A 576,716-nucleotide genomic window follows, 5' to 3' on the forward strand; every position below is an offset into this window, starting at 1 on the left:
CAAGGACCTTCAAGCTCTCGACCCGCTTCACTACAGCCTTTGTCAATGTGAATGGGGATGTGCTCTCCCTTCTTTTTCCTGTAGTCCACTATCAGCTCCTTGGTCTTACTGATGTTGAGGAAGAGGCTGTTGTCCTGGCACAACACTGCCAAATCACTGACCTCTCTGTAGGCTGTCTCATCTCCTACGGTGATCAGGCCTACCACCGTCGTGTCATCAGCAAACGTGATGGTGTTGGAGTCGTGCACGGCCAGGCAGTCGTGGGTGAACAGCGAGTACAAGAGGGTACTAAGCACACACCCCTGAGAGGCCACCATGTTGAGGGTAAGTGTGGCGGAGGTGTGTTGCCTATTCTCACCACCTGGGGCCCGGCCCATCAGGAAGTCCAGGATCCAGTTGCAGAGGGAGGTGTTCAGTCCCAGGACCCCGAGCTTGGTGATGAGCTTGGAGGGGACTATGGTGTTGAACGCTGAGCTGTAGTCTATGAACAGCATTCTCACAAAGTTATTTCCTGTCTTTTCCAGGTGGGAGGGGTCAGTGTGAAGTGCAATTGAGATTGCGTCATCTGTGGATCTGTTGGGATGGTATACGAATTGGTGCGGTTCTAGGGTGTCCGGGATGATGGTGTTGATGTGTGTCATGTCCAGCCTTTCAAAGCACTTTAATTGTGGTTGAACTTACATATACTGAATGCACACAATTCAAAGCAGTATTGTGATGGGCCTTTTAGAATTTTTTACCCATCTCGATATTTGTCAGCTGGATATCTAATTTTCCTTTATGTTTAGTCATAGATCCATCTTTAAACTGTTATGTAGGGTTTGTTATTGTGACAGCGGTAAGTGTATCTCCAATGCAATTGCTGTAAACCATATCCTAAGATGTGTTCATGCTGCTAATGAAATGTAGCTTGAATAATGAACACTGTTCCTTTTCTGTGAAATGTTGTGCAATGTTTGTCTTGCCATTAAAACATGTATAACTTTTTAAATTGTTTAATAGGACATGTGTACAGGAGACTGGAAAGAATGAATCTGCACCATAACATGATCTCCTGCAGATGGAGTTATAGAACCACAGTCATTTCAGTACATATTGTTTTGTTGAATGTACAGGTATAGTGAGCAGAATTAACACTTGGTTATATTAAATACATATTAAGAGGTTTCTTCTCATAAAGCATGCTTACCACCAAATGTGCTCCATTTTCTCATAGGGCCCTCATCAGGGACATTGATCCTGGTAAAGAAAACAACTGTACATAAACTGATGCCATTTTTACATAAGATACATATTTTTTTGTTACACAGATCCGTAGGTTCTAGTGTGGTACCATAGACATAATGAAAATGCCACACAGCACAGTGAGGATAGATGGATAACTTCCAATATAAAGAATTAAAACTAAAATATTGTGTTGAATATATTGATTCTTTCTTACAGTCATTTTTAAGTGTAGAAACCCCCAAGGCTATTTAACCAATGGAAACATTGTAACACTGGTAGCAGTTACTTTGTATAATCATTCCAATGTCACTGATGCAACTTTAATACAATTTTACAGCCGTGTTTATAATATCAACACTGCCTTGGGGCGTATGTGGATCATACCCTGTACATGGCTGGGGAAAATCCAGCTGGAATTTCACTGAAATTAGCCCGAAAACATAATTGGCACTACTGGTTAGATACAAATCATGTCAATCCATCTCTTGTTTCCGCTATGCCTCTTCGATCCCTCCCATTTCCACACGGAGTCTGTGGCAGCTGTGCTGCAGTCTGTTTTGTCTGGGAAAACGGAGCAAATGGGAAGTGTGGGACCGGGGAAACTAGAGAGCACCAAAAGAACGATATATATAAGACACGTGACGTACAGTTGCCGTGTACTACCTTGGTGCCGCGTGCAATAAAACCGCGCGCCTCTCACCACATTGAAGATTTCTATTTATCGGATTATTAAAGGTTATGCAGTTGCATCGACGCGACATCTCCGCTCTGTCTGGCATTGCCAGCAGTTATCAGTGATTTCATTGATTGATATCAGGATTTCGTGTTGGCCTCCTTTTCTAGGACTACTCGTGTATAAGGAGAACAATGGACTAAACCTTTTCTTGAATAGCTACTTTACAAGGGAATAAATCTAATTTGAAAGTTGGCGCCGAGTTTTCGTGGCTACAAATTGTTGTTTGGTAGGGGAAAACTACTCCATCCGTGTGATGCTTCGAGTGTTATAGGCGTGCAGCAAGACGAGCCTTTTAATAGTTGAATTTCCTAACTACTCTGAATCGACCCGAAAATGTCTAATACAAAGTTCAAAAAGGATAAAGAAATCATTGCTGATTACGAGAGTCAAGTTAAAGGTAAATTCGTTTTACATTTCGCCTACTTTGATTTTAGCCCCATTATGGGGTTAATTTAGTGAGCTGTGTCTAAACTCAAGAGTATGAGATATATAGCCTAGCTGACCCTGTGCTCCGTAAAGCTTTTGCCAGACTCACTGATGAGAGATCAACAATATGATTGGGCTACTAAAGAAGTAGTTGTTATATTCTGTGTTTGTGTCCAATACTATAGACCAGTTTGAGAGACCTATTTACCAGTAGATAGAAAGATATATTTTGTTTGAAAGATTAACATTTCAAGCGTTTGGGACTATCTGCATTTGTCATTTGTCATTGAGTTATTGACAGAATATTGAACAGAATAGTACTATATAGTACTCTAAATACCCCAAATTATGTTACATTCATAATAAAATATAACAATTGCTGACACCATTCAAACCAATGAGGTTCGGTACTTTAAAGCCAATTATTTCAGAATTATCTTTTCAGATAGAACCTCAAGCTCTCGATTTGTCAGGCTTTCATTCCCACTGTTGTCAAATGCTCTATCCTTTAATTTGGGTTCACTTCATTTGCCTTCCTTGTGTTTTGTATGACTTGTTTCAAATATACCTTCATCAGGCATTGTCTGCAGCCCCGGTCTGTAAAGATAGCCACATCTTATTTTAGGCGTGTCCTAATCCTTTTCCAGAACGTTCTGATTTAAATGGCTCTGCTTTGGAGTGTTCTTGTCACCTCAAACTAGCCTGGGTCTCAAAATAACAAACGCAAACAATAAAACCTGGTGCTTATACATGATTTATACAGGTGCTTCTTTTGATACTTGGCTTGGGGCCATTAACATTAATTTCCCAACTTTGTCACTCTCCAAGCCCCCTGCAAACATACAAGAGGCTTTTTTCCCAGACAAATGTACACAGAAAAGGGGCAGTTACTGCTGCTCTGTGGTAACCATGGGGACTTGGCCCTGGCCAAGGAACTGCGTTCTCCAGAGCTGTTGGGAGCTCTGACATACCACCTATTCACGTCTCCATAGCAAACCTTAAATCCAGAGAGAGGGCTGGGGGGGACGAGAGAGGGAGCAATGCTGCTTGAGGAATTACCAGATTGTGTACACTTGAGCAGAAGTTCTCATTTGCGAGGAATGTGTGTAGCCCCTTCGCTTGTGATGACTAAGGCCTTTCAGCTGTATTAGAAGGGTGATGCACAGTCATAAGGGACACTGGGGGTGCGGAACCTCCCGTTTGTCATGCAAAGTGAGCCAAATGGGGTAATAATAACACAGCTGATACAACTGGAGCATTCCTCTTGGGGAACAGAGGTCTGAATATAGCACACAGAGACAACCTGTTACTCTATGGTGGATCAGCCTTGATCTCACTGTTGGTTTTGAAGTTGAGTTATTTGGCCTCAATAGATAGTCATAGTTTTCCCCATATGACTTTTTTTGAAAGATTGATTTACCCCATGAGTAGTTCCATGATATTTTATCTGCATACCTTGCTGTCCTCTTTGCATTGCAGATCTTTAACTTTTGTATACTCTGTGTAAGAACTGTATGTTCCAGACCATTTACCTTAGATTTGTTGTATATTCATCCTATATAGCCATTCTGTTTTTCATGAATAGTGGTAGGCAGCATGAACTAAAAGTATATGTGATTGTCAGTGTCATTTGGAAATAAGGGGAAGCATGTGATATCTCCCTTATCCTTTGTCCATAGGCTAGTCTGTGTGAAGAGGTGAAAGTGGCTATACTTGGATAAAAAAAAATATATCTTATGTTCATGGAAGATTACCATCAGTCACTACTCCCAGCCTCTTGATTTGTACAAATTCCTTGGCTCTTTTATTCAACATAATCTTGACCCTTGAGATTAATGCTGTTGTGAACTTCCAAACTCTGCTAAAGCTGTCACTATCTAATTTTACACACATACCTTTGATGTTGCATACATAAGTAATGAGTTGTATTTGTAAAATACTTACTAAAAACACAACATTATCCATTCATTGTAAACCCAAGGTTCTGAAATATTTTTGGCACCTCAGTTTTGTAGCATCTTTTAACGGGTATCTCTATTTGCCAAAGCATATATCTGAAGCCGGAGGCAAGTTTTGTACAGACATTGATTACTCAAGGAGCAGAACCTCAAGCAACCCCAGAGGAAAGGAAAGGAATATGTTTGATGTGCTAGTTCCCAGCCTTGCAGCCTCTCTTTTGGAAAATTATGACTGGTATTCTTTATTTGGACAAATAGTTGTCTGAGAGGACCCTCTCAACCTCCACTATCCTATCAACTGTCAGTGCAACCACCATCATTGTCAATCTGACAGTTATGCCTGATACCAACTCCAGTGATTCTACTTAAAAATAAATATAAAGCATTTCCTACTCTTTCTACTGACAACTTCTGAGAGCTGTATGGAGAAAAGCTAAGAGTGATTATTATTCAAGTCAATAGTTTATCCTCGTATTTCATCCTCTCTAGTTTTTTGCTGTCTGGCTTTGGCAGTCTCTCTTGGCTGGCTGGCAGTGTTTTCAATCAGAGCCTAATCTGTCATTCAACTGACATTCATTTCTTAAGCATCTTCCAGGAGAAGCTTTTTTATCCTTCCCCACCAAATGGAATTAAAGTTGAAGTTATTTTGCATTCAAGGTTAGAGGAAATTATTCATAGGTGATATTACAGGAATCTACAACTCTAAACTGAACATCATGTTTTTTTTATTTTATTTTTATTTGACCTTTATTTAACTAGGCAATTCAGTCAATAACAAATTCTTATTTACAACAATGGCCTACCCCGGCCAAACCCTAACCCGGATGACGCTGGACCAATTGTGTGCCGCCCTATGGGACTCCCAATCACGGCCGGTTATGATACAGCCTGTAATCAAACCAGGGTCTGTAGTGATGCCTCTAGCACTGATATGCAGTGCCTTAGACCGCTTTAGGCCTATATATTATGTATTATCATTAAATTATGGATAGTTCATTAGTATTTAAGCCAGTTGAGGGGTGTGGGTGAAATGAGACTTCATCTGTCATTCTGTCCCTGTGACCAGCTGAACAGAGAACAACAACTTTCCCCTGTCTGTTCTCTCTTGGCCCCAGAGGCCCCTCTTGTTGGTTTGATGTCTAGCGATGGCATGCTCTCCGTGGCCTGGTTGGGCCTGTCGGCCCTCCCCCCCCACAAGTTGCTGACCGGGGTCCTGTCCCAAACCATCATAAAGGGTGCCCCTGTGGTCTTCCCCACTGCCTTTGAAATAAGAGGCTCACCCCTCGGCATTGAAGATGATAATGGCTGGGACTGTTGTCCATATGTATGCAAGGCAATGGGTGGGGGCAGATGAGAAAAAAGAAACCCGCACACTGCTCTTGCTAGTATCACTGGTCTTCATTAAGCTTCAATGGGTGGGGGCACACATCATTGTCCATGTTGATCTAGTTCTGTTTTAATATAATTTGTTTTGTGGCAAAATACATTTATATTGTGTTTACGCTACTTGTCTACTTGGATTCATGTTTTGTTTACTTGTGGTACTAGATTCATGTTTTGTTTAGGTGGCTTGAGCAGAATCTGGCATACGAGTATATTGGAAGAAAATAAATGGTGTAAGTTCATGATTAATAGCTCAATGTTTTTACAATTTTACTTCTACTACTTTGAGCAATCAGAACATAGGCCTAATGCTGCCAGTACTCTGAATGGCTGGTGAGACAGTAGTGTCTGTTGGGCGATTTCCCAATGTAAGATGGGGATCCAGAAAGCCATGTACACTAAAGCTGCCTGCTCTTTATTTAGACCTGATTCCCAGCCGTAATTGTGGCTCGTTGTGCTGACACCACCATTTTGCGTTACCAAAACCAACATTGAGACTTTCTCTTTACAGTACATTATCCAAATAGTCTTGTAGAGCAGGGGTTCTCAAACTTTTTGGGGCCAGGGACCCCTTTTGTGATGGCAAATTCATCAGGGACCAGAACATAATCAGAACACAACTCGAGTGAGATGATGATGATGATGATAATAGCATACAAGGAGTTTTACTATGACTTCGGCAGTGCATGGCTGGACAAATCTAATTAAACTTTATATAGATAGATAGTGTGGCAGATATTTGTTGTGGATTTAAAGCTAATATATTGCATTTTTCCTATAGGCAGAAAGGACTTTGCAGTTTATAGCTAAAATTACAGTGCATTTATGTATTAAAAATGTATAATTGGTGGAGTACTGTTGATACCAATATCTCTGTGAGGCTCCCAGGCCCATGTTGCCCATGGTTAAGAACATCAATTGTAGAGTAATAAAATTACATCGTATTACCTCTCAACTTATTTCACGGATCCCTTGGCCAAAATTTGTTTAATCTGCTAGTAATGTTAATAAAAATTATATATTTTTTTAGTTCTTGCTGAGGACTCCACTTTGAGAACCCCTGACGTTGAGAGAAGACACCACGAAGGGCAGCTCATGGAATGCTTTCTCAGAATGTTGAAAACATGGGAAGCTGTCTATTTTCTGTCTGCTCTGCCTACCAGTTTCCTAAAGTCTTGACTCGTCTAGGATATCCTGTTTTTCATTCCTTTTTTTTACTGTCCATCCCAATGGGGGAAAAAAATACTAACCAAGGTCATGACCTTTTTTTCTCCAAATGGGCAACCTGGAAGTACTTTTTAGTTGCCAGCTGTTTCCTACATTATGTAATAGACCCAATGCCCTCAACAGAGATTTTAATGATACTTGTAAGATCACAATACAAATCATGTATCAGCCTTCCTTTGATCAGTTGATTTTATGGCGATGCCTCGGAGCATGTAATAGCAGTGGTTTTATGAACAATATAATCAATCTAACTGTGCCCAGGAGGCTGCTGGGTGATACTAGAGAGCCATTTATGGGCAGGCAGCTGTTCTTCCTCAGCATCTTCATTCAGGAACACACTAAAAGGTGTCATCATGTAGAAGGTTATGAGACATTCAAACTCTGTGGTCTGTGTGATTGCATTCTGGTTGAAGTGGCAGACAATGGTGCAAAATTGAACAGCTAGAGAGTAGCAGATTTATTGTAGTCTTTTGTGCCCTACTATAGTGCCCAAGGCTTGTGCTCTGTTGACACTATGAAAGAAGTTGGTTATGACCTAATGATTTTTGCAGATAATCTGTTTTGTGAGGCTGTAAAACAGTGTTTCCTTGAAGGAAAGGTTGAAGGGTATGATTGTGTTGTACCAGATATATAATCCTGTGCGCATGCCGGCAAGTTGACGAGAGGGAGTAGGGGTGGGCCGATGTGAGTGCATTTTAAAATCCATTTAAAATGCACCATCACAAAAGTCCATTACTAATTTTAGGCAGGTCCTAAGAAACACTAAAATGAATTTTCAAAAGAATAGCATATTTTGAGTTTGACTGTTATAGGCTGCACATTATTGGATGCTAAATGTTTCTGATCAGTGACAGATGAGCTACACCTCCACTTATTTTCCCAGCCAGAGACGATGAACAAAATGGCCTATACAGACGGCGATTCAGTGAAACAAAATCCCATTGATTATCAGACAAGTCACAGGCTTTTGTCTGGAGTAGGCTACTAAACCGGTGAAGAGCAACATAATCCACTACACTAATCATGAGCAGCTCTCACATCAATTTAGCTAACATTTCCCCAGCCTAATTGTAGCCTAACCAATATCCAAACTGATATTCAGTGAAAACAAAAATCTGACTGATTTATCAAGACTAGTCCCCATGCTTGATTCAAAGCAGCGTGATTGTGCTGTCCCTGTCAAAACGGTGATTAAATGATCATAGTTGACCACACGCAGGTATTGCTTCAAATTTAATATAATGCTTGGATGATTTTGGGACAGGGCCGGCGCTAGAACTAATCAGTTGGAAGGGCCTTTGATCATAGGCTGGCACGTTATTATTTTTTCACAGGACCTCCTATATGTGCTCGGGTGTCCACAACTTTTTTTTACAGGTGTTCTAGTAAAGACCATAGGCAGCTTGTGAGTTTCAAGTTTGGGGAAGCTTACAACTTATCCTACTGTTTCGACCAATCAATGTGACAGTTCTGATTTATTTTTATATGCTAATTTTCCTGGAACAGTTTCATTTCAATAATAATGTTTTAGTTTCTCAATCTTTGTCACGTAGTTACACCTGTATTTTGGGAGTTTCTCCAATTCTTCTCTGCAGATTCTCTCAAGCTCTGTCAGGTTGGATGGGGAGCGTCGCTGCACAGCTATTTTCATGTTTCTCCATAGATGTTGGATTGGGTTTAAGTCCGGGCTCTGGCTGGGCCACTCAAGGACATTGACTCCTGTGTTGTCTCTGCTGTGTGCTTAGGGTTGTTGTCCTGTTGGAAAGTGAACCTTCTACCCAGTCTGAGGTCCTGAGCTCTCTGATGCAGGTTTTCATGAAGGATCTCTCTGTACTTTGCTCGGTTCAGCTTTCCCTTGTTCCTGACTGGTCTCCCAGTCTCTGTCACTGAAAACATCCCCACAGCATGATGCTGCCACCCATGCTTTACCGTAGAGATGGTTCCAGGTTTCCTCCAGATGTGACATTTGGCATTCAGACCAGAGAATCTTGTTTCTCATGGTCTGAGAGTCCTTTAGGTGCCTTTTGGCAACATCCAAGCAGGCTGTTGTGCCTTTTACTGAGGAGTTACTTCTGTCTGGCCACTCCACCATAAAGGCCTGATTGGTGGAGTACTGCAGAGATGGTTGTCCTTCTGGAAGGTTCTCCCATCTCCACAGAGGAATTCTGGTGCTCTTTCAGAGTAACCATTGAATTCTTTGTCACTTCCCTGGGGTTCAAGGCCCTTCTCCCCCAATTGCTCAGGCTGGCCTGCTCTAGGAAGAGTCTTGGTAGTTCCAAACTTCTTCCATTTCAGAATGATGGAGGCCACTATGTTATTGGGGACCTTCAATGCTGCAGAAATGTTTTGGTACCTTTCCCCAGATCTGTGTGTCAACACAATCTTTTTTTCTGAGCTCTACAGACCAAAGGGTCTGAATACTTACACTACCGTTCAAAAGTTTGGAGTCACTTAGTCACCTTGTTTTTGAAAGAAAAGCACTTTTTTTGTCCATTTAAAATAATGACACAAATATTAATTTCCACAAAGTTTGCTGATTCAGTGTCTTTTAGATATTTTTGTCAGATGTTACTATGGAATACTGAAGTATAATTACAAGCATTTCATAAGTGTCAAAGGCTTTTATTGACAATTACATGAAGTTGATGCAAAGAGTCAATATTTGCAGTGTTGACCCTTCTTTTTCAAGACCTCTGCAATCCGCCCTGGCATACTGTCAATTAACTTCTGGGACACATCCTGTCTGATGGCAGCCCATTCTTGCATAATCAATGCTTGGAGTTTGTGGGTTTTTGTTTGTCCACCCGCCTCTTGAGGATTGACCACAAGTTCTCAATGGGATTAAGGTCTGGGGAGTTTCCTGGCCATGGACCCAAAATATCTATATTTTGTTCCCCGAGCCCCTTAGTTATCACTTTTGCCTTATGGCAAGGTGCTCCATCATGCTGGAAAAGGCATTGTTCGTCACCAAACTGTTCCTGGATCCTCAAAGTCTTTGCCTCACTGTGCATGCAGATGAATTCACACCTGCCTCTGCCATTCCTGAGCAAGCTCTGTACTGGTGGTGCCCCGATCCCACAGCTGAATCAACTTTAGGAGACGGTCCTGGCGCTTGCTGTACAGAAACCCAGCCTAAAACCCCAAACAGCAAGCAATGCAGGTGTAGAAGCACGGTGGCTAGGAACTTAGAAAGGAACCAGGCTATGTGGGGTGGCCAGTCAGCTTCTGGCTGTGCCGGGTTGAGATTATAACAGAACATGGCCAAGATGTTCATAAATGACCAGCATGGTCAAATAATAATAATCACAGGCAGAACAGTTGAAACTAGAGCAGCAGCACGGCCAGGTGAACTGGGGACAGCAAGGAGTCATCATGCCAGGTAGTCCTGAGGCATGGTCCTAGGGCTCAGGTCCTCCGAGAGAGAGAATTAGAGAGAGCATACTTAAATTCACACAGGACACCGGATAGGACAGGAGAAGTACTCCAGATATAACAAACTGACCCTAGCCCCCCGACACAAACTACTGCAGCATAAATACTGGAGGCTGAGACAGGAGGGGTCAGGTATTGTGTGTAATTCGATGAGGGAAAAACATTTTATTTAATCAATTTTAGAATAAGGCTGTAATGTAACTGTGGAAAAAGTCAAGGGCTCTGAATACTTTCTGAACGCCCTGCAGTTTTTACAGATATCAAAAAAATCTTTCATTTACGAAGACTATTATATTACCGATCAATTATCTCAAATCTCCCAGCAGCACTATTTGCAGTGTTGGCCCACTGTCTTACTATACAGTGGGGCAAAAAAGTATTTAGTCAGCCACCAATTGTGCAAGTTCTCCCACTTAAAAGGATGACAGGCCTGTAATTTTCATCATAGGTACACTTCAACTATGACAGACAAAATGAGGGAAAAAATTCAAGAAAATCACATTGTAGGATTTTTAATGAATTTATTTGCAAATTATGGTGGAAAATAAGTATTTGGTCACCTACAAACAAGCAAGATTTCTGGCTCTCACAGACCTGTAACTTCTTCTTTAAGAGGCTCCTCTGTCCTCCACTCGTTACCTGTATTAATGGCACCTGTTTGAACTTGTTATCAGTATAAAAGACACCTGTCCACAACCTCAAACAGTCACACTCCAAACTCCACTATGGCCAAGACCAAATAGCTGTCAAAGGACACCAGAAACAAAATTGTAGACCTGCACCAGGCTGGGAAGACTGAATCTGCAATAGGTAAGCATCTTGGTTTGAAGAAATCAACTGTGGGAGCAATTATTATGAAATGGAAGACATACAAGACCACTGATAATCTCCCTCGATCTGGGGCTCCACGCAAGATCTCACCCTGTGGGGTCAAAATTATCACAAGAACGGTGAGCAAAAATCCCAGAACCACACGGGGGGACCTAGTGAATGACCTGCAGAGAGCTGGGACCAAAGTAACAAAGCCTACCATCAGTAACACACTACGCCGCCAGGGACTCAAATCCTGCAGTGCCAGACGTGTCCCCCTGCTTATGCCAGTACATGTCCAGGCCCGTCTGAAGTTTGTTAGAGAGCATTTGTATGATCCAGAAGAAGATTGGGAGAATGTCATATGGTCAGATGAAACCAAAATATAACTTTTTGGTAAAAACTCAACTTGTTGTGTTTGGAGGACAAAGAATGCTGAGTTGCATCCAAAGAACACCATACCTACTGTGAAGCATGGGGGTGGAAACATCATGCTTTGGGGCTGTTTTTCTGCAAAGGGACCAGGACGACTGATCCGTGTAAAGGAAAGAATGAATGGGGCCATGTATCGTGAGATTTTGAGTGAAAACCTCCTTCCATCAGCAAGGGCATTGAAGATGAAACATGGCTGGGTCTTTCAGCATGATCCTGGGCAATGAAGGAGTGGCTTTGTAAGAAACATTTCAAGGTCCTGGAGTGGCCTAGCCAGTCTCCAGATCTCAACCGCATAGAAAATCTTTGGAGGGAGTTGAAAGTCTGTGTTGCCCAGCAACAACCCCAAAACATCACTGCTCTAGAGGATATCTGCATGGAGGAATGGGCCAAAATACCAGCAACAGTGTGTGAAAACCTTGTGAAGACTTACAGAAAACGTTTGACCTCTGTCATTGCCAACAAAGGGTATATAACAAAGTATTGAGAATTTTGTTATTGACTAAATACTTATTTTCCACCATAATTTGCAAATAAATTCATAAAAAATCCTATAATGTGATTTTCTGAATTTTTTTCCCCCTCATAGTTGAAGTGTACCTATGATGAAAATGACAGGCCTCTCTCATCTTTTTAAGTGGGAGAACTTGCACAATTGGTGGCTGACTAAATACTTTTTTGCCCCACTGTATGTAGCCCATGTATCTGATGCTGTCTGGACAGAAATAGAATGACGTGCCATACTCGTTTGGTCCAGACTGTCTCAGTATTTGTAGACAATGGATCTGATGCTGAGGGGTGCTTTTTCGCTCGCTCAGATGCTTTCTTTGAGATTGGTCCGCATCTCGGGTCAAATAAAATGTCAATATTTCTATTTTTTATCTGGATGGGCAATGAGGTGCGTTAGGGCGGGCCAGGCCCCCTAAGGCCCGCCCATAATGCCAGATCTGCTGTGGGAGTTTCGGTAAGCAACAATTTGCTACATGACTTCAATTGCATTAGCCCATTTCAATTGCATTAGCCCATATTTTCGTCATTCAGGGATATTCATTCACACGGTTATTCTTTATGGATCCATCCAGTTCTGGTTAAGAAAACAGGTCATGCATCGTGGTGGGCTATGTGACATGATGGGTGAAGTGACATGCCTTTCAAAGTTTAGAACTGCCACAAGGATGGTAACAGCCTAGTAACGGGAGCTGTCTAGCAACCATCAAGAGCGTAGTGCGTGCCAATGCCGCTTCAGCATTACGGCTACATTTTATCACAGACAGAACTTTACCACATTCATGACTACCTCGCTTGGCAGACAAAAGTACAGGTTTGTTACCGGCAATATAAAGAAAAGGTGGCAAAAAAAGTGTGTTTTAAAGTTGGCTGCTTTTCGTGTTGATTTGAAACAGATATTATTAACAGTAACAGGGAACCTGTTAACAGTGCCTCTACCCCTGTTTTAAGCTCAGGTCATCACCAGTGTGCTCACTAATGAGCACATATTAAGGTATTAATAAAGATTGGGATTAATGGAATTCTCACTTCCTACAGGACGTTGTCTTACAATTACCACATTCATACACCTACCATCTGTCTCACCAGCCCCCTCTGCTTTGTGCTGAGGTGTGCTGCCTTGCTTGTGTGCTTTGCTGTCTTCACCCCTGGTGGTATGGAGATGGGTGTGGGCGGTAGGTTATTGACAGCACCATCTGTGGTCACTCGCTCTTTCTGCCGTTAGAATAAACCTCCCCCTGCTGTGCTTTTCACTCAGTCCACAAAAGCCATCAGGACAACAGTGCAGCCTCCTCCCATGCTCAACCCTGAGCTCGACCCCATCCCAAAACAATACAACTGTAACTCAAGTGGCACTGATGGGGGCAACCGATGAAAGAGAAGGAGCCCTTTTGTCTTTGGCTGTAACGGACACTGGTTATTTGAATTCCATTCTACTCCATAACCCAGTAAATGCAAGCCACACATTATATATTCACTACATTTCTCTACCAAAGAGTGGATGAAATAAATCATGGAAGGGATATATGAATAAAGAGACCATTCCTCTTGCAGAGTTTGAGGCTGGCACTGTTTCTCTCCCCCCTCTCTCTCTCTCTCTCTCTCTCTGCTTGTGGTGTTAGCCATGGAGTGGGATGTCTGGTTTAGACCAGACCTCACCGGAGAGCCCGGTCATTTGCTGGATGGGAATCATGATTTGGCTGCGTGGAGCTGCTCTGCATCAGTGCTGATATGAGATATGCGGCGTTAATGAAATTGGACCACGCTGTTGAGCAAGGCTGGTGGGATTTCACCCACCCTGCCTGGCAGCCACTCCATTCCTTTGAACCTCCTGAGAGAACCGACAGATGGAAAGACAGACAGATCCCTAGCCTGTCTGTTGGGCAAGGCTGCTGCCTGCAGCTGAGTTGGGTGTAACTATTTGGGACGCATGGGCAAATGGACATACAAACAGACCAACAGCCTGTCTGTTGGGCGAGTTGGGTGTAAATCTTCTGGGTGAATGGGCAGACAGACGGATGAGGTCAGACTAGGAATTAGACGGTTCAGGTCATCGCCTCTCTCACAGTTAACTAGTCTTTTTAATCTGTGTTCGTGTTTAGCAAACTAATTTCTTGTGTGGAGGTAAGCTGTTTATGTGTTTTGCGGTGGAGGCTCTCTTTAAGACAAGTGTAAACATCCTACAAGGCAGGCTGAGGCAGCCGGTCCCAGTCCCCTCTATTTCCTCCATTTGCTTAAACAATGTGACATCTGCCACTTTGGCTTCCTCCTTTCTATTTTTAAAGCCAGAGTGACCACAGCAATGGGTCCACAAGCTGTTGTTGCTCGGCTCAGGTACCCGGCTTGTCCTGTAACAGCCCTCTGGGAAGAAATCAGGCTACAGCTACATGTCCTCAACAAATCTCCCCAAGTCTCCCCACCTCTTCCCTGTTTTAAAAGACACAACAATTTCAGCACTTGGGTTTACTCTAGGGGCCGGTTAACCAGACACAGATTAAGGCTAGTCCTGGGCTAAGATAAGAGGCTATTTCAATGTGGAATATCTCTTAGTCCAGGATTAGTCTTAATCTTTGTCTGGGAAACTGGCCCTAGATGCATTATAAACATGAGCTACATTGTTGGTACTGTAAGTGCATAAAAAATGTAACATATTGACACTGTACTGAAACCACTTCATTACCAAGGCATGTACACTATTGAGTCATGAAGTCATCCCATGCATTATAGATGCGTTCAGAGAGGAGACTGTTTAGTTTGTCACAGTGATGACATGATGATGCCTTCTCGTTGACAAATGGGGTTCGTTCATCTCCAAATCAGGTAAACTAATATCACTCTTCAGTGTCTAACCAAACACTGTGGCCTCTTTTTTTTAATGATGAGTCTGATTATTTCAATACTCAATATTTCCTGACATTTGGTCTTCGATATCATGGCTGTTTGGCCAAACCTCCTTGTGTCCTTACTGTCTAATGTTACTGATGTACACAGTGTTATCCATCAGTGTCACCCATTATGTAAGGCTCTATATGTAAGACTCAATCGTGTCCTCCACTGTAAAGATGCAGCCAAAAACTAAGCTTACTTGCTCTGGTTTTGTGTGTTCCCTATGGTTTCCCTGTCTGCATTCCAAATAGCACCCTGTTCCCATATTATACACCGAGTGTACAAAACATTCGGAACACCTCCTCTTTCCATGACAGACTGACCAGGTGAATTCGGACAAAATATTTTTGGTTTATTTTTTTTTAAGTTAGAATGAAAGTGGAGCACAGTGAGTCCCTGTAGGCTCATGTTTCTAATGATTGAGACTGGCAGGGCACAAGCAGCAGGCACACAGCAATCCCTGTTAGTCTTTCAACTCACGTTGGTCTGGAAATAGACTGTGCCTGCCTGATGCTGTTTTGTTCAGTTCTGTTACTGTTAAGTCATTGACCCAAGTAGAGCAAAGAGAGTTTTAGCCAAAGTGGACACTCAAGAAGAATGTAAAAGGGGCATTCACAGTTTTTCGACAAACTGCTTCTTTTAATTTTATCATAGGCACATTTCTGAGGCTGGTAACTAATGAACTTATCCTCTGCAGCAGAGTTAACTCTGGGTCTTTCTTTGTGGTGGTCCTCATGAGAGCCAGTTTCATCATAGTTCTTAATTGTTTTTGTGACTGCACTTGAAGAAACGTTCAAAGTTCTTGAAATGTTCCATATCAACTGACCTTCATGTCTTAAAGTAATGATGGACTGTCAGTTCTCTTTGCTTATTTGAGCTGTTCTTGCCATAATATGGACTTGGTCTGTTACAAAATAGGGCTATCTTCTGTGTACCACCCCTACCTTGTCAACACAACTGATTGGCTCAAATGCATTAAGAAGGATAGAAGTTCCACATTCACTTGGAACAAGGCACACCTGTTAATTGAAATGCATTCCAGGTGACTACCGCATGAAGCTGGTTTGGCATTCTCTAAGAGTGTGCAAAGCTGAAGAATCTCAAATTTAATTCATACATGATTCCATATGTGTTATTTCATTGTTTTGATGTCTTCACTATTATTCTACAATGTAGAAAATATTAAAATACAAATAAATAAAAAACTAATGAGTAGGTGTGTCCAAACATTTGACTGGTACTGTATGTTGACTGATCCTTTGACTCTGGGAATTTCCATGGTAACAGAGTGATGCTGAGATTTTTTGCTTTAAAATGTGTTCCAAACAAAAACCAATGATAGCAAAGTTAAACAAACCATACAACTCTATGCACACGGATGACTTTTAACAATTTCCACTGATTGCTTTACAAGAAACATGCAGATGCAAAGTTTGGTAACAGAATGACTGCACCAACAGCACAAACTGTCATTCTGTTACCAAACTTTGCATATGCACTGTTCTTCAGTGTTTTTAGAGTTGTATGTTTTCTTAGCGATAATTGTTTTTTGATTGACATTTTAAAGTGAAAAAGCTGATTTCTCAGCATCATTCTTATACTGTGGAATTGCCCCTCTTGTCCCCCACATCCCCCTTCTACCTTGACCTCTTAACCTGCGGGAAAGGAGGCTTAGAGTTGACTATCACCGTAATCAATAGCTAAAGGCCACCACTTCAGCGAAGGCAGCCTCAAACTGACGTCCGGGACCATCGTGAGGAGACGAGAGGGGGAAGCTGCTCTTTAAAAAGCAGCAGTCAATGAAATGTCAGCCAGAGGCCTCGTCTCCTTTGTATCCTCTAAACCTGATTTTATTATAGCCTGGAGCCAAAAGGAGCAACCCTCTGTCTTTTAGTTATGGAAAAATACAATGCTGTTTCATAACTGTGGAGACACAAAATGGTTCAACTGGCTTGTGGCCACTGCCACCTCGTTCTTGCCCAAGCTGGGAACATTTTGGAGTAGTATCGGAAATAGTGAAGAGTTTCCCCATGGTCTCCCATGGCTTATCACCCACACATGAAAGGGCTGTTGTAGGAAGCAGGAGACTGAGGAGAGGGCTTGGGCCTGTGTGCAGGTCTGAAGAAGGGCTGGCTGTCTGAGTCAGGAGCACCAGGCTGGTCTTGTGAACTCCTGTACTGGAGACATGGGTACATTTCCTGCCACGGCTGTGATGGGCGCTCTGTTCTAAGGCCCATTTAGGAAATTGAGAGCTGTGCGCCATATTCCTTATTGTGTGCCTGCTGCCAGCGGTCATGCATGGACAAGTGGTTCTTCAAGGGCGTGGCCTTCCTTTGGTCTTCACTGTGTTTAATGCAACGCCTCTGCTCTCTCCTTCCCTCCGCCTGCAGTCTATTTCAGGGCTTCTTGGACAGAATTTGTCCTCTGTCTGCAATTATGTCACAATGATAACGGCTGAAGAAATGGGACATTCATTTTGTGGAAAACCAAAGGGGTCATAATGTTGAGATCATGGGCGTAAATGTGCTTAGGTCTCAATGAAATGACCCGTCTGGCTTTCCATACATGGTATATTTGTCACGAGTCTGCACTATTCCATCGGTTTACAGAATGGATGCACCAAGTTAACAAACAGATCACCGACCATTTTGAATCCCACCGTACCTTCTCCGCTATGCAATCTGGTTTCCGAGCTGGCTATGGGTGCAGCTCAGCCACGCTTAAGGTCCTAAACGACCAAGGCTATCGACTCTGTCAATCACAACATTCTTATCGGCAAACTCAACAGCCTTGGTTTCTCAAATGACTGCCTCGCCTGGCTCAGCAACTACTTCTCGGAGTTCAGTGTGTCAAATCGGAGGGCCTGTTGTCTGGACCTCTGGCAGTCTCTATGGGGGTGCCACAGGGTTCAATTCTCGGGCCGACTCTCTTCTCTGTATACATCAATGATGTCGCTTCTTTGATGCACCTCTACGCAGACGACACCATTCTGTATACTTCTGGCCTTTCTTTGGACACTGTTAGCAAACCTCCAGACGAGATTCAATGCTATACAACACTCCTTCCGTGGCCTCCAACTGCTCTTGAATGTAAGTAAAACTAAATGCGTGCTCTTCAACCGATTGCTACCCGCCCGCCCATCTAGCATCACTACTCTGGATGGTTCTGACTTGTGGACTTCTGAATATGTGGATTACTACAAATACTTAGGTGTCTGGGTAGACTAAACTCTCTTTCCAGACTCACAGTAAGCATCTCCAATCCAAAATTAAATCTTCACTCATGCTGCCAAACATACTAGTAAAACTGACTATCCTACCGATCCTTGACTTCGGCGACCGTCATTTACAAAATAGCCTCCAACACTCAGACTGCATCCAATTTGCTGAGTAATCGCAGTGCCATCTATTTTGTCGCCAAAGCCCCATAAACCACCCACCACTGCGACCTGTATGCAATAGTTGACTGGCCCTCGCTTCATATTCGTCGCCAAACCCACTGGCTCCAGGTTATCGATAAGTCTTTGCTAGGTAAAGCCCCGCCTTATCTCAGGTCACCGGTCACCATAGCAGCACCCATCCGTAACACTTGCTCCAGCAGGTATATTTCACTGGTCATCCCCAAAGACAACTCCTACTTTGGCTGCTTTTCCTTCCAGTTCTCTGCTGCCAGTGACTAGAACGAATTGCAAAAATCACTGAAGCTGGAGACTTATCTCCCTCACTAACTCCCTCACTTATATCTCCCTCTGACAGCATTAGCTGTCAGAGCAGGTTACTGATCATTGCACCTGTACACAGCCCATCTGTAAATAGCCCACCCAACTACCTCATTTGTTCTTTTTTTTCTCCTTTGCACCCCAGTATCTCTACTTGCACATTCATCTTCTGCACATCTATTACTCCAGTGTTTAATTGCTAAATTGTAATTATTTTGCCACTATGGCCTATTTATTGCCTTACCTCCCTAATCTTACTACATTTGCACACACTGTATATAGACTTTTCTATTGTCATTGACTGTACAATTGTTTATCCCATGTGTAATTATGTGTTTGTGTCGCACTGCTTTGCTCTATCTTGGCCAGGTCGCAGTTGTGAATGAGAACTTGTTCTCAACTAGCCTACCTGGTTAAAAAATAAAAGTGAAAAAATAATAACAATGTCGCAATGTGATTCCCAACCTGAAAGCCTTGTTTCTACTAGGCGTGTGAATTGCTAGGAACCTCACGATATTATCACGATACTTAGGTGTCGATACGTATTGTGATTCTCATAATTCTCAGTATTCTACTGCGATTTGATCCTTCAATTTTCTTGCGATTTAATGTTCCAATTATATCGCTCACTATATGTCTGCTACCGTGAGACAAGAGCATCCACACTTGTTTTGATCAGTCATGGAAATAAGTGTTGGCTCACTATTTTAAAAAGATGGAATGAAAATATTGGAGTTTGGCACAGGTACAGCCGACTAGTTATAGATATAATATTGTCCAAAAATATTACGATATGCATCTGTATCCATTATTTTGTTCTTTTTCCCCATCACTAGTTTCTACCAAGGGTTGGAACTGGTTAAGGGAACAAAACTGGAAAATAATGACATTTAAAAGCATGAGAATTGGTTAATGTTTTGTGTTCCGGAGAACCAAGAGCCTATGCAAAGCCCTCATTCTGTCACAAATTTATGCAGTGTTCACGTGCTAGTCAGAACTGGAAACAAAAATGTTTGGCTTGCTAATTGGTTGCAACAGTGTATATACACGCAGCATGTGTATAACTAGTTAGCAAGTCAGAAATGTCAGAGTTCCGACTAGCACGTGAACACGGAACTATTCCAGCGTCTGCTGTATGCCAGCTGGAAATCTTTGCCAGGGGTGTGCGTAGGCTACCTACCTCGCCCCTCTGAAGCATAGATTACTGTAGCCTACTGATGACATTACAAACGTAATTCAGAAATTAGTGAGATGTTTAATTAGAGAAGAAGGGATTCACTTTTTCAATGCTAGTTAACTATAGTATCCTTATCACAAATCAAATTAAATTTATAAACTACAAAAAGCTAAGGGTTTATAATTTTTGGAGCTGCTCTGTACTCACAAGCTTGTTAGTTAACATTTGCTCTGGTCCAACGTTAAACCAACTTGGAAGTTCAGACATTCAAAGTTCCTCCATAGAAGCTGCTCCTCAGGTATAATTCGGTGGGCCTAATGCAGATAATTCATGTCATAACCAGATGCCCAGCTCTTCAAGGCAAGCGTCCTCCATCCTCTCTCTCTCTCCTCACCCTCAATTTAAGTTGCATCTCGCACCCTATACTGTGACTTTTTTTTCCCATTATGATTAAACCATGCTGTTACAGCAAAATACAAGTAGCTCTTTCCTATACAGATTAAATGGCTTACCCGCCCCACAGCAAGCTGCTCTATCCCCGCTGATTGGTGAAGTAATTAAATGTTGTAAAAAATAAAATAATTGTATATTTCAGGTTTAAAAAGGATGATATAAACTGGTACTTTTTGTGGGGTTAAAACTGGTTCAGAACTTTATTTTGCTGGTTGGAAAGGGTGGAACAGAACAAAAAATGAAATGGTTCAGAACGGAAAAGTTCTGGTTTCAACTGTATCATCCTGGGGCATACGGACAGAAAAAATATCTGTAGAAGATCCCCACTGAATCACCACCTATGCTGAAGTTAGACACACCCACACATTCTCTTTCAGACACTGAAAACTCTCTCTCTCTCTCACACGCATATGTGCGCACACATGCCTGCGTGCGCACACACAATCAGTGCTGGTGTCATCTTGAAAGCATAGAGGCCTGACAGGTCAAGTAAAGGGTCTTGAATAAAGATCAGGTTTAGCAGAGCGCAACAAGACTCCAGGTCCCCTGTTCTATCCCCCTCTGTCCACCCCCCTGAGCCCCTGGTGTTTCCCCTCTGTCCAGTGCACTCTGGCCCTGACAGCTGTGGCTGCAAGATGGCCCCGTGGCTATGCAACTGAAATATTCACCCTCTTCTTTCCTTTTACATTTGGTTAGGTGATTACCCCACTGTGACAAATGAGAAAGTGCTCTACTTCTCTCTCATGTCCAGTTAGTATTTTTATAGCCCACCAAGTTTACCGGTTCATGGGGTAATAGACACACCAGATGCCTGAGCTATCAGGTATTTCCATCCAGCTTTTTTATGATGTCATTGTTACAGCAAGTCAGGCCACCATTGCACAAGGATTGGAGCAGGTGATGCACTGCAGTTTAATGCCCATTTTTGTCATGCATTCTTTTTGAGTTTTTTGAAGTTAGAATGAAAGTGGAGCACAGTGAGTCCCTGTAGGCTCATGTTTCTAATGATTGAGACTGGCAGGGCACTAGCAGCAGGCACACAGCAATCCCTGTTAGTCTTTCAACTCACGTTGGTCTGGAAATAGACTGTGCCTGCCTGATGCTGTTTTGTTCAGTTCTGTTACTGTTAAGTCATTGACCCAAGTAGAGCAAAGATAGTTTTAGCCAAAGTGGACACTCAAGAAGAATGGAAAAGGGGCATTGAGTTTTTTGATAAACTGCTTCTTTTATTTCTTTTTTATCATAGAGGGATGGATATTTTTGACAATATTGCTTATTATAATGCTACCTTTAAGCCTGATTTTATAATTACATTATTAGTTGCTTAATCAAAAGGATTGCTAGGGGAGTGATCTAATTTAGATCAAATATATGCAATACAGAAGGATGTGGAGGACGTCTAAAAGTAAAACACTTTATCCTTAAATACTAAGGGTAACTCATTTCCTGGCAATATGGGCATACTGAATGAATACTGTGAAGTAGCATTCACCTGCAAACACTAGTGCTCTGTCCATTGTGTGTGTGTGTCACCCGACTCGTCTGTCTTACTTTTTAATCAGGCCGTGTGCTTGGAGGAAGAGTCAGTCTTACTTTTTAATCAGGCTGTGTGCTTGGAGGAAGAGTCAGTCTTCCTCAGGGTGCTGTGATTTCTTCTGTTAAACGTGGGGTCAGAGGAGGGGTGATGTATGGTCACCTGGGCATGTGGCACATGCGTGAGCGGAGAGCAGAGGTCTGAGGCCACACACACACTTTTTGGCATGCATGCATACACATATACACACACTCGCCCGCAGCGTAGAGGAGGGAGTGGCCCACGTCATTGAGTAATGGCTCTGAGGGAGACTGACTCACAGAGAAAGGCCCAGACAGACCTGCTCTCTATAGTGCGGAGAAACAAAGGGCTGGGTCTGTAAGCTGATATCCTCCCTCCTTCTCTCACTCTCTCTTTCTCATACACACACTCTGGGCAGATGCCTTGTGGTTCTCTAGTGATGTGGCCCAATATAAAAAAAAATATGGCTTCCTGTCTTTATCAAATCCTGCATGACTTATGATCCAGTTTACTGTTAAGAGCTTTGGGGAAACTGATGATATCATTTAATTGATTCATCTCAAAGGCCTGGATATGTCAACACAAAGTGAAAAGCCAAACTAGCTATCAGTGTCACTTAGAGACCTACTCATTTAAGGGATCAAAGGAAACGGGACGAGAAACTGAACAGATTGTATTGAAACACAGGATTGTTGGCCCAGACAGAGAGACCTTTGCCATGGGAAAGCGGGTGGGACCTGGCTATTGAACAGCCCCTGAGGGGCTAGTCATAGGAGGAGACAACAGTATGTGACCCTCTGTCACTTCCTCCACATTGCCTTCCAATGTAATTACCTGGGAAAGGGGGCTGTATATGGCATTTTCCTCTACTCAGATCTAGCCCCAGATTTAAGGCTCTGGGAGAGGAGGGGAAGATTACATTAGCCTCCCCGGCCTCTGGTCCCCTGTGGGGACAGGTTCTTTCGTCTTTTGTACACTTTCTAATTTTTCACTGCTAAGCTTTCGGTTCAGTTGCCTGCTGAAAAATCAATATAGTTTTGGCTGACTGGGACACTGAGGGGGAGTGAGACTGAGCTGGCCGCAGACTGTGTGGTAGGGCAGGGGTTCGGGCCATCCTAAAATAGTTGAAACGTGAGTGGACAGGAAAATAAATATCACATGGACCAAACCTATGAAGACTTAAGTGAAAAATCCAACACTTGAGGAACGCTACACAGATGAAATGCATTTTGTTTACAGGAGTTAGGGCCCAGACAAGATCCTTGTTACCGCATTATAACAAGTATAGCAAGGAATTTGTTTTTCCTCATGTTAAGCATGATTACATTATAATTTTTCCTATAGGGAGTGACTCCTACACACTACTCCGCACCCAGTCAAATGTCAGGTGTAAACCCAAATTAACCAACCTCTTCCCTAAACCAACACCTCCTCCATTATCAAGTAGGGGATCCAACCACAGTTTCATCTCCAAGCCCAAGGTCATTCTGCCATCTCTCTATGGATTTGGGTGTGAGGAAATGTTTGCCCATCATGCCCCAGGGTAAAACCACCAGAATGGCCACAACTACCATCAGCTTTCTTCATCAGGGGATACTCCTCTTTGTGCCCACATAGCAAAGTCCTCTTGATTTATAGTGCTACAATCTTTTCTGTTATTTTTTTTTTCTTTTGAGTTGTCATTTTAGTTTGGTGAGGTGGAATTGAGTTTTCCTACTTAGTATTTTGTCTGCATAGGCTTGTGTTGCACCAGTCAGGGTGGGTGGGTGTCTCTCCCTCCCTCCCTCCCTGCAGTGTGAGGCTGCTGGGATTCGTCAGCATTCTGAGTCATTAGCAGATAGGCCTTTTAAAACAGCCATTCAAAATCCATGCACATCTTTGGTCGTAAAACTCCAAAATCTGTGTTTATCTGTTATTTATGGCTTTCAATTGAGGTTAGGCTGGTGCTTTGAAGATGGGCTCTTGGCAAAATGTCAGCGAGCATAGCTCTCCTGTGGCCATCAGAGAATGTTCCACAAGTGTCTGAAGTGATGATAATACGCGTGATTGTGGAAGTATTGTGTGAGCCTTCAATAGTTGATTTTCAAGGGGAAAGAGTTTTCAGCAAGAAGGGAAGTGATGCAATTGAATTGGACAGTGCCTGACAGTGCCTGACACGTTCTAACATTCTAAATTACCTCATTCTCCAGCTTCATAGCATGTTTTCGTCAACACTTACGATCACCATCAAACTAATCTTGAATCAGTGAGGTTTAACCCCAATGTGAAGAGTCATACCTTCATACAGGAATCTCCTCTCTGGATCCCTGTGAGAGCATGCTGCTATGTACGGAGTCAGCCTGGCCCGTCAGCCCCATCCAGAGCCAGGCTCCATTCTACTGATCCACTGTGTCTCAGGGCCTTGGCTTGGTGACCAGATGTCTGACCAGATGTCCAGATGCACCTCAGGTGTTTGCGCTGCTGCCTCCACTATCATCCCTCTGTCCCCGGGAGTTGAGGGCATTGTCAGTGCTTAGAAGGGAGCTGGTTTGATGGTGAAAATAGCCATTTCAATGCATGCTAGAAGCAGAGAAGCTTAAGAACCAAGACTCAACACGTGATTACTTCCTGTGAAATGAGAACATACCACTCTCATTGACTAAATCTAAATCTTCCCTGCAGGAGTTACAGGAAGTAATGGAATCTTTTGAGTCTCGCGATCTTGAGACTTCTCTGGTGCTAGCACACATTGGTTTGCACAGATATCGCATGATAATGGAGAAGGAATAGCTGAGGAAATCAGCAAACATGAGATCGATGTGAGGCTCGTTGTGTATGTGTAAGGGAGATATCCCGAGGTGTTTCTGTGGTGAAACGGGTCCTGGCTGCCGACACTCTCTTCTAAGCCTCTGATTAGAGATCCTGCTGCTTTACATTCTTCCTAGTCAAGATATTTACACAGAGCTGAAGCAGCTCTATACAAATGGATTATCTCAGCTGACACAACTCCAGGCATGAGGCAGGGTGAATATGGCTGCTCTTCCTCAGAAGAGCTCGCTGCGTTAAGACTGACAACAGAACAGTCTTTAAACGGTTCAAACGTTGGCGGGCTGTCTGGCTGCAGTGAAGATGATCTCGACTGTTTAAGTTGATGCCTTTGTCCACAGGCCTGTGGCTGGTGTTTTTACAGGGGATGAGTGGGGGGTAAATGAACTGAGCAGGGTGAAGTTTACTTTGAGCTTTCTGCCTCCTCTCAGAGTAGTAAATGTGATTGTTATCTGTAGGGGCTGCAGACCATTAACTGTCTGGAGGCTCATATGCTGTTGTCCTGCATTGTGCATCCCTATACAGTTGTATGTTATGATGTGTAGTAATTACATTTTATAGGGCACTCCAATGATGCATATCACCTATAAGACTTTATACATATGAAATACGTTTACGTTTTATCAGAGATTTATTTGATACATGATTGATTTTACTGGAGCTTGATCATAGAGGTACTGTTTCCATGGGAACATGCAGAGGAGTTCAGTAGTAACTGACAGTGCTGAGAATGAGATGACTGGTCCAGTTGTACTACAACTTCTCCAGAGTCACTCCAGGACATGGGAATCCAAGTAATCCTATTGTCTGCGGGCGCTGTTTTTAAATGGATTATTGTGGTAATTGTTCAATGAAAATGAGTTGCTATTCTTCACACACGGAGACAAAGAGGAATACATCAGCAAACAAACATTTTAATAGATCATATATACGCTCAACATGCTAGGGCACAAGGGCACAGTTTGTTACCTAGTGTGGCTAATGTGAAAATCATTTCCTCAGGAATCGATACTGCCAATGTTTAGACACCGGGATTTTTAGACAACCCAATACATGTGCATGTGTAATTGTGTGTAATTGAAAAGGGGGAAGAGAGAGACTGTGTGTGTGCATGTGAGCAATCAACTTCCAGCTGTGCTGTGCTTTGCCTCTGTCCACCAGCCAGCTGCTTCTTGAAGATACATTTTCCCCCAATCTGACCTGTTCTTCAAAAGCCCCTTTCCTTTAAAAATGCAACATTTTTGAAAAACCGGATACTTTGGTCTTCTTTTTTTTTTTTTGCAAAGACCTTGATTTGAAATAGAAGACTGAATCAAGAGGAGGAAAGGAAAGAATCTGCAGATTTCTGGCCAGGATAAGTGAACACAAGGTATATATGCTTTTGTGTACAGTACAGAAAAGACACCATTGTTGTCATGGACTTGCCGTCATCAATATGCTCAAGCTTGTAGCTTTCCATTCCATACCATTTGCTTATACAAATATTAAATGATGAATGGTATTATGATGTGACGCAAACTAGCTACAGGTAATTTCCATTGCTCTTGTGGGATGAATCGTATGTTTTCTGGGTAAAAAAAACTTGTTCAAAAACCCAGATACTGTAGCATGCAACCCCTAGGGGTATACTCTTATACGATCACCTCACCTCACTGTCTCTCCAACTATTCTCTCACATACTTCCTTCATAGCTCCAGGTCAAAAGTATTAGTCCATAAGAGATTAAATAAGAGGCCTGGCCCCCATCACTGCTGTAGCTTAGCTTCTCATCTGGACTCTCAACCATCCAGTGTCTTGGTCTAGGGTTTCATGGTGGTTACCCTGTTATTACTCTCAACCATCCAGTGTCTTGGTCTAGGGTTTCATGGTGGTCACCCTGTTATTACTCTCAACCAATCAGTGTCTTGGTCTAGGGTTTTATGGTGGTTACCCTGTTATTACTCTCAACCATCCAGTGTCTTGGTCTAGGGTTTCATGGTGGTTACCCTGTTATTACTCTCAACCATCCAGTGTCTTGGTCTAGGGTTTCATGGTGGTTACCCTGTTATTACTCTCAACCATCCAGTGTCTTGGTCTAGGGTTTCATGGTGGTTACCCTGTTATTACTCTCAACCAGCCCCTTGAATGGAAGCGCTGGTCTTGAATGGAAGCGCTGGTCTTGAATGGAAGCGCTGGTCTTGAATGGAAGCGCTGGTCTTGAATGGAAGCGCTGTTGCTCTCTTGTACCCTCCCTCTAACCGGCTCAACTCTATCAAAAGCGGGCTAAACCACACATGCTCCACAGTGCTGTGTTTTGTGGTCGAACGGTGAGGAGGACGGGAGGAGAAGGGTGGTTAAGAATGGAGAAAGAAAACGAGTGGAATAAGACAATGGGGGGGGACTGTTTAGAGGATAGGTCATACAAATCACAACGGAACTGTTAATGTTCCACATGTGGCTTTTTCGGGGTTAATGCACTCGGCTCTTCATAGTTTTAGGTCTGTAGTCTCTTGGGTCAGTCTCTCTGGCAGCAGACGTGGCATCCGGCTGTGTGTTCCCTTTCCTGAGGCGATGTCGTCCATCACTTGTCTGCATGGCAGAGCGACTACAGGATAATTAGAGGGGATCATCTGGGGGGAATCTCTGCCTGCTGTCCACAATAACAGCAGAAGAAACATGGTCTTCTGGGTTTGACATGGTGGAATGTGCTTTACTTGAGGGTCCGTACACACTTCTTGCGGCAAGAAAGTATGCGTCTACATGCCTCCACAAGCCAACACCACTGGCACTCCTTGCTCCAGTCTGTAATCCCAACATGTTTCAAGCTGACCTGCATTGTCCCTGTTCCCAAGAGCTCCAAGATAACCTCCCTAAATGACTATCGCTCTGTAGTACTCACATCTGTAATTATGAAGTCCTTTGAAAGGCTGGTCATGACACACATCAACACCATGATCCCAGACACCCTAGACTAGAGGTTGACCGATTAATCGGAATGGCCGATTTAATTAGGGCCGATTTCAAGTTTTCATAACAATCGGAAATCGTTTTTAAAAAACATTTTTGTAATTTTTTTTATACCTTTTATTTAACAGGCAAGTCAGTTAAGAACACATTCTTATTTTCAATGACGGCCTAGGAATGGTGGGTTAACTGCCTTGTTCAGGGGCAGAACGACAGATTTTCACCTTGTCAGCTCGGGGAATCCAATCTTGCAACCTTACAGTTAACTAGTCCAACGCAATAACGACCTGCCTCTCTCTCGTTGCACTCCACAAGGAGACTGCCTGTTACGCGAATGCAGTAAGCCAAGGTAAGTTGCTAGCTAGCATTAAACTTATCTTATAAAAAACAATCAATCATAATCACTAGTTAACTACACATGGTTGATGATATTACTAGATATTGTCTAGCGTGTTCTGCGTTGCATATAATCTGACTGAACATACTTAGATACTTGTATGCTTGTATCTGACTGAGCGGTGGTAGGCAGAAGCAGGCGCGTAAACATTAATTGAAACAGCACTTGTGTGCGTTTTGCCAGCAGCTCTTCGTTGTGCGTCAAGCACTGCGCTGTTTATGACTTCAAGCCTATCAACTCCCGAGATGAGGCTGGTGTAACCGAAGTGAAATGGCTGGCTAGGTAGCGCGCGCTAATAGCGTTTCAAACGTCACTTTCTCTGAGCCTTGGGGTGGTTGTTCTCCTTGCTCTGCATGGATAAAGCTGCTTCGATGATGGCTGTTGTCGTTGTGTTGCTGGTTCGAGCCCAGGTAGGAGCGAGGAGAGGTACGGAAGATCTACTGTTACACTGGCAATACTAAAGTGCCTGTAAGAACATCTAATAGTCAAAGGTTAATGAAATACAAATTGTATAGAGGGAAATAGTCCTATAATTCCTATAATAACTACAACCTAAAACTTCTTACTTGGGAATATGGAAGACTCATGTTAAAAGGAACCACCAGCTTTCATATGTTCTCATGTTCTGAGCAAGGAACTGAAACGTTAGCTTTCTTACATGGCACATATTGCACTTTTACTTTCTTCTCCAACACTTTGTTTTTGCATTATTTAAACCAAATTGAACATGTTTCATTATTTACTTGAGGCTAAATTTGATTTTATTGATGTATTATATTAAGTTAAAATAAGCGTTCATTCAGTATTGTTGTAATTGTCATTTTATAAATAAAAAATTGGCTGATTTAATTGGTATCGGCTTTTTTGGTCCTCCAATAATCGGAATTGGCTTTGAAAAATCATAATCGGTCGACCTCTACCCTAGACCCACTCCAATTCGCATACTGCCCCCAATAGATCCACAGATGACGCAATCTCAATTACACTTAAAACTTCTTGCGTCGAGCAATCCCGTATCCGGGAGCGTAATCACAGCCTCAAGCTCATTACCATAACGCAACGTTAACTATTCATGAAAATCGCAAATGGAATGAAAGAAATATATTCACTCACAAGCTTAGCCTTTTGTTAACAACACTGTCATCTCAGATTTTCAAAATATGCTTTTCAACCATAGCTACACAAGCATTTGTGTAAGAGTATTGATAGCTAGCATAGCATTAAGCCTAGCATTCAGCAGGCAACATTTTCACAAAAAACAAGAAAAGCATTCAAATAAAATAATTTACCTTTGAAGAACTTCGGATGTTTTCAATGAGGAGACTCTCAGTTAGATAGCAAATGTTCAGTTTTTCCCAAAATATTATTTGTGTAGGAGAAATCGCTCCGTTTTGTTCATCACGTTTGGCGAAGAAAAAACCCCGAAAATTCAGTCATTACAACGCCAAACTTTTTTCCAAATGAACTCCATAATATCGACAGAAACATGGCAAACGTTGTTTAGAATCAATCCTCGAGGTGTTTTTCACATATCTATTCGATGATAAATAATTCGTGGCAGTTGGGTTTCTCCTCTGAAGCAAATGGGAAAAATACACGCAGCTGGAGATTACGCAATAATTGCGACGGAGGACACCAAGCGAGCACCTGGTAGATGTAGTGTAAAATGGTCAATCTTCCAATGATATGCCTACAAATACGTCACAATGCTGCAGACACCTTGGGGAATTGACAGAAAGTGTAAGCTCATTCCTGGCGCATTCACAGCCATATAAGGAGACATTGGAACACAGCGCCTTCAAAATCTGGGGCATTTCCTGTTTGAAATTTCATCTTGGTTTCGCCTGTAGCATCAGTTCTGTGGCACTCACAGATAATATATTTGCAGTTTTGGAAACGTCAGAGTTTTCTTTCCAAAGCTGTCAATTATATGCATAGTCGAGCATCTTTTCGTGACAATATATCTTGTTTAAAACGGGAACGTTTTTTTATCTAAAAATTAAAAGAGCGCCCCCTATATTGAAGAAGTTAATACTACCCTCTCTCACCTGGACAAGAGGGGAAATAACGATGTGAGAATGTTGTTCATAGGCTACAGCTCAGTGTTCAACACCGTAGTTTCCTCCAAGCTAATCACAAAGCGAGGGACTCTGGGACTGAACCCCTGCACGTGTCTATCCACATCAACAGGGCTGTTGCGGAGTAGGTTGAGAGCTTTAAGTTCCTGGGACTTAACATGGTCCACACACACCCAAACAGTTGTGAAAAGAGCCCGGCAGCGCCTCTTCCCCCTCAGGAGACTGAAAAGATTTGACATGGGCCCTTGGCTCCTCAAAAAGTACTATAGCTGCACCAACGAGAGCATCTTGACTGCCTGCATCATCACTTGGTACGGCAAATGCACCTCTCTTGACTGCAAAGCGATTCAAAGGGTGGTGCGGACAGCCCAGTACATAACTGGGGCTGAGGTCCCTGCCATCCAGGATCTCTATATCAGGCGGTGTCAGAGAGGCCCGAAAAATTGCAGAAGACTTCAGCCAACTAAGCTATAGACTTTTCACACTGCTACCTTCCCAGCAAACGCTACCGGTGCATCGGGCCTCAGCCCAACAGGCTCTGAGACAACTTCTATCCCCAAGCCGTAAGACTGCTAAATAGCCAGACTGCTAAATAGTTCAGGTACCATTAATTCACTATCTGCACTGACCCTACGTACCCTCAGTAGACTATACTGTGTATAAACACACCATATACTCACTCACACATTACATTGATGCTCTCACACAAAACCCACACGCATTCACACACGCGCACACAGAGTGCTCGCATACCGACACAACACAAACACACACGCAGTGCATTCGGAAAGTATTCAGACCCCTTTTCCCACATTTTGTTCCGCCACAGCCTTATTCTACAATGGATTAAATTAAATGTTTTTCTCATCAATCTGCACACAATACCCCATAATGACAAAGCAAACACAGGTTTTTTAAATACTTTTGGCAAAAGTATTACATTGAACACATGCCCTATTTGCATAAGTATTCAGAACCTTTTGCTATGAGACTCGAAATTGAGCTCTGGTGCATCCTGTTTCCATTGATTATCCTTGATGTTTCTACAACTTGATTGGACTCCACCTGTGGTAAATTCAAATGATTGGACATGATTTGGAAAGGCATACACCTGTCTATATAAGGTCCCACAGTTGGTCTTTGCTCTGACATGCACAGTCAAGCCGTGAGGTCGAAGGAATTGTCCGCAGAGCTCAGAGTTCAGAAAGCATTGAAGAACCCAGAGGCCTCTATTCTTAAATGGAAGAAGCTTGGAACCACCAAAACTCTTCCTAGTGCTGGCCGTCCGGACAAACTGAGCAATCGGGGAGAAAGGTCTTGGTCAGGGAGGTGACCAACAACGCGATGGTCACTCTGACAGAGCTCCAGAGTTCCTCTGTGGAGATGGGAGAACCAGAAGGACAACCATCTCTGCAGTACTCCACCAGGCCTTTATGGTAGAGTGGCCAGACGGAAGCCACTACTCAGTAGAAGGCACATGACAGCCCACTTGGAGTTTGCCAAAGGGCACCTAAAGGACTCTCCGACCTTGAGAAACAAGATTCTCTGGTCCTGATGAAACCAAGATTGAACTCTTTGGCCTGAATGCCAAGCATCACATCTTGAGGAAACCCTGCTCCATCCCTACGGTGAAGCATCATATTATTATCTATCCTGATGCTTAGTCACTTTACCCTGCCATCTACATATCTAACTCAAATACCTCATACCTCTGCACATTGATCTGGTACTGGTACTTGCTGTGAATATACAGTGAGCTCCAAAAATATTGGGATCGTGACAGATTTTGTGATGTTTAGGTTCTGTACTCCAGCACTTTGGATTTGAAATGGTATAATGACTGAGGTTAAAGTGCAGACTGTCAGCTTTAATTTGAAGGTATTTTCGTCCATTTCAAATTCACTGATGTGTATTAAAGTAGTGAAAAGTTTAGTGTTCGGTCTCATATTCCTAGCACGCAATGATTACATAAAGCTTGTGGCTGTAAACTAAACTTGTTGGATGCATTTGCTGTTTGTTTTGGTTGGGTTTCAGATTATTTTGTGCGTAATGATATTTGTGTGTCTAACCTTCTGACTTATCACTATTCATAGTCCTGAATGGATCAATCTGTAATTATTTGTGAATAATGATGATTGAGAAAGTTAGACGCACAAATATCATACCCCCCAAGACATACTAACCTCTCGCCATTTCAATAACGGGCAAGTTAGCATTTTTTGGGAGGGTATGATATTTGTGCATCTAACTTTCTCAGTCATTATTCAGGACTATCCATTATAATGGAATCATCCATATTAATTGTGAAGTGTTTAGAAACATTATTTAACATTATTTTTGGATGAAAATACCTTCAAATTAAAGCTGACAGTCTGCACTTTAACATTATTAGTTTACTCCATTGATTTGTATTTCTCTTTAAATTCCTACATTAAAGTGCTTTGAAGTGCTCTTTCATATTTTGATCGTTTCTTGAAATTATAATAAAAGGATTGAAAAATGGCCAAACTCGCAGTTATTCTTTTTATATGAAATTGTATTTTATTCTCCCAATCTAAGCCCTCCCAGGCATCCTCAACCCCTATTGACCTCCAATCTGATGAATGAATAAGGTCACTGATTAGTAAGGAACTCCCCTCACCTGGTTGTTATGTCTTAATTGAAAGGAAGAAAAAATACCATGGAGTGATTTTGACACCCCTGATGTAGACCTACAGAATGGAAATGGCTAGGGCCTGTGTTATCTGTATCAGACTGAGGTTGCTAATGGGAAGGTTTAGCCCACCAATAGCCATTTTATAAGCAGCAATAGTGCTAGCTGCGCTGTTCATAGTTTCTGTACTGAGGAAGTTTCGCTTGGTGCATTGGAATTCAATCAGGCAAGTGGTAATGTATGACCTTTCACAGGGCAATGGATCTAACTTTGAAAATGACACCTCAGCTGTGGTTGTGTGCACTCACACACCAGTCCTCTCCTCTGGCTCCCTGGTGCCACAGTGTCCTGGCTGTAGGGATGTGTTGTCAGCCCGGGCTGGCAGACAGTGACACCCTGGCAGTAGAGAGACTGGATGAGCATTAAGAAACAGGGGTGAGGAGGAGTGTCAAAATTACTTTCCCCTGTGACACATCAGAAGAATGGTCTGCATTGCTAGGTTTAACTCCATACACAGGTGCATGGTCTTGTATCTCTTCCCCAACGCATGGGTGTTGGACTAGGCACCTCATTGTGTGGCCCCTCTACTCTCAAGGCTGCATGCTTTGTCCCAGGGGCTCCTCAGGTTTCATGCTTTATCCTAGGGGACCCTTCAGGCTGAGGGCTCAGCATTAATACAACCTCGGCATTACAACTACTCTGCCATTCATGTGGTTCACTTATACATTTTTCTGAATCCATATTCCATTTGAACCTTGACATGCCTTTACTTTCAAACTGTATTGAGTGTTTACCTCAGTGGAAGCATGAACATTCATATGGAATTTTCATATGTGCTGTACTTGAAGTTGTTTTGGGGGATTTTCTAAACCACAGGATTTAGATTTTTTTCGCCCAAACAAATCATCCTAACTGTAAGAGCTGGGGCCTGCACTGACAGTTCATTGTGTGAAGGAGCAGGGAGGTGTGTGATGTCTGACATACGATCCTTAGCCCCCTCTATCTCTCTCCCATCACTGGTATTACCAAACCAAAGTACAAAGCCACTACAGATGCTAGCCTCCTTGTCATTTTTCAGCACTGTGGGGGAAAAGATACGGTCGATCTGAAACGCAGAGTTGATGTAATTTTCCAAGTGGGAGTGTATGGGATGGAATGGCCCTGTTCAACACAACCGTAGCCTGGATGCATGTATTGAGTTTCCAAAGCCAAGGAGTTCACTCTCCGCTGCTGTCCCCTCAGGGCAGACAGCCACAGCTGGACTGGGACTGGAGATAAATGATGAGGGAGGTTAAAGAGGTGAGGCAAGAGGGTTAAGGCTGTAGGAGGCTAGGGAACTGGAGGAGGCTGAGTGGCTAGGGAACTGGAGGAGGCTGAGTGGCTAGGGCCAAGGGGGTGTTGAGTTGGTAAAAGCAGGGGGTGGAGGTAGGGTGGGTAAGGAAATGCATAGAGGATGAAGAAGACTGAGAATGGACATTCTCTCTCTCTCTCTGTCTTTCTCTCCTCTATCTAACGTCACAGCTCCTGTTGAGGCTCTAGGGAGGGTGTACATGCTGGATTTGTAGCCCCACACTTACTCAACCCCACCAGCCACGGAGTCAAAGTGCAGAACCAAAGGCGTCCAGAGCAAGCAGGACAGCTGCTGAATAAATACAATTTCCTTCTAAAGTGTGCTTACTTCTCCCACCATTCAGCTCCTTGAACTCTGCTCCTCTATTTGGGTTGGAGCTGAATGATGGTCCTCACATTCCACCATAATGATGCCCGGTAGTGATTGATGCCCCCCACTACGCTCTGCCGGTGTTCACTCTGGTTGAAATGTCACCTTAGCAGCCACTGCTGTTGGCTATTGTGCCTGCTTGGCAGATATGATCTAATGCTGATTTGAGGATTATGACAGTTATTGCCTGTGTGATTGTACACTTGAATAATTACCCTGTTGAATGAGACATTCAAATATATTTGTTAATGTCAATATATAATGAGTCGCTTTGGCCTGGCCTGTTTGTGAAGGATTTTGCCTCGCCAATCAAAAATAAATAGAAAACTAAAGGAAAAACCTGGCCAGTAGAGCAGCATTTCCTGTGTGTGTGGCCGTGACCCAGTGTGTGTTACTTAGAGGGTGTGCGAGCCAGGAAATAGTGACAGGCTAATAGTAGATCACAGGCCTCTGCACCCCAGCGGTATTGATGTGGCTGTAGTACCAAACAAAAAAGCTGTTTCTGCTGTTCTTGACAAAACAACCCTGAGACTCTCTGGCTGAAAACAAAATCAAATGACATTTTATTGGTTGCATATGCATATTTAGCAGATGTTATTGCAGGTGTAGCAAAATGCTTGTGGCGTAGTGAAATACTGGAACAAGAGAGAACGAAGTGGGAACTAGCCCAACATCACTGCATACTGTATTGACTTCACAATGTTGGTTTAAACAATGTGTGAAGATATACTTTTGATGGCTCCCATGGACTGAATGCTTGAAATCTCAGGATATTGTGTTCTGTCAGCCTCAGCCTCTCAGCCAACAGCCTCTCTCCTTTTTTGGTGTGTGCTACTAGTATTTATCGATCAGGATCTCTGACTCAGAGAAAGAAGCATGTCTCTGACTCATTGCCTCACACAGGCGTCCCCAAGGATGCATGCTCAACACACACACACACACACACACACTCTTAGCTACCCTTGAGAAATTAAGCCTATTTTTTTTCTGTCACTTTGCAGGTGGGTAAATTAGACTATTCACTATGCACCTTTTTATGGCAGTAGGCCACAAGCCCTAGTCTGGAGGTTCCAAATAGGAGTTGTCAAAACAGCACCACAGATCTGGGACCACCACGCTACACTAGCAACTTTGTTTAGCTTCTCTCATCTCTATATGTTGTCATCTTGGATGTGGCAGCTCCACAGACAGTTAGACACTAGGTTCTTCAGTGACCGCTCTGTGACATAACACTAAGGTGGTGATACATTCTTGCCTCTATCTGCTCAGCGCTGTTACTGACAAGAGACTCCACTGTTGGAGAGTAGCTCGGTCTCTCACATAACCAATAAATGATTAATCGCTTAGTATATTATTCCAACTGATGTCATTCAATGGCTCTTTGTAATAACACGCGTCGTGACATGGGTACTGCTTCACCGCAACACATTTGAGTCACTCCATAATGATTTTTATCTCTCAACAAAAGTTGTGACTCTGAATCGGTACAGTATGTGACAAAAGTACTTATTTGTACTGAGGCTCTCATGATGTTCAAAATAAATCTGAAATACTTTTTAAGCTCAGTCTCTCCATTGCATGAGGTCATCTTAACTACACTGAACAAAAATATAAATGCAACATGTATTGTGTTGGTCCCATGTTTCATGAGCTGAAGGAAATGTTCCAGAAATGTTCCATACTCACAAAAAGCTTATTTCTCAAAAATGTTGTTAACAAAATAATTTGTTTACATCCCTGCTAGTGAGCATTTCTCCTTTGCCAAGATAATCCATCCACCTGACCGGTGTGGCATATCAAGAAGCTGATTAAACAGCATGATCATTACACAGGTGCACCTTGTGCTGGGGACAATTAAAGGCCACTCTAAAATGTGCAGTTTTGCCACAACACAATGCCACAGATGTTTTGAGGGAGTGTGCAATTGGCATGCTGACTGCAGGAATGTCCACTAGAGCTGTTGCAAAATAATTTAAGGTTAATTTCTCTACCATAACCTCAGAAGACATTAATTTACTCAATAAATATTCCTTTTCTTCGATAGTCTCTTAATATCCAAAACTCCCGTTTGGTTCGCGTTTTCTTCAGTAATCCACAGGCTCAAACGCAAAACAGGCAGACAAAAAAATCCAAATTGTATCTGTAAAGTTCATAGAAACATGTCAAATTATGTTTATATTCAATCATCAGGTTGTTTTTTGCCTAAATGATCTATAATATTTCAACCGGACAATAACGTTGTCAATATAAAAAGTAAACAAGAAATGCACTCTCGGGATTGCGCATGAAAAAGGTTGGTGACACGTCAGGGTCCACTCATTCAGACTGGTCTTACTCCCTCATTTATAAGAATACAAGCCTGTTGACATCTAGTGGAAGGCATAGGAACTGCAAATTGAGTCATAAGTCAATGGATACTGTAATGGCATTGAATAGAAAAATTACAATACCACAACTTCCTGAATTGATTTTTCTCAGGTTTTCGCCTGCCAAATCAGTTCTGTTATACTCAGACACTATTTTAACAGTTTTGGAAACTTTAGAGTGTTTTCTACCAGTTATATGCATATCATATCTTCTGGGCCCGAGTAGCAGGCTGTTTAATTTTGGCATGCTTTTCATCCAGAATTCCGAATGCTGCCCCCTACCCTAGAGAAGATAAGCCACCTCAATGTTGTTTTAGAGAATTTGGCAGTACATCCAACCGGCCTCACAACCGCAGACCACGTGTATGGCATTTTGTGGGCGAGCTGTTTATTGATGTCAACATTGTGAACGGAGTACCCCATGGTAGTGTTATGGTATGGGCAGGCAAAAGCTACGGACAATGAACAAAATTGCATTTTATCGATGGCAATTTGAATGCACAGAGATACTGTGACGAGATCCAGAGGCCCATTGTTGTGCCATTCATACGCCGAATATCACCTCACGTTTCATCATGATAATGTATGGCCCCATGAATCAACAGCCTGATCAACTCTATGCGAAGGAGATGTCACGCTACATGAGGCAAATAGTGGTCAAACCAGAAACTGACAAACAACCTTTTTTTATGACGGCTGGGGCCAGACGGCTGGGGCGGATGGGGGCAGACGGCTGGGGCGGATGGGGGCTGGGGCGGATGGGAGGTGCAGTATAACATTTAACAACTGGGCAGAACTGCACCAGCAGTAGTGCCACAAACGTCTGCTGTTTGGATGCTGTTTGACGAGAGAGCAACTGAGGATGCAGCACGAAGGAATCCCTCAGCCATAAAGGAGGTCCGATCCTATTTGGAGGCGCCCCTGTTCTCAAACGGGACAAATAATTATTGAGAGAAGAAACCGCATCAGCCCCTGAAGTGAGGCAGCTTGCATTTCTGAATGCAAATATCTCTCAAAAGCAAAATATGGTCAGCATTGCTGTGTGCTGCTGGTTATAACATGGCAATAAAGAAGAGAGAGAAAAGAGGGACCAGTTTAATGTTTTAAGTGGGATGCTGGCAGTTTTGCACATTTGTTATTTATTTTTTCTATGATATGGATACATATTCTATTATTTTGTTCAGATTGTATTTGTTTTGAATTGTTACATTTATATGCACTTTGTTTATATACATTCAAAAGTTATACTTTAAATGCAAATGTTTAATAGCATTCTTTTTTATAACAAACCAATGCATTTTTTTATATACATTGTGGTTAAGGTAGAGTGATTTCATTTAATTATTGGAAAGAGCCGGAATGCCCATCACTATTGGCAACACTGTATCCAAGGTGTCAGACTCAACAACAGTTGCTATCCATTGGAGCGCTGTGATTGGTTACCCAAAATTCTGGGACTGGGTTTAGCGAAGGCTCATTTGAATACTCTCCCCAAAGGTCAGAACACAAGAGACCCAGCTCTCTGGCATGTGATCCAGCTCTCAGCAGTAACTGAAAGTGTGTTATCGGGTAAAGAATCACGATCCTAGTCCATAATTACCTTTTGATGCTATTTATCCAGTCGATCTTCCTCCGTTTGAAGCCATGATTTTGATTTGATTTGATGGACAGCCCTCCTAACCCCACGTACAGTGCATTTGGAAAGTTTTCAGACCCCTTCACTTATTCCACATTTTGTCACAATACAGCTTTATTATAAAATGGATTTAAAAAAAAACATTTTTGTCATCAATCTACAACAAGATACCCCATAACATCAAAGTGGAAACAGGTTTTTAGAATTTTTGCAAATAAATAAAAAACAAAAGTATTCAGACTCTTTGCTATGAGACTCAAAATTGAGCTCTGGTGCATCCTGTTTCCATTCATCATCCTTGATGTTTCTACAACTTGATTGGAGTCCACCTGTGTTATTTTCAATTGATTGGACATGACTTCTTAAATGAAAGAAGTTTGGAACCACCAAGACTCTTCCTAGAGCTGGCAGCCTGGCCAAACTGAGAAATCGGGGGAGAAGGTCCTTGGTCAGGGAGGTGACCAAGAACCCAATGGTCACTCTGACAGAGCTCCAGAATTCTTCTGTGGAGATGGTTGTCCTTCTGGAAGGTTCTCCCATCTCTGCAGCTCTTCACCAATCATTCCTTTTATGGTAGAGTGGCCAGACAAAAGCCACTCTTCAGTAAAAGGCATATGACAGCCTGCTTGGAGTTTTCCAAAAGGAACCTAGAGGACTCTGACCATGAGAAACAAGATTCTCTGGTCTGATGAAACCAAGTTTGAACTCTTTGGCTTGAATGCCAAGCGTCACATCTAGAGGAAACCTGGCACCATCCCTACGGTGAAGCATGGTGGTGGCAGCATCATGCTTTGGGGATGTTTTTCAGCAGCAGGGACTGGGAGACTAGTCAGGAACAAAGGAAAGATGAACAATGCAAAGTACAGTGAGACCCTTGTTTAAAAACCTGCTTCAGTGCACTCAGGACCTCAGACCTTTGGGAAGGTTCACCTTTCAACAGGACAACTACCCTAAGCATACAGCCAAGACGACGCAAGAGTGGCTTCGGGGCAAGTCTCTGAATGTCCGAGTGGCCCGGCCAGAGCCCGGACTTGAACCCGAACAAACTCCCTGGAGAGACCTGAAAATAGCTGTGCCGTGACGCTCGCCATCCAACCTGACAGAGCTTTAGAGAATCTGCAGAGAAGAATGAGAGAAACTCTCCTCCCGGGTGGCGCAGTGGTTAAGGGCGCTGTACTGCAGCGCCAGCTGTGCCATCAGAGACTCTGGGTTCGCGCCCAGGCTCTGTCGTAACCGGCCGCGACCGGGAGGTCCATGGGGCGACGCACAATTGGCCTAGCGTCGTCCGGGTTAGGGAGGGCTTGTCCTTGTCTCATCGCGCACCAGCGACTCCTGTGGCGGGCCGGGCGCAGTGCGTGCTAACCAAGGTTGCCATGTGCACGGTGTTTCCTCCGACACATTGGTGCGGCTGGCTTCCGGGTTGGATGCGCGCTGTGTTAAAGAAGCAGTGCGGCTAGGTTGGGTTGTGTATCAGAGGACGCATGACTTTCAACCTTCGTCTCTCCCGAGCCCGTACGGGAGTTGTAGTGATGAGACAAGATAGTAGCTACCACAACAATTGGACACCACGAAATTGGGGAGAAAAAGGGGTAAAAATTCAATTTATTTTTAAAAAAGAATGAGAGAAACTCTCCAAATACAGGTGTGCCAATCTTGTAGAGTCATACCCAAGAAGACTTGATGCTGTAATCGCTGCCAAAGGTGCTTCAACAAAGTACTGAGCAAAGGGTCTGAATAGTTATGTAAATGTGATATTTCAGTTCTTTATTTTTTCATACATTTGCAAAAAAAAATCTTAAAACCAGGGTTAGCTTTTTAATCAATTTTAGAATAAGATTGTAACGTAACAATGTGAAAAAGTCAAGGGGTCCAAATACTTTCTGAATGCACAGTATCTACCAGATGGTGAGGCAGGGATGGTGTATCTACCATCATCCCTCCAGACCCCATGCTGAGCTATTTCAGGTGCTACTGATGAGCATGTGGAGACCCTTGAAGGACTAATTATACAACTAAATGTAAAAGATAACCGGGGAAGAAGAGCAGTGAATGAGCCAGGGGAGCTTTTTAGTGGATTTGATTCATAGCAAAGTGAATTGGTGGGAGAATGGAGAGCCTTTTCGCATGGCAGAGGAAGGGAAAATTTGTCTCTGCTTCTCTGACGGTGGGCAAGTTGTTTTCACCGATGCTCATTTCTTTCAGGAGATCAACAGTGTTTCATTCTGTCGCCCTGCCTACATGGAACTTTCTCTCACAACAAATGGGCCTGCAATTAAAGCAATGAGTTGCAACTTTGGACATATTTGCCACCGTGATTGGGGTAATGGGAAGTAGCCTATGTTGTCGTGCGCTCTTTGAAAGGGCTGGTTGGAGGACATCCCGTACAGAACAAAAGGCCCTTGGTTCCATCTGATCACCACAAAGACCAAACGGCTCTTTCTCTCATTGTCTATGTCCACCCACTGTGCATTCTGGGACACCTTTCATTTGGATTGGATGGTTGGTTTTGTGCTTTCAGCCCTGGACATGCCCTGGTCGCAAAGGCCCACAGAGTCAGTATGCATCCTTGTATGCTCCTTTTCCAAACCAGGCTGAACTGTGATATTACTGTTTACAACTTCTAGAATCCCTCAAAGCCCATCTGTAGACTCCCTCCTTGGCCCTGTCCTCTTTTACAGCCACATAGGTGCTTGTAAACTGTCCCCCCCCCCCAAATACTATTGAAAATCACATCAAACACTTACTAGCAGAAGACTTGATACCCAATCATTTTGATCAGAGCAAGGTGTTCAGTTGCCCTGAGGTGCCAGACAAAATAGGGAGATATCCCCTTAGTTGTCTCAGGTAATTTACATGTAAAAGGACTAGAGGTCGACCGATTATACCGATTATTGGAAGACAAAAAAAAACGATACCGATTTAATCGTCCGCTTTTTAAAATGTATTTGTAATAATGACAATTATAACAATACTGAATGAACACTTATTTTAACTTAATATAATACATCAATAAAATCATTTTAGCCTCAAATAAATGATGAAACATGTTCAATTTGGTTTAAATAATGCAAAAATAAAGTGTTGCAGAAGAAAGTAAATGTGCAATATGTGCCATGTAAGAAAGCGAATGTTTAAGTTCCTTGCGCAGAACATGAGAACATATGAAAGCTGGTGGTTCCTTTTAACATGAGTCTTCAATATTCCAAGGTAAGAGGTTTTAGGTTGTAATTATTATAGGAATTATAGTACTATTTCTCTCAAAACCATTTGTAATTCATTAACCTTTGACTATTGGATGTTCTTACAGGCACTTTAGTATTGCCAGTGTAACAGTATAGTTTCCGTACCTCTCCTCGCTCCTACCTGGGCTCGAACCAGGAACACAACGACAACAGCCACCCTCGAAGCAGCATTACCCATGCAGAGCAAGGGGAACAACTACTCCAAGTCTCAGAGCGAGTGACGTTTGAAATGCTATTAGCGTGCACCCCGCTAACAAGCTAGCCATTTCACATCACATCGTTACACCAGCCTAATCTCGGTAGTTGATAGGCTTGAAACTATCATCTCAAACAAGACGTTTATTCTTTCAGTGAAATACGGAACCATTCCATATTTTATCTAACGGGTGGCATCCATCAGTCTAAATTTTCCTGTTACATTGCACAACCTTCAATATTATGTCATAATTACGTAGAATTCTGGCAAATTAGTTCGCAATGAGCCAGGCGGCCCAAACTGTTGCATATACCCTGACTCTGCGTGCAATGAACACAAGAGAAAGGACACAATTTCACCTGGTTAATTGTGCCTGCTAACCTGGATTTCTTTTAGCTAAATATGCAGGTTTAAAAATATATACTTCTGTGTATTGATTTTAAGAAAGGCATTGGTGTTTATGGTTAGGTACAGTCGTCCAACGATTGTGCTTTTTTTCACAAATGCGCTTTTGTTAAATCATCCCCCAGCGTTGCATCGATTATATGCAACGCAGGACTATATGCAACGCAGGACACGCTAGATAAACGAGTAATATCATCAACCATGTGTAACTAGTGATTATGATTGATTGTTTTTTATAAGATAAGTTTAATGCTAGCTAGCAACTTACCTTGGCTTCTACTGCATTTGCGTAACAGGCAGGCAGGCTCCTTGTGGAGTGCAATGAGAGGCAGGTGGTTAGAGCGTTGCACTAGTTAACGTGTTAGGTTGCAAGATTGAGTCCCCCAAGCTGACAAGATGAAAATCTGTCGTTCTGCCCCTTTTATTTTATTTTATTTATTTTACCTTTATTTAACCAGGTAGGCAAGTTGAGAACAAGTTCTCATTTACAATTGCGACCTGGCCAAGATAAAGCAAAGCAGTTCGACAGATACAACGACACAGAGTTACACATGGAGTAAAACAAACATACAGTCAATAATACAGTATAAACAAGTCTATATACAATGTGAGCAAATGAGGTGAGAAGGGAGGTAAAGGCAATGGCCATGGTGGCAAGGTAAATACAATATAGCAAGTAAAACATTGGAATGGTAGTTTTGCAATGGAAGAATGTGCAAAGTAGAAATAAAAATAATGGGGTGCAAAGGAGCAAAATAAATAAATAAATTAAATACAGTTGGGAAAGAGGTAGTTGTTTGGGCTAAATTATAGGTGGGCTATGTACAGGTGCATAGCTGCTCTGACAGTTGGTGCTTAAAGCTAGTGAGGGAGATAAGTGTTTCCAGTTTCAGAGATTTTTGTAGTTCGTTCCAGTCATTGGCAGCAGAGAACTGGAAAGAGAGGCGGCCAAAGAAAGAATTGGTTTTCGGGGTGACTAGAGAGATATACCTGCTGGAGCGTGTGCTACAGAGATCTTGGTTGAAGACAGCAGAGGTGTATTTAGAGGGGCAGTTAATCCACCGTTCCTAGGCCGTCATTGAAAAATTGGCGCACAAAAATACCCATTTCCGATTGTTATGAGAACTTGAAATCGGCCCAAATTAATCGGCCATTACGATTAAATGGTCGACCTCTAAAAAGGACCCATGAGCTTTAACATGAAGTTCATAGGAGCATGTCGAATTGGGTGTCAAATGAAATATGAGTCTATATTTTCGAGACATTAAGGCATATACATTTTGTCATCCACTTTCCATCCTAAACATTTGATTTCTGGTCAAACAGATGGAAAAGGATTCTTAGGAAACATCTACATGAGATATCTTTAAGGGTATTAGAAATACATCACCTAGTTTGGCTCAGTTGATACAGAATGGTACTTGCAAAGCTAGGGTTGTGTGTTCGATTCCCACGGGGGACCAGTACGAAAATGTATGCACTTGCTACTTCCTGTAAGTCACTCTGGATAAGAGCTTCTGCAAAATGTAAATGTAAAGACCCCTGCCAACTAATAAACACATTTTTATATTTAGTTTTGGATACATTTGTCTGCCTTCTGTAAGTTTTAATAAGAAACATTGCCTTGTGCCTTGAAATTCCGTTACCAAAAACCCACATCTTATTTTCTTAAAAAAAAAAAAAAAAGTTTTACACCTTTTTCATGGTATCCAATTGGTAATTGGATCACTGCAACTCCCGGATTTGGGAGAGGCGAAGGTCAAGAGCTGTGTTTCCTCCGAAACACGACCCTGCCAAAATAAGATGTGGGTTTTGCACTGTTTCTTGATACAATACCTGCTTAACCCAGAAGCCAGCCGCACCAATGTGTCGGAGGAAACACTGTACACCTGGCGACCGTGTCAGCATGCATGTGACCGGCCCAACACAGGAGTCGCTAGAGTGCGATGGGACAAGGACATCCCTGGAGGCCCAACCCTCCCCTAACCCAGACGATGCTAATTGTACTCCACCTCATGGGTCTCCCGGTAGCAGCCGGCTGCGATACTGCCTGGAATTGAACCAGGATCTGTAGTGACACAGCTAGCACTGCCTTAGGGCCTCCCGAGTGGCGCAGCAGTCTAAAAACACACATCCTTCAAGATAATTTCTAATCTCCCCCTCATGCGGGAGGATAATGAAAGTTTACAGAATTAACAAGGTAGACTTATCAATTAGTTAGTGTTTTTACTGATATCAGTTTTGTTTATGAATTATTAAGTGATTTAAAACTCATTATGTTATCAAATTGGTAACAGGATTTCTGCAATTGATTTGGCTACAATGAGAAATCATTCTAGTCCCAAACAACAGTTGGATTCACAAGTTCAGTAGAGAACAGAGTACAGTAAAGAAAAATAGACTATAGTACTGTACAGTAGAGTTCAATGAAGCACAGAGTACACTAGATTTGAGTACACAAATGTGCTGTACTGAACTCTACTGTGCTGTACTTTGATATCCAAATTTGTGAAACATAGACATCTATGTGTAGTGGTTGTCATAGGTGGAAGAAGGTGAAGAGGACCAAGGTGCAGCATGGTACGTGTTCATGGAAGATTTAATAAAGAAACTGAACACTAGAACAAAAAAACAAAGAAGAACAAACAAAACAGTTCTGTCTGGTGCAGACACACAAAGACAAAACAACTACCCACACCCATAGTGGGAAAACAGGCTGCCTAAGTATGGTTCCCAATCAGAGGCAGCTGGAAATCGTTGTCTCTGATTGAGAACCATACTTAGGCAGCCTGTGGGAAAAATGTCCTTTCTATTTTATTAAGCGAAGTTCAATCATATAATGGCACAGGACTTTATACGCATATATTGTCTGCTAAATGAAGAAGCCTACAGCTAATGCCATGGCATAACCGGATAGCATATATTAGGCCAACTCCTATTCTGTTCTTCATATCATAATGTTTCTTTAGAAAAAAAAAGAAGAAATATATAAGGGATTTATTGTGATTTTTTAATTTTTTTATTTTACTAGGCAAGTCAGTTAAGAACAAATTCTTATTTTCAATGACGGCCTGGGAACAGTGGGTTAACTGCCTGTTCAGGGGCAGAACGACAGATTTGTACCTTGTCAGCTCGGGGATTCGAACTTGCAACCTTTCGGTTACTAGTCCAACGCTCTAACCACTAGGCTACCCTGCCGCCATCATTTATTGTGATTGTGTATATTCAATCGATTTTAGACGTTCCAAAGTTGCGCCTCAGCCAGCAACTGGAGGCCTGCGATGCTAAATGTGTTAATGTTAATGTCAGTTACTGTGAAACCGGCAGTATTTTTTGCATGACAATAACCAGCAGACAAAATTTCATGACCGCCACAGTCCTGCTAGGGGTTTAAGCATCTCTGTCAAATGTATTTCCTTTTCAGCCTCCTAGTCATTCAAGATAAATAATTACAATTTGACAACAATATTATATCTTTAGTTGAATACAATAAGTTATGTATAGGGAGAGTGTCGCGTGTGGCTCAGTTGGTAGGACTTGGCCAAACCAGGCTGAAACGTAATATTCCTTATTCCATGAACCAACCATGAACTTCTAGAATCCCTCTAGAAGAGCTTCGCACATGCAACGCCAGTGTTGTGGGTTTAATTCTCACGAGTGGCCATTATGAAAAATTATATAAAATATATGCACTCACTACTGTAAATCGCTCTGGATACGAGCCTATGCTTAGTGACAAAAAAATAAAAAGAGAGAGTCCTAGTTTTATACCGTGTAGTCCCCTGTTTTACATGTGCCTACATTATCATGAGCGATAATTCATCAAATGTTGACAGGTGATTTATATGCAATGTCATTCATAATGCTTCAACACGGCATAGTGCCACTAGTCAATGTTTGACATGCACTATGGATGATTTAAGGAGATGCCATGTTCAGTCATGAATAGAATTGTGTTAAATGATCCACTCAGCTCTTTTGCGTTCATTTCATGCTTGCCTTGCTTTAATTCCAAATCCTCATCCATTGTTTAAAGTTAGGAATTATACACACTTGAAATTCTGGGTTTCTCATTCATATAAAAACCCCAAAGCTATGGTAGCCTCTAGAAATATCCTTTCTCCTTCAGCTCTCTATGTTGCTGAAGAACCTGGTTGATCTTGTGACTTACAAACATTGACCACCAGCCCTTGGAAGCCCACCATGATGGCACAAATCCCAGCTTCCTTATAGGCCTACCTTACCTGCACTGGACCTACAATCTAAAAAGTTCAATTTAAAGTTGAAGTTTAGAATAAAGAGGCTATGGCTTGGTTACCCATACAGTGGTGAAGGGTGTCTTTGCTGCCCTGTAGCCATAGGGTTCTTCCGGCTTATGGTTGGTTTCTCTCTGGCCACTCAGATACTGAATGCTTATCGCTGCTGTTTCTTCCCTTAACAAATCAGACTAAGCAAAAGCCCCCTCCTTATCCCCCTCCTTTCCTGTCCCGCCTGCCCCCATTTGAATGTGCCAGGATGAAAGAGCCTCTCCTGAAACCTTGGGAATGAAAATACCTAATCAAGGATTTCTAATAGACCCCACTTAAATCATTAATTTATCAAGATTGGGAAGGCATTTACGCTGATGAATGAAGCCAAGCTCTTGGCTAATTCCACCATTGCATTTTGGAACACACAACGAGCAGCTCTGAGCCCAGTTTAATTGAGACAGCAGTTAATCAATGATTTGACTCAATCACTGGTATTGGCCAGTTATTGATGGATGCCAAATGGAGGAGTACTCTTTGGGGGATCCTTGGGACAATTTGGAAAATGCCTATTTTATCCTCTTAAACAAATTTAATCCCAGTCTGTTTTCGTAGCCTGTACTTTATGGTCATTGATGGCTGAGTGGTCATTAATTTGAGGTGAAATTAGGAATAGTTCTCAACTTTTGCCATAACTGGCCATTGAGGTGTGTTTTGTGGTATTAGATCATTTACTGTATGTCAGTGTATCAGTTTTATGTTGGCTGACTACTAAAACCAGAATCTCTGGAGACATTAACCAGATTTCCATCTAACCTTTTTATTTGATTGAAGTACGTTTTAAAATTTTTTATATCACAACAGGCCGGATGGAAACAGCAAATTTGTTGGTAAACCTTCCAAATGCTGACAACACAAAATATGCTAGACTAGGTAGGATAATTTTTTCGGTAAAATTAATTATTCGAGAAATGGTGGTGGAAACATCTTTTATGTGCAAATATTGATATACTAACCATGGTGTTTGAGCCCCACTAAGATTTGGGAAAGCATGCTGTTTATTGGGCTACAGATAAAATAAGTTATGATGAAATTCACAGGGTGGTGAAAGTGCACGGTGATGAGCTTGATCAAATCAAATTGATTTATATAGCCCTTCTTACATCAGCTGATATCTCAAAGTGCTGTACAGAAACCCAGCCTAAAACCCCAAACAGCAAACAATGCAGGTGTAGAAGCACGGTGGCTAGGAAAAACTCCCTAGAAAGGCCAAAACCTAGGAAGAAACCTAGAGAGGAACCAGGCTATGAATGGTGGCCAGTCCTCTTCTGGCATGATAATCGATATTTGGATGTGGTTGAATGTTTTTGTTTTATCTCACTCTTTTGTCCATAATGATCTCATTTTGTAGGCTATACCCACACCGTACCTGCCAGCTATTGGCTAGAGCGCATGTTCCAAGACCAGAGTGGGCAGAATCAATATATAACGACATGTTTTGTTGTTGTGCAGTGTTGTGACAATACCATCAGAGGAGTTAAATGGGATGGAAACACATTTGACTTGTATTTTTTATTCGGAACATGGGAATTTAACCGCAATTTTTTTTATGTGCACTATGTCATCGCACAGCCTTTTATCCGCAACAGATTATCTATTGCATCTGGCCTATGCCGTTCGGTCCTTGCTCATCCATATACAGTGCCTTGCGAAAGTATTCGGCCCCCTTGAACTTTGCGACCTTTTGCCACATTTCAGGCTTCAAACATAAAGATATAAAACTGTATTTTTTTGTGAAGAATCAACAACAAGTGGGACACAATCATGAAGTGGAACGACATTTATTGGATATTTCAAACTTTTTTAACAAATCAAAAACTGAAAAATTGGGCGTGCAAAATTATTCAGCCCCTTTACTTTCAGTGCAGCAAACTCTCTCCAGAAGTTCAGTGAGGATCTCTGAATGATCCAATGTTGACTTAAATGACTAATGATGATAAATACAATCCACCTGTGTGTAATCAAGTCTCCGTATGAATGCACCTGCACTGTGATAGTCTCAGAGGTCCGTCAAAAGCGCAGAGAGCATAATGAAGAACAAGGAACACACCAGGCAGGTCAGATGGTCAGATGAAACCAAAATTGAACTTTTTGGCAACAATGCAAAACGTTATGTTTGGCGTAAAAGCAACACAGCTGAACACACCATCCCCACTGTCAAACATGGTGGTGGCAGCATCATGGTTTGGGCCTGCTTTTCTTCAGCAGGGACAGGGAAGATGGTTAAAATTGATGGGAAGATGGATGGAGCCAAATACAGGACCATTCTGGAAGAAAACCTGATGGAGTCTGCAAAAGACCTGAGACTGGGACGGAGATTTGTCTTCCAACAAGACAATGATCCAAAACAGAAAGCAAAATCTACAATGGAATGGTTCAAAAATAAACATATCCAGGTGTTAGAATGGCCAAGTCACAGTCCAGACCTGAATCCAATCGAGAATCTGTGGAAAGAACTGAAAACTGCTGTTCACAAATGCTCTCCATCCAACCTCACTGAGCTCGAGCTGTTTTGTAAGGAGGAATGGGAAAAAATGTCAGTCTCTCGATGTGCAAAACTGATAAAGACATACCCCAAGCGACTTACAGCTGTAATCGCAGCAAAAGGTGGCGCTACAAAGTATTAACTTAAGGGGGCTGAATAATTTTGCACGCCGAATTTTTCAGTTTTTGATTTGTTAAAAAAGTTTGAAATATCCAATAAATGTCGTTCCACTTCATGATTGTGTCCCACTTGTTGTTGATTCTTCACAAAAAATACAGTTTTATATCTTTATGTTTGAAGCCTGAAATGTGGCAAAAGTTCGCAAAGTTCAAGGGGGCCGAATACTTTCGCAAGGCACTGTATGTACATATTCTTATCCCATCCCTTTAGATTTTGTGTGTATTAGGTAGTTGTTGTGGAATTGTTAGATTACTTGCTGCACTGTTGGAACAAGAAGCACAAGCATTTCTCTACACTCGCAATATCATCTGCTAACCATGTGTATGTGGCCAATGAAATTTGATTTGACATGTCAGTTATTTTTTTTTTTAATTTTTTTTTAAATTCTACCCCTTTTTCTCCCCAATTTCGTGGTATCCAATTGTTGTAGTAGCTACTATCTTGTCTCATTGCTACAACTCCCGTACGGGCTCGGGAGAGACGAAGGCTGAATGTCATGCGTCCTCCGATACACAACCCAACCAGCCGCACTGCTTCTTAACACAGCGCGCCTCCAACCCGGAAGCCAGCTGCACCAATGGCAACCTACACCGTGCACCTGGCAACCTTGGCTAGCGCGCACTGCGCCCGGCCCGCCACAGGAGTTGCTGGTGCGCGATGAGACAAGGAGATCCCTACCGACCAATCCCTCCCTAACCCGGACGACGCTAGGCCAATTGTGCGTCGCCCCACGGACCTCCCGGTCGCGGCCGGTTACGACAGAGCCTGGGCGCGAACCCAGGGACTCTGATGGCACAGCTGGCGCTGCAGTACAGCGCCCTTAACCACTGCGCCACCCGGGAGGCCCTTTGACATGTCAGTTTGATGGCAGCGCATCTCTAGCGCATTTCCTAGTAGTGTGGTCAGCTGTTTGTTCACCCGCAATTGCTAATAACCCATCCGCAACTGTCCAACTATATGCGAAAATTAGGCCCGCACCTGACCCTAACCCAGAAATATAGAAAATGCGCTGTAAGCCTAATTTAGATTGGCCTATGTTTCTGCTTATGATTTCCAACATTTTGGTAGGCTATTTGTTATTCAACTTATCTATAACTGGGTGCATGCAGCTTGTCATTCATTACTTGTTGCCCTAGAAGACTAAATAAACCTCACAGATTTTCTTGTCATACATTGATCAGATGAATGCTTCAATCTAGCTGACATCGTTAATTTGTTTAGTCTTTCATCTTAGCCTTTCTTGCACAGCAGAGACTTAGGGACCTGGGAGAAAATGCAAAATTACATCAGTTTGACCTGTTTCACGGGAATGAAAAGCTGTGAAAATGACCCAACATTTCTTGACACAAATGTGGTTGAATTCTATCCGCTTTTATTATGCTGATAAAGATGGCACCTTTACAGACAGTCCCAAACCGCTATTCATTATCTACTACTGTTCCCGAGTGAAAATGTACATTTGGTGTATCTTTTTACTGCAAGAACTGCTTAATTCTGCAGGAGATAATATTATATTCGGCTATGTGAGAGGTTATAGACCTACAGTCAGTTTCCAGATTTCTGTTACTGTTCCATTCAACCCATTTGAACAGTAGACTTCAGTTCCCTTGATGTGCCATATTTGAAGTCCCTGTCTTGTTACTGTCCAATTTGTATCGCGCCTCACAAACATCATTCTATAACACTGCTATCGTCCTCTTTTACCACCTCACCAAATTTTCTCCAAACATTACTGTTCTGGCCCTACCTTTTTCTTTATTTTCAACTCTCCCATTTCGCAGCTTTTCTCTTATTTAATTTAACTCCAACACTGTCCTTTTTGCCTCAGCGGATCGACGTTAACTTTTTCTGGCCAAGTTCCCAAAATCATTTGGCAATTGGCGCATATTTGGCACGCTTACAGTTGGGCCCTAAAGCTTAGGCTTACGAAAGAAAAACATCAATGTAGCCTGTAGATATGAATTGCACTATAATTATACATTTATGGATTTTTAATGCATTGTTTTCTCTTTATTCAACCCACCCGCCTTCCACACGCCCTTCATTCACACAATATTTTGTCGCCCTAAACCCGCCCGCCCCGCAGATATAACCGCAGGGCCTGTGGGTTATGAGTTTAGCCTCACTAGTGTGCAGTCACAGGTACCATTTGTGAAGACTCTAGCATGTCCCCTGTTTCCCTGCTGGTGAATGTGGTGCGCAGTCACAGATAGCAAGTTGTGAAAGACCCTGGATTGGCCTGGCAGTGTGTCAAGGCAGCATCTCCATGCTCCATCTCTGGGTTATTGATTAGTAACAGGGCTCATTCATCCTAGAGTGGCGTTCAGCAGCTGTAATGAACCACCATAGACCAGCACTTCCAACCCTCACTTCCAAAGCACCTGGAGATCCTATTTGTGCTTCAACGTGATCATTCACCTTTTCCTCCTTCAGAAAGTATTCACACCCCTTGACTTTTTCCACAGTCGTTGTTACAGCCTGAATTTAAAATCGCTTGAATTGAGATTTTCTGGTCACCCACCAACACACAATACCCCATAATTCCACTTTGACATTATGTTTAGAAATCAATGAAAAGCTGAAATGTCTTGAGTCAATAAGTATTTAACCCCTTTGTTAAGGCAAACTAAAATACAGTTGAAGTTGGACGTTTACGTAGTGGGGAGAACAAGTATTTGATACACTGTCGATTTTGCAGGTTTTCCTACTTACAAAGCATGTAGAGGTCTGTACTTTTTATCATGGGTACACTTCAACTGTGAGAGACGGAATCTAAAACAAAAATCCAGAAAATCACATTGTATAATTTTGAAGTAATTAATTTGCATTTTAGCAACCAAGCTTCTTGACTGATGTCTTGAGATGTTGCTTCAATATATCCACATAGCTTCATGAGGATGGAAAATTATCTATTTTGTGAAGTGCACCAGTCCCCCCTGCAGCAAAGCACCCCCACAACATGATGCTGCCACCCCCATGCTTCACGGTTGGGATGGTGTTCTTCGGCTTGCAAGCCTCCCCCTTTTTCCTCAGTTTCATCAGACCAGAGGACATTTCCCCAAAAAGTATGATCTTTGTCCTCATGTGCAGTTGCAAACCGTAGTCTGGCTTTTTTATGGTGGTTTTGGAGTAGTGGCTGCTTCCTTGCTGAGCGACCTTTCAGGTTATGTCGATATAGGACTCGTTTTACTGTGGATATAGATACTTTTGTACCTGTTTCCTCCAGCATCTTCACAAGATCCTTTGCTGTTGTTCTGGGATTGATTTGCACTTTTCGCACCAAAGTATGTTCATCTCTAGGAGACAGAACGCATCTCCTTCCTGAGCGGTATGATGGCTGCTTGGTCCTATGGTGTTTATACTTGCGTACTATTGTTTGTACAAATGAACATGGTACCTTCAGGCATTTGGAAATTGCTCCCAAGGATGAACCAGACTTGTGAAGGTCTACAATTTGTTTTTGAGGTCTTGGCTCATTTCTTTTGATTTTCCCATGATGTCAAGCAAAGAGGCACTGAGTTTGAAGGTAGGCCTTGAAATATATCCACAGGTACACCTCCAATTGACTCAAATGATGTCAATTAGCCTATTAGAAGCTTCTAAAGCATGACATAATTTTCAGGAGTTTTCCCAGCAGTATAAAGACAGTCAACTTAGTGTATGTAAACTTCTGACCCACTGGAATTGTGATACAGTGAATTATAAGTGAAATAATCTGTCTGTAAACAATTGTTGGAAACATTATTTGTCATGCACGAAGTAGATGTCCTAACCGACTTGCCAAAACTATACATTGTTCACAAGAATTTTGGTGGAGTGGTTGAAAAACAAGTTTTAATGACTCCAACCTAAGTGTATGTAAACTTCCAACTTCAACTGTAAGTTCAGGGGTAAAAATGTGCTTTACAAGTCACATAAGTTGCATGGACTCACTGTGTTCAATACAAGTGTTTTCCATGATTTTTGTAATGGCTACCTTATCCCTGTATCCTACACACACACAATTATCTGTAATGTCCCTCAGTCGAGCAGTACATTTCAAACACAGATTCAACAAGGGAGGTGTTCCAATGCCTCCAAAAAAGGGCACCTATTGGCAGATGGGTAAAAATACAAAAGCAGACATTGAATATCCCTTTGAGCATAATTTAAGTTAATTACACCCAGTCAGTACAAAGATACAGGCGCCCTTCCTAACTCCGTTGCCTGAGAGGAAGGAAACCGCTCAGGGATTTCACCATGAGGCCAATGGTGACTTTAAAACAATTACAGAGTTTAATGGCTGTGATATGAGAACTGAGGATGGATCAACAACATTTTAGTTACTCCACAATACTAACTTAATTGACAGTGTGAAAAGAACGAAGCCTGTACAAAATAAAAACATATTCCAAAACATGCATCCTGTTTGCAACAGGTATTAAAGTAATACTGCAAAAAAATGGGGCAAAGCAATTCACTTTTTGTCTTGATTACAGTGTGTTATGTTTGGGGCAAATCCAATACAATACATTACTGAGTATCACTCTCCATATTTTCAAGCATAGTAGTGGCTGCATCATGTTATAGAAATGCTTGTAATTGTTAAAGGACTGGGGAGTTTTTCAGGATAAAACAGGAATGGAGCTAAGCACAAGCAAAATCCTAGAGAGAAACCTGGTCCAGTCTGCTTTTCACTAGACACTGGGAGATGTATACACTTTAAAGCAGAACAATAACCTGAAACACAAGACCAAATCTACACTTGAGTTGCTTACCAAGAAGACAATGAATGTTCCTGAGTGGCCGAGTTACAATTTTGACTTAAATCTACTTGAAAATCTATGACAAGACATGAAAATTGTCTAGCAATAACCAACAGCCAATTTGACAGAGCTTGAATAATTTTGAAAATAACTATGGGCTAATGTTGAACAATCCAGGTGTGGAAAGCTCTTAGAGATTTAGCCAGAAAGATTCACAGCTATAATCGCTGCCAAAGGTGCCTCTACAAAGTCCTGACTCGAGGGTGTAAATACTTACGTAAAATGAGATATTTCTGTATTTTATATTTTATACACTTTTTAAAAACATGGCACTTTGTCATTATGGGGTATTGTGTGTAGATGGGTGAGATGGAAAACATATACTTAGGCTGTAACACAACAACGTGGAATAAGTCAAGGGTTATGGATACTTTCTGAAGGCATTGTTTTCCATTGGAATATTGGCTGGTGTTGACTAATAAGATTGACAGATTTCTCACCTGTCTGCTCTGTGTGGTTCTAAGAGATCTACAAACGTCTGACTTTTGTGTGTGTGGTTCTTGACATCCATCTGACTTGGTTGTGTCTGTCTGTGTCCTCAGAGATCCGTGCCCAGCTGGTGGAGCAGCAGAAATGCCTGGACCAGCAGACAGAGATGAGGGTGCAGCTCCTCCAGGACCTGCAGGACTTCTTCAGGAAGAAGTCCGAGATTGAGATGGAGTACTCCAGGAACCTGGAGAAACTAGCAGAGAGGTTCATGGCTAAGACTCGGAGCACCAAGGACCACCAGCAGTACAAGTGGGTGCAAGTGTATATACAGTGCCTTGCGAAAGTATTCGGCCCCCTTGAACTTTGCGACCTTTTGCCACATTTCAGGCTTCAAACATAAAGATATAAAACTGTATTTTTTTTGTGAAGAATGAACAACAAGTGGGACACAATCATAAAGTGGAACGACATTTATTGGATATTTCAAACTTTTTTATCAAATCAAAAACGGAAAAATTGGGCGTGCAAAATAATTCAGCCCCCTTAAGTTAATACTTTGTAGCGCCACCTTTTGCTGCGATTACAGCTGTAAGTCGCTTGGGGTATGTCTCTATCAGTTTTGCACATCGAGATACTGACATTTTTTCCCATTCCTCCTTGCAAAACAGCTCGAGCTCAGTGAGGTTGGATGGAGAGCATTTGTGAACAGCAGTTTTCAGTTCTTTCCACAGATTCTCGATTGGATTCAGGTCTGGACTTTGACTTGGCCATTCTAACACCTGGATATGTTTATTTTTGAACCATTCCATTGTAGATTTTGCTTTATGTTTTGGATCATTGTCTTGTTGGAAGACAAATCTCCGTCCCAGTCTCAGGGCTTTTGCAGACTCCATCAGGTTTTCTTCCAGAATGGTCCTGTATTTGGCTCCATCCATCTTCCCATCAATTTTAACCATCTTCCCTGTCCCTGCTGAAGAAAAGCAGGCCCAAACCATGATGCTGCCACCACCATGTTTGACAGTGGGGATGGTGTGTTCAGCTGTGTTGCTTTTACGCCAAACATAACGTTTTGCATTGTTGCCAAAAAGTTCAATTTTGGTTTCATCTGACCAGAGCACCTTCTTCCACATGTTTGGTGTGTCTCCCAGGTGGCTTGTGGCAAACTTTAAACAACACTTTTTATGGATATCTTTAAGAAATGGCTTTCTTCTTGCCACTCTTCCATAAAGGCCAGATTTGTGCAATATACGACTGATTGTTGTCCTATGGACAGAGTCTCCCACCTCAGCTGTAGATCTCTGCAGTTCATCCAGAGTGATCATGGGCCTCTTGGCTGCATCTCTGATCAGTCTTCTCCTTGTGTGAGCTGAAAGTTTAGAGGGACGGCCAGGTCTTGGTAGATTTGCAGTGGTCTGATACTCCTTCCATTTCAATATTATCGCTTGCACAGTGCTCCTTGGGATGTTTAAAGCTTGGGAAATCTTTTTGTATCCAAATCCGGCTTTAAACTTCTTCACAACAGTATCTCGGACCTGCCTGGTGTGTTCCTTGTTCTTCATGATGCTCTCTGCGCTTTTAACGGACCTCTGAGACTATCACAGTGCAGGTGCATTTATACGGAGACTTGATTACACACAGGTGGATTGTATTTATCATCATTAGTCATTTAGGTCAACATTGGATCATTCAGAGATCCTCACTGAACTTTTGGAGAGAGTTTGCTGCACTGAAAGTAAAGGGGCTGAATAATTTTGCACACCCAATTTTTCAGTTTTTGATTTGTTTGAAATATATAATATTTGAAAAGTTTGAAATATCCAATAAATGTCGTTCCACTTCATGATTGTGTCCCACTTGTTGTTGATTCTTCACAAAAAAATACAGTTTTATATCTTTATGTTTGAAGCCTGAAATGTGGCAAAAGGCCGCAAAGTTCAAGTGGGCCGAATACTTTCGCAAGGCACTGTATGTCTTGTATGTGTTTTTCTCTTTTCCTGGGTCTGTGTCGATCTCTATCCCTGACTTGGGGGCTGTCTGCCTGGGTCTAGGTCTGAGACTTATGTCTTTATGTCTCGGTTTATGTCTTTCTTCTGTACAAGTTAAGTCACTGGATGGTACTGTCGCTGTCTGAAATATGCCTCTCTCAGGTTCAGTGCTCATGAATACCTGTTGCATTAGGCAACCAGAATCAGTGTCATATTTGATTATATGTTCATGGCTATCAATCTGGAAAATACATTCAACTTTGATTACAATGTTGACCCGGCAAATCAATAAATGTTTTTTTATTATAATCAGTCTGGTCACACCCACCCCCCCACCCACCAGCAGCGCTCAATGATTCCTTTTCCTATTCATTTCTCATTATCAAACTGCATAAGACATTTAATTGTCATGTCATTCTACTAATTTCCTCTCCTCCATTAGACGACTGAAATCGATTTAGACGGGCGGGTTTTATTTCCCATTTTTTTCATAAATGTTCAAATGTATGTGTTCCCAATATGAATAAATGAACAATAATTGTTGAAAAGCAATATCCTATGAAGGCAGGCTGTTAGGCAGGAGCTCCAGCAATAAATATCCATATCCTCTATTTTCCCCTTTAGCCCATTCTGCATAATGTCCCTTTTGTTCATGGGTACTTCTGATGGTTAGCATGGGTAGCCCTATATTTCAAATACTTTCCCCCATCTTACATGTGTAGATGGTATTTCCAGCACCATGTGAATTATGTAAGTGGAGAAACTCCAATGAACGAACTGATACCTCCCAGAATGGGTATAGATTTTCTGAGTTAAAAAATGGATATCAGATGATCATATCATGACTGCTCACGCTCTCCAATGGTGACCAGATCCATAATACAGAATACATGGAATGGTGAGAGGAACCCTAGTTCTATAATCATTCTTGTGGAGAATAACCTAACTATGTCTATAGTGAGTTGGTCTCGGTCTGATGTAGTCTAACCACAAATGAGACAAGACCTGAAATGACAAAAGATGAAAATGTGTTAATCTCGCCCCAAATCAATTGAAGTATGATCACACTGTAAGAGAAGACCTATCCCTCAATCTCTTTCCCATGTCTTGTTTCTTTACCCCCTGTCTGTGTGGTAAAGCACCGTTTGACTCTGGCCTGATGCCATTGATGAGCCGTATTGGAATGTTGACACAGTCGAGCAATGCTGTACTTGGGGTCTCATTATGCTGGAGGATACTGCTTATGGAAAAGGAAACATTAGCATATTGTTTGAACTTGCGGCGGGGACCAAAAAATAAAACGTCTGTTTGCCCTACTCGGTGTCCTACCCTACTCTGTGTCCTCAAATAGGCCTCTACTGAGTCTACTGAGCCTGAAAACCACAATGGCTCTACCAGCTGTGTGTGCAGGACTGGGAGACTGAGGAGAATCTGATGGCATGGATCGCTAGCTGTGGATTTCACCGTGTGATATAGAGTCCAGTCTGTTCATTTGTAGGGTAAACATTTGTTGAGCGGCATATTTCGGTGCTCTGTAAATGCCAGACGTTTGACTAACAGTGAATGCCCTGCTGCCGGGTTTTAAGACGTGGCCTATTTATTTTTTGTGATTGTATAAACAAGGTTAATACAGAACAGCTTATGTATTTTCCACATTCTCTAGGATGTTTCCTTTGGAACGACTTGTGTGAGGTTGAAAAAGTGTACTTACGTCTGACTCTGAGCTTCATGGCCTAACGTTAGTGCAGTGCCTCAGCCTAGCTTGGGCTGGCTGTGTGTGTGTGTAATAAAATGGATTAGCTTTAAAATGTGCTCTTTAAATCACTGGCTAATTAGCTGGCATTTCCACACTGGAGAGCAGTGAATACTGACAAGCTGCGTGCAGTTAGGCTGCTAACTGCTGCTAACTGAGTTGAGCATTGTCACAGATTTCTTATGAAGTTGTTCCACATTTGACAGGAAGCCAAGTTATGTTCATTCAGTTTAAGTTGGTCAAATAATAAAAATCACCAGAGAAGTTGGAGAAGTCAAGTCTTTGTCAGGTAAAGTAGGATGCTTTGTACTAGCCCTGATGTCTGGCCTCGGTTTCCTCCATTTGGAGAAAGAGAGTCAGAGGGGCTATGGTACATTTCAGTGTCCAGGACAAGGAATGTCTCGTCAGCCATGTTTTTCTACTCTATCGGGTCGCTTTCAGGAGTGAGATAAAGTGACTGTTTGTAAGGAAGTACACAATTTGTGCTACCTATGGGATTATTGCTACAGCACCTCAGTTGTCCCAGAAGCGATCTTGCTAGGGTACAGCTCTGCAGCAGCGGTAGGCTGTAGGGATGTTATTTTAGCTTGATAGCGTTAGCTAGCGCTAGTTGGCTGTACCTGCGCGAAAACACCAGTATTTTTCATCCTATAGTTTGTTTTCCATCTTCCTTTTAAATAGTGAGCCAACATGTTTTCAGCACTTTTAATATCCCTGACTGATCAAAACTCATTTTCTCATGCACTCTCGTCTCTCTGCAGCAGCCGTGCACTGATTGTACAAAACATTGTACACTCAGTGCATGACCTAGACTGACCAGGTAAATCCAGGTGAAAGCTATGATCCCTTATTGATGTCACTTGTTAAATCCACTTCAATCAGTGTAGATGAAGGGGAGGAGACCCGTTAAAGATTTTTGAGCCTTGAGACAATTAAGACATGGATTGTGTATGTGTGCCATTCAGAGCGTGAATGGGCAAGACAAAATATTTAAGTGCCTTTGAACTGGGTATGGTAGTAGGTGCCAGGCGCATCGGTTTGTATCAAGAACTGCAGCACTGCTGGGTTAACTATGAATGCTGAGATAGCTATGGACTGGTGGCAAATGTAGTTAATATATTGTATGATATACAGTACCAGTCAAAGGTTTGGACACCTACTCATTCAAGGGTTTTTCTTTATTTTAACTATTTTCTACATTATAGAATAATAGTGAAGACCTTCAACAATGAAATGACACATGAAATCATGTAGTAACCAAAAAAAGTGTTAAACAAATAAAAATATTTGAGATTCTTCAAAGTAGCCACCCTTTGCCTTGATAACTTTGCACACTCTTGGTCTTCTCTCAACCAGCTTCATGAGGAATGCTTTTCCAACAGTCTTGAAGGAGTTCCCACAAATGCTGAGCACAGATTTCCACCGGTCTAATGTCTATTGCTCGTGTTTCTTGGCCCAAGCAAGTCTCTTCTTATTGGTGTACTTTAGTAGGGGTTTCTTTGCAGCAATGCCACCATGAAGGCCTGATTCACACAGTCTCCTCTGAACAGTTGATGTTGAGATGTCTGTTACTTGAACTCTGAAGCACTTATTTGGTAACTCTAATGTATTTATCCTCTTCAGCAGAGGTAACTCTGGGTCTTCCTTTCATGTGGCAGTCCTCATAAGAGGCAGTTTTATCATAGTGCTTGATGGTTTTTGCGACTTTATTTTCATTTTTTTTAAATTTCACCTTTATTTAACCAGGTAGGCCAGTTGAGAACAAGTTCTCATTTGCAACTGCGACCTGGCCAAGATAAAGCATAGCAGTTCGACACATACAACAACAGAGTTACACATGGAATGAACAAAACATACAGTCAATAATACAGTAGTAAAAAAATAAAACAAAGTCTATATACAGTGAGTGCAAATTAGGTCAAATAAGGGAGTTAAGGCAATAACTAGGCCATGGTGGCGAAGTAATTACAATATGGCAATTAAACACTGGAATGGTAGACGTGCAAGTAGAGATACTGTGGTGCGAAAGGAGCAAAATAAATAAATACAGTATGGGGATGAGGTAGATAGATGGGCTGTCTACAGATAAGATAAGGGAGGTAAGGCAATAAATAGGCCGTAGTGACGAAATAATCACAATTTAACACTTAAACACGGGTGATGGATGTGCAGAAGATGAATGTGCAAGTAGAGATACTGGGGTGCAAAGGAGCAAAAAAAGTAAAAATAAATAACAGTATGGGGATGAGGTATTTACAGATGGGCTATGTACAGGTGCAGTGATCTGTGAGCTGCTCTGACAGCTGATGCTTGAAGTTAGTGAGGGAGATATGAGTCTCCAGCTTCAGTGATTTTTGCAATTCGTTCCAGTCATTGGCAGCAGAGAACTGGAAGGAAAGGCGGCCGAAGGAGGAATTGGCTTTGGGGGTGACCAGTGAAATATATACCTGCTGGAGCGTGTGCTATGGGTGCTATGGTGACCAGTGAAATATATACCTGCTGGAGCGCGTGCTACGGGTGGGTGCTGCTAAGGTGACCAGTGAGCTGAGATAAGACGGTGCTTTACCTAGCAAAGAGTTTTATAGATGACCTGGAGCCAGTGGGTTTGGCGACGAATATGAAGCGAGGGCCAGCCAACGAGAGCATACATGTCCCAGTGGTGGGTAGTATATGGGGCTTTGGTGACAAAACGGATGGCACTGTGATAGACTGCATCCAATTTGCTGGGTAGAGTGTTGGAAGCTATTTTGTAAATGACATTGCCGAAGTCAAGGATCGGTAGGATAGTCAGTTTTACTAGGGTATGTTTGGCAGCATTAGTGAAGGATGCTTTGTTGCGAAATAGGAAGCCGATTCTAGATTTAATTTTGGATTGGAGATGCTTCATGTGAGTCCGGAAGGAGAGTTTACAGTATAACCAGACACCTAGGTATTGTGTTGTCCCAATAAGTCAGAACCGTCCAGAGTAGTGATGCTGGACGGGTGGGCAGGTGGGGGCAGTGATCGCTTGAAGAGCATGCATTTGGTTTTATTTGCATTTAACAGCAGTTGGAGGCCACGGAAGGAGAATTGTATGGCATTGAAGCTCTTGAAGAAACTTTCAAAGTTCTTTAAATTTTCTGCCGGATTGACTGACCGTCATGTCTTAAAGTAATGATAGACTGTCATTTCTCCTGGTTTATTTATTTATCTGAGCTGCTAACATAATTGCAAAAGGGTTTTCTAATCATCAATTAGCCTTTTAAAATGAGAAACTTGGATTAGCTAACACAATGTGCCACTGGAACACAGGAGTGATGGTTGCTGATAATGGGCCTCTGTATGCCTATGTAGATATTCCATACAAAATCAGCTGTTTCCAGCTACAATAGTCATTTACAACAATAACAATCTCAACACTGTATTTCTGATAAATTGTATTTTATTTTAATGGCCAAAAGTTGTGCTTATCTTTCAAAAACAAGGACATTTCTAAGTGACCCCAAATTTTCCCTCATGAATCTACACACTACCCCATAATGACAAAGCGAAAACATTTTTTGTTGTTGTTGAGATTTTAGCTAATGCATTAAAAATAAAAATATGTTATTATTTACATAAGTATTCAAGAAATTGTAATTGAGCTCAGGTGCATCCTGTTTCCATTGATCATCCTTGATGTTTCTACAACTTGATTGGAGTCCACCTGTGGTACATTAAATTGATTGGACATGATTTGGAAAGGCACACACCTGTCTATACAGTGCATGTCAGAGCAATAACCAAGCCCTGATGTCGAAGGAATTGTCCGTAGAGCTCAGAAACAGGATTGTGTCAAGGCACAGATCTGGGGAAGGGAACAAAAACACAAACAGCTGCAGCATTGAAGGTCCCCAAGAACACAGTTGCCTCCATCATTCTTAAATGGAAGACGTTTGGAACCAGCAAGACTCTTCCTAGAGCTGGCCACCCAGCCAAACTGAGCAATCGTGGGATAAAGGCCTTGGTCAGGGAGGTGACCAAGAACATGATGGTCACTCTGCCAGAGCTCCAGAGTTCCTCTGTGGAGATGGGTGAACCTTCCAGAAGGACAACCATCTCTGCAGCACTCAATCAATCAGGTCTTTATGGTAGAGTGGCACCTAAAAGGCCTCAGACCGTGAGAAGCAAGATTTTTTAAACTATTTACCTTAATACCAAGCGTCACATTTGGTTAATACCAAGCGTCACGTTTGGAGGAAACCAGGCACCGCTCATCACCTGGCCAATACCATCCCTACTGTGAGGCATGGTGGTGGCAGCATCATGCTGTGGGGATGTTTTTCAGCGGCAGTGACTGGGAGACTAGTCAGGATCGAGGGAAAGATGGCCCTTCCAGAGCTCAGACTTGAACCCGATCAAAAATCTCTGGAGAGACCTGAAAATAGCTGTACAGCGATGCTCCCCAACCAGCCTGACAGAGCTTGAGAGGATCTGCAGAGAAGAATGGGAGAAACTCCCCAAATACAGGTGTGCCAAGCTTGTAGCGTGATACCCAATAAGTCTCGAGGCTGTAATTGCTGCCAACAAAGTACTGAGTAAAGGGTCTGAATACTTATGTAAATGTGATATTTTGTTTTTTTGTTTTTGAATTAATTTGCACACAAAAAATATGTTTTTGCTTTGTCATTATGGGGTATTGTGTGTAGATTGGGGGGGCAGTTTAATCCATTTTAGAATAAGGCTGTGACGTATATTTTTGGGGATAAATTCAAGGGGTCTGATTACTTTCCGAAGGCACTATATATTCTTTAGGGGGTAGATCAGCTTTAATATTGCAGATAGATTGTAGCTTCTATCAATATATTTGTCTGTGTCACTTCCAATCTCCCATATATTATTTATATTTAGTTTATTTGTTATATACTGTCCTTTATTATTTTCCCCTAACCCTACCACCCCTCCCCTAATTGGTGTAAACTAATGGACAACCACTATTAGGCTTCTACTTCCAGCTTATACATACTATAAACGTGATATATTTGCCAAAGTGTGTGTGTGTGTGTGTGTGTGTGTGTGTGTGTGTGTGTGTGTGTGTGTGTGTGTGTGTGTGTGTGTGTGTGTGTGTGTGTGTGTGTGTGTGTGTGTGTGTGTGTGTGTGTGTGTGTGTGTGTGTGTGTGGATTGATGAGGGGGAAAAAACCAAACTGACTGTTTTCCTGTGTGGACAGTACTCTCTCATCATTGCTCCCCTCCAGAGCAGACAGTCACCATGACACCCTATAAGCCCCAGCTGGGTCAGCAGCTCTTTTACCCACTTCTCTCTTTACCTCCCAGAATGCAGTGGGAGAGAGCAACAGCAGAGTGGCCAGAGCCCTGTCCTAGGGAGTGACAGTCAGTCAGTCAATGACAGTACCATTGCTGTTTGCAAAATGAACACATTAAACACACACACATTATGCAGTACTGTTTGTTTAGGGAATGTCAGAGGGATGGAATGGAGAGGGGTATAATTGAATTATTTATATAGCCAAGGCCAACACTGAGAGGGAGCGACTTGAATAGACAATATTTATTTCCCCCATCAAACAAAGCGAATCGGTCAAAGAGACCTTCCTTTTTGTGTCTCATAGGATTTAAATGACCTTTCATTCGCGGTGAAATGATCCAAATATACACTAAACACTCCCAATTTCAGATAGTAGCTGTCATTCCATTCCTTTGTAAATATAATATGTATAACATTATGTAATATCATAATATAATAAACCATTTAGCAAACATTTCTTTCCAAATCGACTTACATTCACGCGTGCATACTTATTTCTTATGGGTGGCCTCAGCATGAATCTGAGCTGAATCAAACCCACAATACTTGTGTTGGAAACACCATGCTCAACCCACTAAGCGACAGAGGACCAACTGTTTACTGTATCAGCTGACATTATAGCCTCACTCACCAGGCAATTAATTAGCCTACTAACTATAACAGTTTGCAATCCACCCAGAGCGAAACTTCCATTAAAGCTAGTGAGGCGGCTTATTAATGAAAAAGTCTTATCGTAAAGGACTTTGCTATTTCAGATAAGGCCTATGCTGCTGTGTAAAGACACTGCATAGTGGGATTAATTATCCTTACTTGTCGCTACTGTAAGAAGTGACAGCTTTATATGGTTATAATGGCTTTTCAATGGAGTTGGAGCTGTCAGGACAGTTACTTTAACCTGCACACACATGCACATGTAGTCATGCATGCACCTACGCACGCCCACACGCGTAAGCACAAACAGTTAATGAGATTCCTCTCTCGCGCAGACTTTCTCCCTCGTTCTCCTTCTTATCTCTTCCGAGGACAGTTGTTTACTCTCCCCCCTTTCTATCTGTGTCGCCCTCTGTGGTTTAACCAAATTTCTGCATTGTGTAGAAATAATGACATTGAGAGAGTTACCTGCCATTATGTAGGGTAGTTGGCAGAGTCCCAGAGGTCACTGTGCTGCCATGGCCCTCGTCACCACCACACACACACTGGCAGCCCTCACACTTAAGCACACTAGCACTGATCGCATTTAGTCGACTGGCCGATTGTTTGGTTGATAGGCTGTTGGTCAACCAAGATTTCTTTAGTCGACCAGACACCTGTCTGATTCGCGCCTGTCTCAGTGAACTAATCCATTCTGTATGGTTATATTATGTGACGGTATTTTAATACCGGTCTATACCGCCCAGCCCTACAATAGCCTAACTGTTAAATGTGCCTGGCTTTAGAAATCATCCATATACAGTGCCTTCGTAAAGTATTCAGACCCCTTGACTTGTTCCATATGTTATATTACAGCCTTATTCTAAAATGGATTAAATAACAAATCCTCAGCAATCTACCCATAATGACAAAGCGTAAACATGTTTTTTTAAATACTAGCAAATTGCTTGAAAATAAAGATACCTTATTTACAGAAGTATTCTAACCCTTTGCTATGAGATTTGAAATTGAGCTCCGTTGCATCCTGTTTCCATTGATCATCCTTAATGTTTCTACAACTTGATTGGAGTCCATCTGTGGTAAATTCAATTGATTGCACATGATTTGGAAAGGCACACACCTGTCTATATAAGGTCCGCAGGTTGACAGTGCGTATCCGAGCAAAATCCAATCCATGAGGTTGAAGGAATTGTTCGTGGAGCGCTGAGACAGCATTGTGACGAGGCACAGATCTGAGGAAGTGTACCAAAAAATGTCTGCAGCATTGAAGGTCCCCAAGAACACAGAAATAAGATAGATCTTGCTTCTGTTGCCTGTTTGAGTGTCTGTTTAATAGCCAACTGATTCCGTGAGCACCAAGCCTCATGCAATGTAAAAATGTCGGGTAAAGCAATTTCACAGATTCAACTGTTTTGAATTTTATTATTATGATAATCAATATAGTATTAAGTAATGTCGTTATCATTAGTAGTCTTTGTATAGTAGCCTTGTATAACCACCATCGAGCTGTACGCCTGAGAGCGCATCCTGTTTAGTATTAATACAGTAACTTACTTAGGACTATATTTCAATAGGCTACCAGTATCAGTCAATCAATCATTAATTTGTTAATTCCATCACACAGCATATGCTGTGTGATTTGAAATGCTTTGATTGATTGCTTTGAAATGCAATCAAGCATTTTAGTTTTCAATTAAATAACAAAGGGAGCTTTGAATAATTATCCTAAACAATAAATAAACTGCAATTCAAGAATGCTTGCAACTGTTTTAGTATGCTTTAATAAAGGCTTTATGTATCTTTTTTTTTGTTAGAACAGACTCTCTGGTACAGTTATTTAGTGTCATTTACACTGTTCCAAAATATCCCCATAAATATACATCTAACAGCAACTGTTTGGCACACACAATATTCACTCAATGCTTGCTCCTATGCCCTTTTTTTCTGGATCTCCAGTAGTTTCCACAACTAAGTCAAATGTCTTCCACAGATCTGACTTCTCCTTTCCCTCCTGAGCAACCAGTAAACATTCACCCATTTTGAGCTTCTTTTTCATGTCCTCCGCATCCATTTCGCTGTCACGTGTCATGGTGTTCATACTTTGTTATAACCAATGTATTGATGTGATTATGATAGGCTATAGGTCAGGCCCTATTTGTCACATGCATGCGATGTTTCACGTAAAGAGAGTAAGGGTTGAGAGAAAAGGGAATGTTTTTTTCAAAAACAAATTAGGGATTTCGGTAACAGAACTTTTCAGTCAGAAGCGAACAAGAAACTAAATGACTGTAATGATGTTGCAGCTTCCTCATGGACATCCCAATAAACACTTGTGCTGTGGTGCCTTTTCACTGCCGTAGGGAGGAGAGCGAGACCACGTTCGCCAGTCACACACTGTGACCATCTTGATTCATGTGTGTGTCTTTGTTATCTAATCAAAGTGTGCGTAAAGCATCAGACAAGCTCAGTGCATATGTAGTTAAACTGTATTTGTTTGAATAACGTTATCTGTCTATATACGGAAACATTTAGAAAAATTGATTGGTCGAAAGAACAGAACAAGACTCGGTCGACCCAAGATATTTTGTGTTTCCTGCCTTTCCTCCATTCATTCTGACGTTTCGGGGACTGTAATTGTAAGTTCCTGTCAGTTGTTCATTCCAGCCATTATGTGCAACAAAGCGTGTGATGAAAGAAGGCTGTGTGGTGACTCATCAGCTGTCTCTTTTAGGCTGCATCCCAAATTGCACCCTATTCCCAATCCCTACATAGTGCACTACTGTTGACTAGGGGCCCATATGACTCTGGTCAAAAGTAGACGGCCGTACGGACACACGCTGTAGTGCACCCCTCTCTCAGCAGAGCCCCTCCACTAGCGGATGGGTATATTAAAAGGCCCAGTTATCTAATTATCTAACCCGTGGTCACAGTTGATGTCCCATGACCAAGCTCATTACAGTAGAGACCGGCCAATCACATACTCAAGTGTACACACACACACACAATAGACCCACATGTGCATGCACAAACACACACTTCACACAAACACTCACTTTCTGGTAGCCCTCGCCCTCTCATACATACCAGGCTAAAAAAACACACACTTGCACACACACAGGCAGGAACAGAGAATAAATGAAAGCACGCCACTCCACTGAAGCATAAGGCAGGAAAGATTTACGGTAACTTCAGTCTTGTGTGATGCTGTCCAGCAACTCTGCCATAAGGCTTCTATTGCCATAACTGCTTCCTGGTAACTTCCCTGCCAATGCCATGTTCTGTACATGTTTCCCCATGCGTCACTTATGCTTTTAGCTAAATTTGATTATTCCTTTTATGAAAAATGGCCTTGCGTTTGGCAGTCACCAGGATGTTTTTCATTTCCTGTCCTGTCTTTTGTCACATGCACTATAGTTCCTGTTTTCCAAACTTCCCAGAGAGTTCTGAGAGGGCGAGTGAGAGAGATGGAATGTTACAGCTCTGTGGCCCGGGATGTTTTGTCCGCTTCCAGCAGCTATCATCAAAGAGTTATGTAGTTCAGGGATGCAGCATTGGCCATGTGCCAGGGCGAGGGTACAGAGTTTCACCTGTTGCGTTGACAAGTGTGGGTGTACTGCCTGTCTTTGCTGACTGACCTTCGGGGTGGAGCTCTTCCAGTGTTCCATATGATTCCTGCCAGCTGGCCCTAAGGCCTCAGGACCTGGCCTTTCTTCTGTCCTCCTTCCTCTCCTCGGCTAACTGCTCTGCACCACAGCAGGAGCAATGTTTTAGATTACATTTAGGAATTCAGCCTGCTGCAGGCCGCTGCTTAAGCACAGCCATGTCTCACTCTGTCTGTCGCTTTCTCTCTTTCTCCCTCTTAGCCTCTTTTCTTTTCCTCTTTCTGTATTGTTTCTTGTAATGCTCTATTCTAAAACTTTACTACATGTAAAGTAACTTCTCTAACAAATTATCTAACAAGGAAGTCTTTAGTTTCCTAAGTTTATGTAAGCTTGTGGCAGGCTCTCTCCCCTGTTGCGAGAAGTCAGATCAGCTTAAAACATTGCTCCAGCTATGCCCCAGAAATGTTGTTGATACACAGCTCCAACCCAACTCCCCCACAGGTGCAGTGTGCACTCAGTGCTGATATATAGTGCATGCTATTATATAGGGCACTCATCACCTGGGAAGGGCTGTGGAAGCTAATACTTACTAGCTAATACTTTGTGATTTTATTTTATTTCAGCTTTATTTAACCAGGTAGGCTAGTTGAGAACAAGTTCTCATTTACAACTGCGACCGGGCCAAGATAAAGCAAAGCAGTGTGACACAAACAACAACACAGAGTTAGACATGGAATAAACAAGCGTACAGTCAATAACACAATAGAAAAAAAAGAACGTCTAAATACAGTGTGTGCAAATGGCGTGAGGAGGTAAGGCAATAAATAGGCCATAGTAGCAAAGTAATTACAATTTAGCAGATTAACACTGGAGTGATAGATGAGCAGATGATGATGTGATAGTGGTGTGCAAAAGAGCAGAAAAGTAAATTAAAACAATATGGGGATGAGGTAGGTAGGTTGGGTGGGCTATTTACAGATGGACTATGTACAGCTGCAGCGATCGGTTAGCTGCTCATATAGCTGATGTTTAAAGTTAGTGAGGGAAACATAAGTCTCCAACTTCAGCGATTTTTGCAATTCGTTCCAGTCACTGGCAGCAGAGAACTGGAAGGAAAGGCGGCCAAAGGAGGTGTTGGCTTTGGGGATGACCAGTGAGATATACCTGCTGGAGCACGTGCTACTGGTGGGTGTTGTTATCGTGACCAGTGAGCTGAGATAAGGCGGAGCTTTACCTAGCATAGACTTATAGATGACCTGGAGGTAGTGGGTCTGGCGCCGAATATGTAGCAATAATATGATGTAAATATATCACTAGCCACTTTAAACAATGCTACCTTATATAAATGTTACTTACCCTACATTATTCATCTCATACGCATACGTATATACTGTACTCTATATCATCGACGGTATCCTTATGTAATACATGTATCACTAGCCACTTTATACTATACTATGCCACTTTGTTTACATACTCATCTCATTTGTACATACTGTACCCGATACCATCTACTGTATCTTGCCTATGCTGCTCTGTACCATCACTCATTCATATATCCTTATGTACATATTCTTTATCCCCTTACACTGTGTACAAGACAGTAGTTTTGGAATTGTTAGTTAGATTACTTGTTATTACTGCATTGTCGGAACTAGAAGCACAAGCATTTCGCTACACTCGCATTAACATCTGCTAACCATGTGTATGTGACAAATAAAATTTGATTTGATTTGAAGGGCCAGCCAACTAGAGCATACAGGTCACAGTGGTGGGTGGTATATGGGGCTTTGGTAACAAAACGGATGGCACTGTGATAGACTGCATCCAGTTTGCTGAGTATTGGAAGCTATTTTGTAGAGGACATCGCCGAAGTCGAGGATCGGTAGAATAGTTAGTTTTACTAGGGTAAGTTTGGTGGCGTGAGTGAAGGAGGCTTTGTTGCGAAGTAGAAAGCCGATACTAGATTTGATTTTGGATTGGCGATGTTTATTATGAGTCTGGAAGGAGAGTTTACAGTCTAGCCAGACACCTAGGTATTTTTAGTTGTCCACATATTCTAGTTCAGAACCGTCCAGAGTAGTGATGCTGGATGGGCGGGCGGGTGCGGGCAGCGAACGGTTGAAAAGCATGCATTTGATTTTACTAGCATTTAAGAGCAGTTTGAGGCCACGGAAGGAGTGTTGTATGGCATTGAAGCTCATTTGGAGGTTAGTTAGCACAGTGTCCAAGGAAGGGCCAGAAGTATACAGAAGGTGTCGTCTGCGTAGAGGTGGATCAGGGAATCGCCCGCAGCAAGAGCAATATCGTTGATATATACAAAGAAAAGAGTCGGCCTGAGAATTGTGGTACCCCCATAGAGACCGCTAGAGGTCCAGACAACAGGCCCTCTGATTTGACACACTGAACTCTGTCTGTGAACTAGTTGGTGAACCATGCGAGGAAGTCATTTGAGAAACCAAGGCTATTGAGTCTGCAGATAAGAATACGGTGATTGACAGAGTCGAAGGCCTTGGCCATTCTTGGGCCTGATCCACATTAAGAAGTCTTGAAACATCTCGCTAGGTGAGTGTTGAGCAGACAGGACAGAGCTGTCAGGTAACTGAGACCTTGATCTCCAAGCACACATTTGCTTTTCACGTCACTTCCTGTTGAACGCGGAACAAGGTAGAGCTCGGTTAGTTATTTTGGAAAGTTTGTTGCTGTGAACGTCTATAGAAAAAGTTTGGTTACTAGATAGCTACCTTTTGAGTTTTGATCCTATGACTCGGGACCGCTACTATCTGTCCAGTGATCCTGCCGAATAAGGCCGGGTCTGAGAGCTGCTTGGCCTAGGTGCTAGCTAGCTGCCTAATCAAGCCAGCAGTGTTTTCTTGAGGGCTTGAACGCAGCACTCGACAGTTAGCCATTGTGGCTGGGACCGCGGATTGTCCCGGGCTTGTGGCTGTCTAGATCCCTGCTGTTTGTTGTTGTTTCAAATAAAATGTGATTTGTCACATGTGCCTAATACAACAGATGTAGTAGACCTTACAGTGAAATTCTTACTTACAAGCCCTTAACCAACAATGGCAGTAAAAAAAAAAGTAAGCGAATACCACCCCCCAAAAAGTGAAATTAAAAGTAACACAATAAAATAACAAGGCTATATACATGGGGTAATGAGGCAATGTGTGGGGGTACAGGTTGGTCGAGGTAATATGTACATGTAGGTAGGGGTGAAGTGACTATGCATAGATGATAAACAGTGAGTAGTGGCAGCGTAAAAAAAGGTGGTCGATGCAAATAGTCCAGGTAGCCATTTGATGTTTAGCAGTCTAATGGCTTGGGGGGTAGAAGCTGTTAAGGAGCCTTTTGGACCTAGACTTGGTGCTGCGGTACTGCTTCCCATGCGGTAGCAGAGAGAACAGTTTATGTTTAGGGTGGCTGGAGTCTTTGACAGTTTTTAGGGCCCTCCTCTGACACCACCTAGTATATAGGTCCTGGATGGCAAGAAGCTTGAACTCAGGGATGAACTAGGCTGTACACACTATCCTCTGTAGCGCCTTGCAGTCAGATGATGAGCAGTTGCTATACCAAGCAGTGATGGAACCAGGCCGAATGCTCTCAATGGTTAAGCTGTAGAACTTTTTGAGGATATGAGGACCCATGCTAAATCTTTGTGAGATGCAGAGTAGATTAATAGATCTCCGCATGTGTGGTTCCCACCATGAAGCATGGAGGAGGAGGAGGTGTGATGGTGTTGGGGTGCTTTGCTGGTGACACTGTTTGTGATTTATTTAGAATTCAAGACACACTTAACCAGCATGGCTACCACAGCATTTTGCAGCAATACGCCATACCATCTGGTTTCCGCTTAGTGGGACTATGGTTTGTTTTTCAACAGGACAATGACCCAACACACCGCCAGGCTGTGTAAGAGCTATTTGACCAAGAATGAGAGTGATGGAGTGCTGCATCAGATGACTTGGCCTCCACAATCGCCTGACCTCAACCCAATTGAGATGGTTTGGGATGAGTTGGACCGCAGAGTGAAGGAAAAGCAACCAACAAATGCTAAGCATATGTGGTAACTCCTTCAAGACTGTTGGAAAAGCATTAAGCTGGCTGAGAGAACGCTAAAAGTGTGCCAAGCTGTCATCAAGGCAAAGGGTGGCTACTTGGAATAATCTCAAATATTTTGATTTGTTTAACACTTTTTTTGGTTACTACATGATTCCATATGGGTTATTTCATAGTTTTGATGTCTTCACTATTATTCTACAATGTAGAAAATAGTAAAAACTAAAGAAAAACCCTTGAATGAGTAGGTGTGTCCAAACCTTTGACTGATACTGTATGTAAATTGTAAAGCCTTTTGTCTGTAATGTCTTTTTCGTTATGTTTCGGACCCCAGTAAGACTAGCAATCGCCATTGGCGTCGACTCATGGGGATCCTAATAATCAAATCAGATGACAAAGCCCGCCTTCAGAGAGCCAGGCAAGAGGGCACACAGGCACACGCGCACACACACCTCTGTTTCTTAGGGTGACTGAACACATCCCTACATTTCCCTGTCTCTACTTGTCAGTGTCTCTATCTCGTTTGTCTATGCAGTGATCAGTGTATGATAATGAAGTTGTGCACAGTCACTGTTCTGTTTGAATGAACATGAGTCAAGTGAAAATATTTCTGTAAAGAGGGTCATCTTGTATCTTATAAATCCTTTTTAGGAAGGACCAGAACCTGCTGTCCCCGGTTAACTGCTGGTACCTGTTGCTGAACCAGGTGAGGAGGGAGAGCAAGGACCACGCCACCCTCAGTGACATCTACCTGAACAACGTCATCATGCGCTTCATGCAGATCAGCGAGGACTCCACACGCCTGCTCAAGAAGGTGAGATCTGTAATGTAGTTTGTACTCTGACCTTTGGCCTGGCTAGATGCGGTCACAGAGAGGTAGAGGTCAGACGAGGTGAGATCCCAGTGATCTCACGTAAGGAAGTGCAACTGATTAGGGACAGGAGTTGTTCCTTACCACTTGTCTTTAATTGATCATGGAGCTCTCTGGTACCTCATTATGTTGGATAAATCCTGGGCTCATTCACATAGTCAGGACAAAACTGGTCCCTGCTGCTAATTATACATTTGTCAATCTACAGCCTTAGATACATCAAATCTCTGAGAGCAGTCCAGTGTATGGTTGGGTGTATCAGTGGATTATTATGTTTCAAGTTGTGTCTGATGACATCTTGATGGCAGCTCAGTTGCTGGGTTGTGTACAGAGGACGCTCCTCATCCCACACTGCCCTGATCATAAGCATAAACGGCCTACCTAACCCTCCCATCTGAGGTCTGACCTCATGACAGAAACCCTACTACTAATGTTGCTGCCGCCTGTTTCACTCCTGCCACAAAGAGGACAACTCCCTACCAGATTATGAGCTCTCCTATGCACCAGGAGTCACATGAACCAACCACAGCCCTGAAAATGACAAACCAGGGCCTGTTTCAATGGGGTGCTTTGTATCAAATGTTTCCTATTTCTTTCTCTTTCGCTGAGGGGTCTTTAAATCTGTCTGCTAGATCACGACTAAAAGAGAGGGGTCTTTAAATCTGTCTGCTAGATCACGACTAAAAGAGAGGGATCTTTAAATCTGTCTGCTAGAGCACGACTAAAAGAGAGGGATCTTTAAATCTGTCTGCTAGAGCACGACTAAAAGAGAGGGGTCTTTAAATCTGTCTGCTAGAGCACGACTAAAAGAGAGGGGTCTTTAAATCTGTCTGCTAGAGCACGACTAAACAAAAGGGGTATTTTATTTATGGTAGAAGTCATTATCGTCTCAGTGATTTAAACTGGTTGGTACAGAGGACTGGTCAACACACTAACAACACACAGACAGACAGACAGTGTTTTGTCAGATGTTTCTTTCTCCCCCCACTCAACCCACATTACTGATGTTTAAAATGATAGTCCACTAAACTCATCAATGTGTTCCCCTCATGCATTGCAATCAAAGCAATTATACTGTATGTATACATTTTGGATATTTAAATCAAGACTATACTGTACTTCATTCTGTTAGTTGGTACCTGAGAAGCATTGATAAGAGTGAAAATATAATGTATGAGGTTTAGTTCATAGCATCCCTCATATGAAGATGTTTGCATTCAGACATTACACACAGTGCATGAGGGGAGAAATGATTATCCCTCCTTATTGCTCCACCAATTATAATTGTTGGTTGGCCTTGAACACAACAGGCAACGACTGCTTGAACACACAGGCAATGAATGACCTGCAGTCACCAGACACCGTTAGGTCTTCAGTGTTTGTGACTGTGTGGATGCGTTTCGTGCATGTGTGTGTTTGTGTCTCCCCTCTGGCTCGTATAGTGATGTTTGGCAGCCAGGGGCCAAACCAATCGGCATCCTCCTGGTGGGGGGGGGGGGGGGAAGAGTCTGTAACAGGGGAGCAGAGACACCCCTGCCCTCTAATCAGTGAGTCTGTGTCTTTGATCTCTCCATTAACGAGAGACAAACACCGGGGGAGGCCCCCCAGTTACAACACAGTTACTACAGCTCCTCTTCTTTTAACACGAGAGGACTGCTGTTTTGTCATCCTGGCATCAAAGACTAGTGTTTTTATATTTTCAAATTCCAAAGTTTTCTACCTTTTTATGTTATGAGGTGTAGGTGTATAGAACCTTAAATGAAATATCCTAACAGTTGACCATTGGCTTGTGTTCATGCTATGTTTATTTATGAATAGTACTGTGCACAAGAAAGTCGCAGCTTACCTCTATTTGTCTTTGTTCGAAGGAGAAACCTCTAAATACAAGTTTTGTCACTCAGTCCATTCATGGTCGGGCAGGTCTTATCACATGTATTCTCTTTTCATTATTCATACAACTCGCTTTTTGTTTTACTTAGTCAGTCCTCTTTTATTTATGGAAGTCCCATTCTGGTGGAACTACAAGGTGAATTTCTCCCAAGGCTTGAAAGCCTCATCTGTATGGAGGGAGGAGAAAGGAAGGTATTAGTTTGTCAAGTTACTCCATTGCACACTCCTCCATTCATTCACTACAGAGGTAGGGACGAAGGGTGAGGGAAACACAAAACTGCACCAGGTACCACTAAATTGCTCTTGGCATTTGATCAAGCGCAGTGTAAAGTGTTTTAACACTTCATTAGGATTAGAGCTGGACAATTTACTGATTTACTACCCGGCTTGGTCCATTACTAGACTAACTCCAATGACTGTTTCTGTATAGTATATGAGCCAATATGATTTGTGTAGCCTCTCACTAGAGTCCCAGTGTGTTTCTTTTGCCATATGGAGCAGCCACCAGAAATTGACTCCAGGGTTATGTACAGTCCCTCTCTGGGGCCTAATTAATGTTGGATGCAACATGAAACCCATCACCCCTGGGGGGTGCTCAGTGGATTCTTGTCTCTTCCTGTCTCACTCAGATGTGGTTAGCATCACTCATAAACAGTGCACTTAAAAGGGGAAGCCCATTTGTGTTAGTCCTTTAATAAATGATCCATGTTGTAAAAACCCCAGTTGACATTCCCCTTTAAATAATAGAAGACCTTTAAAGGTAATCATAACATTGTGTATATATATATACAGTACCAGTCAAAAGTTCAGACACACCTACTCATTCAAGGGTTTTTCTTAATTTATGCTATTTTCTACATTGTAGAATAATAGTGAAGACATCAACTATGAAATAACACATATAGAATCATATAGTAACCAAAAAAAGTGTGTAAAACATCAATATATATTTTATATTTGAGATTCTTCAAAGTAGCCACCATTTGCCTTGATGACAGCTTTGCACACTCTTGGCATTCTCTCAACCAGCTTTGAGGTAGTCATCTGGAATGCATTTCAATTAACAGGTGTGCCTTGTTCAAAGTGAATTTGTGGAATATCTTTCCTTAATGCGTTCAAATTTTAGATTTTTGTTTCTAGCCATTAGGTGTAGGTGAATGGATGATCTCAGCATGTGTGGTTCCCACCGTAAAGCATGGAGGAGGAGGAGGAGGTGTGATGGTGTGGGGGTGCTTTGCTGGTGACACTGTCAGTGTTTTATTTAGAATTCAAGGCATGCTTAACCAGCATGGCTACCGCAGCATTCTGCAGCGATACGCCATCCCATCTGGTTTGCGCTTAGTGGGACTATCATAGTTTTTCAACAGAACAATGACCCAACACACCTCCAGGCTGTGTAAGGGCTATTTGACCAAGAAGGAGAGTGATGGAGTGCTGCATCAGAGTTGGACCGCAGAGTGAAGGAAAAGCAGCCAACAAGTGCTCAGCATATGTGGGAACTCAGACTGTTGGAAAAGCATTCCAGGCGAAGCTGGTTGAGACAATGCCAAGAGGGTGCAAAGCTGTCATCAAAGGGTGGCTACTTTGAAGAATCAAAAATATATTTTGCTTTGTTTAAAACTTGTTTGGTTCCATATGTGTTATTTCAATGTTTTGATGTCTACAATATTATTCTACAATGTTGAAAATAAAGGAAAAACCCTTGATCGAGTAGGTGTGTCCAAACTTTTGACTGGTACTGTATATACAATACCGTTCAAAAGTTTGGGGTCACTTAGAAATGGCCTTGTTTTTGAAAGAAAATCAATTTTTTGTCCATTAAAATAGCATCAAATTGATCAGAAACACAGTGTAGACATTGTTAATGTTGTAAATGACTATTGTATCTGGAAACGGCTGATTTTAAAGATTAAATAAGCAATAAAACTGGCCTTCTTTAGACTAGTTGAGTATCTGGTGCATCAGCATTTGTGGGTTCGATTACAGGCTCAAAATGGCCAGAAACAAAGACCTTTCTTCTGAAACTCGTCAGTCCATTCTTGTTCTAAGAAATTAAGGCTTTTCCATGTGAGAAGAATGTTCTTTGTTTCTGGCCATTTTGAGCCTGTAATAGAACCCACAAATCTCCAGATACTCAACTAGTCTAAAGAAGGCCAGTTTTATTGCTTCTTTAATCAGAACAACAGTTTTCAGCTGTGCTAACATAATTGCAAAAGGGTTTTCCATTGGAACACAGGAGTGATTGTTGCTCATAATGGGCCTCTGTACACCTATCTAGATATTCCATAAAAAATCAGCCGTTTCCAGCTTCAATAGTCATTTACAACATTAACAATGTCTACACTGTATTTCTGATCAATTTGATGTTATTTGAATGGACAAAAAATGTGCTTTTCTTCCAAAAACAAGAATTTAAGTGACCCCAAACTTTTGAACTGTTGTGTGTGTATTTTTTTTGTTGCAGCCTGCTTCACACATTTTGAGCAGCAGGAATGATCTCACCAATCCATAATTTACCTGGCCCAAAACTCAGTGCCACAACCAGCTTATAGATTCTGTTCTTCATTCTCTGTGTGTGAGAGCGCCTTAACTTCCGCTTAGGTGACTTAGCTCTATTTATACATGGCTAAGTCTATTTGTCCGGTGGCTGTCTGTGTGGTAATATGTAGTAATATGTAGTAAGTAAAAGAGAGAACTGGCTGAGGAGGTGTAGGCCAGTGCCAGGACAGGTGTAGGCTGGACTGGGTCAGCCAGAGGAGACTGATTGATTGATTTACTTAATTACGCATGCACAAACACACACACAATGGGGGCTAATCCTCTATAATTTACGTCCACATGTCTGGACTGGACACCACCTCTTCCACCAGTCAGTCAGCAGGATTTACAGTAGAGCAGAGCTCTCTTTGTGATGGACCTGTGTTTGTTTGTGCCCTGTCTTCCTCCTTCAAACAATCATAGATGCTCTAACTAAGAGTTTCACTGTTGGTGCTCTAGCCAACTCCCCTGGTATGCTGTGTTTGTCATCCCAAACATGTATGGCATGACAACAAGAGCGTAGAGGTGTTGGATAAAGCATATTATTCAGATATGGCGGCTAGGCTAGAGAGTCCCAACTCCAACCCATGACGTTCCATTGGAGTGTTGTTGACTGTGTGCAGTGGCTCACTCTAACATGGGTGTTTGTGGCAACTAGGATGTGTGCAGATCCACCTGGATCAGGGAGGTTGGTGACCTCAGCAGAGAGACTTCCTCATCGGTTACGGCGTCATGCCCATACAGGAAACCACAGTTGTGGTGGGATAGATCATGTTTCACAGCCCTCTGGGAAAGGCCTCCACAATGAGTTAGGGGCCAGATAATAGGGGTTGTGTGAGACTGTGTGGAAAACTGTGTGCTAATGCCCAGGTAATACATAGGTTGAATGGGATAACCATGTGCCTTATCACATATTATACAACATGTTACGGATACAGTTATCCTGTGTGTATCCTGTGTGTGTGTGTGTGTGTTTCTTTTCTCTCCTTCTCCCCTCACAGGTGAAAATCATCACTCCCCAATCAGTCAACAATCAACCCATCAATCAGAAGACACACCTCCTCCTGTTTCCTACCCTATCACAGTTCCTTCCCCATGGTTTAAAAACCCCATCATTTGTTTGCTCTAGAGCTCAATCTCTTTGTAAATGCCATGTTGGTAGATCTCTGTTCTTCATAGATTTCAGTAGCTCAATCTCTTTGTAAATGCCATGTATGTAGATCTCTCTCTTTGCGTCTTAACCTCTTCTTTTGTTTGAGCACCTCCAAATCACTTTCATCTCCTGTGAGTATTGTTTTGGTTATGGTGTTTGTTTGTTGCTGGTGGGAAAAGGGGGAAACCAAGACAAGTCGCCCATGGGCATACACTACCCGTAGGTGAACTTTGTTAAATACACTAGTTAGAACTGGGCGGACCACCCACTGTATTTTTGGTTAGTTAGTTAGCTGTTGTTAAAGTAGGCTAGTCTAGTTTAGGGGTGTTTTTGCATATTTGTTTCTTTCCTTGGGTCCAGCTCAGCCCCTTTTCCTGCTCCCCCCCCCCCCCATTACCGTGTGTTTACTAATAAACCCTGAGTTTGACGGTAGATTTCAGTTGTCCTGGTTATTACGTTCACACTTTTACTTTGTCACAATTATAATTTGCATGAGTTATGTTACGCGTCTCACTACCATCCCCCCTAGACTGTCGGGCCAAAAGGGATTCGTAACACAACAGGTGGGTCTAATCCTGAATGCTGGTTGGTTAGAACCGCATTCCAGCCGGTGTCTATTCCGCATCTGGTCCGCACGCTGCCAGTTTGAGACCCCTGCTTTAACTCTGCATCAATCAAATAACTGTTATTTCCCCGTAGGGAGAATCTCAGAAATATTCATTGTGGGCGCATGTCTGATGGCAGATTTAATTAATTAATTTGAGATCTCTCTCACGCCATGCAGACAGACGGCTCTATGGGCAACTCTATTTTTGATGACCTCATTACCAGGTCTCAGTGCTCTACTCTATTCCCAACTCTGTATACTTGTTTGTTCCATGTGACAATGTATAAATATGTGACTGTACTGCAAAGATGATAGATGTCTCGCATTGAACACGTTCTTTCTCTCTTTTTCAGAGTAAGGAGATAACGTTTCAGCTTCAGGAAGACTTGATGAAGGTCCTCAACGAGCTTTACACTGTAAGTTTGAATGTGTCATTTAATTGACTGTTTCCTGACTTACTATATCACCACAGTTCGATCAAGGAGCCAGATCTCTGACAGGATGTATAAATCTGAAGCATCCGTGTAGAACTTCTTCTCACCACCAATTATGTCCAGTGGCGGGAAGTGGGAGAAGATGGAGCTAGATGAAACATGGCTGACATTCTGCAACGTTTTCTGTTCCCAAATCTAGAATCTGTTACGAACAGAGTGGACTAAGTTTTGTTGACTTGACCATTTCTTGTTTCTCAAAACTGCATTGTTTAAAAGGAATGAAAGGGCGAATTGAGTTATTGCACAAGTGCACTTCACAGATTTGGCGTTCCCTATCGGAAATAAAGTGCATTCGGAAAGTATTTAGACCCCTTCCCTTTTTCCACATTTTGTTACGTTACAGCCTTATTCTAAAATATATCAAGTAATTTTATATCAACACAATAACCCATAATGACAAAGCAAAAACTGTTTTTTCGATTTTTTTTTTGCTAATGTATTAAAAATTAAAAAAACATCCCTTATTTACGTAAGTATTCAGACACCTTGCTATGAGACCTGAAATTGAGCTTTGGGGAAGTGTACCAAAAAATGTCTGCAGCATTGAAGGTCCCCAAGAACACAGTGGCCTCCATCAATCATAAATGGAAGATATTTGGAACCACCGAGACTCTTCCTAGAGTTGAACGCACCGGCCAAACTGCACAATTGAGGGAAAAGGGCCTTGGTCAGGGAGGTGACCAAGAACCCGATGGTCACTTTGACAGAGCTCCAGAGTTCCTCTGTGGAAATGGGAAGGACAACTATCTCTGCAGCTCTCCACCAATCAGGCCTTTATGGTAGAGTAGCCAGATGGAAGCCACTCTTCAGTAAAAGCACCTCAGACTGGGGTGAAGGTTCACCTTCCAACAGGACAACGACCCTAAGCACACAGCCATTCAATGCAGGAGTGTCTGCGGAACAAGTTTCTGAATGTCCTTGAGAGGCACGGCCTTGAACCCGATCGAACACCCCTGGAGAGGCCTGAAAATAGCTGTGCAGCGATGCTCCCCATCCAACTTGACATTAGCTTGAGAGGATCTGAAGAGAAGAATGAGAGAAACTCCCCAAATACAGGTGTGCCAAGCTTGTAGTACCCAAGAAAACTCGAGGCTGTAATCGTTGTCAAAGGTGCTTCAACAAAGTACTGAGTAAAAGGGTCTGAATACTTTATTTTTTAATTTTTTATTTAAAATACATTTTACCCCCTTTTCTCCCCAAAGCCAGTTTTCTATATATATATATTATATATTTATATGTATTCAATTAATAGTAATTACTATCTTGTCTCATCGCTACAACTCCCATACGGGCTCGGGAGAGACGAAGGTCAAAAGCCATGCGTCCTCCGAAACACAACTCAACCAAGCCGCACTGCTTCTTAACACAGCGCGCATCCAACCCGGAAGCCAGCCGCACCAATGTGTCGGAGGAAACAGCGTGCACCTGGCTACCTTAGCTAGCGCGCACTGCGCCCGGCCCGTCACAGGAGTCGCTGGTGCGCGATGAGACAAGGATATCCCTACTGGCCTAACCCGGACGACGCTAGGCCAATTGTGCATCGCCCCACGGACCTCCCGGTCGCGGCCGGCTGCGACAGAGCCTGGGCGCGAACCCCCCTGTTAAAAGTCTCGCTATTGTTACTTTACTGTTGCTCTTTAATTACTTGTTACTTTTATTCATTTTTCTTAACGTATTTTTTTTAACTGCATTGTTGGTTAGGGGCTCGTAAGTAAGCATTTCACTGTAAGGTACATGTTGTATTCGGCACATGTGACTAATAACATTTGATTTGATGCTTAATTTGCTCCCATTTGTTAACAACACCGGTGGTGTATCTTGGGTATCACTGTAATCAGGTCACATGTTAGGAACAACTCTCAGCCTTAAATCTTGAGTAGGGCACTAAGAAAGGGCTCCCAGACCAGTGTCTACCTGGTCATGCCTTAAAGTAGCTGCAGGCTTCTATGTTGATCTGCTTTCCCTGCCATCTGTGGAGGATAGGCTGGTTCCAGAACAGTTTGTGCGGTCTTGCCTACGCCTATGGTCATTGTCACAAACGTTTCTGACCTTGGGGGAAGGCAGGGCGCTTAAACGACTGATCAATATTTAATTCAGCAGCATTATTGCTGCTTTCAGGCCTGTTATAGGGGCAGCAGAGATTCAAGTCCCCCAAGTGGCCATTGTTACCCTAATGACATGCTAATACGTCCGGGTAGAAGGGTATGGCTTGTGTAGTCTACATGGCCTTGGCATCTTCCCTCTCGTATAACCTAATCACATATATTGTATGACGTGTAGTTTATGTACTTTCCCATTCATCTGGTGGCAATACAATCTGCTTCATTAGATTTTCTAACCTTCTGATGTTGATTCTGTTAGAAGGATAGTTTGATCAATGGCTAGAGAGCAGTTGGGATCTTTCATTGACCATAAACTAAGCCAAACACTGACCAGAAACTAAGCCAAACACTGGAACACATAATATTCCAGTGTTATTTTAACCCAGGGTTTATTTTTTGGAGTGCATTAATATCCCCATTCCCATTCCACAGGGGATAGAGGCCCCTAATGTTGTGAATTAAAAGTGCTGCTGTAAACTAAACTAGTTGAGGGCATGATAAATAGAGTTGATCTATGGCACTTTGAGGGGCTATGAAATGTTAGTCCTTGTGCATTATGCACCACCATATTAGATGAGTTCCCTGTTAACAAGGACACAACTACCTTCTTTACAAACCTCTCACCCATCCTCAATCATGAGGTAGTGAATGTGTGGCTCATTCTCAACCAGCCGACCACAGCCCTCCACGTCAGGTCAATAACATCAAATTAACTTAATCACTCTGCACTGGTGACTGTAAGTGGTCAGGGACAATTCCAATAATCAATTCCGATGTGTAACCACGAAACAGATATCATGCTATGATTACAGCATTGATTGTTATGGTAGAACACAAAGAAAAGATGGGGAACAGTTACTCTGTTGTCCCAGGGGACATTCAGCAGGGGTACAACTTCCTTGTAGCGGAATGAAGATTATGTTGTGTTCTACTTACAATCATCCATGACACGTGTAACGGCCACAGCTCAAAGTGTGTTAGTCCCTCTTGCTGCGGCTCAATTTGACCTGATTTACCCCTTGGTGCAGAAAAACACACACCCACACTCAGTAGGCGATTGCATCACACAGCCACAGGGGCCTGTGTGGCCAGGGCCTGTGAAATAACAGGTCTGGTCCCAGTCCTTCTAAATCTGTCCCTCTAAAAGAAGCAGGGGAGAGTCTAAGTAAACACACCAGTGGTGCTCCAGACCAGTAAGTGAGGAGTACGGCTGCGGTTGGTCGCCCCTCTCCGGCGCTCTCCACTGATCCCTACTACGTGGCTCTGGCCACCAGCACTAAATGTACAGGGCGAAGTCTGTTGTTCCACCCATTACCAAAATATATTTTTTGGGGTGGAAAGGAGATGTTTAGGTTTTAAACACAGTCTGTATTTTAATTCCGATTTGAGGTTATAATGTATACCGGCCGGTGGGACTGTAATTTACTCTACGCAGAGTCTGTTCATTCTGTGTTATGCCGCATGATCTCTTTTTATTTTTTCCATCTGCTTTGGAGTGACTATCTTCAGTGGCTTGGCAGGGGATGGCAATAGTTCTGTTTGTGCCATCTTGCCAACTCCATTGCTACTGTATCATTGTCTGTTGGCAAGACAGCACAAATAAATCTGGGACTCGGCTCTAGGGCTGGCCTGCCACCGCAGGGGAAAGGGTGCTGGTTCTCTCCGACCCAGCGGGCCACAGTGACAGCCAGGCTAAGGCCTCTCCCCAGCTAAGGCCTCTCCCACTGTCCACACTGTTCATGACCTCTAAAGATCCTGAAAGAGAGAAATGTGTGTTTGTCAAAGTTCAGAGATCTTATAGCTTTTGGGTGGTTTAACAAGCTAGCTGATTGAGACAGGAGGAAAGCAATTTTTACAAAAACTTTACTAGAGTGAGTAGGTTAGTTGTGACCAGGACTCGAAAACAATATATGACAATCCATTAGTATCACTGGTGCTCCCAACTTTAAAAAAGTTAGGGGCACCACGGAATTTAGGAGCCCCAGAAAAGATTGTTTTAATTGATAGAGATGCAGTCTATATTGGCCCTATATTAATTCTAGCTAATCACATATTATGCCCTAGAACCTAATATGTAACACTGTAAAAACATTAAATTATTATAATAGCTAAAATGTTGATCAGAATACATAGTCATTTTTGGAATATCAGGTTTCTACCTTGTGTAAAAGCACTATTTTCCTACTGAGAAAATGGTACATTATCTCTTAAAAAATGTCAGGATCATGATGATAACATGCAAGATATCTGTCATTCATTCATTGCTATGATCATCGATCTCCTGAAGAAACTTTTCATCACTTTCTTTCTGTACCCCCAAATATTTGGATATACTGGTGAAGTTACCAGGTTGTCAGCTAGCTAGCCAATGAGGTAACAACAAAGTGTAAACAACGTCGACACGCGAGTCGTTTTTGAACGGCTCATGGCATGGTTTATGAATGTAAAATGCAGTCCTGGCTATCAGCTATAGGAAGATAACATTGTGGCGCCAGTAGTATGGGTCAGATATTTTGACCTGGTTGGGCTAGAAGCCATCTCTTTTCACTGTAGTAATAATGGTGCAACCATGACGCTAACACATTTTCACTTGCTCGTTTCTCTAGGGTACTCAGAAACAACAGTGCAGAGAAGCCTTATCAAAAATTATAATATGGCTGATTATTCTTTTGTTTGTTGAATGTATAGTCAGTCGCACAGTGCTCTCAAAATACAACTTTTGGTTGCACAGATTCATATTTGGTCGCACTTTAGAGCCCTGGTCGTGATTCCCGTTGGTGGTAATTGTTAGTCTCATTGAGTCCCTGCCTTAATTTCTGTCAGCCTTCCATTCCAAACAAAGAGCAATTATAATGTGTTAAAAATAGTCTCTTGAACTCATGTCATGGCCCTTGAAGAAATCGGGATTTACTTGAGCAGCAGTTGTACCTGGCTATTCATGAGTCACTCCCTAATGTTTTCTACAGTCATTTGAGTGTGAGTAATAGTAATAGCTCCCTCCTGTTTGGATAACAATGAGTCAAACAAAAGGAAGTAGCTTTAATCAGCGGGTTACTGTGGAGGTAATGCTTCCCACTATGCCTGCGTCACTCCTCCTTGATTATGGTTCTGACGTATTGACATGGGGGGCATAACCACTTAAAATGTAGTGTATCACCAGATCTGAGTAAATACTATTTGAAATCTTTCAAATACTTTGAGCTTTTGCTTTAGCCTGCCTGGAGTGCCAGGTGGGCGGGGCCAGGTGGGCTTAGACTTTACAGACTGTTCTATTGATTCTCTTGGCGTGCTCAATCATGCACAGCTATAGTATTTGAACCCAGGTCTGCATATCACTTCATGCCAAGCCATATTTGGTGTCTTTTGAAACTCCTGGCCTGAGGTTTCATTGCTTTCCACTTCAAAGGGGAGAGAACAGGGCTGTGTAAGTGGTTTAGTCTGTCAGTCTGTCACCATCTGATCTGATGTGGGCCCTGCCTGCTGGCACCCATCTGACGGCACTCTGCTTTGCGCTACAGCAGCCAGGGATGATTGGATGTCTGTGGGTGGATTGAAGTCCCTCGGTGCCCCATTACAGAGCTATAGCATTTCCTACACAAATCGGATGGAATTGTCATCCCAAATAAAACGGTGGTGGTAATTCCAGCAAACTGCTAAGTGTAGATGTAATTCTCGGTAGCTGGAATGTCAAACTCAGAGCAATATTGTAAATGGGAACAGCAGTGAATGGTGTTTGTTGAGGTTGTAAGAGCATCATGTAAAAAGAGAGGTAATCTGCCTATGATTTGTGGTGGTGTAGGAGAGTCCTATTGTGAAGTAGAGCTGGAGTGATCTGTGAAGAGTGGGTGGGTAGTAGATGAAAGCTTTGTTTGGTTCAAAGCAGCCTCTGACTCTTACTGTGAGGTTGAATGACTCTGACCTCTTCATCCAACCCCCAGGTGATGAAGACTTACCACATGTACCACACGGAGAGCATTAGTGCAGAGAGCAAGCTGAAGGAGGCGGAAAAGCAGGAGGAGAAGCAGATCGGCCGGGCCGAGCCCGTCTTCAGCTATCGCCTGGAAGACAAGCACCAGAGACGCAGCTCCGTCAAGAAGATTGAGAAGATGAAGGAAAAGGTACAGCACACTTATGCCTAATTCACACTATAGGGCCAAACCAAGCCAAGCAAAGCTGTACTGGGATGGCCTGCTTATGCCTCCATCATAGTTGGTGGAACTGTGCTAGAAAAGACTACGTGAAAAGGATCAGAGCCAGCACAGTATGGTTTGGGATGGCACGATGGTGTGAGAGAACGGTATTGTGAAGGTCTTTACACTGGTAATGATGATAATGGTTGCTGAAGGGAAGGTTGGAATGTCTTCTCATTAAACACAGTTAGGGGTGAATCTCAGCCAACTGCGATTAGTCAAGCTCACACTATTATAGCTTCTATTTCTATGGTGATGCTCTCCTCAACATGAATATATTTTCAATTTCTATGGCCCAAACCTTGAACTCAGGTTGACATCCAGGTGTCCCTGAAAGTATTTATCATTTGTAACAGAAACAGACTTCTATTGGCCAGCCAGACATCTACTGGCCACCCCTCGTGTGTGTGTGTGTGTGTGTGTGTGATGGAAACCACACTATCACTTGCAGCCAGATTGCTTTGTGTTATTTTCAGAAGGAACAGGCCTGTTTTATGTTAGAACTCTGTGACCAATTGTTTAATGGCCACAGGAACAGCATTTTCTCACAGGCTCTTCCTGGAATGCGTTGGGATTGGGGGAAGCGTTAAAATATGGAAGACCGTGTCAGTGGGTGAGTCAGTGTCTATTGGCTAGTGACTAACAGTCTGTGTCTGGCAGGCAGCTAGGGAGGAAGGAGGATGTCTGAATGAGTAGGGCTACCAGCTCCTGTTTGCCAATCATCCTGAGTTGTGTTGTGAGCGAGCCACCAGACTGTGTACATGCAGACATGAAAGCATTCTCAGTTGTTCATAAAGGCATTTTTGCTCATTAATTTCTCTTTCTGTTTCTCTCTCTCTTTTTGTCTCGCTCTTTCTCTTCCTCTTTATTTGTCTCGCTCCCTCTCTCTCTCATTCATACCTATCTATCTCAGCGCCAGGCCAAGTACTCGGAGAACAAGCTGAAGTCAATCAAAGCACGGAACGAGTACCTGCTGACACTGGAGGCGACAAATTCCTCCGTCTTCAAGTACTACATCCACGACTTGTCTGACTTAATTGACGTAAGTAAACCGTTGGAAGAAACGTCCAGCTAAAGAATAGACTCCTTCATCTGTACTCTAAAACTGGGAATGTTTGGTTGACAGTGTGTTACCGAACAGTGTCTACTCCCTCTTCTCTCGTTAATAACCCCTAGGGTGCATCCACATTGGCACCCTATACCCTACATAGTGCACTTCTTTTGACCTGAGCCCTAAGGGCCCTTATCACAAGTAGTGAACTATAAAGGGTATAGGGTGCCATTTCGGACACAACCCCAAAGATCTGAAGGAAATTATACACTGAGTGTACAAAATAGACTACAAGGTGTCGAAAGCACTCCACATGGATGCTGGCCCATGTTGACTCTAATGCTTCCCACATTTGTGCCAAGTTGGCTGGATGTCCTTTGGGTGGTGGACCATTCTTGATACACACAAGAAACTGTTGAGCATGAAAAACCCAGCAGCGTCTTTTATCTTGCCCATTCACGCTCTGAATGGCACACAAACAATGTCTCAATTGTCTCGAGGCTTAAAAATCCTCATTTAACCCTTCTCCCCTTCATCTACACTGATTTGAAGTGGATTTAACAAGTGACATCAATAAGGGATCATAGCTTTCACCTGGATTCACCTGGTCAGTCTGTCATGGAAAGAGCATAATGTTTTGTACACTCAGTGTATGTCTGCTGCAGAGACAAGCTGCCGGAGAGATTCTGCCACAAACGGAGAGCTGCTTCTCAGTCTAAGCCTCTCCTCACTCCAGACTTCAAATGAAGTTGTCTGCCACCCAATCAGTATTTTTTCAAAAATTCCATCTCACTGCTACAGAAAATTGTATTACTCTTTTTTTCTATCCTCATAATGCTGAAGAAACCCTGCCTTTCAGCAGTATTTTCTGAGTCCCTTTTTGAGGTCTGAACTGTGGAAAGAAACTGAGTTTAGCAGCAGAGCAGAAATCTGAGCGATGGTGAGAGAGGACACACACCAGACAGACTGTGGGATGGAAATTACTGAAGGAAGAGAATTAAAAAGCCCAGGAGATTATTAGCTTTTGTGATCCGAAATACTCTACTATTTTAGTCTCAGTCCTCATATTATACACCATACTGCATGACTGACAGTACAGACAGAGAGCACAGACATACAGATAATATAGGGGCTTGCGAAAGTATTCACCCCCTTGGCATTTTTCCTATTTTGTTGCCTTACAAATAGATTTTTGGGGGGTTTGTATAATTTGATTTACACAACATGCCTACCACTTTGAAGATGCAAAATATTTTTTATTGTGAAACAAACAATAAGACAAAAGGCGTGCATAACTTTTCACCCCCCCCAAAGTCAGTACTTTGTTGAGCCACCTTTTGCAGCAATTACAGCTGCAAGTCTCTTGGGGTTTGTCTCTATAAGCTTGACACATGTAGCCACTGGGATTTTTGCCCATTCTTCAACGCAAAACTGCTCCTTCAAGTTGGATGGGTTCCGCTGGTGTACAGCAATCTTTAAGTCATACCACAGATTCTCAATTGGATTGAGGTCTGGGATTTAACTAGGCCATTCCAAGACATTTAAATGTTTCCCCTTAAACCACTCAAGTGTTGCTTTAGCATTATGCTTAGGTCATTGTCCTGCTGGAAGGAGAACCTCTGTCCCAGTCTCAAATCTCTGGAAGACTGAAACAGGTTTCCCTCAAGAATTTCCCTTTATTTAGCGCCATCCATCATTCCCTCAATTCTGACCAGTTTTCCTGTCGATGGAAAAATATCCCCACAGCATGATGCTGCCACCACCATGCTTCACTGTGGGGATGGTATTCTCGGGGTGATGAGGGGTATTGGATTTGCGTCAGACATAGCGTTTTCCTTGATGGTCAAAAAGCTAAATTTTAGTCTCATCTGACCAGAGTACCTTCTTCCATATGTTTGGGGAGTCTCCCACATGCCTTTTGGTGAACACTAAACGTGTTTGCTTATTTCTTTCTTTAGGCAATGGCCTTTTTCTGGACACTCTTCCGTAAAGCCCAGCTCTGTGGTCCTATGGACAGATACTCTAATCTCCGCTGTGGAGCTTTGCAGTGCCTTCAGGTTTATCTTTGGTCTCTTTGTTGCCTCTCTGATTAATTCCCTCCTTGCCTGGTCTGTGAGTTTTGGTGGGCGGCCCTCTCTTGGCAGGTTTGTTGTGGTGCCATATTCTGTCCAGTTTTTAATAATGGATTTAATGGTGCTCTGTGGGATGTTCAAAGTTTTGGATATTTTTTTATAACCCAACCATGATCTGTACTTCTCCACTTCTCTTCTGTTTGGAGAGCTCCTTGGTCTTCATGGTGCTGATTGATTGGTGGTGCCCCTTGCTTAGTGGTCTTTCAGACTCTGGGGCCTTTCAGAACAGGTGTATATATACTGAGATCATGTGACTGATCATGTGACACTTAGATTGCACACAGGTGGACATTATTTAACTAATTATGTGTTTTCTGAAGGTAATTGGTTGCACCAGATCTTCAAATTAGTTGATTCGGCTATTTCAGACACACCCGTTGCTGACAGGTGTATGAAATCGATCACACAGCCATGCAATCTCCTTAGACAAACATTGGCCGTACAATGTCCTTACTGAAGAGCTCAGTGACTTTCAACATGGCATCGTCATAGAATGCCACCTTTCCAACAAGTCAGTTGGTCAAATGTATGCCTGCTAGAGCTGCCCCAGTCAACAGGGTGTGTGCTCGATTATATACACCTGTCAGCAACGGGTGTGGCTGAAATAGCCAAATGTACTCATCTGGAAATGTATTAAATATTTAAAAAACAATACCTTATTTACATAATTATTCAAACCCTTTGCTATGAGACTCCTGTTTCCATTGATCATCCTTGATGTTTCTGTAACTTCATTGGAGTCCACCTGTGGTAAATTCAATTGGTTGACATGATTTGGAAAGGTTTTGGAAAGGCCCACATTTGGAAAGGCCCACATCTGTCTATATAAGGTCCCACAGTTGATAGTGCATGTCAGCGCAAAAACCAAGCCATGAGGTCAAAGGAATTTTCCATAGAGCGCAGAGACACAATTGTGTTGAGGCACAGATCTGGGAAAGGGTACCAAAAAATGTCTGCAGCATTGAAGGTCCCCAATCATTTTTATTTCTTTATTTTTTTATTTATTTCACCTTTATTTAACCAGGTAGGCAAGTTGAGAACAAGTTCTCATTTACAATTGCAACCTGGCCAAGATAAAGCAAAGCAATTCGACACATACAACGACACAGAGTTACACATGGAGTAAAACAAACATACAGTCAATAATACAGTATAAACAAGTCTATATACGATGTCAGCAAATGAGGTGAGATAAGGGAGGTAAAGGCAAAAAAAGGCCATGGTGGCAAAGTAAATACAATATAGCAAGTAAAACACTGGAATGGTAAATTTGCAATGGAAGAATGTGCAAAGTAGAAATAAAATAATGGGGTGCAAAGGAGCAAAATAAATAAATGAATACAGTAGGGAAAGAGGTAGTTGTTTGGGCTAAATTATAGGTGGGCTATGTACAGGTGCAGTAATCTGTGAGCTGCTCTGACAGCTGTTGCTTAAAGCTAGTGAGGGAGATTTCCAGTTCCAGAGATTTTTGTAGTTCGTTCCAGTCATTGGCAGCAGAGAACTGGAAGGAGAGGCGGCCAGAGAAATAATTGGTTTTGGGGGTGACCAGAGAGATATACCTGCTGGAGCGCGTGCTACAGGTGGGTGATGCTATGGTGACCAGCGAGCTGAGATAAGGGGGGACTTTACCTAACAGGGTCTTGTAGATGACATGGAGCCAGTGGCCTCCTTCATTCTTAAATGGAAGCAACTTGGAACCACCAAGACACTTCCTAGAGCTGGCTGCCCAACCAAACAGTAATTGGGGGAGAAGGGCCTTGGTCAGGGAGGTGACCAAGAACCCAATGGTCACTCTGACAGACCTCCATAGTTCCTCTGTGGAGTTGGGAGAACCTTCCAGAGGGACAAACATCTCTGCAGCACTCCACCAATCAAGCCTTTTGGTAGAGTGGCCAGACGGAAGCCACTCCTCAGTAAAAGGCAGGGCAGCCCCTTGGAGTTTGCCGAAAGGCACCTACTCTTACCATGAGAAACTAAATTCTCTAGTCTGATGAAACCAAGATTGAAGTCTTTGGCCTGAACGCCAAGCATCACAACTTGAGGAAACCTGGCACCATCCCAACGGTGAAGCACGGTGGTGGCAGCATCATGCTGTGGGGATCTTTTTCAGCAGCAGGGACTGGGAGACTAGTTTAGACAGGATCGAGGGTAATCAGAGCAATGTACAGAGAGATCCTTGACAAACCTGCTCCAGAGCGATCAGGTCCTCAGACTAGTGCGAAGGTTCACCGTCCAGCAGGACAACGACCCTAAGCACACAGCCAAGACAATGCAAGAGTAGCTTCGGGAGAAGTCTCAATGGCCTCAAGTGGCCAAGCCAGAGCCCAATCTAATATATTTGGAGAGCCCTGAAAATAGCTGTGCAGTGACGTTCCCCATCCAACCTGACAGAGTTTGAGAGGATCTGCAAAAAATAATGTTTAAAAACTCCCCAAATACAGGTGTGTCAAGCTTGTAGCATCATACCCAGGAAGACTCGAGCATGTAATCACTGCCAAAGGTGCTTCAGCAAAGTACTGAGTAAAGGGTCTGAATACTTATGTAAATGCAATATTCCAGTTTTTTTGTTTTTTTTTCATTTGCAAAATTTTCGAACCAGTTTTTGCTTTGTCATTATGGGGTATTGTGTGTAGATTGATGATTTTTATTTGTTTTACACACTCTTTTTGGTTACTACATTATTCAATTTGTGTTATTTCATAGTTTTGATGTCTTCACTATTATTCTACAATGTAGAAAATTGTAAAAATCAAGGAAAACCCTTGAATGAGTAGGTGTGTCCAAACTTTTGACTGGTACTGTATGTAAATATTTCAGTTTTTTAAATTTTCAAAGCAAATTGTTTTTGCTTTGTCATTATGGGGTATTTTTGTGTAGATTGACAAGGGGGAATAAACAATTTATCAATTTTAGAGTAAGGCTGCAAGGTAACAAAATGTGGAAAAAGTCGAGGGATCTGAATACTTTCCGAATGCACTGTACATACACACACACACACACACATTATCACATCTTTAGCTTGAATGGGGTGTGGGAAAGACCCTGCCCCTAACCAATATTTGGGAATTGCTGATGTGTGTTGCAGGTCAGCCTTCCCGTCTCTCATATCACCACTCTGTACTATGTCTTCTGTTTTCTACTCTACCTACCAAGCAGATGGCTTTGTTTTCTCCTCCAGAACCCAGACCTATAAACGGGACATATTTATACACTAGCTACCTGGGATATTCTTTTTCACCCTTAAAAATAATGTACTGCACCATTTCTCCAGTGTTGCCAGGCCAACACGGGTGAACGCTCGGTACTTTTAGCAATTGTGTATTCCAGACAGACGGTGAGGAAGGGCCATTCTGGGTGCTAAAATGTGAACCTCTTCCCTCCCTCCTGCTCTCTAGCCTATGTAAATCACGAGGGTGTGTGTGTTCGTACCTGTGTATGAGCTCCTGCGTGTTTTGCATGTGTGTTTGTGCGTACCAGTGTCCGTGGGTGTGTGTGTACACTTGTTTTAGTATGTTGTGCAATCTGTCATAAGAGTTGACAGTCAATTGTTAAAGAAATTATAGTTGATGAATTGGACAGATAACATACATCCAATGTAATGTGGACAAGCAAGGCGTTAGGTAGCCTGGCAGACAATGCTCCTGTGTCTGGGTGTCTTCATCACCTCCAAGGCTGTCTGTGTGAACTCTCAGGCCCTGGCTTACCAAGGTCCTAGTTAATGAGATCCAGCATCAGATGTTGGGAACATTATTCAGGTTCTATAACTCCGGGCCAAGCCAGCAGTCAGAGAATGTATCAGACTACTCAGTTAATGGCCAATAATGTTCATGACTGCAGTGTGTCGAGAGACTAAGAGAGCAGACATTGTTGATCGTGTTGAAACCATTACAAAGTTGTTGGTTTTTCCATGAACGTATGTGTTTTTGCTGGAAAATAAATGTCATGTTTTAGGACAATCTGCAGAATGTATTCGGTGTACCGTTGTGGGCACTAAAAGAAGCTTCTCATCAGGTTGTCAGAAGTTGCAGTAAACGGGGCATCCTGATCCAATACAGTCTCATCTTCCCCTCTACCAGTGCTGTGATCTGGGCTACCACGCCAGCCTGAACCGTGCCCTGAGGACCTACCTATCGGCTGAGTACAACCTGGAGACAAGTCGCCACGAGGGCCTAGACATCATCGAGAACGCCGTGGACAGTCTGGACCCCCGCAGCGACCGCCAGCGCTTCATGGAGTTGTACCCCACAGCCTTCTGCCCGCCCATCAAGTTCCAGTTCCAGCCCCACATGGGCGATGAGGTGAGACATTGAGACCCACAGGCTTGTTGTTCTTTGTGTCCATTTCTCCATCCATCTATCCACTCAGCCATTCATTCATTCATTCATTCATCCATCCATTACTGTAATGAACGCTAGTGCTGTTTGTCCTAATGGTTGAGGAGACCTCAGTTTTTTTAACAGAACCAATATGTTCAGTCCTATATGCTGTATAGGGTGGAAGGGTGGATTTTTTTCTTGTACTAAATGAGCCCTGGTTTTGGCAGCTTAATTGCACAGTTTTACTGTGTCTGTGCCGTCAGAGGAGATGTTTATAGACTGAAGCCAATGGCAAGCACGTCTCATTTCTCAGCCTCAAGTGAAATGGAGCAGCGCAACACGCTGAATTAATTTGAGTCGTTGGCTCTGGGGTCCCTTATATCATGTCTGTTTACAAGCTATTGATCTGCGGCTGTCTGGATTCACATCTGGGTCAGTGACGTTTGTGGTGTAGTTTAAAACACATTTCTGATGTATTTTAGGATAAGATTAAGTAACCCCCTGTCAGATGGTGGTGACTTTCTGTTTAGTGATGATGTGTTTCCTCTTCCTGCCCAGGTGTGCCAGATCGCGATGCAGCCGCCGGTGAGCGGAGAGCTGATGTTGAGGTTCCAGCAACTACAGTCCCGCCTGGCCACTCTGAACATCGAGAACGAGGAGGTAAGAGGGAGCCTAACACTGCCATACAGTGGTCTTATTCAGTAGGGTATGCAACAGAAAAGTATTGCAATGAAAAATGCAAATGGGTGTTTTTTTATTGGACCTGCTAGTCCTTAAATCCAGGTGGTCCCTCTCTGTTTCAGTCAGTTTTTTTCATTTGGATCCTAATGAACCCAACCCTGACTCGCTTGGGTAGCCAACCACACCAACCAACATCATCTGCTTGCATTATGGTCCATTGTGGTCGCATGTTGGGAAGGAATTGAAATGCTGTATGAAAAGTTCACTTCAGTCAGAAGGTAGCCAAGGGGGGTTGATATCTTAACTCTTTCAGAAATCGAAGTTGGAATAGTTTCCATACAACAAAACTCTCCTACACTGCAGGCAGCCTTCAGAACCACTCAGAGAAGTCTTCTCCCTTGCTCCCAATGGTGGAAAAAATCACTCTCTTTCTCTCTCTCTCTCACACACACACACACACACACACACACACACAATCTCTTTTATTTGTACACTGTCCCACTTCTCCCGGTTTCGACATTGGAGGTGCATCCCTGGCTGTAACATTTTAATCGGACTGGCTGGCATGCCTGAGTGCTTACTAAATAAAAAGCCAATGGAAAGGAAATCACACTGTCTGCTGCTGTGGTGTTAGGGAGTGCAGTCACGTCCATCAGTCTGGCTTCTTGTGTCTCTTGTTGTCTCACGTCTGACCTGCTTCTCCTTTCTCCGCTGCATCTCATCTTGCCTCACACCAGAGCACACAGCCTTCTGCCTTTTATCTCGCGAAGAAATAATGACTTGGGAAAGAATGCTTGTAAATGTGAAGAGCGATTTCAGACCGGCTTGATTATACAACTAAAGAAAATGTATAGATCTGCTTTTTTGTCAGATGCATAATGTCTGCAAGATGTCTATCTTTTTGACCTCTTCACTGTATGTTTGTGGTGTGAGTGGTGTGTTTCAGAGAGTAGAGTACAAGGCTCAGACTATCCCCCACTGGGGGTATGATGTATTTCTGGATGGGAGTTGTTGTTGACACCTAAGCCCAGCTGGTGCTTTCACAGTGCCTGTGTGTAGTCAGTGCAGGCAGAACCAATCGGTGTGGAGGGTCAGGAAGAGCCATGGTGCTGCATGCCCTTGTCTGCCTGGGTGAAACGGAGCTCCACATATGGATCAGGATGGGGAACCACTGCTCTGTGTCAAGTCCACAAGATGGCCTCTTCATGGTGTCTCATTGAAAAGGCCTTTCCAGCGGCTGTCATTTGAAGACACTGAAGCAGAACTGTACACACACATTACTAGCTGTCAAATCCTTGCTTCCTCCTTCCCTGTTTCCTCAATTCCTCCCCAAGCTCATTGGAGGAGGTTTGACGGAGGGAATTTTATCCTCTCCTCCAATGCGCTTTGAGAAGAATTGAGGAAATGAGGAAGGAGGAGGCAAAGATTTGACGGACCAAGATCTACTACAGCCAGGAAAAGTGAAAAGCTGGGATTTGTTGTGTTTTTCTCTGGTATCATGATCTGCAGCTGTTTCCTTGACAGCACGAGAGGATGAAGGAAAACATGGACGAATCATTTATTAGCATGAGAGTAGGAATTCTCTCATCTCCATTGGGCCCACTGTGGCCCCCTGGTCTGGTTCGCGTGCCCTCCAAAGATGATTGGATCTACAGTGTATATATGCAGATATATCTGCAGAAATGGAGTATGTTCTGCTATGTTGGTTATCAACTCCCCTTGTTGGTTAAACCTCTACTTCTGAGGACAGTGTTGTGTTCATTACAATTCCTTTGCCATTCAATGTGGGTATTTCTCAGAGCTAGCTAATAATCTGGTGATTTTACATTTAAATTCACTTCTCTTTAGACAGATACAGACAGCGTCTCTATCTCTCGCTAGACTTAATAAATATTCTCAAGGCGTTTTGTACTAAACCCCGGCAATCCAATACGGTCTCCTTTGTAGGGAGCCTGTGTTTTGTTTTTCTACAGATAAACCTCAGGGTGTCGCATCAACGTGGGAGATGTGTGCTCGGTGTTAGTTCAGTGTTGGCAGCCCTGATTCACTGATTGTGAGATTAGCTTGCTGCTCACCACAGGCCCTGGAGGAATAGAAATCATGCTATTCCCCAGACAGGTTTATACTGGAGGTGACATGCTAGTTGTAAAGTCCCATGCTAGTTGTGAAGTCCCAAGTCCCAGGCCTCCTGATCTGATCCTGCTGGGCACCAGTGGGTAGATCTCAGTGAGCCTCTCCATCTGAAAGCCCTGCTGTAATTGAGCCTAGCAGTCAACACTGGTAACTAGTAGTCTGCTGAATGATGGAGGGACTTTCATGCATGGGTCGTCTCTATACTGTAATTCAAAAGGCACTTGCACATCTGCCCTATCTTTTGGCAGGTGCATGGTAATAGTTGAATAAGATGAGAAAAAGGAGAAACCCGCACACTGCTCTTTAATACGCTTTAGGTGTCGGCCTCACTGCCTTTGTCAGAGCGCCTCTTCATGCTGTGATAGCTGGGCCCCTTGGCCTCCACTGTCCCACCCGGGAGAGGCAGGGAGAGTGGGGGCTCGCCTCTTATTCAGGGCCTTGTTAGGAAAGGTACTCCTATGTCCATGGCACAGAGATGATTGAACCCATGGGCTGGTCCTAAATAGTGCAGCTCTGGACCCGTATTCAGTACCCGTATTCACAAAGCCTCTAGGAAGACCCAGGTCTTTTGGTCCTATCAAAGCAGAATGTTGGAAAAGGAAGGGAAGTATTTTGAGCACCCTCATTCCACTCAGTATTATCACTCATCTGAAACTACTAAAACTGTCAAATAACCCAGTTCCCTTAGTAATTGAAGGTAAAACTATAATAGTGATATCATCAGATGTCGTAAATCACCACACCATAGATCAAACAGACAGGTGGACTTTTAAAATTTGAAATGTCTCTTATTAGAAGTTGAATTGCCTGCCAATCCTACATTTTGTCTCGCAGACTGTCATTATCCCTGTCCAGACCTGTAGTGTTGTTTCTGGTTTATGCTCCACATAGAGACGCATGACAGTGTAATACAACCGTGTGTGTGTGTGTGCGCGCGTGCAGAATCAGTTATGAACCTAACCGTTACCATTACCACATGTAGATGAAAGGGGAGTTGAATGAAAGAGAGCCTTGGCTTTATTCATTCATAGCACCCTGTTTTTCTAAGGTGCCTCAAACATTGAATGAGTCATGGGTCTTAACCTCCCTGTCAAAGTTCTGTCTTGTATGCAGAGTGGCTCTCTCTCGCGCTCTGGGGTTTTATTGGCATGGGAAACGTATGTCTACATTGCCAAAGCAAGTAAATAACAGTAAACATTACATTTGTTTTTAAGAATGGTGCGTATGACCACAAATGTTTCAGTAAACATTACACTTGCAAAAGTTCCAAAATTATAAAGACATTTCAAATATCATATCATGTGCAAATAGATAAAGTACAAAAAGGAAAATAAATAAACATAAATATGGGTTGTATTTCACTGGTTGCCCTTTTTCTTGTGGCAACAGGACACAAATCTTGCTGCTGTGATGGCACACTGTGGTATTTCACCCAGTAGATATGGGAGTTTATCAAAATTGGGTTTGTTTTCAAATTCTTTGTGGGTCTGTGTAATCTGAGGGAAATATGTGTCTCTATGGTCGTACATTTGGCAGGAGGTTAGGAAGTGCAGTTCAGCTTCCACCTCATTTTGTGGGGAGTGTGCACATAGCCTGTATTCTCTTGAGAGCCAGGTCCACTCACTCACTCACTCACTCACTCACTCACTCACTCACTCTCTCCTTCCTCTCTCTGTCTATCTCTCCTTCCTCTCTCCTTCCTCTCTCCTTCCTCTCTCCTTCCTCTCTCACTGTCTCCTTCCTGTCTCTCTCCTTCCTCTCTCCTTGTCACTCGATCTCTATTTCCTTTCTCTCCCCTTTCTCTTTTTCCATCCTCTCTCCACATCTTTCACTCGCTCTTGCTCTCTCCCTCTTTCTCTCTCTGCTTCCTCTCTCGCATGCTCTTGTTCTCTCTCTCTAAACCACTACATCAGGTGAACACATGCGCTCTGCCATTGCATGAGCCATAGGCATACAAAAACATTTCCCTCCTGTCTATCTCCTAACTCTCTCCCTGTCATTTCGCTCCTTCTCACCCAAATATACACTGCTCAAAAAAATAAAGGGAACACTAAAATAACACATCCTAGATCTGAATGAATGAATGAAATATTCTGATTAAATACTTTTGTCTTTACATAGTTGAATGTGCTGACAACAAAATCACACAAAAATGATCAATGGAAATCAAATTTATCAACCCATGGAGGTCTGGATTTGGAGTGACACTCAAAATTAAAGTGGAAAACCACACTACAAGCTGATCCAACTTTGATTTAATGTCCTTAAAACAAGTCAAACTGAGGCTCAGTAGTGTGTGTGGCCTTCACGTGCCTGTATGACCTCCCTACAACGCCTGGGCATGCTCCTGATGAGGTGGCGGATGGTCTCCTGAGGGATCTCCTCCCAGACCTGGACTAAAGCATCCGCCAACTCCTGGACAGTCTGTGGTGCAACGTGGCGTTGGTGGATGGAGCAAGACATGATGTCCCAGATGTGCTCAATTGGATTCAGGTCTGGGGAACGGGCGGGCCAGTCCATAGCATCAATGCCTTCCTCTTGCAGGAACTGCTGACACAATCCAGCCATATGAGGTCTAGCATTGTCTTGCATTAGGAGGAACCCAGGGCCAACCGCACCAGCATATGGTCTCACAAGGGGTCTGAGGATCTCATCTCGGTACCTAATGGCAGTCAGGCTACCTCACATGGAGAAATGCCACCCCACACCATGACTGACCAACTGCCAAACCGGTCATGCTGGAGGATGTTGCAGGCAGCAGAACGTTCTCCACGGCGTCTGTCACATGCTCAGTGTGAACCTGCTTTCATCTGTGAAGAGCACAGGGCGCCAGTGGCGAATTTGCCAATCTTGGTGTTCTCTGGCAAATGCCAAACGTCCTGAACGGTGTTGGGCTGTAAGCACAACCCCCACCTGTGGACGTCGGGCCCTCATACCACCCTCATGGAGTCTGTTTCTGACCGTTTGAGCAGACACATGTACATTTGTGGCCTGCTGGAGGTCATTTTGCAGGGCTCTGGCAGTGCTCCTCCTGCTCCTCCTTGCACAAAGGCGGAGGTAGCGGTCCTGCTGCTGGGTTGTTGCCCTCTTACGGCCTCCTCCACGTCTCCTGATGTACTGGCCTGTCTCCTGGTAGCGCCTCCATGCTCTGGACACTACGCTGACAGACACAGCAAACCTTCTTGCCACAGCTCGCATTGATGTACCATCCTGGATGAGCTGTACTAACTGAGCCACTTGTGTGGGTTGTAGACTCCGTGCTTTCACTCTGTAGAGTGAAAGCACCGCCAGCATTCAAAAGGGACCAAAACATCAGCCAGGAAGCATAGGAACTGAGAAGTGGTCTGTGGTTACCACCTGGAGAACCACTCCTTTATTGGGGGTGTCTTGCTAATTGCCACCTGTTGTCTATTCCATTTGCACAACAGCATGTGAAATTTGTCAATCAGTGTTGCTTCCTAAGTGGACAGTTTTATTTCACAGAAGTGTGATTGACTTGGAGTTACATTGTGTTGTTTAAGTGTTCCCTTTATTTTTTTGAGCAGTGTATATTACATCAGGGCGTCAGTTTAGGCCTCCTCACAGAATGGAAGTTTTATAAGTGGCCAAAACTTCTCTCAAATTGAGAAGGGACGTTTCTGAGGCGGGAAATGTTTGTTTGCAAATAAGATGGAAATCATTAAAGCTTTAACACAATTATTATATCATATCCACTGGAAAGAAGTATATGTTTATTGTCTGTGTCTAGTGGAATCTTGCATTGTTGTAAGTGATGGGATATGCTTGTCCAAGCCTTGACATTTATAAGCTCTTGGAAAAGCACTTGAGCTGAAGGCAAAGTGGCCACTATGGAAATGAGTTTTAAAAGCCTGAGACTGAGTACCTTTCATCCCTACCATCCTTCCACCCCTTCTTTCATCCCTACCATCCTTCCATCTTTATTATTTCATCCCTACCTTCCCTCCATCTCTATTCTTTCATCCCTACCTCCTTATACTTCCGGCGCCGACAGAGATGGCCGCCTCGCTTCGCGTTCCTAGGAAACTATGCAGTTTTTAGTTTTTTTTACGTGTTATGTCTTACATTGGTACCCCAGGTAATCTTAGGTTTCATTACATACAGTCGGGAAGAACTACTGAATATAAGAGCAACGTCAACTCACCATCAGTACGACCAGGAATATGACTTTCCCGAAGCGGATCCTGTGTTCTGCCTTTCACCCAGGACAACGGAATGGATCCCAGCCTGCAATCCAAAACAAAGACGTCGTAAAAGAGGGAAACGAAGCGGTCTCCTGGTCAGGCTCCGGAGACGGGCACATCACGCACCACTCCCTAGCATACTTCTCGCCAATGTCCAGTCTCTTGACAACAAGGTTGATGAAATCCGAGCAAGGGTAGCATTCCAGAGGGACATCAGAGACTGTAACGTTCTTTGCTTCACGGAAACATGGCTCACTCGAGAGACTCTAACGGAATCGGTGCAGCCAGCTGGTTTCTTCACGCATCGCGCCGACAGAAACAAACATCTTATGGTTAACGAGACGTGGTGTGGTCACAACATCATACAGGAACTCAAGTCCTTCTGTTCACCTGATTTAGAATTCCTCACAATCAAATGTCGACTGCATTATCTACCAAGGGAATTCTCTTTGATTATAATCACAGCCGTGTATATTCCCCCCAAGCAGACACATCGACGGCTCTGAACGAACTTTATTTGACTCTTTGCAAACTGGAAACCACATATCCTGAGGCTGCATTCATTGTAGCTGGAGATTTTAACAAGGCTAATCTGAAAACAAGACTCCCTAAATTGTATCAGCATATCGATTGCGCAACCAGGGCTGATAAAACCTTGGATCATTGCTATTCTAACTTCCGCGACGCATATAAGACCCTCCCCCGCCCTCCTTTCGGAAAAGCTGACCACGACTCCATTTTGTTGCTCCCTCCCTACAGACAGAAGCTAAAACAAGAAGCTCCCGCGCTCAGGTCTGTTCAACGCTGGTCCGACCAATCTGATTCCACGCTCCAAGACTGCTTCCATCACGTGGACTGGGATATGTTCCGCACTGCGTCCATCAACCACATTGACGAATACGCTGATTCGGTGAGCGAGTTCATTAGAACGTGCATTGATGATGTGGTTTCCATAGCAAAGATTAAAGCATTCCCAAACCAGAAACCGTGGATTGATGGCGGCAATCGTGTGAAACTGAAAGCGCGAACCACTGCTTTTAACCAGGGCAAGGTGACCGGAAACATGACCGAATACAAACAGTGTAGCTATTCCCTCCGCAAGCTAAGCGTCAGTATAGAGACAAAGTAGAGTCACAATTCAACGGCTCAGACACAAGAGGTATGTGGCAGGGTCTACAGTCAATCACGGATTACAGCAAGAAAACCAGCCCCGTCACGGACCAGGATGTCTTGCTCCCAGGCAGACTAAATAAACTTTTTTGCCCGCTTTGAGGACAATACAGTGCCACTGACACTGCCCGCAACCAAAACATGCAGACTCTCCTTCACTGCAGCCGACGTGAGTAAAACATTTAAACGTGTTAACCCTCTCAAGGCTGCAGGCCCAGACAGCATGCCCAGCCGCACCCTCAGAGCATGCGCAGACCAGCTGGCTGGTGTGTTTACGGACATATTCAATCAATTCTTATCCCAGTCTGCTGTTCCCACATGCTTCAAGAGGCCCACCATTGTTCCTGTTCCCAAGAAAGCTAAGGTAACTGAGCTAAACGACTATCGCCCCGTAGCACTCACTTCCGTCATCATGAAGTGCTTTGAGAGACTAGTCAAGGACCATATCACCTCCACCCTACCTGACACCCTAGACCCACTCCAATTTGCTTACCGCCCAAATAGGTCCACAGACGATGCAATCTCAACCACACTGCACACTGCCCTAACCCATCTGGACAAGAGGAATACCTATGTGAGAATGCTGTTCATCGACTAGAGCTCAGCATCAACATCTCCATCCCGCTGATCCTCAACACTGGGGCCCTACAAGTGTGCGTTCTGAGCCCTCTCCTGTACTCCCTGTTCACCCACGACTGCGTGGCCATGCACGCCTCCAACTCAATCATCAAGTTTGCGGACGACACTACAGTGGTAGGCTTGATTACCAACAACGACGAGACGGCCTACAGGGAGGAGGTGAGGGCCCTCGAAGTGTGGTGTCAGGAAAATAACCTCACACTCAACGTCAACAAAACTAAGGAGATGATTGTGGACTTCTTGAAACAGCAGAGGGAGCACCCCCCTATCCACATCGATGGGACAGTAGTGGAGAGGGTAGTAAGTTTTAAGTTCCTCGGCGTACACATCACAGACAAACTGAATTGGTCCACCCACACAGAGAGCATCGTGAAGAAGGCGCAGCAGCGCCTCTTCAACCTCAGGAGGCTGAAGAAATTCGGCTTGTCACCAAAAGCACTCACAAACTTCTACAGATGCACAATCGAGAGCATTCTGTTGGGCTGTATCACCGCCTGGTACGGCAACTGCTCCACCCACAACCGTAAGGCTCTCCAGAGGGTAGTGAGGTCTGCACAACGCATCACTGTGGGCAAACTACCTGCCCGCCAGGACACCTACACCACCCGATGTCACAGGAAGGCCATAAAGATCATCAAGGACAACAACCACCCGAGCCACTGCCTGTTCACCCCGCTATCATCCAGAAAGCGAGGTCAGTACAGGTGCATCAAAGCAGGGACCGAGAGACTGAAAAACAGCTTCTATCTCAAGGCCATCGGACTGTTAAACAGCCACCACTAACCTTAACTGTGGCTGCTGCCAACACAGTGACTCTAATAATGGGAATTGATGGAATTTGATGTAAAATATATCACTAGCCACTTTAAGCAATGCTACTTAATATAATGTTTACATACCCTACATTATTCATCGTATATGCATATACTGTACTCTATCATCTACTGCATCTTTATGTAATACACTTTAAACTATGCCACTTTGTTTACATACCCTACATTACTCATCTCATATGTATATACTGTACTCGATACCATCTACTGCATCTTGCCTATGCCGCTCTGTACCATCACTCATTCATATCTTTATGTACATATTCTTTATCCCTTTACACTTGTGTGTATAAGGTAGTAGTTTTGGAATTGTTAGGTTAGATTACTCGTTGGTTATTACTGCATTGTTGGAACTAGAAGCACAAGCGTTAACATCTGCTAACCATGTGTATGTGACAAATACATTTGATTTGGTTTCTTTCATCCCTTTTTTATTATTTTTAATTTTTTACCTTTATTTAACTAGGCAAGTCAGTTAAGAACAAATTCTTATTTTCAATGACGGCCTAGGAACAGTGGGTTTAACTGCCTGTTCAGGGGCAGAACGACAGATTTGTACCTTGTCAGCTCAGGGATTTGAACTTGCAACCTTTCGGTTACTAGTCCAACGCTCTAACCACTAGGCTACCCTGCCGCCTCTACCATCCTTCCACCTCTATTCTTTCATCCCTACCTTTCTTCCACCTCTATTCTTTCATCCCTATCTTCCTTCCACCTCTATTGTTTCTGAGTGCATGCAAATTGATTGCTCTGGTCTGGAGTCATGCTCAAGGACGGATGCATTTGTCATGCTGAGTGTGAAACGAAAGGCCATGCAGAAAGAAATGAAAAGCCATGCATTTATCACATTACTGCCTAGGAGTTCAGAGGTCATTTGGTCAGTGGTCGTCACTGAGCACTGGTCCTTCGAGCCGGATTGGGAAACTTGAGTGAGCTTATGAGTACTTGAGGGAAAACAAATGACAGTGTAATGTGTTTGAATGTGTTTACACCTGTGACACTGTAAACCTGTCCTAAAGCGCTGATCCTCTTTGGGTGCCCTCCAGATCAAGAAGACGTCAGAGGCCACCCTGACGACCATCCAGGACATGGTGACCATTGAGGACTACGACGTCTCCGAGTGTTTCCACCACAGCCGCTCCACCGAGTCGGTGAAGTCCACCGTGTCGGAGACCTACCTCAGCAAGCCCAGCATCGCCAAACGGAGGGCCAACCAGCAGGAGACAGAGCAATTCTACTTCATGGTGAGTGGAGCGCCCCCTATTGGTAACCTCCAGGTTATGACTGTAGAGAACTGGGCAGGGTCATATTCATGTGCATACTGTAGTAGCAGAACATAGCAAAATGTTTTGCAATGGAAAGCAAAAACTATAGTTTCTTATTGGACACGTTCAGTAAGTCCTGCTGACTTTAAATTCAGACTGTCAGTCACTATGGAAACTGCTGTTCATAGATGGCTAGGAAATTAATACATTGGATTTTGACTAGTTTGGATGGTTGGGATCCATGGTCTTGTAGTTGTGGTAGTAGTTGTAATCTATCTGAGGAATGTGAACAGAAGCTGTGCTTGTATTTCTAGGGATTTGTTAGAGCTCTAAAATGTGTGCATATCATATGTATTCCCTCTCTTGGCATTTTAACTCTCAGAAACAAAGCTCTCCAAAAATATAGTGGTTAGGCTATTTCCTCTTCTTCTGTCCTCCTGGCTGTCTAAAGATGGACATGGTGCGATAAAGCTTTAAAAAGACTCCCGTTGTTGTTCTGTCCTTTGCCCTTGGCTGCCTTATCAGAGATTGGTGTCGTAAGGGCAGGCAACGCTTACTTGGCTCATCAGCCCTAGTAATCACTCTGAATTCTCCACAGAAATTCCGGGAGTTTCTGGAGGGCAGCAATCTCATCTCCAAACTGCAGGCCAAGCACGACCTACTGAAAAGGACTCTGGGAGAAGGTAAGGGATCAGAGACCCACATTGTGCTGGCCTACTTCCTGTCTGGCGGTCCCGTCTGTTGGTTAGTTATGTCTGTATGTCCCTTCTGTCTGTTTGGCTGAGTTGTGATCTAAGCAGGTTTCCATATGTATGAAATGGTATACTGAACGTCTCCGCTATTGTCTGTGTGGGTTTGTAAAGGAACTCCTGAATAAATGAAAGGGAAAGATTGCATGCACATTCCAAACCAAGTGCAGTACTTTAGAACTTTAGAGCTAATTAGAAACCGTTAAAAACATTCGGTTGATTCTAAAATTGTCCACTTCAATCTAACCTCTGTGGTAAAATTTCCATTTTGCTACTTTCTCCATCAGGCCTCACAACCGAGATGCTAACCTCAGCATTAGCGCGCCAAGTCAGAGCTAAAGGGATTGTGCTGATGTACTATCCCTCTTCGTGATTGATTAGTGGTTAGCTTAATGGCCTGGCAGCATTAGCGCGGTATGACTATTATGGCTGGGTTCACTGTGTTCTACATTTGTGGGATCTCCTCAAGGCCTTTGACTAAGCTACTGTCAACACTGAGCTGCTGCTGAATGCTAGCTAACGAGCTAACAATGCAGGAAGCAAGCTCTCGTGTGGTCTAAATCCGTCAGTCTCAGTCAATCTGTTGGCTGTAGAGAATGGGGACTTTGATAATAATTAGCCATGGACTCCTGCCTGCTACAGTGAATGTTGGTGAGTGTGTTCAAGTAGGTATAGGTAAAGCTAGCCCCACCCTGGTGTTACCCTGACAGGTCGGATCCTGTCCATGTGCATAGTGGATGGGCACAGGTTTAAAGTTGAAACCGTTCCTCTTGTTAGGAGCAATTTGTTGGATTTGGAGTTTCTTGACTTGTGAAAACATGCGTTTTTGCGTGTGAAGGTAAAATTGTGTGTGTGTTTGTGTGTGTGTTTGGACAGGCATTTTTTTTTTTTACTGCAGTTAAAGTATAAGTGTGTGTTACTGTGTGTGAGTCATTGTGTGCGTCACCATGAAGCCAGTGGTTGTGGGCAGATGGCAGGGCTGCATATGCTTTACTGAGCGTGTGCACAATGCTCTGCAGGCTCCTCTGGGAAAGGTCCCATGTCTCATCTCACATCCTCTCTCTCCCTTCCCCTTTCTCCCCTCGGTCTCCACAGGTCACCAAGGGGACTATATGACCACAAGGTAAGACACTACCACGCTCTCTCTCTCCCTCACACACTAACCTCTTAGGTTTTAATAAGACCCTTTCTGTCTATATTTAGCTGTCCCTATTCAGTTCTTTGAAAACGTATCCCCATAAGTAAAAGTCAGTGTACTCTTCGTTGCGAATGCCATTTCTCTTTATCCTCCTACAGTAAAATGACCAACGATATCTAGACAAATATATATTTCCACTGGTTTGTAAAGAAAATAAAAGTTTGCCACTTAAAGTTCTCACTTATCACTGTGTGAAGAGTAGAACAATCCCTACTGTACTTGAGCTATTATCAAACTGCTGACCCTGGAGAAGAGAGACCAGATGTTACTGCTCTAGACTCCCCAGGGTTTGAATTTGCCATATGCCCAGCATGGTATGGCCTGGTAATATTGTCCCCTTCCAAGAGCCTCAACCCTCTTGCTCTCTCGCTTTCTCTCTCGCTTTCTCTCTCGCTTTCTCTCTAGCGCTGTCTCTCTAGTGCTCTCGCTCTCGCTCTCTCTCTCGCTCTCTCTCTTGCTCTCTCTCTCGCTGTCTTTTTTTCTCTCTTTCTTTCTCTCTCTCTCTCTTTCAATTCAATTAAATTTGCTTTATTGGCATGACGTAACAATGTACATATTGCCAAAGATTACTTTGGATATTTACAATATTAAAATAATAAGAATCAAAATTGTCAACGGGACAACAGTAACAACAATAACCAAGGGTCAAAATAACCATACATTGAACAATAACAATACGCATACAGTAGAGGACATGTGCAGGTTGATTGGTCTGCCAGACACTGTCCCTCATCTTATGGCAGGCAGCAATGTAGTGCGCTGCCAACTCACAGCTCTCTGCGTCCTCCCCCAACAGAACAGGTAGCCTATTCTCATCAGAGAGGTCTTTGAAACCTTGAATAAGGGTTTCAAATTTGGGGAAATGAAACTCTCTAATTGTTTTATATTTTTTACATTTTGTCAGGAAATGTAGTTAGCCACGGTGTACTGTTGATTTAGAGCCAGATAGCACTGGATTTTGCTTTGTGCTTGTGTTTCCCAATAAGCAATGTAGTTTTGTTTTGACTGTGTTGTAATTTTTTATTCTGATTTATTGGATGTTCTGGTCCCGAGGCTTCAGTGTATTAGTAGGACAGGTTTGTGAACTCAGCCCCAGGACCAGCTGGATGAGGGGACTTTTTTCTTTGCTCAGCTCTTGGTATTGCAGGGCTTGGTAATGATATGAGAGGGGGTCAAAGTATTTTGGATGTTTCCAAAACTTAATTGCTCTTTTTCAAGTTTTTATTATTAGTGGATATTGGCCTAATTCTACCCTGCATGCATTGTTTGTAGTTTTCCTCTGGACATGTAGGAGAATCTTACAGAACTCTGCATGTAGGGTTTCAATGGGGTGTTTGTAACATTTGATGAAATCTTGATTTGCAAGTGAACCCCATACCTCGCTGCCATAAGGTGCAATTGGTTCAATGACACATTCAGTTAGTTTTAGCCTAATTTTAATAGGTATTTCAATTTGAATTTGTTTTTAATGGCGTAGAATGCCCTGCTTGCTTTCTCTCTCAGTTCATTCACTGCATCATTAAGGTGTCCAGTTGTGCTTATTTTTAAACCTAAGTAATTAGGTGTGTGCAGTACTCTATTTATTGTGTACCAATTGAGGACTTTGGTCTAATTCCCTGAGATCTGGATCTTCTCTGGAAAATCATTATTTTAGTATTTTTGGGGTTTACTGGGCGACAGCAGGCATAGGTCATTTGCGAAGAGTAGGCATTTAACCTCTGAATTGTGGAGACTAACCACTTTTTTGCCATATGCCTGAACATATACAGTAGTTGATGTTTTTTACTGCTAGATTAATACCTTCTTTACTGTAAGTGAATGTGGTATCCAGAAAGTTATCTAAGTGTGTTTGGATATTTTGGCTACAGGTTGCTTTCTGGTATTCTTCTGTGCTGTTTTGGGCCCATCTGTATGAATTTCTGATGTTGTACAGCTTACTGGGCTGTGGATGTGTGGTTGTTTCCATGTCTGTTCTTTTGAGGAACAATGTAATTTGGCTGTGATCAGACAGAGGTGTTCGTGGCTTGACAGTGAATGAGCTGGGAGAGAAAGGGTCAATGTCTGTAATCATATAGTCTACTGTGCTGTGGCCAAGAGGTGAGCAGTAGGTGAATCTTCCCAAAGAGTACCCCTGTAACCTACCATTGACAAAGTACAGACCCAGGCTTCTACAGAGCTGCAACAGATCCCTTCTGTTTTTGTTGATGGTGCTGTCACTGTTGTTTCTATGGGGAGATTAAGACCGTTTGAAACAGTATGGCCTGTAATAAAGCTGTCCCCTCGTGTGCTCGTTAGATCAGGTAGTGTTCCTGTGCTCGTATTTGTGTCCCCACAGATGAGCACATTTCCCTGGGCCTGGAAATGGCACGTGTCTTCCTCAAGGGTGGGGAAGATCTCCTCTGAGTAATATGGGGATTCTGAGGGGGGGGATATATACTGCACAAAGGAACACATCTTTTTCTGTCAATACAAGTTTTTTTCAGTTTTAACCATGTGATAAATGTGATAAACTCAGCAAAAGAACAAACATCCCTTTTTCAGGATCCTGTCTTTCAAAGATAATTAGTAAAAATCCAAATAACTTCACAGATCCTTATAGTAAAGGGTTTAAACACGGTTTCCCATGCTTGTTCAATGAACCATAAACAATTAATGATCATGCACCTGTGGAACGGTCATTAAGACTCTAACAGCTTACAGGCGGTAGGCAATTTATGAAAACCTAGGACACTAAAGAGGCCTTTCTACTGACTCTGAAAAACATCCAAAGAAAGATGCCCAGGGTCCCTGCTCATCTGCTTGAACGAGCCTTAGGCATGCTGCAAGGAGGCATGAGAACTGCAGATGTGGCCAGGGCAATAAATTGCAATGTCTGTACTGTGAGACGTCTAAGACGGCGCTACAGGGAGACAGGACGGACAGCTCATGGTCCTTGCAGTGGCAGACCACGTTTTTAGATTAACTGTCTTCAAAGTAATGACTCGGGACGTCGGGTTTGATATGAAAGCTTCTTTTAGTAATAATACTTGTTCACGTTAAATTTAACAACTTTAAATTCTGCAGAGCAAGGCAGGTAACATGCTAGCGGAAAATCAGCTTAATCACTTTGCACCTGCACATAACTGGCGCGTTACCTCTCTCATTCCTGTCGCAAGGCATTCTGGAACTTGCAGTCGAAAGCGTAATTCAATACTAACCAATACAATTACATATGTAAATAACTGTAAAGAAATATCTTTAGATACAGCTCAATGAATTAACTTAAACATTAACTCTGTAACACATTAAAGTTACAACATCCCCCCCCCCCCCCCCCGATGAACAACTGTGTTCAACTAGATCTCTAGGCAGTATATCAACTGAATAGGTCTCCTCAACAAAGTCCCTGAAGTAGTACGAACTGAACATGATCTAACTAGGCCATCTCGGCCTGGAAACAGTTCCTCAATCTTTCCTAGTTTTCAGGTTTGTCTGGGTGTGTTATCTTCTCCAATGAGTACAACGTCACCCGCTTTCAGTGGGGTGGGCTGTCGTGTTTCACAGCGGTGTGCTGACTTTAGATCCAGCAAGTCATCTCTTCGCCAACTGTTCCAGAAACTGGTCACAAGTCTCTGCCTGTACTTCCATCTGCGTGTCATTTCCCCCTTGTTTAATGTTGGGTGCTGAGTGTCACTTGCTCCAGAATGCATCACCTTCTCATGGTGGTACTGTATCAGCATTTCTGCGTATCTGTACTTATTGGGCAGAACCCATGGGTGCTGCTCTCTAAATGTGAAGTTGGACTGTTGCAGTCTTCCTCCTACAATGAGTAGTTTGTGTTCGTCCAGGAAAGATTTCAGTTCTCTGATTTTACAGTCATTGTTTAGGCTTTTTCCTGCCTTCAATAGTTTGATCTCCTGTCCAAAACTCTGTTGTTGAGTTACCTTAATCCAGTACTTTTCTGCATCGAACAGTTCGTCAGCAGTCAGTTCACCTTGCATCTTTATGGTTGTGCGAGCATTGGCTATGAATCTCTTTATCCAGGCGGTGACTCTGAACACTCTTTTCAGTTTGCTGTACCTTTCAAGCTCCAACACAGGTTCAGTAATGTCTGTGCAGTTTGCTCTGAGTTGTACAGTAACCTGGCAACTGGACTTGAGTTCTTTTTTCACCTCTTCCGGAACCTTGTTATCATCAGTCTCTTCGGACTGATTGGGTGATGTCAGAATTCTGGTTCCATTCCACCATAGCTCGCTCTGTGTCAAGTTTCGAACAGTTTGTCCTCTTGTAGGGAGGTCAGCTGGATTAGTTTTCCCTTCAATATGTGACCATGACTCTGGATTGGTCAAGGACGGGACCTCCGTCACTCTGTTCGCAACAAACTGTTTCCATTTCTGAGCTGAGCTGCAAATCCAATGCAGCACGATCATCGAGTCTGTCCACATTTTGATCTGTTTTTCTTCCATTTTCAGTGTGATCATCAAGTTGTTTGCTAGTCTCGCTTCAATCTCAGCTCCCATGAGCTCCAGGCGTGGCAGCGTCATTTTCTTAAGTGGGGCTACCCTGGACTTGGATGCGACTAGACTTGTTGTTTCCCTGTCTTGTGACTCACCTTGCAAGTAAGCTACTGCACTGTAAGCCCTTTCACTTGCATCACAGAACACGTGTAGTTTCAGGGTGTGGTTATTCTGTGGCCGCATGTCTGTTCTGTACCACCTTGGTATAGTGAGCTGGTGTAACTGGGGTAGTTCTGAACACCACTGTTACCATTCTCGTGTCAGATCAGGTGGTAATTCTTCGTCCCAGCTGAGTCCCCTCTCCCACATTTCCTGGAACATGCACTTGATCCTGATGGTGAAGGGAGTTAAGAAACCAAGAGGGTCGAAGATTCGTGCAGACGACTGCAGAACACTTCTCTTTGTGTTTTCCTTTTGCTTTAGAATGCTCAGTAGCGGCCTGAGGTCAAGCACAAAGTAATCTGTTTCCGGCCTCCATACTAAACCGAAAACCTTCAGCACTAATCCTTGTGTTTCTAGCGTCAACGGGTGGTCAGTTGTCGTACTCTCCTCCCATTTTGTTTTCAATTCAGGAGAATTGGTCATCCATTTGCAAAGGCCCATGCCTGCAATCGACAGCATTCGCTTTGCAGTTGTTGTCACAAGGTAAGCCTCTTCAACATTGCGTGAACTTACAATGAAGTCATCTACATAGAGTGACTCTCTCAGTATCTCTACAACTTCTGGTTGTTCTGTTTCATATTGTTTCAGGTGCTTCCTGATTGTAGCTGCCAGCAAAAATGGACTTGGGGAAGCTCCAAATTACCACTCTTTTCATCCTCAGCACACACAGCTCCTCTTCATTTTCTCCCCTTGGTGGGCCTGCGAGCCATAGAAATCTCACGGCATCTCTGTCTCTCTCTGCTAGGGCTATTTGCAGGAAAGCTTTCTTGATGTCTGCCATGAATGCGATCTCATGTAATCTGAACTTTATCAGAACGCTGAGCAGATCCGGATTCAGGTTCGGTCCTGTGAGTAGACAGTCATTGAGGGATGGACAGCCATCTTCATGGGACGAGGCATCAAACACCACTCTCAGTTTTGTGGTCACCTTATCTTCTCGGAGTACTGCATGGTAGTATTTTACGTTGTCTGCGCTTGATGCGTTGTCCTTGGGCACGTCCTCTGCCATATCTTGTTGTAAGTAGTCCTCTACTACTTCATTGTATCTGCTGTACAACGCCACATCCTTCTTCAGTCTTTTCTTCAGACCTTCAAACCGTTTATTGGCGATTCTATAGTTGTCTTGGAGTTCTGGCATTTCTCGTTTCCATGGCAACTCCACATGGTATTGCCCATTTTTGAAGGTGGTTGTTTCCTCAAACCTTTTGTAGAGCCTCATTTTCCTTTGCGTTCTGTGTTTTCTCGCTTAGAATACCCAGAGACTCAAGCTCACAGAATGCATGCAGTTGCTTGGAGACTAGTGTGTCTTCATCAAGTGGGATGAACATGCAGGTTGCCTCGGCGACACTTGACATGGACACGGGTCCCTGCACCGACCATCCAAAGGTGCTCTCTAAAGCAACTAGCGTCTCCGTCTGTCCCTCCACTCTGCCTGATACTATCTGAACTATAGTTCAGGATCATTGTCATCTCCTGGAAAGTCTGTGAGCTGCAGTCCCTTTCTATTGAGCTCATGTTGAATCTGTTCACCAGGAACCTTCATCACAGCTGTGCATACTTGTGGGGTTTCAATTGCCTCTATCTCTATTCTCTGCTGTTTGTCCCAGACATTCTCCAAGATGACTTTCACTGTGTTGCGTTGGGACGTTGCTGGGGCGGAGGAGCCAAACGTGTGAAGAATGAGTGCCTCTTGTCTGATTACTGGTAGCTTCAAGCCCTTCACAAGGTTTTCATGTATGAAGCTTCTCTGACTGCCTCCATATAGTAAGCAACGAGCTATCTTCCTGCCCGATGGGCCTTCTACCCATGCCTTTGCCGTTTGTAGCAACACAGTGTTCTGTCCATCTGGTTTCATCCTCACTGAATGGGGAATAACTGAGGAAACAACAGCATCTACAGAAATAGTAGGGGGTTGCACCTCACTCCTCTTACTGGTACACACAGCAACGTGATGTCTGCTTCCACATGTTGCACATGACACATCTTTGACCTTACAGAATTTTGCTATGTGTCTCTGTCCTAAACATACAAAGCATCTTCCCATTTTCTTTAGTTTCTCTTTGCGTGTAGCAATATTGTGGTCAGGGCAGTTTTCTGATTTGTGGTCTGCACTGTCACAGAATAGACAATTTTGTTCCTCCTGACTGGCTGTATGCAGTGCTGCAGCAGAGGGCATGTTGGGCCTTTTTGTTTTCATTTCATTGGAGAAGCATGACTTGTTCCATGGTTTGCTCTCTTTCTGTTGGTTGCATAATCTTGTCATTTGTAGCGCTCTCTCCCTGCTCTGAACCTCTTTCTGTAGGAAACTGATAATCTCAGACACTTTCCATTCATCATCTACTCCCCTCTGACGACTATAGTCAACACCTATGTCCTCTGGAATCATCTGCAGTAAGATTGGGCATAGTAGGCTTCCATAGGTTTCTGACACTACACCCAGTGATTCCAGGCTCCTAATCTAAATTTCACATTCATCATATAGCTGCCTCAATGCATTTAGATCAGAGGATTTCTTTACAGATGTGAGATTCAGCAGCTTTAACATATGAGCACTAATCACAAGATCTTTCCTTCCAAATCTGCTCTTGAGTAGAGTGATTGCATCATCATAATTACTGTCTGTTAACATCAGTCCTGCTACTGCCTTTGCAACTGGTCCAGTGAGATATGTTTTCAGATAGATACACTTCTCTTTATTACACAGTGAATCATTGTGAATAGCAGTCTCATACTGGCTCCAAAACTCCTGCCACATACTGACATCTCCATAGAATTTCTCAATAATCAACTTTGGTAGCCTTACTGATTGTCTCTGTGATCTGTTTGAGTTAGCGTCACTCACCCGGGCTGGTAGTGGATTGACGTCCTGTTTCTCCTTTATCACTCTTTGTGCACGGCTCTTCAGCATGATAATGCGCTCTTTGTAATCCTCCGTGCATGCAATCTCTGCCTCCAATCCGTCCAATGGCGTTAACTGTTCAATTCCACTATCAAGTTCAAACAAACTGTCCTCCTTAGCTGATAGCAATTTCAACAATGTACTCAAGTGATCGGTATCCGGATTTGACTGGGCTATTTCCACGTCAATCTGATTCAAAATCCGCGTTGTGGCGCCTCGAATGGTACCCCGCTTTCATCTCATTCTTTCTGCTTCATGCCGACGTTCCTCCTCAGCCATTTCAGCCGCTTCTTCGTCGCAGCTCATATCCCGGGTTTCGGCACCACATTTTAGATTAACTGTCGTCAAAGTAAGGACTCGGGACGTTGGGTTTGATATGAAAGCTTCTTTTAGTAATAATACTTGTTCACGTTACATTTAAACAACTTTAAATTCTACAGAGCAATGCAGGTAAGATGCTAGCGGAAAGTCAGCTTAATCACCTTGCACCTGCACAACACTGGCGCGTTACCTCTCTCATTCCTGTCGCAAGGCATTCTGGAACTTGCAGTCAAAAGCGTAATTCAATACTAACCAATACAATTACATATGTAAATACCTGTAAAGAAATATCTTTGGATACAGCTCAATGAATTAACTTAAACATTAACTCTGTAACACATTAAAGTTACAACACACGTGTAACAACACCTGCACAGGATCGGTACATCCGAACATCACACCTGTGGGACAGGTACAGGATGGCAACAACAACTGCCCGAGTTAGACCAGGAACGCACAATCCCATCAGTGCTCAGACTGTCAACAATAGGCTGAGAGAGGCTGGACTGAGTGCTTGTAGGCCTGTTGTAAGGCAGGTCCTCACCAGACATCACCGGCAACAACTTGCCTATGGCCGCAAACCCACCATCGCTGTCTCACCAGGGATGATGTTCAGATTCACGTTTATCGTTGAAAGAATGAGCGTTACACCGAGGCCTGTACTCTGGAGCGGGATCGATTTGGAGGTGGAGGGTCCGTCATGGTCTCGGGCGGTATGTCACAGCATCGTCGGACTGAGCTTGTTGTCAGTTTAGGCAATCTCAACACTGTGCGTTACAGGGAAGACATCCTCCTCCCTCATGTGGTACCCTTCCTGCAGGCTCATCCTGACATGACCCTCCAGCATGACAATGCCACCAGCCACACTGCTCGTTCTGTGCGTGTTTTCCTGCAAGTAGGAAATCACGCGCTGGTTTCTCTGTGCCAGGAGTAATGAAGGGTCCCATGATAGCACTGTCTACGTATGCAGATGACGTGACAGTTTTTATTACAGGGGGTGAGGATGTTAAGGTTCTCTCAAACACTTTAAATGTGTATGAGGGGGCCTCCTTAACTAGAGTTAATTGTGAAATGAGTGAATCACGGTGGGCAGGTCAGCATCAGACGGGGTCTGCTCCACGGTTACCAGGTGGGCTTCAGTGGGGCAGAGATGGGATGAAGACATTGGTTTTTTTTCTAGGCTCTGATGTATTTCAGAAAAAGAACTGGGAGGGTGTAGTGGAGTAAGTGTGTGCCAGACTGTCAAGGTGGAAATGGGTGCTACCTCAGCTGTCTTATAGAGGAAGGGTCTTGGTAGCTAATAATCTTGCCGCCTCTACCCTGTGGCACAGACTATGATTTTACAGCCACGTCTGATACAAGCGCTTCAGAGGACCCTTGTCAATTTCTTCTGGTCTGGACAACACTGGATTAAAGCCCTGTACCTGCCACTGCACGAGGGTGGGCAAGGCCTGGTGGACATTTCTTCCATGATCATGGCTTTCCGGCTTCAAGCAGCCCAGAGACTGTTGTACAGTGACGGTTCTAGCTGGGTCGACACAGCCTACACATTGATGAGGAGAGCGGGCTGTTTGGGCTTAGACAAGCACCTTTTCTTCTTCAAGCTGGAAGGGGTAATTTGTCTGGCCTGAATCCATTTTATGAGTCTGTTATTCAGGCTTGGAGAGTTCTTGTCAAGTCCCGTCAGGCAGGCATGTCACCAGGGATGTGGCTTTTTGAAGAGCCTGCCATCCAGTCGCGTGCTCTGGGTTCAGCAAGCCTACGTTCATGCCTGTTAAGTGTGGGGTGTACTAAGCTAGGTCATCTGATGCGGAGCAGGAGCAGATCGTTGGAGGAGCTGGGAGAAAGAGCGGCGATACGATTCTCGCCTACTGAGGAAGGTCGTAGCTGAGGTCTGTGACTGACACTGCAGTATGTGACTGACACTTCCAATTCTGAACGTTGGAAGGAGGGTCTGGATTATGAGGTCCCTGTACTGATTGTTAGTGCTGCGGCGGGGTCATTTGAGGAGGACGTGGGGATGCTGCTTTCATTCGATGCCCCGGGGCTGGGGGAGTTCAAGGAGGTGGGAAAGAAGGCCCTGTACAAAATTTGTGTCAAACTGTCCCATGCCTCTTCCCTGGAAGGGGTAAAAATCTGCGAGGTGGGTGGGTGTGTTTGGTCCAGGTGCATCCCCAAAAGGCTGTTGGCGGTCTTTATACAAACTGCCTATTGAAAAGAGGACAGCTGACCTCCAATTGAGGATAATACATGGAGCCATAGCCACCAACATGCATCTGGTACACCTGGGGAGGGGTGTACATTCTGTGCTGAGTCTGAAACTCTGGCACAGAGAATCTGTTTTTACAGTGTCCCAGGTTGGTCAGGATGATTGACCTGATCACTTCTTGGTTCTCAGCTTTGGGAGAGATTTTCTCTTCCCAACAGTTTATATTTTAGCTAAAGTACAGGTTTAGTCGAAGGGGTGTAGTTGTTTTGCTTAATTTTGTGTTAGGGGCAGCTAAATTAGCACTATGGAAGACCTGAAAAAACAGTATTCGGGGACAGGGGTCTGTGGATGTGGTGGGATTGCTGGAGGGGATGTTGGCAGCGAGACTGAGGGTTGAGTTTGCCTATTACAAACTGGTTAACAATATTGATCTGTTTATGAGTATATGGGGTATTCAGAGTCTGTTGTGTTTAGTTAGTGTGGAGAAGGATTTGTGTGTGTGTGTGTGTGTGTGTGTGTGTATGTATGTATGTATGTATGTATGTATGTATGTGTATATATATATATATATATATATATATATATATATATATATATATATATATATTTATTTTTATTTACTGCTGCTCTTTAAATAATAAATAAACAAATTGACAACAGAATTTCAGCATGCTTAGCATAGGAAAGGACACTCAACAAGCACAGCGCTTACACAAATGACTGATGATAAAATGATTGTGGGCGCTGTCTTGTTAGGCTTCAGTGCAGCTTTTAACATTATTGATCATAGTCCGCTACTGGAAAAACGTGTGTTATGGCTTTACACCCCCTGCTATAATGTGGATAAAGAGTTACTTGTCTAACAGAACACAGAGGGTGTTCGTTAACCTGTTGCGACGAGCAATCCCGTATCCGGGAGCGTAATTATAGCCTCAAGCTCATTAGCATAACGCAACGTTAACTATTCATGCAAATGAAATGAAATAAATATATTGGCTCACAAGCTTAGCCTTTTGTTAACAACACTGTCATCTCAGATTTTCAAAAAATGCTTTTCAACCATAGCTAAACAAGCATTTGTGTAAGAGTATTGATAGCTAGCATAGCATTAAGCCTAGCATTCAGCAGGCAACATTTTCACAAAAACAAGAAAAGCATTCAAATAAAATCATTTACCTTTGAAGAACTTCGGATGTTTTCAATGAGGAGACTCTCAGTTAGATAGCAAATGTTCAGTTTTTCCAAAAATATTATTTGTGTAGGAGAAATCGCTCCGTTTTGTTCATCACGTTTGGCTAAGAAAAAAAAAGAAAATTCAGTCATTACAACGGCAAACTTTTTTCCAAATTAACTCCATAATATCGACAGAAACATGGCAAACGTTGTTTAGAATCAATCATCAAGGTGTTTTTCACATATTCTATTCAATGATAAATCATTCCTGGCAGTTTGGTTTCTCCTCTGAACAAAATGGAAAAATGCACGCACCTGGAGATTACGCAATAGTTTCGACGGAGGACACCGAGCGGACACCTGGTAAATGTAGTCTCTTATGGTCAATTTTCCAATGATATGCCTACAAATACGTCACAATGCTGCAGACACCTTGGGGAAACGACAGAAAGTGTAGGCTCATTCCTTGCGCATTCACAGCCATATAAGGAGACATTGGAACACAGCGCATTCAAAATCTGGCTTACTTCCTGTATGAAATTTCATCTTGGTTTCGCCTGTAGCATTAGTTCTGTGGCACTCACAGACTATCTTTGCAGTTTTGGAAACGTCAGTGTTTTCTTTCCAAAGCTGTCAATTATATGCATAGTCGAGCATCTTTTCGTGACAAAATATCTTGTTTAAAACGGGAATGTTTTTCATCCAAAAATGAAATACTGCCCCCAGAGGTTCAAGAGGTTAATGGAAGCCTATCAAATATAATCCAGTTACAATCAGGAATTCCCCAGAGTAGCTATGTACGCCCCTTGCTGTTTTCAGCTTTCAAAGACATGCCACTGACTTTGAGTAAAGCCATAGTTTCTATGACTCAACACTTTACACGTCAGCTACTACAGTGACTGAAATGACTGCAACACTCAACAAAGAGCTGCAGTTAGTTTCAGAGTGGGTGGCAAGGAATAAGTTAGCCCTAAATATTTCTAAAACTGAAAGCATTGTATTTGGAACAAAACACTCACTAAACCCTAAACCTCAACTAAATCTTGTAATAAATAATGTGGAAATTGAGCAATTTGGGGTGACTAAACTGCTTGGAGTAACACTAGATTGGAAACTGTCATGGTCAAAACATATTGATGCAGTAGTAGCTAAGATGGGGAGAAGTCTGTCTATAATAAAGCGATGCTCTGCCTTCTGAACAACACTATCAACAAGGCAGGTCTTACAGGCCCTAGTTTTGTCACACCTTGACTACTGTTCAGTTGTGTGGTCAGGTGCCACAAAAAAGGACTTAGGAAAATTGCAATTGGCTCAGAACAGGGCAGCACGGCTGGCCCTTGAATGTACACAGAGAGCTAATAATAATAATATGCATGCCACTCTCTCCTGGTTGAAAGTGGAGGAGAGATTGACTTCATCACTACTTTTATTTATGAGAGGTATTGCCATGTTGAATTCACCGAGCTGTCTGTCTTAACTACTGGCACACAGCTCGGACACCCATGCATACCCCCACAAGACATGCCACAATAGGTCTCTTCACAGTCCCCAAGTCCAGAACAAACTATGGGAGGCACACAGTACTACATAGAGCCATGACTACATGGAACTCTATTCCACATCGAGTAACTAACGCAAGCAGTAAAATTAGATTTAAAAAACAGATAAAAAAACTCCTTATGGAACAGCAGGGACTGTGAAGCAACACAAACATTGGCACAGACACATGCATGCATAGACACATGCATACACACACATACACATGGATTTAGTACTGTAGATATGTGGTAGTGATGGAGTAGGGGCCTGAGGGCACACATTGTGTTGTGAAATCTGTGAATGTATTGTAATGTTTTAAAATTGTATAAACTGCCTTACTCTTCCTGGGGTCCAGAAAAATTATCTGCTGTTTTGGCAGCAGCTAATGGGGATCCATAATAAATACAAATACACACACCCTCTCCCACCGGGACATGTCGTCAGGTGAATGCTGCCGCACGGCGCCCACACACACTCATCCCAGCAGGCCTGGTATTTTCATGTCCTTTTGAAGTTGGGTGGTAATTCTCTCTCTAGGAGATGGTGACAGACTAGTGGGGATATCAAACCCTCCATCTAATAATCTCTCTCTAGGAGACGGTGACAGACTAGTGGGGATATCAAACCCTCCATCTAATAATCTCTCTAGGAGATGGTGACAGACTAGTGGGATACCAGGATCCGGGCCCAGCGTCATCTCACGACTAACACTCAAACTCACAGGGCAGGCTGGGTGACACCATACACGACTTCACAACACAAGAAGTCACTTTTGTGTGTTAGTTTAGGATTGTTCACATTTGCGTGCGTAGTTTGTCTGAAATCTCAGATGTCAGATTTTTGAACTTCGGACATTGGTGAGTTCAGACAGACGGTGTATGTTCATGGTGGGAGATTTCTCTAACACACTCTCCATTTTCCAGGCCTCCCAATGTGCCGCCCAAACCTCACAGTGGCACAAATAGGAGGGCTAGGCCCCGCTCGGTCTTTAACGTTAAGTTGTTTAATGGCAATCTGGAGTCCTTTGTCAAGGTACTGGTCAAGTCTGGCCTTGGACTGCTACCGACCGTCTCTCCGACCGTTTCCATAATAATGACCGTAACTCAACAACTCACACTTGTCTTTTTCCTGGGGTCTGATCATTAGGCTGACCACACCAGTTCTCGTTTCTCTCTGTAGTCTCAAACGTTGGGGAAGCACAGGGGTGGCATTGCTACTGACAGAGTGCATCCAGGGAAGGAGGTATGATGACAGAGCAGAGGGCACACTAGCACAGTGGAGGGGGGTGAAGGGGGAGGGTGGGGGGAAGGAGGACGGGATGTAGGGAAGATGTTTGTCTCCATCTTTCCCCCCGAGTCTCTGCTGTCAGCTAGGGCATTGGTATTCCTCCCTATTTCTCTCTCTTCCTTCTCTCTCTTCTCTGGCTGGTTTGAAAGCAGCCATTGTCAGCAGGATATATGTGACAGCCAGGGGATGGTGGCCAGAGCGATAAGGAATCCACCACCTCCCCACAATGCCCTGCTGCTTCCCCTGCGTTTGACGCCAGCTCTATTCTTAGTGTGTGGGGGAGGGCTGGGCTGTGGTACTGTAGCTGGCTGCTGTGGTGATTTAATCTGGGTTTCACCTCTTTCTCGCTCTCTCTGCTTTCTTCTCTGCTTCTTCATAGCCGCGGACGACGGAACTCGCACACCAGACACCAGGTAGAGTGGAGACACTGGAGTGGAGAGGGACCCGTCCCTACTGCTACCTGTCTGTCTGTCAGGGCCGGGGTGATAACAGTATTGCCATACTCGTTAGTATTGTGGCAAGGAAACAAAACACGAAGCGGGTTTAACTTCTTTAGGAATAGCTCCCTAATGTTGGAAACAAACATCATTATGTTGTCATCCAGAGTCACATTTATTTACACTGCTCAAAAAAATAAAGGGAACACTAAAATAACATCCTAGATCTGAATGAAATATTCTTATTAAATAATTTTTTCTTTACATAGTTAAATGTGCTAACAACTAAATCACACAAGAATTATCAATGGAAATCAAATTTATTAACCCATGGAGGTCTGGATTTGGAGTTAAAGTGGAAAACCACACTACAGGCTGATCCAACTTTGATGTAATGTCCTTAAAACAAGTCAAAATGAGGCTCAGTAGTGTGTGTGGCCTCCACGTGCCTGTATGACCTCCCTTCAACGCCTGGGCATGCTCCTGATGAGGTGGCGGATGGTCTCCTGAGGGATCTCCTCCCAGACCTGGACTAAAGCATCCGCCAACTCCTGGACAGTCTGTGGTGCAACGTGGCGTTGGTGGATGGAGCGAGACATGATGTCCCAGATGTGCTCAATTGGATTCAGGTCTGGGGAACGGGCGGGCCAGTCCATAGCATCAATGCCTTCCTCTTGCAGGCACTGCTGACACACTCCAGCCACATGAGGTCTAGCATTGTCTTGCATTAGGAGGAACCCAGGGCCAACCGCACCAGCATATGGTCTCACAAGGGGTCTGAGGATCTCATCACGGTACCTAATGGCAGTCAGGCTACCTCTGGCGAGCACATGGAGGGCTGTACGGCCCCCCAAAGAAATACCACCCCACACCATGACTGACCCACCGCCAAACCGGTCATGCTGGAGGATGTTGCAGGCAGCAGAATGTTCTCCATGGCATCTCCAGACTCTGTCACGTCTGTCACATGTACTCAGTGTGAACCTACTTTCATCTGTGAAGAGCACAGGGCGCCAGTGGCGAATTTGCCAATCTTGGTGTTCTCTGGCAAATGAAAAACGTCCTGCACGTTGTTGGGCTGTAGCACAACCCCCACCTGTGGACGTCGGGCCCTCATACCACCCTCATGGAGTCTGTTTCTGACCGTTTGAGCAGACACATGCACATTTGTGGCCTGCTGGAGGTCATTTTGCAGGGCTCTGGCAGTGCTCCTCCTGCTCCTCCTTGCACAAAGGCGGAGGTAGCGGTCCTGCTGCTGGGTTGTTGCCCTCCTACGGCCTCCTCCACGTCTCCTGATGTACTGGCCTGTCTCCTGGTAGAGCCTCCATGCTCTGGACACTACGCTGACAGACACAGCAAACCTTCTTGCCACAGCTCGCATTGATGTGCCATCCTGGATGAGCTGCACTACCTGAGCCACTTGTGTGGGTTGTAGACTCCGTCTCATGCTACCACTAGAGTGAAAGCACCGCCAGCATTCAAAAGTGACCAAAACATCAGCCAGGAAGCATAGGAACTGAGAAGTGGTCTGTGGTCCACACCTGCAGAACCACTCCTTTATTGGGGGTGTCTTGCTAATTGCCTATCATTTCCACCTGTTGTCTATTCCATTTGCACAACAGCATGTGACATTTATTGTCAATCAGTGTTGCTTCCTAAGTGGACAGTTTGATTTCACAGAAGTGTTATTGACTTGGAGTTACATTGTGTTGTTTAAGTGTTCCCTTTATTTTTTTGAGCAGTGTATTTTGCAAGCTATAGCACACAATATTTTACATACAGCAGATTTTTAAAGGACCAAATAGTTTGGTCTGCTTTGTGTTTTCATTTTTGCCATTGAAAAAATATTGCGATACTGTTATTGTCACAGTCTTACTGTCTATGCTGACTTCCTATCTCTGTCTCTCTCTTTTTCTGCCCCTAACATCCCCTCGACTTCCTGTCTGTGATAATCTTTCACCCGTTTGTGCTGATGTGCAATACTAACTCCCTGGAGGTTTGCCCTGACAGACTGAACTGCTCACATCTATAGATGTCAATTTATTCATATATTCCTGTGCCAGGGCTACAACTGGATTATGAAGTACAATTTGATCTGTACCCTATTAATTGAAAATGTACCCTATACTTACAATTTGGCTTAGATTACATTGTACAATTCATAGGATGCCCAACACTTATTCCAGACCTTGCAACATCTACATTGACAGATATTGAATTCCTCCAAACATAGTCTGTCTTGCTCAGTCCTCAGCTACAGAACATTGATACCCGGTGGTTCCTGGAATCCCGGCATGGTTGATGTATTTAGGGCCGTGTGTCTACGCCCCCTGGGTGAAAACCCATCCACAACATTATTAGAAGCATGTAAGAGGTCTCTGCCTCAGCAGGGAGCTATCAGCTGGTACTTTGGTACTACTCTGGAGTGCAGCTCTTGTACCCTTCTACTGAAGGAGGGAGGAATGTGTTCTCTGTAAAGGGACAGCTCCTCTCTCTCTCTCCTCTTTTCTCACTCCTCCTCCTCTCTCTCCACTCCATATGGAGTGTGTGGTAGTGGCTCTGTTACATAACCTCACATCCCTTATCAGTGTCCCAAGTGTGCGCTCAAGTGTTGACGTAACACAATAAAACAAGATAAAGAGGCCATGTTTCGTACCACTGAAGCCCCATTGAGTTGTATTGGCTAAGAGAAACTGGGCATGAATGGTTCTGTAGCTGCAAAACTTTAGTCTGTCTCTGTAAACCTTCAGTAGCATCATTGGTAACACTTTACTGTAGTCCCTTATATGCCAATGGCAGATGTTATATTATCATAAGTAGTTATTATAAAGGCTTTATGAATGCATACATAAGGCTGGCTACAGTAAAATGTCACCGGTCATTTCTCCCTTCACCCATTAAGTATAATAATGGAGGCATGCATTTCGGGAAAAATAAGCATGTAAAGACTGAATGATATAATGTATTTCAGAATGAGCCATCTGTTAATATGACATGTCCTTCCTCTCATTGTGAAGGACTCTGGACAAGCTATTCCCCGTGTGGTGGAGAGCTGTGTTCGATTCATCAATCTCTATGGTGAGCTGGTCATCCATATATTACTTGTATTTGTTTTGCGACAGCTATGATTTTCTCTCCTTTTCTCACCTCTTGCAGGCCAATCAAGCGTAACAGTCCAAAATGACTGTGTGGTGCTAAAACTTCTCCCCTGGTCAAGGGTAACATTGCGGCAATTTCAGTGTTAATTGTCTGGGTGTTTCCATTCTTCCCGTGTCTGTGTTAAAATCTGTTCCATTTTAGTCACAGTCATGGGAAAGACTATGCAGATGCCATCTTGTTTACAGCATCTGTCCATGCAGCCAATGGGATGCAACACACACATTCCACACACACACACACCCTTCACACACACTGTCAAATAGGTTAGTTAGACTATCACTGTGAGACGCATTAATACAACTCCAACAAAACACGTCGGCTTAAACTTTTGAAGGCGTGACGCTAATGACCTCTCTGTGTTTTGCGGACACCGGCGATGTCTTACTGGGGCGGCCGTCTCTAGTGGGGAAGACCCTGACTAATTAAGTTCCGAACTGACCTCTCTCCTTATTAAATGCTAATCCTGGCTGGAGGGCACTTTAGTAAGACTTGGTTGCGGTCTCTCTCCCTCATTAATTATCTTTAATTGGAAAACTTAAGGGCAAGAGGAATGGGATGTGGCCTTTAGTTGGGACTTAAACTGGCTTTTCTTTTTGCACTGGTGGTCTTTTATAATGGCTGCCTGTCACAATGGACTAAACGTGTGTCTACCTTTCTGTCTCACCTCTCTCTTCCTCTCTCTCTCGGTTCTGTACTTCTCTCTCCCCTCTGCCATTCTTTGTTCCCTGCAGGCCTTCAGCATCAAGGGATATTCCGTGTGTCCGGGTCTCAGATGGAAATCAATGACATCAAGAACTCATTCGAGAGAGGTACTGTAGGATGTTCTGTTACTGTAAGGTACTGTAGGATGTTCTGTTACTGTAAGGTACTGTAGGATGTTCTGTTACTGTAAGGTACTGTAGGATGTTCTGTTACTGTAAGGTACTGTAGGATGTTCTGTTACTGTAAGGTACTGTAAGATGTTATGTTACTGTAAGGTACTGTAGGATGTTCTGTTACTGTAAGGTACAGTAGGATGTTATGTTACTGTAAGGTACTGTTGGATATTATGTTACTGTAAGGTACTGTAGGATGTTATGTTACTGTAAGGTACTGTGGGATGTTCTGTTACTGTAAGGTACTGTAGGATGTTCTGTTACTGTAAGGTACTTTAGGATGTTCTGTTACTGTAAGGTACTGTAGGATGTTATGTTACTGTAAGGTACTGTAGGATGTTCTGTTACTGTAAGGTACAGTAGGATGTTATGTTACTGTAAGGTACTGTTGGATATTATGTTACTGTAAGGTACTGTAGGATGTTATGTTACTGTAAGGTACTGTAGGATGTTCTGTTACTGTAAGGTACTGTAGGATGTTTTGTTACTGTAAGGTACTGTAGGATGTTATGTTACTTTAGGATGTTCTGTTACTGTAAGGTACTTTAGGATGTTCTGTTACTGTAAGGTACTGTAGGATGTTCTGTTACTATAAGGTACTGTAGGATGTTCTGTTACTGTAAGGTACTGTGGGATGTTCTGTTACTGTAAGGTACTGTGGGATGTTCTGTTACTGTAAGGTACTGTGGGATGTTCTGTTACTGTAAGGTACTGTAGGATGTTATGTTACTGTAAGGTACTGTAGGATGTTATGTTACTATATGGTACTGTAGGATGTTATGTTACTCTAGGATGTTATTTTACTGTAAGGTACTGTAGGATGTTCTGTTACTATAAGGTACTGTAGGATGTTCTGTTACTATAAGGTACTGTAGGATGTTCTGTTACTGTAAGGTACTGTAGGATGTTATGTTACTATATGGTACTGTAGGATGTTATGTTACTGTAAGGTACTTTAGGATGTTCTGTTACTGTAAGGTACTGTAGGATGTTATGTTACTATATGGTACTGTAGGATGTTATGTTACTGTAAGGTACTGTAGGATGTTCTGTTACTGTAAGGTACTTTAGGATGTTCTGTTACTGTAAGGTACTGTAGGATGTTATGTTACTGTAAGGTACTGTAGGATGTTCTGTTACTGTAAGGTACTGTAGGATGTTCTGTTACTGTAAGGTACTGTAGGATGTTCTGTTACTGTAAGGTACTGTAGGATGTTCTGTTACTATAAGGTACTGTAGGATGTTCTGTTACTATATGGTACTGTAGGATGTTCTGTTACTATAAGGTACTGTAGGATGTTCTGTTACTGTAAGGTACTGTAGGATGTTATGTTACTATATGGTACTTTAGGATGTTCTGTTACTGTAAGGTACTGTAGGATGTTATGTTACTATATGGTACTGTAGGATGTTATGTTACTGTAAGGTACTGTAGGATGTTCTGTTACTGTAAGGTACTGTAGGATGTTCTGTTACTGTAAGGTACTGTAGGATGTTATGTTACTCTAGGATGTTATTTTACTGTAAGGTACTGTAGGATGTTCTGTTACTGTAAGGTACTGTAGGATGTTAACATATTATTGTACAGTCAGCCCAATACTTTTATACTGTCCAGGATTGATAGGTCAGTCAGTCAAATTACACTTCACACATTTGATACCATCAGTGGATTGCAGCACATAGGGACAGAAGGAAAAGCAAACATAGGAAATAAATTATGTACTTCAGCTTGAGCTGCAGAATATGACTTTGCTTAATTGCTAGTTAATTTTCTGTTTTGAGATAATTAGTTAACACTGGAAAGAACTTATTAAGCTGATGAAAGAAGCAGAAACATTGACATGTTTACAATGTACCCTAGTCTAATGGGCACTGCTTGTTTGTAAGTTTCAAACTTCCTTCTAGTCAGGGGAAATGTAATGATTGCCTGCATACAACACCCTCACATACACTTATCGATCTCCCAGGTAAGGACCCATTGACAGATGAAGAGAACAACCACGACATCAACTCGGTTGCCGGGGTTCTTAAACTCTACTTCCGGGGCCTGGAGAAATCCCTCTTGCCCAAGGAAAGATTTAATGACCTCCTCTCCTGCGTCAGTAAGTACCTCTGCTTGAGGTTGTCTCTGGACCAGCACAGCTGGCTGTGCTACATTATAATAAACACACGCAAGCATGTACAAACAAACACACAGACGCGTGCACACCCACACATATTATGGGCATATCTGCAAAGTTGAACTTAATGTGTTCATATTGAATGGAAGTGTATACATTGTGACATTCAGATGGAGCAGATACCCTCTAGGAGCCATGTAAGTCATTAGTTGGTGTTCACATGCCCTTCACAGGTCAACTCTTAATGTCCCACTATGGGGAAATCATCACAAACATCATAGCTACTACTTACTCTTCTGTGGTGTGTTCATCAGTAGCATTGTGTTATACCGTCTTTGTGCCTGGAGGTGAATAGTACCACTTTGTGTTGTTGACTATCTTCTCCACTGACTAGAGCATTCATGTGGTGAGCTAGGACACAAAGCTCACCATACAGCCTGGTGTTGGGTAATGAAAAGTATAAACGCACAACTACCGTAGTGTTTACATCAAACCATACAGTGGCGAGATCACTACTCTGTCACAGACGGCCATATTGTTCTCTTGCTGTAACGGCAGTGTGACACGGTCTTGCATAGTTCAGTCCGCTCTTTGTGGGACACGCTCTGACCTTTTATAAGATGTCATGTGGGGGCTTTGGGGGGGGGACTAGTGGAGTAGGCACTGTTGTTCAAGAACAATGGACTGGCTAGCTAGTGTGGGTCACGTACTGTACACAACGTTTGCCGTAATGCCTTTGGTGTGTGTGAGAATGGGGGGGGGGGGGGATTCTGTGTGTGCACTCGCCGCCTTCTGTGTGTATGTGAGCGAGAGATATGGCATTGGTTTACATTGTGCAGTCAGTGTGTGAGTGATGGGGATTCCCTGTTGTCTACATTCTCAGGCTTCACATACCAGCAATTGGAGAGTGGGCCTCTTGCCCAGCCACCAGTCTCCATATTAATAAAACCCTCCACTCCTTTCAGAATGAGCCAGATATTACCACAGTATCACCTTTTTACTTTAAATGGTTGGCTCACTGGGCACTGGGTAAACACATTTATCTAGGTACAGAATGATGTCCATGTTTTTCACAGTGCTGCATTTGAACTTTAACTTGGTCTTTGTTGTACAGCTGCAAATGCCTGTGTAGTCTGTCTATGGTCTCTTCATTTGGGATTCACAACGAGTGGGCTGGGGCGATTGTGAGGAAGGGGGGTGACTGTTCTTTAAATAGCATCCATCTGAAGTGTTCAGGAACCATGCAGAAAGAAACCGAGTTAAGTACTCATGTAAGATGCATAACATCACAAGTATTCCCAAAAGCCAACTCCCAGATGGCCCAAACTCGTTTCACGGTGACAGCACTACTTCAGGCAGCCATCGTTGTCGTCAATGAAAAAATGAAATGGGCTGCTTTGGAACGGAGGAGATGGGCGGATTCGAGTGAAACAGATCAGTGAAACAGATCAGTGAAACAGATCAGTGCTCCACCATTCGTGATCATTCTGAGATGAGACTAAAGGGATGTTTTGTGAGATGCTTTGTCCTTGATAATTATAGCAGTAGTGACAAAAATAGTTTAAAACGCCAAAGATCATTTTCTCTGGCTGACTAGAAAGAGACCGAGATAGAGAAACAGTATGAGGTCTCGACATGTTTTAGTGCTTCAGCAGACACTCTTGTCCAGAGACTTCTAATCAGAACGTTGTGCTCTGAGACATCTCAAGAAGACACCCTCTCCCATCTGATAGAAGAGTGTAACATTCTTACGATATTTAGTGCAGCAACAGAACTGGAAACAGCAGAACTTATACCGGTGTGATTTATAACTGTGCAATTGTCTTCTATGATAGTGCTAGCATCTATAGTGCTATTGGGAGCAGTTTTGTGCTCTGAGACAACTTCATCAGTGGTTAACTTGGTGAGGGCTCCAGATACAGCTCTCGCCATTGAGCGCAGCATTGAGTCTGATTCAACCAGGCTATAGAATTTGTGACCTATCCTAATGGCCTCAGCCCGAATATGCTGCTTTGCTATTTATCGCTGCAGCCTGCAGTCACACTGGGTATCAATGAGTGAATGGTCACATTCAGATGGATAACTCTCATTAAATATGCAGCCTTGCAAAGTGGTGGGTCAGACCCATTTTAGAGAAGAGCATGGACGACAAAGTGACAGAAATCACAGTGATACGTTCTCTGGATGTGTTGGTTTCTCGGCGGAACTGTTCACACACACAACCACATATACACACATACACACATATACATACACGCACACATACACACACACGCACACACACACACACACACACACACACACATACACACACACACACACACACGTATACACATACACACACACACATACACACACACATACACACACATACACACACACACATATACACACACACACACACACACACACACACATACATACATATACACACACACATACATACATATACACACACACACACACACACACACCTCGGATACATGTATTTTAAATTGAAATGTGCATACTAATAAGAAATGTAGATCAAGCTAAAAACAGTTCAACCGCATTGTGTAAATAGCTTCGGTCTGTACTACTAAGATTTATATGATGAGTAATATCTAATGATTTAATACAACCCCATAGTACTAACATTTCTCTCTCTCTCCTTCCCCCCTCTCTCCCTCTCCTTCGCCCCCTCCTTCCCATCCCCCCAGGAATAGAGAACCTGTATGAGCGGTCCCTTTACATCCGTAAGATTCTCCTGACCGCCGTGCCCAGATCCATCCTCATCGTGATGCGCTACCTTTTTGCCTTTCTCAATCAGTAAGTCCTCAACAACCATATTCCAGGGTCATATTCATTAGGCATCAAACTGAAAAAAATATACTGAAAGGGAGAGGTACTACCTGGCAAATGTTGGTTTCCTGTTGTGAATGGTTTTCCATTGCGTGCCCTAATGAATAATATGACCCAGGCTTGTTCACGGACTCTTCATTGTCTGATATACGGTTTGAAAGCACAAAACACACATTGACTGGCCTACTGTATGGGGACATGTTACTCAGTCACCAAATAGCCCTAATAACCTGCACCTTTAAGATCATTGTACAGTACATTTCTCCTGTTTGTTACTGTATGTAGAGAGAGAAAATGAGCTAGTGTTAAAGTAAACATGTCTGGGGTTAATGGATGACTGGAGAGATTTACTCCTTAGTAATTTACTCCACCTGAAAGGCGCTCGTTGTTTTACTGCTTAGCTGATAAAGAGAGGAGCATAATCTCGTTGTGTGATCTGTTAGGTTATTAAAAAGCTTTGAGAAATGATCACTACCCAGACAGTGAGAGGATAGGCAGTCAATTTGGTGCCTCGGCTGAATGCAGTTGTACAACACAGAACTCATTCCTGTTTGTACACAATCAAATCAAAATTCTGTGTTTGAGAAGGGCAACGTTTATCCGCTTTATCTTGTTAAAGAGATTATGCTAATGTAACGTAAAGTCGATTGTTGTATGTAAACCCTTTATCTCTCACATATCTCTCGCTCTGTCTATCTCCCTCTACCACTCTCACTCACCCTCTCTTTGCTCCGTCTCCCCCGTCCCCCCTCTGCCCCCCAGCCTGTCCCAGTACAGCGACGAGAACATGATGGACCCCTATAACCTGGCCATCTGCTTCGGGCCCACCCTCATGCCCACACCCAACATCGAGGACCAGGTGTTGTGCCAGGCACACGTCAACGAGATCATCAAGACCATCATCATCCACCACGAAACCATCTTCCCCGACACCAAGGAGCTGGACGGGCCCGTCTATGAGAAATGCATGGCCGGGGAAGACTACTGGTGAGCTGAACATAGAAATAGAATTACTAGAAAGGCAACTGGTGAGCTGAACGATTGAGCTGCATGATTTGAGCAGGGTGTGTGAGAAGGGCATGGCTGGCGGAGACTACTGGTCAGGGTTCTTGCTTGTAGACACTTTATAAATTCCATTACTTTTTCATGACTTCCCATGTCTACAAATTAGAATGTGTATGACAGTGGCTAAACATGTGCCGGGCAACACCTTGTGACAAATGTACAGAAGAATACATTTGAATCTACGTTTCATTTCCAAACAGCAATTCATCTGACATTTCATGATTTTTCTTCATTGTGTCAATAGATGTGTTCAATTCTCTGGCTTTCCATGTCTGGAATGGTATTTTGTCTGATATTCCAGAAGGTCCCTGACCTGTGAGAACCCTGTGAGATGATTGACTGAGCAGGGTCGCCCTTCGATGAAGTCAGAGGTTATTCATTAGTGAAACTATGCGGGCGACTTGCAATGATGTTATTTTGACCAGCTTCACTGAGGTGTTGGCTGGGGAGCCAGTAGGGGTGTTTTTCTCATTCCCGTCCTGTGAATGTATCGTAGCTCTTCACTGAGGTGTTGGCTGGGGAGCCAGTAGGGGTGTTTTTCTCATTCCCGTCCTGTGAATGTATCATAGCTCAGGCTCGCAGCCAAATATCCCTTCATATGGGACATAATACTCCATGCTGCCAGTATGTGTGTGTCTGCACTGCAGTGGGAGCTGCAGCTGTCTCAATACGTCGTTAGAGTTAACGCAGGTAATTTTGCTAAATGATTAAAGTGTCCGTGGTGAGACAATATGACAGGGTACAGCTCTCTTTTCTGTATCAGACCTTTAGATATCTGCCTTGACGAAATGACACTGACTAAATCGATCACCATAATGTCCCCAGACGCAGAAGAAAAGAGACCAAGTCACTTGGCAAGGAAACAGTCATTTTAACATCATGTAATGCAGCTTGTATTTGTACGTTAAAACAGAGCAGAGTAACGTCCCTGGGCCAGCTAGCTCCACAGCTATGAGGAGCTGACTAGGGAGACGTTATCGTTCTCTTCCCCTGAAGAGCACTAGCCTGGTCCCAGATCTGTTTGTGCTGTCTTGCCAACTCCTATGCTTTAGATATTGGCCATGATGAGGTGAGATGGACCGAAGCGATCACAATTGGGAAGGGAACACTAATTATAACCTAAAGTGCATCACATAGAATTACATTAACAGACCAAAGTAAAGTTTGGCAGGATGGATCCACAGCTGTGAGGAGAGCCTGTCTCCTCCTCTGAAGAGCACGTCTCTCTCTCTGTTCCTTGGCAGAGCGTAAGTCTTTGCTCTGCCAGAGATAATCACCTGTCACAGCCATCAGGACACCATCCCTGACCGAGCCACATCAAACCTAGAAGATTTGTTGTCGTCTCTCCATCTCCCCCCCCCCCCCCCCCCTCTCATCGCTGTACTGAGGCGGGTGGCTGTGGTGTGTTACCCTGGGAAGCGGCGCTAAGTGCCAGTCGGAGGAAATCTGTGGAAGATATAAGGGGCATTAATGCCAGAGACGTCTGAAAACCGATAAACAGCACCTAGCCTGTGTCATGGGAATACTGATGATGCCCTCTATTTGGTAGTCGGTGGCTGCCAATAGTCGATGGATGCCTCTCAATGTGGCTGTAGGTGCATCTCAAAATATCTAAAGTCAAGTCAGTGAGACAGTGGAGCTCGGACTCAGACATGTTTACTTAAGACAATTTTTTTTTAACCTTTATTTAACTAGGCAAGTCAGTTAAGAACAAATTCTTATTTTCAATGACAGCCTAGGAACAGTGGGTTAACTGCCTGTTCAGGGGCAGAACGACAGATTTGTACCTTGTCAGCTCAGGGGTTTGAACTTGCAACCTTCAGGTTACTAGTCCAACGCTCTAACCACTAGGCTACCCTACGTGGGCAATGTTATTTGGTCCCTAAGCCCTTTATGCAGGGGCCACTTCCTGTGTTTGATAGGGATCACTCCAGTCTGCAACTCGTTTGGTCAAAATGACAACTGACATGATGTACACTTGAATCCCAACTGGCACTTGTCAATATTCCAAAATTATAAACCCATTCGCAAGCATCTTTTGTCCTGCCACAACCTGTTTTGTAACATGATTTGCTATGAAACACTGCCAGACAGGTGCACACTCTGGTAACAGATAGTGAGAAAGTTGTAAAAACAAAACGGCACCGAAGAAGATACGTTGCCAACCAACAGTGACTTGATAAGCTGATTTAGCTAATGTGGCCTGCCTGCTAGCTACTACTAGCTAGCTTAATTAACAAACACAAAGATGGAACTTAGCCAGCTAGCTAGTAGTGATTTTAGTTTAACAGCTTGCTGATGATGAACTTGTTCTCAGAAATCAGTCCTGACTGCAGCCAGCAGCAGCTGACTTTATTCTGTCTGCAGTTCACTGACTTTTGTAGTGTAAATACCTGATGTACAATTGCACAACTAAGACCTGCTCTGCAATGAAGTCAAAATGAATTCGATTTATTGATTTATATTTTGAGGAAGTGGTAGTGGCTAGGTTGTTGCTACCGTGACTCAGGAGGGACAAAAGACAGTAACTGCCAGGGTAAGATATGCAAACATAGCACACCCACATCGAACCACACCCCCCAAGACCCAAATCTTGTTTTTCTTAATGAGCAATAGAAAAACGCATGCGGAATCGTTGCGTTCAGCCCCCTTTAACAGCGTCCCTCCAGACCTCGGTGAAGACTGAATGCAGGCTGTGGGGATAAATGAGTTTGACACCCCTGATCTACACTAAAAGTCTTTGATAGATGATATCTATGTGAGTGCATACTACTACCAGGTATTTGCTTTCACCAGTCCAGTAGTGTCACATCATTGCCAAAGAAGGAAAGGAGGCAAATAGGGGAATCCACTTTAAACAAGATACACGCTGAGGATGGATGAAATTGAGTAGCGGGTACAATTGTATCCATGGTAGCCTGACCTCAACCTATAATCTCAGACCCCTAACCCTGACCTCTGACCTTCTCTCCCCCCACAGTGAGAGTCCATACAGTGAGCATGGGGCCATAGAGGAGGTGGACAATGAGGGAGGCACTGAGACACATACCAGTGAGGATGGTGAGTACCCTTCAACCAGGCACCCTTGTATAACCCTATGATGTAATGACATACCAGATGTGAACGTCATGGGAAAAGCATACTTTCTTTCCCCAGTGTCTGTGCTGTGGTCTAGTGAGGGTTAAATCCAGACTTTCTCTAGTGTCTGAGGGTTAAATCCAGACTTTCCCCAGTGTCTGTGCTGTGGTCTAGCGAGGGTTAAATCCAGACTTTCCCCAGTGTCTGTGCTGTGGTCTAGTGAGGGTTAAATCCAGACTTTCTCCAGTGTCTGTACTGTGGTCTAGTGAGGGTTAAATCCAGACTTTCCCCGGTGTCTGTGCTGTGGTCTAGCGAGGGTTAAATCCAGACTTTCTCCAGTGTCTGTGCTGTGGTCTAGTGAGGGTTAAATCAAGACTTTCTCCAGTGTCTGTGCTGTGGTCTAGTGAGGGTTAAACCAAGAGCCCACTGGCCTGTGTGGATAATCCTGCCTTGCTAAATGGAATGACCTTGGAGGGGCAGGGAACTGGGCTCCAGAGATGTGGGCATCTATTCATATTCTAATTCCTGCTGTATCGCCAACACCCCATGGGACCTTGGCCACACAGTGATGGCAGCACCTCCCCCCCAGATCCCTGGTGGGCTCTTCTGCATCCCTCCGGACCCCCTCGGGTAATGTGATGAGGGATCTTTAAGTTTTGGGGTTAGCCGATAGTATTTGAATGAGCCCTAATCCTATGGGTTGATCACTCAAATATACCCAGCATATAAATACTTTTGGGGAATTATTTTGAACTCCAAATATGAATGGGGAGTGATGATGATGAATGATTGTCTATAATACCATCTGTATTGTCTATGCTTTTAAACGACTTCAGCGTGTGTTAATGTGATAGGCCTCACTCACACCAGCCTCAGAGACACTGCACTGCAGGCCAGGGAACTATATACTTCTAAAACTAAGTAAAAAGTGTTGAGTTGAGACGTCTGCTCTTCCATCTGGTCTGTTGGACCCGGTCTCAGACGAGGGGGGTGCGATGGAGTTGGTCTGTTCCAAATCAAATACACTGACTCACCTCCTCCGTGGGCTACAGAGGGGTCAGGTTGGCTGAATAGGACAGAAACTGGTTGTTTCTCAGGGAAACATTACAAAAACGCTGTACAGCTAAAGTGCCTTTAGACATTTTGTAGAGAATAAATATATTCCTAAACATGTATCTTGTTTTCAATAATGCATTAAAGTAAAACTGCAAAGAATGTGGCAAAGAAATGTACTTTATGTCCTGAATACAAAGCCTTAGGTTTGGGGCAAATCCAACACAGTACTATTCTTCATATTTTCAAGCATGGTGGTGGTTGCATCATGTTACGGGCATGCTTGTCATCGGCATGGACTAGGGAGTTGTTTTTAGGATGAAAATAAATGGAATAGAGCTAAGCACAGGCAAAATTGTAGAGGAAAACCTGGTTCAGTCTGCTTTCCAACAGACACTGAGAGACAAATTGACCTTTCAGCAGGACAATTTTTATTTTACCTTTATTTAACTAGGCAAGTCAGTTAAGAACTTAAGAACAAATGCTTATTTTCAATGACGGCCTAAGAACAGTGTGTTAACTGCCTTGTTCAGGGGCATAACGACACATTTTTCCCTTGTCAGCTCGGGAATTCGATCTTGCAACCTTTCGGTTACTAGTCCAACGCTCTAACCACTAGGTTACCTGCCGCCCCAATAACCTAAAACACAAGGCCAAATATACACTGAACCAGTGTAGACACTGCGTTGTTTACCAGGACGACATTGAATGTTCCTGAGTGGCTTAGTCACAGTTTTGACTTAAAGCGACTTGAAAATCTATGGCAAGACTTGAAAATGGCTGTCTAGCAATGATCAACAACCAACTTGACAGAGCCTGAATAATTTTTAAAAGAATGTGCAAATATTGTACGATCCAAGTGTGCAAAGCACTTAGAGACTTACCCAGAAGGACTTTATCATTGTGGAGTATTATGTGTATATAGGTGAGAGAAAAAAAATCATTACATGTTATACAACAAAATGTGAAATAAGTCAAGGGGTATGAATTCTTTCTGAAGGCACTGTACGTAACAAACATTTTACAAAAATGCTGTACAACTACGTAACAAAAAACTTTACAAAAACTTTCAAAGTTGTGTTGTAGCCGTCCACATTGTCTAGTCTACAACGGAGCCCAACCCGGTTCCATAGTAATAATGAAAACACACATTAGTAGCCTAATCATAATAACAGGCACAATCCCATCTCCTTTCCCTTTAGGTCTGAAAGTGTTTTTAGATTGTCCTTTTCATCATTCACCATCAGTCTTTAAACATCATTTATACATGAGCTCCAGGATGGAAATGTAAACCATCACGTCTCATTACATAGCTTTGCTAGCACACCCTCTTACAGAGTCAGACACATGTATGTCCATTCTAACTAATGAAGACACCGGAGGCGTGATTATTCGGCACCAAATGGAAGAAAAATCAATGAAACGGGGGAGAGACTGACTGCTTGGACATGTCCAATAAGAAAAAATATTTTTCCTAATGAATGGCACCTGATGGTACAGACTAGAGCATGTAGTTATCCATTGCAAAGCAATTAATTATGGACAAGTAGGCCTAATCAACCATATGAACCTAACTCGGGCTACCATGGTATTGGTCCAAATATTATCACGCTGTTAGGGTTGAGCGGAAAGTCTTTCTGACCCTGATGTTATTGCCATTCCCTGTGGGCTCTTGAAGCACATTCAGACCTATTGTCCTCAGTTAGTGGTTGAAAATACTTAGGATCTTACTCAGATTTACAATTTTGCTGTATGACGTCAATGTTCGATCCTAGTTGTCTTCAGGGCTTCAATGTCTTTGTTAGCATCATCCACCTTTTGTAACCAGCCAATAAGGCCAAGCCCTCTACTCAGCCCTCCTGGTGTGTTAAAGCCCATTTACTCCCATTATGGATGAACTGGAGAAGCCACATTTACAGAACTTGTGTGTGCGGGCGTGCGTGCGTGCGTGCGCGCGTGCGTGTGTGCGTGCGTGTGTGCGTGCGTGCGTGCGTGCGTGCGTGCGTGCGTGTGTGTGTGTGTGTGAGATAGGAAACACATGCATCACATGGGGGAAAATGGTTGGAACTTCCGAGTGTGCCTTAATTCTTTCACATGCTACAGACAGTACTCAATTTTAACGACCTGCATTCCGTCAACTCCTGTAACAACTGGCAATGACATGCGTAACATCGTAGCGTGACATCGTAGCGTGACATCGTAGCGTGACATCGTAGCGTGACATCGTAGCGTGACATTGTAGCGTAACCGTGTCCTTTTTTTAGATGCCCATTTCTCTCCCTCTGTCAATACATTGATGTTCCTTCCCTCTGCTGGTTAAACACTATAGGGTGTTGGAGTAGTGCATTCTCTTTACCCAGTTCAGTAAACACTGAACATGTCATTTATCTTCCCCTATGACCCCCCCCCCCCCCCCCAATCTGTCTCTGCTCACCATGTCCTGTAGCAGATAAGCAGGATCTTAGATTTATTTTCAGAGCGAGCGAGAGCGAATTCATTGGGGCCTGCCTAGCTGCTGCTTTTCTGCCTCTCACTTTATCGATTGTTGCCGTATCTCACTCCAAGGTGGTGATCCCTATTCACATGCATGAGCAGAGCGAGCCATGGGACTAGTCCACTTGGGTGTAACGGCATCCTACATTGCACTGCTGTTATATCAGAACCTCTTACTTTTTCTGTCCAGCTATTTTTGTGTGCACGCACTTCTGAGTGTCCTTGTCTATGAGCTTGCGCACTATAAAATTAAAATGAAATCAGAGATCAAATTCCTGTCTGTCATGTCTCATTGACTCCACAACACCCCTGTCATTCCCCACGGCAGAGAGGGGGGAGAGGGAGAAAAAACAAGAGAACCAGGATACATGTTATCTTGGAATCACTGTCCTCTCCACTGCTCCTCTCACCAGGATACTCATCAGGGAATCTCGCTGAGTTGTTTCTGTGAAAAGAATGTCATGGTGGCTTTTTACACATCCTGCTCTGGTTTCCTGCTATCTGAGCTCTGTGGTGCTTCTCCACTGATACCTCTTATCGAGGAAGCCTTGCTGTGGGGAGGAGCAGCAGGGAAAGGCAGGGACCCCCTGTCTGACTTGAGGAATTCTAGTGGTTGGATGTTCTTGGGGGTGGATGGGGTTGGGGGTGGGAGGAAACTAACCATTGACGATTGCTGTATCGCCATTGGTCGGGAGTCATGGCTGGCACCACCTAAGAGGAACGGGCCCATATGACTGTTCCTTGATGTTTTTAGCTCACCTGCCAGCAGTTACAGGTATGTCTTAGCCCCTTGTAACACAGTCAGTATGTGATAAAGGTTTCTAACAACATTTTAAATAATATGTGGTGTGGTAATGTACTCCCAACACAGACACTCGCAACAAAAAGCAGATGACAGTGTTTGTATTGGGTTTACCTTATAAACACTGTCCTCACTCAGACATCCCATGCAGAATCTCCATAGGTCTTTGTGACAGCTTGTCGTAGTCTAACCTCAGCAGAAGTCCATACTCTGGCTAATGTACTGTGTACTGAGCAGTATAGATCTCCTTTCACTAAGAGCTATAATCATCCCTGTTCAGGGCCTTCAGGGCCTGTTGTCCAGGGTGTTCTATTGTATGTGTGTAGCTCGGTTGTTATTGACACTAACTAAACTAGACTGACTGCTGCTGCTTTCAATCTCAGATCAATAATACCAGACCCATTTGTGACATCATTCAGACATACATAATCGTGACATACAGTGCCTTGCGAAAGTATTCGGCCCCCTTGAACTTTGCGACCTTTTGCCACATTTCAGGCTTCAAACATAAAGATATAAAACTGTATTTTTTTGTGAAGAATCAACAACAAGTGGGACACAATCATGAAGTGGAACGACATTTATTGGATATTTCAAAAAAATTTAACAAATCAAAAACTGAACAATTGGGCGTGCAAAATTATTCAGCCCCTTAAGTTAATACTTTTAGCGCCACCTTTTGCTGCGATTACAGCTGTAAGTCGCTTGGGGTATGTCTCTATCAGTTTTGCACATCGAGAGACTGAATTTTTTTCCCATTCCTCCTTGCAAAACAGCTCGAGCTCAGTGAGGTTTGATGGAGAGCATTTGTGAACAGCAGTTTTCAGTTCTTTCCACAGATTCTCGATTGGATTCAGGTCTGGACTTTGACTTGGCCATTCTAACACCTGGATATGTTTATTTTTGAACCATTCCATTGTAGATTTTGCTTTATGTTTTGGATCATTGTCTTGTTGGAAGACAAATCTCCGTCCCAGTCTCAGGTCTTTTGCAGACTCCATCAGGTTTTCTTCCAGAATGGTCCTGTATTTGGCTCCATCCATCTTCCCATCAATTTTAACCATCTTCCCTGTCCCTTCTGAAGAAAAGCAGGCCCAAACCATGATGCTGCCACCACCATGTTTGACAGTGGAGATAGTGTGTTCAGGGTGATGAGCTGTGTTGCTTTTACGCCAAACATAACGTTTTGCATTGTTGCCAAAAAGTTCAATTTTGGTTTAATCTGACCAGAGCACCTTCTTCCACATGTTTGGTGTGTCTCCCAGGTGGCTTGTGGCAAACTTTAAACGACACTTTAAGAAATGGCTGTCTTCTTGCCACTCTTCCATAAAGGCCAGATTTGTGCGATATACGACTGATTGTTGTCCTATGGACAGAGTCTCCCACCTCAGCTGTAGATCTCTGCAGTTCATCCAGAGTGATCATGGGCCTCTTGGCTGCATCTCTGATCAGTCTTCTCCTTGTATGAGCTGAAAGTTTAGAGGGACGGCCAGGTCTTGGTAGATTTGCAGTGGTCTGATACTCCTTCCATTTCAATATTATTGCTTGCACAGTGCTCCTTGGGATGTTTAAAGCTTGGGAAATCTTTTTGTATCCAAATCCGGCTTTAAACTTCTTCACAACAGTATCTCGGACCTGCCTGGTGTGTTCCTTGTTCTTCATGATGCTCTCTGCGCTTTTAACGGACCTCTGAGACTATCACAGTGCAGGTGCATTTATACGGAGATTTGATTACACACAGGTGGATTGTATTTATCATCATTAGTCATTTAGGTCAACATTGGATCATTCAGAGATCCTCACTGAACTTCTGGAGAGAGTTTGCTGCACTGAAAGTAAAGGGGCTGAATAATTTTGCACGCCCAATTTTTCAGTTTTTGATTTGTTAAAAAAGTTTGAAATATCCAATAAATGTCGTTCCACTTCATGATTGTGTCCCACTTGTTGTTGATTCTTCTCAAAAAAATACAGTTTTATATCTTTATGTTTGAAGCCTGAAATGTGGCAAAAGGTCGCAAAGTTCAAGGGGGCCGAATACTTTCGCAAGGCACTGTATAATTGCCAGAAATGTTTATACTCTGACACCACTCTGCTAAAAGAAAAATGGATTCCTTCATGTACTTTATCAGCCTTTAGTTTGACATACCTGACTGTGTGTTCCTCGTTTTCTTCTGCAGAGAGCGAGCCCATCGAAGCAATTGCCAAGTTTGACTACGTGGGGCGTTCTGCCCGAGAGCTGTGCTTCAAGAAGGGCGCCTCCCTGCTGCTGTACCAGCGGGCATCGGACGACTGGTGGGAGGGACGGCACAACGGCATTGACGGCCTGGTACCTCACCAGTACATCGTGGTGCAGGACATGTGAGTATGCAGCCCATAGACACACACACAGCTTCTAGAGGAGACACTGGCACATTTATTATCTACATATATAACAATATGTTGAATTAATATGTTGAATTAAATCAATGATTTTTAAAGAATCTATAGGTGGTTTTGCACAGGATTCATTAGTGGGGCAGGATTTGTAGTTGCTCTCCAATAATGGTACTTGCACAATATGTCCTCATCCTTGAAGTCTAGACCACAACTCCCTTAACAATACATAAGACTGCTGTTTAGAGAGGACTCTTGTATGCAGTAAATTTGTTCCACTTCCTTGAAGAGGATTCCTCATTACAACTTGCGTCCTGTTCAAGCTATTGCTCACTCACGTAACTGACCAATCAGCCACTCAATCACACTGTATCTAGCATTTTATTTTCCCTCTTAACAGAGAAGATCCACCCTCCCTTCATCCCATTTGGGGTTCCTTTTCAAAGTGAAAGTGACGACATCCGTCCATCTTTAATGTTCTTCCTCTGAATTAATCACAGCTTTTTCTGACTAACAATGACTCTGAGGAGCCAAGGCTCTGGGGCTGTGTGAAGCAGGGTCCTGGGCTGCAGGCTGGGGGCCTCTGTCTGTCCTACCCACTCTATGATGAACAAAATGTTCTCTAGGGGTCCTTAATTACCCCTTCTGCCCTCTATCAACCCCCCCCCCCCCCCGACAAACCCCAAGCGCCCCTTCACACTGGCAACCGTCTCCCTGCCCAGGCAATGATCCATGCCTAATGGGGTGGAGCTACACCCTCATTAAGAGGGTGAGAGAGACATTGTTTAGTAGCTAGCCAGAGAAATGCATGTTTAAAGCTCTCCGCCTCCGTTAGTGTTGTAGGTCCTTTACCAGCTGTCCCTACATGTGCCTGTATCAATAATTCACTGGGGGAGGTGCCGGGCTGATGGCTGTTTTCTTAGTTAAAGGAATGACCCTGAGAATTTACAGCCAGGTGTCCTGAAGCATGGCCAAGCATACTGTACTTGTGTGTGGAGGGGATATAAACTCAGCAAAAAAAGAAACGTCCTCACTGTCAACTGCGTTTATTTTCAGCAAACTTAACATGTGTAAATATTTGTGTGAACATAAGATTCAACAGAGACGTAAACTGAACAAGTTCCACAGACATGTGATTAACCAAAATTGAATAATGTGTCCCTGAACAAAGGGGGGGTCAAAATCAAAAGTAACAGTCAGTATCTGTTGTGGCCACCAGCTGCATTAAGTACTGCAGTGCATCTCCTCCTCATGTACTGCACAAGATTTGCCAGTACTTGCTGTTAGATGTTACCCCACTCTTCCACCAAGGCACCTGCAAGTTCCCGGACATTTCTGGGGGGAATGGCCCTAGCCCTCACCCTTCGATCCAACAGGTCCCAGATGTGCTCAATGGGATTGAGATCCGGGCTCTTCGCTGGCCATGGCAGAACACTGACATTTCCGTCTTGAAGGAAATCATGCACAGAACGAGCAGTATGGCTGGTGGCATTGTCATACTGGAGGGTCATGTCAGGATGAGCCTGCAGGAAGGGTACCCTATGAGGGAGGAGGATGTCTTCCCTGTAACGCACAACGTTGAGATTGCCTGCATTGACAACAAGCTCAGTCCGATGATGCTGTGACACACCGCCTCAGACCATGACGGACCCTCCACCTCCAAATTCATCCCGCTCCATGTTACAGGCCTCAGTGTAACGCTCATTCCTTCGACGATAAACACAAATCCGACCATCACCCCTGGTGAGAGCTAACCGCGACTCGTCAGTGAAGAGCACTTTTTGCCAGTCCTGTCTGGTCCAGCGATGGTGGGTTTGTGCCCATAGGCAACGTTGTTGCCGGTGATGTCTGGTGAGGACCTGCCTTACAACAGGCCTACAAGCCCTCGGTCCAGCCTCTCTCAGCCTATTGCGGACAGTCTGATCACTGATGGAGGGATTGTGCATTCCTGGTCTAACTCGGGCACTAATGGGCGGATATCATTACTAAAAAAATTCAGTGTGACATACTCTGACTTTACCAAACATTAGGAACACCTTCCTAATATTGAATACCCCCCCTCGGTACAGCCTCAACTCGTCGGGCCATGGACTCTACAAGGTGTCAAAAGCGTTCCACAGGGCCCATGTTGACTCCAATGCCCAAAGTCAAGTTGGCTGGATGTTAATACACACAGGAAACTGTTGATATTGAAAAACCCAGCAGCGTTGCAGTTCTTGACACAAACCGGTGTGCCTGGCACCTACTACCATACCGCGTTCAAAGGAACCTCAATATTTTGTCTTGCCCATTCACCCTCTGAATGGCACACATTCACAATCCAGTGGATTTAACAACTGACATCAATAAGGGATCCTAGCTTTCACCTGGATTCACTTGGTCAGTCTGTGTCATGGAAAGAGCAGGTGTTCTTCATGTTGTGTATACTCCGTGTATAGAAGCACTTGGGTGAAATACAGTAAAATGAGCATTGTGTATCAGATTGCTGGGCCTCAGTCATCCTTCTTGTGTGGACGTAGCATACGTGCACATTTTATTTTATTTATTTCACCTTTATTTAACCAAGTAGGCTAGTTGAGAACAAGATCTCATTTGCAACTGCGACCTGGCCAAGATAAAGCAAAGCACTTCGACACATACAACAACAGAGTTACACATGGAATAACCAAACATACAGTCAATAATACAGTTGAAAAAGTCCATATGCAGCATGTGCAAATGAGGTGAGATAAGGGAGGTAAAGGCAATAAATAGGCCATGGTGGCAAAGTAATTACAATATAGCAATTAAAACACTGGAATTGTAGATGTGCAGAAGATGAATGTGCAAGTAGAGATACTGGGGTGCAAAGGAGCAAGATAAATAAATACAGTATGGGGATGAGGTAGTTGGATGGGCTATTTACAGATGGGCAATGTACAGTGATCTGTGAGCTGCTCTGACAGCTGGTGCTTAAAGCTAGTGAGGGAGAGATGAGTCTCCAGCTTCAGTGATTTTTGCAGTTCGTTCCAGTCATTGGCAGCAGAGAACTGGAAGGAAAGGCGGCCAAAGGAAGAATTGGCTTTGGGGGTGACCAGTGAGATATGCCTGCTGGAGCGCGTGCTACGGTTGGATGCTGCTATGGTGACCAGTGAGCTGAGATAAGGTGGGGTTTAACCTAGCAAAGACTTATAGATGACCTGGAGCCAGTGGGTTTGGTGACAAATATGAAGCAAGGGCCAGCCAACGAGAGCGTACAGGTCGCAGTGGTGGGTAGTATATGGGGCTTTGGTGACAAAACAGATGACACTGTGATAGACTGCATCCAATTTGTTGAGTAGGGTGTTGGAGGCTATTTTGTAAATGCCATCGCCGAAGAAGTCGGTCAGTTTTACGAGGGTATGTTTGGCAGCATGAGTGAAGGATGCTTTGTAGCGAAATCAGAAGCCAATTCTAGATTTAGTTTTGGTTTGGAGATTCTTAATGTGAGTCTGGAAGGAGAGTTTACAGTCTAACCAGACACCTAGCTATTTGTAGTCGTCCACAAATTCTAAGTCAGAACCGTCCAGAGTAGTGATGCTGGACGGGCAGGCAGGTGCGGGCAGCGATCGGTTGAAGAGCATGCATTTAGTTTTACTTGCATTTAAGAGCCGTTGGAGGCCATGGAAGGAGAGTTGTTTGGCATTGAAGCTCGTCTGGAGGTTAGTTAACACAGTGTCCAAAGAAGGGCCAGAGGTATACAGAATGGTGTTGTCCGCGTAGAGGTGGATCAGAGAATCACCAGCAGCAAGAGCGACATCATTGATGTATACAGAGAAGAGAGTCGGCCCAAGAACCATAGAGACTGCCAGAGGTCCGGACAACAGGCCCTCCGATTTGAAACACTGAACTCTATCAGAGAAGTAGTTGGTGAACCAGGCGAGGCAATAATTTGAGAAACCAAGGCTGTTGAGTCTGCCGATAAGAATACGGTGGTTGACAGAGTTGAAAGCCTTGGCCAGGTCGATGAAGACGGCTGCACAGTAATGTCTCTTATCGATGGCGGTCATGACATCGCTTAGGACCTTGAGCGTGGCTGACGTGCACCCATGACCAGCTCTGAAACCAGATTGCATAGCGGAGAAGGTACGGTGGGATTTGAAATGGTCAGTAATCTGTGGTGTGTGTAGGATTGCAAACCCCCGGTAATTTACCAAAGTTACTGGAATTTTCTGAAAAATTCCAGTAGTTCACTAGTAACATTAGGATATGACCGGTAATATTCCTGCGCTTTGCAACCCTAGGTGTGTGTGGTTTATTGTCCAGCCCATTATTCCCCACTCCACCAGGCTCTGTGGCTACTAAGCAGCTCTGATTGCTACCACCTGACAAGATCAGTCACCATCTATAGTGTATGCAGCTAGCGCTCAGCTCAGTCACGCACGCAGCCCACTGAGATAACCCATACAGCTGGCTTTGGTCATGCTGCCTGGCAGCCCTGGACACACCACTTCTAATGGAAGGACAATAGATCCAGGCCTATAAGTCAACATGAGCCTGGAGGAGAGGCTAGTTAGGAATGCTTGACGGAACTCAATGCACTGAACTGTTCACTGTGGTATCAGATGACTTCATCTTCTAAACTATTCACTGTGGTATCAGATGACTTCATCTTATAAACTATTCACTGTGGTATCAGATGACTTCATCTTATAAACTATTCACTGTGGTATCAGATGACTTCATCTTATAAACTATTCACTGTGGTATCAGATGACTTCATCTTATAAACTATTCACTATGGTATCAGATGACTTCATCTTATAAACTATTCACTGTGGTATCAGATGACTTCATCTTCTAAACTATTCACTGTGGTATCAGATGACTTCATCTTCTAAACTATTCACTGTGGTATCAGATGACTTCATCTTATAAACCATTCACTGTGGTATCAGATGACTTCATCTTATAAACTATTCACTGTGGTATCAGATGACTTCATCTTATAAACTATTCACTGTGGCATCAGATGACTTCATCTTCTAAACTATTCACTGTGGTATCAGATGACTTCATCTTATAAACTATTCACTGTAGTATCAGATGACTTCATCTTATAAACTATTCACTGTGGTATCAGATGACTTCATCTTATAAACTATTCACTGTGGTATCAGTGACTTCATCTTCTAAACTATTCACTGTGGTATCAGATGACTTCATCTTATAAACTATTCACTGTGGTATCAGTGACTTCATCTTATAAACTATTCACTGTAGTATCAGATGACTTCATCTTATAAACTATTCACTGTGGTATCAGATGACTTCATCTTATAAACTATTCACTGTGGTATCAGATGACTTCAGCTTATAAACTATTCACTGTGGCATCAGATGACTTCATCTTATAAACTATTCACTGTGGTATCAGATGACTTCATCTTATAAACTATTCACTGTGGTATCAGATGACTTCATCTTATAAACTATTCACTGTGGTATCAGATGACTTCATCTTATAAACTATTCACTGTGGCATCAGATGACTTCATCTTATAAACTATTCACTGTGGTATCAGATGACTTCTTCTAAATTATTGTTGCATAAAAACTGCTTGGACTTTTGCCGGATTGTCTTTTTGTCTTCTTGTGCATGCCTGTGTGCGTGCCTGTGTGCATGCCTGTGTGCGTGTCTGTGTGCGTGTCTGTGTGCGTGTCTGTGTGCGTGCCTGTGTGTGTGCCTGTGTGCGTGCCTGTGTGCGTGCCTGTGTGCGTGCCTGTGTGCGTGCCTGTGTGCGTGTCTGTGTGCTTGTGCGTGCCTGTGTGCTTGTGCGTGCCTGTGTGCGTGTATGTGTGCTTGTGCGTGCATGTGTGCGTGTCTGTGTGCGTGTCACAGGGATGATAATTTCTCAGACACGCTTAGTCAGAAGGCTGACAGTGAGGCCAGCAGCGGCCATGGAGCTGAGGACAAGTGTTCAGGAAAAGACATGAGCTCTCCTACCGACACCAGGATCACTGACGCCTACATTGGCAGGTGAGCTCAACCACATCTCACCTCTACCTTACCTAGTGAGGCAGTATTTATTAAGCACCAAACAGAAGAATATGGACTGAAACATGGGGGGGACAACTTGGACGTGTCCAACAAGACACAAGCATTTCTGTTTTACATTGCATGACACACACACCCTAGCCTACTGGAACAGCACACCTTGACGTCTCACTGTGGAATCTTCTCAGGTATCTTGCTAATGAAACACAGCCAAACCAATAACTGCCTGTTTTCTGGGTCTGGCTGCCAGGGGGTGGTTCTGGCTGCCAGGGGATGGTTCTGGCTGCCAGGGGATGGTTCTGGCTGCCAGGGGGTGGTTCTGGCTGCCAGGGGGTGGTTCTGGCTGCCAGGGGGTGGTTCTGGCTGCCAGGGGGTGGTTCTGGCTGCCAGGGGGTGGTTCTGGCTGCCAGGGGGTGGTTCTGGCTGCCAGGGGGTGGTTCTGGCTGCCAGGGGGTGGGTCTGGCTGCCAGGGGGTGGGTCTGGCTGCCAGGGGGTGGGTCTGGGTGCTCGGGGGTGGGTCTGGATGCTCGGGGGTGGGTCTGGATGCTCGGGGGTGGGTCTGGGTGCTCGGGGGTGGGTCTGGGTGCTCGGGGGTGGGTCTGGATGCCCTACCACCACCCAGTCCACTGTGCTCTTTAAACTACAGTTTAAAAGATCAAAAGGGCTACATGACATTAGGTAGATGCGTGTAAAAAAATACATTTTTAAACATTGTGGAATGGAGATCAATCTAGAATGAATTCCAAGAGAGGAAAAACAGTTGTGTGTACCTGTACCTTATGACTAACACTGAGGGACAGTACTGGAGTTAGTCAGTCTACCTGAGAAGGACCAGATGTCATCTTACATGCAGGGGTCATGCACAATGTCAGCTAAACCTGTCAGCTAAACCTGGGCCCGTATTCACAAAGACACTGGGAGAGCTGATATAGTATCAGCTTTTTTAGAAAAAAATTATATGGACAGAGCAGACCTGATTCTAGGTCAGCGCTCCTACTCTCAGCCTAATGGCCAATAGAATCATCGTTGATGATGAGTTGTCCCAGTCAGTGGATAATCTAAGTCCATTTTCAGATGGTTTGCTTCAGTCAACATCAGGGTGTAAATACATTAGAGTGGTTATTGCATAGGTGTCATTCTCAGAGCAATCTAGGGCAGACACACACACACACACACACACACACACACACACTCCTGGCGTATCTTTTTGGCAGGGACTATAAAGGCTTCTGGGAGAGCTACAGTATTTTCTCACTCGTTCTTCTGTTCATTGCTGCATTCTAATTTGTGTGACGGAATAGGCAACCTTGAGAAATCTGTCACTGGCATCAGCCCTGTAAGTTTAGCTAGTGTTTTATTGAAAGGCTTGCTCACTTCACCTCTCTCTCTGCTGGAGAAATGTTAATGAATCATACTTTTGACTAGCTATGCGTTCCATTCCTTGTTTTCCCCTCCCTTGCTACCACTGGCACCCCTCTACCCCTTGAGCCAGGACTACTTTCTCTACCCCCTGCTCCCTCCCTATCTACCCCCTGCTCCCTCCCTCCCTTTCTCTCTACCCCCTGCTCCCTTTCTCTCTACCCCCTGCTCCCTTTCTCTCTACCCCCTTGCTCCCTTTCTCTCTACCCCTTGCTCCCTTTCTCTCTACCCCTTGCTCCCTTTCTCTCTACCCCTTGCTCCCTTTCTCTCTACCCCTTGCTCCCTTTCTCTCTACCCCTTGCTCCCTTTCTCTTTACCCCCTGCTCCCTTTCTCTCTACCCCCTGCTCCCTTTCTCTCTACCACCTGCTCCCTTTCTCTCTACCCCCTTGCTCCCTTTCTCTCTACCCCCTGCTCCCTTTCTCTCTACCCCTTGCTCCCTTTCTCTCTACCCCTTGCTCCCTTTCTCTCTACCCCTTGCTCCCTTTCTCTCTACCCCCTGCTCCCTTTCTCTCTACCACCTGCTCCCTTTCTCTCTACCCCTGCTCCCTTTCTCTCTACCCCCTGCTCCCTTTCTCTCTACCTCCTGCTCCCTTTGTCTCTACCCCCTGCTCCCTTTCTCTCTACCCCTGCTCCCTTTGTCTCTACCCCTGCTCCCTTTGTCTCTACCCCTGCTTCCTTTCTCTCTACCCCCTGCTCCCTTTCTCTCTACCCCTGCTCCCTTTCTCTCTACTCCCTGCTCCCTTTCTCTCTACCCCCTGCTCCCTCCCTCTCTACCCCCTGCTCCCTCCCTCTCTACCCCCTGCTCCCTCCCTCTCTACCCCTTGCTCCCTTTCTCTCTACCCCTGCTCCCTTTCTCTCTACCCCTGCTCCCTTTCTCTCTACCCCCTTCTCCCTTTATCTCTACCCCCTGCTCCCTTTCTCTCTACCCCTGCTCCCTTTGTCTCTACCCCTGCTTCCTTTCTCTCTACCCCCTGCTCCCTTTCTCTCTACCCCTGCTCCCTTTCTCTCTACTCCCTGCTCCCTTTCTCTCTACCCCCTGCTCCCTCCCTCTCTACCCCCTGCTCCCTCCCTCTCTACCCCCTGCTCCCTCCCTCTCTACCCCCTGCTCCCTCCCTCTCTACCCCCTGCTCCCTTTCTCTCTACCCCCTGGTTCCCTTTCTCTCTACCCCCTTGCTCCCTTTCTCTCTACCCCTTGCTCCCTTTCTCTCTACCCCTTGCTCCCTTTCTCTCTACCCCCTGCTCCCTTTCTCTCTACCCCCTGCTCCCTTTCTCTCTACCCCCTGCTCCCTTTCTCTCTACCCCCTGCTCCCTTTCTCTCTACCCCCTGCTCCCTCCCTCTCTACCCCCTTGCTCCCTTTCTCTCTACCCCCTTGCTCCCTTTCTCTCTACCCCTTGCTCCCTTTCTCTCTACCCCTGCTCCCTTTCTCTCTACCCCTGCTCCCTTTCTCTCTACCTCCCTCTCTTCCCACCCTCTCTTCCCTCCCTCCATCCCTCCCTCCCTCTCTTCCCACCCTCCCTCCCTCTCTTTCCACCCTCCCACCATCTCTCTCTCTATTTCCCTCTCTACTGTTCTATGCAGACATGGCTCAGCACTGTTGAATCATTCATATCTTTGGCTTTATTTAGATATCTCTCCTTCTACTGCAATTTACAGCATTTCTATTATACAACAGCAGTAATTACAGCCTAGAATTGTAGTCAACCAGAGAACATTATTGTATTATCTGGTTTGCTTTTGTATGACATTATCAATAGTATGGAAAACATGGCAGTCATGATTCATATTATAATATGGTTTGTAAGTGCCCAATGACTGTCTGTAGATTGTACTGTAGCCGTTGTTTTCCTTTCTGTAAGCCTGTCCATAGATTGAGTTGTGTGATCTTACTCCCCCTACTGTTTATGAAGAGTCCATGCATGTGTTTACCCCTCCACGTGTTTACCCCTCCACGTGTTTACCCCTCCACGTGTTTACCCCGCCACGTGTTTACCCCGCCACGTGTTTACTCCTCCACGTGTTTACTTCTCCACGTGTTTACCCCTCCACGTGTTTACCCCTCCACGTGTTTACCCCTCCACGTGTTTACCCCTCCACGTGTTTACCCCTCCACGTGTTTACTCCTCCACGTGTTTACTCCTCCACGTGTTTACCCCTCCACGTGTTTACCCCTCCACGTGTTTACCCCTCCACGTGTTTACCCCTCCACGTGTTTACCCCTCCACGTGTTTACCCCTCCACGTGTTTACCCCTCCACGTGTTTACCCCTCCACGTGTTTACCCCTCCACGTGTTTACCCCTCCACGTGTTTACCCCTCCACGTGTTTACCCCTCCACGTGTTTACCCCTCCACGTGTTTACCCCTCCACGTGTTTACCCCTCCACGTGTTTACTCCTCCACGTGTTTACTCATCCACGTGTTTACCCCTCCACGTGTTTACCCCTCCACGTGTTTACCCCTCCACGTGTTTACCCCTCCACGTGTTTACCCCTCCACGTGTTTACCCCTCCACGTGTTTACCCCTCCACGTGTTTACTCCTCCACGTGTTTACCCCTCCACGTGTTTACCCCTCCACGTGTTTACCCCTCCACGTGTTTACCCCTCCACGTGTTTACCCCTCCACGTGTTTACCCCTCCACGTGTTTACCCCTCCACGTGTTTACCCCTCCACGTGTTTACTCCTCCACGTGTTTACTCCTCCACGTGTTTACCCCACAAATCCCCAGTCAGTCCTCCATCTGTATCAAAACACATTATGTCCCATATTTAGCTCCATGATGAATCGCCACTCTTAATAATGGTGGCTGAGACAGACCATGTTAATTAGGCAGGAATTAGATTGAGACTTGAAACACGCTTAGGAAGGATGATTAAGGGATGAATAGCTGCTAGACTCAAGACTTTTATTGTTTATTTAACTAGGCAAGTCAGTTAAGAACCAATTGTTATTTACAATGACTGCCTACCCCGGTCAAACCCGGACGACGCTGGCCCAATTGTGCGCCACCCTATGGAACTCCCAATCACGGCCGGTTGGGATTCAACCCAGGGTCTGTAGTTGATGCCTCTAGCACTGAGATGCAGTGCCTTAGACCGCTGCGCCACTCGGGAGCCCTGAATGACTCATGAATGACACTTGATGGAGATAAAGGTTTTGGGATATGAGACAGGAAGTACTGTGCAGCTAGCTTGGTCCCAGATCGGTTTGTGCTGTCTTGCCGACTACTATGGTCTTGTGGCATGTTAATGACTGAAGGAGTTGGCTATACAGCACAAACATATCTGGGACCAGGCTACAGCGCAACAATAGCCATTTGGACAAATGTTAAACCACTTTAGTAGATGTTATTTGTCAGTTTCTGTGTCGTTGCATAACAAGTCATTTATTTAGGGTTTCTGCCTGGTGTTGTGTAGGGAATATTAGTTTGATATTATGTTAGTGATGAGGCAAAAATTGTCATCTCTCAATTGTTTATTGAAGAATTAAAAAAGACCGAACAAAAACAGTTAGTGAATGGAAAAAGTCCCCCATCACCCTTTATCAAATCTTCAAAATACTTTTATCCCCTTACAATCTCCTCTCATAACCATCTTTTACTGAACTTTTTCCTCAGAGTATATCCACTGGAACAATCGTAAATTGTAATCCCTCTATGGTTAAATATCTTTATATATTTCTCTTATCATATCATCCTCCGACACTGCTGCCAGACAGGCAGCCTATCACATTTGGTGCTGATTAGGTAGGGGGATGCAACATTATGTCTCCTGGGCTGTGTCCCAAATGCCCCCCTATAGTGAACTACTTTTGAACAGAGCCTAATGGGCCCTGGTCAGAAAAAGTGCTAGGCTGGGTTTCATAAATATGCAGAGCAGAGCAGGGTCTTATCAGAGCCCCAGTAGTGATTGTTGTGTCTTTGGCATCATTAAAACTGAAGACTTATTTATCAAATCACTCTCTGTAATTATTATTACGCGATTAAACTGATTAATCATGTAACTGTAATTAACTAGGAAGTCTGGGCACCAAGGAAAATATTCAGATTACAAAGTTATAACTTTCAGATATTTTAATATCTGATCACTTAGTCTTCAAATGAATGAATTATTATTTACCTCACGTTAGTCTCATTCCAAACGTCGTAAATTGTTGGTTATCTGCACCAGCCCAGTCTTCACTATGAGTCATACATACATCAATTGTCTTAAAATCATTTATTTACTAACTATGTACTCACAGAAATGCATCATACAAACAAACAAAGTAGATATGGTTCCAAAGAAATGATAGGGGGGTGTGGGCTAAACTCTGCTTGTTAGACAGAGTGATAATTCTAACAATTGAAATGCTAATCTTTTGCACATGAACGCACACTCATTCTGGAACAATTGCAGTATATATATATTTATGCTCAGTGTGTCGTCGGGATCTCTGTTGAAAAGTTTGTTTCTGTTGGAGAGTCTGTCCGCCCTCTCTCTCACTCTGTCGTGGTTAGGATGGGTAGTTCAGAGTGACATTCATTCATGTCGTTATAGAATACATGTTTCGGCAGTTGTCGGTCTTCGCGTTCAATGATACCGAATTCCTAGCTGCAGACTAGTAATTAATATCAAAGACTTGTTCTTATTCTGTTGGTATCAATAATCTAAGAGTTTAACCACGTGGTATGTGTGCCTGCGTGCGTGAGTGTGCCTGTGTGCTACTAGGTCTCTGTGTGCGTGCCATGCGTAAGGGATGCACACCTGTGTGTGGCAGGTCAGGTGTATATCTATGTTCAGTCAGGAAGGTGTGTTGAGACAGCAGGTTCAGATGGAGGACAGATTTAATGCTGAGCCAGCTGAACCTTATCCCAGGCAGGCAGGGGGGCAGGCAAGGGGGCACTGTGTGGCTAAAGGTTCAGATAAAGACCCCAGCCTGCAAGCCTCACAGTGCTGCAGCTGGAGCCCTGCCTCAGAACAAGCAACTAGGAGCACTTTGGGACTGACATATAGGTTTATGTCTGAACACTACATTCAGACAGAAGGCTTCAACAACTCTGTCTAGTCTATATCCCCATACTGTCTAAGAATCTGTGTGACTGTACATTACCCCATACTGACTAAGAATCTGTGTGACTGTACATTACCCCATACTGTCTAAGAATCTGTGTGACTGTACATTACCCCATACTGACTAAGAATCTGTGTGACTGTACATTACCCCATACTGACTAAGAATCTGTGTGACTGTACATTACCCCATACTGAATAAGAATCTGTGTGACTGTACACTACCCCATACTGTCTAAGAATCTGTGTGACTACATTACCCCATACTGACTAAGAATCTGTGTGACTGTACATTACCCCCCGTACTGAATAAGAATCTGTGTGACTGTACACTACCCCATACTGTCTAAGAATCTGTGTGACTACATTACCCCATACTGACTAAGAATATGTGTGACTGTACATTACCCCATACTGACTAAGAATATGTGTGACTGTACATTACCCCATACTGACTAAGAATCTGTGTGACTTTACATTACCCCATACTGACTAAGTGTGTGACTATATATGTGTGACTGTCTTCCCGCCCTCTCCCATATCCCAGCAGGCATAAGAAGAGGACGGAGCCCCCCTCCCGTCGCCCCCCGGCGCGCCCCAATGATGTCAACTGTATGGTGCACCCCTCCCAGCAGACCCACGGTGGCCAGGCTCACACGCCTGAGATGGGCTCCCCAGTTCTGGGTCACTCCTTCAGCCCCCGGGACCTGCTGCGGGGCCGTAACCACGGCCAGCTTCCCATGGACAGCCCCGAGCACCGGCGCCGAACAGGCCACGGTAGCCTGACCAACATCAGCCGCCACGAGTCACTGAAGAAGATGGAGAGCCCGCCCATTCGACGCTCCACAAGCTCGGGCCAGTACACAGCCGTGTTCCAGGACCCCCACCCTCATGGTGGTGGCAAGCCCCTGGATCCGGAGACCATTGCACAGGTCAGCGCCAGCACCGCGGGACGAGCGCACCTCCCTCCACCAGCAGCCCTGTCAACCTAGTTAGTCTGCTTACTCTGAGTTCTGCTACTACTGAACACCTCTGTCACAATACTCCCAAACACATTCACAATCTAGTTTTCCTTTATAGTTATCAAGACGCTCTTATTTAGAGTGACTTACAATAAATTCAGTCAGCTAAAGTAGGGGAGAGCAGACGACCACATATCACGATCATTGCTACAAAACTTTCTTTAAAAAAACTACTATCGGCAACGTCAGTACTAGTAGAATATCAAAAATACAATGTTTGTTTCTGTTACAGCATCAAATAGCTTCAGTGACAGATTCTGGGACATTGATGTTGAGTAAAATAGCTTTTGAGACTACCTATTTTTATAATGTTCCGCACAGTCACGTACAGTTAAAAAAGCTGTTAATTTGGTCCGGGTGCTACGTGTCAGAACAGAAAATAGAAAGTCATTATTACAAAGCAGCGTCAGTGTTTGCATGGTAATACTTTGTCGGCACAGGCCCCAATGACCTTATCAGAGCTCTGATAACAATGTAGCACATCTTGGCTGTAGCAGTGTGCATTGTGCGAAAGCATGAGAAGCAGCGTGGAGAGACTTCTAATTAGGAAGCTTAGGGTCAGAGAGAGGACGATGTCTCTCTCCGTTGGGTTGTCGGTCTCTGGGAGATGCTCGGATGACTGTCCTGTCATCGCTGCATCCTGTCTTATTCTGAGTCAGGAACATACCCAGGGATTTCAGTCTTCAGCAGCACTTTTATCCTGACGGTGCTCACATACATGTATTGTATGTATGATGCGTGCTGGTGGTGTGATGTCACTGTATTCCCTTGTCTATTGTTCTTTTCTCTTTCTCTCCTCCCTTGATTTGCCTCTCTCTCCCTCCCTGCAGGACATAGAGGAGACGATGAACACGGCGCTGAACGAGCTGCGTGAGCTTGAGAGGCAGAGTTCGGCCAAGCACGCTCCCGATGTTGTGCTGGACACCCTGGAGCAGAGGCAGTCGACCGGGGGTCCCACCCCAGCCAGCTCCAGCGAGTCCCTCAGCCCCCTCCACAACATCCTTCTGAGGACTCAGACCGGCGAGGCCGGGGGGCCACCGATGCGCCGCAGCACCAGCTCTTCCAGCGACACCATGAGCACCTTCAAGCCGGTAGTGGTACCCCGTATGGGGGTGCAGCTTAAGCCGCCTGCCCTGAGGCCCAAGCCCCTGGTGCTGCCCAAGACGGGCCCGGCTCACCCTCCCCCTGTACACCCTCCCCAAGACCCCCTAGACAAGTCGTGCACCATGTGAACTTTGAACTCTGGGATGGGAACATGGACCAACAGGAAACTGGGAGAGGGTCTCTGACTACATATAGTAGCAATATGTTATCATTGTCTATAAATGATAATAATAGTAACAATATTGTATAAGACAGTATAAGAACAGTCCATTGCCTGGACATTGAGGATGCTGTTGTAATTTGCTTTGTGAGAAAGACGTGTTTTCTTGTGTCGAAGTTAACCAGTGTCCAGTAAGTTAACCACATGTATTAACAATGAAAACAGGAACATGCATAGGTCTGCTAGACAGACTGAACTACCACAAGGAAAGGAGCATGTTTCAGTGTGACTAACTATCCATATGGAAAATACTGTAGAATCTGCTGAAATGCCTAGCATTGCTAGATAAGTCAACTTTTTCTTCTTGATCATTACTGTATACAGAACAACAATTCACAAGGCTTCCTTTGAGGTTAGAGAAACTTGTCTGGTAGTTTACAAAAACTAGAGAACTACAAAAGAATGAACGCTAAAGAAACAAAATAGTGCACGTTGCAATTCTGTTTTGCTTACTACTCAGCCAGGGGAACTATGGGAAATGTAGTCCGTGTCAGTTGAACCTGACTAAGGTTTGCTTCTCACTTAGATGGACAATGCTTAGATTTAGAGTACCAATCATAAGGCTTTACTGCCACTCAGAAATATAAGCTGTCAATAGTGAAATTTCAAACCACCATTTGAAAGCTGTTGGAAGTTTGGATGTAGCTAATGTTTATAGCTGAGACTGAAGCAGGGAGGGCAAGAGTCCAGATATGTGTGTGATCATAAGGATGCACTCTCACATACAGTTTTGGCCAAATATATTAGCACCCTTGCACTTTTCTTAAATAATTCCCTATTTCTTCTCAAATAAATTGCAATTGGAAAAAACCTTTGTTATTGAATTTTCAACATTGCCGAACATATTTTATTTTTCTAAACTTTATTTTCTAAATTAAATGTGTAAACTTAAGACAAATGGCCTGGGAAAAATGATTGGCACCCAGGAGCTAGTACTTGTGCAGTAGGGTTGCTTTGCTGCCTCTGGTACTGGGGCCTTGAATGTGTGCAAGACATCATGAATCATGAAATCAGCAGATTATCAAGGTATTTTGGAGTTCAATGTTCAACCCAGTGTCCAAAAATGGTGTCTTTCTTTAAGGTTGTGGGTCTTCCAGCAGGACAACATTTCAAAACACACGTCAAAAGCACCCTGAAATGGTTCAAGAAGAATCGCTGACCTGTTCTGGAGTGGCCAGCGAAGAGTTCACATCAGAATCACATCCATAACCTATGGAGGAATCTGAAAGCAGCAGTTGGTGGAGGGCTCCCTCAAACGTTGAACAATTATAGCAGTTTGCTGCAGAAGAGTGGGCCAAATTGCAAGTTGAAAGGTACAGCAAGCTCACTGATGGCTCCAAGAAGCATTTATCTGAAGTTATCTTGGCCAAAGGCCATGTAACCAACTTCAAGCTCCAACTTCAAGCTCTGGGGTGCTAATCATTTTGTCCATGACATTTTCTTTATTTTCTCAAATTGTAAACTTAAGTTCACAAACATAAAATTGGTTCTGCCATGTTGAAAAACCAATAGGGAGTGGAGACCGGTTTATTTATTTTTTTAAGTTTCTACTTATTTGAGAAGAAACAGGGAATTATTTAAGAAAGGTGCCAATGTATTTTGCTGCAACTGTATATACTGTAGATATAATTGGACAGTAGATGATGAGATGTTTATTTGGTGCACAACAGAAGAGTACAAATGAACTGGATACACTTTTGTCAAGGACTAGGCTGCACCTCCCAAAAGTTCTGAGAATGATGTTACGAGATGTTACAAGATTGCCTACATGTTGATTTTATATCGCTTTAATTTTATCGCAGCATCATAGTTCTAATCGAGGTCTGGAAGGAGACAAGAGGATACAACCACTGTGAAATATTACCCGTTATGGAAATCCTGTGAAAATGTTTATATACTCTTGAAGACCTGTGTCGAACCTTCGTTGGCTTTTTGTCTTATATATTCAAGGGGAGCGGTTGAGAATGCTTTTTAGAAAACACACCAGAGCTTGGTTTACAACAACACACAATGCCTGGCTTTCTCTGTCCAAAGACGACATACTTTTACAGCATGGATGTTTGTTTCTCTCTCTCACTCCTTCTGCAATGTAAGCATTCTTTTAGACTCCCTAAACTCATGGCAGTAAACTCCCAAAGACAGAATGCTGGACTGACTGTTACTGTAAAAGACCCATTTTGTTCATACTGCTTCTTGTCAGTGTTTTAGGAGCTTTATATCCCATCCCCATAGCCCCTTCTGACCTGTAGGCTAATCCTTGTGTTGTGGATGGGGAGATGGGCTGGTCCATTACGCTGTGGGGGAGATGTGACTGATGTTTAGATTCTCCATCAGGACTTTGTTAGTACATTTAGGTTATACCCCCTTTTGAATGATTGTTGTGTGCCAGATCCCAGCTGTATAGAGGAGCAGACGCAGCACATATGGACGTGGGGAATGCATACTCACATGTTCACTGAAGACCATGTCACAGGATGTGGGTGTCATTGTGGAGGCTGCTGAGGGAACGATGGCTCATAATGTATGGAATGGAGTATAATCTAGTGAATTCCCTTCACTCCATTCTGGCCATTATTATGTGCCATCCTCCCCTCAGCAGCCTCCACTGGTGGGTGCATGTGACAACTAACCATCACAAGGGAAATGACCTCCTCATACTGTAACTATGTTCTCCTGTGACAGTGCCCTCTATGGGTCTCTTTTTAAGGTGCTGTGTAGCTGAAGACAAGAGACTGATGGGTGCATGCGTGGGAAGCTTGCATCTGGTTAAAGAACAAGGACTCCAAAAAGCATTGTCTCAAGTTTGCAATAAGCAATGCTTTCCTTGGCATACAAACTGCAACAGGTTTATTTTTGTCTGTTGCCAAAATGTCATGTATATTAAAAGTGAATATGATTTGAATTCTGGATTACTAACCCTTTCTGGATTTTGTAATAATTTTTGTTTAAGATTTTGTTTGTTAGAATTGAATGGGATTTTTAGAACAAGGGTTGTAGAAATTCAAAGGTCCAAAGAACAGAGCCACGGAATTTGCAGGTGTCCCACCCAAACTTCGGTCGTATTCATCAGACACCAAAGGGAAGAAAACAAACAGGAAGGGACTACCCCAATAAGAAACACTCATTTTGTTTTCCGTTTTGCAACAGTGTCCTAATGAACATGAGCCTGTTGTAATCTGTGTTGTCTTTCTATATGCCATTATACACAGTTAGCAGTGGAGTCCTGCCTGTTGACTGTTGCTTTGTGTCCATGTACATCTGTAGTATGTACACATGAGTGCCTTAGTTCATAGTTTCTCTAAAACATTTTCAATGTTCTGTACGGTTACATTCTTATTTCAGACCCTGTGTTATGAGCAAGTGGAGTAGGAAGCGAGACAAATTAATTAATGAGCGAAGTCTTGCATCTCAATATCTGCGGTGCTGCTCGTGGCAACGTCATTTTGCGGAGTCAATCTTTAATAATAAAGATACTGCTTATCCATTGTGACATTGCATAGAACTGTATATTTGGCATGTAACATCTTAACAACTTTTAGAGCTCTGAGGGCTGTTCCTCAAGGGTTTTTCTGTCTAATAAAGGAAATACACTGAGCAACAATATAAACGCAACATGTAAAGTGTTGGTCCCATGTTTTATGAGCTGAAATAAAAGATCCCAGAAATTCTCAATTCGCACACATTTTCTCTCAAATGTGCACAAATTTCTTTACATCCCTGTTAGTGAGCATTTCCATCCACCTTGCAGATCAAGTATCAAGGAGTGGATTAAACAGCATGATCATTACACAGGTGTACCTTGTGCTGGGGACAAAAGTCCACTAAAATGTGCAGTTTTGTCACAACACAATGCCACAGATGTCTCAAGTTTTGAGGGAGTGTGCAATTGGCATGCTGACTGCAGGAATATCCACCAGAGCTCTTGAGAGAGAATTCTAAAATTGTAGAAATTGTTGCATGTTGTGTTTATATTTTTGTTCAGTGTAGTTTGTTCATTCTGAAGTGGCCTTGTACTCTTGTGATAACATGAGCACTGTGCACACTGTCAGCAGAATTACAAGCCTCTGTTGAATCATTGGTCATTGTGTTACATGACATACTTCACTATTTAATGGTGCAGAAACTATGTTATTTCTTAAATATAGAATATAGTTTTTAGCGTTTCATGTTAGCTTAGGTCATGTACCCATTTTCTTCAAAGTAAGGTAGAATAATGAACATTAGCTTGCAAATGAGTATACATTGTACAACTCATTCACAAGCTGATGTTCATTATAGAGTTAGTGCTTCTCCATTTTCAAATGAACCCGTTTCAATGGGGACAGGGACTGAGCCCCTACAGCAGTAACTGGCTGTGTCATGTTGATGGCAGAGGACCTTTGCATTGTCACAAATACAGTTCAAAATAGCACATTACTACCCACTAGCACCCAGTACAAGATCTTAGCATTAAAAATTAGGCAGGAGAGAGAATTCTCTCTGCAGCGTTCTCTGGTTTCATTGACATGCTAGTCTGATGCTGGGGCATTCGGAGGCAAAGCTGGCATGTGTCGGAGGCTACTATAGGAGAGAGCGGTGTAAGTTGAGACACTTGTTTCTAGGAAACCAAACACAAAATGCATAATTTGACCAAATATTTAGGAAGAGGTCATGATTTCATGGAGTCTGTGAAGGAAGAAACTACATGGGAAAAGTGGTGTATGGTTTCCTAGCATCCTTGTAGCTGTGTGGGCTAATATAGTCCAAATGTTTACCTTAGATTAAGTTGAGCCAAGGGCAGGTTGAGCAAATTGAAGCGCTTTCTTCCCAGGCGTAATGCAAAGCATTACTGCTGAGATAGGCCAGGCCCTGTTATGTCATATGTTAAAAGTGTAAAAATAAGCATTTGTTAGGTTTTATTTATCCATTATTTTACCAGGTAAGTGGACTGAGAACACATTCTCATTTGCAGCAACGACCTGGGGAATAGTTACAGGGGAGAGGAGGGGGATGAATGAGCCAATTGTAAACTGGGGATTATTAGGTGACCGTGATGGTTTGATGGCCAGATTGGGAATTTAGCCAGGACACCGGGGTTAACACCCCTACTCTTACGATAAGTGCCATGGGATCTTTAATGGCCGCAGAGAGTCGGGACACCCGTTTAACGTCCCATCCGAAAGACAGCACCCTACACAGGGCAGTGTCCCCAATAAATAATAGGTGTTAACACAGGTTTAAGATTACATGATTGTGTTGAATTATGTTTGGGAAATAAATATAGACAGTTTTAAAAAGGTAGCGGTAATATTTAATTTACTACAGAAATGTGTAGGTGGCTTAATTTACCCAATACATGGGGTAAGTTGTGCCAAGAGACCACTTTTTTGGACACTATGTTTACATGAATTCTGATTATTTCCAGGGATACACAACATGCTGAAATATATGTAGATATATTTGTTAGAAAGAATAGTATATTTCCCTTGACTGAGTGATGTTGAATGTAAAAAGTGGCTCAACTTAACCCACTCTCCCCTACAGCAGGTGTCTCCTAAAATGTCTTCCTGCCTGAAGGAGAAATTGTGCAAGTTCTCCCACTTAAAAAGATGAGGCCTGTAATTTTCATCATAGGTACACTTCAACTATGACAGACAAAATGAGAAAAAAAATCCAGAAAATCACATTGTAGGATTTTTAATGAATTTATTTGCAAATGATGTTGATGTATTTGAAATTATTTCTTGAAATACAAATTGTAAATGGGAGAAATGTAGGGAAGGGAACTCCAAATGAAAGTCAATGTAGGCATGAAAGGTTCCCACAAAGAATCCTGTGTTATAACAGTTATACCAACATGATATACAGTATATTGTAACACAAGTTATAGCGTGTTCTTTGCAATACTGTAGTGCCATCGTGTGACCATTAGTATTATTACATCAATTTACTTATTTAATGTTTAACATACAACACAGTTGAATAAAAAGCAGAGGGGTCCATGTAAGATAACAATAAAAAGCAGAGGGGTCCATGTAAGACAACAATAAAAAGCAGAGGGGTCCATGTAAGACAACAATAAAAAGCAGAGGGGTCCATGTAAGACAACAATAAAAAGCAGAGGGGTCCATGTAAGGCAACAATAAAAAGCAGAGGGGTCCATGTAAGACAACAATAAAAAGCAGAGGGGTCCATGTAAGGCAACAATAAAAAGCAGAGGGGTCCATGTAAGACAACAATAAAAAGCAGAGGGGTCCATGTAAGATAACAATAAAAAGCAGAGGGGTCCATGTAAGGCAACAATAAAAAGCAGAGGGGTCCATGTAAGGCAACAATAAAAAGCAGAGGGGTCCATGTAAGACAACAATAAAAAGCAGAGGGGTCCATGTAAGACAACAATAAAAAGCAGAGGGGTCCATGTAAGACAACAATAAAAAGCAGAGGGGTCCATGTAAGACAACAATAAAAAGCAGAGGGGTCCATGTAAGGCAACAATAAAAAGCAGAGGGGTCCATGTAAGACAACAATAAAAAGCAGAGGGGTCCATGTAAGATAACAATAAAAAGCAGAGGGGTCCATGTAAGACAACAATAAAAAGCAGAGGGGTCTATGTAAGACAACAATAAAAAGCAGAGGGGTCCATGTAAGACAACAATAAAAAGCAGAGGGGTCCATGTAAGATAACAATAAAAAGCAGAGGGGTCCATGTAAGGCAACAATAAAAAGCAGAGGGGTCTATGTAAGACAACAATAAAAAGCAGAGGGGTCCATGTAAGACAACAATAAAAAGCAGAGGGGTCCATGTAAGACAACAATAAAAAGCAGAGGGGTCCATGTAAGATAACAATAAAAAGCAGAGGGGTCCATGTAAGACAACAATAAAAAGCAGAGGGGTCTATGTAAGACAACAATAAAAAGCAGAGGGGTCCATGTAAGACAACAATAAAAAGCAGAGGGGTCCATGTAAGACAACAATAAAAAGCAGAGGGGTCCATGTAAGATAACAATAAAAAGCAGAGGGGTCCATGTAAGGCAACAATAAAAAGCAGAGGGGTCCATGTAAGGCAACAATAAAAAGCAGAGGGGTCCATGTAAGACAACAATAAAAAGCAGAGGGGTCCATGTAAGACAACAATAAAAAGCAGAGGGGTCCATGTAAGGCAACAATAAAAAGCAGAGGGGTCCATGTAAGGCAACAATAAAAAGCAGAGGGGTCCATGTAAGGCAACAATAAAAAGCAGAGGGGTCCATGTAAGACAACAATAAAAAGCAGAGGGGTCCATGTAAGACAACAATAAAAAGCAGAGGGGTCCATGTAAGACAACAATAAAAAGCAGAGGGGTCCATGTAAGGCAACAATAAAAAGCAGAGGGGTCCATGTAAGGCAACAATAAAAAGCAGAGGGGTCCATGTAAGACAACAATAAAAAGCAGAGGGGTCCATGTAAGATAACAATAAAAAGCAGAGGGGTCCATGTAAGACAACAATAAAAAGCAGAGGGGTCCATGTAAGGCAACAATAAAAAGCAGAGGGGTCCATGTAAGACAACAATAAAAAGCAGAGGGGTCCATGTAAGGCAACAATAAAAAGCAGAGGGGTCCATGTAAGACAACAATAAAAAGCAGAGGGGTCCATGTAAGACAACAATAAAAAGCAGAGGGGTCCATGTAAGGCAACAATAAAAAGCAGAGGGGTCCATGTAAGACAACAATAAAAAGCAGAGGGGTCCATGTAAGACAACAATAAAAAGCAGAGGGGTCCATGTAAGATAACAATAAAAAGCAGAGGGGTCCATGTAAGGCAACAATAAAAAGCAGAGGGGTCCATGTAAGGCAACAATAAAAAGCAGAGGGGTCCATGTAAGGCAACAATAAAAAGCAGAGGGGTCCATGTAAGGCAACAATAAAAAGCAGAGGGGTCCATGTAAGGCAACAATAAAAAGCAGAGGGGTCCATGTAAGACAACAATAAAAAGCAGAGGGGTCCATGTAAGACAACAATAAAAAGCAGAGGGGTCCATGTAAGACAACAATAAAAAGCAGAGGGGTCCATGTAAGACAACAATAAAAAGCAGAGGGGTCCATGTAAGATAACAATAAAAAGCAGAGGGTCCATGTAAGGCAACAATAAAAAGCAGAGGGGTCCATGTAAGACAACAATAAAAAGCAGAGGGGTCCATGTAAGACAACAATAAAAAGCAGAGGGGTCCATGTAAGACAACAATAAAAAGCAGAGGGGTCCATGTAAGACAACAATAAAAAGCAGAGGGGTCCATGTAAGGCAACAATAAAAAGCAGAGGGGTCCATGTAAGGCAACAATAAAAAGCAGAGGGGTCCATGTAAGACAACAATAAAAAGCAGAGGGGTCCATGTAAGACAACAATAAAAAGCAGAGGGGTCCATGTAAGGCAACAATAAAAAGCAGAGGGGTCTATGTAAGGCAACATCTTATGTTAATCATATCAACAGAAGAGAGGAGTGAATTTTCAATAAATGCCAGATTGTTCAAGTCGAAAGCAGAGGTAATTTTAAGGCCAGCCACCTTAGATCCTTCCTTGGGACGTTCCTACCCAAAACTTTAACCTCCACCCACCCTTACCCTAACCTTAACCATAACCTTTACCTAACCCTACCCTTAACCATTTTTAAATGGGATAGGGACGTCCCAAGGATCCCAGATATGGCATGAGCTTTGACTTTCAGCTTCATTTCACCAGAAGTGGGACAGACAACCGAAGAATTTAGGGTGAGGTTATGAGCATTTATACAAGTGGTGTGTCTAATCCTGAATGCTGATTGCTTAAAACCGCATTCCAGCCGGTGTCCATTCCACAAGTTGCCACAGGCTACATCTATGACGTCAACATGCCCATTTACTCTGTTCCCTCTGACTGCGCAATCCACTGTCTCATTAGCCCAGCCAGGGAATTTATAAACTTGCGCTTTAGATAAAGAACAAATATACTGAATGACTGGGTCGTGTCCATAGATACAAAACAAAAAGACAATGACTGGGTCGCGCTTTAGATAAAGAACAAATAGACTGAATGACTGGGTCGTGTCCATAGATACAGAACAAAAAGACAATGACTGGGTCGCGCTTTAGATAAAGAACAAATAGACAATGACTGGGTCGTGTCCATAGATACAGAACAAAAAGACTGAACGACTGGGTTGCGTCCATAGATACAGAACAAAAATACTGAATGACTGGGTCGCGTCCATAGATACAGAACAAAAAGATTAATGACTGGGTCGCGTCCATAGATTCAGAACAAAAAGATTAATGACTGGGTCGCGTCCATAGATACAGAACAAAAAGATGAATGACTGGGTCGCGTCCATAGATACAGAACAAAAATACTGAATGACTGGGTCGCGTCCATAGATACAGAACAAAAAGATGAATGACTGGGTCGCGTCCATAGATACAGAACAAAAAGATGAATGACTGGGTCGCGTCCATAGATACAGAACAAAAAGATGAATGACTGGGTCGCGTCCATAGATACAGAACAAAAATACTGAATGACTGGGTCGCGTCCATAGATACAGAACAAAAATACTGAATGACTGGGTCGCGTCCATAGATACAGAACAAAAAGATGAATGACTGGGTCGCGTCCATAGATACAGAACAAAAAGATGAATGACTGGGTCGCGTCCATAGATACAGAACAAAAAGATGAATGACTGGGTCGCGTCCATAGATACAGAACAAAAAGATGAATGACTGGGTCGGGTCCATAGATACAGAACAAAAAGATGAATGAAATAGTATGAATCAATTCATCAAAATAAAGTTTGAATGAAAATATGTCAATCATTATTTGAATATGTTTGTAACCTGTTGCATAAAAGTGATAATGCCCTCGAAGCTGGTGTTTGGAGGATATATTGACTTCGTCTCGGGCCTAACGACACCCGAGCCAATATATCCTCCAAACACCAGCTTCTCAGGCATTATCACTTAAAAGATACCAGGTGCCTGCAGTAACAAGAAGGTGTGGGTCTATAGTGTCTCAATATGTTGTAAAAAATGATCTGTGGATATCAATGATGTTTGGACAAGCAGCTTGACCAGATTGTTGGTCAAAAGTTCACTGTACAGATGTGGTCCTACTTGGAATACTTTGTGACAGTGGAAGATATGCTATCAGTGAAGGCAAAGAGAAGGCTTCTGGTCGTGTTATGAGCCAGGACAGTGTTATTCTTGCTAATACTTCACCAAGAGTCTGTCAATCCTTTCCTAAAGAGTGTCTTCAGTGCGACAATTTACACCTGAGCAGATACTTTGTATGCGGAACAGTGACGACCTGTCATTCAGGGCGGGTGGGGCAGAGCCTCACCTGTTTTTTAGTCTCACCTTTTTGTTGCCTGTTTTCTTCTTATTTTTTTGCATTAATACGTGTCACATATCAGTTTGCAAACAATGTTAAAAATATATCATTGAGATAATAAAGCCATATACAAACATGGTTTCTTTTTTGCTTTCTTGAGTAAGGCAGCTCCAAAATTCAGGTGTTTCAGCCTAGCTCAGAGCTTTATGTGGTGGTAGGGCAGCCAGCAGAAAATACAGAGCGTAGGGGTTGGTAATGTTCTCTAGTTGTGCCGTGATTGGCTCAGTGTTCTGTCACTCATGGACACTACGTCACCGCAAAACCTACAGGGAGAGCTCGGGAATTTAAGCTATGCTGCCATAGATTTACATTACAAGTGCCCATCCATGAAGGCTCAAGGTCATTGGCCACTGATAAAATGACGTCAAATCACATTATATCTACCATAGCTTTGATTGGACTGATCATGTCAACATCATACTCTCAAAATCTCAGCTAGCAAGCTAGACAAGCAGAACTCAGCTTGGAAGGTGTGGGCTTACTTGACAAATACATAAGACAAATTTCACGGAACCAACTAATGCCAAGAGGAAATGTTTTTTGGAATATTATTCCTGACATTGTCTGTAAATAAGCTTGCTTGAGGCCGTACAAATATGGTATACCAAACACATTTAAGGAAGTGCACTTGAAGATTCTACAAAATATATATCCATGTAATTCTATGTTGTCCACATTTGTTGATATTCATGATATCTGTGTTTTCTGCAAAAAAGTTGAAAATCTCACACACTTGTTCTATGAATGTAAATCTGTGATATATTTTGGGGAAAACCTTACAGAATACTTATTTACCTTTTTGAACACTACCTGTCTTTCTTTACATGAAGGATACAATATGTTACTAATGCAATGATAAGACCATTGAAAATATTGTATTTTTGTCTTTCTTGTTGCCAAATACTTTATACACAAACAAAAAATCCAGAACTCTTTGCCAAAATGAAAAAATATTTTTGATAGAATTTATCTTGTTAATACATTATCCATAGTGAATAACCTGAATCATTATAATTAGATTTCTATCTGAGTGAATACAATGAAACTGAAATGTTTTCATATACTTTTTTTGTATGTATTTAGTATTTTCTTGTTTATACCTGTTTAGTTAGACATATATGATAGGGATATTAGTAGTTTATTGCTGATAATATTGTATAATGAATAAAAAAAGTATATATATATATATATATACATACATATATATACATATACACACAGTGCCTATGGAAAGTATTTAGACCCTTTGACTTTTTCTAAAAGAAAAGACATTACAGCCTTATTCTAAAATGGATTAAAAAAAAATTCTTCACATCTTCAGCAATAAACAAACAATACCCCATAATGACGAATTGAAAACAGGTTTGCATATATATTAAAAATAAACTGAAATACCTTATTTACGTAAGTATTCAGACTCTTTGCTATGAGACTCGAAATTGAGCTCAGGTGCATCCTGTTTCCAATGATCATCCTTGAGAAGTTTCTAAAACTTGATTGGAGGCCACTTGTGGTAAATTCAATTGATTGGACATGATTTGGAAAGGCACACACCTGTCTGTATAAGGTCCCACGGTTGACAGCGCATGTCAGAACAAAAACCAAGCCACGAGGTCGAAGAGCTCCGAGACTGGATTCTGTTGAGGCACAGATCTGGAGAAGGTCCCCAAGAACACAGTGGCCTCCATCATTCATAAATGGAAGAAGTTTGGAACCACCAAGACTCTTCCTAGATCTGGCCGCCCGGCCAAACTGAGAAATTGGGGGAGAAGGGCCATAGTCAGGGAGTTGACCAAGAACCCGATGGTCACTCTGACAGAGTTCTAGAGTTCCTCTGTGGAGATGGGAAAACCTTCCAGAAGGACAACCATCTCAGCAGCACTCCACCAATTAGGCTTTTATGGTAGTGGCCAGACGGAAGCCATTCTTCAGCTTGGAGTTTGCCAAAAGGCACCTAAAGACTCTCAGACCATGAGAAACAAGATCCTCTGGTCTGATGAAACCAAGATTGAACTCTTTGGCCTGAATGCCAAGCGTCACGTCTGGAGGAAACCTGACACCATCCCTACGATGAAGCATGGTGGTGGCAGCATCATGTTCTGGAGATGTTTTTCAGCGTCAGCGACTGGGAGATTGAAAGATGGCGCCGGAGAGGATGGCTGCTGTTTTGTTGGCTCTTAACCAACCATGCTATTTTGATTGTTTTTTCGCATTGTTTGTAACTTATTTTGTACATAATGTTGCTGCTACTGTCTCTGTTGTGGGATTATTCAGTCAATAATATTGCTCAAATACCGGAGCCAGTGAGTTCAATAAGACTTTATTACAAAGTAATATAAGCCGAGCTGGTTCATGAATCAACTACCTTCCAGTCTTGGCACATACTTCTTATACATTCTTCACACCCATAGTAACTCCTCTTAATGACTCATCCCCTCTGGAATTTAGTCAACGTTATCTTATTGTCTTGCACTAATTTTAGTTTGGATTCATATTAGGGCATGGAAACTGTAGAGCCACACCAATAGTTAAAAAATACAGACATGTACTCGCCTTAAGACAGTAGGACCACAGCAACAGTCCTTGGCATTTTACAGAAATAACCTTCATACTGCTAACTCCTCTGAAAGGGACAGCCATGCTCTGGAGAAGAGGTGTAACCATAGCAACAGTACATATTAGGCCATAACACAGTTACAGGAATAACCAGTCGTTTCCACTCCCCAGACAGTTGTATGTCTAATGGTGTCTAATGACCCAGAGCACATATAGAGAGCACTAGTTTTGCTGACTATCCTGAAATGTATAATGGCCACACATGTTTTGGAAAATTCTCAATATCTCTCATGACTGAAAAGAACTTCTGGACATCAGAACAGCGATTACTCCGCTCAAATTGGACAAATCATTTTTATTTAATGAGTCGGACGGGAAGCATATACTCCAAACAGGCCCTCATCCCCGTCATTCGCTGGAGAAAGAAACAGAGATTTCGCGGAAAGAGGTCAGGGTGCTTTGTGAGGATCAGGTGATGAATGTCTAATCTGCCTTTGCCATCCATACTGTTAGCCAACGTTCAATCACTGGAAAATAAATACCAACGGGACATTAAAAACTGTAGTATCTTATGTTTCACTGAGTTGTGGCTGAATGAAGACATTAATAACATACAGCTGGCGGGTTATACACTCTATCGGCAGGATAGATCAGCAGCCTCTGGTAAGACACGGGGCGGGAGCCTTTTTATATTTGTAAACAACAGCTGGTACACGATATCTAAGGAAGTCTTGAGGTTTTGCTCGCCTGAGGTAGAATATCTCATGATAAGCTGTAGACCACACTATCTACCTAGAGAGTTTTCATCTGTATTTTTTTGTAGCTGTCCACATACCACCACAGACCGATGCTGGCACTAAAACCACACTCAATGAGCTGTAGACCGCCATAAGCAAACAGGAAAACGCTCATCCAGAAGCGTCACTCCTGGTGGCCGGGGACTTTAATGCTGGGACACTTAAATCAGTTTTCCCTCATTTCTATCAGCATGTTAAATGTGCAACCAGAGGGGAAAAAAACTCTAGACCACCTTTACTCCACACACAGAGACGCCTACAACAGTCTCCCTCGCCCTCCATTTGGCAAATCTGACCATAATTCTATCCTCCTTACAAGCAGAAATTAAAGCAGGAAGCACCAGTGACTCGGTCTATAAAAAAGTGGTCAGATGAAGCAGATGCTTAACTACAGGACTGTTTTGCTAGCACAGACTGGAACATGTTCCTGGATTCTTCCAATGATATTGAGGAGTACACCACATCAGTCACTGGCTTCATCAATAAGTGCATCGATGACATCATCCCCACAGTGACTCTACTTACATACTAGAGGTCGACCGATTAATCGGAATGGCCAATTAATTAGGGCCGATTTCAAGTTTTCATAACAATCGGAAATCGGTATTTTTGGGCGCCGATTTCCGATTATTATTGTTATTATTATTTTTCTATACCTTTTATTTAACTAGGCAAGTCAATTAAGAACACATTCTTATTTTCAATGACGGCCTAGGAACGGTGGGATAACTGCCTTGTTCAGGGGTAGAACGACAGATTTTCACCTTGTCAACTCAGGGGTTTCAATCTTGCAACCGCACAGTTAACTAGTCCAACGCTCTAACCATTGCACTCCACGAGTAGCCTGCCTGTTACGCGAATGCAGTAGAAGCCAAGGTAAATTGCTAGCTAGCATTAAACTTAACTTATCAAAAACAATCAATCATAATCATTAGTTATAACTACTAATCAAGTTTAGCAGGCAATATTAACCAGGTGAAATTGGGTATATGCAACAGTTTGGGCTGCCTGGCTCATTGCGAACTAATTTGCCAGAATTTTACGTAATTATGACATACATTGAAGGTTGTGCAATGTAACAGGAATATTTAGACTTAGGGATGCCACCCGTTAGATAAAATACAGAACGGTTCCAAATTTCACTGAAATAATAAACGTTTTGTTTTTGAAATGATAGTTTCCGGATTCGATCATATTAATGACCAAAGGCTCGTATTTCTGTGTGCGCTAATACTGTTTCAAACGTCACTTGCTTTTAGATTTGGAGTAGTTATTCCCCTTGCTCTGCAAGGGCCGCGGCTTTTGTGGACGATGGGTAACGATGCTTCGAGTGTGGCTGTTGTCGATGTGTTCCTGGTTCGAGCCCAGGTAGGGGCGAGGAGGGGGACGGAAGCTATACTGTTACACTGGCAATACTATAGTGCCTATAAGAACATCCAATAGTCAAAGATATATGAAATACAAATGGCATAGAGAGCAATAGTCCTATAAATACTATATTAACTACAACCTAAAACCTCTTACCTTGGAATATTGAAGCCTCATGATAAAAGCAACCACCAACTTTCATATGTTCTCATGTTCTGAGCAAGGAACTTGCTAAACGTTAGCTTTTTTACATGGCACATATTTTACATGGCACATATTACTTTCTTATCCAACACTTTGTTTTTGCATTATTTAAACCAAATTGAACATGTTTCATTATTTATTTGAGGCTAAATTGATTTTATTGATGTTTTATATTGAGTTAAAATAAGTGTTAATTCAGTATTGTTGTAATTGTCATTATTACAAGTAAATTAATCGGCCGATTAATCGGTATCGCCTTTTTTGGTCCTCCAATAATTGGTATCGGCGTTGAAAAATCATAGTCGGTCGACCTCTAGTACATACCCCAACCAGAAGCCATGGATTACAGGCAACATTTGCACTGAGCTAAAGGGTAGAGCTGACGCTTTCAAGGAGCGGGACTCTAACCCGGAAGCTTATAAGAAATCCCGCTATGCCCTCCGACAAACCATCAAACAAGTAAAGAGTCAATACAGGACTAAGATTTAAACGTATTTGTCAAGACCCGGTTACGAATTCGGGTCTCCGGTGTGAGAAACAGTCACTTCGTAAACTGAGCCACTAATAGTCGGCAGAACCCAGAAGATGAGACAGACACAGCAGTACTTGAGACAGTGTTTTATTAAAGTAAAAAGGAAAGTTCTTCAGGCAAAAATATAAATCCACAACGTCAAAAGTAATTCCACGAGAAAAAGGTAATCCTCCAAGTCAAAAGGTAAATCCACAAGGTGGTAGGTACAGCAGAAAAACGCCTCAAAAGATAATCAAAAATAAATAAATGATAACAAAAACAGAGTACCACAAGCGAGTCCAACTGGAGCATCGCTGGGGCTGGGTGCTAACACAGAGCAAAGAACTGAGGAAAACTAAGGGTTTAAATACATTCAAGGGAAACGAGGCACAGGTGAAAATAATAACTGGAAACAAGGGAAAACAAAAGGGTCAAAAAGCACAATGGGGGCATCTAGTGGCCAAAACCGGAACAATCCTGGCCAAATCCTGACAGTACTATACCGGCTCCGACGCTCGTCTTATTTGGTAGGGCTTGCAAACTATTACAGAATACAAAGGGAAGTACAGCCGAGAGCTGCTCAGTGACACAAGCCTACCAAACTAGCGGAATAACTTCTATGCTCGCGTCGAGGCAAGTACTATCCACAGACAGCACTAACTCTGGCTCCTCTACCAACGGTGAGAGTTTTTTCTACAACAGAGGGCAGGGACACCGGGAACAACGTCGAGGCCAACACCCCCAGCACGTAAGAGGGTTCGACACATACGTCGGGGGAAGAAGAAATCCACTACCACCCCACGACACCTATCAATTGAGACCCAGAACGAGCCCACACTCCACAGGAGCTAAATGTCTTCAAATGATCAAGTAAGATCCTGACATCCACTCACCCCAGTGTTCTCAATAAGGGGTTAACATTTGTACCCACTGCATACATGAATGACTTTAATGTCCAGATAGATCTATTCAAGTTTTTCTGTCATCTGAGATTGCATGAGTTATTTGATAAGAGTGAAACTTACATGACTCCACTTGAAATGTCATCCTCAGTGAGATATACATAGGTCTAGGTATACATAGGTCTACCACGCAATCCATAAACTTACCTGTCCTACCTTGAGTCAAGGAGGAGATGGAGCCATTAACCCAGCTGAGGTACCTGAGAACTCTGAGAACTACATTTAGAGCAAAAAGTTCATTTGTACCTCCCACCAAACGCAGTAGGATTGTTGAAAATGATGTAGGTGACTTACTGAAAGACAAACAGAAACACAAATCCTATGATAACCTGAGTAGAGACGAGAGAATGGCTCTTAAGGACTTAAAGTCAGATCCTTCGATTAACATTAAAAAAATGTGACAAAGGAGGAGGAATTTGTATACAAAACAAATATGACTATGTGAATGAATGTCGCCGACAACTATCTAAAGGTGACTTCTATCACAAACTGAATTGTGACCCTACCCTGGAATTCCAGCATAATATCTCATCCACAGTGGAAAGCTGTTGGGAATCAGGACAAATCACTAAATAAGAAGTTGAATTTCTATGTGTGAAATTTCCCAAGATACAAACTTTCTATACAGTCACTAAATTACACAAACAAGTATCTCCTTCTCCAGGTAGACCCATTGTAGCAGCAATCGACTCTGTGACATCAACATTTCTAAATTTGTGGATTACCACATTAAACCGAATTTTGAGAATCTGCCATCATATGTCAAAGACACTAGTCACATGATATCATTAATAGAAGGCTTAGGAAGGATACCAGAGGGCACCCTGCTGGCCACTTTTGATGTGGAGAGCTTGTACACTAACATCCCACACACTGCAGGCACTACAACACTTCCTTCAGTAGAGAGACTCTACCCTTGCTCCATCCAGTGATTACATCTTACAACTTACTGAACTGGTATTATCCCATAACTACTTCGTCTTTGAGTCAGACTTTTTCCTTCAAATTTGGGGTGTAGTCATGGGCTCCACTTTTCCCCCCAACTATGGAAACCTGTATGTGGGACAACTTGAAGAAGCATTCCTCTTTCAAACAGACACACACCCCTTACTTTCTAAAATACTTCTATGGAAGAGATACAGTGGGGCAAAAAAGTATTTAGTCAGCCACCAATTGTGCAAGTTCTCCCACTTAAAAAGATGAGAGAGGCCTGTAATTTTCATCATAGGTACACTTCAACTATGACAGACAAAAGGAGAAAAAAAATCGAGAAAATCACATTTTAGGATTTTTAATTAATTAATTTGCAAATTATGGTGGAAAATAAGTATTTGGTCACCTACAAACAAGCAAGATTTCTGGCTCTCACAGACCTGTAACTTCTTCTTTAAGAGGCTCCTCTGTCCTCCACTCGTTACCTGTATTAATGGCACCTGTTTGAACTTGTTATCAGTATAAAATACACCTGTCCACAACCTCAAACAGTCACACTCCAAACTCCACTATGGCCAAGACCAAAGAGCTGTCAAAGGACACCAGAAACAAAATTGTAGACCTGCACCAGGCTGGGAAGACTGAATCTGCAAAAGGTAAGCAGCTTGGTTTGAAGAAATCAACTGTGGGAGCAATTATTAGGAAATGGAAGACATACAAGACCACTGATAATCTCCCTCAATCTGGGGCTCCATGCAAGATCTCACCCCGTGGGGTCAAAATGATCACAAGAACGGTGAGCAAAAATCCCAGAACCACACGGGGGGACCTAGTGAATGACCTGCAGAGAGCTGGGACCAAAGTAACAAAGCCTACCATCAGTAACACACTACGCCGCCAGGGACTCAAATCCTGCAGTGCCAGATGTGTCCCCCTGCTTAAGCCAGTACATGTCCAGGCCCGTAATATAAGCCGAGCTGGTTCATGAATCAACTACCTTCCAGTCTTGGCACATACTTCTTATACATTCTTCACACCCATAGTAACTCCTCTTAATGACTCATCCCCTCTGGAATTTAGTCAACGTTATCTTATTGTCTTGCACTAATTTTAGTTTGGATTCATATTAGGATATGGAAACTGTAGAGCCACACCAATAGTTAAAAAATACAGACATGTACTCGCCTTAAGACAGTAGGACCACAGCAACAGTCCTTGGCATTTTACAGAAATAACCTTCATACTGCTAACTCCTCTGAAAGGGACAGCCATGCTCTGGAGAAGAGGTGTAACCATAGCAACAGTACATATTAGGCCATAACACAGTTACAGGAATAACCAGTCGTTTCCACTCCCCAGACAGTTGTATGTCTAATGGTGTCTAATGACCCAGAGCACATATAGAGAGCACTAGTTTTGCTGACTATCCTGAAATGTATAATGGCCACACATGTTCTGGAAAATTCTCAATATCTCTCATGACTGAAAATAACTTCTGGACATCAGAACAGAGATTACTCCGCTCAAATTGGACAAATCATTTTTATTTAATGAGTCGGACGGGAAGCATATACTCCAAACAGGCCCTCATCCCCGTCATTCGCTGGAGAAAGAAACAGAGATTTCGCGGAAAGAGATCAGGGTGCTTTGTGAGGATCAGGTGATGAATGTCTAATCTGCCTTTGCCATCCATACTGTTAGCCAACGTTCAATCACTGGAAAATAAATACCAACGGGACATTAAAAACTGTAGTATCTTATGTTTCACTGAGTTGTGGCTGAACGAAGACATTAATAACATACAGCTGGCGGGTTATACACTCTATCGGCAGGATAGATCAGCAGCCTCTGGTAAGACACGGGGCGGGAGCCTTTTTATATTTGTAAACAACAGCTGGTACACGATATCTAAGGAAGTCTTGAGGTTTTGCTCGCCTGAGGTAGAATATCTCATGATAAGCTGTAGACCACACTATCTACCTAGAGAGTTTTCATCTGTATTTTTTTGTAACTGTCCACATACCACCACAGACCGATGCTGGCACTAAAACCACACTCAATGAGCTGTAGACCGCCATAAGCAAACAGGAAAACGCTCATCCAGAAGCGTCACTCCTGGTGGCCGGGGACTTTAATGCTGGGACACTTAAATCAGTTTTCCCTCATTTCTATCAGCATGTTAAATGTGCAACCAGAGGGGAAAAAAACTCTAGACCACCTTTACTCCACACACAGAGACGCCTACAACAGTCTCCCTCGCCCTCCATTTGGCAAATCTGACCATAATTCTATCCTCCTTACAAGCAGAAATTAAAGCAGGAAGCACCAGTGACTCGGTCTATAAAAAAGTGGTCAGATGAAGCAGATGCTTAACTACAGGACTGTTTTGCTAGCACAGACTGGAACATGTTCCTGGATTCTTCCAATGATATTGAGGAGTACACCACATCAGTCACTGGCTTCATCAATAAGTGCATCGATGACATCATCCCCACAGTGACTCTACGTACATACTAGAGGTCGACCGATTAATCGGAATGGCCAATTAATTAGGGCCGATTTCAAGTTTTCATAACAATCGGAAATCGGTATTTTTGGGCGCCGATTTCCGATTATTATTGTTATTATTATTTTTCTATACCTTTTATTTAACTAGGCAAGTCAATTAAGAAAACATTCTTATTTTCAATGACGGCCTAGGAACGGTGGGATAACTGCCTTGTTCAGGGGTAGAACGACGGATTTTCACCTTGTCAACTCAGGGGTTTCAATCTTGCAACCGCACAGTTAACTAGTCCAACGCTCTAACCATTGCACTCCACGAGTAGCCTGCCTGTTACGCGAATGCAGTAGAAGCCAAGGTAAATTGCTAGCTAGCATTAAACTTAACTTATCAAAAACAATCAATCATAATCATTAGTTATAACTACTAATCAAGTTTAGCAGGCAATATTAACCAGGTGAAATTGGGTATATGCAACAGTTTGGGCTGCCTGGCTCATTGCGAACTAATTTGCCAGAATTTTACGTAATTATGACATACATTGAAGGTTGTGCAATGTAACAAGAATATTTAGACTTAGGGATGCCACCCGTTAGATAAAATACAGAACGGTTCCATATTTCACTGAAATAATAAACGTTTTGTTTTTGAAATGATAGTTTCTGGATTCGATCATATTAATGACCAAAGGCTCGTATTTCTGTGTGCACTAATACTGTTTCAAACGTCACTTGCTTTTAGATTTGGAGTAGTTATTCCCCTTGCTCTGCAAGGGCCGCGGCTTTTGTGGACGATGGGTAACGATGCTTCGAGTGTGGCTGTTGTCGATGTGTTCCTGGTTCGAGCCCAGGAAGGGGCGAGGAGGGGGACAGAAGCTATACTGTTACACTGGCAATACTATAGTGCCTATAAGAACATCCAATAGTCAAAGATATATGAAATACAAATGGTATAGAGAGAAATAGTCCTATAAATACTATATTAACTACAACCTAAAACCTCTTACCTTGGAATATTGAAGCCTCATGATAAAAGCAACCACCAACTTTCATATGTTCTCATGTTCTGAGCAAGGAACTTGCTAAACGTTAACTTTCTTATCCAACAATTTGTTTTTGCATTATTTAAACCAAATTGAACATGTTTCATTATTTATTTGAGGCTAAATTGATTTTATTGATGTTTTATATTAAGTTAAAATAAGTGTTAATTCAGTATTGTTGTAATTGTCATTATTACAAATAAATAAATCGGCCGATTAATCGGTATCGCCTTTTTTGGTCCTCCAATAATTGGTATCGGCGTTGAAAAATCATAGTCGGTCGACCTCTAGTACATACCCCAACCAGAAGCCATGGATTACAGGCAACATTTGCACTGAGCTAAAGGGTAGAGCTGACGCTTTCAAGGAGCGGGACTCTAACCCGGAAGCTTATAAGAAATCCCGCTATGCCCTCCGACAAACCAACAAACAGGTAAAGAGTCAATACAGGACTAAGATTTAAACGTATTTGTCAAGACCCGGTTACGAACTCGGGTCTCCGGTGTGAGAAACAGTCACTTCGTAAACTGAGCCACTAATAGTCGGCAGAACCCAGAAGATGAGACAGACACAGCAGTACTTGAGACAGTGTTTTATTAAAGTAAAAAGGAAAGTTCTTTAGGCAAAAATATAAATCCACAACGTCAAAAGTAATTCCACGAGAAAAAGGTAATCCTCCAAGTCAAAAGGTAAATCCACAAGGTGGTAGGTACAGCAGAAAAACGCCTCAAAAGATAATCAAAAATAAATAAATGATAACAAAAACAGAGTACCACAAGCGAGTCCAACTGGAGCATCGCTGGGGCTGGGTGCTAACACAGAGCAAAGAACTGAGGAAAACTAAGGGTTTAAATACATTCAAGGGAAACGAGGCACAGGTGAAAATAATAACTGGAAACAAGGGAAAACAAAAGGGTCAAAAAGCACAATGGGGTCATCTAGTGGCCAAAACCGGAACAATTCTGGCCAAATCCTGACAGTACTATACCGGCTCCGACGCTCGTCTTATTTGGTAGGGCTTGCAAACTATTACAGAATACAAAGGGAAGTACAGCCGAGAGCTGCTCAGTGACACAAGCCTACCAAACTAGCGGAATAACTTCTATGCTCGCGTCGAGGCAAGTACTATCCACAGACAGCACTAACTCTGGCTCCTCTACCAACGGTGAGAGTTTTTTCTACAACAGAGGGCAGGGACACCGGGAACAACGTCGAGGCCAACACCCCCAGCACGTAAGAGGGTTCGACACATACGTCGGGGGAAGAAGAAATCCACTACCACCCCACGACACCTATCAATTGAGACCCAGAACGAGCCCACACTCCAACAGGAGCTAAATGTCTTCAAATAATCAAGTAAGATCCTGACATCCACTCACCCCAGTGTTCTCAATAAGGGGTTAACATTTGTACCCACTGCATACATGAATGACTTTAATGTCCAGATAGATCTATTCAAGTTTTTCTGTCATCTGAGATTGCATGAGTTATTTGATAAGAGTGAAACTTACATGACTCCACTTGAAATGTCATCCTCAGTGAGATATACATAGGTCTAGGTATACATAGGTCTACCACGCAATCCATAGACTTACCTGTCCTACCTTGAGTCAAGGAGGAGATGGAGCCATTAACCCAGCTGAGGTACCTGAGAACTCTGAGAACTACATTTAGAGCAAAAAGTTCATTTGTACCTCCCACCAAACGCAGTAGGATTGTTGAAAATGATGTAGGTGACTTACTGAAAGACAAACAGAAACACAAATCCTATGATAACCTGAGTAGAGACGAGAGAATGGCTCTTAAGGACTTAAAGTCAGATCCTTCGATTAACATTAAAAAAATGTGACAAAGGAGGAGGAATTTGTATACAAAACAAATATGACTATGTGAATGAATGTCGCCGACAACTATCTAAAGGTGACTTCTATCACAAACTGAATTGTGACCCTACCCTGGAATTCCAGCATAATATCTCATCCACAGTGGAAAGCTGTTGGGAATCAGGACAAATCACTAAATAAGAAGTTGAATTTCTATGTGTGAAATTTCCCAAGATACAAACTTTCTATACAGTCACTAAATTACACAAACAAGTATCTCCTTCTCCAGGTAGACCCATTGTAGCAGCAATCGACTCTGTGACATCAACATTTCTAAATTTGTGGATTACCACATTAAACCGAATTTTGAGAATCTGCCATCATATGTCAAAGACACTAGTCACATGATATCATTAATAGAAGGCTTAGGAAGGATACCAGAGGGCACCCTGCTGGCCACTTTTGATGTGGAGAGCTTGTACACTAACATCCCACACACTGCAGGCACTACAACACTTCCTTCAGTAGAGAGACTCTACCCTTGCTCCATCCAGTGATTACATCTTACAACTTACTGAACTGGTATTATCCCATAACTACTTCGTCTTTGAGTCAGACTTTTTCCTTCAAATTTGGGGTGTAGTCATGGGCTCCACTTTTCCCCCCAACTATGGAAACCTGTATGTGGGACAACTTGAAGAAGCATTCCTCTTTCAAACAGACACACACCCCTTACTTTCTAAAATACTTCTATGGAAGAGATACAGTGGGGCAAAAAAGTATTTAGTCAGCCACCAATTGTGCAAGTTCTCCCACTTAAAAAGATGAGAGAGGCCTGTAATTTTCATCATAGGTACACTTCAACTATGACAGACAAAAGGAGAAAAAAAATCGAGAAAATCACATTTTAGGATTTTTAATTAATTAATTTGCAAATTATGGTGGAAAATAAGTATTTGGTCACCTACAAACAAGCAAGATTTCTGGCTCTCACAGACCTGTAACTTCTTCTTTAAGAGGCTCCTCTGTCCTCCACTCGTTACCTGTATTAATGGCACCTGTTTGAACTTGTTATCAGTATAAAATACACCTGTCCACAACCTCAAACAGTCACACTCCAAACTCCACTATGGCCAAGACCAAAGAGCTGTCAAAGGACACCAGAAACAAAATTGTAGACCTGCACCAGGCTGGGAAGACTGAATCTGCAAAAGGTAAGCAGCTTGGTTTGAAGAAATCAACTGTGGGAGCAATTATTAGGAAATGGAAGACATACAAGACCACTGATAATCTCCCTCAATCTGGGGCTCCATGCAAGATCTCACCCCGTGGGGTCAAAATGATCACAAGAACGGTGAGCAAAAATCCCAGAACCACACGGGGGGACCTAGTGAATGACCTGCAGAGAGCTGGGACCAAAGTAACAAAGCCTACCATCAGTAACACACTACGCCGCCAGGGACTCAAATCCTGCAGTGCCAGATGTGTCCCCCTGCTTAAGCCAGTACATGTCCAGGCCCGTAATATAAGCCGAGCTGGTTCATGAATCAACTACCTTCCAGTCTTGGCACATACTTCTTATACATTCTTCACACCCATAGTAACTCCTCTTAATGACTCATCCCCTCTGGAATTTAGTCAACGTTATCTTATTGTCTTGCACTAATTTTAGTTTGGATTCATATTAGGATATGGAAACTGTAGAGCCACACCAATAGTTAAAAAATACAGACATGTACTCGCCTTAAGACAGTAGGACCACAGCAACAGTCCTTGGCATTTTACAGAAATAACCTTCATACTGCTAACTCCTCTGAAAGGGACAGCCATGCTCTGGAGAAGAGGTGTAACCATAGCAACAGTACATATTAGGCCATAACACAGTTACAGGAATAACCAGTCGTTTCCACTCCCCAGACAGTTGTATGTCTAATGGTGTCTAATGACCCAGAGCACATATAGAGAGCACTAGTTTTGCTGACTATCCTGAAATGTATAATGGCCACACATGTTCTGGAAAATTCTCAATATCTCTCATGACTGAAAATAACTTCTGGACATCAGAACAGAGATTACTCCGCTCAAATTGGACAAATCATTTTTATTTAATGAGTCGGACGGGAAGCATATACTCCAAACAGGCCCTCATCCCCGTCATTCGCTGGAGAAAGAAACAGAGATTTCGCGGAAAGAGATCAGGGTGCTTTGTGAGGATCAGGTGATGAATGTCTAATCTGCCTTTGCCATCCATACTGTTAGCCAACGTTCAATCACTGGAAAATAAATACCAACGGGACATTAAAAACTGTAGTATCTTATGTTTCACTGAGTTGTGGCTGAACGAAGACATTAATAACATACAGCTGGCGGGTTATACACTCTATCGGCAGGATAGATCAGCAGCCTCTGGTAAGACACGGGGCGGGAGCCTTTTTATATTTGTAAACAACAGCTGGTACACGATATCTAAGGAAGTCTTGAGGTTTTGCTCGCCTGAGGTAGAATATCTCATGATAAGCTGTAGACCACACTATCTACCTAGAGAGTTTTCATCTGTATTTTTTTGTAACTGTCCACATACCACCACAGACCGATGCTGGCACTAAAACCACACTCAATGAGCTGTAGACCGCCATAAGCAAACAGGAAAACGCTCATCCAGAAGCGTCACTCCTGGTGGCCGGGGACTTTAATGCTGGGACACTTAAATCAGTTTTCCCTCATTTCTATCAGCATGTTAAATGTGCAACCAGAGGGGAAAAAAACTCTAGACCACCTTTACTCCACACACAGAGACGCCTACAACAGTCTCCCTCGCCCTCCATTTGGCAAATCTGACCATAATTCTATCCTCCTTACAAGCAGAAATTAAAGCAGGAAGCACCAGTGACTCGGTCTATAAAAAAGTGGTCAGATGAAGCAGATGCTTAACTACAGGACTGTTTTGCTAGCACAGACTGGAACATGTTCCTGGATTCTTCCAATGATATTGAGGAGTACACCACATCAGTCACTGGCTTCATCAATAAGTGCATCGATGACATCATCCCCACAGTGACTCTACGTACATACTAGAGGTCGACCGATTAATCGGAATGGCCAATTAATTAGGGCCGATTTCAAGTTTTCATAACAATCGGAAATCGGTATTTTTGGGCGCCGATTTCCGATTATTATTGTTATTATTATTTTTCTATACCTTTTATTTAACTAGGCAAGTCAATTAAGAACACATTCTTATTTTCAATGACGGCCTAGGAACGGTGGGATAACTGCCTTGTTCAGGGGTAGAACGACGGATTTTCACCTTGTCAACTCAGGGGTTTCAATCTTGCAACCGCACAGTTAACTAGTCCAACGCTCTAACCATTGCACTCCACGAGTAGCCTGCCTGTTACGCGAATGCAGTAGAAGCCAAGGTAAATTGCTAGCTAGCATTAAACTTAACTTATCAAAAACAATCAATCATAATCATTAGTTATAACTACTAATCAAGTTTAGCAGGCAATATTAACCAGGTGAAATTGGGTATATGCAACAGTTTGGGCTGCCTGGCTCATTGCGAACTAATTTGCCAGAATTTTACGTAATTATGACATACATTGAAGGTTGTGCAATGTAACAAGAATATTTAGACTTAGGGATGCCACCCGTTAGATAAAATACACAACGGTTCCATATTTCACTGAAATAATAAACGTTTTGTTTTTGAAATGATAGTTTCCGGATTCGATCATATTAATGACCAAAGGCTCGTATTTCTGTGTGCGCTAATACTGTTTCAAACGTCACTTGCTTTTAGATTTGGAGTAGTTATTCCCCTTGCTCTGCAAGGGCCGCGGCTTTTGTGGACGATGGGTAACGATGCTTCGAGTGTGGCTGTTGTCGATGTGTTCCTGGTTCGAGCCCAGGTAGGGGCGAGGAGGGGGACGGAAGCTATACTGTTACACTGGCAATACTATAGTGCCTATAATAACATCCAATAGTCAAAGATATATGAAATACAAATGGCATAGAGAGCAATAGTCCTATAAATACTATATTAACTACAACCTAAAACCTCTTACCTTGGAATATTGAAGCCTCATGATAAAAGCAACCACCAACTTTCATATGTTCTCATGTTCTGAGCAAGGAACTTGCTAAACGTTAGCTTTTTTACATGGCACATATTTTACATGGCACATATTACTTTCTTATCCAACACTTTGTTTTTGCATTATTTAAACCAAATTGAACATGTTTCATTATTTATTTGAGGCTAAATTGATTTTATTGATGTTTTATATTGAGTTAAAATAAGTGTTAATTCAGTATTGTTGTAATTGTCATTATTACAAGTAAATAAATCGGCCGATTAATCGGTATCGCCTTTTTTGGTCCTCCAATAATTGGTATCGGCGTTGAAAAATCATAGTCGGTCGACCTCTAGTACATACCCCAACCAGAAGCCATGGATTACAGGCAACATTTGCACTGAGCTAAAGGGTAGAGCTGACGCTTTCAAGGAGCGGGACTCTAACCCGGAAGCTTATAAGAAATCCCGCTATGCCCTCCGACAAACCATCAAACAAGTAAAGAGTCAATACAGGACTAAGATTTAAACGTATTTGTCAAGACCCGGTTACGAACTCGGGTCTCCGGTGTGAGAAACAGTCACTTCGTAAACTGAGCCACTAATAGTCGGCAGAACCCAGAAGATGAGACAGACACAGCAGTACTTGAGACAGTGTTTTATTAAAGTAAAAAGGAAAGTTCTTCAGGCAAAAATATAAATCCACAACGCCAAAAGTAATTCCACGAGAAAAAGGTAATCCTCCAAGTCAAAAGGTAAATCCACAAGGTGGTAGGTACAGCAGAAAAACGCCTCAAAAGATAATCAAAAATAAATAAATGATAACAAAAACAGAGTACCACAAGCGAGTCCAACTGGAGCATCGCTGGGGCTGGGTGCTAACACAGAGCAAAGAACTGAGGAAAACTAAGGGTTTAAATACATTCAAGGGAAACGAGGCACAGGTGAAAATAATAACTGGAAACAAGGGAAAACAAAAGGGTCAAAAAGCACAATGGGGTCATCTAGTGGCCAAAACCGGAACAATTCTGGCCAAATCCTGACAGTACTATACCGGCTCCGACGCTCGTCTTATTTGGTAGGGCTTGCAAACTATTACAGAATACAAAGGGAAGTACAGCCGAGAGCTGCTCAGTGACACAAGCCTACCAAACTAGCGGAATAACTTCTATGCTCGCGTCGAGGCAAGTACTATCCACAGACAGCACTAACTCTGGCTCCTCTACCAACGGTGAGAGTTTTTTCTACAACAGAGGGCAGGGACACCGGGAACAACGTCGAGGCCAACACCCCCAGCACGTAAGAGGGTTCGACACATACGTCGGGGGAAGAAGAAATCCACTACCACCCCACGACACCTATCAATTGAGACCCAGAACGAGCCCACACTCCAACAGGAGCTAAATGTCTTCAAATGATCAAGTAAGATCCTGACATCCACTCACCCCAGTGTTCTCAATAAGGGGTTAACATTTGTACCCACTGCATACATGAATGACTTTAATGTCCAGATAGATCTATTCAAGTTTTTCTGTCATCTGAGATTGCATGAGTTATTTGATAAGAGTGAAACTTACATGACTCCACTTGAAATGTCATCCTCAGTGAGATATACATAGGTCTAGGTATACATAGGTCTACCACGCAATCCATAGACTTACCTGTCCTACCTTGAGTCAAGGAGGAGATGGAGCCATTAACCCAGCTGAGGTACCTGAGAACTCTGAGAACTACATTTAGAGCAAAAAGTTCATTTGTACCTCCCACCAAACGCAGTAGGATTGTTGAAAATGATGTAGGTGACTTACTGAAAGACAAACAGAAACACAAATCCTATGATAACCTGAGTAGAGACGAGAGAATGGCTCTTAAGGACTTTAAGTCAGATCCTTCGATTAACATTAAAAAAATGTGACAAAGGAGGAGGAATTTGTATACAAAACAAATATGACTATGTGAATGAATGTCGCCGACAACTATCTAAAGGTGACTTCTATCACAAACTGAATTGTGACCCTACCCTGGAATTCCAGCATAATATCTCATCCACAGTGGAAAGCTGTTGGGAATCAGGACAAATCACTAAATAAGAAGTTGAATTTCTATGTGTGAAATTTCCCAAGATACAAACTTTCTATACAGTCACTAAATTACACAAACAAGTATCTCCTTCTCCAGGTAGACCCATTGTAGCAGCAATCGACTCTGTGACATCAACATTTCTAAATTTGTGGATTACCACATTAAACCGAATTTTGAGAATCTGCCATCATATGTCAAAGACACTAGTCACATGATATCATTAATAGAAGGCTTAGGAAGGATACCAGAGGGCACCCTGCTGGCCACTTTTGATGTGGAGAGCTTGTACACTAACATCCCACACACTGCAGGCACTACAACAGTTCCTTCAGTAGAGAGACTCTACCCTTGCTCCATCCAGTGATTGCATCTTACAACTTACTGAACTGGTATTATCCCATAACTACTTCGTCTTTGAGTCAGACTTTTTCCTTCAGATTTGGGGTGTAGTCATGGGCTCCACTTTTCCCCCCAACTATGGAAACCTGTATGTGGGACAACTTGAAGAAGCATTCCTCTTTCAAACAGACACACACCCCTTACTTTCTAAAATACTTCTATGGAAGAGATACAGTGGGGCAAAAAAGTATTTAGTCAGCCACCAATTGTGCAAGTTCTCCCACTTAAAAAGATGAGAGAGGCCTGTAATTTTCATCATAGGTACACTTCAACTATGACAGACAAAAGGAGAAAGAAAATCGAGAAAATCACATTTTAGGATTTTTAATTAATTAATTTGCAAATTATGGTGGAACTAAATGAATTCCAAACTCTACTTTTTATTTATTTTTATTTCACCTTTATCTAACCAGGTAGGCAAGTTGAGAACAAGTTCTCATTTACAATTGCGACCTGGCCAAGATAAAGCAAAGCAGTTCGACAGATACAACAACACAGAGTTACACATGGAGTAAAACAAACATACAGTCAATAATACAGTATAAACAAGTCTATATACGATGTGAGCAAATGAGGTGAGAAGGGAGGTAAAGGCAAAAAAAGGCCATGGTGGCAAAGTAAATACAATATAGCAAGTAAAACACTGGAATGGTAGATTTGCAATGGAAGAATGTGAAAAGTAGAAATAAAAATAATGGGGTGCAAAGGAGCAAAATAAATAAATAAATTAAATACAGTAGGGAAAGAGGTAGTTGTTTGGGCTAAATTATAGGTGGGCTATGTACAGGTGCAGTAATCTGTGAGCTGCTCTGACAGTTGGTGCTTAAAGCTAGTGAGGGAGATAAGTGTTTCCAGTTTCAGAGATTTTTATAGTTCGTTCCAGTCATTGGCAGCAGAGAACTGGAAAGAGAGGCGGCCAAAGAAATAATTGGTTTTGGGGGTGACTCGAGAGATATACCTGCTGGAGCGTGTGCTACAGGTGGGAGATGCTATGGTGACCAGCGAGCTGAGATAAGGGGGGACTTTACCTAGCAGGGTCTTGTAGATGACATGGAGCCAGTGGGTTTGGCGACGAGTATGAAGCGAGGGCCAGCCAACGAGAGCGTACAGGTCGCAATGGTGGGTAGTATATGGGGCTTTGGTGACAAAACGGATTGCACTGTGATAGACTGCATCCAATTTGTTGAGTAGGGTATTGGAGGCTATTTTGTAAATGACATCGCCAAAGTCGAGGATTGGTAGGATGGTCAGTTTTACAAGGGTATGTTTGGCAGCATGAGTGAATGATGCTTTGTTGCGAAATAGGAAGCCAATTCTAGATTTAACTTTGGATTGGAGATGTTTGATATGGGTCTGGACGGAGAGTTTACAGTCTAACCAGACACCTAAGTATTTGTAGTTGTCCACGTATTCTAAGTCAGAGCCGTCCAGAGTAGTGATGTTGGACAGGCGGGTAGGTACAGGTAGAGATCGGTTGAAGAGCATGCATTTAGTTTTACTTGTATTTAAGAGCAATTGGAGGCCACGGAAGGAGAGTTGTATGGCATTGAAGCTTGCCTAGAGGGTTGTTAACACAGTGTCCAAAGAAGGGCCAGAGGTATTCAGAATGGTGTCGTCTGCGTAGAGGTGGATCAGAGACTCACCAGCAGCAAGAGCGACCTCATTGATGTATACAGAGAAGAGAGTCGGTCCAAGAATTGAACCCTGTGGCACCCCCATAGAGACTGCCAGAGGTCCGGACAGCAGACCCTCCGATTTGACACACTGAACTCTATCAGAGAAGTAGTTGGTGAACCAGGCGAGGCAATCATTTGAGAAACCAAGGCTGTCGAGTCTGCCGATGAGGATGTGGTGATTGACAGAGTCGAAAGCCTTGGCCAGATCAATGAATACGGCTGCACAGTAATGTTTCTTATCGATGGCGGGCGGTTAAGATATCGTTTAGGACCTTGAGCGTGGCTGAGGTGCACCCATGACCAGCTCTGAAACCAGATTGCATAGCAGAGAAGGTATGGTGAGATTCGAAATGGTCGGTAATCTGTTTGTTAACTTGGCTTTCGAAGACCTTATGTAACAGGGTTATATTGGTGATTCCCCTTGCCACTTTATTGTTAAACCAATGGGTTTTTGGTTTAAATTTGTTTTGCCTTCACCTACTCAACATGGCATCTTATTGGCTGGTTTGCGTAGCTTGTTTACGAGGGGGGATGTTCCAGTTAGAATCGTCCCAGTGAACAAGCACCAAACCAGCGGTAAGTTGTTGGTTGCAAAGCACTGTACATCAAAAGTGATTTGTATACTCTCAAGTGATGATTTAAACGTACAATTTATATCAAATTGTTTGTAAATGTTATTCGAACATCACACATAAGATGCAGCGGTTTTTGGAAAATATTTGTTGTAGATAATTCCCGCCAGTATTAGCTAGCAACTTACTGTGTCTGGTGGGGGGGTTCATATATTTTGTACAGTGCGTGAGTGCAGAGTTGGATGGTGAGACGTGCATTGCATGACGTGCAATTTTGTGTCGTTCTTATCAGGTACATTGTTAAATATATTATATTGTATATTGTAATTGTATTATTTTGGTAACTACCCCAGTGAACAAGCACCAAACCAGCGTGCGTGAGTGCAGAGTTGGATGGTGAGACGTGCATTGCATGACGTGCAATTTTGTGTCGTTCTTATCAGAATAAAGCTACATGACTGGTGCTACATGTTGGAGTTCCGTGTCGATGACTGATTGTACACAACGCAAGAGGAGTACTGTTACACTTAGAAAGGCAGGGTAGGATAGATATAGGTCTGTAGCAGTTTGGGTCTAGAGTGTCTCCCCCTTTGAAGAGGGGGATGACCACGGCAGATTTCCAATCTATGGGAATCTCAGACAATAAGAAAGAGGTTGAACAGGCTAGTAATAGGGGTTACAACAATTTCGGCAGATAATTTTAGAAAGAGAGGGTCCAGATTGTCTAGCCCAGCTGATTTGTAGGGGTCCAGATTTTGCAGCTCTTTCAGAACATCAGCTATCTGGATTTGGGTGAAGGAGAAATGGGGAGGCTTGGGCGAGTTGCTGCGAGGGGTGGAGGGCTGTTGATCTGGGTAGGGGTAGCCAGGTGGAAAGCATGGCCAGCTGTAGAAAAATGCTTATTGAAATTCTCAATTATAGTGGATTTATCGGTGGTGACAGTGTTTCCTAGTCTCAGTGCAGTGGGCAGCTGGGAGGAGGTGCTCTTATTCTCCATGGACTTTAGTGTCCCATAACTTTTTTGAGTTTCTGTTTGAAAAAGCTAGCCTTAGCTTTCCTAATTGTCTGTGTTACAACAGAATGGATTTAACTTTAAAGGGCAGGTGCTTTGATTGTCAGTTTCGTTTCTCCAGAAGTGGAACTGACGACATACAAATTTAGGGTGAGGTGATGAGCATAAAGATACTAGGTGCCTACCATAACGATACTAGGTGCCTACCATAACGATACCAGGTGCCTACTATAACACGATGTCGTCTGTGGTGTCTCAATATGTTACAAAAATTATCTGTGGAAATCAAGGATGTTTGGACTTCAAGCAGCTTGACCAGATCGTTGGTCAAAAGTTCACTTGTGCAAATGAGGTCCTACTTGGAATACTTCGTGACAGCAGAAAATATGCCATCAGTGAAGGCAAAGAAAAGGCTTCGGGTTGTGTTATGAGCCAGGACAGTGTTATTGTTGCTAAGACTTCACTACGAGTCTGTCAAACCTCTCATAAAGAGTGTCATCAGTGCGATAATTTACACATATGCAGCCACTTTGTATGCGGTAACTGCAAGTACGGGTAAGTGCCATGCTCTTTTAGACTATTATATGTAGGCTATCAAGTTTCTTGTCGCATAGGCTATACACAGTGGGTCTGCAGATATTTCATAGCATATGTAAATACAACTTAGTTATGAGTCCAGTATGTTGCTAATTTGGGTGTAGCAACAGGCACCGTAATTTAGCTACATTTGTAGTGCCTTTTTAAATTACTCTGGCTATCTACTCAGAATTCAGAGCACTCTCGTCTGAGTGTACCAGGGCGCAGATTAACTGATGGATTTACGAAGGCGCAACACTGGTTGAATATGAGCAAAAAAGTGTTGTTAAATTGTTGCCATTAGAAGTTTGTCACCAAAGCTCTAGGGCCACCAGGTTTGCCAGGGGCCCTAGAGGGGGGAGAAAATGGTCAGTGAGGTGTGCTCTCATTTGTGTCTGGATGTACAGTAGCTAGCAAGTTAGCCAATTTAAGCAGGTCACCCAGCGTGGGTGCCTTGACGATGAAACGCCTTTTGGGTCTTTGGGTGTCAAAAAATACAAGTTACACGTCAAATGACACTATTTGGCGCGTTAGATGATGTAATTAAACAGCAGGGAGCAGGTCTCGAACCCTCGACCTTCTAGCCTGAAGTCCAGCGCGCTATCGACTGTGCCGCAAAAGCATGGTCGAGTGGCGGAGTCGATATCCGCGCTGATAAACCCAGGCTCGTTACACTAAGTTTTTAATTTGACACGTCAAATAACACAATTCTATTATAGAATCTTGTGTGTGTGTGCTGAATTTGTGCGTGCAATCCAAGCGCTACCACTACGATCAGTAGCACCTTAAAAGCTGTACAAAAAAAGTCTGCAAATATGCATACACTGGCCACGAATGATGCGTTTACAATACCACTTTGGTAATAAGGCAGCTGAGTCCTTCTACCGACAAGGCATACATTGAATGCCTGAAATACATTGAATGCCTAGATTGGGACGATTTCTCACCCGTCTGTATTAGGTGAGTAACGTTCTTTCTAGTGACCGTGTGGACACTAGGCTACATACATCTATGGCCATCTATCGGTCCATTTCTCGTGAAACAATCATATGCTAAAGCTTGCTCCCTACAGTAGGTATGTTTGAAGCAGCACTTAACTCGTTTATGTTGTTGACAATTAGATACTATACTTTCTCGCTGCTCTTTAAACTTCCATTTGATATTGTTTTAGTTTATTTTATCAAAGACGATCGCTGGTAAAAGCGCAGCATTTTGATTTTTTTTCTTCATTTTACTAAGGCTTTGAACTTGCTGCTCCATTAATGGCAATCTATAGCCTACATTGCAGATTGGCAGCCTTTAGGTAATTTTGGATGCCAATGTTACTAGCTAATTAGACACCGATCCTGTCCACCAATATTTGTGTGTGTATATACATTTTTCACTGGTCTGCTTGATGTATACAATTTTGAAGAAAAAACATACTCTTTATTTTTATGGACACTGAACTACGGTGGTTTACGTTGGCCATGATTGTTGAGGTTGGTCAATGACGGTCCTCAGTTACATTCACTTTATCTTGGACTTTATCTTGCACTGCGACATTGGAGTCTAATACTATCAATCCTCTCTTCCAATAGTACTCTTGTTTAATTGTTGCACTAGCTGAAGTTTAGACCCACGGTTCGTTTGCATAATTTTACATATCCAAAATGCTAATTGTCTGTTTGTATACTCTTATGGAATTGTTCCCTCCTAACGACGTTCAACAATTTAACGATACATGGGCTGACCCTTTTTATAGCCTACTGGTTCATTTTAAACATCTATTTACTCAGCCCTGTGGCGACACCTAGTGGAGTACACATTTTATGGCCATTGAAATGCCACCAATCACTGTTAACATTTTTCAATAACTGAAGCTGAAGGTTATTATCGTTGTTTAAAGTGTGACCGAAACACAAAATGTACACTTGCCTATTGACATATTACATATTTTTTTCAAGGGCGTTATGTAACTTCTTTCCTAGATTGGTTTGACCTCACTGCACATGTAGGGTAATCAACTGAGTAGGAGAATTCCTGCTGCTCGTCTTGTGCATAATGACGATTTTAGGATTTGTATTTTATCTTTTGAACGGTGTTGTGCTATTTTTGTGTATGTTGGCATTATCCAAAGATTCTTGTGTTCTGCTTTTTTATTTTATTTTCTTATTCAGATGTTTTGCTCATGCTGCTCCTCTCTCAATTTGACTTCTCTTATAAGGATTAATGTCTAGTTCAACAAGTCAGGATGGTACTTTAGGACTTTCAGTCAGACTGGTGCAGGGAACATTTGCGGTTGTGGGGAGAAAATGAAGCGCTCCAGATTATTATCATATCTGAAAAGGTTGAATACTGATATCGCATTTCTTCAAGAAACGCACCTACTGTACGACCATTACTAGATTGTGTAAAGCATGGGTTGGACAGGTTTTTCATTCAAATTGTTAACGGCAAAGCCAGGGGAACAGCAATAGTGATTCACAAACGAGTGCAGTTTTCACCCTCACAGATCATTTCAGATCCTGGAGGACGTTATACAATAGTTAGTGGCACCCTCTTCCAAACCCCTGTAGTCTTGTGACTGTTTACGCCCCTAACTGGGATGACACTAGATTTATGACGTCTCTTTTAGCCTCTCGCCCTAATCTTGACACCCACCGCCTCATCTTTGGCGGGGACCTTAACTGTGTTATTGAACCAAGACTTGACCAATCTGATCTCAGAACACTTACTCCTTCCGGGATGGCAAAAGCTCGTTCTACACTCGTGACCCAAATGGGTTGTGTTGGTCCATGGCGCTTCCTCCACCCGGTCACAAAATACTTCTCCTACTTTTCTCATGTTCATTAAGCCTACCCATGCATATACAACTTTTTTTTTTTTAAATGTTAAAATTATTTTTAGATAGAGCCCTTCTCCCCTCAGTTAAAACTAGTGATGCACCGCTATGACATTTTTGGTTGATACCGATATCCAATATTTTCCTTGGCAAAAAAAAACAGATAACGGATATTTAACATTTTAGCGGCCTTTTAAGCATTCGAGAACAGTTAAGTAGTTAACACACACACGGGCGCAGCGGTCTAAGGCACTGCATCTCAGTGCAAGAATCGTCACTACAGTCCCTGGTTTGAATCCAGGCTGTATCACATCTGTATCACATCTGGCCATGATTGGGAGTCCCATAGAGCGGCGCACAATTGGCCCAGCGTCGTCCGGGATGTCATTTGTAAATAAGAATTTGTTCTTAACTGACTTGCCTAGTGAAATAAAGGTTACACACACACACTGACCAAAAAGTTATTTTGTTGGCATTTACGCATGTCCCCATTACCAGTAAAACATAATCAAAACCAATTTTTTTCACTTATTTGCTGTGTTCTGTCGTTTCATTCTCAACCAGGATTTCTATGGAACACTGTTTGGGTCTTTGTGTGTATAAAAATATGCACGTCAAATAACACTATTCCACTATTGTGCCTAATCCTTATTGTGGCTATTTTCACAACACAACCCGTTCCGGTCGAGCCTCACTAGCCAGATGAAGCTAGCTGGCTGCTTATAACGTTAGCTTTGGGCAACAGGGTTAAGTAACATAATGAAAATGCCTGCACTTTCTACTGGTCATTGTTTTCAGGCTGGTTGTATTGGTGCTAGCTAGGTACCAAGCTAAAGCTAGCTACCCCAGAAGTTGCAGTCAAACAAATGTTTCATTACCAACGCGGTATTGTGGCCGGTGTTTGCAGACGTTTTTTGTACAGCTTTAACAGTGCTACTGTATCTTTATTGACACGCAAAGACCCAAACGGCCTTCCACAGTATGTATGTATGTATGTATGTCGGGAAGCTAATAGCAGTGATGTTGTTACTGTCTAACTGGTAGGGCAACATCTGAAAAATGGCACACTTGGTAGTGTGTACCGGTGCTCGACCAGTAGGCGAAAGCAACCGTCACTCACGACAGAGGACGGTTGATTGCCAAGGGCAATGAATTCCATTATCTTGGCTTTAATGGATTTCGCCTTTGAGTTGTCTCGCTGAAAATGTCTTACTCTTTCAAATGACTGCTCAACTTGTTGACTGCTCGATCCACACAGCAGACATTGTGTGGGCTAGGTTAGGAATGCTGTGTTGCACAACATTTTACATAGTGTCATTACGTCATGTACCTACGTTATATAGGTAGGTATGCATGGTAGTTTTAACATCAGCGTTAAACTAGACACCGATATATCGTGCAGTTAAAACTACAGAATATTCAGCGATAGTGATTTCGGATCATTCCCCCCCACATTCTGGACTTGGCACTTACTCCGAATGGAGATTTAACACGGCCCTATTCTCTAACAACAAATTCTGTGACTTTATTTCGACCAACATAGATGTATTCATTCAAACAAATAATGATGACACCTTCTTCTTTTGGGAGACTTTTAAAGCAGTATTACGGGGAAAGATCATTTCTTACAACGATCATTATGTCAAACAAAAATAACTGAAACATCAGGAACTGGTGGACTCAAGCCTGGCAATAGACCGGCAATATTCAACTTCACATCCCCTGAATTATATGCAGAAGCTGAAACTTCAAACTCAATTTAATCTGCTTTCCACTGATAAAGCAGAGTTTCTGTTGCAACGAACAAAGGGAACGTACTATGACTATGGTGACAAGTCCAGCCACCTTTTGGCACACCAACTTAAACGCCAGTCAGCATCATCTTATCTTTCAGGTATTTACATGTTATATTGATTTTACCATTAGTTATACCGGTTTTTCTCATTGAGAACATCTATTTTCCACGAGAGACCTGGTCCAATAGGAGACTCCTCCCTTAATCTTACAAGTCATCCCTCTAATATTAATTCAACTTTCGTGTCATTTTATTCTAACCTCTACAAATCCGAACCCCCATCAGATAATACAGCTATGGGCAACTTTTCAGATATGGACATGAGTAAAGTTCTGGACAACCCTCTGCATCTTGATGGAATAACAAAGGGTCTAAAGTTAATGCACAGTGGCAAGGCCCCAGGCCCTGATGGCAACCCCGTCGACTTAAAAAATAAAATAAAAATTCTCAGATCAACTTGCCCCATTACTATTAGATATGTTCACCAACTCGTTAACACTGGGCTCTCTTCCCCCGACGCTAACCCAAGCCTCCATCTCACTTATGCTTAAGAAAGATAACGATCCGGCGGAATGTGGTGGCCCATTTCACTTTTGAACGCTGATGTTAGCTAATAATTTAAGGTTCTAGCATGCCGGTTGGAACCCTGCCTTCAGGATGTCCTATCTGATGATCAAACGGGTTTCGTCAAAGGGCGACAACTGTTTTCCAATGTAGGGCGGCTTTTGAACATTATACTATCTCCCCAGACCCCGAAATTCTTTCTCTCAGAGAATTCTTTCGATCGGGTGGAGTGGGATTATTTATTTAAGATTTGGTTTTGGGTTCAATTTCATCTCATGGATATTTCTGCTCCTACGGCTAGCGTACACACCAACTCTCAACATTCAAAATATTTACCCCGCTCCAGAGGGACCCGTCAAGTGTGTCCTATGTCCCTGCTCCTTTTTGCTCTTGTGATAGAGCCGCTTTCCTTGGCTTTAAAATGATCACCATCATTCAGTGGAATCCACCGAGCTGGTGAAGAGCATAGTGTCACTGTATGCAGATTATCTAATATTATATATCACTAACCCTGTGAACTCTGTCGATAATATAATGCATATTTTAAACACGTTTGGATCATTTTCAGGTTACAAATTGAACATTGTTGTCCTATCAAACCTGCTGCCAAGCAAATTCCCCTTGGAGCTCTGCCTTTCCATCTGTCGCCCTCTGGTTTTTCCTATTTGGCTGTGAATATAACACACACTCTGGCTAACCTCCATAAAACTCACTTTGCAAGCCTAGTCACATGCGTTAAAGCAGACTTACACTGCTGGGATAGTCTGCCTCTCATTAGCTGGCAGTATTCAATCTGTTAAAATTAACATTTTACCTAGGTTTCTATACCTTTTTTCAATGTCTTCTGATCTTTCTGCCAAAATTATTTTTTTTACAAAGTTGTATAGGCTCGTCAGTCATTTTATCTGAGCAGGCAAATCACCTTTTTTATTTATTTATATTTTATTTCACCTTTATTTAACCAGGTAGGCTAGTTGAGAACAAGTTCTCATTTATAACTGCGATCTGGCCAAGATAAAGCAAAGCAGTGTGAACAGACAACACAGAGTTACACATGGAATAAACAATTAACAAGTCAATAACACAGTAGAAAAAAAGAGAGTCTATATACATTGTGTGCAAAAGGCATGAGGAGGTAGGCGAATAGTTACAATTTTGCAGATTAACACTGGAGTGATAAATGATCAGATGGTCATGTACAGGCAGAGATATTGGTGTACAAAAGAGCAGAAAAGTAAATAAATAAAAACAGTATGGGGATGAGGTAGGTAAAATTGGGTGGGCTATTTACCGATAGACTATGTACAGCTGCAGCGATCGGTTAGCTGCTCAGATAGCAGATGTTTGAAGTTGGTGAGGGAGATAAAAGTCTCCAACTTCAACTTTTTGCAATTCGTTCCAGTCACAGGCAGCAGAGAACTGGAACGAAAGGCGGCCAAATGAGGTGTTGGCTTTAGGGATGATAAGTGAGATACACCTGCTGGAGCGCGTGCTACGGGTGGGTGTTGCCATCGTGACCAGTGAACTGAGATAAGGCGGAGCTTTACCTAGCATGGACTTGTAGATGACCTGGAGCCAGTGGGTCAGGCGACGAATATGTAGCGAGGGCCAGCCGACTAGAGCATACAGGTCGCAATGGTGGGTGGTATAATGTGCTTTAGTAACAAAACGGATGGCACTGTGATAAACTGCATCCAGTTTGCTGAGTAGAGTGTTTTAGACTTTCTGCCCCTTCTCTTCTAAGCCCTATCTGTATCAACCACCTATTTGTACCCTCCAAACTCGCCCAGGCTTTTGTTTTTGTGGCGTGAGAGAGGTTTTGTTTGTTTCAAAGATTTATTTTTAGATGGGAAGTTTGTTATTTTTAATGATCTTGTGGCTAAATCTAATCTGTCTCATTCTAATCTTTTCTGCTATTTTCAAACCCGTAACTTTGTTTGCTCTCATGTTCGCTCTCATTCGCTCTCATTTTCCCACCTTTCCTCAACTAACTCCCAAGACGTTGCTAGAGGAATTTGTCGACCTGTCCCCAAATGAATGTAATTGGTTCAGAGTGTGTTTTGATATTTTAACCTGCGTGTCGTGATCGTGTTTGGTGTGGGGGGACAAAATACATTTATGCACGATGGCGCACGCGCACACCCGGTTTGGGTTCCGTGAGGCATGGTCCTAGGGCTCAGGCCCTCAGAAAGAGAGGGAGAGAACTTACATTCACACAGGATACTGGATAAGACCGGATAAATACTCCAGATATAACAGACTGACCATAGCCCCCCGATACAAACTATTGCAGCATAAATATGAGGGGGTCACGAACCCATGGTTTTAAGTGCACTATCAATTTCAAGTCAACAGCTTTAGCAGTGTGTGCCACCTAGAAGTTATGATGATAGTTTACATGAATACTATTTGACAAATCCATAAGGCTCTACGTCTTTTTCTTTTTTTACAATGTACGATATTTTGTTCCTTAAGCATATGGATGTGTGTGAAACGAATAAACAAAAACGTGTGGTATTGTCACATTCGAAAACGTTAGTAGTAGCTAGTATCCTAGTCAAGGATGCGTCAATTAAATAGACACAAAGTAAACCTTGAATTTGTAGGTTTATAATATCCCTTTAGTGGCAAGGCTGACCTAATTTTTTTGAAATGCCAGTGGTTGGTGGATATAAAGTCTATGATATTTGATAAGCTGATGAAGAATTTGTTCTAGGATATATTCACTGCCACCTAGTGAGTTAGCATAGGGCTAATGTGTGCCATGTTCTCTGATGGGACCAGCTAAAATGTTGCGTTCTGTCAAGTGTAATAAAATGAAGATTTTTAGCTGACGCTCTTTTCTAGAGCGACTTACAGGCACAAATATAGTTAACCCACACTGGTTGAATCAACATTGTTTCCACATCATTTCAATGAAATTACATTAAACCAACGTGGAATAGACAATGAATTGACTTCTGTGCCCAGTGGGAAGCTGTTCGTTCCCAGGTAAGTGTCATCGAATACTTAACCCGATCACGCTGGGTATACAAACCCGTTCATGTCGTCTGAATACTGTGTTAATTTCCCAACGTCACACATACACGCAGGGTGTGAAGCATTGTACAAGATGGTATTGATAACTTCCGAGAATTGTTTGTTTGCTGGAAACTTATCTGGAATTTTCAACCCAGAAATGTGTCTTTTTGTGTACACTTTGACCACAAACACAGGCCAGCTACCTGGGGTGTATTCATTATGCCGATTCTGTTGTAAAACATTCTGCAACAAATCTTTACTCCAAACAGAGAACGTTTTGCAATAAAAACGAGAGTTTCTATCTTTCAAATTCAGGTAGGTGCCTCCTTTTTTGGTTCTTAAGCGGTAAACGGTTTCTATTGCAAGATGTAATGAATACACACCTGATGTAACTGGCCCTGTAACTCATTAATTATATATCTCGCGCAAAATGAGTATCAGACAAGCTTTGATTGGACTTGTCAGTGAATAATCCTGAGGTGCTGACCTGTTGCACCCTCTACAACCACTGTGATTATTATTTGACCCTGCTAGTCGTCTATGAACGTTTGAACATCTTGGCCATGTACTCTTATAATCTCTACCCGGCACAGCCAGAAGAGGACTGGCCTCCCCTCACAGCCTGGTTCCTCTCTAGGTTTCTTCCTAGGTTCCTGCTTTTCTAGGGAGTTTTTCCTAGCCACTGTGCTTCTACATCTGCATTGCTTGCTGTTTGGGGTTTTAGGCTGGGTTTCTGTATAGCACTTTGTGACATCGGCTGATGTAAAAAGGGCTTTATAAATACATTTGATTAAATAGATAAAGTAGCTAACATATATTTTTGCTGAGCAGCCTTCAGCATTTGTTGACCTGATAAACTTGTCTTCTGTTGTCTTCGTTTAATTTGCACATCTTATGTCTGTGTACTCAAACATTGTTTGCATGTCTCTTTAAACTCTAGGAACAAGTGCAAAAAGGCCCACAGTCTAGATTGCCCACACAACGCAGCTATTATAAGTGAGGTGGGTCACCATGACCTGGGGGAGGCAGAGCTGTTCCAACTTCTGCTGCAGAACGACCCCTACCTGATGCCTGAGGTGGGTGGCACCCAAAATTACCCTTAAAGTAATAGTTGATCTAAAAAGATTGGATAGGTTAGCACTGGGGTAATACTGTAGCTCTGGCACCAACTGATATGGAAAAAGAGTAAGCCAAATTGCATGTAGTATGCGCTCTGGATGTTTGACCATCTCCTTTCAACTCCTTCCAGATCTGCTCCCATTACAACAAGCGCGTTGGTGAGCATGGCATCTGCAAGTTTAAAAGCAGCTGCACAAAACTCCACCTCTGCCTGCACTTCCTCCAGGGTGACTGTAGGTTTGGTGCTGGTTGTAAGAGGGCCCACACGTTCGATGCCCCTGCAATGAAGATTCTAAACAGCAGAGGATTCAGCCAAGAGAACATCAAGATCCTCCACACTATCTACAAGAATAAATTCATCATCACTCACCAAGAAAATCCAGCTGGTAAGGAAATGACAAGGTAGAATCCAGGAATACAGAGAATCCATGCAAACAGCACTTTAGTAACCGTGTCTGTCCTGTGTCTAGCTGTAGCACCCTCCCTTGCTCCAGTCATGATGCCAGTTGAGAAACATCAGCCCTCCTCCAGCTCCACCAGTGAGACTGACAGTAATGAAATCTGCCTCTTCTCCATCCGCAGTCGCTGCAGCTTCAAAGGTAACTTCAACCTAAACATACTTTATTATCAACATTTCTGTTTATAGTAGTGTGTTTACATGTTTCTGTGGTTGTGTTGTCAGACACATGTGTCCGTGTCCACTACCATCTGCCTTACAAATGGCAGATCTTAGATGGAGTGACTTGGAGAGACCTGGACAATGTAGAGGAGATTGAGAAGGCCTACTGTAACCCACAAAATGACACAAGGTACTGTTGTCATCATATTAGGTTTGGTGTGGATTTTTGTTACCGGTCATACCAGATCTAAGATATGTTAGCGTTTTATTAGATAGAGTATATTACCTTTTTTAAACAACTGGTCTTATTTTGTTGTTCATCTGTGTTGCCCTCAGTGGAGGAAGTAAGCCTGTGAACTTCCTCACCATGACATGTGGAAGCCCTCCAGTTCGTCGTCTGTCCACTGTTTCATCCGTCACCAAACCCCCTTACTTCATCCTCACAACAGAGTGGCTGTGGTACTGGAGACATGACTGTGGCCAGTGGATAGAGTATGGCCATGAGGTCAGTCTGAATACTGAATATGCATGGATGTGGTTTTTATTGTGACTTTACTCCATCCTCTTTAAGTTGACCTAAACTGTGGTCTTATTCTGTGCAGGACGGTGAGGGGAATGTGACCTCTGTCATTTCCCAGACCCTTGAGAATGCTTACCAAACTGACTCTGACAGCGAGATTACATTTGAATGTGGAGATCAGAAGTACATTCTCAGTCTCAAAGGTGTTACAGATATATAGTAATTCAGCAGTTCATCAGCTCTTTATTGGCTAACAACCTGTTAAAATGTTATCATAAATATTGTTTCTGTTTCAGAGATGCATCAGCAGAATATTAGATTTAAAACCAAAAGAGCAATTTGTAGAAGGCCCTGTTTTCTCTCTAAGGAAGATGTGAATGCCAAGCTGAAGAGGTATTGTCCTTCATGGTTGTACTGTATGTCTGTAATGAATGTAATGTGAAGTGTGCCACTCGTCAAATTTCACATCTCCCAGTCCTACCCCAGAGCCAAATGAAGTAGTTGGACAAATAATACTGAGCATTCAGGAAGGCCTATTGGATATCTGTGTCTGAATCATTCAAACTAGAAGCCAACCCTTATCTATTGGAACTTCCCTGCTGAATTTCCTGTTTCTTCTTTTGTCTCTGTGTTAGTGAGTCTAAGGAGAGCTCCAGCTCCTCTGTGACTGTCCCTCCACACTGGGACAAAGGAGTCTTGTCTGATGCCACAGACTACAAGGTACTATGTAGTGATACTGTACTGTTTAATTTAGTTGAGTTTAAATGAAACACACGTGAGCACACAAGCATTTCACTGTAGTCTAAAACTGTGGTTTTCGACACCTGACATATACCATTTGATTTGCTTTGACACTATTATAATGGTAGGCACCAATATCGATAATGCAATATGATATCGAATTGAGCAAGGGATATCGGTTTATCCTTTATGTTATCCTACACCATTAAGTAAAATAGCATACATGACTGTTCCTGCAGGCACAGAAACCTCTCTCTGCCTCTCAATTTAGCATACTTAATTGCCAACTGATGGGCCATCAATGGGCCTATCATTTTATTCAAACTGGTTGGGTAGGTTAAGCCCCCAGAACATTTGCACCTGGCCTAATGGGCAATTAGCAAGCCGTTGTCTGGACTTCACAAAACTGTGGAAGTGAAAAGAAAATGTAACATTCACACAGTTGCAATGCTATATATCGAAATCGGATTGAAAAACTGCAACTGATATCGATATAGATTTTCCATATTAGTGATATTAATATACGTGTGGAATATTTCCCATAGAGACATCTCACTTAATAAAGTAATCTGTGGTTTCCTTCAGCTGGTTCCACTCTCAAGCCAGATAGAAGAGTACCAAAAGTTGGAGAAGCTATTCAAAAATACCATGGCCAGCAGCACCATCCACAGCATCAAACGGATCCAGAACCCCTCACTCTGGAGGGTCTTCCAGTGGTATGTTTTGTAGACTGCTGTATTCAGTTGAAAAACTGGTGTCTAGTAGATCTTCTGAGACTCACTCCTCAGCCTTGTGCCGTTGAAGGCCATTTTCATTAGCGTGATGAGTTGGAAAGCTTCAGAGGGGCAGTTGCGTGTTTTTGTGAAGCAGAGGTCCTGAGTTCTGTGCAATACATAGAATAAGATACGAACATTTTGACATCTGTGCTGCTTTCAACAGGTTTTCTTCTGAGTGGGTTGTGGATAGCAGCTAGTCATACTGTAGCTAGTTTAGTATCCTTGAGACATCCTGCCTTCTTGAGACCACAAATGGGTTTCTGTAGTATAACAGTAACTACGGTGACCTTGGCTTGCAGAGTTCTGTATTGTAAGTTGGCATCGAATCTCGCAGTGGTTTGGTACATGAAACATTAGCATATTTACATAATGATATTTGTTTCCTTATATTTGTTTCCTAATGATATTTGTTTCCTTACATTCCAATACCTCTTTTGCCAATTGACCGGGACCATTTATTGCCGACACGGAGCCCCGTTGATCCATCACGACTGGTCTGCCGATGTAATTATCTGATGTGGTTTCAACAGGCTTTTCCGATGCAATGACACCGAAGACCCATCTGCTAGCCCCGGCCCGGTAGTGATGTCTAAAAATTACTTGTCATCCACAAAGTAGATGTCCTAACCGACTTGCCAAAACTATAGTTTGTTAACAAGAAATTTGTGGAGTGGTTGAAAAACGAGTTTTAATGACTCCAACTGTATATCCATCCTGCCCTGCCTTTCTAAAGTCTTCGATAGCCAAGTTAACAAACAGATCACCGACCATTTCGAATCCCACCGTACCTTCTCCGCTATGCAATCTGGTTTCCGAGCTGGTCATGGGTGCACATCAACCATGCTCAAGGTCCTAAGCGATATCATATCCGCCATAGATAAAAGACAGTACTATGCAGCCGTTTTCATCGACCTGGCCAAGGCTTTCTACTCTGTCCCCTCTTGTACTCCCTGTTCACCCATGACTGCGTGGCCACGCACTCCTCCAACTCAATCATGAAATTTGCAGACGACACAACAGTGGTAGGCCTGATTACCAACAACAACGAAACAGCCTACAGGGAGGAGGTGAGGGACCTAGCGGAGTGGTGCCAGGAAAATAACCTCTCCCTCAACAAAACAAAGGAGCTGATCGTGGACTTCAGGAAACAGCAGAGGGAGCACGTCCCTATCATCGACGGGACCGCAGTAAAGGTGGAAAGCTTCAAGTTCCTCTGCATACACATCACTGATGATCTGAAATGGTCCACCCACAACAGACAGTGTGGTGAAGAAAGCACAACAGCGCCTCTTCAACCTCAGGAGGCTGAAGAAATTCGGCTAGGAGCCTAAGACCCTCAAACTTTTACAGATGCACAAATGAGAGCATCCTATTGGGCCGTATCACCACCTGGTATGGCAACTGCACCGCCCTCAACCGCAAGGCTCTCCTGAGGATGGTGCGGTCTGCCTAACGCATCAGCGGTTGCCTGCCCTCCAGGACTCCTATAGCATCCGACGTCATCAAAGCTGGGACCGAGAAACTGAAAAATAGCTTCTCTCTCAAGGCCACCAGACTGTTAAATAGCCATCACTAGCCACTACCACCCAGCTACTCAATCCTGTACCTTAGAGGCTGCTGCCCTATATACATAGACATTGAATCACTGGCCACTTTAATAATGGAACTCTAATCACTTTAATAATGGTTACATACTGCTTTACTCATCTCATATGTACAGTCGTGGCCAAAAGTTTTGAGATTGACACAAATATTAATTTTCAGTCTGCTGCCTTAGTTTGTATGAGGGCAATTTGCATATACTCCAGAATGTTATGAAGAGTGATCAGATGAATTGCAATTAATTGCAAAGTCCCACTTTGCCAAGCAAATGACTGAATCCCCCAAAAACATTTCCACTGCATTTCAGACCTGCCACAAAAGGACCAGCTGACATCATGTCAGTGATTCTCTCATTAACACGGGTGTGAGTGTTGTTCGAGGACAAAGCTGGAGATTACTCTGTCATGCTGATTGAGTTCAAATAACAGGCTGGAAGCTTCAAAAGGAGGGCGGTGCTTGGAATCATTGTTTTTCCTCTGTCAACCATGGTTACCTGCAAGGAAACACGTGCCGTCATCATTGCTTTGCACAAAAAGGGCTTCACAGGCAAGGATATTGCTGCCAGTAAGATTGCGCCTAAATCAACCATTTATCGGATCATCAAGAACTTCAAGGAGAGCGGTTTAATTGTTGTGAAGAAGGCTTCAGGGCACCCAAGAAAGTCCAGCAAGCGCCAGGACCGTCTCCTAAAGTTGATTCAGCTGTGGGATCGGGCACCACTAGTAGAGAGCTTGCTCAGGAATGGCGCAGGCAGGTTTGAGTGCATCTGCACGCACAGTGAGGCGAAGACTTTTGGACGATGGCCTGGTGTCAAGAAGGGCAGCAAAGAAGCCACTTCTCTCCAGGAAAAACATCAGGGACAGACTGATATTCTACAAAAAGTACAGGGATTGGACTGCTGAGGACTTGGGTAAAGTCATTTTCTCTGATGAATCCCTTTCCGATTGTTTGGGGCATCCGGAAAAAAACTTGTCCGGAGAAGACAAGGTGAGCTCTACCATCAGTCCTGTGTCATGCCAACAGTAAAGCATCCTGAGACCATTCATGTGTGGGGTTGCTTCTCAGCCAAGGGGTGGGCTCACTCACAACTTTGCCTAGAACATAGCTATGAATAAAGAATGGTACCAACACATCCTCCGAGAGCAACTTCTCCCAACCATCCAGGAACAGTTTGGTGACGAACAATGCTTTTTCCAGCATGATGAAGCACCTTGCCATAAGGCAAAAGTGATAACTAAGGGGCTCAGGGAACAAAACATTGATATTTTGGGTCCATGGCCAGGACACTCCCCAGACCTTAATCTCTTTGAGAACTTGTGGTCAATCCTCAAGAGGCGGGTGGACAAACAAAAACCCACAAACTCCAAGCATTGATTATGCAAGAATGGGCTGCCATCAGTCAGGATGTGGCCCAGAAGTTAACTGACACCATGCCAGGGCGGATTGCAGAGGTCTTGAAAAAGAAGGGTCAACACTGCAAATATTGACTCTTTGCATCAACTTCATGTAATTGTCAATGAAAGCCTTTGACACTTATGAAATGCTTGTAATTATACTTCAGTATTCCATAGTAACATCTGACAAAAATATCTAAAGACATTGAGGCAGCAGACTTTGTGAAAATTAATATGTGTCATTCTCAAAACATTTGGCCACAACTGTGTATATACTGTATTTTAGCCAATGCCACTCCGACATTGCTCATCCTAATATTCATATATGTATATTTATTTCATTATTTTACTTTTAGATTTGAATTTTTAGACAGTACTGCACTGTTGGAGCTAGGAACCGAAGCATTTCTCTACACCCAGAATAACATCTGCTAAATGTGTGTATGTGAGCAATAACATTTGCTTTGACTTGAGAATACCCTCTCCACCCTTGCAGAGCCACTAGGGATGCTAAACACCCTTCGGGCTACTCTTGCCATGTTGGGAAGGGATGCATAGCTTTTTTGATGTTGTTGGTAGGTCTACAGATTTTTAGGCAACATAACCCTATCAAAAGGGAAAGCTCCTTGAGAGGTAATATGTCAGCAGGCCTATTGGGACAAAATCTATGAAAATAAACAACTTTTAAGAGTAGATTTTTTTTGGTTTCTGAATACTTTGATACAATGACACGTAGCTAGCTACCCACTTCATTCTGTTCTGTTAGTATGTGCACGTAGTAAGTACACCATCATGCTTTTGGAATGCATGTCTTTTCAGATTCCACAGTGATTCTTTAGTTGTGGACACAACATCACTACACTCCCTCTCTTGGTCCTCATCTTTGTAAGTCACCTTGATTTTGCACCTGAATGTTTTATCAGTTTCTTTATGAAAATATTTAGCAAACTCCATGACAGTAGCTAAAGAAAGGGGCTATGCTGGGGCAGGCATGCCCTGAGCTAATGAAGTGAGTGCTACTGGAACAAAATTGGAACGGGCGAGGGGGCTGCAACTCTGCGCTCCAGCCAAATTGGACACTGCTCATGCTCTGCGTTGTACGGGTTTTGACTGAGAGCCACTCTGATTGGGCAACTTTTGCACATTTTGTATTTGATTGAGGGGAAATGCTGTAAATTGTATTTTGAAAGATGAGATATTGAGGATTTATAATAAATATGGCTTTGTCGTACAATCAAACCAAACACCTGTGAGTCCATTAATGTGCACTTCACATTTCTAAGTCATTAAACTGATGACATTACAGTCAATATTTATGATCACCATGTTTGATGTACAGTTACAAGATGACAAGACGTCATACCCTGCATTGTTCTGAACAGAATGCTAATTTTCTTCACAACAGTAATTGTGTAATGGCTGGGATGCAGGGTTGTAATTCCAAAGAAAACGACTACAAACTACTTGCCGTAGTTCCTCAGCGTCACAGCTAGGAGAGCTCAAACACCTTATGGTTGAAGACTCTTCTTTGAGACATTAAAGTTTATTGAAATGACTTAGGAACTGTGCTCATTTTGGAGAGGTGTGTGTGTGGGGCCACTTGGAGACACCAGTTAGTCCTCACTCAAACTGTTGTCATTTTTTTGTCTTATGTTGCACTTACCCCACATTTCCCAGGAATATTATTATGTTACTGAATGAATGCAGACTATTTGCAGCGAAAGGTACACCAAATGTAAAATCCAGTGTAATGTTTGTTTTCAGTCTTGTGAACTGACAATAATAATTTGGGCGCGGGGGGGGGGGGGGTGCTTATCTGTTACACACAAGTGTTTATTTTTACATATCCAAACTCCCCCTGAGACACCCGCAGGGAGTGGGTTCATGGCCAGGGTCACCATTGTTCAGCACCCCTGGAGAAATTAGGGTTAAGTGCCTTGCTCAAGGGCACAGCTATAGATGTTTATTTTGTTTTCTCCGATAATCAAATCAGCAACTTTTTTGTTTACTGGCCCAACATGCTAACCTCGAGGCTACCTGCCACCCTGTTGTGTCTTGACCTTTTGATTTAATAATCTTCCCATCAACTCCAAATTGTTGTCTTTAAATCGCTACCATGGTTATACATATGCTTTTCATATTTCTTCTGTAAGACACATTTAAATTTAGCCCTATCCATATAGGCCAATTCCAACCAGTGTAAAGGGCTAAGAGGATATTTAGGCATGACATTTCAAACTTGCTAAATTTAATTCATGTTTGATATTTCCTGTTCGTTGACCGGTCAGTCTGCAACTTTTGAGGTTCGTATCTTTGAGGTTTTACTGTATAAGCATGTGTTTGCAGTGGCTAGTTTGAACAAAGCCAAATGTATGGATTGCAGCCACTCCTTGTTCATAGATTGCATTCAAGGTAAGGAAACAAATATCTTAATATGTAAAATTGCTGAACTATCCCTTTAATGTATTGTTTTGTGTGCTTGTGGTTAGGCAGAAGGAACAGATGATGAAGAAGAATGGCGGGAAACTGGTTGATGAGAGAGAATTGTTCCACGGCACAGACCACTCTATCATAGATGTCATCTGTGAACAGAACTTTGACTGGAGGACCTGCGGTGTCAATGGAACACTTTATGGCCAAGGTGAATCTCTCTATTGCTATATCAAGTCACATAAAATAAAATGTTTCTGCTAGACTTTTGAAACATTTGTCTCTAACACGCTGTTGTTGTTATTTTACAGGGAGCTACTTTGCTAGAGATGCCTCATACTCTAACGCGTACATAAGATCTCAGAGCGGCAGTAAGAAGATTATGTTTGTGGTTCTGGTCTTGGTTGGAGAGTTCACCAATGGGTGTCGAACATACCGTCGTCCACCTCAGAAAAGCACCAGCAAGGTCCTCTACGACAGCTGTGTCGACTCAGAAAACAACCCATCCATTTTTGTTGTGTTTGAGAAACAGCAGATTTATCCTGAATACCTAATTGAGTACTCCTAAAATCCACAGGGGTCAATACCAATGTCTTCCACTGAAGACAACTGATATTTTGTGACTTGCTAACAGTCCTCACATGCTCTACCTACTGTATTTCTGTTATTTCTGTATTGAAATGGGGCTAGTGATTTATTGAATTGGGGCTAGTTTTGGGGTATTTTTTTGTTATTATTTTGGGCTCTTTTAATCCATTTCGCCAGTTCAGTGCTATAGCATGATTGAAATTTAAAGGAAATGTTCCCACGCTCACAGTCGCTTTGTCACGCCCTGGTCTTAGTATTTTGTGTTTCCTTTATTATTTTGGTCAGGCCAGGGTGTGACATGGGTTTATTATGTGGTGTGTTTTGTCTTGGGTTTTTGTAGGTATTGGGATTGTGAATTAGTAGGGTTATCTAGAAAAGTCTATGGTTGCCTGAAGTGGTTCTCAATCAGAGGCAGGTGTTTATCGTTGTCTCTGATTGGGAACCATATTTAGGCAGCCATATTCTTTGAGTGTTTGGTGGGTGATTGTTCCTGTCTCTGTGTTAGTTTGCACCAGATTAGGCTGTTTAGGTTTTCGTGGTACGGTTCTTGTTTTTGTACTGTTCGTGTTCTTATTCATTAAACATGAATCTAAATAACCACGCTGCGTTTTGGTCCGATCCCTGCTACACCTCCTCGTCAGAGGAGGAGATAGAAGAAAACCGTAACACGCTTCTAGTCCGTATCTTTTTATGTATTATTTCTTACATTGTTAGCCCAGAATCTTAAGTGTTATTACATACAGCCGGGAAGAACTATTGGATATCAGAGCGACGTCAACTTACCAACATTACAATCAGGAATACGACTTTCCTGAAGCGGATCCTTTGTTCGCACCACCACCTAGGGCATTTGATCTGATCCCAGAGACCGACCCAAAATAACGTTGCCGCAGAAGAGGTAGACTGAGCGGCCTCCTGGTCAGACGTTGGAGGCTTGCACACCACCCACCTCTTCCGAGTATATAACTCGCCAATGTCCAGTCTCTAGATAACAAGGTAGACAAAATTAGGGCAAGGGTTGCTTTCCAGAGAGACATCATGGATTGTAACATACTGTTCCACGGAAACATGGCTCTCTCGGGATATGTTGGAGTCAGTACAGCCACCGGGATTCTTTATGCGTTGTGCCGACAGAAATAAACATCTCTCAGGGAAGAAGGGCAGGGGTGTATGTTTCATGATGTTTCATTCAAGTCCTTTTGTTCACCTGACCTAGAATTCCTCACAATCAAATGCTGGCCATCTTATCTCCCAAGAGAATTCTCGTCAGTTATTGTCACAGTCGTGTATATCCTCCCTCAAGCTGATACCACAACGGCCCTCAAGGAACTTCACTGGACTATATGCAAACTTAAAACCATATATCCTGAGGCTGCATTTATTGTAGCTGGGGATTTTAACAAAGCAAATGAGAACAAGGCTACCTAAATTCTATCAGCATATTGATTGTAGCACTCGTGCGGGCAATACACTTGGTCACTGCTACTCTAACTTCCGCAATGCATACAAGGCCCTCCCTTCGGCAAATCTGAACATGACTCTGTGCTCCTCCCGTCATATAGGCAGAAACTCAAACAAGATGTACCCGTGACGAGAACTATTCAACCTTGATCTGACCACTCAGGAATCCACGCTTCAAGATTGTTTTGATCACGTGGACTGGGTAATGTTTGGTGCAGCCTCAGAATAATATCAATTTATTCGGTGAGTGAGTTTATAAGGAAGTACCTGTTGTACCCACTGTGACTATTAAAACCTACCCTACCAGAAACCGTGGATAGATGGTGGCATTTGCGCAAAACTAACATCACAGTAAACCATGAAAAGATGACTGGGAATGTGGCAGATTACAAACAGTGTAGTTATTTCCTCCGCAAGATAATCAAACAAGCGAAATGTCGGTATAGGGACAAAGTGGAGTCGCAATTCAATGGCTCAGACACGAGATGTATGTGACAGGGTCTACAGGCAATCACAGACTACAAAAAGAAAACCAGTCACGTCATGGACACCGTCTTGCTCCCAAACAAACTAAACACCTTTGCCCGCTTTGAGGATGATACCATGCCACCGACGCGGCCCGCTACCAAGGACTGCGGGCCCACCCTCCTCCGTGGCTGATGTGAGTAAGACATTTAAACGTGTTAACCCTTGCAAGGCTGCCAGAACCAGACGGCATCCCTAGCCGCGTCCTCAGGGCATGCGGAGACCAGCTTGCTGATATGTTTACGGACATATTCAATCTCTCCCTATACCAGTCTGCTGTCCCCACATGCTTCAAGATGGCCACCATTGTTCCTGTACCCAGAAGGCTCAGCCCCCTCCTGTACTCCCTGTTCACCCATGACTGCTCGCCTCCAACTCAATCAAGTTTGCAGACGACACGACAGTAGTGGGCTTGATTACCAACAAATACGAGACAGCCTACAGGGAGGAGGTGAGGGCACTTGGAGTGTGGTGTCAGTAAAGCAACCTCTCACTCAATGTCAACATAACAAAGTAGATGATCATGGATTTCAGGAGACAGAGGGAGCACCCCCTATCCACATCAACGGGACAGCAGTGTAGAAAGTGGAACATTTTAAGTTCCTCTGCGTACTCATCACTGACAAACTGAAATGGTCCACCCACACAGACAGTGTGGTGAAGAAGGCGCAACAGCGCCTCTTCAACTTCAGGAGGCTGAATAAATTTGGCTTGTCACCTAAGACCCTCACAAACTTTTACAGATGCACAATTGAGAGCATCCTGTTGGGCTGTATCACCACCACCTTGTATGGCAACTGCACCGCCCACAATCGCAGGGCTCTCCAGAGGGTGGTGCGGTCTGCACAACGCATCACTGGGGGCAAACTACTTGCCCTCCAGGACACCTACAGCACCCGATGTCACATGAAGGCCAAAAATACCATCAAGGACAACAATCACCCGTGCCACTGCCTGTTCACCCCACTACCATCCAGAAGGCAAGGTCAGTATAGGTGCATCAAAGCTGGGCCATCAGACTGTTAAACAGCCATCATTAACACAGAGGCTGCTGCCTACATACAGACTTGAAATCATTGGCCTCTTTAATAAATGGATCACTAGTCATTAATAATGCCACTTTAATGTTTACATATCTTGCATTACTCATATGTGTATATACTGTATTTTATACCATCTGTTGCATCTTGTCTATGCCGCTCGGTCATCGCTCATCCATATATTTGTATGTGTATATATTCTTATTCCTTCCCTTTAGATTTGTGTGTATTAGGTAGTTGTTGTGAAATTGTTAGAAGCACAAGCATTTCGCTACACTCGCAATAACATCTGCTAACCATGTGTATGTGATCAATAAAATTTGATTTGCATTCACAGTAAATGCTGCATATGCCGGCTTAATCGGAAATGACCTTTTACATTTAAATCACACTATAGCGCTGAACTTCGGCGATTGGAATTGATCCAGCCCTAAGATGTTTTACTTTCCTTTTCAGTAAGTCATGCATAACATGGCACAACGGTTGCAGAGGATCAAGCTCTTTTTATATATTTCATTTTTTAAAGTCGTGTGGCAGTCCCACTCCTTACATATTTTATTGGTTGATGGTACAATGGCGAGAACACAGGAAATGAAGGAGAGAGATGTGAGTCAGAAGGGCACTGGGTCAGATTTGAACCCATGCCCACACAGTATATGTGTGCCAGGGTCTACGGCCCTGTAACCGCTAGAGCACGGGTAGGTTTTTATTTTATTTAATGGTCATCGGGTCTTCGATATTAATGTACACATGGAAATTCTTACGTCAGAGACATCATTGTATATTTTATCTCGCTTAGGTAGGTAAAAGCTACAACTTATTCCTTGAGGTGGATATGTTTTTAAAAATGTTGTACAGTGTCAAACTTAAACATCTAGTAATGTGAAATATCAACTTCTTAAGTTGAGCACTGAATACCTCTTGTTACAGTCCTGTTATGCTCTTTTCTTATGTACACTATCAACTTAATATTTATCTTTACAATGATCTAAATTGTTACACTGCAATAAAATGTCTCTTTACTCAGTTTCTTCCTCATTGACAATATTCAAGAAATCAGACGCTAAATAGATTAAACATGAACTATTACATTTTACACACATTCTGAATGATAGGGAGATTTTTTCCATTTCACCATTGCGTTTACTCTTTATAGCATGTCATCATTATTCCTTTCAATTAAAATTGAATATTTCAGAATGTATATTGATAACATCTTTGCCTGATTTTGATTATTAATTTCACATTTAATGAATATGTAACATCAAATTGCAGAGCAACACTCCAAATCAACACAATTAAAACCATCCCATTGGTATAAATTCTATACAGTCAAGCTTAAAGAAATCATACACAGTAACATCAGAGCTTTTCAACTTAAGAGGAAATGAGAAATGGAGTGAGCTGATATTGCTTTCCGCTCTCATCGAGTCGTGATCTTATTAGTATTACCTTCATGTAAATCATAGCTTCATTTTAAAGATGAAAGATTTGGAAATCTGTGAGGGAGAGGTCCTATAGCATTTAGTCAATGCCAACACTGTTATGATGGATAATTGCGAGGATCCTTGCAAAGACTCACTTTCCAGCCATAGAGCTGTTGGGAGAGACAATACAAATCCTTAAAGGGATAGTCCATCCAAATGACAAACATTCAGATTACTTTACCCTGTAAAAAGTCTATGGACAAGGTAATTGCATAGTATTTGGAGACAGTGGACAGGTAAACCAAACTAAAGCATGGATGGTCTTATCCATAGACTACTTACAGGAAAACCAATATTATATATTTTTTATTTGAGTGAACTATCCCTTTAATAGTTAATGGGCATGTTCTAACATACATTATACTATGAATTGATCCTTCCCTTTAATGCAGTCCTGCAGTGACTATTCAGTAACAATGGATATCAACATGAATTTATACAGATGTCAAGGAATGTTGTTCTTCTGTAATAAGAAGTTTGCCACAGTCTTCCCCCTCCCACCAGCTCACAGTTCCCCCAGCATGCTTCTCCTCCCCCTCTCTCTAGTCCTGCAGAATCACCGTGGCGATCATTGTGCCATTGGCAGGGGCCTCTTGGAGGGCTTGACCTCCATCCAGTACATTGGCTGATTAAAAAGGTGAGCTGCCCCTGGCACAACCTCACTTTTTCTGTGCAAATTGTAATTTACCATGGAAGCAGTTGCATAAAGTACTTAAGTAAAAATACTTTAAAGTACTACTGTAGTAGTTTTTGGGGGTATCTGTACTTGACTTATTTTTGACAACTTGTACTTTTAATGATGTACTTTTTACTCCACACATTTTCCCTGACACCCAAAAGTACTTGTTACATTTTGATAGCTTAGCAGAACAGGAAAATAGTGCAATTCACAGTCATCCCTACTGCTTCTAATCTGGCGGACTCACTAAACACACATGCTTCATTTGTAAATGATGTCTGCATGTTGGAATGTGGCCCTGTCTATCCATGTATTTTTTTAAAATAAAATACAAATGGTACCGTCTGGTTTGCTTAATATGAGGAATTTGAAATGTTTTACTTTTGATACTTAAGTACATTTAACCAAATACTTGTAGATGTTTAAGTTAAAGAAGAGGTTAATGCTAGCCTGGTCTCAGATCTGTTTGTGCTTTATTGCCAACTCTCTTATGTAAAGGGAGTGCCAAAAGTGTGACAATAACCATAGAAGTTAGCAAGACAGCACAAACAGATCTGGGACCAGGCTAGGTTAATGTTACTTTATTTTTAGCCTTAAAATAAGCAGTCACTGGATGGATAATGTATCTGTTTCATAGAAATCACACTACGTTCTAGAAAGCAGATACAGAACAGAGCTATTCTCCTGCAGGGGGAGTCACCGGTTCTCCCTCTATCTCTCTTTTAGTGATTGTCACATAGATGCCATTCTTGGGTCCGAGAGTGGTGTGAGACTTCAACTCCAGAGGAACCTGCAACATACATGTAGAAGAGCAACATGTTAAAGAGCTAGGATACAGCATAGACTGGGTTGTATACATGTGACTCTGTATTTTCAATCTTATTATGACCTTTACAAATGGAGGTTGGGATAAGTGCCAAAATAAGAAATATTGGCCCATATTCATAAAGTGTGTCAGTATGAATGGTGATCTAGGTTCAGTTTTGCTTTTTAGATCATAGATCAATATGCTTATATGGACAGGGGTGACCTGATCCTAGATCAGCATTCCTACTCTAAGACTCTTTAGAGAATATGGAGGTTTAACCCACCTTGGTGTCTGTGCAGGCCACAATGTTGAACTTCCTGAAGACATGCACCAGGGCCATCTTGATCTCCAGCTGGGCCAGCCTCATGCCGACACAGCTGCGGGGCCCCGCCCCAAACGGCAGGTACACAAACGGGTGTCTGCTGGCCTTGGCCTCCACTGTGAATCTGAATGGCAGAGTAGAGGCCTCAGTGGTCAGTATTGGAATACAATCTGATACTATACTTCTGTATTGTATTATCACGTGTCAATGTTGTCACTCCATGTTGTACAGAACATTAACATAATGTGAGGCAGTGACAAGTGTCCTGTAGCTGTGCTGTGTAACAATGTAGCTGTGCTGGGACTTCTCTATGTTAGATTGATACGATAGAAATGGAACCTAATTACTGAGCTACAGTAGACTGACTGCCGCCTACCTCTCAGGGATGAACTTCTCTGGCTCGGGCCAGTACTCTGGATCATAGTGCAGATAGCCTGCAGGGATCTCCAGGGTGGCTCCCTTGGGTAGGAACTGTCCATTCACCATGCAGTCCTCGTCAACTTCACGGGCAAACCTGAAACAAAATGGTTGCTCAGTTTCCACAATGCCCATAATGAAATGATGAACTATGGAAACATGGGGGACATTTATTTTATTTCACCTTTATTTAACTAGGCAAGTCAGTTAAGAACAAATTCTTATTTACAATGATGGCCTACCCAGACCAAACCCTAACCCGGATGACGCTGGGCTGATTGTGCGCTGCCCTATGGGACGCCCAATCACGGCCGGTTGTGGTACAGAATCAAACCAGGGTCTGTAGTGACACCTCTAGTACTGAGATGCAGTGCCTCAGACTGCTGCGCCACTTGGAAGCCCAAACATGGTCATATACAGTACATAAGAGAGTTGTCTTGTGAATCATTCTAATGTCAATATTATCAATACTTTAAGGCTCTTACCTGAAACCAGGCGGGTAGAGGCGCAGAGCTTCTGATATGACCATGTCAAGATATTTCAGCTCCTGGACATTGGTGTAATCTGGTGAATCCTACAACAGAGAAAATAACACAATCTTGCATTCCTATACTATCGAGTCAATACTGAAAGCACATTTGACACCAAAAAAATCAAGGAAAGAAGCAAAAGTGCAATTCATACTGATGCCAGCAGAGTGCAGCAACTCATGTTATTCAAGACTATGCTATGGTTATGAGTTTATTTGGAGAGCATGGCTGAGAATGTAAGAGTTTGGTGTTTGTTACTGCACCAAACAAACCACAAAGATTAACTACATCCTAGATGAATGTATGGATGTTGAGTGACTGAGTCGACATTAACACTGTTAAACAATAACTACGCTGAACAAACACCCCGCTGTCCCTAAAACACTGCTGTTGTGCTCAATGTGTGTGTGCATGCTTGTACATGTGTGCCCATGTGTGTGTGGTTCGGTGGTTAGAGGGCCAGTCACTGCCCTGTGTGAAGAGTGTATGTGTCTGGGGACAATTCCAGAGCCTGTAAAAACGGGGCTCCATTGTCTGGCCTTCCTGTCACTTCTCATTGGCCGTCACACAGTTCCCCAGGGGAATGACATGTCCCTAATGAGCGCTAAGAGCTAACACGGCTCTCTGCTCCACTGATAAAGCCTAAACGCCGCTAGCTGCCAGACCTGTTGTGTAAGATGGGCTTGAGAGAGAGAGAGCGCTTTTCAATGTGTCTGTAGCCTAGTACCACAACACTCTCCGCCAGACTGTGGATGAAATATGTAGCATGCAGCGACAGTGTTATTTCCGCCTGTAGTGCCGGTGTACCTAATGATTATTCATGCTTGGTTTACTGCCAGGCCAGGGGAGAGGGAGCGTCTGTGGAGTTGAGAGTTAGTTGGAGCATTTGTATTCCGACGCCATGATTTCCTAATTATGCAGATTCAATGACAATCACTTATCCAAATCCTGCAGGGCAGTTTAACAAAGCTGATTCCACAAGTTAATCGGGAACACATTGGCCCCAGTGTGTGTCTGTGTGTGTGTGTGTGTCTATCCGTCTGTGTGTGTGTGTGTGTGTGTGTGTGTGTGTGTGTGTGTCCGTCTGTGCGTGTGCATCAAACACCCTGGTTCTGCACCACGGGGCGTGACGTACCTCACAACATTGTGCCCCATCAGATATCAGTGTTTAGCATGCCTCAGCCCTTTAGTCATCAAATAAGCCCATTGTTTATTCCAACGGCACACAGAGACCTAGAAAAAACACACTCCCTTTCACTGAAAGATGGCACAGCAACATCATCAAGATTTAGAAATGTACTACATTTAGTGTACACTGTAGAAAAACGTTTTACAACAGAAAACAAAAAAGTTAATCTTGTCCCTCCCTGTATTCTGCCATTTGCTACCTAATGAATGTGGGTTATAATACATAAGAAAGCTACTGATGCGCAGTGTTCTATAACAGAGGAATAGGATTGACTGACCTGACCAACCTGACCTTACAGCAATCACAGTTTGAAATTCCCCCCTCCCAGTTACAGTGTGAGGTCAGACAGTAATAACCGTGGGCTCTGGAGTGGCTAATGGATGGAGGGACTGGGTGGAGAGGAGCCCGCTCTGTCTATCGCCTGTCCTGGGGGCCACCAGAGGGCACAGGGGACCTGGAGAGTGTGGTAAGGCTCCCCACCTTTAGATATCCTCCTAAGACCCCCTTAAGCACCTGAGTTGGTTTGATGTCTGCTTGGCTGCATGTGGTACAAGTGAAGCGGTGTCATGATAAGACTATGTCGGCGAGCATCTAGACCGCCATTTCCCTCTGTTTTGTGGGCGAACGTACAATCACTAGAGAACAAACTGGCGAGACTATCCTATCAACAGGATATTATAGTTCTTTAAGTCCCATGTTTCTCGGAGTCGTAGCTGAACAAGGACATGGATAATATACATTTTGCTGGCTTTTCCATGCATCGTCAAGATCAGAAGGCAGCCTCGGGTAAGATAAGAGGTGGAGGGGTGTGTCTTTGTTAACAACAGCTGGCGCATGATCTCTAATGTTAAGGAAGTCTCAAGTTTGGCTCACCTGAGTTAGAATACCTCATGGTAAGCTGCATACCATACTAGCTGTCTATTTACCACCACAAACCGATGCTGGCACTAAGACAACACACAACAAGCTGTATAGGGCCATAAGCAAACAAGAAAATGCTCATCCAGAAACAGCGCTTCTTATGGACAGTGATTTTATTACAGGGAAACTTGACCTCATTTTTAACAGAATGTCACCTGTGCAACTAGAGAACTAGATCACCTTTACTTCACACACAGAAACACATACAAGGCTCTCCCTTGCCCTCCCTTTGGCAAATCTGACCATAACTTTATCCTCCTGATTCCTGCATACAGGCAAACACTCAGGAGGTACCTAGGGATGGACATGAGTACTCGAAACAGATGTCAATGCTTTATCTCTAACCAGAGATATTCAAATCAAATGTTATTTGTCACATACACATGGTTAGCAGATGTTAATGCGAGTGTAGCGAAATGCCTGTGCTTCTAGTTCCGACCATGCAGTAATATCTAACAAGTAATCTAACCTAACAATTTCACAACAACTACCTTACACACACACGTGTAAAGGAATGAATAAGAATATGTACAGTGCCTTGCGAAAGTATTCGGCCCCCTAGAACTTTGCGACCTTTTGCCACATTTCAGGCTTCAAACATTTTTTTGTGAAGAATCAACAACAAGTGGGACACAATCATGAAGTGGAACGACATTTATTAGATATTTCAAACTTTTTTAACAAATCAAAAACTGAAAAATTGGGCGTGCAAAATTATTCAGCCCCTTTACTTTCAGTGCAGCAAACTCTGTCCAGAAGTTCAGTGAGGATCTCTGAATGATCCAATGTTGACCTAAATGACTAATGATGATAAATACAATCCACCTGTGTGTAATCAAGTCTCCGTATAAATGCACCTGCACTATGATAGTCTCAGAGGTCCGTTAAAAGCGCAGAGAGCATCATGAAGAACAAGGAACACACCAGGCAGGTCCGAGATACTGTTGTGAAGAAGTTTAAAGACGGATTTGGATACAAAAATATTTCCCAAGCTTTAAACATCCCAAGGAGCACTGTGCAAGCGATAATATTGAAATGGAAGGAGTATCAGACCACTGCAAATCTACCAAGACCTGGCCGTCTCTCTAAACTTTCAGCTCATACAAGGAGAAGACTGATCAGAGATGCAGCCAAGAGGCCCATGATCACTCTGGATGAACTGCAGAGATCTACAGCTGAGGTGGGAGACTCTGTCCATAGGACAACAATCAGTCGTATTTTGCACAAATCTGGCCTTTATGGAAGAGTGGCAAGAAGAAAGCCATTTCTTAAAGATATCCATAAAAAGTGTTGTTTAAAGTTTGCCACAAGCCACCTGGGAGACACACCAAACATGTGGAAGAAGGTGCTCTGGTCAGATGAAACCAAAATTGAACTTTTTGGCAACAATGCAAAACGTTATGTTTGGCGTAAAAGCAACACAGCTGAACACACCATCCCCACTGTCAAACATGGTGGTGGCAGCATCATGGTTTGGGCCTGCTTTTCTTCAGCAGGGACAGGGAAGATGGTTAAAATTGATGGGAAGATGGATGGAGCCAAATACAGGACCATTCTGGAAGAAAACCTGATGGAGTCTGCAAAAGACCTGAGACTGGGACGGAGATTTGTCTTCCAACAAGACAATGATCCAAAACATAAAGCAAAATCTACAATGGAATGGTTCAAAAATAAACATATCCAGGTGTTAGAATGGCCAAGTCAAAGTCCAGACCTGAATCCAATCGAGAATCTGTGGAAAGAACTGAAAACTGCTGTTCACAAATGCTCTCCATCCAACCTGAGCTCGAGCTGTTTTGCAAGGAGGAATGGGAAAAAATGTCAGTCTCTCGATGTGCAAAACTGATAGAGACATACCCCAAGCGACTTACAGCTGTAATCGCAGCAAAAGGTGGCGCTACAAAGTATTAACTTAAGGGGGCTGAATAATTTTGCACGCCCAATTTTTCAGTTTTTGATTTGTTAAAAAAGTTTGAAATATCCAATAAATGTCGTTCCACTTCATGATTGTGTCCCACTTGTTGTTGATTCTTCACAAAAAAATACAGTTTTATATCTTTATGTTTGAAGCCTGAAATGTGTCAAAAGGTCGCAAAGTTCAAGGGGGCCGAATACTTTTGCAAGGCACTGTACATAAAAATATATGAATGAGTGATGGCCGAACGGCAGAGGCAAGATGCAGTAGATGGTATAGGGTACAGTCTATACATATGAGATGAGTAATGTAGGGTATGTAAACATTATATAAAGTGGCATTGTTTAAAGTGCCTAGGCTACATTTATTACATCAATTTTTCTATTATTAAAGTGGCTAGAGTTGAGTATGTTGGCAGCAGCCACTCAATGTTAGTGAAGGCTGTTTAACAGTCTGATGCCCTTGAGATAAGAAGCTGTTTTTCAGTCTCTCGGTCCCCGCTTTGATGCACCTGTACTGACCTCGCCTTCTGGATGATAGCGGGGTGAACAGGCAGTGGCTCGGGTGGTTGTTGTCCTTGATCTTTTTGGCCTTCCTGTGACATCGGGTGGTGTAGGTGTCCTGGAGGGCAGGTAGTTTGCCCCCGGTGATGCGTTGTGCAGACCTCACTACCCTCTGGAGAGCCTTATGGTTGTGGGTGGAGCAGTTGCCGTACCAGGCGGTGATACAGCCCAACAGGATGCTCTCAATTGTGCATCTGTAAAAGTTTGAGTGTTTTTGGTGACAAGCCAAATTTCTTCAGCCTCATGAGGTTGAAGAGGCGCTGCTACGCCTTCTTCTTCACCACGCTGTCTGTGTGGGTGAACCATTTCAGTTTGTCCGTGATGTGTACGCCGAGGAACTTAAAACTTTCCACCCTCTCCACTACTGTCCTGTCGATGTGGATAGGGGGCTGCTCCCTCTGCTGTTTCCTGAAGTCCACGATCCTCTCCTTTGTTTTGTTGACATTGAGTGTGAGGTTATTTTCCTGACACCACACTCCGAGTGCACTCACCTCCTCCCCGAAGGCCGTCTTGTCGTTGTTGGTAGTCAAGCCCACCATTGTAGTGTCTTCTGCAAACTTGATGATTGAGTTGGAGGCGTGCATTGGCATGCAGTCATGGGTGAACAGGGAGTACAGGAGGGGGCTGAGAACGCACCCTTGTGCGCCCCAGTGTTGAGGATCAGCGGGGTGGAGATGTTGTTACCTACCCTCACCACCTGGGGGCGGCCCGTCAGGAAGTCAAGGACCCTGTTGCACAGGGCGGGGTCGAGACCCAGGGTCTCGAGCTTAATGATGAGTTTAGAGGGTAATATGGTGTTAAATTCTGAGCTGTATTCAATGAACAGCATTCTTACATAGGTATTCCTCTTGTCCAGATGGGTTAGGGCGGTGTGCAGTGGGACTGCGATTGCGTCGTCTGTGGACCTATTGGGGCAGTAAGCAAATTGGAGTGGGTCTAGGGTGTCAGGCAGGGTGGAGGTGATAAGGTCCTTGATTAGTCTCTCAAAGCATTTCATGATGATGGAAGTGAGTGCTACGGGGCGGTAGTCATTTAGCTTAGTTACCTTAGCTTTCTTGGGAACAGGAACAATGGTGGCCCACTTGAAGCATGTGGGAACAGCAGACTGGGATAAGGATTGATTGAATATGTCCGTAAACATACCAGCCAGCTGGTCTGCGCATGCTCTCAGGACACAGCTGGGGATGCCGTCTGGGCCTGCAGCCTTGCAAGGGTTAACACGTTTCAATGTTTTACTCACGTTGGCTGCAGTGAAGGAGAGCCCACATGTTTCTGTAGCGGGCCGTGTCAGCGAGCAAAGAAGTTGTTTAGTTTGTCTGAGAGCAAGACATTGTGGTCCGCGACGAGGCTGGTTTTTATTTTGTAGTCCGTGATTGACTGTAGACTCTGAACATATACCTCTCATGTCTGAGCCATTGAATTGCGACTCTACTTTGTCTCTATACTGACGCTTAGCTTGTTTGATTGCCTTGCGGAGGGAATAGCTACACTGTTTGTATTCGGTCATGTTTCCAGTCACCTTGCCCTAATTAAAAGCAGTGGTTCGCGCTTTCAGTTTTGCACGAATGCTGCCATCAATCCATGGTTTCTGGTTGGGGAATGTTTTAATAGACACTGTGGGTACAACATCACTGACGTACTTGCTAATAAACCGAATCAGCGTATTCATTAATGTTGTTGTTCGACACTATGCGGAACACATCCCAGTCCACGTGATCGAAGCAATCTTGAAGCGTGGAATCCCGATTGGTCGGACCAGCGTTGAACAGACCCGAGCACGGGTGCTTCCTGTTTTAGTTTCTGTCTATAGGCTGGGCGCAACAAAATTGAGTCGTGGTGAGCTTTTCTGAAAGGAGGGCGGGGGAGGGCCTTATATGCGTTGCAGAAGTTAACAATAACAATGATCCAGGGTTTTGCCAGCCCGGGTTATGCAATCGATATGCTGATACAATTTAGGGAGTCTTGTTTTCAGATTAGCCTAGTTAAAATTCCCAGCTACAATAAATATATTGGTTTCCAGTTTACATAGAGTCAAATTAAGTTTGTTCAGGGCCGTCGATGCGTCTGCTTGGGGGGGAAAATATACACGACTGTGATTATGATCGAAGAGAATTCTCTTGGTAGATAATGCGGTCGGCATTTGATTGTGAGGAATTCTAAGTCAGGTGAACAAAAGGACTTGAGTTCCTGTATGTTGTTATGATCACACCACGTCTCGTTAATCATAAGGCATACACCCCCGCCCTTCTTCTTACCAGGGAGATGCTTGTTTTTGTCGGCGCGATACGTGAAGAAACCAGTTGGCTGTACCGACTCTGATAGCGCGTCTCGCGTGAGCCATGTTTCCGTGAAACAAAGAACGTTGCAGTCTCGGATGTCTCTCTGGAAGGCAACCCTTGCTTGGATTTCGTCTACCTTGTTGTCAAGAGACTGGATATTGGTGAGTAATATGCTCGGGACCGGTGCGCGATTTGCCCGTCTACGGATCCTGACCAGAAGATCGCTCCATCTGCCCCCTTCTGTGGCGCCGTTGTTTTGGGTTGCCGGCTGGGATCCGATCCATTGTCCTGGGTGGTGGGCCAAACAGAGGATCCGCTTCGGGAAAGTCGTATTTCTGGTCATAATGTTGGTGAGTTGACGTTGTTCTTATATCCAATAGTTTATCTACTTCCCCAGAGTCAGATGGACTTGTGGATACCATTTTTAAGTCTTTGTGTCCTGTAAAAAGGAAGTTAGAGGTTGTTTAGCGTTAGCACAATGACTGGAAGCCTATGTGTATCTGTTAGCGTGCTAGCAGATACCCATAGACTTCCAGTCATTGCACAAACATTAGTTAGCAATTGCGCTAGTGCTAGTGCTAACTTCCTTTAAACTGCTCGCAGAGAAATAAAAATGGTATCCACAAGTTTGTCGGACTCTGGGCGCTCATTGCCAATATCTCAAAGTATCCCTTTAAGCCATGGTTTCCCACACTGGCCCCCACTGGGTGCACATTTTGGTTTTTGCCCTAGCACTACACAGATCATTCAAATATCCATCTCATCAAGCTTTGATTATTTGAATCAGCTGTGTAGTGCCAGGGCATAAACCAAAATGGGCCCCATGACTGAGTTTGGGAAACCTGCTTTAAGTTACTTTGCGATCTGCTAGGGCCATTTAGAATTTGTTAGCTTATATCCCCCCTAAACATAGATAGGTTCCACACTGAAAATATGCAAAAACATTAGTTTGATAAAGACAAAGAGCGTATTTTCATCAGAATCATTAAGCATATGCCTACTCACAAAACAGATGTTGTGGCTGTAATTCATCCCCAAGCAGTGTTCAATGTGGAATTGTTCATCCATTTAGAAAATTACAAAGAACAGGCAGAATAAACTACATCCAATGTCTGTATGTTGATTTTGGTTTGATTTTGGCCAAATTGAGCCCCGTTTCAAATGATCACTCTTTGAAAATATCTGTTCTGGGCACGAGATGTGCATCACTTCACACAGCTAAAATGAAATAGGAGCGCCTTGCTAAATTAATAAAACAAGGCTATGCCATTGCACAGCCATAGACAAGCGCCACTGCTGAGCTTATTGCCTTTTTAGAGATTGTGTTCCACAATGTAATATAACCTGTTGATATTACGGTTTCAATAAATCAATCTTAAATAGAACTTGATTTTTACTGACTGAATATGCACTGAACAAAAATATAAATAGAACATGTCAAGTGTTGGTCCCATGTTTCAAGAGCTGAAATAAAAGATTCCATAAATTGTCCATATGCACAAAAAGCTTATTTCTGTTGTACACTAATTTGTTTACATCACTATTAGTTAGCATTTCTCCTTTGCCAAAATAATCCATCCACCTGACCGGTGTGCCATATCAAGAAGTTGATTAAACAGAATGATCATTACACAGGTGCACCTTCTACTGAGGACAATAAAATGTGCAGTTTTGTCAAACAACAGAATGACACAGATATCTCAGGTTTTGAGGGATCGTGCAATTGGCATGTAGACTGCAGAAATGTCCACAGAATTGAATGTTAATTTCTCTACCATAAGCCGATTCAACATAATTTGTCAGTACGTCCAACTGGCTTCACAACCCCAGGCCACGTGTAACCGCACCAGCCCAGGACTTCCACATCCGGCTTTTTCACGGGATCATCTGAGACCAGCCACCCAGACAGCTGATAAGTTTGTGGGTTTGCACAACCAAAGGATTTCTACACCAACTGTTTCAAGGAGTGGGACATTAATCTGAATCCTTATCATAAATCCCTCTATGACCTCCGACTAGCCATCAAACAGGCAAAGCGTTAATACAGGACTAAGATCGAATCATACTACATTGGATGTGGCAGGGTTTGCAAACTATCACAGATTACAAAGGGAAACCCAGCAGCAGGCTGCCCATTGACGTGAGCCTACCAAACGTGCTCAATGCCTTTTATGCTCGCTTCGAGACAAGCAACACTGAACCATGCATGAGAGCACCATTCTGAATGATTCACTATATGTGCAATAAGTGTTTAACATGATAAAAAGAAACGGAATAGAGCTAAGCACAGGCAAAATCCAAGAGGAAAATTTGGTTCAGTCTGCTTTCCACCAGACACTGGGAGACAAATGTACCTTTTCAGCAGGACAATAACTTAAAACACAAGGCCAAATATACACTGGAGTTGTTTATCAAGATAACGTTGAATGTTCCTGGGTGGCCTAGTTACCGTTTTGACTTAAATTGGCTTGAAAATCTATGGCAAGACATGAAAATGGCCATCTAGCAATGATCAACAACCAACTTGACAACTTGAAGAATTCTTAAGAACAATGTGCAAATATTGTACAATCCAGGTGTGCAAAGTCCGTAGAGACTAATCCCTGCCAAATGTGATTCTAACATGTATTGATTGACTCAGGGGTGTGAATACTTATATACGTAAATGAGATATCTGTATTTAATTTTCAATATATTTGCAAAAAAAAATCATGTTTTCACTTTGTCATTATGGAGTATCGTGTGTATATAAGTGAGGGGGAAAAAAAACAATTTAATCCATTTTGAATTCAGGCTGTAACACAACAAAATGTGGAATAAGTCAAGGGGTTTGAATACTTTCTGAAGGCACTATACATATCTACCTCAATTACCTCATACCCCTGCACATTGACTCAGTACTGGTACCCCGTGTATTTAGCGATGTTATCGTTACTCATTGTTTCTTTTTTGTGTTATTATTTTTCTATATTTTTCTCAGAATTGTTGGGAGATGCCCGTAAGTAAGCATTTCACTGTTAGCCTACAGTTTCCTGTGGTTTATGAAGCATGTGAAAAAATAAAATTAGATTTCATACATTGTAGGCGTACGTAACATAATGGAGGCTTATCCGGGTTAAAACAAAAACAAATGTAAGTTGAAAGATGAGGAGAGGGAGGCTTCAGGAAGAGATGGGTAGACCTTCCGATGCCAAGTCAGAGGACATGGCGGAGGAAGGGGTTGCTCGTACCCCCTTTACATTGCCACGACTCTATCCTTTATCTTCGGGTCGTTCAGACAGGACTGTTAGGTTGAAGGTGAGGCTGGCCCGTTTAGAAATGGAGCAAAAAGATAAAGAGAGACAAATGAAATTTGTTCTAGAAATGAGGAGAATGGAAATCGACAAGGTGGTGAGGATCCGACAACTGGAGCTAGACGCTAGCTCCAGTGCGACTCCACAACCTGCTTATCATCAAGCCCACTTTGATGTAAGTAGTTGATTCCTATTTCTCTGTGTTTGAGCATGTGGCCGCTGCGCTGCATTGGCCACTTGAGGTTTGGCCGCTCCTTGTGCAATGTAAATTGTCTGGGAAAGCCCAGAAGTAGTAGCTGCTCTCTCCCTGGTAGACAGTTTACACAATGATACAGTTAAAACTACTGTGTTGCAGGCTTATTCAGGCACTTATGGTGCTTATTCAGGCACTTATGAAGCTTATAGGCAGCACTTCAGGAACCACAACAAACCCTCTCACCGTACTTGTGTTGAGTTTGCAAGGGACAAAGAGTCTCTGTTTAATCGATGGTGTTCAGCCAGCAAAGCTAAAACCTTTGCTGATATTCGGGAGTTGATGCTGTTCGAGGATTTTAAAAGCAACCTCCCTGATAGAATTGTAGCTTATTTAAATGAACAGAAAGTGGCAACATTGGCACAGGCAGCAGTAGTGGCAGATGAGTACGCTTTAACACACAAGACTGTCTTTGGTGCGCCTTGTTTTGAAGGCCGAATGATTACGTCATCAGTGCCTCATTCAGGTCGCTTTTCCTCTGACAACCCTAAACCTTTTCATGAAATCCGTGAATGTTTTTATTGTCACCAAAAGGGTCACGTGATTGCGGACTGCCTGGTTTTGAAAAATAAACCAAAACAGTCCCTGTCACCGTCCCCAAAAATGAAAGTGTGGGTTTAGTCAAGTATTGGCTCATCCGTTGGACCGAGTTATTGATTCAACATTTGGGAAACAGGATCCTGTCTATGCTCCATTTATCTCTACCTGTTTTATTTCCTTAACTGGAGAACAAGCTGATCAAAAGCCTATACAAATCTTATGAGACACCGGGGCGGCGCAGTCAGTAATTGTTACTGATGCTTTACCCTGGTCTCCTGAAACGTATTGTGGCTCGCATGTCATATTACAGGGAATAGAGACAAAAACAGTACCTGTACCATTACACTGGGTCCACTTAGTGTCAGACTTGGTATCAGGACGTTTCTGTGTTGGTGTAGTGTCTACACTGCCAGTAAAAGGAGTCACATTGCTACTAGGGAATGATATCGCTGGTGGTAACGTCACTCCTGTGTTAGAGGTAGTAGACAACCCAGAAATCAGAACTACAGATGATAAAATTGGTTCAAGCATTTCCCCATGTTTTTCCTGCTTGTGTGTTAACGAGGGCACAATCTTGCAAGCTAGGAGATGTGGTGGATTTGTCTAGTTCCATTTTGGGAATGTTGAGGTAGAAGACAATGCACCAAGTATTCCTTCTGAAATTTTACTCCCGTAAAAGCTAAGGCAGGGGAAAGCGAAATCGCGCCCCTATTAAATGACATTTTTTTGTCTGTCACCCCCGAGAAGGTGATTGAATGTCAAAAAGGAGACACCAGTCTTCGCAAGTGTTTTGCTTTAGAGGACGCTAAAACTAAGGAGAATGCCTACTTTATGGAAGCAGGAGTTTTGATGCGTAAATGGGCAGCTCATGACACCGTTAGTGACTGGAGTGAAGTGTGTCAAGTGGTTGTTCCTACACCATTCCGACAGTAGATGCTGTCACTCGCCCATGACCAGGCGTGGTCCGGACACTTGGGGGATAGCAAAGACTTATAACCGAGTCCTTCAACATTTTTTCTGAACAGGTTTGAAGTCTGACGTGGTCCAATTTTGTAAAACATGTCATGTATGTCAACTCACTGGGAAAGCGAATCAAACAGTTTCTCGTGCACCGCTCTGCCCGATTCTTGTGGTGGGGGAACCGTTTGAAAGAGTGATAATCGATTGTGCAGGTCCGTTGCCGAAAACCAGGTCAGGTAACCAGTTCCTACTAACAATAATGTGCAGTGCTACTCGATACTCAGAGGCTATTCCTCTCCGTACTATAACAGCTAAGACTGTGGTGAAGGCACTAGTGAAGTTGTTCTCTACGTGTGGACTCCCTAAAGTAATCCAAACTGATCAGGGATCCAACTTTGTGTCAAAACTGTTCTCAAATGTGTTAAAGGCATTGTGTATTTGTGTGTTTGGACACACTCCAAGGGGTCTGCTGAAGGTTTTGAAGGAGCATATCTTATCTCCTACACCCAGTAGCGCCGTTAAAACTGTGTTAGATTATGTCAGTAAGATGCGGGAGAGACTGCATGCTGCATGTGCGTTAGCCCAAAAGTCTCTCTCCTCGTCTCAAAAACGCATGAAGTTGCATTATGACAAAAAGGCTGTTGGCCGTTCTTTTGCACCAGGGCGATCAAGTTTTAGTTTTGTTGCCAATCCCTGTCTCATCTCTGTCGGCACGTTTTTCTGGACCATATCTTGTGGAAAATAAACTCACTGAATTAAATGTAAAAGGCTTTGAAAATAAAAAGCTTGCGGTGCTCTATTGACATTTCACAGAGATACGCTTGTTTTTGTGAAGTCTTCAAAAATAACATGAACTTTGCATTAATATGGACAGCATATACTAAAATATGAAAATACTACATGTCATGTCTCAAAATGGATATCTATCTCACGTCCTATATTGTTTTATGTCCTCCGGATTTGAGAAGAGAGAGGACGAGTTCAATGGTAAGCCTGTCAGGTAGCCTTAATTCTCACACAGCATCCAGCTGACGCAATGCTATTTTCCAGATTTTTTTTACCACTTTTCTAAGCCTCCATCGATTTAGTCGCTCTAATTTTGACCATCCTACAAGGTTAAAAACCACAAAACATTTTGAATGGATTATGATGGAGACATGATGTTTGGACCTTTGGTTTTCTTAGATGATTATCTACCCAAGTAACATTATTGGTCAAAAGATGCGTTTTTGAAAACAATGGCAGCACACTACCAATGATAGGTCCAGCAAAAATGTACTTTGAGACCCTTTCCAGTCAACCTGTGCTTACATCAGAACCTTTCAGACCCATATTTTGAGGCCCTCCCCATGCGAGGACCGGCTCTTCCTGTAGGACACCGATCAGTGTTCTAAAGGGCAGAGCAGCAGTTGGAGCCCCAAGGTCGTGATAGGAGGGAGGCGAAGCTCGTCATAAAGCCTGCTGTTTCATCCCCTATCATCTACAGCAGGGGTCTGCTACAGATGGCAACTTGATTCTCTCTTGCCCCTCCCCAAAGCTTTTTGTAAAAAATTATATATATAAAGAAATACTGTAAAATCAGCCGGAATTAAGCAAAAAATTTGTTATTCACAAAATCTGTTCCCAATTATTCCCACAAATAAAAAAAGAGATGTGATCATGTCTCAATGTATGAAATGATTGTTTATATCAAATACAACCAAATACAAAATTTGCAGTGTACAAATTTAATACAATTATGTTCAGGCCACCCAACCATTCGCTCTGATAAAAATCGGCCCTCGGCTGAATTTAATTGCCTACACCTGATCTACAGTTACTGACAGGTCTACCTCACACCTCAGCATCAGGAGACCTATCTAGCTTGTGTAGCTACAGGCACACATTTTCACAAAAACATGGATTCAAATGTAGATTAAAAAAAGCTGTTCTTGGCGCCATACGGTAGGTGACAAATCCTGATGTTAAAGACGTCAAACTAATGCAGCCCAATGGAAAGAGCGATTTGGCAGATATGCTTGATAAAAAATTATCTCCATTTGGCATATCAGTCTAAAGAGGGATAGCCAAACTCTTGACTCTGCAGTCTTGAGATCCCACCATTTATATAAAACAAGTCAGTTAAACATCTATGATCCATGCATCTATGACACTCACACACCTAGCAATATCCACCTTGTTGGGGAGGTACTCCCCAAAACCAGCCTTCAACATCTGAGTATTTCGTGCAGAGCACTTCAAAAACAGAACAAGTGGTGGTACATGAGTAAGTATAACATTTATTGCGTTTCACAGAATTTCTAAATGTATTGAAGACTAAAAGTCCCGCTGTGTTCAAAGCATCAAAGGAATCACCCTGAAAACGCAGAGAAACCTTATAACTTCACCAGACACATTTTAAAGCCTCTCATAGCCTAATATCCACCTTTACTCTTCTGTAAAATCAGATTAATGTTTGCACAGTTGGAAATGAATAGCAAGCTTGGCTTGAAGCTCAATCTCTCAGTACAATCAGTAGTGAGACTAAATGATTTGGCCTCTAGAGTGCCTGTGTGTGCTTATTTCTATTTCTCTATCCCTCTTCATTACAGGTCCTATTTGGAGTAGAAAAACAAGTAATTACTGTGTTGAATATGGGAGCTGAAACCTTCCCTTCTATGCTAGTTTGCCTCAGTGTCTTTGGCTTTCATTTCCTGTGGCCTACTACCACACAGTGTGGCTGCGGCTAAAATGGCAGTCCATTCCCTACTTTTGACCAGAGCTTTATGGGCTCTGGTCAAAATCAATGCACTATATGGGGAATAGGGTGCCATTTGAGATTCAACCTTTGTCTGGCCCTCTCCGTGCTGCTGCTGCCCAGTCATTCCAGTTTATTTACATTCTATTGCCCCCATTTGAATGCCCGGGCCCCAAGAGTCCCTTAGAAGTAGGTGCTTTGGAAACAGACACACACAGCCTCCTTTTCTCCACCGCATCCCGCGGGGTTGCCATGGCAATGGTCACTTATGGTTATTGATATGGATAGATGCGTATATGTTCAAACAAGAGATGTGGCTTTAGGGGATTGTTAATACACAAATGCAATGACTGTCGGTTTGCATTGTCTTCTAATAGCCGGGAACAAAGAGAGAAAGAGTGGGGGGAGGGCAGATCTGTGCTCTCTGCAAACAAAAAGCAAACAGTAGATAATCTCTCTGTGATTTAACTATTAAACTCTATTAAATTAAAAGAAACATCCCTTTTTCAGGACCCTGTCTTTCAAAGATAATTCGTAAAAAATGTAATAACTTCACATATCTTCATTGTAAAGGGTTTAAACACCGTTTCCCATGCTTGTTCAATGAACCATAAACAATTAATGAACATGCACATGTGGAACGGTCGTTAAGGCACAAACAGCTTATAGACGGTAGGCAATTAATTAAGGTCACAGTTAATAAAACAGAGGGCACTAAAGAGGCCTTTCTACTGACTCTGAAAGACACCAAAAGAAAGATGCCCAGGGTCCCTGCTCATCTGTGTGAACGTGCCATAGGCATGCTGCAAGGAGGCATGTGGACTGCAGATGTGGCCAGGGCAATAAATTGCAATATCCGAACTGTGAGATGCCTAAGACAGCGTCCTCACAGTGGCAGACCACGTGTAACAACACCTGCAGACCTGCACAGGATCGGTACATCCAAACATCACACCTGCGGGACAGGTACAGGATGGCAACAACAGCTGCCCGAGTTACACCAGGAACGCACAATCCTTCCATCAGTGCTCAGACTGTCGGTAATAGTGCTCTTCACTGATGAGTCACGGTTTTGTCTCACCAGGGGTGATGGTCGGATTCACGTTTGTCGTCGAAGGAATGAGCGTTACACCGAGGCCTGTACTCTGGAGCGGGATCGATTTGGAGGTGGAGGGTCCGTCATGGTCTTGGGCGGTGTGTCACAGCATCATCGGATTGAGCTTGTTGTCGTTGCAGGCAATCTCAACGCTGTGCGTTACAGGGAAGACATCCTCCTCCCTCATGTGGTGCCATTCCTGCATTCTCATTCTGACATGACCCTCCAGCATGACAATGCCACCAGCCATACTGCTCGTTCTGTGCGTGATTTCCTGCAAGACAGGAATGTCAGTGTTCTGCCATTGCCAGCGAAGAGCCCGGATCTCAATCCCATTGAGCACGTCTGGGACCTGTTAGATCGGAGGTTGAGGGCTAGGGCCATTCCCCCCAGAAATGTCCGGGAACATGCAGGTGCCTTGGTGGAAGAGTGGGGTAACATCTCACAGCAAGAACTGGCAAATCTTGTGCAGTACATGAGGAGGAGATGCACTGCAGTACTTAATGCAGCTGGTTGCCACACCAGATACTGACTTTTGATTTAGACCCCCCTCTTTGTTCAGGGAGACATTATTCCATTTCTGTTAGTCACATGTCTGTGGAACTTGTTCAGTTTATGTCTCAAATGTTGAATCTTATGTTCACACAAATATTTACACATGTTAAGTTTGCTGAAAATAAACGCAGTTGACAGTGAGGACGTTTCTTTTTTTGCTGAGTTTATATCACAACTGGCTCATTCTAATCTTCTCCATCAATCTCCAAACCAATAATTATGTGAAGGACATGACCTCGATGTAAAAAATATTACAAAGCCAAGTGCAACAATGAGAGTCTGAGACAATGAAAGGAAACAAAACACTTCAGCTTGGGGTAGTCGTGGCATTGGCCAAATTGTTCATTGGTTTGACTAATTGCAGAATTGAAATGTTGGAAGGAAATGTTTTGTGTTCTTATCACCTGGAGAGAGGTCAGGGCAGAGAGCGAGAGAGAAACATTCATTAACTGGTCAACACAGGTTGGTTGGCGGTTCAGGTTAGCTGCCCAGCACCCTTAAACCAACCTCTTGGCAGACAGACCCAACGCCTGAATGCAAAACTATGAAGCTAATGATTTGAATGACAATGAACAAAAAACAAAACCACCTGGCTGGCATACAAATAACACTTCCCATTTCCCATTCCCATAACACAGTGAGGGGTATCAGTCCCTGAAGCACAGTGGAAATGGAGAGGAGAGCCTGTCTGGGGGAGGAGGAAGTAGGAACCGAGGCAATCTGAGTTTAGGTTAAATCAGAGAGAGGGAGGGAAAGGAAAAGGGGAGCCCCTTTTCTGCCCAAAATCTGTCAACGTTAAGCAGATTCCACCTGGCTACCCCTACGCAGATCAACAGCCCTCCACCCCCCACAGCAACTCGCCCAAGCCTCCCCCACTTCTCCTTCTTCCAAATCCAAATAGCTGATGTTCTGAAAGAGCTGCAAAATCTGGACCCCTACAAATCAGCTGGGCTAGACAATCTGGACCCTCTCTTTCTTTCTAAAATTATCTGCCCGAAATTGTTGCAACCCCTATTACTAGCCTGTTCAACCTCTCTTTCGTATCGTCTGAGATTCCCATAGATTGGAAACCTGCCGCGGTCATCCCCCTCTTCAAAGGGGGAGACAATCTAGACCCAAACTGCTACAGACCAAATCTATTCTACCCTGCCTTTCTAAGGTCTTCGAAAGCCAAGTTAACAAACAGATTACCGACCATTCCGAATCCCACCATACCTTCTCCGCTATGCAATCTGGTTTCAGAGCTGGTCATGGGTACACCTCAGCCCCGCTCAAGGTCCTAAACGATATCATAACTGCCATCGATAAGAGACATTACTGTGCAGCCGTATTTATCGACCTGTCCAAGGCTTTCGACTCTCTCAATCACAACATTCATATTGGCAGACTCAACAGCCTTGGTTTCGCAAATGATTGCCACGCCTGGTTCACCAACTACTTCTCTGATAGAGTTCAGTGTGTCAAATCGGAGGGCATGTTGTCCGGACCTCTGGCAGTCTCTATGGGGTTGCCACAGGGTTCAATTCTTGGGCCGACTCTCTTCTCTGTATACAATAATGATGTCGCTCTTGCTGCTGGTGATTCTCTGATCCACCTCTACGCAGACGACACCAATCTGTATACCTCTGGCCCTTTGGACACTGTGTTAACTAACCTCCAGCTGCTCTTAAATGCAAGTAAACCTAAATGCATGCTCTTCAACCGATCGCTGCCCGCACTTGCTTGCCCGTCCAGCATCACTACAAATACCTAGGTGTCTGGTTAGACTGTAAACTCTCCTTCCAAACTCACATTAAACATCCCCAATCCAAAATGAAATCTAGAAGCAGCTTCCTATTTCGCAACAAAGCATCCTTCACTCATGCTACCAAACATACCCTCGTAAAACTGACCATCCTACCAATCCTCGACTTCAGCGATGTCATTTACAAAATAGCCTCCAACACTACTCAACAAATTGGATGCAGTCTATCACAGTGCCATTCGTTTTGTCACCAAAGGCCCATATACTACCCACCACTGTGACCTGTATGCTCTCGTTGGCTGGCCCTCGCTTCATACTCGTCGCCAAACCCACTGCCTCCAGGTCATCTACAAGTCTCTGCTAGGTAAACCTTATCTTAGCTCACTGGTCACCATTGCAGCACCCGTAGCACGCACCCCAGCAGGTATATCTCACTGGTCACCCCCAAAGCCAATTCTTCCTTTGGCCGCCTTTCCTTCCAGTTCTCTGCTGTCAATGACTGGAACAAACTGCAAAAATCACTAAAGCTGGAGACTCGTACCTCCCTCACTAGCTTTAAGCACCAGCTGTCAGAGCAGCTCACAGATCACTGCACCTGTACATAGCCCATCTGTAAATAGCCCATCCAATCTACCTCATCCCGATACTGTATTTATTTATCTTGCTCCTTTGCACCCCAGTATCTCTACTTGCACATTAATCTTCTGCACATTCTACCATTCCAGTGTTTAACTGCTATATTATAATTACTTTGCCACAATGGCCTATTTATTGCCTTACCTACCTTATCCTACCTCATTTGCACATGCTGAATATAGATTTTTCTACTGTATGATTGATTGTATGTTTTGTTTATTCCATGTGTAACTCTGTGATGTTGTATTTGTCCAACTGCTTTGCTTTATCTTGGCCAGGTCGCAGTTGCAAATGAGAACTTGTTCTCAACTAGCTTACCTGGTTAAATAAAGGTGAAATAAAACAAATAAAAAATAATTTTAAGCAGATGAGGTGTTTTTATATTAGGGCAATGAGAGTCAAATTTAGCCAAGATAAACATGAAATGCTGTTTTGATACATGAGGCTTATTTGATCTAATAGAAGTTTCATAATGCTTAATAAGTTATTACAAGTGTACGGATATAAGTGATGCATGTGACATCTCGGCAAATGAGAAAAAAACCTTTATATCGGAGTTGTCCCTGTTGAAATTCAAAATGGTTTATGCATATTCATGAGGTTAGCATAGCATCCCATTCTCCACTGAACACAGGCGGTTGATGTCAACACCCCTCATCGAATATGTATCCACTAATCCAAAGAGAGAAATTGGCAGGAGCTTGACAGCCCGCCATTCTGCTCTGTTGACAAAGAATCCCATTGTTAGAGCGGAGACATATAGCGCCTTCAGAAAGTATTCACACTCCTTGACTTTGACATTTTACAGCCTGAATTTAAAATGGATTGGCCATCACTAGCCTACACACAATACCCTATAATGTCAAAGTGTAATTATGTTGTTAGAAATGTTTACACATTTGTTAAAAATGAAAAGCTGAAATGTCTTCAGTATATAAAGTACCAGTCAAAAGTTTGGACACACCTACTCATTCAATGATTTTTCTTTATTTTTACTATTTCCTACATTGTAGAATAATAGTGAAAACGTCAAAACAACACATATGGAATCATGTAGTAACCAAAAAAGTGTTGAACAAATTAAAAATATATTTTATATTTGAGATTCTTCAAAGTAGCCACCCTTTGCCTTGATGACTTTGCTGCCTTGATGGCTTTGCACACTCTTGGCATTCTCTCATCAGCTTCATGAGGTAGTCACCTGGAATGCATTTCAAGTTAATTTGTGGAATTTCCTTCCTTCTTAATGCGTTTGAGCCAATCAGTTGTTTTGTGACAAGGTAGGGGTGGTATACAGAAGATAGCCCTATTTGGTTAAAGACCAAATCCATAGTATGGCAAGAACAGCAAAAATAAGGAATGAGGAATCATGAGGAACGCCACAGGAAAGGAAGACCCAGAGTTCATTAGAGTTACCAGCCTCAGAAATTACAGGCAAAATAAATGCTTCACAGAGTTCAAGTAACAGACACATCTCAACATCAACTTTTCAGAGGAGACTGCGTGAATCAGGCCTTCATTTATTTGTATTTTATTTAACCTTTATTTAACTAGACAAGTCAGGTAAGAACAAATTCTTAATTACAATGACGGCCTACCAAAAGGAAAAAGGCCTCCTGCGGGGATGGGGGCTGGGATTAAAAATAAAAATAAATTACTTAAAAATATAGGACAGTGGCCTCCCGGGTGGCGCAGTAGTTAAGTGCCGCTGTACTGCAGTGCCAGCTCTGCCACCAGAGGCCTTGGGTTCGCGCCCAGGCTCTGTCGTAACCGGCCGCGACCGGGAGGTCCGTGGGGCGATGCACAATTGACCTAGCGTTGTCTGGGTTAGGGAGGGCTTGGCCGGTAGGGATATCCTTGTCTCATCGAGCACCAGCGAACCAAGGTTGCCAGGTGCACGGTGTTTCCTCCGACACATTGGTGCGGCTGACTTCCGAGTTGGATGCGCGCTGTGTTAAGAAGCAGTGCGACCCAGGGTTGTGTATCGGAGGACGCATGACTTTCAACCTGCGTCTCTCCCGAGCCCGTACGGGAGTTGTAGCGATGAGACAAGATAGTTGCTACTAACAATTGGATACCACGAAATTGGGGAGAAAAAAGGGGTAAAAATTTTAACAAAAAAAAACACACAAAAAAATATAGGACAAAACACACATCCCGACAAGAGAGACAACACTACATAAAGAGAGACCTAAGATGACAACATAGCATGGTAGCAACACAACATGGCAACAGCACAACATGGTAGCAGCACACAACAGTGTTTAAACATTGTTGGGCACAGATAACATCACAAAGGGCAAGAAGGTAGAGACAATAATACATCACGCAAAGCAGCCACAACTGTCAGTAAGAGTGTCCATGATTGAGTCTTTGAATGGAGAGATTGAGATAACTGTCCAGTTTGAGTGTTTGTTGCAGCTCGTTCCAGTCGCCAGCTGCAGCGAACTGAAAAGACGAGCGACCCAGGGATGTGTGTGCTTTGGGTACCTTTAACAGAATGTGACTTGCAGAACAGGACACATCACTTCACTCTATACTCTTCATCTCTGTATACCTGTTGCAAGACCCACTGGTTGTTGCTTATTATTGAGATATCTACTGCAGCCCTCATCCTCCACATACAACACCTATAAGGAATATTGATGGCAAATCTGATGGCCGAATGGTAAAAAACATCTAGCCGCTCGAGAGCACCTTTACCAGTCGATCTATAAATTACGTCTCTATAATCTAGCATGGGTAGAATGGTCATCTGAGTCAGGGTTAGTTTGTCAGCTGGGGTGAAAGGAGTGATTACAATAGAGGAAACCAAGTCTAGATTTAACTTTAGCCTGCAGCGATGATATGTGCTGAGAGAAGGACAGTGTACCATCTAGCCATACTCCCAAGTACTTGTATGAGGTGACTACCTCAAGCTCTAAACCCTCCGAGGTAGTAATCACACTTGTGGGGAGAGGGGCATTCTTCTCACCAAACCACATGACCTTTGTTTTGGAGGTGTTCAGAACAAGGTTAAGGGCAGAGAAAGCTTGTTGGACTCTAAGGAAGCTTTGTTGTAGAGTGTTTAACACAAAATCCCGGGAGGGGCCAGTTGAGTATAAGACTATCATCTGCATATAAATGGATGAGAGAGTTTTGTACTACCTGAGCTATGTTGCTGATGTAAATTGAGAAGAGCGTGGGGCCTAGGATCGAGCCTTGGGGTACACCCTTGGTGACAGGCAGTGGCTGAGACAGCAGATGTTCTGACTTTATACACTGCACTCTTTGAGGTAGTTAGCAAACCAACCCAAAGACCCCTCAGAGACACCAATACTGCTTAGCCAGCCCACAAGAATGGAATGGTCTACCGTATCAAAAGCTTTGGCCAAGACAATAAAAATAGCAGCACAACATTGCTTAGAATCAAGGGCAATGGTGACATCATTGAGGACCTTTTAAGGTTGCAGTGATACATCCATAACCTGAGTGGAAACCAGATTGCATACCAGAGAGAATAACATAGACATTAAGAAAGCCAGTCAGTTGATTATTGACAAGTTTTTCCAACACTTGATAAGCAGGGCAAAAATAGAAATGGCTTATAACAGTTAGGATCAGCTTGATCTCCCCTTTAAATAAAGGACTAACTGTGTATGCCTTCCAAGCAATGGGAACCTCTCCAGAGAGGAGAGACAGGTTAAAAAGGTCAGAGATAGGCTTGATGATTATAGGGGCAGCAACCTTAAAGAAGAAAGGGTTTTTGGAGTCAAGTTTAAGAAACTGTGTAGCGGGGCAGGGGGAAAAGTGGGAGGGGCATCGGGGCTAGTCGCATTAGAAGTGGTGGGAGATGAAGAAATGTTGGACGGGCAAGGAGGCATGACTGAGTCAAATAGGAATCCTGACTTAATGAAGTGGTGATTAAAGAGCCCAGCCATGTGCTTCTTGTCAGTAACAACCACATCATCAACTTTAAAGGACATGGGAAGCTGTGAGGAGGAGGGTTTATTCTCCAGGTCTTTAACCGTTTTCCAGAACTTCTTGGGGTTAGACCCACAGAGAGAGAACTGCTCCTTAAAGTAACTAACTTTGGCCTTCCGGATAGCCCAAGTGCATTTATTTCTCATTTGCCTGAACGATAGCCGGTCAGCCTGAGTATGCATGTGCCGAGCCTTTCGCCAAATGCAAATCTTGAGGTGGAGTAACTCTGCAAGATCACGGTAGAACCATGGGTTGAACCTGTTTTAAATTCTCATTTTCTTTATGGAGGTGTGTTAAGAATATCACTGAAGATATAAAAAATGAAGGTCCAAGCTTCTTTGACAGAGGCTATCAAGCTGATTCTATACCAATTTACAGAGGCCAGGTCCTGAAGGAATGCTTGCTCATTAAAGTTTTTAGCAAGCGTCTATGACAAATCAGGATAGGACATTTCACGGAGCAGCCAGTACGAACACAGGCTGTAAAACAGAGGCATTACAGGTCATTACAGAAAACACCGGACTGGTACCGATCAGGATTATTTGGGAGAATAACATCGAGGAGAGTAGCCTTTTCTGGGTGTTTGGAGTCATACCTTGTGGAATTGGTAATAATCTGAGAAAGATTTGGGGAGTCACTTTGCTTTAGGTCTTGGTCAGTTGGTTTAAGCATGTCCCAGTTTAGGTAACCTAGCAGGACAAATTCAGACTTAGTGTAAGGGGCCAGGAGAGAGTTTAGTGCAGGTAGGGTACTGTACGGTGCTGATGGAGAATGATAACACCCCGTAACAATCAACAAATAGCTATTCGAAAGTTTATGCTTAAAACCAGCAAATCAAATTGTTTGGGGAGAGACTTGGTGGAGTCAACCGAGCACTGAAGGTGGTCAAATTGGTCGAATTGCTGCAAAGAAACCACTACTAAAGGACACCAATAAGAAGAAGAGACTTGCTTGGGCCAAGAAACACGAGCAATGGACATTAGACCATTAGATTTTTGGTTCTAACCGCAGTGTCTTTGTGAGACGCATTGTAAATGAATGGATGATCTCCACATGTGTGGTTCCCACCGTGAAGCATAGAGGAAGAGGTGTGATGGTGTGGGGGTGCTTTTCTGGTGACACTGTCAGTGATTTATTTAGAATTCTAGGCACAAGAGTGTGCAAAGCTGCAATCAAGGCAAAGGGTGGCAACTTTGAAGAATCTAGATATGAAATATATTTGGATTTGTTTAGCACTTTTTACTACATGATTCCATGTGTTATTTCAAAGTTTAGATGTCTTCACTATTATTCTACAATAGTAAAAATAAAGAAAAACCCTTGAATGAGTAGGTGTGTCCAAACTTTTGATACTGTAAATTGTACTGTAAATCTGCTTGAAAATCTATGGCAAGACTTGAAAATGTTTTTCTAGCAATGATCAACAAGCAATTTGACAGAGCTTGAAGAATTTTGAAAAGAATAATGGGCAAATATTGTTTGAGTTTATTTTTATTTTTACAGGAACAGTGCACAGTAAAAGTGACGGTTTTAGCCAGCCGGCTAATTTTCTACTGCAGTCCCTGGGCAGGTTATTCAATCCAGGTGTGCAAAGCTCCTAGAGACCTACCCAGAAAGACTCACAACTGTATTCGCTGCCAAATACTTATGTAAATTTGATATTTCTGTATTTAATTTTCAATACATTTGCAAAAAAAATAATCTAAAAACATTATGGGGTATTGTGTGTAGATGGATGAGATTTTTTATTTATTTCATCCATTTTGAATTCAGGCTGTAACACAATATGTGGAATAAGTAAAGAGGTATGAATACTTTCTGAAGGCGCTGTCAGTATCTCGTCATTATATCCATATCTCTGGTTAAGCTCAGGGTACAGACACAACCATAACAGTCCATTCAGTAATATATGATAAAATATATTTCAGTACTCCAGAAGGCAGAACACAGAGAGCTCTTTGACAGAGAACCTGAGGAAAAATACATTAGCATATCAGAGGAGCTGCTGGGGCTTCTTCACTGGGGTGGGATCGAGAGAGGAGGGACCCGAAGGTCCAAGACAATAATAAAATTAGATCCATTAAACCGCACATCTGCTTTCCCTCCATCGTACACACACACTTTCTCCCTCTCTTAAACACAGCGCACACATACAGAAATCACCTTCACAACCAAAACTCAAGGTGTCATGGACATCACTATATATCCCTCACAGACATGAGCTGTGCTAGGACATAAATCATTCACTATTCGTATATAAAGACAGGGATCTTCGGCTGTACATAGGTCATCATCCAGTAGCTGAGAATTACCATTTCAATAACTTTATTAAAGCAAGCAGCTGATGTCCCTCATATGCCAGAGTCTATCCTCATTCCCATATTAAACATCCAGGGATGAGGCAGGAGGGACACCAGGAATCACAGGTAGAATGAATTACCATACACTTAAGCTTGAATAAAGAGCTGTTTTTCTTTATTTTTTGATATGCATCAAAGCAGTATGTCTTTGTCAACAAACTAATGATGAGATCAATAGCTGAGGCAGGCTCAAATGATAGCTGCTACTGGCAAGGAACTAAACCTATTCAATCCTATTCAAGCCTCCATTGACATGGCTGTAAATTAGTTACATTTGGACATGATACCTTAGTATCTGCCTTAGTCATTCAGTCATGTAATTTTGTTTTCAGATTCCAAGAACACAGGATGAGATGTTACTATCCTTTGTGCAAGCACTTCCAAGAGTTCATGAACAGTGAGACTGGTGAAATTTGGGGAGCGCATCGTCAGTAGTGTACCTTTTGGTTCCTAGGGTGTTTCGGCCTTTCACACTATACACCCTCTCCAAAGGCGGCCAGCGACAGGGTGATCAATCCTACGCTTGCGTCCCATTCCCAATTAGTCATAGGAGTTGCCTTGTTGTTGATAGCCAACATCCCATGGGACTATGCATGGCAGGGGCATCCTCCTCCCTGAGTCAAGCATTGTTGACCGCATACCTCCTGGCCCTCTCACTTCGGGGCCCAGCTGGGGTCTTTCCTCTTCATCCAGAGCCACTGACTGCTGCCTTCTGCCGCCTCCGATACAGCTTTGATTGACGAACGCTGGCTCTGGCCCTTAATTCCCAGGTCTCTAAGCAGTCTGGTTGTAGATGTTGCCACAAAACCTCTGCAGCCCACCTCCACTGGTCGGACTTCTGTGTTCCAGCCATGATGCCGTGCTTCGGCAGCTAGATCGGCATAGCGCAGATGTTTTCGCTCATAAGCCTCATCTACTGAGTCCTCCCAGGGTACTGTGAGCTCAATGATGAAGACCTTCTTGAGCGAACGGGACCAGAGCACCATGTCAGGTCTTAGGGTGGTGGTAGCGATCTCCGGAGGAAACACAAGTTGCCGGCCAATGTCAGCTAGCATTTTCCAGTCGCGGGCCAAGCACAGCTGGTCTCGCTCTAATGGTGTAGAGCCGCTCTTCGGTGGTTTAGCCTCTTCGCGGACAAAGGTCGTCCGTAAGGGGTGTGATGCTGCTGGGGGTGGTAGGGAGTTGGTGGCAGCTCGCTTGTCCTCCAGGGCGGACACAAGGTTTTTAAGGACTTGGTTGTGACGCCAAGTGTAGCGTCCTTGGGTGAGGCTTGTTTTACACCCTGTGAGAATGTGCCTGAGGTTGGCTGGCATGGAACAGAGGGCACAGTCCGGATCTTCACCATACCATTGGTGAAGATTAACTGGTGTTGGAAGGACGTCATATGTTGCTCTGATGGAAAAGCTCAACCGCCTCGCTTCCATGGCCCACAGATCCTTCCAGCTGATCTTCCTCTTCTCCACACTGTCCCATTGAGTCCACTGTCCCTGTTTGGCAAGAGAGACTGCCTTGGCCCACCTTGCAGCCTCCTCCTGATGGCGTACTTCCTGCACTTACCATCTTCCACCGCTCTGGTGCAGTGGCCTTACTCCAAGCAGCACGGCTAGTTAGCCCAAGGCCTCCCTCTCCCTTGCTGAACATGACCCACAATGTCAGCATGTCTGAGGGCTGCTGTTGCCTCCTGGACTGCTTTTCCTGGCCTCCATTTGCGCCCAGTTGCCAAGGTCGGCGCGTTGTTGCTCACCACTGGGTCTAGAGATTCATTCAGTGTCATCTGGAACCTGGTTTTTGCACACTTGAATTCCTCTGTTAGACTGGTGAGGGGCAGCTTGAGGACACCATCTCCATAGAGGCCTATGGTGGAACTCAGAGCCATCGTGGAACTCAGAGCCACTTCTTTGAGTATCCTGTGACCCCTCTTTCCATCTTCTCCACTGTTGAGATTGGAACCTCATATACTGCTAGGGGTCACAACACCCGGGGTAGGAGACCAAACTGCAGACACCAGGCCTTTAACTTTCCAGGGTGTTGTCGATGGACTTTAGGCTACTACTGATGTCTTTGCACAGCTGTTGCACCTGGTCTTTGTCCTTCAGGCTTGCATCATACCACCTTCCAAGGCTTTTTACCGGCTGCTCAGACACTGTTGGGATTTGGTCATCTCCGATGAAGAAATTCAGGTCAGAGAGTACTCCCTTCACAATCGAGATGCTGCGTGACTTGGATGGTTTAATCTTCATATGGGCCCAGCTGATGTTCTCCTCGAGTTTTCTGAGCAGTCTCCTGGTGCATGGGACAGTGGTGGTCAATGTTGTAATGTCGTCCATGAGGCGGAAACCAGAGTCGACTCGCTGTCCACCAGCAACCCATTTTGAGGATCTGATGATAACCTCCATTGCCATTAGGAATGCCAATGAAGAAACGGTACATCCCGCCATTATACCTACATTCAGGCACTGCCATGAGGTTGTGAACTCTGAGGTGGTGAAGCAGAACTGCAGATCCTGGAAGTACGACTTCACCAGGGTTGTGATAGTGTCTGGCATGTGGAAAAATCTGAAGGCAGACCACAGGAGTTCATGGGGCACAGAGCCAAATGCATTGGCGAGGCCGAGGGAGACTACATGGAGGTCCCTTTTCTCCACCTTGGCCATTTGGATCTGGTGCCAGATCATGCTGGAATGTTCCAAGCAGCCAGAGAACCCTGATATTCCTGCCTTCTGTACAGATGTATCGATGTACGCATTCCTTTACAGGTACTCGGCCATCCTCTGGGCAATGACCCTAAAGAAGATTTTACCCTTGACATTCAGTAAGGAAATTGGGCGGAATTGGCTGATGTTCACTGCATCCTTCTCCTTAGGGACCAGGACCCCGCCTGCCCTATGCCACACTTTGGGTATTATCTTCTTTTGCCAAGCTGTTCTCATAAGCCTCCAGAGGAACCTCAGGACGTCTGGTGCGTTCTTATACACTTTGTACGGGACTCCATTTGGCCCCGGGGCTGATGCTGTTCTTGCCCGTTGAACTGTGTTTTCCACCTCTTTCCATGTCGGAGGGCTGGTCTCAATATGATGTTCCGGGGGATCAATGGGTGGGATATCTGATGGGATGGCCAGATGTTCATGTCGCTTTGAGTCAAAGTTTGTTGTTCTCAGGTGCTCCTCTAGGTTTTTCTTTGTTGTTTTTAGAGCTCCACTTTTTTCCTTCGTGAAGAGACATGTAAGGAACTTGAAGGGATCTTTATAGAATCGAGTTCTAGTTTGTTCTTTCTTCCTTCTGTGTTTCCGTAGGTTCTCTGCTCTACGGAGGGATGCCAACCGGGTTTTGATGTTAGCCTGAAGTGCCTCTATGCCCTCCTTTTCCACTTCCGAGGCCTTCTTCCACTGTTTCTTAAGCTGTCTCCTTTCTTGAACGAGGCGCTTGATTTCTTGTTGCCTCCTGGAAACTGGTGGGGTTGGAACCTTTCCCCCGCCTTTTGCCTCTTGCACTCCAAAGCTTTCTGCTCCGTACTCATAGATGATGTCCCCCATCCTCTCCAACTTCTTCTCCACTGTGCCTCAAAGTTTCTCGAGGGTCAAGGTAAGGTCAAGGTAAGGTCAGTAAGGTCTCTGTTTCCCACAACTTCTTGTCACTGGCGCCAGGCCACTTCACATGCGGTCTGTGCCCTGGTAGTCTCCTCTCGACTGCAGGTCTGGGAGGCTGGGTGAGTTCCACTCCTGTTGTTGGTTCCACCTCAGTGGTTACTTAGGTGCTTGAGTTTACGTCCTCCATGACAGTGGTACTGATGTACTGCAAACTATCGTTTGCGTCCAGTTGCTGTGCTTCACTGATTTGATCGCTTTCGCAAAAAGTAATCAATGCGAGGCCTCTGTCTCTCTTTACCCAAACACCCCTTCTTCCCCTGGTGGATCCTCAACCCATGGTGTGATGTAACTTTCCTCCAACCACAGACACATACCTGTATCTGTTTGTGGCCCGCTGCTGCAGCGGAACTTGTCACAGTTGCTGTGGTGTTCTCTTGTGCTGTGCTCTCATTACTCGTAGTCGTTTCCGGTCTAGTCATTACCATGTTGTCAGCCGATGAGTCATCTTCCGCTCTTGCAGACTCTAGGGGTATTCTTGTATATTGACTTTCTGTAGCTACAGCGGGTGTTTCCAACATACTGCGAAGCATGGGAAACTACAGAAATGGGAAGCTACCCCAGAAGTTGTTCTAATATCAAAAGGAACACGTCAGCTGTGAGCCAGCTGAGACTGTAGATGTTTAATCATCACCAGAGCAATCAGCCTCAAGGAGAACACTCCTTTTGTATGTCACCAATCATGAGAAGACACAGGGTCTCCCTCCCACCTCAGCAGAGACTCCTCTAGCACCAAACAACACACATGCAGGTAAACCAGTCAGTACACCTCTCATGTACATACAGTAGTTACAAATGCATGGCATGATTGAAGAGTGTAATTACATGCACCCACACACGCATACACATAATCTTATCATTGGTATAACTTCTAGAGTATCAACCAGGTCTTTAATTTAGCGGTTACCATTTTAGTTGGAAGCGACTCATATTTGATTTGATGAATGGTAATAGAAAAAAACACCCCCAGGCAGACAAGCTGGTTCAGTAATGAGATTTGGTGGTGGAGATAGTTCACGTCAGGCTGCATGATATAAGCACTCCCTGTAACACCTGGTATTAGATGATACTCAAATGATCTAGGCCTAATCCATAGCTTAAAGTGTAGAAGTACACAGGACGAGATTACCTATATGTGAAAATAAAGATCTGTGTTAACTTCATCATACACAACACAGCCTAGTCACATGTTAAAGCGACAAATATAAAGTAGGATACCGAAACAAAATACTAATTATTAAGCACTCAGAATGAGTTTTGTTATTCCCAAATTCCATAGGGAAACGTGTGAAGAATAAGCCCTTTTGATGTAACCAATGGAGGGATTCAGATGAGCCACTTATGTTATTCAAACTATCGCTACATGAAACAATCTCAGGAAAGTGCTTGGGGCTGTCTATAATACTTAGTAAGTTTGTAACTGCATAAGGAACATTCTATCTTAATATTAATAGCAGCATCCGAGGGGGGAGGGGTCAGCTCTCTCCCAACCCATTCCCAAAATCATCCCTTGAATCCAGCTGGAATACTAACCCATCCACCTCAACCCAAAGCTATGGTTATACCATAAAAATACAATTACTAGAATGGAAAAGCCACTCAGACCACGGTAATTCCACTAGAACACTCATGGGTACACTCAATATGGCCGCCAGTCCACCTATCACAGAACATAGAATTGAATGGGAAAGCCTGTTCTAGTAATTATATTTCTCTGCCAACACTCTTTTCTGACCATCTCTATATAAGGCTGTGAACTCCCAGCTTCTCTAACGGGTATATTTCACTCATCACCACTCAACCTTTCTCTCTGCCTATGATGGTTATTAAATACAAAGCAGCCCAGTGTAATGACTGGATTCATCAGAACAGCACCCGGATATTTTATTCTCTACACGGAGGAAGATAGATTCATGATATAGAGGCTGTAATGGTAGGTTACAGGCCACACCACACTCAGAGAAGTAATGATACAGTAACAGGCTTTTACAAAGCAGAGCTTGGATTGCGGAGGTGTCCAGTACAGCAATACACACACTGTTAGATATTACTGCACTTTGGAGCTAGGAACACCAGCATTTGACTACACCCGCAATAACATCTGCTAAATATGTGTATGTGACCAATAAAATTTGATTTGATTTTGATTTACTCTATCCCATACTATGAAAGACCTCAGAGTGTGCTCACTTCTACGTTCCATAGAAAAAGAAAATCAAATATATATTCTGCAATATATTGTAAATAACTGTTTGGAAGAATAAGTAACTGTAAGGCTATCATTGCCAGGAGAGGCACAACAGGAAAGACAGACTAAACCTCCATATGATCTACTGCTCAGAATGGCATAAGAGTGATCTCTCCCTCATTACGCAAGCTGAACACAGTATTTTGTGAGGACAAACAGAGAGAAAGAGAGAGGAGAGAGACTGAGAGAAAGATAGAAAGAGAGAGAGAGAGAGTACCCCACCGCCACAGCTGTAGAGTGCGTGCTCCTTTCTATATTTCACTATTCCACAGGGCAGTTGGGAAAGAGGGGTATTTAACGATGGCAGCCTCGTGACAGCTGTTGACATTCAGCACACATCAGTTAGAGAGAGAGAGAGAGAGAGAGAGCAGCCACGGCGGAATTATTGAAAACATTTTGTCTTCCAGAACAACAACTCCCTTACTTCCTGATTTCTTAATGTTACTGTTTTTGTTTATTGTATGTACCAAACTGTTATACTGCAAGTCGGCTTTCAGCTGCCAATGTATACAGTAATAACACTATAGGAATGACGATACTAACTATATACTGTATAGTCCAGTAATAACACTATAGGACTGACTATACTAACTATATACTGTATAGTCCAGTAATAACACTATAGGACTGACTATACTAACTATATACTGTATAGTCCAGTAATAACACTATAGGACTGACTATACTAACTATATACTGTATAGTCCAGTAATAACACAATATGACTGACTATACTAACTATATACTGTATAGTCCAGTAATAACACTATAGGACTGACTATACTAACTATATACTGTATAGTCCAGTAATAACACTATAGGACTGACTATACTAACTATATACTGTATAGTCCAGTAATAACACTATAGGACTGACTATACTAACTATATACTGTATAGTCCAGTAATAACACTATAGGACTGACTAACTATATACTGTATAGTCCAGTAATAACACTATAGGACTGACTAACTATATACTGTATAGTCCAGTAATAACACTATAGGACTGATTAACTATATACTGTATAGTCCAGTAATAACACTATAGGACTGACTAACTATATACTGTATAGTCCAGTAATAACACTATAGGACTGACTAACTATATACTGTATAGTCCAGTAATAACACTATAGGACTGACTAACTATATACTGTATAGTCCAGTAATAACACTATAGGACTGACTAACTATATACTGTATAGTCCAGTAATAGCACTATAGGACTGACTATACTAACTATATACTGTATAGTCCAGTAATAACACTATAGGACTGACTATACTAACTATATACTGTATAGTCCAGTAATAACACTATATGACTGACTATACTAACTATATACTGTATAGTCCAGTAATAACACTATAGGACTGACTATACTAACTATATACTGTATAGTCCAGTAATAACACTATAGGACTGACTATACTAACTATATACTGTATAGTCCAGTAATAACACTATAGGACTGACTATACTAACTATATACTGTATAGTCCAGTAATAACACTATAGGACTGACTATACTAACTATATACTGTATAGTCCAGTAATAACACTATAGGACTGACTATACTAACTATATACTGTATAGTCCAGTAATAACACTATAGGACTGACTATACTAACTATATACTGTATAGTCCAGTAATAACACTATAGGACTGACTATACTAACTATATACTGTATAGTCCAGTAATAACACTATAGGACTGACTATACTAACTATATACTGTATAGTCCAGTAATAACACTATAGGACTGACTATACTAACTATATACTGTATAGTCCAGTAATAACACTATAGGACTGACTATACTAACTATATACTGTATAGTCCAGTAATAACACTATAGGACTTACTATACTAACTATATACTGTATAGTCCAGTAATAACACTATAGGACTGACTATACTAACTATATACTGTATAGTCCAGTAATAACACTATAGGACTTACTATACTAACTATATACTGTATAGTCCAGTAATAACACTATAGGACTGACTATACTAACTATATACTGTATAGTCCAGTAATAACACTATAGGACTGACTAACTATATACTGTATAGTCCAGTAATAACACTATAGGACTGACTAACTATATACTGTATAGTCCAGTAATAACACTATAGGACTGACTATACTAACTATATACTGTATAGTCCAGTAATAACACTATAGGACTTACTATACTAACTATATACTGTATAGTCCAGTAATAACACTATAGGGCTGACTATACTAACTATATACTGTATAGTCCAGTAATAACACTATAGGACTGACTATACTAACTATATACTGTATAGTCCAGTAATAACACTATAGGACTGACTATACTAACTATATACTGTATAGTCCAGTAATAACACTATAGGACTGACTATACTAACTATATACTGTATAGTCCAGTAATAACACTATAGGACTTACTATACTAACTTTGTACTGTATAGTCCAGTAATAAATAAGGAACCCCTTTTTAATGATCATTTAATCTGACTATTCTCTCATTGATTTAATTTACTTATTTGAGTTTGGGTTTTCAGTATAGTTGTTTACTGTTGGTGGGGCACATTATACTCTTTTGGTCCCGTGTAGCTCAGTTGGCAGAGCATGGCGCTTGCAGAGCCAGGGTAGTGGGTTCAATTCCCACTGGGGACCAGCATGAAAAACATATTAAAATCTATGAACTCACTACTGTAAGGCTCTGGATAAGAGCGTCTGCCAAATGTTAAATTATTTAATGTCACTCCTAAATCACGATGATAAATAAAATAGTTTTTCTTCATTGTATTTTTTTGCACTGTCATATGGGACTCCCGGTCACAGCCGGTTGTGACACGGCCTGGGGCCTCAGGCTGTAGTGATGCTGCAAAAGTGCAATGCAGTGCCTTAGACTGCTGCGCCACTCGGGAGGCCCCCTTGTATTTTTAACAGAGCTAAGATTCACTTTGAAGTGTAAAGTGTAGGAATAGCCTTCAGGTGAAACCAGTAATTGATACAGACATGGTGGCGTAGCAGTAAGATCGTAATGCTGTGAACCAATAAGTTGTGAGTTTAAATCCCAGGACATGTTAAATAATAATTACTGTATGGGTAAAATGTGTTTTTTTTTATGGGAAGAATGTTTCTTTGCGACCGTCATGTGATGTCCCCGGGACAAACCGGAAAGTAGACAAACACCTCCAGGGGACCATGACACAATGACCCAAGAACGTTCAGAGGACCATGAAAAAACATCACAAGAAAGTCCTAAAAACATCCCCGGGACAAACTGGGAACAAGACAAAACCTATATGGGACCATGACACAACACCCTGAAGACTCTAGGCGACCATTTTGTGACGTTCAATAGAGATGACCCTAAGGACGTGGGCTGGACGGATATATGACTGGGAAGGGGCCTGACGTCAGTGCTGAGACCCATGATTGGCCCCTGTAGAACACACACACACACACACACACACACACACACACACACACACACACACACACACACACACACACACACACACACACACACATACATACACACACACACACTTCAATCCTCTCTGTCTATACTGGTCACTCACATGTGAGATTAGGACCTGAATCTTCACACAAAAAGCCCTCCTTCAATAAGCACTGTGTGCAACAAGCATTCAACACAAGCTGGTACAGAAATCTGAAGGTCCAGATTCCTATCAGTTTCATTTTACCCTGTGCCCACTTTCACAATGATTCTCCCTCCCTCTCCATCTCTTTCGTTCTCCACCCCCACCTTCCCTTTATCTATTTTCTTGCTCTAAATATAAACCCTTCTTGACCCCCCCCCCCCCTCTCTCTCTGTCTCTATCTTTCTCTCACCCAGTGCAAGGTCTTGGTGACGGGGAGTGAGAGGCTCTGTGCTTCCCTTCCCTACTTCCCTACTCAAAGCCCGCTCTCTGTCCTTTTCCTTCCCTTCATCCCTCCTCACTCTTTCCCTCCCCCACATAATCAAGAGGGCAGCAGCTTTTTAAAATCTGAACAATGACCCATGGGAGGAAGGGAAGGAGGGAGGAATGTTAAGTTGGGATGGAGAGAGGGAAGGAGCATTCATACAGCTCTACACACAGCCTGGCCCTCATTTCATCCTGTCCAAAGGAATAGAAAGGGAATAGAAGAGGGAATGAGAGGACATCCCCTCTCAGAGAAAGGTCTATCTGAGGCCCCTTCTCCCAGGCAGGATGTAGATGAATAATTTAGACAGGAAAGGTAAGCTGCTGCTGCGGCAGACCGCTACGGCTTCTGCTCTGACTAGCACACACTGGGCCTGGCAGATCAGCTCTGTATGCTGTGTGTGCAGGAGCATTGGCATCTCTCGCTCTCTCTGCTTGTTATGAGGGATAACAAGTTATTTCTAATTCAAAATATATATATATTTGTCGCATGCTTTGTAAACAACAAGTGTAGACTGACAGTGAATGTAGCCTATGTCAAATCAAATCAAATTTTATTTGTCACATACACACATGGTTAGCAGATGTTAATGCGAGTGTAGCGAAATGCTTGTGCTTCTAGTTCCGACAATGCAGTAATAACAAGTAATCTAACTAACAATTCCAAAACTACTGTCTTGTACACAGTGTAAGGGGATAAAGAATATGTACATAAGGATATATGAATGAGTGATGGTACAGAGCAGCATAGGCAAGATACAGTAGATGGTATTGAGTACAGTATGTACAAATGAGATGAGTATGTAAACAAAGTGGCATAGTTTAAAGTGGCTAGTGATACATGTATTACATAAGGATACAGTCGATGATATAGAGTACAGTATATACGTATGCATATGAGATGAATAATGTAGGGTAAGTAACATTATATAAGGTAGCATTGTTTAAAGTGGCTAGTGATATATTTACATCATTTCCCATCAATTCCCATTATTAAAGTGGCTGGAGTTGAGTCAGTGTCAGTGTGTTGGCAGCAGCCACTCAGTGTTAGTGGTGGCTGTTTAACAGTCTGATGGCCTTGAGATAGAAGCTGTTTTTCAGTCTCTCGGTCCCAGCTTTGATGCACCTGTACTGACCTCGCCTTCTGGATGATAGCGGGGTGAACAGGCAGTGGCTCGGGTGGTTGATGTCCTTGATGATCTTTATGGCCTTCCTGTGACATCGGGTGGTGTAGGTGTCCTGGAGGGCAGGTAGTTTGCCCCCGGTGATGCGTTGTGCAGACCTCACTACCCTCTGGAGAGCCTTACGGTTGAGGGCGGTGCAGTTGCCATACCAGGCGGTGATACAGCCCGCCAGGATGCTCTCGATTGTGTATCTGTAGAAGTTTGTGAGTGCTTTTGGTGACAAGCCGAATTTCTTCAGCCTCCTGAGGTTGAAGAGGCGCTTCTGCGCCTTCTTCACGATGCTGTCTGAGTGAGTGGACCAATTCAGTTTGTCTGTGATGTGTATGCCGAGGAACTTAAAACTTGCTACCCTCTCCACTACTGTTCCATCGATGTGGATAGGGGGGTGTTCCCTTTGCTGTTTCCTGAAGTCCACAATCATCTCCTTAGTTTTGTTGACGTTGAGTGTGAGGTTATTTTCCTGACACCACACTCCGAGGGCCCTCACCTCCTCCCTGTAGGCCGTCTCGTCGTTGTTGGTAATCAAGCCTACCACTGTTGTGTCGTCCGCAAACTTGATGATTCCGTTGGAGGCGTGCGTGACCACGCAGTCGTGGGTGAACAGGGAGTACAGGAGAGGGCTCAGAACGCACCCTTGTGGGGCCCCAGTGTTGAGGATCAGCGGGGTGGAAATGTTGTTGCCTACCCTCACCACCTGGGGGCGGCCCGTCAGGAAGTCCAGGACCCAGTTGCACAGGGCGGGGTCGAGACCCAGGGTCTCGAGCTTGATGACGAGCTTGGAGGGTACTATGGTGTTGAATGCCGAGCTGTAGTCGATGAACAGCATTCTCACATAGGTATTCCTCTTGTCCAGATGGGTTAGGGCAGTGTGCAGTGTGGTTGAGATTGCATCGTCTGTGGACCTATTTGGGCGGTAAGCAAATTGGAGTGGGTCTAGGGTGTCAGGTAGGGTGGAGGTGATATGGTCCTTGACTAGTCTCTCAAAGCACTTCATGATGGCGGATGTCTGAGATATACTGATGTAAGATCTTAATTTGATCACCCTGCTCTTCCAGGAAATGCAAACTTTTAGTACTCAAGGTTTAAAAAGGTTTCTAAAAAGTTTGTTTACTGAACAAAAATATATATTTTTTTACTGAGTTATAGTTTATATAAGGAAATCAGTCAATTGAAATAAATGCATCCCTTTCAGACGATGCCGCAGGTGAAAAAGCCAGATGTGGATGTCTTAGGCTGGCGTGGTTACACATGGTCTGTGGTTGTGTACTTCCGGCGCCGACAGAGATGGCCGCCTCGCTTCGCGTTCCTAGGAAACTATGCAGTTTTTAGTTTTTTACGTGTTATTTCTTACATTGGTACCCCAGGTCATCTTAGGTTTCATTACATACAGTCGAGAAGAACTACTGAACATAAGAGGAGCGTCAACTCACCAACAGTACAACCAAGAATATGACTTTCGCGAAGCGGATCCTGTGTTCTGCCTTTCACCCAGGACAACGGAATGGATCCCAGCCGGCGACCCAAAAAAACGACTTCGTAAAAGGGGGAAACTGAGCGGTCTTCTGGTCAGACTCCGGAGACGGGCACATCGTGCACCACTCCCTAGCATTCTTCTCGCCAATGTCCAGTCTCTTGACAACAAGGTTGATGAAATCCGAGCAAGGGTAGCATTCCAGGGGGACATCAGAGACTGTAACGTTTGCTTCACGGAAACATGGCTCACTGGAGATGCTATCGGAGTCGGTGCAGCCAACTGGTTTCTCCACGCATCGCGCAGACAGAAACAAACATCTTTCTGGTAAGAAGAGGGGCGGGGGCGTATGCTTCATGGTTAACGTGACGTGGTGTGATCATAACAACATACAGGTACTCAAGTCCTTCTGTTCACCTGATTTAGAATTCCTCACAATCAAATGTCAAGGTTAATCTGAAAACAAGACTCCCTACATTTTATCAGCATATCGATTGCGCAACCAGGGCTGGAAAACCTTGGATCACTGCTATTCTAACTTCCGCGACGCATATAAGGCCCTGCCCCGCCCTCCTTTTGGAAAAGCTGACCACGACTCCATTTTGTTGATCCCTGCCTACAGACAGAAACTAAAACAAGAAGCTCCCGCGCTGAGGTCTGTTCAACGCTGGTCCGACCAATCTGATTCCACACTCCAAGACTGCTTCCATCACGTGGACTGGGATATGTTTCGTACTGCGTCAGACAACAACATTGACAAATACGCTGATTCGGTGAGCGAGTTCATTAGAACGTGCGTTGAAGATGTCGTTCCCATAGCAACGATTAAAACATTCCCAAACCAGAAACCGTGGATTGATGAAAGCCCGAACCACTGCTTTTAATCAGGGCAAGGTGACCGGAAACATGACCGAATACAAACAGTGTAACTATTCCCTCCGCAAGGCAATCAAACAAGCTAAGCGTCAGTACAGAGACAAAGTAGAATCTCAATTCAACGGCTCAGACACAAGAGGTATGTGGCAGGGTCTACAGTCAATCACGGATTACAAAAAGAAAACCAGCACCGTCACAGACCAGGATGTCTTTCTCCCAGGCAGACTAAATAACTTTTTTGCCCGCTTTGAGGACAATACAGTGCCACTGACACGGCCCGCAACTAAAACATGCGGACTCTCCTTCACTGCAGCCGACGTGAGGAAAACATTTAAACGTGTCAACCCTCGCAAGGCTGCAGGCCCAGACGGCATCCCCAGCCGCGCCCTCAGAGCATGCGCAGACCAGCTGGCTGGTGTGTTTACGGACATATTCAATCAATCCCTATCCCAGTCTGTTGTTCCCACATGCTTCAAGAGGGCCACCATTGTTCTTGTTCCCAAGAAAGCTAAGGTAACTGAGCTAAACGACTACCGCCCCGTAGCACTCACTTCCATCATCATGAAGTGCTTTGAGAGACTAGTCAAGGACCATATCACCTCCACCCTACCTGACACCCTAGACCCACTCCAATTTGCTTACCGCCCAAATAGGTCCACAGACGATGCAATCTCAACCACACTGCACACTGCCCTAACCCATCTGGACAAGAGGAATACCTATGTGAGAATGCTGTTCATCGACTACAGCTCGGCATTTAACACCATAGTGCCCTCCAAGCTCGTCATCAAGCTCGAGACCCTGGGTCTCGACCCCGCCCTGGGTACTGGACTTCCTGACGGGCCGCCCCCAGGTGGTGAGGGTAGGCAACAACATTTCCACCCCTCTGATCCTCAACACAGGGGCCCCACAAGGGTGTGTTCTGAGCCCTCTCCTGTACTCCCTGTTCACCCACGACTGCGTGGCCACGCACGCCTCCAACTCAATCATCAAGTTTGCGGACGACACAACAGTGGTAGGCTTGATTACCAACAACGACGAGACGGCCTACAGGGAGGAGGTGAGGGCCCTCGGAGTGTGGTGTCAGGAAAATAACCTCACACTCAACGTCAACAAAACTAAGGAGATGATTGTGGACTTCAGGAAACAGCAAAGGGAACACCCCCCTATCCACATCGATGGAACAGTAGTGGAGAGGGTAGCAAGTTTTAAGTTCCTCGGCATACACATCACAGACAAACTGAATTGGTCCACTCACACAGACAGCATCGTGAAGAAGGCGCAGCAGCACCTCTTCAACCTCAGGAGGCTGAAGAAATTCGGCTTGTCACCAAAAGCACTCACAAACTTCTACAGATGCACAATCGAGAGCATCCTGGCGGGCTGTATCACCGCCTGGTATGGCAACTGCACCGCCCTCAACCGTAAGGCTCTCCAGAGGGTAGTGAGGTCTGCACAACGCATCACCGGGGGCAAACTACCTGCCCTCCAGGACACCTACACCACCCGATGTCACAGGAAGGCCATAAAGATCATCAAGGACATCAACCACCCGAGCCACTGCCTGTTCACCCCGCTATCATCCAGAAGGCGAGGTCAGTACAGGTGCATCAAAGCTGGGACCGAGAGACTGAAAAACAGCTTCTATCTCAAGGCCATCAGACTGTTAAACAGCCACCACTAACACTGAGTGGCTGCTGCCAACACACTGACACTGACTCAACTCCAGCCACTTTAATAATGGGAATTGATGGGAAATGATGTAAATATATCACTAGCCACTTTAAACAATGCTACCTTATATAATGTTACTTACCCTACATTATTCATCTCATATGCATACGTATATACTGTACTCTATATCATCGACTGTATCCTTATGTAATACATGTATCACTAGCCACTTTAAACTATGCCACTTTGTTTACATACTCATCTCATATGTATATACTGCACTCAATACCATCTACTGTATCTTGCCTATGCCGCTCTGTACCATCACTCATATCTTTATGTACATATTCTTTATCCCCTTACACTTGTGTCTATAAGGTAGTAGTTTTGGAATTGTTAGCTAGATTACTTGTTGGTTATTACTGCATTGTCGGAACTAGAAGCACAAGCATTTCGCTACACTCGCATTAACATCTGCTAACCATGTGTATGTGACAAATAACATTTGATTTGATTTGATTTGAGGCCATTTGGACGTACTGACAAATTCAGAGAGAAATTAACATTAAATTCTCTGGCAACAGCTTTGGTGGATTCGAAGCAAATATTCAAACCATTGATAGGCTACTTAGTTTCAATTCCTTACACTTACATCTGCGACCACGACCATGCATGCCAATTACACGATCTCTCAAAACTTGAGACATCTGTGGTACTGTATTGTGTGACAAAACTGCACATTTAAACATTTCTGGGATTTTTTATTTCAGCTCATGAAACATGGGACCAACACTTTACATGTTGCGTTTATATTTTTGTTCAGTGTAATTTCCACTTTAAAATGTTAGACTTGATTTGCCCAAATGTACCACTCCCCTTAAAATCCTGCATCTGTACACAATAGAGTTTGTGCGAAATTAGTTCAGCTAGCATGAGTGATGCTTTGACCTTTGACCTGCACTTTGGGCAGAGGCTCAGAAGAATCTCAAAGACACCTCTTCCTGCCAGGCCTGGCATCGTGCTATAGGATTACAGCAGCTCTTAGTGCTTCATAGCAAACAGGCCTTACCTCTGCAACACCCATAGAGGCCAGCACCAACCAAAAATAGTCACAGGGAACAAAAAGGAGAGGCGCCCTGAATAACTCATCACCTTTTATCTGTAACTTAAAAGGAAAACTGCACCCAAAAACAACATTTTGGTATTTGTGTCATTAGTCCATTGTTGATATATAGTATACCCAAAATGTTTTGCAACTCAGCAATTAAGTTTTCAAGATATTTAACATTCAAAATAAAAATATTTATGTATTTTTTGTTATATATCTTGAAGGCTGACATGCAAAACATTTTGGAACTATATCAACAATGGACTAATTAAAAAAATACCAAACAATTTTGGGTGGAATTTTCTTTTAAACTATAGATGACTAGCTCCCTATTGTACCTATAGTAACACTGAACCCTGTACCCCCACTCTCTTCCTCTATCTTTACACTCTCACTCCCTTTCTTCCTCTCTCTCACTCTCTATTCTTTCATTTTCTCTCTTTCATTCTCTCTCTTCCCTCCCTCCCTCTCCCTCTCTCCCTCCCTGAAGACCTTTGCCAACAGACAGACAGTGCAGAGGGGAGGGGAGCAGCGCAGCAAAGCAGGGGCAGCCCAGGTTGAAACATGTCATTTAAGATGCGTTGGTCTCTCCTCCTTTTCCATATTGAGTCTTAACAACTTCTGCATGTCATTAGGGGCCTTGCTTTGCTTAAACTCATTGTTATTTAGGGAGATAAGAATGGCAAATGAATGAAGGGAGCCCCTGAGTGCAGTGACACAACAGTAGAGAGAGAGGGAGAGAGGAAGAGAGAGAGAAGGAGAGAAGGAGAGAGAAAGAGAGGGAGAATGAGGGAGAGGGAAATACGTGCAGCTAGTGACACATTTGCAAGTTTGGCTCTAGCCTGAGTGGCAGAGTCAGAAGAAACAACATGGCTCTTCTCAGGAAGAGAGTGAGATGAGATGATTGAGTCACCGGTGTCTCTCTGCTGGAGGCTCGGCTAGCATAGCCCGCCTTCTGCCAGCTCCTACAGACACAACTGGAACACACGTGAGATGAATTATGGCTAACAGCTTAATCCACAGAACATGCTTGTGAATGAAAATGACAATTAGAATGAATTACCAAAAAACAATTATAATCGATGGAACATGTCTAAGATTTTGTAATGACCAGGATAAGCTGCAGATTATTTGAAAGAATTAAAGAGTGTGTGGATCTTTCAATGTGTGCGGTTCTGTTTTCAATACCATGATTTGTAACAGTATACAGTTGAAGTCGGAAGTTTACATACACCTTAGCCAAATACATACTCAGTTTTTCACAATTCCTGACATTTAATCCAACTAAAAATTCCCTGTTTTAGGCCAGTTAGGAACACCACTTTATTTTAAGAATGTGAAATGTGTCACGGCCGTTGCTGGAAGAAGACCAAGGTGCAGCGTGGTGAGCGTACATTTTCCTTTTTATTTCAAAATGTCGCCAACAAAACAACAAACGAAAAAACAACAGTGAAGCTTACAGGGCATTAGTGCCACAAACAAAGGTAACTACCCACAATCACAGGCGGCTCTGATGCGGGACGTAGACCCCGCTCCACCTCTGGCTCACCCCGCTTTGGTGGCGCCTCTGGTGTGGGGACCATCATTGGAGGCTTCGTGCCATGGATCATCACTGGAGGCTTCGTGCCATGGATCATCACTGGAGGCTTCGTGCCATGGATCATCAATGGAGGCTTCTTGCCATGGATCGTCACTGGAGTGGAGAGACACACAGGAGGCCTGGCTCTGGCAGCAGGCACAGGACTCACCAGGCTGGGGAGACATACAGGAGGCTTTGTCCTTGGCAGAGGCACCGGATACACTGGGCCGTGGAGGCGCACTGGAGTTCTTGAGCTTAGAGCCTGCACAACCCGTCCTGGCTGGGTGGTTATCTTCGCCCTGCAAATGCGGGGCGCTGGCACAAGACGCACTGGGCTGTGCAGACGCACTTGAGACACAGTGCGCAGAGCCAGCGAAGGATATCCTGGGCCGAAGAGACGCACTGGAGACCAGGCGCGCTGAGCCGGCACCATCCTTCCTGGCTGGATGCTCACCTTAGCCCGGCAGATGCGGGGAGCTGCACCGGGCTGTGAACACGCACTGGAGACACCGTGCGCTCCACCACATAACACGGTTCCTGACCACGACGCTCGCCACGGTAAGCACGGGGAGTTGGCTCAGGTCTCCAACCTGACTCAGCCAAATTCCCTGTGTGCCTCCCCAAAGGTATTTTTGGGGCTTCCTCTCGGGCTTCCTCGCTAGCCGTGTACGTGTCGCCAACTTCATTCTCCGGTATCCCTCCTCGCACTGCTCAATTGAATCCCAGGTGGGCTCTGGCACTCTCCTTGGGTCGACCACCTCTCTGCCTCCTCCCAGGTTGTCTCATACTCCTGGCCACGCTGCTTGGTCCTTTTGTGGTGGGTAGTTCTGTCACGCCCGTTGCTGGAAGAAGACCAAGGTGAAGCGTCGTGAGCGTACATTTTCCTTTTTATTTAAAAATGTCTCCAATAAAACAACAAACGAGAAAACAACCGTGAAGCTTACAGGGCATTAGTGCCACAAACAAAGTTAACTACCCACAATCACAGGTGGGAAAAAGGGCTGCCTAAGTATGGTTCTCAATCAGAGACAACGATAGACAGCTGTCCCTGATTGAGAACCATACCTGGCCAAAACAAAGAAATACAAAACATAGAAAATAGAACATAGAATGCCCACCCAAATCACACCCTGACCAAACCAAAATAAAGACATAAAAAGCTTTCTAAGGTCAGGGCGTGACAAAATGTCAGAATAATAGTAGAGAGAATTATATATTTCAGCTTTTATTCCTTTCAACACATTCCCAGTGGGTCAGAGGTTTACATACACTCAATTAGCATTTGGTAGCATTGCCTTTAAATTGTTTAACTTGGGTCAAAACTTTTGGGTAGCCTTCCACAAGCTTCCCACAATGAGTTGGGTGAATTTTGGCCCATTCCTCCTGACAGAGCTGGTGTAACTGAGTCAGGTTTGTAAGCCTCCTTGCTCGCACACGCTTTTTCAGTTCTGCCCACAAATTTTCCATAGGATTGAGGTCAGGGCTTTGTGATGGCCACTCCAATACCTTGACTTTGCTGTTCTTAAGCCATTTTGCCACAACTTTGGAAGTATGCTTGGGGTCATTGTCCATTTGGAAGACCCATTTGCAACCAAGCTTTAACTTCCTGACTGATGTCTTGAGATGTTGCTTTAATATATCCACATAATTTTCCGTCCTCTTGATGCCATCTACTTTGTGAAGTGCACCAGTCCCTCCTGCAGTAAAGCACCCCCAAAACATGATGCTGCCACCCCCGTGCTTCACGGTTGAGGTGGTGTTCTTCGGCTTGCAAGCCTCCGCCTTTTTCCTCCAAACATAACAATGGTCATTATGGCCAAACAATTCTATTTTTGTTTCATCAGACCAGAGGAAATGTCTCCAAAAGTACGATCTTTGTCCCCATGTGCAGTTGAAAACAGCAGTCTGGCTTTTTTATGGCAGTTTGGAGCAGTGGCTTCTTCCTTGCTAAGCGGCCTTTCAGGTTATGTCGATATAGAACTCGTTTTACTGTGGATATAGATACTTTTGTATCTGTTTCCTCCAGCATCTTAACAAGGTCCTTTGCTGTTTTTCTGGGATTGATTTGCACTTTTCGCACCAAACTACCTTCATCTCTAGGAGACAGAACGCGTCTCCTTCCTGAGCGGTATGGCGGCTGCGTGGTCCCATGGTGTTTATACTTGCATACTATTGTTTGTACAGATGAACATGGTACCTTCAGGCTTTTGGAAATTGCTCCCAAGGATGAACCAGACTTGTGGAGTTCTACAATTCTTTTCTGAGGTCTTGCCTGATTTTGTTTGATTTTACAATGCTGTCAAGCAAAGAGGCACTAAGTTTGAAGGTAGTCCTTGAAATACATCCACAGGTACACCTCCAATTGACTCAATTGATGTTAATTAGCCCATCAGAAGCTTCTAAATCCATGACATAATTTTCTGGAATTTTCCAAACTGTTTAAAGGCACAGTCAACTTAAGTGTTTGTAAACTTCTGACCCACTGGAATTGTGATACAGTGAATTATAAGTGAAATAATCTTTCTGTAAACAATTGTTGGAAAAATTACTTGTGTCATGCACAAGGTAGATGTCCTAGCCGACTTGCCAAAACTATAATTTGTTAACAAGAAATGTGTGGAGTGGTTGAAAAACGAGTTTTAATGACTCCAACCTAAGTGCATGTAAACTTCCGACTTCAACTGTATGTACCTTCAAAATGCTTTCAGGAGGGGATCAACCTTGTGGTAGCAGGTAAAAACACCACACAGTCAGTCTCTTTCACTGTACTGAAAGGCATTGGGTTGAGTTAGCTGTGATGAGCATGGCAGGAGAAGTGAGAGAGAGAAAAACTGACCATCACACTGCAGTCAGCTGCCAGATGTCTGGTCAAATGTAGATCAAGCTAGCCTATAAAAGAGTTTATGTCCACAGGTATTGCTGTGTATCTGATCAAGTTCCCAAAGTCAAACTAACATTTATTCACTCCGACTGTTGAAAACCCCAATTTCCTTCACCAGCTAGCTACATACAGCTCACTAGCCCTCCATAGAGATGCGTATTAACCCTGCCATAACATGAGTTCTTCGGCTGTACGTTATTGTAACATTTCTCGTACGATGTTGTGAAAACCTGCTTCTGATCCAGACGCCTTAAAAAGGTTCAGGAGAGTGTAACATTTTGAGGTAGGTGAGTCCAGGGTCCAGAGCAATCAATCTTTCAAAGGACTTTCAAAATGCTGCAAAAAACAGTAGAGTTGTTGACAACAGTGTTGTTAATAGACTGTAATTATCAGTGGTGCAGCCTTTCAGTAAAACTACCCTTAAGACAAATGATATCCAGTCCCATCAGCAGACAGCACTCTTCATCTCAGCTCCTTCATTACAGTAGGCTATGTAACAGTAAATACTAGATCTTGTTGCGGTGCTTTGAAGGCTACTCAGTAGACTACAATTCAGTGCTCTATTTCAGAGAGGCAAGTCAGAGTACAAAAGGATAAAAGTCCACTGCAGAAAATGTGCAATGAGAAAATAAATAACACCAAGATAAAAATAACACCAAGATAAAAAAAAGGACATAAAACAGTGAGGAAGTGAGCACTGATGCATTTTGATCAGGAATAAAACACCAGAATGCAAACAGGCAGAGTTAGTTAGTTTACACTAAGAGCTCTCTTTGTAGACACTTCCTACCCTGTGAGTTGAAGGATTGAGAATTGGAGAGCAGAGAGCGGCGTATCGGCACGACGTAGAACGAGGGAAGAGGACATGAAAGAATGAAATAGTGTCTGACTCCAGACTATCCAGTCTGCGTTTGATCCTGTCTTCTGGTCTGCTGTCTGCTCCACTCTTCTCTGTTCTCCACTGCTCTGGCCTTGGTCAGGGTATTAGGATGCAGGAAGAGAGACGGGAGAGTGGAGGATCTAACAAGGCCATTGCTGTGTCCGAAATGGCACCCTATTCCATATATTGTGCACTACTTTGACCACAGCCCTATGGACCCTAGGGAATAGGGTGCCATTTTGGACATACCCTTGGCCTTGTTAGATCCCCCACTCCCCTGTCAAACTGTTTCTCTCCACTGTTAGACCAGTGTTATGCTGCAGAGTTGATTGTGGCTGTGACAACAGTGTGTGTGTGTGTGTGTGTGTGTGTGTGTGTGTGTGTGTGTGTGTGTGTGTGTGTGTGTGTGTGTGTGTGTGTGTGTGTGTGTGTGTGTGTGTGTGTGTGTGTGCGTGCGTGCGTGTGTGTTGGAACCAAGTCTTCATATGGATGCCAGAAAAATAGCAGTTTTCATCCTTAGTGAATGCAGTGAAAGCTTGGGTGCTGTCTGTGTTCTGTATTTCGCAATATAGTGGCAGCGCACATCAAACTGCAGGTCGCTGTGACCCCAGAGAAACAGATTGAAAATCCTCATTCTTAAAAATGTCAACCCCCCCCCCATCACTGTCTGTCTTTCACACTCATCACCTCTGCTGGCCTGCAGAGTGGCAGACTGGTACTGCTGCAGAGATGGACTTATTACAGCTGAGGTGGAGTTGATATAGGACTGGGTCTCTTGGTCATAAACCCCTGCAAAATGACTGTATGTTATGCTGTGCTGCTGAAGCCCACAATACCAGATTGGGGTCAATTCCATTTCAATTGTCAATTCAGGGAGTAAAGTGACATTCAGAAAACTGGAATTGGAATTTAATTTTACTTGACTGAATTGACTGAATTGAAATGGAATTGACCTCAACTCTGTACAGTCTCACCATCAGGTGGAGCGGACAGTGTGGACCATTTACATAATCTGGTTTGGATCCTATTAGTATCAATAGACCATCATGGCAAACATACTGTCACAAACAATGAGGGCAATTATAGGTGATTGTGAACATAAGGTGCATACAGGAAAGCCAGAGGCCCATACTCACATATCTGGTGAAGAAGTCATCCACCTCAGCCTGCAGTTTGCTCTGACACTCTGGGTGTAGAGCCAGGAGGTAGCAGGTGAAGGCTAGCGTGTTGCTACTGGTCTCATACCCCGCCAAGAAGAACACAAATGCCTGGCCCACGATCTCATCATCCGACATCATCCTCTTCTGGGTCTGGACAGAGCGCCTGTTGGGTGGCTCATGGCTGACGTCAACATTTTCTTGCTGGTTTGTGTGAGTGTGTGTGGGGGCCAGCTCATCTGCATGGTTGACCACGTCAAAGTGCTCCAGCGACACACACTCCTTGCTGCTCCGCGTTTCCAGCATCAGCTGTAGGAAGTCTCGCCGCCGCTACATACAGAGACACACACACACACACACACACACACACACACACACACACACACACACACACACACACACACACACACACACACACACACACACACACACACACACACACACACACACACACACACACACACACACACACACACAGGGAGATCAAGATCAGAGAAGAGAAGGACAGGAGACTTTACAAGTCCTTTATTATTTCACATCTTTTCCCATCTTTACAAAGGATAGGTAGGCTGCTATAGTAATACCTCTTCAACTGGCTGCTCATCTCTCTGTCTGATGATCTTCTGAATGCAGTTGATGAAGAAGTTGTTCATCTCATCCCTCCTCTTGTTGGGGAGGAAACGGGCCAGAGGAATCAGGAATGGAAAAGCAACTGAAGACAAAATATAGTTTTTGTCACTCCATTTATGGCATCAACTATGGAATGCAGCAGTATTTGAATTGGACAATTTGACAAATCAGGAAGACCTCAGGGCATGGCTCCACAGTACTCACTGAAGATGAACATGATGGGTGTGAAGAAGGAGAAAGAGAAGAACTTCTGGGCGTGGTGGACAAACGGGTCATCTGGGTCCTTCTGAGAGTCCACCTGAGTGCCAAATGCAACGCTGGCAATCACGTCCATGGTGAAACAGCCAAAACACCTGAGGAGAGAGAACCAACCCAGTCAACACAATATGGTATGTATGTACTGAATACCATACATAGAGAGCTTTTATACAATGATAACACAGCATCCACCTTAGAATTTACCACTAGAATAGCAGATCTGAGGCTGTCTGTAGACATTTGAATGTGTCATCTTTTTGTTAGGAAAATTACAGGGTAACAATTGTATAGCCAAATGACTGAGAAGTCATTCAGTTACAGTATAATGACACTCCTGAGAGGGAGATATAGTGTAGTTACAGTACCTGTGAATATCAACGCTCTCTCCAGACTCAGCATGACAATTGAGGTTGGTGAGCAGGGTGTCAGTAGCAGTGTTGATCAGAGGACCCATCTGCATGGGGATAGAGACAGAGAAACACTCTCATCTAGATTCCAATATGAAAATTGGGTCGTGGGAGAATTTCCAAATACCTGGTAAAATAAATAATATATACAGTACCAGTCAAAAGTTTGGACACACCTACTCATTCAAGGGATTTTATATATTTAGACTATTTTTTACATTGTAGAATAATAGTGAAGACATCAAAACTATGAAATAACATCAAAACTATGAAATAACACATATCATGTAGTAACCAAAAAAGTGTTAAACACATCAACAAATATTTAATATTTTAATTTTTTCAAAGTAGCCTCCCTTTGCTTTGATGACAGCTTTGCACACTCTTGGCATTCTCTAAACCAGCTTCACCTGGAATGCTTTTCCAACAGTCTTGAAGGAGTTCCCATACACGCTGGGCACTTGTTGGCTGCTTTTCCTTCACTCTGCAGTCCAACTCACCCCAAACCTTCTCAATTGGGTTGAGGGCAGGTAATTGTGGCGGCCAGGTCATCAGATGCAGCTCTCCATCACTCTCCTTCTTGGTCAAATAGCCCTTACACAGCCTGGAGGTGTGTTTTGGGTCATTGTCCCGTTGAAAAACAAATTATAGTCCCACTAAGCGCAAACCAGATGGAATGATGTATCGCTGCAGAATGCTGTGGTAGACATACTGGTTATTTATTATTATTATTTTTCTTTTTTACATTTTACCTTTACTTAACCAGGCAAGTCAGTTAAGAACAAATTATTATTTACAATGACGGCCTACACCGGCCAAACCCAGACGTCGCAGTGCCAATTGTGCACCACCCTATGGGACTCCCAATCACGGAGGTTGTGATAAAGCCTGGAATCAAACCAGGATGTTTGTAGTGACGCCTCAAGCACTGAAATGCAGTGCCTTAGGCCGCTGTGCCACTCGGAAGCCCAAAAGTGTTGTGTGCCTTGAATTCTAAATAAATCACAGACAGTGTCACCAGCAAAGCACCCCCACACCATCACACCTCCATGCTTCACGGTGGGAACCACACATGCGGAGATCATCTGTTCACCTACTCTGCGTCTCACAAAAACACAGCGGTTGGAACCAAAAATCTAAAATTTGGACACATCAGACCAAAGGACAGATTTCCACCGGTCTAATGTCAATTGCTCGTGTTTCTTGGCCCAAGCAAGACTCTTCTTCTTATTGGTGTCCTTTAGTAGTGGTTTCTTTTCAGCAAATCGATCATGGAGGCCTGACACGGAACCCAAACCAGCTGTGTGCGTGCGCCATCGTGCGCCATTGTGCATAAATGTATTTTGTCCCCCCACACCAAACGCGATCATGACACGCAGGTTGAAATATCAAAACAAACTCTGAACCAATTACATTAATTTGGGGACAGGTCGAAAAGCATTAAACATGTATGGCAATTTAGCTAGTTAGCTTGCACTTGCTAGCAAATTTGCCCTATTTAGCTAGCTTGCTGTTGCTAGCTAATTTGTCCTGGGATATAAACATTGAATTGTTATTTTACCTGAAATGCACAAGGTCCTCTACTCTGCCAATTAATCCACACATAAAACGGTCAACCGAGTCGTTGCTAGTCATCTCTCTTCCTTCCAGGCCATTTCTTCGCTTGACTTTATACTATGATTGGCAACTTTCATAAATTAGGTGCATTACCGCCACTGACCTCGTTCGTCTTTCAGTCACCCACATGGATATAACCAATGAGGATATGGCAAGTGGGTACCTGCTTCTATAACCAATGAGGAGATGGGAGAGGCAGGACTTGCAGCGCGATCTGCGTCACAAATAGAACTGACTTATATTTTAGCCCTTGGCAACGCAGACCCTCGTTTGCGTGCACGAGCAGTGTGGGTACAATAACTGAATAATATAGATTTCTAAATTTATTTTGCAACGCTCGTGTCGTAGTCAGCCTGTCATTCACGCAGTCTCCTCTGAAAAGTTGATATTGAGATGTGTCTGTTACTTTAACTCTGTGAAGCATTTATTTGGGCTGAAATGTCTGAGGCTGGTATCTCTAATGAACTTATCCTCTGCAGCAGAGGTAACTCTGGGTCTTCCTTTCCTGTGTCGGTCCTCATGAGAGCCAGTTTCATCATAGCGCTTGATGTTTTTTGCGATAGGGCTATCTTCTGTATACCAACCCTACCTTGTCACAACACAACTGATTGGCTCAAACGCATTGTGGTAAACTGTGGGGTATTGGGTTGAGCGTACAGAGATTTACACAGAGACAGGGAGGCTTTAGTCCACAAAACAACTTTACTAAGATGGAAAATAAATATATCAAAGAAATCACTTCGGTTTTGCTCTGTCTTTCTTCTCTCTCTTTACTGGTGTCCGTCTCTCCCCCTTCTCTCTCGTGGTGTGCCATCGTGCTCCTTTTATTTAGCCTCCACGGCTGGTTGGCACTTTCCTCTAATTACCTCCACTGATATCTGTCCGTGTCAGGGTGCCCAGCTCCCGTATCCCCAGCAGAGGGAGCCAACGTCGTCTCACGTACCTCCCCTCTATTACCATCGCCCCGGGGTAGACCTCCTGGGATACCACAGCATTAAGAAGGAAAGTAATTCTACAAATGAACTTTTAACAAGGCACACCTGTTAATTTAAATGCATTCCAGGTGACTACATCATGAAGCTGGTTGAGAGAATGCCAAGAGTGTGCAAAGCTGTCATCAAGGCAAAGGGTGGCTACTTTGAAGAATCGAAAATATAAAATATATTCTGATTTGTTTAACACTTTTTTGGTTACTGCTTGATTCCATGTGTTATTTCATAGTTTTGATGTCTTCAATATTATTCTACAATGTAGAAAATAGTCTAAATAAATAAAAACCCAGGAATGAGTAGGTGTGTCCAAACTTTTGACTGGTACTGTATATAATATCGTCTTTGTTTCTCAAATCATTGTAATGGTTAACCTTCAACCAGAGGTCGCCCTTAGATCGTTGCAAAAGGCCGCACTTGACCGTTGCACTTGAATCATTCCCACGGTGAATGGCTAAGCCACTACGCTATGAAACCACACAATATTGCAGAGAATTGTTTTCTGGCCGCATTTGATATGGTGAAAACAATGTGTGATGAGGCAGAGGCACAAAAACTCACATCAATACCTTGTCGGATATCACTGTGAAACTAAGAATTGATGCTATTGCTAGCAGTCAAGAAGTAACTCTGAATGAATGAGTCAAACAACTCCCCACCTTATGATCTTCAATTGGACCTTAGCAGTGAGGGCCGAGATGCCCACATGTTCGCTACATGTCAGAGGATGCTATTCATGAGGATTGTCTCATGATTCCAGAACATTAAATGTTCAGTGTGCTGCGTGGCTATATTGACGAAAAACTGATTCCATGGGATCGAATGTTGGCCTTTTGCACAGATGGGGCTCCATCTAGGCGGGATGGCGGGCAGGCCTCTGTAGCTCTGAGATATGCAGCAGGTAACTTCAATTGTAAACTACATCGCACACGCCTGTTCGCAAAACTATGTGGAGATATGGGATCAGAGCATGACAATGTTCTATTTCACACAGAGGCTTGGTGGTTATCAAGGGGGAGAGTTGGAAAAAAAATTCTAATTGAGAGAGGAACTGTTGTTATTCACAATGGATGTAAAAAACAGACTTTGTTGACTTTCTGCGTAATGAAAAGAAAATGTGTCTCCTTGCCTATGTAACAGACATATTTGTTAAACCGAACAAACTGAACACAAGCATGCAGGGGAAATACATAAATATTCTACAGATGTGTGACCGAACCAGCAAAATAAAATCCATTTGACTGGGATCCTGGCTCAGTTGACATGCAGGTAAGTCAAATCGAACAGCTGATCGAGCTGTCATGTGACCGAATGCTGTAGACAACGCATTCACTGGTCACTATTGTAACAGTTGGGATAATAGGACAATTTGATGTACAACGCATATCTTATCCCTGGATTGAGGTACGTTTTTCAAGCCATATCTCACGCCTGCACCCCTGTGTATTAATCTACACAAGAAGCCTGTCTGACCCTAGTGCAGCTGTAAGCTAGCTGGTCGGATCTGCTGGCTAATGCCTATGTACAATGCATACGGAAAGCAATCAGACTCCTTGACTTTTTCCACATTTTGTAATGTTACAGCCTTATTCTAAAATTGATTAAATATTTTTCCCCCTCATCAATCTGAGTTTGAGTTTGAGTTTATTTTTATTTTTACAGGGACAGTGCACATTAATCAACGTTTCAGTAAAAGTGCCGGTTTTAGCCAGCCGGCTAATTTTCAACCGCAGTCCCTGGGCAGGTTATTAAAAACAATTACAATATAGACAATAGCAGCATAGAACAAGCAAGACATAGCAACATAGGACAAGCAAGACATAGCATACAGAGCAACATAGGACAAGCAAGACGTAGCATACAGACAGAGCAACATAAAACAAAAAGCAGCAAGACAAAATTCATAAAAGCAACAAAGTGTTTCCACACCTCACAAGCTACAGACAACAGACAACATGGAAAGCGGCAACACACAGCTAGGGACCATGTTCACAAATCTGATTGACCTTTAGCCATGTCTTCAAGCATTTTGTGAAAGTGTGATATGTGGTGCAGTTATGTGTGTCTGATGGCAGTGTATTCCAGACATGGGAAGCTCTCACAGAGAATGCAGATTTACTAAAGGTGCTTTTCCTTAGGGGAACTATACAGTCACCTCTCATGGCAGACCTTGTGGATCTGCTGCCATATGTCTGGGTTTTCTGTTTAACAAAAATATTGAGTGGAGGGGGAGCCAGGCCATTAAGGATCTTGAATACAAGACATGCGTCGGTGTATTGCACAAGATTTTCCCAACTCAAGAGCTCATGCTTTCTAAGAATGTGACAATGATGATGGCTATTGGGCTTCCTATCAAGCACTTTGAGAGCCTGTTTGTAGACAGACTGAATAGGTTTTAATGTTGTACAGCAAGCTTGGGCCCAACTAGTCAAGCAGTATGTTAAGTGGGGGAGTATCATAGTTTCGAAGTACAGTTTTGCTACCTCTGTAGTCAAACAATTTTGTATAAATCGGAAATTAGCTAGGTTGAATTTGGTTATTTGAATTACTTTTTTCACATGCTTTTTAAAAGAGAGGTTGGAATCAAGTATGATGCCAAGGTACTTAAAATCGGATACCACCTGGAGCTTCACCCCTGACACATAGACATCTGGCTCAGTAGCATCTGTTGCCCTCTTTGTGAAGAACATGCAAACAGTTTTTTTCACATTGAGATGCAAACACGAGTCACTGAGCCACTTTGTAACCGGGACCATTACAGTAGTGAGTTCTTGTGCAGCTTGTTGTTTGCTCTTTGCATGCACATATATCACTGTATCATCTGCATACATTTGAACTTCAGACCCAGTACAGACAGAAGGCAGATCATTAATGTACAGGCTGAACAGGAGGGGCCCCAGTATTGACCCTTGGGGCACGCCCACATCATAGCTACGAGTGGGCGACAGCTCATTGCTCACTCTGACACACTGAGTTCTGCCTTCAAGGTATGATTTCATCCATCTCAAGGCATCAGGGGAAAAGTTGAACTTGGACAATTTTGTGATGAGAATCTCATGGTTAACAGTATCAAAAGCCTTCCTTAGGTCCAGAAACACAGCCCCCACAACACCCCCTTTGTCCATCTTGGACTTCACATTTTCCAGAAGAAAGCAGTTGGCCGTTTCTGTGGAGTGGAATCTACACACAATACCCTATAAAGACAAGGCAAAAAACGGTTTTTAGAATTTTTGGCAAATTTATCACATTTACACAAGTATTCAGACCCTTTACAAGGTACTTTGTTGAAGCATCTTTGGCAGCGATTACAGCCTTGAGTGTTCTTGGGTATGACGCTACAAGCTTGGCACACCTGTATTAGGGGAGCTTCTCTCATTATTCTCTGCAGATCCTCTCAAGCTCTGTCAGGTTGGATGGGGAGCGTCACTAGACAGCTATTTCCAGGTCTCTCCAGAGATGTTTGATTGCTCCAGGCTCTGGCTGGGCCACTCAAGGACATTCAGAGACTTGTCCCGAAGCCTCTCCTGCTTTGTCTTGGCTGTGTGCTTACGGTCATTGTCCTGTTGGAAGGTGAACCTGCGCCACAGTCTGAGGTCCTGAGCACTCTGGAGCAGGTTTTCATCAAGGGTCTCTCTGTACTTTGCTCCATTAATATTTCCCTCGACCCTGACCAGTCTCCCAGTCCCTGCCGCTAAAAAACATCCCCACATCATGATGCTGTCACCACCATGCTTCACAGTAGTGATGGTGCCAGATTTCCTCCAGATGTGACGCTTGGCATTCAGGCCAAAGAGTTGAATCTTGGTTTCATCAGAACAGAGAATCTTGTTTCTCATGATCTGAGAAAGCGGACTGTTATGTGCCTTTTACTGAGGAGTGGCTTCCGTCTGGCCACTCTACCATAAAGGCCTGATTGGTATAGCGCTGCAGAGATGGTTGTCCCATCTCCACAGAGGAACTTTGTGCCTTCTCCCCCAATTGCTCAGTTTAGCCGGGAGGCCAGCTCTATGAAGAGTCTTGGTGGTTCCAAACTTCTTCCATTTAAGAATGATGGAGGCCACTGTGTTCTTGGGGACCTTCAATGCTACAGAAATGTTTTGGTATCCTTCCCCAGATATGTGTCTTGACACAGTCCTGTCTTGGAGCTCCGCTGACAATTCCTTCGACATCATGGCTTGGTTCTTGCTCTGCCATGCACTGTCAACTGTGGAACCTTATATAGACAGGTGTGTACCTTTCCAAATCATGTCCAATCAATTGAATTTACAACAAGTGGACTCCAATCAAGTTGTAGAAACATCTCAAGGATGATCAATGGAAACAGGATGCACCTGAGCTCAATTTTGAGTCTCATAGCAAAGGGTCTAAATACTTAACTTAATAAGGTATTTCAGTTCTTTCTTTTTAATACATTTGCAAAAAAATCTAAAAACCTGTTTCGTATTGTGTGTAGATTGATGAGGAATTAATTGTATTTTATTCATTTTAGAATAAGGCTTTAACGTAACAAAATGTGGAAAAAGTCAAGGGGTCTGAATCCTTTCCAAAGGCGCTGTATATTACCAAAATGATCCCTTTAAATTTTTTCCTGTGCAAAAAATCCCTTTAAATCAAGACTCATCTGATAAATGGACAAGATGGAATCAGGGGTAAATGTTAAGTGGTCCACTTGCATTAATCAGTACATGAGGGGATACTGCTGCCCTGAGTGTTGTGCCAGCTACTCTCCTCCTCACCTCCAGCCCCTCTCAGAAAAGTGTCTGTATGTGTGCATGCGTACATGCATGTGTGCATGCGTGCGTGTGTGGGTGAGGACACCATGAGCCAAAGAGAGGAGCTGAATCAATTAAAATCCCATTAAAGCACCATTACAGAGGGCATTATCAAGGGGAAAAGAACCCTGATGATGATGGATCAAACACCGATCTAATTAATAAATGTATTCATTAAGGGAAGAGCTCTTCTAAACATGGTGTGTTACAATGCAGGACTGAGAGAAACAGATTTCAAGAAAAGCACTCTCTCTCTGCCATCACCTTCTCCAGGGCAGACAGAGAGTTGTACTGCAGTAGCTCAGATTTCAAAAACAACAAATCTTCAAGACAACTCCCTACCCACTGTGCAAAAACTGGTGGAATCATGGTGTTTCCACGTCATTTCAACAACAAAAAATCTATTTTATGGCGTTGAATCAACATGGGAAACTGATTGGATTTGCAAAAAGTCCTCAATGTAAATCCATTAACATGGTGACACTTTTTGTTGATTTCATGTTGAATTCAAGTTAGCTGACAACTGACGTCTGTGCCCAGTGGGTAGTCTCTTCTTATCAAAGAAAATTAGGGCACTAACATTCGACCACAGAAAGGACAGCTATGGCATGGAATATCTGTTAAAAGGACATGAGAAAAAAATGAGAGCGCCAAAGAGAGGGTGCGCTTGTGACCGCTGCTGAGAGAGAGTAGTGGTGTGACCACTGATAAGAGAAAGTGGTGGTGTGAGTGGTGCTTTGAGAGAGTGGTGGTGTGACCACTGTTGAGAGAGAGTGGTGGTGTGAGTGGTGCTTAGAGAGAGTGGTGGTGTGACCACTGTTGAGAGAGAGTGGTGGTGTGACCGCTGCTGAGAGAGAGTGGAGGTGTGAGTGGTGCTGAAAGAGAGTGGTGGTGTGAGTGGTGCTGAGAGAGAGTGGTGGTGTGACCACTGTTTGGAGAGAGTGGTGGTGTGACCACGGTTGAGAGAGAGAGTGGTAGTGAGAGTGGTGCTTAGAGAGAGTGGTGGTGTGACCACTGTTGAGAGAGAGTGGTGGTGTGAGTGGTGCTGAGAGAGTGGAGGTGTGACAACTGCTGAGAAAGAGTGGTGGTGTGAGTGGTGCTGAGAGAGAGTGGAGGTGTGTCCGCTGCTGAGAGAGAGTGGGGGTGTGAGTGGTGCTGAGAGAGAGTGGTGGTGTGAGTGGTGCTGAGAGAGAGTGGTGGTGTGACCGCTGCGGAGAGAGAGTGGTGGTGTGAGTGGTGCTGAGAGAGAGTGGTATGTGAGTTGTGCTGAGAGAGAGTGGGGGTGTGAATGCTGCTGAGAAAGAGTGGTGGTGTGAGTGGTGCTGAGAGATAGTGGTATGTGAGTGGTGCTGAGAGAGAGTGGAGGTGTGAGTGGTGCTGAGAGAGAGTGGTGGTGTGAGAGGTGCTGATAGAGAGTGGAGGTGTGAGTGGTGCCAAGAGAGAGTGGTATGTGAGTGGTGCTGAGAGAGAGTGGAGGTGTGACCGCTGCTGAGAGAGAGTGGTGGTGTGAGTGGTGCTGAGAGAGAGTTGTGGTGTGACCACTGTTGAGAGAGAGTGGTGGTGTAACCACTGCTGAGAGAGAGAGTTGTGGTGTGACCACTGCTGAGAGAGAGTGGTGGTGTAACCACTGCTGCTGAGAGAGAATGGTGTGTGAGTGGTGCTGAGAGAGAGTGGTGGTGTGACGGTTGCTGATAGAGAGTGGTGGTGTGACCGCTGCTGAGAGTGAGTGGTGCTGAGAGAGAGTGGTTGTGTGAGTGGTGCTGAGAGAGAGTGGAGGTGTGAGTGGTGCTGATAGAGAGTGGTGGTGTGACGGTTGCTGATAGAGAGTGGTGGTGTGAGTGGTGCTGAGAGAGAGTGGTGTGTGAGTGGTGCTGAGAGAGAGTGGTGGTGTGACGGTTGCTGATAGAGAGTGGTGGTGTGAGTGGTGCTGAGAGAGAGTGGTGGTGTGAGTGGTGCTATGAGAGAGTGGAGGTGTGACCGCTGCTGAGAGAGAGTGGGGGTGTGAGTGGTGCTGAGAGAGAGTGGTGGTGTGAGTGGTGCTGAGAGAGAGTGGTGGTGTGACTGCTGCGGAGAGAGAGTGGTGGTGTGAGTGGTGCTGAGAGAGAGTGGTATGTGAGTTGTGCTGAGAGAGAGTGGTGGTGTGACTGCTGCTGAGAGAGTGGTGGTGTGACCACTTCTGAGAGAGAGTGGTGGTGTGAGTGGTGCTGAGAGAGAGTGGAGGTGTGACCGCTGCTGAGAGAGAGTGGGGGTGTGAGTGGTGCTGAGAGAGAGTGGTGGTGTGAGTGGTGCTGAGAGAGAGTGGTGGTGTGAGTGGTGCTGAGAGAGAGTGGTGGTGTGACCGCTGCGGAGAGAGAGTGGTGGTGTGAGTGGTGCTGAGAGAGAGTGGCATGTGAGTTGTGCTGAGAGATAGTGGTATGTGAGTGGTGCTGAGAGAGAGTGGTGGTGTGAGAGGTGCTGATAGAGAGTGGAGGTGTGAGTGGTGCCAAGAGAGAGTGGTATGTGAGTGGTGCTGAGAGAGAGTGGAGGTGTGAGTGGTGCTGATAGAGAGTGGTGGTGTGAGTGTTGCTGAGAAAGAGTGGAGGTGTGACCGCTGCTGAGAGAGAGTGGTGGTGTGAGTGGTGCTGCGAGAGAGTTGTGGTGTGACCACTGTTGAGAGAGAGTGGTGGTGTAACCACTGCTGAGAGAGAGTGGTGGTGTAACCACAGCTGAGAGAGAGTGCTGGTGTGAGTGGTGCTGAGAGAGAGTGGTGGTGTGAGAGGGCTGATAGAGAGTGGTGGTGTGACCGCTGCTGAGAGAGAGTGGTGGTGTGAGTGGTGCTGAGAGAGAGTGGTTGTCTGAGTGGTGCTGAGAGAGAGTTGTGGTGTGAGTGGTGCTGATAGAGAGTGGTGGTGTGACTGCTGCTGAGAGAGAGTAGTGTGTGAGTGGTGCTGAGAGAGAGTGGTGGTGTGACGGTTGCTGATAGAGAGTGGTGGTGTGACTGCTGCTGAGAGAGAGTGGTGGTGTGACTGCTGCTGAGAGAGTGGTGTGTGAGTGGTACTGAGAGAGAGTGGTGGTGTGAGTGGTGCTGAGAGAGAGTGATGGTGTGAGTGGTGCTGAGAGAGAGTGATGGTGTGAGTGGTGCTGAGAAAGAGTGGTGGTGTGAGTGGTGCTGAGAGAGAGTGGTGGTGTGAGTGGTGCTGAGAGAGAGTGGTGGTGTGACCGCTGCGGAGAGAGAGGGGTGGTGTGAGTTGTGTTGAGAGAGAGTGGTATGTGAGTTGTGCTGAGAGAGAGTGGAGGTGTTAATGCTGCTGAGAAAGAGTGGTGGTGTGAGTGGTGCTGAGAGATAGTGGTATGTGAGTGGTGCTGAGAGAGAGTGGAGGTGTGCCCGCTGCTGAGAGAAAGTGGTGGTGTGAGTGGTGCTGAGAGAGAGTTGTGGTGTGACCACTGTTGAGAGAGAGTGGTGGTGTAACCACTGCTGAGAGAGAGTGGAGGTGTGAGTGGTGATGAGAGAGAGTGGTGGTGTGAGAGGTGCTGATAGAGAGTGGAGGTGTGAGTGGTGCCAAGAGAGAGTGGTATGTGAGTGGTGCTGAGAGAGAGTGTAGGTGTGAGTGGTGCTGATAGAGAGTGGTGCTGTGAGTGGTGCTGAGAGAGAGTTGTGTGTGAGTGCTGCTGATAGAGAGTGGTGTACTGATCCAGACAAAACCACACCACCACTCTCTCTCAGTACTACTGATCAAGAGACCACACCACCACTCTCTCTCAGTACTACTGATCCAGACAAAACCACACCACCACTCACTCTCAGTAGATAGATAGTGGTATGTGAGTGGTGCTGAGAGAGAGTGGAGGTGTGAGTGGTGCTGAGAGAGAGTGGTGGTGTGAGAGGTGCTGATAGAGAGTGGAGGTGTGAGTGGTGCCAAGAGAGAGTGGTATGTGATTGGTGCTGAGAGAGAGTGGAGGTGTGAGTGGTGCTGGTAGAGAGTGGTGGTGTGAGTGGTGCTAAGAAAGAGTGGAGGTGTGACCGCTGCTGAGAGAGAGTGGTGGTGTGAGTGGTGCTGAGAGAGAGTTGTGGTGTGATCACTGTTGAGAGAGAGTGATATGTGAGTGGTGCTAAGAGAGAGTGGGGGTGTGACTGCTGCTGAGAGAGAGTGGTGGTGTAACCACTGCTGAGATAGATTGGTGGTGTAACCACTGCTGAGAGAGAGTGCTGGTGTGAGTGGTGCTGAGAGAGAGTGGTGGTGTGAGGGTACTGATAGAGAGTGGTGGTGTGACCGCTGCTGAGAGAGAGTGGTGGTGTGAGTGGTGCTGAGAGAGAGTGGTTGTGTGAGTGGTGCTGAGAGAGAGTGGTGGTGTGAGGGTGCTGATAGAGAGTGGTGGTGTGACTACTGCTGAGAGAGAGTGGTGTGTGAGTGGTGCTGAGAGAGAGTGGTGGTGTGACTGCTGCTGAGAGAGTGGTGTGTGAGTGGTGCTGAGAGAGAGTGGTATGTGAGTGGAGCTGAGAGAGAGTGGAGGTGTGAGTGGTGCTGAGAGACAGTGGTGGTGTTAGTGGTGTTGAAAGAGAGTGGTGGTGTGAGTGGTGCTGAGAGAGAGTGGTGGTGTGAGTGGTGCTGAGAGAGAGTGGTGGTGTGACCGCTGCGGAGAGAGAGTGGTGGTGTGAGTGGTGCTGAGAGAGAGTAGAGGTGTGAGTGGTGCTGATAGAGAGTGGTGCTGTGAGTGGTGCTGAGAGAGAGTTGTGTGTGAGTGCTGCTGAGAGTGGTGTACTGATCCAGACAAAACCACTCCACTACTCTCTCTCAGTACTACTGATCCAGACAAAACCACACCACCAATCTCTCTCAGTACTACTGATCCAGACAAAACCACACCACCACTCTCTCTCAGTACTACTGATCCAGACAAAACCACACCACCACTCTCTCTCAGTACTACTGATCCAGACAAAACCACATCACCACTCTCTCAGTACTACTGATCCAGACAAAACCACACCACCACTCTCTCTCAGTACTACTGATCCAGACAAAACCACACCACCACTCTCTCTCAGTACTACTGATCCAGACAAAACCACACCACCACTCTCTCTCAGTACTACTGATCCAGACAAAACCACACCACCACTCTCTCAGTACTACTGATCCAGACAAAACCACGCCACCACTCTCTCAGTACTACTGATCCAGACAAAACCACACCACCACTCTCTCTCAGTACTACTGATCCAGAGACCACACCACCACTCTCTTGGTACTACTGATCCAGACAAAACCACACCACCACTCTCTCTCAGTACTACTGATCCAGACAAAACCACACCACCACTCTCTCTCAATACTACTTATCCAGACAAAACCACACCACCACTCTCTCTCAGTACTACTGATCCAGACAAAACCACACCACCACTCTCTCACTACTACTGATCCAGACAAAACCACACCACCACTCTCTCTCAGTACTACTGATCCAGAGACCACACCACCACTCTCTCAGTACTACTGATCCAGACAAAACCAGACCACCACTCTCTCTCAGTACTACTGATCCAGACAAAACCACACCACCACTCTCTCTCAGTACTACTGATCCAGACAAAACCACACCACCACTCTCTCTCAGTACTACTGATCCATACAAAACCACACCACCACTCTCTCTCAGTACTACTGATCCATACAAAACCACACCACCACTCTCTCTCAGTACTTCTGATCCAGACAAAACCACACCACCACTCTCTCTCAGTACTACTGATCCAGACAAAACCACACCACCACTCTCTCTCAGTACTACTGATCCAGACAAAACCACACCACCACTCTCTCTCAGTACTACTGATCCAGACAAAACCACACCACCACTCTCTCAGTACTACTGATCCAGACAAAACCACACCACCACTCTCTCTCAGTACTACTGATCCAGAGACCACACCACCACTCTCTTGGTACTACTGATCCAGACAAAACCACACCACCACTCTCTCTCAGTACTACTGATCCAGACAAAACCACACCACCACTCTCTCACTACTACTGATCCAGACAAAACCACACCACCACTCTCTCTCAGTACTACTGATCCAGAGACCACACCACCACTCTCTCAGTACTACTGATCCAGACAGAACCAGACCACCACTCTCTCTCAGTACTACTGATCCAGACAAAACCACACCACCACTCTCTCTCAGTACTACTGATCCAGACAAAACCACACCACCACTCTCTCTCAGTACTACTGATCCATACAAAACCACACCACCACTCTCTCTCAGTACTTCTGATCCAGACAAAACCACACCACCACTCTCTCTCAGTACTACTGATCCAGACACAACCACACCACTACTCTCTCCCAGTACTACTGATCCAGACAAAACCACACCACTACTCTCTCCCAGTACTACTGATCCAGACAAAACCACACCACCACTCTCTCTCAGTACTACTGATCCAGACAAAACCACACCACCACTCTCTCTCAGTACTACTGATCCAGACAAAACCACACCACCACTCTCTCTCAGTACTACTGATCCATACAAAACCACACCACCACTCTCTCTCAGTACTTCTGATCCAGACAAAACCACACCACCACTCTCTCTCAGTACTACTGATCCAGACACAACCACACCACTACTCTCTCCCAGTACTACTGATCCAGACAAAACCACACCACTACTCTCTCCCAGTACTACTGATCCAGACAAAACCACACCACTACTCTCTCTCAGTACTACTGATCAAGAGAACACACCACCACTCTCTCTCAGTACTACTGATCAAGAGAACACACCACCACTCTCTCTCAGTGCTACTGATCCAGACAAAACCACACCATCATTCTATCTCTCAGTACTACTGATCCAGACAAAACCACACCACCACTCTCTCTCAGTACTACTGATCCAGACAAAACCACACCACCATTCTATCTCTCAGTACTACTGATCCAGACAAAACCACACCACCTCTCTCTCTCAGTACTACTGATCAAGAGACCACACCACCACTCTCTCTCAGTGCTACTGATCCAGACAAAACCACACCACCACTCTCTCTCAGTACTACTGATCAAGAGACCACACCACCACTCTCTCTCAGTGCTACTGATCCAGACAAAACCACACCACCACTCTCTCTCAGTACTACTGATCAAGAGACCACACCACCACTCTATCTCTCAGCAGCGGTCACAATCTCTCTCTCTTTCGCTCTCTCTGTACCCCCCGAAACAATCCAAAACACAAACACAGAAAGAAATAACTAATCATTAGCTCTCCCTGAATGCAACTCCAATCTCAATGACGTTCTTAATTGAGTTCCAAGCCTATTTCTTTTGTTAGCTAATTTTACAGAGTATGAATCACACACACTCAGAGAGAGTGAAAGATAGAAAAAGTACATGTGTACAGATGTAGGATCTTCATTTGAGTCAGTTTGGTACAGCAGGAAAATAATCCCGAAATGTTAATTATTATGTGGATTGTAGGGATTGATACATTTTTCGTTAAGGCAAATCAAGTAAAAAATGTAAAAGTGGAAATGACAAATGTTACAATTTTTTTTTCTCAAATACACTACAAGTTTGCATTTGTAAGTCTGCTTTGCAGGAAAATTCTCAGCAACAAAAAGAGTGATTCAAATAAGGTCCTACATCTGTACACAAACACACTGAGTACATCCTTCAATTAAGACACTGATTGCAAGTAACAAATGAAATCCAAACTGTCAATTACAGCATGAATTACTCCAGGTTTACGAAAGCTATATGTGTGGGGCACTAGAAACAAAACCAGTCATAACTGACTTTCAGCCTAAATCCCTTTATCCTCAGTGGTGGAGCATGAGAGAGAAGTGTGTGTGGTTTCATTAGACCTAAGTGGCCAACCACTGGTGGTTGCCATGTAAACATAGCACCACAGCCCTAATTACAATTAATGGTCTAGCTAAATGACCACCTACCTTTGTCTCTACTACACGATAATTACATACTGTACCTAATAATTACCCTTCTAGTGTGTTATGCCTTGCAGTCTTTCTCTGGATAAACTTTCCTTCTCATGACACTCACTACAAGCATGCATTGTACATGAACACTACGCCATACAATGCCTTCTTTCTCTTTTATATTGCTAGTTTTGATCAATTATGTGACATACATACACACACACTACGTGGAGAATAGAGGATCTTTGGTTTGGTTGGTCTTTGCAATGCAATGAGAGCAGTTAGTTCATTTCAATAGCAGTTGAAATATGTCTGTCCACAGTAGCTGCCTCTGGTGTCACAGACAGACAGGCAGGCAGCCAGGCAGAGAGGCAGGCAGGCAGAGAAAGAGGCAGGGAGAGAGGCAGGCAGACAGGCAGAGAGGCAGGTAAGCAGGCAGGGAGGCAGGCAGAGAGAGAGTCAAGCAGGCAGGCAGGCAGGCAGAGAGGCAGGCAGGCAGGCTCATTAATCTCTCTCAATCACTGAGTCAGTGTATCAGTGTAGAGGGGACTTAACGAGCACATAAAACATGCTGTTCCAACAGGCCCCAGTAATTATGTTCCACATTGTAAAGCAGACCTACTGTTTGTTCTAATGACACTATTACAATGTCAAACCATACACAGAAGTCACAGAGAGGGAGAGGGAGGGAGGGAGGGAGGGAGGGGGAGAGGGAAAATGAAAGTGTATCCTGACCAAATTAAGAGAGGAGATAAGATTGCTAGCTACTGAAGGCCTAAAGGTTTATGAACATGTATGGGTTCCATGTAGATACAACAGAAGGTGAGAGAAGGAGGAGTGAAAAAGGAGAGAGGTGTGTGTGTGTGTGTGTGTGTGTGTGTGTGTGTATATATATATATATATATATATATATATATATATATATATATACATATATATATATATATATGAGAGAGAGAGAGAGAGTGATGCATTGCTTAATTTGAGCCGGAACAGGATCCAGCACCAATTAGATTTGACTTATTTTGTTCCAGCACCTATTTTCCCAGATCCGGTACCTTTCATGGCATTATTTATTAATTGTTTTACTGTTCGCACTGTAAACATTCTAATAAAAGTGATCAGAGTTCAATCAAGTTTCTTCCTTGTTATTTCTCCCACCCCCCAGAAAAAAACGAAGTAAAAGAGTGGGGATGCTTCTGTGTAATCATCCTATCCTCCAGACCTGCTCTCTTATTTGTACATAGAGGTTATGGGGAGGGCCGGTGGTGTAAGTAACTGATCTTGACACAGGTCTTGGAAGTTCTGGTCAGCCAGTGAAAAGGTCCCTACGTAATCACGTCACTTTGCCTAGGCTAATCATCTCTCTACTGAATTTGAAATGTGGGAAAGCCAAATAAGAAATGTATGAGAAAAGGCAATCGAGTTTGATGATGGGGGGGGGGTAATGCATCCACCGATTAAGTAAAGCACATACAATCTGATCAAGAACAAGCAAACACACAGTTGAAGTCGGAAGTTATTAAAGTTATTAAAACTCGTTGTTCAACCGCTCCACACATTTCTTGTCAACAAACTATAGTTTGGGCAAGTCGGTTAGGACATCTACTTTGTGCATGACACAAGACATTTTTACAACAATTGTTTACAGACAGATTATTTCACTTATAATTCACAGTATCACAATTCCAGTGGGTCAGAAGTTTACAAACACTTAAGTTGACTGTGCCTTTAAACAGCTTGGAAAATTCCAGAAAATGATGTTGTGCTTTAGAAGCTTCTGATAGCCTAATTGACATAATCTGAGTCAATTGGAGGTGTACCTGTGGATGTATTTCAAGGCCGAACTTCAAACTCAATGCCTCTTTCCTTGACATCATGGTAAAATCAAAAGAAATCAGCCAAGACCTCAGAAAAATAATTGTAGACCTCCATAAGTCTGGTTCATCTTTGGGAGCAATTTCCAAATGCCTGAAGGTACCATGTTCACCTGTACAAACAATAGTATGCAAGTATAAACACCATGGGACCATGCAGCCGTCATACCACTCAGGAAGGAGACGCATTCTGTCTCCTAGAGATGAACATACTTTGGTGCGAAAAGTGAAAATCAATCCCAGAACAACAGCAAAGGACATTGTAAAGATGCTGGAGGAAACAGTTACAAAAGTATCTATATCCACAGTAAAACGAGTCCTATATCGACATAACCTGAAAGGCCGCTCAGCAAGGAAGAAGCCACTGCTCCAAACTGCCATAAAAAAGCCAGACTACGGTTTGCAACTGCACATAGGAACAAAGATCGTACTTTTTGGAGAAATGTCCTCTGGTCTGATGAAACAAAAATAGAACTGTGTGGCCATAATGACCATGTTATGTTTGGAGGAAAAAGGGGGAGGCTTGCAAGCCGAAGAACACCATCCCAACCGTGAAGCACGGGGGTGGCAGCATCATGTTGTGGGGGTGCATTGCTGCAGGAGGGACTGGTGCACTTCACAAAATAGATGGCATCATGAGGACGGAAAATTATGTGGATATATTGAAGCAACATCTCAAGACATCAGCCAGAAAGTTAAAGCTTGGTTGCAAATGGGTCTTCCAAATGGACAATGATCCCAAGCATACTTCCAAAGTTGTGGCAAAATAGCTTAAGGACAACAAAGTCAAGATATTGGAGTGGCCATCACAAAGCCCTGACCTCAATCCTATAGAGAATATGTTGGCAGAACTCCTACAAGACAGAACTGCCAAAGGCGGCGGTGTTGCAATCTACTGTAGAGATATCCTGCAGAGTTCTGTCTAACTATCCAGGTCTGTACCCAAACAATTCAAACTTCTATCTTTGAGGAAAACAGGTCTCTCACCGTTGCTGCTTGCTATAGACCACCCTCTGCCCCCAGCTGTGCCCTGGACACCATATGTGAATTGATTGCCCCACATCTATCGTCAGAGCTCGTGCTGCTGGGTGACCTAAACAGTGACATGCTTAACACCCTACAATCTAAGCTTTATGTCCTCAATTTCACAAAAATTATCAATAAACCCACCAGGTACAACCCCAAATCCGTAAACACGGGAACCCTCATAGATATCCTAACCAACTTGCCCTCCAAATACACCTCTGCTGTTTTCAACCAAGATCTCAACGATGTCTGCGGTCAAACGACCACCCCTCATCACTGTCAAATGCTCCCTAAAACACTTCAGCGAGCAGGCCTTTCTAATCGACCTGGCCGGGGTATCCTGGAAGGATATTGACCTCATCCCGTCAGTAGAGGATACAATGTCAGAAATTGTGAAAAACTGAGTTTAATTGTATTTGGCTAAGGTGTACATAAACGTCAAACTTCAACTGTATATAACCTCTGGCTTGTCATGCTAAATTCAACACTTGGCTGTACAACATGCAAAAAGTTAGGAAACATGGGTGAGGAGGAGAGGAGATGGGTGATGATGGTGGTGGTGTTAGAGGAGAGGGGTAAAGAAAGGAGGAGGAGATGGGTAGTGATGGTGTTAGAGGAGAGGGGTGACGAGAGGAAGAGAGTAGATGGGTGAAGGGTAGAGGAGTGAAGAGGAGAGGAGTGAAAAAAGGAAGAGGAAAAGGGCTCTTGTCTTGCCTCTTTCATCTTGGCTGCGCTGAAGGAGGGGGTGAGGATGCTGCGTACTCTCTTCCAGTGCTCGTTCCTCAGCATCAGCAGACAGTCACTCATGGGCTTAGTAGCGGCACGGATTGTCTGCAAAGAAACGAGGGAGACAACATTTCAAGAATATTCACACTCCAAAATTCTGGTACTGATCGTGCACATAAAGTATGTGTGCACTCGCACGCAACCACGCACAGATCCCTCCCTCTGTATTGTATATAGGTGATTCAGAAGTCTGAGACCAGAACCACAGGTCAGTGTGTATATGTCTCCCTCACCACCCAGCCCCCACCACCTTGCCCCCAGGTCAGATCTTAGGACTCATGAAGAGATGGAGGAATCAGGATGCCCAGCCTGTCCTCTCTTGTGTTCTTTTCCAGTCCAGCAAGCGCATGTAGTCAACGGTTATCACTGTCCTTAGAGCCTATGGTCCTCTTTGGTGGAACTAACACTGGATACAATACTAGAATACTGAAGATCTGGAGATACTGTGGAAATCCAGAGGAATACAGAACATTGCCACGTGACCTGAGCTAACACTGATCCCTTACCTATTGGTGTTCATAGACGTTCATAAATGGTTATAAGGTGTTTATAAATCTTCATAAAGTATTCAGAAATGTTAATAAAGCATTAGGTGACCAATACAGGTGATTTCTGGCTGACAATACTTCATGGTTTATGTTGTGATGTTTACTTGTTTAAACAGTATCTATAATTGTAATGTATTAGCATTTTCCCATGCTAGTATAATATTCCAGACACAATGTAATAACATTTATAATTTCTTCATCTGTGTGTCTTGGTAATGTTCCATCGGTGAGAATTAAGTAGCGCACTAACACAATAACATTTATGGAAAAGGAAACTGTTGTTCGGTAGTTTAGAGTGCTTGATTAAAATAAACCATTCCTATTTTTTGAGGCCACAGCATTACAGTAGAGTGTGTTTGTGTCTATGCCTCCATGGACACTATTTTATGGGTCTGCTCCTGCTGCTGGTTGCAGATGGTGTAGGGGCTCTGGAACATACACACATGCACGAATGCGCGCACACACACACACACACACACACACACACACACACACACACGCACACACGCACACACACACACGCACACATACGCACAGCAAGACCCACATCTCAACACTACACGATCGCATACACCACTCAGTAACACAGCAAGTGCCACATCTCCATAATACGAATCCCATACACACAGCAGGGCCCAGATCTCAGCACCATATGCACATCCAGTGCTCTGTGAGCTACTGCTAGACTGGTTGTTAAGTGAACAATGAGTCAGGAGTTTGGGAACGGGAAGCCGACCAGTAAACATCATACACTCTTAGCAAACATCATACACCACATATGTCAGAGTCAAGGCCCGCGGGCCACATCCGGCCCGCAAGAAGGTTTTTTACGGCCCCTGGGATGATCTTGATTTATTATTAGAACCGGCCCGCAGCAAGCCGGCAGCCCGCAGATCTTTTACACGCACCAATACTACATTTCCCACAATGCAAAGGTGACGCACCGAGCAGTAGGCTGCTTCATTTCAATATTTATTGGCACAGCAGTCGTCAGCATCACAGTAAAATTAACTTTCAGATACCCATCAAAAATGGCAAAACGGAAGGTGGATACTGAGAACCGGGGGTTTCAAACAAGGTGGGAGTCGGAGTATATGTTCACGAAGGTAGCTGGAAAACCTGTGTGTCTTCTGTGTGGAGAAAGTGTGGCGGTACTGAAAGAGTATAATCTGAGACGACATTATGAAACGAAACACGCGGACAAAAACAAGAATATGGACATGGAACAAAGGCTACAAAAGGCAGAGGAATTAAAACGAGGCCTCAAATCTCGACAGGCTCTGTTCAAAAAAGCCAAATCACAAGGCCAGGCTGCTGTCAAGGCCAGTTTTATTTTGGCAGAAGAGATCGCTAAATCAGCCCGGCCATTTACGGAGGGGGATTTCATCAAAAACTGCATGATTAAAGTTTGTGACGAAGTTTGCCCAGAAAAAAGGCAACTCTTTTTAAATGTGAGTCTGAGCAGAAACACCATTGCCGAGAGAGTAGACCAGTTGTCCATCAATCTAAAAGAGCAGCTTGTGAAAAAGGGAAAAGATTTTATTGCATATTCCTTGGCTGTGGATGAGAGCACCGACATTTCTGACATTGCCCAGTTGTCAATTTTCATCCGCGGAGTGGACTCCAACCTAAGCGTGACAGAGGAGTTTTTGGCTTTACGTCCTATGCATGGCACAACTACGGGGCATGATTTGTATGAAGAGGTGTCAAGATGTGTAAATGAGATGGAGCTGCCTTGGGAAAAACTCGTGGGTTTGACAACCGACGGAGCACCTGCGATGTGTGGACACAGGAGCGGACTGGTGGCGAAGATACGGGAAAAGATGCAAGAGGAAAACGCGACAGGTGAGCTGACAGCTTATCATTGTATCATACACCAGGAAGCGTTGTGCGGTAAAGCCTTGAAAATGGAGCATGTAATGAGCATCATCACGCGCACAGTTAACTTTATCAGAGCCAAAGGTTTGAATCACCGCCAGTTCAAGGCATTTCTGACGGAGTTAGAAACGGAGCATGGTGATTTGCCTTATCACACAGAGGTGCGATGGCTAAGCCAGGGAAAGGTGCTTCAAAGATGTTTCGAGCTTCGTGAGGAGATTTGTCTGTTCTTGGACAGCAAAGGGAAAGACACAACACAACTCCGAGACGAAATGTTTCTGTGTGAAATGGCTTTTCTGTGTGACATTACGAGTCATCTGAATGCAATAAACTTGCAGCTGCAGGGTCGGGATCGTGTCATCTCTGATATGTACAGTACAGTGAAGGCATTTAAAACCAAACTGACTCTGTGGGAGACGCAGATGCGGAAAGAAAATTTGAGCCACTTTCCCAGCTGCCAGACCATGAAAGAGAAGCTCTCTACCAGTGCGTTCCCGAGCACACAGTTGGCTGATAAAATAGGTATGCTTGCCGCTGACTTTCGACGCCGATTTGCTGACTTTGAAGCACAAAAAAGCAGGTTGGAACTGCTCGGTAACCCATTTGCTGTTGACGTGGAAAGCTCACCACCAAACCTCCAAATGGAGTTGATTGACCTCCAATGCAATGATGCACTGAGGGCAAAATATGCGGCAGTGGGTGCTGCGGAGTTCGCCCGTTTCCTCCCCGGCACAATGCCCCAGCTGCGCATCCAGGCTGCTCAAACGTTGTCTATGTTTGGCAGCACATACCTGTGTGAACAACTGTTTTCTTTGATGAACCTGAACAAAACATCACACAGAAGTCGACTTACTGCTGAACACCTCCACTCAATTCTGAGGATTTCTTCAGCTCAGAGCCTTACCCCGAACATTGATGAACTTGTGGAAAAGATGGGACACCACCAAGTATCACCCTCAACCTCAAACAAGTGAACATTACTGTGCAATCACATATTTAGAGTTTTTACTCAGTTCAAGTTTAAAAGTTAAAATTTAATATTTGTTTTCACTGCATGTTACTTCTCCTTAAACAAAGTGTTGTTTTTGATTAATAGATTTTTGCACTTTATTTTTTTGTATTTCAATCCAATTATATTTTAAAAATATTTCAGTTGAGTGGATGATAGAAAATTGCTATTATTGTTTTTTCTTTGAAGTAAATTTAGCCCACTTTTGCTAAAATAGAAAATATAGTCTACTGATGGTGCCTTGAATACCGGTTTCTTTCATTTAATGTTCATGTTATGGGGATATTTATATAAAGGAAATTTGTCTTTTGTGTCTGTTGAAAATTAAAGATTACTGACAGAGCCATAAGAAAATATTGCTTTATTTATCTGATCATATTGTAATATATTTGTTAGGTTTTCAGTAGGTTCAATTAGGTTCACTAGACTATATGCGTCATTTAAAAATGTTTCAATGAACATTCGAACAGTCCGGCCCTCGTCTTGTAGCTGATTTTTTTATTTGGCCCTCCGTCCATTTGACTTTGACACCCCTGTCATACACTATCTAGAACCTTAAAGGGTTCAAGAACCCTTTTTGGTTGCAGGTAGAACCCATTTGGTTTAGAGTAGAACCCCTTTAGGTTCAACATGGAACCCAAAAGGGTTCTACCTGGAACCAAAAAGGGTTCTACCTGGAACCAAAAGCAGGTTCTCCTATGGGGACAGCCAAAGAGTTTTTTGAGTCAAATTCACTAAATCAAACATGTAAAACATTCCACTAAGCTCCTGTATCCGCCCTGGATCTAAAGACTGTATATGTGTGCGTTTGTGCTGCATACATACCACAATATTTCTGGGTGGTTGGTGTTAACATCTGTCTATATACTGTATTGGGAGTTGTATTTTACATGATGTGCATGACTGCCATGATTATTCTGGTTGCCAAAAATAGAAATACATATGATTCACAATACAATATAGCAGCCACCCTGTTCCATTGTCAGGGTAATTCTGAATCACAAAAATACCTATGATGACATCACACAATCAAACCAGGCAATAAGGTAGAATGTTGGAATTTATAATGTTTGGTTGCGTTTATTTAAAGCGTCTGCTAAATGATCATTAGTAGCCTACCAAACTTGCTAACAGCCAGTAATGGCCTGTACTCAGTGCTCTATTGTCCCTCCATCAGGTCCTAATGGCCTGGTACTCAGGGCTCTATTGTCCCTCTGATCACTCTGTCATCAATGCAAATGCTTTAGGAAATGACATCCGACACTTCATGAGAAACGTGGCATTCTGAGTTTGAGTGGAATAGGATCACCTGTTGTGAAACGAGAGCCAGCTCCTCATAGCTGCTTGATGCATAGAATTAAAGTGTTCCTATAAGCCCATGTTGCACAACATTTCGATAGGCTATGCTATTCAATTGTGTGAGAAAACAATGTTTTTATGGCCTCTGTTATAAAGAGAAGGATCGCATCAGCTTTCTGTAGGCTTACAATTTTAATTTCTCAACTTTCCTAATATTAAGCACATTGTTTTGCTTTACAACTGGAGTAGCCTACCTGGCTGGCGTGAAAATGAACTGTGGGAAACGCGTCCTCCATTCGCTACTCAAGCGCATATGGATAACATGTATTTTTCCCCTGTTCCGAGAGGTCCATGATAATGGTACATTCTAAATCAAAACAAATTTCACACATACAGTACCAGTCAAAAGTTTGGACACAACTACTCAATCCAGGGTTTTTCTTTATTTAAAAAAAAACTATTTTCTACATTGTAGAATAACAGTGAAGATATCAAAACTATGAAATAACACATGTGGAATCGTGTAGTCACCAAAAAAGTGTTCAACAAATCAAAATCATCATTAGAGATGCATCATGCAGCCTTAGCCTATATGTTTTGATTTCTAAAACATTCTAACGTTAGTGTCCCAACTAAAGTTACATAAATAACTCTAAATTAAGCTTATAGGAGGACCTGTTTCTTTGTTAACCGCTCAGCACAGATAGACCCATGTGCCCAATCCCTCAGAAAAACTTTGGAAAAAATATCCTTTATATTTTATTCAGTTACAGTAGATGTTCCAAAGGTCCACATCAGTGGCTTGTAACCTATGCGTGGAAGCTGGAGATGCTAAACATGTTTAAGCTAATTAACGGTAAATTACCGTGAGACTGGCAGATATTTGCATGGCAATCAACGGCTGACAAAATGTCACAACCGCCACAGCCCTATGTGCAGCGAAGAAAGACCTAGAAAAGTTGCAGCTAGCTCAAAACAAAGCAGCACGTCTTGCCCTTAACTGCACACATGGAACTAACAACATGTATGTTAGTTTTTCATGGTGGAGGGTTGAGGAGAAATTGACTACGTCTCTTCTAGTCTTTTTAAGAAGCATTTGTGTGTTGAAAATGCCTAAGCACTTGTATAATCTATTTGCCTACACTTCTAACAGACATACATACGCCACCAGGCACTTAAAACTTTTGTCTTGCCCATTCACCATCTGAATGGCACACATATACAGTCCATGCCTCAATACTTAAACATCCTTCCTTAACCTGTCTCCCTTTCATGTACACTGATTGAAGTGGATTTAACGAGTGACATCAATAAGGGATGATAGCTTTCACTTGGATTCACCTGGTCAGTCTATGTCATGGAAAGAGCAGATGTTCATAATGTTTTGTAGAATCAGTGTATAACTCTTATTTATATATTTATTTAAATGATGTCCTTATCTATAACTGTTCTGTACTTGTCATGTATTTGTACATTTTATGTGGACCCCAGAGTGGCTGCTGCATGTGTATGTAGTAGCTAATGGGGATCCTATTAAACGTAACTAAACTAAACTGAGCCCACTCTCTCAGGCCTCTGCTACAGGCAGGGAACAGGTACACCAGTATCTTCTTGGCCTGGAGGTTTTATCCCCAGAGAAGCCTACCTCAACCCCATAAAGCCCACTCTCTCAGGCCTCTGCTACAGGCAGGGAACAGGTACACCAGTATCTTCCTGGCCTGGAGGTTTTACCCCCAGAGAAGTCTACCTCAACCCCATAAAGCCCACTCTCTCAGGCCTCTGTTACATGGAGGGGAGGCAGTTGTGCACCTCAGCCTTACTCACACAGTAAGAGTCCTTTTCTACCAACCTTACTATCTACACTGTTAAAACTATCATTGTCTGAAAACAAAATCTCCAATCTTTTTATGACTTCATGTTTTCCAGCCTGCCTCCTCTTCCTGTCGTGAGGCCACTCAGTCTCTCTCTGAGTTCTCCAGTTGTGAGCAGCACTGGGAGGACCGGTGCAGACAGGTCCAGTACATTACAAACAACTCCTGTCTGAGTCGCAGCAATGACTTCTGATCTGCTAACTCAAGGAGACGAGGCGCAGCAATGGCTAAGTTCTACAAGAGACTGAGAAAGGCTGAGGACATTTGTCGATAATGATGAAGAGGAAAAGGAGATGGGGCACCAAAGGGCATGCAGCGTGTGAGCTTTGAGTACCAGGCGGTGTCAGAGTTGGTTGTAGCCTTTGGCTTCCTGTCTCTCTCAGATTGACAAAACATGAAACAACATCAAGATGTTTTCTCAATACAGTGCAGATAGTTCAGGTACCATTAATTGACTATGAATTTACTATTTAGCAGTCTTATGGCTTGGGGGTCGAAGCTGTCTCGGATCCTGTTGGTCTGTGATCCGATGCTCCTGTACCGTTTGCCAGACGGTAGCAGAGTGAACAGTCTATGGCTTGGGTGGCTAGAGTTTTTGCCATATTTTCGGGCCTTCCTCTGACACCGCCTGATATAGAGGTCCTGGATGGCAGGGAGCTCAGCCCCAGTGATATACTAGGTCATCCGAACCACCCTCTGTATCGTTTTGCGGTCAAGGGCGGTTCATTTGCCATACCAAGTGGTGATGCAGCCCATCAAGATGCTCTTGATGGTGGAGCTGTAAAACTTTTTGGGGATCAGATGGCCCATGCCAAATCTTTTCAGCCTCCTGAGGGGGAAGAGGTGCTGCCGTGCCCTCTGGACCATGTTAAGTCCTTAGTGATGTGGAAGACAATGAACTTGAAGTTTGTGACCTGTTCCACAACAGTCCCTCAATGTGGACAGGGGTGTTCGCTCCCTTCTTTCTCCTATAGTCCACTATCAGCTCCTTAATCTGACTGACATTGAAGGAGAGGTTGTTATCATGGCACCACGCTGCCAAGTCATCACCCTTTCTGAGCAGGCCTACCACCGTCGTGTCGTCAGTAAACTTGATGATAGTGTTGGAGTCGTGCATGGCTCGCGGTTTGGGTGAACAGGGAGTACAGCAGGGGACTAAACACCCGTGAGGGGCCCCCGTGTTTAGGGTCAGTGTGGCGGAGGTGTTGTTGCCTATCCTCACCAGCTGGGACCGGCCCGTCAGGAAGTCCAGGATCCAGTTGCAGAGGGAGGGGTTCAGTCCCAGGGTCCCTAGCTTGGTGATGAGCTTGGAGGGGACTATGGTGTTGAATGCTGAGCTGTAGTCTATGAGCAGCATTCTCACATCATTATATCCCCTCTTGTCCAGGTGAGAAAGGGAAGTGTGACATGCAATTGAGATAGTGGATATGTTGGGGGCAGTATGCAAATTGGTGTGGGTCTAGGGTGTCTGGGATGATGGTGTTGATGTGTGTCAAGACCAGCCTTTCAAAGGACTTCATAATTACAGATGTGAGTGCTACAGGGCGATAGTAATTTAGGTAGGTTACCGTGGAGCTCTTGGGAACAGGGACAATGGTGGCCAGCTTGAAACATGTTGGGATTACAGACTGGGACAAGGAGATTGAAAATGTCTGTGAAGACACTTGCCAACTGGTCTGTGCATGCTTTGAGTACGCATCCTGGTATTCCGTCTGGCCTGGCGGCCTTGTGATTGTTAACCTGTTGAAAGGTTTTGCTCACATCGGCCACAGAGAGCAAGATCACACAGTCATACGGAAAACAGAGGCTTTCATGCAATGCACAGTGTTATATTCTTCGAAGCAAGCATAAAAGGGATTTAGCTCGTTCGGGTGTTCTGCATCGTTAGGCAGCTCATGGCTAGATTTCCCTTTGTAATCCATTATCGTCTTCAAGCCCTGTCACATACAACAAGTGTCAGAGCCAGTGTAATAGGATTCCACCTTCCACCTGTTGTCACGCCCTGGCCTAAGTATTCTGTGTTTTCTTTATTATGTTGGTTAGGCCAGGGTGTGACATGGGTGATTTATGTGTCTTGTTTTGTCTAGGGATTTTGTAGTCTATGGGGTTGTGTTCAGTTGAGTGTTCTAGGTAAGTCTATGGTTGCCTGGAGTGGTTCTCAATCAGAGGCAGGTGTTTATCGTTGTCTCTGATTCGGAACCATATTAAGGCAGCCATATTCTTTGAGTATTTCGTGGGTGATTGTTCCTGTCTCTGTGTTTTGCACCAGTTAGGACTGTTTCGGTTTTTCCACGTTTTCTTATTTTGTATAGTGTTCACGTTTTCATCTTTCATTAAAGATGTTTATAAATAACCACACTGCATTTTGGTCCTCCTCTCCTTCCCAGGAAGAAAACCGTTACACCTATATTGGCCTTTGCATGTTTGATGCCTTGTCTGCGGTTGTAGCACTCTTTCTTGTTTGCGTCCATGTCCTGTCCCTTGTGAGCGGTATCTCTAGCCTTTAACCCAGCGTGGATACTGCCTGAAATCCATGGTTTTTGGTTTGGACAAGTTCCAAGCCAATATGGCGTGTGGATGATGAAACCAACTGGGACCTTTAGCTGTGGCCCTGCTGCCGTGGGATGGCATTGGTCCCCTCCGCTCTCAGACAGAAACACTTCTATCGCTAGAGCCTCCTAGACAAAGGCTATTGGCTGAACAAAATCATTAAGCCTGAACTTTAGAGACACATCATCTTTCTTCCTGCAATGCAGTGGAACATAGTCAGAGTGTGCCCTAAAAATGTGTCTCCTTTAGTTCGGAAACGTATTACAGGTTCACAGTAGAAGGACACTGGTGACTACAGAGGGCCTGCTCACTGCAGGGGTTCGCATTGAAGTAAGTTTCAGAATTGAAGACCATATTCTGACTACTTTAAAATGGGATTCCTTGATGATATTTAGGGACCTGGCTCAAACAAGAGTACAGATTTCATAGCCCAACTCGATTTTATCATCAGGTAGCTTGTCAAAAACTGCTTTAAAAATAAGCAGTTCAAAATAGATCATTTTCTTTTGATTTGCTACATAAAATAAGCAGAAAAAGTACTTTGGCATAATGCATCAATAAGGTAATCATCGAGAGAAAAAAAAATCAAATTTTCCTCATTGACTTACCATTCTGTTGGGGAAGGTGCTGAAGTCCTTCACCATGATCTGTCTTAGCATATCAGGGTCAGCTACCACCACCACGGGCCTCCTGCCTAGATAATATCTGGAGAGACATACAGGACATCATACAGGACAGCTTGAGAAGCCAGACACACACGTGTGCATCATATACACATGAGATGGGTATGTATCACATGTGAGATGAGAGTGTAGCACTTCATTGTGCCATGGGTTGTTTGGAGAAAAATACTCTTGACTTTTGCACGGGTTAGACTCCTTGGTCCGTGTTTCAAGATGGGTCAGGTGGGTTGCCGACATTGCCGCTGACCCCTGGCCGCTGACTTTGCGCGTGTATATGCATGCATTCACACACAAAAATACACAGAAGAAAGCATGCACAGACACACGCAAACACACACACAAAAATACACAGAAGAAAGCATGCACAGACACACGCAAACACACACACAAAAATACACAGAAGAAAGCATGCACAGACACACGCAAACACACACACAGCTGTAGGGCAAACATCAATAAATAACAGGATGCCAATCAAACGTTGTGATCATCACAGAGGATGTGAGGCCTGGGGAGGAATATACCCAAAGTCGCAGCGTAAAACACACCCACACACCTTAGACTTAGACATGTGACCTGTTGAGGAGTCTATACTGAAGAAGAGTCTCACAATGGAAGTTTAACACAACCCTCACTACCTGCCATGGGCTTGACAGAACACAGGGTGTAAATGAGTTAGGGATTTGTTTGTATTCTACAGTACCACTCTTTATTTTTCTAGTCTAGTCGTTACTCTCAGAATTGCTTCAGTTCACTGTAATGTTAGCCAGGAGACACTGACTAACCGGTCAGTCAGTCCTATCTCACCTTGTTGGACCATCATCCTCAGTGAATTTCATAAAAACAAAAATAGTGAAACATAAAAAAATATATCCTTATTAGTAAATAAATTCACGCCACCAAATAATTGATTAAAACACACTGTTTTGCAATAAAACAGGATGTACCGGAGCTCAATTTTGAGTCTCAGAGCAAATCGTCTGAATACTTATCAATCTTTTTAAAAATGTATTTATACATTTGCAAACCTGTTTACACCTTGTCATTATGGGGTATTATGTGGAGATTGATGAGGAAAACATGTAATGTAATACATTTTAGAATAAGGCTGTAATGTAACAAAATATGGAAAAAGTGAACGGGTCTGAATACTTTCCGAATGCACTGTATATAGGAGATACAGTACTTATAGGACTTGTAGGATTCTTCACAAAGCTGAGAGGAGGGCTAATAACTGGTGTTATAAAGCTGAGGTTAAAAGGAAAGGAGAAGATCCTCTCTCACAGCAGTTCCATCTTGTTAAGTCCCGTCTCTGGGTGACACTAAAAGAGGGTAATCTAGAGAAGATGTTGCCCTTGTCTTGTCCCCAGTCCCAAGGCTAATGTAACTACACATTTACCAGTGTAGCAGGGTTGAAATAATACGGGGTAAAGGTCTGGCAGTATCAGAGGGGAGATTCTGACCCCCTTTTAAAACAGTCGGTCATTAACACTCCATGTGTCTGTTTATGAGTGCACCTGTCACACTGGACAGGTAATGGTTTTGTTGTCTGGCCCAGAGGGAGCTCCATTCCGTAACCTGCATGGGTGACATACTCACCACAGTGGCCTGGCTACTCAGACCAACTAGTCGTAAGCAGGCTTCTCTGTGTGTTAGTGTGTTTTGTCGTATCTAAATGTGAAGACACATTTTATCAAATCAGTTCTCTATGTGTAATTATTATTACGTAATTAAACTAATCATGTCAACTTTAATTAACTAGGAAGTCGGGGCACCAATGTTTATAGTCTCTTTTTCCCGAATCGACTCTTCAGATATTTTCATATCTTATTGATTAGTCTTCTCTTAATGTATCGTTATTACCTCATCAGTTCTCATTACTGAATGTCGCAAAGCCTTGGATATCTGCACAAACCCTAGTTTCCACAATGACTCAGCAATATACAAATTGGCTTAATTATTTATTTACTAACTAATCAAATCACAGAATTACATAAACAAACAATATAGTTATTGGTTACTAACACAATGCATTGATAAATCCCTAGTAGGCTAAACCGGTATGACGGCTTGGTAGATCATGGAAAGGGGTGGGGACAGAAAGAGCGGGAAATACAAAATGGATTCACTACACACAGTTGATAATTATATTATTTGAAATGCTAATCCTTTGCACGTGAATAGCCGCTCATTCGAAAATAATTGCAATGTATATATTTACGCCCGTATGTTGTTGTTGTTGTCTTATCTGTTGGAATCGCCGGTCCGTCTGCTGGAGAGTCAGTTCATCAGAGAGTTCTCATACTAGACTTACGTAATTTCCAGCTGCAGACTAGTCTAGGATTTACTCTTATTCTGTAGTGATCGATAGTCTGAGTTGAACCATTTCCAGCCTATTTTATGACCGTCATAAAACAGCCGACTTCCAAGCTCTCCCCCAATACAAGAGAGAGCATACTGTAGAGTGGACCCACTGTAATCTGATCCTTCAGATTGTCGCAGGAGAGTTATGACAATTTGTATAGTTTCATCATCAACCGGTGGTTATAGTGGCAACATCATTACTATACAAATACATTAATGCAGAGGGAACCTTAATCCAAACTGCTAGCGCGCATCAAAAAGAGTCTGCCTAGCCAGGAGCTAAAATATAACTTGGTTCTATTTTTGATCCTTGATGTGCTGCAAGTCCCACCTCTCCCATGTCCTCATTGGTTTTTAGGCGAAAATATACCCAAGTGGAGATTGAAATATGATCTGAGGTCCACACTCCAGTCCAATTGGTGGTGGTAAGGCACCTTAAAGTTGGTTGCCAACCTCCATATAAAGTCCACAGAAGAAGAAGAAGAGATTACTAGAAACTAATTAGATTTTCCCTTTTGTCTGTGGATTAATTGTCGGAGTGGAGAACACGATTTTGTGTCACTCAAAATGGATTAAAATTCTACAAAGTGCATTTCAGGTAAAATAACAACCCAATGTTAATATCCCAGGACAAATTAGCTAGCAACAGCAAGCTAGCTAGCTAAATGCATGTTTCTTGTGTTTCGACCTGTCCCCAAATTAATATAGTTGGTTCAGAGTTTGTTTTGATATTTCAACCTGCGTGTCCTGATCACGTCTGGTGTGGATGGACAAAATCAACATGCGCGCATGCCCGGTCTAGTCAGCATGTTATGTATACTGTATATGATATTATTTCTGATATGAAAAATTAAGACACTTTGAAAGATTTATCTCTAACAACCACTGAATGCTTTCAACTTTGATAAATTGACAGGGGAGGAGTGTTCTGAGAGACGACGGGGGTTCAATAAATGTGCCATGAGCCTCTTTCTCTTTTCTTTTTCAAAAACCACGTATCACGCTAGTGGACACCTCTTACTGAAGGCTGTAGTAATGCCTTTTGGCATATATCCACGCATTCTGACGTAACGTCTCTTTTCTGGTCTAGGCTAGAAATCTAGCCATGGCAAACCCAATTTTCCCTGCCCTACTCCTACACTCTTTTATTTATTTTTCTCAAATACAGAAACTCAGTAGCCTATTCTTTTTGATGTGCTATTAAGAAAAAAATCTGCCGTCCATAAGCAGGCCTGTATAATCAACCCAGAGATAAATCTGCCGTCCATAAGCAGGCCTGTATAATCAACCCAGAGATAAATCTGCCGTCCATAAGCAGGCCTGTATAATCAACCCAGAGATAAATCTGCCGTCCATTAGCAGGCCTGTATAATCAACCCAGAGATAAATCTGCCGTCCATAAGCAGGCCTGTATAATCAACCCAGAGATAAATCTGCCGTCCATAAGCAGGCCTGTATAATCAACCCAGAGATAAATCTGCCGTCCATTAGCAGGCCTGTATAATCAACCCAGAGATAAATCTGCCGTCCATAAGCAGGCCTGTATAATCAACCCAGAGATAAATCTGCCGTCCATAAGCAGGCCTGTATAATCAACCCAGAGATAAATCTGCCGTCCATAAGCAGGCCTGTATAATCAACCCAGAGATAAATCTGCCGTCCATTAGCAGGCCTGTATAATCAACCCAGAGATAAATCTGCCGTCCATAAGCAGGCCTGTATAATCAACCCAGAGAAAAATCTGCCGTCCATAAGCAGGCCTGTATAATCAACCCAGAGAAAAATCTGCCGTCCATAAGCAGGCCTGTATAATCAACCCAGAGAAAAATCTGCCGTCCATAAGCAGGCCTGTATAATCAACCCAGAGAAAAATCTGCCGTCCATAAGCAGGCCTGTATAATCAACCCAGAGATAAATCTGCCGTCCATAAGCAGGCCTGTATAATCAACCCAGAGATAAATCTGCCGTCCATAAGCAGGCCTGTATAATCAACCCAGAGAAAAATCTGCCGTCCATAAGCAGGCCTGTATAATCAACCCAGAGAAAAATCTGCCGTCCATAAGCAGGCCTGTATAATCAACCCAGAGATAAATCTGCCGTCCATAAGCAGGCCTGTATAATCAACCCAGAGAAAAATCTGCCGTCCATAAGCAGGCCTGTATAATCAACCCAGAGAAAAATCTGCCGTCCATAAGCAGGCCTGTATAATCAACCCAGAGAAAAATCTGCCGTCCATAAGCAGGCCTGTATAATCAACCCAGAGAAAAATCTGCCGTCCATAAGCAGGCCTGTATAATCAACCCAGAGAAAAATCTGCCGTCCATAAGCAGGCCTGTATAATCAACCCAGAGATAAATCTGCCGTCCATAAGCAGGCCTGTATAATCAACCCAGAGAAAAATCTGCCGTCCATAAGCAGGCCTGTATAATCAACCCAGAGAAAAATCTGCCGTCCATAAGCAGGCCTGTATAATCAACCCAGAGATAAATCTGCCGTCCATAAGCAGGCCTGTATAATCAACCCAGAGAAAAATCTGCCGTCCATAAGCAGGCCTGTATAATCAACCCAGAGAAAAATCTGCCGTCCATAAGCAGGCCTGTATAATCAACCCAGAGATAAATCTGCCGTCCATTAGCAGGCCTGTATAATCAACCCAGAGATAAATCTGCCGTCCATAAGCAGGCCTGTATAATCAACCCAGAGAAAAATCTGCCGTCCATAAGCAGGCCTGTATAATCAACCCAGAGAAAAATCTGCCGTCCATAAGCAGGCCTGTATAATCAACCCAGAGAAAAATCTGCCGTCCATAAGCAGGCCTGTATAATCAACCCAGAGAAAAATCTGCCGTCCATAAGCAGGCCTGTATAATCAACCCAGAGAAAAATCTGCCGTCCATAAGCAGGCCTGTATAATCAACCCAGAGAAAAATCTGCCGTCCATAAGCAGGCCTGTATAATCAACCCAGAGAAAAATCTGCCGTCCATAAGCAGGCCTGTATAATCAACCCAGAGAAAAATCTGCCGTCCATAAGCAGGCCTGTATAATCAACCCAGAGAAAAATCTGCCGTCCATAAGCAGGCCTGTATAATCAACCCAGAGAAAAATCTGCCGTCCATAAGCAGGCCTGTATAATCAACCCAGAGAAAAATCTGCCGTCCATAAGCAGGCCTGTATAATCAACCCAGAGAAAAATCTGCCGTCCATAAGCAGGCCTGTATAATCAACCCAGAGAAAAATCTGCCGTCCATAAGCAGGCCTGTATAATCAACCCAGAGAAAAATCTGCCGTCCATAAGCAGGCCTGTATAATCAACCCAGAGAAAAATCTGCCGTCCATAAGCAGGCCTGTATAATCAACCCAGAGAAAAATCTGCCGTCCATAAGCAGGCCTGTATAATCAACCCAGAGAAAAATCTGCCGTCCATAAGCAGGCCTGTATAATCAACCCAGAGAAAAATCTGCCGTCCATAAGCAGGCCTGTATAATCAACCCAGAGAAAAATCTGCCGTCCATAAGCAGGCCTGTATAATCAACCCAGAGAAAAATCTGCCGTCCATAAGCAGGCCTGTATAATCAACCCAGAGAAAAATCTGCCGTCCATAAGCAGGCCTGTATAATCAACCCAGAGAAAAATCTGCCGTCCATAAGCAGGCCTGTATAATCAACCCAGAGAAAAATCTGCCGTCCATAAGCAGGCCTGTATAATCAACCCAGAGAAAAATCTGCCGTCCATAAGCAGGCCTGTATAATCAACCCAGAGATAATCTAGCAGCACATCTAGATTAGATCAACTTTATTATCCCACCGGTCATGTGCCTAAAAAGACAAAGTACATAAAACATAAAAACACAGAATACACAAAATTAATATGAAAATGCAATAGGCCACATATTTACAGTAAGTTCAGTACGAATTTACTGTACAATCCTTTCACCGAGTCGACTAGGTGAAAAATCTGTCAATGTGCCCTTGAGCAAGACACTTAATCCTAATTACTTCTGTAAATTGCTCTGGATAAGAGTGTCTGCTAAATTACTAAAACTGTAAAAATATCTGTTCATCCTGAGCTTCTTCTGAAGAAGTATACTTGCCCTAGTCTGGTTGCTGCTACGACTGAGACTTGAGTGAAGGGGATGTTGTCACGTTCTGACCATAGTTCTTTTGTGTTTTCTTTGTTTTAGTGTTGGTCAGGACGTGAGCTGAGTGGGCATTCTATGTTTTGTGTTTCTATCTTGGGTTTGTTGTTTGGCCTGATATGGTTCTCAATCAGAGGCAGGTGTTTGTCATTGTCTCTGATTGGGAACCATATTTAGGTAGCCTGTTTTGTGTTGGGGTTTGTGGGTGGTTGTCTTCTGTCTTTGTGTCTATGCTCCAGATAGGACTGTTTCGGTTTTCACATTTGTTGTTTTGTATTTTATAGTGTTCTCGTTTATCGTCTATATTAAACATGTTGAACATTAACCACGCTGCATTTTGGTCCTCCTCTCCTTCAACGGAAGGAAACCGTTACAGATGTGTACTGTCCTGTAATATTTTGTCTAGTTTTTGTGTACAGCCTGTTGGCTGATTCTTGGTCTATTCCCGCGGCATTGATCAAGCGCTGCAGCTCTATTTGGTCTTGAACTTGCATGTTTCCAAACATGCATATCAGACCAAAGGACCGGACACTGTAGGACAGATTTATAAAACAGCTGAAAGATATGGCGATCAACATTAAAATTGTTCAGTTTGCGAAATAATTAAAATCTCTCTTGTAGTTTCTTTGCCTTTGCAAGGGCACACACAGTCATTGTGTTTCAGGTTATTGTCTATCTTGATTCCTAGGTATTTGTGTTCACTCGATCTACTGATTCCCTGTTGATCTTAAGGGGGTAATGCATTGGAATAAGCCTACCAGGATCTCATGGTGTTGCTTTCCATTAGTCTGGTCCCAGATCAGTTTGTGATGTCTTGTCAAACACCATTATTTGGCAAGACATGGACAAGCAGATCTGAGACCATGATAACTTTTCAACAGCTTCACTGATACTTCTAACACATACAGTCGGAAGTTTATACAGTGCCTTGCGAAAGTATTCGGCCCCCTTGAACTTTGCGACCTTTTGCCACATTTCAGGCTTCAAACATAAAGATATGAAACTGTATTTTTTTTGCGAAGAATCAACAACAAGTGGAACACAATCATGAAGTGGAACGACATTTATTGGATATTTCAAACTTTTTTAACAAATCAAAAACTGAAAAATTGGGCGTGCAAAATTATTCAGCCCCCTTAAGTTAATACTTTGTAGCGCCACCTTTTGCTGCGATTACAGCTGTAAGTCACTTGGGGTATGTCTCTATCAGTTTTGCACATCGAGAGACTGACATTTTTTCCCATTCCTCCTTGCAAAACAGCTCGAGCTCAGTGAGGTTGGATGGAGAGCATTTGTGAACAGCAGTTTTCAGTTCTTTCCACAGATTCTCGATTGGATTCAGGTCTGGACTTTGACTTGGCCATTCTAACACCTGGATATGTTTATTTTTGAACCATTCCATTGTAGATTTTGCTTTATGTTTTGGATCATTGTCTTGTTGGAAGACAAATCTCCGTCCCAGTCTCAGGTCTTTTGCAGACTCCATCAGGTTTTCTTCCAGAATGGTCCTGTATTTGGCTCCATCCATCTTCCCATCAATTTTAACCATCTTCCCTGTCCCTGCTGAAGAAAAGCAGGCCCAAACCATGATGCTGCCACCACCATGTTTGACAGTGGGGATGGTGTGTTCAGCTGTGTTGCTTTTACGCCAAACATAACGTTTTGCATTGTTGCCAAAAGTTCAATTTTGGTTTCATCTGACCAGAGCACCTTCTTCCACATGTTTGGTGTGTCTCCCAGGTGGCTTGTGGCAAATTTTAAACAACACTTTTTTATGGATATCTTTAAGAAATGGCTTTCTTCTTGCCACTCTTCCATAAAGGCCAGATTTGTGCAATATACGACTGATTGTTGTCCTATGGACAGAGTCTCCCACCTCAGCTGTAGATCTCTGCAGTTCATCCAGAGTGATCATGGGCCTCTTGGCTGCATCTCTGATCAGTCTTCTCCTTGTATGAGCTGAAAGTTTAGAGGGACGGCCAGGTCTTGGTAGATTTGCAGTGGTCTGATACTCCTTCCATTTCAATATTATCGCTTGCACAGTGCTCCTTGGGATGTTTAAAGCTTGGGAAATCTTTTTGTATCCAAATCTGGCTTTAAACTTCTTCACAACAGTATCTCGGACCTGCCTGGTGTGTTCCTTGTTCTTCATGATGCTCTCTGCGCTTTTAACGGACCTCTGAGACTATCACAGTGCAGGTGCATTTATACGGAGACTTGATTACACACAGGTGGATTGTATTTATCATCATTAGTCATTTAGGTCAACATTGGATCATTCAGAGATCCTCACTGAACTTCTGGAGAGAGTTTGCTGCACTGAAAGTAAAGGGGCTGAATAATTTTGCACGCCCAATTTTTCAGTTTTTGATTTGTTAAAAAAGTTTGAAATATCCAATAAATGTCGTTCCACTTCATGATTGTGTCCCACTTGTTGTTGATTCTTCACAAAAAAATACAGTTTTATATCTTTATGTTTGAAGCCTGAAATGTGGCAAAAGGTCGCAAAGTTCAAGGGGGCCGAATACTTTCGCAAGGCACTGTATACACTTAGGTTGGAGTCAATAAAAATAGTTTGGCAACTACTCCACAAATTTCTTATTAACAAACTAGAGTTTTGGCATGTCGGTTTGGAAATCTACTTTGTGCAATTTTTCCAACAATTGTTTACAGACAGATTATTTCACTTATAATTCACTGTATCACAATTCCAATTCACAATTACACAATTGTGCCTGGAAAATTACAGAAAATGATATCATGGCTTTAGAAGCGTCTGATAGGCTAAATTACATCATTTGAGTCAATTGGAGGTGTACCTGTGGATGTATTTCAAGGCCTACCTTCAAACCCAGTGCCTCTTTGCTTGACATCATGGTAAAATCAAAATAAATCAGCCAAGACCTCAGAAAAAATAGCAGACCTCCACAAGTCTGGTTCATCCTTGGGAGTAATTTCTAAATGGCCGAAGGTACCATGTTCATCTGTACAAATAATAGTATGCAAGTATAAACACCATGGGACCACGCAGCCATCGTACCACTCAGGAAGGAGACACATTCTGTCTCCTAGAGAACATACTTTGGTGCGAAAAGTGCAAAGCAATCCCATTGTGACATTGTGAAGATGCTGGAGGAAACAGGTACAAAAGTATCTATATCCACAGTAAAACGAGTCCTATATCGACATAACCTGAAAGGCCGCTCAGCAAGGAAGAAGCCACTGCTCCAAACTGCCATAAAAAAGCCAGACTACGGTTTGCAACTGCACATAGGAACAAAGATCGTACTTTTTGGAGAAATGTCCTCTGGTCTGATGAAACAAAAATAGAACTGTTTGGCCATAATGACCATCATTATGTTTGGAGGAAAAAGGTGGAGGCTTCCAAGCCGAAGAACGCCATCCCAACCGTGAAGCACGGGTGTAACGCTCGTCCTCTTCTTCTGACGAGGAGTAAGAGATATCGGACCAATTTCCAGCGTGGTAAGTGTCCATTTTAATATGTAAAACTGAACACTACAAAATACAAAATAACAAAGTGAAAGAACAAACGAAAATCGAAACAGTCCCGTGGCGCAAACACAGACACAGGAAACATATCACCCACAACTCAAAAGTGAAACCAGGCTACCTAAGTATGGTATGTATGGTAATGCTAAGTATGGTTCTCAATCAGGGACAACGATTGACAGCTGCCTCTGATTGAGAACCATAGCAGGCCAAACACAGAAATCCCAAAACATAAAAAAAGGAACATAGACAACCCACCCAACTCACACCCTGACCATACTAAAACAAAGACACAACAACAGAACTAAGGTCAGAACGTGACAACGGGGGTGGCAGCATCATGTTGTGGGGGTGCTTTTCTGCAGGAGGGACTGGTGCATTTCACAAAATAGATGACATCACGAGGATGGAAAATTATGTGGATATATTGAAGGAACATCTCAAGACATCAGTCAGGAAGTTAAAGCTTGGTTGCAAATGGGTCTTCCAAATGGACAATGACCCTAAGCATACTTCCAAAGTTGTGGCAAAATGGATTAAGGACAACAAAGTCAAGGTATTGGAGTGGCCATCACAAAGCCCTGACCTCAATCCTATAGAACATTTTTGGGCAGAACTGAAAAAGCATGTGCGAGCAAGGAGGCCTACAAACCTGACTCAGTTACACCAGCTCTGTCAGGAGGAATGAGCCAGAATTCACTCAACTTACTGTGAGAAGCTTGTGGAAGGCTACCCAAAACGTTTGACCCAAGTTAAACAATTCAAAGGCAATGCTACCAAATACTAATTGAGTGATGTGATGAAAGAAATAAAAGCTGAAATAAATCATTCTCTCTACTATTATTCTGACATTTCACATACTTAAAATAAAGTGGTGATCCTAACTGACCTAAGACAGGGAATCTTTACAAGGATTAAATGTCAGGAAAACTGTGAAAAACTGAGTTAAAAATGTATTTGGCTAAGGTACAGTGCCTTGCGAAAGTATTCGGCCCCCTTGAACTTTGCGACCTTTTGCCACATTTCAGGCTTCAAACATAAAGATATAAAACTGTATTTTTTGTGAAGAATCAACAACAAGTGGGACACAATCATGAAGTGGAATGACATTTATTGGATATTTCAAACTTTTTTAACAAATCAAAAACTGAAAAATTGGGCGTGCAAAATTATTCAGCCCCCTTAAGTTAATACTTTGTAGCGCCACCTTTTGCTGCGATTACAGCTGTAAGTCGCTTGGGGTATGTCTCTATCAGTTTTGCACATCGAGAGACTGACATTTTTTCCCATTCCTCCTTGCAAAACAGCTCGAGCTCAGTGAGGTTGGATGGAGAGCATTTGTGAACAGCAGTTTTCAGTTCTTTCCACAGATTCTCGATTGGATTCAGGTCTGGACTTTGACTTAGCCATTCTAACACCTGGATATGTTTATTTTTGAACCATTCCACTGTAGATTTTGCTTTATGTTTTGGATCATTGTCTTGTTGGAAGACAAATCTCTGTCCTAGTCTCAGGTCTTTTGCAGACTCCATCAGGTTTTCTTCCAGAATGGTCCTGTATTTGGCTCCATCCATCTTCCCATAAATTTTAACCATCTTCCCTGTCCCTGCTGAAGAAAAGCAGGCCCAAACCATGATGCTGCCACCACCATGTTTGACAGTGGGGATGGTGTGTTCAGCTGTGCTGCTTTTACGCCAAACATAACGTTTTGCATTGTTGCCAAAAAGTTCAATTTTGGTTTCATCTGACCAGAGCACCTTCTTCCACATGTTTGGTGTGTCTCCCAGGTGGCTTGTGGCAAACTTTAAACAACACTTTTTATGGATATCTTTAAGAAATGGCTTTCTTCTTGCCACTCTCCCATAAAGGCCAGATTTGTGCAATATATGACTGATTGTTGTCCTATGGACAGAGTCTCCCACCTCAGCTGTAGATCTCTGCAGTTCATCCAGAGTGATCATGGGCCTCTTGGCTGCATCTCTGATCAGTCTTCTCCTTGTATGAGCTGAAAGTTTAGAGGGACGGTCAGGTCTTGGTAGATTTGCAGTGGTCTGATACTCCTTCCATTTCAATATTATCGCTTGCACAGCGCTCCTTGGGATGTTTAAAGTTTGGGAAATCTTTTTGTATCCAAATCCGGCTTTAAACTTCTTCACAACAGTATCTCGGACCTGCCTGGTGTGTTCCTTGTTCTTCATGATGCTCTCTGCGCTTTTAACGGACCTCTGAGACTATCACAGTGCAGGTGCATTTATACGGAGACTTGATTACACACAGGTGGATTGTATTTATCATCATTAGTCATTTAGGTCAACAATTTTATAATTCAGAGATCCTCACTGAACTTCTGGAGAGAGTTTGCTGCACTGAAAGTAAAGGGGCTGAATAATTTACGCCCAATTTTTCAGTTTTTGATATGTTAAAAAAGTTTGAAATATCCAATAAATGTCGTTCCACTTCATGATTGTGTCCCACTTGTTGTTGATTCTTCACAAAAAAATACAGTTTTATATCTTTATGTTTGAAGCCTGAAATGTGGCAAAAGGTCGCAAAGTTCAAGGGGGCCGAATACTTTCGCAAGGCACTGTATATGTAAACTTCCGAATTCAACTGTATGTCTATCAGAGGTTGTGTCAGACGCTGGATGAGACAAGTCAAATAGAGTGTCCTGTAGTGACTTGGGTTTGGTGTGATGTAAATGCAGTGTCAGTCAGTCACTTACCCACATACTCTCCCATACTTGTGAATCAGGTCTGTATGAACACCGAAAAAGCCCTGAAAATAAAGATTAGAAAGAATTAGAAAGGAACCTTAGAACCAATTTAGATTTGATATAATTTAAAATGTTATATGAGAGGATATCCATTCTCTCTGCTACAATGAAATACTGTGAGTTCAAGATACCTGTTGGTATCTGATTGATATTTGCTCAATACGCACTTTCCATTGTCTTTGCTACTTGCGTTAACTCCACAGCCACCACAAGAAACACCCCAGCAGTACACGGCGACAGCTGCATTGATTTGACTCTTTTCCATTCCTGTGTTAGAGCTAAGACTGACACATAACTGACAACTTAATAAAGGGGCTAGAACACTGTACTGAACATACCATCTGTGACCAACACTAAAAGGTACTGTTACTGCAAAGGGTGTGTGTGTGCAGAGATTGTGTGTGTGTGTGTGTGTGTGTGTGTGTGTGTGTGTGTGTGTGTGTGTGTGTGTGTGTGTGTGTTTGTGTGTGTGAGAGAGAGAGAGAGAAAAGTATGTATGTGAGAGTGTGTCCTTAAAAACACACTCTCCTTGAACTGTATGTTTCTCGACACAAACTAATAGTTTCATCTGAACCAACTACCACGAGAAAGCTGTCTTTCATCTTCTTCCAGTTGACTCTTTTGCAATCTTCAACAGAACTAACAAAAAGCTTCACCGACTGACAAAGGAGGTGTGATGACGAAGGTTTCAGCTCTACCGTGCATTGATCTTTAGTATTGATCTGCTCCAACAGTTCCAGTCTCAAGGCCTGTGTGTGTGTGTGTGTGTGTGTGTGTGTGTGTGTGTGTGTGTGTGTGTATGTGAGAGCTTAACTCATCACAGCTCTGTAATACAAAACATCAGCCACTGTAACTTTAGACAGAGCATTCAATTGATTTCAAATCAATCTGTGGAATGAATCTATGGTGTGTAGCTGAGCGACGGTCTTAAAAGCCACATTTAATTCAATTGGCAATTTCTCGGACAAATAAATCAAATAAAATGTTAATGGTCGCATACACATGTTTAACAGATCTTATTGCAGGTGTAGATAAATGCTTATGTTCCTAGCTCCAACAGGACTGTAATATCTAACAATAAAACATAATACACGCATATCTAAAAAGTAAAAGAATGGAATTAAGAAATCTGGAAATATTAGGATGAGCAATGTCATAGTCCAGATGTGATGGGATGTGTAGACATTATGGACAGTATGTGGATAGAATATATAGTAACTGAAGAATTTGTGGATAGAATAGTATATGTACAGCAATACAATAGGATAGGCCTTGACAAGAATACAGTATATAGATATGAAATGGAAAACAGTATGTATGCATTATTAAAGTGAGATAAACAACTGTCCTGACTCCAGAGTGGTAGAAATCCATCAATAGAGCCCAGGGCTGTATTAATAAAGCCTATTAGAGTATGAGTGCTGAAGTTGGACCACATTTGCCTTTTAGATCATAATGAATAAGACTGTGTAGACAAGGGGGGGGGCTGATCACGGGCCCAGTGCAGGTAACCTAGTGGTTAGAGCATCGGGCCAGTAATTGAAAGGTTGCTAGATCAAATCCCTGAGCTGACAAGGTACAAATCTGTCGTTCTGCCCCTGAACAAGGCAGTTAGGCCATCATTGTAAATAAGAATTTGTTCTAGTTAAATAAAGGTTATGTTTAAAAAATATATATTACTTGTCCTACTGTAAGAGCCCAATCTTATTTGTTATGAGTTAAAACCACCCAACCAGTGGAATGTTGAAGATGGTGTAAAATGTGTTGTGGCGATACTCCATTAAATCTGCACCAGAGCTAAGGGAGAGGGAGTAAGAAGAGGAACACGTAATAGTATTTTGTTCTCAGTATGGGGTCTCGGCATCATTTGTATACAGTACACTGCCAGTATTGCACTAAAAGCTTACAGCAGAGCTTAAATTGTATTTAATGTTTTATCAAAGACTCCCCAAAGCAGAATACTTGTCTAATTCAGCATACTCATCCCAAAGTAACCTTTAATAGCTTCCCAGCAGTCATGAATCTGTATTCACATGTCGACCCTTAGTGTGTGTGTGTGTGTGTGTGTGTGTGTGTCTGTGTGTGTGTGTGTGTGTGTGTGTCTACTGCAGTGTGTATCCTCTGTGTATCCTGCCACCATGTCTGTGTACTCTAGGTACTCTCAGGACGTGTCGTATGTGCTGCAGCACCCTGTGTTCTGTCCTCTGAGGGGATAAAGGTTTCTTTGTGATGGCTAGCCTGGCTATAAAAGGGAACCTGTGTGACAGACAGTGAAGCCGTTAACTAGGGGATTGATGTGCCTGATTAAATATACTGTAGGCCCCAACACACACACACAAACACACATGCGCACGTGCAGGCACACAACACACAAATGTAATAAGTGCAGCGCCACCTCTCATCTCACTACGCCTGACGAGTGACAATATTACCACGAAGGGAGTAAAGCTTTAGAGTAAGGGGTAAGGTGTCAAGTGGACTACTAAATATTTTACTGAAGGATCTCTCTGTACTTTGCTCCGTACATCTTCCCTCGATCCGACTAGTCTCCAAGTCCCTGCCGCTGAAAAACATCCCCACAGCATTATGCTGCCACCACCATGCTTCACTGTAGGGATGGTATTGGCCAGGTGATGAGCGGGGCCTAGTTTCCTCCAGATGTGACTCATGGCCTTTAGGTGCTTTTTGGCAAACTCCAAGCGTGCTGTCATGTGCCTTTTACTGAGGATTGGCTTCCATTTGGCCACTCTACCATAAAGGCCTGATTGGTGGAGTGCTGCAGAGATGGTTGTCCTTCTGGAAGGTTCTCCCATCTCCACAGAAGAACTCTGGAACTCTGTCAGAGTGACCATCGGGTTCTTGGTAACCTTCCTGACCTAAGCCATTCTCCCTCGATTGCTCAGTTTGGCTGGGCGGCCAGCTCTAGGAAGAGTCTTGGTGGTTCCAAACTTCTACCATTTAAGAATGATGGAGGCCACTGTGTACTTGGGGACCTTCAAAGCTGCAGAAATGTTTTGGTACCCTACTGCAGATTTGTTCCTCGACACAATCCTGTCTCGGAGCTCTACGGACAATTCCTTCGACCTCATGGTTTGGTTTTTGCTCTGACATGCACTGTCAACTGTGGACCTCATATAGACAGGTTGGTGTGTGCCTTTCCAAATCATGTCCAATCAATTGAATTTACCACAGGTGAACTCCAATTAAGTAGTAGAAACATCTCAAGGATGATCAATGGTAACAGGATGCACCTGCATTTTGAGTCTCATAGCAAAGAGTCTGAATACTTATGTAAATAAGGTATTTCTGCTTTTTAGTTTTAATACATTTGCAAAATATTCTAAAAACCTGTTTTCGCTTTGTCATTATTGGGTATTGTGTGTAGATTGATGAAAAAAATGTTTCATTTAATCACTTTTAGAAAAAGGCTGTAACGTAACAACATTTTGAAAAAGGGGAGGGGTCTGAATACTTTCCTGAAAGCACTGTAGATCATATGACAGACAGACAGACAGACAGACAGACAGACAGACAGACAGACAGACAGACAGACAGACAGACAGACAGACAGGACAGACAGAATGAATGTTCCTCAACCCTCATCAACCCTTCTGTCTGATCTGAATAGTGGTCTGTTGGCTCACAAAGGGAAACTTGTCCCGTTAAGGTGCTTATAGAAAGCACTGGGCTCATTGATATTCAAAGCGACAGAGCATCCCACAGAATGGCTGAAGCCCTGGCATTCCTGCAGTCTGGGCTCCCATGGAGGGGTGGTGGGTACAGAGCGCTGGTGTGTGCCCGAAGGAGTGCCCCCTTCATGGTGCTGCACACTGCACAAGTCCAAACTGTCTCAAACTGTCTCCATTCATCCATTTCTCTGTCCTTCTTCCCAGCCCCTCCCTCTACCTCTCTTACTCTATTTTTCTTTCTCCCCCAGTCTTTTTATTACTGCAGAGATTGTCGCATGCCAATACCGGCTCCTCACCCACACAGTTTAGCTTAATGTTGGTACCACAGAGAGGAGCGAAGCCGGAGATGAGCGGGTCACCGACAGAGGCAGACTCTATCAAGTCCCGGATAGTGTATGTGTATGTGTGTGTGTGTGTGTGTGTGTGTGTGTGTGTGTGTGTGTGTGTGTGTGTATGACAACGCAACACAGAACATTTGGAAGTTTGTCCTATCAAATCAAATCAAATTGTATTTGTCACATGCGCCGAATACAACAGGCCCTTACTTACAAGCCCTTAACCAACAATGCAGTTTTAAGAAAATACCTTAAAAAAGTAAGAGACAAGAATAACAAATGATTAAAGAGCAGCAGTAAATAAAAATACAGAGTCAATGTTCCGGTGTCAAGGTAATTGAGGTAGTATGTACATGTAGGTAGAATTATTATGACTATGCATAGATAATAACAGAGAGTAGCAGCAGCGTAGAAGGACGGGGGGTGGGGGGTTGGGCAATGCAAATAGTCTGTGTAGGCATTTGATTAGCTGTTCAGGAGTCTTATGGCTTGGGGGTAGAAGCTATTTAGGAGCCTCTTGGACCTAGACTTGGCGCTCCGGCACCACTTGCCATGCGGCATCAGAGAGAACAGTCTATGACTAGGGTGGCTGTAGTCTTTGACATTTTTTAAGGCCTTCCTCTGACACCGGCCTAGTATAGAGGTACTGGATGGCAGGAAGCTTGGCCTAAGTGATGTACTGGGCCGCACGCACTACCCTCTGTAGTGTCTTGCGGTCAGAGGCCGAGCAGTTTCCATACCAGGCAGTGATGCAAACCGGTCAGGATGCTCTCAATGGTGTCGCTGTAAAACCTTTTGAGGATCTGAGGACTCATGCCAAATCTTTTCTCCTGAGGGGGAAGAGTGAACAGGGAGTACAGGACGGGACTGTGCACGCACCCCTGAGGGGCCCCCGTGTTGAGGATAAGCGTGGCAGATGTGTTGTTACCTACCCTTACCACCTGGGGGCGGCCCGTCAGGAAGTCCAGGATCCAGTTGCAGAGGGAGGTGTTTAGTCCCAGGGTCTGGCTTAGTGATGAGCTTTGAGGGCACTATGGTGAACGCTGAGCTGTAGTCAATGAATAGCATTCTCACATAGGTGTTCCTTCTGTCCAGGTGGGAAAGGGCAGTCTGGAATGGAGATTGTGTCATCTATGGATCTGTTGGTGCGGTATGCAAATTGGAATGGGTCTAGGGTTTATGGGATAATGGTGTTGTTGTGAGCCATGACCAGCCTTTCAAAGCATTTCATGGCTACAGATGTGAGTGCTACGGGTCGGTAGTCATTTAGGCAGGTTACCTTAGTGTTCTTGGGCACAGGGACTATGGTGGTCTGCTTGAAATATGTTGGTATTACAGACTCAGACAGGGAGAGGTTGAAAATGTCAGTGAAGACACTTGCCAGTTGGCCAGCGCATGCTCGGAGTACACGTTCTGGTAATCCATCTGGCCCTGCGGCCTTGTGAATGTTGACCTGTTTCAAGGTCTTACTCACATCGGCTGCGGAGAGAGTGATCACACAGTCGCCCGGAACTACTGATGCTCTCATGCATGTTTCAGTGTTACCTGCCTCGAAGAGAGCATAGAAGTTATTTAGCTCGTCTGGTAGGCTTGTGTCACTGGGCAGCTCTTAGCTGTGCTTCCCTTTGAACTCTGTAATAGTTTGCAGGCCCTGCCACATTCGACGAGAGTCGGAGCCGTTGTAGTACGATTCAATCTTAGTCCTGTAGTGACGCTTTGCCTGTTTGATGGTACGTCTGAGAGCATAGCAGGATTTCATATAAGCTTCCGGGTTAGAGTCCCGCACATTGAAAGCGGCAGCTCTATCCTTTAGCTCAGTGCGAATGTTGCCTGTAATGCATGGCTTCTGGTTGGGTTATGTACGTACAGTCACTGAGGGGACGATGTCCTCGATGCACTTATTGATAAAGCCAGTGACTGATGTGGTGTACTCCTCAATGCATTCGGAAGAATCCCGGAACATATTCCAGTCTGTGCTAGCTAAACAGTCCTGTAGTTTAGCATCTGCTTCATCTGACCACTTTTTTATAGACCGAGTCACTGGTGCTTCCTGCTTACATATTTGCTTGTAAACAGGAATCAGGAGGATAGAATTATGGTCAGATTTGCCAAATGGAGGACGAGGGAGAGCTTTGTATGCGTCTCTGTGTGTGGAGTAAAGGTGGTCTAGAATTGTTTTCCCTCTGGTTGCACATTTAATACGTTGATAGAAATGAGGTAAAACTGATTTAAGATTCCCTGCATTAAAGTCCCTGGCCACTAGTAGCGCCGCCTCTGGATGAGCGGTTTCCTGTTTGCTTATGGCGGTATACAGCTCATTGAGTGAGGTTTTAGTGCCAGCATTGGTCTATGGTGGTATGTAGACAGCTACGAAAAATAACGAACAAAACTCTCTAGGTAGATAGTGTGGTCTACAGCTTATCATGAGATACTCTACCTCAGGCGAGCTTAACATCAAGACTTCCTTAGATACCGTGCACCAGCTGTTGTTTACATAAATGCATATGCTCCTGCCCCTGCTCCTTGTCTTACCAGACACTGCTGCTCTGTCCTGCGGATAGAGTGTATAACCTGCCAGCTGTATGTTCTTAATGTTGTCATTCAGCCACAACCTGGTGAAACATAAGATATCATAGTTTTTAATGTCCCGTTGGTAAGATAAACGTGCTTTCAGTTGGTCCCATTTATTTTCCAGCGATTGAACGTTAGCTAGCAGGATGGAGGGTAAAGGCAGATTAGCCACTCATCGCCTGATCCTCACAAGGCACCCTGATCTCCTTCTCAAGCGAATAACGGGGATCTGGGCCTGGTCTGCGCCTTCCCCTCCGGCGCCATCACAGAAAAAAATATATATAAATACATTTTTTAAAATTTAAATGAAAAATTCTACAAGAAATGTAAAAAAATATTCAGATTTCCTCATACTACTGCGGCGGGAGTATAAACCTTAATTTGTGTTTGGGAATACAGCAGGAAGGCTTTGGGATATGCTGAAATAGCACCCTATTCCCTACCTAGTGCACACATTTTTACAAGGGCTCTGGTAGAGAATAGACTGTCATTTTGGACAGACCCTTGGTAATAGGGAGAGATAGACACTCCTCTCTCTATCTATTCACCATGGAGAGGTGCTGGTTCCACCCAGAGAGACTGCACTGCAGTGTCCTCTGCTTTAGCCTGACCTTGGGAGTCATGGAGAGATGCTGGCCCGAGTAGAGACTGAACCATGCCATTAAATGTGTGGGGGTTTGACTCTCATAGCTCTCAATCTCCAATAATGTATGCCCTGTAACACTAGCTCTCTCTGGCTGGCTAATATGTTGTGTTGTGTTGTGTTGTGTTGTGTTGTGGGGCCAGAGAGGGGGGAGGTGCCATCTTTGAAGGGGGCACATGAGGGGTGGTGGTGGTGGGTGAGCCTCTATATCAGTGTCTTGGGTATTAGAGAGGATCAACCAGCCAGCAAGCCAGCAATAAGAGCTCTACCAAGGGAGATGTAGCAGGGGAGTGCTGGGTGGGGAGCAGCCACCCTGTACGTCAGACGTCTCAGAGATCCTCCAGAAAGATCCACCTTACCCAGCATGGTCGAATTACTGCAAATAAACCACTACTAAAGGACACCAATAAGAATAAGAGACTTGCTAGGGCCAAGAAACACGAGCAATGGACAATGGTCTGATGAATCCAAATTTGAGATTTTTGGTTCCAACCGCCGTGTCTATGTGAGACGCCGAGTAGGTGAACGGATGATTTCCGCATGTGTGGTACCCACCATGAAGCATGGAGGAGGAGGTGTGTTGGTGTGGGGGTACTTTGCTGGTGACACTGTCAGTGATTTATTTAGAATTCAAGACACACTTAACCAGCTTGGCTACCACCATCCCATCTGGTTTGCACTTAGTGGGACTATCATTTGTTTTTCAACAGGACAATGACCCAAAGCACACCTCCACGCTGTGTAAGGGATATTTGAACAGTAAGGAGAGTGATGGAGTGCTGGGCTCCACAATCACCCGACGTCAACCCAATTATAATGATTTGAGTTGAGTTGGACCACAGAGTGAAGGAAAAGCAGTCAACAAGTGCTCAGCATATGTGGGAACTCCTTCAAGACTGATGGAAAAGCATTCCTCATGAAGCTGGTTGAGAGAATGGCAAATGTGTGCAAAGCTGTCATCAAGGCAAAGGGTGGCTACTTTGAATAATAAACAAATCTAAATATATTTTATAACACTTTTTTGGTTACTATAAGATTCCATATGTGTTATTTCATAGTTTTGATATCTTCACTATTATTCTACAATGTATAAAATAGTAAAAATAAAGAAAAACCCTTGAATGAGTAGGCGTGTCCAAAGTTGACTGTTTAACACTTTTCTGGTTTCTAGATTTTTATTTTTATTTCAACTTTATTTAACCAGGTAGCCCAGTTGAGAACAAGTTCTCATTTACAACTGCGACCTGTCCAAGATAAAGCAAAGCAGTGCAACAAAAAACAACACAGAGTTACACATGGAATAAACAAAAGTACAGTCAAAAACACAATAGAAAAATCTATATACAGTGTGTGCAAATGGAATGATTCCATCTGTTATTTCATTGTTTTCAAATCAAATCAAATGTTATTGGTCACATACACATGGTTAGCAGATGTTAATACGAGTGTAGCGAAATGCTTGTCCTTCTCGTTCCGACAGTGCAGTAATATCTAACAAATAATCTAACAATTTCCCAACAACTACCTAATACACACAAATCTAAAGGGGTGAATGAGAATACGTACATATGGGTGATGGCCGAGCGGCATAGGCAAGGTGCAATAGATGGCATAAAATACATACATATGATATGAGTAATGTAAGATATGTAAACATTATTAATGTGGCATTATTTAAAGTGGCATTGTTTAAAGTGACTAGTGATCCATTTATTAAAGTGTTCAGTGATTGGGTCTCAACGTAGGCAGCAACCTCTCTGAGTTAGTGATTGCTGTTTAGCAGTCTGATGGCCTTGAGATAGAAGCTGTTTTTCAGTGTCTCGGTTTCAGCTTTGATCCACCTGTTCATACCTCACCTTCTGGATGGTAGTGGTGTGAACAGGCAGTGGCTCGGGTGGTTGTTGTCCTTGATGATCTTTTTGGCCTTCCTGTGACATCGGGTGCTGTAGGTGTCATGGAGGGCAGGTAGTTTGCCCCCGGTGATGTGTTGTTCAGACAGCACCTCCCTCTTAAGAGCCTTGCGGTTGAGGGCTGTGCAATTGCCGTACCAGGCTGTGATACAGCCCGACAGGATGCTCTCAATTGTGCATCTGTAAAAGTTTTTCATGGTTTTGGGTGACAAGCCAAATTTCTTCAGCCTTCTGAGGTCGAAGAGGCGCAACCACACTGTCTGTGTGGGTGGACCATTTCAGGTTGTCTGTGATGTGTAAGCAGAGGAACTTAAAACTTTCCACCTTCTCCACTGCTGTTCCTTCGATGTGGACAGGGGGATGTTCCCTCTGATTGTTCCTAAAGTCCACGATCATCTCCTTTGTTTTGTTGACGTTGAGTGAGAGGTTGTTTTCCTGACACCACACTCCAAGGGCCTTCACCTCCTCCTTCTAGGCTGTCTCGTTGTTGTTGGTAATCAAGCCCACTACTGTTGTGTCATCTGTAAACTTGATGATTGAGCTGGAGGCGAGCATGGCCACGCGGTCGTGGGTGAACAGGGAGTACAGGAGGGGGCTGAGCACGCACCCTTGTTGGGCCCCAGTGTTGAGGGTCAGCGAAGTAGAGATGTTGTTTCCTACCTTCACCACCTGGGGCGCGGCCCATCAGAAAGTCCAGGACCCAATTGCACAGGGCGGGGTTGAGACCCAGGGCCTCCAGCTTGATGATGAGCTTGGAGGGTACTATGTTGTTGAAGGCTGATCTGTAGTCAATGAACAGCATTCTTACATCTCTTGTCCAGATGGGATAGGGCAGTGTGCAGTGTGATGGTGATTGCATCGTCTGTGGACCTGTTGCGGCGGTATGCAAACTGAAGTGGGTCTAGGGTGGCCGGTAAGGTTGAGGTGATATGATCCTTGACTAGTCTCTCAAAGCACTTCATGATGACAGAAGTGAGTGTTACGGGGAGGTAGTTATTTAGTTAATTTATCTTTGCCTTCTTGGGTACAGGAACACTTGTGGCCATCTTGAAGCACGTGGGGACAGCAGACTGGGATAGGGAGCGATTGAATATGTCCGTAAACATACCAGCCAGCTTGTCTGTGCATGCTCTGAGAACGTGGCTAGGGATGCCATCTGGGCCAGAAGCCTTGCGATGGTTAACATGTTTAAATGTATTACTGACGTCGGTCACGGAGAAGGGGGTGCAGTCCTTGTTAGCGGGCCGTGATGGTGGCACTGTATTATCCTCAGAGCGGGAAAAGGTGTTTAGTTTGTCTGGAAGCGCAATGTCGGTGTACGTGACGTGGCTGGTTTTCTTTTTGTAGTCCGTGATTTTCTGTAGACCCTGCCACATAAGATAAGACTCTGGAAAAGCAGGAACAGAAAAGCATCCAGTTGAGGAACAATAACAGTAGCCACATCAGGGTTGTCATTGAGGTGCTGATCCATTTTCTCCTGAAAATGTGGCAGGTGTCTGAGCCGTTGAATTGCGACTCCACTTTGTCCCTGTACCAGCACTTCACTTGTTTGATTGCCTTGAGGAGGGAATAACTACATTGATTATATTCAGCCATATTCCCAGACCTCTTTCCATGGTGAAATGCGTTGGTTCGCATTTTCAGTTTTGCGTGAATGCCACCATCCATCCATGGTTTCTGGTTAGGGTACGTTTTAATAGTCACAGTGGGTACAACATATCCAATGCACTTCTTTATAAACTCATGCACTGAGTCAGTGTATATATTGATGTTGTTATCTGAGGCTGACCAGAACATATTCCAGGGCGCGTGATCAAAACAATCTTGAAGCGTGGATTCCGATTGGTCAAACCAGCGTTGAAAGGTTCTACTCACTGGTACATCATTTTTTAGTTTCTGCCTATAAGACAGTAGGAGCAAGATGGCATTGTGGTTGGATTTGCCGAAGGGAGGGCGGGGGAGGGCTTTGTATGCATCGCGGAAGTTAGAGTAGCAGTGATCGAGTGTATTACCCCCGCGGGTAGTGCAATCAATATGCTGACAGAATTTAGGTAGCCTTGTTCTCCAATTTGCCTTGTTAAAATCCCCAACTACAATAAATACAGCCTCAGGATATATGGTTTCCAGTTTACATAGAGTCCAGTGTAGTTCCGTGAGGGCCGTCTTGGTGTCTGCTTGAGGGGGAATGTACACAGCTGTGACGATAACTGACGAGAATTCTCCTTGTAGAAAATATTGCCGGCATTTGATTGTAAGGAATTCTAGGTCGGGTGAGAAGAAGCACTTGAGTTCCTGTATGTTGTTATGATTACACCATGAGACATTAATCATGAAACATACACCCCCACTCTTCCTCTTCCCAGAGAGGTGTTTATCTCTGTCAGCACTATGCATAGAGAAGCCCGGTGGCTGAACCGATTCCGACAACATATCCAGAGAGAGCCATGTTTCCGTGAAACAGGGAATGTTACCATCGCTGATGTCTCTCTGGAAGGCAACCCTTGCTCGAACTTCATCTACCTTGTTGTCAAGAGACTGGACATTGGCGAGTAGTACACTCGGGGGCAATGGGCAATGTGCACATCTTCGGAGTCTGACCAGAAGAGCGCTCTGTCTGCCCCTTCTGCGGTGCCGTTGTTTTGGGAAGGCTTTTGGAATTAGATACATTGTCCTTCAGGAAAGTCGTATTCCTGGTCGTAATGTTGGTAAGTTGACGTCGCTCTTATATCCAATAGTTCTTCCCGGCTGTATGTAGTAAGACTTAAGATTTCCTGGGGTAACAATGTAAGAAATAATACATAAAAAAACGAAATACTGAATAGTTTCCTAAGTACTCGAAGCGAGGCGACCATCTCTGTCGGCGCGATCTTAGGCACATTTTGATGTCTTCACTATTATTCTACAATGTAAAAAATAGTACAAATAAAGAAAAACCCTTGAATGAGTAAGTGTGTCCAAACTTTTGACTGGTACTGTACCTACATACAAAGACACACACTCTCTCTTGTTGTTGTGCTTGATGTGAGTGTGGCATGCAGAAGTGGGTCAGAGGATTCTACGAGAGAAGATGGCTCTTTGTGTCTGCAGATCTGAGTCTCAGCACTGACACACATTATCGAAGCAGCTTCAGCATCTCCCTGCTTCACCTGAGGACTCTCCCCAGCCACCGGACAGACAGTGTAATTATGCAAGGCACTGAAGGCAAAGCTGCCTGCATACTTTACCACCTCAGCCCTTAGCCCGACACTGCAGTTCCGCTGAGAGGGACATCAAGGGCACTGACTATTGTGTAATAGTCTAAAGCCAGGCTACAGAGCACTGGGTCCTGAATTTGAGAATCAAGCTTACCCCTGAATGTCACTGATTGCAAAATAAGGCCAAGTAGGAAGAAGTAGGACGTAGGAAGAATAAATAAAAAATGACTGATGGAGAGAAGAGATAAAGAAAGAAAGAGATAGCTGTCCTCGTAAAAGACCAGTAAAGCTAGCTGCAGTGATAATGACAGGGGACACAGCCCACCCTGCCTGCCTGCCCCACTGAAGACTATTGACTGCTGAATCTCATAAAGATATGTCCTGCAGAGAAGCATCTGCATGCCACAACACCATACCATGGGCAATAATTACACATTGCATTTAAAGGCATTGTCTTGTAACTGGAATAGACGTCAAACTGAATGGCAAGCATAAGGGCAAGCATCATCTCTAGACTATTACTGCGTTATAATGTATTTGTCTCCTTTTGGTATTGTACTTGTTGATATCTATACAGTTGGTACTATATAGTGAACCTTTGTGAGTAAACTCAAGGCATGACTTGGAAAATACAATTTTTGGGAAATACCATAGAGATAGTTACAGGACTCATCTTGGGTACAACCTGTTGCAGCATGAACATTTCCATTGAGGTCTTTCACCATTTTAAAGTAGTCAACTGGGTGGGGATTCCTATGGGTTGGGAGAAATTAGTGAATGATCAGAGCATTGTCTTCAAATTGAGTGACATGGTTTGTAAATGGCTTTAAGCTATATCACCGCCATCTAGTGGCCACAATAAATTAATGACAAGATTTAGTTCCCGAATCCAGCACTGCAGGTGGCGGTAAATCACCAATATTAGCTTTACACTTTTTTCAAACACAAATGAAGTAGAAAATGTACTACTTTAAAAATGTTGTCAAAGATGCAATAATGGCACAGATACAAAGATGAGACCTCTTTCCATCTGTCAATCTGTCTATGGAAAATACTGGTATTCCTGTTCAACATCTCTGGTGTCTTTGTTGTAGGGGTAGGCAGAATGGAGAGAGATAAAATATCACCATATTGAATCAGTTATATTGAGCCCTCCCACTCACTGCTTTACATTTTACATTATATATTCATCATAAAAGTAATGCAATTACCAATAAGGGCAATCTATTTGGGAATCAAATGGTATTAAAAGTCATTACTTGTGAGTCGTATTTAATGAACAAATCTAATGAAGTGCAGCTAGATGTTGGAAGCCTGATTTCTCTCGCCTTAGGGGGTGGTGTGCGGATGTCTGCATGGGAGTGTGTGTGCGTCTGTGTGTGTATGTGTGTGGAATGGGGGGAGGGGGGGGAGGGGGGGGGGTTAAGTGATTTCAACGTATTTTCAATGTATGTAACCAAAAAAGACAGGCAATACCCTTGTCTCTGTAAAAAGGGAAGAACATCCTGCATTGAACTATTGATTGCACACACAAATATCACACTGGTTGGCAGGGGAAATATGCTTAAATTCAGTGGTTTCTTTTAGTGAGAGTGTGGATTCTTCCATACCAGTCAGTATCTTACCTGACGAAATAGAAACAGGTTCCCAAAGAATGGGGACGGTTTGGGGTGCCTTATTCCACATTGAGCCAGGGACGAATAGGGGAACGTAGCATACCTAGAGAGGGAGTGAGAGAGAGAGAGAGAGTTGTGGTGTGAGTTAGTAACAGATAAAATGTACTGGGGGATATAGTAGTAATGCTACGGAGGTTACAGCATCTAATCTGGCAGATATGCTGCCTAAGCGGTACCTCACAAACACACAACATTATGACACTTGAAAGACTTATTTGCTCTGGGGAATGTAAAAATTCCACACTCCGACTCCTAAAACGGAACAGCATACATTATTCATCACAGGCACTGCTGGCGTTTTCTGCTGATATGCAAGTCATTGGAATGAGGAAGGGGACTTTTGTACGGGACTTTGAGGAGCATTATGGGATACCACAGGACGTTTTTTTAGTCATGTAATACACTGTCTGCTCTAGACAGGGTGGATTCTGGGAGTGTGTGTGTGTGTGTGTGTGTGTGTGTGTGTGTGTGTGTGTGAGTATCCTGGCCAAGTAAAGGGCAATTAAAGGATGGCTGTCTCCCTGTGTGTTGCTATAGCCATGGACTCAGAGACAGGAAAAGGTGGTTACAGTCAGAAAACAAAGCTTTGCACACAAAACCTCCCACACAGTCAGGGAGGGAGCAGTGACAGACAGGCAGATGTATGGTTAAGGGCACACAACACTGACTGGATTGAGAAAGTCACATTTACAACATACGTAAACGACCAACAAAAGAAAGCTGCAAGACTGAGCAGCCAACACAGGACTGATTCACACAGACACACGCAAACACACAGATCCACCTCCACACACACACACACACACACACACACACACACACACACACACACACACACACACACACACACACACACACACACACCTCTGATACTAAAAACCCAAATAGATTCAAACATCCACTTCATCTCCTCCTATGCCACTGAACGAAAAACATAATTAGTAATGAGATCTGAAACTCCAACCATAGATAAAAGGAAAACCAATAATATCTCAACACACTGACTCATGTTCTGACACCTACATAATAATAACCACATGCTTGTCACACATCCATGACAGACAGACATCCCTCTCCGCTTACCATTCGCATTAGCCTTAGCAGCATCTCTCACAACACCAAGCCCTAGCTAGCTAAATATATGGATATGATCAGCTGCTTGGCTTTAAAAATACATATGCCAAACAGCCTGCCTGACTTGTTTCTTCACTTTTTAATTGGTTATAAGTAACAGTAACACAGAGCTGTGAGTCATCATGAGGACATGTGGCAGAGATGCTTGCTAACTAGCCTAGTTGCTAATGTTGGATTAAGAGACTTTGCTATCAATTAAATGTATTCATATACCATAATTAGTAACACTTAAAAGTTGCCCTCATACCCATATAACTACACAGTAATAACTGTGTGACAACATTGTTACATAGTAACTGCTTTGTAATTACATGGTGTTTTTCTTAGAAGCCTCATACTCCACAGTCATGTTCTATCAAGCTCACATCTGTCATTGACACAGTCATTAATGTCCTTTATAAAAAGGGTGGGTCTGAATGCTGATTGGTTAAAACCGCATTCCAGCTGTTGTCTATTCCACAAGTTGCCACTGGCTAAATCTACGATGTTAAAATGCCTATTTTGTTCCACTGTCTCTTCAGCCCAGCCAGGCAATTTATTAACTTGATCTCCACTAGAAAAAGCATCGAGACAATATCTCACATTTCTTTTAGACTAACATTTAGTTTTCAACAGCGGAAATTTGTATAAACCTTGCCGTCTGTCTCTCCAACATTTGCAACCTTGTTTCAATATTCAAATTCGATCTCCAGCTGTCCCATAGTAATGAAAGTGTCGGGAGTCGGGATGAGACAGACAGGCAGGCAGCTTTTCTCAGCCAGTCGGAAACATTAATAAGTATCATTTTTATGGATATATACAGAGAACTATCAATAGAAAACCGGTAAAACGAATCGAAGTGCAGCTAGTTTGCAGTCTTTCCAGCTAAAGTTTGAAGTGATTGTGTTAGCTGTGTTGTTGGATAGCAACTCTGAATAACTGTGTCCTGATGAGAGAGCACATTTTCTATGCTAGGTGAAATCGTGCATCATTAGCTCATTGTTATGGATGCATCCAAATAAATGTCACTTGAAAACAGCTAAAACAAATGCAAATGCAGCTACTCTGTTGTTATTCTGGCTGCACTGTTTGATGTGATTGTAAGTTAGCCGTAGTTGGCTAGCTAGCAAGCAAGGGATAAGAATGTTGCCAGTCAGTAGGGCAATGGAGCATTTAGAACAACAAAAATACTGAATGACTAGGTCGCGTCTCTTGCAACCAAACCGATAGAACGAACGACCAGCCGGCTTCGGTAGCAACCCTAGATTTGTGTCAGGACTATATCTTGTGGAAGGATTGAAACAGTATGAATAAATTTATCAACAAAAAAATCTAATAAAAATCTATCCTTATTTGAATATGTTGGTAACCCAACTTTGTCTCGGGCCTAACAACAGCTGTGCCAATATATCCTCCAAACACCGGCTTCTCAGGCATTATCACTTAAATGTTACTGAGTAGTGCAGACTGGGGTGAGATATTGTGTTTGTTTCCACTGTTGCTGTGGAAATGTGGGAGTGTATAATGGCTGGTATCGTGGCCTCATCTATAGAGAGACAGAGAGAGTGGTGTTGTCATCAGCAGCAGGCACGTGACACTCTTAGTCTCAACACATTGACTGGGTAGAACAAACATATTTATGACTGTGGGGGTTGTTGTAGAGGCCATGCAGAATAGGCAGTCATAGAGTTAAGAAAAACACTGTGTCAGTCATACTAAGTGAAATACAAACACATTCACAGTAACACACACATACACACACACAGGGAGAGGCTGTGAGCAGTACTGACCTGTCTGTCCTGTACTGAATCTTCCTACACAGAGACAGACAGGTGCTCCTATGAGACCAAGGCTTTACTGTTCCTACAATACAAGAATGGAGGCTGGAGCAGAGCTGGTATATGATTGACGTACTGTATAGCCTAGAAACCAACAAACTATACTGAAGCTTCATTGAATTATACACTGAAATGTTTCTATGCTACAGCACATGTTCAGGTTAACCAGGCTAAGCTGTGATGTACTATACTACAAAGAGATGAGCTATGCTAAATACATTAGGCCATACCGTGTTACGCTGAAGTCACACACAGCTTTTACTTCTTCTTGTCCTTTTGAGATGGGCAGCAATACGTACAGTTGAAGTCGGAAGTTTACATTAAAACTCGTTTTTCAACCACTCCACAAATTTCTTGTTAACAAACTATAGTTTTGGCAAGTTGGTTAGGACATCTACTTTGTGCATGACACATTTTTCCAACTATTGTTTTCAGACATATTATTTCACTTATAATTCACTGTATCACAATTCCAGTGGGTCAGAAGTTAACATACACTAAGTTGACTGTGCCTTTGAACAGCTTGGAAAATTCCACAAAGTCTGGTTCATCCTTGGGAGCAATTTCCAAACGCCTGAAGGTACCACGTTCATCTGTACAAACAATAGTACGCAAGTATAAACACCATGGGACCACGCAGCCGTCATACCGCTCAGGAAGGAGACGCGTTCTGTCTCCTAGAGATGAACGTACTTTGGTGCGAAAGTGCAAATCAATCCCAGAACAACAGCAAAGGACGTTGTGAAGATGCTGGAGGAAACAGGTACAAAAGTATCTATATCCACAGTAAAACAAGTCCTATATCGACATAACCTGAAAGGCCGCTCAGCAAGGAAGAAGCCACTGCTCCAACATCGCCATAAAAAAGCCATTGGAGTGGCCATCCCAAAGCCCTGGCCTCAATCCTATATAACATTTTTGGACAGAACTGAAAAAGTGTGTGCGAGCAAGGTGACCTACAAACCTGACTCAGTTACACCAGCTCTGTCAGGAGGAATATATATCACCCAACTCATTGTGGGAAACTTGTGGAAGGCTACCCGAAATGTTTGACCCAAGTTAAACAATCTAAAGGAAATGCTACCAAATACTAATTGAGTGTATGTAAACTTCTGACCCACTGGGAATGTGATGAAAGAAATTAAAGCTGAAATAAATAATTCTCTCTACTATTATTCTGACATTTCACATACTCAAAATAAAGTGAGGTTTAAATGTCAGGAATTGTGAAAAACTGAGTTAAAATGTATTAGGCAAAGGTATATGTAAACTTCCGACTTCAACTGTAACTGTGACTGCATGACTGACTCAAAGTACTTTTATAGTGTTAAAATTCCATAGTTGTTATTATTGTGTTAATTCACAAGTTCAATCAGCTGTGCACCGGCTTGGGGACCCTGAGGAGAGAATTAAGAACCACTGATTTGGTCAACAGTTCTCAATTGACAACAAGAACTTTCACAACACACAGTTGCTGGTCATTTTCCTTGCAATGACATAACACAACACATTAGATAAACTGGAATGACACACGCACTCCCGGTTGCACAAAAAGATCTGTGAGCTAACCACACCCCAAAATATTCTAATATCCTGGAGGTGAGAAAAGTATGTGTCTCTCTGTTTTTCTTCTTTCATGGGGCTGAGGGAGGGCATTGAAGCACCTGCAGGTTTGCTTTGTGTGTGTATGGTGCGAGAGTGTGTGCGTGTGTGTGTATATGTGTATGTGTGTGTATGTGCGTCAGAAGTCAGTGTGAATGTGCTATCAGCACGTGTCTGTGTGTCTATCTGTGTGTCTTTGTTTATCTGTCTGTCTGTTTCTCTGTACATCTTTGTAGGGAGTAATTGAGTGGTAGAGGACATCATAGAGCACCACAGGGCTCCAGCTGAGGGAACAGCATCTCCTCCAGAGACACAAAACAGGTGGCGGGGGGGGGGGTCAGAGGGATGAGAGAAGGAATATGAGGAGAAGCTAGGTTGAAAATATACAGGTTAAGACAAGAGCTTTCTAATATCCCATAACTCTTTGTACCTGAATTCAACAAGGGACCAGCTTCCGCATTCGGAATGACTGGGAGAGAATGGTAGCAGCACAGAAAGTTTGCCATCAAAGTGAAAAATAAACACAATCGTAGTGAAATTCAGCTAAATACTCAGTGAACACATAGTATAACTGCTTGACTGTCATTCTAGTCATTTAAATGATTTTAAAATAATCTACAGCCACTTTATTACTGGACGTCCTGACCACTAGTCACGTTTTCAATGCTAATCCTGTAGAACCCAGCGACGGTGCTAATCCTGTAGAACCCAGCGACGGTGCTAATCCTGTAGAACCCAGCGACGGTGCTAATCCTGTAGAACCCAGCGACGGTGCTAATCCCCATGAATTTGTTCATTTTCGAATGTTTCCGCATGGACATATTACGGTGTCTGAACCTTCCCATCTTCAACCTAGAGGAGAAGAGGGAGAGTAAAACAGTATGTGGAAGCGAGAGGAAAAGAAAGGCTAAGAGTTTGAGAAGGAGAGACGGGAGAGAAGGACTAGTGGAGAAAGTGGAGGAGGAAAGAGACTAGGGCCTTCTGTTACTGTAGGAGCTGGGCCTGTTGTTACAGTAGGAGCTGGGCCTGTTGTTACTGTAAGAGCTGGGCCTGTTGTTACAGTAAGAGCTTGGCCTGCGGTTACAGTAAGAGCTGGGCCTGTTGTTACAGTAGGAGCTGGGCCTGTTGTTACTGTAAGAGCTTGGCCTGTTGTTACAGTAAGAGCTGGGCCTGCTGTTACAGTAAGAGCTGGGCCTGCTGTTACAGTAAGAGTTGGGCCTGTTGTTACTGTAAGAGCTGGGCCTGTTGTTACAGTAGGAGCTGGGCCTGCTGTTACAGTAGGAGCTGGGCCTGTTGTTACAGTAAGAGCTGGGCCTGCTGTTACAGTAAGAGCTGGGCCTGCTGTTACAGTAAGAGCTGCGCCTGCTGTTACAGTAAGAGCTAGGTCTGCTGTTACAGTAAGAGCTGGGTCTGCTGCTACAGTAAGAGCTGGGCCTGCTGTTACAGTAAGAGCTGGACCTGCTGTTACAGTAAGAGCTGGGCCTGCTGTTACAGTAAGAGCTGGGCCTGTTGTTACAGTAAGAGCTGGGCCTGCTGTTACAGTAGGAGCTGGGCCTGTTGTTACAGTAAGAGCTGGGCCTGTTGTTACAGTAAGAGCTGGGCCTGCTGTTACAGTAGGAGCTGGGCTTGCTGTTACAGTAGGAGCTGGGCCTGCTGTTACAGTAGGAGCTGGGCTTGCTGTTACAGTAGGAGCTGGGCCTGCTGTTACAGTAGGGACTGAGCTTGCTGTTACAGTAGGAGCTGGGCTTGCTGTTACAGTAGGAGCTGGGCCTGCTGTTTCAGTAAGATCTGGGCCTGTTGTTACAGTAGGAGCTGGGCCTGTTGTTACAGTAAGAGCTGGTCCTGTTGTTACAGTAAGAGCTGGGCCTGTTGTTACAGTAAGAGCTGGACCTGTTGTTACAGTAAGAGCTGGGCCTGTTGTTACAGTAAGAGCCTGCTGTGCGGCAACCACAGCTCACTATTCATTTCCCCAGTCCCACCCACCCACGTCAGAGCGGAGCGTCTTCACCTGGAAACCATTGGTTTCTTAGGAACATCCAGTGACGCACTCTGAGACACAGACAACACTGAGAAAAGCCAGGACTCACCCCTCCAGGGTTAAAACTGAAAAAGTTGCTTATAAAAAAATGTAATAAGGAGCGGATAGTGAATTTTTCATACTCAAGAGTCTCCGGCTCTGGTGTTTGGGGTTGCGATTAACAAAAGACAGATTTATAGAGCCGTCTCCCTCTCATTTCATCTCCTAGATGAACACAAACATGTGCATACACACACACACGCACGAGGGGTCATGTGGTGGTCAGGGGGATTGAAGTCTCATTTAGACTGAAGGGCTGCAGCTGGCAGGGTCTTTTTATCTGTCTGCTGCTGAAATTACAACTATCTGACAATAGGAGACACACCTCCATCAAACAACCACACAGATCTGGCAACGTGAGATACAGCCAATCAAAGGGCCAGGAGATGGAGACGCTCCCAGGGCATCATGGTTAAACCATAGTATTGAATCAGGGTTGTGTGATTATGCACCAAACGGAAGAAAACAGATTAAAACCAAGAAGGATTACCTGGACTTGTCTAATTTTTCATTAACATTTTAGTCATTTAGAGGATTCTCTTATCCAGAGAGACTTACAGTTAGTGCATTCATCTTAAGACGAAAAAACGTTAAAAAGATAGCTAGGTGGGACAACCACATGTCATAGTAAGTCAATTTTACTTAATAAAGTAAAGCGCTAGTAGGGGGGTAAAAGTCAAGTGTGAGTGTTAGTTCATCCTACATGGCCTAGTTGTATCAACTGTGGGGCTGCGGTGCCTGCATCCCAGCATAAGGCCAAGAGCCAACAACTAGCTCATTAAAGCTGGAGAGAACCCATGCCTAGCTTAGCCTAGCTCAACCAAGCTGGAGATAGCCTAACCTAGTTTAACCAAGCTGGAGAGAACCCTGGCCTAGCCTAGCCTAGCTCAACCAAGCTGGAGAGAGCCCATGCCTAGCCTAGCTAAACCAAGCTGGAGAGTGCCCATGCCTAGCCTAATCAAGCTGGAGAGAGCCCATGCCTAGCCTAGCTAAACCAAGCTGGATAGAGCCCATGCCTAGCCTAGCTAAACCAAGCTGGAGAGAGCCCATGCCTAGCCTAGCTAAACCAAGCTGGAGAGAGCCCATGCCTAGCCTAGCTAAACCAAGCTGGAGAGAGCCCATGCCTAGCCTAGCTCAATCAAGCTGGAACTCCCTCAGACAACCACCATGCTCCATTCTCTATGTCATCCATTCAACACCCTGGGGGTTGATGGAAGTGAATCTCCGCAATTTTTCAATCAAATCAAATTCAAGTTTATTTGTCACGTGCGCTGCTTACTTACAGGCCCTAACCAACAGTGCGATTTTCAAGTAAAAAATAGGTATTAGGTGAACAATAGATAGTAAAAAAAAAAAAAAGTAAAAATACAGTGAAAAATAACAGTAGTGAGGCTATATACAGTAGCGAGGCTATATACAGGCACCGTTTAGTTGGGCTAAATGAAGTAGTATGTACATTTAGGTTTGGTTAAAGTGACTATGTATATATGATAAACAGAGAGTAGCAGTAGCGTAAAAGAGGGGTTGGCGGGTGGTGGGTGGCGGGACACAATGTAGATAGTCCGGGTAGCCAATGTGCACGGGCACCGGTTAGTCAGGCTAATTGAGGTTGTATGTACGTGAATTTATAGTTAAAGTGACTATGCATATATGATAAACAGAGAGTAGCAGCAGCGTAAAAGAGGAGTTTTGGGGGGGGGGGGGGGGGGGGGGGGGGGCAATGCAAATAGTCTGGGTAGCCATTTGATTACTTGTTCAAGAGTCTTATGGCTTGTAGGTAAAAACTGTTGAGAAGTATTTTTGTCCTAGACTTGGTACCGCTTGCCACGCGGTAGTAGAGAGAACATTCTATGACTGGGATGGCTGGGGTAGAGGTACTGGATGGCAGGCAGCTTAGCCCCAGTGATGTACTGGGCCATTCGCACTACCCTCTGTAGTGCCTTGCGGTCAGAGGCTGAGCAGTTGTCGTACCAGGCAGTGATGCAACCAGTGCTCTTGATGTTGCAGCTGTAGAACCTTTTGATGATCTGAGGACCCATTCCAAATATTTTTAGTTTCCTGAGGGGGAAAAGGCTTTGTCATGCCCTCTTCACGACTGTCTTGGTGTGTTTGGACTACCTGACATGATGACTCCTTGCTGTCCCCAGTCCACCTGGCCGTGCTGCTGCTCCAGTTTCAACTGTTCTGCCTTATTATTATTCGACCATGCTGGTCATTTATGAACATTTGAACATCTTGGCCATGTTCTGTTAAAATCTCCATCCGGCACAGCCAGAAGAGGACTGGCCACCCCACATAGCCTGGTTCCTCTCTAGGTTTCTTCCTAGGTTTTGGCCATTCTAGGGAGTTTTTCCTAGCCACCGTGCTTCTACACCTGCATTGCTTGCTGTTTGGGGTTTTAGGCTGGGTTTCTGTACAGCACTTTGAGATATCAGCTGATGTACGAAGGGCTATATAAATACATTTGATTTGATCTCCTTTGTCTTGATTACGTTGAGGGATAGGTTGTTATTCTGGCACCACCCGGCCAGGTCTCTGACCTCCCTATAGGCTGTCTTGTCATTGTCGGTGATCAGGCCTACCTACCACTGTTGTGTCGTCTGCAAACTTAATGATGGTGTTGGAGTTGTGCCTTGTCACGCAGTGTGGGTGAACAGGGAGTACAGGAGGGGACAGAGCATCAGTGTTGAGGATCAGCGTGGCGGATGTGTTGCTACCTACCCTCACCACCTGGGGGTGGCCCGTCAGGAAGTCCAGGATCCAGTTGCAGAGAGAGGTGTTTAGTCCCAGGATCCTTACCTTAGTGATGAGCTTTGAGGGAACTCTGGTGTTGAATGCTGAGCTGTAGTCAGTGAATAGGATTCTCACGTAGTTGTTCCTTTTGTCCCGTTGAGAAAGGGCAGTGTGGAGTGCAATAGCGATTGCATCATCTGTGGATCTGTTTGTGGTACGCAAATTGGAGTGGGTCTAGGGTTTCTGGGATAATGGTGTTGATGTGAGCCATTAGCCTTTCAAAGCACTTCTGGCTACGGACGTGAGTGCTATGGGTCTGTAGTCATTTAGGCAGGTTGCCTTGGTGTTCTTGGCCATAGGGACTATGGTGGTCTGAAACATGTTGGTATTACAGACTCAATCAGGGACATGTTGAAAATGTCAGTGAAGACACCTGCCAGTTGGTCAGCACATGCCCGAGGCACATGTCCTGGTAATCTGTCTGGCCCCGCAGCCTTGTGAATGTTGACCTGTTTAAAGATCTTACACACGTCGGCTAAGGAGAGTGTGATCACACAGTTGTCTGGAACAGCTGATGGTCTCATGCATGCCACAGTGTTGCTTGCCCCGAAGCTCGTCTGCTAGGCTAGTGTCACTGGGCAGCTCTTGGCTGTGCTTCCCTTTCTAGTCTGTAATAGTTTGCAAACCCTGCCACATAAGAGCAGCGTCGGAGCCGGTGTAGTACGATTCAATCTTTGCCATGTATTGGTGCTTTGCCTGTTTGATGGTATGTCGGAAGGCATAGCAGGATTTTTTTATAAGCTTCCGGGTTAGAGTCCCTCACCTTGAAAGAGGCAACTCTACCCATTAGCTCAGTGCGAATGTTGCCTGTAATCCATGGCTTCTGGTTGGGGTATGTATGTACAGTCACTGTGGGGGCGACGTCCTCGATGCACTTATTGATAAAGCCAGGGACTGATGTGGTGTTCTCCTCAATGTCATCGGAAGAATCCAGGAACATGTTCCAGTCTGTGCTAGCAAAACAGTCCTGTAGTTTAGCATCTGCTTCATCTCACCAGTTTTTTATAGACCGAGTCACTGGTGCTTCCTGCCTGAATTTTTGCTTGTAAGCAGGATTCAGGAGGATAGAATTGTGTTCCGATTTACCAAATGGAGGGCGTGGGAGAGCTTTGCATGCGTGTCTGTGTGTGGAGTACAGAAGATCTAGATATTTTTCCCTCTGGTTGCGCATTTAACATGTTGATAGAAATGAGGTAAAACTGATTTAAGTTTCCCTGCATTAAAATCGTCCGGCCACTAGGAGCGCCGCCTCTGGGTGAGCGGTTTCCTGTTTGCTTATTTCCTTATACAGCTGACTGAGTGCAGTCTTAGTGCCAGCATCCGTCTGTGGTGTTAAATGAACAGCCACGAAAAGTACTCAACTTCAGGCGAGCAAAATCTAGAGACTTCCTTAGATTTCGTGTACCAGCTGATGTTTACAAATATGCACATACCACCGCCCCCCCCCCGGAGTGTGCGGTTCTACCTTGCCGGTGCAGCATATATTCCGCTAGCTGAATATCCATGTCATCAGTCAGACACATTTCCGTGAAACATAAGATGTTACAGTTTCTGATGTCCTGTTGGTAGAATATTCGTGATCGTACCTCGTGTAATTTATTGTCCAGTGTTTGCGCGTTGGCAAGTAATATTGACGGTAACGGCAGTTTTCCCACTCGCTTTCTGCGGATCCTTATGAGGAACCCCGCTCTGTGTCCTATGTACCTACGTCTCTTTCTCTTGCCAATGACGGGGATGTTGGCCTTGTCGGGTGTTCAAAGTAAATCCTGTGTGTCCTGTTTGTTGAAGAAAAAGTATTTGTCTAATCTGAGGTGAGTGATCGCTGTCCTGACATCCAGAAGCTCTTTTTTTGCCGTAAGATGCGTTGGCAGAAACATTATGTACACAATAAGTTACAAATAACGCGAAAATAAACACATTATAGCACAATTGGTTAGGCGCCCGTAATACTGTTACCATTTCTTCCGGCGCCATTTTACTTCCAGCGCCATTTTACCATTCTCTATGTGATCCATTCAACATCCTGGGGGTTGATGGAAGAGAATCTCCGCAATTTTTCAATCATCTGCAAAGTGTGATATGTTCTTCATTATCCAACAAGAGCTGTCTTCATCATGGGTATGTGGCCACAGGGCAGTGGGGGTATAGCTGGGGGTGTAACCCTGACGCATGCCCATAGCTGTATATGTCTGGCATTCTTCTCTGTCACACCATCCATTGTACCACACCATCAATCAACATCATCCATTGTGCCGTGCAGAAAAGCAATGAGCCGCAACAAAAACTGAACGGCCTGCAATCCCCAATCCATGGATATTAACCCTGATAAAACAAAGCCTTCACACATATAGACTCAGACAGACACAAGGCTGCACCATTATGACCCCTTCCCTCATATACACACACACACACACACACACACACACACACACCCACCCACCCACACATTATCAACACTTTTGGTCCAAGAACCCCATCTCCTTCAGTTATTGATAAGGAAAAGTGTATGATTGTTTGTAACCGTTTGTTAATAGTTATTTGTATTGAAAGAGGGCTCATCAACCCAATCTAATGTAACACAAACTATCCATCAAGCATTACACAATCCCACCACAGACAAACTGTTTTAGCAGTTCTCATCCCTCTAGATAACAGGGTAATTATGTGAGACATCAGCACATTGGCTACAGCTCATATTAGCCTTATTTCCACCAACATAGAGAGCTGAAGCACACAGACTCAGATGAAAATCTATTAAACTCTCTTTATAATAATATTTTTCCCTTTCAATGTATCCACATCCACCTCTCACTGAACAATCTCCCCTAGCACATGGTCAATCTCCATTACATTAGTACCATCAGTCTTTGGGTTGTGTTAACCAGAGGCTCAACTGCAGCCATGATGACTACTGGATCCCTCTTATTGGACAGAGCATGCTTCTCCCCATCTCATAATGGTCTCCAACTACAGTCATCAGCTATGTTGAAAGACTGTTAAAGCTGCAGTCTTTGAAACTTTGTTTTTAAATCATCACTGTATGTCACGGTGTTTGTTTATTTAATGAAAATAACTCAAAAAATTTATTTTAGCCTCCGTTGGCCCTTGAAATGCTCAGTCTGATCGTGTGGGTGTTAGGTTTTTGTTTTGAAGATAATATTTACATACACATCTTTTATTGGCTGATAGGATGGTCTAGAGCCCACCCCCTTACCTAGATGATCTATTATAATCAGATCACATTGTGACGTCATGATGTGGGCCAAAAGTTCCATCCCACCTGAATAGGCTTTCAAACAGCTCTTGCAGAAAAGGGGGATTATCATAATTTTCACATTTTCAGAGTGTTATTTCGACCTCATAGAGTGGAAATGTCATACAAAAAAACAGGAAAATCACCTTTTTAACTGCACTGCCTCTTTAAGACTGTTAATTAAACACACAAATCACTGCTCTGTCTGCCATCCTTCTATTATAGAGATTCACACAGCTGCAGTACGGATGCACAATCCAGAGGCTACTTACTCAGTTTTGCTCCAAAGAGCTTCCACAAGCAAAGCCGCAGACCAAAATTAACCAAGGAGAAGCCAGTGACGAGTGGGAGGAGAGTGGAATTTCTCTATGATAAAGGTTGACAAAGGAAAGTAGGCAAGGTGATTTGAGAGGTGCGTCATGCTGTTCTATTAGATCTGGAGTGTGAGCAGGTGTATTGTACAGAGATGGAGAGTCACGCTGTCATGGAGTCATGCAGCCGCCAAACAAAAGGCACATGTGACTGGCACCTCCATTCCATTTCCAGTAATTGTGAGTCACATGGACCCATCCCTCCTTCACACACACACACACACACACACACACACACACACACACACACACACACACACACACACACACACACACACACACACACACACACACACACACACACACACACACACACACACACACACACACACACACACACACACACACACACACGGCGCGTGCATGCCCGCACACAGTGTTTCTCTCCCCCCCTTCTGCTTCACCCAATCCACGCACCAGAAAAACAATAACAACAAATCTATTTACAGCCTACCTCAACGATGGGAAAAGATTATCTCACGATGTTGCCACAACGTAAAGGTGACTAAATGAGCTTTGCTGGCCCATTAAAAGGGATGGCTACTTGAGTGCAACAGGAAAAATAGGGCTATAGTGGAAAAAGAAACACATCCTCTCTGATGTCAGTTTAGTCATAAAGACTGACTACATTCTTAGGAAGAAACGTGCTATCTAGAACCTTAAAGGGTTCTTCGGCTGTCCCCATAGAAGAACCCTTTGAAGAACCCTTATTACGTGCAGGTAGAACCCTATGTGTTCCTTTCTACAGAGGGTTCTACCTGGAAACCAAATGGGTTCTACCTGGAACCAAAAAGGGTTCTACCTGGAATCAAAAATGGTTCTCCTATGGGGACAGCCTTAGAGTGTAGCGTTTCTAAGAGTGTAGCGTTTCTAAGAGTGTAGTGTTTCTAAGAGTGTAGCATTTCTAAGAGTGTAGCGTCTCTAAGAGTGTAGCGTTTCTAAGAGTGTAGTGTTTCTAAGAGTGTAGTGTTTCTAAGAGTGTAGCGTTTCTAAGAGTGTAGCGTTTCTAAGAGTGTAGCGTTTCTAAGAGTGTAGCGTTTCTAAGAGTGTAGCGTTTCTAAGGGTGTAGCGTTTCTAAGAGTGTAGTGTTTCTAAGAGTGTAGTGTTTCTAAGAGTGTAGTGTTTCTAAGAGTGTAGTGTTTCTAAGAGTGTAGTGTTTCTAAGAGTGTAGTGTTTCTAAGAGTGTAGCGTTTCTAAGAGTGTAGTGTTTCTAAGAGTGTAGCTTTGTACTACAGAGTAGCATCTACCATCTACCATACTATAGGCTACCATAACAGCATCTCCAAAAAAATGTCACCCAAATTTCCTAACTTGGGATAGACTTATTAGAAGGACAATTTCATTTTTTTGTGAAAATCTATTAATATGCTTCTAAAAACAAATTTTTCTTTGGTGTACAGTCTTTCCTTAGGGTTCAAGTCAGTCTGTCAGGTCAGATATCATGAGGAGGAGGGCGAGAATGAGCTATTGTCCATTGCAAGTCAAGCGCAAGCCTACATTTTAAATCGGACATTTGCTACCTGTACATAGAGTACTTTGCAGTGCCTTTGTGGACTTGGAAGGATGAGAAGGAGGTACCGTATAGTTCAGTGGGTGGGTAGGTTGGTATCTGTGATATTTTAGCAGCAGACCATATACAATATTAATAACCATTTTAAAATAAAAATGACTGAGCGGGGCTTGTTGTCTGTCTGTCTGTGTCTGTCTGTCTGTCTGTCTGTCTGTCTGTCTGTCTGTCTGTCTGTCGGGGAGGTAGGTGTGAGGTGTGCAGTCAGTGATGGATGAGCTGTCCAAACAGCCTCAATTAAAAAATAAGCACTCCACAGGACTCGGCCAATGACAACGGAAGTCAAACTGCAGGACGCCAGAGCACCGTGGTGCAGTGCTGCCAAGTCAGCTGTCCTGGGTTTATATTAGAGCCTGCACACCTGGGTTCAAATGTCATTTGAAATATTTAAACTTTTGATTTTGTATGCCTGGAGTGCAAGATGGGTCAGAGATCACACTTTTGGGACTAATATATTAGTCAAATTGCACCAGGTAAGCTCAATCAAGCCACGATAAAGTATTTGAAAGGATTTTGAATAGTATTTGAACCCAGGTCTAATTAGGGACTGTACTATGGCTCTGCCTGAAGAGGCTCCAGTCTGAGCTACTCAATAGGGTGGGTCGTTTTATAATGCCCAGTTCTGATACTTTAGCTGCAGCCCGCTCTCCGTTACTTCCTCTATTATTCAGTAGGGTTGGGTTCAGGGTTTATAAGGGGAGCTGTAAAGACTTGCACGCACGCACGCAGACGCACACACACACACACAAATACACACACTCGCATATGCACACTATTCCTAGAGCACTGGCAAGGCATGTAAGGAGTGGGATGAAATGTTTTGATCTGATCAATCTCTCATTGCATATTTCCAATGAGGGATATTACTGCACAAAGGGCATCTGCTTATTTAAATAAGCGGAGCCACTGTTATCCTGTCTGCTTATAGATTCAGCCTTAATGAAACACGTTGGTTCATGCATGATGTCAGAGTCCAATACAGAGAACTGTACATGTGAACAGTGTGGCCAGGATATTGACAATTTGAAAGCCATTTATATCAAAAACAAACTAAAGGAGTATCTCCTTATACTAAACCTCCCTATATGAATTTATATAAGGGATGCTACCTAAGTCTTACATTTGCAATATGGCTCTGTGTCTGATCATCCAATGATATCACAATCTTCATCATTACCTTTGAATCAGTGCTTATGGTAGAGCATCCAACAACGATGAGACACTTGGATATCACAGCCTTATTCAGAGTTCATTTGTTGTGAAATCATCGGCGGCTATGTCATGCTTTCCACTTGGACTGACTAGCCAGTGAATGGACCGTGGTTGGGTTACACACACTGTGTTCCTTGCAGAGTTCATTTTGCTACAGAGTTTAGCACACTTTCTCGAGGGGACACAGGGACAGGAAAACAATCGTCTCAAGTTACAGCGGAGGAGGGTGTGTGTGGGGTTGTGTGTGTGTGTGTGTGTGAGACCGAGAGAGAGAGAGAGAGAGAGAGAGATGGGGTGAGGGGTGAGTTCAGTCACTGTGCCTGTGTGCTGGGTGCATTGTATTTCACACAATACTCACACTGAACTAATAGCATATTGGGGAGACCCAATGTATAACACACAGATGGTGGAAATTAGAGGTCGACCAATTCTGATTTTTCAACGCCGATACCGATCATTCGATCATTGGACGACCAAAAAAAAGCCGATACCGTTTAATCGGACGGTTTTTTACATTTACTTGTAATAATGACAATTACAACAATACTGAATTAACACTTAGTTTAACTTAATATAATACATCAATAAAATCAATTTAGCCTCAAATAAATAATGAACCATGTTCAATTTGGTTTAAATAATGCAAAAACAAAGTGTTGGAGAAGAAAGTAAACGTGCAATACGTGCCATGTAAGAAAGCTAACGTTTAAGTTCCTTGCTCAGAACATGAGAACATATGAAAGCTGATGGCACCTTTTAACATGAGTCTTCAATATTCCCAGGTAAGAAGTTTTAGGTTGTAGTTATTATAGGAATGAAGCATTGCGAAGAGCTGCGAAGCATTGCGAAGAGCTTGAAGCATTGCGAAGAGCTTGAAGCATTGCGAAGAGCTTGAAGGTTTGTAAAGAGCTGCTGGGAAAACGCATGAAAGTGCTGTTTGAGTGAATGCTTATGAGCCTGCTGGTGCCTACCATCGCTCAGTCAGACTGCTCTATCAAATCATAGACTTAATTATAACATAATAACACACAGAAATACGAGCCTTAGGTCATTAATATGTTCAAATCCGGAAACTATAATTTCGAAAACAAAATGTTTATTATTTCAGTGAAATACGGAACCGTTCCATATTTTATCTAACGGATGGCATCCCTAAGTCTAAATATTCCTGTTACATTGCACAACCTTCAATGTTATGTCATAGTTACGTAGAATTCTGGCAAATTAGTTCGCAATGAGCCAGGCGGCCCAAACTGTTGCATATACCCTGACTCTGCGTGCAATGAACGCAAGAGAAGTGACACAATTTCACCTAGTTAATATTGCCTGCAAACCTTTCTTTTTGCTAAATATGCAGGTTTAAAAATATATACTTCTGTGTATTGATTTCAAGAAAGGCATTGATGTTTATGGTTAGGTACACGTTGGAGCAACGACAGTCCTTTTTCGCGAATGCGCACCACATCGATTATATGGAACGCAGGAAACGCTAGATAAACTAGTAATATCATCAACCATGTGTAGTTATAACTAGTGATTATGATTGATTGATTGTTTTTTATAAGATAAGTTTAATGCTAGCTAGCAACTTACCTTGGCTTCTTACTGCATTCGCGTAACAGGCAGGCTCCTCATGTGGCAGGCGGTTAGAGTGTTGGACTAGTTAACCATAAGGTTGCAAGATTGAATCCCTGAGCTGACAGGGTAAAAATCTGTCGTTCTGCCACTGAACAAGGCAGTTAACCCACCGTTCCAAGGCCGTCATTGAAAATAAGAATGTGTTCTTAACTTGCCTCGTTAAATTATCGGCGTCCAAAAATACCGATTTCTGATTGTTATGAAAACTTGAAATCGGCCCTAATTAATCGGTTAATCGGTCATCGACCTCTAGTGGAAATATCCGTGTTACCTAAGCTATAGAAACTTCTCTCTGTATCCCTAAACAGACAGATAATTTCCCCATCAAGCTTACATGAGTGAAACAAAAATGATAAAATAGATATTTTATTGTCACATACACCGGAAAGAAAAGAAAAGCAATGGACTATTGAGTCAGAAAGGAAGTAAGTAATATGACTGGACCTGCCCAAACCATGTGGGAAAATGGTCTATTTGTAAAAATAATAATTGCCATCCATAAAACGCAAGAACAGACGATCAAATTATTTTATAGCGGGAATAAACCAGGATTGTATTCATTAGGGCATTCTGTAGCAAAACAGAAAATGGACAAGTTCGGGTAGTCCCTTCTTGTTTCAGTCTGTTTTCCACAATTGGTGCCAAATGATTATAACCCTGTTTATCCAAGCAGCAGCCTTCTTTGTTTTACAGACAGACAGGTCATTACTCCACTGGCCAGTAGGTGGCACTCTGTCCTGTGGTCTTCGAGCCAGACGGCTGAGCATTCAGCTGCCATGAGAGAGAGGTGGAGTCTGCTCCCAGGGAGGGTTCAGCTGAGGTTCAGCCTGAGCAGTGGATAACTCGGATTGGGCAGACACTGCCTGGCCAAGACAAACCCTAGATCTCCTGAGGGAGAAAGTGTTTGTGTATTGCTGTTGAAAACATCCCTGTATTAAAACTGCCAGCAGTGCCGCAACTGTGAATAAGCCATTTCTTGGAGATAAAGATTATTAACAAGCCTTGACATTTTGAGCATGCAGAGTATGAGTATTTATGTGAAGTAAATGGAAAAGGACCTCACAACAAACAAGGCAGTGTTATGATTTCCCAGAGAACAACTTGTGCAGTTTAGATGAGTGCAAATGTACTACTGAGACATGATTGACGCTTGACGTTTCAATGACGCAACTCCTTTAAACTGTGAGTTTAATTATTTAATGTGGCTTACGTCTTTATGGTGTCGTGCCAGAGACAAATTGACTTTGCTCCTCCTAAATATGTTCATTTCTAACCCCGGTGTCATGACGACCCCTCATGCAGGCTAGTTTCATCCTCAGATACAGTATAAATCTGAATTTGGGAACTTACATTAAAAACTCTTTAATTTCTTCCAACTGAATGGCAGCTGCGCCAAAAGACAGGAATTGACTTGTTCTGTGGAACCGAGTGTAACTGTATTGTATGTGTTGTGTGTGTGAGTGCGTATGCATGTGTACATGTGTGTGTTTGTGTCTGTTGTGGGCATCGTTAAAACCAACAGTTTCAGCATGGTGTCTGTTACTGCTATACTGTACATCTGAAGTGGAAACCTACAGTATGTAATGTATAACCCACAAGTTAAAAGACTGTATCACCGGGATACCACAAACAGCAGGCTTTATGCTTGCTTTACAAAGAAACTACATTTTCCACAACAGTGCACTGGGCCATATACAGCGTTCCTTACTGAGTTCCCTGAATTCCTATCGGACCTTGTAGTCATAGCAGATAATATTCTAATTTTTGGTGATTTTAATATTCACATGGAAAAGTCCACAGACCCACTCCAAAAGGCTTTCGGAGCCATCATCGACTCAGTGGGTTTTGTCCAACATGTCTCTGGACCTACTCACTGTCACAGTCATACTCTGGACCTAGTTTTGTCCCATGGAATAAATGTTGTGGATCTTAATGTTTTTCCTCATAATCCTGATGTCATGACGTTGGCCTGGGGGTTAGGTTTATGACAGTCATAAATACCTCTTCCCCCCTTTTTCCTCTCTCTACCCTACTGATGTTACATTTGCAAAACCCTGGGTTAACATAGAGATTCTGGGAACATCAGAAGGTGGGGGGAAATTAACTATATTCTGGTAATCCGACCAATTGAACATATGCGGTGGTACTTAATGAATATGATGTCAGTTCGGTTGTCATCTGAGACATTCTCATCAATGATAAGATGACATAAACTCTACAGTGGAAAGTCTACACATCAGAGTTATCGGATTCACATGGAATTGTTGTTCAATTTAAATGTTTGAATATGAAATTATTCGTGATGGGATGAAATGTGATTTTAGCTTCTAAAATGTGAGATTTGGGTTTTCAAAAGATACGGGCGGGCCACTGATTGAGCAGAGCCCTGTGAATTACGGATAAATTATTTTATAGAATAGCATGTAAAAGACACGACACTGGACTACCAGACCACCATTTTATTACGTTTGCAATCGCAACAAATAATCTGCTCAGACTCCAATCATGGAGCATCAAAAGATCGTGCTAGAAATTCTCAGACAACACAAAGATTCCTTGATGCCCTTCCAGACTCCCTCTGCCTACCCAAGGACGTCAGAGGACAAAAATCAGTTAACTACCTAACTGAGGAACTCAATTTAACCTTGCGCAATACCCTAGATGCAGATGCCCCCTAAAAACTAAAAACATTTGTCATAAGAAACTAGCTCCCTGGTATACAGAAAATACCCGAGCTCTGAAGCAAGCTTCCAGAAAATTGGAACGGAAATGGCACCACACCAAACTGGAAGTCTTCCGACTAGCTTGGAAAGACAGTACCGTGCAGTATCGAAGATCCCTCACTGCTCTCGATCATCCTATTTTTCCAACTTAATTGAGGAAAATAAGAACAATCCAAAACGTATTTTTGATACTGTCGCAAAGCTAACTAAAGAGCAGCATTCCGCCTCCCGGGTGGCGCTGTGGTTAAGGGCGCTGTACCGCAGCGCAAGCTGCGCCACCAGAGACTCTGGGTTCGCGCCAAGGCTCTGTCGTAACCGGCCGCGACTGGGAGTTCCGTGGGGCGACGCACAATTGGCCTAGCCACAATTGGCCACAATTGGCGAGCCCGTACGGGAGTTGTAGCGATGAGACAAGATAGTAGCTACTAAAACAATTGGATACCACGAAATTGGGGAGAAAAAGGGGTCAAATAAAAAAATATATATATTTTTTTTAAAGCAGCATTCCCCAAGTGAGGATGGCTTTCACTTCAGAAGTAATAAATTCATGAACTTCTTTGAGGAAAAGATCATGATCATTAGAAAGCAAATTATGGACTCCTCTTTAAATCTGCGTATTCCTCCAAAGCTCTGTTGTCCTAAGTCTGCACAACTCTGCCAGGACCAAGGATCAAGAGAGAAACTCAAGTGTTTTAGTACATACAAAATGCTTCTGTCTGGTTTTAGACCCCATCATAGCACTGAGACTGCACTTGTGAAGGTGATAAATTACCTTTTAATGGTGTCAGACCGAGGCTCTGCATCTGTCCTCGTGCTCCTAGACCTTAGTGCTGTTTTTGATACCATCGATCACTACATTCTTTTGGGGAGATTGGAAACCCAAATTGGTCTATGCGGACAAGTTCTGGCCTGGTTTAGATCTTATCTGTCGGATAGATATCAGTTTGTCTCTGTGAATGGTTTTTCCTCTGACAAATCAAATGTACATTCCGGGGTTCTTCAAGGTTCCGTTTTAGGACCACTATTGTTTTCACTATATATTTGACCTCTTGGGGATGTCATTCGAAAACATAATGTTAACTTTCACTGCTAATGCGGACGACAAACAGCTGTACATTTAAATGAAACATGGTGAAGCCCCAAAATTGCCCTCGCTAGAAGCCTGTGTTTCAGACATAAAGAAGTGGATGGCTGCAAACTTTCTACTTTTAAATTCGGACAAAACAGAGATGCTTGTTCTAGGTCCCAAGAAACAAATAGATCTTCTGTTTAATCTGACAATTAATCTTGATGGTTGTACAGTCGTCTCAAATAAAACTGTGAAGGACCTCGACGTTACTCTGGACCCTGATCTCTCTTTTGACAAACATATCAAGACCATTTCAAGGACAGCTTTTTCCCATCTACATAAAATTGCAGAAATCTGAAACTTTCTGTCAAAAAATGATGCAGAAAAATTAATCCATGCTTTTGTCACTTCTAGGTTAGACTACTGCAATGCTCTACTTTCCGGCTACCCGGATAAAGCACTAAATAAACTTCAGTTAGTGCTAAATACGGCTGCTAGAATCCTGACTAGAACCAAAGCATTTGATCATATTACTCCAGTGCTAGCCTCCCTACACTGGCTTCCTGTTAAGGCAAGTGCTGATTTCAAGGTTTTACTGCTAACCCACAAAGCATTACATGGGCTTGCTCCTACCTATCTCTCTGATTTGATCCTGCCGTATATACCTACACGTACGCTATGGTCACAAGACGCAGGCCTCCTAATTGTCCCTAGAATTTCTAAGCAAACAGCTGAAGGCAGGGCTTTCTCCTATAGAGCTCCATTTTTATGGAATGGTCTTCCTACCCATGTGAGAGACGCAGACTCGGTCTCAACCTTTAAGTCTTTACTGAAGACTCATCTCTTCAGTGGGTCATATGATTGAGTGTAGTCTGGCCCAGGAGTGTGAAGGTGAACGGAAAGGCTCTGGAGCAACGAACAGCCCTTGCTCTCTCTGCCTGGCCGGTTCCCCTCTCTCCACTGGGATTCTCTGCCTCTAACCCTATTACAGGGGCTGAGTCACTGGCTTACTGGTGCTCTTTCATGCCGTCCCTAGGAGGGGTGCGTCACTTGAGTGGGTTGAGTCACTGACATGATCTTCCTGTCTGGGTTGGCGCCCCCCCTTGAGTTGTGCTGTGGTGGAGATCTTTGTGGGCTATATTCGGCCTTGTCTCAGGATGGTAGGTTGGTGGTTGAAGATATCCCTCTAGTGGTGTGGGGGCTGTGCTTTGGCAAAGTGGGTGGGATTATATCCTTCCTGTTTGGCCCTGTCCAGGGGTATCATCGGATGGGGCCACAGTGTCTCCTGACCCCTCCTGTCTCAGCCTCCAGTATTTATGCTGCAGTAGTTTATGTGTCGGGGGGCTAGGGTTAGTTTGTTATATCTGGAGTACTTATCCTGTCTTATTCTGTGTCCTGTGTGAATTTAAGTATGCTCTCTCTAATTCGCTCTTTCTGTCTTTCGGAGGACCTGAGCCCTAGGACCATGCCTCAGGACTATCTGGCATGATGACTCCTTGCTGTCCCCAGTCCATCTGGCCGTGCTGCTGCTCCAGTTTCAACTGTTCTGCCTGCGGCTATGGAACCCTGGCCTGTTCACCGGATGTGCTACCTGTCCCAGACCTGCTGTTTTCAACTCTCTAGAGTTGAAAAGCAGGAGCGGTAGAGATACTCTTAATGATCGGCTATGAAAAGCCAACTGACATTTACTCCTGAGGTGCTGACTTGCTGCACCCTCGACAACTACTGTGATTATTATTATTTGACCATGCTGGACATTTATGAACATTTGAACATCTTGGCCATGTTCTGTTGTAATCTCCACCCGGCACAGCCAGAAGAGGTCTGGCCACCCCTCGTAACCTCGTTCCTCTCTAGGTTTCTTCCTAGGTTTTGGCCTTACTAGGGAGTTTTTTCTAGCCACCGTGCTTCTGCATTGCTTGCTGTTTGGGGTTTTAGGCTGGGTTTCTGTACAGCACTGAGATATCAGCTGATGTGAGAAGGGCTTTATAAATACATTTGATTTTGATTTGCACAGTGACCAGTGTTCAGTCAGTCTCCGTGCTCTGCAAGGAGAAAGACCATGCTTGTCAGGCCCTCTCACTCCTTTGTATGGCAGCAATCTCACATGGCTGAACTCAACGACTACTAATCCTAGCTAATGTGGGGCTAAAATTAGACGTGCTCCTTCTGCAAAGTCGTTTTCTCACTTTTCGTCAGATGTGATGAGGGTTGAGAGTAAGCACATTCTATTTTGACTGGTGTATGCTGATTAAGCACTCATCCTGAATTGAGGACTTTTTGTGTGTGTCATCTGAACACCATACAATCACAGTGATATGCCGGCTTCTGTGAACTAACTACTAAGCTAACATGGACTGTTACGCTATTTGGTTTGGAATTTAACGACCCCTGTAGGTATCCCAAATGTTTATGTTTTAAAAATGTTTACAAATATGTTTGATACATATTTATCCCAATTTCCATACATCCATTCATTTTTTAAACCGGTACTGGTTTACCTTCAAACGAGTCCAGTGACACTTGTGGGGTTTTGTAGAAAACAGAAAACACCATCGTGTTCGTGAGAGTCTGCCCTTTCCATAGTGGGATCATATTAGTGGAAATATAACCCAACTAGACTGAAAAATACATACAGCACCAACAGACACACATGACACATCTGTGTACAATACATGCTGAGTTTTGGATTTGTTCTATTGACCTAGACTAGAGGCAGAAGACATTGAGTTACCAGTACAGCAGAGCCAGGAAGATCATGAACAGGCCCAGGGTCATAGACACCCCACTGGGCACTGGTGTCTTGAGAATGTTCATAACCACCTCCATGATGCCGATCACCAACTCAGGCCAAAACTACCACCGGCCAAAGAGCTCCTATGGAGAGAAGAGAAGGTGTGTGTGAATAAGCCTATGTATGGGGCAGCAATGAGAAGACAAAGCATTTAAATAGTCAAGATCATGAGTTGAACAGATAAACAGAATGCAGGTGAAAGGTGCTTGTAAAACACAAACAATAACTGTTGACTTCTAGGTTAAAAGTTATATCTAGCTAGGTTATGTAAGTTTGTGCATTTATTTTGAATGCTTAGGCCTGCTTTGTGTTTGTTCCCGCTTCTCAGAGCTCCATTCGTGCATGTTCGCATACTTTACAAGGTGCTTCCACCGCGGACGTGTGCATGTACTGTCATTTAGTGTTTTTGGTTTATTTGTTTAATGACATATCACCTATTGTCAATGGTGGGTGTAGCTGGTGCATGGAAGTCAGGCGCAGGAGAGCAGAGATGAATGGACAAAGCACTTTACTTAGGCAATCATAACACAGAATGCAACCGCGTCACAAAACAAATTCCCAAAGAACAAGTGAGGCAGCACAAAGTACAAAACCCAAGTACAAAGTACCAGCTGCCACAAAGCACGAGTATAAAACAAAACCCGGCGCAAACCAGCCGGAAGCATACCAACCTTGACAATAAACAATACCCCACACAGACATGGAGGGAACAGAAGGTTAAATGCACATGTTAATTAGTAGGAGATGTAAACCAGGTGTGCAGGAAGACAAGACAAAACAAATGGAAAATGAAAGGTGGATCGGCGATGGCTAGAAGACCGGTGACGTCGACTGCCGAACGCCGCCCGAATAAGGAGAGGAACCGACTTTGGCGGAAGTCGTGACACCTATAGTAAAACGTTTGAGTATAAGGCAGATAAAAATATGATAAGTTTGCTTTTATACCATTTCATGGCCTATGTGTTGGGTAAATTATATTTAAACAGGGAATCGGTCACATGCATCCCTGTTCATTGAATCTATGGTTTAGCCCAGGTGTAGCACTAGCTACAGTGCCTTGTGAAAGTATTCGGCCCCCTTGAACTTTGCTACCTTTTGCCACATTTCAGGCTTCAAACATAAAGATATAAAACTGTATTTTTTTGTGAAGAATCAACTACAAGTGGGACACAATCATGAAGTGGAACGACATTTATTGGTTATTTCAAACTTTTTTAACAAATCAAAAACTGAAAAATTGGGCGTGCAAAATTATTCAGCCCCCTTAAGTTAATACTTTGTAGCGCCACCTTTTGCTGCGATTACAGCTGTAAGTCGCATGGGGTATGTCTCTATCAGTTTTGCACATCGAGAGACTGAAATTTTTTCCCAATTGACAGCCTGTTCAACCTCTCATATCGTCTGAGATGCCCAAGGATTGGAAAGCTGCCGCAGTCATCCCCTTCTTCAAAGGGGGAGACACCCTGGACCCAAACTGTTACAGACCTATATCCATCCTGCCCTTCCTATCTAAGGTCTTCGAAAGCCAAGTCAACAAACAGGTCACTGACCATCTCGAATCCCACCGTACCTTCTCCGCTGTGCAATCTGGTTTCCGAGCCGGTCACGGGTGCACCTCAGCCACGCTCAAGGTACTAAACGATATCATAACCGCAATCGATAAAAGACAGTACTGTGCAGCCGTCTTCATCGACCTTGCCAAGGCTTTCGACTCTGTCAATCACCATATTCTTATCGGCAGACTCAGTAGACTCGGTTTTTCTGATGACTGCCTTGCCTGGTTCACCAACTACTTTGCAGACAGTGTTCAGTGTGTCAAATCGGAGGGCATGCTGTTCGGTCCTCTGGCAGTCTCTATGGGGGTGCCACAGGGTTCAATTCTCAGGCCGACTCTTTTCTCTGTATATATCAATGATGTTGCTCTTGCTGCGGTCGATTCCCTGATCCACCTCTACGCAGACGACACCATTCTGTATACTTCCGGCCCGTCCTTGGACACTGTGCTATCTAACCTCCAAACGAGCTTCAATGCCATACTACACTCCTTCCGTGGCCTCCAACTGCTCTTAAACGCTAGTAAAACCAAAGGCATGCTTTTCAACCGTTCACTGCCTGCACCCGCACGCCCGACTAGCATCACCACCCTGGATGGTTCCGACCTAGAATATGTGGACATCTATAAGTACCTAGGTGTCTGGCTAGACTGGAAACTCTCCTTCCAGACTCATATCAAACATCTCCAATCTAAAATCAAATCTAGAGTCGGCTTTCTATTCCGCAACAAAGCCTCCTTCACTCACGCCGCCAAACTTACCCTAGTAAAACTGACTATCCTACCGATCCTCGACTTTGGCGATGTCATCTACAAAATAGCTTCAAACACTCTACTCAGCCAGCTGGATGCAGTTTATCACAGTGCCATCCGTTTTGTTACTAAAGCACCTTATACCACCCACCACTGCGACCTGTATGCTCTAGTCGGCTGGCCTTGCTACATATTCGTCGCCAGACCCACTGGCTCCAGGTCATCTACAAGTCCATGCTAGGTAAAGCTCCGCCTTATCTCAGTTCACTGGTCACGATGGCAACACCCACCCGTAGCACGCGCTCCAGCAGGTGTATCTCACTTATCATCCCTATTTATTTACTTTTCTGCTCTTTTCACACCAATATCTCTACCTGTACATGACCATCTGATCATTTATCACTCCAGTGTTAATCTGCAAAATTGTAATTACTCGCCTACCTCCTCATGCCTTTTGCACACAATGTATATAGACTCTCTTTTTTCTCTACTGTGTTATTGACTTGTTAATTGTTTACACCTTGTGTAACTCTGTGTTGTCTGTTCACACTGCTATGCTTTATCTTGGCCAGGTCGCAGTTGCAAATGAGAACTTGTTCTCAACTAGCCTACCTGGTTAAATAAAGGTGAAATAAAAATAAAATAAATAAACATTTCTACCTGGCTTTGCTGGTTGTCGTGTTCGACAGCGAGGAGCTCTGATGAGTAATATTTAGCCTATCCATGTGTGGGTACGCTGTATAACACCTAACTCTCGAAGTCCTCCTGACTTTAGAGTCTGGAACGGCTCTTTGATGTTGTCGGCACAATGCATCGATAATGAAGGGGGCAGTGCTTTTTTACTGATTGGTTCTCCTTTGTGTCTTTCTCACTCAAACACCCACATGCACAGCCACACACAGCCACACACAATATTACATTAACAAACGGCCTACTTTCCAGTCACAGCTCTCCCTGTCCACTGGGCACAGACGTCGGTTCAACGTCTAGTTTTGATTTAAATCTGGTTAACAAAAACATGTCACCATGTCATTGGATTTAGGTTAAATGTTGAGTGAAAAAATTACATTCCCTTATGTTGATGACTTTTTGCAAATCCAATCAGTTTTCCACATTGATTCAACGTCATCACATAGAATGATTTGTTGTTTAAACCAGTTTTTGCCCAGTGGGTGAGCTGTGAGGCATGTGGGTCGCGTCAGCCAGGCTAAACCTATTTCCTTAGGTCAAATGCAATTTTGATACAGTTCAATTCTTTCTTGAGAAGTTTTTGCTAATCTTTTGTTTGTTTTTTAAGTTATTTTTACATATGCCTTGCTGACATAAATCATCACTTATCCTAAACTGCTATCACTAGGCTATCCTTATTTTGTGAATAAAACAACTATTTTGCTGAACCTCCTGCCTACCTGCCTTCTGGCAGTTAACTTCTAAAAGTCTAAGCCGTTGGCGTGGGATACTACTAAGCTAACATATTGAATTGTTTTAAGATGGTCATACCGGCCTCCCGGGTGGCGCAGTGGTTAAGGGCACTGTACTGCAGCGACCGGGAGGTCCGTGGGGCGACGCACAATTGGCCTAGCGTCGTCCGGGTTAGGGAGGGATTGGTCGGTAGGGATCTCCTTGTCTCATCGCGCACCAGCGACTCCTGTGGCGGGCCGGGCGCAGTGCGCGCTAGCCAAGGTTGCCAGGTGCACGGTGTAGCCTCCGACACATTGGTGCGGCTGGCTTCCGGGTTGGAGGCGCGCTGTGTTAAGAAGCAGTACGGCTGGTTGGGTTGTGTACCGGAGGACGCATGACATTCAGCCTTCGTCTCTCCCGAGCCCGTACGGGAGTTGTAGCAATGAGACAAGATAGTAGCTACTACAACAATTGGATACCACGAAATTGGGGAGAAGCGCGGGTTAAAAAAAAGAAGAAAAAAGAAAAAAAAGAAAAAAAAGATACCATGGATCATTTAGCTATTTGATGTAGAATTTTAGACAAGTATTTGGCCTTTACACTAAAGCCCATAGAAACACCTTGAATTCATAAATGGCAAAAAAAGACAGTCAAAATATAAAATACATAAGGAAGAAGGTTTTGAATGGTCTGTCCTATATCTAGGAGAAAGCTAATGAAATATTTTTTTTTACAATTATTTGACAATTATTTAACCCCTTATTTTTGCTGGTACAAAACTACCTCCATACATCTCTAGTTTAAACTGACAGATTATGATGGGTATTTGTTATTATGTTACTTACTGTAGATTGGCGCACGTGTCACCACATAAGAAAAACACATATTAATTGCTCTGGGCCTACTTCAACTCTCTCAATCTCTGCAGGTTTGTGGTTTCTAAGGTAACATTCACCTCTCCATCAATGATTTGTTTCAGCAGAAGCTTTGTCCAAACCTCCTGCTAGCTCTTCACCCTTCCCTTCCCCTGCTTAGAAAGAGCCCTGAGGCTGAGAGCCTCCTCTGTCCTGTCTGCCCTTTCCTCTGGAACAATGTGTTACTGAATGACCAACCCTCTGAGAGGGACATACAGGCCAGATGATCACACACTGAGTCACACTCAGTACAAGCACACTCAGTCACCCTCAATGTGTGGTACAGACAGGACATTGGGCAACACAAAAATTACATTTTGAGAAAAAAGAACAGTACACTCTGGAAAAGCATGTACATGTCAATAGACAGAGACTGAGCACATAGAATGCCAGTGTTCTGTGTTTCTGGAAATAAATATGCTATGTTTTAGCATTGATTGCTTATCTGTGCCTTTACTGTGTATTTGGTTATGCTTGAGCTGTGTATGGCTCATAACTCAAAACAGCTGATGAGTAGAAAAATCATTGTCAGATCAATCTAACTGTGTTTACAGCTAAAATAGGCTGCTTCACAGTAACCCACTTTCTTTTCATATGCAGGAACATCACCACCCTGCATACCAACAGAAACCATAAGGACATTTTCACACAAGTGTATTTCATATTATCTTGTATATTAATCCAGAAAAATACTGCATGGATTTTTCATAACAACCAAAAACATATATCTAAGAAATAGCATTCTTAATTAACTATAAAATCAATTGTTATTTTTGGCTGTTAATCAAAGTTAATCAAAGTTAGCTGGCACATTTTAGAGTGGCCTTTTATTGTCCCCAGCACAAAGTGCACCTGTGTAATGCTGTTTAATCAGCTTCTTGATATGCCACACCTGTCATGTGGATGGATTATCTTGGCAAAGGAGAAATGCTCACTAACAGGGATGTAAACATGTCCACACAATTTGAGAAAAATATGTTGTTTTTTTTCCGTATGGAACAATTCTGGGGTCTTTTATTTCAGCTCATGAAACACGTGACCAACACTTCACATGTTGCGTTTATATTTTTGTTCAGTATTAATTAAAATCTTCCTACCATAAACCAGAACATCAACAAAACACCAACAAAACGCCAGCATCCCGGAGTCGCCTCTTCACTGTTGACGTTGAGACTAGTGTTTTGCGGGTACTATTTAATGCTGCCAGTTGAGGACTTATGAGGCATCTGTTTCTCAAACTAGACACTAATGTACTTCTCCTCTTGCTCAGTTGTGCACCGAGGCCTCCCACTCCTCTTTCTATTTTGGTTAGAGCCAGTTTGCTCTGATCTGTGAAGGGAGTAGTACACCGAGTTGTAGGAGATATTCTGTTTCTTGGCAATTTCTCGCATGGAATAGCATTCATTTCTCAGAACAAGAATAGACTGACGAGTTTCAGAAGAAAGTTCTTCATTCTGGCCATTTTGAGCCTGTAATCGAACCCACAAATGCTGATGCTCCAGATACTCAACTAGTCTATAGAAGGCTAGTTGTATTGCTTCTTTAACTAGCACAACAGTTTTCAGCTGTACTAACATAACTGCAAAAGGTTTTTCTAATGATCAATTAGCCTTTTAAAGTGATAAAGTTGGATTAGCTAACATAACATGCTATTGGAACACAGGAGTGAAGGTTGCTGATCATGGGCCTCTGTACACCTTTGTAGATATTCCCCCAAAAATCTGCCATTTTCAGCTACAATAGTCATTTACAACATTAACCATGTCTACACTGTATTTCTGATCAATTTTATGTTATTTTAATGGAAAAAAATGTGCTTTTCTTTCAAAAAGTGACCCCAAACTTTTGAACGGTAGTATACATTTAAATGTATTGACTGTGTCTGCAGTGTGTCCGGATTCCTTTTACCTACGCTATATTCAAATGACAGTATGCATTCTACAAATGGTGGAATAGGCAACATATGACAATAACACAACAACAACTGATGGCAGTAGCTAACTACTGTAGCTAACTAGTTAGTTCACCTCTGTCGCTAGCCAGAAAGCTAGCAAGCAATGCTAAAGGGATTACAAACGGGTTAGCATAACTCTAGCCAAACAAAAAAATATTTGTTTATGAATATTAGCTAGCTGGCCAGCATTTAGGAGGCCCGCAAATACGTTCACATGCTAGGAACGTGTATTTCCTCCAACATTATAATGAAAAGTTGCCTCTCTGTCCCAAAACACACGTTTTCTGGAGACTTGTGGGAGGAATGCTGATGATGTCGCCCATTGTATATGCTTTCGCCCATTGTATGTGCTGATTGCATCCAGATTAAGGAGAAATCCTCACACAATGCATCCCTGACCACATCCTGAAGTCGTCAGACAGATCTGAACACAATCAAACCACAAAGCAACTTTGCATTCTGATAGCTTTGCATTCTGATAGCAGAAGTTGAATGTACTGTAAGTGTCAAGTGTAGACCGTAACTACATTCAGTCTGGTTTAACCATGCAAAAATTAAACAACATTTCAAAATCAATTTTCTCAGGTTATTGGTTTTAGAACACATTGATAAGCTTAATCATAAAATAATAAACAGAGGAGCGTATGTTTCAATTTTATATTTACAGTGCATGCAGTTGTAATCTACCTTATATTTATACACTAGAGCACAGAGGATCATTACTGAGACAATTATACACAACATGCAGCACAGCGGAGGGAGATAACAGCAGGACAACAACACATTTAGGCTGATTCAGCACTGTATAGGCTATTTCATTATATTACATGGGGTGAGATGTTTTTCCACTGACACATAATAATGAGTGTGAAAACAGCCTCTCTCTCTGCACTACAGCTGGCTCCCCCACCTCTACCTCTCCCTCCTCTCCGTATCCCTTCTCTCCCTATCCCTATCCTTACCCCAGACATGTAGCACAACAGATAGGCTGTGTCTCAAATGGCAACCTGTTCCCAATATAGTGCACTACTTTGACCAGGGCCCATTTCCTACATAGCACATGACTTTTGAACAGAGCCCAATGGGCCCTGGTCAAAAGTAGTGCACTATATAGGGAATAAATCGGGTGCCTTTTGGGAGTCATCCAGATAGTCAGCACAGATCTGCAGGTCACTTCTTAAATATGACTAATAAGATCTTTCAAAAAATGACCCATTTGAACATGCTAGTCTTTTCATCTGCCTTTATATCTCTATTAAAGAGCAATTCCGCCACTTTTCAACGCCATATTCATTATCTCCAGCACCAAATGTCTATGATCTGAGGTTGCAAAAATAAAAAATGCATGTGTGTGACATCACAAGGTAAGATTAAAAGTAAGAATAACAGTGATTTTCAAAACCTGCAACGAGTTTCTAGCCAGAGGAGGGTATTTTCTCACTCCCCATGTAACCGTAAATCTCATAGTGTTTGAAAATCACTGTTTTCAAAAAGTTTTTACTTTTGATGATGTCTTTGGGTAGAACTTTTTAACTTTAGATTTTTTTCTTCAAAATGTAGAAATGCACAGTTTTCACATATGTAGACACTGGTATTTAAAACCGATGAAAATCGGGTCGAAAAGTGGTAGAGTTGCCTTTTAAAATCAATCAGCCTATATATTGAACATCAAAGTCCATGCTTCTTCTGTGACTGTGAGAAACATTCAGTATTCAGTAGATATTTAACACAATATGTTAACCTTGACATAGTTGAGGATCATGTAGGTCTGGGTCTATGTATTAATTCAAGTCACTATAGAAAGAAATCCAGAATATTCTGTACAAGCTCTGTGTTGATGCATTCTGCCATAATTTCCAAAAGAGTACAACATGCTTGTGAAATTAACTATTCTGACTAGACTTCTATAGGAATTCAGAATCCAGTTTGATCATGTACTTGCCTAGACGCATTTCAGACATAAATTAAGGTAACCTCAATCAAAAAGTCCTTACTACTGTTATGGCTTATATAATTATGGATACTACAATTAATTAATAATATAATTATTTAGGAAAAATGGGACAATTACTGAATAAGATTATTACATTTATGGGCCATTAACTTTGTACAGATAGCCTACAGTTTTTGTCTAATGAGGTATAGCTTAATAGAACTGTATTATATTTTCTAGTCCAATTTGAAATAGTATTTTGCCAGTTTCCTTTCATTCAACAATGATTAAATGTATGTTAAAGATTGTGTCCAGTCCCAGCAACGTTGTTGACAGATAATGATAAATATTACTTAACAACCTAATACCGACAACACCAGTCTAGGAGTGATGGCTACATTGAATTGAGTTGCTGTCACATAACATAGCCTAATTCGACTGATCATGGGATTTGAGTTAAACAATTATGGGAATAGCTATCAAATAACCCATGCCAAAATATATGACCGTTTAATATGCTTAAATTGACATTGTAAGACTGGTGTTTGATAATGCTACAATGTTGCATTATGTCGCTGAAGGTTGCACGTGATCACAACTGATACATTTTGACACATTTACGGCAGTCACTCGCAGCTTGCAGTAACTATAGAGTGAACACAATTACATAGAGTTAATGTATATATTTACCTTTTAATTCTTACCTCGGTATTACTTGATTGTAGAGTATATATAGTTGGCCGACTTCTTGTTGTTGACACGGAAGAGATGACTACGTACTGTAGTTCTCTAGAAGGACTACATCTGTGCGTGTTTTTTTCTCCTGGTCGTTGAATGTCTTTTGCTCAAGCAGAAGCAGCTGTTCAGATAGACTCTGGCTAACACCTACATTTAGAAAATAAAATAGTGTAAAGGAAAACAATATGTTGTCAAATTGAAAGGCATTGCTTTGCTGACAAATTGATCAACATAATAGGCCTATATAGATAAAGTAAATTTCATAAATCAGATTAGCCTATTGCGTATGCACTTGACTAGGCTATGTATAACAAGCACATTTACAGTCATGTATACGGTTTGTAGCGTAGTTAACTGTGGCCCCAAATTAGAAAACGCTTTATTTTATATCATTAGGTTACGTGGTCCTATGGCTGACTTTATGGAGAACAAACTCTGTTCTAATTGTTTTTGTTTTATGTTTTAGGATTCCAGATGATGGATGCAATGGTATGCATGACTCAGATCAGATTTGATCTGCTGCAGAAGTTGCTGTGGGGAGAGGATGATGAGAATGTCCACGAGGTGCATGTAAAGTTGACAGTGCACTGACTTTAGAGTCCAGATTGGAAAGTATTACAAACAAATTATGTTCTTGATGTTATTTCACTGGCACCACAGACCTATACAGCAACATGGCATAAAGGTCTCAGAAGTAGGCTTATAATAAATAGTATACTAATAACATAATTATTTCTATTTTATGCAATATAATTAATGTTATCCAGTTATATCACACATATTATGTCATGCATTCATCTATCCATTCATCCACAATGTGTTTTAGACTCATGCATTCAAAATATCTATAATAGCCTGCTGAATGTATTATTTTAATGATGGTTCTATAGCCTATATATTGTTATTTTATTATCAACAGGGGAAGAGTGAGCAAAAAAACTGACGCCCCTTTTCTCTTTAAGAAAATATAAAATGTGCCGCCGGGGTGTGACTGGGGAAAATAGTGCAGAAGTTGAATTTTAACGTTGCTGGTAAATGGCAGATTACTGTGTTAACCTGTAATCGGGTTTAACACTTGCAGAGAGGAAGAGGAAGAGGAAGAGAGAGGCCCAACTCGGCGGAAAATATGTCTCCCCCCAGCAGGTTGCGTATTTTCGTTGTTTCGCACAACAAGCAATAGATTGTTGTATGGAGATCAACGCGAGAGTGTCGAATTTGGTCAACAACAAAAAATAATGTCTTATTTTCTACGTGAGGTTTATTTGATCGAAAATAAGTTTCGTAATGCTTACATTTTTATGAGTGTACTGATATAAGTAGGACACGTGACATCCCGGTAACTTTAAAAAAACACTTTATATTGTCTTGAGATGGCTATGCATGTTCATATTATGAGGCTAGGAGCGTTGGATTTATCTCCATTGCGTACAGGCGGTTGACGTCAACAACCCTAATCGAATATATAAAAAATTACAATAATAAGATGTATCCACCAATCCAAAGAAAGGATAGGTGGGAGGAAGCCCACCATACCACTTTGTGGACAACGACTCCCATTATTAGAGCGGAGAGACAGGTATCTTGTCAGTATATCCATGATCTTTGGCTCGAGTTAATTCTGTGCAAATCTAATGTCGTCATACTGTATGACGAGTGCTTGACACAGGCACGACGAATGGCCCACAGAATCATTCAACACAATGTTAAATGCGCAGTTCTAAAACAAGACCCAGAGATACTTTGTTAACTTATTCCAACGAATTGAATGTGAGGTTGGACTGCTTATTCATGCGTAATAGTTCATGACATGTGACATTTGCATTTGTTCCTGTAGATATTTTGCTAATACTAGTGGTTCAATTGTTAGGTTACTACGCACCTGATATTATTTGTGTTAGACTGTTATTTTTAATATAAGGATGCCAAGCTGGAGAAGTGAATTATAGCTTAATTACAGCTTAATTAATAATTGCAATGAGCCTATTTACCCTATTTTTTAATGTTGCTTAAATGTATAACATTAATTAGACGTGTGAGGTCTAAAAAATCATTTTGCACAGTAGGCAAGGATTTTTAATAACATTCGTAAAAAATGTATTAGGTTTTTATCTTTATTGGGAAACAGTATAGGCCTAACTACAGTAATTAAGGCTACTCCATCCACATGCATACATAACCTACTGTTATTTTAGATTACATATTACGTATGCCTAAGGTTTTTCTCACAATATCAATTTACATTAAACATTTTAGATGAATGATTACAAAGTTACACGACACGCAACTGTTATTAAAACGAAACTAATGGGGCCCCAAAGAGATGCATTTTTTTTTTTTTTACCTTGCTATGACTACGACCGATTCGATAGTCAATTGACTATACTACACCAAACTCGCTCCGCTGTTCTCATTGCAACTTTTGCAGGGTCTCTACAGTCATGTTATACTCTAGCTTAAGTCAACCTGCAATTTGGCTCAACATTTGAGCTAAAAACAATTCACAATCCGCGGGGTTGTGTTGCAGAAATCTTCCTTTATAATTTTCCCGTGGACTGAGCACGAATTTGGAACCCTGGATGGGATTTTAGACATGTTTTCTCACTAATAAACTGGGCTAGTAATGCAGGAGACAGAGACTCTGTCAGTGGCTCAAGATGGCAGATTTTTATTGAGTTCTGAACAGATATCTTGCTTTATTTTCTGCCATGAATAACAGAAGTCCTTGCACCGATGGCCCCTGTGTACGAAGGTAAGATATGTTTACAGCTGAAGTTTGAGTTCAACCAGTCTTGTATAAAATAATATTCGCGACTTAGGTTGTTTACAAGAGAGAGATAAGAGGTAAAACTGTCATGCACCCTATCGCATCTTTGTATCACAAACTGATACAATGATGCATTTTCTGTTTATTGTTTAGTTTTGCTCCGTATTGGTTTCTTTATGTGTCCGATTGACATAATAGCTCTGGATGCAAATATATAGTGTGAAATCTATGGTCGAATCATTATGTAGGCTACATGTATCCCTAGCCGTCATAATTAATGTTTCCCATGCGATATCCCACGATTTGAATCAAGTCGGCTACAAATACATTTCAAAATCATCATTTGAAAGTTGTTGCATTTGATTACGAATAATCTTGCTGTTGAAATATGACCATTACTCCATACAGAGGCGAAAGAAAGGGCGAGAAGGAAGAACATCGCAGTTCAGAAAATAGTCACGCAACTGGAAAGCTAATTTAGCCTCATTTGTCTAAATTTAAAACCTCAATTCTCAATTTGTAGTTAAATGTTTAGTGCTCATAACGTTTATTTTTTTGGTGCAAAGATTAATTAAATATTCAATCAAAGCAAAGACATGCTTATGTAGCCTACTGCTGTTACTGCATTACGTCTGTGACTAATCCCATTGAGAGAATTGTGAAAAATGCTCTGCCCTAATGAAGACAAGAGTAGTTTAAGAGTGCTACAGTATTCTTCTATTCTGTTCTGTTCTTTTACTATGTCTCACATGGTAAAGAGCCTTATTTCTTGGAATAAAGCAGCGTAGATAGAGCCAGGTTCTATAGTCCAATTTTAATTTTGTATATTGTACCTCAATGTTGTGATGACTACCAGGACAAATGCTATTTGGTCATCTAATAATATCCATAATCTTTTCCTATTACAGGCTACTGCACAATACCCATCCATGCTCTTTAGAAGTGCACTGCAGTTTTCTTGACATATATTCTTGTCATTAACCAGAAAAAAGGAAGCATTCATTTATTTTTCTGGACAACTCATGGAAATTGAATGGTGTAATGTGAAAATTGATGTTTTTATAATGGTCATTTGCGTGAGTATTATTTTACTATTAGTCCGTGCTCCCTCTACTGGTAAAACTTGGAACACAACCCTTTGTAACAAACCAGCAACTACATATACAATCACATTTAGTTTGGATTTTTGATTTAGTTTGGATTTATCTTTATTTTTTAAAAGTGTGAATGATATTGTAGGTCTAAGTTGTGCCCAAACAAATTGTGTAGGCCTAGTAATTTGGAAGCATTTCATTCCAATTTAGGCCTATATCCTGATGAATCATATAGCTGAAGCTTTAGTAAGAGGTACAACTGACAGATTATTAAGTAGGAAATTAAAACCAATTGAAGAGTACAGTATTAATATCTATATTTGTGAAACCTAAGCTACATGCATGGACATATCCTTTTAGTCAATCCAGACAGATCGATTACATGCAGACTGGCTAGAGAGCTATGCATGTTCAACTCAACTGCCAAAGAGGCTTGCATTAACATGAACATTAGAGTTTAAATAAGAATCCACTGTGCAAGGTAATTAGTTGAAATGGCGTTCCCTGGCTTGCCTTTCACCACGGCAAGAAAGGAGACAAATTAATTGCCTACCTTCTCTGTTATTGCTTGCTATGTGGATCAGCAGCCAGGAGCAGCCATGGAAATGGCCACATCCACTGGTGGAAAACGGTGATAACCAATGACCCCTGTCTCCCTCCCTAATCATTGTGCTTGTATCTTTAAATGCACTGTGCAACCCCCTAGTTTTTTCTCAAGATCAATTTAGTACCATTGATCTGTTCTCCATCTACACAGGCATTATGTGCTGATGTGTGTTTGAATGCTCTGTGGATCTCTGAGAGACGTATGGAGGGAAAGAAGGAAGGAGAGAGGGAGGGAGAGATTTAGGGACCACTGTCTGTCTTCTATGGGGTGATTACCCTTATTGCTATATGTCAGAGGGCAGAAAAAGTGACAGAGAAAGAGACAGAGAGAAACAGAAAGAGTGAAAGAGACAGAGAGAAAGAGACAGAGAGAAAGAGACAGAGAGAGCGAGAGACAGAGAGCGAGAGAGAGACAGAGAAAGAGAGAGAGAGAGAGACAGAGAAAGAGACAGAGAAAGAGACAGAGAAAGAGACAGAGAGAGAGAGAGACAGAGAAAGAAAGAGAGAGAAAGAGAGAGAAAGTGACAGAGAAAGAGAAAGGCTGAGTCTGTCCTCTCAGCTCTCACTCCTCTACCCTCACACTCAGCTGTTGTTGGGAGCTGGCTGATTGATATCTTCCTCATAGGGCCGTGACCCCAGCTTCCATTCCAAGGTCGCATGGTTTCAACTTTGATTAGAATTGCAGGAAAAACCCAGGAATCTGGGGCCAAGCTACCCCTTGACTAAGTTAGAGCTGAGCTTCCTGGCTATTATGTTGAAATGTAGAGTAGAGAGTTTTGATAGTTTTGCTTGACATAGTTTGGATAGTGATCATGGCTTTCCCTGTTGTGTCAATACATAAATAGCCTGTTGCAAGAGTTTAGGCCTATCTCATGCTTTTACTTTAGCTTGCAGATTTGTCTTTTTTTTATTTGATTAGGATCCCTATTAGCCGACGCCAATGGCGACAGCTAGTCTTTCTTAGGTCCGACACATAACGAAAAAGACATTACAGACAAAATACTATTTTTATCATACAGTACATTATAAAGGTTATTCAAATCTGCAGAACATTTCAAGCATCCCCTTTGCATTATTCAAAGTAGTCTATCGGAAAAGAAATACAAATCTAGTGTTCACTCTTGGTGGTATTAATTTGTGAAAGTGTTTCATAGAATAAGCTAAGCCAGGGAAAGGTGGTACTAGGAACTGTGAGAGCAGGCAGTGACTGTGTGTAAGCCCTGTTGAAGCGGGAGGGATATGTGAGTGCGCTGATGTGTCTGTCTGGTGAAATGGTTCACAGGTGTGCTGCTCTGGCGGTTTGGTTTGGTGAGGAACAGATGGGTGCAGGTTGAGTTCTGACAGACCTGAAATGACAGGTTGGAGGCCAGGCTGAACAGAGCATTTGCAGGCAATACACAGTTAGACTGTAATGTTACTGTGTGTAGCCTATTTCTACAGGCTCTATTCTATTCTGTCAGCACATTTTCTGCAACAACTTTGTTATGTGGACAGAGAGACTAGATCAGAAAGAAGAGCAATTATCTTTAATTGGTTGTAGTATGCATAATGTCTTGATTCCTGAACATTTCAGAACTGACAACATTCAAGGCTGCAAGGCCCATTCACTCTAGGGCAGGTCGATATGGCCAAAATACTGAATCATATCACAGTACCTTTCAAAATTTTGACCGTATGACAGTATGTTACGGTATTTTATGTTTTATAATAATACCATTTCTTTTTTTTCTTTTTTTAAAAGTTTTGAACATATACACACACACACAGACAAGACAAAGCAATATTAATAATATACTCAACTAGGAAAAAAATAAAATAAAATAAATTTAAAAAAATAGCTTTAAAGATACCATACTTTAGTCAAGTTAAACACACCAGGCAGAAGGCTACAGAGGTTAAAGGGCAATCTATAGTACAGGGACAGAGCAAACACCTCAATACCATTTCTAAATTGCTTTATGAGTAGTGTGTGATCCTAGGGTGGCAACACATATATTCTCAATTATTTCAATGAGTCTTTCTTCATTCTGATTGAATTGTACTGTTCAATTAAACTTCAACCAAAAATAAATGTCTTTGTTGTCATCAATTTCTGCATTTCCTGCACTCATTTGAGATCATTTCCCCACTACCATCTAGGGCTGCCTTACATTGGCAAAACACCTCGGCATTCTTTTTAACCAAATGTTGGAATTGCAATTTGACTTTTAACAATTTAGATCAGAACACTTAGGTGAACTGTTGGCATCATGGAAATAGAATGATTTCTATAATTGTATAGTTACAATATAATAGTGGGCCCTTTGGATATGTTGTTTGAAATGACAACAAATTAAAATGCTAGGGAGGACTTATTGTGACAGTGTAAGAACCAGTGTTTCTAGGGGACCCTATCATTTTTGCCTACATTAAAGGTTTTCTCTTAGCTATTTCATGTAGCTAACATATTCATGCGTTGCCTAATCCTCTTTGGTTGAGAGGATACTGTTGCACAAACAACATGCTGATTTAGGCCTACACCACCACTGGTATCAGGCTGTATAGCTAGCTACGTTTGCTCTGACTCAGTATATTTATTAACTAGCTAGCCAGCTAACTAGCGATTAGCATTAGCGGCTAACACGATTTGGCCACAACTTGCTAAGAAAATACAAACTTGCTGTTTGCAGATGTAAGAAACACAAATTAATAGTGTATTTATAGAACGCTTGTGGATTTATATTAAACGCAAAGTGTAAACAGCATCTTTGTCATCAACATTGTTGCATGTGCTGCATTGACCATATTTTAATTTTGTATTTTTTAAAAATGTAACCTTAATTTATGTAATTTTAATTATAAATAAATAAAATTGACCATGCAGACTGAACACAAGTGTCTCTTGGACAAGCAAAAACAAATACACTCCTTGAGTGGCAGGGGTGGGGCTAGGTCTGTGTGGAAAGCAGCATGGAGGGAGAGAGAGCAGAAAGATATCGAATCAAGTATCAGAATAAATTATAAAAATGGACGTTACACACGGCGTATCACATTTAACAAACCAAACATTCAAATACTGTTATAGAAGGTAAAGTAAAAAGGCAAACCAGTCTGTGTATCAATACCAGTATAGAGTCAAATACGGTATACTGCCCAGCCCTCTCTAACTCTCAGTCAGATCTTGGGACTGGAGAACACCGTGTCATCTTGAGTTTCTGCTAGCTTGCTCAATGCTTAGTGTTTTGAGAGGGAGTGAGTGTTTGGCTGGGGATCTGCTGCTCAGTGCTTACAGAAGGCATTTCCGTGCAGTGTCATGCATGTGTGAAGGCCTTTTTCCAGCAGGCAGCTTTCTCTTTGTTGATCTGTGTTTGCTGTCAGCTTGTGTAGAACATCTGCCTGTGGCTCTGACTCTGACAAGCATGTCCTGCGAGGTTCATGCAGCTCTATCTGGATGTTTGTACTTAAGTCCAGAGGGTTTCTGCATGCTATGTCTTCCATCTTAAATGTTCCTGGATAGAGTAAATGGAACAGAATAGGAGCTGTTGTGAAGTTGTATTTGTTAATTGTATAGTAGCAATTGCTAGTTCATAAAGGCCCCTTTTCATTTTGACTTCCCCATGTAGTGAGAGAGTAGAGTCTATAGTCTCTGTCATGGATATGATATGGTATTAATTTGACACAGCAAATTCTTTGCTTTTCCCATGACTCCTGTGCAGTAGGGCAGAATTTTGAGGTGGCAATCTTTCTGTATGTGTGTGTTTTCCCTCAGGCCGGATGCCAGCAGCCCTCCTCCATGGCCCCTCCCTTCTCTCCCCACCCCCCACCCCCAAATACCCCTCTGTTTGTTTGTGAGATGAGAAGCCATGGTCAGCTCAGATTCTACCCATGTGACACCAATGCAACACCGTCTGATGGGTAGTTTGGCAGTTCTGGGGGGATGTGTTTAGGAGGGTGTGGGGGATACTGTAGCGACAGCTTTTGTGCTCTCGTAATCATTTCTCCCACCCCTCTCTCCTCTATTGTCCCAGCCCAGCCCACCTCCATACCAGCCTGTTTGGCGGTGGTGGACATTGTCCATGCCCTTAATCCTATTGTTTTGGATAATATCCTCCCACCCAGTCTATTTGGCATGGCACTCTCTCGAAGAACAACAGACTGGGCCTTTATCACAGACCAGGTCATCTAGGCTTTCAACATGATATGTCACATTACACATTACTGTCCAATATAGTCTCCAACATTGTATAGACTGCAGTCTACTGTATCCAAATGATTGACATAGCACGGTCGGATACAGTAACTTCAAAGAGGGAACATTCAGCTCATTTTAAAACTGCCCAGTTGCTCACCCTTATTTCTTCCTTTCTATGGAGCTCTTGAAAGTGAAAAATATATTTTTAATGAAGGTATTCATGTTCTCTGCATTCTTTCCTCCACTTGAGAGACTGAGAGAGAGAGACATAGAGAAACTGAGAGAGAGACTGAGAGAGAAACTGAGAGAAAGACTGAGAGAGAAACTGAGAGAGAGACTGAGAGAGAGAGACATAGAGAAACTGAGAGAGAAACAGAGAGAAACTGAGAGAAAGACTGAGAGAGAAACTGAGAGAGAGACAGAGAGAAACTGAGAGAGAGACTGAGAGAGAAACTGAGAGAGTAACAGAGAGAAACTGAGAGAGAAACTGAGAGAGAGACTAAGAGACAGAGAGAAACTGAGAGAGAGACAGAGATAAACTGAGAAACTGAAAGAGAAACAGAGAGAAACTGAGAAACTGAGATAGAAACTGAGAGAGAAACTGAGAGACTGAGAGAGAAACTGAGAGAGACAGAGAAAGAGAGACTAAGAGAGAACCTGAGAGAAACTGAGAGAGAGACTTGAGAGAATCTGAGATGCATTATGCATGTGATGAAGTGAGGAGTAGAAAAGCAGATGGGCAGAGCTGCAGCAAGACTAGAGAGTGGTCTCATGCAGACCCATAATACTCTGGCCTTACCAACACAACAGAGAGAGAGAGGGAGTCCACCGTGTAGAGTGAGATAGTGAGGGAGTGAGAGAGTATGGGCCATCCCCATTTCTGTCACAAGGGAAGTGGAACATCGGCTGGCTGGCTGGCGGAGGGCAGGCGGCCCCTTCACAGATGGCTGCAGGTACAGCGACACGCTTGGCTGATAACCAAAAGACTTCACACGGCCAGACGTGCAGTCTGCCCCACTTCTGCTGGGAGCCAAGGGGAGAGAGAAGGGACAGACACCACTCACAGTACGGAGGACTGGGGAGAGAAGGGACATACAGAGAGAGAGAGAGAGAGAGATAGAGAGAGAGAGATAGATACTGAGCCAGGCAAGCAATCAACAGGCATGGAAATGAACATCACACATTTTTCTGTTCAGCTCTGTCTCTTAGCTCTCTACCTCCTGTCCTCTATCTTTAATCCTTTCTCTTTTTCTCTCTCTATTTTTTCCATTTCTCTTCTATTAACTTTTTCTGCTCTTTCGTTTCTGCTGGATCACTGACTACCCACCTAGTTGGTGTTGCTCAGTCTATCACTGATGTGTGTGTGGTCAACAATACCCTCAAAGACTCAGATGTTACTGGCTTTGATGGCGAGATGGAGGGTAGAGAGAACACTGATAGCAGATCACTGATTTAACTGGCTTCTCGTGCCTCCAATTGTGCTGACATGTGAAAAGAAAATGCTAAATAAAAGAATGTCCCCCAGGCCATAGTTCAGTTATTTTCCCATATCTAATTTAATACCATTATTATCTCTTTAGGGCATTTTAAAACTATAATTGCCTCATGCTTATGTCACTGTCATAGCTGCCCGAAAAAGAAAAGGATGTAACATTAAGGTCATAGAAAAATATGATTATTAGTTATTTTTTATTTTACTTTTCACACCTTATTACATTTTTTGGGAACAATTTATTTGATATTCAGTTGGCTATGATTATTTCATGGCCACATTGTTGGCTACATTGACCTGGCATTCAGTCTTTAAAACAGCAAAGGGAAAGAACCTGTCTGCTCTAAGAACTGACCCTTCATTTCAGAGCGAGACAGAGAGACAGGGAGAAATGAAGGAGATCGAGGGGGGTGTGGAGGGGCCCATGGGCCTCCAGGGTGCTCTCAAAGGTCGTGGGGGGTGGCGGTGGGGTGTGCAGAGGGGGTGCATCCGTCTCCTCTAACCTGTCTCCTTTTATTGAGGATCAATGACACACGCACACACACACATACGCACTCCGTGATGGGTCATGGCAGCTGTGTGCTCAGGCAGGGGCTAGCAAAAGGCTCTGGATTTTTCAGAGAAACAACCTCAGAAAAAGGACAAGAACTGACCTTTAGATATACACTACCGTTCAAAAGTTTGGGGTCACTTTGAAATGTCCTTACCAACACAAAAAAGCTCATTTCTTGTCCATTAAAATAACATCAAATTGATCAGAAATACAGTGTAGACATAGTTAATGTTGTAAATGACTATTGTAGCTGGAAACGGCAGATTTTTTAAAATAGAATATCTATATAGGTGTATAGAGGCCCATTATCAGCAACCATCACTCCTGTGTTCAAATGGCACGTTGTGTTAGCCAGTCCAAGTTTATCATATTAAAAGTCTAATTGATCATTAGAAAACCCTTTTGCAATTATGTTAGCACAGCTGAAAACTGTTTTCCTGATTAGAGAAGCAATAAAACTGGCCTTCTTTAGACTAGTTGAGTATCTGGAGCGTCAGCATTTGTGGGTTCGATTACAGGCTCAAAATGGCCAGAAACAAATAACTTTCTTCTGAAACTCGTCAGTCTATTCTTGTTCTGAGAAATGAATGCTTTTCCATGTGAGAAATGTCCAAGAAACTGAAAATCTGGTACTATGCTGTGTACTTCACAGAACAGCGCAATTAATACGCCTTTGCACGCTTATGTATATTCCATAAAAAATCAGCCGTTTCCAGTTACAATAGTCATTTACAGCATTAACAATGTCTACACTGTATTTCTGATAAATGTTATGTTATTTTAATGGACAACAAAATGTGCTTTTCTTTCAACAACAAAATATGTCTAAGTGACCCCAAACTTTTGAACGGGAGTGTATGAAAGCCTGTCTTCCATCACCGGTGCTTTAGGACTGTTGTTTTTACCTCAGTAACTTTCTGAAAGAGACAAAGTCAGGGAGTTGAGGCCTCCGCCCTAGAAGCTGATACAATGCCTACTGGCTTGCAGACAGTGTGGTCACTAAATGCTGATGCTTGGCTATTTACATGGCTGGTTTGGATGTTATGGGTGTTTGCAAATGAAATCATTTGATACCTCAGCAGCTCTGTCACCAGATATCTTTCTGTGTAATTTACGTCTGTGTGTGTGCGTCTGTGCGTCTGCTACTGTGGCGTCTGCTAGATTCTGTGAAGAGAGAGGGATGGTTGTTCCAGAGAGGAAGCTACTCTTCAGAGAACCAGACAGTTACACAGAACCCAAACCGGCTGTGTGCGTGCGCCATCGTGCATAAATTTATTTTGCCCTCCCACACAAAACGCGATCACGACACGCAGGTTAAAATATCAAAACAAACTCTGAACCAATTATATTAATTTGGGAACAGGTCGAAAAGCATTAAACATTTATGGCAATTTAGCTAGCTAGCTTGCACTCGTTGGCGCGCACAAGCAGTGTGGGTGCAATAATTTAATAATATAGATTTCTATGTTTATTTTGCAACACTCGGGCACGCGAGGGGTGTAGTCAGGGTATAAGTTCCCTGGAACAGGAGCCCAGCTGCTAAATGACTCTGAAGCACCATGGCCCTTTCCTGCTCCTAAGCTCTGGTCCAACACCCTCCTCTGAAATATCACACACACAAGTCACCTGGGGAAGCATGTGTGCCATGACCTGCCCCGCCCCTAAGTTCTATGTGATAGCAGAAACGATGGAGTGAGAAAAGGAAGAAGGGAAGGAAAGGCTAACCACATGTGGGGATGGATGTGCTCTGGTTAACCAAGCCCTCTTCCCAGAAAACGCTTCTGCTTAAAAACTTGCTTGAAAACACTATGCCTGACTTTCTGCTGATTGGTCGCTGGGCGACTCATGGGGACCGACTGGTTCCTCTGTGTTTGGGATTCAGTGTAGGACGAGGCAGTGACGCAGGACCAGGACTATGGGTGTCTGTCACGCACAAGACCTGCAGTGATCTGTGGACACACACAGTAGTATTTGGTTAATTCCTGGCTGGGTGTTGAGACCAGGCTGGGCTGTATAGTGTGTCTCTTCTGAGTGGGAGTTGTACTGGAGTACAGGCATAGCTTAGAGCAGAGCTGTTGACCCCTGGGTTCCTCCTTATCCCCTGTTAGAGCACACCCATACCCCATTAAACGCTCCTCCACGGTGGACTGGTTTTGGTTGGTGCTGCTTAATGAACAGGGCAGCACGGCTGGCCCTTAAATGTACACGAGAGCTAACATTAATAATCTGCATGTCAATCTCTCCTGGTTCAAAGTAGAGGAGAGATTGACTTCATCACCACTTGTATTTGTGAGAAGTATTGACATGTTGAATGCACTGAGCTGTCTGTTAAACTACTAGCACACAGCTTAGACACAAAATGCATACCCCACAAGGCATGCCACCAGAGGTCTCTTCACAGTCTCCAAGTCCAGAACAGACTATGGAAGGTGCACAGTACTAAATAGAGCCATGACTAGATTAAACTCTTTTCCACATCAAGTAATTCATGCAAGCAGTAAAATCAGATTTAAAAACAAGATAAAAATACACCTTATGGAACAACTGGAACTGTGAAGAGACACACACAGGCACAGACACACGCATACACACACATATGATAACATATACACCATACACACACGTACACATGGATTGTGTGTTGTAGATATGTGGTAGTAGAGAAGTGGAACATACTTAATCTGTTGTGAAATGTTTTTAATTGTATATAACTGTCTTAATTTTGCATAGTACAAAAATGTCTCAGAAACCACAACCCATGTTATTTATTTATGTTTGTCTCTCTCTCTCTCTCTCTCTCTCTCTCTCTCTCTCTCTCTCTCTCTCTCTCTCTCTCTCTCTCTCTCTCTCTCTCTCTCTCTCTCTCTCTCTCTCTCTCTCTCTCTCTCTCTCTCTCTCTCTCTCTCTCTCTCTCTCTCTCTCTCTCTCTCTCTCTCTCTCTCTCTCTCTCTCTCTCTCTCATCATCTCATCATCATCAGCACAGTGACATGGAGGATTTAACTAGCTTGTTTAATGATCATAATATTTAAAATTAAACAAGTACAATATTATTAAAACACTTTCTCCATGATAATCATGTTAGGGACATACAGATGTGCCTCCTTGTAAATGCTATTATCATTTAGAGTATTAACTCATTCATTTTTCTGCTCTTAGTACAACCCAATTAATTTACAAAGAACAAAAGCAGATTTAAATGTATTTTCTCTTAAATTGTTTATTGTGTTATTCCCTCAGCTATGTCTTTGTCTTGTATTTTGATTGTTTGGTATGGGTCTATAATTTAATTTAATTGGAAAATGTTAGATTGATCCACAATCTGATTATGGTCTATGAAGGTTAATGGTTCCTTCAGAAAACTTGACATGCCGCAGCACCATTATTGGTTGATCTTTGGAGTGAATGATGGCTGTGGATATGTTGTGCGTGCGTGTTCTCAGTGTGACCTTCTCCGGGGTTCGTGTCCTCAGTGTCTCTTTCTCCGGGGTTCGTGTCCTCATTGTCTCTTTCTCCGGGGTTCGTGTCCTCATTGTCTCTTTCTCTGGGGTTCGTGTCCTCATTGTCTCTTTCTCCGGGGTCCGTGTTCTCAGTGCGACCTTCTCCGGGGTTCGTGTCCTCATTGTCTCTTTCTCCGGGGTTCATGTCCTCATTGCCTCTTTCTCCGGTGTCCGTGTTCTCAGTGTGACCTTCCCCCGGGGTTCGTGTCCTCAGTGTCTCTTTCTCCGGGGTTTGTGTCCTCAGTGTGTCTTTCTCCGGGGTTCGTGTCCTCCGTGTCTCTTTCTCCGGGGTTTGTGTTCTCAGTGTGTCTTTCTCCTGGGTTTGTGTCCTCAGTGTCTCTTTCTCCGGGGTTCGTGTCCTCAGTGTGTCTTTCTCCGGGGTTCGTGTCCTCAGTGTGTCTTTCTCCGGGGTTTGTGTCCTCAGTGTCTCTTTCTCCGGGGTCCGTGTCCTCAGTGTGTCTTTCTCCGGGGTTTGTGTCCTCAGTGTGTCTTTATCCGGGGTTCGTGTCCTCATTGTCTCTTTCTCCGGGGTTTGTGTCCTCAGTGTGTCTTTCTCCGGGGTCCGTGTCCTCAGTGTCTCTTTCTCCGGGGTTCGTGTCCTCAGTGTGTCTTTCTCCGGGGTTCGTGTCCTCAGTGTGTCTTTCTCCGGGGTTTGTGTCCTCAGTGTGTCTTTCTCTGGGGTCCGTGTCCTCAGTGTCTCTTTCTCCGGGGTTCGTGTCCTCAGTGTGTCTTTCTCCAGGGTTCGTGTCCTCTGTGTGTCTTTCTCCGGGGTTCGTGTCCTTAGTGTGTCTTTCTCCGGGGTTCGTGTCCTCAGTGTGTCTTTCTCCGGGGTTCGTGTCCTCGGTGTGTCTTTCTCTGGGGTTTGTAACCTGGCAGCACTGTAAGAACTGCAAACATGCCACCTCAACATGCACACACAATTAATTACAGCATGTGGTTAGCTTGCCTTGGTGACTGAATGTTTAGGCCAACATATCTATAGAGACACTCAAAACATACATTCTAACATGTCCTTGTGACACTGTTCTCTGCCCATATATTTCCCCCTTCATAACGCTCAATAGGCAGCTGTCCTGCTGCTCATTAGGAGTCAGAGGGAGAGCATGCAGTGGAGAGAGGCCTGTTTGGCTGGCACTGTACATGGGTGATAAGCAGAGAGAAGAAAGGCAGGCTGCTTATCAGGTGTGTGTCCCTGCATGGCCCTGCTGTGTTTTCCTGGCGACCTGGAACATTAGTCAAAGCAGAGTCCGTCAGAGGATTGGTGGGGTTCAAAGCCTAGTGTAACAGCAATGTTACGCTGTCTCCCTCTGTCTTCTCTGTCTCTCCATCTTTCTGTTTCTGTCTCTCACTCTCCCTTGCTCTGTTTCTCTCTTCTTCTGTTTTTCTGTGTATCTCTTCCCCCCCTTTCTCTCTCTTGGTCTCTCTCTGTGGGGAGGAAGTTGGGTGCTGTGCTTTGTACTGTGCTGTGCTTAGTGTGTGTGTGATTAATAAGAAATCCTGCAATCACCATGGCCCACACCCCCCTCTCCTCCCTCCCTCCCTCCCTCCCTCCCACTTCCAGGGATGAGAAATAAACAGGCAGAGGTTAAGCTGTGGCACACAATGAAACCATGCCAAAGGTACCTCATAAACCAAACAGTTGGCTTTTTATAGGGCTGAACTTTACATGTGAATAACAAGCTGTAATCTATTATCCAACCACTGCTGAGCGGCTGCCTTGTTGTTAGTTTAGATGCATGATCATGGCGACTACCTATTTGTTATTCATTAAAGAGGATTTCAAAATGTATTGGCTACAAGTGACCTTATGGATTTTAATTGTAGTGTGTGACACTGTGTGTGTGTGCATGTGTGCATGGGCACACACATTTGCACATGTATAGTGTGTTGTTATCTCACACAACTCACTCAGCATCTGTAGTTTACCATCGCTGGACACTCTGGGGACACTCGGGGAGTGGCACACCAGGCAAGCTGCTGGTTTATAGGCCTCGAAACCTTCTGCATCTGTCAAACAGCATCCTATACAAACCGTAGAGGCTATAGGTGGTGTGTGTGTGTGTGTGTGTGTGTGTGTGTGTGTGTGTGTGTGTGTGTGTGTGTGTGTGTGTGTGTGTGTGTGTGTGTGTAATGTGTAATGTGTGTGTGTGTGTGTAATGTGTGTGTCAGGGAGAAGCTCTAACTCCCTGACTGCCTCTCTGATGCATTATTCTATAAATAAGCTGAGATGGGAGCTATAAAGTGGACAGGGTGGTCAATAGTGGTCTGGAGTGGTGTGTTACAGTGGGGGAGAGACAGGCCCCAGCACCTCCACTGAAGACAGTTCCCAGAAGCCAGACACACAAGGCCAGGCTGAATGACATGGCTGGCTTGTTCGCTCCGAACAGTCAATATGTTCCTCCAATGGTGCATTAATTTTTACCTCCAGTCCCCAGCCTTCCAGTGGCCCTCATAGTTTATTATGAGAGGCTGGCTGGCTGGCTCTGTGCTGCATATGACACAGTAGGGTCTCGCTGCCATGGGCCTAAATGGACCTCAATGGACCTTGATGGACAGTCAGGCAGGCAGGCAGAGAAGCGAATGACACTGATGCTGACTGGAATGAGCAGCAGAGAGGTGTGTGTGTGGGGAGGGGGGGCACAGCTACGTCTCTCCTCTCCCGCCACTGAATGCCCCAATCAGAGGCAAGGGGAGATAATACTTAGTCTAGACAGAACTGAGGTCAAGTCATAACAAGTGATTTGCCCCCCATCCATGGCGGACAATTCCGGCAGATGCCTGACTGTCCCGGATCAGCAGTGCAAGACAGACCGCCCTGTCCAATGGTCTGTATATACTGCAGCATGTCTTCCTGTCCAGCGTCTAGATTGTACATCCTGCTATCATTCAGGCAGTTGATGGGAAATGCAAAGTGCTGTACATTCTCTCATCGCTTCATGATTACGGACATAGAGTTACAGCTCTTTTTCAGCAGAACTTGGACTTGCCATTGGTTTCTAATACATTCAATAGAGGGTTAGCTATCCCTATGACCAAGGAAGAGGCAACCAGAAGGCCTGTATGTGTATTCCTCCACTCATCTAGAGAAGAGTCAACCAGCAGGCCCGTATGTTTATTCCTCCTCTCCTCTAAAGAGTCAACCAGCAGGCCTGTATGTGTATTCCTCCTCTCCTCTAGAGAAGAGTCAACCAGAAGGCCTGTATGTGTATTCCTCCTCTCCTATAGAGAAGAGTCAACCAGCAGGCCTGTATGTGTATTCCTCCTCTCCTCTAGAGAAGAGTCAACCAGAAGGCCTGTATGTGTATTCCTCCTCTCCTCTAGAGAAGAGTCAACCAGAAGGCCTGTATGTGTATTCCTCCTCTCCTCTAGAGAAGAGTCAACCAGAAGGCCTGTATGTGTATTCCTCCTCTCCTATAGAGAAGAGTCAACCAGCAGGCTCGTATGTGTATTCTTCCTCTCCTCTAGAGAAGAGTCAACCAGAAGGCCTGTATGTGTATTCCTCCTCTCCTCTAGAGAAGAGTCAACCAGTAGGCCTGTATGTGTATTCCTCCTCTCCTCTAGAGAAGAGTCAACCAGCAGGCCTGTATGTGTATTCCTCCTCTCCCCTAGAGAAGAGTCAACCAGAATGCCTGTATGTGTATTCCTCCTCTCCTCTAGAGAAGAGTCAACCAGCAGACCCATATGTGTATTCCTCCTCTCCCCTAGAGAAGGGTCAACCAGAAGGCCTGTATGTGTATTCCTCCTCTCATCTAGAGAAGAGTCAACCCGAAGGCCTGTATGTGTATTCCTCCTCTCCTCTAGAGAAGAGTCAACCAGCAGGCCTGTATGTATATTCCTCCTCTCCTCTAGAGAAGAGTCAACCAGAAGGCCTGTATGTGTATTCCACCTCTCATATATTGTAAGTTAGAGTGTAATGGTCCTGTGTGTAGCTGGTGTAGAGAGTCAGGCGCAGGACAGCAGATATGAGTAATCAATGTACTTTACTCAAAATTACAAAAATACAAAGTAACATAGCGAGCCCACAAAAACGGACCGATGTACAAAGAACAATCACTCACTGTAACGGCAGATTTCCTCTTTGTCTGAAGAGGAGTAAGGATCGGACCAAGATGCAGCGTGGTAAGTGTCCATAATGTTTTTAATGAAGACAAATGAACACTCCAACAAAAACAATAAACAATAACGGGAAATCTACAAAAAACGAAACAGTACCATGTGGCGACAAACACGCACACGGAAACAAACACCTACAAACCAACAGTGAAACCCAGGCTACCTAGGTATGATTCTCAATCAGAGACAATTATCGACACCTGCCTCTGATTGAGAACCATACTAGACCGGAACAGAAACCAAACATAGAAAAAAAAACATAGACTGCCCACCCCAACTCACGCCCTGACCATACTAAATAAAGACAAAACAAAGGAAATAAAGGTCAGAACGTGACACGCACAAACAAAACATGTGGAACAGACGGTTAAATAATAAACAAGTAATTGGTTGAGTGAAGCCAGGTGTGAAAGACAAAGACAGAACAAATGGAAAATGAAAAGTGGATCGGCGGTGGCTAGAAGGCCGGTGACGTCGACCTCCGTACACCGCCCGAACAAGGAGAGGGACTGACTTTGGCAGAAGTCGTGACATTATATCTCCCTCACTAACTTTAAGTATCAGCTGTCAGAGCAGCTTATCGATCACTGCACTTGTACACAACCCATCTGTAAATAGCACACCCAACTACCTCATCCCATATTGTTATTTAGTTTTGCTCTTTTGCACTCCAGTATCTCTACTTGCATATCATCATCATCAACTGCACATCTATCACTCCAGTGTTAATGCAAAATTGTAATTATTTCGCCACAATGGCCTATTTATTGCCTTAACTCCCTAATCTTACTACATTTGCACACACTGAATATAGATCTTTCTATTGTGTTATTGACTGTATGTTTGATTATCCCATGTGTAACTCTGTGTTGTTGTTTTTGTCGCACTGCTTTGCTTTATCTTGGCCAGGTCACAGTTGTAAATGAGAACTTGTTCTCAACTGGGCTACCTGGTTAAATAAAGGTGAAATATATATACAGTGCCTTGCGAAAGTATTTGGCCCCCTTGAACTTTGCGACCTTTTGCCACATTTCAGGCTTCCAACATAAAGATATAAAACTGTATTTTTTGTGAAGAATCAACAACAAGTGGGACACAATCATGAAGTGGAACGACATTTATTGGATATTTCAAACTTTTTTAACAAATCAAAAACTGAAAAATTGGGCGTGCAAAATTATTCAGCCCCCTTAAGTTAATACTTTGTAGCGCCACCTTTTGCTGCGATTACAGCCACCTTTTGCTGCGATTTCAGTTTTGCACATCGAGAGACTGACATTTTTTCCCATTCCTCCTTGCAAAACAGCTCGAGCTCAGTGAGGTTGGATGGAGAGCATTTGTGAACAGCAGTTTTCAGTTCTTTCCACAGATTCTTGATTGGATTCAGGTCTGGACTTTGACTTGGCCATTCTAACACCTGGATATGTTTATTTTTGAACCATTCCATTGTAGATTTTGCTTTATGTTTTGGATCATTGTCTTGTTGGAAGACAAATCTCCGTCCCAGTCTCAGGTCTTTTGCAGACTCCATCAGGTTTTCTTCCAGAATGGTCCTGTATTTGGCTCCATCCATCTCCCCATCAATTTTAACCATCTTCCCTGTCCCTGCTGAAGAAAAGCAGGCCCAAACCATGATGCTGCCACCACCATGTTTGACAGTGGGGATGGTGTGTTCAGCTGTGTTGCTTTTACGCCAAACATAACGTTTTGCATTGTTTCCAAAAAGTTCAATTTTGGTTTCATCTGACCAGAGCACCTTCTTCCACATGTTTGGTGTGTCTCCCAGGTGGCTTGTGGCAAACTTTAAACGACACTTTTTATGGATATCTTTAAGAAATGGCTTTCTTCTTGCCACTCTTCCATAAAGGCCAGATTTGTGCAATATACGACTGATTGTTGTTCTATGGACAGAGTCTCCCACCTCAGCTGTAGATCTCTGCAGTTCATCCAGAGTGATCATGGGCCTCTTGGCTGCATCTCTGATCAGTCTTCTCCTTGTATGAGCTGAAAGTTTAGAGGGACGGCCAGGTCTTGGTAGATTTGCAGTGGTCTGATACTCCTTCCATTTCAATATTATCGCTTGCACAGTGCTCCTTGGGATGTTTAAAGCTTGGGAAATCTTTTTGTATCCAAATCCGGCTTTAAACTTCTTCACAACAGTATCTCGGACCTGCCTGGTGTGTTCCTTGTTCTTCATGATGCTCTCTGCGCTTTTAACGGACCTCTGAGACTATCACAGTGCAGGTGCATTTATACGGAGACTTGATTACACACAGGTGGATTGTATTTATCATCATTAGTCATTTAGGTCAACATTGGATCATTCAGAGATCCTCACTGAACTTCTGGAGAGAGTTTGCTGCACTGAAAGTAAAGGGGCTGAATAATTTTGCACGCACAATTTTTCAGTTTTTGATTTGTTAAAAAAGTTTGAAATATCCAATAAATGTCGTTCCACTTCATGATTGTGTCCCACTTGTTGTTGATTCTTCACAAAAAATACAGTTTTATATCTTTATGTTTGAAGCCTGAAATGTGGCAAAAGGTCGCAAAGTTCAAGGGGGCCGAATACTTTCGCAAGGCACTGTATATATATTAAAATATTGATCTGGTACTAGTTGTCATGCACACCACAATACAGGTGTTAATTAAAACAGGCAAGCACACAGGACCTAGTCAGTCAGTAACCAGACCATCCCTCCCACCCATCCACCCTCTCACCCACCCACCCACCCACCCTCTCACCCGTGGCCTCCCGCGCAGAATAGCCTTGTTCTGCCTAAAAAGCAGATTAACTAGCCTTTGACAGAGGACATAATCCCCCCTAAAGACATTGACCATTTCCACTTCAGCATGCTGCTTCTAAACAGTGAGAAAATCCCTGTGGTTCTCTGCTAAATTGCAGTGTGCTGAACACACCATGCTCTTTAAGGTATATTAAATGGAGGACCAGGCTACTTAAGGCATTCTAACATTATAAACGTGAAAACAATGGGCCCTTTACAGTTTTGCATTTGGCACTAAGTTCAGAAATGAAAATTAACTTCATAAGTGGAATTAAGAAGTTGTGTAGACTACAATGTTAGTTTAAATATAAAGGTGAACAGTAAACCACAGAGAAAGGGAGATGGTTGTTAAGATTTCAGGGTTCAGATCACAGACAATTTTGAACTTAAGCGGTGATTCAATAATGATTCATTAGTTCTGATATTCCAATGAAGTACAATTGTGCGTATTGTTACCTAAGCATGTTGTTCAGAGATAACATTCCAGCCATTTGACGTTCATTGAATTACTTTTCTGTGTTCGCCACAGGCACAGGCAAGTCAGTTGTATTAACTGTGTTCCCAGCTCCCATAGTTTCCCTAGTGAGTCATGGATACATTAAAGGCCATGGTTACGGTTAGAGTTTTCGCCCATATAAAAATACAAATAAATATTTTTTATTTAATCAGGGAGTCATTTTGCAACATTTGGTTAAAAATCAGGCCTTGTTTTTTTTGCCCATACTGTGCAGCCCTCCATGGCAGTGTGGAAATTATCTCAGATTAATGACAATGCAGGAAATTTGTTTTGGTTGAAGTTGAATTGAACAGTATAAAACAATCAGAATGTAGAAAGACTCATTGAAATCACTTAGCATGTATGTGTTGCCACCCTAGGATCACATAATGTCTAAAAACCTGTTTATCATTATGGGGTATTGTGTGTGTAGATTGATGAGGGAAAACAACTATTTAATACATTTTATAACAAGGCTGTAACAAAAAAGTCAAGGGATCTGAATACTTTCTAAATGCATGTGTCACGTGAAGAGAGCAAGGGTTGAGGGAATAGGGAATGTTTTTCCTAAACAAATGAGTGATTTCGGTAATAGAACTTTTCAGTCAGAAATGGCTGTAATTATGTTGCAGCTTCAGCAACATGGACAGAGTGATAAACACTGTTCTGTGGTGGTCACTGCAGCAGGGAGGAGAGAGACAACGGGTGCTAGTCACACAGTCACTGTTCTTTTTATTTAACACAGCAAGTCTGAGCCCGGCAAAATCAAATCAATTGCTGTCGGTCTCCCTCTAGTCATTTCTGTGTCTTAATTATTTCATCCAACAGTGTGCTTAAAGGGCCTCCCGGGTGGCGCAGTGGTCTAAGGCACTAAATCGCAGTGCTAGCTGTGCCACCAGAGACTCTGTCGCAGCCGGCTGGGGGTGACGCAAAATTGACCAATCAATTGGTCAAAAGAACAGATGACTCTTGGTCGACCAAGATTATTTTTAGTTGGGGACGGCCCTAGTTTGGACACTGACAGCAGAACAGTAACGAGTCAGTAAGGAGTAAGGAGGAGTAAGGAGTAAGTAAGGAGTAAGGAGGAGTAAGAAGTAAGTAAGGAGTAAGGAGGAGTAAGGAGTAAGTAAGGAGTAATGAGGAGTAAGGAGTAAGTAAGGAGTCAATGACCAATAGCTAAAGTCAGATTGAGGAAGATTTTTGATGGCGATGGCGTCGCTTTGGAAAGGGACAGCTTGAGCCAAGTGCCGTAAAACAAAAGCTGCTTGGCCGATGCTGTTATTGTTGGTCATCCATAATCATGGAAATGTAATCCTGGAATTTAACATCACGATCAGAGCAGTAGGCCATTGCTCCTACTGTAGTATCTGATTTTCTTCCCATAGTTTTACAGTCAGTCTCACACAGCAGCAGCACCGCTGACGGTGACTAGTGACTATGCCAATGCCAACGCGGCCAAATTATTTTTAGCGTGAAAGTCTCCACCGAAGGAATTGGTGGGTAATCCGAGCAGTGACATCTGGCCCTGGTGGCTTAAGTGATTAGCATAGTGCCTTGCTCCTACTAACCCAGCGGACGTTCTTCATTACTCCCTCATCCACATGTTTTTGCCAGCCCAGGGCATAGAGGGGGCCAAGGATGGGCGTGTAGTGGTGTAGGGTAAACCTTACGCAAGAGGAGTAGTGTGGTAAAGCAAAGGCCCCTAGTAATATGCTTTATCAACTAACCTACAGCCTACAGGCATCGGATTCGCGGTGCAGCATTAAGGTTAAGACCAGATGACCATTATGATGACCAGTGTCCCTAGCTATACTACCAAACATCTGGTAGGAGGAAAGGGAGGAGAGGAGAGAGGAAAGGAGATGGAGGAGGGGGATGAAGAGGAGGAGGAGAGAAGGAGAGAGTGGAAGAGGTGGAGGAGAAGGAGGGGGAGAGAAGGAGAGAGTAGAAGAGGTGGAGGAGAAGGATGAGATGGAGGAGAGGGAGGAGGAAGAGGGAGAGAGAGAGAAAGAGAGGAGGAGATGGCCAGATCATCATTCAGAACTCAGAAGGCTAATAATGACAGAGTGACTAAGTATGTCTCCTCCCTCTGCCCCCTATTCCCAACACACCCCTGAACCATCATGGTTTTAGCGAAGTGGAGGCTTCTTAGGGCAGGATGGCTCATAATAATGGCTGGAAATAGAATGTAAATAGAATGGCATCAAACATGGAAACCATGTGTTTGATGTATTTGATACCATTCCACCTATTCCTCTCCAGTCACTACCACAAGCCCGTCCTCCCCAATTAAGATGCCACCAACCTCCTGTGTTTTAGCCATGTAGGCTAGGGCATGTATAATATGCTGACTGTGTACATGCACGGGTGTGTGTTAGGATTTTGAGTGTGTGTGTTTGTGGATTTAGTCTGGATTTAAAAATGCGATATGCATGTGAGTGAAGATGTACACAGGTGGTAGATCGTAAATTTGTTAGTACACTAATTTGGGGTACATTGGAGACTGTTATATATCAGTACCGAGGCCTGCAAGTAAGCCGGCTTGTGCTGTAACAATAATTTCAGTGCTACAAACAGGCCTGTTTGAGAGGGGTATTTTTGGGCCGTTGTTTGCTTGGAGAAGCTTATTCTGAGGCAGGCAGTTCCCATGAGCTCAGTGCCTTGCAGTTTTCCGCTTTTGCTTGTTGTCTTCAGGATCTGATGTTGAGACGAAGTTCAAATGCTCCTCTGTTGTTTCGAAAATAGAAGTATTTTTTTCTCTTTGTCTCTCTCTCTTTCAAGCTGATTGTGTACCAACAAATGCAGGGTCTGGGTTGTCATTTTGCTTTTTGCTGAGGAAATTGCTATCATTCCTTGAGAGTCACGCAACTTTCGAAGGGCTCATTTTGGTACACATTTCTGCATTCTCTGAGTTCCCTATGAATAGTATTATTATAGCTCTACATTAGTCCAGATGGGAACTGAAGAGAAAAGGCAATTCCTCTGCATACATCAACGGTCTAGATAGTCACCATACAAACACAAAGTTCCTGTTTAAACATCATATACTGTATATCCTATAGTCAAGCACGTTACAATACTGTATAGTTTTAAAACATATACAGAAATCTAGTTTTCTCTTGCCATGACTAGCATACATAATATGTAATTCTGAAAAGTTGCCTTAAAGAGTTAAATAACCAATGTGATTTTTAGTTTTTAGTTTGTGTTGGTTTAGTGAGACATTGATACGTCAACATGGGCCTCGTCGGCCCTGACATAAGCGCTCTTTATTTAAAGAAGCCACTTGTGTTTCAAGCACTGTCTCAAATTCCTACCGCTCACTTTCTGTCCTTATCCCACTCCCTTCTCCCCTCCTCTCCTCTCTTCCAGGTATGGCCTCGCAAGTGCAAGTCTTGTCCCCTCACACTCTCCAGTCAAGTGCCTTCTTTAGCGTGAAGAAGCTGAAGGTGGAGCAGAGTTCATACTGGGATATGACAGGGTACGGCACACACAGCAAAGTCGTCTACAACCAGAACAGCAAGCAGCAATTGTCCCAAGCCACCTCTCTGGGAATCAATTCCTCTCTGCCCTACGAGCAGCCTGCGCTCATCTTCCCGGCGAGTGCAGGGAAAATTGTGGTTGCCTCGGCCAGCAGTACCTCAGGCACTGCAGGGCCTCTGGGGCCTCTGTTGAGCTTGGGCGGTAGCGGTAGCGGCGGTGGAGGCAGTAGCAGTAGCGGAGGAGGAAGCGGTGGAGCAGTCCACAACTTGACCCGTCGCAGCACCGTCAGCCTGCTGGACACCTACCAGCGATGCGGGCTTAAGCGCAAGAGTGAGGAGCTCGACAACAGCAACAGCAGCGTGACGATCATCGAGGAACACGGCGGCAGCACAACGATGATCCAGAACGCAGCCAGCGGGGCCACAGTGGCCATCGCCACGGCAATGGCCACATCGACAGCCACCTCCAAGAACAGTGGTTCCAACAATGAAGGGGACTACCAGTTGGTACAGCACGAGGTGGTCTGCTCCATGACCAACACCTACGAGGTGCTAGAGTTCTTGGGCAGAGGCACCTTTGGCCAAGTGGTCAAGTGCTGGAAGAGGGGCACCAACGAGATTGTGGCCATCAAGATCCTGAAGAACCACCCATCGTACGCGCGCCAGGGCCAGATCGAGGTGAGCATCCTGGCCCGGTTGAGCACAGAGAGTGCAGACGACTTCAACTTTGTGCGTGCCTACGAGTGCTTCCAGCACAAGAACCACACGTGCCTGGTGTTCGAGATGCTGGAGCAGAACCTGTACGACTTCCTCAAGCAGAACAAGTTCAGTCCACTGCCGTTGAAGTACATTAGGCCAGTCTTACAGCAGGTGGCCACAGCCCTGATGAAACTCAAGAGCCTGGGCCTGATCCACGCTGACCTGAAGCCAGAGAACATCATGTTGGTGGACCCCTCCAGGCAGCCCTACCGAGTCAAGGTCATTGACTTTGGCTCGGCCAGCCACGTGTCCAAAGCCGTGTGCTCCACCTACCTGCAGTCCAGATACTACAGGTAAGAGCAGTTTCTTTCACCTTGAATTAACCAGGAAATCTCGTTATGATAAGAAGACCTATTTTCCAAGAGAGACCTGGCAAGTTTAATAATAAATAGGGTTTGAATAGGTTTACAGACGGGACAGATTTGTCAAGGGGAGGTAGATGTTTCTTTACAAATGTGTTCTCCTCCTTGATTGTTTCAATATCACAGTGCTTTGTGCGTTGTGTGTGATTTACCGGTTGGTTTATTGGAATATTTTCCTAGTTGGCCTCAGTGTTTGGACCAAGGCTCTTGCTCTGGGCTCTGTTTTTCTGCTCTGTGCCAGTCTTATGAGCTGTAGTTGGTTAGGGTCTCTCCTTCTCAATTTCAATTTAAGGGCTTTATTGGCATGGGAAACATATGTTTACATTGCCAAAGCAAGTGAAATAAATAATAAACAAAAGTGAAATAAACAATAGATAATGTACAGTTACACTCACAAAAGTTCCAAAATAATTAAGACATTTCAAATGTCATATTATGTCTATGGTTTAATTATGTGCAAATAGTTAAAGTACAAAAGGGAAAATAAATCAACATAAATATGGGTTATATTTACAATGGTGTTTGTTAGTCACTGGTTGCCCTTTTCTTGTGGCAACAGGTCACAAATCTTGCTGCTGTGATTGGACAATGTGGTATTTCACCCAATAGATATGGGAATTTATCAAAATTGGATTTGTTTTCAAATTCTTTGTGGTTCTGTGTAATCTGAGGGAAATACAGTGCCTTACAAAAGTATTCACCCCTTGGCATTTTTCCTATTTTGTTGCATTACAACCTGTAATTTAAATGGATTTTTATTTGGATTTCATGTAATGGACATACACAAAATAGTCCAAATTGGTGATGTGAAATGACAAAAAATACTGTCAAATGGAAAAGTGGTGTGTGCATATGTATTCACCCCGTTTGCTATGAAGCCCCTAAATAAGATCTCGTGCAACCAATTACCTTCAGAAGTCACATTAGTTAGTTAAATAAAGTCCATCTGTGTGCAATCTAAGTGTCACATGATCTGTCACATGAGCTCAGTATATATACAACTGTTCTGAAAGGCCCCAGTGTCTGCAACACCACTAAGCAAGGGGCAACACCAAGCACACGGCACCATGAAGACCAAGGAGCTCTCCAAACTTGTCAGGGACAAAGTTGTGGAGAAGTACAGATCAGGGATGGGTTATAAAAAAATATCCAGAACTTTGAACATCCCACGGAGCACCATTAAATCCATTATTAAAAATTGGAAAGAATATGGCACCACAACAAACCTGCCAAGAGAGTGCTGCCCACCAAAACTCATGGACCAGGCAAGGAGGGTATTAATCAGAGAGGCAACAAAGAGACCAAAGATAACCCTGAAGGAGCTGCAAAGCTTGGATTGGAGTGTCTGTCCATAGGACCACTTTAAGCCGTACACTCCACGGAGCTGGACTTTACGGAAGAGTGGCCAGAAAAAAATAAGCAAACATGTTTGGTGTTTGCCAAAAGGCATGTGGGAGACTCCCCAAACATATGGAAGAAGGTATTCTGGTCAGATGAGACTAAAATTGAGCTTTTGGGCCATCAAGGAAACCGCTATTTCTGGTGCAAACCCGACACCTCTCATCACCCCGAGAACATCGTCCCCATAGTGAGGCATGGTGGTGGCAGCATCATGCTGTCGCAATGTTTTTCATCGGCAGAGACTGGGAAACTGGTCAGAATTGAAGGAATGATGGATGGCGCTAAACACAGGGAAATTCTTGAGGGAAACCTGTTTCAGTCTTCCAGAGATTTGAGACTGGAGCGGAGGTTCACCTTCCAGCAGGACAATGACCCTAAGCATACTGCTAAAGCAACACTCGAGTGGTTTAAGGGGAAACATTTAAATGTCTTGGAATGGCCTAGTCAAAGCCCAGACCTCAATCCAATTGAGAATCTGTGGTGTGACTTAACAATTGCTGTACACCAGCAGAACCCATCCAACTTGAAGGAGCTGGAGCAGTTTTGCCTTGAAGAATGGGCAAAAGTCCCAGTGGCTAGATGTGCCATGCTTATAGAGTCATACTCCAAGAGACTTGCAGCTGTAATTGCTGCAAAAGGTGTCTCTACATAGTATTGACTTTGGGGGGGGGGGGGGGGGGGGGGGTGAAAAGTTATGCACGCTCAAGTTTTCTGTTTTTTTGTCTTGTTTGTTTCACAATAAAAAATATTTTACATCTTCAAAGTGGTAGGCATGTTGTGTAAATCAAATGATACAAACACCCCCAAAATCCATTTTAATTCCAGGTTGTAAAGGCAACAAAATAGGACAAATGCCAAGGGGGGTGAATAGTTTCGCAAGCCACTATATGTGTCTCTAATATGGTCATACATTTGGCAGGAGGTTAGGAAGTGCAGCTCGTTTTCCACCTCATTTTGTGGGCAGTGTGCACATTGCCTGTCTTCTTTTGAGAGCCAGGTCTTCGGCGTTCTTTCTCAATAGCAAGGCTATGCTCACTAGAGGTCGACTGATTATGATATTTCAACGCCGATACCAATGCCGATTATTGGAGGACAAAAAAAGGGCGATACCGATTAAATCGGCCGATTTTTATTTATTTATTTGTAATAATGACAATTACAACAATACTAAATGAACACTTATTTTAACTTAATATAATACATCAATAAAATCAATTTAGCCTTAAATAAATAATGAAACATGTTCAATTTGGTTTAAATAATGCAAAAACACAGTGTTGGAGAAGAAAGTAAAAGTGCAATATGTGCCATATTTAAGTTCCTTGCTCAGAACATGAGAACATATGAAAGCTGGTGGTTCCTTTTAACATGAGTCTTCAATATTCCCAGGTAAGAAGTTTTAGGTTGTAGTTATTATCAGAATTGTAGGACTATTTCCCTCTATACCATTTGTATTTCATATACCTTTGACTAATGGATGTTCTTATAGGCAATTTAGTATTGCCAGTGTAACAGTATAGCTTCCGTCCCTCTCCTCGCTACTCCCTGGGCTCGAACCAGGAACACAACGACAACAGCCACCCTCGAAGCAGCGTTACCCATGCAGAGCAAGGGGAACAACCACTCCAAGTCTCAGAGCGAGTGACGTTTGAAACGCTATTAGCGCGCACCCCGCTAACTAGCTAGCCATTTCACATCGGTTACACCAGCCTAATCTCGGGAGTTGATAGGTTTGAAGTCATAAAGAGCGCAATGCTTGACGCACAACGAAGAGCTGCTGGCAAAACACACAAAAGTGCTGTTTGAATGAATGCTTACGAGCCTGCTGCTGCCTACCACCGCTCAGTCAGACTGCTCTATCAAATCATAGACTTAATTATAACATAATAACACACAAAAATACGAGCCTTAGGTCATTAATATGGTTGAATCCGGAAATTATAATTTCGAAAACCAGACGTTTATTCTTTCAGTGAAATACAGAACCGTTCCGTATTTTGTCTAAGGGGTGGCATCCATTAGTCTAAATATTGCTGTTACATTGCACAACCTTCAATGTTATGTCATAATTACGTAAAATTCCTGCAAATTAGGTGGCCCAAACTGTTGCATATACACTGACTCTGCGTGCAATGGACGCAAGAGAAGTGACACAATTTCACCTGGTTAATATTGCCTGCTAACCTGGATTTATTTTAGCTAAATATGCAGGTTTAAAAATATATACTTCTATGTATAGATTTTAAGAAAGGCATTGATGTTCATGGTTAGGTACACATTGGAGCAACGATATGCACCGCATCGTTTATATGCAACGCACTACACGCTAGATAAACTAGTAATATCATCAACCATGTGTAGTTAACTAGTGATTATGATTGATTAATTGATTGTTTTTTATAAGATACGTTTATTGCTAGCTAGCAACTTACCTTGGCTTCTTACTGCATTCGCGTAACAGGCAGGCTCCTCGTGGAATGCAATGAGAGGCAGGTGGTTAGAGCGTTGGACTAGTTAACTGTAAGGTTGCAAGATTGAATCCCCCGAGCTGACAAGGTGAAAATCTGTCGTTCTGCCCCTGAACGAGGCAGTTAACCCACCGTTCCTAGGCAGTCATTGAAAATAAGAATGTGTTCTTAACTGACTTGCCTAGTTAAATAAAGATTAAATAAAAGGTGTAAAAAAAAAAGAAGACCGATTTCCGATTGTTATGAAAACTTGAAATCGGCCCTAATTAATCGGCCATTCTGATTAATCGGTCGACCTCTAATGCTCACTGAGTGTGTACATAATCAAAGATTTCCTTAATTTTGGGTCAGTTACAGTGGTCAGGTATTATGCCACTCTGTACTCTCTGTTTAGGGCCATACTAATTTGCTCAGTTCTTTTGTTAATGTTTTACAATGTATCAAATAATTATATTTTTCTTTTCTCATGATTTGGTTGGGTCTAATATTATTGCTGTCCAGGGGCTCTGTGGGGTCTGTTTGTGTTTGTGAACAGAGCCCCAGGACCAACTTGCTTAGGGGGCTCTTCTCCAGGTACATTTTTTAGTAGGTGATGGCTTTGTTATGGAAGGTTTGGGAATCCCTTCTTTTAAGGTGGTTGTAGCATTTAAAGGCTCTTTTCTGGATTTTATAATTAGCGGGTATCATCCTAATTCTACTCTACATGCATTATCTGGTGTTTTATGTTGAACATGGAGGATATTTTTGCAGAATTATTAGTTATTCTCTCTCTCTGTCTCTCTCTCTCACTCTCTCTCTCTCTCTTTCTCTTTCTTTATCTCTGTCTTTCTCTCTCTCTGTCTCCTTATCATTCCCTGTGGGTTCCCAGCTCATATCCTTACTGTTACCCCCCCCCTCCAGCTTTCTGAGAAACCAGCTGCTTATCGTGTTTAATATGACAAACAACCAGGTTGTGGTGCTGCTTTGAAGATTAGGACGGCAGGTCTGTTGAGTAGTGGGCTGCTTTACAGCACGGTGGTAACAGCTTTACAATGACAGCACCTGGGAAATATTTGCCACAGAGACCAGTTTCTGGGAAATAGTTTTTTGGGGGTTTGTTTAAAATTTTAAAAAAGCCAGAGAAACCCCTCATTGAACAGGGACTGTAAACACATAGCGTGGCGGTGGACCGCTCCCAGCTCCACATCAAGGCTGGCTCCCATTTCCCCCAATATGAAGATGTGGGGTCAGGCAGAAGTTCTCCTGTAATCTGTCTCTGTAATCCACACCAGCGGGCACTGCATAAGAAACAGATGACTCACTGGGTAGGGCTTTCTTCTCCCCTACTGCTTAAAGTATTTTCTGCCTATAGCAAACTCTGTTTGGGTTACACAGCCAGCGTTGGGGAAAGCTTTGTTGCTGTGTAGGCACTGCCTGGTCTAGGGAGAGCAGGTGTGAGGCACAGTACTACACATATGCAGGAACACACACACACACACACACACACACACACACACACACACACACACACACACACACACACACACACACACATACATACACTCAGCCAGAACCCACACATGCCTGGGCACTAACCGTAATTTGTAAATGGGGCAACACTATCTCCCTCTACTCAGGGTTGAAAGTAGATTTTATTTCTTCACGGTACGGGACCTACAATTTTAAAGATATGTCATTGAACTGTAAACATGTTTTAGCTTTTAATGGGGCAATAACACAACCAGGCATGATGTTTTCATCCGATTGTCAAACAGATCACTTCAGAAAGTAGGCTACTTGCACACCTTTGTGGGTGACAGGCAGTAATAGATTATGGTGTACCAGCCTACAGTTTTCTTTCTATCTTTGTTTTAAATCATTGTGATAGGCTCATATTTTACTGTTACGCCGTACCGGCACTATTTAAAAACAAAATGTAAAATAGGGAACTGTTGCATGAAGATGTACATAGTCACTCCGGCTTTGTGCACAATGTCCTCTGTAATGATTTATTTTGGACCAGGCTATAGTCCACTGGGCAGTTTCACTCCACTCGACCTCCACCACGGCTAGCCTAGCAGCATTTGACAAGCCATTCCCCTTCTGCTTATTTCTGTTCAGGCAACATCCCTAACAATATCTTTATCTGTTTTTCAAAAGACTTTTGATATTTAGCTTAGAAAATGCAGTGAAAAGATTCTTATGCATTTGCTTTAAGAGCCCCCTGTAATAAGGAATTCATTTGAAACATTCCTCCCATCCCTCTGTCTTTACTTGCTCTTTTACTTGGTTGTTACTGTGTGTTTTGTGGGAATGTGATCCCTGCTACACGGCTGTTTGCATTAGGCAGGCAATAGATATGCTGCTGAGGGTACGTTAGCATTGCAGATGATTTATGGATTTTCCACGAGGTTGACTCATGCAAATAAAACATGGGTATTCAAGGTAAACATGAGCGATTCCATTTACAGGAATGAGGAACAGCTCCTCCGATAGGAGTGGTTCTAATTAATAAAACACTGAGAAACACAGTACATTATTCATTTATTATTCATTTGTTTCTCATGTAATTTTAGCATAAATCTATCATTGCTAGCACGGCACAGCAATGCAGTCAGTCCTTCTATCCTTCTATATGGCCTGAAGGTCTGGAGCCTATGTCTGCAGAGCAGAGCAGTACCTGTTCATACTGTGTGTTTATCCAGTTGATTACGTCAGTCAGCTAGCTAGCTAGCCTCCCTATGGCCTCCCTCCCCCCTGTCTGTGGTAGCTAGCTAGCCTCCCTATGGCCTCCCTCCCCCCTGTCTGCGGTAGCTAGCTAGCCTCCCTATGGCCTCCCTCCCTCCTGTCTGCGGTAGCTAGCTAGCCTCCCTATGGCCTCCCTCCCCCTGTCTGCGGTAGCTAGCTAGCCTCCCTATGGCCTCCCTCCCCCTGTCTGCGGTAGCTAGCTAATGATGTAACAGGTAAACTGGTCCGGCTTACCCTGGACCAGATAAATGGATTATTGTCTCTCTTCTTCCTGCCTGTCAGTCATTACCCAATGTCAATATCCCACACATCATACAGATTTAATATAGGAGCCGGGAGGAGGGCTTTGGGAATAGTCTGCCAGACATTTTAGGTGGAGTGGGGAAAATAGACCAACACACGTGACTATCCCTGTAAGGGATATTAGGAGTGCTGACTCCATTAGTGAGTTGAGCTAGCATCTGTGCTCTAGTCTGCTGAACTGGTATCCATGGCTAGATGCCTCTCATGACAGCCTCCTAGAAACTCTAGGACAGAGATTTCTAAAGGGGACTGCATTCTACAGTACATTCTCTCTTTCCACTAGTGATTCTGATCTGATCATTGCTGGCTACAGTAATGGAGTGGCATGACCACTCAGCCATAGGGTGTCTCACTCTCAACTAGAGGTTGATAAGGGAGTGAAAATTAATTACTGTCAATAATTTTCCTGTACTGTCCTGATCCCACAACAGTTCTATAACCCAAGAACTGTCCTGTCCCTTCTTGATAAAAATCTCACCGGTCTTGTGCTGTGCTCATTTTTGCGCGCATAAATATGTTGGCCATTGTTTTTGTTTAGGAAGTATTGAAAATGAATTTCGGAAATGCAATATTCAACTGTGGTATGTGGTTGTCATACCTAAAATATCTTAGTTAAATACACGTACTGTAGCCCAAATTGCTCTGGATAAGAATGTATTTTAAATGGCCTAAATGTAGATTGATTAAGCTGGAGGACAGAGACCCCAGCAGGATGGTCTGCTCAGCTCCGGCATAAAACTGTAGCCTACAGCTGAGCACTGCGCACACATTAACATTTACAACACATTAACATTTACAACATGAACATAAAAAATAAAATACAAAAACTGAGCAGCAGTAACTTACTGCATATGTCAATCTATTTTTATTTCACTCTTCACCTCAGATGGGGCGGCAGGGTAGCCTAGTGGTTAGAGCGTTAGTGGTTAGAGCGTTGGACTAGTAACCGGAAGGTTGCGAGTTCAAACCCCCGAGCTGACAAGGTACAAAATCTGTCGTTCTACCCCTGAACAGGCAGTTAACCCACTGTTCCCAGGCCGTCATTGAAAATAAGAATTTGTTCTTAACTGACTTGCCTGGTTAAATAAAGGTAAAAAAAAAAAAAAAAAAAAAAAAAAAAAAAAAAGATGGTATGGGTTTAGTTAAATAGGCAAACAGTTGGGCTTGCTTCAGGCCGCTTGTCCCGCTCTCCGGTTTGTAGCTCATTTGATTAAACCTCAGCATTTTTTTACAAGTTGTGTTATTTGTCCCTTCATTGTCAAAGACAACTCCATAAACTTTAACTAAAACATCTCTCTTTCCTTGGCTCTAATGGGTCCTTGGCTGCAACAAGACGGTGCAGTTCCTCTATTGAAGGCTAACACCATGCCCGAATTGGATGCGCTCATGTGGCCACGTGCGCCATCCTGCGTAAATTGATTTGGTCCCCCCACACCAAATGTGATCACGACACGCAGGTTGACATATCAAAACAAACTCTGAACCAATTATATTAATTTGGGGACAGCTCGAAAAGCATTAAATATTTATGTCAATTTAGCTAGCTATCTTGCAGTTGCTAGATAAGTTGTCCTATTTAGCTAGCTTGCTGTTGCTAGCTAATTTGTCCTGGGACATAAACGTTGAGTTGTTATTTTACCTGAAATGCAGAAAGTCCTCTACTGCAACAATTAATCCACACATAAAACGGTCAACCGAATCGTTTCTAGTCATCTCTCCTCCTTCCAGGCTTTTTCTTCTTTGGACTTTATATGGCGATTGGCATCTAACTTTCATAATAAGGTGTATTACCACAACCGACCGACCGACCTCAGTTGATCTTTCAATCGCCCATGTGTGTATAACCAATGAGGAGATGGCACGTGGGTATATGCTTATAAAAGCCAATGAGGAGATGGGAGAGGCAGGACGTGTCCTGTTTGGGTAGTGTGTAAGGCTTCATCACAGCCTACTGACGTAGATTGGTATCTGAGGCAGCCTATAGTGACTGGCTACAACTGAAGGGGGAGGGGGAAATTACCCTTTTTTTTACAGATTTTTATTAAGTACGCTATATTATTCCTTGCCTACACAGATGTTGTTTTTACGAAATGTTCCACACATTACATATTTCCACCCAAAAACGATGTTTATAACTATTCCTGTACTGCCCGTTCCTGTGGACTGTTGATCCCATCCAGTCCTGTCCTGAACTTGACTCTAGAACTTGACTCCCATTCCTGCCACTATCCCACAGGACCCACAAGACCCACGGGAGTCCTGTTCTCATGTCAACCTCTACTCTCAACCTAAGCCCCATCAGGCTACCACGCCAATCCTATTCTTCATTCCTCTACCCTGTCTATGGTGCTCATCTTTCTCAGTCAGGCACAACCAGTGCGCTAACGCTTACAGGCTAGTCTAACAGGCCCCAGTGTAACACTAGCCCTGCCTAGCTGCTGTTAGTTAGAGAAGGAGAAGCCAGAGAGCCGTTTAGCACATTTAGCCTGCCTCCATGTGAGACATCAAGCAGTGGTGTAAAGTACTTAAGTAAAAATACTTTAAAGTACTACTTAATGAGTCAGTTTTTTTTTTATTTTACTTTACTTTACTTTACTTTATTTTTGACAACTTTTACTTTTACTCCAGTACATGCCTAAGGAAAATAAGGTACTTTTTACTCCATACATTTTCCCTGACACAAGACAGGAAAATGGCTAAATTCATTAAACGCAAAAGCTTGGTTTGTAAATTATGTCTGAGTTTTGGAGTATATCCCTGGCTATCTGGTTTTCTTATTTTAAGGAATTTTAAATTATTTATACTTTTACTGTTGATACTTAAGTATATTTTTAGCAATTATGTTTACTTTTGATACCTAAGTGTGGTGGCAGGTAGCCTAGGGGTTAGAGAGTTGGGCCAGTAACCAAAAGGTTGCTGGATCAAATCCCTGAGCTGACAAGGTAAAAATCTGCCCCTGAACAAGGCAGTTAACTTACTGTTTCCTGGTAGGCTTTCATTCTAAATAAGAATTTATTGTTAACTGACTTGCCTAGTTGAACAATTTATTTTTTAAAGTGTATTTAAAAAATTCACTTTTACTTCAGTCATTTTCTATTCAGGTATCTTTACTTTTATACAAGTATGACAATTTAGTGCTTTTTCCAACACTGAAATCAAGGAGGGTTCTTAATGAATGAGATTACCGTTAGTTACTGTTCTCTGAAGCGTGCATGAGGTGTCTCTCTCACTGTGGCTAGGACTAAAAGCTAGCAGTATCAGGTTACTGGGAGCCAAATATGACTTGCAAGGAGTCTAAAGGAAGGTGAGGTGCTGGCAACATCGTAGTGCAGGTGTTGTTTACGATGCAGGAAATATTCACAAGTGAGCGCCATGGCTGAAGATTGGGAGTCTTCATCTTTGCACATTCCTTGGGAGTTTGCTGGGAAGGCAACGCATTACATTTACCTCCCAGCAGTGGCAGCTCATTAGAAATGCAGATGAGGCGTGTTTTTAAACCTGGCAAGGAGCATTACATTTTCCTATTCTAATTTCTCTTGATTTTTTTGGTTGTGACATTTCAGTGTCAGTGTTATTAAATTCTTATTTTTTGCGAGTTTTAAATTGTTGCACTGTAAAGCCGGGTGCTTTACAGTAAAAGGCCAAAATAATAGACTGTTTTCACATTACTGCTGTCACACAGCTAGGAGTGGTGGGAGCGGAGTCAGGCGCAGAGAGCAGAGGATTCATAGAAAACCAACTTTATTTCTGTAAATGGGTAAGTGGTCAACGCCAACACAACAGGCAAACAAAATATGACCGACCCAAAACGGGACACCAACAAGGTTCGAGAACATACTACACGCAACCATCCACAGACAAACAGAAAACAAGCCCGTCCAAAAGCAGGCGGGCCTAACCGGCTTCAATAGCCCTAAAACAAATCTCAAACAAGGAACAGGTGAAATCAATACAGACATAACAAACAGAAAAGGAAAAAGGGATCGGTGGCAGCTAGTAGACCGATGACCGACCGAACTGCACCCGCTTTAGGATGCATGACATAATTCTAATAACAGTCTTCTCATTGAATGTGCCTGTAGGCATCTTAGTTCACAGTGTCTAACCTTCCCCTTCATGTTGCTAGAGATGGCTAGCTAATTAACCCACACTAGTCAAGCATATGTATCATACAATACTGTACATATATAGTCATTTTGGCAGCTAGTGAAAAAGTACCATTCGACCCAGGTAACTAATAAAAAGGTGTGAAGCTTGCAATCACACCTCTGGTTGATGTGGAGACTGTAACAGGTTATTGAAGCAGGAGCGTGATACTGCCGAGCTACTGGTTATATAGCGCTGAGCTCCATCAGGCCTCTCTGACTGACTGCCGCAGTGGATAGAGAATGCCTGGTGTGCACAGGGCTGTGCAGTCTACCATGAAGTGAACAGAACCAAACAGATGCATTTGTTTTCTCAATTGGAAGAATTTGCTAATGTGCATATATGAGGGTAAATAGTTTGGCTAATTTGCGCCAGGCAGGCAGGCCAGCTGGGGCTTGTGAGGAGAGGAGGACACACTCTGTTAACAGTATTTCACCCAGTGGGCAGTGCTATACGTCACGGTGTGTGTGGGTTTCAAAGTGCACTGACACGACTCGCTCCCGGGGATTGTGGGCTCTCGTCCTCTGTGGCCAACGTGAGTTAGACGTTAAAGCGTGTTAACCCTTGCAAGGCTGCTGGCCCAGATGTAATCTCTAGCCTCGTCCTCAGAGCATGCACAGACCAGCTGGCTGGAGTTTTATGGACATATTCAATCTCTCTCTATCCCAGTCTGCTGTCCCCACATGCTTCTAGATGGCCACCATTGTTCCTGTACCCAAGAAATCAAAGGTAACTGAACTAAATGACTATCGGCCCATAGCACTCACTTCTGTCATCATGAAGTGCTTTGAGGGGCTAGTTAAGGATAATATCACCTCTATCTTACCTGACACCCTAGACCCACTTCAATTTGCTTACCGCCACAATAGATCCACAGACGATGCAATCGCCATCGCACTGCACACTGCCCTATCCCATCTGGACAAGGGGAAAACCTATGTAAGAATGCTGTTCATTGACTACAGTTCAGTCTTCAACGCCATAGTACCCTCCAAGCTCATCATTAAACTCGGGGCCCTGGGTCTGAACCCCGTTCTGTGCAACTGGGTCCTGGACTTCCTGATGGGCCGCCCCCAGGTGGTGAAAGTAGGAAATGACACCTCCACTACACTTGAGCCCCACAAGGGTGCATGCTCAGCCCCCTCCTGTACTCCATGTTCACCCATGACTGCGTGGACATGCACGCCTCCAACTCAAGTCATCAAGTTTGTGGATGACATAACAGTAGTAGGCCTGATTACCAACAATGACGACAACACCTCCTACAGGGAGGAGGTGAGGGCCCTGGCAGAGTGGTTCTAGGAAAATAACCTTTCCCTCTTTGTCAACAAAACGAAAGAGCTGATCATAGACTTCAGTAGACAGCAGAGGCAGCATGCCCCCATCCGCATTGATGGGACCGCAGTGGAGAAGGTGAAAAGCTTCAAGTTCCTCTGCGTACACATCACTGACAATCTGAAATGGTCCACCCACACAGACAGTGTGGTGAAGAAGGCACATCAGCACCTCTTCAACATCAGGAGGCTGAATAAATTTGGCTTGGCCCCTAAGACCCTCACAATCTTTTACAGATGCACCATTGAGAGCATCCTGTCGGGCTGTATTACAGCCTGGTACGGCAACTTCACCACCTGAAACCGCAGGGCTCTCCAGAGGGTGGTGCGGTCTGCCCAACGCATCACCGGGGGCACACTGCCTGCCCTCCAGGACACCTACAGCACCCAATGACGCAGGAAGGCCAAAAAGATCATCAAGGACATCAACCACCCGAGCCACGGCCTGTTCACCCCGCTATCATCCAGAAGGCGTGTTCAGTACAGGTGCATCAAAACTGGGACCGAGAGACTGAAGAATAGCTTCTATCACAAGGCCATCAGACTTAAATAGCCATCACTAGCCGGCCTTCACCCTGCCCTGAACTTAGTCACTGTCACTAGCTGGCTACCACGCAGTTACTCAACCCTGCACCGTAGAGGCTGCTGCCCTATGTACATAGACATGGAATCACTGGTCACTTTAATAATGTTTACATACTGTTTTACTCATTTCATATGTATATACTGTATTCTAGTCAATGCCACTCCGACATTGCTCGTCTTTATGTTTATATATTTCTAAATTATATTATTTTACTTTTAGACTTGTGTGTATTGTTGTTAGATACTACTTCACTGTTGGAGCTCGGAACACAAGCATTTCGCTACAACCTCCATAACATCTGCTAAATGTGTATGTGAGCCAATAACATTTGATTTGATTTGACTGTCCATTGCGCGTACCACATTCAACCGGGATCCCTCCTCCTGTCGTCTGGTTATGAGTTGTTTTAGATAACATTACACTCCTTGACACTCTTGTCATTTGCCAAAGTCATGCTGGTAATTTCCCACATCTTCAGCAAATGACACAGAGTACAAGGAGTGGAATGAAATAGATCAACAGAGACGGCAACCAGGCTACTCCGCCTGCAACCTCATTCATAAATGAAGCTGTGGTACAAAAAAAACAAACATTTAATTTGATGGATGTCCTTTTATTTATTTGTTTGAGGGCCTATACAGTACATGAGGCCAACTTTACCATATTATTCTGTAGGCATACTTACACACACAGTCTCATTACTTTGTGTGAATGATCTCTCAAATTTAAATGCAAAATAATTAAAATACAAAATAATTTGTTTAGCTTCTTTCTATTTTGTGGCTGCGTGAAATAGCAAACAACATCAATTCAGTAATTACATGTGTTTGCTCCCTGATGAAACAGTCACATCCATTCCTGTAGTAATGCTTAAGGCGTCAGCATGTGTCAGTTTGGCTGGCGCCTAGCCAGCTAGGCTAACCGAACAAGTGTGCTTGCATAGTCCCTTAAAAGACATTCGCTTGGGTGTCAAAAATCCCATTCTGATATTCTGCTTTCAACCAGTAACAAAGAAGTCTCTGTGGACTGAGCACGCTTGTTGGTTCCTTATGTCCCTCAGTGTGGCTTGTGGAGCTTTACAAATACATATAAAGTGTTCCAAATGTCATAGGCTAACCAGGAAAACGAAACCCAGTGGTAGCATATCTTATTCCACTCCAGATGGTTGATAAATAATTGAAAATGACTAATAGCGTTGTGTGACAGCAGAAGAAATATATTACTGTGTATCAAATTGCAGCCGTTTGGTGCCTGAGGCGTAAATAGTTTGGGAAAATAATCACTCCTGTATTGGATCCTGGTTAATAATGAAAAGGGTTAGCATTAGAAAATGGATGCATCCACCTCCAGTAGTATGTTGTTCTTTATATGTGGAGGCGGAGGGTACGCCCATAGCCCTTAGAGATGACTACCGACTGAAATGGGTTCAGAAAGAAGGCTGTTTAATTAATAGGAGCGTTTTTTTTTGTGTGGAAATATATTTCTCATTGTTACATGTGAAGAGAAACACACTTCGACTGAGGGAAATCCCAGTGCAAATTGGGATAGTGACTTTTCTCTTCGACTCCTTCGAAACTCAAAACCCACTGGTCCTTGAAGCCTAATCCCTCTGTTTTATGAACATAGACCATTTCCCTTTCTCAATCGTCTGCCTTGGTTATTAGCTTATTTTGAGTGCACAAGCAGAATAGCACCGTTGAGCATTAAATAATTATTCATCCCCGCACAACCTGCATTAGTCAGATGACAGGAATTGGGGAGAAAAGAAAAGACAAATCATGAATTGACAAATCTTTCAAAAGATGTGCATATGAGTGCAGGCCTTTACTGTGTCTTTGTGTACATGTACGTACAATGGAACGGCTCAGGAGTTTGGATCATGTTAGGGTAGAGGGAACTAAATGCACTCACGATCTGGTTGGTGTAGTTACTGATTTATTTAGCCTTCATAACCCTCATAGCATGGCTATGAGCTATGGAGCAGCAGAGGGTCAGAGTTTCACAGAGGTGATGAGAGTAGTACCTACAGACCGTGCTCCTTCCTTCCTTCTCTCTCTTTCTCTCTCTCTCTAACTCTCTCTCTCTCTCTCTCTCTCGCTCGCATGCAAACACACACACACACACACACACACACACACACACACACACACACACACCTCCCTCACACTTACCAGGTCATTACATGTGATGGCTCTGAAGTGGTCTTACTGGCCTGAGGTAGCTACCGCAATCAGAGAGGAGACACCAGACAAAGAGCAGACATGTTCAGGCTGGTCATCAATGTGTGAGCGGGGCTAGTGGGGGGAACATAGAGCAGACATGTTCAGGCTGGTCATCAATGTGTGAGCGGGGCTACTGGGGGGAACATAGAGCAGACATGTTCAGGCTGGTCATCAATGTGTGAGCGGGACTACTGAGGGGAACATAGAGCAGACATGTTCAGGCTGGTCATCAATGTGTGAGCGGGGCTAGTGGGGGGAACATAGAGCAGACATGTTCAGGCTGGTCATCAATGTGTGAGCGGAGCTAGTGGGGGGAACATAGAGCAGACATGTTCAGGCTGGTCATCAATGTGTGAGCGGGGCTAGTGGGGGGAACATAGAGCACAGCGTTCCTCCCTGGGAGGGTGATATAGCAGCGTCTGCCTCCCAAAGAACATAACTCCCATTACGGCACCAAGCCTCAGCTACATGAACATGCGGAGAATGAAAGAACCGACAAACCACAGTTACAGGTAGTCTTTCATTAAGAGCGTTTCGGTGAAATCTATCATGAAAACAGATGGCTCTCGTTTAAACAAATACATTTTTTGGGGGGGTCATCATTAGTTCAAGCTGAGAGGAATTGCATGCCTTTTTAAGCACGGTTTGGTTCTCAGCATGCATTATTGTTGTGTTGCAATGTACACAATGACTTCAAACACCCTTTATCTGCCATCTATGCATGCATATCGTCCAGTGGAAAGTGCTCTGTGAAGCGGGTTTGCACTGTTGAGACGCGCAGCATCGCTTTCTGGTTTTTCACATTCACTTTTTAAACTCTTATCGTGAGGAAAAGGGTGGATGAGCGTAGAGGGAGGGGGATAGGGGGGTTTAGGGGTATAGAAGTTATTCTGTTATAGGCTGAGAATCCCAGAGCAGCCATCCCCTTTTCTCTCGCTCTCTCCTCATCAGTCTTTTACTTCACTTATCAGTACTGGGCCAATCCAGTCAGAGAGAGGCCCTATGTATATTTAGAGAGTACCTACGCCATCGAGCCACCGCCGCTGCCAACCCTTCTATCCCCCCTTGCACATGTATACAAATGACTCCCTGTCAACTTCGGGCCTTAGCATTTTCCACTCATTGATGTGTAAAGCACATCAATGATGTGGGGTGGCAGCGTAGCCTAGTGGTTAGCGTGTTGGACTAGTAACCGTAAGGTTGCAAGTTCATATCCCTTAGCTGACACTGTTCCTAGGCCGTCATTGAAAATAAGAGTTTGTTCTTAATTGACTTTCTAACTAACGTAGCCCATATGTAAATATATATCTTAAGCGGATCTCTCTTTTCTTTATTCTACATGTTGTCTATATTCATATCATCAAGAAGAGGGTGTGCATGAAGAGGGTGTATATTTTGAAGTGGCTGTTATTGCCACAGCAACAGGGGCGTTTCTAACTGTTGTTCCTAAGCTGGCCTTAACACTGACAGCACCCCTTGAGTCCTGGTTGAACTGCCGCTGGGTTGTGTTGTTGTTTAAGCACCACTGTCACATCTCTGCTATTGTTTGCCCAGGTGGGGCTTCTTCTTCTCTTTGCGGACCTTGTGGTCCAACAGAAGCTCTCGGTTTCACAATGAACCACAAGTTGCCTTTTATCTCCAGCCGTTTACCAGTTGTGTACATTGTGTCGATGTGTATTGATTTTCAGAGTGCCATGGTAATGGAGATTGCCCTCAACAAGCATATTGTTGCTTTACACTGTTGTGCTTCTTTCTAATAGTTTATTGTTGTTCTTTAAAAAAAATGATCTTATGGTGCAAACTGCAAACACAAGACACTGTTGACCTCGGGGCCACTCCACTCCACCCCCACCCTAACCTGACCCAACATTCCCCCATCATTCCTGCCAAGCCCTTGATATAGAGTTCTGGAGGAGAGGGCCTTACAAAAGCACCCAAATTCCCAACTGTCCCTCCTCAGTCAGTCAGCTTGTCTCCATGCTTATGTGCATGCTTGTGTAGCGGACACAAAGAGATGGCTCTGGCTGAGTGAAGCAGGGTGTATTTGTGTGTATGTGTGTGTGTGTGTGTATTTGCGTGTGTGTGTATTTAAGTGTGTGAGTGTATTTGTGTGTGTGCGTATTTGTGTGTGTGTGTGTTAGGTGAACAGACTGACAGGGCCTGTGGAGATTACAAATGTTATTAGTGTGCCATCCACCCTCCCCTCACCGTACCTGCATGCCCTTCCTCCCTCCCCCCACCGTACCTACATGCCCTTCCTCCCTCCCGCCACCGTACCTACATGCCCTTACTCTCTCCCCTCACCGTACCTACATGCCCTTACTCTCTCCCCTCACCGTACCTACATGCCCTTCCTCCCTCCCCCCACCGTACCTACATGCCCTTCCTCCCTCCCCCCACCGTACCTACATGCCCTTACTCTCTCACCTCACCGTACCTAAATGCCCTTCTTCCCTCCCCCCACCGTACCTACATGCCCTTACTCTCTCCCCTCACCGTACCTACATGCCCTTCCTCCCTCCCCCCACCGTACCTACATGCCCTTACTCTCTCCCCTCACCGTACCTACATGCCCTTCCTCCCTCCCCCCACCGTACCTACATGCCCTTACTCTCTCCCCCCACCGTACCTACATGCCCTTCCTCCCTCCCCCCACCGTACCTACATGCCCTTACTCTCTCCCCTCACTGTACCTACATGCCCTTCCTCCCTCCCCCCACCGTACCTACATGCCCTTACTCTCTCCCCTCACCGTACCTACATGCCCTTACTCTCTCCCCTCACCGTACCTACATGCCCTTCCTCCCTCCCCCCACCGTACCTACATGCCCTTCCTCCCTCCCCCCACCGTACCTACATGCCCTTACTCTCTCCCCTCACTGTACCTACATGCCCTTCCTCCCTCCCCCCACCGTACCTACATGCCCTTACTCTCTCCCCTCACCGTACCTACATGCCCTTACTCTCTCCCCTCACCGTACCTACATGCCCTTCCTCTCTCCCCCCACCGTACCTACATGCCCTTCCTCCCTCCCCCCACCGTACCTACATGCCCTTACTCTCTCCCCTCACCGTACCTACATGCCCTTCCTCCCTCCCCCCACCGTACCTGCATGCCCTTCCTCCCTCCCCCCACCACACCTACATGCCCTTCCTCCCCCCACTGTGCCTACATGCCCTTCCTCCCTCCCCCCACCGTACCTGCATGCCCTTCCTCCCTCCCCTCACCGCACCTGCATGCCCTTCCTCCCTCCCCCCACCGTACCTGCATGCCCTTCCTCCCTCCCCCCACCGTACCTGCATGCCCTTCCTCCCTCCCCCCACCGCACCTACATACTGTACATATCTAGACTGTGGTGCAATCATCTGATCCACACGCTATCAATTGGCCATATGAACATCAAATCAAATGTATTTATAAAGCCCTTCGTCCATCAGCTAATATCTCAAAGTGCTGTACAGAAACCCAGCCTAAAACCCCAAACAGCAAGCAATGCAGGTGTTGAAGCACGTTGGCTAGGAAAAACTCCCTAGAAAAGCCAAAACCTAGGAAGAAACCTAGAAAGGAACCAGGCTATGAGGGGTGGCCAGTCCTCGTCTGGCTGTGCCGGGTGGAGATTATAACAGAACATGGCCAAGATGTTCAAATGTTCATAAATGACCAGCATGGTCAAATAATAGGTCTGGGACAGGTAGCACGTCCGCTGAACAGGTCAGGATTCCATAGCCGCAGGCTGAACAGCTACATAAATTATAGCTGGCTGTAAGATCTAAGAGCATGGAGTTATTGCCCAATAAGATACATAAAGGCCTTCAGATATGTGAGCTGGGGAGGAATGTTTTACGCAGTATGCACTCTGGGCACAAAGTTACTGGTAAGTGTAAAGTGTCTGTCTGTAGCAGTTCTAAGTAAATATACAGCACAATTATACTCAGCATAAACAGGACAGTTGACAGGTGGTTAACTGGTGGTATTCTAGCAGGCCTGGAACATTGTAGATACCACAGTGTATCAGATAGACTTTATCTCAACTTACCACAGTCATGATGATGATGCTTATTATTTCAACCTCTGACTGCAGTCAGTGCATTACCTTCCCTTTTCTTCCTCTCTAATTTGAATGAGCTATTCATACTGTGGCAGAAAATATATCATAAATTCAGCACCTTTTCTTCAGGAATGTTGTTGACGGCCTCCGTTAAATGGGCCCCTCTCGGTCTCTTTGTTTGTTTGTTTGTTTGTTCTGCCTTTCCACTGGCAGGAAAGGGGGATGACTAAGTGCTGGGAATTTCAAATGAGTGTTGGGAGTGCTTCAGTGCAGTCAGCTCTGCAGTGTGATAGCAACGCTACCTGTCGGTCTATGACAAAGTCTCTTTTTTTTTACCCTGGTCCTGCTTTTCTCTGCCCGGGTTGATTTATGAAAGGGCGGCCATTTCGTAAGGAGCTAATTGTATGACGCTCAGTGTTGATGGATGAAGCATGTGAGGAAGAGGACACCAAGTTGTATCTCCCCTTGGCTGCCTGCTCAAAAACATCACTGGTGTTTAGAAACTGAAAGAAAGAAAGGGCTAGAAACATGGCAAAGGACGCTCGAGCCTCGACCAAGATAAATAACCAGCCATGTTGAATGTTGAATGTTGAGACTAAGTACGTTAGATTGTGATGCTTCCCCCGAGACAGTGAGTTGATAGGTTTATTTTCACATGATCTGACATCTATTGAGAACAATAGACAAAGATTTACAGTTCAATCTGCCTTCGCCCTCCCTCCAAGTCCTCACAGGAAAGGACGACCCCAGCCACCACCACCACCCCCACTGTACCCCTCCCTGTGCCCCCCTGTCCCCCACTTTAGCTGGGATTGAAGCCTTTTTAATTTCCCTTCTGTGGTTTCTCCAGAGGACAGGGAAACACTGAAAGAACTATGAGGGAAATGTAAAACTCTCAAGCCTCCTTCACATTACCCATAAGCACTCCGTTATGTTGTGCCGGATGTCATGCATTTCAATGGGGACAACCGCTTTGCGGTTGAAGGATCCGTTGCGAGATGGACTCTGCATACTTTGAAATGTTTCAAACTTTACGTCGTCATCAGTCCAGCCAGAGTCTGTTGAAGAACAGGGAATTACCGAACCACAGAGAAGATTTTTCTTCAAAGGCTTTATGGGATCGTCAGCAGCTTGTAAACAATGACCCAGTCCTATAAGTGAGTTCTACATGAATAGTAATGTTAAATAATGCACATTGGCTGCTAAGCCAATTATATTATATGACTGTTGCCTCCCATTTAAGTTATTGTGATGTTTTTTTAATAATAATAATTAAGCTAGCTTCTTGCTATAAAGTTTGAGAAACATGTTGTGGAAAAAGTAACTAAACAAACATGTTTTATTCTCACCTGAAACAATTCTCACCTGAAACAATATATTTATCCTATGTTATCCTAACACTACACTTATCCGTTCAGTAGTGGGACAAGACTCCGTGAAGATTACATGCGGCGTAATGAAATACGTCACAATGTAAACGGGGCATCAGGGTGGCACAACTCTAATTGCGTTGGGGTACATTTTCTGATTATAGTTAAGTGCTTCCGAAATGGCCTCTTGCCTATCTCTGCATTCACCCCATCCACTTGCTCCCCTCCTTCCCCTTCTTCCCTCGCTCTCCTGGGTCAATAGCAGGCCTGTTGAGATGCCTTTCCAGTGAAAGAAGAGGGTAGAGGTGAAGAGAAGCAGTCCTACTACTGCTCCTCTTCATCAGAGGGTGCTAGATGGACCCCAGGAAGAGCTAGGGCTTCTCAACAAGTGGTGAAAACTGTCACATCCTCGCTGTCTACAGTCTAGTCTACAGCAGTGACTGAGCAGGCTAGGCTTCTGGGTGTGGGGGGAATACATCAGTATGCTGGGGCTATCCTCCCCTCCCCTCCCCTGACTCTCTGCATCCAGTATGAAGGAAGTTAGAGGTTGTTTTGCCAGCCAATGGTAACTAGCTTAGCACAAAGACTGGAAGCAAGCAGACTTTCAGTCTTCAGGTACTAGTGCTAGTGCTATTAGCTAGTGCTAATGCTAGTTAGCGTTGGCATGCGAAACTACCTCTAACTTCCTTCATACTGGATGCAGAGACATAAAAACTGTATCCACAAGTTCATCTGACTATTGGGAAGTAGATAATCTACATCCATTGCCAAAAGCCTGAACTATCCCTTTAAACATTAACTTTGGCTTTATCCAAATTTCTATTTTCACATTCCAGAGACAGACTCACAGAGACAGACTCACAGAGACAGACACACAGAGACAGACAGAGACAGACTCACAGAGACAGACACACAGAGACAGACTCACAGAGACAGACTCACAGAGACAGACACACAGAGACAGACTCACAGAGACAGACTCACAGAGACAGACTCACAGAGACAGACACACAGAGACAGACAGAGACAGACACACAGAGACAGACACAGAGACAGACTCACAGAGACAGACACAGAGACAGACTCACAGAGACAGACACACAGAGACGAGTCATTTCCTTGTCAGTGTTTTCTCAGAAGAAGCTTCCTGCCACAGCTCTGGGTCCTTATGTAACCCTCACAGGATGATGTAATTCTAGTTCTCAACATTGGTGTCAGAAATACTATGCAATGTCCAGTTAGAATATGGTCTTCCTAATGTCAATAGCTGTCAAGTTGTTGGTGAGATTTATGTCATTACTCATGTCATTACTAGCATCTTGAAATAAAAAGCAGACGCTGTAGAGTAGCCTAGTTCACTTTGATGTTGAAATGAAATCCTTTAGTTCTATCATTAATGTAAGATAACATATAGGCTAGCCTAGTGATCTGCGTTAGGGGAACATTTAAATAACATTTAAAAAAATAACAAGCTCCATTACCTCCAAACATGGAGAATGAATTGGGGTAAAACTCCCTTTTTCTTATGAGAGCTCACAATTACCTCACAGCAATTAAAGAGCGAACATTTTATGATCCTCTTGTGTCGCTGGTACAGGGAGCTTTAGTGTGTGTCTGAAGAATGAAAACCAGCTTGAGGGTTTTGTAGATTTTAATCTGGGTGATGGACACATGAGTTTGCAGGCTTGGGTTGACCTTTTCCCCCTTCATCATAGTCTGTTATGGGAGGGGGAGAACGTAGAATAGGCTGGACTGCCACTAGCAGCACTCACACACTCTCTCCCTGCCCCAATGCCTTATTTGTGTAATGTGACTGACTTACCACACACCCTTTTGAGCTCAAATAGTAACGTGTAAAGCACACCTATTTGTGTGAGAGTCAGTTTGTGTGTGTGAGAGTCAGTTTGTGTGTGTGTGAGAGTCAGTTTGTGTATGTGTGTGAGAGTCAGTTTGTGTGTGTGTGAGAGTCAGTTTGTGTGTGAGTCAGTTTGTGTGTGTGTGAGAGTCAGTTTGTGTGTGTGTGAGAGTCAGTTTGTGTGTGTGTGTGAGTCAGTTTGTGTGTGTGTGAGAGTCAGTTTGTGTGCTTTTTCTGTTTGCATCCTTGTATGCACATCTTTTTGTGCACACACACACACACACACACACACACACACACACACACACACACACACACACACTACATTACTCATCTCATATGTATATGTGTATGCTGTACTGCATCTTTATGTAATACATGTACCACTTTAAACTATGCCACTTTGTTTACATACCCTACATTACTCATCTCATATGTATATACTGTACTCGATACCATCTACTGTATCTTGCCTATGCCGTTCTGTACCATCACTCATTCATATATCTTTATGTACATATTCTTTATCCCTTTACACTTGTGTGTATAAGGTAGTAGTTGTGGATTTTTTAGGTTAGATTACTTGTTGGTTATTACTGCATTGTCGGAACTAGAAGCACAAGCATTTCGCTACACTCGCATTAACATCTGCTAACCATGTGTATGTGACAAATACATTTGATTTGATTTAAACACATTTGATTTGATTTGACTTGACACACACACACACAGCTGTACTGAATGATTCGATATTTGGGGCCTGAGCAGTGGATCATGTGAGTTCAGTCATCTAGGCGTGGGCAGGCAGACAGACAGATGGGAAGACAAGACAGACAGACAGACAGACAGACAGACAGACAGACAGTGGGGGGCAGGGCATGACTGCACAGCAGGTGGGCTTTCTCAGTGAGCATTTAGGATAGACAGACTAGCTGTCTGTGTCTGTCTGGGCCTCTATCTGTCTGTTTCTGTCTGGGCCTCTATCTGTCTGTTTCTGTCTGGGCCTCTTTCTGTCTGTTTCTGTCTGGGTCTCAATCTGTCTGTGTCGGTCCGTGCATCTATCTGTCTGTGCCTGTTTGGTCCTCTGTCTGTGTCTGTCTGCGCCTCTATCTGTCTGGGGCTCTATCTGTCTGTGTCTGTCTGCTCCTCTATCTGTCTGTGTCTGTCTGCTCCTCTATGTGTCTGTGTCTGTCTGCTCCTCTATCTGTCTGTGTCTGTCTGCTCCTCTATCTGTCTGTGTCTGTCTTCTCCTCTATGTGTCTGTGTCTGTCTGCTCCTCTATCTGGCTGTGTCTGTCTGCTCCTCTATCTGTCTGTGTCTGTCTGGGCCTCTATCTGTCTGGGCCTCTATCTGTCTGTGTCTGTCTGCTCCTCTATCTGTCTGTGTCTGTCTGCTCCTCTATCTGTCTGTGTCTGTCTGGGCCTATAAATGTCTGTGTCTGTCTGGGCCTATATCTGTCTGGGCCTCTGTCTGTCTGCTCCTCTATCTGTCTGTGTCTGTCTGCTCCTCTATCTGTCTGTGTCTGTCTGCTCCTCTATCTGTCTGTGTCTGTCTGGGCCTCTATCTGTCTGTGTCTGTCTGGGCCTATATCTGTCTGTGTCTGTCTGTGCCTCTATCTGTCTGTGTCTGTCTGCTCCTCTATCTGTCTGTGTCTGTCTGGGCCTATATCTGTCTGTGTCTGTCTGCACCTCTATCTGTCTGTGTCTGTCTAGGCCTATATCTGTCTGTGTCTGTCTGGACCTCTATCTGTCTGTGTCTGTCTGTGCCTCTATCTGTCTGTGTCTGTCTGTGCCTCTATCTGTCTGTGTCTGTCTGGGCCTATATCTGTCTGTGTCTGTCTGGGCCTATATCTGTCTGTGTCTGTCTGTGCCTCTATCTGTCTGTGTCTGTCTGGGCCTATATCTGTCTGTGTCTGTCTGGGCCTATATCTGTCTGTGTCTGTCTGCACCTCTATCTGCCTGTGTCTGTCTGGGCCTATATCTGTCTGTGTCTGTCTGGACCTCTATCTGTCTGTGTCTGTCTGGGCCTCTATCTGTCTGTGTCTGTCTGGGCCTATATCTGTCTGTGTCTGTCTGGGCCTATATCTGTCTGTGTCTGTCTGTGCCTCTATCTGTCTGTGTCTGTCTGTGCCTCTATCTGTCTGTGTCTGTCTGGGCCTATATCTGTCTGTGTCTGTCTGGGCCTATATCTGTCTGTGTCTGTCTGGGTCTATATCTGTCTGTGTCTGTCTGGACCTCTATCTGTCTGGTCCTCTATCTGTCTGTGTCTGTTTGGGCATCTATCTGTCTGTGTCTTTCTGGGCCTATATCTGTCTGTGTCTGTCTGGGCCTCTATCTGTCTGTGTCTGTCTGGGCCTCTATCTGTCTGGGCCTCTATCTGTCTGTGTCTGTCTGGGTCCGTCCGGGAGGGGAGAGACAGACAGGGTCCCCCTCCCTCGGAGCCCAGTGCCCAACTTCGACTCTCTGGAGGCAAGATCCGAGGACGTCCAGGGCTGTTTTGTTAGCCAAAACCTGGCTCCTGTCTGTTTAACCACTGCAGCATTATCCTCTCCTGTGTTTCTGCACACGTTAATGGTTAAATAAAGGTGAAAAAAATGAAAAAATGAAGCACCGGTGGAGTTAACCCTTGAATGCCTAGCTGTATGGGAAAACAGCACCCCACCCGCTGCACAGGCTCTCTGTGTTCACATTCCCTGCATGCCTGACAGTCTGCTGATGCTCAGTGGTTAATGGAGAATTAACTGGGTTGGTACAGTATGGCTCATGCTGTAGATAGGAGTGCCCTTTCTACTCAGCCTTATGCTAATGTAGGGAACATGGTAATGATGGGTGTGTGTGCATTCTGCTGCCTTATTTCCACTCTGATGGAATGAGAAACACCTCCACCACCCTTGCCCCTCTCTGCTATGCGGAGCTGTTGCTGTTGTTTTCCCTCCCTGGTTGTAGGAATGGGAGACGTGAGGCGTGCAACAAAGTGTTGTTTTTTTTGTTTTATTTTCTGAGTAATTAGAACATCCCTCGATGTTATTCTCCAAGAATAAAATATTCTAAACAAATGTTTAATTTGCCTCGATCCGCTCAAAGGAAGCCCTTTTGTTATTGCCATGGCATTTAACTGGGAAGCTGGGGCTCAGGCATTTCCTGTGATTGTTGTAATTTGCATAGAGCAAATCAGGGAGTCTCATCCAGCAGCGCCCCCCCACCTCCCCTCACCACAACGCATTTCTGAGCCACCATCTTACAATCTTCATCAGTAGCTGTGGCAACAGAGAGCTAGGTTAATGCCTAAAGCCTCTCCCTGGGCCGACTGAAGGGCGAGGGGGGCGAGAGAGAAGGGAGTTAGAGTGGGGTGAGATTTCAGCCAGAGCCCTGTCCAGCAATGCAGGTCCCCCCTTCCCCCTCAGTGATGGTTCCAGCATCCTCAGTTACATCACACTCCGGACTCGTCCAATCGCCTCTATTGAATTCGCCACCGTTTCCTAGGTGATGGCATTCATCGGAGAGAGTTGTTAACTAAACACGCACATACAGTAGATACAGTTGAAGTCGGGAGTTTACATACACCTTAGCCAAATACATTAAACTCAGTTTTTCACAATTCCTGACATTTAATCCTAGTAAAAATTCCCTGTTTTAGGTCAGTTAGAATCACCACTCATTAAAACTAGTTTTTCGGCCTCCCGGGTGGCGCAGTGGTTAAGGGCGCTATACTGCAGCGCCAGCTGTGCCATCAGAGTCCCTGGGTTCACGCCCAGGCTCTGTTGTAACCGGCCGCGACCGGGAGGTCCGTGGGGCGACGCACAATTGGCCTAGTGTCGTCCGGGTTAGGGAGGGATTGGTCGGTAGGGATCTCCTGTGGCGGGCTGGGCGCAGTGCGCGCTAGCCAAGGTTGCCAGGGGCACGGTGTAGCCGTGCCACACATTGGTGCGGCTGGCTTCGGGTTGGATGCGCGCTGTGTTAAGAAACAGTACGGCTGGTTGGGTTGTGTATTGGAGGACGCATGACATTCAGCCTTCGTCTCTCCCGAGCCTGTACGGGAGTTGTAGCAATGAGACAAGATAGTAGCTACTACAACAATTGGATACCACAAACTATAGTTTCGGTTAGGACCTCTACTTTGTGCATGACACAAGTCATTTTCCAACAATTGTTGGACAGATCATTTCACTTATAACTCACTGTACTGCAATTCCAGTGGGTCAGAAGTTTACATACACTAAGTTGTCTGTGCCTTTAAAGAGCTTGGAAAATTCCAGAAAATTATGGCATTGCTTTAGAAGCTTCTGATTGGCTAAATTACATAATTTGAGTCAATTGGAGGTGTACCTGTGGATGTATTTCAAGGCCTACCTTCCAACTCAATGCCTCTTTGCTTGACATCATGGGAAAATCAAAAGAAATCAGCAAAGACCTCAGAAGAAAATTGTAGACCTCCACAAGTCTGGTTCATCTTTGGGAGCAACTTCCAAACGCCTGACGGTACCACGTTCATCTGTACAAACAATAGTATGCAAGTATAAACACCATGGGACCACGCAGCCGTCATACCGCTCGGGAAGGAGACACGTTCTGTCTCCTAGAGATGAACGTACTTTGGTGTGAAAAGTGCAAATCAATCCCAGAACAAGCAACATCTCAAGACATCAGTCAGGAAGTTAAAGCTTGGTTGCAAATGGTTCTTCCAAATGGACAATGACCCCAAGCATACTTCCAAAGTTGTGGAAAAATGGCTTAAGGACAACAAAGTCAAGGTATTGGAGTGGCCATCACAAAGCCCTGACCTCAAACCTGTAGAATATTGGTGGGCAGAACTGAAAAAGCATGTGCGGGCAAGGAGGCCAACAAACCTGACTCAGTTACACCAGCTCTGTCAGGAGGAATGGGCCAAAATTCACCCAACTTCTTGTGGGAAGCATGTGGAAGGTTAAAACATTTGACCCAAGTGAAACAATTTAAAGGCAATGCTACCAAATACTAATTGAGTGTACGTAAACTTCTGACCCACTGACCCACTGAATGTGATGAAAGAAATAAAAGCTGAAATATATCATTCTATCTTCTATTATTCTGACATTTCACATTCTTAAAATAAGGTGGTGATCCTAACTGACCTAAGACAGGGAATTTGTACTAGGATTAAAAGTCAGGAATTGTGAAAATCTGAGTTTAAATGTATTTGGCAAAGGTGTATGTAAACTTCTGACTTCAACTGTGTATGTCAATCTAGCAAACCAGGCAACTAAAATCAACTTTCTCAACAATGTGTTGGTTCGTTTCTAGCTTGTTAGCTAGCTAGCTAACATTAAGTTAGCTGGCTAGCCAGTTCAAATAATATCATATCATATAGCTGACAACATCTTAGTTTTAGCTAATTTGTATGAATTATTACAGGAAAATAAACTCAGTGACGAGCAAATTACAGAAAATTGTTGCAGCGATGAGACAAGATTGTAACTACCTACTGGATATGAAAATATGAAATAAAAGCAGGGGATTCTAATGTGGAATTTTAGAACTTAGACATTATCTTGTTGGCCTAATTTGACTTTGGTGCAGGTCATGTTGTTCTTCACATTACCATCTCTGATAAACACAAACTATATCAAATAAAATCTAGATTTATTTGTCACATGCACAGGATACAGAAGGTGTAAACGGTACCGTGAAATGGTTACTTGCCTAGTGGAGTCTTCTGTTTAGACATGTAACTAGCTAAACAATGAATCATAATCCTAACTCATAACGTTACTACCCTACATGAATTCACAGGTAGCTAAACGCTAACCAACTAGGTTTAATGTTAGCTAGCTAGCTAACATTAGGCTATAACTAGCAATGCAAATGGTTCTGAGATACAAATAATATTACTTCACAGATCATACACGTAACGTTAGCTAGCTGGCGGGCTGGCTCGCTAGATAGCTAACGTTATGTGTATGATCTGTAGCTAACAGTACGCTTTAACTTGCGTTGAAAACAACTTTCTGACAAAATTAGAAACAAATAATATCTGAAAATGTAGCTAGCTAGACTATCTTCTTCTCCCTCTCTGTCACGGATGCCATCGTTGCCCTTAGTTTGAAGATGTATTCTGGAGACAGGTGTTTTATACAACAGCCTTCTGTGTTCTCTTTTCGAATGCCTCAGCATTTGCAATCAAATGGCAGATTTATTTTTCTATCTCCTTAGCTTTCATACTCTGCTTCGTGGGCATTCCACTGATTTCAAAACTCTGTCCTCCAGAAAGTGGAGAGACTTATAGCAGTTCTTTGTAATATCTTTCAAAAAAGCTGAGTTACAAAGGATTATCTATACATATTGAGCACAACTCATGTTATAGACAGAAGTGTATTTACATGGCAGACCAATCCAAACTCATCTCTCAGCATGTCCAGCCCATCCATTATCTCAGCCAATCATGGCTAGCGGGAAGGTTCTGGACTTTTTCTGTGGTGAAACCAACTTAGCTCATAATTAAATTTTGTTTTATGTTTTACGTTCAAATGTCTCTCCTGTGAAGTAGTGACGCACGACATACAGCTAGTTTCCTGAAACTAGTCACAATTGAACAAGTGCGAGTTATGATGAGTGAGGATGTGTCGTGTTCATCTGAGGAAAGACGGCATATTTTACACCTAGTGGCAGTAGTAGTAGCAATAGCAGTAGTACTAGCACTAGAACTAGCCGTTACACTAGCACTAGCAGTAGCATTAGCAGTAGAAGTAGTATTAGCAGTAGAACTAGAAGTTACACAGACACTAGCAGTAGCACTAGAAATAGAAGTAGCATAAGCAGTAGTACTAGCAGTTGAATTAGCTGTAGCAGTAGTACTACCAGTAGAACTAGCAGTAGTACTAGCACTAGCACCAGCAGTAGCATTAGCACCAGAAGTAGCACTAGCAGTAGTACTAGCACCAGCAGTAGCACTAGCAGTAGTACTAGCTCCAGAAGCAGCAGTAGCACTAGCAGTAGAACTAGCTCCAGAAGTAGCAGTAGCACTAGCAGTAGTACTAGCACCAGCAGTAGCACTAGCAGTAGTACTAGCTCCAGCAGTAGCGGTAGTACTAGCAGTAGTACTAGCACCAGCAGTAGCATTAGCAGTAGTACTAGCTCCAGCAGCAGCAGTAGTACTAGGGGGTGGTACTAGCTCCAGCAGTAGCACTAGCAATAGTACTAGCTCCAGCAGTAGCACTAGCAGTAGTACTAGCTCCAGCAGCAGCAGTAGCACTAGCAGTAGAACTAGCTCCAGAAGTAGCAGTAGCGGTTGTACTAGCTCCAGCAGCAGCACTAGCAGTAGTACTAGCTCCAGCAGTAGCACTAGCAGTAGTACTTGCTCCAGCAGTAGCACTAGCAGCAGTACTAGCTTCAGCAGTAGCACTAGCAGTAGTACTAGCTCCAGCAGTAGCACTAGCAGTAGTACTAGCTCCAGCAGTAGCAGTAGCACTAGCAGTAGTACTAGCTCCAGCAGCAGCACTAGCAGTATTACTTGCTCCAGCAGTAGCAGTAGTATTAGCAGTAGCAGTAACACTAGCACTAACTGTTAGTTATACTACCACTAGAACTAACAGTTACACTATAACCAGCAGTAGCAGTAGTACTAGCAGTAGGAGTAGTACTAGCACAAGAAATAGCAGTTACACTAACAATAGCAGTAGTGGTAGCAGTAGAACTAGCAGTTACACCAGCACTAGTAGCAGCAGTAGCAGTGCTGCTTTCCAGTAAGGTGAGCAGTTGTTAATCCCGTGCACTCAGTTGGACTGAAAATGCAACAGTGCCACAACCAGAGCAGAGAGCAGACAGAGTAGACAAAGCCCCTGATCTGTATTTCAAAGCTAGTGGAGAGGAATTCAGTAATGAGCTCCCATCTTCCTCCCAGCAGCAGAACACTCTCTTTGTGTAAGTAATTGAAAGTGGCATGTGGGGCATACAGGGAGCTCTTTCGGGGCTACACGTCTTGCAATCAGTACAGTGACGTTTCGGGAGTATGCAGAGACAGTGGCACACTCTGCTTTTGTGTCACAGGCTGAAATATTATTAAATAAACAACTCTTCGAATTAAAGTGATACCCTGTAGACTGTAGGCTCAAAGGGTGATCTGTAGACACGGTTTGTTATGGGTGGTAGCTTCTGTGCTATGCTTCTTAACTGGCTTGTTTGAATATGTGTGTGTGTGTTTGTCTGCATGTCTGTCCATCTGTTCGTCCGGCCGTCAGACTGTAGGATTCCAATTTCTCTGCCTGTTTGGATGCATCTCTACATTTGCTCAGCCATATCCCTTTCTTTCTTTCTTTCTTTCTTTCTTTCTTTCTTTTTCTTTCTTTCTTTCTCCATATCTCATGTTCTCTCTCTCCACCCCTCTTAAAGTAACTGCCCAGTGTAAATCTGCCTTTTAAAAGTTCTTATTCTGTTAATATCCAAATAATGTTGTTGACTCGTCCTATATTCGTATTTGTGGCTAAAGTAAATTGGAGAAAAAAAAACACCTCAAACTTGTATCTCAAACAGACCATTTAAAAATACTTGCTATTTCCTCATAGAACATGATGTCATCTCCCACTCAGCGGTCTAGAGGAGGATGAGCTGGCCAATCAGCGGACTACTTGCATGAATATTTTTTATGCCCGAAATATGCCCACACCATTCGGTTGTTGGTAGGCTTGGGCGGTATCCAGATCCAGACTTCATACAGACCTTGTGCCATACAGGGATATTCCATAATACCGGCACTGAACACAATGGCCGCTATTTTCAAACCACACTGAGCCTTTGTTATCCGAATGTTAGGAATACTAATAAGTTAATGTAAAATCCCATAGAGAATACTAACTAAATGCTAACGAGCGCATTGCAAACACTTTATACAGTCTCTGACCTAAACTACACTATATATACAAAAGTATGTGGATTCAGTATGTGGATTCAGCTATTTCAGCCACACCCGTTGCTGACAGGTGTATAAAATCTCCATAGACAAACATTGGCAGTAGAATGGCCTTACTGAAGTGACTTTCAATGTGGGATGCCACCTTTCCAATAAGTCAGTTTGTCAAACTTCTACCCTTCTGGAGCTGTTATTGTGAAGTGGAAACGTCTTGGAGCAACAACGGCTCAGACGTGAAGTGGTAGGCCGTACAAGCTCATAGAACAGGGCCGCCAATTGCTGAAGTCCGTCTGTCCTCGGTTGTAACACTCACTACCGAGTTCCAAACTGCCCCTGGAAGCAAAGTCAGCACAATAACTGTTAATCCGGAGCTTCATGAAATGGATTTCCATGGCCGAGCACCGCACACAAGCCTAAGATCACCATGGGCAATGCCAAGTGTCGGCTGAAGTGGTGTAAAGCTCCCTGCCATTGGATTATGGAGCAATGGAAAAGCATTCTCTGGAGTGATGAATCACGTTTCACCATCTGGCAGTCCAACGGACAAATCTGGGTTTGACAGATGCCAGGAGAACGCTACCTGCCCCAATGCATAGTGCCAACTGTTAAGTTTGGTGGAGGAGGAATAAGGGAAGACCCTTTTCTGTTCAGCCCTGTGCACAAAGCAAGGTCCATACAGAAATGGTTGGTCGAGATCGGTGTGGAAGAACTTGACTGGCCTGCACAGAGCCCTGACCTCAACCCCATCGACCACCTTTGGGATGAATTGGAAAACTGACTGCAAGCCAGGCCTAATCGCCCAACATCAGTGCCCAATCTCACTAATGCTCTTGTGGCTGAATGGAAGCACAATGTTCCAACATCTAGTGGAATGCCTTCCTAGAAGATTGGAGGCTGTTATAGCAGTAAAGGGGGGACCAACTCCATATTAATGCCCAGGATTTTGGAATGAGACTTTTGATGAGCAGGTATCCACATACTTTTGGACATGCAGTGTATTTTCAGGACAGACATTCTAGCTCATAAAGTTATTCAAGTAACTAAAAAATGCTACTCACGGTTTTCTGCATGCACAAAACAAAATGTTAGACAGCAAGGCTCTTGATCCAGGAGGGGATTCTCTGCTGTTACCGGCAAGCAAAGCTTGATTTTGGAATAAGCTAACCTACTTAATTAGCTAATCAAATGCACAACTGCAAAGCATTTAGCACATTTTAGACAGTTAACTTAACAGTTATAAGATATCTAGCTGGCAAACATTTAGTTGTGAATTCCATACTGTAACTAGATCACCTGGCATGTGCTGCAAAACAGTGAGTGACTCACAAGGCTCCAGTCTCTCACCGTTGTGTGCTTGGAGTCTTGTAGTTGTAAACAAACACCATGTGACTGGGTACTACCGGTAAGCTTCATAATTAATCATTATTGTGACAGGTGAAATGAGGAACACAATCTTCCTTATTTCTCCAAACATATGGCACTAGTTGACTGCAGGAATTTACTTAAAAAGTAGCTAGAAATATTCAAATGCATAACAAAAGCGTCAGAGAAATAGTTTCAGTGGTATGGACGGTATTGAAAACCATCTTATGGCTATTTCCAAGTACCCCGGTATACTCAGTATACCACGCAAGCCTAGTAGTTGGGGTACGCCCACACCGTTCCAACACAGAAAAAAGTGTCTTTTTAACATACTTTCTTAATGACCATTTTTGAGATGGAAAACTATTTCACTCATATTGTAAGTAATTCTAGGTCATATTGCATAGAAATATGGAAACACTGGGCAGTTACTTTAATACATCTGGTTTTGTGTGTCAGCTCATCAGAGAGGTGGTGTGTGCGTGTTATTGCTCTTTCAGTCAGAGCAGATAGGCAGGCAGAAAGGCAGGCAGGGCAGGGAGGTAGGCAGGAAGGCAGGCAGGCATGTAGGTAGGCAGTTAGGCGGGTATGGAGGCAGGCTGGCTGGCTGATAGGGCTCCTCTAATACATATATTGAAATTGTCTGTCAGACACCGAGGCTGATATACTGCTGTCATTTACCAACATGATGAATCAGAGCTGAAGCCTAACTCCCTCCATACTTACTATGTGTTTTACAGCCCAGGCCCAGGTCTGCATCCCAAATAGCACCCTATTCCCTATTTAGTGCACTACTTTTGACCAGAGCCCTATGATCAAAAGTAGTGGACTATATAAGGAATACGGTACCATTTGGAACACATCCCAAGAGTCTGCTGCTCTGCTAGAATCCAGTCGGTCTGGAGGACTGGAAGCTGTAAGGGTTACTCGAGGTTCTGTATGTCATAGTAAGGGCATTAGAAACTTGTATATGGTTAGGGAAGGGAGGGTCACCTTCTCAAGTTGTATCACGTAGGCTGGGCGGCTGTTGGTCATTGCCTGTCGCTCACTCTAAGATTCTGTTTAAATGAGCTTATATGATGTACTCAGTTCTTTGTGTGTGAATTCACTTCTGTTACCATGGGTTCATAGTGTAATGTCAAACTTGGAAACATCATCTTTAGTAAAATCTCCACCTTATCCCAGGAAAACTCTTAAAGCAGCCTTTCCCAGTGATTGTGCCGCCATTGGTCCCAGTCATGTCTAATTAAGCCATGGAAGTGAAGCGTGAACAGGTCGTCATTGTAAATAAGAATTTGTTCTTAATTGACTCGCCTGGATAAATAAAGGTTAAAACTTTATTTTTTTAAGTAAACGAGGGGAAGATGGTGGGAAGAGGAGAGGAGCGCAAGAGGGGACCAGAATAGGGGCTGCACTGCTCTGAGGAGTCCAGGCTAGAGCTGTCACTCGCTAGGTCTTTGCTGCCATGTTTTATCTGTCATTCTTGGGAGGAATTGTCCATTCGGACATCATGTAGTCAAAGCCGTCTACTGTAGGTAAACGCTTATAGCTCCTTGGTCTCTGAAGACAAGGACAACTTTTGTAGTTGCACACCCGTTTTGTGAACGTGGCTTGGTTTGATTTGTGGCAAGTCTGTCAGGGTGGATGACAGGCCGCTTTTGCTTGAGAGATTGTCTGTCATGAGCAGAGGTTGGAGTGTCAACACTGAGAGAGGCGGCAGCGATTTTGGACCACCATGTCTATCACAGATCAGAGTCATCTGATTGGCTTTGGGGTGTCCATCAGATCAATGCAGCCTTCCTTCACAGTGTGTCCTTTTGTACTCCCTCCAACTCTGAAGCTCTCTCCTAGTCTCAGACTCTCCTTACATTCACACCCAGAGGAACAGGGGAGGGGGCTGTCTGGAAGGAAAGGGAGAGAGAGAAGGAGAGAGACAGAGAGAAGAGAGAGAGGGACACAGAGAGGAAGAGAGAAAGATAATGACGTGAGAAAGAGAGAAAGAGGGAGGGAGAGAGAGAGAGAGGGAGCTCGACTGTAAAGTCTAGTCAGTACAGTATAGCCTGTCTTGATGTCTGGGAGGTGTCATGTTCAATGCTGGTTTAGAGTCTCGTGTTCACAGGTGGTTGTGTCAGTACTGCTATCGCTTGTACCTGTGTGTTGTTGCTTCAGTGTCTACTAACTAAAGGAAATGTTTTAGAAACCCAGAGTTCTCTCCTGGCATGTTTTTGTTACATGCAACAGTTGGTCGATCTCCCCCCAGGCAAGGTAAGCTCTGAGGCGGACAACACCTGTTTGAGAGGTTGGTCAAAGTGCTGTCACGGCAACACATTGCTGCCCGCAGTCGTAACTCAGAATGCTTCAGAGCGCTTCATCAAACACGCACACACACACGAAAGCCAAACAATGTCTCTCATTAAGTTCTCAAGGGCAGAGATCTTCAATCTCAGGTGACGCTATCGCTTCTTTTTATACGTTGTTATTTGGCTCGTAAACATGACCTTTCCTCTGGCCGCCTCCCACCTGTGTGTGTTTATAGACCCAGAGAAGTGAGAGAAAGAAAGTGTGTCATGCTTAATGACAGCATGACTAGCTTAGCTCCACTACGACAGTGTGAGCAGAACCTGTACTTTGTGGGTTGGGAGATTTTCCTGGCTGCCAACTCTGGGTTCTAGACTTTATAGGACGCAGAGGTTTTCCTGGTCAGGTCATGCAGTCAGGGAAAACTCTTGGCCTGGATCACAAAGGGACATTTTGGTCAATTGCCAGTCTGTGAAGTCTCTGCTCTCCCCAATTCAACCAGCCCCCCCTCACAAACACACAAACAAAAATATATGTTACATTAATTTCTCCTCCCTTTGTCATTTGATACTGTGAAAGAGGAGGCAATTTCTAGTCAAGATAATGTATATCTCTATCTACCTGCATATGACTCCTCTGTGCTTCAGCTATACTGTCAACTGTGTTTCCCCTCCCTAGCACTCAGGGAGGACTGAACACAAGACAACAAGATCGAAGCAACATGGAATGTGTGATCTGAGTTCCCTCCCAACGACCGTGTTCATCAAGCCATTGTCTGTCTGCCCGCGTTCCCACAGAATTCCTTTTTAATGGGGCCTGCGAGAGGACAACATCATTTTGTCCATTCTAATTGAGTCTTCAAGGAGGGAACAATAACTATACTTACAATTGACTGCAGGGCACTGCTGGTTGGGTAAATGAATTACTTGTCGTTCTGAGTGATTGTTATTGAAGAAATCCCTCACTATTCAGGGACTGCAGTGAGCAAACAACTGAGGCTGGTCGTATTCCCCACGCAACATGGCAACGGCAACAGGAACAGGAATAGTAATGATTAGGAGGTGTGTGTGTGTGGTGTGCTTTCAGTACATTCAAATGAGACCTCAGGGAGCTAGTTTTGACTTTGTTTATCTGAATACGTTTGATGAAGAAAAAATGCATTACATTTGCTGGTGTCTGACAAGACAGGTGCAGAGTAGTGGATATTGTCATTTATTTTTCAGTCAGTAGTTGACAAAACTGCAATAGCTTATTGAAGGCATGTGAAAAGATGAAGTTTGAGAATTCATCAGATTTATGTAGGTTGTGATAGTTGTACTGTAGTTGGCTGCATTATGTTGCAGTGTCACACCTGAGTATGGTAAATCAGAAACCCCACTACTGGCCCTTTGCCAGGCACCCTGCCCAACACCCCCACTACACAGCCTCTTATACAGTCTGCTATTCTCTGATATGAAACCAAGGATGGTTGAGGGAATGAGTGGGAATCATTCATTTGTCCAATTCCTCTCTAAACGTTGATAATCCTGCTTTTGTTTCTGTACGTGATGGCATTTGTAATTCGTCTCAGGGAAGAACGCAGTGTGGCTAATGGGGTTTAGCTATCTGACGGTACGCCATGCCATCCTGAGAGAGTGAGCGACGACATAAGTGACTATGTAAGGCCATCCTGGGATGGGGTGTAATTTCTCTCCAGGGGGTGTGTGTGTGTGTGTGTGTGTGTGTGTGTGTGTGTGTGTGTGTGTGTGTGCGCGCACGTCTGTGTGTCTGAGGGAGAACAGGTTTGGTTATTTGTTGATTTGGGTGAAGGGGCACATTGTCTTAGATTAAGACCATTGCCACATCTGTCTGTCTGTCTGTCTGTCTGTCTGTCTGTCTGTCTGTCTGTCTGTCAGGGGGCAGCTCATCGCATCCTGCAGTCTAATCAACTGGCACACAGCTGCACTCCAGGGAAAGACAGACCAACAGACATGCAGATAGACATGCAGATAGACAGACAGGCAGGCAGGCAGGCAGGTAGACACCAGCCTAGCTCCCTCCTATCTAGTGGACATATCATATGTAGAGGAGCCCCTGTGTGTGCCTGCCTGCGTACTGGACTGTCCTGGAGGCCCAGTGTTACTGGTTAGGTTTAGTTACAGCTCTCTCTGGTCCTTGCGGCTTGTTATGAGGGAGGGAGCAGCACCTCAGACACAGAGACTACATGTCACCTAAAATTTGATTTTGCAGGGGAAGGTGGAGGGAGGGAGAGAGGGAGCAAAGGGATGTGTGAGTGAGAGAGTGAGAGAGACAGAGGGATGTGTTAGAAAGGTGGAGAGGAGGGGGTAGTTTATCAGCCTGTGTGTTTGTAAATGTCTCCCCCTGCTCTTTGTCTCTGTGCAGTAGAAATTAGGGACTAAATAAGAGTGGGTTCATGAGAGTACAGACTTCAAAATTGTGCCATTATGACGGCATGCACACCATGGCCCGACTCCCAAGGGCGCCATCCCATCCCAGCGTTCACAGGCATCACATTTCAAATAGCTTTTTGGGGCATCTTGTGTTTTACCACATATCCAATATGGATGGCGCTATACTGTGGCCCCTGCAGCACTGTTTCCTTTCAGTATCTCTGCTTTCTGTCGGAGACACTGTAAATATTCATACCGTGGTACTGTATACAGTCAGCACGCCCTGTATGTGTTTCTGGGCTTCACTCTTTATTGTGTATGTGCGTGCGTCGCTTACACTAGCCGTTTCTATCAGACTCAGAGATGAGGGTTTAGCTCTAGCTGCTGATGAAATCTCTCACACTGTCTAATTTGCAGGAGTGATCAGGGCTCTGGGGTTAAGCAGCCTTTCTGTCCTGCTCTCTGACTGACTAAACAGACAGTCTCTGGCTGGCTATCTGGCTGGCTTGCTGACTGGCTGACTGATTGTGGGAAACAGGCTGCAGGCTCTCTCCACCTATCACACCACTCCTCCTGGTGGAGATCACTTGTCGTGACCTACATCTTTCTGCAGGCCCAGGGACTCTTTGAGAGTGGAAAGAGTGGGGAGAGTGGAGCGCTGTGGTGGCTCACTCAGTAGTGCTGCCCCACAGGTCAGGCAGATGGTGGTCACTGAAGAGGGTCAAGAGCAGGCAGATGCCATGGTGATCACTGAAGAGGGTCCAGAGCAGGCAGGTGCCATGGTGATCACTGAAGAGGGTCAAGAGCAGGCAGGTGCCATGGTGATCACTGAAGAGGGTCCAGAGCAGGCAGGTGCCATGGTGATCACTGAAGAGGGTCAAGAGCAGGCAGGTGCCATGGTGATCACTGAAGAGGGTCAAGAGCTGGCAGATGCCATGGTGATCACTGAAGAGGGTCCAGAGCAGGCAGGTGCCATGCTCATCACTGAAGAGGGTCCAGAGCAGGCAGGTGCCATGGTGATCACTGAAGAGGGTCCAGAGCAGACATGTGCCATGGTGATCACTGAAAAGGGTCAAGAGCAGGCAGGTGCCATGGTGATCACTGAAGAGGGTTCAGAGCAGGCAGGTGCCATGGTGATCACTGAAGAGGGTCCAGAGCAGGCAGGTGCCATGGTGATCACTGAAGAGGGTCCAGAGCAGGCAGGTGCCATGGTGATCACTGAAGAGGGTCCAGAGCAGGCAGATGCCATGGTGATCACTGAAGAGGGTCCAGAGCAGGCAGGTGCCATGGTGATCACTGAAGAGGGTCCAGAGCAGGCAGGTGCCATGGTGATCACTGAAGAGGGTCCAGAGCAGGCAGATGCCATGGTGATCACTGAAGAGGGTCCAGAGCAGGCAGATGCCATGGTGATCACTGAAGAGGGTCCAGAGCAGACAGGTGCCATGCTGATCACTGAAGAGGGTCCAGAGCAGGCAGATGCCATGGTGATCACTGAAGAGGGTCCAGAGCAGATAGATAGACTCAGTAGTACCATGCCAGGGGTTTAGACGGCTCAGTCTGGCTCCTTTCTGGCACATCTGTCTGTCTGTCTGTCTGTCTGTCTGTCTGTCTATTTGTCCACCTGTCTGTCTGTCCATCTGTCTCTCTTTCTGACTTTCTTTCTCTATTTGTTGGTTGGTTCTCTCTCCCCTCTTACCCTAGTTTATCCACTCTGCTCGTTTGGCTACCGTAACCCATACATATGAGAATTTAACTCAGTGGTGGAGTGCAACAGCAGGACCTGAATGTCTGCTCCTCTATGTGGGGACAATCACGTCAGAGGTCAGACAGAGCATATCAGACAAAGCTGTGTGCCTGGGGCTGGTGTCACTAGGCTGGGGAGCACAGATTATCAGGCTGCCCTAATACTGTTTGACTGCCAGACTGGTCTGATGGGGTCTGGAGAGGCTAGGAGCCGGAAGCCCTCCCTGTCCACTCTCTAGTCTTATATCCCTGACCTTGTCTTACACCTTGCCTGCCTCAGCAGACCAGACAGCTCTACTCTACCTAAGTACATCTACTAGGGACCCTTTCCTTTTGTCCCTCCTTACGCTTCTCCATGAGGACCAGGAAGTGGATGTCTGAGGAGGGAAGATTTGAGAGAGGGCATCCATCTTCCATTGTGTGCCCACTATGGTTCCCCTTCCTCCCCCTCCCAGTCTTCCATCCGATTGAGTCCTGCTCTCGTGACCCCACACAGTGTGGCATACTAGGCTAGGCTACGTAGCTGGCGCAGGTGGAAATTTGATGTATTACTGATAGCCATCAGCCGCATGCTGGAGAATAAAAATAATGACAGGCAAGATGTAATTACCGGGGCTAAGAGACACGGCACTCCATTTTGCAGCTCTGCAGTTTTACAGCCACTCGTTGTTTTGTTAGCTGTTAACTAGCAGCGCTAATGTCATCTAGGGAGGCAGTGGGGCTCTGTCTGTGAAGGGCTGGGACACACACACAATGGAACAGGTTAATGGAATGGCAGTCTTGTCTATGGACCAACCCTCCTGTGTCCAACTAATGATTAGTTCTATAGTAGACAACTGCAAAGGAACATTACATGGGATAAGAGTACAGTATGTATGTCATCTGTTGTCACTCTTTTACTGGCATGTTTGGAGATGCGGCATGGGCATGACATTGTCATCCAGAGGTGCCATGTGAGAGAATATATCAGTCAGATATCCTCTTTGCAAATATTGATTGATACCCCGTGCCGTGTATAGTATTGTGACAGGGGTGGCACTCAGCCCAGTTATATTGTGTTTGTATTTATGATGGATCCTCATTAGTTCCTACCAAGGCAGCAGCTACTCTTCCTGGGGTTTATTATGGATTCCCATTAGTTCCTGCCAAGGCAGCAGCTACTCTTCCTGGGGTTTATTATGGATTCCCATTAGTTCCTGACAAGGCAGCAGCTACTCTTCCTGGGGTTTATTATGGATCCCCGTTAGTTCCTGCCAAGGCAGCAGCTACTCTTCCTGGGGTTTATTATGGATCCCCATTAGTTCCTGCCAAGGCAGCAGCTACTCTTCCTGGGGTTTATTATGGATCCTCATTAGTTCCTGCCAAGGCAGCAGCTACTTTTCCTGAGGTCCAGCAAAATTAAGGCAGTTTATACAATTAAAAAAATATTACAATACATTCAGACTGTGTGCCCTCAGGCCCCTACTCTACCACTACCACATATATACAGTACAAAATCCATGTGTACGTGTGTGTATAGTGCGTATGCTATCGTGTGTGTGCGTGTGTGTATGCGCCTATGTTTGTGTTGCTTCCCAGTCCCCGTTGTTCTATACGTTTTTTTAATCTGTTTTTAAATCTAATTTTACTGCTTGCATGAGTTACTTGATGTGGAATATAGTTTAATGTAGTCATGGCTCTATTTAGTACTGTACACCTTCCATAGTCTGTTCTGGACTTGGGGACTGTGAAGAGACCTGTTTTTGTCTTTTGGGGGGGAATGCATTTTGTGTCTAAGATGTGTGCTCGTAGTTTAAACAGACAGCTCGGTGCATTCAACATGTCATAAATACAAGTGGTGATGAAGTCAATCACTCCTCCACTTTGAGCCAGGAGAGACTGATGTGAATATGATCAATATTAGCTCTCTGTGTACATCCAAGGGCCAGCCGTGCTGCCCTGTTCTGAGCCAATTGCAATTTTCCTGAGTCCTTTCTTGTGGCACCTGACCATACGACTGAACAATAGTCCAGGTGCGGCAAAACTAGGGCCTGTAGGACCTGCCTTGTTGACAGTGCTGTCAAGAAGGTAGAGCAGCGCCTTATCATAGACATACATCTCCCATGTTAGCTACTGTTGTATCAATATGTTTTGACCATGACAGTTTACAATCCAGGGTTACTCCAAGCAGTTTAGTCCCCTCAACTTGCTCAATTTCCACAGATGTAGTTGAGGTTTAGGGTTTAGTGAATGATTTGTCCCAAATACAATGCTTTTAATTTTAGAAATATTTATTTGGGTGGCAGGTAGCCTAGTGGTTAGAGCTTTGGGCCAGTAACCGATAGGTTGCTAGATCAAATCGCAGAGCTGAGATTGTAAAAATCTGTCCTTCTGCCCCTGAACAAGGCAGTTAACCCACTGTTTCTAGGCTGTCATTGTCAATAAGAATTTGTTCTGCCTGGTTAAATAAAAAATAAAAAATCCTTGCCACCCACTCTGTAATTAACTGCAACTCTTTGTTAAGTGTTGCAATCCTTTTCAGTCGCTGTAGTAATTGACACGTATAGTGTTGAGTCATCTGCCTACATAGACACTCTGACTTTCCTCAAAGCCAGTGGCAATTTATTTATAAAGATTGAAAAAAGTAATGGGCCTAGACAGCTGCCTTGGGGAATTCCTGATTCTACCTGGATTATGTTGGAGTGGCTTCCGTTAATCTGTGTTCTGTTAGACAGGTAACTCTTTATCCACAATATAGCAGGGGGTGTAAAGCCATAACACATACGTTTTGCCAGCAGCAGACTATGATCGATAATGTCAAAGGCTGCACTGAAGTTTAACAAGACAGACCCCACAACCTTTTTATCATCAATTTCTCTTAGCCAATCATCAGTCATTTGTGTAAGTGCTGTGCTTGTTGAATGTACTTCTCTATAAGCATGCTGAAAGTTTGTTGTCAATTTGTTTACTGTAAAATAGCATTGTATCTGGTCAAACACAATTTTTTCCAACCCAGTTCATATTGTATGGGCTTTTAAAATGGCACTGAAAAAGCTTTGGGTACAAGCTGCACACCGGGAGTGCACTCAGCACAGCCTCAGGAGCACACATAGTGTAGCTAACTCTGATTTCATTATCTAAACATTTTTGTTAAAATTATATTACACTTCTACGTAGGCCATAGGCTACATCTCAAGCCTGTCTGTCTTTGTTCTGTTACGCAATTTTGCACCTGGCCTCTTGACTGCCAAAGCAATTCCTCTAAAATCTTTTGGTCCCAGAAAAAGACAGACTACAAATGCTTTTTAGACACTTCTTTCAACCTTTTCTCTTTTACCTACTAACAGCCTATTGGAGGAGAGATGCATGTTTGCTCTTACTTGTTGGAAAGGAAAATACCATATTTTCCTATAGTAGGCCTATCTTAACACCGATAGGCTACATCCTGGATCTTCTAAATTGTTGAGAATAAACCCAAACTGATCCAAATGGTTGCATAACCAGACCTAGGCTCTAGGCCTATAAAGTTATTTCAGCATGAAACAAAACAGGACATTTGAGTAGTTATTCAAATTTGCCTACATCACTGCAGTTTACAGCCTATGGATACTAATTCTGTACTCACTTGATAACAATAATACATTCCTCATTGCACTGTGTTATTGTAGCCCAGGTATAATAATTGTCTTGTCTAAAAATGTAGGCCTATGTAACAGGATTCTTCTGTTGAAGGAGAGGCGGACCAAAACGCAGCATGGTTGTTACATCTTTAATAAAGATGAAAATAGAACAATATACAAAAACAAGAAACCGTGACAAACCAAACACAGCCCTATCTGGTGTAACAAACACAAAGACAGGAACAATCACCCACACCCCCAACACCAAACAGGCTACCTAAATATGGTTCCCAATCAGAGACAATGACTAACACCTGCCTCTGAGAACCATATCAGGCCAAACACAGAAACAGACAAACTAGACACACAACATAGAATGCCCACTCAGATCACACCCTGACCAAACAAAACATAGAAACATACAGGGTGTGACAGCCTATGCCTAATCAATAGTGAACTTGCATGCCTAGGGACCACAGAGTGCAGTCTGGAGGAGCACACTACAGATTTGGCATTACATAATCTTTTTTCTTGGACTTTGACAGGTAAATATTTCGCCTAATATCTACCTAATATGGCCTAATATCTAGCTAATATTTAGCTTTTTACTTCGGCTACACATCACTAGCCGTGGCTATAGGCTATGCAAGCCTCTCCACAATAGGCCATTCTTCTTCTCGTGAAATCCCAGGAAGCTATAGGACATTTATTATTATACTTTTTTTCAGGGGAAAGAAGCAGGCTTGCTTTTACTAATTGCTGAATGTCAAACAGGCCTACAGCATAGAAAATGCATTTTGGGGAAAGTTGAGGAGAGAAAGTGCATTGGTGTGATTGATCACTTTTGGCTGGTTATGATAACATTGTTGCACTGATGCATTGCAAATAGTTGCACAGGACATACAGAGATGAGCACAGTGGAAAGTAAGACCCAACGGAATAGACAACCAATAGAAAAAATGGAAATCACTTGCAAACCACTTTAGCAACGAGGCAATAACATGATGTAAAAGATGTGCAAGCTCTGCGTTTGTTGTTTAATTGCTACATTTACATACATGTTACTATTTTTCATTAAGCCTACATGTACAATTAAGTATTATTTGCAGTTGTTACTATGACAATGAACACCCTGAAAGATCTGAATGGTCTGAACCAGTATCTGTGTGTTAGAGACCTCATGAATGGTCTGAACCAGTATCTGTGTGTTAGAGACCTCATGAATGGTCTGAACCAGTATCTGTGTGTTAGAGACCTCATGAATGGTCTGAACCAGTATCTGTGTGTTAGAGACCTCATGAATGGTCTGAACCAGTATCTGTGTGTTAGAGACCTCATGAATGGTCTGAACCAGTATCTGTGTGTTAGAGACCTCATGAATGGTCTGAACCAGTATCTGTGTGTTAGAGACCTCATGAATGGTCTGAACCAGTATCTGTGTGTTAGAGACCTCATGAATGGTCTGAACCAGTATCTGTGTGTTAGAGACCTCATGAATGGTCTGAACCAGTATCTGTGTGTTAGAGACCTCATGAATGGTCTGAACCAGTATCTGTGTGTTAGAGACCTCATGAATGGTCTGAACCAGTATCTGTGTGTTAGAGACCTCATGAATGGTATGAACCAGTATCTGTGTGTTAGAGACCTCATGAATGGTCTGAACCAGTATCTGTGTGTTAGAGACCTCATGAATGGTCTGAACCAGTATCTGTGTGTTAGAGACCTCATGAATGGTCTGAACCAGTATCTGTGTGTTAGAGACCTCGTGAATGGTCTGAACCAGTATCTGTGTGTTAGAGACCTCATGAATGGTCTGAACCAGTATCTGTGTGTTAGAGACCTCATGAATGGTCTGAACCAGTATCTGTGTGTTAGAGACCTCGTGAATGGTCTGAACCAGTATCTGTGTGTTAGAGACCTCATGAATGGTCTGAACCAGTATCTGTGTGTTAGAGACCTCATGAATGGTCTGAACCAGTATCTGTGTGTTAGAGACCTCGTGAATGGTCTGAACCAGTATCTGTGTGTTAGAGACCTCATGAATGGTATGAACCAGTATCTGTGTGTTAGAGACCTCATGAATGGTCTGAACCAGTATCTGTGTGTTAGAGACCTCGTGAATGGTCTTGTGTTACCACTTTATTAGTAGGCAGTGTGCAGTAAGATGTGTTGATCAGTTCATTGACAGGTGTAGGACTGTAGAATGATAAATGATAAACTTTCTTCTAGTGTGGTTGCTCGCCAACGTTTTAGAGTTATGTGGACTATAGTTTATCATTATAGTTATCGTTGTAGTTATTGGCTTGGTGGAGGCTTTAACTCTTACAACAAAATTAACATAATTATCACAACAGAACCACTAGTAGGTCTAGCTAACATCAGAGAACTTGAATGAAATACACCACATGACCAAAAGTATGTGGACACCTGCTCGTCGAACATCTTATTCCAAATCATGGAGTTGGTCCCACCCCCCTCTTTGCTGCTATAACAGTCTCCACTCTTCTAGGAAGGCTTCCAACTAAATGTTGGAACATTGCTGCGGGGACTTGCTTCCTTTCAGCCACAAGAGCATTAATGAGGTCGAGCACTGATGTTGGGTGTTCCAATTCATCCCAAAGGTGTTCGATGCGGTTGAAGTCAGGGCTCTGCGCAGTCCAGTCAAGTTCTTCCACACCGATATCGAAAATAAAAAAAATTCTGTATGGACCTCGCTTTGTGCACGAGGCATTGTCATGCTGTAATAGGAAAGGGTCTTACTCAAAATGTTGCCACAAAGTTGGGAGCACAGAATCTTCTAGAATGTCATTGTATGCTATAGCATTAAGTTTTACCTATCTTAATGCTATAGCATACAATGACATTCTAGAAGATTCTGTGCTTCCAAATTTGAGGAAGGCCCTTTCCTGTTTCAGCATGACAATGAAGAAGATTTACCTTCGGCCTCCCGGGTGGCGCAGTAGTCTAGGGCACTGCATCGCCGTGCCACCAGAGACTCTGGGTTCAAGCCCAGGCTCTGTCGCAGCCGGCCATAACCGGGAGGTCCATGGGGCGACGCACAATTGGCCTAGCGTCGTCCGGGTTAGGGAGGGCTTGGCCGGTAGGGATATCCTTGTCTCATCGCGCACTAGTGACTCCTGTGGCGGGGCAAGTCAACGCTAACCAGGTCGCCAGGTGCACGGTGTTTTCTCCGACACATTGGTGCGGCTGGCTTCCGGGTTGGATGCGCACTGTGTTAAGAAGCAGTGCGGCTTGGTGGGGTTGTGTTTCGGAGGACGCATGGCTTTCGACCTTCGTCTCTCCCGAGCCCGTACGGGAGTTGTAGCGATGAGACAAGATAGTAACTACTAACAATTGCATACCACGAAATTGGGGAGAAAAGGGGGGTAAAATTTAAAATAAAAAAAATAAAAATAAGAAATATTTACCTTCACTGGAACTAAGAGGCCTGACCTATGAAAAGCAGCCCAGACCACCAAACTTTACCGTTAGCACTATGCATTGGGTCAGGTAGTGTTCTCCTGGCATCCGCCAAACCCAGATTCTCTCTGCCAGATGGTGAGGCATGATTCATTACTCCAGAGAATGATTTTCCATTGCTCTGTAGTGTAATGGCGGCAAGCCTTACACCCCTCCAGCCGACTCAGCTCGGCCATGGAAACCCATTTCATGAAGCTCCCGAAGGAACAGTTCATGTGCTGACGTTGCTTCTAGAGACAGGTTGAAACTCGGTAGTGAGTGTTTCAACCAAGGACAGGCAATTTTTTTACGCTATGCGTTTGAACAACAAATTAGATGAGGTACGATCACGAATATCCTACCAACGGGACATCAAAAACTGTAATATCTTATGTTTCATGGAATTGTGGCTCAATGATGACATGGATATTCAGCAGGAGGGATATACGCTGCACCGGCAAGATAGAACAGCACACTCTGGTATGACGAGGGGGGGTGTTCAGTGCATATTTATAAACATCAGCTGGTGCACCGAAATCTAAGGAAGTCTCTGGATTTTGCTCTCCTGAAGTAGAGTATCTTGTGATAAAATGCAGTCCACACTATTTGCATAGAGAGTTTTCAGCTATACTTATCGTGGCTGTTTATTTACCACCCCAGACAGATGCTGGCACTAAGACTCAGTATGCTGTATAAGGAAATAAGAAAACAGGAAACCGCTCACCCAGAGGCGGCGCTCTGAGTGGCCCGGAGACTTTAATGCAGGGAAACTTAAATCAGTTCTACCTAACTTCTATCAACATGTTAAATGTGCAACTAGAGGGAAAAATTATAGATCACCTGTACGCCACACACAGAGATGCGTGCAAAGCTCTCCCTCGCCTTCAATTTGGTAAATTCAACCACAATTCTATCCTCCTGATTCCTGCTTACAAGCAAAAATTAAAGCAGGAAGCACCAGTGACTCGGTCTATAAAAAAGTGGTCAGATGAAGCAGATGCCAAACTACAGGACTGGTTTGCTATCACAGTCTGGAACATGTTCCGGGATTCTTCCTGTGTCATTGAGAACTACACCACATCAGTCACTGGCTTTATCAATAAGGGCATTGAGGACTTCGTCCCCACACTGACTGTACGTACATTCCCCAACCAGAAGCCATGGATTACAGGCAACATTCGCACTGAGCTAAAGGGTAGAGCTGCCGCTTTCGAGGTGCGGGACTCTAACCCAGAAGCTTATAAAAAATCCTGCTATGCCCTCCGACAAACCATCAAACAGGCAAAGCATCAATACAGGGCTAAGATTGAATCGTACTACACCAGCTCCAACGCTTGTCTCATGTGGCAGGTCTTGCAAACTAATACAGACTACAAAGGGAAGGTCAGCCGCGAGCTGCCCAGTGAGACGAGCCTACCAGACGAGCTAAATCACTTTTATGCTCGCTTCGTGGCAAACAAAACTGAGGCATGCATGAGAGTATCAGCTGTTTTGGACAACTGTGTGATCATGCTCTCCGTAGTCGACGTGAGTAAGACCTTTAAACAGGTCAACATTCACAAGGCTGCGGGGCCAGACGGATTACCAGGACGTGTGCTCCGGGCATTTGCTGACCAACTGGCAGGTGTCTTCACTATCATTTTCAACATGTCCTTGATTGAGGCTGTAATACCAACATGTTTCAAGCAGACCACCATAGTCCCTGTGCCCAAGAACACAAAGGAAACCTGCCTAAATGACTACAGACCCGTAGCACTCACGTCCGTAGCCATTAAGTACTTTGAAAGGCTGGTAATGGCTCACATCAACACCATTATCCCAGAAACACTAGACCCACTCCAATTTGCATACCGCCCAAACAGATCCACAGATGATGCAATCTCTATTGCACTCCACACTGCCCTTTCCCACCTGGACAAAAGGAACACCTATGTGAGAATGCTATTCATTGACTACAGCTCGATGTTCAACACCATAGTACCCTCAAAGCTCATCACCAAGCTGAGGTTCCTGGGACTAAACACCCCCCTCTGCAACTGGATCCTGAACTTCCTGACGGGCCGCCCCCAGGTGGTGAGGGTAGGCAGCAACACATCCGCCACGCTGATCCTCAACACTGGAGCCCCTCAGGGGTGCGTGCTCAGTCCCCTCCTGTACTCCCTGTTCACCCACAACTGCATGGCCAGGCACGACTCCAACACCATCATTAAGTTTGCAGATGACACAACAGTGGTAGGCCTGATCACCGACAATGACGAGACAGCTTTTAGGGAGGAGGTCAGAGTCCTGCCCCGGTTGTGCCAGAATAACAACCTATCCCCCAACGTAACCAAGACTAAGGAGATGATTGTGGACTCCAGGAAAAGGAGGACCGAGCATGCCCCCACTCTCATTGACAGGACTGTAGTGGAGCAGGTTGAGAGCTTCAAGTTCCTTGGTGTCCACATCACCAACAAACTAGAATGGTCCAAACACACCAAGACAGTCATGAAGAGGGCATGAGAAAGCCTATTCCCACTCAGGAAACTAAAAAGATTTGGCATGGTTCCTCAGATCCTCAAAAGGTTCTCCAGCTGCAACATTGAGAGCATCCTCACCCGGTTGCATCACTGCCTGGTACAGTAATTGCTCGGCCTCCGACTGCAAGGCACTACAGAGGGTAGTGCGTACGGCCCAGTACATCATTGGGGCTAAGCTTCCTGCCATCCAGGACCTCTACACCAGGCAGTGTCAGAGGAAGTCCCTAAAAATTGTCAAAGACCCCAGCCAGTTGAGTAATGTCCTGTTAAAAATGGCGTTGGTCTTGTTTATTTAAAGAAAAGTTAGAAGCAAAAGCCTACAACTATTTTAGCACCGTTTTGCGCTGCTCTGAGGCAAGCATCGGGACAGGTCTTGATAAATCAATTATATTTGTATTTTCACTTAATCTCCAGTAGGGTATTGGTTAGACAAGAATTAGAAAATTAGGGCACAGAAATGTTATGCTCTTAGTGTAACCTTTATTTAACTAGGCATGTCAGTTAAGAACAAATTCTTATTTACATGGACAGCCTACTCCTTCCTCGTGCCCTGCAGGGATTCTTTAGCTAAATAGCCCAGTACTGTACTGCTGACCGTCACATTGTACAGCGCCATATTTTCCATTCCAGCAAGTGCCAGTCAAAAGTTTGGACACACCTACTCATTCCAGGATTGTTCTATATTTTAGCTATTTTCTACATTGTAGAATAATAGTGAAGACATCACAACTATAAAATAACACAGGTGTCCCGCATGCCCTGCACTCTGTAGTACAGACATGGCCTGCTCTCCCTTGTATAAGGAATTAGGCACTTTCCCATGTTTACTACAGTATGTATTGTAGACTGCACATTAGCCTAATAAACAAATAAACACATTTCGTTAATAATTAACAAATTAATTATAAAAACGCCTCTTTCAAAATGCAGATGTTGATTTAGTTATTGATCCATAATGAATTACAATGGGAATAAATATCACTGATTTACAGAAATATTGTAACAAAGTTGTCTAATGAAGGCAAACAATTTAGAATCTTCCAATCCTGTAGCCTACTCCCGACCGTCACGTTGTACAGCGCCATCTTTTCCATTCCATCCCAATGGAAACCCTCAGGGTTTCGTTTTTTGTTTTTCTATAAATAGAAACACCATAATATTAATGAAATTAATTATGCCAACTTTTTAAAAATCAATCCCATATACTATGCTATTACAAAAAAGGTTTTCAATTCTCTGGTAATGCCAATACAGAATACAATCAAATGCTTCTCAAAGATTCCCTCTGGTGGTCAAACTAGCAATAACTTGCAGTAACAGAAAAAATGTCTGACAATTAAATGACGTGCCACAGAATGCTGCAGCAGCACGGAAGGTGTGCCGCAATATGACGCAACTTTTAAAAGAGGACCCACTGTAGCTATGCTAATGAATTAACAGTTGAAACAGTTACAGCACCATCAGAACTTAGCTCTGCCTTTTGAATAGAGAGAGGGGTCCCTTCTTTACAACACCTTGAGCACAAGGAATGTTAACTGGACCCTGAATGAAAATACTACTTCTCAAGGTCTGTTTAAAATTTTGTTATGTCCTGACTTACACAACTAGCTAAATTCCTTGACTGGGGCTCGTGGAGGACCAAAAACAGCCTTTTATCATGCAGCCCTCAATAGGCATTTAGCATTCACTCTGCCCCATCGCTCCCTCACGCGATGGCTGGGCAGTGCTGGTTCTTTTTAGTGTGTGTGTGTGTGTGTGTGTGTGTACGCATGTTTCATTGTCTCATTCTCTCTGACAGAGGAAACCACTAACTTTGGGGCCAGAGGAGGGGCCACAGGTGGAGGATAGTGCTGGGGAGAATCTCAATTGCATTTCCTTGATTCCTCACGTCCTCTCTCTTCACCTCCTTCTCAAAACCTATCCAATGTGTTTTGGAAGGAGGTGAGGAGAGTGGACATGAGGAATCAAGGAAGTGCCATTTAGATTCTCACCTGGACTCTCCCTCTGTCCCTCAGTCACTTGGTACAAGGCCTTCAAAGGGTTATGTCAAGAGGTTGCCACCAAAAAAGGGCATACATAATATTATAATACTATACTTCGTTCATCACGTCAGGAAGCAAAGAGCTCTTCAAATTAACCCAACCATCCTAGTTAACGTAACAGTAAATAGGCAATTACTGCAGTTGTCGAGTGTAGTGTGAGTTTGACTCCATTGTACAAGAGCAGTTATTGTTGTACCAAGAGTTGTGATGAAAAGTTCAAACTCATCAGAAATATAAACCACCTGCAATGGCAGTTCACACCAATGATGTCATATATGAATACAGTAAGCTATACTGTATAATAAATATGAGGTCTATAGTTCAGACTCATTGCAATAGAAACAACGTCCAGTGTGAATGCTGCAATGCCAAGCAATGATGTCATTTAAAGTAAATTATGTCTATCGTTCAACCTCATTGCAATCAAATGTAAATGCAGGGGTCCAGACCAGTGATGTGCCAGACTGCCAGGAGACTGAAGTGAAGCCGAGCTGAGGGAAGGTCAGGGTGATGGATGCATCCTGACGTGCCCACTGCCCATGATGTCAGAGCCGGGAATAGCAGCTGCAGTGCAGTGCGTGGGTATGGGTGGAGGTGCCAGGAGGAGAGGAGATGGGCGCTGCCCGCCTGTCCACCCACCCGCCTGGTCTGCCTGCCCTAGTTTAGGGGGGCAGAAGAAAGGCCCCATTCATTTATTGTGGTGGGGTTGTGCCATCACTGTAGCTCCCATGGGATCGGCCTCATCAATGAGAGGCCAGCTGGGTGGATGTCACAGCGCCCCTCCCCCCACATAAAGTACCGTAGCAAGGATTGTACCAGTTTGCCTGCCACATGCATGACTCCACCTCCTCAGAGTGTTATGGTCCGGTCCAGCTTGTTCGCTGCTGTCTATGTGTTAGATGAGGTATAGTTTAGAGCTGTTACATTGGTGGTGGGGTTTCTGTACCACTGCTTATGGAGTGCACATGCTGCACATGTGGTGTCAATGGAACTTTCCAGAAGAGAATGGCTATGTGTTCACAAATGCTGGATCTAATAGGCCTACTCTGATAAAGACATACTTTATGGCATCTTTGTATTGGCCTTGCACTGCAAAGTGACACCACCCTCTAGTGCAAACTTCACAATCTGTGTGTGTGTGTGTGTGTGTGTGTGTGTGTGTGTGTGTGTGTGTGTGTGTGTGTGTAGTGTGTGTGTAGTGTGTACGTAGCTGAGGTTTGCATGCAGAGCAGCTCTGCTCATAAAGCACCAGGATGTGGTAAGCAGTTAACACTAGACTGCCTGGCATTTTCCATTTGAGTGTTTTACCCACAACCTTTATTCCATCTCCTGTATTGACCACTACTATCTATGACCTCTTATGGGGCACTGCTGTAACCCTAGCTGTAGGGCGCATACCTTTACACTATCTATGTGCTAAAGGAGACAGAATCCTGCTTCTGTGTCCTTAAGGAGAGTGAAGGAAGAGAGGAGTGAAGGAAGGAAGGAGTGAAGGAAGAAAGGGAGGAGAGGAGTGAAGGAAGGAAGGAAAGAGAGAGAAGAGGAGAGGTGTGTGAGCTGCACAGATGTGTGTTTACCAGGGCCTTTTTTTTTATTTTTTATTTTACCTTTATTTAACCAGGCAAGTCAGTTAAGAACAAATTCTTATTTTCAATGACGGCCTGGGAACAGTGGGTTAACTGCCTGTTCAGGGGCAGAACGACAGATTTGTACCTTGTCAGCTCGGGGGTTTGAACTCGCAACCTTCCGGTTACTAGTCCAACACTCTAACCACTAGGCTACCCTGCATCAGCAGCAGCTGCTGTGTTTTGCATGCCACGGAAGCAGTGAGGAGATTTGCATTACTGGTTTGATTTCATGAACGTGATCGTTCTGTTGGATTAGAAGGGAGGGATGGAGTGCAGCTGGACCTCAGTGATACCAGGGCAGTGGAATCATTGAAAAGGGCCTGGATCGAGGAGGTGCTGCCGGAAACTGATCCAAGCATAACATCATCAGCTCTAATGGACCTGAACATGACACACAGACACACACACACACACACACAGATAGACGCATACACGCATAAACCCCCCCACCCTACCCACACACACACACACACACACACACACACACACACACACACACACACACACACACACACACACACAGCTAAAGATGCAGGACTAATTGCTCTCTAATTTAAATAGGATGGTCCAAAGCTGACTGCTATAAAAACCCACAGTTCCATGACATTAAACGTGGCACACAGTCAACCATGGAAAATAACATTGAGGCCGGCGCAGACCATTTCCCCATGATTGGTTGTTGTATCATATTAATTTCATGCTAAGCGGACGCTAATATTCCAGGGAGATTGGTAATGCATGGGAGGGGAGCGGTGCTGCTGTAACCTCAAGGAAGGACCTTGTGGGAGAAGAAGGTTCTGTGACCTGAGTGTTGGGAGCACTGGGGGCCAGAGGTGTCTTATACAGTATACTTATGCAAATAGAGGGCGTGTGTGTGTGTGTGTGCTAATCAGAGAGCAAAGACCCCTAAGTCTCTGGGGAAACCGGAAACTGTACACAGTTAGGGGAAAGGTGTCACATTAGTGTTTGTGTATGCAATAACAGCTAATCTTCAGCAACGGAAAGTTACAAAGTAGTTTTCCATAAGCTTGGCTATTTGCCGAGCTTATGTCAGCCAGAACCATAGTATCTATTTTGTCTGGTTACTGTGTGTGTGTGTGTGTGTGTGTGTGTGTGTGTGTGTGTGTGTGTGTGTGTGTGTGTGTGTGTGTGTGTGTGTGTGTGTGTGTGTGTGTGTGTGTGTGTGCCTGGGTGTGTTTGTGCGTGTGTATGAGCCTCTGTATCCCTCATTGTAAAGCTCCTAACCTCATACCTCTCTAAAGTGAAAGCCCATGCAGTTTGAAGAGGGAGTATTGTGCTGACTGACCCTGGCCCATAGCTCAGGTTCCCTCCCTTACTCCCCTCAGCACACAGTGTCCTTCCCATCTGCTCTGGCAACCCACAATAGATGGACCAGCTCATTGTGTGTTGAGTGTATAATATAACCCTCCTTCAGACTCGTTTGGGGGTGTTGTCTCGGTGTGTTGTTGTGATGTGTTGTCTTGGTGTGTTGTCGGGGTGTGTTGTCTTGGTGTGTTTTCTTGGTGTGTTGTTGTGTTGTGTTTTCTTGGTGTGTTGTCGTGGTGTGTTGTCTTAGTGTGTTGTCGTAGTGTGTTGTCTTGGTGTGTTGTCTTGGTGTGTTGTGTTGTTGTCTAGGTGTGTGTTGTCTTGGTGTGCCCCAAGACCCCAATAACCATCCTGTGTATTTACTCTCCTTGTTAGGTTCATTGGAGAGGCTACTGCTCTCTCTCTCTCTCTCTCTTTCTCTCTGTACGCTAGATATACCTGTGTCTGCCACCGTGATAATGCTTGGTCCCAGCTGTTTCTCACAATGTTAAACCTGACATCTCTTTCACAAATAGACAAGTGAGGAAGATCCGAGAAGAGAGAAGTGCGAGTCCCATGTGTCAAATGTGATCATATTCCCTCCACTACCACTCCCCTCCCCAGCCCCATAGAGCCCTGCTCTTAGCCCTGCTCTTATCCACATTATCTGTTGTCTGGGCCTGTCCAGCAGGCTCCCAGCAAGGAGTTACTTCTCTGTCTCTCTCCCAGGCTGCCTTGGAGCCTGTGCTCCTCCACTCCTCTCCTCTCGCCCTGTTGTCATGACCACAACAGGCAGGGAACGCTGGGAACTCGGCAATGATCAGCCTAAAGCTCAGAAAATTCTTGTCATGCCATTAAAATGTATCGCTGATAATGTTTTATGATGAAGTAGTGTGTCTCTAGTGTGTGTGTATTTATGTTTGTGCGTGCGTGCGTGTGTACATGTAGGCACATGCGTGTGTGTTTGTGTCTGTCACAATGAGTTTCCCTCATTGGGGACCGAGGCAGTCTGCATAGTAATTGAAATGCTCATCAGAGACTTCAGCTCAGTGGACTGCATTATAATCTATCTGGTCTAGTGTAACAGAGCTCATGGTGAGTCCACAGTAAAAGGGATCATTTTCTAAATCGTTTGTCAGTCATGGCATTCGTATAACCGAGACAGTGATTTTCTTCCTGTTCAGTGCTCACTCAGACCCAGTTATTTATCGGTGGCAGTCGGGAAGTGGCCACTTGGCCCCTGTGTTTTGTAAAGGCCCAGAAGTCTAGGAACCTGGTAAACTAGGCTCTGGCCTTTGCAAACGGCCCCGGAGTCGGACGAGGGTTGCTCTGGCTCTGTGGATATATATGTTGATTTTATTTTTCATGGCAGCATAATTGATTCCACATAGGGCCACTGTAACCAAGCCCCATATTCTTCCCTAGATTACCCTCCCACTCTCCTCTCCCCCATATTCTATCCCAGAACCCAGACTCCCCAATGTTTGGGCATCCCGATTTGCTCTTGCACGGCTATCAATCAATTAGCTCCGGCCCCCCCACGGTCAGCACTAAGATCAACAGCGTGACTGTCAGTTCCATACGAAGGAGAATCAAAGAAAACAAAGCCCTTCAACTTTTCTGAAAGCTTCTCTAAACAAGTGAGGTGTTTGCATTAAAGGCCTGAGAACTTGTCTGAGATCAGTGTAAGATAACATATCAGGGAATGACAGCCTGATTGATTAGTTTATCTTGGGCGGAACGTTAAGACTGCTGCTGGCAATGTAATCTAATTAAGTTTGTTTTGGGAATGTTTTGAATAGAGGCCCAGTTTGCTGATGTCTTGGGAGGGTTAGCTGCTGCTCCTAACACTGAAGAAAAGGAATGTCACTCATTTGTTTGCTTCTCCCAGATGAGATCTTTCATTAAAGTTAGTGTTACATCAACACATTGTGTTATGACATGGGTCGGGATTTAATCCAACGCAGATTAACAACCTGCACACAGCAATAGACTTTTAAAAGCTATTTCCCCGACATTTACGGAGATCATGTTCGCTGTAAACGCGAAGTTAGCTCAAGCAGAAAAGTAAATCGCAGTGCACAGGTCGTTTATCTGCAATTGTTTGAATCTCTGTCATGGTCTTTTCCAGGTTAGATACAATGTGCGGTCAGTTCCATAACTCATACAGGTTCCCCTTCTTGTACCATTGCTTACCTTACAGAAATACTCTGGCCTGTATTTAACCATGCTGTCTCTCTCTCTGCCTCCCTCTCTCTCTCCTCAGAGCTCCGGAGATCATCCTGGGCCTGCCCTTCTGTGAGGCCATCGACATGTGGTCCCTGGGCTGTGTCATCGCTGAGCTCTTCCTAGGCTGGCCCCTCTACCCAGGGGCCTCTGAGTATGACCAGGTAGGTCTGAGGGTCTGCCCATAGGGGAGATAAGGAGTGATGCCTAAATGAGAGAAAGCATCCAAGACAAGAGCTAAAAGACGTTGTTTCTGAATGCTACAATAAACAGGAAATGCAATCAATCAAGGTGTGCATTTTGCAACAGTGGCGTACTAAGAGTTATTACTGCTTTCACATAGGATTTACAGTATTTTGCCTGTAGAAAGAATTGGGAAATGTTTATATGATCCCCTTAAAAACAGTCCCATTTTTACCACAGTCTTGCCTGCATATGCCTTTTATATCTCCCGCATGCCGGCACACTGGTGATGTAGAGGAGTGCCGATGTGGGTAGGCGTCTATTTTAATAAATCCATTGAATATACACTATCAAAAAGAAATCCAATATTAATTTGTTTAGACAGGTCCTAAGAAACATTATAACACTAATAAAATGTAAATAATCCACTTGTTAAACTCCATAACATGCTGGCTGAATCTTGTAATAAATGAGTCAACCAGACAAGATGATCAGGAGCAGCACTCACTTCAACGTAGCTAACATTTCCCCAGTCTAACCAATATCCAAACAAAGATTCAGTGAAAACTTAAATCTGACATTGATTGTCTGAAAGCAGTGCGATGGTGCTGTCCCATTCAAAACAGTGCTGCAATTATAATCTAGTTGACCACACGCGGGTAGGCTATTGCTTCAAATGTACAGTGTTACATAGATTGGAATTACTTTGGGAGTTTCAGTAAGAAACATTTTGATACATGCCTTCAATTGCGTTAGCCTACTTTATTCTAATATTTTTATAATTCAGTTATATTTATTCCCACAGTAATTATTTATAGATCCATCAAGTTGTGGTTCAGAAAACAGTGCATGCTTAGTGGTTGGCTGTGACACGAAGTGACATGCCTCGCAAAGTTTAGAACTGGCAAGACAATGGTTAACTGGTTCTGCCGAGCAATCATCAAGCGTTTAAGAGCGTAGTGTGTGCCAATCCCGCCTCAGCATTACAGATACGTTTCATATTAAGCCGTAGGCAGAACTTTACCGAAATGATTACTAGGTCATTAGGTGAAAATAAATGTTTCAGCTTTGATAGCGGCAATACCTTTCAGAAAAGGAAAAGGCGGAAAAAAGTTGGCAGTATGGTAAAGTTGGCAGTATGGTAAAGTTGGCAGTATGGTAAAGTTGGCAGTATGGTAAAGTTGGCAGAAAAACGTCTTCGTATGAAAGGTATATAAGAGTCACTAGTCCACTTCAAGACCAGTCCTAAGATATCACTAGAAGTCAATGTCACAATTTAGTGTAAGTTAGAAGTCAGGGATGAGGGGAGAGCATCAATTTGAGAGCTTTGCAAATTAGAGTTGCTCTTAGATATGTTTCAGCACGGGTGAAAAAAAACAGCTTGATTTGCTCTGAGAGATGGAGCAACACTCGCGCAAGGCTTTCCCATAGAGCCTAATGTGAGTTTGTTAAAGAGAAAGAGAGAGATAGAGAGAGAAGAGGAGGAACAGAAAGAGAGAAGAGAGGAACAGAAAGAGAGAGAGAGATGAGCGGAACAGAGAGATGTGTTGCTCTGGAGCACCAGAGCGCTGCTAATTGGGGCGAGTGGCTCAGTGGCATCTGCTGGGATAAACAGAGAGGTTGCAGAGGGATCAGGAACTGCCTGTCTGTCGGAGGAGACGTGACACCACACAGACACAAACAGAGACGCATGCATGCACACACACGCACTCACACACAGGCCTCATTCCTATCACTCACATAACAGGACTAACCATACACAGTACACACAGGAACCCAGGCAGCATCTGATACTGCCTGACATCAGATCTCTCCAGGTGTTTTTCTTGGATAGGTTTTCTGGTCGGTGAAAACTCATGGCCAGTTAGGGCAGAGTTTTTCCTGACCACATGACCTCACCAGGTTGACCCTGCTGTGAAAATGTGTCACATCTAATGTACAACACAACCTGTCACACACTGTCATTTTATTAATAATGGATGATACTGCATCAGTATGGGTCTGGGCATATTCCCTCTGCAGTGAACATATTGGGGAGTTATGATTATTATAGCATAATTACCCCCAATGATTTCCCCCAGCAATGATTTTCTAACTCACTAAGATTTTCAGTTAAATCAATTTGCCTCAAAAGGGCAAAACAATATCCAATTAATCATGTCTTATTTTTCATGTCTTAATTTTAATGCTGTTTGGATGATTGTGTGAAACTCTGAATGCATAGTTGATGTGTTATTTGATATTTGTCCTCCTGTAGATCCGATACATCTCTCAGACACAGGGGCTGCCTGCGGAGTACCTCCTGAGTGCAGGGACTAAGACTACCAGATTCTTCAACAGAGACACAGACTCCACCAACTACCCCCTGTGGAGGCTGAAGGTAGGCCTGTAGCACACACACACACACACACACACACACACACGCAGAAAAATACTAATTATGATTGCCCTTTTGTTGCACCAAAACTTTCCATATAGATCAAAAGAGCAGTTAGGTTTCACAGAGCGTTGTTCCAGGGGAGTCAATACTGTACAACTATAGAAGCTCATTGTGAGGCATTCACAGTGAGACTCAACGCTGGCTCTAAACAGAGTGAAAGCCTAATGACAGCTACATGGATTTGTGTGAGAGGATTTGGTAACTGGAACTGGGTCTGACGAATCCAGCTTGGGGGGTGTCTCTTCACACACACACACACACACACACACACACACACACACACACACACACACACACCTCTATGCAGGGACTCAGTGGAGCTGTCCTGTTTTTTCCTCATTAACTGGGTAAAATGTATTGTGTCATGTGGCGTATCTGCAGACAGTTTTGTGTTGCACGTCCTGACTCCACAATACTAATATCTCAGCTGGATACAGCTATATTCACTGCTCCACTGCACTTAGTGATGTTCTCTTCCAAGATTGATCAGGTCTCAACACAAGTGTGTCTTAAATGGCACCGTAGTGCCTATAAAGTGCACTATTTTTGACCCTGTTCTAAGGTAGTGCACTATATAGGGAATAGGGTAGGGGTGCACGACGTTGGCAAATAATCAAATTACGTTTTTTTACCAAATATTGCGAAATTAAATGTGTGTTCAGATTCTATAGTTGGTGTTGTTTGGCATGACAACTAATGAAAAAGCCAGGTACAGTAGAAGTTGTTGTGACGGGGTAGAAACCAAAGTGTTGGTCAGAGTTTCCCAGGTACAGTAGAAGTTGTTGTGACGGGGTAGAAACCAAAGTGTTGGTCAGAGTTTCCCAGGTACAGTAGAAGTTGTTGTGACGGGGTAGAAACCAAAGTGTTGGTCAGAGTTTCCCAGGTACAGTAGAAGTTGTTGTGACGAGGTAAAACCAAAGTATTGGTCAGAGTTTCCCAGGTACAGTAGAAGTTGTTGTGACGGGGTAGAAACCAAAGTGTTGGTCAGAGTTTCCCAGGTATAGTAGAAGTTGTTGTGACAGGGTAGAAACCAATGTCTTAGTCAGAGTTTCCCAGGGGACCCTTATTACATTTGAATGTTACATTCATGGCGTAAAAAAAGTGCAGTCTCTTGCGATGTGGATATTGCACATGTCAATATTGCAATTTCAATTAAAATGTCATTATTTGTGAAGCCCTGGAATAGGGTACCATTTAGGACACATACCTTAGTTCTTATCCGTACAAAATGACACACAACAATGCTACATTGACATCCAATAATATAGTGTGCTCCTTGCATACTAATGTTGACCTTTCAGTAAGTTTGGATGATAACAACCTGTCTGTTTTAAAGTGTGTGTGTTTGCGTGTGTGTGTGTGTGTGTGTGTGAGAACGTGTGTGTGCGTGTGTGCTCTCAAGTTATACAAGAGCCTGTCACAGACAGTTATTACTATGTATATTATAACAAAGCTGCAACTGCATCTTTTTCCATGGTTGTTGGCATGTGGAAAATCGAATCGCTAGCAACCAACAACTTTTTCCCCTTCACTGAGTCAGACACAGGGATAGGGTTGTCAGAGGGATTGCTAAGCTTCACTTCGATCTTGGCTTGCTGCGTTTTTCCATTTGACAGCAACCGTGAACATTATGATACTGTAATACTACAGTGTTTTGTCAGAGAGTGTTCCTCTGCTAATAGGTCTGTAAGATTATTGTGGGTGTGTATGTGTATTTGTGTGTTTCCATGCGTATATGTGTGTCCCTGCCTGTGTGTGTGTGTCCATGCGCACGTTTGTGTGTGTGTGAGCACAGATGTGTATGTATTCCACCACGCCAGCCCTGCTCCCCAGACATGGCTGTTTGATTAGTGTTTGTGTGTTACCCCAGGGTTGCTAAAAGGGCATTCTCATTCCTCCTAGCTAGCTCAGTGCTGCTAACCTGCTCATTCCTGCTAGCTCAGTCCTGCTAGCTAGCTCAGTGCTGCTAACTTGCTCATTCCTGCTAGCTCAGTCCTGCTAGCTAGCTCAGTCCTGTTAGCTTGCTCAGTCCTGCTAGCTAGCTAGCTCAGGCCTGCTAGCTAGCTCAGTCCTGCCAACTTTCTCATTCTTGCTAGCTAGCTCAGTCCTGATATCTTGCACAGTCCTGCTAGCTAGCTAGCTCAGTCCTGCTAGCTTGCTCAGTCCTGCTGCTGGTTAACATGAATCTGTAATAAGGAAAATGTAAATATTTTCAGAGACTAGAGGAACTCTGATGGGAACTGAATGGAACATCTGCTTCTTGTCTTCTCTCCACAGACACCAGAGGACCATGAGGGAGAGACGGTGATCAAGTCCAAGGAGGCCCGGAAGTACATCTTTAACTGCCTGGATGATATGGCTCAGGTTCAGAGCACTGTATATACAACACACACACACACACACACACACACACACACACACACACGGGGCGGCAGGGTAGCCTAGTGGTTAGAGTGTTGGACTAGTAACCGAAAGTTTCGGTTGCAAGTTCGTATCCCCGAGCTGACAAGGTACAAATCTGTCGTTCTGCCCCTGAACAGGCAGTTAACCCACCGTTCCTAGGCCGTCATTGAAAATAAGAATTTGTTCTTAACTGACTTGCCTAGTAAAATAAAGGTAAAATAAAAAACACACACACACCCTCAGGCAGCAGACACCCCAATGCATATGCAGTTAGTCTCAGAGGGAAATGAAAGCAGCTGCACTCTGACCGAATCCCTTCCTCATTTCTGATTCTTCTTTTCTTGTTTTCTCCTTAATAAATGACAGACCAGTATCGGAGTCGAGCATGTGGTCAACTCGGTCACATCACAGTCTTTGATGTGTGTAGTTTGCTTTTTTATTTAAGCTGGGTAGAATGTTGTGGACATCCCATAATTGGATGTGTATGTGTAGTACATGTACACAACATGACAGAGAAGGTTAGAGGAGCTGCAGTGTGGGAACCCAGACAGTGTTGTGTCTATGACTCAGTGAGTTAGCCTTTAGCCCTATGCTAGGTTGTATTCATTAGTAAAAAGAAAATAGGTGTTTCTTGTTGGACAAGTCCAGGTAGTCCCAGCCTGTTTCAGTCCGGTTTCTTCTGTTTGGTGCCTAATGTACATGACCCTGCTCTCACCAGCCAAGGTTTACTTACAGAGGGAAAACTTGTGGGAACCCATTTGTTTGATAAAGCAAAGAGAGGACACATTACAATGTTAAGTAACCAGAAAGTGACTCATACCCAACCCTGGTGTGGAAAGCACAGTCAACAGACAGCTTTATATGTTATGTCACTCGTCTCACAACTTGTCTCCTCTCCCTAATGCTCATTCTGATCACGGTGGGAGAGACAGTTGAGACAGACCTAAACACATTTAGCAGATTATGATGATATGATAGTGTCTCTGTCCATATTTTGTTCTTACTGTCACCCGCCCAAACATACTCGTTTTTCCAGCACACATACAGTACATACAGGTAATGACGCATTGAAACCCTGATACATTTCCCAGGCATCAAAAATGTATTGTTTCTTCAAGGGAGGATAAGGAGCTGTCAATGTACATGACCATTTAAGTCAGGTAATATGACTGCAGTTTCTTCCACACACACACACACACACACACACACACACACACACACACACACACACACACACAGACAACACACACACACACACACACAGACAACACACACACACAGACAACACACACACACACACACACACACAGGCAACACACAACACGCACACAGTCTGGCACAAAAAGCCCTTGGGATCCTCCACCTCATGCAAACCTACACATGTGTTCACTTCACTGTTGTCCCATCTGGACTATTAGCGTTGACCTGTGCCCAGCCAGAGTGCTCCAGGTCTGGCATAGCATGCATAGCGTGCAGCCACAGAGGCAGCGGTGCTCAGTGAAGTTAGTGCCTCTGCCTGAGCTAGTTTAGGAGGCCATACCTCCAAGCTGCTCCTACTCCCAGACACAAAACAGTGGTCTAATGAAATCAACATGCACAGACCTGATCACCAGGGTCAGCACTCACTCTGATCCTCTCTGATCCATACTACGCTCACACACACACACACACACACACACACACACACACACACACACACACACACACACACACACACACAAGGTTACTGAAAGAAACAGAGTAGACTGAGAGCCAGTCCTAATGAGGAGAAAATCTCAGGCTCAGAATCCAGGGCTAGATAAATAAATAAGCAGTGTGGACATCTGTCTTCATTTGTATAATGGACGATAGCTGAAGGCACAGAGGGACTGGAGAGAGAGATTTGGGTCAGTTACCGGGATGTCTGCCCATGTTGAGATTGTTGTTGCCTCCACACTGTCGTGGGAAATGTGGGGAGAACTTAAAGTTCTGGAGGACCCATCTCCAATCCCAGCTGAACTGAATGGAGCCTGATGGAGGTCTAAAGATAATTAGGGAGGGCAAGACATCTGGGTGGTGAGTACATTTTAACCACACCACTTTGAGACCCAGCATGACTTTACAATAACGTTACTGACAGTGAAGCAATCGCTGAAATACAAGCATACTGCTCCTCACGTTCAGTTTCACTTAAGTCCCCAGATCCTCAAAACGTTGCACCATTGAGAGCATCTTGACCGGTTGCATCTTAATGGTATGGCAACAAGTAACCATCGCTACAGAGGGTAGTGCGTACGGGCCAGTACATCAATGGGGCCAAGCTTCCTGCCATCCAGGACCTATATACTAGTCGCTGTCAGAGGAAGGCCCACAAAATTGTCTAAGACTCCAGTCACCCAAGTCATAGACTGTTGTCTCTGCTACTGCACGGGAAGTGGTACCGGACTATTTAGATAGCTCTTTTGTTTTTGCACTGCTGCTACTCGTTGTTTATTATCCTTGCATAGTCACTTTACCCCTACCTACACGTACAAATCAAATCAAATCTAATTTGTTTATAAAGCCCTTCTTACATCAGCTGATATCTTAGTGCTATGCAGAAACCCAGCCTAAAACCCCAAACAGCAAGCAATGCAGGTGTAGAAGCACGGTGGCTAGGAAAAACTCCCTAGAAAGGCCTAAACCTAGGGTGCAACAAGTCAGCAGCTCAGGAGTAAATGTCAGTTGGCTTTTCATAGCCGATCATTCAGAGTATCTCTACCGCTCCTGCTGTCTCTAGAGTTGAAAACAGCAGGACTGGGACAGGTAGCACGCCCGGTGAACAGGTCAGGATTCCATAGCCGCAGGCAGAACAGTTGAAACTGGAGCAGCAGCACGGCCAGATGGACTGGGGACAGCAAGGAGTCATTAGGTCAGAGGCATGGTCCTAGGGCTCAGGTCGAGAGAGAGAGAGAGAGAGAGAGAGAGAGAGAGAGAGAGAGAGAGAGAGAGAGAGAGAGAGAGAGAGAGAGAGAGAGAGAGAGAGAGAGAGAGAGAGAGAGAGAGAGAGAGAGAGAGAGAGAGAGAGAGAGAGAGAGAGAGAGAGAGAGAGAGAGAGAGAGAGAGAGAGAGAGAGAGAGAGAGAGAGAGAGAGAGAGAGAGAGAATTCACACAGGACACTGGATAAGACAGGAGAAATACTCCAGATATAACAGACTGGCCCTAGCCCCCCGACACACAAACTACTACAGCATAAATCCTGGAGGTTGAGATAGGACAAATTGTACAAATTCCCTCGAGTAACCTGTACCCCCGCACATTGACTTGTATGTACCCCCTGTATATAGCCTCGTTATTGTTATTTTATTGTGTTACTTTTTATACCTTTTTTGACCTTAGTTAATTTAGTAAATATTTTCATAACTATTTCTTGATTTGCATTGTTGGTTAAGGGCTTGTAAGTAAGCATTTCACGGTAAGGTCTAAACCTGTTGTATTTGGCGCATGTGACAAATACAATTTGATTTGATTTGAATATAGGACTATACTCAATGTTTTTGGTTTTTGTGTTGTAGCAGGATAAAGAGAAGTGATGGTTATGCTAAAAGTCTTCTACTGCTTTGCTGCTCTTGAACTTAATTATAAAGCACACTCCTATGGAGACATTGCTCTGTCTCTGCATTTAATCTATCTACTCTACAGTACCTATGCATGGTATTCTCTGTAACATTAAAATACGTACATTTCTACTGTTCAGACATACAGAGGCGAGGCGACATATTTGCAATCCGACCGAGCGCATTTCCCAAAGTCATCTTTCCCTCTTAGAGGACAGTGTGGTTATTTCCTCACCTCATTCCAGAGATTATTCCTTTATCACGCCAAGTGCTGATGTGCGAGGCGGGGAGGGGTTAGGGACAGAGCCTGAATAACTTGAATGAGAACTGAATCAGATTGGTTGGCGTTTACTGGCTGTACATCAGATAGTCTCTGTAGCAGGGCTACAGAGATAAGCCGTGTGTCTTCATGAAAAACGGGCCCACTATCTTGTCATGGTAATCCCAATAAACAGCATGCCTATCCCTGACCCTGTCTGTGTCCCTGTACCCCAGACATAGATATGCCACTGAAGGCTGTGGGCTGCTCCAGATCAGATCAGTCTTTGCCTCCTCAGCCTGTGACTCTTCCTCGACCTCCCTCTGCTTCTGCCTCAGCCCCTGCCTCTACCTCTCTATCTATCTCTGCCCCAGCCTTTGCCTCTTCCTCTACCTCTCTCTCTGCCTCTACCTAACTCTCTGCCTCTACCTCCCCTCTGTCTCTACCTCTCTCAGCCTCTACCTCTCTCAGCCTCTACCTCTCTCTCAGCCTCTACCTCTCCCTCTACCTCTCTCTCAGCCTCTACCTCACTCTCACCCTCTAACTCTCTCTCAGACTCTACCTCTCCCTCTACCTATCTCTCTACCTCTACCTCACTCTCTCCCTCTACCTCTCTCTCAGCGTCTACCTCTCTCTCTACCTCTACCTCTCTCTCTACCTCTCTCTCTACATCTACCTCTCTCTCTACCTCTCTCTCTACCTCTACCTCTCGCTCTGCATCTACCTCTCTCTCAGCCTCTACCTCTCTCTCTACCTCTCTCTCAGCCTCTACCTCCCTCTCTACCTCTATCTCTGCCTCTACCTCTCTCTCAGCATCTACCTTTCTCTCTGCCTCTACCTCGCTCTCTATCTCTGCCTCTACCTCTCTCTCAGCCTCTACCTCTCTCTCTCTACCTCTCTCTGCCGCTACCTCCCTCTCAGCATCTACCTTTCTCTCTGCCTCTACCTATCTCTCAGCCTCTACCTATCTCTCAGCCTCTACCTCTCTCTTTGTGTCTACCTATGTCCCTGCCTCTGTCTCCAAACACTGCTAACTTTCCACCCAAGGAGATTTCTGCTGCACTGCTGTCCAGTGTTTCTTCAAAAACCTCAGCTAGAATGCTTAGGACAGATGAACCAACATTATGCTCTGAAAGAAGTCTCCCAGAAGTAATCTAGAATATTTAAATAAAGTTGTGTCTATGTCAGCTCTAGAGGCGCTCAGAGGCTGATCAGAAGGTGTCCTTTGTGTCTCTTTTAATAAGCAAACAGCAATGCGTATCAGGTTTATTTTTGTGTTTATTTTCACTTCTCGGGCAGTAGATAAAACTCTCTGTGACGGTGCTAGTGGAAGTTAAGTTGCTCCACTCTGTTATGAATACCAGTGGAAATGTTTGTAATGTCAGTAAGGTGAATGGTTATCACTTTGTCCCGTGACACTGATGTCGACACCCATTACTGTATGTGTTTTTTAATAGTTATATAAAAAAAATTGCAGTTTTTTTCCTGTTGTTTGCAGCAACAGTACAGTACAACACTCAGGCTGCCTCTGAAATGGCACCCTATTCACTATATAGTGCACTACTTTTGACCAGGCCCCATAGGGCTCTAGTCAAAAGTAGTGCACTATATACAGTGGTGCAAAAAAGTATTTAGTCAGCCCCCAATTGTGCAAGTTCTCCCACTTAAAAAGATGAGAGAGGCCTGTAATTTTCATCATAGGTACACTTCAACTATGACAGACAAAATGAGGGGAAAAAATCCAGAAAATCACATTGTAGGATTTTTAATGAATTTATTTGCAAATTATGGTGGAAAATAAGTATTTGGTCAATAACAAAAGTTTATCTCAATACTTTGTTATATACCCTCTGTTGGCAATGACAGAGGTCAAACGTTTTCTGTAAGTCTTCACAAAGTTTTCACACACTGTTGCTGGTATTTTGGCCCATTCCTCCATGCAGATCTCCTCTAGAGCAGTGATGTTTTGGGGCTGTTGCTGGGCAACACGGACTTTCAACTCCCTCCAAAGATTTTCTATGGGGTTGAGATATGGAGACTGGCTAGGCCACTCCAGGACCTTGAAATGCTTCTTATGAAGCCACTCCTTTGTTTGCCTGGGCGGTGTGTTTGGGATCATTGTCATGCTGAAAGACCCAGCCATGTTTCATCTTCAATGCCCTTGCTGATGGAAGGAGGTTTTCACTCAAAATCTCACGATACATGGTCCCATTCATTCTTTCCTTTACACGGATCAGTCGTCCTGGTCCCTTTGCAGAAAAACAGCCCCAAAGCATGATGTTTCCACCCCCATGCTTCACAGTAGGTATGGTGTTCTTTGGATGCAACTCAGCATTCTTTGTCCTACAAACACGATGAGTTGAGTTTTTACCAAAAAGTTATATTTTGGTTTCATCTGACCATATGACATTCTCCCAGTCTTCTTCTGGATCATCCAAATGCTCTCTAGCAAACTTCAGTCGGGCCTGGACATGTACTGGCTTAAGCAGGGGGACACGTCTGGAACTGCAGAATTTGAGTCCCTGGCGGCGTAGTGTGTTACTGATGGTAGGCTTTGTTACTTTGGTCCCAGCTCTCTGCAGGTCATTCACTAGGTCCCCCCGTGTGGTTCTGGGATTTTTGCTCACCGTTCTTGCGATCATTTTCACCCCACGGGGTGAGATCTTGCATGGAGCCCCAGATCGAGGGAGATTATCAGTGGTCTTGTATGTCTTCCATTTCCTAATAATTGCTCCCACAGTTCATTTCTTCAAACCAAGCTGCTTACTTATTGCAGATTCAGTCTTCCCAGCCTGGTGCAGGTCTACCATTTTGTTTCTGGTGTCCTTTGGCAGCTCTTTGGTCTTGGCCATAGTGGAGTTTGGAGTGTGACTGTTTGAGGTTGTGGACAGGTGTCTTTTATACTGATAACAAGTTCAAACAGGTGACATTAATACAGGTAACGAGTGGAGGACAGAGGAGCCCCTTAAATAATAAGTTACAGGTCTGTGAGAGCCAGAAATCTTGCTTGTTTGTAGGTGACCAAATACTTATTTTCCACCATAATTTGCAAATAAATTCATTAAAAATCCTACATTTTTTTCCTCATTTTGTCCGTCATAGTTGAAGTGTACCTATGATGAAAATTACAGGCCTCTCTCATCTTTTTATGTGGGAGAACTTGCACAATTGGTGGCTGACTAAATACTTTTTTGCCCCACTGTACATAATAGGGTGCCAAAAGTAGTGCACTATAAAGGGATTATAGGGTGTCATTTGCAAAAGACCCTCTGCAGACTGAAATTATAATTAAAAGTGTATGTGTGTTGGGTCTGTTTGCAGGTGAATATGACATCAGATTTGGAGGGCAGTGACATGCTGGCGGAGAAGGCAGACCGTAGAGAGTTCATCGACTTGTTGACCAAGATGCTTACGATCGACGCGGACAAACGGATCACCCCCATCGAGACCCTCAATCACCCATTCGTAACCATGACCCACCTCCTTGACTTCCCCCACAGCACACAGTACGTCTAGAGATCCCCTCACATTTCTCATTTAGACAGTTAGCTGTTAGCTGGGAGGAACAGATTATCTGGAGAAAGTCATAACTGATAAATATTTAACTGGGGCACATGTAACTCTCTCTCTCTCTCCCGTTCTCCCTCCCTCCCTTCTTCTCTCCCCCTCCCTCTCTTCACAGTGTCAAGTCCTGCTTCCAGAACATGGACATCTGTAAGCGTCGTGTGGGCATGTACGACACAGTCAACCAGAGCAAGACCCCTTTCATCACCCACGTGGCCCCCAGCACCTCTACCAACCTTACCATGACCTTCAACAACCAGCTCAACACTGTGCACAACCAGGTACCTACCATACACAGTGTTGATGGTTTTACTCAACACACTCCTCACCATTCATACCCAGGTTGTACCAACAGTGTACTTTGTATATATTTGTTTCTATACATTTCTCCCCCTACCCTACCATCCCTACCCTAATTGGAGTAAACTAACAGACAACAATACTTATACTGCTACTTACAGCTCTTTCGCTAACATCTAGAGTACCTGTAGTTAAATAACTTTTTTCAGGCGCTGGAGTTTCAGCCACAGTGGCCAATCCACCATTCATTCTGATCTTAACCCTCCGATGTCCACAGATTAACCTCTTTCTCAGTATAATGCCCTTTTGCTATTTCCTTTTGCAATACAACCCTTTATTTTACTATGATGTTACACATACAGTAGAGAGGTCCTGAACCTCCCTATGTGTAACATTTCTACCAACATTTTACAAATAGGTGTTCTTTATCACCAAACATACTATATTGACTGTTACAGAACCCACTCTGTGCAGAATGAGGTAAAACTAGACTTCACTATATAATTTAAATGGATTAACGTAATGTTTTCTCCGAGCGCCTTGGTTCAGGGCGATATAGGCAGTGCTACGTTAGTGATTTATTTAGATGGTGGAACGTTTAAACGTCTTAGAGTTTATTTGTTTGCAGGCTCTCTCGTTGTTGTGCATGATGAATACCACACTGTCATATTGATTATCTCCAACGGTGCTCATTGAGCTCGCTAAGAAGTGCAAAATGAAAAATGAACATGCCGTCTCTGAATTTTCAACCACACAGGCTTAATGAAAAGACAGTAATTAGTTTGGGTGTTGTCGAATACATTTGATTTGATTTAAGACTTGAGCGCACTGCGTGTCTTTAAAAGCATTTGTTCATATCAAGGCCATCTTTAAGCCTTACTTAGGCCTCATTGATGGTCTCCCCATGCCCAGGGTAGTATTCTTGAGGCACTAAATGGAAGAAAAATGGACTGAAACAGGGAGGGACTACCTAAACTTATCCAACAAGAATATTTGTTTGCCATGGTTTACCCTAATATATACGGCACAAGTTTTACAGCGTATATTTCAAGTGCCTGACACCTTAGAAATATGGCTGCTAAATAAGGATAGCGATGTGGAGTCAAGATAGTGAAGTCGAGAGACAAAATGTCAGTTTGCCCCTTAACTACTCATTATTAGACTGTTAAGCAACATTTCAATTTTAAAAACATTTCATAAGCATGATTCTTTTTCACTTAGGAAGCCTCTCTCTATGTTGACCCTTCTCAGAGATAATTGCTTGTCTTGAGTACTGGGTCCAGGATGATTTGGGTGCGTTCAGACATATTGTTGTGTAGCTAAGAGAAAGACTGGAGGGAAAAGGATCGCTGTCACTCGTCTCCATATCGCCTTTTCATCTAACCTTACCATGGCCCATATTCACAAAGTGTCTGAGAGTGTTGATCTGGGATCAGTTTTGTATTTTATGTCATAATGAATAAGATAATGTGGACAGAGAGGACCTGGTCAAATCAAGTGAAATTTAATTGGTCACATACACATATTTAGCAGATGTTATTGCGGGTGCAGCGAAATGCTTGTGTTCCTAGCCCCAACAGTGCAGTAATATCTAACAAATCTTAACAATACACACAAATATAAAGTAAAAAAATGGCGTTAAGAAATATATCAATATTAGGACGAGCATTGTCGGAGTGGCATTGACTAAATACAGTACAGTAGAATAATAAATACAGTAGAATAATTTACAGTATATACATACAGTTGAAGTCGAAAGTTTACATACATTTAGGTTGGAGTCATTAAAAGTCTTTTTTCAACCACTCCAGTCATTTCTTGTTAACAATCTATAGTCCCTCCATTTTTCCAACAATTGTTTACAGACAGATTATTTCACTTATAACACATTGTATCACAATTCCAGTGGGTAGGAGTTTACATACACTAAGTTGATGGTGCCTTTAAACAGCTTGGGAAATTCCAGAAAATTATGTCATGGCTTTAGAAGCTTCTGATAGGCTAATTGACATCATTTGATTCAATTGGATGTGTACCTGTGGATGTATTTCAAACTCAGTGCTTCTTTGCTTGACATCATGAGAAAATCAAAAGAAATCAGCCAAGACCTAAGAAAATAAATTGTAGACCTCCACAAGTCTGGTCCATCCTTGGGAGCAATTTCCAAACGCCTGAAGGTACCACGTTCATCTGTACAAACAATAGTGCGCAAGTATAAACACCATAGGTGTTACGATCTACTAGGTGTGGTGGGTGGAATCAGGCGCAGAGAGCAGGGTTCAAGAATACAAGAATAAATCACACCATCAAAACACAGAGTAACAAAAACAAGCCCGCACAAATACCCAGCGGGCCTAGTGCCCCTAAATACCCTACAAACAAACCCTAATACAAAACAGGTGTACCCAATTAACCAATAACCCAAAACAAACGGAAAGGGAATCGATGGCAGCTAATAGGCCGGCGACGACGACCGCCGAGCACCGCCCGAACAGGAAGAGGCACCATCCTCGGCGAGGTTCGTGACAATAGGACCACGCAGCCGTCATATCGCTCAGGAAGGAGACACGTTCTGTCTCCTAGAGATTAACATACCTTGGTGTGAAAAGTGTAAATCAATCCCAGAACAACAGCAAAGGACCTTGTGAAGATGCTGGAGGAAACAGGTACAAAATAATCTATATCCACAGTCAAACGAGTCCTATATTGACATAACCTGAAAGGCTGCTCAGCAAGGAAGAAGCCACTGCTCCAAAACCGCCATAAAAAACTACTTTTTGGAGAAATGTCCTCTGGTCTGATGAAACAAAAATAGAACTGTTTGGCCATAATGACCATCGTTATATTTGGAAGAGGGAGGCTTGCAAGCCGAAGAACACCATCCCAATCGTGAAGCACAGGGGTGGCAGCATCATGTTGTGGGAGTGCTTTGCTGCAGGAGGAACTGGTGCACTTCACAAAATAGATGACATCATGAGGTAGGAAAATTGAGCAACATCTCAAGACATCAGTTGGAAGTTAAAGCTTGGTCGCAAATGGGTCTTCCGAATGGACATTGACCCCAAGCATACTTCCAAAGTTGTGGCAAAATGGCTTAAGGACAACAAAGTCAAGATATTGGAGTGGCCATCACAACGCCCTGAACTCAATCCCATAGAAAATTTGTGGGCAGAACTGAAAAAGCATGTGAGAGCAAAGAGGCCTACAAACCTGACTCAGTTACACCAGCTCTGTCAGGAGGAATGGGCCAGAATTCACCCAACTTATTGTGGGAAGCTTGTGGAAGGCTACCTGAAATGTTTGACCCAAGTTAAACAATTTAAAGGCAATGCTACCAAATACTAATTGAGTGTAAACTTCTGACCCACTGGGAATGTGATGAATGAAATAAAAGCTGAAATAAATCATTCTCGCTACTATTATTCTGACATTTCACATTCTTAAAATAAAGTGGTGATCCTAACTGACCTAAGACGGGGAATTCTTACTAGGATTAAATGCCAGGAATTGTGAAAAACTGAGTTGAAATGTATTTGGCTAAGGAGTATGTAAACTTCCGACTTCAACTGTATTGAATGATTAAAGCAGTATGTAAACATTATTAAAGTGACCAGTGATTCCATATCTATGTATATGGGGCAGCAGCCTCTAAGGTGCTGTGTTGAGTAACCGGTTGATAGCCGGCTAGAAACTGTCTGATGCACTTTTACTGACCTCGCCTTCTGGATGGTAGTGGGGTGAACAGGCCTTCTAGATGGTAGCAGGGTGAACAGGCCTTCTGGATGGTAGCAGGGTGAACAGGCCTTCTGGATGGTAGCGGGGTGAACAGGCCTTCTGGATGGTAGCGAGGTGAACAGGCCTTCTGGATGGTAACGGGGTGAACAGGCCTTCTGGATGGTAGCGGGGTGAACAGGCCTTCTGGATGGTAGCGGGGTGAACAGGCCTTCCGGATGGTAGCGGGGTGAACAGGCCTTCTGGATGGTAGCGGGGTGAACAGGTCGTGGCTCGGGTGGAGAGCCCTCGATTGCGGGCTGTGCAGTTGCCGCACCAGGCGGTGATACAGCCCGACAGGATGCTCTCAATTGTGTATCTGTCAAAGTTTGTGAGGGTCTTAAGGGCCAAGCTGAATTTATTCAGCCTCCTGATGTTGAAGAGAAGCTGTTGTGCCTTCTTCACAAGGCGCAACAGGGTGGACCATTTCAGATTGTCAGTGATGTGTACACAGAGGAACTTGAAGCTTTTCACCTTCTCCACTGCGGTCCTAGATCAGTACTCTGGATATTTAGCTGTGTACAAATACATATAGACAGAATCTATTCTGACATGCATACATGTAGCGGCTCTAACACTGTATATGTGCAGTATGGACAAATTCAGCCCCTGTGGCTCAATGTAAGCCCCTGTGGCTCAATGTAAGCCCCTGTGGCTCAATGTACTGTTTATGTCATTAAATGATTGACAGTCCTCGCGAGTGTCCCAGTGGTCTAAGGCACTGCATCACAGTGCTAGCTGTGCCGCTAGAGATTCTGGGTTCGAGTCCAGGCTCTGTCTCAGCCGGTCACGACCAGGAGACCCATTGGCCCAGCGTCATCCGGGTTAGGGGAGGGTTTGGCTGCAGGGATGTCCTTGTCCCATCGTGCAATAACGACTCCTGTGGCGGGCCGGGCACAGTGCACGCTGACACGATCGCCAGGTGTACAGGTGTATTGTTTCCTCCGACACATTGGTGCGGCTGGCTTCTGGGTTAATGGGCATTGTGTCAAGAAGCAGTGTGGCTTGGCAGAGTTGTGTTTCGGAGGACGCACGGCTCTCCACCTTCGCCTCTCCCGAGTGCCGTAAGGGAGTTGCAGCGATGAGACAAGACTGTAACTACCAATTGGATACCATGAAGTTGGGGAATAAAGGGGTTTAAAAACAAAACAACGACTGACAATGTTATTTTCTGATGAATGATTCTATCCCGTCTCCCAACAACCCTCATGACCTTACCACCACCACTGAACATCTCCTTATGGCTTTGCGTTTTGATCCCGTCATTCCTTTAGGCCACCAACCTGGCTCCCTCCACCACCAGTACCACCCTTTCCCTTGGCAACCCCGATGTCTCCATATTAAACTACCGATCTGCACTCTACCAGCCCTCAGCGGCCTCCATGGCTGCCGTGGCACAGAGGAGCATGCCCCTACATCCTGTGGCCCCTCAGCTCTGTGCTGCCCGGCCTGACCCCTTCCAGCAGGCCCTCATCGTCTGCCAACCTGGCTTCCAAGGTAAGAGGCTTTAGACTAACTGTTGTATGCTGTGTAACAAGGCCACAGATCTAGGATCAGATTACTCTTTCCCTTAACCATTGGGGGTGAACAAGTATCTGATCCTGTATCAGTGGTAAGGCATCTGTAATGAGTGATTATTTCATGCCATCTTGGAACAGGTTTACTTTTAAAAAATATCAGAAAGATAACAGATTGCAATGGGATCAGCTGTATACATAAATGCTAAATTAATTAATTAAAAAGAGCAGGCCTTTCTATAGTCAGGTCTAAGGCTTAGTCAGTTTCAGTAGAGTAGATCAGCCCTGACTGGCACCAGCGAGTTCAGTTTTCTCCTGATGAGAGAAGGGCTTATGAAGCTGTGAGCTGGAACTGCACTACAATGACTCTGTAAGCCTTCCACTGACCCCCCCAAGGCAATGACAGTCTTCATGTTCGAAACGAGATGCTACGATATGTTTATGAGCTAATTAGTCATATCTCTGATTGATGCTTTTTACAGCACCGCTTTTGTCTGATCTCTGTTTTTGTTGTTAAGATTGAAAAAAACATTATTTTTGTTTGATTTATGTGGAACAGCATATAAGAATTTCCATTATTAGACAGTTTGCTCCACTCAGCCAAGGGTTTATTGGGATTTAATTTATATTGCCATGACTACCTTTTTGTTTTCAAGTTGAATCAGTAATTTAGTGCAGTTTCATTATTGAGATATCAAACAACTAGTTTAAATGTTGTTTTTTCTAAAACAATTTTGACATCATTGTTTCTCCCAAGGTGCAGGTCTTTTTTGTGTGAAGCATAGTGTTGTTGACCTCCTCTGTGTTGTTGTTGTTGACCTCCCCTGTGTTGTTGTTGACCTCCTCTGTGTTGTTGTTGTTGACCTCCTCTGTGTTGTTGTTGACCACCTCTGTGTTGTTGTTGTTGTTGACCTCTGTGTTGTGTGTTCTCAGGTATGCAGGCCTCCCCGTCCAAACACACGGGCTACTCTGTGCGGATGGATAACGCCGTTCCCATAGTGACGCAGGCCCCCGGCACCCAGCCCCTGCAGATCCAGCCAGGCCTGTTGACACAGGTAGGAAGTAGTGACTCCGTCGTCATGGAGATTAGGGGGTCCACATATAGTCCCTTGTTTGCATCTCCTGAACTCATAATGATATCTCATCTTTGTTTTGCTGGATCACAATACACAGAACCTATTCTATTTACTGGGAGACATTCATACCTAAACACACATGGCTATGACTAACAGGGTATTTTGTATGATTTGGTCATGGAAGCTACTTTGGAAAAGGTCGTACCTCTGTATCCTTTTCTATAACAGGCTAGCCTTTGATCAAGGCGGGGAGTCAATCAGGGTGTTCTTGTGATCCCTCTGCCCCTGCAGGCACTTGTTTTGACTGAGTGAGTTAAACCCTGGTTCCAGTGTCCTCCTCCCTCCTTGAAATAACACAGCCATGCATTATTCCTCCAGTATAGTTGAGCATTAAAGTAGAGTTGTAGAGTAGTAGGACACCTCTCCCTCTGGTTTCTAGAAATGTCAATAAGAGCTTTAATATCCCTGTAAAGTCCCAGGTGTCAGAAGGCTTCCCTTTTCTATAGTTAATCATGCAGTAGGCAGCTAGCGAGGCTCTCTGAACTGTGTGGAAGACTAATCAGTCAGATACCGAATGGTGATTAGCTTCAGGGCTGCTTCCAAGTCAGGCGCTCTGAAATTATAGGCCTCAGAGGAGAGGGACAGATTTGAAAAGGCTTGGAAGGGTTTGAGGGGTTTGCTCGGCTACAAGGTTACCCTGTGCCCTATAGCATTCACTGTGTAGCATAAATGCAGTACTTCAGGAAAAACTGTCTCAACAGAAGCATTCACAAAATAGTTCACAGTATATTAATTATGATACAGTGCAAAGCCCCAAGTAAAGGTATGATGATGGAATATATAATATAATGAAAATGTTACAGTTCATGAACATAAGAGTATATTGTGCAAGTATCATCCTATTACTGTGTTATGGTCTACTGACACACTGTATCCTGGCAGATTTGATTCATTAAAGAATCCTCTGTCACGCTGCACACATATTAAACACAGGGATGATGTAGTCGAGCAGCAGTACACCCAATAAATGGATGTAGAGGATCTGAATCCTTCATTCCCTCTGCTTGAGGAGGTCTCTAATGGGTGTTTGGGGCTTTAGCCTCTTTGCAGCCGCAGCTCACCCTCGACCCAGGCGTCTATAGAGCAGAGGTGGGGCTGGGTGGTGCTGAGTGTGGAGGAGGGCCCCAGTCAGCCAGTCCCGCCAGCCAGGCAGCAAGGCAAGACCTTTATCTGGAGCAGGAATGCAGAAAATTTGGAAACAATTGGGGAGTGAGAGCCAGGGCTTTCAGAGCCCCGAGGTGACAAAGGGTTTTCACCCGGGGAGAAGAGGTTGGCTGTGGGGAGCAAGATAGCGCCTCTGATTACTGGGGCAATGGGTCCTGAGAAGAAAAGAAAAAGGGCTGCTAACCTGTTTACCATTTCAGAGCAGACAGGCCGATTACACAACACAGACGTCCGGCGACAGAAGAATGCTGAGTGCCAGGAATGGATGGAGCAGGATGTTTGGAGAGATAGATGGAGGAGAGGAGGAGATGGAATTATTGGTGGCTCTTAATGGTTTTGGCGTGTTGATAAAAATACCTGAGATGTGAATATAACCATGGGAGATGTAAAGGGAGTCTGTATGTGGCTTAGGTTGTCTTCTATTGGCCAGTTTTCATGCCTTTCTATTGGCTGTGCCTGTGTCCTTTAACAATCCACATCCCGGTCTTGTTTTGTTGACCTAAAGATGCCTCCCTCCCTCTTCACCCATTGACTGTTTTCATTTTAAGTTAATTCTCTCTCCCAACATACCTCAGACAAAACAATTCCACTCCCACAAGCTAGTGGTCATACATGGTTAAACCCTACAAGCGTTTTCTATCAGTAGAGTATAACAGGTACATTGTATAACATCGTGATAGGTAGGCTTTGTACTCTGTATAAGCCCAGCGCAGATGTAGGCCTAAGATGGAGTGCTTTGTCTTCTGTGTGTGCTGTGCTATGTGCTGCAATATACTGACGCTGCCGAAGGAAATAGAATATGCAAACACTATTTAAAGGAAAAATTAATTATACCCCACATTAAAGTGCTAATCAATAGAGCTGCATTAAACTATTAGGGCTGCATACACAGACACACACACACACACACACACACACACACACACACACACACACACACACACACACACACACATGTTCATGTGCACACATACACACACACAGACACACAGACCCATCTCTGACTCTGGGCATATTATGCCTGCCAACTCCCTGCATTCTGCACCAGCAATACAAAGCAGCTCCTTTCACAGCAGCCCTGAATGGGCCTCGATGTGAATGTAATTCAAATCGGAGCTGATTTGGATAATGCCAAACACATCAGCACAGGGACCAGGAGGGGAGAGGCAGCATATCTTTACTACACATCCAAAGTCTTCCCAGCAAACTGGGAACATTCCCAGAACATTAACTAAGATTCCCATTAAGTTCTAGTTAGAGTTTTATCTAACATTAGGATGATAACATCCCAAAAACACTCCAAGAAAATTCCACAATGTTCCCACAACCCAAATAAACATCCTGGGAACCTTTAAAAAAAATACACAATGTGTTCTGGGAACATTCTTGTAACACTGTTCTTTGCACCCTAAAATAAACATTGTAGAATCATCCGCACATATATTTTCTGATTCCCCCACAATGTTCCCACCAGACTGCTCCCACAACCTAATGAAACATTCTGGGAACATATAAAGAACAGATTAAATGTGTTCTAGAAATATTCTTGCATCATCAGGCGAATGTTTTATACAAACATTCACGACTGGACAGTTTTTGTATTATGAGAACATTTGCAGAACTCACAGAGTTCACAGAACCAATATTGGTTTGCTAAGTTATCTGCGCTCTGTTGATGTGCACTGCTGACAAGGCCAGATAGTTCAGCTGGCTTTGTTTAACTAGCCTATTGTAACACTGTGTAACGATTGTCTTCCTCTTCTGATGAAGAATAAGAAGGTTTGGACCAAAATGCAGCGTGGTACGTGTCCATGATACCTTTAATAACTCAGAACACGAGAAAATACCAAAAGAACAAAGTGCAGGAAAGAAATGAAAATCGAAACAGTCCCGTATGGTGCAAACACAGAAACGGAAAACAGAGACATAAAAAAGGAACTACGGTCAGGACTTGACACACTGGCCAGTTGTTCTGCTTGTACCTGCAATCCATTGGCTGTTTTGTGTTTTTACAAGGATTTCTTAACTTTTATTACACTTTCAATTATTTCCCCTTGTTCCCCCATGCCTTCATCATCTCTGGAATTAAAACAATGAGAGATACAAAAACAACACCTCTTTTATTTAGGTAGCATTCTTTGTCTACATTAAAGTGTACCTTACATAATTGACATGCAAGGTTGTTAGGTGACAGATGATCCCATAGAGATACAATAGAAATACAATATAATATAAATAGTGTTGTATTTAATTCTGTGACTGACCTCTTCTCCCCGTTTGCTCTTTTTCTCTCCCCTCAGCAGGCCTGGCCCAATGGCACCCAGCAGATCCTCCTCCCCCCCGCCTGGCAGCAGCTCACCCACACCTCAGTCCAGCACGCCACCGTCATCCCTGACTCCATGACGGCCTCCCAGCCCCTGGCTAACTGGAGGTAAGGAACATGCTCTCCTCCTTATGTAACCAAAGTCTTATAAGCACTACCATAACAAATCAAATCCTATAGGACCAGAGAAGACATTAAAGATTAGACTTGGTCAAACGTACCAAATGTGTACAGTATAAGCCTGGAATATCTAGCTGTATGTGATGCCAAATGACAAAGGTGATTCAGTTTCATTGTAGCCTGCAAACCAATTTGATATGCTCCGTTTCACCATGATTAACAGAGTGTATCACTTAACATTCCAGGCTAGTTTCATTGTCCAATTGTGAATAAAGGCCTGGTTAACATGGGCTGGTTTGGATGTATAACAAGTTCAGAAAGGACCAGCACAGCAGTGTCCTGATTGACAGAAGAGCGTTGCCTTGTGACAGGCACTCAGAGGGCTGCCATGAATCGTGAATAGAAGTCAACAGCGGGGTTTTTATAAGAGCACATTTACTTTAGAGGGATGAGATGTATGTAAGGACATCATCCCAGGCACGGCGTGTCACAATGAGGATATGTAAGCTGGATGCAGGTATATGAGTGTGTGTGTGTCTGCATGCAGGTTAATTTAGCAGTGTCCGTCTAAGGACAGGGTGGTTCTCTCTCTCTCTCTCTCTCTCTCTCTCTCTCTCTCTCTCTCTCTCTCTCTCTCTCTCTCTCTCTCTCTCTCTCTCTCTCTCTCTCTCTCTCTCTCTCTCTCTCTTCTCTCTCTCATCCCCACAAAGATGATTGGGAAAGTGTCGCACTTCCTCTGCAGAATTATCCCTCTACAGCTGCTGGTGTCAGCTGCATTCGCTCCCGCTCTCTTTATTCCTCTCGCTCTCTTTTCTCCCCTCTGTCTCACGCGGTGACTGCTGCCACCCACCCAACTCTAGTCCCATATGTGAAGCAGTATGTACTCATGTGCAGTTATAGATATGTAGTTAGACATGAAAATGGGGCAAGGTCAGATATAATAATATAAAATACAGGTTCAGTGTAGTGATGGGACATTCTGTTGTGTTCCAGGAATTCTCACCCACACGGCGGCCATTACAATCCCATCATGCAACAGCCTGCGCTGCTGGCTGGCCACGTCACCCTCCCATCCAACCACAACCAGCCTCTCAATGTGGGCGTGGCCCATGTGATGAGGCAACCGTCAACCAATAACAACAACTCCTCTTCCAAAAAGAACAAGCAGCATCAGATGACTGCCAGGTAAGCATAACTAGAACCTCCAACACAACTAGGACCTCCTAAACAACTAGGACCTCCTAAACAACTAGGACCTCCTAAACAACTAGGACCTCCTAAACAACTAGGACCTCCTACACAACTAGGACCTCCTAAACAACTAGGACCTCCTAAACAACTAGGACCTCCTAAACAACTAGGACCTCCTACACAACTAGAACCTCCAGCACAACTAGGACCTCCTAAACAACTAGGACCTCCTAAACAACTAAGACCTCCTACACAACTAGGACCTCCTAAACAACTAGGACCTCCTAAACAACTAGGATCTCCTAAACAACTAGGACCTCCTAAACAACTAGGACCTCCTACACAACTAGGATCTCCTAAACAACTAGGACCCCCTAAACAACTAGGACCCCCTAAACAACTAGGACCTCCTAAACAACTAGGACCTCCTACACAACTAGGACCTCCTAAACAACTAGGACCTCCTAAACAACTAGGACCTCCTAAACAACTAGGACCTCCTACACAACTAGGACCTCCTACACAACTAGGACCTCCTACACAACTAGGATCTCCTAAACAACTAGGACCTCCTAAACAACTAGGACCTCCTACACAACTAGGACCTCCTAAACAACTAGGACCTCCTACACAACTAGGATCTCCTACACAACTAGGACCTCCTAAACAACTAGGACCTCCTAAACAACTAAGACCTCCTACACAACTAAGACCTCCTACACAACTAGGACCTCCTAAACAACCAGGACCTCCTAAACAACTAGGACCTCCTAAACAACTAGGACCTCCTAAACATCTAGGATCTCCTACACAACTAGGATCAACTAGGATATCTTTAGATCTGAACATCACCTACAATCCCCCTGTCTTTCCTGATTCACTATGAATATTCTATTTCAACCGGCGCTGGAGGCTTTCAACCTTAAACCAATCAGAACACAATAGCCAGCTCCAAGATGAAAGTGAAACAAAAATAAATTCAAATAATCTGTCAGCTGTTACCTGGGCAGTGTCTGTCTTCGGTATTGTTACTCTGTATGAAGTAGTAGGTGCCACCTAGTATTAGGTTGTAGTGGTAGGTGCCACCTAGTATTAGGTTGTAGTATTATGTGCCACTTAGTATTAGGTTGTAGTAGTATGTGCCACCTAGTATTAGGTTGTAGTAGTATGTGCCACTTAGTATTAGGTTGTAGTAGTATGTGCCACTTAGAATTAGGTTGTAGTAGTAGGTGCCACCTAGTATTAGGTTGTAGTAGTAGGTGCCACCTAGTATTAGGTTGTAGTAGTAGGTGCCACTTAGTATTAGGTTGTAGTAGTAGGTGCCACCTAGTATTATGTTGTAGTAGTAGGTGCCACCTAGTATTAGGTTGTAGTAGTAGGTGCCACTTAGTATTAGGTTGTAGTAGTATGTGCCACTTAGTATTAGGTTGTAGTAGTATGTGCCACTTAGAATTAGGTTGTAGTAGTAGGTGCCACCTAGTATTAGGTTGTAGTAGTAGGTGCCACCTAGTATTAGGTTGTAGTAGTATGTGCTACTTAGTATTAGGTTGTAGCGGTAGGTGCCACCTAGTATTAGGTTGTAGCGGTAGGTGCCACCTAGTATTAGGTTGTAGTGGTAGGTGCCACCTAGTATTAGGTTGTAGTAGTAGGTGCCACTTAGTATTAGGTTGTAGTAGTGGGTGCCACCTAGTATTAGGTTGTACTAGTTTGTGCCACCTAATACTAGGTTGTAGTAGTATGTGCCACTTAGTATTAGGTTGTAGTAGTAGGTGCCACTTAGTATTAGGTTGTAGTAGTAGGTGCCACCTAGTATTAGGTTGTAGTAGTAGGTGCCACTTAGTAATAGGTTGTAGTAGTATGTGCCACCTAGTATTAGGTTGTAGTAGTATGTGCCACTTAGTATTAGGTTGTAGTAGTAGGTGCCACCTAGTATTAGGTTGTAGTAGTAGGTGCCACTTAGTATTAGGTTGCAGTAGTATGTGCCACTTAGTATTAGGTTGTAGTAGTAGGTGCCACCTAGTATTAGGTTGTAGTAGTATGTGCCACTTAGTATTAGGTTGTAGTAGTAGGTGCCACCTAGTATTAGGTTGTAGTAGTAGGTGCCACTTAGTATTAGGTTGTAGTAGTAGGTGCCACTTAGTATTAGGTTGTAGTAGTATGTGCCACCTCATCCCCCTCATCTCTCTCCCGTCAGGAACGTGTCTGCGTACGAGGTGTCCTCCTCCCAGGCGGTACAATCACCACAGCGCTCCAAGCGGCTGAAGGAGAACACCCCTCCACGTTGTGCTGTGCTTCAGAACAACGGCCCTTCCTCCAGCTCCAGCTGCGGACCCCCCCTGGGCTGTGGAGGGTGGGGACGGGGCGAGGCAGAGCAGGCCTCTAGCACCACCAGGGATCATCATCAGCACCACAACAGGCAGCGTCAGACCATCATCATCCCTGATACGCCCAGCCCTGCTGTCAGCATCATCACCATCAGCAGTGACACGGACGAGGACGATGATCACAAGAATAGCAACACCAACCATACTAGGTACAGGTCAGTCATTTTGGGCCAGACATGACACGCAAGCAGGGATCTGGGAGCCAGGGTTAAATACATGACAGGAGGCCATGTTTAGTGCATGTTTTGTTTCATTACTGAAAGAGCTGGGTTTCATTTCAGTTCTAGCCAATTCAGTAATAGGAGTGGACATGATTGGCATAAGGGCATTTTTTTGTGGATTGATCTGAATTCACAATTTATTATGGATTCGCCACCAACATTGGTCAGAAGGTTAGTAGGCTGACCATTACTATATCTTCTTAGGGCTAGGGGGCCTGCCCGCCAACTTCTGGTGAAACTGGAGGGCGTGCAATTCAAATAAATAATCATAAATATTATGGATTTTAAACATTTGTACATATGTGTCTTATATCGGCTGAAAGCTTAAATTCTTGTTAATCTATCTGCACTGTCCGATTTACAGTAGCTATTACACACTAACATTGGTCAGAAGGTTAGTAGGCTGATCATTACTATATGTACCATTACTAAAAAGTGATCCTCCTCCTTGCAGCTCATTCAGGCAGAGGAAGAACGTCATCAGCTGTGTCACAGTACACGACTCCCCCGACTCTGACTCATCCAGTAACAACAGTCCCTATGCAGTAGAGTCCAGGCAGCCCAACAACAACGGCTACCATGACTCCAAGACCACCCTGCTGGACAACTACAGCAACGGAAACAACCTTCGCTCCATCATCATCCCCCCTCTGAAGAGCCAGTCCAGCGAGGTGCTGAGCGAGTGTGAGCGCCTGATGCCAGGTACCTACACAGATATCTACACAGGTACCTACACAGATATCTACACAGGTACCTACAGAGACCCACACACCCACACAGACAGGGAGGGATGGTTGATAGTCTTTCTTCTAGAGTATAGGAAATACTATTATTGTTGTTTGAATTTTTTTTTTTTGCAAATGTATCCATTATTATCATTGTTGGTACTACCACTGAACCTTCGCTAAGCCCTGCCCCATTGGTTACTGTTGCTACCTCGGTTCCACATATTTTTTATTTGTTTTTATACTGTACTCATATGTTATTTTCTTGACCTGGATTGACCTTGTTCCCTTTACTCTGCAGATGCAATGAATCATCAGAATTCGGCATACAAGTTCAAAACCTCCAACGGTGCGGGCATGGTGTCTGGCAACAACCACCTGTCAGGGGGCGTGGCTTACCGACAGCAGCGCTCGGGGCCACACCCCTTCCAGCAGCAGCAGCCTCTCAATCTCAGCCAGGTATGGAGAGAGAGCCAAGTAAGGAACCATCTAAATGATTTATATCATTATCAATCAATCAATCACATTTATTTATAAAGCCCTTTTTACATCAGCAGATGTCACAAATTGCTGTACAGAAACCCAGCCTAAAACCACAAACCGCAAGCCATGCAGATGTAGAAGCGCAGTGGCTAGGAAAAACTCACTACAAAAGCAGGAACCTAGGAAGAAACCTAGAGAGGAACCAGGCTCTGACGGGTGGCCAGTCCTTATCTGGCTGTGCCATGTGGAGATTGTAAGAGTAAATGGCCATTAAGGTCAGATTGTTCTTCAAGATGTTCAAAGGTTCATACATGACCAGCAGGGTCAAATAATAATTGCAGTGTTTGTTGAGGGTGCAACAGGTCAGTACTTCAGGAGTAAATGTCAGTTGGCTTTCCATAGCCGAGCATTCAGAGATCGAGATATTATGTGTGGTAGAGAGAGAGTCAAAAACAGCAGATCTGGGTCAGGTAGCACGTCCGGTGAACACGTCAGGGTTCCATAGCCACAGGCAGAACAGTTGAAACTGGAGCAGCGGAATGACTAGGTGGACTGGGGACTGCCAGGAGTAATCAGGCCAGGTAGTCCTGAGGCATGGTCCTAGGGATCAGGTCCTCCAGGATGGGAGGGAGAGATGAGAGAATTAGAGGGAGCATATTTAAATTCACACTGGATACCAAATAAGACAGGATAATTACACCAGATATAACAGGCTGACCCTAGCCCCCTAGCACATAAACTATTGCAGCATAGATTAACTGTGTGGAAAGTGAGATTGTCATTTGGATTGCACTGACTCCATCCTCATATCTCTTCTCGCTCCTATCCAGGCCCAGCATCACATGGTAACTGAGCGGAACGGAGGCCACCGGCACCAGCAGGCTTACATCACCCCAACCATCGCAGCCCAGGCCCCCTACTCCTTCCAGCACCACAACAGCCCCTCTCACACTGCCAACGTCCACACCCACCTGTCTGCCACCCACCTGGCTGCCACCCACCTGCCCGGCCAGCCCCACCTCTACACCTACACTGCCACGCCCGCAGCACTGGGCTCCACGGGCACTGTGGCCCACCTGGTGGCAACCCCGGGCTCTGCCCGCCACACGGTCCAGCACACCACATACCACACACCGGGCATTGTTCACCAGGTACCCGTCAGCATGGGGCACCACGTGCTGCCCTCACCCACCCTGCACCACAGCCAGTACCAGGCTCAGTTTGCTCACCAGACGTACATCAGCGCCTCGCCTGCCTCCACTGTCTACACTGGATACCCACTGAGCCCCACCAAGGTGAACCAGTACCCTTACCTCTAGAGCCAAGCCAACACACTGGAGACCCAGACCCCCAGATCCAGATCCCAGCAATGCTGCTGCTGCTCACTCCATGTCCTCCCTCCCCATCCCCACTCCACAGACAGAGAGATAGAGAGAGAGACATGCAATCTTCATAAAACTATCACGTTTACTTGAAGACATAATGACCGAGAGGAAAAGGTAAATAAATAGACAGAAAGGAGAGGTGGAATTTCTATTATTACTTTTCTTTTCCCCAAATTCTCCAAAAGGGCCAGTTTTGCTTTGTTTTCTCTCTTGGTTATATTTCTACTTTCAAATGAGAGTAATTTCTCATTATCTTACAGCAAGGTCTTCATAACGGGCCTTTGGGAGAGGTGGAGGATTTTTGTTCTCCTAAAACAGCTTTTTGTTTGTTTTTGTTTTCCCGTCTTGAATTGGAAAGGGACTGTTTTAACAAGGGGTCCCTCTCTGAATGTTGGAATTCCCATCATAAGAATTCCCAAGAATTCCCGTGAGGATTTGGGAATGAAGGTGAAATACGGAAACCTGCTGCTCTTCAAAGAATACAACAAATAATGATGGCCTTGAACTGTCTTAAACATTTCCAAATCATTCAATGTGTGGGGGAGAGAGAACGAAGCATCCCTCCACATCCCACACCCATCCTTTTCCAAAAGACAACTGGAGTCAGGAGTCTTCTGGAAATATAATCAACAAAAGACAACAAAAAAAAAGAAGGTTTGTTTTTTAGTTCTCACCTTTTTGAGGAGACTTATGTTTTAGCTATAGGAGTTGTAGCTGAGCCCTGTTTTTAGAATGTAGCAGTCTGCACCCAGATTATTTTATGAATACCTTTTTCTGATACCAATAGAATTGCTTTGTTCCTCTTCTTTCATTGTGATTGCACAAAGTGGTTATAATAACATAGGCATGTACAACGTGATTGTCTGTGTGTGCGTGTGCTACTGTCAGCCATGTGTGTGTAGTCCACCTCTTGCACCTTTGTGCTATAATACTTGGAATCCTCCGTAGTCTTAGGTTTGACCATTGTTCCCTCGTAGTGCCTTACAGATATAACCACACAGTTTACTTCGCTGGAACCTTGAGAACCAACAGACTAGCTGGAACTGGTTCCTTTCTTTGACGTCTTATTGTCGGGGCAGATTTGATTTCTCTTCCAGGTGTAAGCTTAGCCCCTAGCTCTGTGTCCTATCCTTATGACAGTATACTATAGCCATAAGAGGTTAGAGTTCATATTTAACTGACCTTTGGCTTTTTTGTAAAGTGTACATGAGTTTAACTTGCCTGGGGTACTGAACCAAAGTCGTTAGATCAATCCTCTTTACATTGTGTGCTGGATATACATTTTAATTTGTGTACAGTATAACTGTAAGTCACCATGGCGCACATACATACAATGGCTTTAGTTTGAGATGTGTTACTTTTATATCACACAAGGGAGTCGGTGCCCAGGAATAATAGAACAGAGAAGTATCAGCACAAGGATCCAATTAGGGGTAATGGAAAAAGCAAAAATACAAGAAAGTGACTGTCAAAAACATTTATGTGGTGAGTTCATTTGACACATCAATAGTCCAGAGTTCGAGAAAAAATAGGAATCTGAGGTTAAACGCTAAGACAGTAGAAAGGCCTGATGGGAAGTGGTGGTTGCTATGGCGGCAATTTTCAGAAGGCCACCGAGAGAGAGCCTGGTTGTTTGCAGTAGGGAAGCAGAGTATTGAGGACTGTTGAGAGGGGTTGCTCGGTAGGAGTAAGACCTGGGTTCAAATACTATTTGAAATCTTTTAAATAATTCTAACGTTTGCTTTAGAATGCCTGCAGTGCCATATGGGCGGCGTTAGCAGTTTTTCAACTATTGCGTTGCACCAGGCAAACTCAATCAAGCCCAGCTAAAGTATTTGAAATTATTTTAAATAGTATTTCAACCCAGGTCTGGCAGGAGTGAGTGAGTGAGTGAGTGAGTGAGTGAGTGAGTGAGTGAGTGAGTGAGTGAGTGAGTGAATGACCGACCGAGTGAGTGAGTGAGTGAGTGAGTGAGTGAGTGAGTGAGTGAGTGAGTGAGTGAGTGAGTGAGTGACCGAGGGAGGTGAGTGAGTGAGTGAGTGCGTGCGTGCGTGAGTGAGTGGAGGACTAGTAGAAAGCATTTGGTTGGTCTGGGTAGGAACTGAGGATGGCAGAGTGGTAGTGTGGCATTCCTCATGTAAAGGGGACTAAAAGAATAGCATGTTGGCATGGAGCAGGTTGGTAGTAACAGTGACGGTGGGCAGGAGTTACAGGAGCACTGCATGAATGCACACCTAACTCTGATACAAGTTGTTGTATTGTTGTAGTGGTTTTGTATAGATAAATGGAAGTTATTTAGTCATTTCTGCCCTGAGGGTTGTGTAGCACCTCTCCACATAGAGAACGGAACAGAAATGCTACTGCGTACACCTGGAAGGGCTTACTATGAAATAGTCTTCATTTGTTGACACTGTATCCATGTTGTCTTCGGAATCATGTGTTCACAGATAGCATACCACCAGAAAGGGATACCTAATAGTAAGAGAACTGATTGGGCTATTGCTTCTATGTGTTTGCTGCTTAATTCAATATCAGTTGTATTTCTCGTAGCCAATGATATATGATTACTATGTTTGTTGTAGTGTCCTCATGAAGTAGGCACATCATAAATACTTGTGGTTTTAGTGAGAGCCTTCCCCCTTATCCCTTCATGTCATGCCATAGTACTTGCATTTTAAGTGATTATTTTATTTCTACGTTATTATTGAACTTTTTAAATGTATGTAGGTACAGTATAAACTGTATTGTGTTATTTTACAGATTGTTGCAATAATTCTTGTGGATGTTTTTATCAGTGATTTGTTATTAGGCTCATTTCTAAGTTGATTTGTAACTGGGAGTTGCTGTACTGTGATGTTATGTATTCATAAGGAGGGGTGTATACCTGTGTAAAGTGTTCAGGCACCGTTGACAATAATAAAGTTATGAAGTTGACAATAATCCATTTGGGCCCTTATGGGTAGGTAGCTTAGACTTGAGTGTGTCAGACCGAGGTTTGCTCCCTAAACTAAACCTAAAACAACAACATTTTGGTACTTCACCAATAGGCCACCACACTCCCTCCAGCTGGCTCCACCATGCAAGCCTTGGGTTCCAGGAAGTCAAAGATGTGATGCGTAGCATGTATAGGTTGCTGGTTACATCATTTTCTTTCTGTTCTGTGGTGTATCTTTGTTGGTACTTTTTTTGTTGATTTCCATAAGGCCTGTGGGCCTAAGAACACAGATACGGGAGATGCTTTTCCACATGATTGGTTGGCCCCTCCATAAAGAGGCAGACTACTGAAACATTCCACCATAGGGAGAATCTGGCATCCATACTGCACACCCTACAGTCTCCATAGCTCTCTGATCTGATGACTTGTCATTTCTGGACCTTTCTTTCTTCCCACCAAAGAAATTCAACATGTTGACGATGTACAGTACAAACACAAATAATCCCCATGTGGTCTGGCAATAACTTCTGGTCCAAACAAGTACCTTTACCTTTACAGCACGTTGAGTGTGCTTTGAGGGCTATTGATGGGTTTTAAGCAAATGTTAGTGTGTGAGGTGTACAGATACTACAGTAGAACGCCAGTATGGGCACAACACACACATACATGAATGATTCAAGTTGCCATAATATCTTAAGCTATTTGACTGCCAATTGCAGTCCACCATTCTCAAACATCTATGATTTGAAGAAAATATGTTTTAGATCTGTCACTCGCTACCCCTAAATGTTCCATTACCCCCTAATGTTCGTTACCCCCTAAATGTTCCATTACCCCCTAATGTTCGTTACCCCCTAAATGTTCCATTACCCCCTAATGTTCGTTACCCCCTAAATGTTCCAATGTTGAATCTCAAACTTCTCTCTGAATTGTTTTACATGTAAGTGTTTTTTACGTTGTTAAAGTTATATTTTAGCTTTATTAATGTTGTAAGCAGATTCGTTTGTAAAAAACAAAAACATGTTATAAGTTAGTGCGCCATGGAATGACCTATAGAGTGAAATAAAAAACAAAAAATACCTTTAAAATAATGGTCACTAGCACAAAATGAATATAATATGTGACCTGCTTCATCTGAAATGCTTTAGATATTTCTGCTTGAGTGATCATTCATTTAAGTGAAGATTTGAGTTCTACATTGGCGCTTGCAACGCCAGGGTTGTGGGTTAGATTCCCGGGGCCACGCATACGTAAAAATGTATGATTGTAAGTTGCTTTGGATACAAGTGTCTGCTAAATGGCATATATTATTATTACAAAAAAAATGTGTTGCCGTGCAAGATGCAATAAGTCTGATTCCAGCTAAAACAACTTGACTCAACATAAATTCATAGAAAAATGAAAAATGTTTCTTCCAATATGGGGTTTTCAAATATTATTTATTTGATTTTATTAAAACATTTTCAAGTATAATCTATATTTAGCAATATACGAGAAGCCCTTTTGACCCTACACTCAATTTTGTTTCAATGGACTTGCTATATTTGGAATGAAATAACATTTTAATGTGTAAAATATTTTAGCGTCGTACCATGTTGTTTAACGTGTCATGTGTTTTATGGAAAATATGATTCAGAATGTGAGCATCAACGTAGATCCTTACAATTACCAAAATGTGGCATTCTTGTGCTAATGAAGTTTGTTTACTTTGAACATCATCTCTCCCGTGCTACAGTAGCTATTTCAATGTTAGAATAATGCCTTCCAAATAACTAAACCACACCCTCAGAGCTTTAAGGTGTGGTTTCAATTAAAGAGAGCTGTGTAAAGCGGTCTTTTGGTGAAGCCTGGTATTTTTACAACTTTGTTGTTCTTGAAATACTTGAACTACACAAGAAGTGTTCAGCTTCCAACTTTTCCCAGAGTGTGATTGCGAGTGCTCTTTCTGGATCCTTGTATGAAATATTGTGAAACATTCCTGAAGGAATGGCACACATTGCCAGTTAGTCTTCTCAGGTCAAACCCCTCTGAAGTGACTTGAATCATTTTAACACCTTACCAGAATAGAATAATCACACAACCTCTCCTCCCCTTCATGAGAGCTTTGCAAAGTACACTCTCCCAAAGAAGCAGGGAGGTAGGAAAAGTATTTGTTTTACCATTATTTATTTGATATGCATCACTGAAACTCTGTAACCCAGTAATAACACATTTTAAAGCCCTTCTGTATGAGTATTGATGTGTCTGTATTTGTATGTTTGTCAAGGGAATCACCCCCTGCATTAGGTTTTTTCTTTGGGGATTCAGGCCGCAGCGGTCAAGGGTTTGATGCCCCCATTTAATGGAATACGTCCAATGTTGTCATTTGGACAGTTTTTTTTAAACATATACTTAAGAACCAACATGACATATTTTCTACCCTCTTGCTGAAGACATGCTAGAAGTCTAATTTTCCTATTATGCACACATTTTGAAACAATTTGGTTTAGAAAATGTGTTGTTTAGCTATTTCTTGCCAGCTCAAACCGCAAATGAGCATTGTACTAATGTCCTTGAGCGGATGGGTTATTGCCTAATGAATTCCCATTGATAAATCCCAATAAAACCTTGTTTCTCCATAGATGACAGAGGGACAAGGGATATAACAGTAAACTGCTGTAACTGTCATACTGTACTGTAGTCATTTTGCAGTAATATTGATCCTGATTTTGATTTTGTACTTGAACAACTGCATTCACAATGAAATGGGTTAAAAACAATGATATTTTTGTACAAAGTATCAAACCCTAAGTTAGCATCAAACCCTGTCCTTGTTGTGTGTCCATTGCTGTATGTTTTTTCAATGGTGTTGAAATCTCATTGTTGTTCAGGCTATTATGTGCTGCAGTATTTCCTAGTATACTTCTTTGTTAATTGTCTCTCTCATTTACATTTATTGGGGATTTTTTTAAGTGCGTTTGTTGTCTCCTTAATATCTGTTGATATAGATTTATATGTACCATATTCCTTAGAATAATATTATTGAGTATGTTGTGAGAATGGATATTTTACTGGCTTTATAGAATGTTTAAAGAAATATAATAATGAGAATAAGAAGAATGATTAATTGAACTCCTAAAAAGTTGAGTACTTGGCTACTAAGCGCTTGTGTTACCATTAAGATGTTGTGTGCTTCTCTTAATCATTTTCGTTGTAGAAAAATTGAGTGAATTTAAAATAGGCTTCAAAAAAACAAATGATAGCATTGTACATTTACAGGAGGATTTTAATTGACAACTTGGTCATAGAAGAATATGGTTATTTTAATTGCCCTCTTTACTAACTGTAGGGTGAAGGGGCTGGCATTGTGGTGAACTATGTTCTAGCTTGTTATTCACTGTTACTTTTGATCATTTCTTCGGTCTCCGAGGTGAATCGAGTTATTCATGAGAATTTGTATGCTCACATATGCATATTGTATATGTGTAGAAATGTAATCACACTTTGTCTTGGATTTACATTAAACTGTTAAGTCACGGCACCAGTCTCCCGTCTCATACAATAGTCATTATTTATATCTGCTGTGTTTGTGTTGGGGAGGGTTAGTGGTGGTGGTGGTGTGTACACTTTATCAACATGGCAAATTGCTTGATGGTTTTTACAGACATAATGATGCACCTGACATAACCTGAAGGACACCTCACTGAAGGAGCTAGTTGATCCATGATGTTTCACTGCAACTCGAGTCAACTACATTTATTCTAAATGAAGGAATCACCAATTTCTCTCAAGTATTTAATTTGTTGATCTCTATAATTTGCTTTGACTAGTTCAGTGAGTGCAATCAACTTTACACTGGAAACCCTATAACCCCAGCCTAGAAAATATATAACTCTAGCTGTAGATGACTTTAGTAACACTGAGGTACAGTAGCCAGACTAAGCACAGTTCCAAATCCATCCTAGGTGTAAATGTTCTACTGACCATTTTATGCCACTAGATGGCGATGATTAACCATATTTTCTTGCTGTGAACCTTAAATCAGTTATTTACCCTAATTTTCATAGTTAAATCAAAGTGTTCACCAGTCTTGTCTCTATTTCATGACATCGTTTATTGTTTATAAGTTGCCTGACTATTGCTTTTGCTGACACATATTTGATGTAGGGAAAAACGTTTATTGTATACCTTCCCTGACAATGCTTTCAGGAAAATAAACGTTTAACATTTTCTGTATAATACAGTTAATCAATTACCATTCAGTCTGTCTGTCAGCCCATGTAATAGCTCAAGGGATCGTGTGCATCGCACGAACGGTGTTACCGTGAAACCACAGATGCAGCCAGAGATGGACAACCGAACAACCTCCCGTTTGAAGGACTGCACTGCAGCCAATGATCGTAGGACGTTAGATAATAAATATCTAATCAGGGCTCGGGGAGGAGTTATTGCAATCCTCAGGACGAGTGGCCAGAGCGAGAGCGAAAGATGCCCAAAGAAAACGGAAAGGACAATGATATTAGGTAGCTAACTATTTCAAGTGGTATTTAGTTAGTCCGGTTCATTTGATTGTTTTTGTGGATATGAAAACGTCCAGACAAAGGGAAACAGAGAATGTGAAGCTCCGTTTTGGTAAGATGATGTGCTCTACTATTGTATGTGATTGGGACACTGCAAATGCATAGGATAGATGGGGCACAGGATTCCCGTTATCTCTGAACTCCGAGCGCAAGATAGCTAGCTAACTTTAAAACGTGTCTATGGTTTGTTTGTTGTTGTATGTTGACTTGAGCTTGTTTATGAAAATAACAAAGTATTACCTGTTTTATTTAGTTATAAGATACTATGATATTCATGGAGAAAACGGGTTGGGAAGGAGGACAAGGAGACAACTCATGACAAGTCAGTCAACCAGGCAGCAGAGCAGGCTAGCTAGCTAGTAGTGTCAGGATCATTTTTACACATTGGTGTATACACATTGGTGTATAAATAGCTAGCTCGCTAGCTAGTAAATAAGAATAACATTCGTATTTACTAGTGTTGCGGCTCAGACACACCCGCACACGTTTTCACATTTGCTATGTTACATTGTAATTCTGTTTTTAGCACATGCGGTGAATTCCCCCACACTTAGCTAATAGCTAATCCCTGATTTGCGCTTGCATCACCTTTGCCTACTGGCATGTCAGAGCAGATAGGTGTCTTCATCATGAGTAGCACGTTTCCCTCAATGCTCTACTGATTTGGAGAAAGGCAATGCATGTCCTTATATGAAAGCTTAACCCAGGAGAGAACAAAGGACAGCCAGAGTTGACCTAACTAGGCTGCCGGCATCTAGCACACTGTTATGTCAGGGTCCTTATAATGGAGTGGTTTTCAGATAAACAGAAAGATTTTAGCCTAAAGTGTGTTGTCTTTCTCTTTTGTGTGTTCATCTTTTTTTGACTGCATGTTTTTCCCAAATTGTTTGCTTTATGTGCTCATATTGATAGACAGACAACTGTCGATGCTCTCACAATGCATGGAATATTTTTTGACATCATTGTTTTGGTTTGCACACAGCTTAATCAACCCCTCTTACCGAAAGCTGATATATGATATGGAAGAAAGGGTACATTGAGGGAGATCACACAAGCAATACCTGCATTCTCCAGCTCGTGGTATCTACTGGGATGCATCATAAGTGGATACATTGCCATGACTTCCATGCAATGGAGGGTTTACACTTCTCTATGGGTTCATTGGGGATTTCCAAGACTGTTCTGCCCATTCAAGGCTTCGGTGCAGCGGTTCTAGGGCTGATGCTGTTGGTGACAATGATCACAGCAGGTTCACCTGCAGCAGGTAAGCAGACACCTCTCTCACAGACATGATCCATGAACCTTTAATGTTTGATAACTTCCCTGACTCGTAACAGGTGGCAAATCAACAGGTGGTGAAGGCTATGGAATGCTATTTGAAATGTCAGTGTAATAACCCTCTGTGTAATAGCCTTTATATAATTGGGCTCCTGAGTGGCGCAGCGGTCTAAGGCACTGCATTTTAGTGCAAGAGGTATCATCACTGCAGTACCTGGTTCAAATCCAGGCTGTATCACATCTGGCTGTGATTGGGAGTCCCATAGGGCGGCGCACAATTGGCCCATTGTCGTCCGGGTATGGCCGGAGTAGGCCGTCAATGTAAATAAGAATTTGTTCTTAACTGACTTGCCTAGTTAAATAAATATAAATAACATTTGCCATATTGACAACAGCCTACTGGTCGCGTACACATATATTGCAGGTGCTGTGAAATACTTATGTTTCTAGCTCCAACAGTGCAGAAATACCGAACAATCCACAAACCCAAAAAATTCAAATAAAGAAATGAATAAATATCAGAATGACCAATGTCAGTGTCCGGAATATGAATATACAGTGCCTTTGGAAAGTATTCAGATGCCTTGACTATTTCCACGTTTTGTTATGTTACAGCCTTATTCTAAAATTGATTAAATCTACACACAATACCCCATAATGATGAAGCGAAAACAGGTTTATAAACATTATTGCAAATTTCTTAAAAATAAAAACAGAAATTCCTTATTTACATAAGTATTCAGCCCCTTTGCTATGAGACTCGATATTGAGCTCAGGTGCATCCTGTTCTATTGATCATTCTTGAGATGTTTCTACAACTTGATTGGAGTCCACCTGTGTTGATTGATTGAACATGATTTGGAAAGGCACACACCTATCTACAGTTGAAGTCGGAAGTTTACATACACTTAGGTTGGAGTCATTAAAACTCTTTTTTCAACCACTCCACAAATTTATTGTTAACAAACTATATTTTTGGAAGTCGGTTATGACATCTACTTTGTGTATGACACAAGTCATTTTTCCAACAATTGTTTACAGATGTATTATTTCACTTATAATTCACTGTATCACAATTCCAGTGGGTCAGAAGTTTACATACACTAAGTTGACTTTAAACAGCTTGGAAAACAGCTTGGAAAAGTCCAGAAAATGATGTCAGGGCTTTAGAAGCTTCTGATAGGCTAATTTACATAATTTGAGTCAATCGGAGGTGTACCTGTGGATGTATTTCAAGGTCTACCTTCAAACTCAGTGCCTCTTTACTTGCCATCATGGGAAAATCAAAAGACATCAGCCAAGACCTCAGAAAAATAATTGCAGACCTCCACAAGTCTGGTTCATTCTTGGGAGCAATTTCCAAACGCCTGAAGGTACCACGTTCATCTGTAAAAACAATAGTATGCAAGTATACACCATGGGACCACAGTGTTCTGTCTCCTAGAGATGAACGTACTTTAGTGCAAAAAGTGCAAATCAATCCCAGAACAGCAGGAAAGGACCTTGTGAAGATGCTGGATGTAACAGGTACAAAAGTATCTATATCCACAGTAAAACAAATCCTATATTGACGTAACCTGAAAGGCTTCTCAGCAAGGAAGAAGCCACCACTCCAAAGCCGCCATAAAAAAAACCAGACTACGGTTTGCAACTGCACATGGGGATAAAGATGGTACTTTTTGGAGAAATATCCTCTGGTCTGATGAAACAAAAATAGAACTGTTTGGCCATAATGACCATTGTTATGGTTGGAGGAAAAGGGGGAGGCTTGCAAGCCGAAGAAGGAGGGACTGGTGCACTTCACAAAATAGATGGCATCAAGACATCAGTCAGGAAGTTAAAGCTTGGTCGCAAATGGGTCTTCCAAATGGACAATGACCTCAAGCATACTTCCAAAGTTGTGGCAAAATGGCTTAAGGACAACAAAGTCAAGGTATTGGAGTGGCCATCACAAAGCCCTGACCTCAATCCTATAGAGAATGTGTGTGCAGAACGTGTGTGAGCAAGGAGGCCTACAAACCTGACTACGTTACACCAGCTCTGTCAGGAGGAATGGGCCAAATTTCACCTAACTCATTGTGGGAAGCTTGTGGAAGGCTACCTGAAACATATTATCCAAGTTAAACAATTTAAAGGCAATGCTACCAAATACTAATTGAGTGTATAATTCTGACCCCCTGGGAATGTGATGAAAGAAATAAAAGCTGAAATAAATCATTCTCTCTACTATTATTCTGACATTTCACATTCTTAAAATAAAGTTGTGATCCTAACTGACCTAAGACAGGGAATTTTTACTAGGATTAAATGTCAGGAATTGTGAAAAACTGAGTTTAAATGTATTTGGCTAAGGTATACGTAAACTCCCAACCTCAACTGTATATAAGGTCCCACAGTTGACAGTGCATGTCAGAGCACAAACCAAGCCATGAGGTCAAAGGAATTGGCCTTCAACCTCAGAGATAGGATTATGTCGAGGCACAGATCTGGGGAAGGGTACCAAAACATTTCTGCAGCATTGAAGGTCCCCAAGAACACAGTGGCCTCCATCATTCTTAAATGGAAAATGTTTGGAACCACCAAGATTCTTCCTAGAGCTGTCCCACCCGGCCAAACTGAGCAATTGGGGGAGAAGGGCCTTGGTCAGGGAGTTGACCAAGAACCTGATGGTCACTGACAGAGCTCTAGAGTTCCTCTGTGGAGATGGGAGAACCTCCCAGAACGACAACCATCTCTGCAGCAGTCCACCAATCAGGGCTTTATGGTAGAGTAGCCAGACTGAAGCCACTCCTCAGTAAAAGGCACATGACAGCCCACTTGGAGTTTGGCAAAAGGCACCTAAAGATTCTCAGACCATGATAACAAGATTCTCTGATCTGATGAAACCAAGATTGAACTCTTTGGCCTGAATGCCAAGCTGGAGGAAACCTGGCACCATCCCGATGGTGAAGCATGGTGGTGGCAGCATCATGCTGTGGGGTCGTTTTTCAGCGGCAGAGACTGGGAGACTAGTCACGATCAAGGATGAACGGAGCAACGAACAGAAAGATCCTTGATGAAAACCTGCTCCAGAGCGCTCAGGACCTCAGACTAGGGCGAAGGTTCACCTTCCAACAGCACAATGACCCCTAAGCACACAGCCAAGACAACGCAGGAGTCTGAATGTCCTTGACTGGCCCAGCCAGAGCTTGGACTTGAACCCGATCGAACATCTCTAAAGAGACCTGAAAATAGCTGTGCAGCAACGCTCCTCGTCCAACCTGACAGAGCTTGAGAGGATTTGCAGAGAATGATGGGAGAATCTCCACAAATACAGGTGTGCCAAGCTTGTTGCGTCAGACCCAAGAAGAATCTATACTGTAATCGCTGCCAAAGGTGCTTCAACAAAGTACTGAGTAAAGGGTCTGAATACTTATGTAAATGTCATATTCCAGTTTTATTTTTAATAAATTATCAAAAATGTCTAATCCTGTTTTTGCTTTGTCATTATGGAGTATTGTGTGTAGATTTGGTGAGGGGAGAAAAACAATTTAATCCATTTTAGAATAAAGCTACAAGGTAACAAAATGTGGATAGATGTGGATATGAATAGAAACGTTGTGCTCAGCAGTAGTTATATAGGATAAGCCCTGACTAGAATACAGTATAAATGAAGTGGGTACAACTACATAAACATTATATACAGTGGGGAGAACAGGTATTTGATACACTGCCGATTTTGCAGGTTTTCCTACTTACAAAGCATGTAGAGGTCTGTAATTTTTATCATAGGTACACTTCAACTGTGAGACGGAATCTAAAAAGAATCCAGAAAATTACATTGAATGATGTTTAAGTAATTAATTAGCATTTTATTGCATGACATAAGTATTTGATACATCAGAAAAGCAGAACTTAATATTTGGTACAGAAACCTTTGTTTGCAATTACAGAGATCATACGTTTCCTGTAGTTCTTGACCAAGTTTGCACACACTGCAGCAGGGATTTTGACCCACTCCTCCATACAGACCTTCTCCAGATGCTTCAGGTTTCGGGGCTGTCGCTGGGCAATACAGACTTTCAGCTCCCTCCAAAGATGTTCTATTGGGTTCAGGTCTGGAGACTGGCTAGGCCACTCCAGGACCTTGAGATGCTTTTTACGGAGCCACTCCTTAGTTGCCCTGGCTGTGTGTTTCGGGTCGTTGTCATGCTGGAAGACCCAGCCACGAACCATCTTCAATGCTCTTACTGAGGGAAGGAGGTTGTTGGCCAAGATCTCGCGATACATGGCCCCATCCATCCTCCCTCAATACGGTGCAGTCGTCCTGTCCCCTTTGCAGAAAAGCATCCCCAAATAATGATGTTTCCACCTCCATGCTTCACGGTTGGGTTGGTGTTCTTGGGGTTGTACTCATCCTTCTTGACTCCAAACACGGCGAGTGGAGCTTAGACCAAAACGTTATATTTTTGTCTCATCAGACCACATGACCTTCTCCCATTCCTCCTCTGGATCATCCAGATGGTCATTGGCAAACTTCAGACGGACCTGGACATGCGCTGGCTTGAGCAGGGGGACCTTGCGTGCACTGCAGGATTTTAATCCATGACGGCGTAGTGTGTTACTAATGGTTTTCTTTGAGACTGTGGTCCCAGCTCTCTTCAGGTCATTGACCAGGTCCTGCCGTGTAGTTCTGGGCTGATCCCTCACCTTCCTCATGATCATTGATGCCCCATGAGGTGAGATCTTGCATGGAGCCCCAGACCGAAGGTGATTGACCGTCATCTTGAACTTCTTCCATTTTCTAATAATTGCGCCAACAGTTGTTACCTTCTCACCAAGCTGCTTGCCTATTGTCCTGTAGCCCATCCCAGCCTTGTGCAGGTCTACAATTTTATCCCTGATGTCCTTACACCCTCTCTGGTCTTGGCCATTGTGGAGAGGTTGGAGTCTGTTTGATTGAGTGTGTGGACAGGTGTCTTTTATACAGGTAAAGAGTTCAAACAGGTGCAGTTAATACAGGTAATGAGTGGAGAACAGGAGGGCTTCTTAAAGAAAAACTAACAGGTCTGTGAGAGCCGGAATTCTTACTGGTTGGTTGGTGATCAAATACTTATGCCATGCAATAAAATGCAAATTAATTACTTAAAAATCATACAATGTGATTTTCTGTCTCTCACAGTTAAAGTGTACCTATGATAAAAATTACAGACCTCTGCATGCTTTGTAAGTAGGAAAACCTGCAAAATCGGCAGTGTATCAAATACTTGTTCTCCCCACTGTATATATTTTTTTATTTAACCAGGTAGGCTCGTTGAGAACAAGTTCTCATTTGCAACTGCGACCTGGCCAAGATAAAGCAAAGCAGTTCGACACATACAACAACACAAAGTTACACATGGAATAAACAAACATACAGTCAATAATACATTAGACAAAGTCTATATACAGTATGTGCAAATAAGGGAGGTAAGGCAATAAATAGGCCACGGTGGCAAAGTAATTACAATATAGCAATTAAACACTGGAATGGTAAATGTGCAGAATATATGTGTGTGTGTGTGTGTATATATCTTATCTCAGCTCACTGGTCACCATAGCAGCACACACCCATAGCACTCGCTCCAGCAGGAGCTGAGATATATATATATATATATATATATATATATATATATATATATATATATATATATATATATATGAATGTGCAAGTAGAGATACTGGGGTGAAAAGGAGTAAGATAAATAAATACTGTATGGGGATGAGGTAGTTGGATGGGCTATTTACAGATGGGCTATGTACAGGTGCAGTGATCTGTTAGCTGCTCTGATAGCTGGTGCTTAAAGCTAGTGAGGGAGATATGAGTCTCCAGCTTCAGTGATTTTTGCATTTCGTTCCAGTCATCGGCAGCAGAGAACTGGAAGGAGAGGCGGCCAAAGGAAGAATCGGCTTTGGGGGTGGCCAGTGAGATATACCTGCTGGAGCGCGTGCTATGGCTGTGTGCTGCTATGGTGACCAGTGAGCTGAGATAAGGCGTGGCTTTACCTAGCAGAGACTTGTAGATGACCTGGAGCCAGTGAGTTTGGTGACGAGTATGAAGTGAGGGTCAGCCAACGAGATCGTACAGGTCGCAGTGGTGGGTAGTATTTATTGCTTTGGTGACAAAACGGATGGCACTGTGGTAGACTGCATCCAATTTGTTGAGTAGAGTGTTGGAGGTTATTTTGTAAATGACATCGCCGAAGTCGAGGATCGGTAGGATGGTCAGTTTTACGAGGGTATGTTTGGCAGCATGAGTGAAGGATGCTTTGTTGCGAAATAGGAAGCCGATTCTAGATATAGTTTTTGATTGGAGATGCTTAATGTGAGTCTGGAAGGAGAGTTTACCATCTAACCAGGCACCTAGGTATTTGTAGTTGTCCACATATTCTAAGTCAGAACCGTCCAGAGTAGTGATGCCGGACGGGCGGGTAGGTGCGGGCAGTAATTGGCTGAAGAGCATGCATTTAGTTTTACTTGCATTTAACGCTAGCGTCCCACCTAGACAACAGCCAGTGAAATTGCAGGGCACCAAATTCAAAACAGAAATCCCATAATTAAAATTCCTCAAACATACAAGTATTATATACCATTTTAAAGATACACTTCTTGTAAATCCAACCACAGTGTCCAATTTCAAAAAGGCTTTACGGCGAAAGCCCACCAAACGATTATGTTAGGTCAACGCCTAGTCACAGAAAACCATACAGCCATTTTCCAGCCAAGGAGAGGGCTCACAAAAGTCAGAAATAGCGATTAAATGAATCACTAACCTTTGATCTTCATCAGATGGCAATCACATTACTTCATGTTACACAATAAATGTGTGTTTTGTTCGATGAAGTTAATCTTTATGTTCAAAAACCTCATTTGAAATTGGTGCGTTATGTTTGGAAATGCATTGTCTCAAACAAACATCTGGTGAAAGTGCAGAGAGCCACATCAAATTACAGAAATACTCATCATAAACATTGATAAAAGATACAAGTGTTGAACATACGATTAAAGATAAACTCCTCCTTAATGCAACTGCTGTGTCAGATTTTTAAAAAGGCTTTACGGCGAAAGCACACCAAACGATTATGTTAGGTCAGCGCCTAGCCACAGGAACCCATACAGTCATTTTCCAACCAAGGAGAGGTGTCACAAAAGTCAGAAATAGTGTTAGAATTAATCACTTACCTTTGATAATCTTCATCTAGTGGCACTCCCAGGTCTCCATGTTAGACAATAAATGTTTGTTTTGTTCGATAATGTCCTTCTTTATGACCAAAACCTTCCTTTTTGTTTGCGCGTTTAGTCCAGTAATCCAAATGCACAAGGCGCGGGCACTAAGTCCAGACTAAAAGTTTTTTAAATGTACAATAAAAGTTCATAGAAACATGTCAAACGATGTTTAAAATCAATCCTCAGGTTGTTTTTGTCATAAATAATCAATAATATTTAAACCAGACAAAAGCTTCGTCAATAGAAAAGGAGAAACAAGAAAGGCGCACTCATGATCATGCACTTGGCTCATGTCTGAAAATTTCAACTGTCCACTCATTGAACGTGGTGTATCTCCCTAATTTTTCAGAGTAAAAGCCAGAAACAATGCCTAAAGACTGGCCACATTTAATAATGGGAATTGATGGAAATTGATGTAAAATATATCACTAGCCACTTTAAACAATGCTACTTAATGTAATGTTTACATACCCTACATTACTCATCTCATATGTATATACTGTACTCTATATCATCTACTGCATCTTTATGTAATACATGTATCACTAGCCACTTTAAACTATGCCACTTTCGTTTACATACCCTACATTACTCATCTCATATGTATATACTGTACTCGATACCATCTACTGCATCTTGCCTATGCCGTTCTGTACCATCACTCATTCATATATCTTTATGTACATATTCTTTATCCCTTTACACTTGTGTGTATAAGGTAGTAGTTTTGGAATTGTTAGGTTAGATTACTCGTTGGTTATTACTGCATTGTCGGAACTAGAAGCACAAGCATTTCGCTACACTCGCATTAACATCTGCTAACCATGTGTATGTGACAAATAGATTTGATTTGATTTTTGATTTGATTTAGAGGAAGCCATACTGGGTCCTACGTCTTTGTATGGTGGATAGGCTTTCAATGGAAACAGGCTTTCAAAATAATAGTACTTCCTGGTTGGATTTTCCTCAGGTTTTCGCCTGCCATATCAGTTCTGTTTTCCTCAGACATTATTTTAACAGTTTTGGAAACTTTAGAGTGTTTTCTATCCAAATCGAATGATATGCATATCCTAGCTTATGGGCCTGAGTAGAAGGCAGTTTAATTTGGGGTGGAAATACTGCCCCCTACCCAAGAGAGGTTAAGAGCTGTTGGTTAAGAGAGGTTAAGAGCTGTTGGAGGCCACAGAAGGAGAGTTGTATGGCATTCAAGCTCGTCTGGAGGTTAGTTAACACAGTGTCCAAAGAAGGGGAATAGGTATAAAGAATTGTGTAGTCTGCGTAGAGGTGGATCAGAGAATCACACGCAGCAAGAGCGACATCATTGATGTGTACAGAGAAGAGAGTCATTTGAGAAACCAAGGCTATTGAGTCTGCAGATAAGAATGTGGTGATTGACAGAGTCAAAAGCCTTGGCCAGGTCGATGAAGACAGCTGCACAGTACTGTCTTTTATCGATGGCGATTATGATATCATTTAGGACCTTGAGCGTGGCTGAGGTGCACCCATGACCAGCTCTGAAACCAGATTGCATAGCGGAGAAGTTACGGTGGAATTTGAAATGGTCGGTAATCTGTTTGTTAACTTGGCATGTGTCAATTTGGCATGTGTCAATTTGGCATGTGTCAATACAAACAGAAAAGCAATTGTAAGCTAGATCCTTGCAATGTCTCATTGACGAGCTAGATAACTTTTCTGTCCTCTGGACTAAAACGTAATTATGATAAGTTTACCATATTACGTATTGGATCTTTCAAATACACACCTTTTCCATTACCCTGCAGTTTACCTATATAATGGGCTGACGGTGAAGTAGACATACTTGATATTCATATCGCAAAATATATAAATGAGCTCTCCACAATGAATTTGAATAGAAAACTAGTAAAAATAGACAAGATCCTATAACCATGGAGAGGTTAATACCTGTCTATTTATGGAAAAATTACACTGATTAACTCCTTAGTCTTATCTCAGTTTACTCACTTATGGCGCTGCCTACTCCTGATGATTTGTTTTTCAAATCATATGAGCAAAAAATATTTTGCTTTATGTGAGATGCTAAAACGGACAAGATAAAGCGTGCCTATCTATATAATCGGGGTGGCAGGGTAGCCTAGTGGTTAGAGCGTTGGACTAGTAACTGGAAGGTTGCAAGTTCAAACCCCCCAGCTGACAAGGTACAAATCTGTCGTTCTGCCCCTGCCCCTCATTGAAAATAAGAATTTGTTCTTAACTGACTTGCCTTGTAAAGGTAAATAAAGGTAAATAATAATGAATATGAACTGGGTGTGCTGAGATTATTAAATATAAAAGCAATTATACAAATGTTTTACTTCAACCCAAAATAGTTCTCAAGTAGATTAGGAAAAGCTGGCCTTTTTGCTTTTGTGCAGATTGCATGTCAATTTTTTTTATTAATTGAAAATGAAACCTTGTTCAAGGTTTTTCAAACAAGCATTGCAGAGCTAGTTACAATTTCATTTTCATCCCCCAGAAAAAAGTTGCTCTCGGAGGATTACAAGAAATATTATGGTTGACCTCAAATGTGCTGGTTGATAAAATACCTGTATTTATGGAAAAGATGTTTGAAAAGGTTATTTTGTTTTTAAATTATTTTGTAAATTAGAATGGTAGAGTCATGTCTTTCATGGCTTAATCAGAATTGTATGGGAAGGTCTGCTCAATCCAAGACTACAACCAACTGATTACAGCATTACCCCAAAAATGGAGGAGGCAGGTAGGGAACGTGTCTGTCTGTCCAATATAAAGGATCAAAACTGGCGGAGGAACTAAAATAGCATAAATAGGAAACTATACCAGTTTCATTTGAGGACCAGCATGTTGAAAGCTGTGAAGAAATATTTGATGGCACAGGGTGTATGAGTTGTTATATAAAAAGATGTTGTGCCTTTCGGCTGAAAAAGCCTAACATTCATCTAAAATTGTCCCTAGAAATAGTATTGTTGGGAGATCTGGAGAGAGCTGGTCAGTCAATTACTAATATACTAATACTATTAATTAAAATATTTATCTTCAACTCAAAATCTGTGGATTCGATTAGATAGATAAAAATGTTGTTAAACATCACAGCATAATTGAAAGATATATGGCACGTAGAAATCTGAAGAGGGTGGCCAGCAGAGACAGATGGGATAAGCTGAGGGTTGGGATGGCGTGGAGTTGAGGGGCGGGGGATACAATGACGGTCAAAGTCAAAAGTCAAAAATTAAGTTCAAATAAACCAAAAAGTACATTTGAATGACACTGAAGGGCAACTCTGTTACATCCAATGGCTATTTGCCTGAGGCTAATGCTGTGCAGGTGCTTGTATGCGTGTACAGTCGTGGCCAAAAGTTTTGAGAATGACACACATATACATTTTCACAAAGTTTGCTGCTTCAGTGTCTGTAGATATTTTTTTCAGACGTTACTATGGAATACTGCAGTATAATTACAAGCATTTCATAAGTGTCAAAGGCTTTTATTGACATTTACATGAAGTTGATGCAAAGAGTCAATATTTGCAGTGTTGACCCTTCTTTTTCAAGACCTCTGCAATCCGCCCTGACATGCTGTCAATTAACTTCTGGGAAACATCTTGACTGATGGCAGCCCATTCTTACATAATCAATGCTTGGAGTTTGTCAGAATTTGTGGGTTTTTGTTTGTCCACCCGCCTCTTGAGGATTGACCACAAGTTCTCAATGGGATTAAGGTCTGGGGAGTGTCCTGGGCATGGACCCAAAATATCAATGTTTTGTTCCCCGAGCCACTTAGTTATCACTTTTTCCTTATGGCACGGTGCTCCATCATGCTGGAAAATGCATTGTTCATCACCAAACTGTTCCTGGATGCTTGGGAGAAGTTGCTCTCGGAGGATGTGTTGATACCATTCTTTATTCATGGCTGTGTTCTTAGGCAAAATTGTGAGTGAGCCCACTCCCTTGGCTGAGGAGCAACCCCACACATGAATGGTCTCAGGATGCTTTACTGTTGGCATGACACAGGACTGATGGTAGAGCTCACCTTGTCTTCTCCGGACAAGCTTTTTTCCGGATGCCCCAAATAATCGGAAAGGGGATTCATCAGAGAAAATGACTTTACCCCAGTCCTCAGCACTCCAATCCCTGTACCTTTTTGCAGAATATCAGTCTGTCCCTGATGTTTTTCCTGGAGAGAAGTGGCTTCTTTGCTGCCCTTCTTGACACCAGGCCATCCTCCAAAAGTCTTCACCTCACTGTGCGTGCAGATGCACTCACACCTGCCTGCTGCCATTCCTGAGCAAGCTCTGTACTGGTGGTGCCCCGATCCCGCAGCTGTATCAACTTTAGGAGACGGTCCTGGCGCTTGCTGGACTTTTTTGGGCGCCCTGAAGCCTTCTTCACAACAATTGAACCACTCTCCTTGAAGTTCTTGATGATCCGATAAGTGGTTGATTTAGGTGCAATCTTACTGGCAGCAATATCCTTGCCTGTGAAGCCCTTTTTGTGCAAAGCAACAGAGGAAGAACAATGATTCTAAGCAACACCCTCCTTTTGAAGCTTCCTGTCTGTTATTCAAACTCAATCAGCATGACAGAGTGATCTCCAGCCTTGTCCTCGTCAACACTCACACCTGTGTTAACGAGAGAATCACTGACATGATGTCAGCGGGTCCTTTTGTGGCAGGGCTGAAATGCAGGGGAAATGTTTTCAGTTAATTCAGTTAATTTACATAGCAAAGAGGGACTTTGCAATTATTTGCAATTCATCTGATCACTCTTCATAACATTCTGGAGTATATGCAAATTGTCATCAAAGTAGCAGCAGACTTTGTGAAAATGTAAATTTGTCATTCTCAAAACGTTTGGCCACGACTTTACACATGTATATACACACACTCTCATTGAAACGCACATATGTGCACACACACGGACACACACACACACATGTAAATAGTGCCACAAATGCACTGAAACATATACAGTTTGCCATGCTGTCTTGATTTTTGTTGTCCTTGATGTCTTTTTGTTTTTGCAATGTTGTTTTGTGGGGGATCTTGGATGGTTGGTGGCCTGGCGGTTGGGAGCTTGGGCCGGTGGCCGATAGGTCGCTGGTTCCAGACTCCGTTTTGAGTTGGTGGGAGATCTGTCGACGTGACCTTGGGCGGGGCTCTTGACCCTGGTTGCCCCTGTGGGTCGCTCTGGACAGGAGACGGTAAGATGACTGAATGTAATGTAAATATTGAGCGGCTTCACTGCAGGTAGATTGTATGTTTTAATATATAAAAAATAAAAAATATTGGGGTGTAAAATACATTTATGAAGAGTGACACAAGGGGCAATTAAAAGCATCACGTTATGTTCTGAATCAGGCAGTTGCATTTCTAAGTGGCTGTCACACACAAGAGCCATTCAGAGAGAGAGTGCACGGTCAGTCACATTTTAATGGTGCTATTGTCAATGCCTAACAAAAAGAGTGAGAGGCATTTTACTGGCCTATTTGCCAAACAGGCCAGTCAATAGGCTAATACAATATGGGACTTAATTCAGGAAGGTGAGCTTATGTACATTTTTAAGAAACTCCCACAATGCTGAATTCGGTCACATTGTTACTGTTAGTAATTACAACATTACTATACAGGTATAAGAACATTTAATGATGTCCTTGGCAAAGTCGCCTATTGCCTGAATATAAACCTGGACCTAAAGCCTTTATTTTAGACTGTATTTAAACCGAAAACTTTCCATGACATAGACTGACCAGGTGAATCCAGGTGAAAGCTAGGATCCCTTATTGATGTCACTTGTTAAATCCACTTCAATAAATGTAGATGAAGGGGGAGACCGGTTAAAGAAGACATTTTAAGCCTTGAGACAAAGATTGTGTATGTGTGCCATTCAGTGAATGGGAAAGACAAAAGTTTGAAGTGCCTTTGAATGAGCTATGGTAGTAAGTGCCAGGCGCACCGGTTTGTGTCAAGAACTGCAGCGCTGCTGGGTTTTTCATGCGCAACAGTTTCCTGTGTGTCAAGAATGGTCCACCACCCAAGGGGCATCCAGCCAACTTGACACAACTGTGGGCATTGGAGTCAACATCCCTGTGGAACGCTTTCGACACCTTGTAGAGTCCACACCCAGATGAATTGAGGCTGTTCTGAGGGCAAACGTGGGGGAGGGGGTAGGTGCTCATTATTAAGAAGGTGTTCCCAATGTTTGGTATACTCAATTTATTTTGTACTTATTTTTATTGTCAGTGGTCTGAAGATGCACATTAAAATGCCTGTCTTTGTGTTTATCTATATACCAGACCTAGTAGGTGTGATTCTTGACTATTTACACCTGATATAGACATCAGCCTATAAATATAAGATTTCCTATAATTTTCTCAGAAATGAAGATACATGCATCATCTCAAGAGTTTCCTGATGCACACTTAACCAATAGGCCTAAGCTATTGATTCTTATCTAAGCATGCTTGAAAGGGTTAGGTTTTATAGTTAATTACTTAGGCCTAGCCTACTCACTGCAGAACTGTCTGTTTACCCATCAGTGTTACAATGTACCCTATGTTGAGATGGGTATTGAACTGATCTTTTAAAATACGATCTCAATGTGTGACACGATATGCTGCTGAATGATCATGCTTTCTGACATTACATGTTACCATTGGCACCCATAATCATTTGTTCTATTGAAAGCATTGATCCATAAATCAGGAAATCTATAGCACTCTTCCTGAACGATTGAACACATTTAGCCAACTGCTGCTTCTCATCACGTTTTTATCTGCACTTCGGTTAACTGGATTTATGCATAATGTAATATACTCCTGCATATCAGACAAGCTTTTACTCAAGTGGCTTTGACATGCTGTTTTTTTGTAAGAGTTTTTGTAACCACTAAAATGTAATTAGACAAATGGTATATATGAAATCGACTTGAGGGTGTTATTCCCAACCACCGTACCCAATAGGTTACACATCATGTGGTGCTTCTGTCCTTGGGATTACTACTGACTCAGTTCCTTCAAAACAGTCCTGTTTGCTAGTTGTTTTTCTATAATTGGTAGGAAACACTCATGTCTATATGTGCGACACAGGTGTGAATAGGAATCAGACGACAATAGTGTAGTCCTTATTTGCACCTAGTTGTGACTTGTTGGAGGCTGCTTGTTAGGTTGTTAGCGCCAATATCTTAAGGCACAGAGACACTGGTAGCGTTTGCCGAGAGTACTTACCACCTCTGAACATGAAAGATCAAGATCCAGAACCGAAATGATTAGTTTTTAAAGGCCTTTAAACAGTTTGGAAAATTCCAGAAAATTATGTCATGGCTTTAGAAGCTTCTGATAGGCTAATTGACATCATTTTAGTCAATCGGAGGTATACCTGTGGATGTATTTCAAGGCCTACCTTCAAACTCTGTTGGAAAATCAAAAGAAATCAGCCAAGAGCTCAGAACAAAGTTGCAGACCTCCACAAGTGTGGTTCATCCTTGAGAGCAATTTCCAAACACCTGAAGGTACCACATTCATCTGTAAAAACAATAGTATGCAAGTATAAACACCATGGGACCACGCAGCCATCATACCGCTCAGGAAGGTGATGCGTACTGTCTCCTAGAAATGAACGTACTGTGGTGCAAAAAGTGCAAATCAATCCCATAACAACAGCTAAGGACCTTGTGAAGATGCTGGAGGAAACAGGTACAACTGTATCTATATCCACAGTAAAACGAGTCCTCTATCGGCATAACCTGAAAGGCCGCTCAGCAAGGAAGAAGCCACCACTCCAAAACCGTCATAAAAAAGCCAGACTACTGCACATGGGAACAAAGATCGTACTTTTGGGAGAAATATCCTCTGGTCTGATGAAACAAAAATAGAACTGTTTGGCCATAATGACCATTGTTATGTTTGGAGGAAAAAGGTGGAGGCTTGCAAGCCGAAGAACACCATCCCAACCGTGAAGCACGGCGGTGGCAGCATCATGTTGTGTGGGTGCTTTGCTGCAGGAGGGACTGGTGCACTTCACAAAATAGATGGCATCATGAGGACGGAAAAGTATGTGGATATATTGATGCAACATTTCAAGTCATCAGTCAGGAAGTTAAAGCTTGGTCGGAAATGCATCTTCCAAATGGACAATGACTCCAAGCATACTTCCAAAGTTGTGGCAAAATGGCTTAAGGACAACAAAGTCAAGGTATTGGAGTGGCCATCCCAAAGCTCTGACCTCAATCCTATAGAGAATTTGTGGGCAGAACTAATAAAGCGTGTGCGAGAAAGGAGGCCTACAAACCTGACTCAGTTACACCAGCTCTGTCAGGAGGAATGGGCCAAAATTCACCCAATTTATTGTGGGAAGCTTGTGGAAGGCTACCTGAAACGTTTGACCCAAGTTAAACAATTTAAAGGCAATGCTTCAAAATACTAATTGAGTGTATGTAAACTTCTGACATACTGGTAATGTGATGAAATAAATAAAAGCTGAAATAATTCATTCTCTCTACTATTATTTTGACATTTTTTATTTTTTAAATAAAGTTGTGATCCTAACTGACCTAAGACAGGGAATTTTTACTAGGATTCAATGTCAGGAATTGTGAAAAACTGAGTTTGAATGTATTTGGCTAAGGCGTATGTAAACTTCCGACTTCAACTGTATTATATTATTGTACCTACTGTGTCAGAAAGGTATACTAAAACATTATTGCTATTCCAACCTTTTCTTGGTGTTATGATGTGATTATGCTATTAGGTTATGTCTGTAGCATGTTATGCTATCTTCTCTATTTGACGGTATAAAAATATATATTTTTCAGTGCTGTGCATCTACTCCACACTACCAAAAGCCAATTGAGAACCGCTACCGCTTTTGGTTCTGGAGCTTCTTATTCATATTTAAAGTGGATCTGTTAAAGTTGGCCCGTGTAAAATCTCACAGGATTGGATTCGGGTCACTTACCAAAATAACTATCATCGTTATTTTGCCCTATTTTACTTGTACACTCACAGTATCAGCAACAAAATCAAGACCAAACCAATAATATTTTTGTTGTCAGACCTTGATCATTGTTGAGAGCTCAGATGATCTTTGCTGAATCTGCTTATGATCACTAAGAAATTAAGGACATTTTGCAGATGTGAACACAATTTCTCTGTATTTCATTGAATCACAATCTTTTGGCCAACCATTGTTTATTGTCTGTTTCATTAGTGTCTTCTGATGAGTGATGTGACTCCACCACACTGTATTTAGTGGATCCAGGGACACAGCATGCATGATGGTGTGATTTACATACTGGTCCTCCTAATAAAGAGGGCCTTCAGAGACGAGGGTTGGCTTGGTCCCTAAGTAGAATCTTTTCCCTAAAACAATTTCCTGTCATGAGGAGAAGGAGAAAAAGGACCCAATCCTCCCATTTAATAGGATGTTTATACCTGTTTACTTTATAGATCATGTCCCGCTCTACCCCCCCAACATCTAACTTGTTCCATAAAAAGGGCTTTTTAGCGGATCCTGAGTGGCGCTACGGTCTAAGGCACTGCATCGCAGTACTATAGGCGTCACTACAGACCAGGTTAGATTCCTGGCTGTATTACAACCGGCGCACATTTGGCCCAGCGTCTTCCGGGTTAGGGGAGGGTTTGGGTGGGTTAGGCCGTCATGGTAAATATGAATTTGTTCTTAACTGTCTTGCCTAGTTAAATAAAAGGTACACAAAAAAAGAGCCGTAAAAAAAACTCTGTGGTAATAGGATTAAACTGAGAACCCCTGACGGGCACCTTACCCCAGGAAATTAGGAATTAGACAATCTTATTCTTTCTCTTTCAGCTAAATCATAATAAAAAACTATTCTCCTGGTACACAGAGAGGGCTGTTGAGAAAAGGATTTAAGGCAAAAAATCTGATTATCCAAAAGATTCACAACATAACCTACTTAGTAGGGCCCATGTCCATGTGAGCTTTTCCCAGTGCTGGTTCTGATCTCCTATTATTAGTGCTCTTTTTCTGCTCAATCAGGCATTTCCTTTTACGTTTTGCATTTGAATAGTTTCAGACGTCAGCCATTTGAATGGCGTCAGCACAGTCAGTAAGCAGCAAGCAGGTATGGCAGGGGCACTGCGTGCCCACGGAGAGATGACCAGCATCCAAAGAGGCCTACGTGCACTACTGTGCACACTTTGTGCAAAATTGTGCAATGCTGCCAGATAATGTAGATGTTAACCAAGCTGTTCTAGAACTACTGTGTAGGCTATGCAAAATGACTTTTCTTGCCTGCGTGACATCCAAGAGTCCCTATTAGATACAGTGCCTTGCGAAAGTATTCGGCCCCCTTGAACTTTGCGACCTTTTGCCACATTTCAGGCTTCAAACATAAAGATATAAAACTGTATTTTTTTTGTGAAGAATCAACAACAAGTGGGACACAATCATGAAGTGGAACGACATTTATTGGATATTTCAAACTTTTTTAACAAATCAAAAACTGAAAAATTGGGCGTGCAAAATGATTCAGCCAGTTTACTTTCAGTGCAGCAAACTCTCTCCAGAAGTTCAGTGAGGATCTCTGAATGATCCAATGTTGACCTAAATGACTAATGATGATAAATACAATCCACCTGTGTGTAATCAAGTCTCCGTATAAATGCACCTGCACTGTGATATTCTCAGAGGTCCGTTAAAAGGGCAGAGAGCATCATGAAGAGCAAGGAACACACCAGGCAGGTCGGAGATACTGTTGTGAAGAAGTTTAAAGCCGGATTTGGATACAAAAAGATTTCCCAAGCTTTAAACATCCCAAGGAGCACTGTGCAAGCGATAATATTGAAATGGAAGGAGTATCAGACCACTGCAAATCTACCAAGACCTGGCCGTCTCTCTAAACTTTCAGCTCATACAAGGAGAAGACTGATCAGAGATGCAGCCAAGAGGCCCATGATCACTCTGGATGAACTGCAGAGATCTACAGCTGAGGTGGGAGACTCTGTCCATAGGACAACAATCAGTCGTATATTGCACAAATCTGGCCTTTATGGAAGAGTGGCAAGAAGAAAGCCATTTCTTAAAGATATCCATAAAAAGTGTCGTTTAAAGTTTGCCACAAGCCACCTGGGAGACACACCAAACATGTGGAAGAAGGTGCTCTGGTCAGATGAAACCAAAATTGAACTTTTTGGCAACAATGCAAAACGTTATGTTTGGCGTAAAAGCAACACAGCTCATCACCCTGAACACACCATCCCCACTGTCAAACATGGTGGTGGCAGCATCATGGTTTGGGCCTGCTTTTCTTCAGCAGGGACAGGGAAGATGGTTAAAATTGATGGGAAGATGGATGGAGCCAAATACAGGACCATTCTGGAAGAAAACCTGATGGAGTCTGCAAAAGACCTGAGACTGGGACGGAGATTTGTCTTCCAACAAGACAATGATCCAAAACATAAAGCAAAATCTACAATGGAATGGTTAAAAAATAAACATATCCAGGTGTTAGAATGGCCAAGTCAAAGTCCAGACCTGAATCCATTCGAGAATCTGTGGAAAGAACTGAAAACTGCTGTTCACAAATGCTCTCCATCCAACCTCACTGAGCTTGAGCTGTTTTGCAAGGAGGAATGGGAAAAAATGTCAGTCTCTCGATGTGCAAAACTGATAGAGACATACCCCAAGCGACTTACAGCTGTAATCGCAGCAAAAGGTGGCGCTACAAAGTATTAACTTAAGGGGGCTGAATAATTTTGCACGCCCAATTTTTCAGTTTTTGATTTGTTAAAAAAGTTTGAAATATCCAATAAATGTCGTTCCACTTCATGATTGTGTCCCACTTGTTGTTGATTCTTCACAAAAAAATACAGTTTTATATCTTTATGTTTGAAGCCTGAAATGTGGCAAAAGGTCGCAAAGTTCAAGGGAGCCGAATACTTTCGCAAGGCACTGTATGTGCCCTTTTCTCTAAAAAAGCTATCAAAGGTGTGAAGAGATGGGTGGTCTGTAGAATCTAGATGTGCCTCCAGATGTGTCTGTAGATGTTTGCCATAACCCAAATATATGGCTAGTCTATAAATAGCTAGTTCCTGTGTGCAGATAAGAGGACCCCAACTTAGCTGATAACTGTGATAACTGACTCTGGATCTCTGCAGAGATGATGCAAACCCAGCTCAAGGCTTATTCCCATGAGGGGGAAATTACATTGGTGTGAGAAGAGGTTGTGCTGTGCAGAGAGAGAGATTCATCAAAGTGGTTTCCTCTCCTGCTGGAAGCGAGTTGTAGGAGGAGAGAAACTGGTTTCAGAATCAAGGCCCGTGGAAGGAAACTTATATATGTATCCTCGCTCGTTTGAGGCTTTCAGCAAGCTCACCACTTTACTCTTAAGATCTGTTGACATGGAGCAAGGCTTCGCTGAGTCTAGGATGATTCCCCTTGGCAAAGAGAGCATTGAACCACTGCATGTGCATATTTATCACCCATGGCTTGGACTGCCTTCAGATGAACTACAGCTGTGGTCTGTGTTTCTTTGCCTGTGTTCTAAATGTAAGTGTCTTTGCAGGCCTTCTGAAAATGAACAGTGCAAGAGGGAGTCTTGGTCTTGGAGTCTGGTATAGAGGGATGTAGCCAGTCTAGCCACAATTGTAGAAGTAGGCTATTAGCTTTATGATTTTCTTCTCTAAGGGGCCCACAGTAATATCATATAGGCTATTTACTCAATCATCACCATTATCACAAAGTGAAGGCATCCCACTGGGCACACACAGGTTGAACCAAAGTTTCTATGTCATTTCAATGGAATTACATTGAACCAATGTGGAAGAGGTGTTAAATCGACATCTGTGCCCAGTGGGATTATTCAATGATCCTTCAAGACCGTTAACTTTGATGCAGTTCCAGCAACATTGCTATTATTATTTTATATTTTTAACCTTTATTTAACCAGGTAGGCCAGTTGAGAACAAGTTCTCATTTACAACTGCGACCTGGCCAAGATAAAGCAAAGCAGTGCGACACAAACAACACAGAGTTAAACATGGAATAAACAAATGTACAATCAATAACACAATAGAAAAGTCTATATACAGTGTGTGCAAATGTAGTACGTGTAGGGAGGTAAAGCAATAAATAGGCCATAGTGGCGAAATATCTACAATTTAGCAATTAAACACTGGAGTGATATATGTGCAGAAGATGAATGTGCAAGTAGAGATACTGGGGTGCAAAGAAGCAAAAAATAAATAACAATATGGGGATGAGGAAGTTGGGTGGGCTATTTAAAGATGGGCTGTGTACAGGTGCAATGATCGGTAAGCTGCTCTGACAGCTGATGCTTAAAGTTAGTGAGGGAGATCTGAGTCTCCAGCTTCAATGATTTTTTAAATTTGTTCCAGTCAGTGGCAGCAGAGAACTGGAAGGAAAGGCGGCCAAAGGAGGAGTTGGCTTTGGCGATGCCCAGTGAAATATACCTGCTGGAGCGCGTGCTACGGGTGGGTGCTGAGATAAGGCGGGGCTTTACCTAGCAAAGACTTATAGATGACCTGGAGCCAGTGGCTTTAGCGACGAATATGAAGCGAAGGCCAGCCAACGAGAGCATACAGGTCGCAGTGGTGGGTGGTATATGGGGCTTTGGTGACAAAACAGATGGCACTGTGATAGACTACATCCAATTTGCTGAGTAGAGTGTATTAACCTACCTCATGAACAAGCTAGCCTCAGCCAGTACTAAACAGTTTACCCTACCTCATCAACAAGCTAGCCTCATTCAGTACTAAACAGTTTACCCTACCTCATCAACAAGCTAGCCTCATCCTGTACTAAACAGTTTGCCCTACCTCATCAACAAGCTAGCCTCAGCAAGTACTAAACAGTTTACCCTACCTCATCAACAAGCTAGTCTCATCCAGTACTAAACAGTTTACACTACCTCATCAATAAGCTTGTCTCATCCAGTACTAAACAGTTTACCCTACCTCATCAACAAGCTCGATTTAGCCAGTACTAAACAGTTTACCCTACCTCATCAACAAGCTAGCCTCATCCTGTACTAAACAGTTTGCCCTACCTCATCAAAAAGCTAGCATCAGCCAGTACTAAACAGTTTACCCTACCGCATCAACAAGCTAGCCTCAGCCAGTACTAAACAGCTTACCCTACCTCATCAACAAGCTAGTCTCATCCAGTACCAAACAGTTTACCCTACCTCATCAACAAGCTAGTCTCAGCCAGTATTAAACAGTTTACCCTACCTCATCAACAAGCTAGCCTCAGCCAGTATTAAACAGTTTACCCTACAGCATCAACAAGCTAGCCTCATCCAGTACTAAACAGTTTACCCTACCTCATCAACAAGCTAGCCTCATCCAGTACTAAACAGTTTGCCTACCTCATCAACAAGCCAGCCTCAGCCAGTACTAAACAGTTTACCCTACCTCATCAACAAGCTAGCCTCATCCAGTACTAAACATTTTACCCTACCTAATCAACAAGCTAGCCCAATCCAGTACTAAACAGTTTACCCTACCTCTGACGTGTTTGAAGTTGATGTTACCGTAGGCCAATCTGTGTTCTTGGTAGGAAGAAATTAAACAACAAAGTAATCTGCTTCGTTCGGTGGCTAGTCCCTCTGGGACTGGCAGAGCAGTAATCTTATAAATAAGTATTTCTTATCATGCCGCTGCTTTGCTTTCCAGTTGACTGGTTCCTGCTTGGGTGTACTTGGGTACTAGTGCCTTAATTGCGGAGCAGTCGTAACGGAAGCTAGGATTCCATCCAATTGGTGACAGATTTGTATGCAAATATTCTAAATCTCCATAAAAGCAATGTGTGCATTTTCCCAGCAGAGGTGTTTCCATCAAATTGACCTGTTGGGGATAAAAGGCTGTACATGATGACGTAGTGCACATGCAAATGGGTTTCCATCACATTTCCAACTCTGCTGATGCTTTTTTCACATAAAAGTGAGTTATATAGCGAGTGTGCCCACTCTGGTATTGGCACATGCTTGCTAGTCTAGCCAACATCTCGCAGAAATAGTGTGGGTAGGCCTACAGCCTACATTATGGGATTATGGACAAAAAATGTATTTTTTTTTTGTCAAACAGCAGCCAAGCATCAATGATCATGTCACTAGAATAAGACCCTCGATATTTATTGGAAAGGAGCATCAAGATCATGACCTTGCACGTTCACCACCCTGTGAAGTTCATCATAATAGATTTAATCTGTCGCCTAATAAACTGCACCTGATGACACAACATGTCATCAGGTGACTCCAAGTTTACTTCAATATGATGGTTATTACAATATTTCTGTATAAAAGCATTTCTACCGACATTTCTCCCATTAATTAATTTTACCGACACAAAACATCCCACCTTGTCTAGCATATTTTATTTTGTCAACATTGGGAAAGTTTACCTACAAATGTTGTTTCCATCAGGGCTGGTGTGAAATGTTTTATCTGACATGTACTTTACTCGCATAAAAAGGTTGGATAGAAACCTGGTTAAAGACACATCCTCCTGAGTCTGGCAAGTAGAAGCAGTAGTAGTCAGCGGATGTGGCTCTGCTGTCTCTTGTGATCTTCCCAGCGGCTCATGACTTCTGAAAGATTCAGTAGATTCAGCAGCAGCACCGCTTTGAATTAGGCCTTAATGTGATGATGAAATCACCATACTGATGAGTACGTCTCTACTCCAGACTCCAGACTCAATTTTCACACTGGTGCTATCATTTTACAGCCACACAGAGCAGATCAGCTCCTTTGGACTTCTTCAGTTTTTTGCCCACTGGCAACAATGTATGTTTTTCCCTCACTGAAACAGACAGTTGAGGTGACAATGAACTGAGCTTGAACTGTCTCTGAATATATGTTTTCAAGGTATTTACTATTTAGTAATTCTAGACCAGTGGCAGTGAAAGGAGGAATATTGTCTACAGGGCTCTAGTTCAGCTATCTGTGGCTGTCTGCGGGTCTGGCCTCCGTTTGTGTCGAGACCTGTTTGTGGTCCTTACTGATCACCATACAGTTCAATTCAGCACAATGAAAGGTGATGATAGCTGACTGCAGAAACAGCATTGAACTATCAGCCCATAGCCCATAGCTTTACCTCCTTCAAGACCAGAGAAAAAGGGCACTTTAACAGTTCCTAGGTCAAATGGACCATGGCGACTCTGGTATAATTGTTCCCCCAGACCCAACAAAATCCCTGCTTCTACTTGACTTTCTTATACTTCTGCTCTTTCCTTGTCTCTGTGAGTGAAAACTGGTCTGGTTTGGTTTCCAGCATTTTCACACTATAGGCTACCCTGGTCCCAGATCTGTTTGTGCTGTCTTGCCAACTCCTATCATTGTGAATGACCATAGTTAGCAAGACCACACAAACAAATCCGGGACCAGGCAACAAAAAAAATGATTATGCAACTCAGAGTCCAAACTAGCCTTGGCTAATTACGAGTAGCATCTGTTGCCATGTGAAATGTGATCTGTGCGGGATGACAATGGAGCTATTCATTAGAGCAGGGAGCCAGAGAGACTGATCAATGGGCAGCAGCCTTCAAAAGCCAAACACTGGGGTGCTGATGTTGTTGCCAGGCCCCACCAAACAGAGTTCCATTGAACCACAACTCCAGTATGGCTATCTTTTTCTGCCCTTTGAAGCCAGGCTGCGTTATTTGGCATAGGGATCGCTTTCAAGGATAGAGGTAGTCTAGGTCAGGTCAATGTAATGGGGTTCAGAATTCTGCCACAATTCACAAGATGATATGAAAATAAGCTATAGGCCTAGGCTATAAACAAAATACATGTGTTTCTTATATGAATACTGTAGATAGGTTGGTATCATTTGATATTTCTGTGAAAATCATCCCTAAATCTAAGACCTACCTCTTAGTTGTGTTACGGTATAACACTGACCCTCAAGCTAAGAGCATGGAAGTATTTTCTTTTTTATCCTGGCTGCTTATTACCAGGACATTTTCATCCAAATGACCTGCTGTAACTACCAGTAATAGGCCTACTATAGCCTAGTAGGTACCAAGATGAGACTGATTTGTGAAGGTTCTACAGTGTTTTAGGACATCTGCTAGTGATTTTTCAGCACCATCTTTCTCTGTTTTTAACTAGGCAATTTTCCACTGCAGTTTTTCAGTCCCACAAAATGTTCACATCTAAATATTATTATTGTACTTCCATTGATCCAGGGCAATCACTGACAGCTCACAGGTTGGTGGTCTTTGGCTTGACATGGGGGTGTAGTAGGTTACAATATTTGAAATAACATTTAACAAATGAAAGAACATTTGAGGGATTTTTCATATAGAAGTTGGTGGGTAGGCTATACTGGTAGGCCTAGACCTATATGTCCAGGCTGTATCACATCCGGCCGTGATTGGGAGTCCCATAGGCGGCGCGCAATTGGCCCAGCGTTGTCCGGGTTTAGCCGGGGTAGGCCGTCATTGTAAATGAGAATGTGTTCTTAAGACTCGCCTCGTTAAATAAATGTAAATAAATACAAATGTCCAGGTCTGGACTGTGTGGTCCTAGGCTCTCTAGCCTGCTTGTGCTTATCATACGCTGTCATTTGTGGTATTTGTATGAGTACGGTCTGAATGCAGCCCTGGCAACAGGTTTTTATCAGTGATTCAAGGTGCAGGCCTCTGTTTCCTGTTGTATTTGTGCTACAGAGTATTCCATAGTGAAAGCCTCTCTCTCCTAATAAGACCATTATGTCTCAGTTTGTAAACAAACCTGGAAAACAGAGTGGAAGCCTGGCTGTGTCAGTCAGATAACCGAGAGGTTGTAATGTCATTGTTGTGAGGAAGGTAAAGAACACCAGTTGGGAACTCTAGCTTGAGCTTCTCAATTGAGCATAGTCTTTGAAATATGCACAGGGTGTCTTTTTCATTATCACAATCATAGTTTTACGCTCCTGTTATCACACAGGCATAGAAACATAAATATACATTTGGAGTGCTTTCTATGGGGTGTGAAAAGAAACACACCACTGTTGTGAACTCGGTGTGAGGTAAAGCTCAACATTTGGCAGAAGGCAACACTAATGCCATATTGCTCTGGGTACAAATCACTCTACGCTTCAACAAACGGCTGCAAATTATTTATATATTTCTCTCAGCAGATGGTGCCGCTCAGTCCGGCCTCTTGAGGTACTGTGGGCTAAATTGTTTAATGTTGTTTTGGTTCCTCGTCCTCTCTGGTCTGCACCCTTAAGTAATGTAGAGAGGAGATTCAGCAACATTTGGAAGACAAATGGGATTACATTTAAAAAAAGCTTCTTTATTGCAAAAAGTAGAACAAACGTGTTTCGGCTTTTAAACATTTAAAAATGGCCTTAGGGACCAATCACAAGGAATATGCCAATAAAAACATGTGATTGGTTAAAACAGTTGTATTGGTTAAAACATTGGTTAAAACAGTTGCACCCTTTAAGTAGCCAGACTCACTCAGCCACCCAACCTAGCAATAGACCACCCTCGGCTTATATAGCCGACTTCATTGATAAGAATGATTTCCTTTATGAGGTAACATGTTATTCTGTCCCAGTCACAGTGTTTACTGTCCTAGGAGCAGACCTGAGAATAGAGGAGACAGACAGAGGAGAGGAGAGCGTGGAGTGACACAGTCCTCAGGGCTTCTCCAGTTACAAGCCTCCCTCTACCCTCATGTTTTTCAAAGAAAATCTGGACCGGGGAGAGTGGAGGGGATGGAAGAGGGTGGGGAGTGGGAGAAGACGCATGGGGAACTTGAGTGTTCTTCAATGAATTACACAATACTTCTGCAATGGAAAGGTCTTGTTCTCTGGAGAAAATCTCTGGAGAACAATTTGGTTGCTTAATAACTCCTCTACATCCCTATTTTTCTTCCTCCTCGCTCTCCCCCTTTCTGCATCTCTTCCTTTCTCCTGGTCTCCATCTCAAAAAGACTCCCCTCTGGCTGGGAATTGCCAGGGACCTTATGATATGATATCACGGTACTTGGTCCCAATACGATATGTATAGCGATTCTCACGATTCTATATGTATTGTGATTGCATGCTACAATTTTATTTCAATTTGATGTTCCAAACATATTGCTCACCATATGAATGTTGCAGAGAGATGAGAGTGCATGAGAAAATGAGTTTTGATCAGTCATGGAAATAAAAAGTGCTGAAAACATGTTGGCTCACTATTTAAAAAGAAGATCAAGCTATAGGATAAAAAAAATACCAGAGTTTTGGTGCAGGTACAGCCGACTAACGCAACCTAGTAAAATATATATTTTTACAAATAGATACTTTTAGTCAAAGCATCTGTCTCAAACCCTAGCTAGCTGTCCTATTCAGTGATTATTTTTCTTAAAGTAGACAAACTTGTTCACGTTTTCAGCTCCTCTAGAAAAGGCTTCTAATTTTGACCTTGTCATGGGGACTCGCATCTTACGTAGGATTTTAGTTTTATCGTTACTTCCATAATTTAAGCAAATGTGAGCAGTGAACATGTGGGAAAGCAATCGATCAACAATAACGACAATCCTATAACATGAAACCATTGACTTTTAGTGGGAGGGGCGGTCTGCTCAGTGCTCGGCTGTTTCTCTCTTGGATCTAGATCTAATGAAAGGCAACTGATAAAAACAATGGAATCTTTCCCATCTTAAAAGCTTCCCAGATAAAGCGAACGCCAACACAGATTGTGCGATTGCACTTGGGGTTCGCAGCCGACTGCCAGGCTCAGAAGAGCCAGTCATGTGAGGGGCTCTGCTCAAAACAGAACCATGTGTGGGCTTGTAGTTAGTATTAATACCAAAATACCTTTTTCTTTGCCCACCTCTCCCTTTTTTCAAATTGCACAATCATTCAATTACTTTTTTACTGTAAGGAGCCTGGCAAAAATACAGGAAATTATATCATTAGTATTGGTATCTCAGCTTTCCCTAGAGCTCATATAGGTCAGGACCTAGGCCTGTTTGTGTGTGTTTCCCAGCAACTGATTTAGACTTAGAACTAGGCCTGCCAGTGTGCTTTTCCCAGCTGCTTGGCTGAAACATTTTTTTTTATCCAATTCTGATAATGGAAGGTTGGTGGGTTCTTATAAAGTTTTCCATATGTTAGTACTGGACTGTTCAGTTTGACTCAGGGGGTTTCTGCGTTTGCTCGAAGCTGTGTGTGTGCGTGCGTGTGTTTATTTTGTGAGTTTTATCATCGACTCAAACCCAGACGGACTGCTTGCTTTTGGCTCTCTGCTTACAATGTTCCTATCTGAAAAAAAGAATACTTCTGTTAGCACCAGTCAAATCAGTCTAGACACTGTGTGATAAAATTACCCTTGTCTTGTCTAAAAACATGCATTGTCCTCTATCTGGGTACTCCAACTAGGCTGTAAATATACCATACAAGCTTTCACAGACTCCAAAACAATCTACACAATGTTCTTAGCTTCGGGAAGCCTGTGAAAGACAATTTAGAGTTGTGAATGCAATGATATGCGGGTTGTTCAAAGAAATGAGTGCCTTGTGTGTCCCTTTTGATATCTTAAGTAGAAATTGTGCACAAATATTGCATTTTAAAAGCCTTTTATATTCAAAGATGTGCCCTTTTAATATAGTTAAAAAAATGTATATGAATAAAGACTTGCTAAAGTGCGTTCTGACATGTCCCTCTGACATGTCCCTCTGCATCCTCTGTGACTTCCAGGAAGATTTTAACCAACTTAATCCCAACATTTATCCAAGTTTTCAAGATCATTGTAAAGCCATATGTCCCGTCACTCCGGCCTCTAGGTCACCAGGCTGCTTGTAAGGGTGCACACCTGTCACCAGTGTTACACGCATAATGACACTCACCTGGACTCCATCACCTCCTTGATTACCTGCCCTTTAAGTCACTCTCTTTGGTTTCTTCCCCAGTCGTCATTGTAGCTGTTTCATGTTGGTACGCTGTTTGTGTTTCTTGTTTTGTTCATTTATTTAAATGTATTCACTCCCTGAACTTGCTTCCTGACTCTCAGCATACATCGTTATGCCATAGTTATTTTGTTGCTTTGACAAATTAATTTCTGAAGTTAATATTTATTTCAAGTGATTCGTTTTAAGGAGAGAGAAAATGTTACGTGAACTGAACTCTCGTTTTAATATGGTGAAAGGGGTACTTAAAAAACAAAACATTGAACATCTAATAGTCAAATCATAGTTCTACTCTTTTTGGACATTTCCTGGTGTTTTGTGGTGGAAAACTGAGCTGGTCAGACATAAAACATCAACTCTGTTACCAATAGATAAACAGGCTCAATGGTTTAACTTTTTTAAGTTAAGCTTGCATTAATTTGTTCCTCCCTGTTGACTTCCTTTCCCCCTGGGATTTATTTATGATTTTAAAGCCCCAGTGCAGTCAAAAATGTTTTTTTCCCCCCTGTGTTTCATATACATTTTCACACACCGCTGTGCACAGACTTTTTGGGGGGCATGTGCACAAACACATGGCACCACCCAAAAAAATTTCCCACAACCGCGGGTCAGAGACTCATTGAGCAATTATTGCACGAGGGGAGGGGAAAGCAGAACATTAGAAGTATTTTTCAAAACTATTTTGAACTGGGGGAATGCTGCACTTGTTAACAATGTCCAACACAATTCTAGTCAAAATAGAAGATTGTAAGAAACACTGTAACCTACCATTACATTATCCAACCCAACTCCATTTGTTGCCACTATCATGTATCTGTGGTTTTCAAACTTTTTTTACCCATGACCCCCAAAAGGGAGTGGTACAGAAGTTGAGACTATTGAGCTCAGGTGCATCCTGTTTCCCTTGATCATCCTAGATGTTTCTACAACTTGATTGGAGCCCACCTGTGGTCAATCCATTCCCCCTGGGATGTATAGATGATTTTAAAGCACCAGTGCAGTCAAAAATGTTTTTTACAAGTCTCTGCTTGGTAAAGCCTCGCCTTATCTCAGCTCACTGGTCACCATAGCAGCACCCACTCGTAGCACGTGTTCCAGCAGGTATATCTCGCTGGTCACCCCCAAAGTCAATTCCTCCTTTGGTCGTCTTTCCTTCCAGTACTCTGCTGCCCATGACTGGAACGAATTGCAAAAATCTCTGAAGCTGGAGACTCACATCTCCCTCACTAGCTTTAAGCACCAGCTGTCAGAGCAGCTTACAGATCACTGCACCTGTGCATAGCCCATCTGTAAACAGCCCATCTATCTACCTACCTCATCCCCATACTGGTATTTATTTATTTGTTTATTTTGCTCCTTTGCACCCCAGTATCTCTACCTGCACACTCATCTTTTGCCGATCTACCATTCCCGTGTTTAATTGCTATTTTGTAATTACTTCGCCACCATGGCCTATTTATTTCCTTAACTTACCTCATTTGCACTCACTGTATATAGACTTTTTGTTTTCTTTTGTTCTTCTGTATTATTGACTGTATGTTTTGTTTATTCCATGTGTAACTCTGTTGCTGTATGTGTCGAATTGCTACGCTTTATCTTGGCCAGGTCGCAGTTGCAAATGAGAACTTGTTCTCAACTAGCCTACCTGGTTAAATAAAGGTGAAATAAATAAAACATTAAATTGATTGTACATGATTTGGAAACACATACACCTGTGAAGCATGGTGGTGGCAGCATCATGCTGTGGGATGTTTTTCAGCGGCAGGGACTGGGAGACTAGTCAGCATCGAGGCAAAGATGAATGGAGCAAAGTACAGACATCCTTGATGAAAACCTGCTCAGGACCTCACCTTCCAACAGGACAACGACGCAAAGCATAAACCCAAGACAACGCGGGAGTCTGAATGTCCTTGAGTGCCCCAGCCAGAGCCCGACTTGAACCCGATCGAACATCTCTGGATAGACCTAAAAATAGCTGTGCAGCAACGCTCCCCATACAAATAAACAGAGCTTGAGAGGATCTGCAGAGAAGAATGGAAGAAACTTCCCAAATACAGGTGTGCCTAGCTTGTAGCATCATACCCAAGAAGAATCTAGGCTGTAGTTGCTGCCAAAGGTGCTTCAACAAAGTCCTGAGTAGAGTCTGAATACTTATGTAAAATGTTATTTCAGTTTATTCTTAATACATTTGCAAAAATGTCTAAACTAGTTTTTGCTTTGTCATTATGGGACATTGTGTGTAGATTGAGGAAATAACAATTTCATCATTTTAGAGTAAGGCTGTAACATAACAAAATGTGGAAAAGGTCCAGGGGTCTGAAGACCTTCCGAATGCACTGTACTATAGTCATTTTTGTATTTAAACCTCTTGAGATGGGGAAACCATGTTTCAGTTTATTATATGCTCTTTGTGGCAATGTTAAAATTAGGTGAAACATGCTTTTTTCCCCACCAAGTTTCATTACTCAAAAGGCACCGAATTGGTGTAATGACCCTAGATCTAAAATACACACTCTATAGTATTGTCCTTTGGGATTCACAACTGAGACGTTTTTCTATATTTTCCTTCCAATGGCAGAATATTTCATCAAACAAACGCTGCTTTTCTGGCCATAGTATTGCTTTCTCCATCTAGCCTAAAGCAGTGGGCAACTGGGAATTGAGTAGAGTTAAATGGGATGGGTTGTGATAGAATCACAGACATCAGAGATGTTTTTTCTGCGGACAGGCCTTATCAGGTTAGCTCTGTTTCAGAGCTGGGATAGGTAGGATGTGTGGGGGGGATAAATTACATTTTCACTCGCTTCAATGATTCATATTGCGTTGTCAAGTCCCTCCGGTTCACACTGATCGTGGCATGTGCAGAAAGTGGACCATCACAACTTTTTCCAACTGATCTGTTCATAGCGCCTGCTATCCTGAGTGGCACAGTGGTTTAAGGCACTGCATCTCCGTGCTTGAGGCGTCATTAGGCATCCTGGTTCGATTCCAGGCTGTATCACAACCGGCTGTGATTGGGAGTCCCATAGGGTGGTCCACAGCGTTGTCCAGGTTTGGCTGGTGTAGGCCGTAATTGTAAATAAGAATTTGTTCTTAACAAACCTTCCTAGTTAAATAAATTCAGGCTGTATCACAACCGGCTGTGATTGGGAGTCCCATAGGGTGGTCCACAGCGTTGTCCAGGTTTGGCTGGTGTAGGCCGTAATTGTAAATAAGAATTTGTTCTTAACAAACCTTCCTAGTTAAATAAATTCAGGCTGTATCACAACCGGCTGTGATTGGGAGTCCCATAGGGTGGTCCACAGCGTTGTCCAGGTTTGGCTGGTGTAGGCCGTAATTGTAAATAAGAATTTGTTCTTAACAAACCTTCCTAGTTAAATAAATTCAGTGCATCAATGTTGAGGAAAAGTAGCAAAACTTTTGTAGTTTGATGGCTAACGTTATATCTTTAAAAAAACTGCACTAGAAAGGATTATCAACACATACTGAGCAGCTCACGTTATAGACATGCATGCTACATGGCAGACCAATCCAAATTCATCTTCTGGCATGTCCAGCTCATCCATTATCTCAGCCAATCATGGCTAGCGGGAAGGCTCCTCCCTTTTTCTGTGGCTAAAACACTAGGCTTGTAATTGAACAATTATTTGTATTTACAGATGGAATACAAGTTTGTTATTAAGGCACATGAAAGTTTACATGTTCCAGAAGGCATTTCTGCTCATTTTTTATACTAAATAAAAAATAAGGTGTTCAAATGCCTCCTTTTGAAGTAGTGATGTGCTACATAAGCCTAGCTTATGTGTAAAATGTAGTGTGACACAAATTGCAGTCTGTAGCCTAGCCTAAATCATTTTATCATGTCTTTCTGCTTTATCAAATCAGGCACATTTCCCCTAAAAATAAACATCCTAATCTCATGGAGATTAAATGGGTACACAGAGTTGATATTTGTTTCCATCCTCGAATCACTGCTCTCTACTGTCGCACAGTGCCCTCGCATTGGAAAGTTAATGTAGTTATCATTTAGGGCTTATGATCATTGACCAACACATTTCCTGTATAAATATTATAGTTGGAAAGGCTACTTTTTCAATCTTGAAAGACCTTTGAGTTCTTGGCTATAGATCTTGATGAGGATCCTTATGTATCAGGCCAGAATCTATAGATGTTTTTCCTTAGAGGAATGTTTTTATTTCAACAAAATGTGCAAGTGAAGTGTGTGTACAAGGCTTGCCTCACATCTGTCAATGATGCACCCACCTAGAACAAACCCTGTAGAATGAGGTCTGCTATTTTTACTCTCTTTCTCTCTCTGAACAATCCTATTTAATATCATTGCTGGATGTGATCCCATATAAAAAAATAAGGGATAAATAAAAGTAGTAGACAACAATAAAACGTAAGACAGACGATCCATTTGGCACATCCGCATAAATCCAGCCAAATGTCTAAGCCCAGAACCTATGATGTTATAAATGGTTCGCCATCATCAAGGCTACAGGCAAGAGTTAGCAGTACAGTAGCAGACCATCACAGGACCCTACAGCCCACCTGCCAGCAACTCCTGGGCTCAAACTGGTTGAGTAGTTACTGTACATTGTCATATGAACAGACCTGTGTTGCTAGTAGACATGGAATTCTAAAATCAGACACTCTTTCATCCACAGTCTTTAGATTGAGTGAGGAGTTCAATATTTCTAATCAAGACCATTTGGGCCAGTGTGTAGATGGCATAGCCGGCTGGCTATTCATTAGGTATGCAAATGAGACACATCAAGGCCCCACCACGTGCAGTAGGAATAAAATCTCATTAGGTGGAGATTTTTCACATAGTGAATAAATGAACCTCCCACAGCATTCATTCTAGAATGCTGTCAGACGCTAATGAAATGGCTTTGTGGATGAGGAAATTGACAAATGTAGCCTAGCATTTTTAATGAAAGGAATAAAATCATTTGATTACTCATCAATAATATTTCGCTAAACAGTAACCATTTGAAAAGTGTCATTATTACAGTATAATAGGCTACATTCCTTGTTGACCTGGACTTTGAATGTTAGGCTAACTTAAAGTTAGGCCTACACAAGTAAACGTGTCATTGGCATCATTAATGTCCTATTTTGATAAAACATGTTATTTATTTATCAAAGGCTACCTTGAGAACATCTGTATTTATTAGGCAGCAGCTACTCTTCCTGAGGTCCAAATAGATTAAGGCACTTACATCACACATAAAACAAAAGATCATAACATTATTATACCACTACATGCAGTGCATTTGGAAGCTATTCAGACACCTTGACTTGTCCCACCTGTGTGGTGTGGGTGATTGTTTTCTGTTATGTGTATGTTACCTTGCAGAACTGTTAAGTTTCGTTCTCCTTTGTTATTTTGTTTAGTGTTCTCTGTTTAATAAGTGTAATAATGAACACTTACCACGCTGTGCTTTGGTCCTCACCTCATTCCAACGATGAGCGTTACACCCTTCTTACATCAGCTGATGTCACAAAGTGCTTTACAGAAACCCAGCCTAAAACCCCAAACAGCAAGCAATGCAGGTGTAGAAGCACGACGGCTAGGAAAAACTCCCTAGAAAGGCCAGAACCTAGGAAGAAACCCAGAGAGGAACCAGGCTATGAGGGGTGGCCAGTCCTCTTCTGGCTGTGCCGGGTGGAGATTATAACAGAACATGGCCAAGATGTTCAAATGTTCATAGATGACCAGCAGGGTCAAATAATAATAATCACAGTGGTTGTCGAGGGTGCAACAGGTCAGCACCCCAAGAGTAAATGTCAGTTGGCTTTTCATAGCCGATCATTCAGAGTATCTCTACTGCTCCTGCTGTCTCTAGAGAGTTGAAAACAGCAGGTTTGGGACAGGTAGCATGTCCGTTGAACAGGTCAGGGTTCCATAGCCGCAGGCACAACAGTTGAAACTGCAGCAGCAGCACGGCCAGGTGGACTGGGGACAGCAAGGGCTCAGGTCCTCCGAGAAAGGGAGAATTAGAGAGAGCATACTTAAATTAACACAGGACACCGTGTTAATATATCCAGATATAACAGACTGATCCTAGCCACCCGACACATAAACTACTGCAGCATAAATACTGGAGGCTGAGACAGGAAGGGTCGGGAGACACCGTGGCCCCATCCGATGATACCCCAGGACAGGGCCAAACAGGCAGGATATAACCCCACCCAATTTGCAAAAGCACAGCTCCCACACCACTAGAGGGATATCTTCAACCACCAACTTACCATCCTGAGGAAAGCCCGAGTATAGCCCACAAAGATCTCCGCCACGGCACAACCCAAGGGGGAGCACCAACCCGGACAGGAAGATCACGTCAGTGACTCAACCCACTCAAGTGACACACCCCTCCTAGGGAAGGCATGGAAGAGCACCAGTAAGCCAGTGACTCAGCCCCTGTAATAGGGTTAGAGGCAGAGAATCCAAGAGAGAGGGGAACCGGCCAGGCAGTGACAAGAAGGGCAGTTCGTTGCTCCAGTGCCTTTCCTTTCACCTTCACACTTCAAGCCTGTCCTATGGCATGCTCCTTTTGCCAGCTCAGCACTTGACATTTGTGTTGCGATTATGTAATATTTCATGTGGTCACTCCAAGGGGGCATCCGTGTGCCTGTTCCATGCCAGTTACAGGAAATGCACGCCAATATGCACCGACAGAAAATGTACTTGTTTTTCACAAAATGGATTAAAACGTTGTGGATACATTTTAGATTGACACAATTTCCTGTATACAGCTTTTTAAAAACCTGCATCACAATACTGAGAGCTTTGCCGTTTGTAAAAGGATGTATTTGGGTGTTTTTGTAGTCTTATTTTCATGTTTTTCGCACACCCTGGAACTGCAGAATGAGGCTCAGGAAGTCAGTTGCTGCTGGGGTAAGTTTTTCAAAACCAAGTGAAAAAAAAATGGAGATTTCTTTTTTTTTTGGGGCCCTTATATAACAATCCATTTACATAAAAAATACAGATTAGGTTCCTAAATAGCGAAACTCTTCTTTAATGTGTAGTGACCTTTAAGATGGTGACCTGATTTAAAGATGTGTCAGTAATAGCAGGAGGTTGGTGGCACCTTATGTGGAGGATGAGCTCGTGGTAGTGGCTGGAGCGGAATCAGTTTAATGGTATCAAATACATCAAACACATGGTTTCCATATGTTTGATGCCATTCCATTCTCTCTGTTCCAGCCATTATTATGAGCCGTCTTCCTCGCAGCAGCCTCCACTGAATCCGAGCGTAGCTGATTTTCCTAATTGCAACAGTAAATACATTTATCCTGCACCGCACAGGGGTGATGCGGTAATGGTTTGGTGTTCCATAAACTCCAAGTAGCCTCTGACCTTCATTTCTGTACCTGTTGTAGAGACCAGGGGACCTCAAATGTTTTCTGGATAGATGGGCTTAGTGTTGAAAGCAGCTCATTAATGTCCCAAAACACAGAGCCAAGAATGAATCAAATCAGCAATGGTCCAAATAGTGATTGACAAAGTTCAGAGGTAGCCTTCATGTTTGGCTTTATGTTAGACTACTACTTCCATAAGACCTGCAGCACAGTGAGCAATGTGCCTTTTTTACAGTAGTTACTCACCTCCACTGAACTTGTGCCTGAGAGCTAGGCTCAGTCATCCAGCAGGGACCCTGAGACCAGGCAGAGTAGTGCTGAATCATCTGCTTGCCTTTTGTGGTGCCTCTGAGCCTAGTAGCACAATGTCCTCATAGGCTCACTAGATCTTCCTTCCCAGCACCCATCAGCCAGCCACCCAGCCTCTTTATCTCTTTTGTCTTATTAATGGTCAGGAGGAGGAGGGTGGGGGAGTGTTACCCAGCTACTGGGCGTTCAAACGCTTGGCACGCTGTGACGCCATGTTGCGGTTTGCTAGCTAGTGTACACTGGAATATGCAGGCACTGGCAGTAGAGACTCATTTTCAGGAGGCCCAAGAAAAAGGAACATGTTGGCCTGATTAGGGTGCCCTATGATAGCATTTAGAATGTTTTCCTCTTAGGTGCAGCCAGCCGCTGTCTAGATCTAACATGGTGACTGAATGGGAGCACTGAAGGAAAGCAGATGAGCTATCCCGAAATAACCACTTGATTGAGTTCAAGTTCATCTCCACAAACAAGGTTCAAATGCATCATAGCCATTCTAGATGTCTGAGCAGCTGTGGTTATTCGGCTAGATCACTCAGTGGTTCTCGTAGTTTGGCCTGTATGATGATGTGTGTGTTGAAGAGTTTTCTTGTACAGTGCCTTCGGAAAGTGATGCTTGGCATTCAGGCCAAAGAGTTTAATGTTGTTTTCATCAGATCGGAGAATCTTGTTTCTCATGGTCTGAGAATCTTTAGCTGCCTTTTGGAAAACTCCAAGCAGACCGTCATGTGCCTTTTTACTGAGGAGTGACATCCATCTACCATAAAGGCCTTATTGGTGGAGTGCTGCAGAGATGGTTGTCCTTCTAGAAGGTTCTCCCATCTCTACAGAGGAACTCTTGGAGGTCTGTCAGAGTAACCATCGTCTTCTTGGTCACCTCCTTAGCCAAGGCCCTTCTGCCCCGATTGCTCAGTTTGGCCGGGCGGCCAGCTCTAGGAAGAGTCTTAATGGTTCTAAACTTCTTCATCAAGGATGATCAATGGAAACAGGAGGCACCTGAGCTCAATTTAGAGTCTCATACAGTAGCAAAGGTTCTGAATTCTTATGTAAATAAGGTATTTCTGTTTTTATTTTTAATACATTTGCAAAAATGTTTAAATAACCTGTTTTCGGTTTGCCATTATGGGGTGTTGTGTGTTGATTGCTGAGGATTCATTTTTATTTAATACATTTTTGACTTATTCTAATGTAACAAAATGTCAAGGGGTCTTAATACTTTCCGAAGGCACTGTATATTTTCAGCTGGTACTGTGGTTGCTTGGATGTGCACAGAGAGCTCATACAGAGAGCAGACACATGGCAGGTGGTTACTGAGTCACTATGATGAGTCTGGTTGTGGCTGTGCTACTAGCATTGCCTAGTCAGGCTCTGAACAGACCTTTTTTTCGAACATTTCTCTAAGCGTCCTCTCAAATTAAATTATGGACAATAATTTCTCCATCTCACCTGACAGTTCATCTCAGTGTAAATACACCTGACACAGAATTCCTCCAGAAGGCTCATGTTGACAGTCTACGTCCTACAAGATAGCATCACATTTACCATTAGGTGGTCACCTCACTCAGCTGTCTGATCTGCCTAGTGGTCTGTGGTGGTTAATTTCTTTACTATCAAATGAGGAGAGACAAACTTCTCACACAAGTCAGAGTTATACTTAAACTAAATCTTTAATCACTTATTAATAAGGGAGCAGGTCAATACAACGCACACATATAAAGTGAATCAATTGAGTGGTCTACGATAATGATGGCTGGTCAACGATTCACGCTCCGGTGATTTGTTGAGAGCCCCGTGACAAAAGTACAAAGGTATTTTATTGCCAAGATACACCCCTTTCAACCTACATGACAAACAACTGATGTATAGAATGGGTCACAAGGTTAAGATCTGTATTAAAGATACCTAGAATTCATAGCAGACAGTATCTGCTGTGTCAACAGTTTTCATTGTGTAGAGACCAGTGCCGTGCCCCCCAACTGCATACTGGAGCCCCATGTTGCCCTGGTACGATATAGAACAGAAACATTAACTCATGCTCTGGAATGCTCTTTAGATTTGATCACCCAGAAGATGTTGTAAATCTCCTGTCAGTGTTATCTCCCAGAGGCCCATCCTGAGTAGAACACACACACACACACTAGTTATAAGAATCCTCTATTCTGTTGCATAAAACAGCCATTTGATGCAATAAAAGTATTATAACATAATCTTGCAATTTTCCACCATAGGTCTATCTGACAACATAAACTGAGTGTACAAAACATGATGAACACCTGCTGTTTCGATGACAGAATGACCAGGTGAAAGCTATGATCCCTTACTGATGTCGCTTGTTAAATTCACTTTAAATCAGTGTAGATGAAGGGGAGAAGACAGGTTAAAGAAGGATTTTTAAGCCTTGAGACAATTGAGACATGGTTTGTGTATGAGTGGTGCAGCGGTCTAAGGCACTTTATGTCAGTGTTAGAGGTGCCACTACCGATCCTGGTTCAATTCCAGGCTGTATCACAACCGGCTGTAATTGGGAGTCCCATAGGGTGGCGCACAATTGTCCAGTGTCGGGTGAGGTAGGCTGTTATTATAAATAAGAATTTGTTCTTAAATGACTTGCCTAGTTAAATAAAGGTACAATAAAATGTGTATGTGTACTATTCAGAGGGTGAATGGGCAAGACAAAATATTCAAGTTCCTTTGAACTTATGCCAGGTGCATTGGTTTGTGTCAAGAACTGCAATGCTGCTGGGTTTTTCACACTCAACAGTTTATTGTGTGTATCATGAATGGTCCACCAACCAAAGGAAATCCAGCCATGAGTCAACATGGGCCAGCATCCATGTTGAACGCTTTCGACGTCTTGTAAAGGCCATCCCCCGATGAATTGAGTCTGTTCTGAGGGCAAACTCAATATTATGAAGGTGTTCTTTATGTTTTGTACACTCAGTGTATAGTTTCGCTTTCTGGTTCTCAAAGTTCCCTGATCCAACATTACCCAGAACAAGCCTTTGTTTGGACTTTAAGTGCAATGGTAATGGATTTATAGAATCAGAATATAAACTAGGCAAACTGATACAGCTCTTTGGAACCTAATTTGAAGGCTTACTGTGAATTATTCAAAGTGTTGTAGCGTGGCACCCATGGCTTCCTGGCAGCTCACACAGATCCTGCCCCGGAAGCACACACACACACACACACGTCATGTGCGCACACACACAAGCACATACGCACGCACACACAGACAACACACGTGTATTCAACTCTAACTTGTGTAATCATGGCAGTTCCCAATTAAATCATGCATAATGCTTAAGTTATGCAAGAAGCAAATTACTTTAGAAAAAGGCAGTTGGCACTCTCTCGTCTGGCAAGTCTGTCAGAAATGTACTCACTGCCTCAGCGAAGACATTGGCCGTGTCAGCACTGCAGTGCCTAACAAAACCCACCCTAAAAAATCACTAGAATTTGTAACTGTAGGTTTGTGAGGGCTTTTGTATAATAGCTACAATTGCTTGTTGGTGAGGTAGAATGGGGACATCCATCATTCCAAGGTCAAGCACCAGAACATTTTACAGTAGCTAGTTGTTCCTACTAGAGCGCTTCAGTCAGTAGCTCATTTTGGACCCTTAAGGTAGAATGTCCTGAGGTTTTTACTATGGAACATATGGTCCCCATACATCTCAGTATCATCATCACACATGAAAGAAATGAGGCTATACACACACACATTGAATTATTGTACACACTAAAGGCATTATAGCACACCATCGCAAAATGTGCCCTGTGTAACCCATTTGTTACTGCTTAGGCTAAAGCTGTTCCATGATGTTTCTGGGGATTACTTTTATGTCATTTCTGTGGTCCACTTTGTGGCTGCATTCGTTCACTGAACACTGACTGTGTCTGTTTCGTTATTCAAAATACATTTTACAGCCACTTTGGCAAATGGTACTGCATTAGTTAGACTAGGCACTGTAGTGATCGTAGAAGTACACAAACACAATGTCACAGCCTATAAGTGGAATTGTAATGTTGGTTGGTGTGTTTTTGCACGTGGCCTACTTTGAGAAGGCTAGTTTTTCAGGCGATTCATAATTGATATGTTGGATTCACGTATCCATCTCAACCAAAATTCTAAGTTATAGAATAGGACTAAATCAAATATGATTTGATTGAGATGAAGATGTGAATCTAACATATTTTATTTATTTATTTGTAGACAAACTGGAATTAAGTCAGTGACACAGATGGAACTATCCAAGCAGAAGATACATCTCCTTAAAATGTTTATATTTGGTTGTGTTGACAACCAAAGACAATGCAATGCCACTTGAAATTCAATAACTAGTGTATTAACTTGTGCACAAGTTAACAAATGATATGATGGATCAAAATCAACCAGAGCTTGAAACCCTCAGGCATATTAACCTAGTCATATTTTGTTGAATTCTGCGTTTAGTCAATTTTTTGTTGAATTCAAACAATTACTGTTGATGACTTTGCAAATGCTACATAGGCCTAAATAGCATCATTGATGATTGATAATATATGTTCGCATTTCATTTGCTCTGTCAAACCTACCTTTTGGAATGTATTCAATAGCAACAGTGAATTGATTTCGTTTAAGTGGAGCTCGTGCGGTTATTCTCACGATAGCACATTGGTAATAGTCAGTGACAAATATCATAGCTAAGCAGGTCTGGGCTTGGTTTAAACCTTGGATGGGAGACCAAAGGGTAGCTGTAGATAGATCAATTATCCAGTAGGAGGTGCTGCCCAGTCTAGTTTTTTTTCTGATAGTGGATATAAGTTTAAAGGTACAAATTCAACATATTTCATACACTGTTTTTCTATGTTGAAATTTGGTTACCATGATGACATAATTCTGTGGTGTAAATTTGACCCTCAAAACAACAGTTTACATTGTTTTCTGCGTAGATTGCACGTCACAATACGTTAAAACAATGTTGATTCCACCAGTTTTTGCCCAGTGGGCTGCTACTCTAAAGGCTAAAGAGCCTGATAGAACGTATTTGAGACCTATCCTATTAATCAAATCAAATTGGATTTGTCACATGCGCCGAATACAACCTTACAGTGTCGTTTGATTTAATCATGCAATTTTGTTCAACATTTATAGCCTACTTTGTTCTTTGAAGAGTGATGGATGGCTTCCTTCTTGGTCATTTCCAAGGTTGTTGTCAGAACTCACTAAGCAAGAAAATGAAATAAAAAAAGGTTCACCATATAATAACAGCAATAACAAATCGTCAATGAGATCATATTTCTTTCTTAGTCAATTTGAAGAACAGGCTATTTTCCACAGTACTCTAGGTGTCGCAATGATGATCAAATATTTCAGTGCAGTCTTAGTTCATGTTTGATATGTTGTTGTCATTTCTTTTTCAGTAGACTGGCCTCCGTTGGATCCCACCATGTTGGAAGAGTTTCAGGAAGAAGTACCAAGCTGGACTGAATCACCCTCAGCCTTATTAGTTTCACACACTGATGCCTCTGAGCACCTAGATGACACTACAACTACAGCTCTCCTTTCACCTGGTCCCCTACCACTTGAATCACCTTCTAGGTCTAGTGACCCCCTGTCCACTCCCCCTTTTAGCTCTTCGGAGCCTGAAATTGTCCTTCAGAAACACCCTGAAGGCCCAGCCCGACTCTCAAGGGACATGAAGCTCTCTGGGCCTATCTCAACCATGGCAGCTACCTCTTCAACCCTTGTTACAGTACCACACCAGAAGCTTCTCGGACCACAGTCCAACATATCCACAACACCCTTGAACTTCTCTACAGCCACCAGTGGGACAACGTCTCCACAGTTTATTGTCCCACACTCTAATGAAAGAGCTTCAGATGAACCTCCATTATTACCCCCCAGCAACCAGCAAGACCCATCAAAACAGAGAACTCCTGCACTTATGACATCACTTCCTGTTGGACCCCTCAACCTGCCTAGACTGCCTGTTGACAATCTGGTAGATGTAGCAGCCCTATCAGACCAAGCCAGCCCAGAGTCTAGACCTAATCCAGATGTGTCCCTGAGTTTAGGCGATCTCTCGCTGGATCACAGCGAGCCCTCCAGTAGATTAATAGATCTGGATCACCTGCGCCCCAGCAGTGAGCTCATGCAGAAGGATGATGCTGCCCAAGGTATTTACATGCTCCTGAAGCCATCGCCTGAAATGCAGCTGGCTCCCAGCTATGTGCCTTTCCTGAGCCCACAGACCACGTCCTCCTCAGCCGAGCCCACCATGGTCCCTACTGAGGACTTCTTCCCCACCAACACCATGGAGGTGGACTGGGGCTCCGGAGACCACCCGGAGACCGTGACCTATATGGGCTCGGAGGGCGACGACTTCTCCCTGGTCACCAACCTTCCCACGGACATGTACGACCTGGAGGACTCCAATGCGGAACGCTACGACACCTCCTTCCCCTCCAGGGTTGGCGTGTCCTTCTCCTCGATGCGTCACGTGACGTCTTCACTTAGTCTCACTACAACAGATCTCAGCTCTGGTGTTAGAAGTGTGGCCCCCACATCTGTTCCTCCCTCTATCCATCCATATCCCAGTCACTCAATGCTAGTCTCAACACTAACACCTCAAGGTAGTCTACCAGAAGGTTCAGGCGTAGACTGGACAGATACCTTCACTGTTGAACCAACAGACCTTCTCCTACCAGACATGAACAGCCTGGAGTACTACACCATCCAGCTGACCAAGGATGACTCTGAAGAACACAGAGGCACCAATGTGACCACCACCTCCAGACATTTCTCCCTGATGTCCATCAGCACCATCCACATCATGGCCACCAGCACGTTAACTGAGGACCCCAGCCACATGCTCACAGCCCCCTATGGAGTGGAGGTCCAGCCTTCTGACAACACTACCTGGATTAAAGAGTCCTCTGATATATCTGGCTCAGAGCCTCTCAATACGACCACAGCAGACGCCACGGAGATGACTTCTCTGAATTTCTCAGTGCCGTTCCTGGAGCCTTCATTAGCGCCAACCCCCTCCATGGACCTGTCATCCTCCCTGTGGGGTGTCACTGGTCAGGTGTCCTCCGGGGAATGGATTAGCCCTGTGGCCACCTCCAGTGTCGGACTGGACAGCAGCTCTGTATTAGTGTCTGTGCAGCCTAGTGCTATGGCCTCTGAGACAGACATCCAGTGGTATGTGTCCCCCACTGCCACAGAGACGGCCCTCCTCAGCACCTCTGTCGCCTTCACCCCAGTGCCTGGTCAAACAGAATTACCCCCCGATGTCACCTCAGGCCCCACAGAGCGAGCCACAAATGCCACCACATTTCCCCCGGTGTCAGTCATGGCTGACCAAGGTATTGATACGGATAGTCCTGTCACAGCAGTGACAAACGTCAGCCAGAGTACACTTAGCACCGTAGACACCCCCTCCACAACTGATCCTGCCACCACCACTACTACTACCACCACCATCACCACTAAGGCCTCTACAACCACTGCTCTGGCCACCACCACTACCACCACCACCCCCTTAAACATAACAACCACAAAAAGCCTGCCTACAACCATTGGCCGCCAGTACCTCTGTAATGTCTCCAAGCCTGTGTACTTTGTTAAAGTCGGTAAGTTGAATGATCTTTTTGTCGTGTTGATATACTTTTTTAATGACAGGAACATTGTGTGGGTTGTCAACTTGATCAATGCTACGAAGATATAATTGTCAACTCTGAAGTGTTATTCTTTCACTTTTCATATGAAAATCATGGTTTGTGATTTAATGTTTTGAAAATATTGTACACTTAATTAATCTATAACAAGATGTTCTCAATTAGACATGATAGAGATGAGATGTGCTTCCACCCTCTGCAGGTTTTCCCCCTGGAGCCACTGTTGGATATGCCAAATCCCAAATCCGAGACATACTGAAGACTGAATTCAATAAGTCAATTGAACTGCAGGTACATTATGATGGGGCACCATGGGCACCTTTTATTGGGATTTTAAACTTAACTTCAATAATTAATGTAATGGATAGAAATAACAGCAGCCTTTTTCTTTAGTCTTTATAGAGTTAATGTAACGGATTTCCTCCTCTTCGTCTGATGAGGAGTAAGGATCAGACCAAAGCGCAGCGTGGGAAGTGTTCATGATGATATTTAATTAAAACTCAGAACACTAAACAATAAATGACAATGTGAATTTACAAAACCGAAACAGTACCGTGTGGCCCAAACACTCACACGGAAACAAACACCCACAAACCAAAAGTGAAACCCAAGTGAAACCCAACACAAAAACCAACATAGAAAAACAAACAGACTGCCCACCCCAACTCACGCCCTGACCATACTAAAACAAATAATAAAATAACAGAACTATGGTCAGAACGTGACAGTTAAAGTTAAGCTAGGTTATACATAAATGATTCCATAGGCTCAGTCTGACATGACAACTAGGGCTAACCTCTAAGTGCTGACACTGTTAGCTTTTCATTACATAGCTTACTCCCTAAAGAAACCTCTGAACAGCTGTTGTGCAACATGCTCTGAGTTTTAACCCTTTGGAGCCTAAGCTCTGTCTAAGCTGCGGGGGTGCTAAGATAACATATGGAATTATTTTAAGATAGTAATACCAAGGAATATTTAGCTATTTGATTTAGAATTTTTTTATTAAAACCTCTTACTTCTACCCCTTCCTTTTTCGAAAATTCTGTTAAAAATCGCGCAACTTTTCAGCGTCCTGCTACTCATGCCAGGAATATAGTATATGCATATGATTAGTATGTGTGGATAGAAAACACTCTGAAGTTTATAAAACTGGTTAAATCATGGCTGTGACTATAACAGATCGTGTGTTTCATTGAAAAACGCAAGAAAAACTGCTCTCTGAAAGCAAAAAATAATTTCCATAAGTCACTTCCACCAGTTGTTAAAAGAGAACAGAATTTAATGGCAATCTGCCTGCAATTCATACAAATTCCGCACGATGGCGCCATTGTCCTAATTTTCAATTGAATTAATTGTTGGAAAATCCTTCTATCTGAACTCCATTTTCCCAGTCTTCACCCGGATGCAGTTGAGGGAGATATCAGATGGCATTGTTTTTGAAGTGAAGACCTATTGAAGAGACATCGCCCTGTAATCATTTTGATAGATTATAAACGTTTACTAATACCTAAAGTTGGATTACAAAAGGATTTCGAAGTGTTTTGTGAAAGTTTATCGTCGACTTTTTTAATTTTAAAAAATTACGCAGCGTTTAAAAACGATGATTTTTTCTGAATGACACAACTTCCATACAAAGCTATTTTGGGTATATATGGACCGATTTAAACGAAAAAAAGACCCAATAGTGATGTTTATGGGGCATATAGGAGTGCCAAGAAAGAAGCTCGTCTAAGGTAATGAATGTTTTATATTTTATTTCTGCGTTTTGGGTAGCGCCGGCTATCGCAAAATCTGTTGTTTACGTGTCGAGCTGGCATTTTGGGGGGTGCATGCTATCAGATAATAGCTTCTGATGCTTTCGCCGAAAAGCATTTTAAAAATCTGACTTGCTGGCTAGGTTCACAACGAGTGTAGCTTTAATTCAATACCCTGCTTGTGAATTTTGATCAAAGATTGAGTTGTAACGAGTACATTTAGCATTTAGCGTAGCGCATTTGCATTTCCAGGGGCATACTTGGGACGTCTGCGTGTCAAGTATTCTCAAGAAGTTAAAACATTATTGGGTGAAACATTGATTTTGGCATTACTGCTATTAGCCAATAGAAACGCATTGAATAACAGATTCCCTACATGGAACAACAGATAGTCACCAATAGATTTAAAGGAAGCTTGTTCTGAAGTGTCTGTCCTATATCTGAGAGATATAAGAAAAATCAGGAAACATTTTTTAAACATTTATCCCCTTATTTTAAGCAGTAAACTATTTACAGTACCAGTCAAAGGTTTGGACACCTACTCATTCAAGGGTTTTTCTTATTTTTTTATATTATTTTCTACATTGTAGAATAATAGTGAAGACATCAAAACTATGAAATAACACATATGGAATCATGTAGTAACCAAAAAAGTGTTCAACAAATCAAAATATATCTTATATTTGAGATTCTTCAAAGTAGCTACCCTTAGCCTGATGAATAAGATATATTCAACTGCATTTGGAGGATGGTAGATATTGAAAGTAAGACAAAAAGACAGTTGAATTGAAAGACTTCAAATACAGCCCATCTAAACTAAACTAGATAAGTAACTATTATTTGCAATGAAGAGAAGTTATAATTATGTATTTTCTGTGTCTTGGTAAAGGTTGCTAAGAGCCCTCCAGACTTTGTGTTCCGGGCAGTGTCGGGTCCCGTGGTGTTCACAGCCATATCTGTCATCAACGCCCTGCGCCAGTCAGGCCGACGCTTCCAGCCCATCTCACACTACTGGAAGGTACCAGACCACCAGTACCAAGTCCACTCAGGTAAGAGCACTGTTCTGTGTGGAACTATACAAGCCACTTCTGAAATAGAGATTTTAATAGTGCATCCCCAGTAGAATGGTATGCCAGTTTTTGTTTGGGTCTTCTGCGCTGTGCAGGATGTGTTTGAATGTTTAGACTTAACCTTGCCCTTCTGTTTCCCTGTCCAGTGCTGCAGTTTGTGCCCAGCCACGTCGACGTGCGAGTCTGCAACTTCAGCGAGCGCATTGAGAAAGGCCTTACCATGGCATACGCCGAAGTGCGCCGACGCGCACAGGAGTCCACCAACTTCACTGTGCACGTAAGCGGAGACCTACTGAAAACACTGTAGCACTCCAGTCAACTAAAATAGAGCTTCTCCTAATGCTCTGTTTTCATTACCAGTCACTTACTCCTTCCTTGGATTTCACCCCCACTTGTGATGATCATCTGGAATCACCCCTAATCACAACCCATTTATGTCAGAAGCACTTAGCTCACACATTTATTATTACTAAAATATCACTGGCCGTGTCGCTGTGCTCTCCCTGCTAGAACTCTCTAAGAGCAGCGTCTGCTGAAATAAATCGGGAAGTGGAAAGAAAGAAAAGCTCCTCAAGAGAGTCGGTTGGCCAGGAAAGTTCAAAACGAATTGGGTTACTGTGTGTGAATGCAGCAGCAGTAGTGGCTTGCTTTGGATTTGGGAGAGAAAAGAAGCAGGATCTGCTTGACTTAATTGTAATTGTTGAGGCTTGGGGAGTGACAGGGAGTAATGGCTGAAATGTGTGGTTTGTGTAATTGTGTGTGCTGCGGTAATACAACCTAAGTGCTGGTCTCAGCATACAAGTCTGTTTAGATCAGTGGTCACTCATTCAATACCAAAATTATCAGCATAGGTTTATTGATTCAGGTTCTTGCAGAGGTTTTCCACTAATTAAGTTGAGAAAGTGCTTTTTGTCTGTTCATGTTTGACGTTCTTGAACGTAGCAAGCGAGAAGGATATGGAGAGTTTTCAGACATAGATTTCATACTCAGTCAATGAAGGGATTATACTGGGCATTACATTCATATCTGGAAAAGGCCATTGAAATTATGGCAGTTCATTTTATTTTCAATTCCCTTTCTATTTCAATTCCACAAATTAAATGAAATCAATTTGGCCCAAGCTCTTCTTCTGCATCACACTGTATGCTCACATGTGGTTTTATTGGTGACAGGGTTTGTTGTGCTGTCTCTTTTGACCATTTACTGAACTTTTGAAATGCATCACCAGCTCAAAGACATTGTGGGCTCTATTTCTATCAGCTCGCTTGCTCTGAGGTGGGAGGGGTGGAAATATTGGAGGTATGTTCTAAAAAACATACGCCAATATGCCAATTTCAGTAAATGCAACTAGGGATATTTAAGACTGACCAAAGCTGGTCTTAGCGGGAACGCAATTGGCTATGGCATTGATTTTGCCAGCAGAGGCGCACACAGTAGCCTTATGTACATCACCAATGTTTTATTAAAATATCACAAGTAGCAAAACAATCAACAGACGTTTCCCTTTTTAAAATTTACATTGGACATCTTTGTCTAGCTTCTATGAAACATTTGGACTTATTATTTGCGATGCCCGTTGAATTAAAGGTTTCAGTGTCTGTAGGAAGCCTGTTTAAGAACATGAAGTTAATTAAAAAGACTGCTTATTGTTTTTCATTTATGATTTATTCAAAAAAAATGTGTCTTCCACTTTTCTCTGTTGGACCTAACTGTTATATCACGGGAATTCAGATCGCTGTCCGTGGGCTGAATCAGTTTGTTTGTTTACCTTTCACTTGGCAAAGTCACTATTGGCCATATCAGCGGCGATGGTAGGCTGTAGCTATATATATTTGGGAGCAGTAACGGTGAGTGGACATTCCACTAGCGGTTAGAGCATTGAAATTGCTTTATAAAGGGGCACAAGACAGGGATGTTCTCTCTCCCACTTCTGTTTGCACTGTCAATTGAACAACTTGCATAATAATAATAATAATAATAATAATAATAATTAGACAGGACCCAAATGTAACAAGGTATCAGTGTTGGTAAACATGAATATAAACTAAACTTATTGCAGATGATCTCCTGATATACTTGACCAATATTGAAAACTCAATGCCCCCCTCGCTAAAAATATATATATTATATATTCTAAAATCTCAGGATCTGAAATGAACGTGTAAAAAAATGAAATAATGGCAATAGGAAAAATAATGACTCATGATATACAGCAATCCTTTAAGTGGACCTCAAAAAATATAAAATACTTAGGATGCTCAATAAGTGACAAAGCAAGTCTGTATGTTTCAAGTCTGTATGTAGGCAGCAGCCTCTCTGTGTTAGTGATGGCTGTTTAACAGTCTGATGGACCAGCTTTGATGCACCTGTACTGACCTCGCTTTCTGGATGGTAGTGGGGTGAACAGGCAGTGGCTCGGGTGGTTGTTGTCCTTGATGATCTTTTTGGCATTCCTGTGACATTGTGTGCTGTAGGTGTCCTGGAGGGCAGGTAGTTTTCCCCAGGTGATGCGGTGTTGTGCAGTTGCCGTACCAGGCGGTGATGCAGCCCGACAGGATGCTCTCAATTGTGCATCTGTAAAAGATTGTGAGGGTTTTATGTGACAAGCCAAATGTCTTCAGCCTCCTGAGGTTGAGAGGTGCAGTTTGTCCATGATGTGTACGCTGGGGAACTTAAATCTTTCCACCTTCTCCACTGCTGTCCCATCGATGTGGATAGGGGGGTGCTCCCTCTGCTGTTTCCTGAAATCTACGATCATCTCCTTTGTTTTGTTGACGTTGAGTGAGAGGTTGTTTTGCTGACACCACACTCCGAGTGCCCTCACCTCCTCCCTGTAGACTTTCTCGTTGTTGTTGGTAATCAAGGCTACTACTGTTGTGTCATCTGCAAACTTGATGATTGAGTTGGAGCCGTGCATGGTCACGCAATCATGGGTGAACAGGGAGTACAGGACGGGGCTGAGCCCGCACCCTTGTGGGGCCCCAGTGTTGAGGATCAGCGAAGTGGAGATGTTGTTTCCTACCTTCACCACCTGGGGGCGGCCCGTCAGGAAGTCCAGGACCCAATTGCACAGGGCGGGGTTGAGACCCAGGGCCTCAAGCTTAATGATGAGCTTGGAGGGTACCATGTGTTGAAGGCTGAGCTATAGTCAATGAACAGCATTCTTACATCTCTTGTCCAGATGGGATAGGGCAGTGTGCAGTGTTATGGCAATTGCATCGAGTGTGGATCTATTGGGGCGGTAAGCAAATTGAAGTGGGTCTAGGGTGACCGGTAAGGTAGAGGTGATATGATCCTTGACTAGCCTCTCAATGCACTTCATGATGACAGAAGTGAGTGCTATGGGGCAATAGTAATTTAGTCCAGTTACCTTTGCCTTCTTGGGTACATGAACAATGGTGGACATCTTGAAGCTTGTGGGGACAGCAGACTGGGATAGGGAGAGATTGAATATGTCTGTAAACACACCACCCAGCTGGTCTGCGCATGCTCTGAGGACGCGTCTAGGGATGCTGTCTGAGCCGGCAGCTTTGCGAGGCAGTTACCCCACTGAAGACATTCTTTAAAAAAGTATACTTGCGCATAACAGACTTTATATGGGCAAATAAAACTCATAGAACATCTTCCTAAGTCTGAGAGTGGTTTTAACCTTCCAGACTGGGAATTGTATCAACCCTCCAGCCACTCAGGGCTTTTACTTGAGACATATAGTTAAATGCACTAAAGAGGAAAAATGGGTACCTTTTGAACATGCTCATCCCCAGAACCTTTTCACGTGGATAAAGCTAAGAACATTAACAATTTCATAGTTAAGAACACTATAACAATATGTGAGAAAATAAAACGTATTCTACAAGAACCAAAACAACTCCCTAAAAACAGCATGGAACAATCCTTGGATAGCTTTTCAGAACTCCCCGATTTTAAATTGGTCCACATGGAAATCTATGGGCATAGAAACTGTAAATTACTTGGTAATAGGAAGTAAATGTATTTCCATGACAGAATTAAAAAGCCATTTTGGACTGACAAATGTAAATATTTTCAAATACATGCAACTTAAAAGTTTAATATCACGAAATGTCGATTTTAAATATTTTGGACATAAAAGCAATCTTGAGGGAATCCTAATTTGAGCCAGAAAAGGATATTCATATGATAGCTAAGATAAACAAAACCTTGCAGAGAGCCTATCCAACTGACAACCTCTTAGAAAAAATATTAACTATTGGAATTAAGACTTTAAAAGTATTACAATGTAAATGTACTTTTAATCAGTCTGTCTGCATATTTCAAGACATGGCATTTGAGAGTGCAGTGAGATACCCGATGGGTTGGACGATACTTTTCCCGTCAATCATCTTGTTTGTGTATATTTTGTATTGTTTGAAAATACATAAAATCTTGCAAAAGTGCTAACAATATATTTCCATATTGAAGCCGTGCAGTTACTGTTCAAAAACATGTTCAACATATTTATCCAATATGGGATAGGCTTACATTTGATTTTGTTTCTGTACGCTATTTACTAAACTAAGCTATAACGGACTAACATTCAAATTGGAGTTGATGACAATGCAATACATAAAATACCACACAACCACATATTTAGCCAATGGGATACATTCTGATTGGCCAGTGAGGGGTCAAGCCTCGACACACCCTCAACTTGTTAATTCATCAAAACCCAGCCCTTTCGCGCCACCGCCAGCTACTGTGCCCATAATTCTGGTTGTGAAAATACCCAAAATATTTATGACTCACACCCCAACGTGTAGTGCTGCCGCAAGCGCTTAGATTTACCATTGCGTTATGTTTGTTAAAATAGAGTCCTGTGTGTACGTATTAAATCTTTTCCTAGATTGTGAACATCACCATGAATCAGCCCAGGAGTCAGCAGAGGGAGCCAGTGGACGTGACCTTCGCGGTGCGCGATGCCGTCGGCTACCTGAAGGGGTCAGAGGTCAGCAACCACCTGAGGCTGCTCAACATGGTGGAGTTCAGCTACTACCTGGGCTTTCCTGTGCTGCAGATCGCCGAACGTGAGTCCATTACCATACTGTCTAATGGATTGGGATTTTATGCCAAGCACCCCTACTGGGATGTTGCCTTGGGGAAATACATGTATTCTATTAATCAATCTGCTTTACCTTCTAAGGACCTCTTTTATACCTCAGTAGGAATATTTTTAGGTTGTCTGTACTTTCCTTATTTCCCTCTCTTCTTTTCCCAATAGCTTTTCACTACCCAGAGTTGAACACCACCCAGTTGCTTCGCTCGTCTTGGGTTAGAACAGGTATGCTTCCCCTTGTCAACACATCTGACTTTAAGTATTCCACCCAATCTAAATCTCAACTGCACTCCTGGAGGATGGATACACATTCAGGGCCTATGTTCTGGCTGTGTGATAGGCAATGTGTTGGCTCTGTATTGCCTGTCCTGTGTGATATCATAACCATCTGTTTCCTGTCCAGTGATGCTGGGTGTCCTGGACCAGGGGGTGGACGGGCGCACCTTCCAGGCCAAGATGGAGCGTCGTGTGGCCCTGCTGCTGGGAGAGGTTCTGAGGGCAGCCAGGCGTAACAAGAGGGCCACCAGTGTGGCCAACCACAGTGTTCAGGTAACCACATCAGAGACACTGTACTATACTGAGAATCATCTTAGAATTCTCGTGCTGTGCTTGACTATAGCGCTTAAGTACAGCAAATACAACTCTCACCCTGTGGTAATAACCCCTAGGCAAGGCTGCCATAGCCACTGTGTTACTAAAGAGAGTAAGCCCGAGTCATCACCAGAAAAACAACCTGGGTTTCCTCAGCCAGCCACTAACCCACATCCAGTCTCCAGGTTTATTAGAGTGGAATGATGAACAGTGTGTGGCCCCACATGAACCACACCCTTTCTCACACACACACACACACACACACACACACACACACCTCCATATCCCACTCTCTCTGGCTGTGGACTTTCACAGGTGATGCCAGCGTACTGATTCTGTCAAGTCAAACTACAGCTTCTATGTGAGAGGCTGAGAGAGGCAGCAGGGTTTTAGTGATCACAAGAAGCAGAGTAGAAAGTCTCACTGTGTTATTTAGAGCCAGACACTAACATTGAAGACAGTCCTTGAAATGCAAAAATAAAGAGCTCAGATCACTCTAATATGACATGTTCTTTTCAAGGCTAAAAACAGAAGAGCACCATCATTACAGTCGTGGCCAAAAGTTTTGAGAATGACACAAATGTTAATTTCCACAAAGTTTGCTGCTTCAGTGTCTTTAGATATTTTTTTCAGACGTTATTATGGAATATACTGAAGTATAATTACAAGCATTCCATAAGTGTCAAAGGCTTTTATTGACAATTACATGAAGTTGATGCAAAGAGTCAATATTTGCAGTGTTGACCCTTCTTTTTCAAGACCTCTGCAATCCGCCCTGGCATGCTGTCAATTAACTTCTAGGCAACATCCTGACTGATGGCAGCCCATTCTTGCATAATCAATGCTTGGATTTTATCAGAATTTGTGGGGTTTTGTTTGTCCACCCGCCTCTTGAGGATTGAGTTCTCAATGGCATTAATGTCTGGGGAGTTTCCTGGTCATGGACCCAAAATATCGATGTTTTGTTCCCCGCGCCACTTAGTTATCACTTTTTCCTTATGGCAAGGTGCTCCATCATGCTGGAAAGGCATTATTCGTCACCAAACTGTTCCTGAATGGCTGTGTTCTTAGGCAAAATTGTGAGTGAACCCACTCCCTTGGCTGAGAAGCAACCCCACACATGAATGGTCTCAGGATGCTTTACCGTTGGCATGCCACAGGACTGATGGTAACGCTCACCTTGTCTTCTCCAGACAAGCTTTTTTTCCGGATGCCACAAACCATCGGAAAGGGGATTCATCAGAGAAAATGACTTTACCTCAGTCCTCAGCACTCCAATCCCTGTACCTTTTGCAGAATATCAGTCTGTCCCTGATGTTTTTCCTGGAGAGAAGTGGCTTCTTTGCTGCCCTTCTTGACACCAGGCCATCCTCCAAAAGTCTTCGCCTCACTGTGCATGCAGATGCACTCACACCTGTCTGCTGCCATTCCTGAGCAAGCTCTCTACTGGCGGTGCCCCGATCCCGCAGCTGAATCAACTTTAGGAGACGGTCCTGGCGCTTGCTGGACTTTCTTGGGTGCCCTGAAGCCTTCTTCACAACAATTGAACCGCTCTCCTTGAAGTTCTTGATGATCCGATAAATGGTTGATTTAGGTGCAATCTTACTGGCAGCAATATCCTTGCCTGTGAAGCCCTTTTTGTGCAAAGCAATGATGACTGCACGTGTTTCCTTGCAGGTAACCATGGTTGACAGAGGAAGAACAATGATTCCAAGCCCCACCCTCCTTTTGAAGCTTCCAGTCTGTTATTCAAACTCAATCAGCATGACAGAGTGATCTCCAGCCTTGTCCTCGTCAACACTCACACCTGTGTTAATGAGAGAATCACTGACATGATGTCAGCTGGTCCTTTTGTGGCAGGGCTGAAATGCAGTGGACATGTTTTTTGGGGATTCAGTTCATTTGCGTGGCAAAGAGGGACCTTGCAATTAATTGCAATTCATCTGATCACTCTTCATAACATTCGGGAGTATATGCAAATTTCCATCTTGTACATTTAAAGATATGTTGCCAATTTATTATTTATGACTTTTAGCTAACATTAGATCCAGAGATTCTTACCTTTGCCTCGATTCGTCATCTCGCCCAGATCGTCACGGCATATACAGTGGGGCAAAAAAGTATTTAGTCAGCCACCAATTGTGCCAGTTCTCCCACTTAAAAAGATGAGAGAGGCCTGTAATTTTCATCATAGGTACACTTCAACTATGACAGACAAAATGAGAGAAAAAAATCCAGAAAATCACATTGTAGGATTTTTTATGAATTTATTTGCAAATTATGGTGGAAAATAAGTATTTGGTCAATAACAAAAGTTTATCTCAATACTTTATTATATACCCTTTGTTGGCAATGACAGAGGTCAAATGTTTTCTGTAAGTCTTCACAAGGTTTTCACACACTGTTGCTGGTATTTTGGCCCATTCCTCCATGCAGATCTTTTCTAGAGCAGTGATGTTTTGGGGCTGTTACTGGGCAACACGGACTTTCAACTCTCTCCAAAGATTTTCTATGGGGTTGAGATCTGGAGACTGGCTAGGCCACTCCAGGACCTTGAAATGCTTCTTACGAAGCCACTCCTTCGTTGCCCGGGTGGTGTGTTTGGGATCATTGTCATGCTGAAAGACTCAATGCCCTTGCTGATGGTAGGCTTTGTTACTTTGGTCCCAGCTCTCTGCAGGTCATTCACTAGGTCCCCCCGTGAATGGTTCTGGGATTTTTGCTCACCGTTCGGGTGAGATCTTGCGTGGAGCCCCAGATCGAGGGAGATTATCAGTGGTCTTGTATGTCTTCCATTTCCTAATAATTGCTCCCACAGTTGATTTCTTGAAACCAAGCTGCTTACCTATTGCAGATTCCGTCTTCCTAGCCTGGTGCAGGTCTACAATTTTGTTTCTGGTGTCCTTTGACAGCTCTTTGGTCTTGGCCATAATGGAGTTTGGAGTGTGACTGTTTGAGGTTGTGGACAGTTGTCTTTTATACTGATAACAAGTTCAAACAGGTGCCATTAATACAGGTAACGAGTGGAGGACAGAGGAGCCTCTTAAAGGTCTGTGAGAGCCAGAAATATTGCTTGTTTGTAGGTGACCAAAAAAAATCCTACAATGTGATTTTCTGGATTTTTTTCACTCATTTTGTCTGTCATAGTTGAAGTGTACCTATGATGAAAATTACAGGCTTCTCTCATCTTTTGAAGTGGGAGAACTTGCACAATTGGTGGCTGACTAAATACTTTTTTGCCCCACTGTATATTCTAAAATCTCCTATGGGAAAAATGAATGGTGCAAAAATGATTGGAACCGTTTCCCTGTTTGACTGCTAGGTTTTATGGGTATTATGACTCATAATGTGGTACTCTATTAGAACTCTAATCATAGCCCATACCGAACACAGGTTCACCGCTAATTCACGATCGATTAAATGTCTGTGGGTCTGTGGAGATCTGGGAAGCAGATATCTGAAGGTGCTATGATATTTATCACTAACAGCTCCCACCTGTGTGTAGACCCTCTCTGCACCCTCTCTGCCCTCTCCACAGGGCCCGTTAACATATCCCTCCCCACAACTAGAGTAGATTTCTGCATTTATAATAACTACAGCTGCCAGGCAGAATGAGAGAGAGAGAATTAATAATTGATCTGCTATTAGTGACTGGCGACACAGCATTCAAATAACGGAACTTGAAGGAAAGAAAAAGAGACTTGGTGGTTGGTCTTTGATTAGCTGGCCTGTGATGAATAGGTGGTGTTGCCATGGATACCCTGGCCTATCCTGTCCCCTAAATGTTGTTGTGAAGAGAGGGGAGAGGGGAGTAGAGCAGGTGCTGTGGAGAACCACAAAAGGCAAAGCCTGATTAGTAAAGCAGTGTGACTCTGGGTAGAAAAGACTACAAGCCCTCGATAAGGAGTCTCACTGTTGCGATTCATGGAGAGCTCACCACGAGGAATAATATTGAAAGGTTTTACCAGTTGATGTGACTCACTGTACGAATCCAACTCTGTTTGCAGTCACATCCACCAATACCCCTTCTAAGGACTACTGCTACATTATTGTGGGGGCTATATATACAGTTGAAGTCGGAAGTTTACGTACACTTTAGCCAAATACATTTAAACTCAGTTTTTCACAATTCCTGACTTAAATCCTAGAAAACATTCCCTGTCTTAGATCAATTAGGATCACCACTTTAATTTAAGAATGTGGAATGTCAGAATAATAGTAGAGAGAATGATTTATTTTAGCTTTTATTTCTTTCATCACATTCCCGTGGGTCACAAGTTTACATACACTCAATTAGTATTTGGTAGCATTGCCTTTAAATTGTTTAACTTGGGTTAAACATTTAGGGTCGCCTTACACAAGCTTCCCACAATGAGTTGTGTGAATTTTGGCCCATTCCTCCTGACAGAGCTGGTGTAACTGAGTCAGGTTTGTAGGCCTCCTTGCTCGCACATGCTTTTTCAATTCTGCCCACAAATGTTCTATAGGATTGAGGTCAGGGCTTTGTGATGGCACACTCCAATACCTTGACTTTGTTGTCCTTGAGCCATTTTGCCACAACTTTGGAAGTATGCTTGGGGTCATTGTCCATTTGGAAGACCCATTTGTGACCAAGTTTTAACTTCCTGACTAGAGGTCAACCGATTATGATTTTTCAACGCCGATACTGATTATTGGAGGACCAAAAAGCCGATACCGATTAATCGGACGATTTAAAAAAGAAAAATGTATTTGTAATATTGACAATTACAACAATACTGAATGAACATTTATTTTAACTTAATATAATACATCAATCAAATCAATTTAGCCTCAAGTAAATAATGAAACATGTTCAATTTGGTTTAAATAATGCAAAAACAAAGTGTTGGAGAAGAAAGTAAAAGTGAAATATGTACTATGTAAGAAAGCTAACGTTTCAGTTCCTTGCTCAGAACATGAGAACATATGAAAGCTGGTGGTTCCTTTTAACGTGAGTCTTCAATATTCCCAGGTAAGAAGTTTTAGGTTGTAGTTATTATAGGAATTATAGGACTATTTCCCTCTATACCATTTGTATTTCATTAACCTTTTACTATTGGATGTTCTTATAGGCAGTTTAGTATTGCCAGTGTAATACTATAGCTTCCATCTCTCTCCTCGCTCCTACCTGGGCTCGAACCAGCAACACAACGACAACAGCCACCATCGAAGCAGTGTTACCCATGCAGAGCAAGGGAACAACTACTAGAAGGCTAAGCGCGAGTGACGTTTGAAACGCTATTAGCGCGAACTAGCTAGCCATTTCACTTCGGTTACACCAGCCTCATCTCGGGAGTTGATAGGCTTGTAATCATAAACAGCGCGATGCTTGACGCACAACGAAGAGCTGCTGGCAAAACGCACGAAAGTGCTGTTTCAATTAATGTTTACGCGCCTGCTTCTGCCTACCACCACTCAGTCAGATACTTAGATACTTGTATGCTTGTATGCTCAGTCAGATTATATGCAACGCAGGACACGCTAGATAATATCTAGTAATATCATCAATCATGTGTAGTTAACTAATGATTATGATTTAATGTTTTTTATAAGATAAGTTTAATGCTAGCTAGAAACTTACCTTGGCTTACTGCATTCGCGTAACAGGCAGTCTCCTTGTGGAGTGCAACGAGAGAGAGGCAGGTCGTATTTGCGTTGGACTAGTAACTGTAAGGTTGCAAGATTGGATCCCCCGACCTGACAAGGTGAAAATCTGTCTTTCTTCCCCTGAACAAGGCAGTTAACCCACCGTTCCTAGGCCGTCATTGAAAATAAGAATGTGTTCTTAACTGACTTGCCTAGTTAAATAAAGGTATAAAAATAAAAAAAATCGGCGCCCAAAAACACAGATTTACGATTGTTATGAAAACTTGAAATCGGCCCTAATTAATCAGCCATTCCGATTAATCGGTCAACCTCTTGAGATGTTGCTTCAATATAATAATTCAATATATCCACATCATTTTCCGTCCTCATGATGCCATCCATTTTGTGAAGTGCACCAGTCCCTCCTGCAGCAAAGCACCCCCACAACATGATGCTGCAACCCCCGTGCTTCACGGTTGGGATGGTATTCATCGGCTTTCAAGCCTCCCCCTTTTCCTCCAAACATAACGATGGTCATTATGGCCAAACAGTTCTATTTTTGTTTCATCAGACCAGAGGACATTTCTCCAAAAAGTACGATCTTTGCCCCCATGAGCAGTTGCAAACCGTAGTCTGTTTTTTAATAGTCTGGCTTCTTATTTTATAGTCTGGCTTCTTCTTTGTTGAGCAGCCTTTCAGGTTATGTCGATATAGGACTTGTTTTACTGTGGATATAGATACTTTTGTACCTGTTTCCTCCAGCATCTTCACAACATCCTTAGCTGTTGTTCTGGGATTGATTTGCACTTTTCGCACCAAAATATGTTCATCTCTAGGAGACAGAATGCGTCTCCTTCCTGAGTGGTATGACGGTTGCATGGTCCCATTGTGTTTATACTTGCGTACTATTGTTTGTACAAATGAACGTGGTACCTTCAGGCATTTGGAAATTGCTCCCAAGCATGAACCAGACTTGTGGAGGTCTACATTTTTTTCTGAGATCTTGGCTGATTTCTTTTTGATTTTCCCATGATGTCAAGCCAAATCAAATCAAATCAAATTTTATTTGTCACATACACATGGTTAGCAGATGTTAATGCGAGTGTAGCGAAATGCTTGAGAGGCACAGAGTTTGAAGGTAGGCCTTGAAATACATCCACAGGTACACCTCCAATTGACTCAAATTATGTCAATTAGCCTATAAGCCTAATAGAAGTTTCTAAAGCCATGACGCATTTTCTGGAATTTTCCAAGCTGTTTAAAGGTACAGTCAACTTAGTGTATGTAAACTTCTGACCCACTGGAATTGTGTTACAGTGAGTTATAAGTGAAATAATCTGTCTGTAAACAATTGTTAGAAAAATGACTTGTGTCATACACAAAGTAGATGTCCTAACCGACTTGCCAAAACTATAGTTTGTTAACAAGAAATGTGTGCAGTGGTTGAAAAACAAGTTTTAATGACTCCAACCTATGTGTATGAAAACTTCCAACTTCAACTGTTTCTACTGTAGTACGTCAAAGCTGTGTGTTGGAAAACCTTGGTACAGCATGGGTGAAATAGGCATCGTGGTGCTCATGTGAATTTCCTTTCTTTTTTTGCTTTAGACCAATTCCTATTCTCACTTAAAATCTATTTTTTTGTTTTTAATAGTTGTTGGGTAACAGGGAAATTAAACCAGGTGGGGTTGCAAAATTTTAGTAACTTTCCCAAAATTCCCAGTTTTTCCCAGAAATCCTGGTTGGAGGGTTCCTGGATTTCCTGTTCATTCCTTCGTAATTGAAGGAATCTTCCAACCAGGATTTCTGGAAAACAAGGGAATTCTTGGAAAGTTACTGACATGTTGCAACCCTAGTACCAGGCATTGTCGCAGCAAGCTTTCTAGTCTAGAACTGTGATGTTAACAGTAACACACATCTCCCTGCAGATTGTGAGTACGACCAGGCTGGTGGGAGCGGACCACCCTCTGGATATGGTGTACTTTGTGGATCAGCTAGGACAGCGGTTGCCTGCCATCACCACGGCCAACATGCTGAACAGACTGGATGTGCAAAGGGCAGCCATCGTGCTGGGCTACAGAGTACAGGGCATCCTGGCTACACGTAAGTAGAGCCTTAGCGTGGTTAGAAATGGCAAGACAGCACAAATAGAAATTGGGAACAGGGTAAGTCTACCTGCCCACGCTACCTTTACTGGAGTTGAAAGGAACTGAGCTCAGTTAAATTGGAATATGTATGAAGGACCCTAATGTATACACAGCAATCAGCTTTGATGTATGGAGCGCCTCCTCCCTACTGTATCCATGCACCAGTGCATTCATTGGCACAGAATAGTGTTCATTAAGATTTTGGAGCTCCTGATCAAAGGTCAGTAAATCTGCACAATTAAAAGTATACGGACTAATTGCTCAGTATATGTTGGTGTTTATTTGAACTGATTACCTCATCCTATACACTGGGCCAAATGCTTCACCTCATTATATATCTATGTTGGAGATGTAGGAGTCAAAGCACCACAAGGGACTTCTGTCCCTGCTTTAAGCCTGCTCTTATGGCAAGTGAGGTTTTTCCCAGGCGATACGACAAGCCTTAATTGCAGAGTAGCAGCAGAAGAACAGACGTGTGTGTAACACAGTGTGTAGCATGCAGTGTAACTACTGTAGCTGTTTATGAATGAACTCCGTGTGGATGTGACGTGGTGGAGTTGGACCAAGGTGCAGAGAATGGATCAGACGAGGAATCAAAGGTTTCGGATAACGTAAATACTTCACCGATAAAATAAGGAAACAGAAGGATCACAGTAATACTTAAAAATAAATAACAACATTTAGACTAGAACTTACTCAGGCGACACACAAAGAAACCGAAATCAAGCTTCTGTGAACAAAAACAGAAAACACACCTCTTTTAAAGGGGAAATCATAATGAACTGATAAGCAACACCTGATTAACAAAGAAAGGAACCATGATAGTGGACGTTTGGAATTCTGATGGGGACATAAACACATAGACACAGACAGACGTATACACACATGCAAGCATACACACACGCACACACACAGACAAAGACATACCGACATGCACACGCATGTAATTACACACTCCATAATGTTGTATGCCATGTTATATGTTTTTGATGTATCTATGGCCATTTTCCTGTAGCTGTGGAGAAGGTGGCAGGGTACCCTCCTCCAGACACGGAGAACACCAGCATGTGGATCATCATAGGCGTGGTGGTGCCGCTAGGCGTGGTCATCGTCATCATATCCATCCTCTACTGGAAGCTGTGTCGCACCGACAAGTTGGAGTTCCAGCCCGACGCCATGACCACTGTCCAGCAAAGACAGAAGGTGAGGAGAGGAGGACCAAGAGCATCGCCTAGTCCCCTGTTTCTCTCTGTGTTTATTCACCTCTTTTAACCTGCTGTCATCATCTTTCCATCTCTGGATGTGTTGGCTCTTACATGTTATGTTGCCTGTCTCTGTCCATAACCACTACTCTACACAGACTACGTTGGATTAGTTTCAGCCTTTTCTGTTCTAAACATTTTTCTAACTCTATGTATCCCTCTCTGGCCTATCTACAGCACCTCTGTATGTGGTATATTGTATTGTTAGTTATCTCTCACACTGACAGCTATTTTTCCTCCTCTACCTTCACACACAGCATGGAGAGATTTGTGTTATCAGCCAGTCGGCTCCTCTGTGTCTCTCCACTGTTTGTGTTATACAGTTATCTCCCCTCTTAAGGACATATCTGTATCCAGGCCTCTATATCTCCCTGGCAGTGCATTCCTCACCCCGTACTTGTTATTATTTGAGGGCTGTAGTTCTCACACTATGGGGAGTTGTGGTGGTCTCAGGTTTGATCTCTGTGGGGTGAAGCCTAACTTCATCTTCAGTCGAATTTTCTCTTAGTCATCCATTGATGTCAATGGGAGACCAAGTGAAAATGTGACTTAAGTGGGATTTGCCGCTGTGCTGATAGGCTGTACTGTATGGGAGCTTACAGCAGTAGAGTACTATCTCTCTCCCCTGCTGCCAGTGATCCAGTCTCATGCTGAAGAGGATCACAGGCTCCCTATGTGGCAGCAGCCCATGCTTGAGAGAGGATCACATGCTCGCTATGTGACAGGCAGCCCAACAGTAATTGGCTCTCGCTGCAGTAAGGCACAGCAGCTGTGTTCTTGCCCAGGGCTGCTGCCACAGTACTGCAGCTCCACACAGCTCTACAAGATCCCCCTGGCTGACAGTATCACACACGCACGCATACATGGACACACACACATAGAGACACCCTGCATAATACACACTCGTTGCTATCCAGACAGACATGATGTGCTCTGACTACTGCTGCTGCTGCTGGGGGCTTTCTAATGTCTATCCTCCTGGTATCACACAGACACACATGCTGCCCCTCATATACTGTCCTGCTCTGCTATTATTAGACTGCCTGGTCTGTCTGTGTTGTTGTTATGGGTTACCCTGTCTCTGATTGATCTGTCTGTCTGCCTTCTTTTCCTCTGCCTCTGACCTCTCTGTCCAGTTGGAATGAGGCAAATGCAGATTAATATGTACAAGCATCTATCCTTCCTTACCTCAGTCTAAGACCTCTACCATCCATCAATCACGTAACACCTCTCCTCTTTCCATTTCCATCTCTTTTCCTCTTTCTATTTCTGTTCAGTCCGCTCAACCTTTCAGGGAATCAAGGTCTCCTCTTCCAATCAAGAGGCAAATAATGATTACTGAGAGTGAGGAGGAAGAGGAGGGGGAAGAAGAGGAAGAGGAAGATGAGAGAAAGGGGAAGGTACAAAGTAGAAGGTTGTAGTTCGTAGAAGACCCTGAACAGAATGGGTTGTGTAGTGTGTAGTGGATTTGAATCTATTGGCAATAAAGTCCCATAGTAGTGAATGGAAGACCCAAGGAGCTGGTCAACTCATCACATGTATCAATCACCATCCCACCCACTGCATCCAATCAGGGACCAAACCTTCCTCCTCCCAAGCCAAAGCCCAAGCAGAAAAGTGAGAGCTATGAGGAGGAGGAGGAAGAAGAAGAGGAGGAGGAAGAAGAGGAGGAGGAAGAAGAGGAGGAGGAAGAGGAAGATGAGAGAAAGGGGAAGGTACAAAGTAGAAGCTAGTAGTTAGTAGAAGACCCTGAAGAGAATGGGTTGTGTAGTGTGTAGTGGATTTGAATCTATTGGTTGTTGTGAGTAGAGAATGATAGCAAATCGGCCCTGTAGTTAAGGGGCAATAAAGTCCCATGGTAGTGAATGGAAGACCCAAGGAGCTGGTCAACTCATCACATGTATCAATCACCATCCCACCCACTGCATCCAATCAGGGACCAAACCTTCCTCCTCCCAAGCCAAAGCCCAAGCAGAAAAGTGAGAGCTATGAGGAGGAGGAGGAAGAAGAAGAGGAGGAGGAAGAAGAGGAAGATGAGGAGGAGGAAGAAGAGAAGAAGAAAACCGTGTTGAAAGGGAAGCAGAAGGTACAACGTACTGTAGTAAGATAGTAGTCTTTTCCATATTAGACGTGCTAGCCTGTCTCCAGGCTTTAGAGAGGGCGGGTCAGACACTGAGATGTCATCTAGTCTGGCCTGGTACTCATGTTTGTGTATTATAGAAAAACAAAGGATTTGTTGAGATCTTGTCTTCATTGTTTTAGATGCTTATCATCATTGCAGTTTTGGAAGTCTCATCCAAATAGGCCATATATTGAATGGGTATCATACTATAATGTACAGTATCAGTATAGTAGTTCCTCATCAGACTAGGCCACGGTTTTGACAACAGGTGTAGACTAACAAAATGCTTACTTACTTTTCAATCCGAAATCCTTGTGACCCCACATTACTTTCTCTGCTTTTTATTCATTCATGTTTTTTTACTCCCTGCGCTCCCCCCATCACTCAGTCAGCCCAGTCACTCACTAATCACTACCCCTCCATCTTCCTGTAGATTCGCTCACTCACTTCTCTCACTCGCCTGCCTGCCCTACTTCTGTCTGTCCTCCCTCCCGCTGCAGTCGTACACCTGTCTAATGAAACTCTAATGAAACTCTAATGAAACTCTAAATGCAGCTGGCAAAACAATGACTGTGATTTTTTTTTTATTCTCCCCTCTCTCCCTCCCACCCCCTCTCTCAATCTCTAAATGTTCCCTTTTTTTCTTATTATATATCATCTTGCTCCTGTACCTTTCTCCTCTCTTCCCCCTTCTCTCTCTCCCTCCCTCTCTGTCTTTTGTCCTCTCACCTCCTACTCCTGTTCCTCTCTACTCTCTTTTATCCTCCTCTCCTCTCTCTCTCTCTCTCTCTCTCTCTCTCTCTCTCTCTCTCTCTCTCTCTCTCTCTCTCTCTCTCTCTCTCTCTCTCTCTCTCTCTCTCTCTCTCTCTCTCTCTGTGTGTGTCCTCTATCCTCAGCTCCAGGCTCCCAGTGTGAAGGGCTTTGACTTTGCCAAGCTGCACCTGGGCCAGCACAGTAAAGATGACATCATGGTAATCCAGGAGCCTGGTGCCCCCGGGCCCCCACCACCCAACTCCAACACCAAGGAGAGTGCCGCCACCTCCAAGAACGGTGAGGTCCCCACCCCCAGGTCAAAAGGGACCTCCGTCTCCTCCACCAAGGCGTCCCGCAGCACACGCAGGCGAGGAAGGTCAGTAGCCCCCCACAGGTTTTGTGACTGCGTGCTTGCTTGCGTGTGCGTGCTCCTCATTCACCTCAGCAGAGAGATTCCTGTAGAAAAATGCTTTGAAAGATGTTCCATTCACAACAGCACATCTTAAACAATTATTAATACAATACAGTACAATAGATATTTGTTGTCTTTTGTTAGGGAATTCCTTCTATGCGATATAAGCCAGGTAGAAAATATAAAAGCAGTAACATGTACTTTCTACTGTTGCCCGCTCAGTCGCCACCATGACCTACACACCAGTTTCGGAGTAACCTAACGCTGGCCTCTTCACAGTCACACCACCACAGCTAAATCAATGGTGTCAATAGGAGATGGTCTATTCTCGTGAGACAGAATGGTCGCTCTGACTAAAAGATCATTTCTTCTCGCTAATTGCTTTAGCTAATAGCAGATAAATTAGGCTTGAATGCTAGAGTGGCAGTGAGCACTCTCAATCCGGTGATGAGTGTGATGGGTTGCTGTCACATTGTCACTAATGTAGAGCATTAAAAGAGATGTCTTCCATTCTGGGCAGCTGTTCTCATAGTGTTGGATAGGAATTTAATGATACTGTCAATGGGAATAATACTGGTGATCGATTATGACAAAAAGTTTATTTCTTTCGAAGAAAAGCCATTACAAAAAGGATTTCCCCTGATGGATTGATAACTATAGTGTTTTGTTCTGTTGACCTATTTTTAAAAAGCACTATTTTGTCCATTTAAAATAACATCAAATTGATCTGAAATACAGTGTAGACATTGTTAATGTTGTAAATGACTATTGTTTCAGGAAACGGTAGATTTTTTTAAATGGAATATCTACATAGGAGTACAGAGGCCCATTATCAGCAACCATCACTTCTGTGTTCCAATGGCACGTTGTGTTAGCTAATCCAAGTTTAGCATTTTTTTTTTTTAACTAGAAACTTGGATTAGCTAACACAACATGACATTGGAACACAGGAGTGATGGTTGCTGATAATGGGCCTCTGTACGCCTATGTAGATATTCCATTAAAAAAATCTGACGTTTCCAGCTCCAATAGTTATTTACAACATGAACAATATCTACACTGTATTTCTGATCAATTTGATGTTATTTTAATGAACAAAATAATTGCTTTTAAAAACGAGGACATTTCTAAGTGACCCCAAACTTTTGAACGGTAGTGTATGTGTGGCACGTATCGTATGTGTTCTTACATGTGTGCATGTACACCTATTTGCTTCAATGACATGGGTGTGTGTGTTTTCAGGGACAGGATCTCTCCGTCAGACAGGGACTCCATGGTGAGCGCTGGGTCCGGTGATCGTGATAAGGAGTTAGCCGAGGAGAACCTGAGAGCCTTCGCCATGCCCAACGACAGCAAGCAGGCCCGCAAGATCCCAATCAATGTTTTAAATGGCAAGTGTCCATGGCAACATTGGATCACATCCATGCTCTCACGTACACAAAGAGAAGAGGAGGAGGAGGGGGAGGAGAGGGGAGAGAGACAAAGAGAAAGAGCAACTCATGTTGAGAGGTTAAACAGGAGAATAGAGAGACTGAGGAAGAGATACAAGCAACTGATGGATAGACCAGGAGCGAAGGAGAGACAGAGAGAGACAGAAGGAAGAGAGACTGCGTTAGTGTGAAAGGGGGGTAGGCCAGCCAGGTACAGACTGAACCTGACTCACCACAGAGGAAAGGTTCCAGCAGTACGACGTCACATCCCTTCCTCCTGCAATCTGCCGTACACTCACACACACTCACATTGTGTCTTACCAACACACACACACTGCCTCTCTCACACACAGACTGCCTCTCTCACACACACACTACCTCTCACAAACACACACTACCTCTCGCACACACACACTACCTCTCGCACACACATTCTACCTCTCAAGGCTGCTCCTCAGCATGCTAAACACAGCCTCCGTCCCTTTTCCCCTCAGTCTAAATAGGCTTAGCTGAGGCTAGGAGACCAAATGTTATTATCAGCACTGGCATTTCTTCTTCTAAATGAGTTGCTCTGTCCTCTGTCTGTCCTGATTCTGCTATATCCAAGACCTGACATAGCACTCAGAGTAGTGTATACACATGGTCCAAGACCTGACATAGCACTCAGAGTAGTGTATACACATGGTCCAAGACCTGACATAGCACTCAGAGTAGTGTATACACATGGTCCAAGACCTGACATAGCACTCAGAGTAGTGTATACACATGGTCCAAGACCTGACATAGCACTCAGAGTAGTGTATACACATGGTTCAAGACCTGACATAGCACTCAGAGTAGTATATACACATAGTCCAAGACCTGACATAGCACTCAGTAGTGTATACACATGGTCTAAGACCTGACATAGCGTATACACATGGTCCAAGACCTGACATAGCACTCAGTAGTGTATACACATGGTCCAAGACCTGACATAGCACTCAGAGTAGTGTATACACATGGTACAAGACCTGACATAGCACTCAGTAGTGTATACACATGGTCCAAGACCTGACATAGCGTATACACATGGTCCAAGACCTGACATAGCACTCAGTAGTGTATACACATGGTCCAAGACCTGACATAGCACTCAGAGTAGTGTATACACATGGTCCAAGACCTGACATAGCATATGCACATGGTACAAGACCTGACATAGTACTCAGTGTAGTGTATACACATGGTCCAAGACCTGACATAGCACTCAGAGTAGTGTATACACATGGTTCAAGACCTGACATAGCACTCAGAGTAGTGTATACACATGGTCCAAGACCAGATATAGCACTTAGAATAGTGTATACACATGGTTCAAGACCTGACATAGCACTCAGGAGCGTATACACATGGTCCAAGACCTGACATAGCACTCAGTAGTGTATACACATGGTCCAAGACCTGACATAGCATATGCACATGGTACAAGACCTGACATAGCACTCAGAATAGTGTATACACATGGCCCAAGACCTGACATAGCACTCAGAGTAGTGTATACACAACTATGAGGAGATAGAGCTATGCTAAGACTTGTATTTTTTCTAATGTCTGAGACTGTCTCTGACCTAGGTCTATTGAAATGTGAGGACAAACTGTAGCTTATGTCAATATATTTCAAACAGGATTGCATTCTTTTTAACTTCTATCTTGCTTTCTGTCTGCTGTTTTCCCTTAACTTTGTGGCTTGCAGGAAAGAATAGAATTGGTAAGAGTTATTCTTCTGTCTGTCGGTTTTGTAGACATGAGGCTTTGTGACTTGTAGCTGCTGTCTGTGTGACCGTGATGTGACGTCCATTATGTTGTGATTGCTTTCTGTTGTGCATCTCATCAATAACCAGTATTGAGCTGTCACCTCTCAGAGGTGGGGAACAATGAATCTTGAACAACAAGCTTAGACCTTTTTATTGTAGTTCCTTGTAGGCTACCAAACATCTGAATAAGTGTCTAACATTGGTAAACATCAGACTTGTCATCATTACAAATCATCTGGTTAATGGTTAAATGATTCATCCAATTCAGTGCTGAAAAGAATCATCTGTGCACAGAGAATGCTAGTTAATGTAAAAGAGAATTTGAGAACATTTGTTCTCATTGACTTCCCTTGCTGAATAAAGGATCTACCCCCTGGTGGTGTAAAGAGTTACATGACACCTGTGACTTTTTTTTATTTAACCTTTATTTAACTAGGCAAGTCAGTTAAGAATAAATTCTTATTTACAATGACGGCCTACACCGGCCAAACCCAGACGACCCTTTGCCAATTGTGCACCGCCCTATGGGACTCCCAATCACGTCCAGTTGTGATACAGCCTGGAATCGAACTAGGGTGTCTGTAGTGGTGCCTCTAGCACTGAGATGCAGTGCTTTAGACCGCTGCGCCCCTCGGGAGCCCCTTCAAACTTCCAGACCTTGCCTGGTTGTGATGTTGACCTTAATCAATCTCCCTGGTCTCCTTCAGGTCCTCCTCCCATGAACGGCCATGACGAGCATCTCTCCTCTGCCTCCATCTTTGAGCATGTGGACCGCATGTCGCGCTCGGCCGACGGCACCCGTCGCCTGTCCAATAAGATTCAGCTGATCGCCATGCAGCCCATGGCTGTCCCGCCCCAGCACCACAGCCCCACTGTCAACGGTATTAACGGCAGAGGGCCAGAGACACACAGCAGCTTTAACAAGGAGGTGAGACACTGACCCGCTCACACACTAACACTCTTACTCAGACATGTATACAGGTTACAGTAATGTCATTCATTACCTTACATGGAGCATGTATAAACAGTAGACGTCTGTGATCCTCTCTCCCTCCTGTCTGGACATACAGAGAAAATGGATTTTATGTTAATGAGACTAACCTACAGAGTGTAGAAAACATCAGGAACACCTGCCCTTTCATGACATAGACTGACCAGGTGAAAGCTAGGATCCCTTATTGATGTTAAATTCACTTCAATCAGTGTAGATGAAGGAGAGGAGACAGGTTAAAGAAAGATTTTTAAGCCTTGATTGTATGTTTGTGCCATTCTGAGACTGAATGGCAAGACAAAATATTGAAGTGCCTTTGAACGGGGTATGGTAGTATGTGCCGGGCACACCGGTTTGAGTGTGTCAAGAACTGCAACGCTGCTGGGTTTTTCACATCCAACAATTTCCTGTGTGTATCAGGAATGGTCCACCACCCAAAGGACATCCAAACAATTTGACACAACTGTGGGAAGCATTGGAGTCAATATGGGCAGCATCCCTGTGGAACGCTTTTAACACCTTGTAGAGTCCATGCCCCGACAAATTGAGGCTGTTCTGAGGGCAAAAAGGGCTGCAACTCAATATTAGGAAGGGGTTCCTCATGTTTTATACACTCAGTGAATATAAATCATGGTTAAATGAAATATACATTATGTATAGTAAAGTTGCGTCTGGCCAGGTGTTTCTCACTGCAGTCATGTCTATTATTTAGATCCAGGTGGCGTTGAGGCATAAGTCTGAGATCGAGCACCACCGTAACAAGATCCGTCTGCGGGCCAAGAGGAAGGGTCACTATGACTTCCCTGCCATGGACGACCTGGTAGACAATGGTCTGACCACTGACCCCAAGGACCAGGACCACATCTACCACAAGGCCCAGATGCAGATCGACAAGATCCTGAACCCTGACATCCACATGCCCTCACTGTTCATGGAGCCTAAAAAGAGGTCAGGTTTTTTGGGGGTAGGGGAGGGGTAGGGTGCACACAGGGAGGGGTGTGCGTACAGTAGGCAACATGTATCGGAGAAAGCTGCACACTGCAAAAAGTTCAATCTAAGCAAGTCTAAAGATCTGATATTGAGTGATAATTCACTTAAAAAAAGGTTTTCTTACCAAGCTAAATTATCAAATGCCATATTTCAAGATATTTTTAAAGATATTTCACCTTGATCGTCTTAAGTGTAGTTTGTACCTTTTATTTAACCAGGAAAAACCCATTGAGATCCAGAGTTTTTCAAGGGAGACATGGCCAAGGCAGCAACAATCAATACATTACATAATTAAAACATACAACAATACGATACAACAACATGATCCTGCCTAAGAAAAGCATTTACACTCCTCTGTAACAGAGTCCACCATCAATATTTTTAATTAATTCAGGGTCACTAACATATCTAGATGAAGCATGGATTGTAGATTATTCCATGCGTCTGGTGCACAAGAAGAGAAGGCAGTCTTGTCTAATACTGTGAATGTCCTGGGGACTTTAAGTAGCAACCACCTAGCAGACCGGGTATGGTAACTGCTGCTGGTGAAGGAGACCAGACTACAGAGGTAAAGAGGGAGTTCACCCAAAAGGGCTTTGTAGATGAACACATACAAATGTATCTTTCTGCGCATATAAAGTGAGGTCCAACCTACCATTTGGTACAAAGTGCAATAGTGGGTGAGTGACTTGGCATTTGTAATAAAGCGCAAGGATGCATGTCCAGTCCAGTCTCTGCAAGACGGAAGTTGAATGCATATACACAAGTCACCATAATCAATTACAGAGAGAAAAGTGGCCCGAACAAGCTTCTTTCTATCCATAAGCAAGCCTTATTATGAAAATAAAAACCCAATTTCAATTTAAGCTTTGTCACAATATTATCCACATTAACGTTAAAGGACAACTTGTCATCCAACCAAATACTTAGGTATTTTTTTATTGAATATCCAAAACATACAATATACTTGTAGTGAGGCCGCTCAACTACTACATCATACCAGTCATCCAACAGACTCCCATTCAGAGTGACACACAGGAGCATCCAGGGTCAATGCCTTGCTCAAGGGCACGTCGACAGATCTCCCACCAGGACAAATACCTAGGTGTTTGTAGGAGGACACTTTTTCAATGGATAAGCCACCAGATGTGACAATGCTAATATTCTCTGGCAGAGTTCTAGCTCCGGTAAAGGTAATGAATTTAGTTTTTTGTATATTCAAGACCAGTTTTTCAGTGACTGAGAAGCAGTCTAGAGCTCTTCAACAGCCTGAACCAGAGAAGGAGCACATGAATATATGACTGTGTCCTCTGTAACTTTGCTGGTTGCATCCCATTTCCCAAATCATGAATAAAAATTGAGAACAACACAGGAGCTAAACGGAACCCTGGGGCACACCTCTATTAATCTCAAGAAAGCTAGTTCCTAAATGACTTGTATTACTCTTTTTTTGTTGTTAAAATAAGCTAAATTATCTGCCAATGACGTTAGATAATTGAGCTAGATAATTATTTTAAAGTTAATTATCACCCTTGTGATATCAGTATGTCTGTATGTTTCTCGTTTTAAAACGGATTTTCAAGAGTATTAGTCATCCATCTATTTTTGCAAATGACTGTCAGAGAAAAATCATTTTTGGAGATGTTCACCATCCAGAAATATTTTGACAAATTTGTTTTGTTGTTTGTTGTGATAACTTTGAACTCTGGAGAAACTTTCAGTGTCTTTCAGATTGTTCCGCATTGCATGCGTTTAGCAGTCACAATGAGGAGAAATCTACCAGTGTGAGAGACATTTTGACATTTGACATTTTCCACATTTTGTTATGTTACAGCCTTATTCTAAAATGTATTAAATAAATAAAAATCCTCATCAGTCTACACATAATACCCAATAATGGCAAAGTGAAAACAGGTTTTTAGAAATGGTAGTACATTTATAATAAAATAAAATTAAAACAGAAATAGCTTATTTACATAGGTATTCAGACCCTTTGCTATAAGACTCGAAATTGAGCTCAGTTGCGTCCTGTTTCCATTGACCATCCTTGAGATGTTTCTACAACTTGGAGTCCACCTGTTGTAAATTCAATTGATTGGACATGATTTGGAAAGGTACACACCTGTCTATATAAGGTCCCACAGTTGACAATGCATGTCAGAACAAAAACCAAGCCATGAGGTCGAAGGAATTATCCTTAGAGCCCCGAGACAGGACTGTGTCGAGGCACAGATCTGGGGAAGGGTACCAAAACATTTCTGCAGCATTGAATGTCCCCAAGAACACAGTGGCCTCCATCATTCTTAAATGGAAGAAGTTTGGAACCACCAAGACTCTTCCTAGAGCTGGCCATCCGGCCAAACTGAGCAATCGGGAGAAAGGCCTTGGTTAGGGAGGTGACCAAGATCCTGATGGTCACTCTGACAGAGCTTCAGAGTTCCTCTGTGGAGATGGGAGAATCTTCCAGAAGGACAAACATCTCTGCAGCACTCCATCAATCAGGCCGTTATCGTGGAGTGACCAGACGGAAGCCACTCCTCAGTAAAAGGCACATGACAGCCACCGCTTGGAGTTTGGTCAAAAGGCACCTAAAGATTCTTACATCTGGAGGGCACCTGGCGCCATCCCTACGGTGAAGCATGGTGGTGGCAGCATCATGCTGTGGGGATATTTTTCAGCGGCAGGGACTGGGAGACTAGTCAGGATCAAGGGAAAGATGAATGGAGCAAAGTACAGAGCGATCCTTGATGAAAAACTGCTCCAGAGCACTCAGGACCTCAGACTGGGACGAAGGTTCACCTTCCGATAGGAAAACAACCCTAAGCACTCAGCTAAGAGAGCGCAAGAGTGGCTTCGGGACAAGTCTCTGAATGTCCTTGAGTGGCCCAGCCAGAGCCCAGACTTGAACCTGGTTGAACATCTCTGGAGAGACCTGAAAATAGCTGTGCAGCAACACTCCCAATCCAACCTGACAGCTTGAGAGGATCTCCAGAGAAGAATGAGCGAAACTCCCCAAATACAGGTGTGCTAAGCTTGTAGCGTCAGACCCAAGAAGACTCGGTTGTAATCGCTGCCAAAGATGCTTCAACAAAGTACTGAACAAAGGGTCTGAATGCTTTAAAACTTATTTTGCTTTGTCATTATGGGGTATTGTGTGCAGATTGAGGGGATAAAAATCTATTCCATTTTAGAATAAAGCTGTAACAAAATGTGGAACTATTCAAGGGGTCTGAAAACTTTCCAAATGCACTGTATAACATATTATAAAAATGCTCCTTCAGTTTGCAAACATGTTAGGGAAACAGAAAAAGCTATCTCCCTTAAATAATAAACCCTGAACAGTCTGATGTCTCTATTCAAATTGCTGGGATTCCATTCCAAACGACCAGTATATGATTCCTGGCCTACAAGTTTTGATTCTGTCTCTGTGGTTGCATCTGGAATAGAACCCTATTCCCTATATAGCGCACTACTTTTGAGTGTACTTCTTTTGAGTGCACTATAGGGAATAGGGTGCCATTTTCAGACCAAGTGGTCAATATTTGTGAGCTATAGGGAATAGGGTGCCATTTTAGTGTGTTTGTCGATGGGTGTTTTCTCTGCCATGAAGTGAGGGAAGCAACTGTATGTAAAGGTGGGCTACTACTCTGTATTGACATGTGTCTCTCAGTGGCAGGGGGAGACGTTCTCCCAAGCAGAGGAAGAAGCACCAGTTGAACGGCAGCCTGACTGACGCAGACAAGGACCGGCTCATCTCCAACGACAGTGACGGCACCTACAGGAAATACCCTGGGGTCAACAACGTGGCCTATGTGGTGGGTATACCTGTGGAACATATTGTATACACCAGTGGAGGCTGGTGGGAGGAGCTATAAGGACTGACTCATTGTAATGGCTGGAATGGGAAATGGAACAGAATCAAACATATGGAAGCCACGTTTGAGTCCGTTCCATTTATCCCATTCTATATTCCTTCTATAGCTCCTCCCACCCGCATCTACTGGTACACTCACACAGACAAACCACTCACACAGACAAACTACTCACACAGACAAAAATACATCAATATTCCTCCAATGGAGATCTCAACCAGAGCAAGGATAAAAGGGTGCTTTAAAAGAGTACCATAATGTTAACAGAGAGCGATGGTCCGGGTCCAGACGTAACATACTGTACATTAAACATGAATGTTAATTTCCCCCCTCTCCTCTCTTAACATTAGTAATACATTAGAAAAATTGAGTCTCTTATTGTCAGAGTTAGTACGGTCAAGAAAATCCTGTCATGGAATTTTAAAATAGTATTTTCCAGGCCTGGAAAATTTTGGGAAATTATCAACTAAAAATCAACATATCAGCCATGGTCAGAATGACACTTCAGCAGTCTGTGTTTGCAAGACGAGTGGGCCGTCGGACATTGCAGCATCAGGTAGACCTAGCCTATAAAATATGATACAGAACAGACTAACTATGTAGCCATTTTAAAACAAATGTTGTACCCTCTAGTTAACTGATAGCATGTATTATTGTTTTCGTCATCTCCCCAAAAACTTTCCACCGACATCACAAATAAGGCCATACAAAGTAGATGTACTTTTTTTAACGATTCATATGATTCATTTAAACAATTATTTTTGACAAAACAAACAATTCACTTCGCCATTGTCTTAGTTGGGATTCGGTTCAATCGTGGTGACTCTAATCATTTGCATTAGGAAAAATATTAGATTTAATGATGCCTCCAGTTGATTTGGGCACCCAGTGTATTGGCATCAAACGTATTTGGTTGTAATGTTGCAGTGTTTTACATCACGGGGGGTCAACCATCATCCAGGAGCGCTAATGGGTGCGCAGGGTTTTATTCCAGTCCCCCTCTGGCAAACTACATTTTAGAAATGAGCTTCTCAACCAGACCTTGATAAACTGGCTCTGATGTGTTTGAGCAGGGCTTGATCAAAAGCCTGCACACCCAATTTCTCTCCAGACTGAGGGTTGACCACATGTGTTTTATACAGTTGCCTAACATGTATTCTACTTTGGGGAGGGGGGGGGGGGTTGTTAAGTTCCTTGCTCAACAACAGGAGAGGGTATGGGATCAGAGAGCAGGCGCACAGTGTCTATTACATTACACTTACTTTTGTATACGTACATAGAGACGCCGCCAATCGTTGGTCATGGAAATTTGGTTAAATGTCGTGGGGAAGTCATGGGAAAGTCATGAAATTCCATCTCAAAATGTGTATGAACCCTGTATTGTTCCCAGTCGGACCCTGACCAGGCCCCAGAGTCTGGGACCCCCTCCCCCAACGACGACGTGTTCCTGGGCCCCATCTCGCCCCCTCCGGGGCACGCCCCTCAACCTCCCCCCTACATGCCCCCCCAGCCCTCCATCGAGGAGGCCAGGCAGCAGATGCACTCCCTGCTGGACGATGCCTTCGCCCTGGTCTCCCCCACCTCCCAGGGCAGCACTGCCGGCATCACCCTGCCCGGTGTCAACTCCAACCCCCCCAGCTCCAGCCCCCCACCTCGTGGTGGAGCCCGCCCCTGGGGTACTACCTACCCAGCCCTGAGCCCGTTCTCCTCAGTAAGTACTAGGCCTTTCAATAGACCTATTGATTACCTAGCACAACTGAACTGTAAATGTGACTTCAGCCTGCTCTGGAATACTCTAGATATATGTTCTGATTTAAATTAACTCTGATTATATTAGAAAGATTTACAATATTATATACACTGAGTATACCAAACATTAGGAACACCTTCCTAATATGGAGCATCACCCCCCCTATTTGCCCTCAGAACAGCCTCAATTTGTCAGGGCATAGGCTCTACAAGGTGTCGAAAGTGTTCCACAGGGATGTTGGCCCATGTTGACTCCATTGCTTCCCACAGTTCTGTCAAGTTGGCTGGATGTCCTTTGGGTCGTGGACCATTTTTGATACACACAGGAAACATTTGTGTGTGGAAAAACCCAGCAGCTTTGTAGTTCATGACACAAACTGGTGCGCCCTCTAAATGGCACACGTACACAATGTCTCAATTGTCTCGAGGCTTACAAATGCTTCTTTAACCTGTCTCCTCCCCTTCATCTACAATGATTCAAGTGGATTTAACAAGGGACATCCATAATATTTTTAAATTGTTATTTAACTAGGCAAGTCAGTTAAGAAGAAATTCTTATTTACAATGACGGCCTACCCTGGCCAACACTGGGCCCATTGTGCGCCACCCAATCACGGCCAGATGTGATGTAACCTGGATTCAAACCAGGCACTGCAGTGGCGCCTCTTGCACTGAGATACAGTGCCTTAGACCGCTGCGCCACTCAGGAGGCCAATAAGGGATCATAGATTTCACCTGGACTCACCTGGTCAGTCTGTCATGGAAAAAGCAGGTGTTCTTAATGTTTTGTATACTCAGGCAAAGGAGCAGTATATCATAAATTATGAATCAGGGAGTTTCCAGTCCTGATGCAACGGCTTCAAACAAATGCCAACACTATATTTATAGTGGATATGCCATCACTTTAGATTTACACTGCATTCCTTTCTTAAATATAACACTGTCTGCTGTTCAAAATTCATTTTAGGGCATTTGAACCAAGACCAGAACATATATGCTGCAGATTATAGGCTATTTGATCAGAGCAAATTCAGCTGCTATTCAGCAGTCTATTCAGCTGCTCTAAATAAATATTAGACCGTTCCTGTTTTGTTTTATAAAGTTCACCACCTTTCATTTGAAATGAATTCAGAGAGTAAGAGCTCTGTCTAAAACCAGCCCAATATATAACCAGTTAGCTAGCTCAGGTGTAGAAAGAGTTCTGAATTCCTCTGTTCTGGTTCAAATAACATCCAACAGAAACCAGAAAAGCCTTTCCTGCAAAACACCAATTACTGTGCTGTACGATTCTAGACTCTCAGCCAAAATGTATTAAAGGGTCATGTAAAATTCAGTCAATAGAAATACCCATGTTATGCTCCAGCTTTATCTTGATTTATTCTGGGTTATTGGGTGATATCTGTTTTGATTGTACATGATCTGCAAGCTTCAGGGATGTCCCTGGAGTCTACCCAGTGTCTGTGTGTCTTTGTCCTGACAATATGCCTGTTTCTCTCCTCAGAGATACGCTGAGTTAGGAATGTCCCCTCCTTCACTCCAAGGTTTACTACAGAGGTGAGTAGCTTACCACAGATACAATATCATGTGTATATGCGTCATAATATGTTATTGAATGTAATACTATGTGTAGATAACTAACTCTGAGAGAAAAGGAAGAGTATTGTTTTCCTCAGATGACTCTAGGCTACGTTGATCCATACATTATCTATAGTTGTTTAGTTGGGGGATGCTCTCCCTTGCAGGTGTTTATTCGCAGGCCAGGGAGTTGGGCCTCATACATGATTTAGTCTGGACCATCTTTATTTGATGGGCTCCTAACTACCCAATAAAACACAGACATGGTGGCGATTGCTTTGGTCTATCTTCTTTTGGATAATTGATTAGTTTACACACCCACGCAAATACTTATATGGAGAGACACACGTATACACGTCACACACACAAACACACATACCACACATACCACACACTGAAATATTGACCGACACTTCTGTACAGTTGATGCACGATACAATGGAAGCTATGATATTGTTCTGTAGGAACAGTATTTGAGATTGTGTGTATTTCAGACAGGGCCTGGGCTCCAACTACCCACCAGGTGACCCAGGACATGTTGACCAGCTCCCTCCAGAGAGCCACTACTCCACCAGGGGCCTGTACACTGAAGACCTGCCCTCGTCTACCAGGCCACGGCCAGTAGGGGGCACCACAGGTACACATATGCGTGCATGCATGCACGCACACACACACACACACACAGCTCAACATTCACTGAATGTATGCCATTGTGTTTAACCCAGACCACTCACCCCCTCCCATAAACCTGCCAGCCTCAAACAGCCTTGTCTCTATTGAATCATTAAAGAGTCTGGGGTTGGCTGTTGGCTTGCTGTGAGAGTTCATATACAGTTGAAGTCGGAAGTTTACATACACTTAGGTTGGAGTCATTAAAACTCGTTTTTCAACCACTCCACTTCTTGTTAACAAACTATAATTTTGGCAAGTCGGTTAGGACATCTACTTTGTGCATGACACAAGTAATTTTTACAACAATTGTTTACAGACAGATTATTTCACTTATAATTCACTGAATCACAATTCCAGTGGGTCAGAAGTTTACATACACTAAGTTGACTGTGCCTTTAAACAGCTCGGAAAATCCCTGAAAATTATGTCATTGCTTTAGAAGCTTCTGATAGGCTAATTGACATAATTTGAGTCAATTGGAGGTGTACCTGTGGATGTATTTCAAGGCCTACCTTCAAACTCAGTGCCTTTTGTTGATCTCATGGGAAAATCAAAGGAAATCAGCCAAGATCTCAGAAGAAAAATATTGTAGCCCTCCACAAGTCTGGTTCATCCTTGGGAGCAATTTCCAAATGCCAAAGGTACCACGTTCATCTGTACGAGCAATAGTATGCAAGTATAAACACCATGGGACCACGCAGTCGTCATACTGCTCAGGAAGGAGACGCATTCTGTCTCCTAGAGATGAATGTACTTTGGTGCCACAAGTGCAAATCAATCCCAGAACAACAGAAAAGGACCTTGTGAAGATGCTGGAGGAAACAGGTACAAAAGTATCTATATCCACAGTTAAACGAGTCCTATATAGACATAACCTGAAAGGCCGCTCAGCAAGGGAGAAGCCACTGCTCTAAAACCGCCATAAAAAAGTCAGACTGCTGTTTGCAACTGCACATGGGGGCAAAGATCATACTTTTTGGAGAAATGTCCTCTGGTCTGATGAAACAAAAATAGAACTGTTTGGCCATAATGACCATCGTTATGTTTGGAGGAAAATGGGGAGGTTTGAAAGCCGATGAATACCATCCCAACCGTGAAGCACGGGGGTTGCAGCATCATGTTGTGGGGGTGCTTTGCTGCAGGAGGGACTGGTGCACTTCACAAAATGGATGGCATCATGAGGACGGAAAATTACGTGGATATATTGAAGCAACATCTCAAGACATCAGTGAGGAAGTTAAAGCTTGGTTGCAAATGGGTCTTCCAAATGGACAATGACCCCAAGCATACTTCCAAAGTTGTGGCAAAATAGCTTAAGGACAACAAAGTCAAGGTATTGGAGTGGCCATCACAAAGCCCTCAATCCTATAGAAAATGTGTGGGCAGAACTGAAAAAGCGTGTGTGAGCAAGGAGGCCTACAAACCTGACTCAGTTACACCAGCTCTGTCAGGAGGAATGGGCCAAAATTCACCCAATTTATTGTGGGAAGCTTGTGGAAGGCTACCTCAAACGTTTGACCCAAGTTAAACAATTTAAAGGCAATGCTACCAAATACTAATTGAGTGTATGTAAACCTCTGACCCACTGGGTATGATGAAAGAAATAATAGCTGAAATAAATAATTCTCTCTTCTATTATTCTAACATTTCACATTCTTAAAATAAAGTGGTGATCCTAACTGACCTAAGACAGGGAATTTTTACATGGATTAAATGTCAGGAATTGTGAAAAACTGAGTTTAAATGTATTTGGCTAAGGTATATGTAAACTTCCGACTTCAACTCTATATGTGGACTCTGCCTGATGGAGTGCTGGTGCTGCACAGAGTGCATTTCAACTGAAGGATTGCATCAAAGCATATTAGAAATGACAGAGGATTAAGTGTAAAAAATGGCTGAGGGTTGATGTGTTTTTTGTGTGTGTGTGTGTGTGTGTGTGTGTGTGTGTGCGTGTATCTGTTTGTAGGTAACCAGCTCAATCACCTGAACCAGGTGGATCTTGGGAGCCGGATCAAGGGGGGGTACCCATTAGGTGGCAGGGCACCTCCAGGTCAGACTGGAGGCTCATTCTGGGCACCCTACTCTGACGGTGACTTCAGACCCACCAGAGACCCTGTGAGTCCTGCTCTGGCTTCACACTGCCTTATGAGACTTACTGTACCTCCATTTTCCTCTTCAAGTTGTCCTCTAAATATACAGGAAAATGGCATGCTTGTTGTTCTATACTCTATTGCTGCTGCATATCTGTTGGACTTCTGTAGATCTGGATGTTGGTTCTGTCTGTCTTTGGCTATGCCAGATTAAGTGATATGACATGCTATTCTATAAAATCCTTTCTCCGTAATTAATATTACCTGATTGAGCTAATCATGTAAATGTAATTAAATAGAGAGTCGGGGCACCACGAAATAATATTTATAGAGCTGTTATCTTCCGAATATACTCTTAAAGACCTAGTAATATTTTACATCAATAGCAGTCAATATTAATCTTCACCTTAATTCAGACTCATCTGAAAATTGTAAATTCTTGGTTATCTTCACGAACCCTGGCTAACAAGTTGAATCAGCAATACAAAATTGGGTTTAATTATTTATTTACTAAATACCTAACTAATCACACAGAATTACATATACAAAGAATGAATCATATCTTGATTACAAATTACGTCATAAAGGAAAATGTCCCTAGCGGGGACAGATATGACAGCTGGTTACACAAAAGAAAAGGGCTGGGTTTGAGTGAAAGAGCGGGAAGACTGAGGGACAAAGGGAGAAGCTGTGCTATCGTAAATACAGCATCTTATGCATTCTAAATTACGGCCCATTTGGAAAATGAAAATGCAATAAATATTTACTCTGAGCTGCACTTCGGTAGGTTGGTGGTAGATGGAAGGCCGTGTTGCCAAACCGAGTCCTTTGTCCTTTCAAGAATGTCTCTGGTGGTCAATATGATACGTTGTAGTAACGTCGTTGTGTGGTAGATGGGATACTCTGTCTGTTCTTTCCTAGCCCGCGTTTGCAGCTGCTGTTGCTAACTCAACGGCTAGGAGGTATCACTTCTGTAGTGAATAAGAGTTCAAAGTTCATACCATTCACAACCAAAGCTCACGCTGAGGTTGCCTTCGTTCTGTAGTTGACATGTTAGTCCTTTTAACGCAGAGGCTGTAGACCTCACGTACTTGGAACAGGAGGTTATATTGTCGTCAAGGCTTTATATAGGAAGGGAGAGGAGGGCGTGTTTGAAACGTTTTATAACCTATGTCCCTTCACAGGGGCGAGCTACTGATTGAGCAGAGCCCTAACCTTATGAAAACCCAAATCTCTAAATTGGAAGCTAAAATTACATTTAATCTCTTCACCAATAATTTTATATTCAAACATTTAAATTGAACAACAATTCCATGTGAATCCGATAAAAACAATGTGCAGACCTTCCACTGTAGAGTTTATGTCATCTTATGATTGATGAGAATGTCTCAGATGACAACCGAACTGACATCATATTCATTAAGTACTACCGCATATGTTCAATTGGTCGGAATAACAAGAATATAGTTAATTTCCCCCCACCTTCTGATGTTCCCAGAATCTCTATGTTAACCAAGGGATTTTCAAATTTCACATCAGTAGGGTAGAGAGAGGAAAAGGGGAGGAAGAGGTATTTATGACTGTCATAAACCTACCCCCAGGCCAACGTCATGACAGTTCACTCTAGTTCTTCTACCTCCCAGCTGTCAATCTGTACATGAACTATCCCTTAATATATATCGATAAGTGTAGTCATATGTCCTCTTTTCTCCTTAACTCTTCTCTTTTTCCTCTTCTTCGTTCCCTCCTTCCCTTTGTGCTTCAGGTTCTTCTGGGCTACTCTGACTCCTCCTCCTCTATGTTCCAGATGCCTAGTAGGAGTTCCCTAAGGGAGCCCTCTGCCCACCTGGACATCTACCCCCCCGAGGAGTCCTCTCCCCCCAACCACTCCTCAGCTTCCCTCATCAAGGCCATCAGGGAGGAGCTGCTGCGCCTCTCTCAGAAACAGCAAGCCGTGCCCAGTTACCACAGCTGAGACAGACGGCCTCCTCTGGTCCTCAATGAACCTCTACTGCTACATCCACCAGTCATACCGCTGCCCCTGCCTGCCTGCTCCAACCTAGCAATGCTTCCCATGGAAGTTCCTTTGTACAGGAGAGAGACAGTACTCCTGGGCTGCGTCAAGGTGGCTATTGGCAAACTAAGATGACATCATATATGCCACTAGTAGCCTAAGCATAGATGGGGTCATTATATGAATGACCTGTTCTCTAAGCTCTGGCTCTCTGACCCAGACCCCTGTCTCTGACCCAGACTGTCCTATAGCATACAGTGTACTACAGTATAAGTGACCCTAGAGGTTTAAGGGAGAAGGTGTGAACTGAATGGTTGGCCATGACCACGGATCCCTGCCCAGTTGTTTTTAATTTGAGGTGTTGTTGATTTTGTTCTTTTTAAACAGCAGTCTAGACTGTGTGTGTGATTATGATGTTAATAAGCAATGTGGTTTGATATTCTCTCTTATGCTGCCTTGACATCCTAACAATATTTTACAGTACAGTGGTCTTTCTCTATCAGTAGGACATCTTTCATTTAGGCTCCAAACATTGATACCATGTTACCTTTTAACGGTGATGCTTCTTACCATGACTATACAGGTTTTGTTTTTGAAGAGGCTCTTCTCCTCCATCATCTTCTGGTGCTTCTTTAAACGCTTTGTGTTTTCTGCCATGATATTGAGGGGTGATATGCACACTCCATGAAACCAGTTGTCCCAGGTGAGGGATGAAGCTGTTCTACATTGTTTTACGCCATGAGCCACACAATGCCTTGTGTTGTGACAGAGTGAGTCAGTTCAACTGTCTCAATCTACTATACAGCTAAGGTCAGAGTTCGGGGGGACAACACTAGACACAGAGAGCTGCAATAATTATACTTCAGCAACTCCCATACATTATTATTTATTTGACCAGGAAGGGCTCATTGAGATTTGAAATCTATTTTTCAAGAGCGTCCTGGCAAAGATGAGCAGCACCAAGTCATTACCAAGCGCCTATTCAATTTTATTAAGCTAATAGATCCAGGCATGCAATCTGATCTATTTAATTCACTGTATGCAAACTACTGGGTTGCACTTGGCTTTTCTCAGTGAATATCCTTCAAGTCACACCAACTGAAATGTAATTGAAAGATTCATAGGTCAAGTCAATTATGCATTGTATTGCTGAAGGAAATGCAGTATTTTCTCAGCTGAGAAGCAGGGTCAGTGCTCACACTCGTTCAATCTCCAGGGTATTCTTCATCTATTTCCTCCTTTTTCCACGCAGTATTGAAATGTTCAGCTACATGTACTGTGTTTTAATTGTTCACAGTTTACTGCTCAGTCAATCTGTCAACTTCAGATGTTTTGTGCATATTATGTTATTTTTATTCTTGAATGGACTTGCCTCGTGTTTTATTACCTCCATTTGTCTTTGTTCAATATTTTTTTTTACATTTTGTTCAGTAACATTTTCAACAAACTTTGCTGTGGGCATTGAAGTGATATTTCATTTCAATAAAATAAAAGAGAAATTATTGATTTTAGTTGTAGGGTTAAACTACATTTATTCACTGACTTGGATGAATTAATACTATATCAGTGTTGAACATTGTCCCAAATACTGTATATCCCAGTTTCACTCCACAACACTCTTATCCAAAGCAACTTACAGGAGCAATTAGGGTTAAGTGCCTTGCATAAGGGAACATCAACAGATTTTTCTCCTAGTCAGCTCAGGGATTTGAACTAGTGGCCTTGTGGTTACTGGCCTAACACTCTTAACCACTAGGCCACCTGCACCGGCTACAGTACTGTACACCAAACACACTACTTTGGCTCCTCATGACCAACATGTACCTTATGGATCCCCCTCCCTTTGGTGCTCTCATACTTATGTCCCCCATCCTGTCTCATTCTACTTGCCTGTCTGTCTGTTCGAGAGTCTTAACCAGGCTCTGTTCACTCCAACAACCACTGACTGTTTTGGATCATAGTAGTCTCAATATTAAGTTAAAGGATTTTCTCTCAACAAGGGTTCTATAGGTCTTAACAGTTGGTGCTAAAGTGTGTGGTTTAGCACCATCTAATATTCAACACTGTTTCTGGATGTAGTCTAAGATTTAGATTGTACACTGAGTTACCTGTAGTGATTTCACTCCTAGTTGGTCTGATTGGCTTCATTCACAACACTGTGCTGTACCATACTGTACTGGAAAAGAGTGTCTGTTAAATGACAACAATGTACAATGTACTGTATGCCTCCACCTGCTGGTTCTGCAACTCCCATGCACATCACTCAGATTTAGTGAGAGATGTTTTCCCTTTGTTTTTGACTGTTGTCTTGTTTTATTGTGAAGATCATACTTTGTGTTGGCTGGACCAACCATGTTTAATGTGTTTGACTTGTTGAGTTGCATGTTTCATGCATGTACACTACAGTTCAAAAGTTTGGGGTCACTTAGAAATGTCCTTGTTTTTGAAAGAAAAGCACATTTTTCAGAAATACAGTGTAGACATGGTTAATGTTGTAAATAACTATTGTAGCTGGAAACGACTATTTTTTGTTATGGAATATCTACATAGGAGTACAGAGGCCCATTATCAGCAACCATCACTTCTGTGTTCCAATGGCACGTTGTGTTAGCTGACGTGTTTATCCTTTTAAAAGGCAGAGTTGCAAAGAAAAAGCCATATCTCAGACTGGCCAATAAAAGATTGAGATGGGCAAAAGAACACAGACACTGGACAGAGGAACTCTGCCTCGAAGGCCAGCATCCCAGAGTCGCCTCTTCACTGTTGACGTTGAGACTGGTGTTTTGCGGGTACCATTTAATGAAGCTGCCAGTTGAGGATTTGTGAGGCATCTGTTTCTCTAACTAGACACAAATGTACTTGTTCTCTTGCTCATTTGTGCACCGGGGCCTCCCACTCCTCTTTCTATTCTGATTAGAGCCAGTTTGCGCTGTTCTGTGAAGGGTGTAGTACACAGCGTTGTATGAGATCTTCAGTATCTTGGCAATTTCTCACATGGAATAGCCTTCATTTCTCAGAACAAGAATAGACTGATGAGTTTCAGAAGAAAGTTCTTTGTTTCTGGCCATTTAGAGCCTGTAATCAAAGCCACAAATGCTGAAGCTCCAGATACTCAACTAGTCTAAAGAAGGCCAGTTTTATTGCTTTTTTAATCAGCACAACAGCTTTCAGCTGTGCTAACATAATTGCAAAATGTTTTTCTAATGATCAATTAGCCTTTTAAAAGGATAAACATGGATTAGCTAACACAACGTGCCACTGGAACACAGGAGTGATGGTTGCTGAAAATGGGCCTCTGTACTCCTATGTAGATATTCCATTTTAAAATCTGACGTTTCCAGCTACAATAGTCATTTACAACATTAACAATGTCTACACTGTATTTCTGATCAATTTGATGTTATTTTAATGGTCGAAAAAATTTGCTTTTCTTTCAAAAAGGAAATTTCTAAGTGACCCCAAACTTTTGAACAGTAGTGTAAGGCTGTGTGTGGTTTGTTTTCCATTTGTGTTGTGCATGCTGTTCCAAAAGAAACGCTTTTAAAAACCAATGAAACCCAAGTTGCATGTGTCCTAAGTTATTTAATACTGTGGTATTCTATCGCCGTGAGTATAACATGCAACTGATTTAAGAAGCAAAACATATTTCATTCTCACATAACATCTGCTAATCATTCTAATTTTCCCCTGAAAGTATTTTGTAAAATGATAATTATGTATTTTGCAGAGCACACAATTTCTCTGTATATGCAGTTTATTTCTTAATACAGTTATCTTAGCAGTGCTGTTTCATCCAGGGAGGTCCATTTGTTTTCATAGGCTGCTACAGTAATGCAGTGATGTCTGAATACGTTAAGTACCAGATGCAACCGCACGGTGGTGCCATCTCATTACAAAATACCATGTGGTGAGCTTCATTCACTTCTAAACAAAGAGAACTCTCCTCTGTTGAAAGTGAGGTCATCACTCTTGTAAGAGGGGTGAGTGTGTGTTTGAGTAAATATGTAGTTCACAGGAGGTTGGTTGGCACCTTTATTGGGGAGAACGGGCTCGTGGTAATGACTGGAGCGGAATCAGTGGAATGGTATCAAATACATCAAAAACATGGTTTCCAGGTGTTTGATGCCATTACATTTGCGCCGTTCCAGACATTATTATGAGCTGTCCTCCCCTCAGCAGCCTCCACTGGTGTAGTTGTGTGTGTGGCATCATTTAGCCTAACACAGATACTTGAGAATGTACGAAATGTTCTCCCTTTAAACATTTTAGACCCTGGCAACAATGAGGGAGTGAGGAGAATGTGTTAAGCATGAATGGATGAATGTGAATCTGTAGCCTCCAGGTATCAATGTCATTTGTAGTGATAAACAGTGTTGGTGCATAACTGCTCATAAGAGATGTGGAATCAGCAAAGGTACAGTATCAAAACCTAAAACTGTACGCATTGTTACCAATGGAAATCCACTCCACTCACTACTAAGACAACCCAAGCCTATCATAATGTAGGCTACTGTTGGTTTCCAGTACCTTTACATTGTTGCCTTTTTGATGTGTGGTTGCTAGTGCACAGACCCCCTAGAGCTCCCAGCCTCATACTGTGTTTACCATGTCATTCACAGGGTTAGTAGCATTGACAGTAGCTAATGTGCTCCTATGTTGCACAAGCTGCACTTACAACAAAGTCGTCTCAGGTGCTTTAGCATGGTAGTACGGAGGGAGGGGTGAATGGGGCTTGATGACTGATTTGGATGACAGGTGTCAATGGTATTGACCACCAGTCTGTGATGTATGATATAACATTCCCTTGAGGGAATACAATAGTAAAGGAAGGTGAAGATACATGTTTCAAAATTGCCCTGTGAATGTAGTGTGCTACAGTGTTTTCACACCAGACAATACACTACCCATTACAATTGACTGAATATCATATTTCCATCATTTTCATCCCATGTGTGATCAAAGGTGTGATCTTTGAAGACATATTTCACAATGTTTTGTAGGCACTAGTTTGTATCAAGCCTGTCTTGAGCATTCGGCCATAGGTTCTCATCGGCATCGCTCTAAATATCCTCATTTTTTATGCATATTGGGGAAAATCTTTTGGCATGGCGAATCCAAGCCTGACATACAGTGACTGAGTGTTTAAAACATTAAGAACGCCTTCCTAATATTTAGTTGCAACCCCTCCCCTTTGCCCTCAGAACAGCCTCAATTTGTCGGGGCATGGACTCTACAAGGTGCCGGAAGCGTTCCACATGGATGCTGGGATGCTGGCCCATATTGACTCCAATGCTTCCCACAGTTGTGTCAAATTGACTGGATGTCCTTTGGGTGGAGGACCATTCTTTATACACACGGGAAACTGTTGTTTGTGAAAAACACAGCAGTCTTGCAGTTCTTGACACAAACCGATGTGCCTGGCACCTACTGCCACACCCCATTCACAGGCACTTCAATATTTTGTCTTGCCCATTCACCATCTGAATGACACGCATACACAATCCATGTCTCAATTGTCTCAAGGTTTAAAAATCTTTCTTTAATCTGTCTCCTCCCCATCGTCTACACTGATTGAAGTGGATTTAACAAGTGACATCAATAAGCGATCATAGCTTTCACCTGGTCAGTCTATGTTATGGAAAGAGCATGTGTTCATAATGTTTTGTAGACTTAGTGTAGGTCTATTTAAATCATTGCATGCTCCATCCATGGCCGAAGGAGGGTGGTACGCTCATGGGGATAGGAATTATACATCTTCCACCTGTATTGTACTTATTTGTCTATTTGGATCCACATTAGCTTCTGCAGAAGCAGCAGCTACTCCTGGAGACCACAAAACACACAAAATGTGACAAGTAACAAAACACTGATACATTGATAGACAAGGACAGTCACACAAATGTAACATACTGTACAACGATACAAACAATACAACTAAAAAACAATACAAAACAATACAACTAAAAAACAATACAAAACAATACAACTAAATACAAACAATACAACTAAAAAACAATACAAACAATACAACTAAATACAAACAATACAACTAAATACAAACAATACAACTAAAAAACAATACAAACAATACAACTAAATACAAACAATACAACTAAAAAACAATACAAACAATACAACTAAAAAACAATACAAACAATACAACTAAATACAAACAATACTACTAAAAAACAATACAAACAATACAACTAAATACAAACAATACAACTAAAAAACAATACAAACAATACAGCTAAATACAAACAATACAACTAAAAAACAATACAAACAATACAACTAAATGCAAACAATACAACTAAAAAACAATACAAACAATACAACTAAATACAAACAATACAACTAAATACAAACAATACAACTAAAAAACAATACAAACAATACAACTAAATACAAACAATACCACAAAAAAAATACAAACAACACAACTAAAAAACAATACAAACAATACAACTAAATACAAACAATACTACTAAAAAACAATACACCTAAATACAAACAATACAACTAAATACAAACAATACAACTAAATACAAACAATACCACTAAAAAAATACAAACAACACAACTAAAAAACAATACAAAAAATACAACAAAAAAAACAATACAAACAACACAACTACAAACAATACAACTAAAAAACAATGCAAACAATGCAACTATTGAAATAATGTATTGTATTTTACGGTATTGTGTTGTCCGTATCTATTATAGTGGTCCTGTATGTGGCTCAGTTCATAAGAGCATGGCACCACCAGAGTTGTGGGTTTGATTCCCACTGGGGTCACATACCAAAATGTGTGGACTGTTGTCACTTTGGATATGTGTCTGCCACGTAAATTGCATACTGTATATTACAGTATGAAATTTGTATACTGTATAACATCAAAACTACTTCATTTTGGATACATGTTTACTGTATAGGGGATGCATTTCTTTCTTGTTTTGGACTTTCTGGATTATTTACATATTAGTGTTGTATTGACATAGTATTACTGAACTGTAGGAGCTACAAACACAAGCATTTCAATGCACCTGCTGTAATATCTTCTAATCCGTGTACAGGACCAAAACACTTTCATTTTGATTTGATCTCTGATCTTGTTCTCATCATAGTACTACACCCTCCTTAGCCCAGCCCTGTCCTCATGCTGCTTCTGCTCGGTGTCCTGTAGGGGCCTGGAACTCTGTAGTAATCCTGTCTGTCCTGAAGGGGGCTGGACCCTGTAGTAATCCTGTCTGTCTGTCCTGGAGGGGCCTGGACCTCTGTAGTAATCCTGTCTGTCTGTCCTGGAGGGGCCTGGAACTCTGTAGTAATCATGTCTGTCCTGGAGGGGCCTGGACCTCTGTAGTAATCCTGTCTGTCTGTCTGTCCTGGAGGAGCCTGGAACTCTGTAGTAATCCTGTCTGTTTGTCCTGAAGGGGGCTGGACCCTGTAGTAATCCTGTCTGTCTGTCCTGGAGGGGCCTGGACCTCTGTAGTAATCCTGTCTGTCTGTCCTGGAGGGGCCTGGAACTCTGTAGTAATCATGTCTGTCCTGGAGGGGCCTGGACCTCTGTAGTAATCCTGTCTGTCTGTCCTGGAGGGGCCTGGACCTCTGTAGTAATCCTGTCTGTCCTGGAGGGGCCTGGACCCTGTAGTAATCCTGTCTATCCTGGAGGGGCCTGGACCCTGTAGTAATCCTGTCTGTCTGTCCTGGAGGGGCCTGGACCCTGTAGTAATCCTGTCTGTCTGTCCTGGAGGGGCCTGGACCCTGTAGTAATCCTGTCTGTCTGTCCTGTAGTGGCATGGACCCCTGTAGTAATCCTGTATGTCTGTCCTGAAGTGGCATGGGCCCCTGTAGTAATCCTGTCTGTCTGTCCTGAAGTGGCATGGACTCCTGTAGTAATCCTGTCTGTCATGGAGGGGCCTGGACCCTGTAGTAATCCTGTCTGTCTGTCCTGGAGGGGCCTGGACCCTGTAGTAATTCTGTCTATCCTGGAGGGGCCTGGACCCTGTAGTAATCCTGTCTATCCTGGAGGGGCCGGGACCCTGTAGTAATCCTGTCTGTCTGTCCTGGAGGGGCCTGGACCCTGTAGTAATCCTGTCTGTCTGTCCTGTAGTGGCATGTACCCCTGTAGTAATCCTGTATGTCTGTCCTGAAGTGGCATGGACCCCTGTAGTAATCCTGTCTGTCTGTCCGGAGGTGGCATGGACTCCTGTAGTAATCCTGTCTGTCCTAGAGGGGCCTGGACCCTGTAGTAATCCTGTCTGTCTGTCCTGGAGGGGCCTGGACCCTGTAGTAATCCTGTCTATCCTGGAGGGGCCTGGACCCTGTAGTAACCCTGTCTATCCTGGAGGGGCCTGGACCCTGTAGTAATCCTGTCTGTCTGTCCTGGAGGGGCTGGGACCCTGTAGTAATCCTGTCTATCCTGGAGGGGCCTGGACCCTGTAGTAATACTGTCTGTCTGTCCTGGAGGGGCCTGGATCCCTGTATTAATCTGTTCTGTCTGTCTGTGAGGTGGCCATGGCAGACATGAGAAGAAGTTGAGAGAAGGCAGGGTCTATCTGGATCATGATGGGCTAATTACTGCCATAGTGCTGAGTGGTGGTGGGGAAGGAAAAGGAGAGCTCGCTAGAGCTGACAGGGTTACTGACTGCTCCGTTGTAGGAGGAGCCACCCCTCAGCTTGACGGATAGAGAGAGAGAGAGAAAGAGAGAGAAAGAGAGAGAAAGAAAGAGATAGGCATACTTTCACAGCTCAAGCAGCACTGCAGATCTCTGTGTGTAATGCTGTTCTTCCTACAGGAGTAGGTGGAGGAGTGTGAGTGAGGGACTTGTCTGGCAGCCATCCCAGTTAAACAGTAATACAGAGGTAAGAGGGTCTCTTCACTGAGCCAAAGCACAGGATCCAGCACTGTAAGTCTATGTGTCATTCCTCTGTGACTGCCAATGTGATATGTAGCTGGTTGTGTGTTACTGTATAGAGTGTGCTGCTGCATGTTGTCAGCTCTGAAAGAGAACATTTATTAATAGATGCGACAGAGATGACAGTTGCTTAACAGAGACTGGGTAGGTGTCTTGATGCGCCATGCTTTTGTAAGCATGGTGTGTGTGTGTGTGTGTGTGTGTGTGTGTGTGTGTGTGTGTGTGTGTGTGTGTGTGTGTGTGTGTGTGTGTATGTGTGTGTGTGTGTGTGTGTGTGTGTGTGTGTGTGTGTGTGTGTGTGTGTGTGTGTGTGTGTGTGTGTGTTTAGGCGTGTGTAGGTGCGTGTATGTTGCTGCGTGAGCATGTGTGCTTTTGTGTGTTGGTGGGAGGGTGTGTGAGTCTGGCTCTGCGTGTGTGCTTGTTGTGCGTAGTTATGACTGTGTGTTGTTCTTGATGTGGCAAATGGTTTTGAAACAGAGTCATTGTTGTGGAATAACACTAATGAATGCGTGTGGTGTAATGATGACGATCTCTGGAATATATTGTTCATGCAATGCCATGTCTGTCCAGACTTGTTGTTACTGTACTGCAGGACATGCTCCTCGCCCCCTCTGTTTACTGCTTGGGTGATACATTTCCCATGAGATCATGTTGATTTACTGTATCATCAAAGATGTTGCCTGCTTGATATAAATCAACGCGAGCAGCTAGTGAGAGACACCACAGCAGCAGCACCACCAGCCCAATTCTCCCAATGCAATATCTATCCATTACTTTCACTGGCAATACCCTGCTTCAGCCACTTAGTTGAAGCAGTACTGTGTATGATTTGAATACCACCATTTTGGGCCTCCCGAGTGGCGCAGCGGTTTAAGGCACTGCATCGATCCCGGGCTGTGTCACAACCGACCGTGATCGGGAGTCTCATATGGCGGTGCACAATTGGCCCAGCGCTGTCTGGGTTAGGGGAGGGTTTGGCCGATGGGGCTTTACTTGGCTCATCGCAACCTAGCATCTCCTTGTTGCGGGCCGGGCGCCTGCAGGCTGACTTCGGTCGTCAGGTGAACAGTGTTTCCTCCGACATGTTTGTGCGGCTGGCTTCATGGTTAAGCAGGCGGGTGTTAAAAAGCACGGTTTGGCCGGTCATGTTTCGGAGCTCGCATTATGAGATCAAATCGAAATTGGGGAGAAAAAGGCAGTAACATTTTTAAATAATAAATACCACAATTTGACTAAATACCAGAGATTTAGAACTGACTAGGTAGAGCGTGACAGGGTGCTCCGTACATCAAATACCTCTGTGGTTGCGTTTGCCCAAACACCAGATTGAGCCCTCTGATGCCACAGCTATTCAGTTTAGAGGCCTCCCGTATCCTCTTCTTCTCTTCCCCTCATCCTTTCTTTTCTCCTCCTCCCTTCTTCTCTTCTCCTCTGCCCTCATAGCTCTCCTCATCCTGCAGTGATATTGTCTGCTATTGTCAGAGCTACACATGAGTTACATATCCTTCCCCTCTTTCACTCCCTCCCTCCCTTCCTCATCCTAACCCTGGCCAGCTACGCAGGTTATCTCTACTCTGTTATTGGGTCATATTTCTCATTTTTATGGCCGACGTGATGTGCATTCTGGGAGCGTTCAGGAGTGCCGTGGGTGGAGCCGTTACTAAAGGCTGTGTTTGGAGCTGGGTGGTAATGATACAGTACACTACACACTGCATAACATAACCACACACACACACACTATAGAACCCAACCACACACACTTCAGGGATGGCTGGAAATTACATCTTACCCACGAGAGAGAGAGAGAGAGAGAGAGAGAGAGAGAGAGAGAGAGAGAGAGAGAGAGAGAGAGAGAGAGAGAGAGAGAGAGAGAGAAGAGAGAGAGAGAGAGAGAGAGAGAGAGAGAGAGAGAGAGAGAGAGAGAGAGAGAAAGAGAGAGAGAGAGAGAGAGAGAGAGAGAGAGAGAGAGAGAGAGAGGGAGAGAGAGAGAGGAGAGAGGAGATAAGAGAGAGAGAGAGAGAGAGAGAGAGAGAGAGAGAGAAAGAGAGAGAGAGAGAGAGATAGAGAGAGAGAGAGAGAGAGAGAGAGAGAGAGAGAGAGAGAGAGAGAGAAGAGAGAGAGAGAGAGAGAGAGAGAGAGAGAGAGAGAGAGAGAGAGAGAGAGAAGGAGAGAGAGAGAGAGAGGAGAGAGAGAGAGAGAGAGAAAGAGAGAGAGAGAGAGAGAGAGAGAGAGAGAGAGAGAGAGAGAGAGAGAGAGAGAGAGAGAGAGAGAGAGAGAGAGAGAGAGAGAGAGAGAGAGAGAGAGAGAGAGAGAGAGAGAGAGAGAGAGAGAGAGAGAGAGAGAGAGAGAGAGAGAGAGAGAGAGAGAGAGAGAGAGAGAGAGAGAGAGAGAGAGAGAGAGAGAGAGAGAGAGAGAGAGAGAGAGAGAGAGAGAGAGAGAGAGAGAGAGAGAGAGAGAGAGACTAATGTTGTACAGAGAACACTACACTGCTGCTATATTCCTATAGACAATGTTCTGTACCAGATGCGTAATACATAACCCAATGTCAGCCCTCGTGCCATGTTTATACCGGTGTCATAGGCCTTTAAGTGAATGCAGTGTCATCTCTCTCAAACAACCCTGAGGAAAAACTGCACAAGATGTTGCTTGTTGTCATTAGTCCTTCTGGTCTACCGCATAGCCTCTCTCTCTCTCTCTCTCTCTCTCTCTCTCTCTCTCTCTCTCTCTCTCTCTCTCTCTCTCTCTCTCTCTCTCTCTCTCTCTCTCTCTCTCTCTCTCTCTCTCTCTCTCTCTCTCTCTCTCTCTCTCTCTCTCTCTCTCTCTCTCTCTCGTGGGTAAGATGTCATTTCCAGCCATCCCTGAAGTGTGTGTGGTTGTGTTCTACAGTGTGTGTGTGTGGTTATGTTCTACAGTGTGTAGTGTACTGTAGAGTCTTGTGGGGCTGTATCATTACCACCCAGCTCTCTTTCTTTCAATTCAATTTCAATTTAAGGGCTTTATTGGTATGGGAAACATACAGTTGAAGTGGGAAGTTTACATACACTTAGGTTGAAGTCATGAAAACTTGTTTTTCAACCACTCCACAAATTACTTGTTAACAAACTATAGTTTTGGCAAGTCGGTTAGGACATCTACTTTGTGCATGACACAAGTCATTTTTACAACAATTGTTTACAGACAGATTATTTCACTTATAATTCACTGTATCACAATTCCATTGGGTCAGAAATGTACATACACTAAGTTGACTGTGCCTTTTAAACAGCTTGGAAATTCCAGAAAATGATGTCATGGCTTTAGAAGCTTCTGATAGGCTAATTGACATAATTTGAGTCAATTGGAGGTGTACCTGTGGATGTATTTCAAGGCCTACCTAACTCAGTGCCTCTTTGCTTGACATCATGGGAAAATCAAAAGAAATCAGTAAAGACCTCAGAAAACAAACTGTAGACCTCCACAAGTTTTGTTCATCTTTGGGAGCAATTTCCAAATGCCTGAAAGTACCACGTTCATCTGTATAAACAATAGTACACAAGTATAAACACCATGGGACCACGCAGCCGTCATACCGCTCAGGAAGGAGACGTGTTCTGTCTCCTAGAGATGAACGTACTTTGGTGCTAAAAGTGCAAATCCAGAACAACAGCAAAGGACATTGTGAAGATGCTGGAGGAAACAGGTACAAAAGTATCTATATCCACAGTAAAACGAGTCCTATATCGACATAACCTGAAAGGCCACTCAGCAAGGAAGAAGCCACTGCTCCAAAACCGCCATAAAAAAGCCAGTCTACGGTTTGCAACTGCACATGGGGACAACAAAATTCTGACATTTAACATTCTTAAAATAAAGTTGAGATCCTAACTGACCTAAGACAGGGAATTTTTACTAGGATTAAATGTCAGGAATTGTGAAAAACTGAGTTTAAATGTATTTTGCTAAGGTGTATGCAAACTTCCAACTTCAACTGTATGTTAACACTGGCAAAGCAAGTTAAGTTGATAATTAACTCAAGTGAAATAAACAATACAAATTAACAGTAAACATTACACTCACAGAAGTTCCAAAAGAATAAAGACATTTCAAATGTCATATTATGTCTATATACAGTGTTGTAACAATGTGCAAATTAGTTATGTACAAAAGGGAAAATAAACATAAATATGGTTTGTATTTACAATGAATGCTATTTGTTCTTCACTGGTTGCCCTTTTCTTGGGGCAACAGGTCACAAATCTTGCTGCTGTAATGGCACACTGGTATTTATCAAAGTTTGGTTTCTCTCTTTCTCTCCCTCTCTCAATATCTCTCAATTCAATTCAATTAACATTGAAGCCTCTCCCTCCCCCTCACCCCCTCTCTCCATCCCCTCCCCCCCACCCCATTCTCTCATTATTCCCCTCCCCATCCTCTCTCTCTCTCTGCTGACCAGTAGTGTATCAGTGGGGCACAGTGTGATATTGTGCAGCTCTGTGACCGTGCAGAGGGGGAGGCAGTTCTCAGCAGTTCTCCCCTCGTGATGAGGTCGGCGTGAGTGAATAGCTGTCATTGATAAGAGCCCAGGGCCATTTGTCCAGCAGGCAGCTGCCCCTTACTTCAGACATTGATCCTAGACATCAGCTGTGAAAACACAACCCGGGCCAAATGTTTCTTCCCAGGCCACAATTGATGATTTAAATCTCACATTCATAAATATAAACTAGCTATGGCTATTGCAGACTTAATATTGCTTTGAATATTAAATCTGCTGATGTTCACACACTTGATTTGTATGATGATCCAATCACACTGTTAGGAAACAGAATATTAAAGCATTACTGATGTACGTATATTGTTGTATTATTGACAGGATATCCCATCCAGGCCTGTTGTTTAGAGGAGGAGCAATGTTTAACAAGTGTTCAACATTGTAAAACTACAGCCCTACCTGTAATAATCTGCCTTTGCTTGTTGACAGGCTTGTTGACTTTTGAGTATGTGGCTTAACTGCCTGTGCCAGCATGGACTATGCTTTAGTTATAGCCTACATTAATTTCGATGAGAATAATGTTTTGTCAGGCAAGGCCACTCTGCATAGCTGTAACCTTCCATTACTCTGTGCTGGTTGTGTGTGGACAGGCTCCAACCAAAGACTATTAATCATTCCAGAACTACCATCCTTTGTCTGAGGAACAGGAAGCCATTGAAACCCAGAGAGCCTGCCCTACACTGTTTGGGGTTTTCTATGTATTGCTGTGAGTCTAGCCTCTAATGTTCTTTCTTTCTTTCTTTCATTTTTATCCAGTTATATTGCCCTTGAGAGGGAGAGCGGCGAGAGAGATGAACAGTAATTCATTTGACATGATAATGGTCTTTCTCTAGCTGGAGATGTCATGGGGTTAGGAAAGAGGCCTACTTTTGAAATGTTCATCAAGCAAGAAGAGACATCAAGACCTGCAGATTCATTGACATCGATGTGCAAATCAGCATCTCGAGAGGTTCTATCTGCAAAAAGATGATTCTGAGATAATTGGCTTTGAAGTTCCAAACCCTCATTGGTTTGAATGGTGTCAGGAATTTTTCATCTTGTATTCTTTTGAACTTAACATAAATTGGGGGTATTTAGAGTACTATATAGGTAAACATTGAACAGAACAAGGCCATGTCAACAACTCAATTTTGATAAAAATGTACAGTCCCTGTAAGGTCCTGGGTGTCGTGAGGGTGAAACCAGGCGCAGGAAAGCAGAGTTCAATAAAGTACTTTTTTTAATGCACACACAGTGAACTACGGTCCCCCCACTTACGGGAGCTCCAACCAAATGCCCCAGACACAGGGAAACGAAAACAGTCTAGCACTAAATACACGAACATGGACATCTAATGCAAACACCAGGGTTACAATAATCAGAATCTTCGGTCGGAGTCGTGACAGTCCCAAGCTTTCAAATTTTGTCAGGTGTGCGAACAGCAGTATGTGATGTCATTGAGTAGTTGATGTGCTGTGGTATGTGTGCAGATTGATTTCCTCTAGGAGAGCAGATCAGGACCTTTCTTTCAGATCACTGTCTGGCTACCTGATCTTCACTGAATGAATCCCTGCTACAGGCTGAGAGCCAACATTGTAATCTCTGAGGTTATACTGTTGATGTTGCACGGTTGATCACACACTGACCCTTACACACATGAACAAACTATAATGTTAGACGAGTAGCACTTTCACCTGAGCATGAGTCTTTTTCGGCTCTCCCCCACTCTGCTTGGACATGCTATGAGATGAGACCGTTTTCAATAACCACAGTCAGGTTGGTGCCAATATCTTATTGAAATGCTGCTCAACACAAAGTGAGCTTTCTCAGCCAACAACAACCAAAGTACCAGCAGAGGACTGGCAGCTGGCTTCTTTTCCAGTCACAGTAGACAAAACACCGCCAGCTCACTTTGTGTAGACTGGCATGGAGGATGATGTCAAATTAAATAGCCCAGTTGCTTTGATGTGTCTGAAATATGACTCTGCTATCCCCAGTAAAACCTGAACGATGGATGAGTGCTAAAATAGTGAAGATACGATCCTCTCCGGTCATACATACTGTATGAAATTCCTATGGTCTTTATTGAGTCGACATGGTTTGGTTAGTATAGTATTTTGTTTACCTTACAGACTCTTTATTGCAGCCATGAGCCCTTAATCAGAGGGCAAATTTTAACCAGAAAATGTAATAATTCCCCTTTCAACACTAGCATGCCGACCTGGACCAAACTGTGCTGGCTCAGATATGTCCTTTTCACATTGTCCATTCCAGCCCGGTGCAGCAACTATGGTGGATGGAGTGAAAGTTATGAGGAGACTATCAAGGCACAAGCCGAGACCCAAATGCAGACACAGGAGGCAGATGTTTGGAGTCTTAAAATGTTTGTTAATCCAAAGGGGTAGGCAAGAGAATGGTAGTGGACAGGCAAAAGGTCAAAACCAGATCAGAGTCCAGGAGGTACAGAGTGGCAGACAGGCTCGTGGTCAAGGCAGGCAGAATAGTCAGGCAGGCGGGTACAAAGTCCAGAAACAGGCAAGGGTCAAAACCAGAAGGACCCAAAAAAATGACAATGCAAAAATCAGGAGAACGGGAAAACCGCTGGTTGACTTGTAAACATAAAAGACGAACTGGCACAGAGAGACAGGAAACACAGGGATAAATACACTGGGGAAAATAAGTGACACCTTGAGGGGGTGAAGACAATTACAAGGACAGGTGAAACAGATCAGGGCGTGAAAGAGACAGGAGGAGTGAATGTTATGAGGAGACAGGAGCAGGGAATGTCATGAGGAGACAGGAGGAGTGAATGTTATGAACATGTGTGGTATTCCCTGTGAATCTTGTTGAGATGTTAGAAGAGGAATGTACTGTACATGGCCATCATCATTAAACTGCATGTTTTTATCATGACATAATACTTCTGACACTTCATGTTGAGCTGTTGAAAAATGTGTTTGCTGTTTTGTTCAGCGTGTTAGTAGCTGAGGAAACTGTCAAGGTGGTGACATTTTTTCTGACAACACAGACTTGAGTGGTTGCCCTTTACGAGTGAAATGTTCTGATCGTTTTTCATGGGCAAAAGGCTTGTTATTCTGAGACCGAATGGAGACCATATGATTATCTGATTACTGTATTGACTGTTGAATGTTATATGGCCTATCTGGTTTCTGTTAAACAATGCAGTCATCATTTATGGGATAATGCTTTGGTCACACACCCCATAAATGATGAGTCACTGCATGTGAAAATGAGTCTGCATCATATTCATATAAATGTCCACAACCCTTTTTTGTTGACTAAAGTCTCTACCTGTAACGGTTTTCTTCCGTCGAAGGAGAGGAGGACCAAAATGCAGCGTAGGTTGTGTTCAACATGTTTAATATAGACAATAACATGAACACTACACAAATACAAAACAACAAATGTGAAAACCGAAACAGTCCTATCTGGTGCATAGACACAAAGACAGAAGACAACCACCCACAAACCCCAACACAAAACAGGCTACCTAAATATGGTTCCCAATCAGAGACAATGACTAACACCTGCCTCTAATTGAGAACCATATCAGGCCATACATAGAAACGGACAAACTAGACCCACAACATAGAATGCCCACCCAGCTCACATCCTGACCAACACTAAAACAAGGAAAACACAAAAGAACTATGGTCAGAATGTGACACTATCAAGCTTCTGGCTGGAGGATGAAGTGCCATATCTAGTTGTTGTTATGAGCATGACCAGTATGGCATTTAACATTATTTGTCATGGAAAAGTCCACTGTATTTCCCTGTGGAGTAGTCAATCAGTTGTCTTATCATTCTAACCTTTTTCATATGGAGGTGGTCATGCATCACCATGGAATATGGCTTTAGTGAAGTTTAAGGACAGATTGTGTGTGTGTGTGCGCGCTTCAAGACAAGAGGTTAGGGGTAGGAGGTCGTGGCAAAAACAGATGCCAGTGGATTGGGTTGGGGTGCAGTTACACACATGCATATAGCTAACAAGGCCAAGGGGTTTGAGTTGGTTCAGATATGTATGCACGCAGTGGTGTGGAGGTTGGATCACACACACCGCACACACACACACACACACACACACACACACACACACACACACACACACACACACACACACAGTGACTGGTGTGTAGCGGGTCCAGCTGTCTTCATCACTCTGTCTGACAGACGAGGTGTTAGTTACAGCCTCCTCCAGTAGGGGGAAGGAGAGTTACCAGGGACCTTTTGACCAGGGCCCTGTTTAGAGAGAGAAGACTCCCAGGATAGAGGAGACTGGGACAGGGGGATTCCAGCTGAGCACTCCTGCAGGTAAAACACATGAGGAATAAAGTGGTGAATTGGTTCACACTAGGCAGGGCGGGAAATATTGAAGCATATAGTGAATGAAAGATTATTATACATTTATTTAGCCTTAATTTGCCCATGCAGACCCTGTAAGATGAGAAATACAGTTATTTTCAAGGGTGACATGGTGCAAATGTCCTTTGCTGAGCTCCCCCTGGAGCGCGTTAGGGTGGTGTTTGGGTGTGGCTTTGGCAGAGGACTGTTCCCTCCCTCAGCAGGAGACCCTGGTTTCAGCTCAGGCCTCCCTCCTGAAAAGAGACACACTACTTTGAAGCATCTAGTCATCAAGAATAGGCTAGTTTGTGTTGAAGGTGAAAAATGGGCTCATCTCTTGTAGCCCAATAGAGTGACAGACCGTCACATTCCCTGCACTGTAATGATTGGATGGATTGATGGATCCACATTGACAGAAGAAGAACAGATCATCTAGGAGCTCTTCCCAAACAGCCTCTTCCCTCTCTCTGAATCTCAACATGGCTGAACAAAAGCAATGCGGTCAAAGTTCAGGAGTGATGTCATGATCAGAGCACGAGCCAAACATGATTCATCGACACAGAGGGAGAGAGAGATCGTAAACCTCAATTCTGAGGTCATACTCCTTAGGCAAGAACAGAGCCTGCCTCACACGGCAGGCCTCACACGGCAGGCCTCACACGGCAAGCCTCACATACACATTTACAGTTTTACATTTGAGTCATTTAGCAGACGCTCTTATCCACAGTGACTTACAGTTAGTGTATTTATCTTAAGGTAGTTAAGAGAGAACTGCATATCACAGAAAACAAAGGCAGCAAAGACTATGCTCGTAAGAAAAGACAAGAGCAAGTGTTAGTTCAAGAAAGTCAAGGCACGCTCGTACACACATACACACATTGTCACGTTCTGACCTTAGTTATTTTGTTATGTCTTTGTTTTAGGTTGGTCAGGGCGTGAGTTGGGGTGGGTTGTCTATGTTCGTTTTTCTATGTTGTGTTTTGCGGTTGGCCTGGTATGGTTCTCAATCAGAGGCAGGTGTCGTTAGTTGTCTCTGATTGAGAATCATACTTTGGTAGCCTTTTCCCACCTGTGTTTCGTGGGTGATTGTTTTCTGTCTTTGTGTTTGTCACCAGACAGGACTGTTTCGTGTCATTCTCTTTCTTATTTTTGTTGTAGTATTCTGTGTTTAATAAATTCATCATGAACACGTACCACGCTGCGCATTGGTCCTCCGATCCTTCATACTCCTCCTCAGAAGAGGACGACGAACGTTACACACTCAACACCAGCCTTAACACTTCCAGCTATTTACAGACTCAATATGCAACATCTCATGACCCAACATGGAAACAAATCATCTAAACAAAAGATGTGAATAGCATTCATTGGTAAACGCTGGTAGGCTCGAATGTCTCACTGCATTGACTAAGTAAAACCAGAGAAACCTCTAAATAAAGTAAGACACACTTGTCTTTAACTGGGCTGTAACTAATGGAGACTTTCCATCAGCAGGCATCTAATACAGTCTGTTGTGTCAACTTCCAGTGTTAGTTTCTGCTGGGTCTTATTGGATGCTTTACAAGATTGTGGCCAATCCAGACTCTGCGAGGGAAGCATTCTCCTGATTAGTTGACAATCATCTGTCCAGCAAACCAATCATCTGTCAGACTCTGGATCCACTGTATGGACAGAATATATTATGGTGGAACTGATGTGCTCTGTAACATACTGTAGTTGACAGACACTAACATAGTTGGCACGAACGTAGTTGACTGGGGACAGTGAGGGGCTGGTGGCTACAACATCTAGCTAATTCACGATGAAGACTATTGACCTCTCCCTCTGGCAGTGCAACATCCTACTTTCAGAACCGTTAGTAGAAACAGGTTTGTTAGTGAAAACTATACCGAGCTATGGTCATATTTTCAGAACCGTTAGTAGAAACAGGTTTGTTAGTGAGAACTATACCGAGCTATGGTCATATTTTCAGAACCGTTAGTAGAAACAGGTTTGTTAGTGAGAACTATACCGAGCTATGGTCATATTTTCAGAACCGTTAGTAGAAACAGGTTTGTTAGTGAGAACTATACCGAGCTATGGTCATATTTTCAGAACCGTTAGTAGAAACAGGTTTGTTAGTGAGAACTATACCGAGCTATGGTCATATTTTCAGAACCGTTAGTAGAAACAGGTTTGTTAGTGAGAACTATACCGAGCTATGGTCATATTTTCAGAACCGTTAGTAGAAACAGGTTTGTTAGTGAGAACTATACCGAGCTATGGTCATATTTTCAGAACCGTTAGTAGAAACAGGTTTGTTAGTGAGAACTTTACCGAGCTATGGTCATATTTGTATCCAAGTAAATTGGAACAATTACAAGTGTGAGAGGCCCCTCACATCAAATCATGATGGTATTATTTCATACCCTCTTAAAGCAGAAGTAGAGGATGTGGAATGTCAATGAGCCGAGAAAAAAAGATGACACGCAAGGCCTCCTCAGCGTGAAATCATACCCTCACTTGGGATTATGTGAATATCTGGACAATTACATCATTTCTGTTCTCAGTACTGCTGTGTGTGTGTGTGTGTGTGTGTGTGTGTGTGTGTGTGTGTGTGTGTGTGTGTGTGTGTGTGTGTGTGTGTGTGTGTGTGTGTGTGTGTGTGTGTGTGTGTGTGTGTGTGTGTGTGTGCGTGTGTGCGTGCGTGTGTGCGTGAGTGTGTGTGTGTTCTGTTCCAATCTGCTTTTCATTGGACAATTAGATCCCTTTGGCTGTAATGATGTTCATGCTATAGCTTGTTTCCTCTCATAACTTTGGGGATACGTAAGGGGTTCAATCATGATCTGTTGTTTATAGAGCACTAGTTGTTTTAAACAAGATACAGTACTAAACTTCTGCCATTGATGAGTTGTACTGTTGTGCTGCCAAATATAGATTTCATTGACCACTCTTTCCTAGTTATTGTATGTTTTGCTTATCCATCATCTACTGTAAACAAACATACCTCTCATTCTTCAGTTCTTTAAATAGAGCAATACAATTAGCTGAATGGGAAATAATGTAATACAGATCTTCTTTATTGGTACAATTCCTGCTTTACTTTCTGTCCTCCAGTCATATATTTGAATGGGGATTCCTGTTCTAGTCATTCTATTTCTATGAGTAGTGGATCCAATGCGTCATAAATTATGCCATCTTACATAAAGGTGTCAGAAACCTATGCAGCGATTAGGACAGAGAGGCATCTTGGGACTAATTGCTTCTTCATGTCTCTTACAACTCAAGAGTTCTCAATAGCAGTTTCACACTTGTTGCTCACTTTGACTTAATTCATGCAGAATGCTGGGTGCTCCACCCTGATTCCTGTACTGGATGATCCAGTGGAGTGTGAAAAATCTAATCAAATCAAAGTTTATTTGTCACGTGCGCCGAATACAACAGGTGTAGTAGACCTTATAGTGAAATGCTTACTTACAGGCTCTAACCAATAGTGCAAAAAAGGTATTAGGTGAACAATAGGTAAGTAAAGAAATAAAACAACAGTAAAAAGACAGGCTATATACAGTAGCGAGGCTATAAAAGTAGCGAGGCTACATACAGACACCGGTTAGTCAGGCTGATTGAGGTAGTATGTACATGTAGATATGGTTAAAGTGACTATGCATATATGATAAACAGAGAGTAGCAGCAGCGTAAAAGAGGGGTTGGGTGGGGGGCACACAGTGCAAATAGTCTGGGTAGTCATTTGATTACCTGTTCAGGAGTCTTATGGCTTGGGGGTAAAAACTGTTGAGAATCCTTTTTGTCCTTGACTTGTTACTCCGGTACCACTTGCCATGCAGTAGTAGAGTCTATGACTGGGGTGGCTGGGGTCTTTGAAAATGTTTAGGGCCTTTCTCTGACACCGTCTGGTGTAGAGGTCCTGGATGGCAGGCAGCTTAGCCCCAGTGATGTGCTGGGCCATGCGCACTACCCTCTGAAGTGCCTTGCGGTCGGAGGCCGAGCAATTGCCGTACCAGATGTTGCAGCTGTAGAACCTTTTGAGGATCTCAGGACCAATGCTAAATCTTTTTTGTTTCACTACACACCTGATGCAAATAATCAAAGCCTGAAGATGAGTTTATGATTTGAATCAGATGTGTAGTGCTAGGGCAAAAACAAACATGTGTACCCCTTTGGGTCCCCAGGACCAGGATTGAGAACCACTGATCTACACGCTTCAGATCCGTGGTGATGATATAGACTACACACACACACACACACACACACACACACACACACACACACACACACACACGCACACACACACGCACACACACACGCACACACACACATACTCACGCACACACACACACACAGAGAGAGAGACCAGTGTAGAGCTTCTGTCAGATTTGTTGCAGTTATAAATGAGATTAATTAAACTCTTTTTACACAGTTAAAAATGTCTTGTAAGACTGGCGACTGGACATCTGTTCACAAAAGCAGCTCTGTTCAATTGTAATATAGTGAATACAATGGCTTTATCATCCCCTGTTATTTTTCTCTCTAAACCACCACTTGATGCAATGCTTATTCAACACACAGTTTATGTGGATCATCCCTCTCCTCTGATTCTGTGATACGGCTGTTTGTTTTTCTGGCCCGTGGGAAGTCTGAGTGGCAGTCGAAGTGTACATGTGTGTGTGTGCGTTCGTGCGTGTGTGTTTATGTTTGTGTGTGTGTGTGTGTGTTTTTTTTGTGAGCATGCCTGCATGCCTCTCCAAAACAATGTAGTCCATTGGTGAACAGTGGTCCAGAGGTGGGGATCACAAGCCAGGCTTGTCAGATGAGCAGCCTGTTCTCTCATCCTTCGTCTCCCAGTCCCGTTTAAAAGCCCCCTTTGTGCTGAGCCCAGATCACTTGTCACAATATTTGAACAGCTGCAGCCGATCGTTGGTTGTGTGTGTTTGCAGTACTCCATCAGCACGGGAAGGATGGCTGAGATTGTGAGTGACAGGATGATGGTAGTGGGGTTGGATAGGGATGACTGTGGGAATTCATACCTGATCCTAGATGTTTTCTTCATTCTCACGATACTCAACACTGTCCTCACTCCAGTTCATCATCCTTAGTATTCATGCTTTGCCTGGTTCCAGGTATGTTGTGCACACTGCACAAAACTCCTATGGTCATTGTCACACCAAATTAGCAAGACAGCACAAACAGATCTGGAAGTCATGCTAAGCTGTCAAATGATAGAGACTGCTGCTGCATCAATTACTTTACCACATCCCCACCAATCATTGAAGAAGTCAGTCAGGTCCATTAAAGATTGATCTGTTATGGTACACTATAGTAGCTTGGCTAATGCGGCTCACATGGTACACAGCGAGGAGAGCTGTGACACACTGGTCTGGACCATTTGTTGGTGCAAAATTCACACAGAAATTGGTGTGAGCAAGTTTTTTTCCCCGGGGGGGGTTGAGTCCTCTCGCTGTTTGGATTTGAAAATCCAACAGTTGTATTGGAAGTTGGAAGTAAAAAAGCACATTCCCTTCATTACCAACGCATCGTGCCGACAACATTAAG

At 43.3% G+C, this 576,716-nt stretch overlaps 5 protein-coding genes across 21 annotated transcripts; 4 read left to right on the plus strand and 1 right to left on the minus strand.

Annotated features, from left to right (window-relative positions):
- Positions 1 to 1,793: 1,793 nt before the first annotated feature.
- On the plus strand, positions 1,794 to 159,009 carry LOC139373931 (SLIT-ROBO Rho GTPase-activating protein 1-like). 2 transcript variants are annotated; one of them, XM_071115024.1, is made up of 22 exons: positions 1,794 to 2,360; positions 54,688 to 54,883; positions 72,562 to 72,724; positions 79,323 to 79,385; positions 85,504 to 85,683; positions 86,669 to 86,797; positions 93,015 to 93,236; positions 93,813 to 93,914; positions 103,959 to 104,156; positions 104,776 to 104,860; positions 106,022 to 106,049; positions 120,590 to 120,623; positions 123,665 to 123,725; positions 124,538 to 124,615; positions 126,649 to 126,783; positions 129,501 to 129,609; positions 130,405 to 130,629; positions 133,688 to 133,767; positions 140,311 to 140,491; positions 146,367 to 146,504; positions 153,542 to 153,923; positions 154,844 to 159,009. In XM_071115024.1, the coding sequence occupies exons 1-22, from the start codon at positions 2,297 to 2,299 to the stop codon at positions 155,243 to 155,245; spliced, it is 3,255 nt and encodes a 1,084-aa protein (XP_070971125.1). In that variant the 5' UTR covers positions 1,794 to 2,296; the 3' UTR covers positions 155,246 to 159,009. The 2 variants fall into 2 exon arrangements, with proteins under 2 accessions (XP_070971125.1, XP_070971121.1); XM_071115020.1 differs by having other exon boundaries at positions 1,873 to 2,360; positions 153,539 to 153,923.
- Positions 159,010 to 188,364: 29,355 nt separating this feature from the next.
- On the plus strand, positions 188,365 to 207,399 carry LOC139382562 (protein mono-ADP-ribosyltransferase PARP12-like). The gene is made up of 12 exons (XM_071126677.1): positions 188,365 to 188,785; positions 197,951 to 198,086; positions 198,260 to 198,515; positions 198,600 to 198,728; positions 198,812 to 198,938; positions 199,085 to 199,253; positions 199,351 to 199,471; positions 199,565 to 199,661; positions 199,904 to 199,988; positions 200,595 to 200,725; positions 206,271 to 206,422; positions 206,523 to 207,399. Exons 1-12 carry the CDS (start codon positions 188,469 to 188,471, stop codon positions 206,777 to 206,779), a joined length of 1,977 nt encoding a protein of 658 aa, XP_070982778.1. The 5' UTR covers positions 188,365 to 188,468; the 3' UTR covers positions 206,780 to 207,399.
- Positions 207,400 to 210,308: 2,909 nt separating this feature from the next.
- LOC139373949 (thromboxane-A synthase-like) lies at positions 210,309 to 352,017 on the minus strand. 3 transcript variants are annotated; one of them, XR_011627629.1, is made up of 15 exons: positions 351,909 to 351,993; positions 342,638 to 342,780; positions 318,597 to 318,690; positions 304,579 to 304,631; positions 291,773 to 291,869; positions 281,938 to 282,054; positions 262,967 to 263,055; positions 262,548 to 262,696; positions 262,298 to 262,425; positions 261,693 to 262,043; positions 214,024 to 214,112; positions 213,498 to 213,635; positions 213,083 to 213,245; positions 212,584 to 212,781; positions 210,896 to 212,441 (listed from the first exon to the last, which is right to left on the minus strand). XR_011627629.1 is itself a non-coding variant. In XM_071115035.1 (14 exons), exons 2-14 carry the CDS (start codon positions 342,730 to 342,732, stop codon positions 212,668 to 212,670), a joined length of 1,677 nt encoding a protein of 558 aa, XP_070971136.1. In that variant the 5' UTR covers positions 342,733 to 342,780; positions 351,909 to 352,016; the 3' UTR covers positions 210,309 to 212,667. The 3 variants fall into 3 exon arrangements, 2 of the variants coding, with proteins under 2 accessions (XP_070971136.1, XP_070971141.1); XM_071115035.1 differs by having other exon boundaries at positions 210,309 to 212,781; positions 351,909 to 352,016; XM_071115040.1 differs by having other exon boundaries at positions 210,327 to 212,781; positions 351,895 to 352,017.
- Positions 352,018 to 354,351: 2,334 nt separating this feature from the next.
- On the plus strand, positions 354,352 to 463,824 carry LOC139373975 (homeodomain-interacting protein kinase 2-like). 14 transcript variants are annotated; one of them, XM_071115048.1, is made up of 15 exons: positions 354,352 to 354,691; positions 376,888 to 378,049; positions 434,071 to 434,194; positions 436,471 to 436,593; positions 438,931 to 439,029; positions 446,212 to 446,396; positions 446,573 to 446,735; positions 451,800 to 452,022; positions 452,976 to 453,097; positions 456,646 to 456,773; positions 457,779 to 457,970; positions 460,171 to 460,509; positions 461,036 to 461,307; positions 461,608 to 461,783; positions 462,620 to 463,824. In XM_071115048.1, the coding sequence occupies exons 1-15, from the start codon at positions 354,673 to 354,675 to the stop codon at positions 463,106 to 463,108; spliced, it is 3,816 nt and encodes a 1,271-aa protein (XP_070971149.1). In that variant the 5' UTR covers positions 354,352 to 354,672; the 3' UTR covers positions 463,109 to 463,824. The 14 variants fall into 14 exon arrangements, with proteins under 14 accessions (XP_070971149.1, XP_070971150.1, XP_070971170.1 ...); XM_071115049.1 differs by having other exon boundaries at positions 438,931 to 439,017; positions 456,643 to 456,773; XM_071115069.1 differs by having other exon boundaries at positions 438,931 to 439,017; positions 461,036 to 461,283.
- Positions 463,825 to 470,547: 6,723 nt separating this feature from the next.
- On the plus strand, positions 470,548 to 554,338 carry LOC139374099 (UPF0606 protein KIAA1549-like). Its single transcript, XM_071115094.1, has 22 exons — positions 470,548 to 470,720; positions 471,651 to 471,932; positions 513,147 to 515,360; positions 515,608 to 515,696; positions 518,049 to 518,208; positions 518,376 to 518,506; positions 523,091 to 523,271; positions 523,466 to 523,525; positions 523,704 to 523,849; positions 531,427 to 531,601; positions 532,661 to 532,848; positions 535,926 to 536,158; positions 537,437 to 537,585; positions 539,360 to 539,374; positions 540,128 to 540,348; positions 541,124 to 541,359; positions 545,072 to 545,216; positions 546,664 to 546,984; positions 548,524 to 548,576; positions 549,092 to 549,234; positions 551,236 to 551,384; positions 553,125 to 554,338. The coding sequence occupies exons 2-22, from the start codon at positions 471,683 to 471,685 to the stop codon at positions 553,332 to 553,334; spliced, it is 5,469 nt and encodes a 1,822-aa protein (XP_070971195.1). The 5' UTR covers positions 470,548 to 470,720; positions 471,651 to 471,682; the 3' UTR covers positions 553,335 to 554,338.
- The last annotated feature ends 22,378 nt before the right edge of the window (positions 554,339 to 576,716 follow it).

Source organism: Oncorhynchus clarkii, chromosome 2 (genome assembly GCF_045791955.1).
Source record: "Oncorhynchus clarkii lewisi isolate Uvic-CL-2024 chromosome 2, UVic_Ocla_1.0, whole genome shotgun sequence".
NCBI lineage: Eukaryota > Metazoa > Chordata > Actinopteri > Salmoniformes > Salmonidae > Oncorhynchus > Oncorhynchus clarkii.

What these genes read in the sequence shown, in the direction of transcription:
- LOC139373949 (XM_071115035.1), bottom strand. Translation starts at nt 342,732, where the DNA reads ATGGAGGTGGTTATGAACATTCTCAAGACACCAGTGCCCAGTGGGGTG. An exon ending in ATGAGCAGCCAGTTGAAGAG is followed by an intron (nt 262,044 to 262,297) that starts GTATTACTATAG and finishes CTCTGTATGTAG; the next exon opens with CGGCGGCGAGACTTCCTACA. An exon ending in ATGACTTCTTCACCAGATAT is followed by an intron (nt 214,113 to 261,692) that starts GTGAGTATGGGC and finishes TCTCTGTTGTAG; the next exon opens with GATTCACCAGATTACACCAA.
- LOC139373931 (XM_071115020.1), top strand. Translation starts at nt 2,297, where the DNA reads ATGTCTAATACAAAGTTCAAAAAGGATAAAGAAATCATTGCTGATTAC. An exon ending in TTGAGAAGATGAAGGAAAAG is followed by an intron (nt 85,684 to 86,668) that starts GTACAGCACACT and finishes TATCTATCTCAG; the next exon opens with CGCCAGGCCAAGTACTCGGA. An exon ending in ATCCGGAGACCATTGCACAG is followed by an intron (nt 153,924 to 154,843) that starts GTCAGCGCCAGC and finishes CCCTCCCTGCAG; the next exon opens with GACATAGAGGAGACGATGAA.
- LOC139373975 (XM_071115041.1), top strand. An exon ending in GACTTCCCCCACAGCACACA is followed by an intron (nt 446,397 to 446,572) that starts GTACGTCTAGAG and finishes CTCTCTTCACAG; the next exon opens with TGTCAAGTCCTGCTTCCAGA. An exon ending in CAGCCCCTGGCTAACTGGAG is followed by an intron (nt 456,774 to 457,778) that starts GTAAGGAACATG and finishes GTTGTGTTCCAG; the next exon opens with GAATTCTCACCCACACGGCG.
- LOC139374099 (XM_071115094.1), top strand. Translation starts at nt 471,683, where the DNA reads ATGATATGGAAGAAAGGGTACATTGAGGGAGATCACACAAGCAATACC. An exon ending in CCAGTACCAAGTCCACTCAG is followed by an intron (nt 518,209 to 518,375) that starts GTAAGAGCACTG and finishes TTCCCTGTCCAG; the next exon opens with TGCTGCAGTTTGTGCCCAGC. An exon ending in ACAGCAGCTTTAACAAGGAG is followed by an intron (nt 540,349 to 541,123) that starts GTGAGACACTGA and finishes TCTATTATTTAG; the next exon opens with ATCCAGGTGGCGTTGAGGCA.
- LOC139382562 (XM_071126677.1), top strand. Translation starts at nt 188,469, where the DNA reads ATGTCGTCTGTGGTGTCTCAATATGTTACAAAAATTATCTGTGGAAAT. An exon ending in TGCGGTAACTGCAAGTACGG is followed by an intron (nt 188,786 to 197,950) that starts GTAAGTGCCATG and finishes TTTAAACTCTAG; the next exon opens with GAACAAGTGCAAAAAGGCCC. An exon ending in AACCCACAAAATGACACAAG is followed by an intron (nt 198,939 to 199,084) that starts GTACTGTTGTCA and finishes TGTTGCCCTCAG; the next exon opens with TGGAGGAAGTAAGCCTGTGA.